At 42.1% G+C, this 576716-nt stretch overlaps 1 protein-coding gene and 1 non-coding gene across 5 annotated transcripts; one reads left to right on the top strand and one right to left on the bottom strand.

The window, feature by feature from the left end:
* Positions 1 to 126930: 126930 nt before the first annotated feature.
* On the bottom strand, positions 126931 to 127004 carry Trnat-ggu (transfer RNA threonine (anticodon GGU)). The gene has a single exon. It is a non-coding gene; the product is annotated as a tRNA-Thr (tRNA).
* An 81145-nt stretch (positions 127005 to 208149) lies between these two features.
* On the top strand, positions 208150 to 558976 carry LOC126278176 (protein cappuccino-like). 4 transcript variants are annotated; one of them, XM_049978073.1, is made up of 21 exons: positions 208150 to 208969; positions 311280 to 311596; positions 337427 to 337745; positions 431691 to 431879; positions 465264 to 465439; positions 471850 to 472015; positions 473245 to 473322; positions 480719 to 480927; positions 495336 to 496350; positions 496627 to 496647; positions 497672 to 497756; positions 497975 to 498201; positions 498286 to 498347; positions 507053 to 507262; positions 507784 to 507978; positions 523871 to 524000; positions 530635 to 530727; positions 530812 to 530863; positions 535509 to 535658; positions 557969 to 558041; positions 558188 to 558976. In XM_049978073.1, exons 1-21 carry the CDS (start codon positions 208642 to 208644, stop codon positions 558230 to 558232), a joined length of 4140 nt encoding a protein of 1379 aa, XP_049834030.1. In that variant the 5' UTR covers positions 208150 to 208641; the 3' UTR covers positions 558233 to 558976. The 4 variants fall into 4 exon arrangements, with proteins under 4 accessions (XP_049834030.1, XP_049834032.1, XP_049834033.1 ...); XM_049978075.1 differs by lacking the exon at positions 496627 to 496647 and having other exon boundaries at positions 558188 to 558973; XM_049978076.1 differs by lacking the exon at positions 473245 to 473322 and having other exon boundaries at positions 558188 to 558969.
* The last annotated feature ends 17740 nt before the right edge of the window (positions 558977 to 576716 follow it).

Raw genomic sequence — 576716 nt, 5'->3', positions numbered from 1 at the left:
ATCTCCCTGTCGGGTTGTATTAATTTGGTTGTGCAAGACATCTCAGACTTAATCACCCATGTTGCTGTAACTGCTGTTCCTCTTTCTACATGTCTGCCCCTTCCCCCTCTCCTACTGTTGCCTGGTGTCATGGTAGTTTAAATACATTACAGAATCTATACAGGATCACTGATGAGCCCTGCATCAACTCTTTTGAGTGAATTCATGCTAAGGCCCATTATTTAATCAAACATTGTAAAATGGAATGTGGAGCACAGTGTCTCCTAGCTGGGGACACAGGGCTCTTCATCTTAGGTGTGGGCCAAGCTCCTTTGTCTTGTGGGCTGCCAATATTCAACAGCTGCGTCTCATCCTACAGATTATGGATGTTGTCAGTAAATGTACAAATTATGGTATGAAGTATAAATATTTTCCTAACAAATGCCATTTACATTGTTGAATAAGCATAGGTATTTTGATGTAGAACTAACATACTTAAATATAAAGCCCTGCATACATATTACATAAACAAAAAATTTATACTATTTAAATAAATATAGTAGGTGTGTTGACATGGAACTAGCAGACATAAATACATAGGCATAAATACATATTACATGAATGAAAAAAATATGTCAGGTATAACTTATTCTAGGTGCTGGTTTTCATTTAAGATATTCATCCAAAGTGTAGAAACAACGCTCTTGTGGAAACAGTTTTACAGTTTTTCTAAAAGAATACATACTGCTAATTTATTTTATATTCTGTGGCAGCTTATTATAGATTATCAGGCCTCGATAATAAAGACTGTTCTGAGCTTTTAGCTTATTTTTTCTATCTAAATGGAGGCAATGACTCAAACCTGTACCATGATCATGAATAATGTTATTCAAGCTATGGTTGTCAATATTTTTTCTGATTTACATTATGGTCTGAAAATTAAACTCACAAGGTACAGTCAGAATGCCCAGGTTTTTAAGTAATTCTTTCCAATGAGCCCATTTATTGTATTTTGTCACTATTCTTACAGTTCTCTTTTGTAATCTGAAAACTGTTCGTAGATTCTGGGTACTATTTCCCTAAAAGATTATTTCATAGCTACGGATGGCATGTGAATAACCAAAGTAAGCTGACCTTACACAGATGTCACTGCATACTGATGCATGAACTCTAAGCAAATAGCGTGCTGTGGAGACTCTCTTTGAGATAATCATGAAATGTTGGCTGTTGATGTGCAGTGCTAGGAATTTAGTGTTAGTTACATCTGTTATTGAAGTATTGTGCTTCTTGTTTATTCTAAAGAACATACTGTTTGTTTTGTTAATGTTGAGAGTTACTCTGTTCCCTGTAGACCATTTGTAAACATCTGCTAGTGCTTCATTGGCTTTTTCCAACAGCAGGTCAGCTGTCTTGCTGGCAATCAGTATATTATTGTCATCAGCAAAAAGTACTTTTTCTCCATGCTCCACACATTGTGGGAAATCATTAATATAAATTATGAACAATATTGGGCCCAGAACACTTCCTTGTGGAACTTCTATATTAAAATACTGTGGGTCAGATAAGTGATTTACTACATATTTGGATGTGCTATGTGAAATTTCTACTCTCTGCACTCTGTTATTTAGGTATGATTGGAACCATTTCCTTACCACTCCCCTGATCCTAGAGACTCCAACTTGGGTAGGAGAGTGTCATGATCAAAGGCCTTTGACAGATCTAGGAAAATTCCAGTTACATAACTTTCCTTGTCTAGTGATTCAAGAACAATTTTTGTAAACTGAGCTATTGTAGTTTCAGTGCTTCTGCCGGGTCTGAAGCCATGCTGTTCCTTGCAGAGAAGATTATATTTTTAAAAGTAGCTCATAAGTCTATTTTGCATTAAAGTCTGCACTATTTTGGAAAATTCTGGAAGTATGGCAATTGGCCTGTAATTTTCTGTTTTCAACATCACCTTTTTTGTGAAGAGGTATGATTTTAGCTAGTTTCAGGTAGCCTGGGAAGCAGCCAGTCTTAAAAGATTGGTTAATGATGTCAGTTAAATGGGCTTTAATGCTGTGTATGCACTCTTTTAACACACAAGCTGAGACTTCATCCAGTCCCTGCTGAGGATTTGTTTTTTAATTGTTTTATGGGTCTGCTTACTTCTCTCTCAGTAGTGGGGAGCAGAACCATTGAATTTTTTATGTAATTTTGCACTGGAATATCAGATGTCTTCGGAAATTTGCTCTGCAGGTATTTTGCAATACTGGTGAAGTATGAGTTTATGAAGTTAGCCATCTCTTTTTTATCACTGATTGTATTGCCTGATTTCTTGATTTAGTGTTTGAGTGCTTCTTTTTTTATTTCAGGTCTCACATTTAACTAAAGTCCAAGCAGCTTTACTTTTGTTATTTGAATTTTTTTATCACTTTGTTGTTAGCTGACTTTTTAGCTGCCTGAAGTACAGTTCTGTAGATTTTTTTTGTAGTTTTTGTAATAGCTTATAAAACCAGGGTCACGGCAGGTTTTCTTTATAGAGCTGAGTTGTCTGAAGGTTTGGGCAGATTTTGTAATCCCACTGGTAATCCATTTCATTGTGCTCTGTACTCCAACAGGAAGTAGGACTTTGGGAAATGATTCTTCAAATCTGAGCTTAAACAATGACATGAAATTACAGAACATTTTGTTGGCATTTGTGTGTGCATATACATTGTCCCAGGTGTCATGACTTAACTGTATCATGAAGATAAGATTAGGATCATTACTGCATGCACAGAGGAATTCAAACAATCATTCTTCCCATGCTCCACATGTGAATAGAATGCCAAAACCCTAATAACTGATACAATAGGACATACCCTCTGCCTCATGGGAGTTTTCAGAGAGTAGATGTAGATATGTGTGTAGGGTGTTACACAACAATACCAACGAACTTCAGTGGGTTGTATAGGACATCGTGAGGAATAAATTGAGGATAGCAACCTGTGTCCAGTTATGTCATCCAACAACACTACAGACTGTCAAAGTTACAGGTGCTGGCAGCTGCCACCAGGCCACCCCTTTGGCAGCACACGTGACTTTGTATGCTGACAGCCTCTCTATGTTGTTTGTTATTCCATGATTGTGACTGCCTGCGTGATTAGCAATAGAGAAGAGGGAGCTGTCTGCTCCATAGATAGGCATAGTCTCCTATGACTGCAATGCTCTGTTGCCTCAGTGAATGTTGGTTTTCGACATAGGTTTGCATCGACAGTTTAATTTTTCTCCTGGAACCATTTGAAATATCCAGCATATTTCTGTACACAGGAGAAAAGTAATCTGCAGATGGAAATCCATGCCTGAAACCATCATCCACTGAGGCAACAGAGCATCACATTGACAGGAAACAAGATTTGTCCATGCAGCAGCTAGCTCCATCTTCTCCAGTGATAGTAGTGGCAATCAATAACAAACAAAATTGTGAGATGTGCTGCCTATGGTCTATCAGTATACAAAGTCATGTTTGCTGCCAAAGAGGTGACCAGGTGGCAGGTGCCTGCACCTATAACTTTGGTGCCTTGTGGAGTCACTGGATGATGTTTCCGGATGTTGGTTTCTGTCTTCAGTTTGTACCTCATTACACCCTCTACAAACCCTTGAAGTTTGTTGGTATCATTTTGTAACATCCTGTGCATTTATATAGCATACATAATAAAAAATATTTATAGCTTATCTCTGCCCAAACATGTGTTAGTGTAAATTAAAGTAGAAAGAAACTTCCACATGGGAAAAATATATTAAAAACAAAGATTCCAAGACACTCGCACACACACCCACACACACATATCCATCCGCACATGGATGTGCGGATGGATGTGTGTGTGTGCGCGTGTACACCTGTCCTTTTTTTCCCCCTAAGGGAAGTCTTTCCGCTCCTGGGATTGGAATGACTCCTTACCCTCTTCCTTAAAACCCACATCCTTTCGTCTTTCCCTCTCCTTCCCTCTTTCCTGAAGAAGCAACCGTCGGTTGCGAAAGCTAGAAATTCTGAGTGTGTGTTTTATTTATTGTGCCTATCTACCGGCGCTTTCCCGCTTGGTAAGTCTTGGAATCTTTGTTTTCAAACATGTGTTAGAGTATAGGATAAGAATTTGAAATAAATTGGTCAAGGACTTTTCAAGATTTTGGAAACACTAAAAAACAACTTGCCTTAATATAGTAACATACCTTTTATTTGTATATTTATACGCCATACATGTCCATAAAATATGTAGGATATGTCCGTCCAAAAGTTTATTAAAGTATCTTGAAAAAAAATGTGATGGTAATTGTTCAAGAACTTTTCAATATTTTTGGTAACAACTTTTAGCAATGACTTGTCTTTATGCAGTAGTACGGATTGAATATTTGATAACACAGACAAACAATGTTTCAAGAACCTTACAGAAATAACAAATAACTGCTGGTGGTCAGTTTTGAACTGCTGACCCACAGCATGCTATCCAGCAGTGCTAACCATTAAGCCACACTGCTTGCACCAAGCTTGCAACATTGCACCATCCGCTGGAGAAAGCGCGACCTGCTGTTTCAGGTTCTCATTGAAGATTACTGCAGCACACTAGATGTAGATCTTGTCAGTCGTCCTCTGTATGGCAGTGCTAATGTATTATCATACACAGGTTATTTCAATGAGATGACCCTGCAGATCTGTTCACAGCACCCACCTCTCTTGTGTTGCATGAAACACGGTCACCACAAGTGTTGTATTATTGCTCCTGCTGCATTGGTTATGCCCTGTATCAACTGGTCTAGGCTATTGATCTTTACCTGGTACACTTTTGACTTTATAAAACCCCAAACAAAAAAGTCCAAGGGCCTCAGCTCAGGATAGTGGGTAGCCCACAGTCTAGGTGATGCATGGCCAACCCATCTACCAGAAAATATTTCCTGCAAACAATCCTGAATGATATTGCAAAATGCAGAGGCATGCCATCTTGCTGGAAAACAACAGACTCTTTTATCCCATCCTCTTCCAGTTATGGCTCCAGATACTGTTGAAGCAGGTCTGTGTAAATTGTTCCTGTACTTGCCTTTTTGGCAAACATGAAAGATCCATATACCTTTGTTTTGGCCACTCCCATCCAAATAGTCACTTTAGGTCTGTCAAGTTACAAGAAATCTGTGCCTATTCACCTTGTCACACATGAGAAATGTGGATTCATCACTGAGCAGAATGTTTTTCATCAGATTTTTGTCCTCAGTTGCTTATAGCAGGTATGCGCATATGGAAGCATGAGCAGCAGTGCCTTCAGGGTTGAGGTGGTGCATAGTCTGGATGTGGTATGCACTGTTATTCAACGCAATTCTCAGTGTCCGTCACACAGTCATTTGCGGTACATTTAGCTCCCTACTGAGCTGTCGTGTTGAGGCAGCTGGGCTGTGACTGATAGCATTCTGTATGACAGCTATGCTGTCTGGTGATGTTACTGGCCTCCAAGAATGTACTCCATCAGCGACACTTCCTATTCTTTTGAACTTATGCACTAAATCTGTGATACCTTGCCTGGATGAACTTCGCTTTCTAAAGGAAATCCTGTTGGACCTCTTGGTGGGTCATTCCTCTTATTTGACCCAAAAAAATGACTGTTCTTTCTATAATTGTGAGCATTCTTCAGGAGTATCTACAAAAAAAATAAAAAATAAACATTGTTTAGTGATTTCAAGGAAATGTCAAGGGACTTTTTAATCAAACTGAATGGAAGCTCTTACAAAAATTTTTATGAATATCTTTAGATTAGATTAGATTCAGTTTTCATTCCACAGACCCAAAAATGAAATATTTCTTGTGGGTGTGGAACATGTGAGAAACTATAACGCAAAAAATATAAATCATTTGAATGTAATACTTACTACCCTGATAATTTGTCAGGAGACTGTCAAATTAGGTGAATACATTACAGTAAACTGGCACTGCTAATACTAAAAGAATTAATACAATGTCAGAATGAAACATTGATATGCTCTTTTAATAAATCTATCACACACAAAATACCTAATCTTGACTGTTTGACCAACTGCTGCCAAAACTGTAATTTAACAGAGATTTTTACTTAAGCTTGTCTGACAGTCCCTGTTAAGTAGAAGGAGTTGCCTATCAAAAAGTCTTTCAAACTCTGTTTAAACCATGCTTTATCTGTGACCAAGTATTGAATGGTTGCTGACAATTTATTGAAAATGTGTGCTCCTGAATATTGGACCCCTTTTTGGGCCAAGGTAAGTGATTTAGGTCTTTATGTAGATTGTCGTCATTCCCAGTATTGATACTATGTATTGAGCTATTGGTTGGAAGTAGAGATATATTACTTGCAACAAATTTCATTAAAGAATAAATATACTGAGAAGCAGTGGTCAGAACACAAAATTCCTTGAACAGGTTTCTACATGATGTTCTTGAATTTACACCACAAAAGATTCTTATTACATCCCTTCACATGCTAAAAATGTTTGCTTTATTTGATGAGCTACCCCAGAATATGATTCCATATGACAGAAAAGAATGAAAGCAAGCAAAGTATGCAAATTTTTTTGTGTTTATATCTCCTACATCTGACATCATTATCACCTCAAATACAGACTTGTTTAGGTGCTTCAGCAGTTCTGTGGTATGCCCTTCCAACTAAATTTATTATTGAGTTATAATCCCAGAAATTTAGCACTGTCAACCTTTTTGACGTGTATTTCTTCGTATATTATAAACATGCTGGAAGGAAATCTCTTACAGATTCTGAACTGCATGTAGTGCATCTTTTGAAAGCTTATTGACAGTGAATTAGTTTTAACCATTTATTAATGTCAGTGAAAATTTGATTAGCAGCCACTTCTAAATCTGTACTTGACTTGCTACTTATTGCAATGTTTGTATCATCTGAAAGCCAAACAAACTTAGCATATGGCAATGTTATAGATGAGAGGTCTTTTATGTACACATGAAAAAGCAATGGACCCCAGATGGAACCTTGAGGAACATCATTGTAATTAATTCCCAATCGTATGAAGACTGAGTCCCTACTACAAAGGCATTTCACAATGACACACTTCATTTCTGGTTAGATAAGACTAAAACCATTTTGTAGCATTGTCGGGGACACCATAATTTTCTAATTTGCTAAAGAGAATGCTATGATTCACATAGTAAAAGGCATTTGACAGGTCACAGAAAATGCCAAAGCCCCTGATTTATTATCTGATGAATCAAATACATTCCCACTATAAGTGTAAATAGTTTTCTCTATATCAGAATCCTTAAGAAATCCAAACTGTGACTTGGTCAATATATTATTTGCAGTCAAATGCTTAAGGAGACACTTGAACACAACCTTTTCAAATATTTTTGAAAAAGCCAGGAAAAGTGAAGCCAGTCAGTAGTTTGACAGTGTCTCTTTATCACCCTTCTTGTAAAGAGGCTTAAATTAAGCATGTTTTAGCCAGTCTGCAAACATTGCACTGATAAGGGATTGATTAAGCAAATAAATTAAGATAGAACTCAACTCATAGGAGTGTTCTTTGATTAACTTCATTAACATGTTATTATACCCAATAGAATACTTAGATTTTAAAGATTTTATGATGGATGCTACTTCTTTGGGAGATGTGAGTGTGATTTCTATTTTGCTGAAGTTATTTTTAAAGACAGGTCTCTGTTAGTCCATTGCACTGTTCACTGAACTTGCTAACTCTTGTCTGTCATTAACAGAAACAAAGTACTTGTTTAAGAGATTTGCACACTACATGCACTTGTTACCAATGTCTCTCTTATTTTTAGAGCTATCTGTTCCTCTTCCTTTTTGGCCCCATCTCTCTCTGTCTTCACTGTATCCCATACAGTTTTTATTTTGGTGCCTGATATAGTTATCATTTTCTTGTAATCAAGCTGCTTTGAGCTCTGGATTACTTGCTTCAATATTTTGCAGTATTTTTAGTAATGCATGACAATGCTAACGTCACACCTGTTCCTAGATAGTAGATACAGTCTCCTTTTCCTCCCACATGATATATTCATTCCTTGCGTAATCCATGGTTTATTTTTTTTTACTTCTCTTTGATTTGAATTATCTTTAGGAGAAACAATTTTCAAAAGTGGAAGTAACTTTGTTACTTATTTTTTTTACTTCTCTTTGATTTGAATTATCTTTAGAGAAACAATTTTCAAAAGTGGAAGTAACTTTGTTAATGAATGCTTTGTAGTTTCCATTTGAGTCAGTCCATTTGAGTCAGAAGTATTGTAAACATCTATTCAGTTCATGTCTTTGAGCAATCTCCTAAAATTCTCAGTTTTTAACTGATTTATTACACTCCTATGCTCAGATTAAACAAATTTTTTGTCCTGACAAGTTTCAACATTTAACACAAGATGCTGCATGTCATGATCAGATACCCCATTTATTATTGGTTTTGTGATATTACTTTTTTTCCTAGATTTGTGTACTAAGATATTATTAATAGTAGTCTCAGGGCATTTACACATCATAGGTGCAAAGTTCACAGTAGGAACTAAATTGAATGACAGTGTTGCAGTAATTGTGTCCTAGATTGTGTGGTGTCACAGCCAGTCACCACACTTGCTAGGTGGTAGCCTTTAAATCGGCCGTGGTCCGTTAGTATACGTTGGACCCGCGTGCCGCCACTATCAGTGATTGCAGACCAAGTGCCGCCACACGGCAGGTCTAGAGAGACTTCCTAGCACTCGTCCCAGTTGTACAGCCGACTTTGCTAGCGATGATTCACTGCCTACTTACGTTCTCATTTGCCGAGACGATAGTTTAGCATAGCCTTCAGCTACGTCATTTGCTACGACCTGGCAAGGCACCATTATCAGTTACTATTGATATTGTGAATCATGTACCGTCAAGACCGACGTCAATCATTAATGGATTAAAGTTAAGTATTCCAGCAGCTACGTCCGTTGTTTCTAAATTCTAATTTCCTTGTCCTGTTCCAGACCTCACGCCAGCCTGCGTGAGCTAAATTGTGCGCCTTTTGGCCTCCTCTAGTAACATGGTGTTGGCTCTCCTGCCAACCACAACAGATTGCAGTAATTGTTTCCTAGATTTGTGTACTAAGATATTATCAATAGTAGTCTGAGGGCATTTACGCATCCTAGGTGCAAAGTTCACAGTAGGAACTAGAGTGAATGACAGTATTGCTGATTGCAGTAATTGTTCACTGACAGAGCTTTAATATCATAGTAAACCAATAAAAATCAACATGAAAAGGATGATTTAACCAGGTACATTTAAAAAAACATACAAATCCTCTACTGATGTAAAATTTTGTACATAAACATACAATGTAACTCCAACTGTGTTCTGTTGTTTGTAGGAAGACAGTAAAACAATCTGGTGTTATAGCTAACATTTAAGGATAAAAACTGAATAGTGATTTACTTGTTTGGGAGTAAACTAGATATACAATTGGATAGCTCCAACAAACTGGAAGACAAAAAGATCCACTAATAATAATAATCAGTTATGTTCTCACGTACCACCAAGCCAAGTGTTGTCTTTTTAAAGGCAGACTGAAATTCCCATTTTACACCCCTTCTGGGTCATGACATCTCTTGCCCCCAAGCAGGAGATAATCGAAGAGCTCCCAAAACCAGCTGCTCTTCACCAGTTTACTTCGAATGGTAGTATATTTCCTTCAGGAGGTCCATCAATCTGGCTTTCTAAGCCTTATGCAACAACTTGGCTCCCAACCTCCCTCTCCTCTATGAGGTCGGGTATCAAATTTTTGCACAAGGCTCAAAAAGGCAGATTCATGGACATCCTGGAGGCGATGTAGATATGCTGCCATCTGAGGTCATCTAGCATTGACGTGCTCAACTACCAGTTATTGGTGAAGAGCAGCTGGTTTTGGGAGCTCTTCGATGATCTCCTGCTTCAGCGTAAGAGACATCACAACTCAGGAGTGATCTAATATAGGAGTTTTTCTCTTTATTGAATTTTGATTCCCCCTGAAGGGGGCGGGCTGGCAGCAGTGTAGTATGCCGCTCTTCAGCCTACAGACTTTGTTAAAAAGATGAAGAGAATAAATAATAAAAACAGGCGATAAAATCAGAGACTTAAATAGGAACATGGTGAAAGAGAAATCGTGGAACTTAAAACACAGAACAAAGGGATGATGATGCAAATAAAATACATATGAAGCAGACAGGTAAAATAATAGACAGACAATAAAAAACACAGTGACAGTCTGGTTTCTGTTCGCAAAAGACCCAACGACAGAATGGTTTCTATTTGCAACACTAGAAAGACGAAACAACACTGAACATTCACTGCAACACTGCACTAAAAAGTTGGCAAATGTGACATACCACAGCCGCGAGCAGGTGGGGGGAAACTGGACAGATGATGGGAAAATAAAAAAGGGGGGAAGGAAAGGAAAAGCGAAGGGGAGGGGAGGGAAGAAAGGAGCCAATGGAGGATGAGGATCCATAAGAGGGGTGGGGGGGTGCTGGGAAAATGAGACAGGGAGTGGGGAAAGCAGAGGAGGGGAATAAAAAAGGACTTGGGTGGGAGGGGAGGTAGGGAGAGGTTTGGTGGGGAGAAAACAGGATGGTAGGGGGGGAAGAGGGAAAGGACATCGGAAAGGAGGGGGAGGGGGGTGAGGATCAGAGTTGATTGGAGGGATAGATGGCAGGAGAGAGGGTGAGTTGATGGAAGCCACCTTGGGAAAGGAGATGAAGGGTGTAGAGCTGGAGGGTAGAGGGAACACAATGCATGGCAGGGGGTGGGGATGAAAGAGGAGAGGAGCAACCAGTGGGTGAGGGGGATCAAGGCGGCAGGAGGTGTAGAGTATGCGGACATTTTCGAGGAATAGGAGCAGATGGGGGAAAGGAATGATGTCATAGAGGATCTGCGTGGGGGACGGGAGGCGTATACGGAAGGTGAGGCGGAGTGCATGACGCTCAAGGATCTGGAGAGATTTATAGAATTAGGAGGGGGGGGGCAGATATCCAGGCAGGACTGGATTAACAGAGGATGAGATGGATTAAGGATTTGTAGATGTGGAGGATGGTAGAGGGGTGCAACCCCCATGTCCGGCCAGAGAGGAGTTTTGAGTCGGAGGCGGTTGTGGGCTTTGAATTGGATGGAGCGGAGATGAGGGATCCAGGTGAGGTGATGGTCAATGGTGAGGCCAAAGTATGTGAGGGTGGGGGTTAGGTGCACAGGACAGGCGCAGATGCTAAGGGAGAAATCCAGGAGCCAGAAGGAGAGAGTGGTATGACCTACGATGATTGCCTGGGTCCTGGAAGGATTGATTTTCAGGAGCCACTGGTTACACCATGCGGCAAAAAGGTCAAGGTGATTCTGGAGAAAGCGTTGGGATTGTTGGAGGGTAGGAGTGAGGGCGAGGAATGCGGTGTCATCGACATATTGCAAGAGGTGTACTGGAGAAGGGGGGGGGGGGCATATCTGCCGTGTACAGGTGTACAGGTGGTAGAGGAGAGGGGAGAGGACACAGCCCTGGGGCACACCTGCAGAGGGGTAGAAGGTAGAAACATACGACCATCATTGGCACCAAGGCAGAAGCGACTCTCATCGCTGAAGACGACACGTCTACATTCGTCCCTCCATTCACGCCTGTCGTGACACCACTGGAGGCGGGCTGCACGATGTTGGGGCATGAGCGGAAGACGGCCTAACGGTGTGCGGGACCGTAGCCCAGCTTCATGGAGATGGTTGCGAATGGTCCTCGCCGATACCCCAGGAGCAACAGTGTCCCTAATTTGCTGGGAAGTGGCGGTACGGTCCCCTACGGCACTGCGTAGGATCCTACGGTATTGGCGTGCATCCGTGCGTTGCTGCGGTCCGGTCCCAGGTCGACGGGCACGTGCACCTTCCGCCGACCACTGGCGACAACATTGATGTACTGTGGAGACCTCACGCCCCACGTGTTGAGCAATTCGGCGGTACGTCCACCCGGCCTCCCGCATTCCCACTATACGCCCTCGCTCAAAGTCCGTCAACTGCACATACGGTTCACGTCCACGCTGTCGCGGTATGCTACCAGTGTTAAAGACTGCGATGGAGCTCCGTATGCTACGGCAAACTGGCTGACACTGACGGTGGCGGTGCACAAATGCTGCGCAGCTAGCGCCATTCGGCGGCCAACACCGCTGTATCTGGTGTGTCCGCTGTGCCGTGCGTGTGATCATTGCTTGTACAGCCCTCTCGCAGTGTCCGGAGCAAGTATGGTGGGTCTGACACACCGGTGTCAATGTGTTCTTTTTTCCATTTCCAGGAGTGTAGATTATGATTTGTATAGCAGATACCTTTCTTGTATTTTCAGTAACATGTTATGTATCAGATGCTTCTATACATCTGCATTCTATCGTTTGGCATCATTTTGTACACTGTTTGGCAAACCTTATAGTAGGTCACAAAATATTGTAAGCACATTGTTTCCATATTATGTGAGGGGGGATATTATAACAGACATTCTCCTCTAGTATTACTTTTCCTCGACAGTAGTAGTCAATACCAGTAATATTTTTCAAATTTTGAACAGGTCAATGTTATCTCAGCTGTTTTTCTGAAAAATTTCGTATAATTTTATACACAATATTTTATGTTTTAAGCTAAAATTTGTGAGTAGGAGTTTTTATTTTGGATGTTATAATTGATAAATACTAGTTCTGAATGTACAGTTTTTTTTGAAACATTTGAAATTATGAATTATTTGGCACACTTAAAATCATTAATTATGTGATCTAGTACTGTTTATTATGTTAATTTGTGAATTCATTTATGAAATAATAATTGAAATTGATAGAAGTCAGCTATCAAATAAAAACTGTGAACCCTTTGAATTATTGTTATTAGTGCAGAGTGAAGAAGTTGTAAGCATTCCTCTGATGTGATTGGACATAATGATGTGTTTCATGCAAACAATGTAATTTCAGCTCTGTTAATGTGAAAATTCAAAAGTCTGCGTAATATACTAAAATGCGACAAAATAAATTAACAAAAATCCTGCAACAACAATCTTCTAAATTATTTAGATCAATCCAACCATGTTTGGCGCCGTGCAGGTGAGCGCCACAGTCAGGACTGCATACGACTGAGGCACACAGGGCCAACACCCGGCATCATGGTGTGGGGAGCGATCTCCTACACTGGCCGTACACCTCTGGTGATCGTCGAGGGGACACTGAATAGTGCACAGTACATCCAAACCGTCATCGAACCCATCGTTCTACCATTCCTTGACCGGCAAGGGAACTTGCTGTTCCAACAGGACAATGCACGTCCGCATGTATCCTGTGCCACCCAACGTGCTCTAGAAGGTGTAAGTCAACTACCCTGGCCAGCAAGATCTCCGGATCTGTCCCCCATTGAGCATGTTTGGGACTGGATGAAGCGTCGTCTCACGTGGTCTGCACGTCCATCACGAACGCTGGTGCAACTGAGGCTCCAGGTGCAAATGGCATGGCAAGCTGTTCCACAGGACTACATCAAGCATCTCTACGATCGTCTCCATGGGAGAATAGCAGCCTGCATTGCTGCGAAAGGTGGATATACACTGTACTAGTGCCAACATTGTGCATGCTCTGTTGCCTGTGTCTATGTGCCTGTGGTCTGTCAGTGTGATCATGTGATGTATCTAACCCCCGGAATGTGTCAATAAAGTTTCCCCTTCCTGGGACAATGAATTTACGGTGTTCTTATTTTAATTTCCAGGAGTGTATATGTGAGAACATGGCATTTAGATTTTCAGATCTGTGGAACATTCTGTCACAAGACAAATGATACAAAGTCAAAACTACAACATTACAACACCAAACTATAGAAATACATGCAGAGACAATGTAAATTACTAGAATTATAAATTGCAAGTTTAGATCTATAAAGTCACACTTTCAAGATCACCAAAAAAGAGGAAAAAATTTCAGAGCCTAAGTGTATGATGAGTGAGCTGGCTCAAAAAATTCATGATGGGTACAGACCAGAAGAATATACTCATTCACAAGTCGGAGTATAGCACAAAATCAATCAGCCACATAAACCAGAGTATGTAAGGATATGTTGATTTATGGAAGGAGAAAATAATGAAAAAATATTATACACACCAGCAGAAATGTTTTGACACAACAAAATGAATGAAGTTCATAATCATATATCAATAAGTTCAATTATATGTAGAGAGTAATTATAGGAAGTATCTAGCCTCAATCAATAGTTGCACACTCTCCTTGAGCACACACACACACAAAGTCACAATGACTACAGTTCCCAAAACAGAGTTAAACATGAGTTTGCACACAATTCAAGTTCCAATGAGATACACTAATGCAGTACTCAGAATAGATACAGGTAATATCTTTGAATTGTGACATAATCGAGTAGCTTGAGAACCAAAATCAGTGTGTGAAACCAGAAATGTATACATCTTGTTATACAGTATATACTCTACTTATGATCACAATTGTAAATGTCTTCCACACTGTTTGCTAATTGTTCACACAGACTAAATTGTGTACATAGAAGCCTAAAAGATTCATTTATGACTGCTAAAAAAAAACTTACTGAGTGCTGAGATAATAAAATACACTGAAATGAGTGATTACTACCATAATAGTACCTAATTTTATCAGATTCTGATACTTATTTACAACATGGTTCATAGAACATCATTTTTGTGTTGAACAAATCATCAGTCATAGAACATCAATCTTTCACAGCATTATTTAAAGTTACATAATGTTTTGGGAAGTTAATCCCCGTACTTGAAAAAACATACATCTATGTGGAATAACACTGCCCAAAGCAGTGACTACTTTTCTAAACAAATAGTTTTGTGAATTCTTCATATAGGATAATTTCTTGGCTAACAATTGGCAAATTCCAATTACAAGACTGATATAGTTGACATATGCTTGAGTACATTACCCAGCACCTATGATCTCTTGTAAGTCAACTGGACCAGCAAGGGTGCAGCCATACAGGAGTGTGGGAGTGGGTTCACCCACATCTTTTAGTTTCCTCCCGAGATTTCTCATCACATGCTCCATCAGATAAGTAACTTCCTGTCTAGCTTTCACATCGAATCTTGGAACATTTTTTGTGTACTAAGTAAGTTCAATGCCTCCCTTAACTCTCACAGCAAATGTTTTGCCTATCTATAATGAGAAAAATAAGTGAACAGGGTTCATGTCAGAATGGATTAAAAAGTGTTCACATATGAAACTTTTAAGGTACTATTCCTTATATTCACAGTGCATATGAATAAAATGAATCTTCATGCAATTTACCACAACACCAATGACTCTACCCAAAACAGTTCATGACAATTAATTTTAATTATTCTTTGAAAAGTACAGAGGAATAATAATAATATGTAACACTAATAAAATAAACTCCTCCCACACAGGCCATGAAGGCCCAAAGGGACCGACTGGCCACCGTGTTACCCTCAGCCCACAAACATCACTGGATGTGGATATGGAGGGGCATGAGGTGAGCACACCGCTCTCTCGGTTGTATGTCAGTTTCTGAGACCAGAGCCGCTACTTCTCAATCAAGTAGCTCCTCAGTTTGTCTCACAAGGGCTGCTTGCCAACAGCGCTCAGCAGACTGGGTGGCCACCCATCCTAATGCTAGCCCAGCCTACAGAGCTTAACTTCGGTGACCTGGCGGGAACCTGTGTTACCACTGCGGTAAGGCCATTGGCATGTAACACTAATAGCATTCTAAAATAAGAAATTAATTATTAGATATGTAATGGCATTGTCCCATTTCAAAATTGTAAAAGGATCTACTCGTTTATTCACATGGCATATATGTATCAAATTCTAAAGCACACATCTATTACAAAACTTAATTATATAGTTGTATGAACCTGTAAATATAGTGTGTATTTTCTTCCAGACTAGGGATCTCTATGCACCCATGTCCAAAGGTCTTGTCTTCTATACTAAAAATTAACAGCACCTGAGATTTTACCAATTTGCTTTGCTTACTAGTAACTCCTTTTATCTTTACACCTACAATGGACATTTCCACAATATTCTTACTACACCTTATCTTGTCTCTAAATTGTTCAGATATACCACAAGTCAAGTATCAATCAAACAGTTGGCTTCCCACTGACCAATATTAATTTTGATGCAAGGACACCCAAAATCTGAATCATCCTCTCTGTTGTCAGACACTTCATGCAAAAGATCACTTTCAGTTTCATAAAATGCTCCATGCACACAGTCTTTACGGACAGATCCCATGGCACAACGAACATCGCTTGTTACAGAAGGAACACAATACACATTACTGTCAAAATTACACTTCTTGCTTGGAGCCTTTTTCATTCATTCCACCAATTGGGATACAAATTTTGACTAACCACAGCTACCTTATTCCAGAATGCACCTGTATCTAAGTTATCAGCATTCTGGTCTCAAAACAATCTTCAAAAAGTTTTCATCTTTATTCTCCAGGCTCACAGGTACCTCACCTTTACTGTTTGGATCATCACTCTGAATGACATTAATGAAAAACTGTTTTGACTGGACTGGTATTCCATGGCCATCTTACATCATCACTTCTCTTACCTGTATTGTCAACATCATTTACACATAACTCTGAAACTTCATTATCCTTATACCTCACAAATATCTGTTATCATCATATTCCTCCAAAATTTCTTCATCAACAACATCACTGACAATACAAGTCTCATCTCCATCGAAGTCACTTACCTCACCTACATTTCTTTGCAATAAGCCAGAAGTCAGACTTACCAGACTCAGTTACTTCGCAGCTCTCATTCACATCTACATAAAAAATACCACCTAGTTCCAATTCAACATTTTCATTGTCTAATTTACATACATCATTAACACTGTTTTCTGACCAAGAGAAGAAATCATTAGTACATACTACACCAAAATTCCCACTACTCTCACTTTCTGGTTTGTGATTAGCACCTACATCATAATTAAATATAGTATCCCAAAACTTTTGATCAAAATATAAATGATAAATCTGATATTCCTTCTGTTCAATTTCAGATACATGTGCCGTATCATTAATATTGTTATTATTGTCTAAATGCAAGTCTAACATGGGGGTTCTGTGCCTGTCATGTTTCAAAACTGTGGACCTTCATTGAGGAAAACTGCCATTTCCTGAGTAGTTACTTCTATGATCGTTTCTTCTACTAAAATAACTGTGGTTGTCCCCATTATTCCTATCCTGCTGATGTTCAGAATTTATCTCTCTATTGACACTTTGATCCTGATCAAAGTTACCATTATCTCTGTTTCTGTGATTCCTCCCACTGTAATTTCCAACATTCCAATTATTATTGTACATACTTCTTTCTTCTACCCTATCCAGCCTGTCAACAGATTGTAAAAACTGTTGAAGACGATTGTCAGGTCCATGTACTATATCCCACTGCAATCTTTCAGGTAATCTCCTTTTAAGTGCATCAGTCAAGGTCATTCGTCAAATGGTTTGACAAGATGTGCTAATTTTTTAAAAGTTGGCTCTTACAAAACTCTTTCAAAGTACCGTCCCTATTCCTATAATTAGGACCATTCAAATATTCACTTTTGATTTCCCCTGTTCAGCTTCTGACCACAATTTATTTTTAAAAAAATTCTCAAAACTCTGGTATGTTTCCCACTGACTTAAATTTCAATTTATGTATATTTGAGCATCACCTTCAAGAAATCTTTTAACAAATTTAATTTCTTTTTATTATTATTCATGCCTCACACATAACTATCTCTTTAATGGTGCAGAAAATCCACTGGATGTAAATTATGTGATGGAAAACTTTGGATAGGCATGTTGGACCACACAGTACTGTTGTTTGCATACAGATTTTAGTGAATGCAAATTTCCTGAACTGCTGAAATTTTTTGATCTAAAACAGTTACATTGTTTCCTACATTTAACATTTTTTGTTTAAACTGTCGATATTTAGTTGACTTTTTCCCCTAAGGCCTTCTGTTCAACTCTGATGTCGTCAACGTTCTTTGATTGTGTCACTGACTCAGCTACAAACTCATTTCCCAAACCAATAAATTTATTTTGTAAGAAATCAGCTTTTTCATTCACACTTTTTAACCTCTCTGACAGCCCATTTTTTAACTCTGAAACTTGATTATTAAGTTTATCTATCTGACCTTGTACTCTGACCATTTTACTATTGTTTTATGTTCTTATTTCAGTTAACTAATCATCAACTACCCTAAATTTGCCCGCCCGCCCGGTTAGTCGTGCAGTCTAATGAACGGCTTTCCAGATTGGGAAGGAGTGCCTGGTCCCCAGAACAAATCTGCCTGGTGGACTTGTGTCGAGGTCTGGTGAGCCAGCCAGTCTGTGGATGGTTTTAAGGTGGTTTTCCAGCTGCATCGGCAAATGCAGGCTGGTTCCCCTTATTCTGCCTCAGTTACACTATGTCGGCGATTGCTGTGCAAATAAATTCTCCACCCCCATTACTCTATCACGTAAACATAGGGGTTACACTCGTCTGGTGTGAGACATTCCCTGGGGGGTGGGGAGGGGGGGGGGGGGGAGACACAGGTGGCTGAACTGCATAATAACTCTGAAAGAGTGGTTTGATGTGGGGCGACGGAGGGGTGAAGTAGTGGACTGCGGTAGTCATCGTGGCATTATGGACCACTGGAACTGTGGCGGGGATGGAGCTTCTCCGTCATTTCTAGGCCCCCGGTTAACATACAATGCAATGCAGAACCTTATATTTGCAATTGTTATCTGCCTTAATTTCCTCTATTTTTGCCAAAATTAACTGCAAAATGTGTTTTTACCATTTATTTATTGACTATGATGCCACTCAGGTCAAACATGCCATGACTGAATCCTACAGCTTTCATTTCTACCTCACTTTTGCTTTCGTCCCCGTTCATTTTGTTAACAAGCACACGAGTCCAAAGACAAATTAACTTCACAGATAGCTTGCACTTATCTTTCCTTTTTGATGTTCCTGGTTCTAGTTGTAAAATCCTCTTCACTTTTATTTGACCCAGACTGTCATTATTGATAGTACATCATCTCTATGTATATGATTTGCTTAGTTGGTCAAACTTCGGTTCTTTGGGTCATGTGATCGAAAATTTATTCATACATAAATTTCAAAAATTAACAAAATAAAGCACTTCTAGCAACAAACAAAACTTTATTAGCCAATTATTCACAGTTGAGGCCCACACTTATAAGTTACCAACTCCTTCCTAGCTGCAGCTATTGCCCACAACAAGCAAAGTATTTTCTGAAGATCTGACAGGAATAATATTACAATAAACTTTTTAGTTTACTTATCTTTTCTTGTAGAATTGGCTCCAGTTCTTCTTGACTAGGGGACTGATCCTTAAAGCTGAAATTTTCACATTTTAGGTCCTTATGGTTGAATTGATCTAAATAATTTAGAAGATTGTTGTTGCAGAATTTTTGTTAATTTATTTTGTCACATTTTAGTATATTACACAGTCTTTTGAATTTTCTCATTAACAAAGCCAAAATTGCATTGTTCGCCCAAAACACATCATTATGTCTAATCACATCAGAGGAATGCTTACAACTCCTTCACTCTGCAGTCATAACAATATTTCAAAGGGTTCACAATTTTTCTTGACAACTGAATTTCTATTAGTTTCAATTATTATTTCATAAATGAATTCAGAAATGAACATAATAAACAGTACTAGATTGCATAATTAATAACAGAAATTTTAAGTGTGCCAAATAATTCGTAATTTCAAATGTTCCTAAAAAAAAATAATTTTAACTGTACATTCAGAACTAGTATTTATCAATTATAACATCCAAAATAATAATTCCCACTCATAAATTTTAGCTTAAAATATAAAATATTGTGTATAAAGTTATATGAAATTTTTCAGAAAAACAGCTGAGATAATATTGACCTGATCAAAATTTGAAAAATATTATTGGTATTGACTACTAATGTAGAGGAAAAGTAAGAGGGGCATTTGAAAAGTCTGCCCAAAAATAAAAATTACTTACGTGTTTGGGGTAAACTTTTTTTATGTTTTGACATAGTCTCCTTTTAGACTTATACACTTCGACCAACACTGTTCTAATTTGTCGATCGCTTCCAAATAATTGAATTGTCCAAGTCTTTAAAATAGCTATTAGTTTCTGCAATCACATCCTCTTTTGAATAAAATCTTTGTCCTGCCAGCTATTTCTTCTAATTGGGGAAGAAGTAGTAGTCCAAGGGAGCCAAGTCTGGAGAATAGGGGGGATGTGAAACGAGTTGGAATCCTATTTCCAATAATTTTGTGACCACAACTGCTGAGGTGTGTGCTGGTGCATTGTCATTATGGAAAAGGACCTTTCTGCAGTCCAATTGCCCCCATTTTTCTTGCAGCTTGGTTTTCAAATGGTCCAATAGTGATGAATAATATGAACCTGTGATAGTTTTGCCCTTTCCCAGATAGTCAATAAGGATTATCCTTTGCAAAACCCAAAAGACAGTCGCCATAACCTTTCCGGCCGAAAGAATGGTCTTCGCCTTTTTTGGTGCAGTTTCTCCCTTGGTAACCCATTGTTTAGATTGTTGTTTGGTGTCATTAGTATAGTAATGTATCCATGTTTCATCTGCAGTGACGAAACAATGCTTTAAGTCCTGCAGATTCTTCCTGAACAGCTGCAAACCATCCTTGGAACACTTCACACGATTCCATTTTTGGTCAAGCATGAGCAATTGCGGAACGCAACTTGTGGATAGCTTTCTCATGTCCAAATGTGTATGTAAAATATTATGTACCTGTTCATTAAAATGCCCACAGCACTAGCAATCTCATGCACCTTAACTCTTCTGTCACCCATCACCATATCATGGATTTTATCAATGATTTTTGGAGTCGTAACTTCCACATGGCGTCCGGAATGTTCAGCATCACTTGTGCCCATATGGCCAATCCAAAAATTTTGAAACCATTTGTAAACAGTTCTAATCAAAGGTGCAGAGTAATTTAATGTTTATCAAGTTTCTCTTTACTCTCCTGAGGTGTTTTGTCTTTCATAAAGTAATGTTTAATCACCACTCAGAATTATTTTTTATCCATTTTTTGAAAATCACTCAACTTCCTTGATTCACACGAATACCAAACACAAAGAAATAGGCCAATATGGCTGATCCTTGGTGTGTATTCTTTCCAAAGATGGTACTAACTAAACATAACCTCGATACACGCCGGAGGTGCCATCTGTCAGACTTTGCATGGACTTTTCAAATGCCCCTTGTAATGCTAGAGGAGAAAATCCTGTTACATAGATCATACCCATATGCCATCATTTGTCTGTTGTACAGACTCCCTTATCGAGGACATAGAAGTAGGCATCCCCAGCCTAGAGAAGTAACTGAAAGAGTTGTAAAGCACCAGATCCAGATAGAATCCGATTCAGTTTTACAGAGGGTACTCTATGGCATGGGCCACTCCCTCAGCTTGCATCTATCATGAATCTCTTACCAATCCACAGTCCCAAGCAATTGCAAAAAAGTGCAGGTGTCTCCCTTATATAGGCTGGGTAAAAGATTGGATCTGCAGAGTTACAGACCAACATTTTTAACACTGGTTCACTGCAGAATTCTTAAAGACATTCTGAGTTTGAATACAATAGAAGCTGCCATGCAAAAATTAGTATGGATATAAAAAAAACAGCACTCCTATGAAATTCAGCTTGCCCTTTTCTCACGTGATATCCAGCAAACCATGGATGGCAGGCAACATGTGGATTCCATATTCATTGATTTCTGGAAAGCATTTCACATGGTGCCCCACTGCACATGCATTTGGATTATGCTTCTGGCATAATAGAACACAGTATATTGTTCTGAGGAGCAATTGCTTATCAGAGACAAGGATATCATCAGGAGTTCCCAGGTCACCGTGATGGGACCACTGTTATTTTCTATAAATGCATAAATGGTGTGATGGAGAGAGTGTGCAGTAATTGTTGCTTGTTCGGAAGTATGTTGTGGTGTATGGGAAGGTACCATTATTAAGTGGCTGTAGGAGGATACAATATGACCCTGACAGGATTTCTAGCTTGTGTGGTGCTCTAAATGTAGAAAAATAGCAGTTCAAGCAGATGAGTAGGGAAAACAATCTTCTAACATTCAAATACAGCATTAACAGTGTGCTGCTTGACATAGTCACTTTGATTAATTACATCTAAGCACAACACTGCAAAGCATATGAAATGGAATCAGCATGTAAGAATAGTAGTAGGGAAGATGAATGGTTGACTTTGGTTTATTGGGAGAATTTTAGGGAATTGTAGCTCGCCTATAAAGGAGACCATGCTAGTGCAATCCATTTGTCAGTACTGCTTGAGTGAGTGGGATCCCCATCAGGATGGATAAATGTAAATGTCGTGTAATTAAGGCCTCCCGTCAGGTAGACTGTTCGCTGGGTACAAGTCTTTCAATTTGATGCCACTTTGGTGACTTGCACATTGATGGGGATGAAATGATGATGATTAAGATAACACAACACCCAGAACCAGAGCGGAGAAAATCTCTGACCCAGCTGGGAATGGAACCTGAGCCCTTAGGATTGACATTCTGTCGAACTGACCAATCAGCTACTGGAGGCAGATGTCAGGATGGATCAAAGGAAGACATTCAAGAAATTCAGAGATCTGCTGAGACATTAAGGAAGGATGGGGAAGGAAGTTGGCAGTGCCCTTTCAAAGGAACCATCCCACCATTTGCCTGGAGTGATTTAGGGAAATCACGGAAAACCTAACGTAGAGGCCAGATGCGGGATTGAACCGTCATCCTCCCGAATGCGAGTCCAGTGTGCTAACCACTGTGCCACCTCGCTTGGTTTTGTATAAGGACTATGATGATAAGATAAGAGAAATTAGAGCTCATATGAAGGTCTATATCCAGTTGTTTCCCCCTTGTTCCATTTTCAAGTACAACAGGAAAGGAAATCAGTAGTAATGTTACAAGTTACCCTTTGCCATGCACCTTGCAGTGGCTTGTGGAATGTGTATGAAGATGTAGCTACAAACTAATTTTAGCTATTCTTAAATCATTCACTTTGAAATCCACACTTTTTTTATCTTTCAGGAATACATTCTGAGCTGCAGCATTTGAAAAAGTATAGAAATAATGAATGTATAAGGCTATCAAAATAAGTAAAACTTTTTCCTTAAGGTTCTAATCTAGGCATTTTATAAGATAAACAGCTTCGAACATCAATTACTCTTTGATTCCACACTGTGGATCATTTTTTAACCCACACATTGCCCTTTTTAATGTCAAAACTTTTCCTTTATCATTATAAAGTTCAGACTTTTAAGGTAGTTTTAGAAAAATTGTGTGTTTCAGAACACCAGTCAAAAAATCCATCTTCACATCAAGATGTGTGATGTTTTAAGCTACTTCAACAGATAATACCATTAATGTGTAGAATACCTTGGTATAGGAGAAAAAAGTTTCATCATAATCAGTTCTAGAGAATCCTCTTGCCATTAACTTAGTAGCATGATGCTGCATTTTACTCTCAATGTTGACTTTTTCTTGAACACCCACTTACAATGCTTGACACTAGCATTTACTGGAAGATTTAACAATTCACAAGCATCACTGGTGCCAAAAACTTGAATCCCTTGTCCATAGCATGACTTCATTCTTCTTCATCAGGTCTATCGAGGGCCTCCTGCACAGTTGTTGTGTCGTCAATTTAATCCAAACATCCAGTAAGAAAAATAAGTCCCATAATCATAAATCTTCTATTTTGTTTGAACTGCACTTGTAAACTTGTCATCTGTTCCACTTCATCTTCCTGTGAGACAAGATCTGATTAAATGTTTCTTTCTCTTGTTCCACTTCATCTTCCTGTGAGACAAGATCTGCTTATATGTTTCTTTCTCTAACTTAACTGACTCTTCTGAAGGATTTTTTTAACTTATTTTATTTATCCTCCATTGACAATAAATGCTGTATGTGTGTTGTCCAAATATACATGTACATTTTTGTGAAATCATTTCCAAGAAATAAATCGAATATATAAAGCAGGGTCAGTATTGCTATGAATGGATTTGTTACAAATAGTTTAAGGGGAGTCAGCCCCTCCGTTCCCATAGCCTTGTCAAAGAGGGTGGGAAACTGCCACAAAAGGGCAGAAGAATCAGAAATGATTTATGGTATGAGGCTGCAGACAGCAGTGAAACCACTGCATTAAAGACATATAATGTGTATCCTTAGGGCATTTGGCCTATAATTGAAAAAGTGTCATGATATTCGCTCCATTGGCAAAAGATTCTAGATTAGTCCCCTACTCAGATCTTGGAACAGGACTGTCAAGGTGGGGGTGACTAAAAGGAAAATATGGAATAACCAAGGAGGGGATAAATTCTATGAGTCGGAGAATGGAATGTCAAAAGTCTGAACATAGTAGGAAAGCTAGCAATTTGGAAAAGGGAAGTGCAAGGGCTCACTCTAGTTGTAGCGAGGGTCAGTGAAGTGAAAAGGAAGGAAGATAAAGATATCTGTTCAGACAAATGTAGGGTAACATCAATAGTAACAGAACATGGTAATATAGGAGTAGGATTTGTTATGAACGGGGAAGTAGGGCCAAGAGTGAGCTACAGTGAAAAGTTCAGTGATAGATTTTTCTCATCAGATTTAACAATAAACCAATGCTGACCACGATGGTTCAAGTCAATGTCACAAGCAGAAGATGAAGAGACAGAGGTATTGTATTAGTATATTGAACAGGTAATTCAGTTTGTAGAGGGGGACAAAAATTTAATAATCATGAGGGATTTTATCGTGATTTGCAGGGAAGGAATAGAACAACGGACTAAGGAAGAGTACAGGCTAGGCAGTATGAATGAGAGAGGAGAAAGGCTAATTGAGTTCTGCAATAAACTACAGATAGTAATTGAATCAGGTGGAGACAAGGAGTTCTGGGGAGTGAAGCCCAAATAAATTTTAACACTTTCTGACAATAGGACAATACACAAAAACAACATTAGCTCAACAGTAGACCATGATTTACTAAGGAATCTGATAATCACACCACAAACCAAGATATCATGGAAATACTGTAACAAAGCTTCTCAAAACCAATTAAATGATATTATGTAATATTTGACTTCTTTAATCATCAATATTTTAAATTAAGCCCAATACTTTCAACAGTTTTTAACAAACACAAATTTGAAGAATTCCTGTATGCCACAAGGGCATTAATATATACACATAATGTCCATTAACGCCTTGTATGCTCAAAATTTCCAAGTTGTTAAAATTACAAAAAAATTCTTAACTTTTTAAAATTACAACAAATTTTAAACTTTCAGATCATAATTTAACAACAAAAACAATCAGGTTTTGAAAATATAATGTAACTGGTAACTGGATCATAATTTAAGGAAAATCAATCAAGATAGGTTTAACTAAAAACAAACATTAGTTACTGATTGACAATTTTTATACAGTGAACTAATTTACAATGTCATACATAGCTTCTTAAAGTATTTTATATGCCACAAAACTTTTTTTAAGTTTCACAGAGGATGAGCAAATCATTATGTGCCATTACCCTCTCTTTTGGTGGACCAGTTCATATAATTACCCAATGCATCTCTGTCTGGCCTCAACATTGACAAGGTTCCTATAGCTATACATCGCAAGATACAAGTAGCTCACCATACCTCAAACTGTCATCAGATTGAAGGGTGTGTACATGAACACACTAGTTTGTTAAAGATCTTTTTAAAGACTCCTTAGATAAACAGTTTTCTTAATATCCTGTTACACTTCTAACTGAAACACATTTGTAAAACAGTTGTATTGTGCTTTTCATCATGACAAATTCCCTCAGTGAGACTTAAATCTGGAAACCCTAGTTCATATGGTCACAATGGCCATCTTGCCAGTGCCATTCTCGACAAGCAGTGGGCTCACTGTTGGCACCTGCAGTCTTATCTCATCCATCTCGCCTGTAGGTCTACTCCACACTTCTCTGTCACTGCATGCATAGCAGTGCTTGCAGTCACTGATCAGAGGCCACTCTCCAACCAGATGTAGTCAGTCATATAATATGAACATGGTTCATTCCCCCCTCCCCTCTCCCCTTCAACCCAGGCCACTTCAGAGCAGAGGAGACAAGACATAGCTGAGTAATATTTTGCTTTGCTACTCACTGTAAAAATGAAACACTGCGATGCAGGCAGGCACAACAAAGAGGCTGACTTAGCTTTTGGCCAAAACATTCAACAGAAAAGGGAACTCAAACATATTCTTTCACACAAGCATTCCGGTATTCTGGACTGAGCTGCTGGAGGTAAAAGTCATGTGTGTGTGAGGTGTTCATGCTTGTGTGGACGAATATGTGTGTGTTTTCTTTTCCAAAGAAGGCTTTGGCCAAAAGCCAAATCATAACAATCTTTTTGCTGTGCCTGTCTGAATGTCTACATGTCATCTTTACCATGAGTAGCAATCTGTCCCTTTCCTTGTATTGTTGATATTCCAGCCTGGAGTTTCCATCGTTTGATTTAACCTTTTTCTTTAGTTTTTTTAAAAATAATATTAAAAGATCATATATAGCAAACTTAAAAGAAGCTATATGTGTTACACCTTAGAGCACATTCCAGAGTAATTTAATAGAAGAGATATGTCTGTACTCCATGTAGCTCTAATTATCCACTGAATTTATGCAGCCTTAGTCTGTGATACACAAACTCTGTGAACTTATCCTGACCCTACATCACATACCAAGAGAGAGACAATAATTACCAGTTTAATGACTTCACATGGACCACCAATCTGGGCAACATTTTAGTGATTACGTTACCAGCCTCCTTACTAACAGTCTAAACATTTCTGAATAAAACTCATTCCCAATTTTTATCCTTGTGGGCCATCTCCCCTTGTTATACCTCTCAGCCTCTCTATGATATATGGCCAATATGTTGGGCCTTGCTTATGCCATTGTTCTTTGATAGTCATAGGATCTTATGGCTCATGCACTAAATCATCAATCACCAACAAATTAGACAAGGGAGAATTAATGGTATGTGCCAGTGTCAACTTCACTGGGGAAGTTCTATGATTTTCATGATTAATGGTACTGAATGTGTAACTTAAGTGATGGAGTGGATTGATCATATCTCTTTTGATCTTGATGATGATATGCAATCAACACCATACAATAACACTACCTTCTAGTTAGAGTTCACTCTTTCTGCAAAGAAGGGGTGCGTGTAGTAAGGTGTTCTGGCTAACAGTTGATAGTGTGACTAAAACAAAATTGTCTAAATTCATTGGAAAGCTATGCAGGAACACTACTGTTCACCACATTTTTGGGAAGACCAAAGCTAGCGAAAATGTTCCTTAAGGCCATTATACTAACGTCTGCTGTCATCACCAAGTAGGAAATAGCCATGCAAACCTTGAAAATAGGTACCTGTTGCCTTGCCTGCTTTATAGTAACAAGTCCAGAGAGTCTACAAACAATTTATCCATTGGAGCCTGTAGGTCCAATCCACACTTCTCTGTGGCCTCTCACTTGGTATTGCTCCACTAACTCCTGTACATCCTGGTCCATTACTCTCGATGTAAAATATTTCTTGATTTTTGTCTGTGTCTTGTACACACCTAAATGATTAGCCATGACAGATTCATAATAATAACTGAATACTAGGGCCAATAACTCCTTAGGTAACATCATTTTCTCTCTGTTATCATTAGACACTTGGTAACACAACGCTTGATTCTTAATAAAATACCCATTTACCTTTTGGTTGATGTCTAACTGTATTTTAATATTACTTAATTTACTATCAGTACCCTGAGATAAACCTAAGTTCTCATTAAGATTTGATAATTTCACCAATATATTATCTACCCCTGTAGGCTCTTTCAGTTTTAGGTGAGCATGACAGCACCCAACATGATTGTCAGTTTCTAGCATAAAACTTTTGTGCTTGAGACAGAAACAGGGCTCCTCTACCACAGATATTACTGCTAGAGCATCCAATTCATACACTGAATAGTGGGCTTCTCGTTCGGACAATACCCTGGAAACATATGCTGTTAGTCTACATTCCCCATTCTCTTTTTGAAAAAGAACAGCAGCCAACCCAGTCCTAAAATCTTTGTCTGTCAGATAAACTGTTTTCCAAAATCCCAAACTGCCAACACCAGTGTGTTTATAACCACCTTCTCCAGTCCTTCAAAGGAGGCTTATGAACCTATGCAATGAAATTTCTGGCCTTTTCTCCACAGTTCATTGAGGGGTGCCACTAACTGGGCGAATCTGGGGATAAATTTCCTGAAACGTTTTATCATTCCTGTAAACTTAGCAACATCTTTAGCAGTTTTAGGAGGAAGAAACTTATAAATGTTGAACATAAACTCTTGATCAATCTGCACTCACTTCCTCTGAGATAGTATCAAACTAATCTTTGATCATTTCACTGCAAGGCCTGCTTCTCTTAAGTGCTGTAGCGTCTGACCTACATGATCCAAGCACTATAAAGAATGACAAAATCTAAGTAATGACATAAAATTTAAATTTTAAATATGATAACTGGCAGAGGACAGCAGCTTCTGTTGCCATCACAGAAGGAACTATTCCAAATTTGAAAAGATTCTGGTAATTGCAAAACACAGTAATTACCTTTCACTCTTCAGCCAGAGGAATCTGGCAGTATACCTGGTTTAATTCTAAAACAGTAAAACATCTGTCCACCCTAAACCTGGCAAAGTACACTACTGGCCATTAAAGTTGCTACACCAAGAAGAAATGCAGATGATAAATGGGTATTCATTGGACAAAAATGTTATACGAGAACTGACATGTGATTACATTTTCATGCAATTTGGGTACATACACTCCTGGAAATTAAAATAAGAACACCGTGAATTCATTGTCCCAGGAAGGGGAAACTTTATTGACACATTCCTGGGGTCAGATACGTCACATGATCACACTGACAGAACCACAGGCACGTAGACACAGGCAACAGAGCATGCACAATGTCGGCACTAGTACAGTGTATATCCACCTATCGCAGCAATGCAGGCTGCTATTCTCCCATGGAGACAATCGTAGAGATGCTGGATGTAGTCCTGTGGAGCGGCTTGCCATGCCATTTCCACCTGGCACCTCAGTTGGACCAGCATTCGTGCTGGATGTGCAGACCGCATTAGACAATGCTTCATCCAGTCCCAAACACGCTCAATGGTAGACAGATCTGGAGATTTTGCTGGCCAGGATAGTTGACTTACACCTTCTAGAGCACGTTGGGTGGCACGGGATACATGCGGACGTGCATTGTCCTGTTGGAACAGCAAGTTCCCTTGCCGGTCTAGGAATGGTAGAACGATGTGTTCAGTGAGGGTTTGGATGTACCGTGCACTATTCAGTGTCCCCTCGATGATCACCAGAGGTGTACGGCCAGTGTAGGAGATCGCTCCCCCCACCATGATGCCGGATGTTGGCCCTGTGTGCCTTGGTCGTATACAGTCCTGATTGTGGCGCTCACCTGCACGGCGCCAAACACGCATACGACCATCATTGGCACCAAGGCAGAAGTGACTCTCATCGCTGAAGACGACACGTCTCCATTCGTCCCTCCATTCACGCCTATCGCGACACCACTGGAGGTGGGCTGCACAATGTTGGGGCGTGAGCGGAAGACGGCCTAACGGTGTGCGGGACCGTAGCCCAGCTTCATGAAGACGGTTGCGAATGGTCCTCGCCGATACCCCAGGAGCAACAGTGTCCCTAATTTGCTGGGAAGTGGCGGTGCAGTCCCCTACGGCACTGCTTAGGATCCTACAGTCCTGGCGTGCATTTGTGCGTCGCTGCGGTCCGGTCCCAGGTCGACGAGCACGTGCACCTTCGGCCGACCACTGGCGACAACATCAATGTACTGCGGAGACCTCACGCCCCACGTGTTGAGCAATTCGGCGGTACGTCCACCCGGCCTCCCGCATGCCCACTAAACACCCTCGCTCAAAGTCCGTCAACTGCACATACGGTTAACGTCCACGCTGTCGCGGCATGCTACCAGTGTTAAAGACTGCGATGGAGATCCGTATGCCACAGCAAACTGGCTGACACTGACGGCGGCGGTGCACAAATGCTACACAGCTAGCGTCATTCGATGGCCAACATGGCGGTTCCTGGTGTGTCTGCTGTGCCGTGCGTGTGATCATTGCTTGTACCGCCCTCTCGCAGTGTCCGGAGCAAGTATGGTGGGTCTGACACACCGGTGTCAATGTGTTCTTTTTTCCATTTCCAGGAGTGTAAATCCTGAGAAATCAGTACCCAGAACAACCACCTCTGGCTGTAATAAGGACCTTGATACGCCGGGGCATCGAGTCAAACAGAGCTTGGATGGCATGTACAGGTAAAGCTGCCCAAGCAGCTTCAACACGATACCACAGTTCATCAAGAGTCGGAACTGGCATCTTGTGATGAGCCAGTTGCTCGGCCACCATTGACCAGACATTTTCAATTGGTGAGAGATCTGGAGAATGTGCTGGCCAGGGCAGCAGTCGAACATTTTCTGTATCCAGAAAGGCCCGTACAGGACCTGCAACATGTGGTCGTGCATTTTCCTGCTGAAATGTAGGGTTTCACAGGAATCAAATGAAGGGTAGAGCCACAGGTAGTAACACATCTGAAATGTAACGTCCACTGTTCAAAGTTATGTCAATGCGAACAAGAGGTGACCAAGGCGTGTAACCAATGGCTTCCCACACCATCATGCCGCATGATACGCCAGTATAGCAATGACGAATACATGCTTCCAAAGTGCATTCTTCGCGATGTCGCAAAACACGTATGCGACCATCATGATGCTGTAAACAGAACCTGGATTCGTCAGAAAAAATGACGTTTTGCTATTCGTGCAACCAGGTTAGTCATTGAGAACACCATCGCAGGTGCTCTTGTCTGTGAAGCAGTGTCAAGGGTAATCGCAGCCATGGTCTCCGAGCTGATAGTCCATGCTGCTGCAAATATTGTTGAACTGTTTGTGCAGATGGTTGTTGTCTTGCAAACGTCCCCTCTGTTGCAGGGATCAAGACATGGCTGCACGATCCGTTACAGCCATGCGGATAAGATGCCTTTCATCTCAACTGCTAGTGATACGAGGCCATTGGGGTCCAGCATGGCATTCTGTATTACCCTCCTGAACCCACCGATTCCATATTCTGCTAACACTCATTGGATCTCGAACAACGGGAGCAGTAATTTTGCAATACGATAAACCATAATCTCGATAGACTACAATACGACCTTCATCAAAGTCAGAAATGTGATGGTATGCATTTCTCCTCCTTACACAAGGCATCACAACAATGTTTCACCAGGCTACGCCAGTCAACTGCTATTTGTGTGTGAGAAATCAGTTGGAAACTTTCCTTATGTCAGCATGTTGTAGGTGTTGCCACCAGTGCCAACCTTGTGTGAATGCTCTGAAACACTAATCATTTGCATATCACAGCATCTTCTTCCTGTCAGTTAAATGTCATGTCTGTAGCACGTCATCTACATGGTGTAGCAGTTTTAATGGCCAGTAGTGTAGGTATGCATATTAGGGAATGATTCTGACTAGGACTTATTTAGTTATCTGTAGTCTTCAAAGTGCTTAGAGTTGCAATAAATGATGTATAATTTTTTTCAGTTACTTCATACTTGGAGATGAAACTCTATGTGGCATTTGCATTATTTGACACCTAATTTGGTCAGTCATACCTAACCTATAGGTGTGGACATAGCTAAATGCTTCTAATAACTTCCCAGTTTCTGTGGCAGTAATTTCCCTACACTGACCTGCTCCCGTATCTTATGAACCCTTTATTAGCAATTGTTGTTGTTGTGGTCTTCAGTCCTGAGACTGGTTTGATGCAGCTCTCCATGCTACTCTATCCTTTGCAAGATTCTTCATCTCCCAGAACCCAATGCGACCCACATCCTTCTGAATCTGCGTAGTGTAGTCATCTCTTGGTCTCCCTCTACGATTTTTACCCTCCACGCTGCCCTCCAATATTAAATTGGTAATCCCTTGATTCCTCAGAACATGTCCTACCAACCGATTCCTTCTTCTGGTCAAGTTGTGCCACAAACTTCTCTTCTCCCCAATCCTATTCAATACTTCCTCATTAGTTATGTGATGTACCCATCTAATCTTCAGCATTCTTCTGTAGCACCACATTTCGAAAGCTTCTATTCTCTTCTTGTCCAAACTATTTATTGTCCATGGTTCACTTCCATACGTGGCTACACTCCATACAAACACTTTCAGAAATGACTTCCTGACACTTAAATCTAGATTCGATTTTAACAAATTTCTCTTCTTCAAAAACGCTTTCCTTGCTATTATCAGTCTACATTTTACATCCTCTCTACTTCAACCATCATCAGTTATTTTGCTCCCCAAATAGCAAAACTCCTTTACTACTTTAAATGTCTCATTTCCTAATGTAAGTCCCTCAGCATCACTCGACTTAATTTGTTACATTCCATTATCCTCGTTTTGCTCTTGTTGATGTTCATCTTATATCCTCCTTTCAAGACACTATCCATTCCGTTCAACTGCTCTTCCAAGTCCTTTGCTGTCTCTGACAGAATTACACTGTCATCGGCGAACCTCAATGTTTTTATTTCTTCTCCATGGATTTTAATGCCTACTCCAAATTTTTCTTTTGTTTCCTTTACTGCTTGCTCAATATACAGATCGAATAACATTGTGGAGAGACTACAACCCTATCTCACTCCCTTCCCAACCACTGCTTAGCTTTCATGTCCCTCGACTCTTATAACTGCCATCTGGGTTCTGTACAAATAGTAAATAGCTTTTCACACCCTGTATTTTACCCCTGCCACCTTCAGAATTTGAAAGAGAGTATTCCAGTCAACATTGTCAAAAGCTTTCTCTAAGTCAAAAATGCTACAAACGTAGGTTTGCCCTTCCTTAATCAAGCTTCTAAGATAAGTCTTAGGGTCAGTATTGCCTCACGTGTTCCAACACTTCTACGGAATCCAAACTGATCTTCCCCGAGGTCAGCTTCTACTAGCTTTTCTATTCGTCTGTAAAGAATTCGCATTAGTATTTTGCAGCTGTGACTTATTAAACTGATAGTTCGGTAATTTTCACATCTGTCAACACCTGCGTTCTTTGGGATTGGAATTATTATATTCTTCTTGAAGTCTGAGGGTATTTCGCCTGTCTCATCCATCTTGCTCACCAGATGGTAGAGTTTTGTCAGGACTGGCTCTCCCAAGGCTGTCAGTAGTTCCACTGGGTTTCCATCTGAGCTCTTGATGTTCATACAAGTGGTTCTCTTATCTCCAAAGGTCCCTTTAATTTTCCTGTAGGCAGTATCTATCTTACCCCTAGTGAGGTAAGCCTCTACATCCTTACATTTGTCCTCTAGCCATCCCTGCTTAGCCATTTTGCACTTGCTGTCGATCTCATTTTTGAGACGTCTGTATTCCTTTTTGTCTGCTTCATTTACTGCAATTTTATATTTTCTCCTTTCATCAATTAAATTCAATATTTCTACTAGCCCTCGTTCTTTTTGCCTACTTGATCCTCTGCTGCCTTCACTACTTCATCCCTCAAAGCTACCCATTCTTCTTCTACTGTATTTGTTTCCCCTATTCCTTTCAATTGCTCCCTTATGCTTTCCCTGAAACTCTGTACAACCTCTGGTTCTTTTAGTTTATCCATGTCCCATCTCCGTAAATTCCCACTTTTTTTGCAGTTTCTTCAGTTTTAATCTACAGGTCATAACCAATAGATTGGGGTCAGAGTCCATATCTGCCCCTGGAAATGTCTTACAATTTAAAACCTGGTTCCTAAATCTCTGTCTTACCATTATATAATCTATCTGATACCTTTTAGTATCTCCAGGCTTCTTCCATGTATACAGCCTTCTTTTATGATTCTTGAACCAAGTGTTAGCTATGATTAAGTTGTGCTCTGTGCAAAATTCTACCAGGCGGCTTCCTCTTTCATTTCTTTGCCCCAGTCCATAATCACTTACTAAGTTTCCTTCTCTCCCTTTTCCTACCACCGAATTCCAGTCACCCATGGCTATTAAATTTTCATCTCCCTTCACTATCTGAATAATTTCTTTTATTTGATCATACATTTCTTCAATTTCTTCATCTGCAGAGCTAGTAGGCATATAAACTTGTACTACTGTGGTAGCCGTGGGCCTCGTATCTATCTTGGCCATAATAATGATTTCGCTATGGTGTTTGTAGTAGCTTACCCGCATTCCTATTTTCCTATTCATTATTAAACCTACTCCTGCATTACCCCTATTTGATTTTGTGTTTATAACCCTGTAGTCACCTGACCAGAAGTCTTGTTCCTCCTGCCACCGAACTTCACTAATTCCCACTATATCTAACTTTAACCTATCCATTTCCCTTTTTAAATTTTCTAACCTACCTGCCCGATTAAGGGATCTGACATTCCATGCTCCGATCCGTAGAACGCCAGTTTTCTTTCTCCTGATAACGACATCCTCTTGAATAGTAGGACGCCATCATCATTTAATCATACAGTAAAGCTGCATGCCCTCGGGAAAAATTACGGCTGTAGTTTCCCCTTGCTTTCAGCCGTTCACAGTACCAGCACAGCAAGGCAGTTTTGGTTATTGTTACAAGGCCAGATCAGTCAATCATCCAGACTGTTGCCCTTGCAACTACTGAAAAGGCTGCTGCCCCTCTTCAGGAACCACACGTTTGTCTGGCCTTTCAACAGATACCCCTCTGTTGTGGTTGCACCTATGGTACGGCTATCTGTATCGCTGGGGCACGCAAGCCTCCCCACCAACGGCAAGGTCCATGGTTCATGGGGGGAGAGGTTATTAGCAATATGACACCAAAATAGATATGCTTTTTCACAGGCAGAACTTAAATGAAAACTGCTTTGCTGCCCAGTCACACATTTGCAATAATTCATAGACTAATATCAGCTCATTAGATAGAGTTTCAACAACCAATTTCTCTTATTGTCTTCAATTCTGAACCTCCTGCTGCTTCACATTGTAATGAGTCATGATTTGATGGAATTTATCTCAACTACTAAAACCTACAATACCACCCAATTTTTGACTATGTTTGACCTTATTTTAATTTGTAAAGTGCTTAATTCATGATTGTGGACGCTTATAAAGTTTTCTAGTACTTGGATGAAAATTTGCCATATATGTATTTTTCTGTTTATATATTGACACTCACATATACTACGATATTATACCATGAAAACTAGTTTTCCAATAAATGACAGTAAAAGCACATAAAACAGAAAATTATCATTTACTCTTACCTTGCAAAGTCATTTTAGAGTTATTCAAGACAAATGTCACTATTTATATTTTTATTGACTTACATTTGATATCTGATTCATAACACAAATTCAATAACTTTATAAATATTTAAACTACTTTTACAATCCTGTAATTATCTGTATTTTTTGTAAAATTCTAAAAGAATTCAATGTGTATCTAACATCTAATAAATTGAAATGATGGTAAAACTTGAAAACAGAAGTCACCTAAATACTAATTTGATTTACAAAACTTTCTGGCAATTTCTGTAACGATATACATGCTCTTTACCAACCTTTTCTGGAAAAAAAAAAGATTAGTCGCACAGTAAATAGTATGATGAACAGGTTGCAAAAGTCCTCAACTACTGTGGTTATGAAAACAATGAATACATTTGTTCTGTATCAATTTGTGATTCCATGTCAAAATTGGCAGTGTTTGTGACATTGTGGTAATTAGTATTGATAGGAAATAAACCATCAAAATCTGGAAATGAGTTATCACACTTCAGGCATGTCATTTCCAAAACCTTATGAGTTGTATTAAGACTATGCAGTTATCACTGCCCATGAATGCTAATACCATCTCCAAGTTAAGCAAATAAGTAATAGTATCTGAAAATTTCTTTCTTGAACTTTTTCTACACCTGTTGCATATGAAGTGATTCACATCTCGCAACAATGCTGTTTCAAATTAACATTTGCGACATTACAATTAAGAGAGGATCTTTACATGGGGCTGCTTGAGCTACGATTTCTAGACCCTTCTGGCTGGAGCATTAATATGTGTAATTCTTTTTTCATGAGAATACTAAAAAGTGGAATCCAAATATTATGATACTTATGAAACGTACAGAAGTAAAAGGCAGTGATGAACACTTGATTGGAGATAAAAAAAGGAAGTATTTTTTAAAAGTCATGTATTTTCAAGTTGTTTATAAAACATTCTTATCCCCTTCAACATACTCTCTGTTACAACTAATAAATTTGTCCCATTGGTGCTTCCACTGGTGGGAACATTTTTTGTAGTCATCTTTAAAAATGACTGACAGCTCCTCCCTCATTTTTTCTTGACTTCAATGTAGTCAAATTGGTTTCTTTTCATGTCTCTTTCTCATGTGTGGAAATAATAAAAAGTCACACAGAGCCAGGTCAGGGGAGTAAGGTGCATAGGGCAGTGGAACCATGCCATTTTTAGCTAAAAACTGTCTAACAGAGATGGCTGTGTGTACAGGTGATTGGCGTGGTGGAAGAACCAGTCTCTTGTCTCCCGCAAGTCGAGTCTTTTTTTTGAGTGAACCAAGATAACCCGCTAATCTCTGACAGTTGATCAAATGTCTGATGATGGTCTGTGGGCACAAGCTCTCAAATTTTTTTCAATGTTTTCGTTGATTCAGGCAGCTGATGGACATCCAGAATGAGGTTTGTCATCAATCAACATATTGCCATTTTTAAATCAATAAAATTATTCAAACACTTGAGTTTTTCCCACAGCGTCATCTTGGTAAGCTGTTTTCAACATTAAAATAGTTTCAGCAGCATTTTTGCCAAGTAGAAAACAAAATTTCATAGCTGCATGTTGTTCACTTAAACTTGCCTCAGAACAAACAAAACAATAACAAAACAGCACTAGCAAAAACAATCACTGCAGATGAACAGAAGAAGCCAGGTTGACAACAGAGGCAGCACTGCACAAGCTCCACCCACATAAGCTCCACTCATGGCAACATTATTTCTTTCTGTCTTTCTTTGTGCATGTGTGTGTGTGTGTGTGTGTGTGTGTGTGTGTGTGTGTGTGTGTGTGTGTGTGTGTGTACTCTCTCATATATGAAAATAAAGATAGAAGGAGAAGATCATGTCTTCAGAGCGATAGTGATTGTGATTTTTATTGGTCCCATAAATTACCTTTTGTACAGATATGTACTTGTAATGTAGAACAGGTCATTAGGCTTACTATCTAGATAATCTGAAATAGAAAAGTATATAAAATAGCTTACACATTAAATATTCATAGGAGCTTTCACAGTATATATATTTAATATTACATTGTACACAATGAAGTATGATGCAGTATATTCATAATATTACACGGTACAAAATGACTTATGATACATGATACATACAAAAAACAATAATAATTTAGTGAGATATAATTAGCCTATATTATACATCAGTGGTTCCTAATTATGGTTAATTTCTTTAACAGTGATCTCTGTTGCTAGTTCTTTTTATGATGCATGAGATTTATCACTTACAGGATGAACTTTTGATCACTGTTTACTAATGTAGTCAGCTACACTATAAAAGTCTCCTTCTATCAGAAACTTTTTTAGAGTTGTGGGGAACATTTTCTCAGGTCTGAGGTCTTGTAATTCCCTTGGCATTGCTTGTATTAACTTGATGCTAGAGTATTTGGGTCCTTTTTTAAAAAAAACTTAAGTATATGTGGAGTGCACTGCAGCTGTTTTCTTTTCCTTGTGTTGTGTTTCTGAACAGACTCATTAGTCTCCAGTTTTGTGTGATCACATAATGCACTCACAATGGTCTTGAATATATACAGTGATGGAAATGTTAGAATGTTTAGTTCTTTGAAACAACCTTTACACGATTCTTTTTGTTTCTTTTTCAATATAATTCGAATGACCTGCTTCTGTAATGTGAACATTCAAGCTAAGTGCACAAAAAACTTTGAACCTGGTATTTTGTGGTGTATTGTGCTCTCAAATATAGCTAAAATGAATGATACAAAAGCAGGAAGTGAAGTAGCAGATGGGAGGGGTATTAGATGCTAGAGTATTTGGGTCCTTTTAAAAAAATCTTAAGTATATGTGGAACGCACTCCAGCTGTTTTCTGTTCCTTGTGTTGTGTTTATGAACAGTCTCATCAGTCTCCAGTTTTGTGTGATAATTGTAACAATTAAGAAGATGTGGAAGTCGATAGAAAACCTGACCAAAATGACATTTTAAGAATAATGCTAGGTAGATATGCAATCAAATACTAAAGCTAATAGTGACTATTTTGGAACTGCAATAGAATCCTCTAGCTTAAAAAACAGAACTACAAGTTCTAGTGAAAGCAAATAGAGATCATTTAGATTCAAAGTTAGAAACATTAGAATCTACAATGAACACCAACAAAGAACTAATTAATAACCAAATCTCAGAATTAAGGAATAAGGAGGAGGCTCTCTTAAAGAATGTGGATGCAAGAGTAGATGTTGTTGGAATAGTGAAGACTTGTCACAGAAACTGATGTTGCCTACCATTTGGATCAGGTAAACTTATGCATCAACTGAGAAGTTAAGGAAGAAAGGCTGTTAAGATTAATATGAAATGCTTATGGGAATAACAGGATAGTAAAAAATTCTTGAAAATGCTTGCTAAAATTAGTAAGAACTGCTACTCAAAGTGCTGGAAAAAACTGAAAAACCAAGTAAGTAAAAAGTAGGCAACAAACAATAGTTTATTTTGCATTCATCCCATGTTGAAAAGTAATGAAAACAATGAAGGGTAAGATGTGGCTGTTAATCTATTGAACATTAAAAGTGAGGAGCTTTGTGAATGAGGTAAAGTGGAAGAATTAAATTTTAAAGACAATGAAAGTGATTTATTGTTTGAAAATTCTGAGAGAGAAGATGTAAGGGATGAAGACAAAATAGATAGCTGTGAATATAATGCTTGACAAACACAGGAAGTCTAATCTCCAGAGTAACAGAGAAGCTTAGAGGAAGCATTATGAAGGGATAGGATTCTTTTAAAATATCTGTGATAGGGGTGAAAATAAAGGGAGTTACAGGATGATACAGAACAATGGTAAAGACTCAAGTGCTATTCACTTTTTAAATGGAATATAGAACCTTTGAACATGGATATCTAGTGATACCAGAACTGTCAGGGAATTTTCTTCTGGGGATGTATTGGGTAGTAAAAGTAAATGCAACATTTTATTAGGGTGAAAAGTATAATAATCACTGAAAATAAATATAACATAACTTTCAAGAAAGATGTGTTCATTCCATACTATGAAATGAGTGGGACCATGTTAGGGAAATAAAAGTCATGAGAGATAATCCACATCTTTCTCTGAGATATTTTAAGTCATGGCTTCAATCAAAAATTTTAGGAACTTGTAAACTGTAAAGTCAATGAGGTTATTGCTTTAAATTCTGAATACAAAGCATGTTTAAAAGAAAATTCGAAGGAATTGCAAGATATATTTTGTGATAAACAAGGGAGAGTCAAAAACATCATAGCAAGTGACATCTTAAATCTCACAAATAATTTTTATGAAACCATTTGGAATCCAATTTCAAAAAGAAAAGCAGTAGAGAGAGAGATTCAGAAAGTGGAATCATGGAGAATTCTACAGGGAAGTAGCATACAGTGTAACAACCTTCTGGTAATTTGTTTATTGCCACCTTTCAGTGCCATGGTCACTTAGAAGAATACTTTCTAAATTGTGGAAATATTATTCTATTTTACATTGTTGCTTATTGACCACCGAACATTTTTTTATAACACATGTAGCTTCAGGTCTGTATTTTTTTCAGGCCTAGTAACCTGTTTGTTCTGGGTGCATCAATTCTTATTCTGTGTGATGTACTATCTTTGCTACTTTTAAGGGACCACAGTAAATACATAAAAATTTTCTGATAACAGCATTCACTTAACATGATTTTTTCTTTGTGTTTAAGATTACCAACTTTGTAACTTATAGTTTTTCCTTTGTCTTCATGTCTCCTTTTCATTTCTGCTGCTGCTTTTTTCATCACCTCTTTGTCTATTTCTTTTTTATTTTGTGTACTGATCTGATATAAAACAGCAGACTCTATTTCCTCACAGATGATGTTTCTTAGCTTCTGGTCAAATATCAACTCACATAGTGAAAAACCAAGTTGCTTCATTCCACAAATTATTATTGATTTTTCAAAACTTCCAGCATGGTTAGCCTAAGGTGTATGTTTCTTGCTGCACTCTGTGCACCATAGCCTATTAATTTTCTTCACTGTCCTTCCATTCATGTTTCCTTGTAGAAAATAAGCACAGGTTCCGACTCTATGGAGCGTAAGGGGTCCCAAGTCCCTCAAAAATTCGTTGCGGGGAAGAGGGGGGGGGCAATAATTTGAGAAAATTATTTGTTATATTATGCTTTGTAAAATGACAAAATTATGTTGGAATTTTTTATTTTCCTTGTTTGACAACAGTTACATTTTAAAATACATTCAGTAATGAGTTAAAACAAATAATTATTATGGTAGTAAGCAGGTTAACTGAAAACAAGTGGTGTTAATCATGATAGTGTTACGGTGCTGCAAGTACACTTAGAATTTGTCCCGGTGCTCGAACCTTCAGGTAAAGGCTGGCATCAGCGGGCCAGCACTGCGGTTGCGGCAACATCAAAAGGACTGGAGCAGAAGCATCTGGAATCTTCCACCTCGCGTTGCCTTAGCGTTTCAAGACATTATGATGCTGCAGCTACATAAAGTTCACCATGCTGTTGCAGTCATTCAGTGTGGATAGTTTCGTTCAGTGCATGCTGCAGACATGTTTAGTGTTCCAACTTTAGTGTCTAGTGGACTACTTTATATGACTATATTTGTTTACTTTAGTATGTTAGTGTATTATGAATTAAATTTCCAATGGATAAATTTGTAACCAAAAGGGCACGCTTGGAAGGTGATGATACTGCAAGTCAACCCCCATCAAATATTGTGTCATCAATTGCTTCATCGTCCTGGGCAATCCGGTAAGGAAAGACCATTTCAGAAATCTTGGTTGATCAAATATACATGGCTACAATAGGAAGCATCTAGCAAAAAAGTTTTTTTGCAAAACCTGCAAAGAGGCAGATGCTAAAAATCTATTACAATTTTATTTTTAAAAAATGAATTTACTTCCAGACGGTTTTCTAACAGAAAAAAGGCTTTGGATAAATTCCATCATCATAAAAATATGTTTACGCATAAAGACGATGTTCTGAAACTAAAATCTATCACTAACCAAATTATATTATATTAGATTAGTACTTGTTCCATAGATCATGAATACGACACTTCGTAATGATGTGGAACGTGTAGGGTTAATAAAAGGTGTCTATACAAGACATTACATTACACAAAATATTACATGACACCTAATATTTTTAATTTTTTTAATTTTATTTTTATTTTTATTGTTATTTTTTATTTTACCCACTTATTATATACAAAAATTCATATAATGAGTAGAAGGAGTTGCCATTAAGAAATTCTGTTAATATCCTTTTAAATGCTATATGGCTATCTGTCAGACTTTTGATGCTATTAGGTAATTGACCAAAGACTTCCGTGGCAGCATAATTTACCCCCTTCTCAGCCAAAGTTAGATTTAATCTTGAGTAGTGAAGATCATCCTTTCTCCTATTGTTGTATTCATGTACACAGCTATTACTTTTGAATTCGTTCGGAGTGTTATTAACAAATTTCATAAGTGAATATATATATATATATATATATATATATATATATATATATATATATATATATATATATATATATATTAGAAAGAAACTTACACTTGGGAAAAATATATTAAAAACAAAGATTCCAAGACTTACCAAGCGGGAAAGCGCCGGTAGATAGGCACAATGAATAAAACACACAAACACACACACACAGAATTTCGAGCTTTTGCAACCGGCGACTGCTTCGCCAGGAAAGAGGGAAGGAAAAGGAGAGATGAAAGGATGTGGGTTTTAAGGGAGAGGGTAAGGAGTCATTCCAGTCCCGGGAGCGGAAAGACTTACCTTAGGGGGAAAAAAGGATAGGTATATACTCGCACACTCACACACGCATATCCGTCCATACATACACAGAAACAAGCAAACATATTTAAAGGCAAAAAAAGGTAAGTCTTTCCGCTCCTGGGATTGGAATGACTCCTTACCCTCTCCCTTAAAACCCACATCCTTTCATCTTTCCTTTTCCTTCCCTCTTTCCTGACGAAGCAGCCGCCGGTTGCGAAAGCTCGAAACTCTGTGTGTGTGTTTGTGTGTTTTATTCATTGTGCCTATCTACCGGCGCTTTCCCACTTGGTAAGTCTTGGAATCTTTGTTTTTAATATATATATATATATATATACACTCCTGGAAATGGGAAAAAGAACACATTGACACCGGTGTGTCAGACCCACCATACTTGCTCCGGACACTGCGAGAGTGCTGTACAAGCAATGATCACACGCACGGCAGAGCGGGCACAGAGGAACCGCGGTGTTGGCCGTCAAATGGCGCTAGCTGCACAGCATTTGTGCACCGCCGCCGTCAGTGTCAGCCAGTTTGCCGTGGCATACGGAGCTCCATCGCAGCACTGGTAGCATACCGCGACAGCGTGGACGTGAACCGTATGTGCAGCTGACGGACTTTGAGCGAGGGCATATAGTGGGCATGTGGGAGGTCGGGTGGACGTACCACCTAATTGCTCAACACGTGGGGCGTGAGGTCTCCACAGTACATCGATGTTGTCGCCAGTGGTCGGCGGAAGGTGCACGTGCCCGTCGACCTGGAACCGGACCGCAGCGACGCACGGATGCACGCCAAGACCGTAGGATCCTACGCAGTGCCGTAGGGGACTGCACCGCCACTTCCCAGCAAATTAGGGACACTGTTGCTCCTGGGGTATCGGCGAGGACCATTCGCAACCGTCTCCATGAGGCTGGGCTACGGTCCCGCACACTGTTAGGCCGTCTTCCGCTCACGCCCCAACATCGTGCAGCCTGCCTCCAGTGGTGTCGCGACAGGCGTGAATCGAGGGACGAATGGAGACGTGTCATCTTCAGCGATGAGAGTCGCTTCTGCCTTGTTGCCAATGATGGTCGTATGCTTGTTTGGCGCCGTGCAGGTGAGCGCCACAATCAGGACTGCATACGACCGAGGCACACAGGGCCAACATCCGACATCATGGTGTGGGGAGCGATCTCCTACACTGGCCGTACACCTCTGGTGATCATCGAGGGGACACTGAATAGTGCACGGTACATCCAAACCGTCATCGAACCCATCGTTCTACCATTACTAGACCGGCAAGGGAACTTGCTGTTCCAACAGGACAATGCACGTCCGCATGTATCCCGTGCCACCCAATGTGCTCTAGAAGGTGTAAGTCAACTACCCTGGCCAGCAAGATCTCTGGATCTGTTCCCCATTGAGCATGTTTGGGACTGGATGAAGCGTCGTCTCATGCGGTCTGCACGTCCAGCACGAACGCTGGTCCAACTGAGGCGCCAGGTGGAAATGGCATGGCAAGCCGTTCCACAGGATTACATCCAGCATCTCTACGATCGTCTCCATGGAAGAATAGCAGCCTGCATTGCTGCGAAAGGTGGATATACACTGTACTAGTGCTGACATCTGTTGCCTGTGTCGATGTGCCTGTGGTTCTGTCAGTGTGATCATGTGATGTATCTGACCCCAGGATTGTGTCAATAAAGTTTCCCCTTCCTGGGACAGTGAATTCCCGGTGTTCTTATTTCAATTTCCAGGAGTGTATATTGTGAGACTACAGTGAAGATCTCTAGCTCTTTAAATAAGTGTCTGCATTATGATCTTGGATGAGATCCAGCAATTATTCTGATCACACGTTTTTGTACAATTGTACAATGAACACTCTTTTACTCAATGATGAGTTACCCCAGAATATGATGTCATAAGAAAGCAGAGAATGAAAATAGGCATGGTAAGCTAATTTACTCAGATGTATATCGCCAAAATTTGCAATGACCCCAAAAGCATAAGTAGCTGAACTCAAAAGTTTTAGCAGATCCTCAGTGTTTTTTTTCCCGTTCAACCCCTCATCAACGCATACACCTAGAAATTTTGAATATTCTACCTTAGCTACCGATTTCTAATTGAAGTCTATATTTATCAATGGTGTCATTCCATTTACTGTGTTGAACTGTATGTACTGTGTTTTGTCAAAGTTTAATGAGAGCCCATTTGCAGAGAACCACTATATGATTTTCTGAAAAACATCGTTTACAATTTCACCAGTTAATTCTTGTCTGTTGGGTGTGATAGCTATACACGTATCATCGGCAAAAAGTACCAGCTTTGCATCTTTGTGAATATAGAATGTTGTTGTTGTTGTCTTCAGTCCTGAGACTGGTTTGATGCAGCTCTCCATGCTACTCTATCCTGTGCAAGCTGCTTAATCTCCCAGTACCTACTGCAACCTACATCCTTCTGAATCTGCTTAGTGTACTCATCTCTCGGTCTCCCTCTACGATTTTTACCCTCCACGCTGCCCTCCAATGCTAAATTTGTGATCCCTTGATGCCTCAAAACATGTCCTACCAACCGATCCCTTCTTCTAGTCAAGTTGTGCCACAAACTTCTCTTCTCCCCAATCCTATTCAATACCTCCTCATTAGTTACGTGATCTATCCACCTTATCTTCAGTATTCTTCTGTAGCACCACATTTCGAAAGCTTCTATTCTCTTCTTGTCCAAACTAGTTATCGTCCATGTTTCACTTCCATACATGGCTACACTCCAAACAAATACTTTCAGAAACGACTTCCTGATACATAAATCTATATTCGATGTTAACAAATTTCTCTTCTTCAGAAACGCTTTCCTTGCCATTGCCAGTCTACATTTTATATCCTCTCTACTTCGACCATCATCAGTTATTTTACTTCCTAAATAGCAAAACTCCTTTACTACTTTAAGTGTCTCATTTCCTAATCTAATTCCCTCAGCATCACCCGATTTAATTTGACTACATTCCATTATCCTCGTTTTGCTTTTGTTAATGTTCATCTTATATCCTCCTTTCAAGACACTGTCCATTCCGTTCAACTGCTCTTCCAAGTCCTTTGCCGTCTCTGACAGAATTACAATGTCATCGGCGAACCTCAAGGTTTTTACTTCGTCTCCATGAATTTTAATACCTACTCCAAATTTTTCTTTTGTTTCCTTTACTGCTTGCTCAATATACAGATTGAATAACATCAGGGAGAGGCTACAACCCTGGCTCACTCCTTTCCCAACCACTGCTTCCCTTTCATGCCCCTCGACTCTTATTACTGCCATCTGGTTTCTGTACAAATTATAAATAGCCTTTTGCTCCCTGTATTTTACCCCTGCCACCTTTAGAATTTGAAAAAGAGTATTCCAGTCAACATTGTCAAAAGCTTTCTCTAAGTCTACAAATGCTAGAAACGTAGGTTTGCCTTTTCTTAATCTTTCTTCTAAGATAAGTCGTAAGGTCAGTATTGCCTCACGTGTTCCAACATTTCGACGGAATCCAAACTGATCCTCCCCGAGGTCTGCATCTACCAGTTTTTCCATTCGTCTGTAAAGAATTCGCGTTAGTATTTTGCAGCCGTGGCTTATTAAACTGATAGTTCGGTAATTTTCACATCTGTCAGCACCTGCTTTCTTTGGGATTGGAATTATTATATTCTTCTTGAAGTCTGAGGGTATTTCGCCTGTCTCATACATCTTGCTCACCATATAGAATGGCAAGTCATTAATATATATTAAGAACAGCAGAGGACCCAAGACCGAACCTTGCGACATCCCAATCTTGATTGGTTCCCAGTTTGAGAAATCACCAGTTTTTTGCATATTATTTGAACTGTTTATTTCAACTTTCTGAACTCTTCTGAACCATTGGAGCACTGTCCCATTCATATCACATTACTTATTTAGAAGTATTCCATGATTTACACAATCAAAAGCCTTAGATAGATCACAAAAAATCCCAACGGGTGACTTCCGGCTATTCAGAGCATTTAATATTTGATTAATGAGGGTATATATAGCATTTTCCATTGAAAAACCCTTTTGGAAACCAAACTGACATTTTGTTAAAACTTTAACAATGGCATACTTCAGTCTATCTGGGAACATACCCTGCTTCAGAGAGCTATTACATATGTGGCTAAGAATCCCACTTATTTCCTGGGAACAAGCTTTTATTATCCTGCTGGAAATGCCATCAATTCCATGTGAGCTTTTATTCTTGAGAGAGTTTATTATCTTCCTAATTTCAGCAGGAGAGGTAGGTGAAATTTCAATTGTGTCATATGGTGTGGGTAAGGCCTCTTCCATCAACTGCCTTGCTTCTTCTAATGAAGAGTTAGATCCTATTTTCTCTGCAACATTTAAAAAATGATTATTCAAAATGTTTTTGACTTCTGGCTTGTTGTTTGTCAAGTTTCAATTCGCTTTTCCTGTACTCTTGGCTGCCCTGTCTCCCTTGTAATAATATTCCAAATTGTTTTGATTTTGTTATCAGAGGTATTAATTTCAGACATGATGCATTTGATTCTGGACTTTTTAATAACCTTTCTTAATGTCGCACAGTAGTTTTTATAATATTTGGCTGTTTCTGGGTCATTATTCTTTCTTGTTGTTAGATACAGTGCCCCTTTGTGGTTACAAGATGTTTTTATTCCTTTAGTAAGCCAAGGTTTTTTCCAGGGTTTCTTATAATTTTATTTTACTACTTTCTTGGGGAAACAGTTTTCAAATTCTCTTATATGTGTATCATGAAATAATTTATATTTTAAATTAGCATCAGGTTCCTTGTACACCTCATCCCAGTCTAACTGCTGAAGATTTTCTCTGAAATTTCTTATTGTTGAATCATTAATTGAAAGTACAACTTTGGAGGGTAGTTTTGAATTACTGAATGGAGCTATGTCATATACTGTAACTAGCTGAGCATCATGATCAGAAAGCCCATTCTCAACAGGACAAGAATTTATGTTTTTAAACCTGTATTGGCCTATAAAAGTGTTATCTATCAATGTGCTGCTGTCCTTTACTACCCTAGTAGGAAAATTAATGACAGATGTCAAACTGAAAGAACCAAGCAAGACTTCCAGGTCATTCTTCCTATTAAACTCTTTCAGTGAATCAACATTGAAGTTCCCACAAATAATAATTTGCTTTCCCCTATCTGACAGATAGCACAACAAGGCATCCAAGTTTTCCAGGAATAAATGAAAGTTCCCTGAAGGGGACCTAATATACTGTTACAATTATAAAAGAGCCCTCCTTCAGTTTAAGTTGACAGGCACATGCTTCTATATGTTACTCTAGACAAAACTATTTTTATCTAAGCTTTCTACACAGTGATAACTTTTGACATATATGGCAACTCCTCCTCTCACCTTATTCTCTCTGCTCATATGTGCAGCTAGTTTATAACCACTGACATTTACCTTTTCCATATCAGACACAATGTGATGCTTAGACAGGCCTAGTATATCTATTACATTATCAGATTCAATGTCATCTAAACAAACCAGGAGCTCATATACCTTGTTTTTCAATCCCGGAATATTTTGGTGAAAAATGGTAAAATTAGTTTTTACTTTACTTTTGTGAGAATCTACTTTTTTCTCTAATCCACCAATATTTTGGTTGAATATGGTAACATCATTATTTACTTACCTGTTGTGAGAATTTTGTGAGTTTTGGACCTCTTTAGTACCTGGCTGCCTGAACTTCTCATTGGACACTGATATTGAATGAACAGTTAGGTAGTGGTATGAAGAAAGGCCATTTAGCTTTTGAGACAATTTTTACTATCATGCAATTTCTATGCCAGAAAGGGCTGGCAATCAGAGGGCACGAAGACGTAAACTCAATTTTTTTCATTTGTTGGAACTCCAAAATATGATATACCTGATTTTAAAGATTGGTTAGGGCATTCAGGGTATAAGTGGCCATCCCACGATATTCAAAACGAGATCATTGATCTACTAGGAAAGTCTGTGTTGAGAAAGGTATTGGTTCCAATCAAGAAGCTGAACATTTTTCTATTGTGGTTGATGAAACAAGTGATTCTTTGATTCACGAACAAGTGTCATTTTGTATTTGTACTGTCAATGATGCCTTAATCATCGACGAAGACTTTATTGGCTTATACGAGACCCTTAACACTGAATCACAAACTCTGTTTAATTTGCTCGTCTTGATTTATCAATGAATAACTTAAAAGGCAGTGCTACAATGGTGCCTCGAATATGAGAGGTAAGTTCAAAGGGCTAAAAAGTTCGTTTTGGATATACAACCAAAAGCATGTTATGTGCACCACACTGCTCACAGTTTAAACTTGGCAGTTGTAGACAGTCTCCGGCATCTTATAACTAAGAGGGGTATTATAGCTTTAGCCAAGGACTTAATAAACGCTGTAAAGGAATCTAACAGAAGGATGGGACTTTTCAGAAGCATGCATTGTGAGAGTGCCAACGACCAAGCTGGTCTACAACCCCTTTGCCCAATTCAGTGGATTATGTGAGCTTCAAGTATCTTGAGAATATTGAAAAACATTGAAGAACTTCTAAAGTTTTATGCAGAGAACAAAACAGAGGCAGGTTACACATGTGCAGGCTACTTTGAGTCAATGTTATAATTCAAGACTTATTTCTTTTTACGTCTTTATTGTCATGCAATAAACCCAGTAAAGGACCTGGTAAAAATATGTGAGGGCTTGTGTTGTATATGGAAGGCGTGATAGTTTCGAACACTTTTGGGAATAGTGTTTAAAGGAAAAACCTTCACAAGTTGATGATCTTTTGCTTCCTCGAAATCGAAGAATACCAAAGAAGTATAAAAACAATGGACCCAGATCACTGCACACTTTCAAAAACCTAAAGGAATACTACAAAGCTATTTACATTGAAGTTTGTGAAACGGTGCAATCTTGCATTACTGAGTGGTTTGCTTCAACTGGACTCACACAGGTCGTTGCAGTTGAACAAGAGTGTTTGCTTTTAGAAACAGAGTTGAAACAAATTTGGAAAAATCGACGAGTTTTTCAAAAATGACTTCGACATTGAGAGACTGTGCTTACACGTGAATATGTTAGCCAATATCACTAATAAATAACAACTGGTCTTAAAAAACATGCGTGATGTAAGAAAGTACATTACACAAGAGCCTGCAGTTGGAGAAATGTTTCCGACGCGGTTATCCTTGAAATTTCTCGGCGTATAAAGGGTATTCCATGTTGTTTCGGGATTGCAGCCCCTGAAGTCGACTTCTTGCCCGGTTATTTTGGCTGACAACCATATAGCCATCTTCAGGCGATTGTTTAGCACTGCAAATTACTAATTCACGTCGCTATCTTCATTTTAAAAAAATGGCCCGGAGAGGCATGCACAGAGGCAACCGCTCCCTGAGCGACATCTTTCGAGTTACTCGGTCCTCTTCGAATATTGCTCACTGGTAAGGTATTGTGTAGACCCCAGCCTTCCGCAATCCCAGATCGTTCTTAGCCGACCAGAGGAGAGTACTAGTATTTGTAGGTGTTCGCAACATTACTTTGACGTGGTGCTTCTTAAGATTCTTCTTAATTTAGACGAAATATTGCCGGCATATTGTAGGAACTTCCTGGACTTGAACCACCCCCTCTCCTATTGATCTTGTAGATGGTCACGTTTCTTCTTTCTTAAAGCTGCGTAGATCTGATGTGGAGAATATCCATAATCTTTGAACACAGATTGCAGGTGTTCCACCTCATTTACAAGGCTGACTCCATCAGACGCAACATATGTCCAGTGGACCAAAGTTCGAAGGTCGTCCGTTGCTTGTGATGGGCGGTGGAAGCTCGATGACTGCAGAAACAGGTCTGTTCGTGTAGGCTTACGGTAAAAAAAAATGTCCCAACGATCCATCCACTTTCAGACTAACCAAAGCATCCTGAAATGGCAGACAACCGCCTTTCTCCACTTCCATCGTAAATTTGATATTCTCGTGGATTGGGTTCAAACGCTGCAGAAAGCGCGACAGTTCATCTTCATCGTGGGGCCACACTACAAAAGTATAATCTACTCGTACATGTCACCAGAAAACTTTTTGTTTAAGTTCTGCTGAATTAACTGCCGTCTCCTCGAAGTCTCCCATAAAAAAGTTTGCTACCAGATGGGAGTGAGGCCTCCCAGTATCAACACTGTCAATTTGCTCAAAATATCGACTGTTGAATAAACAGTTTTGAGCCGTGGTGGAATCGCTGGCGCCATTGATTCTCCTATCTAGTAGGAGCAGTAACCCTGTTCGAGCTGGCATGCGCGTTTTTCTTTGGGTATCCACTTCTGGTCAGTATTTACGAGCGGCACTTGCGGCTATGTTGGCTCGGTTTTCCGCTCTGCTTGGGCGTATGTTGTGTTGGCGAGTCTTGGAGTGGCCGTTACGGAGGAGCGTTGGTTGCTCGCGGCGCTGTGTTATGATTTGAAGAGTGTGTCGGCGACGGGCTGGTGGTGATTTCCGCCAATGATTATTGTACTACCTGATGCTGGATGCCTATGTATGCAATGTGGGTTCTAGTCGTTTGCTGCTATTAACGGTGGGCCTCATCTATTTCTTTGAAGTTGTGTTTGTGATCAATCTGATCGTAATTTGTGTTCATAGCCGGAAACAGTGATTTGTATGTGATTATCTCCGCCGTGGCGGGAATTAGGAATTCACTTTTGATTCCGGTGTATGTTGAGTAGTGGTTTTACGACTGTGACGAGAGCACGAAGCTTGAGTAGCGTGAAGGCTGCACGAGTCATTTTAGGATAGTGCGCAAGCCATGTTTAGTGTTAAGACAGTGTGCTTGTAACGTTACTTGAGTATCTTATGATTTATTCATTTATTCTGTGGTCTCCATTTGAAGGAGAAGGGACTTTGGTGTCTATTATTATGGGTTTTTATGCTCTTCGTTCAGTAGGCCGTTAACTTCTCCTGCTTATGCTGCCTGTAAGTGTAAAGAATTAAAAGCTGTAAGAAGTGAATAGTTTTCCATACTATTTGTTTGAGGTCTTGCTTGTGTTAAATGTATTAACTTTAAGGGGGGGGGGGGGGGTATAGCTGCGAAATAAGAGGGGTTGTGTTGTGTCCTTTCGTTTGGTTGTCTGTCCTTTGTTTTTTTTCTAATGTTACTGTGTGCTATGAGCGGCGGGCACAATCAGCTCCGGATTGACCAATGCCGGGGGCGGAGCCTTGATTGAAGTATGTTCGGACGCCGTTAGTTCGGCCAGCTACGTCTTGGTGTTGCTCGGTGCTACTTGGCTGTATTCCTGTCAGAGTCGCTGCTCGCCCCAGTAGTTGACAAAAGTTATTCTCTCTCGTAATTATTCGGGGATTGCTCTCGTTAATGTGTTTGGGCTGCGCCAAGGGGCGTCCCCTATTCCTCGTAGTTTGGTCACTCTTTTTTTGGGGTGGATCGTCCGTTGGGCTGTACCCACTGTTGCATGGAACTTAAGTTGACTATTAAGATAACGGTCTTTTCTGTCTAAATATTATTGTTATACTTGAAAGGGATTCCACGAATGAGTTCAATGGAATAAGTCACTATACAGGGTGTTACAAAAAGGTACGGCCAAACTTTCAGGAAACATTCCTCACACACAAAGAAAGAAAATATGTTATGTGGACATGTGTCCGGAAACGCTTACTTTCCATGTTGGAGCTCATTTTATTACTTCTCTTCAAATCACATTAATCATGGAATGGAAACACACAGCAACAGAACGTACCAGCATGACTTCAAACACTTTGTTATAGGAAATGTTCAAAATGTCCTCCGTTAGCGACGATACATGCATCCACCCTCAGTCGCATGGAATCCCTGATGCGCTGATGCATCCCTGGAGAATGGCGTATTGTATCACAGCCGTCCACAATACGAGCACGAAGAGTCTCTACATTTGGTACCGGGGTCGCGTAGACAAGAGCTTTCAAATGCCCCCATAAATGAAAGTCAAGAGGGTTGAGGTTAGGAGAGCGTGGAGGCCATGGAATTGGTCCGTCTCTACCAATCCATCGGTCACCGAATCTGTTGTTGGGAAGCGTATGAACACTTCAACTGAAATGTGCAGGAGCTTCATCGTGCATGAACCACATGTTGTGTCGTACTTGTAAAGGCACATGTTCTAGCAGCACAGGTAGAGTATCCAGTATGAAATCATGATAACGTGCTCCATTGAGCGTAGGTGGAAGAACAAATGGTTCAAATGGCTCTAGCACTATGCGACTTAACATCTGAGGTCATCAGTCGCCTAGAACTTAGAACTAATTAAACCTAATACCCTAAGGACATCACACACATCCATGCCCGAGGCAGGATTCGAACCTGCGACCGTAGCGGTCACGCGGTCCCAGACTGAAGCGTCTAGAACCGCACGGCCACATCGGCCGGCGTGGAAGAACATACTGACGAAAATAAAATGAGCTCTAACATGGAAATTAAGCGTTTCCGGACACACGTCCACATAACATCTTTTCTTTATTTGTGTGTGAGGAATGTTTCCTGAAAGTTTGGCCGTACATTTTTGTATCACCCTGTATAATTGGTGGAATTCCCTTGTTCCATTTTCTGTTTATTGGTTTAAGATTCCCGTTAAGGTTTTGCTCTTTTACTTCAAATTTGTCATTTAATATTCTGTACTGTTGCTTGTCTTACCAATGGGGATTTAGTCCCCGTAAATTCCTGTTAAATTGGTGGGCAATTATGCTTGACATATATATTTATCTGGGACTATTTGTTTTTCAGTTACAAGGAAGGATCTTCACTTAACTTGTTTCATTCTGTGTAATCTTGCAAAGACTGCGTAAGGTGTTTAATTATATTTGTTATTGGTGGCTATTGGAAGGTCGATTTGTAAAAGACTTTGTACAAATTTTTTGGGGATATGTGTAAAAAATATTTGTGAACTACAAGCCTGTGTTAGCGTTTTCTTGTGACTCATGCCCCCAGTAGGTTGGGGGAAGGGCGTGATTATTATATCGGCTTCAAATTCGGTGCTAATGAGTGACAGTGAATCCACGAAAGGGACCCTAGTGAAGAGAGAGACGACATCGAAACTCACTAATAAGTCGGTCTCGTTGAGTCGAAGTGACTTCAGTCTATTAACGAAGTCACCAGGCTTGCAAATATGGTGGTGGCACTTCCCACATAAGGTTTCAGTAAAGATGCACAATGCTAGCTAAGAAATACGTCGGGGCGACGATATTGCCCACAATAGGACGTAATGAAAGATTTTCTTTGTGAATCTTTGGAAGATCATAAAACCTCGGTGGAACAGTGCTGTGAAGTCTTAATCTTCACGCAACTTTTTGTGGAAGGAAAGAAGAATTCAGCAACACTGGCGTTTTCCTGTCTACTCTCCCTATGGGGTCTTTATCAGTGTTCCGGTACGTTGGTACACTCAACAAACTACAAATCTTCTGGTCACAGAATGAAATTTTCACGCTGTAGCGGAATGTGCACTGATTTTGAAACTTCCTGGCAGATTAAAACTGTGTGCCGGACCGAGACTCGAATTCGGCATCTTTGCCTTTCGCGAGCAAGTGCTCTACTAACTCTAAGGTGGGAGACGAGGTACTGGCGGAAGTAAATTTGCGAGGACGCCTCGTGAGTCGTGCTTGGGTGGCTCAGTTAGTAGAGCACTTGCCCGCGAAAGGCAAAGGTCCCGAGTTCGAGTCTCGGTCTGGCACATGGTTTTAATCTGCCAGGAAGTTTCTTCTGGTCACAGATCTCACGTGATCAACGTAAAGTGATGTTTTTCTTATCCGCTGGAAGAACCACCGTATGTGAATCTTCTCGTAGCTTGCGTAGAGCTGACCTTCCCAAGGCGGAAACGTTACTCTTGTGAGGTTGGGTTCTCGAAAATGCGCCACATGTTTCACGTCTGATTTCTTATGAGGCGTCATTGGGAAGAGATCTAAAAATTTCTTCAACAACACTAGTAAAATCAGTTAAAGGCAAGGTTCTACGTGTAGGTGCGAAGTTCAAGCCCTTCCCAAGCACTGATAGCATCCCTTGCGGCAACGTTGCTAACAGGCGGCAAACGTCGAAGACTGTCTTCAAGTGCACTCCTTATGGACCCAGTCTGATTTGGCTCAGATCACGCTGTCTGCCGATCTCCAAGACAGAGACGGGAGATTGGAAGCAATTTCCACGTGCAGATAAAACAGCTGTTTCGAAAAGGCGTCCAGCTCACAGCGCGTAAAACGAATCTTTAGCTTGATTCGTCGGGAGGGCAGACTGATCAGACATTTTACGATCAAGTCTTTGTAGATGACAGAGGAGCATGTATCTGCACCGTAGAAATTATCTCATTCAAATGTACTCCGCTTTGTCCACCCTGCAACGTTTACTTTTACAGCCCGGTTAAATTTTTCATGACAAGAATTCAAAACGATCCTAAAGTGCTAAAGAGTGATAGAGAAATCGTTTCGATGGAAGATTCGATAACAGTGCATTCTTAAAATCTGCATAAAATTAGTGCACATGCTTTCACCAGGATTAACAAATACGCGTGATTCGTATGAAAGGTGACTGAAGAGCGAATAATCTTTTTGAATTTCAAAGAAACGTGTGTCCCGGCATCGCTTCTGAAAAATCGGTGTGCCTGCAAAGCAATAGCTTTCAATAAAGTGTTGCGGTGCTCCACGAATTTGTGTTTTCGGTTTTTTGTACGACAGATAGCATCCGGAATTCTGTTCTAGCACAGCAAGGGACGCGAGCTATATCGAGTAAGGCGAATCTGTAATTTATCTGTAATAAGCGGAATATACATTTGAAGCAAGTCTATGTAATTATTGACATTTATGAAATTACTGCGACGCAAATGATTACTCTTGAATAATTTTGCATGGCATGTACAATTTAATGATATTCTGTACGATCAATGTGAAAAAAGGAAGAAAGTGTAAAGGCAAGATTTGAATCCGGAGCGCTAACATGACAGCCTTCACCATTAGCGGTTGAGCTACTTCCGCGTGATCGAAACCTAACTAACGTTACAGGTATATGAGGGATGCACATTACAGGGTGGCGCAGTTCGAAGTAGCCCGCCTCCCCTTTGATTACGAAACCAATGTTTCGTGTTGCGAAATAAACAGCTACAACTACGGCCAGTTAGCATTCTTCTATCAGCATTTCAGTTTACTTCAACCGTGAAGCTCGACCTTTCTCTTTGCGGTCTGCAAAGTTACTTTGGCGATAGAAGGAAGAATTGAAATTGTAGAAGCATAGGAGAAAACAGGTTCGATTACGGAAATTCACAAAATTTTCGATGTCAAGTTTCCGAATAAAGGACTATCAGTGAAGAGAGCAATACAGAGTCTGTATAAAAACTGGCACAACTACGGATCAGTGCAAAATGTAAAACGACAAAGAATTCCTTCAGTTCGCACACCAGAAATTATTACAGACATTCGCCGAAGTATTAGTCAGAGTCCAAAGAAGTCTGTGCGTAAACTGACCGAACACATGCATTTAAGTCGGAGGAGTTGCCAGCTGTTATTGAAAAGTCTTAAATTGAAGCCCTATCGTGTGACGGTTGTGCACCAATTACGGGCGGACGGCAGTCAGAAACGTGTAGATTACTGCACGTGGCTTTTCAATAACTTCAGAGATGGTTTGTTTTAGCCCTTTCCATTACATCATGACTGATGAAGCCTAGTTTCATCTTTCTTGTCATGTGAATTCATAGAATACAAGGTACAGGGCAACGGAGAACCCTACCGTTGTGCGTCAGCAACTACTTCATGTTGAAAAAAATCGGCGTTTGGTGAGGTTTAAAAGGACATTGGACCTATATTTTTTGACACTAGCCTCAACACGATGGCACGTATGGAAAATTTTGAAACATTTTGTGGTCAACTCACTGAATATGAAGAACAACGCTTCTTCCAGCAAGATGGGGCAACATGACACACGTCCAAGGTATCCTTGGAATGAGTCCACGATATTTTCACTGAGAAACGAACTGTCAACTGACATTTATGGTTATTATGTTCGCTGGATCTAGCAACATGTGGTTTTCTTGTGGGGACACTGAAAGGTTCCATGCCCTCTTTTGCATGTCTCCTCTCATTTTCATCAATTTTATTAATGGTCTATTTCATTGCATGTTAGTAACAGACCGAATAAGGTTATTGTAATGAGAGCTCAAAAACTACTTTTCACCTGATTCCCATGCATGTTGGTTTAGTTCCATGGGTGGCCTGTGCGAGGCAAGCATCAGAGGACGCGGCACACGGCATTTCTGGTTGGGGGCTGCACTTCCCTGAATTCTGTGCGGTTTGTACAATAGGCTTAAGCGCCTGGCGGAACTACTGACGTCTGTCGGGATTTCGCCTACTGTATGCAGGGCGAAACGACCTGTGAGACGTCTGAGTGTCGACGCAGTTTGTGTGTTTACCGTTCCGGCGCGTCCGGAACGAAGACTCCTGGCACCGACTGACTGCATTGTCCTCATGATTCTGAGAATACTTGTGGACTGTGCCCTGCTGAGTGCGACTGTCTGGTGCCGGATGGTCGGTGGTCTAGGCAGGTTGTTTTTGTAGCCGGTCAAACGGCAAGTGCAGTGCCCTCAGCTGAATAGTAGAGGCATGATTGGTCAACTTAAACAGAGGCTAACTGACATCACAAAACCCTGCTCAAAATTGGAGGGAACGGTAGCTATTGGAGCGAATGATGTTCCGAGACAGTGTGAGGGAATTTTGGAATCAGCACTGAATGCTGATTCGCGGTTTTCGAGGAGAGCAGGGAGTTGAGCAATGCTGGCTTCGCTGCTTGCATCGCATCACAGAAGAATTCGGTATCTGATCTTCCTCGGAGTTGGACACTCTTGCAACTTGGTGGCTCGTTTTCGGAAGAACTAAGAATTCTCGGACAACCTTCGTGGCCAGGGGTTGACACAAAGTCGCTGCACGGCATAAGTCAGCGCCTACATCATCAAGACGCTGCCTACCGACGACGTGCTGCAGATTTCATTACTGGTACAGTATTTTGCGGCTCCGGCATTGTAGGATCTTATCAATTTTATACTGAATCCCTCAGCAGCACGGGCGCTCGCTTTGCTACAAGTCCACTTTGCTTGTTTCTCCTTATGATCCCATTTGAGCTATCACTACTAATTGCGATACTGCTATATAGACGGGACATTAATATTTGATTCATTAGGACCTCCAGTCATTATCGACAATGTATTGGATCATAGAGAGTAGGAACCTCTTGTTTTCGAGCCAACTCTTATTCTCATAATATTTCAGTATACCCTACCCTTTAACCTACTCATAATATTTCAGTATACCCTATCCTTTAACCTACTGTGTGTGTTGACAGTCATGTGAATTTATGTTCTGATACATAATAAATCTCATTGTAATATTTTTCGTAGATATAGGCAGAATCCCATTTCCTGCTGTTTATTATGATAAAGTTCTCTTTATTTGAGTAGATTACGATTTTTATTAAATTATTGTGAGTGTGCACACCTTATTTTACCAACTAGCAGGGTCCATCATCATTTCCTTCAGTTACCGTCGCGCGCATAATTAATTAGCTGGTAGATAAGGAGGGGTCGAGTGCATGTCTCGTTCTCATGCAAAATTCGTCTGAATTCAAGAGGTACTAACTCCTCTCCACCTCGGCACCTCACAACAATTGAAGAGTAAGGTCTATGAAACAAATGCACGAATAGTACAGAAACTGAAACACAGCATCAGCCGTGAAGCTGCCGCCACAAATACCAGAACTTTATACCGGGTGTATCTGAATATGCTTAGACTTACAAAGGTGTGTATTGCTGTTGCTAGGGGTCACTTTCAACATCTTCTATAAATGTAATTTCCACTGTATTTTTCGTTGTAAATAAATGGTAAGTCTATTTCAGCTCTACGTAATTTCACTACATTTCCTTTATACTTACATGGGCTACTTTTATCTGTGCCATTCTGTACATCAACATCTATTTTCTCGGAAATTATGGGCGTCGCTTAAAGGCCGCTAGCCAACTGTAAAGAGCAGGTCCCTGTGCAACACACTTGAGACTCATCAGAATCCGTTATTAACAAGTCTGATGGTTCCCTTGAAAGTCTCAAAATATTCCCAATGGTAAAAAATCGGATTTATTATTCAAAAATATTGCCTTTAATGATCAATACATATTGAGGTGACAAAAATCATGGGACAGTGATCTGTATACATACAGGTGACGGTAGTATCACGTAACTGAGGTACGAGGGTCACTTCAAAAGAAATACACACTATTTTTTTTTAAATCCGTCTTTTACTCTACATGTTTGAAGGTTTTACAGTGTATAGATACATCCTTTAGGAACAATATTTTCATTTCTCCACGTAATTTCTATCCCTCTCAACTGCCTTACGCCATCTTGGAACCAGCGCCTGTATACCCGCATAGTAAAATACTGGACTAACCTGTTGGAGCCACTTGGCAGTGTGCACAAGGGAGTCATGATCTTCAAACCTTGTTCCACAAAGAGAGTCTTTCAGTTTCCGAAAGAGATGATAGTCACATGGAACCAGATCATGACTGTAAGGTGGGTGTTTCAGTGTCGTCCATCCGAGTTTTGTGATCGCTTCCATGGTGTTTTGACTGACATGTGGCCGTGCATTGTCGTGCAACAGCAAAACATCCTGCTTTTGCCGATGTTGTCGAACAGTACTCTCGTCACATATGCATCATAATTTATGGTGGTTCCACTTGGCATGATGTCCACAAGCAAGAGTCCTTTGGAATCGAAAAACACTGTAGCCATAACTTTTCCAGCAGAAGGTGTGGCCCCCCTGCGGGTTCGGGGGTAAGAAGAAACCCGCGGTATTCTTGCCTGTCGTAAGAGGCGACTAAAAGGAGTCTCAACCTTTTCGGCCTTATATGATGGTCCCCTCTCGGGTTTGACCTCCATCTTTCTAAATTGTTCAGAAGAGCGAGCCAATTGGGGAAGGGCGCCTTACATGGTGCACTGTATCTGCCGTGCATTGAGACCTTTAGCCGGCTTTCTCGTCGTTGGAATGGTGTCCCGCTCGTTTTCCATCTCTTGGGCGAGGATACGTCCCTGGGTGCGATTACCACGCTGTACTGTGCAGTCTTGCTTTTCGCTGCGACGACGACCTCATACATTTTTGCACCTAAGATCCAGCACGGTAGCCAGTCCGTTGTGGTGGGGCCGCCATGTACCCTGTTGGTTGTAGCCCCCTGACAACACAGGGATCGCTCTGCTGATGCCTGCGCCGTTTACTCCCCATGTATGCCAAGGAGTAGATGCCCATCTCCCTGGGGCATCAGGACTCCCGGCAATGGCCATCTGGCCAGGTGGCTCTTGCTGTGGCTGGGTGGCGCCCATGGGGAGAGCCCTTGGTCGGAGTAGGTGGCATCAGGGCGGATGTCCCGCAATGAAGCGTGGTACGTCATCTCTTGCTGGTGGACAGCCACCAGCAGTCTCTAAGCGTTCAAGGACTCATTTTAAAGCTACTGTTTATGACCCCAAATCGTTCCCATCCCTGGCCACACCATGGGAGGAACGAAAGGCAATGAATGATAGTGACATGTATTCGCCCAGGTATCTCGTCTGTACCAGAGCTGATGGGGAATCCTTTGTATCCATGAAGCCTCAGTTCTTTGTAGAGCATTTGGAGGACAAGTTTGGGGAGGCGGAGGGCTTGTCTAAAATGTGCTCTGGGTCAGTTTTGATAAAAACAGCATCCTCCGCCCAGTCACGCAGGTTGCTTGCTTGTGGCAAGTCGGGGGATGTAAACGTTACCATCACACCACATAAGAGTTTGTGGTCCAGGGTGTTATTTTCCATAAGGACCTACTTCTGCAGTCTGATGACGAGCAGCGCGCCAACTTAGAGCGTAGAGGTGTTCATTTCGTCCGGCGCGTTAATCGGGGGTCCGAGGGACAATCAGGTTGCTACTGGTGCCTTCATCTTGGCCTTCGAGGGTGATACATTACCGGATAACGTCAAGGTGATGGTCTACCGTTGTGATGTCAAGCCCTATATACCTCCCCCGATGCGGTGCTTTAAGTGCTGGAAGTTCGGCCATATGTCTTCCCACTGTACTTCTAGCCTCACATGTCGAGATTGCGGACGCCCATCTCATCCCGATACTCCATGTGGTCCGCCTCTCATCTGTGTCAACTGTGGAGAGCCTCATTCACCTTGCTCGCCAGACTGCAGGATCATACAGAAAGAACGCAAAATCATGGAATATAAGACCCCAGACCGACTGACTTACACTGAAGGTAAGCGGAAATTTGAACGGCTACATCCCGTGCGCATGATGTCATCTTATGCCTCCATTGTCACTCCTGCTCCAGCTCCTTTAGCTGCACCACAGACAGTCAGCTCTCAGCGTCAGAGGACCTCACCTGCCCCCTTGACGATGGGGACCTCTTCTCTTGCTGTTGCTCCCACACCATCTACCTCGGGAGGAGCACGCACTAAACCACCGGGACACCAGTCCCCACTTCTAAGCCGGAGAAGCGTAAGTCTACTTCGGCTTCTCTCGCTCGGAAGGGATCCCTTGGGCCACTCCCTTCCCAGGTTTCTACCAGCGGTACAGCAGACACCAACCAGTGGCTGAAGAAGCCACAGGTCGCTGGCTGTCGAGCTTCGCGATCATCTTCGGTTCCGGAAACTGACACCAATCAGCCCTCTCAACGTCGGCAACCGAAGGAACAGCGAGAGAAAACGACATTGAAGCCTCGTAAGACCAAGGCACCTGCGATGGCTCCTACTCCACCGCTACCTACAAGCTCTGTGTCTGAGGATGAGGTGGAGATTCTTGCGTCCGCTGAGGACCTCGATCTCGCCGGTCGCTCAGATGCAATGAATAGCACTTGCACAGGTGCTCCATCGGAGGCAGCAGGTGACCCAGCAGCGTAATCTGCCTTCCCAGTCCCGTCACGCCTTTCTCAGCCATGGACAACACCATCCTCCAGTGGAACTGCAGCGGTTTCTTCCACCATGTAGCTGAGCTCCACCAACTTATCAGCCTTCACCCTTTCCTCTGTATTGCTTTGCAGGAAACTTGGTTTCTGGCAATGCGAACCCCCGCCCTCCGTGGCTATCTGGGTTATTATAAGAACCGGGCAGCTTATGAAAGGGTGTCTGGTGGCGTCTGCATCTATGTCCTGAACTCTCTTCACGGCGAGTCTGTCCCTCTCCAAACACCTTTAGAGGCTGTCGCTGTTCTGGTGTGGACGCCACAGGCTGTTACCGTCTGCAGTCTTTACCTGCCGGTGATGTCACACAGCATGTCCTGGCTGCTCTGATAGCCCAATTGCCGCCACCTTTCTTGTTACTGGGCGACTTTAAAGCCCATAACCATCTGTGGGGTGGGTCAGTGGCAACAGGTCGAGGCGCCATCGTTGAGCATTTATTGGCGCATCTCGATCTCTCGATATTAAATGATGGTGCCTTCACACACTTCAGTGTGGCTCATGGCACATAGTCCGCCGTTGACCTTTCCATCTGTAGCCCTAGCCTCTTACCGTCTGTCCAATGGAGAGTGCATGACGACCTGTGTGGTAGTGACCACTTTCCGATCTTTCTGTCACAGCCACAGCGTCAGTCTTTTGGGCGCCTTAGCAGATGGGCTCTGAATAAGGCTGACTGGGACTTGTTCTCCTCTACTGCCGCTATTGAGCCTCTCTCTAACGATGACATTGATGCAGTGGTTCAATCGGTCACCACCGGCATCGTTACTGCCGCCGAATCTGCCATTCCCCGTTCTTCTGGGTCCCCTCGGCGGCGGACTGTGCCTTGGTGGTCGCCTGAGATCGCTGAAGCGATTAAAGCTCGCCCGCGGGCGCTCCAGCGTCACAAGCGACATCCGTCAATTGAACACCTTATCACCTTCAAACGGCTGCGTGCGCGAGCCCGTCGCATTATCCGCTAACGCAAGCAGGAGTGCTGGGAGCGGTATGTGTCCACCATTGGCTTCCATGTCACTCCATCGCAGGTCTGGGCCAAGATTCGACGCCTTTATGGCTATCGGACCCCTGTCAGCGTCCCTGCGCTCTCACTGAATGGAGCAGTTTGTACTGACTCCGACGTCATTGCAAACTGCTTGGCAGAGCACTTTGCCCTGAATTCCGCTTCTGCCAACTACCGCTTGGGCTTCCGCTCCATTAAAGAGCGGATAGAACGTCGGAGTCTTTCTTTTCGCACCCACCATCCTGAATTGTACAATGTTCCATTCAGTGAGTGGGAATTTCGCAGTGCCCTCGCCGCTTGTCGTGATACCGCTCCTGGGCCAGATAGCATCCACTCTCAGATGCTGAAACACCTTTCAGTGGACTGCCAGCGACGCCTCCTCGATCTTTACAACCGCATTTGGGTCGAGGGTGAGTTTCCGTCGCAATGGCGGGAAAGTCTTGTTGTCCCCATTCTGAAACCGGGGAAGAACCCTTTAGAGGTGGACAGCTACCGTCCCATTAACCTCACCAACGTTCTTTGCAAGTTGCTTGAACGGATGGTGAGCCGGCGCTTGAATTGGGTACTGGAGTCTCGGGGCCTTCTGGCTCCGTCTCAGGGTGGGTTCCGTAAAGGCCGCTCCGCCGCCGACAATCTGGTGAGCCTGGAGTCGGCCATCCGTACTGCCTTTGCCCGCCGTCAGCATCTAGTCGCTGTCTTTTTCGACATGCGGAAGGCGTATGATACGACATGGCGTCATCACATACTTTCTACGCTTCATGGATGGGGTCTTCGGGGCCCTCTGCCGATCTATATCCGCAATTTTCTGTCGTATCGTACCTTACGCGTGGACGTCGCGGCCTCATATAGTTCCTCCCAAGTCCAGGAGGACGGTGTGCCACAGGGTTCTGTTCTAAGTGTCTGTCTGTTTTTAATAGCCATTAACGGTCTCGCTGCGGCCGTGGGAAATTCTGTCTCCGCTTCCCTGTATGCTGACGACTTCTGCCTTTACTACCGCTCTATTGGCATTGCAGCTGCTGAACGTCAGCTACAGGGCGCAATCCGCAAGGCGCAGTCTTGGGCTGTAGCGCATGGTTTTCAGTTTTCGGCAGTCAAGACCTGCGTTATGCATTTCTGCCGGCGAAGCACTGTTCACCCGGAGCCGCGGCTGTATCTCGACGGCGAGCTTCTTACAGTCGTGGAGTCACATAGGTTTTTGGGGGTGGTTTTTGATGCCTGGTTGACTTGGCTGCCTCATATTCGGCAGCTTAAACAGGCGTGTTGGCGGCATCTAAATGCTCTACGATGCCTGAGCCACACCAGGTGGGGCGCCGACCGATCTACTCTCCTACGGCTTTACCAGGCGTTAATCCAGTCCCGTCTGGACTACGGGAGTCTGGCTTATGGCTCAGCATCCCCATCTGCGTTGCGGCTGCTGGCCCAATCCTCCACAGCGGGATACGCCTTGCCACTGGTGCCTTCCGAACCAGCCCTGTGGACAGCATACTTGTGGAGGCAGGTGTCCCTCCACTGCGGTTACGACGCCAACAATTACTGGCTGCTTATGCTGCCCATGTTTGTAGCTTGCCCAGGCATCCAAATTATCGTGTCCTGTTCCCGCAGTCAGTCGTCCATCTGCCAGAACGTCGGCCCCGGTCGGGTTGTCCGACCGCCGTACGTGTCAAACAGCTTCTCTACGGGCTTGGGTGTTTCCCTGTACCACCTCCTTTCCGGGCCCCTCTGCGTACACCCCCGTGGTGTGTGCCTCGCCCTTGCCTTCGCCTCGACTTGGCACAGGGTCCGAAGGACTCAGTCCCTCCGTAGGCCTTCCGACGCCGCTTTTATTCCATTCTGGCCACGTATCAGGGCTCAGGCGTTGTCTATACCGACGGTTCGATGGTTGCTGGTCGTGTCGGTTATGCACTAACTCTAGGGGACCATTCTGAACAACGTTCGTTGCCGGCTGGCTCCTGTGTTTACACTGCTGAGCTGGTCGCCATCTTTCGTGCCCTAGAGTATATCCGCTCCTGCTCAGGTGAGTCCTTCGTTATCTGTAGCGATTCCCTGAGCGGTTTACGAGCTCTCGAGCAGTGTTTCCCTCGTTCTCGTCTGGTGATGGCTATCCATGAGTCCCTGCATACTCTCGCCCGTAGCGGCAGGTCTGTGGTCTTTGTTTGGACCCCGGGCCATGTTGGGATACCCGGCAATGAAAGTGTTGACCGCCTGGCGAAAGAGGCCACCAGTGCACCATCTCTGGAGATTGGCCTTCCGGCGTCGGATTTGCGGGCGCTATTACGCCGCAAAGTTTTCGGTTTATGGGACACTGATTGGCGCAACCTTCCCGTATCAAGGAGACGACAACTGTGTGGCGGTCATCCATGCGAGCCACCCGCAGGGACTCAGTCGTCCTTTGTCGGCTCCGCATTGGCCACACACGACTCACGCACAGTTATTTACTGTGTCGTGAGGATCCCCCTCTTTGTCGTTGTGGGGCGTCCTTGACGGTGGTCCATATTCTGTCGGAGTGCGCCCTTTTAACAGTGCTCAGGCAGACTTTTGCGCTGCCTGACACGCTCTCTGCTCTTTTATCAGTTGACTCTGCCATGGTAGACTTGGTTTTGCGTTTTATTCGGGCAGGGGGATTTTATCGCTTAATGTACGTGTGTGTTTTTTTTTGTTGATTCTGGCCTATGGTCTACGATTTGTCTGATTTTTTTTCATGTGTTTCTCGGTGGTTGGCTTTTCCCTTTTTGTTTGTATGGTCGGCCAAACACCGTCACCCTCTGTGTGATTTTAGTTCGTCTCGTCTAGTCTTTGTATACGTTTCTCTTGTTCTGTGTCGCCTGTCTTATCGTCTGTTGATCGTTTTTATTCTCTGTGGGTGTTTTTAGTACTTGGAAAAAGGGACCGATGACCGTAGCAGTCTGGTCCCTTTACCCCCCACAAACCAACCAACCAGAAGGCGTGGTTTTGATTTTTTTTTCCTTGGGTGAATTTGCATGATGCCACTCCATTGATTGCCTCTTCGTCTCTGGTGAAAAATGATGGAACCATGTTTCATCACCTGTCACAATTCTTCTAGAAAATTCATCTCCCCCATTCTCATATTGTTCCAAAAGTTCGCCGCATACCGCTTTTCTTGTTTCTTTCTGAGCCACTGTCAACATCCTGGGAACCCAACTGGCACAAACAATTTTTAACGCCAACACTTTCAGTATTCTGTAAACACTTCCTTCCCCTATCCCAACGTAGGGTGACAATTAGTTCACTGTGATGGGTCTGTCAGCAGTCACCAATTCCTTAACTCTCTGCACATTGTCTGGAGTGTGTGCAGCACGAGGCCTGCCGCTGCGAGGACAATCCTCAATATTGCCGTCCCCGCTTTCATCACATAACCTGCTTGTCAACCGACTAACAGCAGCATCTCCATAAACCTTTTTCAACCTCCCCCCCATGAACCATGGACCTTGCCGTTGGTGGGGAGGCTTGCGTCGCTCAGCGATACAGAAGGTCGTACCGTACGTGCAAGCACAACGGAGGGGTATCTGTTGAGAGGCCAGACAAACGTGTGGTTCCTGAAGAGGGGCAGCAGCCTTTTCAGTAGTTGCAGAGGCAACAGTCTGGATGACTGACTGATCTGGCCTTGTAACACTAACCAAAACGGCTTTACTGTGCTGGTACTGCGAACGGCTGAAAGCAAGGGGAAACTACGGCCGTAACTTTTCCCGAGGGCATGCAGATTTTCTGTATGGTTAAATGATGATGGCGTCCTCTTAGGTAAAATATTCCGGAGATAAAATAGTCCCCCATTCCGATCTCTGGGCGGGGACTACTCAAGAGGATGTCGTTATCAGGAGAAAGAAAAGTGGCGTCCTACGGATCGGGGCATGGAATGTTAGATCCCTTAATCGGGCAGGTAGTTTAGAAAATTTAAAAAGGGAAATGGATAGGTTAAAGTTAGATATAGTGGGAATTAGTGAAGTTCTGTGGGAGGAGGAGCAAGACTTTTGGTCAGGTTAATACAGAGTTATAAATACAAAATCAAATAGGGGTAATGCAGGAGCAGGTTTAATAATGAATAAAAGAATAGGATTGCGGGTAAGCTGCTACAAACAGCATAGTGAACGCATTATTGTGGCCAAGATAGATACGAAGCCCACACGTACTACAGTAGTACAAGTTTATATGCCAACTAGCTCTGCAGATGACGAAGAAATTGAAGATATGTATGATGAAATAAAAGAAATTATTCAGATAGTGAAGGGAGACGAAAATTTAATAGTCATGGGTGACTGGAATTCGTCAGTAGGAAAAGGGAGAGAAGGAAACGTAGTAGGTGAATATAGATTGGGGGTAAGAAATGAAAGAGGAAGCCGCCTGGTAGAATTTTGCGCAGAGCACAACTTAATCATAGCTAACACTTGGTTCAAGAATCATAAAAAAAGACTGTATACATGGAAAAAGCCTGGAGATACTAACAGGTTTCAGATAGATTATATAATGGTAAGACAGAGATTTAGAAACCAGGTTTTAAATTGTAAGACATTTCCAGGGGCAGATGTGGACTCTGACCACAATCTATTGGTTATGACCTGTAGATTAAAACTAAAGAAATTGCAAAAAGGTGGGAATTTAAGGAGATGGGACCTGGATAAACTGACTAAACCAGAGATTGTACAGAGTTTCAGGGAGAGCATAAGGGAACAATTGAAAGGAATGGAGGAAAGAAATACAGTAGAAGAAGAATGGGTAGCTTTGAGGGATGAAATAGTGAAGGCAGCAGAGCATCAAGTAGGTAAAAAGACGAGGGCTAGTAGAAATCCTTGGGTAACAGAAGAAATATTGAATTTAATTGATGAAAGGAGAAAATATAAAAATGCAGTATGAAGCAGGCAAAAAGAAATACAAACGTCTCAAAAATGAGATCGACAGGAAGTGCAAAATGGCTAAGCAGTGATGGCTAGAGGACAAATGTAAGGATGTAGAGGCTTATCTCACTAGGGGTAAGATATATACTGCCTACATGAAAATTAAAGAGACATTTGGAGAAAAGAGAGCCACTTGTATGAATATCAAGAGCTCAGATGGAAACCCAGTTCTAAGCAAAGCAGGGAAGGCGGAAAGGTGGAAGGAGGATATAGAGGGTCTATACAAGGGCGATGTACTTGAGGACAATGTTCTGGAAACGGAAGAGGATGCAGATGAAGATGAAATGGGAGATACGATACTGACAAAACTCTACCATCTGGTGAGCAAGATGTATGAGACAAGCGAAATATCCTCAGACTTCAAGAAGAATATAATAATTCCAATCCCAAAGAAAGCAGATGTTGACAGATGTGAAAATTACCGAACTATCAGTTTAATAAGTCACAGCTGCAAAATAGTAACGCGAATTCTTTATAGATGAATGGAAAAACTGGTAGAAGCGGACCTTGGGGAAGATTAGTTTGGATTCCTCAGAAATGTTGGAACACGTGAGGCAATGCTAACCTTACGACTTATCTTACAAGAAAGATTAAGAAAAGGCAAACCTACATTTCTAGCATTTGTAGACTTAGAGAAAGCTTTTGACAATGTTAACTGGAATACTCTCTTTCAAATTCTGAAGGTGGCAGGTGTAAAATACAGGGAACATAAGGCTATTTACAATTTGTATAGAAACCAGATGGCAGTTATAAGAGTCGAGGGACACGAAAGGGAAGCAGTGGTTGGGAAGGGAGTGAGACAGAATTGTAGCCTCTCCCCGCTGTTATTCAATGTGTATATTGAGCAAGCAGTGAAGGGAACAAAAGAAAAATTTGGAGTTGGTATTAAAATTCATGGAGAAGAAATAAAAACTTTGAGGTTCGCCGATGACATTTTATTGTGTCAGACACAGCAAAGGACTTGGAAGAGCAGTTGAACGGAATAGACAGTGTCTTGAAAGGAGGATATAAGATGAACATCAACAAAAGCGAAACGAGGATAATGGTATGTAGTCAAATTAAAAGCGGGTGATGCTGAGGGAATTATATTAGGAAATGAGACACTTAAAGTAGTAAAGTAGTTTTGCTATTTAGGGAGTAAAATAACTGATGATGGTCGAAGTAGAGAGGATATAAAATGTAGACTGGCAATGGCAAGAAAAGCGTTTCTGAAGAAGTGAAATTTGTTAACAACGAGTATAGATTTAATTGTCAGGAAGTCGTTAGTGAAAGTATTTGTATGGAGTGTAGCCATGTATGGAAGTGAAACATGGATGATAAATACACTCCTGGAAATGGAAAAAAGAACACATTGACACCGGTGTCTCAGACCCACCATACTTGCTCCGGACACTGCGAGAGGGCTGTACAAGCAATGATCACACGCACGGCACAGCGGACACACCAGCAACCGCGGTGTTGGCCGTCGAATGGCGCTAGCTGCGCAGCATTTGTGCACCGCCGCCGTCAGTGTCAGCCAGTTTGTCGTGGCATACGGAGCTCCATCGCAGTCTTTAACACTGGCAGCATGCCGCGACAGCGTGGACGTGAACCGTATGTGCAGTTGACGGACTTTGAGCGAGGGCGTATAGTGGGCATGCGGGAGGCCGGGTGGACGTACCGCCGAATTGCTCAACACGTGGGGCGTGAGGTCTCCACAGTACATCGATGTTGTCGCCAGTGGTCGGCGGAAGGTGCACGTGCCCGTCGACCTGGGACCGGACCGCAGCAACGCACGCATGCACGCCAAGACCGTAGGATCCTACGCAGTGCCGTAGGGGACCGCACCGCCACTTCCCAGCAAATTAGGGACACTGTTGCTCCTGGGGTATCGGCGAGGACCATTCGCAACCGTCTTCATGAAGCTGGGCTACGGTCCCGCACACAGTTAGGCCGTCTTCCCCTCATGCCCCAACATCGTGCAGCCCGCCTCCAGTGGTGTCGCGACAGGCGTGAATGGAGGGACGAATGGAGACGTGTCGTCTTCAGCGATGAGAGTCGCTTCTGCCTTGGTGCCAATGATGGTCGTATGCGTGTTTGGCGCCGTGCAGGTGAGCGCCACAATCAGGACTGCATACTACCGATGCACACAGGGCCAAGACCCGGCATCATGGTGTGGGGAGCGATCTCCTACACTGGCCGTACACCTCTGGTGATCGTCGAGGGGACACTGAATAGTGCACAGAACATCCAAACCGTCATCGAACCCATCGTTCTACCATTCCTAGACCGGCAAGGGAACTTGCTGTTCCAACAGGACAATGCACGTCCGCATGTATCCCGTGCCACCAAACGTGCTCTAGAAGGTGTAAGTCAACTACCCTGGCCATCAAGATCTCCGGATCTGTCCCACATTGAGCATGTTTGGGACTGGATGAAGCGTCGTCTCACGCGGTCTGCACGTCCAGCACGAACGCTGGTCCAACTGAGGCGCCAGTTGGAAATGGCATGGCAAGCCGTTCCACAGGACTACATCCAGCATCTCTACGATCGTCTCCATGGGAGAATAGCAGCCTGCATTGCTGCGAAAGGTGGATATACACTGTACTAGTGCCGACATTGTGCATGCTCTGTTGCCTGTGTCTATGTGCCTGTGGTTCTGTCAGTGTGATCATGTGATGTATCTGACCCCAGGAATGTGTCAATAAAGTTTCCTCGTCCTGGGACAATGAATTCACGGTGTTCTTATTTCAATTTCCAGGAGTGTAGTTTGGACATGAAGAGAATAGAAGCTTTCGAAATGTGGTAGCTACAGAAGAATGCTGAAGATTAGATGGATAAATCACATAACTAATGAGGAGGTATTGAACAGAATTGGGGAGAAGAGGAGTTTGTGGCACAACTTGACAAAATGAAGGGACCGGTTGGTAGGACATGTTTTGAGGCATCAAGGGATCACAAATTTAGCATTGGAGGGCAGCGTGGAGGGTAAAAATCGTAGAGGGAGACCAAGAGATGAATAAGCAGATTCAGAAGGTTGTAGGTTGCAGTAGGTACTGGGAGATGAAGATGCTTGCACAGGATAGATTAGCTTGGAGAGCTGCATCAAACCAGTCTCAGGACTGAAGACCACAACAACAACAACAACATGGATGTTTCCCACTGTCTCATTTTCACAGCACAGGAATTCCATGACAGCACGTTGCTTCTGACGAACGTCATGTGCAGCAGCCATCCTGTAGACATGCTGTGATGGTGCCACTCACGGGGACAGTTTGAACTAAGTTTGAAAACAAGCGGGAATGATTTATCTACACACTGTAAAACTCTCACAGATGCAGAATGAAAACCGTATTTTTACAAAAATAGAGTGCGTTTCTTTTGGAGTGACCCTCGTGTAAAAGGGCAGTGCATTACCGAAGCTGTCATTTGTACTCAGGTGATTCATGCGAGAAGGTTTTCTGACGTGATTATGGGCACCCTGCGTGAATTAACAGACTTTTAGCGAGGGATGGTAGTCAGAGCTAGACGCATCAGACGTTCCATTTCGGAAATCGTTGAGGAATTCAATTTTCCGAGACCCAGATTGTCAAAAGTGAACAGAGAATGGCAAATTTCAGACATTACCTCTCACCACAGGCAAAGCTGTGGTCTAACGCCTTCGCTTAACGACCGAGAGCAGCGGCATTTTCGTAGAGTTGTCAGTGCTAACAGACAAGCGTTTCAGTGCGAAATCCACACTGTTTGCCACCGAGACCGTTTGACGCACTTAGAGCGGCACGAGAGGTGTGGCCCAACCTCTGACCGATTACTGAGATACGAGATCGACATTGGCGCCACTATCTACGAGATGCCGCTGTTATCTCTGCGCGAGCGAAGCGCCGTGGCGTTGCGCGGTGTGCGAGTTTTGTATGCTCAGTGGCTGCGCAACGGTAGCGCCGGACACCTGGCTGCTAACTACACCCGTAGCGGCTGCCGAGGCGACGAGCCCTGCCTCAAGGACTGGTCGCCGTGCGTCAGCCGCCGAGATCTCCTCTGGCGCGGGTCACCACGGGCGTTATGCCACCTGACAGAGGTACGTCCGCAGACCAGCAGGCAGACAAAATGTGTACTAGAATAAGCCGAACGAGGAGAATCGTATCGTAACACCGCGCCCAGGATCAAAGAACGCTTCTCAACTCAGAGAAAACGGATCTGCATCTACATTCATACTCCGCAAGCCAGCGTATAGCTCGTGGTAGGGGGTACCCTGTACCGCTACTAGTCATTTCGTTTCCTGTTTCACTCACATACAGAGCCCTAATTTCTCCTATCTTTCCTACGTGATTTGGTGTTGAATAAGTGCACTGTTTTTGTTCTGCTTATTGTTTTAAAATTTCAAACTTGTTTTCGGATTATTGGCTCTGAGCACTATGTGACTTAACTTCTGAGGTCATCGGTCCCCTAGAACTTAGAACTACTTAAATCTAACTAACCTAAGGACATTTCACACATCCATGTCCGAGGCAGGATTCGAACCTGCGACCGTAACGGTCGCGCGGTTCCAGACTGTAGCGCCTAGAACCGCTCGGCCAGACCGGCCGACGGGATTATTAGGCGCCCGCATCTCGTGGTCGTGCGGTAGCGCTCTCGCTTCCCACGCCCGGGTTCGATTCCCGGCGGGGTCAGGGACTTTCTCTGCCTCGTGATGGCTGGGTGTTGTGTGATGTCCTCAGGTTAGTTAGGTTTAAGTAGTTGTAAGTTCTAGGGGACTGATGACCATAGATGTTAAGTCCCATAGTGCTCATAGTCATTTGAACCATTTTTTCGATTATTAGGCCATGTTGAGGAAACAACAGACTTGCGTCTGAAAGGGGAACTAGTTTAAAGTTACCGAACCTTAGGGACAAAGATGCAACCCATTTGCATACAGCGTTGTGCGTCAAACACTTTTCTTAACGCTGAAATTACACTTTACAGAATGCACAACGTTAAGCTCAATAAATAATTAAACTACACAATATTACAAGTTAAATGGTTATAATATTAAATTCTGTTAGATCTTGGCATTTGCTTGAAAACTGTTAGACAGAGCATTCTACCGAGCGAGGGGCGCAGTGGTTAGCACACTGGATTCGCGGTCGGAGGGCCGACAGTTCAAACCCGCGTCCGCACATCCTGATTTACTGTTTGTGATTTAGGGAGTGTTCCTTTTGTAAAGGACATGGCCGACTACCTTACCTATCAAAAAACGGTTCTAAGGCTCTGAGCACTATGGGACTTAACGTCTGAGGTCATCAGTCCCCTAGAACATAGAACTACTTAAACCTAACTAACCTAAGGACATCACACACATCCATGCCCGAAGTAGGATTCGAACCTGCGACCGTAGCGGTCACGCGGTTACAGACTGAAGCGCCTAGAACCACTCGGCCACAACGGCCGGCGCTTTCCTATCCTTCCCTAATCCGATGGGGCCGATGACCTCGCCGTTTGGTCCCCTCCCCCCCGATCAATCAACCAATCATTGTACTTTACAATGTAAAACATGTTTGTTGCATAACATAAGTTGGGCACATAGTTCTCAGCCAATGTCACATCACAAACTATGGCGCCGGCCACAGTGGCAGAGCGGTTCTAGGTGCTTCAGTCTGGAACCGCGCGACCGCTAAGGTCTCTGGTACGAATCCTGCCTCGGGTATGGACGTGTGTGATGTCCTTAGGTTAGTTAGGTTTAAGTAGTTCTAAGTTCTAGGGGACTGATGACCTCAGATGTTAAGTCGCATAGTGCTCAGAGCCATTTGCACCATTTTTTTGAACTGTGGCGTCACATACATATAGCCTGTAATACGGCAGGTATATGTATTCTGGTAATCCAATCAGGTTCCTCTCAGAGTACGCAGACACAATAGCGCCTTTCTTAGCAATCATATACAACCGCTCAATTGACGACAGGTATGTTCCTGAAGAATGAAAAGTAGCACAGGTCACACCAATATTCAAGAAATGAAATAGGAGTAACCCATTGAATTACAGACCCATATCACTTATTTCAATTTGCAGTAGGATTTCGGAGCATATACTGTACTCTAACATTATGAATCACCTTGAAGAAAATGACTTATTGATACATAACCAACACGGATTCAGAAATATCGTTCTTGTGCAACACAGCTAGCTCTTTATTCCCATGAAGTAATGACTGCTGTCGACAAGGGTTCTCAGATCGATTCCATATCCCTAGACTTCCATAAGGCTTTTCACACCGTTCCTCACAAGCGACTATTAATCAAATTGCCTGCATATGGAGTATCGTCTCAGTTTTGTGACTGGATTCGTGATTTCCTCTCAGAGAGGTAACAGTTCGTAGTGATGGACGGTAAATCATCAAGCAGAACAGAAGTGATATCTGGCGTTCCGTAAGGTAGTGTCATAGGCCCCCTGCTGTTCCTGATTTACATAAATGATCTAGGTGATAATCTGAGCAACCCCCTTAGACTGATTGCAGATGGCGCTGTAATTTACCGATTAGTAAAATCATCAGACGATCAATTCCAATTACAAAATGATCTAGAGAGAATTTCTGTATGGTGTGAAAAGTGGCAATTGGCACTAAACAAAGGAAAGTACGAGGTCATTCACATGGGTACTAAACGAAATCAGATATATTTTGGTTATACAATAAATCGCACAAATCTAAGGGCTGTCAATTCGACTAAATACCTAGGAATTACAGTTACGAGCAGCTTAAAGTGGAAAGACCACATAAATAATATTGTGGGGAAGGCGAAACAAAGACTGCGCTTTGTTGGTAGAACACTTAGAAGATGCGACAATCCCACTAAAGAGACAGCCTACATTACACTGTCCGTCCTCTGCTGTAATATTGCTGGGCAGTGTGGGATCCTCACTAGGTAGGATTGACGGAAGACACCGAAAAAGTGCAAAGAAGGGCAGCTCGTTTCATGTTATCGCGCAATAGGGGTGAGTGTGTCACTGATGTGATACGCTAGTTGTGGTGGCAGTCACTGAAACAAAGGCGGTTTTCTTTGCGGCGAGATCTATTTACGAAATTTCAGTCACCAACTTTCTCTTCCGAAAGCGAAAATAGTTTGTCGACACCCACCTACCTAGGGAGAAATTGTCATCATAATAAAAGAAGAGAAATCAGAGCTCGAACGGAACGATTTAGGTGTTCCTTTTTCCTGCGCGCCATTCGAGAGTGGAATGGTAGAGAAGTAGTATGAAAATAGTACGATGAACCCTCTGGCAGGCACTTAACTGTGAATTGCAGAGTAACGATGTAGATGCACATGTAGATGTAGAAATATTGTGTATAACACTAAAGTTTAGTTTACAATTTAAAAAACATGTTTGTTGCACAACATAAAGGAAAAGTGCTCAGCTTAACAGTTTCTCAGCTAATTCGAAGACCTCGCTAAATTTAGTATTCTGTAATATTGTGTAGTTTAATTATTTATTCTCCTTAACGTTGTACATAGTGTAAAGTGTAATTTCAACGTTAAGAAAGAAGTTTGATGCACAGCACAATACAAGCGGACTGTATTTTTGGTTGTAATGGTTCGTAACCTTAGAACGAGTGTCCCTTTCAGACGCTAGTCAGCTGTTTCCTGAGCATGGCCTAATAAGCCGAAAAGTAGTTTGAAATAAACAAAAATTAGTAGAACAAAAATCAGTGTACTTGTTATACAACGTTATACATGGAATTGTTTTACCAAGAAGTAAAGAATGAATTTTTAAGTAAGATTATCTCCGTGGTCCTTACGTGAAATTTATGCTGAGTGGCAGTAGACTCATTTTGTAGGCAGTTTCAAATGCCAGTTCTCTAAATTTTCTGAATAGTCTTCCTCGAAAAGTACGTCTTCTTCCGACAAAGGATTCCCATTTGAAATCCCGAAGCGTTTCCTTAACACTTGCGTGTTGTACGAACCTAGATAGTAAAAAGTCTAGCAGCCTTCCTCTGAATTCTACGATGTCTTCCTTTAATCCGACCTGCTGCGGATCCCAAACACTCGAGCAGTACTCAAGAATAGGTCACAAATGGCTCTGAGCACTATGGGACTTAACTTCTGAGGTCATCAGTCCCCTTGAACTTAGAACTACTTAAACCTAACAAACCTAAGGACATCACAAACATACATGCCCGAGGCAGGATTCGAACCTGCGACCGTAGCGGTCGCGCGGTTCCAGACTGCAGCGCCTAGAACCGATCGGCCACCCTGGCGGGCAATAGGTCGCACTAGCGTCGTATGTGCGGTCTCCTTTACAGATGAACCACACTTTCCTAAAAGTCTTCCAATAGACCATTCGCCATCCCTACCACAGTCCTTACTTGTTCTTCTCATTTCATATCGTACTGCAGCGTTACGCCCAGATATTTCAACGCCGTGATTGTCAAGCAAGAATGCTGTATCCGAACATTACGTGTTTGATTTTCCTACTCATCCGCATTAAATTACATATTTCTACGTTTAGAGCTAACTCCCATCCATCACACCAAGTGGTAATTTTATCTAAGTCGTCTAGTATCTTCCTTCAGTCACTCAGCTTCGACGCCTTCTCGTATACCGCAACTTCGTCAGCCAAAAATTGCAAGTTGCTGCCCAAGTTGTCCACCAGATCATTTATGAAAATAGAAAATAATACCCGTTCTACCACAATTCCCTGGGGCACTGCTGACGATATCCTTGTTTCTGATAAACACTCGCCGTCGAGGACAACATACTTGGTTTTATTACTGTAGAAGTCTTCGCTCACATGTCTGGCTAACTATTCCATACGCTCGTACCTTCGTTAACAGTCTGTGTTGGGGCACCGTAGCAAATGCTTTTCGGGAATCTGTTACCCCTCATCCGTAGTTCGCAATTCATCATGTGACAAAGGGGCAAGCTGAGTTTCACACTGCTGATTTATAAACATAAACATTCCGTTATCTGAGAAATTTACTGTATTCGAACTCAGGATATGTTCTAAAAATCTGCAGCAGGCCGATGTTAAGGATACTGGTCCGTACGGGTTTGCTGCCGGACCCTGAAATCAACTCAATTCAATATTTCAGCGATCCAAGTGTTCGCCATCTTCAGGAGAATGCTGCTTCTGCTGAGGAGTCCCGCTGAGAACTCAGGATTCGGCAGCAAAACCGAAGAAACTTTCAAGACTTACGAGGGTAATCCCAAAAGTAAGGTCTCCTACTTTTTTTGTAAGTACATAGACCTGTTTATTTCTACAATGGTTTACAATAGTTTACTGCTTGAACATTTTGCTATTTTTCAACATAATCACAATTTCTGTCGACGCATTTTTGTAGACGCTGTGGCAGTCTTTGTATGCCTATGTCATACCAGCTCGCCGCCATGCTGTCCAGAAAGTTATGAACCTCTTTTTTCACCTCGTCGTTGGAGCCGAATCGCTGGGATCACAATTAATGCTGACAGGTACTGTGAGACACTGAAAAAACTCAAACTGGCAATTCAGAACCGGAGAAGACGGATGTTGAGCAAGAGCGTACACATTCTCCATGACGACGCTCGCCCACACATAGCTCTTCAAACCGTTGCTCTCCTGCAACAGTTTCAGTGGAACATAATCACCCACCCACCCTATAGTCTTGACTTGACGCCAGTGACTATCATCTGTTCCCTAGGTTAAAAGAACATTTAGCCGTAAAGCGATTCAGCTCCGATGACGAGGTGAAAGAAGACGTTCATAACTTTCTAAACAGCATGGCGGCGAGCTGGTATGACATGGACATACAAAAACTGCCACTGCGTCTACAAAAATGCATCGACAGAAATGGTGATTATGTCGAAAAATAGCTAAATGTTCAAGCTGTAAACTGATGTAAACCATTGTAGAAATAAACAGGTCTATGTACTTATAAAAAATAGGAGACCCTACTCCATGCGGAGACATGACGTCCTTTAGCATACAACCCGAACTGTTGCATCAAAACGTGCCCATAAGATGTGGCATCCAATGTTTGTATCAAGTGAGAATTCTCTCGAAAGAAGCTAACTGGTTATCTGCGTTATTAACCAGGCTTCTCTAACACACTGGCCGGCCGCGGTGGTCTAGCGGTTCAGGCGCTCATTCCGGAACCGCGCGACTGCTACGGTCGCAGGTTCGAATCCTGCCTCCGGCATGGATGTGTGTGATGTCCTTAGGTTAGTTAGGTTTAAGTAGTTCTAAGTTCTAGGGGACTGATGACCCCAGATGTTAAGTCTCATAGAGCTCAGAGCCATTTGAACCATTCTAACACACTGAAGCATGTTTGTGCCCATGGGAAATCCTTTTGGTCAAAACCTAGAAGCAGTTTTTTAAAACGTGTTTTGAGAATGAAAACAAGGTTCAAGTAGGCTGTAATCTGTTTATTATGAGAGTAATTGGGCGATTTTAACCGTGGGTCGTTTTCAAGCACCTGTAATATGTTTAAAAATTGTTACATTGGTTTATACTTCAATTGTCTACAAGCTGTCGCTTATGCATATACTTTATAAACCAAGCTACTTACATATTTTAAACTTTACGCTTCATTTCACATTCTAATACATCGCTGGTAGTTGTGGTCAGGTATATACGCTATTTCTGTGCGTACATGGCACAAAACAATTCAGCTGTGTACATGACTACGTCTATTACCTGACACAAACATAAAGCTGAAATATCGGCATAGCTCTTACGGTATGACCAAAGATGTTTAGAATCCTGTCTCTGGATGATCGATAACATTAAGTAAGCATATTATGTTCGCTGTTCTCACGTGGTGTTATTCTATTAAAAGTAAAGGATCGGAACTCATACATCACATGTCATATCACACGTAATACTAGAAATTACAATGCAAAGTCCGAACTACAAAAGTATATGTCGGGCCTTTTAATGAGGAGTACCATCCAATGAATAAAATAAAACAGTAGTGATATAATAGCAAATCCGCCATTTTATACACTAGAAGCGGAAACAGATTAGGCGCATTTTTTCACTTTATCTTTCTTGTGTTATAATAAAACTGTAAAATCAAAGTTGAATTGCAACATGTCAACACAACGCAGATGTTGGAACCTGCAGGTGTTACGTGAAGGAAAAGGGACCTGCTGTAGACTGCCTGTATGGGCCTTCTAAATTACTGCACAGCTGTACTAGACGCAATCGCTAATACTTACTTTCAGCTAATAACTGAATCGTACTGCACCGAATTTTCGACTGAGCATGTGAAGCAACGAAAACGTCCGTAACATTCTCTGTAAGATAACATTTTCCTTGTCAGATATGCTTTATTACATTTGTTTCCCAATACAGGAGGCTGTAGCGTCAGATATGTAGTTATCGCTAGCTTGCTTTATGAGAGCTGCTCTTGGAAATTGAAGATTTGTTCGCAGCGATAATGGCGAAGGTCTTATAAACGTCCTAGCACTGACAGACATCAATTTTGTTTCCGGAAGAAATAAGACATAGTTTAGTCGTAATTCATAGGAAACCATCCGATACGTAATAAATCAATTCGTTGTTGAGTTTTTAGAGTACCATTCGCGTAATCGATTTACTTGAAGTAACATCCAAATTTGGGAAATATGTGCACAAGAACGCGCAATGAGACATCGTCCTTCACCTGTTTTGAGTGCACTGTGTTGCTACATTTTATCAAACGTTTCACGTCCCATCGTCAGAGCCCAGTAAAATATCTAAGAACATAATATACGTCTATTAAATGTTTGTCTCATCTCTATTTCTTTCGATCCCAAAGCTACGGATTTCGGAGTTGCAAGAGTAAATTTTTACTGAATTCTACTTCCGACGGTCGTCAAATCTATTTACTGGTTGGTTTGTGGAAGAGAACACAATTAAAAAGATATATATGGCAGTATATTTCTGGATTATCGTTCCCACCAGGATCTCTATCGTCACCTTCCTGCACAAAATTGCATAGATAAATGAAACTGATATCGGCGGTATTATTTCATGCCCTGCATGGTTACGTCCGTGAACGATCTGTTGGTTCTAACTAAGCGAAGATAAGGGAGCACTTCGAGATTAGTACCGCGTAGCGATAAGCGAGCCATGTCGTCACACATGTAAATAAGAACTGTTTATTATAACAGCACCAGCCAAACTCCCTTCAGCTGCGCCCGCATGTAACGCAGTTGCTTGCCAAGAAACTAAATCTCAATGTGTCGCTTTGTTCTCGTCGTCTTATTAGGGAACCACTTTTTTTGGTTCAGAGAAGGAAAGATTGGCGTCTTTGTAGATTATTTCGTTATACAAATGCTACAGGTAGCTGGTTCGAGTTCTGTCTGTTGGTCGAAGAAACTTCATCACAATTTGGTTGTCAAAGAGGGGAGCGTTGATCACGACGCACAGTTGTATGGTACATCAGAGCCGTCCTCAGCGTCGTATGATATAAGGACGTCTTGTAGATGTTTCGTCCGTGGAATGCGAAACGTTAACCTCGGCGGCTCAGTTGATGCCATTCAAAAGCAGTACCTGTTATTGCACAGTGACTCAGCATGAGAATTGTTTGCACAAGTAGCAAGGTTCTAATGTTCCAGTCTCGATCTCGCCATCTTAAACCACGTTTCTCGAAGTTGCGTAGAGCGCGCTAGGCCACGAGCAACTGAGGAGAGGAAATGTAAAACATTCTAAGTGCCATTTTTTTCTCAAAAACGCATACTATGTTGCATGTCCCTATACTTGATCCGAATGTGAAGTCATGGAGAAAATATTTTAAAGATAGGTTACTAGAAGTTGCATGGTCTTAGTGCCAAGAAATGCTTCGACCATAAGTTCCAAATGTCATTCCAATGCAAACAGCTGCCTTCTTTAATTTTAAAGATGCTGTTGAAACGTTGATGTCAATGTGGGTGCGTAAGTTGTCCAATGGCAGTATGATCCAAGTGTCTCATACTCATCTATCTCAAACAGCTCTTGATAATTCTTACTCTGAAACAGAAGAATGGAAAACTGTCAGTGTGTTCAAAAGAGGAAAGACCATGCCTGATGTTTGGCACGCTGTACTTGACCTGAAAGACCAGCCATGTTTATTAGCCGCAAACAAGAAAGACCTGTTGACGATGTTGCAATTTCTTCCTCAACAGCACGGGAGTTTTACAGCAAAGTTTGCGACACCTGATTCCGGGAATGTTGTTGTGTAAGAAACAGATGTCAATGCTGACAGATTTCGTCATTAATTTAGTTTTTTTAGCAACACATTTTATATAGCGGACAACCATAGCTGTAAGAATGCATTTATGTTAAACAAAACGGCAGCAGTTGTTGAATAGTCCTTTACTAGTACAACCTCTTTAGCAATCTAAAGTTGAATGATGAGGTACAAATAAGTAGGAAAACAGAAATAGGAGGAAAAAGGAAAAAAAAATTCAAGAGGTCCAGTGAAATCAATATGTAATTTCCACACGAAATGTACAATAACCAGCCAGGGAGTCATATACGCAACAAACAGAATGCTTACATTCAAGTTTTAGTGCAACTTGAACGAAAGTAATGGGCACCTCCAATAATCTCTATGTTTCGCTGTAAATGACTGAATGTGAGTATTCTGCTTTTTGCGTACCTGATTCTCTTGAAAGTTACTGTGCTTCGCACCTTTAGCATCTAAACACCATCGAAAGTACCTATCGATTTTAAAGGATCTCAGGTCAAAAACTTTTAAACTTTCTTCCTGTCTCTGTTTCTTTATTGAGATATACCGGTTCTTGATGATACAACTTTACGTTGCGAAACCATAGTACTAATAAAGGGTTATTCAACAACTGTTGCAGTTTTGTTTAACATGTATGAACTAATCTCTTGCAAAAAAAAATGTAAAAGAAATGAGAAATGGATTTTGTTGACTACAGTTCTGTTAGTTACAATATTTCTGCTGTATTTCTGTACTTGTATTGTTACAAATCCTTCTGTATTAATGGCACTTCGAACAAGAACTTTCTTATTGGCACTTAGAACCAGCCAGTTTCTTCGTAAGGAACTTAGAGTGTCCTTAATACTTTTGTTTACTTTCTAATTAGTTCCATTATATTTTGCAGCGATGAGATGGGTAGCATAATTCTGAATATATTCTAAGTTTTTTTTATACAAATACGTTATGAACAAAAAGAGATAGTGTTTTTTTGCTTCTCCTGACAAATGTGTGACATTGCATTTAGGACGTTCTCCACTTCCGATCTTCAGTTCTCTCTTCCATCCTTCTCCATATTAGCTAATACTGCGTCTTAAATGGTTATGTTGCCGACGTTAGTCCATTCCTTCCTTACAAAGTAAGTACCCCAACTGAAACAATTAAAATCGAATAAGAATGATTTTAAGATACGGGTATGTGTCTGCTCTACCTTTACATCAAGGTCGTTTATCTGTAAAATCTGCATTCATGGTCAATTGATGTTTGAAGGTTAAGGACTCTAAAGACAACGCTGGCCGCTGTTGCAGAGCGGTTATAGGCGCTTCAGTATGGAACCATGCTGCTACTGCTACGGTCGCAGGTTCGAATCCTGCCTCGGGTATGGATGTGTGTGATGTCCTTAGGTCAGTTAGGTTTAAGTTCTAGGAGACTGATGACCTCAGATGTTAAGTCCCATAGTGCTTAGAGGCATTTGAACCAATCTACACACAACAAAAAGATCAATACCTTGTAACAAACAGTTATGATCAGCAGCTTTACACGAGTCATAAGTGATGTATTATTTAGCAAAACGTTAAACATTTTGTTGAAACAGTATATTTTATGTTAACACATGTAGTACTTACAGACAGGACGCACACTTCGCGAGGACACACTATGAACACGCTACATCTTTCCCAGTGTATCGTCACTACTGTACTTCAAGTTACAGTGGCCACATTATCCAGAATTTTGCCACTGGCTGATCCATTCCATTGTGTTTTAATAACTTCATTAAAGCTCCACGTTTGCACTTCAGCGATGCACAAGGGAAGAGCGCACGAAAAAAAGGCAACTATTATGGGAGATACGACACCTTAAGTACTGCATGTGTTAGCCGACATTGATGATATTGTTTCTTTAGCAGCTTGTAGTTCTGTAGTCGACTGACCACAAATGCAGACTTTTACATACAAATCATCTTGACGGGTTGTAGGAGAGAAACATCTCCCCATTTTAAAATAATTTTATTTTGCTATGGCCGCTCGAGCATGGGTGCTTTCATTGTTAGTGAAGTTTCTAGACTTCGTAAACTGTAGTGCTTCCGAAAAAGGTCCTACTACCACCTTGAGCTGCTGGTAGAATTCTTTACTTACACAACCGGTTCCTAACATCAGGCTCCTACTTACCAAATAAAATAATACGTAAGTAATTTTACAGGCTTAAACTGTCACGAATCTGTTAAATGTTAATAACAACACACACGGAATGAAGTGCCACGTACTAACATAAAAGTATTCACAGCTCCATGTTAGGCGAAATATGATATCATTATCGTCAAATGATGAAACCGTGAATCAGACACTGAAAATCGAAGTATACCATAATACATTGGTATGACTCAATACGAAAACCAAATATTATAAAAACGTAAATAGTTGATGTTGAACAGAATTACCTTTTACCATATAACAATATAAATTACATCGTCACTCTGTAAAATTACTTGATGCCTGGAAGAATGTGGCATGCTCCGATAAATCATCTTTTACATTGTTTCCAAAAAAAGTCTGGGTTTATGTATGGGCAAACCTAAAAGAAGCCTGTGAGCCGACACGCCTGCTTCCTGCAGTCAAGCACGGAGGAAATTCTGCCATGATTTTGGCGGCTATATTGTGGTGTTCAGGTAGGCCTTTCATTACGCTCACTGGTCTGATTACTTCGAATACACGTCTCGAAATGCTCCACAAGAAGTGCTCACTGTGAGCAGCATATTGCTGGCAAATAGTTCCATATTCGAGATGATAATGCGCCAGTACTCACAGTCCAGAAGGTTCAGACGTGGTTTCTGGAGCATCAGAATGTCATCAAACACCTTTCCTGGTCAGCACAATCGCCTGACCTCGACATCATTGAACTGTCACGGAGGGCGTTAGAGCAGAGAGTGATGAGCAGTTTTTCAGCTCCAGCATCGCTGAAGCAATTGGCGAATGTTTTGGTACAGGAATGCGAGAACATTCCGTTGAAAACTATTCAGATGCTCTACGAATCTATTCCGCGAAGAACTGCAGGCTGCTCTCAAAGCCAGTGGTGGCCCAACTCCTTGATTTCCGAGTTTCTTCTTTTGCATAAATATAGCGTTACAGAATGTGCTATAAATATTGGATGACGCTACAAGCTGCTTCCGAGATCAAGGAGCAGACACAAATGGCTGACAAAAATGTAATCGTGGTGCGAACAATCGTACTGACTGTGTCTTCTGAACTATTTTCCACCCCTATTAAGGCGAACACATTATTTACCTCGCAGGAATAAACATACTGCTAATGAAACTGTACACAAAACACCTTCCATCATGCGTAAATGCTTTATAATCATTAGAATTCATGATAAACTGATCTGAATAGGGCATAAGGTCCTCTCTTACACCAGACCTGGGTTTCACACAAATAGAAGCTTTTTTACATCATACTAATAATGAAGACAATAATAATAATGGAGGAAAACAAACAGAATTAAGGTAAACTGCTTGGCTTTTGCGGATGATATTGCAACACTTTCAGAAAACCTGACAGAAGTACTTACTCGAATAGACCTTCTGCAAAAAATAGCAAACAGAACTGGTCTGAAAATTTCAGCTGAAAAAACAACATTCATGACAAATATTCAAAATGCGCCAAAATTCACAGAAACACAAATAGGTAAGATAGAGCGAGTAAATAAATTTAAAGATCTTGGAGAAACTATACAACAAAATCTGCAATAGATGTAAGAAATAACTAAATCGAAAGAGCACATGGTTTGACCAAAAATTATTTCAAAAAGAAATGTATATCTAGAAAAACAAAACTAAAACACTACACCATAGTGGTACGACCAGAATGTTTATATGAATCTGAATGCCTAACGATCAACTATAACATGGTCAAACTAGAGGTACTGGAAAGTAGGATTATTAGAAAAATAATGGGTGCAATGAAAACTGCAGATGATTGCAAAATAAAAAGTCATGAGGAGATCTACAAAAATATAGAGAAAATATCTGAAGTAATGGCCAAATGAAGATTAACCTTTTTCGGACACCTCTGCCGAATGGATAGAAATAGACTAACAAAACAAATACTCCTATATTTCTGTAAGAAGAAATCGACAATAGCATGGGTCACTGATGTAAGGAAAGATCTAGAAAGAAACAACATCAAAGAATCAGAAATAGCAGGAAAGAACAGTTTTAAAAATAAAATACTGAATTTGGAATGGTTTTAAAGCAGAAGAAATAAAAAAATCGGAACAACATGGACAGAAGAAAGGAAAAGACTTAATAGGGAGAAAATGAGGGAATACTGGAAAAATAGGAAACAACAACAAAGGAAGAAGAGGAACTGAAGTTGTTAACTTGATCATAGTTGCTCAATACGGTTGTAAATAATAATAATAATAATAATAATAATAATAATAATAACGATAACAACAATAATGAGGGTGTGAGTTATAAAAGGAATTAAAAGTGTACAAAAGAGATGTGGTCTGATATAGGGAGTTGTGGGGAAAGGAAAGTTAAGGAGACTGCACCAGCTAAGAATACTGGAAAATGGGGTAGATCTGGTTGGAAAGAAGATCGTACAAGGGTAATGAGCGCGTTCAGGGACAATGGTAATTACACTCCTGGAAATGGAAAAAAGAACACATTGACACCGGTGTGTCAGACCCACCATACTTGCTCCGGACACTGCGAGAGGGCTGTACAAGCAATGATCACACGCACGGCACAGCGGACACACCAGGAACCGCGGTGTTGGCCGTCAAATGGCGCTAGCTGCGCAGCATTTGTGCACCGCCGCCGTCAGTGTCAGCCAGTTTGCTGTGGCATACGGAGCTCAATCGCAGTCTTTAACACTGGTAGCATGCCGCGACAGCGTGGACGTGAACCGTATGTGCAGTTGACGGACTTTGAGCGAGGGCGTATAGTGGGCATGCGGGAGGCCGGGTGGACGTACCGCCGAATTGCTCAACACGTGGGGCGTGAGGTCTCCACAGTACATCGATGTTGTCGCCAGTGGTCGGCGGAAGGTGCACGTGTCCGTCGACCTGGGACCGGACCGCAGCGACGCACGGATGCACGCCAAGACCGTAGGATCCTACGCAGTGCCGTAGGGGACTGCACCGCCACTTCCCAGCAAATTAGGGACACTGTTGCTCCTGGGGTATCGGCGAGGACCATTCGCAACCGTCTCCATGAAGCTGGGCTACGGTCCCGCACACCGTTAGGCCGTCTTCCGCTCACGCCCCAACATCGTGCAGCCCGCCTCCAGTGGTGTCGCGACAGGCGTGAATGGAGGGACGAATGGAGACGTGTCGTCTTCAGCGATGAGAGTCGCTTCTGCCTTGGTGCCAATGATGGTCGTATGCGTGTTTGGCGCCGTGCAGGTGAGCGCCACAATCAGGACTGCATACGACCGAGGCACACAGGGCCAACACCCGGCATCATGGTGTGGGGAGCGATCTCCTACACTGGCTGTACACCTCTGATGATCGTCGAAGGGACACTGAATAGTGCACGGTACATCCAAACCGTCATCGAACCCATCGTTCTACCATTCCTAGACTGGCAAGGGAACTTGCTGTTCCAACAGGAGAATGCACGTCCGCATGTATCCCGTGCCACCCAACGTGCTCTAGAAGGTGTAAGTCAACTACCGTGGCCAGCAAGATCTCCGGATCTGTCCCCCATTGAGCATGTTTGGGACTGGATGAAGCGTTGTCTCACGCGGTCTGCACGTCCAGCACGAACGCTGGTCCAACTGAGGCGCCAGGTGGAAATGGCATGGCAAGCCGTTCCACAGGACTACGATCGTCTCCATGGGAGAATAGCAGCCTGCATTGCTGCGAAAGGTGGATATACACTGTACTAGTGCCGACATTGTGCATGCTCTGTTGCCTGTGTCTATGTGCCTGTGGTTCTGTCAGTGTGATCATGTGATGTATCTGACCCCAGGAATGTGTCAATAAAGTTTCCCCTTCTTGGGACAATGAATTTACGGTGTTCTTATTTCAGTTTCCAGGAGTGTATTATTGTTGCTTTAGTAGGCAAGTCATTAACTGTCTTCTGAAGCTGAAGATGTCATTCAGTTCTCTAATATAATGAGGAAGGTTATTCCAGAGTCGGGTTCCTGCTACTCAGAAGGATTTCTAGAAGTGATTGAACGATGGAGTGGGACATAAAGGGCTTTGCTATGATGGGAACGGGTGTTTCTGCCATGTTGTTCAGGCAAGTGCGTTAGGGTCGAGGATGATGGAAATATCTGCGCTTGTCTGCACGCTGCCAGGATAGTTGTGCAAATGATAGTGAAATACGATCAATGAGTCGTACATCATAGATACAACGAACACAGGCATTCATATTCAGTCCCAGGCGCCGTGAAGTCTTCTGGAAAAGGTCTTGCAGGGTAACGTCGCTGTTGTAAATAGTAATTAGAGGTATATGTGTTTGTAAGAGCTACATTTTCAGGTCAAAAGTGAAAATCTTGTTGTATTTCGGTATGGCATGGAGCGATACTGATACCTTCTTGCACATTGCAGTTAAATGGTCAATTCATTTTAGATTTTCAGCTATTATTGCTCACAGACTCTTTGCTTAAGGAGAGAAGTTGATATTTGTGCCATTCAGGGTTAAAGATGGTAGGGATTCCCGATATTTCGGGCTAATGACACTGCAATGACCAACCAGTACTGCTTGGGTTTTGGATGGATTGATCTTTAACTCTATGTCTTGCGCCCATTTTGAAGCACACACAGGTATTGAGATTCTCGATAGCTGTCTTGCAGTTTACTGGTTTGGCCCACAGATAAAACTGTAGGTCGTCAGCGTAGGTGTGGTATTTGCAGTCTTCGTGAGATAACATCTGCATTCAAAGTGATGGAAACATTGTCAAACAAACACGCATAGTTAAATGAAATGTAATTCGTTTTGAAAGTAACAAGATAGCAGTAGGGTCTCGATTAAATCTTACTCGCTGCTCTTGAAGCGTTCTCTTCCTGTCACATATGGACACTGTAGCGCAGGCAAGTCTCGCACCTGTCCGCTGCGGATATGCAGGCAGCCTGATTTGCACTTAGCTCCCGACAACTTTAGCACATGTGTGCTAACGAGATGCGAAGTGGCGTAACGCTAGGAAGGTGCGCTAGTTTTCGATTTCTGCTGCAAAATTCATGCCGTATTTCTACTGTTCCTCACAATTTCAAACCTCGAACGCTTCTTGATTGCTCTTGTAAAGAAATTCCGGGCTCAAACAAGAGTTATCAAACGTACGAAATAAATACGCAATATGTTATGAGTAACACTAACAGGATATGTCGCCGAGGAAACAAACACTGCAGAGGTCGTGAGGTTACCTGGGACTGCAACTTGCGATTATTACGCAGGTTGTGGCAGTAACATGAAGCAGGAAACCTTTACCTTATCAATAACCCTAAGACTCGAGTTTACTTAAGGATCAACAAATTTCATCCGACTTCAATGTTTTCTTTCTTTCGCAAGTTTTCTTGTTAGAGACAAGGCATACACGAACAGACGAGAGTATTCGCTTCAGTTATTAGACCGTAACACAACAGTTTCTTTTTTTCATTTCCTACGTGTTCATGTAGGAGAATATATTAAAAACGAATGTACCGTTATCTCCTAACGCACTCACACCTGCGCTGTTCGACCGTAAAACAACAGTTTTGTATTATTATTGTATTATTGTTCATTTCGATTGTTTTTCTTTACAAGAATGTGTTAACAGAATGTATATTTGTTTTATCTACTGCAGTATACCAAGTACTGTTCACGGACCGTATTACCTTTCCACTGCGGGCAGTTCTAGCGTTAGTGCGCCTTACGAAACAACCAACAGCACACGTCGACAGTTCGTAGCGCGCCCAGCTAAAACGGCAATTGTAAACTTAACGGGTGATACCTATCAAAAATGTGTTATCAGAGTTTTATTTACAACTAGCTGAGTGCCGGACATTTGTTCCAATCTTCTGTTAGCCCATCTCATTCTTCCTTCTCCCTTTGTCCATCTCATCTTTCACCACCTCTCTCTTCACTCCTCCTGCCTCCTCTCTCTGTTCATCTCCTCCTCCCACTCTCCCTGTTCATCTCCTCTTTCCTTTCTATGTCCATCTGCTCCTCTCCCCTCTCTTTGTCATTCACCTCCTCTTCCCTTTTTCTGTCCCTGTCCATTTCCACCTACCCTATTTTCCCCATCTTCTCCTCCCTCTGTCTCTCCCCTTGTTTTCACGCTCACGCAGTAAGCCGCTGGTGTCCCTTACCCTCACAGTATTTTTTTCCAGATCGTAATTGTATACTAAACGGGGGTGGAATCGTTCTAGGGTGTTTGGTTCAAATGGCTCTGAGCACTATGGGACTTAATATCTATGGTCATCAGTCCCCTAGAACTTAGAACTACTTAAACCTAACTAACCTAAGGACATCACACAACACCCAGCCATCACGAGGCAGTTTCCCCTAACCCCGCCGGGAATCGAACCCGGGAACCCGGGCGTGGGAAGCGAGAACGCTACCGCACGACATCTACATCTACATCTACATGACTACTCTGCAATTCACATTTAAGTGCTTGGCAGAGGGTTCATCGAACCACAATCATACTATCTCTCTACTATTCCACTCCCGAACAGCGAGCGGGAAAAACGAACACCTAAACCTTTCTGTTCGAGCTCTGATTTCTCTTATTTTATTCTGATGATCATTCCTACCTATGTAGGTTGGGCTCAACAAAATATTTTCGCATTCGGAAGAGAAAGTTGGTGACTGAAATTTCGTAAAAAGGTCTCGCCGCGACGAAAAACGTCTATGCTGTAATGACTTCCATCCCAACTCGTGTATCATATCTGCCACACTCTCTCCCCTATAACGTGATAATACAAAACGAGCTGCCCTTTTTTGCACCCTTTCGATGTCCTCCGTCAATCCCACCTGGTAAGGATCCCACACCGCGCAGCAATATTCTAACAGAGGACGAACGAGTGTAGTGTAAGCTGTCTCTTTAGTGGACTTGTTGCATCTTCTAAGTGTCCTGCCAATGAAACGCAACCTTTGGCTCGCCTTCCCGACAATATTATCCATGTGGTCCTTCCAACTGAAGTTGTTCGTAATTTTAACACCCAGGTACTTAGTTGAATTGACAGCCTTGAGAATTGTACTATTTATCGAGTAATCGAATTTCAACGGATTTCTTTTGGAACTCATGTGGATCATCTCACACTTTTCGTTATTTAGCGTCAACTGCCACCTGACACACCATACAGCAATCTTTTCTAAATCGCTTTGCAACTGATACTGGTCTTCGGATGACCTTACTAGACGGTAAATTACAGCATCATCTGCGAGCAGTCTAAGAGAACTGCTCAGATTGTCACCCAGGTCATTTATATAGATCAGGAACAGTAGAGGTCTCAGGACGCTTCCCTGGGGAACACCTGATATCACTTCAGTTTTACTCGACCACGAGATGCGGGCTCTAGGGTGTTTAGGATGAGCTTTTTATGCGTGGCTTTGCCCGCATGCGCAAATTGCAAATATATTTCACTCATATTTGACATATTTCACACATTTGTATCCATATTTTAGCTCTACCTCTAGCTAATTTCGCCTTGCAGTTTCATTGTCACGCAAAATAACATTTATGACGTTGTACCTTCTGAACCATCTGCTTCAGGATGATACAATTTTGCAGTTATATCCAGTGCTATATGTGGCTACTGTGTGCGAAATGGGTTCCGAAAAGACTCAGTAGCAACGAACTAATAAATTTAAACGTTTTGCATAATGCGGTAGTCTTTTAGCATCTAAATGTTTATAACGTCATATCAGTTAAACTGTGTGCCGTGCAATGCTATTATTTTGCTGGTAGCATTCAGTGGTATATGTGAATAGTGCCTGAAAAAAGTGACGCGAATTCAGAAGAAAGAAGTAATAAATTAAAGCGTTGTGTATCCTGTGCCAGTTTTACTACCTGAACAGCGATAATGTAGTAAGCAATAAACTTTTTTCCTTTCATCATTTTATGGGATTTGTAAACGAGGAAAAGTTTCGTAAAGCTTTAACATTATTTATAAAATTGGTTCCATGTCACCAAGTGCTCTCATTCTCAAATACTGCATGACTAAACTATGGATATTGGCGCGTCGTGGGTTACACTGCTTTTTCACCTCCACCTCCACCACCACCACCACCACCCCAGTTATATTGTAGACTGGTGGTTCTTACCCCCACAGTGATGATTTGCAGACATTAAGTGATATGTGTACCAAGTTTGCATGAAATCTTTCCAGTGATCTAGGAGGAGATATGGAACATACATAAATTTACATGTACAGTCATTTTTATAATGTGTGTCGACTGGCTGTCATCAGTCATATTAACTGGGATCCATATACGAGGACGCCAATGTACAACTTTACTACCGCAGCACACGACTTGGACGGAGCCGGTTCGAATACAGTTGGGTGTAGAGAGTCATCATCATGAGGTTTCGGACATCTTGGGTAGGAGAGGTGATGGGATAAAGTTCCCGATATCCATATATTAAGCCGATGTTCTGTTTTCATACCCTGAGATGAACAGGAAATTTATTTTAAGAGCGATAAAAGCTACCGATACTGCTCACACAGTTCGTAAGAACGACCGATCTGTAATTAAATGTCAAGCGAATATGTCTTGTAGACGGTTATTGAAGACTACATTTGCACCGTGGCGTGCGTTTATGCTGACTTATGCGTCAGTGAGGGGAAAGATGTAATTCAGTGCCGGCACACGTCCCGCTCCTGTCGAATATTACCATATAGGCCGCCGAAGTTATCGATAGATGAATTAGCAACACATGAGTCACAGCAACACGAGTCACATGCCGCCGACTGTCTTCGCGTTGCCATCGAAATACTGCAGACACTAAAATTTCTTCTATTCCAAGAATTCAATCAGGTTGCCGTTGGTGGGGAGGCTTGCGTGCCTCAGCGATACAGATAGCCGTACCGTAGGTACAAACCACAACGGAGGGGTATCTGTTGAGAGGCCAGACAAACGTGTGGTTCCTGAAGAGGGGCAGCAGCCTTTTCAGTAGTTGCAGGGGCAAAAGTCTGGATGATTGACTGGTCTGGCCTTGTAACACTAACCAAAATGGCCTTCCTGTGCTGGTACTGCAAACGGCAGAAAGCAAGGGGAAACTACAGCCGTAACTTTTCCCGAAAGCATGCAGCTTTTCTGTATGGTTAAATGACGATGGCATCCTCTTAGGTAAAATATTCCGGAGATAAAATAGTCCCCCATTCCGACCTCTGGGCGGGGACTACTCAAGAGGATGTCGTTATCAGGAGAAAGAAAACTGGCGTCGTACCGATCGGGGCATGGAATGTCAGAACCCTTAATCGTGCAGGTAGTTTAGAAAATTTAAAAAGGGAAATGGATAGGTTAAAGTTAGATATAATGGGAATTAGTTAAGTTCGGTGGCAGGAGGAGCAAGACTTTTGGTCAGGTTAATACAGGGTTATAAATACAAAATCAAATAGGGGTAATGCAGGAGTAGGTTTAATAATGAATAAAAGAATAGGACTGCGGGTAAGCTACTAGAAACAGCATAGTGAACGCATTATTGTGGCCAAGATAGACACGAAGCCCACACCTACTACAGTAGTACAAGTTTATATGCTAACTAGCTCTGCAGATGACGAAGAAATTGAAGAAATGTATGATGAAATAAAAGAAATTATTCAGATAGTGAAGGGAGACGAAAATTTAATAGTCATGGGTGATTGGAATTCGAGAGTAGGAAAAGGGAGAGAAGGAAACGTAGTAGGTGAATATGGATTGGGGGTAAGAAATGAAAGAGGAAGCCGCCTGGTAGAATTTTGCGCAGAGCACAACTTAATCATAGCTAACACTTGGTTCAAGAATCATAAAAAAAGACTGTATACATGGAAAAAGCCTGGAGATACTAACAGGTTTCAGATAGATTATATAATGGTAAGACAGAGATTTAGGAACCAGATTTTAAATTGTAAGACATTTCCAGGGGCAGATGTGGACTCTGACCACAATCTATTGCTTATGAACTGTAGATTAAAACAGAAGAAATTGCAAAAAGGTGGGAATTTAAGGAGATGGGACCTGGATAAACTGACTAAACCAGAGGTTGTACAGCGCTTCAGGGAGAGCATAAGGGAACAATTGACAGGAATGGGGGAAAGAAATACAGTAGAAGAATGGGTAGCTTTGAGGGATGAAATAGTGAAGGCAGCAAAGGATCAAGTAGGTAAAAAGACGAGGGCTAGTAGAAATCCTTGGGTAACAGAAGAAATATTGTATTTAATTGATGAAAGGAGTAAATACAAATATGCAGTAAATGAAGCAGGCAAAAAGGAATACAAACGTCTCAAAAATGAGATCGACAGGAAGTGCAAATTGGCTAAGCAGGGATGGATAGAGGACAAATGTAAGAATGTAGAGGCTTATCTCCCTACGGGTCAGATAGATTAAAGAGACCTATGGAGAAAAGAGAGCCACTTCTATGAATATTTAGAGCTCAGATGGAAACGCAGTTCTAAGCAAAGAAGGGAAAGCAGAAAGGTGGAGGAGTATATAGAGGGTCTATACAAGGGTGATGTACTTGACGACAATATTTTGGAAGTGGAAGAGGATGTAGATTAAGATGAAATGGGAGATATGATACTGCTTGAAGAGTTCGACAGAGCACTGAAAGACCTGAGTCAAAACAAAGCCCCGGGAGTAGACAACATTCCATTAGAACTACTGACAGCCTCGAGAGAGCCAGTCCTGACAAAACTCTACCATCTGGTGAGCAAGATGGATGAGACAGGCGAAATACCCTGAGACTTCAAGAAGAATATAATAATTCCAATCCCAAAGAACGCAGGTGTTGACAGATGTGAAAATTACCGAACTATCAGTTTAATAAGTCACAGCTGCAAAATACTAACGCGAATTCTTTATAGACGAATAGAAAAGCTAGTAGAAGCCGACCCCGGGGAAGATCAGTTAGGATTCCGTAGAAATATCGGAACACGTGAGGCAATACTGACCCTAAGACTTATCTTAGAAGCTAGATTAAGGAAAGGCAAACCTACGTTTCTAGCATTTGTAGACTTAGACAAAGCTTTTGACAATGTTGACTGGAATACTCTCTTGCAAATTCTGAAGGTAGCAGGGGTAAAATACAGGGAGCGAAAGGCTATTTACAATTTGTACAGAAACCAGATGGCGGTTATAAGAGTCGAGGACATGAAAGGGAAGCAGTGGTTGGGAAGGGCGTGAGACAGGGTTGTAGTCTCTCCCTGATGTTAGTCAATCTGTATATTAAGCAAGTAGTAAAGGAAACAAAAGAAAAATTCGGAGTAGGTATTAAAATCCATGGAGAAGAAATAAAAACTTTGAGGTTCGCCGATGACATTGTAATTCCTTCAGAGACAGCAGCAAAGGACTTGGAAGAGCAGTTGAACGGAATTGATAGTGTCTTGAAAGGAGGATACAAGATGAACATCAACAGTAGCAAAACGAGGATAATGGAATGTAGTCGAATTAAGTCAGATGATGCTGAGCGAAATAGATTGGGAAATGAGACACTTAAAGTAATAAAGGAGTTTTGCTAATTGGGGAGCAAAATAACTGATGATGGTCGAAGTAGAGAGGATATAAAATGTAGACTGGCAATGGCAAGAAAAGCGTTTCTGAAGAAGTGAAATTTGTTAACATCGAGTATAGATTTAAATGTAAGGAAGTCGTTACTGAAAGTATTTGTATGGAGTGTAGCCATGTATGGAAGTGAAACATGGATGATAAATAGTTTGGACAAGAAGAGAATAGAAGCTTTCGAAATGTGGTGCTACAGAAGAATGTTGAAGATTAGGTGGGTAGATAACGTTTTAAGCAATGAGGAGGTATTGAATAGGATTGGGAAGAAGAGAAGTTTGTGGCACAACTTGACTAGAAGAAGGGATCGGTTGGTAGGACATGTCCTGAGGCATCAAGGGATCACAAATTTAGCATTGGAGGGCAGCGTGGAGGGTAAAAATCGTAGAGGGATACCAAGAGATGGATACACTAAGCAGATTCGGAGGGATGTAGGTTGCAATAGGCACTGGGAGATGAAGGAGTTTGCACAGGATAGAGTAGCATGGAGAGCTGCATCAAACCAGTCTCAGGACTGAAGACCACAACAACAATAACAACAAGATAGGTTGAAGAAAGATAAACTGACATTTATGGCATCTGGAGATTTGTAGAAATCTTTTGATTGTGTTCACTGGCCTACACTCGTTGAAATTCTGATGGTAGTAGGAATAAAGTATAGGGGGGCGAAACGCTATTTAGAAATTGTACAGAAATGAAATTCCATTTGTAAGAGCCGAAAAACATGAAAGAAAAGCAGCAGCTGAGAAGGAAATGAGGCAGGGTTGTAGCCCATCACCGATGTTATTTAGTCTACACATAGAGGAAACTATACATAGAGGAAGCTAACGAGAAATCTGGAAAGAGAATTAAAATTCGAGGCTCTACCAGAAACAGTAATGCATTTGTGGCGAGGGGAAACGTACCCGAATTTATAGAATAGTTCTGATGGTGAATTATTTCCTCTGAGGGCATTTTTGAGTGCATGATCACCTGACCTCGCGGGAAATATCTAGTGCAGCGCATATACCCACGGTGCATGTGCTTATGCTCTCTGGTGGTTGATACCTATACGAATGATCTAAAAGTGGCGATTTTTTATGGTGCCGGATACGAATTGTACGTTTACCACAGCAACACAGTATGCAGTGATATATTGCTGGGTTGGAGATCGGTTTCACGCTCTAATATTGAATCTCCTATCCTCAGTGGCAGAGCAGTGTAATTGAGTAAGAGTCTTTCCATATTTGATGATCTGTAGGCCACTTCGCAAGGTTTAATTGTCGGTGCAGATGCTGCTGCTTCAATGTAAAGGTACCGTGGCTTATGCTCCGACTTACATTTTTGGGAAGTAATCAAACTACTATTCACGTAAAAACGTGAAAGAAATAAAACTTTAAGATTTGCCAGAGCTATCTTAATTTTATCAGGGGTATACAACATTGACTGATAGTGTTCTGAAAAGATTTGATAGAATGAACATCAATAAGTAATGATCGTAATAGAAGGCCTGTCAACAAGTTTTCAAGTTGTGACATAGTAAGGAAAAAGTTTCCAGCAATCCAGGAAAATATTTGCTTTATTATAATTACAGTCTTGGGTTACAATGCCAATTTGTGGTCAGGTTATTAATTTTAGCCGTAATGGCCCTCTTGAGGGCTGAGTAAAATCGTGTTGCATTATACATACCACGGCTTCGTCAAACAAATAGCATCATACAATGAAGAGCCAAAGAACCTCGTACACCTGCGTAATATTGTGTAGGGTCCCCGTGAGCACGCGGAGGTGCCTCAGCACAACGTGGCATTGACCCGACTAATGTCTGAAGTACTGCTGGAGGGAACTGACACTGAATCGTGCAGGGCTGTCCACAAATCCGTAAGAGCGCGTTGCAAGGCATCGCAGATATGCTCAATAATGTTGAGGTCTGGGGAGTCTGGTGGCCAATGGAAGTGTTTAAACTCAGAAGAGTGTTCCTAGGGCCACATTGTCCTGCTGGACTTGCCCAAGTCCGTGGGAATGCACAATGGACTCTCTTGGATGCAAGTGATCAGACAGGACGCTTATGTACGTGTCAACTGTCAGATTGGTATCTAGATGTATCAGGGGTCTCATATCACTCCAATTGGACGTGCCCTATATCATTACAGAGCCTCAACCTGCTTGAACAGTCTCCTGCTGACATCCAGGGTCCATGGGTTCATGAGGTTGTCTCCATGCCCGCACAAATCCATCCACTCGATATAAATTGAAAAGAGACGCGTCCAAACAGGCAACATGTTCCCAGTCATCAAGAGTCCAAATTGGTGTTGATGGGCCCTGGCGAGGTGTAAAGCTTTGTATCGTGCAGGGATCAAGGGTACACGAGTGGGCGTTCAGCTCCGAAAGCTCATATTGATGATGTTTCATTGAATGGTTCGCACGCTGTCACTTGTTTACAGACCATCATTGAAATCAGCAGCAATTTGCAGAAGGGCTGCACTTCTGTCACGTTGAACGATTCTCTTCAGTCGTCGTTGGTCCCATTCCTGCAGGCTCTTTTTCAAAGATTTGATGTTTTAGCGGATTCCTGACATTCAAAGAACACTCGTGAAATGGGTCATACTGGAAAATACCCAGTTCGTTGCTACCTCGGAGATGCTGTATCCCATCGCTCCTGTGCCGACAATAACACCACGTTCAAACTCACTTAATTCTTGATGACCTGCCATTGTAGCAGCAGTAACCGATCTAACAACTGCGCCATACTCTTGTTGTCTTATATAAGTGTTGCCGACCACAGCGCATTATTCTGCCTGTTTACGTGTCTGTGTATTTGAATAAGCATGTCTATACGAGTTTCTTTGGCGCTTCAGTTTAGTATGTAAAGAGCCCCCACCTCCTATAAACATTCGTATGGGCGCCCTCGGTAAACAGTATTGAAATGGTCTTGTGTACTGACATATTTAATGAAGGTACTAACTGCAGCAATTCCGTACAGTACTGACAAGGAAAGAGACTCAGAACAGTGAAGCAGTAAAGAGTAAGAAAGCAGACAACAATGGGTACTTCAGACAGCGTTTCAGCTACTAATGTTACTGGCAGACCGGACAAGTGATTGCTATCACCCGCCTTCTAGCAATTCAGGATTGTCAAGATACAGTTTACACACTGTAACTCTTATTTGTTTGTGAAACCGGTCCGTGAACAGTACTGATGAGTCCAAAGATAGATAAAATCTAAGTTTCTCTTAATTTAGTGACCATTGCCTGGAAATTTTGTTTGCAAATCTTCCTACAGAAAGGCTTCAAAATTTGACACGACATTAGCGGTATATGTCAGTGAAGGTCATTGGTTGGTTCTGCTCTGTGCCATTTGTCGGTCGCAGTCAGATTAATAACAACAAAACCAAGAAAGATTCCACATTACATTTCCTACTGCAGGTCGTTAAGCTTTCTTCTAGTAGTCTGGATGAGTACTTGTTTTCTCGCATAATGAGAAACATACGGAGGGTTTCTGCTGGAAAATTCAGCAAAGGCTTAGTAAATTTTTATAGGAATTTCAGAGGAAGAGAGCAGCCATGCATATGATAGCTCATCACAGCTAATATAAATACCGTGTGCAGAAGCGTAAACTTGTTGGTTCACCAGCTTGCGTCCACGGTAAACTCGAGCTACCTTGGGTAATCTTTTGATCAACTTGTCACAAAACTAACCATCCTCCGTAGACTTGATTGTCATCCTAAATAGTACCAAACTTTAACCGGAATCGGATGATTTATCGTAGTACTAACCATCATCATAATGTAATTGTAAGTGAATTACTACACTCACTACAAGAAACAATTTAGTGACAACCCATGTGAACTACCACCAGCACCCAAATGTGAAACTGAAGAAGACATTGCAGGTGTTTATATTTCTGGGAGTGATGCGTTGAAAGTTTGCATTTCTGCTGTAGCCCCTACTACATCTCCCCTTAAATGTCCAGGACAAGTAAGAAGCACAAGAAGAAAACAGTTTGCAAAAAGAAAAGTGGGAGAAATTGCAACATCTTCAAAACTTTGTGAAGTGTGTAATATACACTATTGGCCATTAAAATTGCTACACCAAGAAGAAATGCAGATGATAAACGAGTATTCATTGAACAAATATATTATACTAGAAGTGACATGTGATTACGTTTTCACGCAATTTGGGTGCATAGATCCTGAGAAATCAGTTCCCAGAACAACCAGCTCTGGCCGTAATAACGGTCTTGATACGTCTGGACATTGAGTCCAACAGAGCTTGTAAAGAAACTTCTTGTTAAAATTTAATATTGTTGTGTTTAGGATTAGTTAAATTTCAGAGGACAAGATGCGTCATTTTCAGAACTGTCTTAACAGTGTCGCATTGTTAACTGTGTAAAAGCGTGTATATCTGTGAAAAGTTTGCAACAGCAAACAAATGTCACTACAGCATACACAGTTGTGTCCTCAGTCATAGAATAAGCAACTACCATCTCACATCTTACAAATTTAGTCGATATTATTAATACCAAAAATATGTATGGCCAGCTTTAGTAAAAAAAATACAACAATAAAGTGTTATTTATTAATTAAATAATGCTGGTTTGTGCAGAAAATATTTTACCTCCTTATAGACGAATGGCGTCTTTAAAAATTGACCTCACTTCTTATGTTTTCAACCAGTCGTATTCTTACCAGTAGTTATCGATTAAACATAACAGTGCTAATCTTACTGATTTAAACTAATAACTACTAGTGAAAAATCTCAGGAACATGAATGAAGTATTATTTAAAATTAAGAACATATGACCCTTACTAATTGTTTTATGTTGTCGAAATTGTAGACTCTAGATGCACAAGCCTGTGATGGTTCCAATTCTGTAGCGCAAGTTTCAGATTCCTTGCGAGTTTTTGGCCCTACGCTCAGGTTTTCCAAAATAATCCGTTAGCTTACGCAGCAACGTCTTTAATCACTCATCCCAATCTCTAATACACTATTATTTCAAAAAAAATTGACACTTCACGACGTAAGATTTGGTCACACTACTCAGTTACACACTTCAGTAATATCAGTATTCGTAATCGGAAAACAAGTGTTCCCTGACAGCAAGTGGAAGAGTTGGAAGGACAACCGACTTTTTTTAACATTCGATTGTTTTTTCGTCGAGTCGGTTTCTTCACTCGGTTGCAGCGTTATAGGAATTTTACAGTTTCCGTGTTTGAGTCATTTTATTTACATTCTCTTTCGGACTTTTCGGTTATCATATCAATTTGTGGATGGTATTTAAAATTTAATATCAGATGCTGCCCTGTAAATTTACGTATATATAAATGAACCATCGCCTTTTAACGCATTTCTGAAATATCTATGATCAAAATGGTAAAGATCGTTTTGGAACACCCTGTATTTTCTTACTTCTTTATTGAGATAATGAGAAGCCGCCAATAATCAGCGATCGTATACACCGCGACGTCGCCCCGCTCGCCAGACAACTGAATAATTTGCCTTCTACTCATTGAGCTGTATTAAAACGGACTTGCTACAAACGCGTACTACGTTTCAACATGAACGTCTCTACAATGCGCTTTCACAAATTCCTGTAACTCTCGTGCGCAGTTTGTATCTACTCGTCGGTAGGTGGCGCGCGCCGGCTGGCGTTGCCAGCACTGCAGCGCGTCTACAGACTGTATGTGCCCGAGAAAACAATACGATTTGACCCAGATGTCCGGCGATTTCGAAGTTTTTGTCTGGGGTTAGCAATCTAAGTGTTGGTAGGCATACCCGGCATATTTAGCTTACCTGATTATTGTAAGTGGTACATTAATATACCTCAAGTGTATATTAATAACCAATAAGACGCCAATTTTAAGTAAAATGATATTTATTGGTTTAGATATTAAGCTGTTTGCCGCTCTTATTCTTTTGTTAAAACGTGTTTGAAATATATTGCAACCCATATTGATACATAACTATAAAAAAGAATGATTGAATCTGTTGAAGTAACATATTCGTTGATTTCTAAAGTCATTTATCCAGTATAAAATGATACTGCATTAAGGGGGAGGGGCTACAGTCTGGAACCGCGCGATCGCTATGGTGGCAGGTTCGAATCCTGCCTCGGGTATGGATGTGTGTGATGTCCTTAGGTTAGTTAGGTTTAAGTAGTTCTAAGTTCTAGGGGACTGATGACCTCAGAAGTTATGTCCCATAGTGCTCAGAGCCATTTGAACCTTTTTTTTTAAGGGGGGGGGGCTATAGCCCCCACAGCCCCGCCTCCCCCTTGCCACCACCCCTGACTATGTGTCTTCTGCAAGATTTTTTACTGAAAAGAAAACATTTGGATGAATTTTGGATATTATTGTGTTTGTTTTTCGGTTTCATCCTTCACAGACGCTTTTAGTGGGATGACGGCTTACACTGCTGTTCTACATTTTTCTTGGCATATGTTGGTTAACGAGGCGCTGGTCCAGAAAACACTCCTGAAGGTTTTGGTATCAGGCGAGCTCTCTTGAATAAACAGCCAACCATCATCCAACATTTCCAAAGGAAGATGTGCTACAGTTGAAGACATCCTTATGTGGCAGCGAATCTCTTTAAAAAAAGGGTTCAAATGGCTCTGAGCACTATGGGACTTAACATCTGAGGTCATCAGTCCCCTAGACTTAGAACTACTTAAATCTAACTAACCTAAGGACACCACACACATCCATGCCCGAGGCAGGATTCGAACCTGCGACCGTAGCAGCAGCGCGGTTCCCTACAACCGGTCGGCCACAACGGCCAGCAGCGAATCTCTTCATTTTCCTTATAGGCAAGTACAAGGGCGCACCGCTGAACTTGTTTTCACAAACACTGCTTAAAATGAAAGCTGCAACCTCTGTTTCAGAAGACAAACTTATTTCTGACTGCACGATAGCAATTTCGAAATCCATCATGAGAGACACAGGATTTCATCAAGGGACCTTGGATTTAATAGCTTTAAAAAAACCATCGTATGTTCCATAAAATTTCGGGCCTGCAGCCACATAAATTCAGCTTCTTCTTCTAATACTTCCTCTGAATACCGTCCACCCATCTTCAGAGTGAGCCGAGGTGACCAACGTTGCAGCACTTGCTCCGTCCTTCTAAACCCAAGGACCGAACCAATTTCAAAGGACGGAGCAAGTGCTGGAACGTCAGTCACCTCTGCTCACTCTGATGATGGCTGGACGGTATTCAGCCGAAATATTAGAAGATCAAGATGAATTTACGCGGCTGCACGCCCGAAATTTTATGGAACAGTGTTTGCGCCGCGAAGACATGAAGATGCGCAAACCATCGCATGTTTCTCGCTTTTTGTTCTTGAGGAAAGCTGCAATAGTGTTCGTTTCCTCACAGGTACTTCGAAGATCAACGTGAAGTATAAACAACTGTCCAAACTGCATTCTCTAACTATTCAATGTTCCGTCCACGCAGAATCATTTGCAGCTTAATAAACATGGTTTTTCTTTTTGTCTGGGAAACCAATATCCTCTCATTCGGCCCTCTGTTGTCAGTAGAAAGTAAAAATTTATGCCATCGTTGATCAGTGCGTTTTTTTAAAAAGATTGTTCCTCCAGCACCGATCGGATATATCCCATATGTTTTCGCCTAATGCGATGCAGCAATTGTTTCGCATTTCTCTGTGACGGTAACGACTGAACAGCCGCCACACTTCTTCAGCGTAAATTGATGAAATCGTAGTACGTTTTTTTCGCACACTTTTTTGCACTTCATTTTCTGCCTGGTGTGGAAGCAAACATGGATACCTTCGCTTAAAAGTATGGTATTTTTAGTGAGTAGTCTTCCTTTCCACTTACTCTTTCTATAGTTTACACAACGCCACCATGTTACGTCTTCTTCGCTGGTGTAGTCCACAATATAATGATGCCTGTTGTAAGTCAATGAAGACTTCCCTTTGGAAGTCTCGGTGAACTGCATCTTCACAGCACTAAGAACACGGAACGCCACTTGTCAGATCAGAGATTAACTGCAGTATTGAACTACGGAAGAAAGCCAAACTGCTGTTCTAGCCTGTCAATAAGCTGGCGCGAGGACAAGGTTCACAGAGCAGTAAAGGGGCTTCACCGTAATATGTAGCAAGGTTCTTTTGTAAGTGTCCGTTGCATTCTATTTCTGGAATAAATGTGAACATACTCCATTTCCTGTCTCTCCGCGCAAGTGTCACAGACTCCTTTAAAGCGTGTACTGCTTTTACGTAATCAAGGACGTCGATTGACTGACAGTTCCGTTTCGATTGTATACAACTTTAGATGTTAATCGTCAACTCAGTTATTAAATCATTCCGTAATACTGAACGCTTATCGGGAACATCTTACTGTTAAATACTAAGTGCTCGCATTAGCCGATAAGTAATACAATTTTACTTTATTTCGATTAAAGAATTGTTAGCTTCTCTTTCGTTTTTCTCTCAACAATGTTTTGTAAAATGTACTTTACTTAGCTAGTTCAGAAGATAAAACAATCACATGCTGTCCGTTATAAATCTCTCGGCGCCAGACATGTTAATTTTCGGCAAATGTTCCTGATAACTCTTGAACAGATTCGGTGATAAGAAGCAGTACATGGATTACTGAGAACCGGTGTTATGTCGACATTCCATCTGCTTTCGTAATACTACAATTTAGAGACGTGCTTAATTTCTATAGGTATTTATAACATACTTCAAAAATAAAGAGAAAATTTAAAATTATTTATTGTAACAAAGTACACACGATTAACACGTAAGAATCATAGATATAAACATACAAATTTCTTCAGTTTGAAGCTAATACGGACTTACGCAGGGTACCATATGTAGCACAACCATTCAAATATGTGATCTTATAATGATTCTTGGCGTTTTCACGATGATGGTTTTCTGGTTTTCAACCGAACTGATGACATTCCCTTTAGTCACCGATGCGGCCCGACATGACCTGCTCTTCCCCGCCAACCTCTTCATCACAGATCAGCACTTACAGGCAATATCCTGTATTATTTACTGAATGTATTCCAATCTCTGCTTTTCCCTGCAGTCTATGCTCTCAAAAACTCCCTCTAGTCAGATGTGTGAACGCATCCCGTCACAGTTCTCTATATTTTCATTTCCTTGTCGGTTCTGACGAGAATACCATCATTTCTGGCCATTTATTTTTCAGCATCCTTCTTTAACTCACATCTCAAACGCTTCGATTCTCTCCTTTTTGTCATCCCCCAGTCTGTGATTGGCATCCATACCAACCTATGCACCAGCGGTACATTCTCATAAATTTGTTCCTCAATTAAAGGCTTGCTTCACTTCCGTTTTAGCGAAGGATGCCTGTTTTCATGCTTCTTAAATAACCCTTGCTTCGTCTGTCATGCGTTGTTATACTTCCAAGATAGCAGACTTATTAGATAGCAGACTTATTCCAGTTAGCTGAGATCTGAGACTATTATTCGAGCCATGCAAAACATTCAAAACTTCACACTCACTTTTTATTTCCCTGCCTTCTTTAGGAGTCCGTACATTGTCAAACTATCTTATGTAGCAAACACTCTTTTCAAACGTGATGTTTCTGCTGAATGCAGTAGACAATAGGTGCCAGACATAAGAATTAAACAATTAATGTACGAGGATATTTTGGAAAGTAAAGATACACCGTACGCCAGAGGAACAGAAGAGTTTTGGCGAGCAAGTTGGCTAACACTGGTGTTAACCTTGAAGCATTAGCTTTCTCCTCGCGGTCGTTCGGCAGTTGAACGTTGCTTCTGGTTGGAGTAGGTCGTTTTTAAAATGGCTGCGCCGATTTAGATTCCCGCCAAATGCGAAGTGCGCTCCGTCATGCGAAAGGTCAGCGACCAGCGGATATTCACAAAGAAATTGTTTCTGTTTATGGGAACATTATGAATCGACAAAATGTAACGAAATGGTGTCGTCATTTCTCTGAAGGTAGGACTGATGTTCATGACGAACAAAGAGCAGGTCAGCCATCTGTGATCTCTGATGCCCTTCTTCGGAGAACGGAGGAAGCAATTCGTGCGAATAGACGTCTCACATTGAAAGAACTGCATCAGATCATACCGGACGTGTCAATGGCAACTCTTTATGACGTTATGACTGTCAAGTTAGGGTGCAGGAAATTGTGTTCCCGCTGGGTTTCAAAACTGTTCACGGAAGAACACAAAAAGAAAAGGATGGGCTTTGCACTCGACTTCCTCACACGCTATGCTGAAGCAGGTGATGAGTTCCTTGATCACATTGTGACAGGTGACGAGACGTGGGTTTATCACCATACACCTGAATCCAAGCAACAGTCAATGCAATGGCGCCATTCGAATTCACCAAAGGCCAAGAAATGCAAAACGTCGATTTCAGCGAAGAAAATCATGGCTTCTGTTTTTTGGGACAGACAAGGCACTCTGTTGGAATTTATGCCTCCTGGAACGACAATTAATGCTGCTGCATACTGCCAGACTTTGAAACGTCTTCGAAGGGCAATTCAAAACAAACGTAGCGGAATGCTGACAAGTGGAGTCCGCTTGCTTTATGACAACGCTCGGCCTCACACAGCGCTCGTAACCAAAGCACTACTCAAACAATTCAATTGGGACATATTGGACCATCCGCCATACAGCCTGGACCTTGCGCCCACCGACTTCCATGTCTTCTGTTACCTGAAGTCACATCTTGGTGGAAAATCATTTCACGACGATGAAGAGATCAAAGATGAAGTTGAAATGTGGTTCCGACAACAGGTGGCAACCTTCTATGACTGTGGGATACAAAAGCTTGTGCACCGACTTAACAAATGTTTAGATAACGGGGGTGGTTATGTCGAAAAATAACAAATAAGCCAGTTAATAAGATGTAACTGTCGTTTTCTAAATAAATGTTCTATTTTAGGACTGCGAGCCATTGTATCTTTACTTTTCGAAATGCCCTCGTATAAGGGGCGATCAAAAAGTTTCCTTTCAATAGCCATGCAGTCCGGAATCGGCATGCCAATCAGTCAAAATGTCCGTGAACACTGAGGCAAGCATCACACCGACGCATCAGCTTGAAGATGTCCGCTTGATAAAACAATGTGTCCTGCTGCTTAAAGAAGTCTGTAATTGTCTGCTGCACATCTTCGTCCGACGGGAATCGTCTGTCCTTCAAGGCCACGTTTGAGGAACCGAAGACCTGATAATCAGATGTGAAGAGATTAGGAGTATAGGGCGGGAGCTCGGTGTCTCTCCACTTCTAAGTTACGACATGTGCGATGTGGGGACTCGGGTTGTCATGAAGCGGTAGCACCCCTTGTCCAAAGCGATGGTTTTCGACAGACGTGCTGTCCCAAACAAGTTCTTCATTATGCCTACTGGTGTTCGTCTTTCGCCAGCCAAGAAAAGAACACATTGATCCTGTCTGGAAACGTTTGGTAATAATGTCGCCGTAGTTCACGTCTCATTTACTGAACGCACGTCAAAAATAGTCGAATACCACTGTAATACCTCGCCTACATGTCGGTGTTAATATACCTGCATCAAAGTCGCGCTACGTTGCACATACGCTTGCATCAAAGCCCTCAAACGGAAGCTGTTTGATTGCCCCTTATATGCCGACCTATGTTTTCGCGACTCATGTTCTGAGACTCTTGAGAAACATGCAACGACAAAACTACTTCTCCTTGTATGCAAGATATATGAGACCGGCGAAATAACTTCTGGCTTCTGAATGTACAAATACCAGTTACAAAGAAAGTAGGTGCTCATAGGTGCGAATATTGCCCATCATCCGTATAATAGGTCATGATTTCAAAAAAGACAGGAATGATTCATAGTAGCATGGAAAAACTAAAAGTAGCCAACTAGGCGAAAGAACAGTTTGGGTTGCCAAAATAAAATACAGGGAGCCAAAGGTTCAAAATGTTCAAATGTGTGTGAAATCTTATAAGACTTAACTGCTAAGGTCATCAGTCCCTAAGCTTACACACTATTTAACCTAAATTATCCTAAGGACAAACACCCACACCCATGCCCGAAGGAGGACTCTAACTTCCGCCGGGATCAGCCGCACAGTCAATAACTGCAGCGCCCTAGACCGCTCGGCTAATCAGGTGCCAAAGGTTCTTACAACCTGTACAGGAAGCAGAATGAAGTTATAAGAGTCGAATCACATGAAATGGAAGCAGTAGTTGAGAAAGGAGTGGACAGGGCTGTAGTCTCTCCGTGATGTTAATCGGTGTGCATGCTCAATGAGATAGGAAAGAAATCAAGGAGAGATTTGGAAATCGAATTAAAGATTAGAGAGAAGAACTTGGAGGTTTACCGATAACATTCCTCTGTCTTGGACGGTAACGGACTTCGAAGATTAGTTGAATGTAATGGATAGTATCTTGTAATGAAGTTTAAGATTAAGATCAACAAAATGGTAGTGGAACGTAGTCGAATTAATCAGTCGACGCTAAGGGTAACCGGAATGGGTAAGGTGACCGCTCGCGATAAGCAGGAATTCCGGGTTCGGGTCCCGGTCCAGCACAATTTTTCATATGTCACCACACCAGTCCAGTTACGTTAATACGACCACCTGTAGAAAGCCTGAGTAACCACCCGACGCAGAGCGTACCGCGGCTGCCGCTCCGTGACCAGCTGCGGTAGGATTCTCGTTTGAGGATTCATTGCGCCAACAGCCCGATCGAAATGGTCAAACAGATTCGCGATTGAGTTAAATCCAGGGAATTTGATGGCCAGGGGAGTACGACAAACTCATCCTGGTACCTCTTGGACCACGCACGTACACAGAAATCTGTGTGACGTGTTGCGTTATCATGCTGGAAGATATCATCGTGCCGAGGAAAAAGTAACTGCACGTGGGAGTGCACATGGTTCCCAAGGATAGGAGCGATCTTTAGTTGATCCAGTATAACTTCCAGAATGAGAAAATAACCCACGGAATGGCACGAAAACATTCCACAGCTGCCGGTCGGTGTGGCCGTGCGGTTCTAGGCGCTTCAGTCTGGAACCGCGTGAGCGCTACGGTCGCAGGTTCGAATCCTGCCTCGGGCATGGATCTATGTGATGTTCTTAGGTTAGTTAGGTTTAAGTAGTTCTAAGTCTAGGGGACTGATGACCTCAGAAGTTAAGTCCCATAGTGCTCAGAGACATTTGAACCAACCATTCCACAGCTCACAATGCTCCTTCCTCCAGCCTGGAACCTTGCAACGTTTGTTGCAAAGTGTTTGCTTTCACACGTCTCAAGCCGTACGCAATAACGGCCATCTGTCTGCTGTAGAATAAAACGTGATACATCTAGAAAGGCCACCGGTCGCCACTCAGTGGAGTTACAGTTGTGGCATCTGCGTCCAAATTCCAGCCTTCGTCGCCGATGGACAGCACTTAGCATGGGTGCGTGGATCAGGCACCTGCTGCAGAGGCTCATGCCGTTTCGGAAGTGCTTCAACCCTCGCCCGAAGACCAACGATCATGTCTTTTAGGGCGTTAGATGTATCGTATCTGTTTCCGCATTACGATGGAGAGAGCACTGTTATCAGCATTCCCTCGACACGCTTTATACACCCTCCTCTGCTATCGCTGCCACCTGCAGTCTATGAGCGGATGTCGCACTATGACGTCAAACCTAGGCGGTGGTCACATTATTGTCACTGGACCATGTAGGAAGTATATTTATACCTATAGCACATGCCAAGATATTCGCACTTACCGTATTCATTTCGACGTAATTTCATACGGCTGTTGAAGTCTGTTCTTCCAGACATGCAAGTAAGATGCTAAGGAAATTAGACTCTAATAGTACTAGATGAAGTCTTCTACTTAGGCAGCAAAATACACTACTGGCCATTAAAATTAATACACCACGAAGATGACATGCTACAGATGCGAAATTTACCCGACAGGAAGAAGATGCTGTGATATGCAAATGATTAGCGTTTCAGAGCATTCACACAAGGTTGCCCCCGGTGGCGACACCTACAACGTGCTGACATGAGGAAAGTTTCCAACAGAGTTCTCATACACAAACAGCAGTTGACCGGCGTTGCCTGGTGAAACGTTGTTGTGATGCCTCATGTAAGGAGGAGAAATGCGTACCATCACGTTTCAGTCTTTGATAAAAGTCGTATTGTAGCCTATCGCGATTGCGGTATATCGTATCGCGACACTGCTGCTCGCGTTGGTCGAGATCCAATGACTGTTAGCAGAATATGGACTCGGTGGCTTCAGAAGGGCAGTACGGAACGCCATGCTGAATCCCAACAGCCTCGTATCAGTCGAGATGACAGGCATCTTATCCGCATAGCTGTAACGGATCGTGCAGCCACGTCTCGATTCCTGAGTCAACAGATGGGGACGTTTGCAAGAGAACAGCCATCCTCACGAACAGTTCGACGACGTTTGCAGCACCATGGACTATCAACTCGGAGATCGTGGCTGCGGTTACTCTTGACGCTGCATCACAGACAGGACCGCCTGCGAAGGTGTACTCGACGACGAACCTGGGTGCACGAACGGCAAAACGCCATTTTTTCGGATGAATCCAGGTTCTGTTTACAGAATTATGATTGTCGCATCCGTGTTTGGCGACATCGCGGTGAACGCGCATTGGTAGCGTGTATTCGTCATCGCCATACTGGCGTATCACCCAGCGTGATGGTATGGGGTGCCATTGGTTACCCGTCTCGGTCACCTCTTGTTCGCATTGACGGCACTTTGAACAGTGGACGATACATTTCAGATGTGTTACGACCCGTGGCTCCACCCTGCATTCGATCCTTGCGAAACCCTACATTTCAGCAGGATAAGGCACTACAGCATATTGCAGGTCCTGTACGCGCCTTTCTGGATACAGAAAATGTTCGACTGCTGCCCTGGCCACCACATTCTCCAGATCTCTTACCAATTGAAAACGTGTGGTCAATGGCGGCCGAGCAACTGGTTCGTCACAATACGCCAGTCACTACTCTTGATGAACTGTGATATCGTGTTGAAGCTGCATGGGCAGCTGTACCTGTACACGTCATCCAAGCTCTGTTTGACTAAGTGCCCAGGCGTATCAAGGCCGTTATTACGACCAGAGTTGGTTGTTCTGGGTACTGGTTTCTCAGGACCTATGCACGCAAATTGAGTGAAAATGTAATCACATGTCAGTTCTAGTATAATGTATTTGTCCAATGAATACGCGTTTATCATCTGCATTTCTTCGTGGTGTAGCAATTTTAATGGCCAGTAGTGTAACTGACTGTGACTGAAGTAGGAGGATATTTGTGTGAAGAGTAGCTTTATATGGAAGTGAAGTGTGGATTATAAGCAGTATAGAGAGTCAGCTTTTGAAACGTGTTGGTACAGAAGATGGCTGGAAATTAGGTAGGTAGGCCGTACAGATTCAAAGGATGTACAGAGTGGAAAAGGGAAGAAAGTAATTTGTGGTACTACGTGAAAAAAGTATCGATTTGTATAACGTATACCAAAGCGTCAAGGAATCGTGATTTTGGCAATGGAGGTAAGTTTGAAGGGTAAAAATTGTAGAGGGAGAACAAGGGTTGAACACTGCAAGGAGGTCACAACAGAAAGGAAATCTTGCAACAGATAAGCAGAGATCAAGAGACTTGTACAGGACAGACTAGCAAGGAGAACTGCACAGAATCAACCTTCGGTCTGAAGACCACAACAAATAATGGTTTACGTATGTAATTCATTCGTGGTACACTCAACACTGAGAAACGGAAACGCCGTTGCACAATTATTCTTTACAAATATGTTGACTCTGGAATCGCTGAAACTGGTCAGATTATTTGGCGAAACAAGTAAAAGTTATTGAGAAATATTGTTTTTTCTAATGATAGGACATGGTTAAGATTTAATATCTTTTCTGATCAGAATTAATATTTCGCCACTCAACCCAGCAGGCACATCTCACAAAATATCACGTTCGAAAGAAACTTATGGTTGTTGTTGTTGTTGTTGTCTTCAGTCCTGAGACTGGTTTGATGCAGCTCTCCATGCTACTCTATCCTGTGCAAGCTGCTTCATCTCCCAGTACCTACTGCAACCTACATCCTTCAGAATCTGCTTAGTGTACTCATCTCTCGGTCTCCCTCTACGATTTTTACCCTCCACGCTGCCCTCCAATGCTAAATTTGTGATCCCTTGATGCCTCAAAACATGTCCTACCAACCGATCCCTTCTTCTAGTCAAGTTGTGCCACAAACTTCTCTTCTCCCCAATCCTATTCAATACCTCCTCATTAGTTACGTGATCTATCCACCTTATCTTCAGTATTCTTCTGTAGCACCACATTTCGAAAGCTTCTATTCTCCTCTTGTCCAAACTAGTTATCGTCCATGTTTCACTTCCATACATGGCTACACTCCAAACAAATACTTTCAGAAACGACTTCCTGATACATAAATCTATATTCGATGTTAACAAATTTCTCTTCTTCAGAAACGCTTTCCTTGCCATTGCCAGTCTACATTTTATATCCTCTCTACTTCGACCATCATCAGTTATTTTACTTCCTAAATAGCAAAACTCCTTTACTACTTTAAGTGTCTCATTTCCTAATCTAATTCCCTCAGCATCACCCGATTTAATTTGACTACATTCCATTATCCTCGTTTTGCTTTTGTTAATGTTCATCTTATATCCTCCTTTCAAGACACTGTCCATTCCGTTCAACTGCTCTTCCAAGTCCTTTGCCGTCTCTGACAGAATTACAATGTCATCGGCGAACCTCAAAGTTTTTACTTCGTCTCCATGAATTTTAATACCTACTCCAAATTTTTCTTTTGTTTCCTTTACTGCTTGCTCAATATACAGATTGAATAACATCGGGGAGAGGCTACAACCCTGTCTCACTCCTTTCCCAACCACTGCTTCCCTTTCATGCCCCTCGACTCTTATTACTGCCATCTGGTTTCTGTACAAATTATAAATAGCCTTTCGCTCCCTGTATTTTACCCCTGCCACCTTTAGAATTTGAAAAAGTGTATTCCAGTCAACATTGTCAAAAGCTTTCTCTAAGTCTACAAATGCTAGAAACGTAGGTTTGCCTTTTCTTAATCTTTCTTCTAAGATAAGTCGTAAGGTCAGTATTGCCTCACGTGTTCCAACATTTCGACGGAATCCAAACTGATCCTCCCCGAGGTCTGCATCTACCAGTTTTTCCATTCGTCTGTAAAGAATTCGCGTTAGTATTTTGCAGCCGTGGCTTATTAAACTGATAGTTCGGTAATTTTCACATCTGTCAGCACCTGCTTTCTTTGGGATTGGAATTATTATATTCTTCTTGAAGTCTGATGGTATTTGCAAGATAATTTGCTAAGGTAAAGTCACCTGAAAGTGGTGACGGAGGGATCGTCAAAACTAATACTGGAAATTAAAAGCGACTGAAGCGGTAAACGTGCGATCTTCAGTAAACTTCTGTATGCCTCTTCAAGAGCGAAAAATAATACGGAATGAAAGAGACTGTATTTCTTCACTTGGTTGAGCTGTAACGTCAAGCGTGATACTCTACGGCGTGTTTTTGGAACGGCTTTGCTGATCAAGAATTCAGCCGGCAGGGTCGATAACTAAATGAATGGGGAAGCAACGGATCGAAACTGCGAGCTTGCGCCGACCGGCAGCCATTTGCATTTCATTTCAGAACGATACAAAATAGGGACGCAACCCAAGGAATATTTTAGTCCCATGACCATGATTTCTTTACAGCGAGAGATTTCCTTTCTATTGTGATTGTGCTTTATTCATGCAAACTGCACAAAGTAATACACTGTATATGGCCTGAGCCCTTCTCGAAAAGCACTGCAGTATTCGTACGTTGTTCTTTTCACTCTCTTCCTCTTTCTCTGGTCCTGTTTGCGCTATTACTATTCTCTACAAATTGACACAAACAGTTACTTCACTCTCCAACTTGAATTGATCTATTTTTGTGAGGTTTTATTGTGAATAGCTTTCTGTCATTATTGCTCTATTGCTTCGTCTTCTACCTTTCATGAAGGTTGAACGAAACATTAAGCAAAATAGTCCGACGTATGAGTAATTGCAGCGCAGGTTGGAAGAACAATTAGCAATTAAACCTCTGTCGTGTCAGAACACTACCAGATATTAGCTGCACCTATACCTACGTAAATTTTCTTTTCTGCACGAATTAAAGCCCCAGGACAAGTCTGAGGGAGACATAAAGGTCCGCAGTCTTTATATTCTTCCGGCGCTGTGAACTCGTAGAAACGCGGCATATTTCAGTAGGAAATTACTTGTTCATTTATTTATTTTCATTTCGTTTCGTAACTTATAACCAGAGGCTGAAATAGAGAACGGAAAAAATATTTAGACGTTCAATGTGTTTCTCTATGGCAGTATGCATAGGCTGTGTGAATTGAAGTCACCTGTAATAATAATAATAATAATAATAATAATAATAATAATAATAATGATTTTGGCATTAGTTCTTATCCTCACACAACTCACACCATTACATATTGCTTCAGAAGAGATAGTAATGATAGCTTTCTTTACTGTGCCTGTAGACGTATGATTTAAGACATACACGTTACTCGCGGAGTGATACCGTTTGTCGGTGACGGCTTGACCTGTGTCAAGGAAAAGTCTTACAATTGGTCTGCAGTGCTATTAAAGAAAACTGATTTTAAAGTTGCCACCCCCCTTGCAACGGAACGGGTGTGCCAGATTTTGTCTTTACGCATGGTTTTCTTTCCATTGTTCCGCAGTTACAGGTATTCTTTTCGGGCTGTAAATTTCTCTTCTATTTTGTATCTGAAGAGTATAGCTTACTCATCATCCGTCGTGTCTCCGATGACACGTACTGAATACACTAGTGGCCATTAAAATTGCTACACCAAGAAGAAATCCAGATGATAAACGGGTATTCATTGGACAGATATATTACACTACAACTGACATGCGATTACATTTTTACACAATTTGGGTGCATAGATCCTGAGAAATCAGTACCCAGAACAACCACCTCTGGCCGTAATAACGGCCTTGATACGCCTGGGCATTGAGTCAAACAGAGCTTGGATGGCGTGGACAGGTACAGCTGCCCATGCAGCTTCAACACGATACCACAGTTCATCAAGAGTAGTGACTGGCGCATTGTGAGAAGCCAGTTGCTCGGCCACCATTGACCAGACGTTTTCAATTGGTGAGTGATCTGGAGAAAGTGCTTGCCAGAGCAACAGTCGAACATTTTCTGTATCCAGAAAGGCCGGTACAGGACCTGCAACATGCGGTAGTGCATTATCCTGTTGAAATGTAGGGTTTCGCAGGGATCGATTTAAGGGTAGAGCCACGGGTCGTAACACATCCGAAATGTAACGTCCACTGTTCAACGTGCCGTCAATGCGAACAAGAGGTGACCGAGACGTGTAACCAATGGCACCCCATACCATCACTCCGGGTGATACGCCAGTATGGCGATGACGAATACACGCTTCCAATGTGCGTTCACCTCGACGCCAAACACGGAAGCGACCATCATGATGCTGTAAACAGAACCTGGATTCATCCGAAAAAATGACGTTTTGCCATTCGTGCACCCGGTTTCGCCGTTGAGTACACTATCGCAGGCGCTCCTGTCTGTGATGCAGCGTCAAGGGTAACCGCAGCCATGTCTCCGAGCTGATAGTCCATGGTGCTGCAAACGTCGTCGAACTGTTCGTGCAGATGGCTGTTCTCTTGCAAACGTCCCCATCTGTTGACTCAGGGATTGAGGCGTGGCTGCATGATCAGTTACAGCCATGCCGATAAGATGCCTGTCATCTCGACTGATACAAGGCCGTTGGGATCCAGCACGGCGTTCCGTACTGCCCTTCTGAAGCCACCGATTCCATATTCTGCTAACAGTCATTGGATCTCGACCAACGTGAGCAGCAATGTCGCGATACGATAAACCGCAAACGCGATAGGTTGCAATCCGACCTTTATCAAAGTCGAAAACGTGTTGGTACGCATTTCTCCTCCTTATACGAGGCATCACAACAATGTTCCTCTAGGCAACGTCGGTCAGCTGCTGTTTGTGTATAAGAAATCGGATGGAAACTTTCCTCATGTCAGCACGGTATAGGTATCGACACCGGCGCGAACCTTGTGTGAATGCTCTGAAAACTAATCATTTGCATATCAGAACATCTTCTTCCTGTAGGTTAAATTTCGCGTCTATAGCACGTCATCTTCGTGGTCTAGCAATTTTAATGGCCACTAGTGTAACTTATCCTGGGTACAGAAACAAAAAACAAATGAAATCTGATAGTAACGTTACATGAAAACACAGAACTGGAATGTTTTAGCAGGGTCTGACCGGCAGTGGACAGTTGTGGTTTAGTGGTTACCAAAACAAAAATGAGACGTACTTAAATCTATGGCAAGGAAGCAAACAAACAATTATTGTGTGTAATGTTCATCAGTGAAACAGATGATGACATGAAACTGAGTGTCACTGAACAATTGTGCATATAGCAAGAATGAAATTTTTTCTTTGGTTTATTCAATAAGTTGTGGGTGGTTGCGTCCTTGGTCTCGACCTATTTCGTGTGGATGCCGACAGAATTGTTTTATTCGAGACACTACGTAACACAGGTTGAGGCACAGCAGTCTTGGTGAGAGCTGCGCTTTGTCTTACAGACCAGGTCCACGTGGCTGTCGGTGGATGTGGGCGTTTCTGGCTGTGGCGCTAGACGCTAGACACGCGTCACACCCCGGCGATGCCACTGGTCGCTGTGGGGTGCGGGCGGTCACACAGACCACACCTACACGAGGACCAAGTGCATGCATGACAGCCACTGTTTGTCGCAGTGTGTTACAACTGACGTCTCCCTTACACACAACTGTCAGACGGCTGTAAAACAAATCACTGTCAGTGTTGCGGACTCGACTGTGTCGAGACGAGGTTGAGGCCCATTGCTCTCAGCTCTTGGTATCGCTATATATGAAACCGCAAGCCATAGAGTACATCTACTCTCCAGTAATTCCCCCGTTCTGGATGCAGCTGACTGGTAACAGGCGTGTACAGGGGCGGCGATCTTCTGGAAGAGCAAGGGGAATCCCAGACACGCCGTAGTTACTTCGACACTGGGAAAGTTATCTGTTGTTGAGGCTAAGAGAACTGAGGAATCAGAAGGCACTAGGTGCATACATTTTTTTTTATTCGTTCAGCGAATTGCACGTGGCAATTCACTATTACATTGGCAATAGTGAATTGCCACGTGCAATCTTGTGATGCTGAAGAATAAGTACAACGTTTCTGACTTGTCAACATTGACCTCTGTTACGAACCGATGACTGAAAAGTTTCAATTTTGGATATGTTCTAAAACTCAATATGATACAAAATTTGTTTTACAACAAGAGTGTGATATCTGCCACCAGAGCACTCTGGTGGACTCGAATCCTTTAGAGACGTAGGCCCCCGTGACTCTTGGACACTGGAGATTTTGCCCTCTCCCCCCGCCCCCCCCCCCCTTCCCCGACCACCACTGCTCTTGTCGGGCCTGTATGGTAGAGAAAAGTAGGGAAGTAACGGAAAAATGCTCCTATTGGAGCACAAAAAAGGCGAATCTGTTCAAGTCTATTAAAAGACTGACTGATAATCGAGATACCAGCTGATGTTACGGGGGCTTGTGGGAGTGCGAGTGCATTGCACATTAAAAAGAGCGCGAATGTGCTCACATGCTAAATTTTTTGGAGGGCTGAGGAGGGTAGAATGAGGCAGCTTGATACCCCTCTTTTCAGTCAGACTATTTTAATAAGTAGGAACGTATTCACCTTTTTTGTAATGCGATAGGAGCATTTTTCCACTAGAACACCTATGACACAGCCCTCAAATATCAGCAACGACAGGGGCCCCTGTGCGCGGCGGAAGAAATCCCTTACCGACCAGGTGGCTGTACCTATCCCTTGGGATATCCCAGCATTTCATTTGATAAATAGTTTAGGAGAAGCCAAGATGAAAGAAATCTTACCAAACATTGCTGCATCGCTAGGGCGCTGGGTAAAAAAGAAGTTCTTGGTTCGAATCTTCTGCCTGTCATCGATCCTTGGACTTCCTTCGTCATGTCAGATAGGATGTTAGCGCAGGCGACTGTCGATTAGGGAGTCAATGATTCGCTTACCAAACGATGCAATTCTCGACTTCTCTGGCTTGCCTGTTAAGGCAAAATTTTGCGTCGTCCGCTAGGAACGACCTGTTTTTACACTCTCATGTAGGCTAAGATTTACCCTTGCTTCCTTTCCATTGTTAAATGAGATACAGTTTTCGGCAACGACGCATGTCGTAATATATGCGCAACTATTCTACCTCTCTAGTTCATTATGAACTTTATTACGAAATTCTTTTTCATTGTTTAGTTTGCTGGACATCTTCATTTCCTTACTCTGTCATCCAATCTTCAACGACATCCGGTAACACCATACATCTAAAGGCTTCTAATCATTTTCCGACTTCCCCAATGTCCATGTTACGCATCAATTCGGAGCTACACTCCAGCATAATTTCCCAAGTATCATATAAACACCACGGATCTGGACACAGATGAGGCTAATGGAGGCTGGCCGATCACCGTGTCATTCTGTGCCAATAGCGCCAGTAGCGAGTGGTGGAAGCCACCCTACGGCTCTCCCGATCGTTGTCACTTTAGCCGACCTGAAGCCGCTATTGCTCGGCCAAGGAGCTCCTCAACTGGCATCATGAGGGCCAGCGTGCCTCCCACCAAAGAAAAAGCCCCTGACAGGGCCGGGAATCGAATCCGGATCCTCAACACGGCAGTCAACAATGTTGATTATTCAGCTGTGGAGGTGGGCCTATGGACAGAAATACACTCCTGGAAATTGAAATAAGAACACCGTGAATTCATTGTCCCAGGTAGGGGAAACCTTATTGACACATTCCTGGGGTCAGATACATCACATGATCACACTGACAGAACCACAGGCACATAGACACAGGCAACAGAGCATGCACAATGTCGGCACTAGTACAGTGTATATCCACCTTTCGCAGAAATGCAGGCTGCTATTCTCCCATGGAGACGATCGTAGAGATGCTGGATGTAGTCCTGTGGAACGGCTTGCCATGCCATTTCCACCTGGCGCCTCAGTTGGACCAGCGTTCGTGCTGGACGTGCAGACCGCGTGAGACGACGCTTCATCCAGTCCCAAACATGCTCAATGGGGGACAGATCCGGAGATCTTGCTGGCCAGGGTAGTTGACTTACACCTTCTAGAGCACGTTGGATGGCACGGGATACATGCGGACGTGCATTGTCCAGTTGGAACAGCAAGTTCCCTTGCCGGTCTAGGAATGGTAGAACGATGGGTTCGATGACGGTTTGGATGTACCGTGCACTATTCAGTGTCCCCTCGACGATCACCAGAGGTGTACGGCCAGTGTAGGAGATCGCTCCCCACACCATGATGCCGGGTGTTGGCCCTGTGTGCCTCGGTCGTATGCAGTCCTGATTGTGGCGCTCGCCTGCACGACGCCAAACACGCATACGACCATCATTGGCACCAAGGTAGAAGCGACTCTCATCGCTGAAGACGACACGTCTCCATTCGTCCCTCCATTCACGCCTGTCGCGACACCACTGGAGGCGGGCTGCACGATGTTGGGTCGTGAGCGGAAGACGACCTAACGGTGTGCGGGACCGTAGCCCAGCTTCATGGAGACGGCTGCGAATGGTCCTCGCCGATACCCCAGGAGCAACAGTGTCCCTAATTTGCTGGGAAGTGGCGCTGCGGTCTCCTACGGCACTGCGTAGGTTCCTACGGTCTTGGCGTGCATCCGTGCGTCGCTGCGGTCCGGTCCCAGGTCGACGGGCACGTGCACCTTCCCCCGACCACTGGCGACAACATCGATGTACTGTGGAGACCTCACGCCCCAAGTGTTGAGCAATTCGGCGGTACGTCCACCCGGCCTCCCGCATGCCCACTATACGCCCTCGCTCAAAGTCCGTCAACTGCACATACGGTTCACGTCCACGCTGTCGCGGCATGCCACCAGTGTTAAAGACTGCGATGGAGCTCCGTATGCCACGGCAAACTGGCTGACACTACGGCGGCGGTGCACAAATGCTGCGCAGCTAGCGCCATTCGACGGCCAACACCGCGGTTCCTGGTGTGTCCGCTGTGCCGTGCGTGTGATCATTGCTTGTACAGCCCTCTCGCAGTGTCCAGAGCAAGTATGGTGGGTCTGACACACCGATGTCAATGTGTTCTTTTTTCCATTTCCAGGAGTGTATGAAAACACCAAAAACACGCCGGCCGCGGTGGTCTCGCGGTTCTAGGCGCGCAGTCCGGAACCGTGCGACTGCTACGGTCGCAGGTTCGAATCCTGTGATGTGTGTGATGTTTTAGGTTAGTTAGGCTTAAGTAGTTCTAAGTTCTAGGGGACTGATGACCACAGCAGTTGAGTCCCATAGTGCTCAGAGCCATTTCAACCATTTTTGGACCAAAAACACAACAACATGACTAGTACGGTGTGCAAAACCCGTTTCCATTCAAAACAGCTTGCAGTCGTCTCGAAGTTCGTAAATACTGATTTGTCAAGGGGATGTGATGCCATTATCACCAAATTCAGGTGACGATAACGGAAGAAGATATCTATCGCGCACCTTTACCTCCAAAGTAACGCGAAGGTTCAATAGTACTGTGTTCTCCTGATTGTGGTAACCAACGGGCAAGCGACAGTTCATCCTCGTGCTCACAAAACCAGTCCTGAATGACTGAATTATCTCATTTTGATAACACGGAAGTTACAATCTTTTTTACTTGCTAAAACGTTCAAAAGCCAAGACCATATGAATATTTCTTAATTTCCCCAATTTTAAATAACCAGTTCCGACAGATTTGCCGTCATCTTCAGGTCTTAAAAAATATTTTTGTTATAACATATGCCGTGAGGTGCAACTTAAAAAAAGTTTGTTTATAACCTGAAGAAGACAGCAAAGCCTGTCGAGGCCGGCTATTTTGAGTAAAGAATTGATGGACGAACTACGTATCCGGTTACTGTTGCATACATTTTCCATTTTATATGGCTACACGACGGATGGGTTTCATCACAATTTCTTGATGCCCAAAATGGTGAAACGCTTCATTGACATTAAATAATTTCCCAATCTGCCCCCATGAACCATGGACCTTGCCGTTGGTGCGGAGGCTTGCGTGCCTCAGCGATACAGATGGCCATACCGTAGGTGCAACCACAGCGGAGGGGTATCTGTTGAAAGACCAGGCAAACGTGTGGTTCCTGAAGAGGGGCAGCAGCCTTTTCAGTAGTTGCAGGGGCAACAGTCTGGATGATTGACTGATCTGGCCTTGCAACACTAACCAAAACGGCCTTGCAATGCTGGTACTGCGAACGGCTGAAAGCAAGGGGAAACTACAGCCGTAATTTTTCCCGAGGGCATGCAGCATCACTGTATGGTTAAATGATGATGGCGTCCTCTTGAGTAAAATATTCCGGAGGTAAAATAGACCCCATTCGGATCTCCGGGCGGGGACTGCTCAAGAGGACGTCGTTAACAGGAGGCCGAAAACTGGAGTTTTACGGATCGGAGCGTGCAATGTCAGATCCCTTAATCGGCAGGTAGGTTAGAAAATTTAAGAAAGGGAAATGGATAGGTTGAAGTTAGATATAGTGGGAATTAGTGAAGTTCGGTGGCAGGAGGAACAAGACTTTTGGTCAGGTGAATACAGGGTTATAAATACAAAATCAAATAGGGGTAATGCAGGAGTAGGTATAATAATGAAAAAAAATAGGAGCGCGGGTAAGCTGCTACCAACAGCATAGTGAAAGCATTATTGTGGCCGAGATAGACACGAAGCCCATGCCTACTAGGATGATGAAGAAATTGATGAAATGTATGCTGAGATAAAAGAAAGGGAGTCGAAAATATAATACTCATGGGTGACTGGAATTCGAGAGTAGGAAAAGGAAGAGAAGGAAACGTAGTGGGTGAATATGGATTGGGGGTGAGAAATGAAAGAGGAAGCCGTCTGGTAGAATTTTGCACAGAGCATAACTTAATCATAGCTAACCCTTGGTTCAGGAATCATAAAAGAAGGTTGTATACATGGAAGAATCCTGGATATACTAAAAGGTATCAGATAGATTATATAATGGGAAGACAGAGATTTAGAAACCAGGTTTTAAATTGTAAGACTTTTCCAGGGGCAGATATGGACTCTGACCACAATCTATTGGTTATGAACTGTAGATTAAAACTGAAGAAACTGCAAAAAGGTGGGAATTTAAGGAGATGGAACCTGGATAAACTGACTAAACCATAGGTTGTACAGCGTTTCAGGGAGAGCATTATGCAACAACTGACAGGAATGGGGGGAAAGAAATACAATAGATGAGGAATGGGTAGCTTTGAGGGATGAAGTAGTGAAAGCAGCACAGGATCAAATAGGTTAAAAGACGAGGGCTAGTAGAAATCCTTGGGTGACAGAAGAAATATTGAATTTAATTGATGAAAGGAGAAAATATAAAAACGCAGTAAATGAAGCAGGCAAAAAGGAATACAAACATCTCAAAAATGAGATCGACAGGAAGTGCAAAATGGCTAAGCAGGCATGGCTAGAGTACAAATGTAACGATGTAGAGGCGCAGACTTGAAGAAAAAATAATAATTCCAATCCCAAAGAAAGCAGGTGTTGACAGGTGCGAAAATTACCGAACTATCATTTTAATAAGTCACAGTTGCAAAATACTAATTCTCTACAGACGAATGGAAAAACAGGTTGAAGCCGACCTCGGGGAAGATCAGTTTGGATTCCGTAGAAATGTTGGAACACGTGAGGCAATACTGACACTACGACTTATCTTAGAAAATAGATTAAGGAAAAACAAACTAACGTTTGTAGCATTTGTAGATCTAGAGAAAGCTTTTGATATTGTTGACTGGAATACCCTTTTTCAAATTCTGAAGGTGGCAGGAGTAAAATACAGGGTGCGAAAGGCTATTTACAATTTGTACAGAAACCAGATGGCAGTTATAAGAGTGGAAGGACATGAAAGGGAAGCAGTGGTTGGGAAGGGAGTGAGCCAGCTTTGTAGCCTCTCCGCGTTGTTATTCAATCTGTATATTGAGCAAGCAGTAAAGGAAACAAAAGAAAAATTAGGAGTAGGAATTAAAATCCATGGAGAAGAAATAAAAACTTTGAGGTTCACCGATGACATTGTAATTCTGTCAGAGACAGCAAAGAACTTGGAAGACAGGTTGAATGGAATGGACCGTGTCTTGAAAGGAAGATATAAGATGAACATCAACAAATGCAAAACGAGGATGTAGTTGAATTGAGTCGGGTGATGCTGAGGGAATTAGATTAGGAAATGAGACGCTTAAAGTTGTAAAGGAGTTTTGCTATTTGGGGAGCAAAATAACTGATGATGGTCGAAGTAGAGAGGATATAAAATTTAGACTGATAATGGCAAGGAAAGCGTTTCTGAAGAAGAGAAATTTGTTAACATCGAGTGTAGATTTAAGTGTCAGGAAGTCGTTTCTGAAAGTATTTGTATGGAGGGTAGCCATGTATGGAAGTGAAACATGGACGATAAATAGTTTGGAAAAGAAGAAAATAGAAGCTTTCGAAATGTGGTGCTACAGAGGAAGCTGAAGATTAGATGGATACATCACATAACTAATGAGGAGGAATTGAATAGAATTGGGGAGAAGAGGAGTTGTGGCACAATTTGGCAAGAAGAAGGGAACGGTTGGTAGGACATGTTCTGAGGCATCAAGGGATCACCAATTTAGCACTGGAGGGCAGCGTGGAGGGTAAAAATTGTAGAGGGAGACCAAGAGATGAATACACTAAGCAGATTCAGAAGAATGTAGGTTGCAGTAAGTACTGGGAGATGAAGAAGCTAGCACAGGATAGAGTAGCATGGAGAGCTGCATCAAACCAGTCTCAGGACTGAAGACAACAACAACAACAACAATTTCTTATTTTCGTTCATGATATTAGACGATTCTGGAAACCCTACAACTGTGTCATTATTGATTTAAATAATGAAAACTGCAACAGTTATTTATTTTTTTATGCTTAACACAACGCGTTTCGAGAATTTATTCTAATTTTCAAGTGCATTTGTGAATTTGTTTACATGAATATGTTTGGTGAAGTCTGAGTGTGTCTTTCTTACCACTCATGCATCTTTTTGAAGTTAAACTGCAATCGGAAAATCGGACAAAATGTATGACTGAGTGTTTGTAAACGCTAATGTTAGAAATGGTTTTGCAGTTTGACTACTTACAGTTCCTCCATTGTACAAAATATCACATACATGCAAATCATCATTTACACTGTTTGTTTAGAAATCGTGCTACAGAGACAATACGACACTATGGCTTCAGAAAGAGTTTCTACACAGTCAGAGTTGTTACTATATTATTGGATTACATTATGTACATATATAAGGGTGTGAACTATTAAACGTATTTTCACCACAATTAACTATTAAATTGCGGTTTCTTACTATTTTTCTAAGCATGAAATGCACATGCATATGCAGCAAAACATTTGAAGAAATTAACGGATTCACTGTTCAGTTTGTCATTGTGTACAAAAATTTCCAGCGCTCCCATTAAATCCATTGCACAGAATTTTTGGAAGTGGTGGAGTATTTTAAGATCTTCTGTATTTTCAAATGGGTGTCCAGTGTTTCTTTATGTGTGTTGCTGATGTGACTAGGTTATGTGCGTAGCAGTGTATTTAATTTGAAAATTCCTGCCAGTTTGTCCTATGTAGTAGCTTGAGCACGTCTTACATGTTACTTTGTGTTCTCCTGAGTCTGAAAATATATCTTATTTATTGTTAAAGGTATGTACCAGTTTCCATTGGAGTTTTTTTTGTGGCAAAAGTTGCTTTCACTTTATGTGTTCTATGAAGTTTTGCTACTTTTTGGAAAATGTTGCTTCATAAGGTATGCTAGCCATACATTTCATTGTATTGTTGGTTCCTTCTAAAGAACTGGCTATTTCGTTCATTTTAGTTATTTATCTCCGTATACTATCTATCATTGAGCTAGGAATGTCGTTTGGCCACTGCACTTTGCTTAATGATGTCTAATTCTTTCCCCCTGTCCTCTTTGTTAATTGGGATTTTGTTTCCTCTGTGTATCATCGTTTTGCTCGCAACTTTCTTGTGTATATGTGGGTGAAATGATATGGCAGGGATTGTATTGCTGGACGTTATATTTTTTCTGAATATCTTGAAATTGTGTCTGTTACTTTTGTTTTCTATGCACAAATCTAGAAAATTAATGCTATTTTTTAAATCAGTTGTAATTTTTTTTCGAGTGTACATTGTTAAACAAATCTGTGATGTAACTGGTGTCTTGCGCGTCACCTATGTGTAAAATTAAGATATCATCTACATATCTTATGTAGTACACTATGTTTTTATAATAAGGGTTCTGCCTGCTGGTATTTTGTGTTCTAAGTTGTTTGTGAAAATGTCTGCTATTGTGCCAGATGTGGATGAGCCCACATCTAACCCATCTGGATGTTGATAACTATTATCACTGAATGCAAAGCAGTAGTAGTTGAGGATTATTATTGGTAACTCTGTAAATTCAATAATTTCAGCTTGTAAATAAGCTCAATCAGTTACTAAAAAGTATTTCACATATGAATCAATACATACCGTAAAAACCAGTACCACATTAGTCTCTGAAATAAAAGAAACAAGCATTCCAGATAGTGCCCAAATTTATCATTAGAAATCAGAAACCTATATCCCAATATTCCTGTTAAAGAAGCCATTGAAGTAATAAAGAATAAAGTACTAAAGCAGAAAAGTGTTCACAAGCTGAAATTATTGAATTTATAGAATCTCCAGTAATAACCTCAACTACATCTACTTTGTATTCAATGGTAACTTTTATCAACAACCAGATTGGTTAGCTTTGAGCTCATCCACATCTGGCATAGTAGCAGACATCTTCATAATCAACCTAGAACAGAAAATATCAGCAGCCAGGATCCCACATAGTATACTACATAAGATGTGTAGATAATACCTTAATTTTACACAAATATGACGTTAACATCAAAGATTTATTTAATACTGCACACAAGAAGATATATTTCGCAGCTCAACACCAAAAACACAAAAGCTTAAATTTTTTATATTTGTGTACAGAAAACAAAAAAAAAACAGGCACAAATTCAAGATATTCATGAAAAAGACTGCCTCCAGCTACACAATCCCTGCAACATTGTGTCATCCAGATGCACACAATAAATCTGCATACAAATCGATGATATACAGAGCACACAAAATCCCAATGAACAAAGAGGATATGGAGAAAGAATTAGACATCATTGAGCATATTGCAGTGGCCAATGACATTCCCAGCTCAATGATACACAGTATTCAGAGGCAAATAGCAAAAAGAAAGAAATTCCTGGCTCTTTAGAGGGAACCAACAATACAATCAAATGTATCGATAGCATACCTTACGTAAGCAATATTTTTCATGAAACAGCAACCCAGTTTATGTCACAAAGTGAAAGCAGCTTCCTCCACAAACAACGAACTATAACAGAAACTATTCCACACCTTAAACAATAAAAAAGATATATTCTCAGACTCAAGAATATACAAATTAACATGTATAATTTGTTCAAGCTATTGCATGGGACAAACTGGCAGTAATTTTCGATGTAGGTACAATGAACAAATCAACTGTTACACACATAACGAATTCACAAAATCAGCAATAGCAACACACATAAAACACACTGGACACCTATTTTAAAACGTAGAAGAAGATCTTAAGATACCTCACACCACTTCCAAAAATCTCATGCAAGGGATTTAATGGAGGGGTTAGAAATTTTTGTACACCATAAAAAGAAAGAAGAGAAAATCCTCAAAGACAAACTAGATAGTGAATTTCTTCTAATGTTTTGCCTGCGTTTGATAACTGTAACAATTCCATAAACATGTACATTTTGTCATTAGGAAAAGAAAGTAATCCATAATTTAGCAGTCAATAGTGGTGAAAATACGTTTTATAGTTTTCAACCTTACACATGTACACAATGTAATCCAATAATATTGCAAAAACTCCGACTCTGTACAGACTCTTTGTTAAGCAATAGTGTCGTAATATCTTTGTAGCATGTTTTGTAAACAAACAATGTAAATGATGATTTGCGTGTGTGAGATATTCTGTATAATGGAGGAACACAACACCTCTATATAGTCAAACAAAAGTCTCTTTTCTAACATTACCTTTAAAAATAATCAATGATTCACTTTGTCCGAATTTCCGATTGCAGTCTAACTTAAAAAAAGACGCAAGAGAGGCAGAAAATCACACATGTAAACTTCACCAAACTTATTCATGTTAACAAATGCACAAATACAGTTGAAAATAATAAATTCTTTAAATGCGTTGTATTAAGCATCGAAAAATAAGTAAGTGGTGCAGATTTCATTATTTAATTCATTAAATAATTTCCCAACCAACACTGTTTTTATTCTAAAATAAAAAATATTTATGCAGTCTTGGCTCTTGAATATTTTTAGTAGTTCTGGAAGATACAAATTATGTGGACAGGGACTCGGTCGTCTCGGAACTCAGTATTACCACTGGGGAACAAAATTTCTACGAAGAGATCTGATCAGTCGATTTCGTCACATAATCCTTGGCAGTAACACGACATTGTCTGTCCAGATCTTCACCGAATCCCAGCCATGTTTCACTCTTGGGACGGAAACTTGGCCAGAAGTCAAACTGTGTGAAACAATAGTGATTCGACCAAATGACTTTCTTCCATAGCTCCATAGCCCAGGTTTTATGACTTCTGCACAATGTTTTTCTGTCAAGGGTATTTGCATCACTTATGAGTGGTTTAGGAATCCCAGCTCACGCTACAATTCGCTGCTTCTATACTTCCTTTCGCGGTTTGGTGCAGACAAGGTTCGCGAGTGCGGCATTAGGTTCTGCAGCGACTTTTGCAGCTGTCATCCCCAATTTTTGCGTTACAATCCTCTTCAATGGCAGTCTGACACGACCACACAACATACTTTTTCTTCCACATTGGTACTTAGCGGATGATAAAATATTTCGGCATTCAGAGGAGAAAGTTGGCGACTGAAATTTCGTGAAAAGATATCGCTGCAACTAAAACCGTTTTTCATGATTGCCACCTCCACTCGCTTATCATATCTGTGACACTCTCTCCTCTATTTCGCGATGATATAAAACGAGGTGCCTTTTCTACCGTTCCGATGTCCTCCATTTATCCTAATTGGTAAAGATCCCACACCGCACGGCAATAACGCAGAACAGGGAGGAGAAGCGTAGTGTAGGTCGTCTCTTTAGTAGATCTGTGCATCTTATAAGTCTTCTGTCGATAAAAAACAATCTTTTTTCGCCTTCCCCCTCAACGTTTTCTATGTGGTGGTTCCAGTTTAAGTTGTTTGTAATTGTAATCCCTAGGTATTTACTTGATTCGACAAACCTTAAATTTTTGTTACTTATCTTGTGACCATAATTAACGGATTCGTTTTAGTACTCATTTGAACAACATCGTACTTTTTGTTGTCTAGAGTCAACGGGAGGTATCTTGTCTAATTCATTTTCCATTCGGGTTTTACATTCGGATGACTTTACTAGAAGATAAACGACAGCATCATCTGGAAACAATCGGAGAGGACTGCTCAAATTATCCCCTAAATTGCTTATATAGATTAAGGAAAGCAGAGGGCCTATAACACTTCCTGTGTGAGCCCCAGACATCATTCGCTTTCATTAGATGACTTTCTGTCAGTTTCTATTAACTGTGACCTTTCTGGCAGGAAATCACAGATCCAGTCGTACAACTGTGACGATACTCCATGAGATCCCCTGTAGATAACACTCATTACGTTGTGTGAGTAAAGAGCCAGTAGAGTTTCACAAGAACGAAGTTTCCTGAATCCGTGCTGTTTATATGTCAATAGAACGTTTTCTTCGAGGTACCTCGTAATGTTGGAACACAGTATATGTTCCAAAATCCTGATACAAATCCACGTCGGTCATATGGATCTGTAATTCGTTGGATTATCCCTGCTTCCTTTCTTGAGTAATGGTATGACCTCTGCAGCGTTCCGATCTTTAGGTACGGATTTTCTAAATGATAATTGAAACCCTCAGCTGCTGATGGGGACAGCTGAAAATGTGGGCCCCGACCGGGACTCGAACCCGGGATCTCCTGCTTACCTGGCAGACGCTCTATCCATCTGAGCCACCGAGGACACAGATGAATAGCGCGACTACAGGGACTTATCCCTTGCACGCTTCCCGTGAGACTCACATTCCCAACTATCCACAATCTGCATACGTAATGTACCTCATAGATATTTGTCCATCCACTCCTTACTCGCCCACACTAATGTGACGATTCGTGTAAGAGTTCGGGCCACCTGTGCGCATTCGCACAGACGAAGGTCAATGACTGGGTAGCCTCAAACCACGTATATGAAGATAGTAACTGTTCTCGAAAGAACAGATACCATTGATGATCGTGCAGCTTTTCAGATGGCTAAACCGTCAGCCATGTAAGCAGGAGATCCCGGGTTCGAGTCCCGGTCGGGACACACATTTTCAGCTGTCCCCGTCGAGGTATATCAACAACACCTGTCGGCAGCTGAGGGTTTCAATTAATTATCACTTATTCTAGAGAAGCTGCACGGCCATCAATGGTATCTGTTCAGTTGCTAACTTCACATACGGAATTTCTGTCTAGCAAGTTGCTAAAAATCAAGTATTTCATCAGCATGCTCCGAAAGGAACCTAACCGTAACAAATTTGAGAGGAAAGCTTGCTTTTATTGAGTGACCTAAGTAGCTTCGCTAAAGCAATAGTATCTGCTTCGACGCTACCCACATTGGTAACTATTCTTCATTAGAATTATAGAATATTTACTGCATCTTCTTTAGTGAAATAACTTCAGAAAATAACGTTTAGTAATTCTGCTTTAGTATAGCGCTGTGCTAGGTAGCTTTACCACTACCATTACGCATCGAAAATTATGGTTATCTTCCCACTGGTATACTTTGCGTTCGACCAGAATCATTTTGAATTAAAAGGGACTTACACTGGAGTCCGCATGAAGTTTCGCGCTTTTGGGAACGGTTTTCAACTTCGGATATTTTGTGTTCTTTTAAAGCTGAAGACCCTATGCCTTATGTAATCCTTGCTGCTATGGCTGTCTTGCATCTTCTTTCTCTATTCTACTTCCGATGTAGCAAAATTCGTCCTCCTTTAACGAGACGTAAAACACTGTACTAGTTTTACTCAGGGGTTAGGAGGGCAGTGAACATAATTTATGGCGCATTACTCACTTTTCAAATTACATGCATGACACATGCTAAAATGTGGGGGGCATCCTTCAAGTTATCAGCTCGGGGCTTAACCTTCCGCCGGCTCCTTTATGGCTTCACGCATAAAAATAGAAAATGCTTCAGTACGCAAACTGTGAGTAAAACCACCTCTGTTACATTTCTGCATTGAGCAGGAGAACTTCTTGTATGGGTCTTTCAAGAGATCTGTTTCAGGAGCTGAGTGCGTTACAAATGCATTTGGAAGTCAAGCATCGTGTAGTAAATGACTGAAAGTAGCATGTTCCTGGTGGTTGTTAAATGAGTTGAGCAACGTATTTAAAATGAGTAGGAAACAAGTGAATGGGGGAGAACACGGAATTGACAATATACTTTTTTAAACTGGCTTCTACCTTGGAGAACTATTATACCTAAGGCCTTGCAGTACTGCGCTCGCCGCTTCCTACAAAAAGCTAACCTCTCCATCTCAGAGTGGCACTTACACCAAAACATCCTCAAATACTTGTTGCTTGTATTCGAATCTCTGTCTTGTCACATGATTTCAGGAGGTCACTGTAAGCGCAATTTTTGCTTTGTTAACACCGCGTGCGGCAGGGAGGGGAGGGGGGGGGGGAGGGGCGGAGGGGGGGGGGGGGAGGAGCCGGGGACGTTGAATCGGCACATATTTTACTTGGAATCAGAGCACGAGGAGATGTGGGGAATTTGTGGGAATGCTAAAGAACTTCGGCAAATAAATACGCTAAATCTTCATCGACATACATACTCCACAAGTCATGATACGGTTCACGGCGGAGGATTCCTTGTACCACTCTTAACCGTTCCCTTTCCACTTGCAAACGGAGCAAGTGTAAAATGACCTACGCGCTTCCGTACGAGCCCTGGTTTCTCTTATATCGTATTCGCTGTTCTCGCTTGAGATGTGTAAGAATGGTAGTAAAACTGTTCTGTAGTCCGTGGCAAATGTCGGTTCTCTAAGCGTCCTCAATCCTCCCCTCCAGCGATTACTTTTGAGTTCATGGAACATTTCCGTAATACATATTGATCGATACTACTTGTAGCAAACCTAGCAGAACATTTCTAAATTCGCTCCATTGGTCTTCCTTTAATCCGAATTGCTGGGGATCTCTCACACTCAAGCAGTACTCAAGATATGGGTCACACGAGTGCTATGTCTCTTTCTAAAAATTAAGGCCTGTGTTTGATACCAGTAGACTTCTCTTGGCCAGGAATGCATTTTTGCCAGTGCTAGTCTGCTTTTGCTGTCCTCCTTGCTCCGTCCGTCATTGGTTATTTTGCTTCCTAGGTAGCAGAATTCCCTAACTCATATGTTTCGTGAGCACCAATCCTAATCTTAAGTTTCTCGCTGTTCTCATTTCTGATGCTCCTCATTACTTTCGTATTCCTTCGATTACTTTCAATTTATATTCTGCACTCGTTAGACTGTTCATCCCATTCAGCAGATCCTGTAATTCTTCACTTTCACTAATGATAGCAGTGTCATCAGCGAATCTTATCAGCGATATCCTTTCACCTTGAATTTTAATTCCACTCTTGAATCTTTCTTTTATTTCCGACATTGCTTCTTCGATGTATAGGTTGTACATCCTTCCACCCTTTTAAGCCACAGCACTTCGTTCTTGGTCTTCCACTCTTACTGTTCCTCTTGTACACATTGTGTGTTACCCGTCTTTCCTTAAAGCTTATCGCTATTTTTCTAATAATTTCGAACATCTTGCACCATTCCACATTGCCGCACGCTTTTTTCCAGTTCGACAGATCTTATGGGGGTGTCTTGATTTTTCTTTAGTCTTGCTTCGATTATCAACAGCAACGGCAGAATTGCCTCTCTGATGCCTTTACCTTTCCTAAAGCCAGACTAATCGTCACCTAACACATCAGTCTTCTTTCCCACTCTTCTGTATATTATTCTTGTCCTCAGCTTGGATGCATGAGCTGCTAAGCTGATCGTGCGATAGTTCTCGCACTTGTCGACTCTTGCTGTCTTCGGCATTGTGTGGATGATGTTTTCTCCAAAAGTCTTATGATATATCACCAGATTCATATTCTTCACATCACCGTGAATAGTTTTGTTGCCGCTTCCCACAATGATTTTAGAAATGCTTATGATATGTTGTCAATTTCTACTGCGTTACTCAATTTCAAATCTTCCAAAGCTCTAAAATTCTGATTTAATACTGCATCCCCTATCTCTTCTTCATTTAATACGTCATCAGACAAGTCTTCCCCCTCAGAGAGGGAGTGTACTCTTTCTACCTATCCGTTCTTTCTTCTTCACTTAACAGTGGAATGCCCTTTGCACTCTTAACGTTACCACCCTTGCTTTTAATTTCACGGAAGGTTGTTTTGACTTTTCTATATGCTGAGTCATCCCTTCTGAAAATAATGTCTTTTTCGATTTCTTCATATTTCTAGTGCAGCTGCTTCGCCTTAGCTTCCATGCACGTCCTATTTATTTCATTTCTAACTGACTTATATTTCCGTATTCCTGAATTTTCCTAAACGTTTTTGTACTTCCTACTTCTGTCGATCAGCTGGAGTATTTCTTCTGTCCATGATTGTTTCGCAGTTACCTTCCTGGTACTTTTGTTTATCATTTCAATCTCTGTGGTTGACCTTTCTGAAGATGCCCATTCCTTATCAACTGAACTGCCTCCTGAGCTATTCCTTATCGCAGTATCTATAGCCTCAGAGAACTTCAGACGTACCTTTTCATTCCTTAGTATTTCCGTATCCCACTTATTTGTGCAATGATTCTTCCTGTTAAACTTGAGCCTACTCTGCATCATTACTAAATTCTAATGTGAGCCTGTACCTGCTCCTGGGTACATCTTACAGTCCGGTATCTGATTTCGGAGTCCTGCTTGACCCTGATGTAATTTAACTGAAATATTCCCGTATCTCCCGGCCTTGTCCGCTCATACCGCCTCATTTTGTGATTCTTGAGCAGAGTATTCGCTATTACTAGCCGAAATCTGTTGCAGAACTTCATTAGTCTTTCTCCTCTCTGATTCCTAGTACTAAGCCAATATTCTCTCTAACCTTTTCTTCTGCTCTTTTCCCCACCACAGCATTCCAATTTCCCATGATTATTAGAGTTTCATATCCCTTCACCTACTGAATTGCTCGTCCGATATCCTCATATACTTCCTCCAACTCCACATTTTCTGCCTGCGACGTCGGCATGTTTACTTGAACTATCGGTATCGGTGTTGGTTTGCTGTCGATTCTCACTTAATTATTCACAGGAAAGCACTCTCTGCCTAACCTACTTATTCATAAAGAATCGTACTCCAATTTTCTGCCGCTGTTTATATGACCCTATACTCATTTGACCAGAAACCATTGTTTCCTTTCTATTTCACATCACTGACCCCCACTGTATCTAGATTGAGTCTTAGTATTTCCGTTTTCAGATTTTCTAGCTCCCTACCACGTTCAAACTTCTGACATTCCACGCCACGAGTTTTAGAACATCCTTTCGTTGGTTATTCAATCTTTTTCTCATGGTCTCCTACCCCATCTCTGTCCCCTCCCGGAGATCCGAGTGGGGGACTATTCCGGAATCCTTTGCTAACGGAGAGATGATCGTGACACTTTTTCAATTACAGGCCCCATTCCCTGTGGATACACATTACAAGTCTTCAGTGCATTGGTTTCCACTGCCTTCTGCATGCCGTTGATTATTGCTGATTCTTCTTCCTTAAGGGACAGTTTCCCACCTCAAGGGCGAGAGTGTGCCCTGAACCTCTCTCCGCTCCTCCGCCCGCTTTGACAAGGTCGTTAGCTGAATGAGTGTGATTTCTTATGCAGGAAGTCTTCGGCTGCCATTTCTGATGATTTTTATTCATAATTTAAATGGTGGCGCGGTTCAAACCCTGGAACGAGGACGTTTTGATTGCTAATCAAAGACGCTATCCCTAGACGATCGTTACAGGCACGAATAGTGTTAATTAGAAGTAATTTAAAACATGAGGCACATGCATTATCTTCCCCAAACAGATCTGTAAGAAAACCCACATAGTTAAAGTGACCATTGAAGATGCTCCGGAATGAAGCGAAACACGTATGGTCTAAATAAGATTTCTGTTACAGCTGCAAAAAGAGAGCTAGACATGAAGTCAGGGGTGCAATTTAAATCGGAAACTCAGACATTTCGGTGTCGGACGCGAAGCTCAGCTACATCTCTTGCGCACGAGATATCAGAAAAGAATAGAGGAGACAAGTGGAGTAGCGCCCAAAGGTGAAAGAATGGCTGGTGAGCATCATGAGTACCACGTTCAAACAGTTCCCTAATCTGGAGGAAGACACGAATAACGGCGCCGCTTTAAGTAAGAAAGAAGCCGATCGACGCTACGGACTCTCACCCAGTATATTTACTGACTCTTACGTCTAAAGGCCTTGCGAGGGTGGTATTTCCACACGGTGGCATCAGCTAGCGAAATCCAAGAAATCCAGGCCAACCAAGTACTCCACACGGCATGCCGAAGTTGGCTATGTAAAATAATTGATCACTGCTTTAGCTTTTACGTATCGTAAGGCAGCATGTGATAATATGAACCAGGGAAAGAAGTAGTAGCCAGAATTTTCAGTCACATCCACATTTCAGCTTGTATTAAGAACTGCGGCAGTATCAGACTTTTCACCAAGCTTTAGATGAACCACATTAATGTTGTCAAAAAGGAGGAAAATGTATCAGATAAAATAAGTGTGAAGTGTTTTATCTCGGTAAACGCCCAGTGACAGCTCCATATCTGTTTCCTTACTCTTTCTTCGAACACGCGCTACCTCTTGAAAGTGAAAACCGTGTACCTCTTATCATCATAGCATCGCACGTTGGAATCTAGCCTAGTGTGCATTTTTCCTCTCTATATATTTTTTCATTCCCTATATGAAAGGTAATTACTTATCTATTAGAAATAAATAGAATACTAACAGTTCATGTTTGATGGCTAGCGTGCACACATCGCGTAAATACACTACCGGCCATTAAAATTGCTACACCATGACAAAATGCAGATTATAAACGGGTATTCATTGGTCGAATATATTATACTAGAACTGACATGTGATTACATTTTCACGCAATTTGGGTGCATAGATCCCGGGAAATCATTACCCAGAACAACCACCTCTGGCCGTAATAACGGCCTTGATACGCCTGGGCATTGAGTCAAACAGAGCTTGGATGGCGTGGACAGGTACAGCTGCCCATGCAGCTTCAACCTGATACCACAGTTCATCAAGAATAGTGACTGGCGTATTGTGACGAGCTAGTTGCTCGTCCACCATTGACCAGACGTTTTCAGTTGGTGAGAGATCTGGAGAACGTGCTGGCCAGGGCAGCAGTCGAACATTTTCTGTATCCAGAAAGGCCCATACAGGACCTGCAACATGCGGTCGTGTATTATTCTGCTGAAATGTAGGGTTTCGCAGGGATCGAACGAAGGGTAGATCCAGGGGTCGTAACACATCTGAAATGTAACGTCCAGTGTTCAAAGTGGCGTCAATGCGAACAAGAGGTGACCCAGACGTGTAACCAATGGCACCCCTTACCATCACGCCAGGTGATACGCCTGTATGGCGATGACGAATACACGCTTCCAGTGCGCGTTCACCGCAATGTCGCCAACCACGGATGCGACCATCGTGATGCTGTAAACAGAACCTGGATTCATCCGAAAAAATGACGTTTTGCCATTCGTGCACCCAGGTTCGACGTTGAGTACACCATCGCAGGCGCTCCTGTCTGTGATGCAGCGTCAAGGGTAACCGCAGCCATGGTCTCCGAGGTGATGTTCATACTGCTGCAAACGTCGTCGAACTGTTCGTGCAGATGGTTGTTGTCTTGCAAACGTCCCCATCTGTTGACTCAGGGATCGAGACGTGGCTGCACGATCCGTTACAGCCATGCGGATAAGATGCCTTTCATCTCGATTGCTAGCAATACGAGGCCGTTGGGATCCAGCACGGCGTTCCATATTAAACTCCTGAACCCACCTATTCCATATTCTGCTAACATTCATTGGATCTCGATCAACGCGAGCAGCAATGTCGCGATACGATAAACCGCAATCGCGATAGGCTACAATCCGACCTTTATCAAAGTCGGAAACGTGATGGTACGTATTTCTCCTCCTTACACGAGGCATCACAACAACGTTTCAGCAGGCAACGACGGTCAACTGCTGTTTGTGTATGTGAAATCGGTTGGAAACTTTCCTCATGTCAGCACGTTTTAGGTGTCGCCACCGGCGCCAACCTTGTGTGAATGTTCTGAAATGCTAATCATTTGCGTATCACAGCATCTTCGTCCTGTCGGTTAAATTTCGCGTCTGTAGCACGTCATCTTCGTGGTGTAGCAATTTTAATGACCAGTAGTGTAGAGATCGATGAGACCAGTGAATATACATGGTACCTGTCCTAATGCACGGACGGTTGGATATAAACATTTGGTTTTCAAAGGGCATTGAAGATGACACTAATGTAGTACTGAAACGGATTGCGTAATTGCTATAATTTTAAAAAAGTTTGGTTTTTGGTTTTTCTTATATCTACACGTTTATGAACAGCTGCAATTCCACGTCCACTTTAATGATGTATCATCTAAAAAACAATTCCTTATCTATTCTTTGAAACTTCCCTTCTTCAATGTTCAGTAAAGTCGATGCGCTGTCAGTAGTGAAGTGATGAAGATGTCATTGTTAGCGTGTAACGGCTCGTCCACACTGAAGTCACAGGGGAAAGCAATAGAATGTCATGTTGAAGACACCGTGCAGGCCGGTGTGGCCGAGCAGTTCTAGGCGCTTCAGCCTGGAACCGCGCCACCGCTACGGTCGCAGATTCGAATCTTGCCTCGGGCATGGATGCGTGTGATAACCTTAGGTTAGTTAGGTTTAAGTAGTTCTAAGTTCTAGGGGACTGATGACCATAGATGTTAAGTCCCATAGTGCTCAGAGCCATTTGAACCATTTTGAAGACAACGACAGATATGGTACACAAACTCCGTCTGGGGGAGAAGTAGTGGCGTCAGAAGCACGTCCAGCCCCCATCTACTACGAACATTGCCACAACATAAGTAACATGGGGATTCCACTGCAGCAGGGGAAAAGCCAAAGGAGAAGAGCAAGACCCTCATAACACTTTTAATTAAATGAACTTTGAGATTACGAAAAGATTTGTTTTTAAAGGAGATTTGACTTCATAAAAACTTTTTCTACACAAAATGGCTACTTTCGACATGACTTAATGCAAGGCATGGACGCCCTTTGGTGACCCGCAGGCCTGATTTACATACTTAAGCTCGCGAGCTGCGACAGCAGCGTTCCCAGCGCAGGAGTTGAAAACTAAAGAGTCCGCGTGGTTAATATTTATGCGATAAATTTGCCGATACGAATGGCACCCTTTTAGCGACACTTCAGACCGACAAATTACGTCTCAAAATTATGTTCATCCCATCTCAGAGTTTCGATGTAGTTACGCGCTATGAGCATTGTTTATTTAAAACTTCCTGGCAGATTAAAACTGTGTGACAGACCGAGACTCGAACTCTGTACCTTTTCCCATTTACGTGGTACGTTTTGCAGCAGCTGTCTTAAAAACTTGCGTTACAAAATTTTGCAACGCTTTTAGTATATAAACAACCTTCACGATATGTAAATAAATATAAACATCTGAATGTGGATTGCCAGGCATTTTGAAACGTTGCCATGCAAAATTAATGCCTGTATAAGCAACTGGTTGCAGCTAAATCATTTCAAATTACCCTAAATTTCTACAGTTGCAGTGTTCTAATACGTCCACAATGGACAACAGTTATTTGCTAACTATAATATGAGAAAGGATATTGTTTGTTGTTGTTGTGGTCTTCAGTCCTGAGACTGGTTTGATGCAGCTCTCCATGCTACTCTATCCTGTGCAAGATTCTTCATCTACCAGTACTTACTGCAACCTACATCCTTCTGATTCTGCTTAGTCTATTCATCTCGTCGTCTCCCTCTACGATTTTTACCCTCCACGCTGCCCTCCAATGCTAAATTGGTGATCCCTTGATGCCTCAGAACATGTCATACCAACCGGTCCCTTCTTTTTGTCAAGTCGTGCCACAAACTCCTCTTCTCCCCAATTCTATTCAATACCTCCTCATTAGTTATGCGATCTACCCATCTAATCTTCAGCATTCTTCTGTAGCACCACATTTCGAAAGCTTCTATTCTCTTCTTGTCCAAACTATTTGCCGTCCACGTTTCACTTCCATACAAAAATGGTTCAAATGACTCTGAGCACTATGGGACTTAACATCTATGGTCATCTGTGCCCTAGAACTTAGAACTACTTAAACCTAACTAACCTAAGGACATCACACAACACCCAGTCATCACGAGGCAGAGAAAATCTCACTTCCATACATGGCTACACTCCATACAAATACTTTCAGAAACGACTTCCTGACACTTAAATCTATACTCGATGTTAACAAATTTCTCTTCTTCAGAAACGGTTTCCTTGCCATTGCCAGTCTATGTTTTATATCCTCTCTACTTCGACCATCATCAGTTATTTTGCTCCTCAAATAGCAAAACTCCTTTACTACTTTAAGTGTCTCATTTACTAATCTAATTCCCTCTGCATCACCCATTTAATTCGACTACATTCCATTACTCTCGTTTTGCTTTTGTTGATGTTCATCTTATATCTTCCTTTCAAGACACTGTCCATTCCCTTCAACTGCTCTTCCAAGTCCTTTGCTGTCTCTGACAGAATTACAAGTCATCGGCGAACCTCAAAGTTTTTATTTCTTCTCCATGGATTTTAGTAACTACTCCGAATTTTTCTTTTGTTTCCTTTAGTGCTTGCTCAATATACAGATTGAATAAGATCGGGGAGAGGCTACAACCCTGGCTCACTCCCTTCCCAACCACTACTTCCCTTTAATGTCCGTCGACACTTACAACAGCCATCTGGTCTCTGTACAAATTGTATATAGCCTTTCGCTCCCTGCATTTCACCCCTGCCACCTTTAGAATTTGAAAGAGAGTATTCCAGTCAACATTGTTAAAACTTTCTCTAGGTCTACAAATGCTACAAACGTTGGTTTGCCTTTCCTTAATCTATTTTCTAAGATAAGTCGTAGTGTCAGTATTGCCTCACGTGTTCCAACATTTCCACGGAATCCAAACTGATCTTCCCCGAGGTCGGCTTCTACCAGTTTTTCCATTCGTCTGTAGAGAATTAGTATTTTGCAGCTGTGCCTTAGTAAACTGTTAGTTCGGTAATTTTCACATCTGTCAACACCTGCTTTCTTCGGGATTGGAATTAGGAAAGGATAGAATCCCAAAATACGGCAATGAGGTAGATTGTCAGTCCTATTAGACAAACAGTCAAGAGTAACTGTGCTACTCATTGATAGCCCCACTGGCTCTTCTGGGTGGTCAGTTGCTCAACAGTCTATTCCCCCTTACACGTTTCTGCAGCCGTCGGCCACCCCTGTTACCTACAGCCCGCGGAGCACCGCATTTGCCTCAGTGCCGGTCTTGGACGGCGGCATTTTGGAATGCACGGTACAAATGAACCATGGCGGTTTACAAACTGAACCATTCTGGAAATGCTTCCGCGCTTGACTCGAAAGCCAATGGCCTCCTGGAAGTCAGAAAGATCACTCGTTTTCTACATTATGAGAACGACTGCACGATTTTCCGCGTCCCCCCCCCCCCCCCTCCCCACCCCCCGACATGCTTTATATATATACACTCCACTGCTAGTGTTGCCTCCTGCCGCATGTGAGTGGTTATTGCACACTGAAGTCAAACGTCGTCCCGTGCGTACTATGAAAATGAGACATTTCAGGACAATAAAGATTTATATTTAAAAAAAATTAAAAAATCACCATAATTAAACCGAGCGAGGTGGCGCAGTGGTTAGCACACTGGACTCGCATTCGAGAGGGCGACGGTTCAATCCTGTCTCCAGCCATCCTGATTTAGGTTTTCCGTGATTTCCTAAATCGTTTCAGGCAAATGTCGGGATGGTTCCTTTGAAAAGGCACGGCCGATTTCCTTCCCAATCCTTCCCTAACCCGAGCCTGCGCTCCGTCTCTAATGACCTCGTTGTCGACGGGACGTTAAACACTAACCACCACCACCATCACCATAATTAAAGTCAGTTTGTGATATATCGTCGGTGAAATAGAGACCTAGTACAATCAAAGAAATATACAGATAAGCCGAACGATTTTGACCACTACTCACCGTGGGACTAACAGCGGCCTAATGGTTCTGCGGATACGTGACGTGACGGAAAGTATACGAACGGAGCAGAGAGTAATTTGGACTCTTTCTAGCGACGATACGGGCCGTAAAATGAGGAATTCCATTGACATATACAACTTTGACAGAGGGCAGATTGTTATTGGCCGTTGCATGGGAATGAGCATCTGTGAAGCAGCGAAGCTTAGTCGGCTGTTCGCGTGCTTCTGCCAGGGGCACTCATGGAAAGTGGTAGAAGGACGGCGAGACCATGCATAGGACGTCCACGCCACATCATGCAGCGTGGAGGTCGGAGGCCTGCCCTCACTGTAAAGAGCGCCAGGCGGCGATCTGTGGCGCATCCGTCGACAGGCTACAATCCTGATGTGGGCACTAATGTTTCGGAGCACACTATTCAGTTCATGTTGAACATGGTGCTCCTCAGCAGACAACGTCTACGTATACTGACACTGACCTGAACGACATCGTCAGTTACGTTTGCAGTGGGCACGGGATCATAGAGGGTATGACTTGGATCAATGGACATGTCGCCTAGTCGCATGAGTCATTTTTCTTGTTACACCGTGTCGATGATCTTATCTGGTACACTGCCATTCAGGAGCAGTTGCAGAAATAAGGAATACCAACAGCCGTACTTTTATTTTCAACCACTTTCGACATTACATGAGCATCATCTCCACGCCCCTTCGTAAACTGAATGGTGATGTCCAACTCTCGGAGCATTAGAAGAGGTACCATGTATATTCACTGGCCTCATGGATTTCTACTTACACGATGTACACATTACAGTCATCTACCAATAACTGTCCAGCTGACACTGTCGTGTAAATTGAAATCATGAGACCAGGTACCTGTCCCAATGCACCGAGGAATGGATATCACTGTTCATTTCGCGTAGCGGCCTGAACATGATACTAATGCAAGGTCGAAACTGGTCTTGTAATTTATTTCGTAAAAAGGATAGACGTAGGCATTGCTTTTTTCTACAAGTTTATGACCAACACAGTCCCATGTCAACTTCAAAGCTAGATCATTTAAAATCCAGGCGAATAGCTGCTCGAGACTTGCACTGCTCCACGGACGATGGCAGTACTGGTTGATGTGCGTGGGGGGGGGGGGGGGGGGGGGGGGGGGAGAGGGAGGTGGTTTTAACGGGGCTTGAAGTGTATGTCACCTCTACTAGTAATCGAAGGCGTGACAGCGTAAACATTATCGCAGACCACGTGCATCCCTCCGTGCTTGATGTCTTCCCTGGCAGTGATGGCTCATTGCAGCAGGATCATTGTCTATGTCACAAGAACAGAATCGTGCTACATTGATTTGAGGAGCACGATATTCAATTCACGTTGAGTCATGGCCGCGTAATACGCCTAATATGAACTGAGTGGACCGTATCTGGGACGCTATCGGGCACCCGTCCTGCGTCGACAAACCACCAACCCGTAATATGGGGGAACTGCGTGATCTACACAACTGCCCATTAAAATTGCTACACCAAGAAGAAATGCAGATGATAAACGGGTATCCATTGGACAAATTTATTATACTAGAACTGACATGTGATTACATTTTCACGCAATTTGGGTGCATAGATCGTGAGAATTTAGTACCCAGAACAACCACCTCTGGCCGTAATAACGGCCTTGATACGCCTGGGCATTGAATCAAACAGAGCTTGGATGGCGTGTACAGGTATAGCTGCCCATGCAGCTTCAACACGATATCACAGTTCATCAAGAGTAGTGACTGGAGTATTGTGACGAGCCAGTTGCTCGGCCACCATTGACCAGACGTTTTCAGTTGGTGAGAGGTCTGAAGAATGTGCTGTCCAGGGCAGCAGTCGCACATTTTCTGTATCCAGAAAGGCCCGTACAGGACCTGCAACATGCGATTGTGCATTATCCTGTTGAAATGTAGGGTTTCGCAGGTATCAAATGAAGGTTAGAGCCACAAGTCGTAACACATCTGAAATGTAACGTCCACAGTTCAAAGTGCCGTAAATGCGAACAAGAGGTGACCGAGACGTGTAACCAATGACTCCCCATACCATCACGCCGGGTGATACGCCAGTATGGCGATGACGAATACACGCTTCCAATGCGCGTTCACCGCGATGTCGCCAAACACGGATGCGACCATCATGATGCTGTAAACAGAACCTGGATTCATCGTAAAAAAATGACGTTTTGCCATTCGTGCATTCAGATTCGTCGTTGAGTACACCATCGCAGGCGCTCCTGTCTGTGATTCAGCGTCAAGAGTAACCGCATCCATGGTCTGCGAGCTGATAGTCCATGCTGCTGCAAACGTCGTCTAACGGTTCGTGCAGATGGTTGTTGTCTTGTAAACGTCTTCATCTGTTGACTCAAGGATCGAGACGTGGCTGCACGATCCGTTACAGCCATGCGGATAAGATGCCTTTCATCTCGACTGCTAGTGATACGAGGCCGTTGGGATCCAGCACGGCGTTGCGTATTACCCTCCGGAACCCACCGATTTCATATTCTGCTAACAGTCATTGGATCTCGACCAACGCGAGCTGCAATGTCACATTACGATAAATCGCAATCGCAATAGGCTACAATACGACCTTTATCAAAGTCGGAAACGTGATGGTACGCATTTCTCCTCCTTACACGAAGCATCACGACAACGTTTCACGAGGCAACGCCGGTCAACTGCTGTTTGTGTATGAGAAATCGGTTGGAAACTTTCCTCATGTCAGCACGTTGTAGGTGTCGCCACCGGCGCCAACCTTGTGTGAATGCTCTGAAAAGCTAATCATTTGCATGCCACAGCATCTTCTTCCTGTCGGTTAAATTTCGCGTCTGTAGCACGTCATCTTCGTGGTGTAGCAATTTTAATGGGCAGTAGTGTATATTTAGACGTCTGGCGCCACACGTAGTCGCTCCTGTACTGTGGTTCATTAAGAGGTCTATTAAGTACGTGCTCGTAATGTTTTGGCTCGGCTGGGTATTAATTCATGGTGTAACGGGGGCAGGTTCCTTTCTAAACAGGAAAACAGGGCAGAGAGAGAGAGTTTTCGTGTACAGATCAAGAATAGGATTTTTGTCACTAGAATCGACAGAAAGACGACGCCACGAACAAGAGGTCAGGTTCACATGCAGCCATCACAAGTTTAAGACGAAGACATAAAGAGAGTATACAAGTATGACGACACTGAACGGGGAACTCTGGATGTAACAGGAGATAAAAATTTAACAATCATGGTGGATTGGAAACGCTATTTTAGGGAAGGCACAGGAGTAAGAGTTATGGGAGGAGACAGGCTAGGTAGTAAGGATGAGAGAAGAAGCAGAATCCTTGAATTGTGCAATACACTGTTCAAGGATTACAATATACGTGGGAAAGGCCTGGAGATGCGGGAACATTCTGGCTGTTAAGTCTTTCGCGACGGAGCCCTTGCATAATCAGTCCTGAGTCAGACTTAGCCCGTGACGACAATGGTCGAAGCACTCATCGAAAGATTGTGATTTTATACGGATTTGACGCACCAAGTAAACCGAGATCTTTTCGTGCACAGGAAGATTTTAGCTGGGTCATATCATGACGAGACAGAGATACCGAAATTACATACTGGATTCTAAAGCATGATTGTAGAATACGCAGTAGTTTAAGAGAATCCTCAGCAATAGGAAATGTGAGACACTGAAGTACTGAGAACGATCATGTAGCGTGGCGCTGTGGTAGCATTGTGTGTGCTCGGCTTAACACATTAGGAATGTCTGGAATTGTTGGTCATTGTTCATTTAAAACATTTCGGAATTTATTGGGCCACAGAATTGTTATTATTACATATGCAAATTGAGCAAGAGATAATTCTTGTGGATTAAGATGATTTTAACAAGGGAACCTCTATTCCATTAGAAAGAACATAAAACAGTACAATTAAAACTTACAAGATAGGTAATAGAATTTAAGTGCTCTTTCAACACTCGGTTTAGTTTCATCTAGAGTCCTAATAAACAGGTTTCAGATTCTTTAGTTAAGAAAAAAAACACACAATAGTAAAACTTTAGAAATGGTAAAAAATAAAAATACCAAACCGAACGGGCAGAATACAGGCAGAAGTGCTGCTTGTAAAGCGTAATCACTGACTGTGTGTCCTGAGACCAGTTATACGCTCCCAGCCGACACATCAACCAAAACAGGCACGCACAAGGTCCTCGTTGGCCGCGCGTGCACATACTAAGCCTGACGTGAGGGACCAGATTGTAACTGACTTCTGTAACACAAAAAGCCTTCACGACAAGTGAGAAGAACTGTGCTATACAATCCACTGCCGGATCTGAGGAAAACCACCGAAGCATGAGGCTAATGACGGCGCTCACCCAGTTCCAATAAATCCAGAGGCGGCAAGGCTTCGTCCTCCGGATAGATCATCACCAAAAACGAGATCTGAAAGACAGAAGTTGCTACGGGCTGAACATTATCTGGTCGCGGCGCGTCCTCGGTGCAGGAACATCCTTCTTGGCGTGTTTATACTGCTCCTCAATACTCGGTGAGCGAGCTCCGAACAGAGTCCTCCTATACCGAGCACTTTGAAGCCAGAAAGACCGCCAGCGACCTCTATCAACGGCAACCACTAGAAAATACCTCTCTGCGCCCTGCCCCAGCCTGCTGTATCCAAGCAGCCTCAAATCGTGGCACCACAGTCATGCTGGTGAGTCCGGTGTCAGGTATCGACCTTCCAGTACGGCTCTCCCTACGCCCCCCCCCTCTCCCACCCCTCCGCAAAAAAAGACTATCACCAAGGCGAGATTGGGTTTGGTCGCTTGGGGCTACCCTGTTGACTTGGCTATCATGTACTTTCTGGACTTTCCCCGTCTCTTGATTTTGGACGCGCAAGGTGACCGCGTTGGACACCCCAAAGAGGTGTCAAGGACCAATGAAGGGCGGCGCTTTCTCGATATCGCATCTTGCTGCTTCCGCCCTCCAAAGTTTTTAACAAATGCAGTATCGCCTTACAGTTAACACGTTCGCGCCTGCAGTTATACTGCTGTCTCTCTCTCTCTCTCTTATGGGCTTTTTCATTGTTCCTCTTTGCCCTTTGCCAGTTATCTCTAAAAACATCAGCTGTTGTTTTGCCTGCAATTAAATCTTCAATGTCTTAATGGCCCATAAGTTAACTGGGAGTCAACCAGGTGAAGCAAGGAAGCGGGGGTGGCCTGATAGGCCCCATGGCTTGTCGTGTTGAAAGCAAAATTCAGCCACGGCAAGGAACAATCTTATGTGTTTTGCATCTTGGCATGGAAGGTGATCAAAGCTGTCTTTAAGTTTCGATTAAACCTTTCGGCAAATGAAGATTGAGGGTAATATGGTGTACTTGTCACATAGGTGACATCACGCCAAAAGCAAAAACGCCGAAATTCCAGAGAAACAAAGACAGGAGCATTGTCATTTACCAGTATCTTTGGCGGTCCAAACAGCTAAAATATCCCACTTAGATGTTTTACACTGATATTGGTAGTCACCCCCTACCCTAACACAGCCAAACAAACGTAGTGAAAGGGTAAACAGCTACTAAAACGTATCTGTACCCGGTCTGAGAATGTGGTAATGGACCCAAATAATCAATGAAAACTCTTTCTATGCCGGCCGCGGTGGTCTAGCGGTTCTAGGCGCTCAGTCCGGAACCGCGCTGCTGCTACGGTCGCAGGTTCGAATACTGCCTCGGGCATGGATGTGTGTGATGTCCTTAGGTTAGTTAGGTTTAAGTAGTTCTAAGTTCTAGGGGACTGATGACCACAGATGTTAAGTCCCATAGTGCTCAGAGCCATTTGAACCATTTTTTGAAACTCTTTCCATGGGCTGTTCTACGCAAGAGAACTGCAACAACTCCTTCTGGTTACCTGAACTGTGCTTCGCTAATTTACGCACCTGGCACCGGCCTTCTAGTGAACTAATATCTCTGTTCAGAGACGGCCCTTGCTAGTTCTCTAACTTTGTGTATTGTCTTGTGTACGCCAAGATATCTTCCTAAAAGTAACTCATGATCATATTTGAAGACAACTGGCATCAAGGCGTGGGGTAAACAAACCTTCAACTGACCCCAGCCTCGAGGCCTGGAACACAAGATCCCCTTTTTGATCTGATACCCTTTCACTGCCACGCCAAATGCATCTCGCTGCGTAAGAGCACACAACTCAGGGTCCTGCGTCTTGCCTCTCCTCTAAGTCGGTAAACAAAGCTGGCACCACAAGAACAGCGCCAACGATTTCCAGCTCGTTAGAGGGTTGAACGAAATCTTCCGCCCCTTGCTCCTTGAACATGTGGGTGAGGGCATCAGTCATCACATTCTCACTCTGCCGTAATACGCCTCTACGAGAATTTGAAAGCTGATAGACGCACCGCCCAATGAGCACTGCGGCTAGTCTTACGTGGGCGAGCCAGAACACACATAACAGCCTGGTTGTCAGCTTCAAGTTCAGATTCTCGGTGCTCGAGATAAAATTTAAATCTTTCGAGCAGAACTGTGGGTGCCTCCAACTCATAGCGTTGGTGGAAACATAAGCAATACACCGTCGCTCCCCATTTTGTTTCTGGAGTAGCACTGCTGCTGCTCTAGAATTCGAGGCATCTGTTTCCACAACAAATGGGAGGTTAAAATCAAGGAGAGTCAACATGGGAGCTGTACTTAGTGCATCCTTCAAACTATCTAAGGCCGCCTGAAGGATTTCCGTCCATGCCCTTCCGAAGCGAGGTGTTTAAACGGCTCGTTAGCAGGATAAAGTGTTTAACATACTTTCGAAAAAAATGTATCATACACATGAACTGAGCTATCTCTTTCTTGGATTTTGGAGGTTTTAACCTATACAGGGTGTTACAAAAAGGTACGGCCAAACTTTCAGGAAACATTCCTCACACACAAATAAAGAAAAGATGTGTTGACATGTTTTCGGAAACGCTTAATTTCCATGTTGGAGCTCATTTTAGTTTCATTCCAACGTGATCAAATTGTAAATTTTCACAGTCACCATGTGTGGGCTGACGAGAATCCGCACGCTGTTGTGCAATCACGTCATCAACACAGACTTTCTGTGAACGTTTGGGCAGGCATTGCAGTTGATATCTTGATTGGGCCCCATGTTCTTCCACCTACGCTCAATGGCGCACGTTATCATGATTTCATACGGGATACTCTATCTGTGCTGCTAGAACATGTGCCTTTACAAGTACGACACAACATGTGGTTCATGCACGATGGAGCTCGTGCACATTTCAGTCGAAGTGTTCTTATGCTTCTCAACAACAGATTCGGTGACCGATGGATTGGTAGAGGCGGACCAATTCCATGATCTCCACGCTCTCCTGACCTCAACCCTCTTGACCTTCATTTATGGGGGCATTTGAAAGCTCTTGTCTTTGCAACCCCTGTCCCAAATGTAGAGACTCTTCGTGCTCGTATTGTGGACGGCTGTGATACAATACGCCATTCTCCAGGGCTGCATCAGCCCATCAGGGGTTCCATGCGACGGAGGGTGGATGCATGTTTCCTCGGTAACGGAGGACATTTTGAACATTTCCTGTAACAAAGTGTTTGAAGTCACGCTGGTACGTTCTGTTGCTGTGTGTTTGCATTCCATGATAAATGTGATTTGAAGAGAAGTAACAAAATGAGCTCTAACATAGAAAGTAAGCGTTTCCGGACACATGTCCACATAACATATTTTCTTTCTTTGTGTGTGAGGATTGTTTCCTGAAAGTTTGGCCGAACCTTTTTATAACACCCTGTCGGAAGTGTTCCAAATGATTGGGAAAGATTTTACTATATACCAAATGGTTCAAATAGCGCTAAACACTATGGGACTTAACATCTGAGGTCATCAGTCCCCTAGACTTAGAACTACTTAAACCTAACTAACCTAAGGACAGCAAACACACCCATGCCCGAGGCAGGATTCGAACCTGCGTTCGCAGGAGCCTCGTGGTTCCAGACTGAAGCGCCTAGAACCGCTCAGCCACCGCGGCCGGCTAATATATACCACAATGTCCAAATAATTATAGATGAACTGCAACTTTAGGTCACCCAAAACAGAATCCAGTAACCTAGATATCACGATTGCACCGGTAGAGAGATCAAAGGGTACCTAGTTAAATTCATACGAGTTCCACTCTGTGACGAACACAGTGGCGGCCTTTGATTCCTTCACCGCTGGTATCTGATAATGTGCTTGATTCAGATCAAGTACTGTAAAGTACTGGGTGCCAGTGAACCAGGTGAAGCAATGATGGAGGTCAAGAAGAGGGAAAGATTCAAGAACTACCTTCTGATCCAAGACGGGATAATCCCCCCCCCCCCCCCCCCCCCCTCGTCACCACTATTTGCTTTTGACCAAAATATAGGCGACGCATAGGGGTATTTGAAAGACGAATCACTTGGTCTGCTAAAACTTTTGACAACTTCTTGTCTTAATGCTCTGATCCTGGGCAGTGAAAGTCTATAGGACCACTGCCTAATAGGCTTTCAAACTAATAATTGAATTTGGTACTCTATTTTATTGGTCATACCTGACCCAACTGTTAACACGTGAGAGAAATCATAAAGTAGTTACAACACCTGTTGTACCTCTTCATTAGATAAATGAAGCAACTCAAACTCAGTAGATTCAGAAACCACGGAACGAACACTTAGTTGGCCAGTGTGCTTACAGAGCAAAATCTTTGAAGTAGTGTGAAGCCTGAAATAAAAGACACGCTGAGCATAGTCCAACAATAACCCAGTTTTTTCTATAAAATCGCCCATTAACAGTATGTCAGTACGGAACCCCTTCTCCACAGTGACATGAACAGGCCAGCAAAGTTCCCCAATACGGCAATACACATTCAACGTGGCTATCGAATCTAACTGCTGTTCCCTAATTGCCCTACGGATTCCTACGGTGGCTTCTGCCTTGGGTAGTTGACAAACATGCCGATATCTGGAATACCACTGGTAGTCCAACAAGGACATAGTACTACCAGCGTTGAGCAAGGCGCATTCTGGCTCGTGGTTGATGTAAGCCCAAACAAAAGGCAAGCCACTTTGTTACAAGCAGGAAGGTATGTGAAGCTGAGTGTCTACCCTTACTCTGGTGATAGTTGTTCGAAGGTTTCCCAGGGAGAACATGACAATTCCAAGCAAAATGCCCTGGTTCACCGTAATGATGGCAAAGCCGTTGCATCCTCTTGTCCTTGCCCAAGGTGTTAGATTTGCTGTGAAATCCGTGTGCTACCTGCTCATCAGACCTGCACCTTGCATCCGCTTGAGAAACCCCAATGATATTAGTAACCAAGAGCTCTAGGTCTTGGTAAGTAACTGGTCTTTAAAAACGACCCTCGGGATTTATTTTCTGTAAAATGACACTGACTACCTGTGCCTTTGATAAACTCGCATCAAAAGTGACTATAGCGGTGCGTGCCTCACTTATATGCTTAGTCAGGACTTCCCCAGTGCAGTGAACACAAAAAAGATTATGATTGAAACTTCCTGGCAGATTAAAACTGTGTGCCGTACCGAGACTCGAACTGGGGACCTTTGCCTTTTGCGGACAAGTGCTCTACCATCTGAGCTACCCAAGCACGACTCACGCCCCGCCCTCATACCTGCAGAAATTAAAGCTCATCAACGAAAGAAAAAAGCAATATAAGTCACTCAGGAACGAAAAAATATAGAGAGTATAGAGAAGCTAAAGTGAAATGACCGGAGGAAAAGTGTAAAGAAATAGAAAAGAAATGATTGTCGAACGGGCAGATTCAGCATATAGAAAAGTCAAAAGTACCTGCGAGGAAATTAAAAGCAACTGCGTCAGCATTAAGAGCGCAAGAGGAGTCCCACTGTCAAACGCAGAGTATATAGTTGGAAACTGAGGGTTTCTAAGAGGGTGGTGATGATGTTTGGTTTGTGGAGCGCTCAACTGCGCCGTCATCAGCGCCCGTACAAAATCCCAATTTTTACACAGCCCAATTTAGTCACCGTCTCCAATGATGATGATTATGAAATGATGGGAACAACACAAACACCCAGTCCGCGGGAAGAGAAAATCCCCAACTCGGTCGGGAATCGAACCCGGGACCCCGTGAGCCAGAGGCAGCAACGCTAGCCGCTAGACCACAAGCTGCGGACACTCTACGAGGGTGAGGAACCATCAGCTGACGTGACAGAGGTAGAAGTCAGTATTTCGGATGTAGCGGATGCAGTATTGGACCCTGACAGAACTTTGGAAGACATACGATCAAGTAAGGCAAAACGGATGGATACTATTCCTTGGAATTTCTAAACTCATCAGGAATTGTAGAAACCAGCCGATTATCGTGAATCTTCGAGACTGGAGACCTACCATCGGACTTTCGGAAGAATATCATCCACATAATCCTGGAGACAGCAAGGACAAACAAATACGAGATCTGTCACACACAATCAGCTTAAAACCTTGCAGTACATCCGAGTTTCAGACACGAATTACATGCAGGCGAGTGGAAAAGTAAACTATAAATATTTTAAATGTCAGTCAGTTTCCCTTACGAAAGATAAAGGCAGTAGACTGACAGTTCTGACGTTGCGCTTGATAATGGAAGCAAAACATAAGAAAAGGCAAGGTAATTTTACAGAATTCGTCGTTCTAAAAAGGCATTCGATAACGTAAAATGCTGCAAGATGTTTGAAATTTTCGGAAAAAAGCTGATATAAGTAATTGCCAAGAACAGGCAAAATTCAGTGCGTACAAGTATCAAGAGCAAACAATAGGGATATAAGACCAAGAACGAAGTGTTCGAATTAAAAAAGAGTGTAAGACACATACATCTGTAATCATTCTGCCCTGCCTGTAGTTCAACCAAGCTGTGGCGGAAATAGAAAAATAGTTAATGTGTGGGATTAAAATTTAGAGTGAAAGGATATCAACTTCAAGATTCTGTGATAACATTGCTATCTTGAGCGAAACTGAAGAAGAATTACAGTAATTGCAAAATGGAGTTAACTGTCTGAATGCCAAAGAAAATGGATTGCAAGTAAACCAAAGAAAGGCAAAAACAAAGAAAAGTAGCAAAAATAACACTAGAGGAAAATTTCACATCAAAATTGAGATCCATGTAACAGTCGATGTAAGGGAAGTGTGCTACCTAAGAAGCACAACAGCGAAAGATGAAAGAAAAAAGGGGGGTGTGAAAAGTAGGGTAGTACAAGCAAGGAGGGCATTCCTCGGTAAACGAATATTGGCGACCAATATTGGCTTTAATTTGAGGGAGATAGTTCTGAGAAATGTACATTTGGAATGTAGCATTGCATGGGAGTGAATGATGGACTGTCGACTCGATGCGTTTAGACGTGGTACTGCAGAAAATTGTTGAAAACTAGGTAAATTGAGAAGGAGATTCTTGGAAGAATCGTCGAGGAAACCAATATGTGGAAAACACTGGCAATAAGAAGGGACGAGGTGATAGGACGTGTGCTGGGGCATCAGGGAATGGAGTCCAAAACCTCCGAGGGAAGACAGAGATTGGAATAAAGCACTCCGTCTTCAGCCCACAAGTGGCCCATCGGGACCATCCGACGACCGTATCATCCTCAGTTCAGGATGCGGGATGTGGTCAGCACACAGCTCTCCCGGTCGTTATGATGGTTTTCTTTGACCGGAGACGCTACTATTCGGTCGAGTAGCTCCTCAATTAGAACCACGAGGCTGAGTCCACCCCGAAAATGCCAATAGCGCATGGCGGCTGGATGGTCACCCATCCAAGTGCCGGCCACGTCCGACAGCGCTTAACTTCGGTGATCTCACGGGAACCGGTGTATCCACTGTGGCAAGGCCGTTGCCGAGATTGGAATAAGTCCACAAATAATCAGTTTCACTGTCTGTAACTGCTACTCTGAGATGAAGATACTTGCACAGCAGAGGAAGTCGTGACGGACTGCATCTATCCACACACAAAATGGAACTAAGAGAGCAACTCTTAAATATTGAGTATTAATTGCAAATCAGATTCTGGATTGTGAGGCATACCCAGGAGCAGAGGTAAACACAGATCACAGTTTAGTAATGTAGGCTGAAGTCAGAGAGTAGTGAGGAAGAGTCAGTTAACAAAGAAGTGAGAAACGTAAGTACTATGGAATGAGGAGGTGTGCTTGAAGTTCTCTTAGCCTATAGATACTGCGATAACGAATAACTCAGTAGGCACTTCAGTTGAAGGGAGATGCGAAACACCAAATTGGCACTCAAATAACCTGGAAATAAAAGCATAGGTGCAAGGAAAGTACCTGCGAAGAAACCGTGGGTAAATGAAGAAATTCCAGTACCTTAACTGGTGAACGAAAGAACAAAAATTTTCAGAGGAATTCAGGAATACAGATATACAAGTGTCTTATTAATTAAATTAATTTGGAACTGCAGTGAAGCTAAGGCGAAATGGCTCCATGAAAAATTGAAGAAATCGGAAAAAAATGGATTGTTGTAAGGATTGACACAGCATATTGAAGAGTCAAAACAACCTTCGGTGAAACTGGAATCAAAGGCAACAACATCAAGACTGCAACAGAACTTAACTGCTGAGTGCAGAGGAGAGAGGAGATTGGTGGGAAGGGCAATTCCAAGGCTTTTAAAGCGGGTTTGGCTTGTCTGATGACGTGACAGAAGAGAAACAGGAATCGATACGGAAGGGACAGGGAATTCTGTTACAGAATCAGAATTTAAAAGAGCTTCGGGAGGCTTATGATTAAATAAGGCAGAAGAGATAGAAAATATTCCACCGGAATTTCCAAAATCATTGGTGGAAGTGGCAACAAAACGACTTTTCATGTTGGTGTGTAGAATGTATAACACTGGCGATGACCCACTTCGGAAAAACATTATCGACAAAATTTCGTGGACATATTTGGCAGGAAAATGCGAAAACCATCGCATAATTACATAAAAAGTTCTCGGTTTACTTGCCACGTCAAATTTAGATAACATCCCAAGCTTTCGATGACTACCTCCGTCATCTTCGTCAGGGGTAAAACAGACTGTCGTGGACCGGTGAGGCTTCTGCTTTTATAAACAGTGGACGGCTTCTCATTGGCTGGATGACGTCACGGTGAAAACGGCGCGTACCGAGGTGGCGGCCTCTATATCCATAGATTCAGATAAACGTCTCAGACATTCTGTGTACAAAAAACCGACACATACAGATTTATATCTAAACGCGCGTAGTTTTCACCACCCAGCTCAGAAGAGAACTATGCTGAATACCTTGGTACACAGAGCAAGGACTATGTCGGACAAGGATCATCTCGGCTCCGAGATCAACCATCTGACGGCGGTATTCAGTAAAAATGAATATTCCGATCGTGATATCAGATCTACTCTGGCGAAGAAACCTAGGAAGGACGCTGTTCTAACAGATGAAGAGCACCAACACATCACGCGACTACCATTCTGCGGTGCAACGACCAGCAAGATCGGCAGAGTCCTGAGCCCGCAGGGAATCAGACCAGTCTTCCGGCCACCCAGGAAGATTAAGGAGGTGTTGCGACCCGTGAAAGATAATCTTGGCCTGAGAGTGCCGGGAATTTACAGCATTCATTGCGAGTGTGGCAAAACTTTTGTGGGCCAGTTTATAAGAACTATTGCCGATTGCTGTTTGGAACATCAGCGTCACCTGAAAAACAGTTATCTAGAAAAATCAGCGGTGGCTGAGCATAGTTTGTTAAATAAACATAAGATTTTATTCGATGAAACAAAATAACTTGCTCACGCTTCAAACCATTGGGACTCTGTCCTCAGGGAAGCAGTTGAAATTAGATTCTGTGAAAATAATTTCAACAGAGACTCCGGTTGTGCACTCAGCAATTCATGGAAGCGCGCAATTGATAAAGAAAGAGTGCAGAGGGAGACTTCTTACATTCCTCGCAGTTCTCCGCCTGTTGCGATGGATGGCGCTGCAAGCAACGCTGGATAAAGCGCGCAAAGAAAATCTATGGATATAGAGGCCGCCACCTCGGTACGCGCCGGTTTCATCGTGACGTCATCCAGCCAATGAGAAGCCGTCCACTGCTTATAAAAGCGGAAGCCTCATCGGTCCACGCCTCCTTCCCGTGTCTCTGCGCTCCCTCCTGCCCTGTCTTCCCTCTTCCTCTCCTGCCCCACGTGTCACCTGCCTCTTCGTGAACCCACTGATGCCCCTCCTCTCTTCATCCCGCCGCTTCCCCAGCTGCCCCTTGCTCTCCCCTCCTCTTCCATACTCTATGACCTTTTCCCTCGGCAGGTCCCACCTGGGAGCTTTATTGTTTGTCGTATGTGCTCCAAGTGGGTTTTAAGATTGTTGTTCCAGAATGTTTTTACTACTGTGGCCGACTTTTAACCTGTGCCTGAGCATTCACTGTCTTCTCTGTGTTTTAAGAATCGCCAATTGTGTTTTTTAACTTTCTGGTGACTTTTTTCAACTGTCCCCCATGAACGTCTCCATGTCAGTGTATATTTTACCTCCATTTTCTCCCCTTATTTTTTTTGTTCCCCTTTATCCCCTTATGTATGTATCATTTTATTCTTGTTTTAGTTGTAGTGTCACTCGGCTGAAGAGCGGCGGACTGTGCCGCTGACAGCCCTCCCCTGCCAATATGGGGCAGGGGAATGAAATAAAAATAAAGAAAAGAAAAGAAAAATCGGTCCACGACAGTCAGTTTTACCCCTGACGAAGATGACGGAGGTAGTCATCGAAAGCTTTGGATGTTATCCAAATTTGACGCGGCAAGTAAACCGAGAACTTTTTATGCAAGGACTCCATCGTGAAAGACTTCGTAATCACATCGCATAATTAGCTTGACAGAGCATGCATGCAACTTGCTGACAAGAACAATATACAGAAGAATGGAAAAGAAAATTGTAAATCTGTTAGATGACGGTCAGTTCGGATTTAGGAAAGGTAGAGGTACCAGAGAGGCAGTTCTGACGTTGACGCTGATAATGAAGGAAAGACTGTGAAAATCAAGAAATGTTCACAGGACTTGGCAAGGTGGAAAAAGAATTCGACAATGTAAAATAGCGCAATACGTTCGAAATTGTGAGTAAAATAGGGGTTAGCTATAAGGAAAGGCGAGTAATACACAGTCTGTAGAAGAAACAAGAGGGAGCAATAAGAGTGGAAGACCAAGAAGGAACTGCTCGGATTAAAAAGGGGCTAGACAGGGGTGCAGGGTGACAGGGTGTAATGACAAGATTCGCTGATGACCTTTCTATCCTTAGTGAAAGTGAAGAAGAATTACAAGATCTCTTGAATGGAATGACAGCCTTACGAGTATAGATTATGGACTGAAAGTAATTCGAAGAAAGATGCAAGTAATGAGAGAGCAGAAATGAGAACAGCGGTAAACGTAGCATCAGAACTGATGATCATAAAGTAGACGAACTTAAGGAATTCTGTTACCTACGCAGCAAAATAAACCATGACGAACGGAAGAAGGAGGGCAAAAAGAGGATACTAGCACAGGCAAAAAGGGCATTCCTCGCCAAGAGAAGTCAGGCAGTGTCAAACATAGGCATTAATTTGAGGAAAACATTTCTGAAAATGTACGTTTGGAGCATAGCATTGTATGGTAGTGAAGTACTGTGGTCACATCCAACGGAAGAGAATCAAAGCATCGAGATACGGTGCTACAGAAGACTGTTGAATACTAGGCAGACTGACTCAAGGTAAGCAGTCAAGGGGATCTTCGTAGAATCTGAGAGTAAAGGAACACACGGAAAACACTGACAAGGAAGAGGGACACGATGATAGCCCATCTGTTAAGACATGAGGGAATGACTTCCATGGTACTAGAGGGAACTGTAGAGGGGAAAAAACTGTAGAGGAAGACAGAGATTGGAATACATCCAGCAAATAATTAAGGACGTAGGTTGCTAGTGATACTCTGAGGTGAAGAGGTTGGCACAGGAGAGGATTACATAGCGGGGCACATCAAACCAGTCGAAGACAGATGAAAAAAAAAAATTTGTTCAAATGACTCTGAGCACTATGGGGCTTAACAACTAGAACTCAGAACTACTTAAACCTAACTAACCTAAGGACATCACACACACTCATGCCCGAGGCAGGATTCGAACCTGCGACCGTAGCAGTCGCGCGGTTCCGGGCTGAAGCGCCTAGAACCGCTCGGCCACCGCGGCCGGCAAAGAAAATTGTTAAGTCAAAGAAGATATTGCTATTTCATACACAATTAGAATGTAGCACATTAAAATCTGCACGTATAAGACACTTTCAATAAAACGTTTGTTTCATCGTTGTTCAATCACAACTGGAATGAGCGAAAAGGCAGAAACTGTGGCATTCCTTAGAATCGTTAACGATCGACTACTACTTGACGGTGGCCGCCATAAGGCTTTCATAGTCTATCTACCTGCGGTCGCCGCCTGTTCCTGCGAGCATGATTGTCAATTAACCATGAGAACAGCGAAGACTGGTCGATGCTCCAGTTCTCCTGTACTGCTTTTGCCATAGCGGCAAGGGAGGCAAAGACGCTTGAGAGCTTGAAAGACGCTAGATTTGGATGTTAATGGTTAAATGGCCTTGCGTTTTTCTAGGTTTCTAAACAAATACTTTTTTTTATTGATTGGCGACTCCATGTAGTGTCCTGTGCACCACGACCAGATAATGGATATACTTGGGAGGACAGACAGCGTTGGTTGTATTTTGTTGTTTTATTAACCGCAGAATCGATTTTCGGTCACTTAGTGAGCATCCTCAGTGCTGTAATATACACTTTACATTGGTAGGCACTGCTGTCAACAAGCTTAGAGCGATCACTCTATCGCTCTAAGCTTGTTGACAGCAGTGCCTACCAATGTAAAGTGTATATTATAGCACTGAGGATGCTCACTAAGTGACCGAAAATCGATTTTGCGGTTAATAAAACAACAAAATACCACCAACGCTGTCTCTCCTTCCAAGTAAATACTTCTTTGTTTAGACAGAGCTGTGGTCAACAACGCTCAGGTTAGTGCCATATTCCTTGACTTCAGAAAGGCATTTGACACCGATCAGAACTGCCGTTTAGAGAAAAAAAATACCAGCTTACCTAGTGTTGGACTAGATTTTCGACTGGTTTCAAGACTTCTTTACACATAGGACTCAACACGTCGCTTTTAATGGAACAAAGTCGATAGATGTAAAGGTAATTTCCCGAGTACTCCAAGAAATGCATACAAATGACCTAGTAGAAAGTGTTGGAAGCGCTTTAAAAGTGCTCGCAGGTGATGCGGTTGTCTAGGATAGTAGAAACGTCAGGAGACAGTAGCCATTTGCAGACTGATCTGCAGAGGATTGATGAATGATGCATGCTCTGCCAGTTGACCGTGAACGTAAATAAGTATAACATGTCGCGTACATAGGAAAATAATCCCACTATCATGCAACTACACTATTGATGGCGAGTTGCTGAAAACAGTACCTGCCGCAAAATATCTAGGAGTAACTATTCAGGGCAACATTAAATGGAAAGACCACAAAAAACAAGTAGTGGGAAAAAGTGAATGGCTGAGAAATTCAGAGGAAATATCTGAAGGCAATGTAACTCATCCACGAAAGAAGTGCCTTACAAGGCGCATGATCCACCGATTCTTGAGTATTGTTCAGTAATCTGGGACCATCTCCAGATAGGGCTGATAGAAGAGATAGAGAAGGTCCAACGAAGAGCGGCGCGCTTCGTCACGGGATCGTTAAATCGGCGAGAAAGCGTTACAGAGATATTCAGCAAAGTCCAGTGGCAGACGTACAAGAAGGCGTTGTTGTAAGTCACGGAGACTGAAATTTCGAGAGAGCACTTTTCAGGAAGAGTCGGACGACATGTCACTTCCTCCCACATACATCTCGCGAAATGACCACGACGAGATAATTCGAGGAAATAAGGTCAATACAGAGACCCCGACAATTATTCTTCCCACGCGCATTTCGCCAGAGGAACAGGAGAGGGGTATCAGCTAGTGATATCAGAAGTATGCTCTGTTCTGTGTCTTTCGAAGTAAGATGTAATGGTAATGCGTGTAAAGCATATAGGAATAAACCTTCCTGTCAGATTAAAACTATGTGCCGGACTGAGATTCGAACTCGGGACCATCAGTAGTGCTTAGCACCGGGTAACAGCGCTGCACCCGTCGATTCACCATATCCCACACATTTTCGATTGGCGACAAGTCTGGTGATCTGCGGGCCAGGGTAAAAGGCACGCGTTCGTACAGCAACATGCGGTCGTGCAATGTTCTGCTGTAAAATGGCGTCTAGGGAATTGTGGAGAAATGGTACGGCTACGGGTCGCAGGTTGTCATTCACGTAGCTCACAGTGACGTGGGCACGAACCAGCTGTGATCTGTGGTTGCACCGAATATCACCCAACACCATAAGACCTCGAGTTGGTGTTGTATGTTCTGTGCGAATGCAGTCACTGTGCTGCCGCTTCCTCAAACAAACAGAACCTGGATTCGTTCTAAAACACTATCTGATGCCACTCCTGTCCCCAGTGACGTCGTTTCATACACCATTTCCGTCTAGCATGTTTCTGCACATTCGTCATAGGTAGGCGGAGAAGTGGACGACACGCACGTAACCGACGCCGTAATAAACGGCAAAAGACTGTCATCCGTGACAATATACGATGTGTTTCACCGTTCCACTGTTGCGCCAGAGGTCCTGCAATGCCTTTCGGACGAGGTGTAGATTTTCTCGGGGGGTGGTCTGGGTGGTGCGACCTGACCCATCTCGTCGTGTTCTACGACCTTCTTCATCCATTCAGCACACACCCGTTGCACTGTCGAAAACCTTTGTCACACATGTGGAGCAATTTCCCCGATGGATGCATCACTTTCTCTCATGCCAGCAATGCGCCCACTTTCAAACTCACTGATTTGACGGTGCGGTTCGCGCATACGACTGCGAGGCGTCGTGCTCGTCTTCTCAGGTCAGACTGATACATTAACCTCGGTTTATAGCGACAACGAGAGCCGCAACCTCATTTTATCGGTAGGTCGTGCCGTAATGTTGCGCCGCCGTATCCTAATCATTTCTGCAGAACATACAAATATATTTTATTGTAATGTATTGTTGTAATGTATTGTCTTCCCCATGAAGCATGGACCTTCCCGTTGGTGGGGAAGCTTGCGTGCTTCAAGGATATAGATGGCCGTACCGTAGGTGCAACCACAACGGAGGGGTATCTGTTGAGAGGCCAGACAAACGTGTGGTTCCTGAAGAGGGGCAGCAGCCTTTTCAGTAGTTGCAGGGGCAACAGGCTGGATGATTGACTGACCTGGCCTTGCAACATTAACCAAAACGTCTTGCTGTGCTGGTACTGCGAACGGCTGAAAACAAGGGGAAACTACGGCCGTAATTTTTCCCGAGGTCATGCAGCTTTACTGTATGGAGTGTGTGTGTGTGTGTGTGTGTGTGTGTGTTGCGGCTTGTTTTACTGTATGGATAAATGACGATGGCGTCCTCTTAGGTAAAATATTCCGGAGGTAAAATAGGGGACTACTCAAGAGGACGTCGTTATCAGGAAAAAGAAAACTGGCGTTCTCCGGATCGGAGCGTGGAATGTCAGATCCCTTAACCGGGCAGGTAGATTAAAAAATTTAAAAAGGGAAATGGATAGGTTAAAGTTAGATACAGTGGGAATTAGTGAAGTTTGGTGGCAGGAGGAACAAGACTTTTGGTCAGGTGAATACAGGGTTATAAACACAAAATCAAATAGGTGTAATGCAGGATTAGGTTTAATAACGAATAAAAAAAATAGGGGTGCGGGTAAGCTACTACAAACAGCATAGTGAACGCATTATTGTGGCCAAGATAGACACGAAGCCCACGCCCACTACAGTAATACAAGTTTCAATGCCAACTAGCTCTGCAGAAGACGAAGAAATTGAAGAAATGTATGATGAGATAAAAGAAATTATTCAGGTAGTGCAGGGAGATGAAAATTTAATAGTCATGGGTGACTGGAATTCGAGAGTGGAAAAAGGGAGAGAAGGAAACATAGTAGGTGAATATGGATTGGGACTAAGAAATGAAAGAGGAAGCCGCCTGGTAGAGCTTTGCACAGAGCATAACTTAATCATAGCTAACACTTGGTTCAAGAAAGAAGGTTGTATACATGGAACAATCCTGGAGATACTAGAAGGTATCAGATAGATTATATAATGGTAAGACAGAGATTTAGGAACCAGGTTTTAAATTGTAAGACATTTCCAGGGGCAGATGTGGACTCTGACCACAATCTATTGGTTATGAACTGTAGATTAAAATTGAAAAAACTGCAAAAAGGTGGGAATTTAAAGAGATGGGACCTGGATAAACTGACTAAACCAGAGGTTGTACAGAGTTCAGGAAGAGCATAAGGGAACAATTGGCAGGAATGGGGGAAAGAAGTACAGTAGATGAAGAACGGGTATTTCTAAGGGATGAAGTAGTGAAGGCAGCAGAGGATCAAGTAGGTAAAAAGGCGAGGACTAGTAGAAATCCTTGGCTAACAGAAGAAATATTGAACTTAATTGACGAAAGTAGAAAATATAAAAACGCAGTAAATGAAGGAGGCAAAAAGGAATACAGACGTCTCAAAAATGATATCGACAGGAAGTGCAAAATGGCTAAGCAGGGATGGCTAGAGGACAAATGTAAGGATGTAGAGGCTTATCTCACTAGAGTAAAGATAGATACTGCCTACAGGCAAATAAAAGGGACCTTTGGAGAAAAGAGGGTCACTTGTACGAATATCAAGAGCGTTGATGGAAACCCAGTTCTAAGCAAAGGAGGGAAAGCAGTAAGGTGTAAGGAGTATATAGAGCGTCTATACAAGGGCGATGTACTTGAGGACAATATTATGGAAATGGAAGAGGATGTAGATGAAGATGAAATGGGAGTTACGATACTGCGTGAAGAGTTTGACAGAGCACTGAAACACCTGAGTTGAAATAAGGCCCCGGGAGTAGACAACAATTCTTTAGAACTACTGATGGCCTTGGAAGAGCCAGTCCAGACAAAAGTCTACCATCTGGTGAGCAAGATGTATGAGACAGGCGAAATACCCTGAGACTTCAAGAAGAATATAATAATTCCAATCCCAAAGAAAGCAGGTGTTGACAGATGTGAAAATTACCGAACTATCAGTTTAATAAGTCACAGCTGCAAAATAATAACGCGAATACTTTACAGACGAATGGAAAAACTAGTAGAAGCCGACCTCGGGGGAGATCAGTTTGGATTCCGTAGAAATATTGAAACACGTGAGGCAATACTGACCTTACGACTTATCTTAGAAGAAAGATTAAGGAAAGGCAAACCTACGTTTCTAGCATTTGTAGACTTAGAGAAAGATTTTGACAATGTTGACTGGAATACTCCATTTCAAATTCTAAAGATGGCAGAGGTAAAATACTGGGAGCGAAAGACTATTTACAGTTTGTACAGAAACCAGATGACAGTTATAAGAGTCGAGGGGCACGAAAGGGAATGAGTAGGTGGGAAGGGAGTGAGACAGGGTTGTAGCCTGTCCCCGAAGTTATTCAGTCTGTATATTGAGCAAGCAGTGAAAACAAAAGAAAATTTTTGAGTAGGTATTAAAATCCATGGAGAAGAAATAAAAACTTTGAGGTTCGCCGATGACATTGTATTCTATCAGAGATAGCAAAGGACTTGGAAGAGCAGTTGAACGGAATGGACAGTGTCTTGAAAGGAGGATATAAGATGAACACCAACAAAAGCAAAACCAGGATAATGGAATGTAGTCGAATTAAGTCGGGTGATGCTGAGGGAATTAGATTAGGAAATGAGACACTTAAAGTGGTAAAGGAGTTTTGCTATTTGGGGAGCAAAATAACTGATGATGGTCGAAGTAGAGAGGATATAAAATGTAGACTGGCAATGACAAGGAAAACGTTTTTGAAGAAGAGAAATTTGTTAACATCGAGTATAGATTTAAGTGTCAAAGTGGTTTCTGAACTTATTTGTATGTATGGATCCTTGTATGGAAGTGAAACATGGACGATAAATAGGTTGGACAAGAAGAGAATAGAAGATTTCGAAATGTGGTGCTACAGAAGAATGCTGAAGATTAGATGGGTAGATCACATAACTAATGATGAAGTATTGAATAGAATTGGGGAGAAGAGAAGTTTGTGGCACAACTTGACAAGAAGAAGGGACCGGTTGGTAGGACATGTTTTGAGGCATCAAGGGATCGCAAATTTAGCATTGGAGGGCATCGTGGAGGGTAAAAATCGTAGAGGGAGACGAAGAGGTGAATACACTAAGCAGATTCAGAAGGATGTAGGCTGCAGTAAGTACTGGGAGATGAAGAAGCTTGCACATGTTAGCGTAGCATGGAGAGCTGCATCAGACCAGTCTCATGACTGAAGACCACAACAACATCATGAATTGTATGTTAACTGGGGACCTAGAAACGACGGAGAGGCTCCGTTCCCGCCGCAGCCGCAGTGATCCACAACGCCACGACGGCTACCGCAGTCTAGCCTCCGTCGCCCCACACCGAACCACTCTTTCAAGGCTACTGTGCGGTGCGGTTCAGCTCTCCGTGGACCTCCTCCCAACCCCCACCCCCCCTACAGTCTGGAACCGCGAGACCATTACGGTCGCAGGTTTGAATCCTGCCTCGGGCATGGATGTGTGTGATGTCCTTAGGTTAGTTAGGTTTAAGTAGTTCTAAGCCTAGGGGACTGATGACCGCAGATGTTAAGTCCCATACTGCCTAGAGCCATTTGAACCACGAGGTCCTGGGTTCGATTCCCGGCTAGGTTGGGGATTTTCTCTGTCTGGGGATTGTCTGTTTGTAGTAGCTGAGCGCCCAACAAACCAGACATGATCTTCATCGTAAGTATTTGTGCATACACACTGAAGAAAGTGGATCCGTTGCCAGGCTAGGAATAGTTACATGAATGCAAGGTGTCTGCTCTTTCGGACATCTAATATCGAAGTATCACAATAACTATGACCATTAGCGATATGATAGGCAGATCATCATGAAGTGGACGAAATAAGAAGTCAGATATGCGAAATCAGAGTTTATTAGCGAATAGTTACTTTAAAGTCGTTTGAGAAAGATATCAGATTGGACAGCTTGCTGCTCACGCAGACAAGCGAGTCTCATAGGTTCCGTGCCTTGGAGACATGGCGTTATCCTGTGACCACTTGGTGACGGGCTCAGTACACGCTGCCAACCACGAGGCCTATTAGGAAAGTAAGGTCCGATCGGTCGCAAAATGGAAATTACTGTGAAAATCAAAGACGTTTTATTTACAACAGTTAGCTACGCCTTTCAGCTACTTCTCTCCATAGTCGCCTCTCCGATTTAGACATTGTCCTAGCATTGTACCAACTTTCCAATACCCTCGCCGCCTGTGCTTCCTGCCTATTCTATACGCTGATCTACAGCTCGTTGTCTGTGTCAGAACGTTATCTTCATAGCTAGCGGTTCATGTGAGCAGAGATGAAACTCAGGGAGAGTCAGTTACGGGCTCTTTTGTGGGTGATCAAACACTTTCCATCGAAAGCGCTGCAGGAGTATCTTCGTTGCCCATTCAGAGTATGGCTGAGAATTGTCATGCAGAAGGAAACGTATGACAACTGTGTTATGCGGACTGCATGACATCAGGCGAAATCTCACACCAGGCCCTCATACTTGTCGGGAGACACTATTGTTCTAAGCATCTTTACGTGCTCGCTGCGCACTCTGGACTGAAAAGAGCGATGTGACGCGATCGACGGGCATACTAGATACATTGCCCAACACATCTGTGCGAAGCTTCATCGGATTTTCACTGTAGTTTCTCTTTCGCACCCCATCGGACCTTACTTTCCAAATACCCTCATACCTTTCCCTTGACTCGCTCCATAGTGAACTATTAAAAGCCGCAACTAATTTTAAACGCACTACAGAAATCAATAATGTAAATATATTCAAAAATATCTCCAACGCCGAATGCTTTTATCATTAATAGTGAAAAGACGTAGCTAAAAACAATAAACAGTAACTAATGATACTTTTTTAATAAATGATGTACAGATCCAGTCGGTTGCATAAAGTTTATTGTAATAAACCATGGCCATGTTTCAATATCACTAGGGCTATGTTCTTCAGAAGGAATGCAGTCACATAAATTACATTACGTTAAAATTATAAATATACGTTGTGAGCTAAAATGCTCGATGAATGTTCACAGTGTATGCTTATAAATTTAACGTTTTGTACATAATTGGACTTTATTCCTTGTGAAGAAGATACTTTTAGCGGTATTGAAACCTGGTCAAGCAACATCAACTATCACCTCAACAAAAGATCTGGCACAGAAACCGAGACAATTCTGATCTTACGTAAAATCACTAAGTAGGTTCTAACAATACCGCCACTTGCAAAATAGGTTAGAAATCAGATTAATAATGTTGCTCACGCAGCATATGTTAGCTTTATCGGGCAACAACAAAGTTATTGACTGTGGATGTTATCGTCAGAATGGAAATAATGAAGTCACTGTAAAAAAGTCATTAATTTTGGCACTTATCTTGAATGAATTCCCACGTAGATTTCATCGAAGTTGTTATGGCTCATCTTGTTGTTTCTAGGGTGATTCCACTTAGACTGCTAGTAGGTCCACATCTGTATTATAGCAATATTTGAAGACCTAAGAAATGCTTTATTCAGGAAATTCGTAATGATCAAACAATCCCAGATCAGAATAATGGTATGGTAGAAATAATTTTTGACTTGGTGTTCACGATCCACATTTTAATTAAACTTCTTGTAAATTCACATGTACTACTTTTTAATTGTCATATCATCAAGAAAACAGTTTTGTATCAATCTTCATATATTTAATTTCCACTTTAGCTAAACACAAGACTTGACTGTTCTTTTACAAAGCGAAATAACAACTTAACTTCTGCAAAGTGAAACAAAGACTGCTCTGTACACATTCGCCCCAAAACGGTTACAAGTAAGTCAAAGATTATGACAGTCTCACAGAAATGAATACACACAAGAACCATATCACTGTAATATATCGATACATCGGAGTACCAATACATTAATAAAACCAAATGTGAATATTGTCACAAAAACATGTCTGCTACTTCGAAGAAAAGTAGTACGATATTATTGGTATCGAGAACTGGGGTTGGAGTGCCGTAATGCTCACGTAAATGAAGAACCGTTGCAAAGTCTAAAGCTTCTATTCAGTCCCTTGTTGACGAATCTGATGTGGCAGTTGAAGATAGCAAAACGAAAGCCGAAGTTTTAAATTTCACGATCAAGAAATCGTTCACACAGAGAATCGTACAAACATACCGTCATTTGACCAGTGGACAGACTCCCGTATGGACGACATGCTGATAAGCATCCCTGGCGTACAGTAACAACTGGCAGACTTGAAAGCAAATAAATCACCAAGTCCTGATGGAATCCCAGTTCGATTTTACAAAGAGTACTGTGCAGCACGCTGTAGCTTGCATTTATCATGAATCTGTCGCCCAGCACACGGTCCAAAGCGACTGGAAAAAAGCGCAGGCGACTCCAGTATATAAGAAAGGTAAAAGAACGAGCCCACAAAATTACAGACCAATATTCTTAACTGCTGTTTGCTGTAAAATCCTTGAGCAAATTCGCAGTTCGAATATAATAAACTTACTTGAGACTGAGAAGATAATGTCCACAAATCCGAATTGTTTTAGAAATCATCGCTCGTGAAAAACTCAGCTTCTCCTTTTCTCACATGATATACTGTGAACTATGGATGGAGGGCAACAGGCAGTTTTCCTAGTCCAGAAAGCATTTGACACTGAGCCCCATTGCAGGTTTTTAACGAAGCTAGGAGAATATGGAATGGGTTCACAGATATGTGAGCGGCTCGAAGACTTTTTAAATATCACTCGTAGATCCCAGTATGTTGACCGCGATGGCGAGTGTTCATCGGAGACAAGAGTACCGTCACAGCGCCAGGGAAGTGTGATAGGACCGTTTTTGGTCCTTATATACAGGGTGTTTCAAAAATGACCGATAGATTTGAAACGGCAATACAAACTAAACGAGCAGCGCTAGAAATACACCGTTTGTTGCAATATGCTTGGGACAACAGTTCATTTTCAGGCAGACAAACTTTCGAAATTACAGTAGTTACAATTGGCAACAACAGATATCGCTGCGGTCTGGGAAACTCTATAGTACGATATTTTCCACATATCCACCATGCTTAGCAATAATATGGCGTAGTCTCTGAATGAAATTACCCGAAACTTTTGACAACGTGTCTGGCGGAATGGCTTCACATGCAGATGAGATGTACTGCTCCAGCTGTTCAATTGTTTCTGGATTCTGGCGGTACACCTGGTCTTTCAAGTGTCCCCACAGTAAGAAGTCACAGGGATTCATGTCTGGCAAATAGGGAGGCCAATCCACGCCGCCTCCTGTATGTTTCGGATAGCCCAAAGCAATCACACGATCATCGAAATATTCATTCAGGAATTAAAGACGTCGGCCGTGCGATGTGGCCGGGCACCATCTTGCATAAACCACGAGGTGTTCGCAGTGTCGTCTAAGGCAGTTTGTACCGCCACAAATTCACGAAGAATGTCCAGATAGCGTGATGCAGTAATCGTTTCGGATCTGAAAAATGGGCCAATGATTCCTTTGGAAGAAATGGCGGCCCAGACCAGTACTTTTTGAGGATGCAGGGACGATGGGACTGCAACATGGGGCTTTTCGGTTCCCCATATGCGCCAGTCCTGTTTATTGACGAAGCCGTCCAGGTAAAAATAAGCTTCGTCAGTAAACCAAATGCTGCCCACATGCATATCGGCGTCATCAATCCTGTGCACTATATCGTTAGCGAATGTCTCTCGTGCAGCAATGGTAGCGGCGCAGAGGGGTTGCCGCGTTTGAGTTTTGTGTGGATAGAGGTGTAAACTCTGGCGCATGAGACGATACGTGGACGTTGGCGTCATTTGGACCGCAGCTGCAACACGGCGAACGGAAACCCGAGGCCGTTGTTGGATCACCTGCTGCACTAGCTGCGCGTTGCCCTCTGTGGTTGCCGTACGCGGTCGCCCTACCTTTCCAGCACGTTCATCCGTCACGTTCCCAGTCCATTGAAATTTTTCAAACAGATCCTTTATTGTATCGCTTTTCGGTCCTTTGGTTACATTAAACCTCCGTTGAAAACTTTGTCTTGTTGCAACAACACTGTGTTCTAGGCGGTGGAATTCCAACACCAGAAAAATCCTCTGTTCTAAGGAATAAACCATGTTGTCCACAGCACACTTGCACGTTGTGAACAGCACACGCTTACAGCAGAAAGACGACGTACAGAATGGCGCACCCACAGACTGCGTTGTCTTCTGTATCTTTCACATCACTTGCAGCGCCATCTGTTGTTGAAAATTGTAACTACTGTAATTTCGAAAGTTTGTCCGCCTGAAAATGTACTGTTGTCCCAAGCATATTGCAACAAACGGTGTATTTCTATCGCTGCTCGTTTAGTTTTTATTGCCGTTTCAAATATACCGGTCATTTTTGAAACGCCCTGTACATAAATGATTTGGCTGACGGTGTGGGCAGCAATCTGCGGTTGTTTGCTGTTGATGCCGTGGTGTTCGGTAAGGTGTCGAAGTTGAGTGATTGTAGGAAGATACGACTTAGACAAAATTTCCAGTTCCTGTGATGAATAGCGGCTAGCCCTAAATGTGGAAAAATTTAAGTTACTGCGTATTAGTAGGAAGAGCAAACCTGTAATGTTCGGATACAGTATTACCAGTGTCCAGCTTGACACAGTCATGTCGTTTAAATATCTGGGCGTTAAGTTGCAAAGCGATATGAAGTGAAACGAGCATCTGAAAAGTGTGGTAGGGAAGGCAAATGGTCAACTTCGGTTTATTGGGAGAATTTTGGAAAGAGCGGTTCACCTGTAAAGGAAACTCGATATAGGACGCTGGTGCAACCTATTTTTGAGTACTACTCCTATGTCTGGGATCCGTACCAGGCAGGATTGAAGGAAGAAAACGAAGCAATTCAGAGGCGGGCTGCTAGATTTATTACCAGTAGGTTCGAACAACACGTAAGTATTACCGAGATGCTTCGAGAACTCACATGGGAATCCCCGGAGGGAAGGCGAAGTTCTTTCCGAGAAACACACTGAGAAAATTTAGAGAACCGGCATTTGACTCTCGGCTCTGAGCACTATCGGACTTAACTTCTGAGGTCGTCAGTCCCCTAGAACTACTTAAACCTAACTAACCTAAGGACATCACACACATCCATGCCCGAGGCAGGATTCGAACCTGCGACCGTAGCGGTTCCAGACTGTAGCGCCTAGAACCGCTCGGCCACCCTGGTCGGCCGGCATTTGAAGCTGACTGCCGAACGATTTTACTGCCGCCAACATACAGTGCGCGTAAGGGTCGCGAAGATAAGGTACGAGAAATTAGGGCTCATATGGAGGCCTCCCTCTATTTGCAAGTGGAACAGGAAAGGAAATGACTTGTACTGGTACAGGGTACCCTCTGCCAAGCACCATAGGGTGACTTGCGGAGTATCTATGTAAATGGAGATGTAAAGGGCTTAATACAATACATTTTATGCAGCTGATTTGCTGATTCATTGAAAGTTTATTTACGATTGCTGCTGTCAGCTGTGTTTAAAATTGTAAATAACGGCAGTATGTAACATGTTCCATGACTTAACACCTTTCAAAGTATACAGCTAAGTCTGCCCTTCACGGTCTCCCGGCCAACCATGCGGTATGACTTTACTTATTCAAATGTGCTTACACAAAAAGTTTGTATACTTAGTTTATGCTTACTATTTTAGAAACTGGAATAAGTTTTAGCTTAGCTGTTAAGGACCCTTGCAATGTAAACAATTGCGTATGTGTTAAGTGTGAAGACGCGGTGATATGTTTGTTCTTGCGCTGTATGTGCCATAAATGTAAGTAAAGGCATCATTGAAATTATACAAACATACAACACACATAATGGAGCGTAGTAAGATAAATAAATTCTTCTGCAGAGGGAAGAATTTCGACTCTTAACATCTTTGACATGCCAAGTAAACAGTTAACATCACACTTCAAAGGAATATATAAGCAAAAATTTATGTACATGTAACAGTTAGGCATCCGGTTATAACAGCGTACTGCCTAAAGGCGTTGTACGAATAAATGATGTAAATAAACGTAGCAAAACCTGAAAAACTATTTTCTAAATGACTACAGAATACTCCGATAATCGGTTGACATACCAAAGACAAAATTTTGGTGTTCACGCTCTAATTCTATACCTTATACCCGATATTTTCTACTATGAAGTTCTTCGTTGCAGCTTCCGTTCTTCATCTGTGGTATGCATGTACACTTTATTTATTTTGAATTGTGCGTTTCTTGTTCGTTCTGGGTTGGGTTGGGTTATTTGGGGGAGGAGACCAGACAGCGAGGTCATCGGTCTCATCGGATTAGGGAAGGATGGGAAAGGATGTCGGCCGTGCCCTATCAAAGGAACCATCCCGGCATTTGCCTAGAGCGATTTAGGGAAATCACGGAAAACCTAAATCAGGATGGCCGGACGCGGGATTGAACCGTCGTCCTCCCGAATGCGAGTCCAGTGTTCGTTCTGGGCAATAATGTAGTGTTATTTTCTCCAACCTGCTGCTCTCAAACAAAATGCACTCAGCTAATATGGATGGAATTCTAGTGCGCTTATTAATCGCCAGTTAAAATAGTCCACGTACCTCATTAAACGATTTTTAAAAACTTGAGACGGGATCTGCGAGAGGAAAATAAAAACCGTAGCCTTGGAACTAAGCATCACGAGATACGAACACAAGGTAACACTAGCCACTCGGCAGCTCGAGTAACAGTGAGAGGTATTGGGTTACGAGGAGACGACTGCGCCACCTCGGCCGAGACTTCACATTGTGTCGATTGAGCCTGTTGCAAGGGCTCTGGCAGTGCATTACATGTTATTTTTCTTCTAAATACAGTCAAAAGATGGAAGCTGTAGATTAGGTGCCTCGCACTTTTAGGCCTTCCTCAAATCGAGAAATGCGACAATGGACCAGCAATGGGACGAAAGATTACAGTGCGAAATTGAAAATCGCTGGTCCAGTTTATAAACTGCAACTACGCCCTGTTAACGTAGCGGCAATCTTGAACATTAGCTAATATTTTCATTGTGTCACACAAAATCTCAGATTGCAGTAAAACTGCACGGGATAGGATTCAAATGAGTATGTATGACTCCAGCCCCGCTTCCGCCAAAACGATTATTTTAAGTTATGCTCCTGGCATAGTACATAACAAAGAAATCATTCCATGTAAAATAGCTCTATATCACAACATTTAAAACAAGGACGTTAAACGATATAGGGAAGAGTAATACTAATACCGTGCGGTGCCATTACTTAAAATGATGTGATTTGTAATTGTGTTGTAGTCTACCATTTTCTGTTTTTCTAAATATATTTTACGTTGGTACCCAGATTCAAGAAGCTACATAAAAAAATATATAGACGACGTTACAAGAGCGTACTCTGGAAAGTAGGGTAGGCAGTTTGACGTCCAACAGATTAAAAAATGCGATTCTTTTATCCGAATACCAAGCGAGCTAACAAATAAGTGTAATACAAGGGACATTCGATGTTCGGATTACGTAATACGTGGGTTCAGTAAACACAACTTGCCTTACTTCAGTTACACATATTTGATTCATTCAGTCGGCCAAAAAGATTCAACTCGTACAACACAACTTCAGTGTCGCGACTAGTATGAAAAGTGCTTGTTATACCCTAAGCGTCTGCTAGAATGACATTAAATACGCGCATTGCTTGTGTATCTGTAAATGCGTGAACTTCGATCATTGTAAATATTTAAATTAAATAACTAAATTTCGGTTTATAGATGCTAATACAAAATATTTAGTTTTTATGTTTTTGGAAATCCACGAAGCTACTGAAAAATCATCTTGATGTCAATGTTTATGATGGGAATGTTGCAACCTGTGGTGAGAATTCAATCATGCTTCTCTAAATACAGCGAAGGACTGTGCAGCAGTGGTGGTAAGTTTTTTGGTCTTCTTCGCCTCGAAGTGTACCGTTAAGGTTTCGCTAACTTGGTTCCATTTTTTATTTCAGATTAACGTAGCCCAACAGAGGAAATGCTTTTAACAATGTTGCCACCCCGACTTGTGGATCATATTTGTGACACTCTATCTCGTTTCGCGTTAATACAAAACGATTTGCCCTTCTTCGAACTTTTTCGAAGTCTACCGTTAGTTCCATCTTTTACGGATACCACATCGCACAGCAGTAGTCTAGCAGAGGATGGACAAGCGCAATCTTCTGTAATACCAATAAAACGCTGTCTTTCCATCCAAACCGTTTGTTGCTCTATGTGCTCTATTTTTCATGCCCACAGACGTGGAATGTTTGGAATGTTAATCATAGTAAGAAGCACAAGAGCAACGAAACAACTACTCCCTTTAGCTTTTGCAGAGGCCAGAAAACAATTGTAAAGCAAGTCGTAATTAGAATCTCACGAGCAAGTTTTCTCACTGAAGTTCGTTCTTCCAGCGACGTTAACGGTGTAAAACAATAAGACCAGGTGATCGCTATATTTCAAATTTATAATGTTGCGTGCACAATTCGTTTGTGACACTGTATTTGGAAATACAGTAGGAGATTATGAAAATGCCACAAAGCAAAGCTCAATATCAGCTTTCTTTGATGGCTTCCCTGTGTGGAAGATAGCGCGTAGATTGTTCGTTACTGAGACTGAACATGTAGAGAATGTATGGGGAAATGGACTATTGACATAGTAATGCTCCTGCTTGTGAAGATTATGGGTCGTATCAAAGTAGATACGGTTTTATGTAATTTTCCGCCTCTGTAAAGTAAGCAGCGCTGTTGAGGGACAGATTTCTGCATTTAGAGATCTATTACGTCCAGTTTGATACCAACAATAAAACAATACCAAGTCAAAAATATCCGTACCGGTTTTTGTGAATTTTCACCTTGAGTCGATTTTAAGGTCAGACAAGAGGGAGCGATAGGGCAAGCCATTTTCGGTTAGAAATGTAACACGAAGCAAGTCTTCGTCGGCTTTAATGGCTCACCTGAAGATGACTGGTAGGTGCCCAGTTGAAAAATCTTCAACGATGACCGGCAGCAAACCCAAAATTTATTTTGACGGGATAAATGTCTTTAAGCGTGTATTTTCAAAACAGAGGACGTAGAAAAGCTTGAGGTTTAGCCAATCACTTCGAGAAATAACGTAAATCCAGGTACCTGGTCAGTGTTTCGCTAACTTGGCCGCAATCAACCTAAGTCTCCTCACACACAGCACTAAACCAAACTGAAACGCTTTAAATGTTCGAAGGATAATGTATTTGTAGGCGCTATGGAACATGCGGCAACTGTGTAACGACGCACTAAGACGTAACTTGCATATCTTCTATTAAATGCACATAATGACAACGAATACTTACACGACGACTGTTGCACAAGACATTGTCGGACTCTTGCTGCATCAATTCAGGCTAAAACTGCAAACTTCTGACGACTATCTCCATCGTCTTCGTCATGAGCAACTGACTGTCTAAACTACTGCGTTGGCTGTTTCATATAGTGCATATGTAAGTTCCACACTATGTGTTTCTGTATGAAATTTAGTGCAGATTTACCTCCCCTCTACAAAAACCTATGTATTACCAGAACTATGTACTCACAAACTGTTATCCAACTGAAACTCGTATGTTGACCTTTGACTAAAAGGAACCTATTTCGAACAGAACTGTAACTGATCTGAGTACAATTAGTCTTTATATTAAATGCGCAACTGAAATAAAATAATTTTTAGCACTTACCTCTCGTCTTGACAACAATATTGCAGATTTCTCGGATACACAACAGCAAAAACAACAAGTAGGCAGCGGGTAATCTAGATTTCCATTTTTAAATAAAATTTCCAAACAGTATTCAAATTATTGCATACCGTATGGTGCAATGTGGTTATGCGTAATGATAAACCTTTAAACAATGGAATTTGGAATATAAATATTTATATGACATGATATCCCAAGACAACGATTTTAAGATGAAGTATGTGTTCAAAAAGACATAGCAAAACTTTAAATCTTCACTCATAACAATGACCTGAGCAATATTGTGCTTAACAATGTGAACAATGGTTTAAAAAGTGCGCAGTGTTAACAGCAAATTTTTGTAAAAACCAGACAGCTTAATCAATTGATATGTTAACGCATGACTCAGGGAAATGGAGTGGTCGTTCTCTCAGCTCTGAGCGAATATGCTTCGTATTAACCCCTGCTGTCCTTTATAATAAATCTTTCTTCATCTGACAGATGCAATCACAAGTCAACACAACAACACACGTACCAAACTTCAACTAAGAATATGACTGCACAGAGGCAAAGGCTGTGCAACAACAAGACCAAAGATTGTTTAACAGTAACATAACTGTTCTTTCTCTGATGTGCACATCGATAACTTACAAAAATCAAAATGAAATGCCCACCTTACGCATAGACGGCTGTCGCAGATGGTGACAGCGTCTACGCTGGTGGCTCCATCGCTCCCGTAGTAGCGTAAACATTGTGACGTATATCTCTGCGTCTTCTCCATATCGAGAGCTCGTTTCCACGCATCGCCATCATGGTGATCTTAGCGGTGGACAGAAGCGAGCTCTCGATGCAGAAAAGAGCCAGAGATAATGTTTACGCTACTACGTGAGCGGTGGCGCAACCAGTGAACACACTGGCACCATTTGCGACAGCATTATGTAATTAATGACCAATCAGAAGCCGTCTATGGCTACATAAAGCCACCACAGCAGCAGTTAGACTGTCAGTTCGTCCTGACGAAGACGATGGAGGTAAACGCCGAAAGCTTTGTGTTTTACCCAGTACTGATGCAGGAAGAAGTCCGAGGGTGTTTTATACGAACATTCATAAGTCTGCACTACTATTCTCTACTACAGCATTTATTAGTTTACAGCAAGATAATTGTACCTCACACAGCTCCTACGCAAATTTCTAAGAGCATACTCGCAGACTTCGTGCACAGTATGCTCTCTACTCTTGCTTTGGATCTATATTTACCCTACTTCTTACGATTCTGTGATCACCAGCGGTTATAAAATAATTTAGGGCGTCACATCACACACAGTTTCTACATTACTTAATGAAATGTAATTGATTTCATTTTTTGTTCCAGTTGGTCCTTGTCAGGTCATTTCTCTATTTGATTCATTGTGGGAGAACGTGACAAGGACAGACATACAGGTCGGCCGGAGTGGCCGAGCGGTTCTAGGCGCTTCAGTCTGGAACCGCGCGACCGCTACAATCGCAGATTCGAATCCTGCCTCGGGCATGGATGTGTGTGATGTCCTTAGCGTATTTTAAGTAGTTCTAGGGGACTGATGACCTCAGATTTTAAGTCCCATAGTGCTCAGAGCCATTTGAACCATCTGCACAGACATACAGTTCCTCTTCGTAAATACCACTAATAAGACCTCTGTCACTCTGGAATGATACCCAACGGATGAGGTTGGTTAATATAGGTACTGCTCGATTTCACAAAGCCTTTACCAACTGAAGCTCTAAAGGCGTTGGGAATATTCAGACCAACCAACCTCAGCAATTGGAAACACGATGAGAGAATTTGATCAAAAACTCCAGTTGAAACTATTCTGCACAGTCCAGTTACATTAGTGTGACCACCGCCTTTATTCGACGTCAACATATAATAACCATTCATAGACTGCATGTGGCAGCTTTAGCAGTGGATGGTACATAAAAGTTGTCGGCTGGACGAGGAAAGCAGTACAGACGTTGTTATAATGCGTAAATGGAACGATTTATCGGACGTCCAAGCGGTCATGATCACTGGCTATGTTTGTAACCAGTTCGCGTGCCGCCTTGCTTAAAGTATACCGTGCACGGCAAAATGGCTCTATTTAAAACCGACGCTAAGGCAAATGTGTTGAACCACGGTACATCGATGACACCAATAGACTTGCAACTGTTGATCAACTCACTGTCAGATGAATCGAGGGGCTACCAATAGTGTCTCCTCAACGACCGTTCAGCGAACGGCGCTGAGTGTGGCTCTCCGCAGCAAATGCCTGGCTCATGCATGCACGCTGACTGCCGTATATCGGTGACGAAGGCTGGAATTTGGACGCCGCTGTTCTCCCTCAGACGGGTGGCCTTTGGCGTGTACGGCGTGATACGTCTGAGAGCAAAATTCTGCAACCACGGGGGAGAATTGTGGTCTGGAGAATGTTTTCGTGGCATTCCCTGGATGATCACATCATTCTGGAACGCACAATGAATCATCCGAAGTACGCATCTGTCCTTCGGAGCCAGCCGGAGTGGCCGTACGGTTCTAGACGCTACAGTCTGGAGCCGAGCGACCGCTACGGTCGCAGGTACGAATCCTGCCTCGGGCATGGATGTGTGTAATGTCCTTAGGTTAGTTAGGTTTAATTAGTTTTAAGTTCTAGACGACTGATGACCTCAGAAGTTAAGTCGCATAGTGCTCAGAGCCATTTGAACCATTTTTTGTCCTTCGGGACCTCGACCACCCCTAAGTACAGTTTGTTTTTTTGTCTCCATTATGACATCTATCAGCAGGACAATGCAATGTGTCACACAGTTCGCACTGTACATGTCTAGTTCGACACCAAACACCCCATAGGACCGTCTCAAGCGGGCTGTTTGCGCTATGGACCCTCAATAGAGAAACCTAGAGCAGCTGGCCAGGATGCTGGAGTCGGTATGGCTCCACATCCCCGCCGGTACCTTCGAAACCTGATAAACAAAGTAAGAACCTACGGAATATGAGACCAGCTGTGTGGCTGGATTGAAGAGTTTTTAGCAAACAGAACACATGTTGTTCTCAATGGAGAGTCGTCTACAGACGTTAAAGTAACCTCTGGCGTGCCACAGGGGAGTGTTATGGGACCATTGCTTTTTATAATATATGTAAATGACCTAGTAGATAGTGTCGGAAGTTCCATGCGGCTTCTCGCTTAGTATACAGAGAAGTTGCAGCATTAGAAAATTGCAGCAAAATGCAGCGGGTAGGCCCTTGATACAGGGAGTGGCAACTGACCCTTAACATAGACAAATGTAGCATATTGCGAATACAAAGAAAGAAGGATCCTTTATTGTATGATTATATGATAGTGGAACAAACACTGGTAGCAGTTACTTCTGCAAAATATCTGGGAGTGTGCGTACGGAACTATTTGAAGTGGAATGATCATATAAAATTAATTGTTAGTAAGGCGGGTGCCAGGTTGAGAATCATTGGGAGAGTTCTTAGAAAATGTAGTCCATCAACAAAGGAGGTGGCTTACAAAATACTCGTTCGACCCATACTTGAGTATTGCTCATCAGTGTGGGATCCGTACCAGGTCGGGTTGACAGAGGAGATAAAGAAGATCCAAAGAAGAGCGGTGCGTTTCGTCACAGGGTTAATTGGTAAACGTGATAGCGTTAGGGAGATGTTTAGCTACCTCAAGTGACAGACTCTGCAAGAGAGGCGCTCTGCATCGCTGTGTAGCTTGCTGTCCAGGTTTCGAGAGGGTGCGTTTCCGGATGAGGTATCGAATATATTGCTTCCCCCTACTTATACTTCCCGAGGAGATCACGAATGCAAAATTAGAGAGATTTGAGCGCGCACAGAGGCTTTCCAGCAGTCGTTCTTCCCGCGAACCATACGCGACTGGAACAGGAAAGGAAGGTAATGACAGTGGCACGTAAAGTGCCCTCCGTCACACACCGTTGGGTAGCTTGCGGAGTATAAATGTAGATGGAGATGTAGAAATGGTTCAAATGGCTCTGAGCACTATGGGACTTAACATCTGAGGTCGCCAGTCCCTTAGATCTAGAACTACTTAAACCTAACTGACCTAAGGACATCACACACATCCATGCCCGAGGCAGGATTCGAACCTGTGACCGTAACGGTCGCGCGGTTGCAGACTGGAGCGCCTAGAACCGCTCGGTCACAGCGGCCGGCAGTCAGCGCCTTCCACACGCTCACTCTCTCTCTCTTTCTGCCATGTCTCGCGCTGCAAAAGGTTGTTATTCACGCACCTGACTGGTGCTTACATTAGTGTAACTGAACAGCGTAGTTTCTTCACCGAAGGTACACAGAGCGAAAAAATGCAAAAATTATAGGACATTTCATAAGACGCATCGTAAAGGTCTTGTACTGAACAAAACATGGGGAAGGATTGGTTTCAAGTCAGGAACGGAACTGGAGGATGCTCATGGATATATGAGGACGATAAGACAATTAAAGTTGGAAGTTAATACATGCTAGTGGAGAGATGAGGATGATAGGACTAATAATGCTAGAAGCTAATACGGATATGCACAGTCGTGCTGGTCCACAGCTCGTGGTCGTGCGGTAGCGTTCTCGCTTCCCACACCCGGGTTCCCGGGTTCGATTCCCGGCGGGGCCAGGGATTTTCTCTGCCTCGTGATGGCTGGGTGTTGTGTGTTGTCCTTAGGTTAGTTAGGTTTAAGTAGTTCTAAGTTCTAGGGGACTGATGAACATAGATGTTAAGTCCCATAGTGCTCTGAGCCATTTGAACCATACAGTCGTGCAGAGAATTCGCGAGAATACACTTAGTTATACTGATCTGCAAAGCATTACAGTTACTTTGCCTAACAAGCGAGTATAAACGGTGCTAACAACATACTGCCAACTCACATATGTTTCTAGATTCCCCGACAGTACTCGGCCCGCATCTCGTGGTCGTGCGGTAGCGTTCTCGCTTCCCGCGCCCGGGTTCCCGGGTTCGATTCCCGGCGGGGTCAGGGATTTTCTCTGCCTCGTGATGGCTGGGTGTTGGGTGTTGTGTGTTGTCCTTAGGTTAGTTAGGTTTAAGTAGTTCTAGGGGACTGATGACCATAGATGTTAAGTCCTATAGTGCTCAGAGCAATTTGTACCTACAGTACTCAGATAATGGGTGGATCAAAGCTGTGAATTAATAAACTCGAATTTTAAGCAAAACGAATTTAACAAAAATTTCAAATTCATTCTTCAAATTCAGTCGTATAAAAGTTGCAGAGCCAGTAATATCAAATTTCTTCGCGTTGCACGCTTTTTTTAATGACACGACGTTTACCTCGTAAACAGATTCTCAACTGCAGTGAAGTATTATTTTCCCACAGCGTCTTAAGCCCTGCATGACTGACGCATTCCTTACGACGTCCCTGACATCGTAAACTCAGTGACAGAAGACAGCATTAAGATGCTGCAGTTCTGACATTTCTCACACATTGGAATGAAACTGAGCTTGCATAATACATAATTCCATACATAAAATGACGGGGAGAAAACCATACAGGATACGAATGTTCGGTTGCTCGCTGAGCTACCGGTGAAGATGTATTCTGAGAAAGATAACACACAACCAGAGTGCGTATTCTTTTTACCGGTATTAACATAGTTCTGCATCTATATGGAAACCAAGTTGTATTAACAATCGCTATCATAGTTGTACTGACATCCTGATAAATCCGTTTGTTGCTAAGAATCAAATGTTTAACTATAACGAAAGCAACAGCAAAGTTCGCCTGGACGAAGATGAGGACACGTCTACAACCCACACCCTGGCTGGCTGCCACAGTCGTACGCAACAATTTGAATTCTATCGGAGAGGGCTTTCTCCTATTCAGTGTGGCCATTCCAGCGGGCACTACAGCGCGAGTCCGAAGCCGCGAAGCCTCAGTTTTTGAAGTGCCGCAGCGTATACCTTCCTCCGGAGAAAATATATGTATCGATCCCAGTTGCCGCAGAGGAGCCAGTTAACTAATACGTGCTGCACCACCACGCTCGCTGAACCAGCACCAGAAGCACTTACTCGTATTGGTTCGCGGGACAGACAATAGGGTTCCTGCTTTACGCCCTCTGTTAGGAGTCGCTGGAGGCCACGGAGTTGCACAATTTTTTGACCGCCCACGAGTTTCATCCGGTGCTAGGACAGCGCCGACTGTTCGGCGTCGTCAATTACGGTACGGAACGCTAAAAACGAACGAAAAGTCTGTAGCAGATGTTTCCATAAAACAAGTATTAGTAATACAAGCGTTCCTTTAACGCATTGACCTAAAAGTGGTCTGTGTCAATGTTGAGTCTTGTCACACTCAATTTGCATTACAGTACTTCGTCAGATTCTTAAATATTTTGCAATGGGAGTAAACACATCATGAAACCTAGGTAAGTCGTAATAGGGTCACAACCTTATTAAAAAATTATATCTACTCTTAAAACTAAACATTATATTGGTCGTAGCAGTAACTTATGGCCATTAACGTGTGTGCTATTCTGAAATATAAGTTTTCCACTTTAGATATACGGGCCACTGAATCTAGGATGGACAATTTCTCCTCAGATTTCCTGAAGCCGTCGGCACAGGGACTGTGCTGTTGAACGTCAACATTGGGAGTGCCAAATACAACGTGCTGCTGAACGTTCAGAAACGGTGTGACTTGTGCATACGGTACTTGCACCCCTTCGTAGTATACGCGATCGCTACTCACTCCAGCTGCAGTTGTCGGCTGTACCTGGCTCGTAAATCACACCGTTTACAAAATGGACTGGCGTAAAATTCCTGCATTAGCTCTATGAAAACGTCTCCCTTGCCCATATGCTAGTCACGTTGTTGTCGGTAGTAAAAATAAACAAAAAATATATATAAATAAAAAATATATGTAACTAAAAAGTATTATAAGGCAGAAAGGAAAGTACCATGTCCAGTCATTAAGGACGTCAGCTGATAAAAGTTCCATTACAAATAGCGCGATACAATTTCACAATAGTTCTCCATATAAAATAAACATTATTTCATCGTTTCGCGTTTCAGTAAAACCGTAAGGTCATTCTTACTTGACAACTGTTCCTACTCAGCAGAATCTCTGCATTTTAATTACAAAACCTTAAAGAAAAAAAAATGGCAAAATATCTTACTGCAAGTAGTACTAGGTGTACTGTAGATTAAGCCAATTGAACAAACTCACCCCTCAAAAAGAAGGCACTTATACTTACATAACAGTATCTTATTACAGTAGATACAGACATTAAACTAATAAGAAAATATCAGAACCTATTAAAAACACGAAGGTCAGACAAAAAAATTTGGATCTAATGACACACGAACCACCAACAGCTCAAAACTTCGGTCCTCTAATGTGAAGCTATACATTACATTAATGCGACATCAAATGGCTGCTGATCATATCTAGCTTCTTACCACGTTCTGAAATCTTTAATTATAACTTTTGTTAATTGATATTTAATTATAACAAATTGTACCCAGAACAACGCGTTTTTAATGGATCACCAACATTTTGTTGATTTCAAATGGCGTAGTCTTATAATACGCAAGTTACAATAATTCTTTTTCTACAAATATGACGTTTCTCGGAATTTGATTACAACGAATCATACAATTAACGGCGGATTTTCGAGACCTCCACATTGTGCATACGGTTTTCAACTGGAAGCCAATATGACGCCTCACAGCACTGCACCAAAGGGAGATGGTTTGCACGTGACGTAGGTGGCGACCTGCCATCTCATTGGTCAACGTTCAAAAGCACGTTCAGAGTATCTGACGTGCTAGATATTGCTCTGCACGTTCGGAAAGACTGCCCAATATGCTATTCCACGCTATGACGTCAGAAACTCGGAGCACTCAAAGCCCAACAGGCTTTACTGATTTTCGATCTGGCTTCATGTACCTCAGTCACAGAAGAGATTAAAACATTGTCTCCAGTAAGGCAACACATACTCCGCATTAAGCGCGACCAAGTTACGGTAGCACATTTAAGTTTTGCTATTTATTTACTTTTAAATGTTTGTTCATCTAATTATAACAGTGCTATTGGCTTATTCAAAGCTCAGTCTACAAAGAAAATTTATGAGAATAAGTATTTGTTTCACGCTTAGTTTAAAAGTTTAGAAATTAACACAGCTCAGAGAAACTGATCCAGTTACTACTAAAACCTGTGACAAATATTAGACAAGATTATAGATATCACATACATCACTTAAAGTATGAAGTCAGGACACATTCAGCACCAAGGAACATCTGAAGTAGAAACTGATATCACGTACATCCATGAGCCAAGAACACCAGAAACCAACAAAACTAACTCTGTACACATTAATGAGAATATTACTTTGCAACATTGTACATCTCTCTGCAGTCTACATTAAAATACTCTTAAATAACTCCTCAAAAAATTACGTTTTTGTTCTTCTCCCAAACAAGAAATTGTATCTTATTTGCTATTAGAACCTTTCTTAGGAGGCTGCTTGGCTGAGGATATCCCTTTCTGACTGGTCTTCTTCTTCTTTGTTTCACCTTCTTGTTTTTGATCCTTATCAGAGGTTTGTTCAGAACTGACATTTTCCGTTTCTGATTCTTGTTGCGTTTCACTCGACTTCTTAGTTTTTGGAGGATACATCGATAAAACACAAAACTGATATTTATACATGTTGCGCATGCTTCAGATCTGCAAGTTTATGTGTTGGAATGATTTCTGCAAAGCATCATCGTATGTCTTCTTTGCAATGTATTGTTTGTAGCAACGTACTATACTTTTCTTGTGGTTCTTTTTGTTAAACTGTATATAGAACTCTGTTACAATGTTGCGTTTGTAATCTTCAATGCTGTCCCAACTTTTTTAAGAGTGACGAAATTAACGAAATCCCTATAGAATGTTATGTTTTCGTTTCAGGAACAATTAGCTCTTCTGTAGTGATGAATGTATCACCATTTCTTCTGAAAATTACTACTAGCTCCTTTATTCACGTCTTTGTAGCCTGTGCAAGTTAACCTATGGATTGTGTCAACAATATTGTCAACAAGTCCACATCTGGAAACAAGTGTGATTCAAACAAGTCTGTAGCATTCAGCCTTTCGTGTGTTGCTTCAATTAACAATTGTTCAGCTAACAACGTGATTCGACGCAGACGGTACTTCTGTAGTTAGGATTATGTTTCAAATGGTTCAAATGACTCTGAGCACTATGGGACTTAACATCTGAGGTCATCAGTCCCCTAGAACTCAGAACTACTTAAACCTAACTAACCTAAGGACATCACATACATCCATGCCCGAGGCAGGATTCGAACCTGCGGTTAGGATTATGTTACTAACGTTCTTCCATATGATATCCCAATGTTTCGTGGGATATTTTTCTGTATTTCTGGCTTTACTCCTTCTTAGTCTATGAATTACAAATGATTGGCTTTTACTGCCTGTATTGTTGTGAATAATCTCCTGACAACTTACCTCAATGAAGTATGTTCTGACATAGTTCATTTGAAATTTATGGACGCCACATTTACGGGGGGATCTAGACTCTTTGGTTCTGTTACTTTAGAGAGACATGTCCTAAGAACTTGTGGGTAATTGCGGAGAATCCAAGTCCTCTTTATAAATGAAGGCGTACTCTTTTCACGATGTCTGTTAACCCCGCACATCCTTGCCAAATCAGTTGACAACCGGCTCTTGCAACATTTTTTACAATGCCCAAGAAGATAGGCACACTTACCTCCGGATAGATTGCTTTTGACAGGATAGTGCTGTTAATTAGCTGTCCTCTCTGAGTTAAATTGAGATCCCTATTTCTGTTCTCTTGAGAGTTTTGTGAACATCTCCTAATTGGCATCTTGCTGCGCAACAGAACTGCAGCATTCATTTCTATCTCACTACCCTTGTGATGGCAACAACTAATAATTCCTACCGTAAAAATAAGACTTCCTGTAGTTCCTGCGTGGATCGACCATCCTATACTCAGAAATGTAAAATTACTAACTCGATGTTTCACCTTAAGCGAGAGTACTTCAGAATAATAATGGAAATGACAAAAAAATCAGAATTCTGAGTCACTCAAGGTTAGTAAAACGGCAGTAACAGAGTCGCCAAACATATCCTGCAAGGTTGTAATGCTGCATTCATACTAAAGGCAGAAAATATTGCTTTCCAAAGCAACACTTTCTTGAGGTGCACTGTATGTCAGTAACGCTGCACAGACAGCCGCTGACTCGATTTAGGACCAAAATATCAAACCAATAGTCCAGTGAGTTTAATTCCCATTTCTATAACTAGGGGTTAGAGCTAAAGCATAGCTAAGAATAATATTCATATTTATCCTCTGCAATGTGAGTACCATAAATCGAGTGGTTGTCCCCTTTAGTAACTGCTAAAATTATTTTTATTTTCCTGTCTTAAGCATGCTGCAAACTAGCAAACTGATTCGCCAGAGGCAATTCGCTTTCTTTTTTGTACTTTCCGTTATATGTAGTGGTTGTACTGTAACAATTATGAGTAGATACCACTTCCTGATCTTAAAAAAGAGTTTATCTTAGGAAATACTTTCATTGATATCATCCCGAAAGGTATGAATAATATTAAGTTACAAAGAAATAAAAAGAACTTCGCGAGAAAACCATATGTATTGACCAACTGAGTGAGCTCAAAAATCTGTGAAGAACTGAAACCAACCACTGTGGGCAGTACAAATTAGATTCCAGCCTCCGCTAACATGAATGGACAAACAGCTGCCATAAGAAAATGTCGAAAGGAACTCCAAGTTCTTACAGTACTGTCTAGAAAACGTCATCTGTTAGCGAAACTGCCATTGAGCCTCTAATAATCAAAAGAACAAAGCATCATCTTCTAGTAAAGATAACAAGAACTCATCTACCGCTGCATTGTCGTTAAAAGCGAAAGACATCTGATGAATGGACCTGTTCATCTTCACTATGCTTACAACAGACAGAAATCAATAATAGGAAGTTTACCAATGGGAGCGCGGGGTGAAGTTTCAATGCAGCATCTCGCAGTTATCAATGTGTGCTCTTAATTTAATTCCTGTTGATTTCATACTAACGAAACCTCTAGGCTATGAGAATATTCGTGTCAAAATTTTCAAGATGCATTTGGGAGTACAGTTTACTACATTTTGGGTAGTGCCCTACTCGTGGCTGAAAATGACAGACGGTGACGCTATTTTTAATTTCGTTGCAACTGCTGAAAAAATCAGAACTAGTTCTGAACTACTCTGACCGTTGTGTTGACTGCTCCATAAAATTCGCCAGGAGAGTGTTTCGTCGGATGGCAATTGGAACTGACTGCAGATACGATTCTTCACTGTCGTGGATTATCTCTTCTTAGCAGCATATTGCTCCCTACAATTATTCGTAAAATACAGTACTGCTCATTCTACTGAAGGGCTGAACGATAACGAACCCATAAGTGAGAGACTAAAGAACTGGAGCGCATTTACACACTGTGCCTTTCAGTAAATGAATGGTGCTGCAAAGGACGGGGCTTATCTCCACCGTCCTGATCCATGAATCCAAGCAACAATAGCATCCAACAGAGGACGCTGGCTGCTTCAGTATAACAGAGACAAAATTACTGTCAAAGTGGTTGTGTGTGAATACCATTGACAACTGCGTACTCAACACACTATTCAGATATGCACGGTGATTGTTGGGCATTTTACTGGACGCAATCTAATATTCTGTTATCTGAATATAATATCCAGTTTAAGATTAAGCCATTCTGTGAAGACATGTTGCAGGAAGACTTGACGTTTGTAGCACCTGTAGTCACAGAGAAACACAATAGCTTGATCTCAAATTTGAAGCATTCGACACATCAAAATTCAGTGGAAAAGGAAAGAAAACTATTGTAAGGGCTTAATAATGTCTTTATGTTAACTCTTGGTCACATCTACTTGTTTCCTGATACTGTTCCACAACTCATGTTCAACTGAATAAGGGGATTCCACATAAATAGATAGAACAACAAATGTCACTTTGGCATTTTATCTGTGAAAATAACAACGAGAAAGCGCACCAACTCATGTGCATGCACAAAGTTATGTTAAATATAAAGTATATACTGTACAAATAGGGAAAAAAGCTAATGCCGAATTAGATTCCTAATGCGTACTAACGTGGTCTTGTCCTTTCGTAGGTATTGTAGCATCCACGACTAGAATGAAGGGTGTCTCGGAACTCTTTCCCTGATAACAAACTTGCATAAGGCAGAAAATTTGACCCATAGAGACATATCTTTTATCTTGAACTGCAGGTAAGATATTCAAGTTTTTGTGTATACACACACATACAATTAATAAATTTCAACATGTGCTCTTTTCATTGCCCGAAGGATATCCAGGCGATATTCCAGTTCCATCGATGTATTGGTCAACATTTCGTGAGGGATGGATATTATCACGTCGATAATTCTGCGATGTTGTTCACTGGTGTTTGGTAAACCTGGTCCTTGGCATAACCGCAAAAGAATACACCCAGTGATGTTATTTCCGGTGATCGCGGAGGCCAATTGATGGGACCGATCCATATTTCCGGAAATATTGTATCCGAATACGCACGAACATCTAACCCCCGATGAGGCGACGCACTATCTCGCTGAAACATTAAATCCAGAATGTCCTTAATGTGTTGAAATGGTTCAAATGGCTCTGAGTACTATGGAACTTAACATCTGGGGTCAACAGTCCCCTAGAACTTAGAACTACTTAAACCTAACTAACCTAAGGACATCATACACATCCATGCCCTAGGAGATTCCAGACTGAAGCGCTTAGAACCGCTCGGCCATACCGGCCGGCCCTGAATCTGTGACACAACTAATAACTGCGATATTTCAAGATAGGTATTGGCTGCGACTGTCGGTTCACTGAAGAAAAAAAGGTCCTATGATTTTATTGTGCCTAAGGTCGCACCACATGTTCAGCACAGGTCTGTCTATGGTGTGTTGCCTGGAAGTTTCTCTGGACTGTTTTTGGTGACTGTGTCTTATGATACCAGAGCATACATTGGGCTTTCTGCTGGTATGAGTACATGTTCTTTGCAAATGGTGTCCGATTCAGCTGTCACTGGGCCCTGTGTCAAACAAAGTAACAGTTAATATGCATGTACACCAAAACTTGGAAATGTCACATGCAATTCAAGATATAAAGCATTTGTCTATGCGTCACGTCTTATGTCTTTTGAATGTTTTGTAATTAAGGAAAGACTTCTGGGACACCCGGTACAACTTCAGTCGATACATGGCAGTCCGTATCAGATTCAAAATGGAGTGGGCAGCAGCGAAGCAGCGTGGCGTATCGCGTTTTGACGTCCGTTGATCTTCAAGGGCCTTCGCCAGCTTCTTGTTCGACGGTTAGACTTGAACCTACACGAACACGACGGAGCTTCTGCTCCAAGCGCTATAAACGGTTGTATTTGCTTACATTTTTAACATTCCTAACGTAGGTTGGTTTCTGAGCCAATGTGTTTGCTTGCTCTTGTCTCGCAGTCCTGTCAAGTACTACATAGAGTCTCTACGAAAAGTGTCGGTAAGAATTGGCGAATAGGAAACACGTGAGACAGATACTGAAAGAGGAGTTAGACAAAGTGGTGTTCGTCGCCAATGATTTTCAATACTTTTCTGAGATTTTTTTTTTTTTGGTCATCAGTCTACTGACTGGTTTGATGCGGCCCGCCACGAATTCCTTTCCTGTGCTAACCTCTTCATCTCAGAGTAGCACTTGCAACCTACGTCCTCAATTATTTGCTTGACGTATTCCAATCTCTGTCTTCCTCTACAGTTTTTGCCCTCTACAGCTCCCTCTAGTACCATGGAAGTCATTCATTCCCTCATGTCTTAACAGATGTCCTATCATCCTGTCCCTTCTCCTTATCAGTGTTTTCCACATATTCCTTTCCTCTCCTCGTTCCTTACCATATCAGTCCACCTAATTTTCAACATTCGTCTATAGCACCACATCTCAAATGCTTCGATTCTCTTCTGTTCCGGTTTTCCCACAGTCCATGTTTCACTACCATACAATGCTGTACTCCAGACGTACATCCTCAGAAATTTCTTCCTCAAATTAAGGCCGGTATTTGATATTAGTAGACTTCTCTTGGCCAGAAATGCCTTTTTTGCCATAGCGAGTCTGCTTTTGATGTCTTCCTTGCTCCGTCCGTCATTGGTTATTTTACTTCCTAGGTAGCAGAATTCCTTAACTTCATTGACTTCGTGACCATCAATCCTGATGTTAAGTTTCTCGCTGTTCTCATTTCTACTACTTCTCATTACCTTCGTCTTTCTCCGATTTACTCTCAAACCATACTGTGTACTCATCAGACCATTCCGTTCAGCAGATCATTTAATTCTTCTTCACTTTCACTCAGGATAGCAATGTCATCAGCGAATCGTATCACTGATATCCTTTCACCTTGTATTTTAATTCCACTCCTGAACCTTTCTTTTATTTCCATCATTGCTTCCTCGATGTACATATTGAAGAGTAGGGGCGAAAGGCTACAGCCTTGTCTTACACCCTTCTTAATACGAGCTCTTCGTTCTTGATCGTCCACTCTTATTATTCCCTCTTGGTTGTTGTACATATTGTATATGACCCGTCTTTCCCTATAGCTTACCCCCACTTTTTTCAGAATCTCGAACTGCTTGCACCAATTTACATTGTCGAAAGCTTTTTCCAGGTCGACAAACCCTATGAACGTGTCTTGTCAGTTACGTAGACGATCAAGTCGTGTTGCCTGAATCGGGAAAGAGCCACAATTTATGATGGAAGGGATCGCAACAGCATGGAATGTGGATAAACGTAGAAAAGGAGAAAGTGAGGACAATCAATAAGCGAGAAGATTCTGTCGCAATATTAGCAGAAGCAAAGCTCTAGGAACGATTAACATTTTTTAAGTGCTGAGGAAGGTTGGGGACAGGAAATGGAAGCTGTGTGGAAGAAATAAGGAGTGGAATACCTGTCGGTTTATTTATTTATTTACTCGTGTCTGAGCTACACCTGTAGTTAATATACTACGTTACAAATACAACTAAACAATAGTTTACATGCATTCATATATACATTCATGATCTTCACATATCGTAAGTCGTCATTGCTGTCTATAGCAAGGCTCACACCTCTCTCCAGTGATCGACACACTTCACTGCAGCGTCGTTGGTTAACCACAGGCCTTGGAAAGTGCGTGGGACCAGCAAAGATGGACAGGTCAACAGGTGTGTCATCATTTATTTTCCTCCACATTGGTAGGCTCTTCTTCGGCATATCCACACTTGAAGAGGTTATCCTTTGATGTTCCCATTTGACACCTAAGTCTGTTTAGGCTCTTCCTGAGTCTCCATTCCAGTTGTGATCCAGCAGGAAGTTTTTCTTTAATGTTTCAACTTTTCAGGCTGCCTTTATCCAATTTCTGTTTCCACATTGATTCTCTGGTTGAAGATTGACTTTCGCTTAGTGGACGTTCAAATTTTATGGAATCTTTCCTAGATTTAAGTCTGGTAAAACAGTATTTGAAAAGGTGAACAGTTTGTTGATTGCAAAAAGAATTAATTCTGAAAGAATTAAGATGTCTGGGAATTATGGACATTCAAAAAACGAGAAGAGAAGTACTTCGTTGGTTTTGAAGTATGGATTTGGAAGAAAATGTTAGAAGTGGAAATGGACTGATAAAATGACGAATGAAAATATACGCACCAGCAGAACGGTGGGCTCTTTGGTTTGCTCCAGGAGGGGTTTGAGCGGAACTACAACATGCAAAATATTAGTGCACTTTTTACAGTTGCTGCTCTCTACAGCTGCCTCTAGTAGCATGGAAGTCATTCACTGATGTTTTAGCAAATGTCCTATCATCCTGTCCCTTCTCCTTGTCAGTGTTTTCCACATATTCCTTTCCTCTGCGATTCTGCGCAGAACCTCCTCGTTCCTTACCTTATCAGTCCAACTAGTTTTCAACATTCGTCTGTAACACAACATCTCAAATGCTTCGATTCTCATCTGCTCCGGTTTTCCAATTTCTAACAATACGAGGGTCAGTCAAAAAGTAATGCCTCCTATTTTTTTTTCTACATTTAATTGTCAGGAAATTTAAATGCAATTACATAGGTTGAAAACCACAACATTGAGGATCATTTTGTCATTTTTCAATGTAATCTCCGCCCATCTCTACAGTTTTGGTCCATCTTTGAACAAGGGCATGTATCCCAGCACGGTAAAAATCACAGCTCTGCTTCCTAAGCCATTGACGCACGGATGTTTTGACGGCCTCCTCATCTTCAAAATGAATCCCACGATGAGCTTCTTTTAGTGGCCCGAACAGATGGAAGTCTGATGGTGCCAGGTCAGGGCTGTATGGGGGATGAGGCAAAACTTCCCATCCAATTTTGACAATCTCGTCAGAGGTGTGACGACTGGTGTGTGGTCTTGCATTGTCATGCAAAAGAAGAACATCTGCCATTGATTTTGTTCGGCGAACTCGCTGAAGACGTGCTTTAAGTTTTTTGAGGGTTGTGACGTATTGAACAGAATTTATTGTGCATCCCTGCTCCAAAAAATCAACCAGAATCACGCCCTCTGTATCCCAGAAAACTGTTGCCATAACTTTCCCTGCCGATCGCACAGTTTTGAATTTTTTCTTCCTCGGCGAGCTTGTGTGACGCCACTCCATTGACTGCCTCTTTGATTCAGGTTCAAAAAAATGCACCCATGTTTCGTCCCCGGTCACAATTTTTTTCAGAAACTCATCTCCCTCCAAACGGAAGCGCTGCAAGTGTTGGGAGGCTATTGTTTTCCTTGCCTCTTTATTCTGATCGGTTAACATTCTTGGAACCCACCGTGCACAAACTTTTGAGTACCCCAATTGTTTAATAATCGTGATCACACTGCCTTTACTAAGAGAAATAATGCGACACACTTCATCTGCAGTCACCCGACGGTCACCACGAATGATGTCATCAACTTGCTGAATGTTGTGTGGAGTCACTGCACTCAGCGGCCTGCCGCTCCGCTTTTCGTCAGTCAACGGTGTTTGCCCTTCAGCTTCCTTACAACGACGAACCCATCGTCTAACAGTGCTGACATCAACTGTCACAACACCATACACCTTCTTCAGTCTTTCATGAATGCGTATGGGCGTTTCACCTTCTGCATTCAAGAATTCAATCACACAACGCTGTCTCAAACGAACATCGATGTCGGCCATCTTACAAACTTCTGCTGTGCTGCCACCTGTTGACACAGAAAGTTACTACTGCAGTGGATTGCAGAAGAAGGTTTGAGGAATGGCGCCAAATATAAATTTTTCACTTAACTTAATTTTTTTAAGTAGAAAAAAAATGGGAGGCATTTCTTTTTGACCGACCCTCGTATATAGATACCAAGATTTGCTTCAATTTGCGCATTCCATTACCACAGGAATATTCTGAGTATTTACAACTGTCTCCGAATATTAAAATAATACTTGATGCAGACAAATTTACAAGACTCTTTACTTTAAGAATAACTGACATAATGTTCACATTACATTGTGCCTAAAACATTTAATACACTGGCGGCGATTTTGTCGTTTTGATCGTTGGCTGCGAACTGGGCGAGCATTACTTTACTCGACTGTAAGTAGCCGAGCTGTTGCGATGGCGTGGAGAAGCTCTAGGAGGGGTGGCTTCTGTGCATTTCTCCTTCGTCAGTGTGGTATGCAGCTAATATACTGCGAGGTACTAACCTTACTTTGGCACCTCCTTCTTTGTACGGCGCCACAAATAAGTTCTTCTAGGAAAAGGAGAGGAAAGGAAACTAGTGCAACGATAAGAATGAGGAAAACGCCTTGGCTGGGACGTACGAGTGTACCGCGAAGCAACTGCGTCTGCCTGGAAGTCACAGAAGGAAATATTGTAGGAGAGAAAGAAGAAGATTACAGTAGAAATGGACCAGGTCAGCAGTAGTTTAAGAAAGAGGCACAGGACAGAGGGAAGTGGAGACCGTCCAGTCGATACCTGTCGCAAAACATGTACAGGGTGTTCGAAAATTTCCGTTACAAACTTGACGGACTTTTAGAAGGTAGTGAGTAGACAGTATTTTGAATTGGAACCCATGTCCAGAAACGTACCGTTTCCGTGCTACAAACAATTGAAAACATGCTGGTAATGCGACCAATTATTATAAGTAATTGATTAGGCGTGACCCAGTAGATTACTTGCTTTACAATTCCACTCATTAACAGTCAAAGAAATTGTTTGTGTACGCGTTGACGGGTTCTCTTCAACGTGATGCAGTGCGGCCTCACCTCGTTCGGGTGTACAGCGTCTCCTTGGAGCACCACAGCCACACCTGCTGACGGTAAAGGTACCTTTCTCGAAGCCGTTGCGTAATTGTGTCAAAAAACGTATGCGATGGAGTAGGACATTGTGGAAATCGATCTTGATTAAGGCGACGAGCAGATCTTTTATTAGCGTGAGCTTCACCGTTCATGTCGGTGTATACTCAACCCTGTTGCTGAAACAGTCACAGACACGTGAATGAGGCCCGAAACCAGGCCAGAGAGGTAGGATAGACGTCAAATGACACCAGCTGATCAGACGTAACCGCCCCCCACCACGATTACCTTGCTGCATACGTAGCAAAGTGTTTTGAAACGATGCAGCACGGAAACGGTACGTTTCAGGGTTTGTGACATGGGTTCCCATTCAAAATATCATCAAGTACTCACCCCTCCTACAAGTCCTAGAAGTTTGTACGGGAATTTATGTGAAACAAACCCTTAGAAAAATTTATGAATTACTGTGCTGATAAACCTCTTACGTCATTTGATTTTCAAACAGCTTTTTTTTTTTTTTTTAGCGCAACGCAATCTGACTTTCAATAATCCCCACAAAAGAATGGCCCTGACTAACAATAACCTATACCTTTCATGAATCACTTACCTCACAAAAATCTTCGTTGCTCAAACTATTGCAATAATTGCAATACAGCGTGCGCCAATACTGCCAGCTGAATAAAAGATTCCAACTACCGAAGGCACTAACTACTGATAGGCATAGTTAGCAAACGAAAGATTTTGGTAGAGAACAAACAATGTATTTACCTTAATAATATTCAAAAGTCATGTTCATAATATCCAATATTACATATTTACTCTTTGTGATGGACACACGTCCAGATCGTCAGCTCTCAAAATTCTGCCATCTCTCTCCCCACATCCACCACTGCTGGTGGCTAACCTCCATTTGCGCAACTCTACGCGCTGCTCACGTCCAACTGCCCAACACTACAATAGCGAATATTTCAACAATGCAAACAGCACAGTCAGTGATTTTCATACAGAGCGCTACGTGGCGTTACCAACATAAAAACCTAAACAGCCTACTTACATATGAACACCATATATAACGAAGAAGTTCTGTTAAAACAGCACATTTAAGCTCACAATGCTCTTGCCTAGTCCGAATTTGAAAATGAAAGAGAACGCGGTTCTTTATTTGGAAATTGTTAAAAATTTGCTGCTGCTATCTGTTTGGACTCGGTTAACTCTGAAGACGGAATGTAAATAAGTAACTACAGAGGTATTTGAGATATTAATGTAAGGATAAATTCCCTAAACCAGTCGGCGAAAAGTGTGTATTTTTGCAAATAAAGCTGACTACGTCGTTTAACACATTTGTATATTCATAAGAAAGTTCATCTGACGACACTAGTAGTAGATGTGTTACAAAAAAAGAAATATATCAATTTACCTAGACGGCTTTATTTGCCCAGATGTTTAGGAGAGACATGTTTATGTTGTTGTTGATCTTCAGTGCTACGACTGGTTTGATGCCACTTCCCATGTTAGCCCATCCTATGCAAGCCTCTTCGTCTCTGCATAGCTAATGCAACCCACATCCATTTGAATCTGCTTACTGTATGTGAACCTTGGTCTCCCTCTACAATTTTGACCCCTCACACTTCCTTCCATTATCAAATTACAAATTCCTTGATGCCTCGGGATGTGTCCTACTATCCGTACCCTCCTTTTAGTCTCTTTTTGGCTTCAATTTCATTTTTCCACAATTTGGCTCGGTACCTACTCAAATGTTTTTCAACCTGCTCATCTAATCTTCAGTATTTTTCTATAGCGCCACATTTCAAAAGCTTCTGAGCTGCTTACTGCCCATGTTGCACTTCCATACAACGCTACACTCCAGTCAAATACCTTCAAAAGACACTTCCTACAACTTAATTGTTAATAAATTTCATCTTAATAAATTTCTCTTTTTCAGAAATGCTTTTGTTGCTCCTGCCAGTACACATTTTATATCCTCTTTGCTTTCGCCACCGTTAATTATTTTATTGCCTACATAGCAGTTTCTCATTTTCTAAATTCCCTCAGCTTTGCTTGATTTTAATTACACGCCATTGTCTTTGTCTTACTTCTGCTGATAATTATCCTATAATCTATTTTCAGAGCGCTATCCATTCTGCTCAAATGTTATTCTCAGTCTTTTGCCATCTATGTCAGAATTATAACGTCACTGGCAAACCTTAAAGTTTTTATTTTTCTCCTTGAATTACAAATTGCTCCTTGGCAATGTTGGTCCAGATTGTCCCACCCTTCCACGGTGATTCTGCATAGATCCCTCAGAGTGATTGGTGGGTCATGTCGTCCATAAACAGCCCTTTTCAATCTATTCCAGGCATTTTCGATAGGCTTCATGTCTGGAGAACATGTTGGCCACTCTAGTCGAGCGATGTCGTTATCCTGAAGGGAGTCATTCACAAGACGTGCACGAAAGTGGCGCGAATTGTCGTCCATGAAGAGGAATGCCTCACCAATATGCTGCCGATATGGTTGCACTATCGGTTGAAGGATGGAATTCACGTATCGTACAGCCGCTTCAGCGCCTTCCATGACCACCAGCGACGTACGTCGGCCCCACATAATGCCACCCCAAAACAGCGGGGAGCCTCCACCTTGCTGCACTCACTGGACAGTGTGTCTAAGGCGTTCAGCCTGACCGAGTTGCCTCCTAACACGTCTCCGACGATTGTCTGGTTGATATGCGACACTCATCGGTGAAGAGAACGTAATGCCAATCCTGAGCACTCCACTCGGCATGTTGTTGGGCCCATCTGTACCGCGGTGCATGGTGTCTTGGTTGCAAAGATGGACCTCGCCATCCACGCACGTCGGGAGTGAAGTTGCGCACCAAGCAGCCAACTGCGCACAGTTTGAGTCGTAACAAGACGCATGTGGCTGCACGAAAAGCATTATTCAACATGGTGCGTTGCTGTCGTTCTTCCGAGCCATAATCCGTAGGTAGCGGTCATCCACTGCAGTAGTAGCCCTTGGGTGGCCTGAAAGAGGCATGTCATCGACAGTTCCTGTCTCTCTGTATCTCCTCCATGTCCGAACAACATCGCTGTGGTTCACTCCGAGACTCCTGGTCACTTGCCTTGTTGAGAGCCCTTCCAGGCACAAAATAACATTGTGGACGCGATCGAACCGCGGTATCGACCGTCTAGGCATGGTTGAACTATAGACAACATGAGCCGTGTACATCCTTCCTGGTGGAATGACTGGAACTGATCGGCTGCCGGACCCCCTCCGTCTAATAGGCGTTGCTCATGCATGGTTGTTTACATCTTTGGGTGGGTTTAGTGACACCTCTGAACAGCCAAAGACACTGTGGCTGTGGCGGGTTCGATTCCCAGCGGGGTTAGGGATTTTCGTCAGTCTCAAGATAACTGCGTGATTGTGTTGTTCTCATCATTTCGTCATCATTCATGAAAGCGGTGATATTGGACTGAGCAAAGATTGGGAATTTGTACGGGCGCTGATCACCGCGCCCCACAAACCAAAACGTCATCTGACATTCTATCCACCGAGTCTCTGCCTGCCAGACTCTCTGTTGAAACGATGTGATATTTTGTTATGCTCTGCCAACGGGAATGCTGATCGCGGCAGGTCATTCACTGTAATTTCATAAAATAAACTCTGTTTTTCCCTAGACCTCTTCTTTTTAGCGCATTACCGGAATACTGAAATGTTTTGCTGCTGAAAAATTACCTTTTGCATTGCAAGAGGGTCCCATGTTTGTTACTCTGTTTTATGGATGTGTTTTCTTGGTATCTTGAAGTTCTTGCAAACTCTTGCAGAAGAGCAGTATAATGAATTATGCAGTCATGCTATCCTCGGTGGCTCAGGTGGATAGAGCGTCTGCCATGTAAGCAGGAGAGCGCGGGTTCGACTCCTGGTCGGGACACACATTTTTACCTGTCCCCATTGATATATATATCAAGCCCGTTAGCAGCTCAAGGTATTAATATAATTCTAATAAAGTATAACGAATATTAGATTTCCGTATAAAGCGATTTCTAATATTTCAATTTCAATTGTTCGCATAAAATACGGAATTAGCTAATTGTCATTGAGAAATACAGATTGAAATAAATTATCGGGAATAGTGGTAATCTTTCGAGAAAAGTGGTCACTTTGGCCACTTCCCCGACGCGTAGCGTGGCCACTTTTTCCGGTGGAGCGCCATGTCTGTATCAGTGGCTCACAAGCGAAACAATGCAAGCGAAGGAAACGACAGTGACCTATATTTGCAAGCCAAAAAGCATTGCATGAATCGTGATATGGCAAAAATCTTTTGCTCTACATAGAAGGGAAGCAGCCGAAGTAAAATAAGTGACTTACATCAAATGATCGAAAAACCTAAATGTTTTCACAGAAAGATATTACAGAAAGCTTCCTTTGTTGACGTCACTGACAACATTAATGGTATCGGTAACACGTAGTTTGGCCACTTCTCGGTAGGAAGCAGCAATGTTGAAGACATCAAATAAGCAATAGCCACTTTTCCCAACCTCCACATTTTAACCTTTTCTCCCCTACATATTTTTCCGAGAAAACAAATGTTTATGTTTTGAAATATCTGGGCGACATTTTTCCTATTCTTCCACTTGTCAGCAGTGTGGTAAATTTACCACACTAGGTTTGCCAAGAAAGTGTATCATGACTTTTTCGATGCTCAGTAATAACCTTCCCTGTCATTGCTAGTTCCTTACTAGTTTCTGTAGTTCTGTACTTTCCAACTGTTTGTATGGCGAACGTTATCTCTTAGCTTCAATGTTGCCGTTCAGTGCTGGGGTAGACGACGTAACGTTACATTGGTGTTCCGTTTAGCTTGAACACACCGCCATTTGACGGTGACATTCCGTTCCATAGACCTCCCGCGTAATTCGATCTTTACACTGCTGAAACTTCCTCTATCGTGAAAATGGAGGGGCAAGTGATGAGCACCCAACTCGTTCGGGCGTTGATATCAGCTTTCAGCCTCAATGCACACGCTACGCAAACTTGGCAACAGAAGACAAGCTTCGTTTGAAGCACGGAAACCATTATAGAGGAAAAATCAAACAGTCCTGTAGTTTTGTAAAGTGATAAGAATGGTATTTTCATGAAAATGATTGTCTTAGAATGTAGAGGAGGCTGGATACATCGAAGTACTCTAAACTACAATCTAAAAGAAACAAACATCACTTCAGGCAAGTCAGAAGCCAATTTGTATCAGACATGTGTCTGAAAAAACCGATCACTCGTAACATGGTTCTAGATAAGACGACGTTATAAGTAGGGCATGACTGCATACATTATCTGCACATAATGGCGCCTCGAATGGTCGCCTGAAACAAATCAATAACAACACAAAAAGGCTGTACTTAGAGGAAATACGATGGAGTGGTGGGCCTGTTAAAGTATTGATGTCGCGTGTTTCGAGGTCATTCCGAGATTTTTCTTCCTCTACTGTGTAACGAAAAAATTCATCTAGTCTCCACTTTCTTCCTGCCCTTAGACTACACGCCAGAGCTGAAAATGCAGTTTTCTCACATATGTGGTTAGTATGTAAAAATGTGAAGTAGTAGCTTTTTTATTTTTGTACCTACCAACATGAAATTTCTTGGCAGATTAAAATTGTGTGCCGGACCGAGACTCGAACTCGGGACTTTTGCCTTTCGCAGGAAGTGCTCTACCATCGTTTTTCCTTTTTTTTGCGACTACATCATGAGTAAAATGTCTTAGATGGTGACAAAGCAAATAAAAATCTCTGGTGTTCTAAAAAAAATGAAAGTCTTCTTCATAAATTAAAACGTAAATAAGTATACATTTTCAACATGACTGTTTTTCTTCAGATAATGTATCATACCAAATGATGTGGTTAAATGATGATGGCGTCCTCTTAGGTGAAATATTCCGGAGGTAAAATAGTCCCCCATTCGGATCTCCAGGCGGGGACTACTCAAGAGGACGTCGTTATCAGGAGAAAGAAAACTGGCGTTCTACGGATCGGAGCGTGGAATGTCAGATCCCTTAATCGGGCAGGTAGGTTAGAAAATTTAAAAAGGGAAATGGATAGGTTAAAGTTAGATATAGTGGGAATTAGTGAAGTTCGGTGGCAGGAGGAACAAGACTTTTGGTCGGGTGAATACAAGGTTATAAATACAAAATCAAATAGGGGTAATGCAGGAGTAGGTTTAATAACGAATAAAAAAAATAGGAGTGCGGGTAAGCTACTACCAACAGCATAGTGAACGCATTATCGTGGCCAAGATAGACACGAAGCCCACGCCTACTACAGTAGTACAAGTTTATAAGCCAACTAACTCTGCAGATGATGAAACAATTGATGAAATGTATGATGAGATAAAAGAAATTATTCAGGTAGTAAAGGGAGACGAAAATTTAATAGTCATGGATGACTGGAAGTCGAGAGTAGGAAAAGTGAGATAAGGAAACGTAGTGGGTGAAAATGGATTGGGGGAGAGAAATGAAAGAGGAAGCCGTCTGGTAGAATTTTGCACAGAGCATAACTTAATCATAGCTAACACTTGGTTCAAGAATCATAAAAGAAGGTTGTATACATGGAACAATCCTGGCGATACTAGAAGGTATCAGATAGATTATATACTGGTACGACAGAGATTTAGGAACTAGATTTTAAATTGTAAGACATTTACAGGGGCAGATGTGGACTCTGACGACAATCTATTAGTTATGAACTTAGATTAAAACTGAAGAAACTGCAAAAAGGTGGGAATTTAAGGAGATGGGTCCTGGATAAACTGACTAAACCAGAGGTTGTACAGTGTTTCAGGGAGAGCATAAGGCAACAATTGACAGGAATGGGGGAAAGAAATAGAGTAGAAAAGGAATGGGTAGCTCTGAGGGATAAAGAAGTGAAGGCAGGAGAGGATCAAGTAGGTAAAAAGACGAGGGCTAGCAGAAATCCTTGGGTAACAGAAGAAATATTGAATTTAATTGATGAAAGGAGAAAATATAAAATTGCAGTAAATGAAGGAGGCAAAAAGGAATACAAACGTCTCAAAAATGAGATCGACAGGAAGTGCAAAATGGCTAAGCAGGGATGGCTAGAGGACAAATGTAAGGATGTAGAGGCTTATCTCCCTAGGGGTAAGATAGATACTGCCTACAGGTAAATTAAAGAGACCCTTGGAGAAAAGAGAGTCACTTGTACGAATATCAAGAGCGTTGATGGAAACCCAGCTCTAAGCAAAGAAGGGAAAGCAGAAAGGTGGAAGGTGTATATAGGGGGTCTATACAAGGGCGATGCGCTTGAGGACAATATTATAGAGATCGAAGAGGATGTAGATGATGAAATGGGAGATACGATACTGCGTGAAGAGTTTGACAGAGCACTGAAAGACCTGAGTCGAAACAAGGCCCCAGGAGTAGACAACATTCCATTGGAACTGCTGACGGCCTTGGAAGAGCCAGTCATGACAAAACTCTACCATTTGGTGAGCAAGATGTGTGAGACAGGCAAAATACCCTCAGACTTCAAGAAGAAGATGTGAAAATTACCGAACTATCAGTTTAATAAGTCACAGCTGCAAAATACTAAGGCGAATTCTTTACAGACCAATGGAAAAACTGGTAGAAGCCGACCTCGGCGACGATCAGTTTGGATTCCGTAGAAAGGTTGGAACACTTGAGGCAATACTGACCCTACGACTTATCTTAGAAAATAGATTAAGGAAAGGCAAACCTCCATTTCTAGCATTTGTAGACTTAGAGAAAGCTTTTGACAATGTTGACTGGAATACTCTCTTTCAAATTCTAAAGGAGGCAGGGGTAAAATACAGGGAGCGAATGGCTATTTACAATTTGTACAGAAACCAGAAGGCAGTTATAAGAGTCGAGGGGTATGAAAGGGAAGAATCGTTTGGGAAGGGAGTGAGACAGGGTTATAGCCTTTCCCAGATGTTATTCAGTCTGTATATCGAGCAAGCAGTAAAGGAAACAAAAGAAAAATTCGGAGTAGGTATTAAAGTCCATGGAGAAGAAATAAAATCTTTGACATTGTAATTCTGCCAGAGACAGCAAAGAACTTGGAAGAGCAGTTGAACGGAATGGCAGTGTCTTGAAAAGAGGATATAAGATGAAAATCAACGAAAGCAAAACGAGGATAATGGAATATAGTCGAATTAAGTCGGGTGATGCTGAGGGAATTAGATTAGGAAATGAGATACTTAAAGTAGTAAAGGAGTTTTGCTATTTGGGGAGCAAAATAACTGATGATGGTCGAAGTAGAGAGGATATAAAATATAGACTGGCGATGGCAAGGAAAGCGTTTCTAAAGAAGAGATATTTGTTAACACCGAGTATAGATTTAAGTGTCAGGAAGTCGTTCCTGAAAGTATTTGTATGGAGTGTAGCCGTGTATGGAAGTAAAACATGGACGATAAATAGTTTAGAAAAGAAGAGAATAGAAGCTTTCGAAATGTGGTGCTACAGAAGAATGCTGAAGACTAGATGGGTAGATCACATAACTAATGAGGAAGTATTGAATAGAATTGGGGAGAAGAGGAGTTTGTGGCACAACTTGACAAGAAGAAGGGATCGGTTGGTAGGGCATATTCTGAGGCATCAAGGGATTACCAATTTAGTATTGGAGGGCAGCGTGGAGGGTAAAAATCGTAGAGGGAGACCAAGAGATGAATCCGCTAAACAGTTTCAGAAGGATGTAGGTTGCAGTAGGTACTGGGAGATGAAGAAGCTTACACAGGATAGAGTAGCACGGAGAGTTGCATCAAACCAGTCTCTGGACTGAAGACCACACCAACAACATACAATGATGATCCGAAACAACTGTTTAATAACGCGTTAGTTCACCTTTGGAAAGTAATAATGCAGTGATTCTGTGTATGGCATGGCTTCAACAAGTCCTTCGTAGGTTTCCAGAGGTACGTGGCACCAGGTGTCCAACAAGTGTCACGTAATTCGCGTAAATTGTTGGACGCTAGTTCCATCGAACAAGACATCAACTTGAGTTCACTATCGTCCTCCTCAGACCACTGCAACACGACTCTGAGCTTGTGGCAATGACAATTATACCGACGGAAGATATCATCGCGATGGGGAATGAGAAGTATAAAGGGATAACCGTGGTTCGCAATGATGTTGGTGTAATCCACAGGCGACATTTGCGCCTTCGGTTACTGCAGCGCCATAGGTCCCATGGAAGCTCAGATGCATGTCAGTTTGCATGCGTGGTGTGGTGCGTATGTTAGCGTCATTTCCCATAGAATTAGCCCCCATTCTTCTCTGCTCTACTTAAACAGGCTGACCCAGAAATGTTTCGACAAACTCCGAGCAGTTGTAGAGTGTGTCTTGAGGAACAAATCTAGGATGGGAACGCAGGTCCGGAAACGTCGTCCAGAGAGTCGTAGTTGTAGGCGCTGGTGCCTGCCAGTAGGCAACCCCTTCGGCAGCAAACATGTCTTTGTACGCTGACGGACCATAGACGGAACATCTCGCAATGTTGTTTATTATTCAGTGATCGCGACTGATTGCCAAGATCGCTATTGAAGAAGAGGGAGCTAGCTGCTGCATAGAAAGGCTTTGTCCCTATGAATGCAATGCTCTGTTGCCCCGGTGGATGAAGGTTTCAGACACAGGATTTCCATTCACCGTTTATTTTTCTCCCATATCCAAAAAACAATGGAGATTTTGAAGGGTTCCAAGAGAAAAATAAACTGCTGATGGAGAACCGTGTCTGAAACCGTCATCCATGGGGCAACAGAGCATTGCTTTCATAGGGACAAAGCCTTTCTAAGCAGCAACGAGGCTCATCTTTTCCTTTAGCGATCGTGGCAATAAGTTGTTATCTCCTAATAAGAAAGAACATTTCGAGATGGTCCGCCTATGGTCCCCACAGTCACATTTGCTGCCGAAGGGGCTAGCGTCTATAACTTCGAAGCTCTGTATCGTTGTTGGATGATGCTTCCACACGTGGGTTCCCATCCTTGATTTTTTCCTCAAGACACCGCCTACAGCTCCTCGAAGTTTGTCGCAACATTTCTGGGATGCCTGGTATTCTTTCCTTACCACATCACTTGATCACAACGTCATCAGGTGGCATTGTCTCTTGGTGGGCAGCGGCCATAATTCTTTGTCTCATCAGTGTGTTGTACTCACTGCTGTGAACTGTTATTAGAGTCTGTGTTTACTAAAATCATACTGGATACTGGCTATTTACAGTCCACATTTTCGTATGCAGTAAGTTATTAAGTTGTTTTCGAAAAGTGGAACAGTGATCCAACATTTGTTTCACCCACCGTAGTTGTGGCGGCACAAAAAAAAAGTTTTCACTCTGCAGCGGAGTGTGCAGTGATGTGAAACTACAAGGCAGATTAAAATTGTGTGCTGGACCGAGACTCGAACTAGGGATATTTGCCTTGCGCAGGCAAGTGCTCTACCGTGTTTTTTTCCCTCTCTTTTTGTTCGTTGCATTTGTTCGGAGCTGACGTCCCGTGACGCCTGTTAAAGATCCTTGCTGATTCGTTCACTCAGTTTTTTATTACAGAGGGCAGCTAACCCTCTGCCGAACACGCTGATCTACCGTGCCTGCAAAATAGCTCTACCATATGAGCTATCCAAGCACGAATAAACGACTTGTCCTCACAGCTACAAGTTTGGGAGGCAGGAGACGAGGTACTGGCGAAATTGAAGCTGTGAGAACGTGTCGTGAGTCATGCTTAAGTATCTCAGCTGGATTGTACCGAAATCACTTCTATTCCCAGGTGAGACTTATTTCCCACGTACGAAGAACAACGGTGGCTAAAAGGCCTCTTGATCTCTTATTTATTCCATGAAGGCGAAAAGAGCGTTCTCGATTTTTGGACGTTCCTGCAATATCGCTTTATTTTTCTGGTACGCCATCCGCAATACCGTCAGTACAATGCCAATTTTTTGGATAGTGCCTTCTTCGATTTCCCCCCCCCCCCCCCCCTCCAGCAGCTGGGGTGGGTGATTTCAGTGTATTACCAGGACTCGATCCAATGTACCGGCAAAATGGAATATTCTTCGCGAATACGTGCCTGGAACATGCCTGATTGCCTTGTGATTCAGAGTGCGTCTGCCCACAAGTTGGCGGGAAGCGGACGCCATTTTGTTATTCTGCCACGAGTGCGTTTTCTTTAATTCTCTTTATGTATTGTTTGTTATTGATGCTAATTACACATCATTATTTTTGGCATGGACGGCGTCCTGTGTGATGTTGTTGTTGTTGTTGTTGTTGTTGTCTTCAGTCCTGAGACTGGTTTGATGCAGCTCTCTATGCTACTCTATCCTGTGCAAGATTCTTCATCTCCCAGTACTTACTGCAACCTACATCCTTCTGAATCTGCTTAGTGTATTCATCTCTTGGCCTCCCTCTACGATTTTTACCCTCCACGCTGCCCTCCAATGCTAAATTTGTTATCCCTTGATGCCTCAGAACATGTCCTACCAAGCCCCACGACCTCGTTCAATCTCAGAGAGCTGTTGATAATGGTGTCTTCGTCTTCATAAAAGCGTTCTTGACTATTGTCAGTTCATTATGTCCAGTGTAAAAGGTAACAAGCCCACGACCGTTACAGCGCGTATTTAAAGCAAATCTGATCTGCAATCTCGTAGTGGCAGTACTAGCGCTGCTCTTATTGCGACTGGGGTGAAATCTGAATAGACGTCATCTTTCTCATGTGGAAACATGTCTACCAACTTTCGTTTATCTCGCACAACTCCTTCTTGGTGTTCGTATTTTTTTTTCGATCAATGTAAATGGAGGTAAGAGAGACAGATCATTATTTTCTCAAAAATGGTTCAAATGGTTCTGAGCACTATGGGACCGAACTGCTGTGGTCATAAGTCCCCTAGAACTTAGAACTACTTAAACCTAACTAACCTAAGGACATCACACACATCCATGCCCGAGGCAGGATTCGAACCTGCGACCGTAGCAGTCACGCGGTTCCGGACTGAGCGCCTAGAACCGCTAGACCACCGCGGCCGGCTTATTTTCTCAGAAAATGCGATTGCGGCCCTACTCACCTGATCTTACGTGCTCCTGAAGAAAGTGATGTTGGTAGGACTGTCATTCCTTCAGTTGCTGCAAAAAATGTTACTGAAAGCCAACACACTTACTACACATTTTTGAGTTTCTGAATTTCAGGGATCTTGCATCAAACCTGACTCATCTTTGCCTCAGTCTCAGTGGCGGAAAGTAATTTTGACGCGCCCAAGGATCCATTGATGCAATTAGTGGTCCTTATTGACTTTATGTAACAGTTCTGTAACACTGAATTTGCATTTTACAACTGGGTTATCAAAATAGTGATTATCACTTAACACATCGGTATCGTAAGACCGTTTAATGTTAAGCTGCACAGCTGGAGAAGACAGAATACCCATAGGCAGCAGCTGCCGTAGCAACGCTTACAACATACAAATTGTTGCGATTGTGCCCTACTGTAATTTTTATGGTTCCTGGCTGGACGAGGAGAGGGTGGTAAGATGGGTGGCCGTTTCCTCTCACTACAACACAAAATTCACACGTGGTTGAAATACACTTTATAACGGAAACCAATTGAGTATGAGGTCCAATGTGAAGTACTGTGGTTAACTGCAACCAAACATAATATAGTAATTCTTGAAGCCTGTGCGTCTCCATATCACAACTATGTACAATGACTAACGTCCCCTCATAGCTGGGCGACGACTATCGCTGTGGAAGACTAGAGCACAGTGCGACATATTGAGGTGCAATGCCAAATATCCCGATGGGACGTACTGAGGTACTGGGAGCGAGTGACTGACACAGTTCGGTCGGCGGCGGCGGCCTATATGCTCTCTGCCCAGAGGCGTTATCGGCGCATAGCCCGGAGGCGTGCCTTTGTCTTCTATTGTCATAGGCGCGCTTAGTTCAATGCCTGCTACACAATGTTTCCTAGTGCCGGCCGGTGTGCTGGCGAAAGCATATGTCTGTACACAAATAACAGCTTTAGATGTATTCTACTTATTGCAATAGGTACATTTCATTGCCTTAAATTATCAGTATTCTCCGTTTTATTTTAAATACTTGTAAAGAATCTGAAGCACTGAGAAACTATCTTTTCCTAGAATACTGTGCATCTACATCTACATGGTTACCCTGCAATTCACACTTAAGTGCCTGGCAGAGGGTTCATCGAACCATTTTCGTACTACTTCTCTACCATTCCACTCTCAAATGGCGCGTGGGAAAAAGGAACCCCTAAATCGTTCCGTTCGAGCTCTAATTTCTCTTATTTTATTGTGATAATCTTTTCTCCCTACCTACGTGGGTGTCAACAGAATATTTTCAAATTCGGAAGAGAAAGTTGGTGATTGAAATTTCGTTAATAGATCTCGCCGCAAAGAAAACCGTCTTTGTTTCAGTGACTGTCATCCCAACTCGCGTATCATATCAGTGCCATTCTCACCCCTATTGCGCAATAAAACGAAACGAGCTGCCCTTCTTTGCACTTTTTCGATGTCCTCCGTCAACCCAACCTGGCAAGGATCCCTTACCGCGCAGCAATATTCAAGCAGATGACGGACAAGTGTAATGTAGGCTGTCTCTTTAGTGGGTTTGTCGCATCTTCTAAGTGTTCTGCCAACAAAGCGCAGTCTTTGTTTCGCCTTCCCCACAATATTATCTATGTGGTCTTTCCAATTTATGATGCTCGTAACTGTAATCCCTAGGTATTTAGTCGAATTGACAGCCCTTAGATTTGTACGATTTATTGTATAACCAAAATATATCTGATTTCGTTTAGTACCCATGTGAATGACCTCGTACTTTTCTTTGTTTAGTGCCAATTGCCACTTTTCACACCATACAGAAATTCTCTCTAGATCATTTTGTAATTGGAATTGATTGTCTGATGATTTTACTAGACGGTAAATTACAGCGTCATCTGTAAACAATCTAAGGGGGCTGCTCAGATTATCACCTAGATCATTTATGTAAATCAGGAACTGCAGAGGGCCTATGACGCTACCTTGCGGGACGCCAGATATCACTTCCGTTCTACCCGATGATTTGCCGTCTATTACTTCGAACTGTGACCTAATCACGAATACAGACACACAACTGAGACGATACTCCATATACACGTAATTTGATTAATAATCGCTTGTAAGGAACGGTACCAGAAGCCTTTTGGAAATCTAGGAATATCGAACCGATCTGAGATCCCATATCGACAGCACTCATTACTTCATGGCAATAAAGAGATAAGTGTGTTGCACAAGAACGATATTTTCTGAATCTGTGTTGGTAATGTATCAATAAGTCATTTTCTTCAAGGTGATTCATAATGTTCGAGTACAGTATCTGCTCCAAAATCCTACTGCAAATTGAGGTCAGTGATATGGGTCTGTAATTCAATGGGTCACTCATATTTCCTTTCGTAAATATTGTTGTCGTAAAAGCTGCTGTACTCATACCGATCATCACTGGAAGAGGAGAATCACAATATACTGTGTAACATTTGGGCGCTGCTTGTGCTGAATGGACATGTTCATGTGATTTATCTACCTAAGAAAGGTGTTCGAAATTCTCATTTCATTTTTGTTTCCAGAATCGAGTCTGTAATCCTAGTATCTACTTTAAAAGCTGAAGTAAAAAAAATTAAATTATAAGTTAAAGCTCGTGTGAGAATAAAGTGGTTTAGCTTACTATGAGTAGCCTGTTGTTTTCATAAAGTTTCTGCAGAGAACCTCCTCATTTCTTACCTACACTGCGCAACACAATTAAGGGATTTTTTTGTTTGAAATCTCCTGTCAAGACGCAGAAATTTGAAATTTGGCTCAAAGGTGTCTAAGAACTTCTTCTGTAATGGTGCAAAAGCATGGTGCCCTACGACATCACTCTCGAGTTAGGCAACGCTTCGAAGAGCAATGGTCGAAAAGTGCGAAACAAAGGCCAGAGCTGAGAGTTTCATGTGTGGTGTATGAAGGGTTAATGACGTCACGTTGGTACCAAATTTCACCACAATTCTGCCCAGCGCCACGGTGGACACATCACACGATGGAAAGGCCCTCACACCCCCTCTTGCACACATTTCAGCCCTTCCTTTGACGCCTCGGCGTTGGTGGTCAGAACCGTGCCTCACAACGTTGAAATCATGCGATTTTCGTATTGATGGTCGAGGAAAACTGTCACTCAGAATCGTCACGACAGGGCCTTAGGGGTGGTTTAGAAGGACTCAGTGAAAACATCGAGGAAAACTGTCAATCAGAATCGGCACGATAGGGCCTTAGGGGTGGTTTAGAAGGACTCAGTGAAAACATCGAGGAAAACTGTCACTCAGAATCGTCACGACAGGGCCTTAGGGGTGGTTTAGAAGGACTCAGTGAAAACATCGAGGAAAACTGTCACCCAGAATCGTCACGACAGGGCCTTAGGGGTGGTTTAGAAGGACTCAGTGAAAACATCGAGGAAAACTGTCACTCAGAATCGTCACGACAGGGCCTTAGGGGTGGTTTAGAAGGACTCAGTGAAAACATCGAGGAAAATTGTCACTCAGAATCGTCACGACAGGGCCTTAGGGGTGGTTTAGACGGACTCAGTGAAAACTTTGCCACCCTTGGGGCGTTGATTTCCAAACAGTTCACAGTCGAAAACGACACATGGCAATGTGATGAGCAGCAGGACGACGTTCTTGAGAAGCTTTGACAATGCTGATACCCCTTTAACGATCTAGTCCTTCTCTAAGGACATTAAGGCCAACAACCCCTCTGAACGTGAACGTATCCCTTTGGAGTGCCGTGCGACCACAGGTTTTGGTCTGGTGAGCAGACTGGGACCACTGGGAACCGTTGAAAGCCATTCGACGGAAACTGAACGCGGTAAGAAGCATCAAAGGCTGCTTATGCTCCTACGGTCCTCTTGTTTCGCGCACCATCGTGTAGGGCTGAGACATTGGCACAAGGGCGTAAATAAAACGGCAAGGGGTAGGTACAGGAACCCCCAGTTCGACAACACCCTCGCTGCCGCCTGTCTGTCTTTGTTGAGCACTGTAAAAATGTACCTCGATGGGAAATCCCATGACGAGAGACCTGGGGTGCTGTAGACTGGCAACTTTACTACTCTTGCAGCTGCTAGTAGGCATGTGGAATGAGAGGATTCTCGAAGAGCTTGCTTGTCTGTTAGCACATTACAGTCCGTCACAATTTTTCTCTATTCAGGTACATTTCTTTTAGTACTCGTAAAAGGCAGGCAGGTGGCACCGAGGGTAATGCCGAATTCGTGGCAGGGGCAGGAGTGTCTAAGAGAAATTCTTTGCAGTTTTATTTACACTGTTGTCATTACCGCACTCCTTCGTGTTCATGCCACACGACATCGCAGAAACAGGACGTCTGAAAAAGAATCAGCATCCTATGCTGCCTCCTGCAGCGTTTAAATTTCAACGAATGGTTTTGAACGGTCCCTCGTGATTCCACACGCTTCACCTGAGCAAATACTGGGGTTGCATTTCACTGCAGCGTTGTGCGGAAACGTTCAGTGGGTTGCTGCCCCCGATGTCCTTAGAGAAGGGTTGAACTATCGTTGGGTGACAGCAGTCTCGAAGGTTGTCAAGAACGCCGCCCCGTTGATCATCACACTGCGAACTGTTGTTTTCGACCGCGAAATATGTAGGAATCAACGTCCCAAGGAAAGAGGTGGTTTCACTGACGAAATCTCACAGATTAGTGGAACTGAACAATTCAAATTTCTAGGTGTTCAGATAGATAGTAAGCTGTCGTGGAAAGCCCACGTTCAGAGTACTGTTCAAAAACTTAATACTGCCATTTTCACTATTCGAACGGTATCAAAAGTGAGTGATACTTCGACACGTAAATTAGTCTACTTTGCTTATTTTCATTCACTTATGTCGTATGGTATTAAATTTTGGGATAACTCTTCCAATTCCAGAAGGATATTTTTGGCTCAGAAACGGGCGGTTCGGGCAATAAGTGGTGTGAGTTCACGAACCTCTTGTCGACCTCTGTTCACGAGCCTGGGTATTTTGACATTGGCCTCTCAATATATATATTCCTTATTGTCGTTTCTTGTTACCAATATTAGTTCATTTCCAAGAATAAGCAGCTTTCACTCGGTTAATAGTCAGCAGAAATCAAACCTCTATTTGGATCGGACTTCCTTAACTCTTGTACGAAAAGGTGTGCAGTATACTGCCGCATCCATTTTCAATAAGCTGCCACTCGAATTCAAAAATCTTAGCAGTAATCCACGCGCTTTCAAATCGAAACTGAAAAGTTTCCTCATGGGTCAGTACTTTTGTTCTGTCGAGGAGTTCCTTGAAAAATTAAGCTGATTCTTATTGTATTGCTGATAGCGTTTACTTAAACTTACGGACTGACTTTTTTTGACGTTCATGAACATTTATTTTTATCTGTTATTACTTTTATGTTGTAAGTTCATGTACTGACACGCTCCATGACCTTGAAGATTTGCTCCTCAATTTGGTCCTGCGGAACTTGACATGTAAATAAATAAATAAACTGCATGCGTCCCCCAAAGCCCTCTTCGTGTCGATTCTGAGCGGCAGGGTCTCTTCAATGTTTACTTCGGCCACCCGTAAGAAAACCGCGTGATTTCAACGCCGGGCGGCACAGTTCTGACCTCCATCACAGAGGCTTCAAAAGAAGGAGTGAAATGCGGGTAAGACGGAATGTGACGACCTTGTCAGCGTGTGACACGTACACAACGACATTGGGCAGAATTGTGATGAAATTTGGTTGCAATGTGACATCATTAACCCACCGTACACCTCACATGAACTTCTCAGCTCTAGCCTTTTTTCCGCATATGCAGACGCCTTATTGTTTGCAGCGACGCCGTGCCCGAGGGTGACGTTTCATGGCCGCCACGTTTTTGAACCCTTACAGAGGGATGTTGTAGACACCTTTCAACCAAGTTTAATACTTCTACGTCGCAATGGGGGGCAATTACGGAGTTTCGAAAAAGTGATCCTTTAATTGTGTTACACAGTATACGAAGCCATTTTAGAGCATACTTGTTAAATCCATACTAAAAACAGCCCTTGTAGTATTGGTTTCAACACTGTCAGTAGAACGAAGATGACCACCTAAACTGTCAGGAAGTTCCGAATAAAAGTGTGTTGTAAGTTTTATGGAAATCATCAAAATAGGGGTGGTGTAACGAGCTGTGTTTTGGCCGAGTCGCAGTACCGTCGCTTCGAACTGCAGCCGCGCCATCGACAAGCGACGTACTCGTGCTGCCTGTCAACGCGCAGTCGCCACGGCGTTGTTTGGTCGACACGAGCGTTTCGACCCCGAATTTTCTGTTGCAGTGGTGCCAACCTCGGGACCTGCAGCCACCTGAGGATCGGGGTGCCGGCGTATCGAACGGAGGATGGGGGATGCGGCGCCCGCGCAGCGCGCACGCGCGCGGCGAGCGGCCGTCGATACGGCGGCGGCGCGCGCCGTCGACGTCTGCGCCGTGGGCGCCCGGCGCCGGCGCAGCCACGGCGCGCTCTCTTCCTCCGCACCACCCCGCCTGCCGCTGGCCAAGACGCGCTCGCTGGGCGCGCTGCACTCGCCCCCCGTTTGCGCTGGCAGCCCTGCCGACGCCGGGGGTGGAGGGGGGCGTGACTCAGTGCAGTGCACCGATAGCGAGCAGGCCGGCCGACCGGGGCCCAAGGCGTCCATATTCGACACAGTCAGGCAGCGCTTGCTCGACGCGGAGCTAGTGTGGCCGCCGCCGCGGGGTGTGTCCGACGATGACGCCGCCGCGGCGGTCAATACCGCGCTGCTGCAGAACGCGCAGAGAGATCTGATCATCGAGAACACTTTCCTCGCGCTACAGGGTAAGTACGGTGTCCGTTACTCGCGCGGGGGCGGCAGCCCTGCGCCGTCCGAGGGTGACAGCGGCGACGACGACGATGACAGCGACGAGTCGCTGAGCTCCGGATCGGACGAGGCCGACGGCGACTTCAGGTCGATCTTCCTGCGGCCGCTGTCCAGCCTATTTAGGCGCATTTACACCGGCCCTTCTTCGGCGATGGGCAACCTCCAGGCGTCCGAGGGCAAGAAGGGCGGCACGGGTGGCAAGAGCCCGGCCAAGAACAAGAAGGACAAGGGACTGACGGGAGGGCGCAAATCTCCTGGCCAGGCCAAGTCGGCGAAAGCCGCAGCCGCCGCCGCCGCCGCCGCCGCCGCCACCACAGCTCACCCCCAGCAGCAGCGCCGCCAGACCTCCGACAGTGCGGCCGCGCCGCCGACAGATGGCTCCGCCGTCGCGGTCACCTGTTCCGAGCGCGTGGAGGACGCCGGCAGTCGCACGCGGCAAGCGGTCGCCGGGGCTTCCGACGAGAAGTCAGACGCTGCAGGTACGTCAACGAGTTACCGGCCAGCGCGTCTTGTGACAGCTCGATCGCCAGTAGTTGTTACTATTAGTAATGTGCGTGTCGTGAGATACTCCCCCTCAGTTCTCTAGTTCGTGCTTGTGTGACAAAAGGACCGATTCCCGCGGTATTGTCAAAACCTGTTTGTGACCCTAATAATCGAAGACAGCTCAAGAAGAACAGTGGCTGGTTTCGGAACCGTTAACAGGATAGTACAGGTAAAGTTCTCATCTCATTTCTACCACCTTCAGTGAATATCCTATAATCGCTTGCTAGGATAGATACATTATGAGGATTCAGGTCCGCTTGTTCATTCTTATGCCCAAACATGTTTCACCACATTTGAACGATCATCAGTCGCATCTCTTTCATAAGCTTCGACATCGTCACGAAAAAACGCAGTGACCCGTATGTGTAATAAGTTTCTTTAATTTACGTCTATGGTCACAATCGTTTTTGTTTAACAGATTACCGGTTCGGTCTTTAATGTCCATCATCAGATCTGTTGCATAAATTAGATCTGTTTCATACATTAGGACTTTGTTTTTATGAAACAGATCTGATGATGGTCATTAAAGACCGAAACCGGTAATCTGTTAACAAGAAAGATTGTGACCATAGACGTAAATTAAAGAAACTTAGTCGTTTCTCTTATTCAGATCCGTATAGTATAAACACAGTTTATGTAATAATTGTGTGAAACGAAAATAAAGCCTAACATCTATTCTGACATGCACCTTATGGTAGAAGCTCACTTCTTGCCCATGTACATAATTACGGACATATATTTCTGCCTTGAGCCAACACTACCTTCTTTAACACCCTTGTCTGTTTCGGAAACGTTTCATCATTACCGTTTGTTCGTTGTATTTTATTAATATCACATACTTGTTTCTGTGTGGCTGTCTGTCATTTGCAGAGCAGTTGATATTTTGATCTAATTTGTCATTGTTGTTTCCACGTTTTAGTGCTCCAATGCAAACTGTGCTTTCTAACACGCAATGTGTCAATGTTTACAAGATATCTGCCTGACGAATCTCCCATAAACGGTGATACAGAGCGTGTTAGAAAATGCAGTTTGCAATTTGCAAATAAACAGTGACAAACTAGAGCAAAAATCAGCTGTACTACAAACGACATACATATATTGATAGAATACGATGAATCCACTGAAAATGGTGAAACTTCATCGAAACCTACACAGACGTTTAAAAACAAATTATTTGTCCAAGAAAAATTTTCAGAATAACGTAAGTCTCTTGAAACTTTCATCTTTTTCTTTGAATGTTAGGTTCTGTAGGCCTCATTTTGTATTATTATGCAGCCTGTCATCTGCCACGAAATCACTTATCGTGGATTCAAATTGTTCAAATGGCTCTAAGCACTGTGGGGCTTAACATCTGAGGTCATCAGTCCCCTAGACTTAGTACTACTTAAACCTCACTAATCTAAGGACAGCACACACATCCATGCCCGAGGCAGGATTCGAACCTGCGACCGTAGCAGTCACGCCGTTCCAGACTGAAGCGCCTAGAACCGCTCGGTCACAACGGCCGGCACTTATCGTTGAGCCGGCCGGAGTGGCCGAGCGGATGGCGTGTTATCAAATCACATTTCTTATAAACGTAGTTTTGTTGCACATGTTTTGCCATTGCTTGTGTTAGCGATACTTTTCTGTTACCTGTCCTCACCTGCCACGCTCATATGTTGTAGGAACAGACACAGGAAACCTGTAAACATTATTGATCAATCACACTTTCTTCTCAAAATGCGAAAACATTTTGTTGACGTCGTTCTACATAGGAAGAAACGATCATCATAGTAAAGTAAGGAAAGTCAGAGCTCCCACGGAAAGATATATGTGTACATTTTTTTCCGCGCGATTTTCGAAATTGGATAGATAGAGAATTATTGTGAAGGTGGTTCAATGAACCCTCTGCCAGGCACTTCAGCGTGATTTGCAGAGTATCCATGTAGATGCAGACCGTTTATTAGGGTTCCCTTCCTCAGTCTGTTTACCCTTACAGGATCGCTTTCTTGTCCTTCTGTCTGTCCGACTGTTAAGAAATCCCTCTTCTCCGGACGTGTTAGGCGGGGTAGAAAATTGAAGCTTCTATGTCAATGTAGCCAAAAGATAAAGCCATTTAGGTCACATGTTTTACATTCGCAAACTCATTCATCAAAACCCAGTTCCCGTTGGCCTAGAATCATGAAATTTTGCGACATCTTGAAAGTATCAATGTCGACAGGCAAAAATGCTCGGGATTCTCGATTCCCGGAATAGGTGGACTGTCTACATACGTAATTAAGTCTGTACGGACCCCTTAGTGCGCTGATCGTACTCGCACCTGGACATTTTTAAATTTTTATTTGACCTCCTCAACACAGTGGTGTTGAGAATGAGATGTCGGCATTTATCTATAGTACCGAATAATTTCTTCGAGAGGTGGTGCTGTCGAAAACACGGTGTCATTTCTTGACGATCAAAGCCTGTGTCTAAACTCTAAATGCATCATATTGCTAAGCATCATTAAGTTAAACCAATACTACACTCCTGGAAATGGAAAAAAGAACACATTGACACCGGTGTGTCAGACCCACCATACTTGCTCCGGACACTGCGAGAGGGCTGTACAAGCAATATCACACGCACGGCACAGCGGACACACCAGAAACCGCGGTGTTGGCCGTCGAATGGCGCTAGCTGCGCAGCATTTGTGCACCGCCGCCGTCAGTGTCAGCCAGTTTGCCGTGGCATACGGAGCTGCATCGCAGTCTTTAACACTGGTAGCATGCCGCGACAGCGTGGACCTGAACCGTATGTGCAGTTGACGGACTTTGAGCGAGGGCGTATAGTGGGCATGCGGGAGGCCGGGTGGACGTACCGCCCAATTGCTCAACACGTGGGGCGTGAGGTCTCCACAGTACATCGATGTTGTCGTCACTGGTCGGCGGAAGGTGCACGTGCCCGTCGACCTGGGACCGGACCGCAGCGACGCACGGATGCACGCCAAGACCGTAGGATCCTACGCAGTGCCGTAGGGGACCGCACCGCCACTTCCCAGCAAATTAGGGACACTGTTGCTCCTGGGGTATCGGCGAGGACCATTCGCAACCGTCTCCATGAAGCTGGGCTACGGTCCCGCACACCGTTAGGCCGTCTTCCGCTCACGCCCCAACATCGTGCAGCCCGCCTCCAGTGGTGTCGCGACAGGCGTGAATGGAGGGACGAATGGAGTTGTGTCGTCTTCAGCGATGAGAGTCGCTTCTGCCTTGGTGCCAATAATGGTCGTATGCGTGTTTGGCGCCGTGCAAGTGAGCGCCACAATCAGGACTGCATACGACCGAGGCACACAGGGCCAACACCCGGCATCATGGTGTGGGGAGCGATCTCCTACACTGGCCGTACACCTCTGGTGATCGTCGAGGGGACACTGAATAGTGCACGGTACATCCAAACCGTCATCGAACCCATCGTTCTACCATTCCTAGACCGGCAAGGGAGCTTGCTGTTCCAACAGGACAATGCACGTCCGCATGTATCCCGTGCCACCCAACGTGCTCTAGAAGGTGTAAGTCAACTACCCTGGCCAGCAAGATCTCCGGATCTGTCCCCCATTGAGCATGTTTGGGACTGGATGAAGCGTCGTCTCACGCAGTCTGCACGTCCAGCACGAACGCTGGTCCAACTGAGGCGCCAGGTGGAAATGGCATGGCAAGCCGTTCCACACGACTACATGCAGCATCTCTACGATCGTCTCCATGGGAGAATAGCAGCCTGCATTGCTGCGAAAGGTGTATATACACTGTACTAGTGCCGACATTATGCATGCTCTGTTGCCTGTGTCTATGTGCCTGTGGTTCTGTCAGTGTGATCATGTGATGTATCTGACCCCAGGAATGTGTCAATAAAGTTTCCCCTTCCTGGGACAATGAATTCACGGTGTTCTTATTTCAATTTCCAGGAGTGTATCTCAGGTCGCTTCTGGGAGCTGGCTCCTATGAACCGATGGCCAATGTGTTTATTTATCTGATTTTTGACAGCACCTCCAATCAAGCAAACTTCAACCACAGCAACAGATGACTCAATCAGAAGATGTCAAAAAAACGTGTACTATAATTATGAGAAAGTAGGCTTTTCACGCGAATTTCACTGACATCTTCAGCCGGAAATGACGAGCAAAGTGACCGAAACGTAATTTCAAGATGATTGTGAAACTCAGCTGATGACCTCAGAATGATCAGCAAAATCTGACTGTCATCGGAAGATACAGCTGCTGTTGCGAAACTGGTGGTGCGTCTGATTTGAGTAAACAGTGTAATTAACAGGAATTTGTTGCTGATTTACTCTTGGTGGGGAAAAAATCGCCGTTAGCAAAAAGACACTTCAGCATACTGCGAAGAGTGCCTTAATGTTCCAATTAGTTAACAGCTGACCTTTAGCTCGTAAGTAATCGCCAGTTAGTGATGCATGAGGAACAGGAAAACTGCTCTCTTTATTATCCGCCAGTTCTTATTTTTGATGATTGCCTGTTTCGGTTTATTTAACAAACCGTCTTCAAGAGCTCGTCAGTCGTAGGCCTACTTAATAATTTTGTGTGTCATACCACACAATATATCGTTTGTAATTAGACCCTTTACAATATTTGTGGGAGATTACGTTAAATAAACAGGAATCGATAATCAGGAGAAATCTGCATTCATTCCAGTGGATAGAAATAATGATCACGCTGTTTTCCCAGACACAGTAATCCACCCTCACCTCACATTGAACCCAGGAAGTATCTTACTTCAATAGCATGTCAGGTGTGTAACCATTACAGGTTTAATGCCTATTCTTGGGTGTCTTATATACGAGGGCTGTACAGGAAGTAAAGTATGGTCACGAAATGGAAAACTCAATAAAGTTCAAAAATGTTTAATTAGCAACAATTAGTTACACCTTCAAGCTACTTCTCTACATAGTCACCGCTCTCAGTTAGACATCTGCCGTAGCGCTGTACCAACTTTCCAATATCATCATCATCACCATCATCATGATCATCATCATCATAGAAGACAGGCATCTGTGCTCTTTGCGAAATTCTCTACTCCGATCTGCAGCTTTTTGTCTTCATTATGGTGGATGACCAAACACCGCCAAAAACGCTGCAAGAGCGTCCACATTGCCCCTGCAATGTGTGGCCGAGAATTATCACGAAGAAGGAAATGCGTGACAGTCGCGTTGTGTGAGCTGCATGAAGTCAGGCAAAATCTGTCATAGGCACTGATATTGGTGGGAGACATTACTTTGTAGGCATTTTTACGTGGTTATTGTGCGCTCAGAAGTGGAAAGAGCGACGTGACGCGATTTACGGTCGTTCAAAAATATTCATATGTGTGTGAAATCTTATCGGACTTAACTGCTAAGGTCATCAGTCCCTAAGCTCACACACTACTTAACCTAAATCATCCTAAGGACAAACACACACACACCCATGCCCGAGGGAGGACTCGAACCTCCGCCGGGACCAGCCGCGCAGTCCATGACTGTAGCGCCTGAGACCGGTCGGTTTACGGTCGTACTACAGACAATGCCCAACAAATCTATGGAAAACTGCATCGGATTTTCATTGCAGTTTCCATTCCGCGATCGAGTGGACCTTACTTTCCAAATAGCCGTCGTATTGATGTATGTGCTCAAAGCTAAATTTTTATTGTTCCGTATGTTTCTAAGTTTTTGTATCTCTAAACTATTTTATCTCTTTGGTTTATCTTATCTCACATATTAAAATATATACACGTATCAGGTTTGGCTGAAGTTGCTCTAGTCCAGAGTTATTCTGGGAAATGTCTCCACATATATGCATATGTATACTGCATAACAGCAGCGTGTTGTATTTTGAATTGCACAGTGCGGATTTAGTTATCAAGTCTGATGAGTATCTACATTTGTTTGACCAATGCGTTCTGATGTACGACCACTTGGATGCGGATAATATCCCATAACTGGCTGTGAAGTTAAAAATTCTTTCACATAATATGTATATGGACTTGCGTCTGAAGGTCTCCACTGGAGGCTTAACAATTGTGGAATGAATATCAGTAAGCTGATGGTAATATGTTGTCATTTAGTAGTGAAGGGGCGCTGTAGTATTTCGCTTTCTACGATCCAGGCATTTTCTTACTTGCTTGAACGAGCCCCCTTCACCACCTGCACCTCTGGGTCTCCTAATCAATCACAAATAATTTAATTGCTAATGTGGTCGCGTTGCAAAGGTTATACATTTCAGCTGCTTGGCACTTTATACGGCTGCAGAGCACTGCTGTGCGTTTCTAGGAATTGCGAGTTACCAGGTGCAACAGGTGGTCTGCGGTAGACTTAACAGAACAGTAAATCGAACCCCCGCCAAGTTGTTCGCGCCTGATGGAACTGTGAGTGAGTACTTTGCTAGCAGGCCTCCCTCTGGAGGAGTGGCGTTCAGACCTCATATGGCCGTCCAAAATTAGAGCTTGCACGATTTCCGTAAATCCACTAAGATGAATGTCGGGTCTCTTCGAAAAAGACATGACGCGTTTTCGAGTCCGCCATTGTTCTATCCGATCTTCTGACACGTCACCCGGAAGATCTGATTTCCCGTCCTTTTAATAAGCATGAGACAAATTTTCAAGTTATTGTCTCCCCTGCCGAGAATTCTACCTGATTGTATGGCCGTGGTCCAGGCAACTCTTCTGTCCCTGACATTTCGTCCAAAGCTAAGTCGGCAAGACTCAGCACAACCAGGAGCACCTCCGAAGATGTCCAACGTAGCTTTGGACGAAACGTCAGGAATAGAAGAGTTCCGTCGACCACGGCCATACAACCCGGAAGAACTCTAGGCAGCTGAAACATCCGGTCGTGAAAGCCTTCATTGTATCATCGTCTCCCACCCAGCCACATCGTGCGACGTATTAGACCTTCCCGTTTCGATGTTGTATTTTAATGGTAACTGTTCAGTGTAGGTGATTGTCTAGCGTCGTGAATTGTCAGTGGCGATCAAAGACAGAGTGAAAAAAGTAATGAGAATGCGGTATCTGGTGCCTTACACGTTGCCTATTCTTGGGCACAGCGTAGCCTAACGTCGCAGAAAGAACGCATGCTCCATGAGAGCATGTCTGCACCAATACAACTTTCAAACTACTCTAGTTGGATTCCTTCTATGTAGCTGTTCAGTGTTACATTATTTTCATCGTGGAAGCAACACCAGCAACCGTTACGAAATTGCCTCGAATGAAAATCAGCTCACAGTTGCACTAATTACGTTTATTTCAAACCTTGACGATGGTTTCAGCTATAATAATATAGCCTTCCTCAGAAGTCCTAAAAAGTGATCAAACTAACATCTAGACCAGTAATACAGTCTATACATAAACTTGTAAAGTTACATATGTGATAACATATTACTTACATAAGCTTTTAAGAATGAAAAATGTCTTAGCCCAGCTGCTGCGTCAAGCTCAATAAAATAAAATAACTACAGCAGACATAAGCCTGTTTCGATCATAAGTAAAACTACATATGGCACCGTAAGTTCTCCGCCACTACTCAGCTGGTGGGCTAAGACATTTTTCATTTTTAAAAGCTTACATAAGTAATATGTTATCACAAAAGTAATTTTAAAAGTTTATGTATAGATTGTATTATTGGTCTAGATGTTAGTTTGATCACTTTTTAGGACTTCTGAAGAAGGCTATGTTATTATAGCTAAAACCATGGTCAAGGTTTAGAATAAACATAATTAATGCAACTGTGGGCTGCTTATCGTTCGAGGCATGTTCAGTGTTTGCCCAAATGGTTATGGACCCGTATATTTGTCTGCGAGACACCTCAGGAGACTGGGAAAACAAAGTAAATGTATATTTCTGGACAAGAAAATTGCATCTTTACGACAGAGTCTTTGAGAGAATGAAACTGGCGCCAGTGTGGCCAGTGATATACGTAAACGATCAGAATTGGGGCAAACTTTTGTCACAAACCTCTGTTACGATCAACTGATCGAATACGGCATTTACATCACGAAACTGAATGTGAGAAGTGTTTGATTGTCGTACTATTGTGAAGGTACTGACCAGGGAATTCTTGATTGATCACTATCTGTATAGCATGCTTGAATATCAGAGTACGTTAATTGATGTCCTAGACATCGCTTTAGTCGTATGCGTTTTAGACGAGTACAAAATAGAAATGTCTTTAGAGGGTGGCGCAAAAGTCACTTCACACGGTCAGATTAGGAAAGAAGATGTACAATACCTGATCGAAAGTGTCCGTAAATTAATATGGGGTGTCCACCCTTAGACTTCATGTCGAATTTAATGAAGTGTGGAGGAATGGCACCTCAGTCTTGCTCAAGAACCGAAACCAGAAAAGGTAGTGATGTCTGATCGTGGGTTCTGGAGCAACATCGACGTTCTAACTCGTCCTAGAGGTGTTCCATTAGTTTCACGTTGGGACTCTGGGCAGATCAGTGCGTTTGAGGACTGTTATTGTCCACAAACCATTGCCTCACAAATGCTGCTCTATGGCAGGGGTCACTGCAATGCTGATACAGTCGTCGCTTGCGAATAATTCCTCTACTGTATGCAGTATGCTCATATCCTTCCGCATTTAGGATTTTCTTAAGTGGAAGGAGGGGACCAAACCCCAACCACGAAAAACACTCCCAGACCATAACAGTACCTCGTCTGTACGTCTATGTTGGCATTACACATAATGGCACGTAAAGTTTCCACGGCATTCGCCAAACCTTAACCCTAGCATTACCAACGTATTTTTTGTTACATGTAATACCAACGGGGGGGGGGGGGGGGGGGGGGGGGGGCAAAGGCCCATAAAGAATACCACAATTTATTTTATCAAAAAATCAAGTTTATTTACTTCCGATACCTCTAATAACAATTCAAAATGCTTAGACATTGTTTTTGTATACTGGATAATAAAAGATGTTATTATAATAGGAATAAAATGAACAAATCACGAGATTCAGTTTATATATTTTTTGGAGTAATGTTTCAAAATAGTGTTTTCTTATAAAAACGACTTTTTTAATTCGATACACTACATGGAGCAAACAAAATTTACTGTCTCATTCTGCAACGCATTTTTCACACAACACTGTCTTCCTGCAGTGTTTCCCACAGACGTGTTTGTGGCACTGAGAGCAGGTAACAGTTGACTTTCCCAGCTTGTTGTACTTGATCTTTTTAGATGCAGCTTCTTGGCAGCATAGGTGGCACCGTCCACGTGTTCCTGGTTCTGCTGTTGAGGATGATGGTTCTACAGAGCAGCTGAGCTTCCGCTGTGTGATGCTTTCCATTGCCATTATTACTGTCTTCTGAAGTCCATACAAATTTTGTGCCCGTTTATCTACTTGAGATCTTATTAGTTCGAGACCTAAGTTAGTGATAAAAACCCTTCTGCGGTTTAGCAAATTCTTTTTCCAATTCGGAAAGTTGAGGAGGAAGAGTGAATATGCATTTATTGCTGCTATGTCAATGAGTGTGTAGAAGAGGGACAAAGGCCATCTTCTTGTTCCTCTCTTTGTGCTGTAGTGTCTTGCCATCTGGTCTATGGTGTCCACGCCTCCCTTTGTAGAATTATAAAAAAGATTTATGTTAGTCTTTTTTGAGTCTTCATTCAACACCCCCTCTGAGTGATAAGTTGAAAGCATCAACAGCACTCGCTTTGGCTTCTCGCGGACTAGCGTTGATGCAAGAGTAACTGGTGGCCTCTGTGTCTGAGGGTCAGTATAAGCAAAGATGGAAGAGTGTAAACTGCGGCCAGTTGTAGTCTTCAGCTCTTCAGGTATGTGTCGTCTGTTAGACTGTAGGGTGCCAACAAGTGTGAGGTGAAAATCATTCCATAGAGTCTCAGCAAGCTCCACTGAAGTATAGTACCGATCTGTGGTAACATTACGGCCTGATTTTTCAATAGGTTTTATTAGTCTCTTTACAATTTCCATCGGTCCATTTGAATGCTGTGTATTTCCTGACTTGCCTGTATAGATGTCCATGCTGATCACATATCTAGTCTCAGAATCAGACAGCATTCGAATTAGAATGCCGTATTTTCCAGGTTTTTCTTTTAGAAACACCTTGAATGGACAGCGACCACGGAACAAAGACAACATCTCATCCACTGTTGTATGTAGACCAGGAATGAAATACAATGGAAGTGAAGAATTGAAGCTTTAAAAATTTCCCTCATTGGAGCAAACTTGTCAGTCTGGCGACGAATTTCTCTTGTGTTCTTATCATCAAACCTCAATATTTTAGTCAATTCGAAAAATCGGGTCCGACTCATTGATCCATAGTACACTTGTCGGCCCTGAAGCAAAGACCATAAATCTTGGACAGGTATCTTATTGTCATGATTTGAACCCATGATTAGCAAGAGTCCTATATAACAAAATAACTCATCTTCATCTGTGTGCTGAATACCTAGTCGAGAAGCCTCTTCATTTGAGTGTAGTTTTATTAGATTCATAATTTGAGGTGCAAAAAAGAGCTCTATAGCCTCTTTCGGAGACGCAATTCTTCCTTGTTATCCTAGCCCCATTCTTTCTCGCACTATATTTTGTACAGAACGCCGATATTGTCGAGATGGCTCCGTAATATACTCTCGTCCACTTTTTGCAATGCATTTATCACATTCCGTATCATTATCATCTGGTGGATTGGCTTCAACCTCATCTTCATTCTCAGACGATGAATCAGTTCTAATTTCTTCCACATCATCATCCACTTCACTTTCCTCTAAATCTGATTCGTTCAAAACTTCTTCTAGCACTCTTTCAATGGAACTATCACGTAAACGTTGTCTACTCATGTTGCTGGTTCAACAGCAGCAGAAACACTGAAAATAACAATGGTCCGCTTCATAATAATATGTCTGAAGGCAACAATACCAAAATTCGTTTCATGGTAAGAATTTGAAACGAAAGACTCAACCTCGTAAATCTTTCCTTGCTATTACCAACGAGTGGGCTTCTAAGGCCCACAGAGAATTAAATCAAGTAAATGAATTTTAATTACATTTTTATTCCGAAATTCTGTAATGACTCAATAGTACATTCAATAACGAATAATTACCTTTGCTTTCAAGTTCATATATCAAAGGGTGTGGATACAACATAGAAAAACTAAGTCAGTGGGCCTACGAGGCCCCCCCGTTTGTAATGCTAGGGTTAACCCTATCATCGGACTGCCCCAGGATACAGCGTGGGCCATCACTCCAGATCGTTCATTTCCAGTCATCCACTGTCCAATGGCGTCGCTGATACAAACCTTCAGTATCAGCATTGACTGCATAAAAGTGTGACTTATGAGGAAATTTTTTAAACTTTCTACGCACAATCGTTGTGCTAGTTCAGTGGTCCCAACATGGGCGCAAATTTAATTTTATGAGGAGTAAAAACACAACTATTCGACTATGTTTCAGGCACAAAATTATTTTAAAAATATCATTACTGTTATCACTGAAATACTGATTACATAAGTTACCAGCTACTACATTTTTTCTCAAACACTAGCATTAACATGTGAGACAACGTTGTGTATGTTATACCTTGTGAAACGAATGTGTGGACAACATCTTATTCACACAGTCCACCCACTACACACATAGTTTGTACTCTCCCCTATGGCAGCAAAATTGAGATGTATATTCGCAATTATCTCATAAAAAAGAGTTCTTCGAATTCTGGGTAGTTCCTGCAAAGGACCATAAATTGCTTCAGTATTCACATAACAGATAAGCAAACTAGTTGGAAGCACAACTCAACAGGAACTACGTAATGGGCACTACCCTGCGGTAAGGCTTATACAGTATTCTTCTTCTTTCGTTTCACCCTCTTTGGGGTACGCTGGATCAATCATTTCTTTGTGCGTTGTTCTTTTCTTAGGGCCCAGTATTTCTTCATTCTTTCTGATCTTCTTCTCCTCTCTTCTTCCGAGATGAAGGATTTGGACTTTTGTGTGGATTTGTCTTGGAACCTTATGTTTTCATCTTTAGTACTTAATTTAGCAGTTCGATTAGTAAGTGAATTTTCTGAAATCTTTAATTCCACTAGGTCTTCCTCAGTTTCTTTCAACCAGTTGGGCTTCGTTTTTCGGTTATGGAAGAAGTCAAAGATTTGTTTAGTTAATCTGTTGGAATTCATTCTGAGAAGATGACCATAAAAATTTATTCTCCTTTTTCGCATAGAATCTGAAAGTTTTTCAGTTTTCTTGTAAAGAGTTTCATTTTTTATGTATATAATCTTATTGTCTTGAAATTTTGGCCCAATGATTTTTCTTAAAAATTTTCTTTCCTTTACCTCAAGTTTCTCCATTTGGCCTTTGAAATTCATGTTAAATGTTTCTGCTGCATACAGTGCTTCTGGCTTAATCACTGTCTTGTAATGTGTAATTTTGGACCCCCATGAAAGGGATTTTTTGTTGTATGTATTTTTTGTCAGTTGGAAGGCCAATTCAAGTTTATTTTTTCTGGATTCCATTGCTTTGATTTCCCCAGAATTCCAACTAATCCATTCTCTGAGATTTTTGAATTCTTTTACTATTTCAATCTTCTGTTCATGAAATTTGAGGTATTTACATGAGTGCTTGATGTTTGTCAATATCTTAGTTTTTTCAAAGGAGATGTGAAGACCAATTTCAGCTGCTTGTTTCTTTAGTTCAAGGATTTGCTCCCGTGCTTCTTCCATTGTTTCAGCAAACAGGGCCATATCATCTGCAAAAGCAATGCAATTTACTTTAAGGTTCTTCTTTTTGCAACCCAGTCTTATACCACTCTTAATATTTGTGTTCCATTCTCTGACTACTTTCTCAAGCGCACAATTGAACAGCAACGGCGAGAGCCCATCGTCCTGTCGCACTCCTGTTTTTATTTCAAAGGGTCCCGATAGTTCGCCCATAAATTTAACTTTCGAAAATGTATTTGTAAGGGTCGCTTTTATAATATTAGTTGTTTTCTTATCCAAACCCATTTCTTCCAGGACTGATAACAGAGATTCTCTATCAATCGAATCATATGCTTTTTGACATCAATGAAGGAGATTACGTATGTCTTTGCCCTTGATTTTTGGTATGCCACAATGTTTTTGAGGTTTAGTATTTGTTCCGAACATGATCTGCCCTTTCTAAAAATGGTTCAAATGGCTCTGAGCACTATGGGACTTAACTGCTGCGGTCATCAGTCCCCTAGAACTTAGAACTACTTAAACCGAACTAACCTAAGGACATCACACACACCCATGCCCGAGGCAGGATTCGAACCTGCGACCGTAGCGGTCATGCGGTTTCAGACTGGAGCGCCCAGAACCTCTCGGCCACACTGGCCGGCTCTGCCCTTTCTAAAACCTCCCTGGTATTCCCCGATTTGCGGATCCAATTGCGGCCTGTTCAAAAGGACTTTAGAAAGAATCTTGTACGTTATATCCAGCAGTGATATTCCTCTGTAATTGTTGGGGTCTGTCTTCAAACCTTTCTTGTGGATAGGGCGAGTGAGAGCTGTTCTCTATTCTGCGGGGATCTCTTCTTCTTTCCAGATTTGATCGAAAACACACTTTAGGGCTGTAACTGCATTTTTGTCAGCCTTTTTCCATAGTTCGGCCACTATTTGATTTTCTCCGGACGCCTTGTTGTTTTTAAGTTCTGAAATGACCTTCTGTAGTTCTTCAGTCGTCGGTGGTTCAGAATCCGGCTTATCACGGGTGTTTGGGATGGACTCAAATTTTTCAAGGATGGGTTCACAATTCAAGAGTTTCTCAAAGTAGCCTGCTAGTATTTTGCAGTTTTCCGTGTTGTTGTGAGCGATGGTCCCATTTACATCTCGAAATTGGAGGGTGGGTGCTTCGTATCTTGATAACCTCTGTTTGAAAGTTCTGTAAAAGCTTCTTGTGTTGTTTTTAGCAAATTCTTCATCAATTTGGAGGAGAGTTTTGTTTTCATGTGTCTTCTTAATCCTTTTTATATTTTTATCTACCAGTTTTCTAACTGTAATGAAATTGAGTCTACTTTCTTCTGTTTTCTGTGATTGCCAATTTTGCCATGCCTGTTTTCTTGTTTCAATGAGGGCATCACATTCCAGCGACCACCAGGCATGTTTTTTACTTTTTTTTTAGGTGCTATCCGTTCAGTTGTAGTAATGAGGTTTTCCTTCATATCCCCCCAGCTTTGTGTCTGAATTGTTTCTGTTGCTTCTGTGAATTCATCTGATTTTAATATCTTTTCTGTGCTATACTTCCGACCCTTAATTTGTTTCATGCTGCGTTTCCTGTTTGGGATGACTTTGAACTTAATTTTAGAAAGGTAGTGGTCTGAATCCAAGCTTGCACCCCTGAGTACCCTAACATTCATGATTTCTTTGCTAGAAATCTTCTTGATTGCCACATGATCAAGTTGAAATTCCCCAAGGCTAGGATTTGGAGATACCCATGTCTTTTGTCTTCGTTGGTAGTTTCTTGAAAGCTGTGGATTTAAGAATTAAATTGTGTGCTTGGCAAAGTTCTATTAGTCTCACACCATTTCTGTTTGTTCTCTTGTGTGCAGGATAGTTTCCAACTATTTTCTTATATATTTTTTCTTTACCAATCTGTGCATTAAAATCTCCAAGAAGAATGGTGATGTTTTTATCTGGAATTTTCTGAATAATGTCATCTAGATGATTCCAAAAAGCCTCCACTTTTTCTTTGTTTTTCCTGTTATCCTCGTTTATAGGGGCATGTGCATTGATAATTGTGTAGATTTTGTTTGTGCTTGTGAATGTAAGACTTGAGATTCTTTCTGATTGGTAACCAAAGCCAACTATTGAGTTCAAGATTTGTTTGTTGATTATAAAGGCTGTCCCAAGATGTGGCACATTTTTCATTACTCTCGGTCCCACTCTCCCTTTGTATATCCTAAAATCTTCGGAATCGAAGGTATCTGTATCCATGTATCGTGTTTCTTGAATGGCTGTTATGAGTACGTTGTGGTTCTTTAGCGTATCTGTTAGATGTTTTAGTTTTCCGGTTTTCAACAATGAGTTTGCATTGAAAGTTGCTAGGTACGTTGATTGCCTATGTTGAAATTTGGATGAGATTCCAAGACACTCCGACTTGTCTTTGTGCAATGTTGCAGACTCCCCAGAATCCGAATGTCCGCTGACGTACTGGCGTACGGTGGATCGTCCACCTGGGGTAAAATAGTTCACATCACACACTTCCATGATTGATGAAAGTTGTTTTGGGTGTGGCCCAAAGGCCACAAAATGTACAACCAAGATTGTGAGTCCTGGAGGTTGTTCTTCCGCTCTCTCCGCCGTTGTGAATCTGAACTTCCTCTTCCGCCTTTGAGACCGTTGACCAGGTTTCACCTAGTAACCCTAGGCAGGGGCCCTTGCAGGGTGCTACCATCCGGAGCCAGATGGACCCAGGTTTTTTAACGAGGTGTTACTCCTCCCCCTCTTCATCCTCATCGCTTGCAAAATGAGGCCCCGGACTTGGGACCGGCAGTGGTGGAGTTATTATTATTATTAGTAGTAGTAGTAGTAGTATCATTATTAGTGGCAGTAGTCAGACACAAAGAACTGGTAGCCTGAACTCTTTAAATTTCTGCTAGTTTAGGTGTAAGAAGTCCAGCAATCAAGTGACTTATAAGCAATAAGTGTATTCTATTCTACATGACTACTCTGCAATTCACATGTAAGTGCTTGGCAGAGCGTTCATCGAACCACAATCATACTATCTCTCTACTGTTCCACTCCCGAACAGCGAGCGGGAAAAACGAACACCTAAACCTTTCTGTTCGAGCTCTGATTTCTCTTATTTTATTCTGATGATCATTCCTACCTATGTAGGTTGGGCTCAACAAAATATTTTCGCATTTGGAAGAGAAATGGCGGTGATGCAAATACTACTTGCGAGAGGAGTGGTCCAAAGGAAGCATGTTTTGTAACAAGTGTCTATCCTCACTGAGATATTTCATTCCTGAGAATCAGTTGTAGATATCACATGCGATACACTGAGAATTTCTTCACCATTAAATAATAAAAAAGGTTGTTAGAAATGAACAGTGCCAGTTGTCTCACTGACTCACTAGTTAGTTTAGGAAAACGCTGATAATAACTAAATATGATTTGTCTTTTGTCATTTTAAAAACAAAAATGTTAAAAGAAAATTCTTTCTCATTCTAAAGTTTAATTAGATGTTAATGTCGATGATGGTAGGAGGACGGGTAGGGATGCCAGCTAATGCCTGATTTCACTCAGGGGTAATGGTTTTAGAAAAGTTGGAAACCACTGTGCTGGTTGGACTGCGGTCAATATTTAGGAACTTTCACTGATTTCGTGTTATTTTTTACGACCACCCTCCACGATGCTCGTGATTCCAGTCAATCAGTAGGCCTACACTAGGTAGCCTAGCCTGTTCATGGTTTCACTGTGCTTGTTTCTTCGCGTTTCCTCCTCGTAATCACATCACCAACAGACGACTCAAACAGCTTCAGAAGGGCTGAAATGTCCCTAACCAGCAGCGCGGTCTGGGGCGCGCCTTGATACGGTTCGCGCGGCTCTCTCCGTTGGAGGTTCGAGTCCTCCATCGGGCATGGGAGTGTGTGTTGTCCTTAGCGTAAGTTAGTTTAAGTTAGAGTAAGTAGCGTGTAAGCCTAGGGACCGATGACCTCAGCAGTTTGGTCCCACAGAACTTACCATCAATTTCCAATTTTGTCCCTAACGGACTTGTTACTCAGTTTACATCCAATGACTAGCCCGCATTCGAAGTCATTGAGATCTGCTCACCGATCCATTCCGCTGCTATTTTGCTTCTCTACTGACAGTAAATCCCGTCTTCTTTTATAGTGACGTGTCCGCTTCTCGCGACGTCCTGTGGTCAATTCCGCATTGCTTGGGGATGTGCGGGTATTTTTGATCAGACATTGTAAATAAACTACACCATTTGAAGTCTTGGTTACATTTCTATATACGGGGTGGGCCAAAAGTCACTACCCACTCTAACCTAGTTGAATATAAAACAAAGAGCTAGAATTCTGAAATAAGTGAACACTTTCTTGAAGCTACAGCATTATTCGTAACATTCTTTTCCCAATTGTGTTCTGTCTTTGTTGATACATTTTCTCAGACGATGTGGGACGCTTAAGCATGTTTCTTCACAGTTGTTCATTAGAATCATAGTCTTGAAAAGCATTTTAAATAGCTTCATTCAAGACATCAATTGTTTATGTTTTTGTAACGTGCACTTTTTCTTTAACGTGACACCAAAAGAGGAAATCGTTGGTGTAAGGTCAGGATATCGAGACACTAATGGTTTCAACAAGGTATTTTACAACTGTCTTTTATGAGGGCGGGAGGAAAAACTGAAGGATTCGTTGAAGCGTGCTTGCCGCTGTTGTTTCACACAGCAAATTACGGAATATGACGGGAATAAAATTTAAGGCTGTCAAATAAAAAACGCAGACAATTCTAATGAGATATTCAGCACCACGCTGGTTCTACACACTTATCGAGCAAATGTTGGAAGTCTAAGGATGGGAATGTATACAAGAGAGACGCAATGAATCTCTCAACGGATTACTGTCAGTTATTAACTGAGTTATTAACAAATATTACTAACAGAAATCAGGCTTCAAATCTGGAAATCTGTGGTAAGGTCTTATAGGACCAAACTGCTAAGGTCATCGGTTCCTAAGCTTACGCACTGTTTAATCTAACTAGACCGCGGGCCTACCCGCGCGGCATCAGGCGGATTCATCCCACTTATTTGGCTGAGAGGCATTTCATAATTGTTTGATCAGTGGTGGATTGAAGGACTCCTGCACGTGTCTGTTAGCTGGTCACATTCATATGGACACAGAACTCTTTAATGAGATTAGCATTTGCAATCCTGAAGAAGGTACACGACAAACGGGATACAGCGAACTCCCCATTATCCATCTTTCGGACCATCCGAACGTAATATGATGATTTTTGAAAAAAATGAAGCCTTTATAATTATATTATAAATAGAACGAATACTTTCAATGAGAAAACAAATTTCTGGTTGTGAAGGCGTGACCGATAAAATAGCGCTGTCTATTGAACCAGGATTTGAGCAGCTAAGTGACTTGTATACGGTAAACAAAGTGTGTTCCATAGAAGAAGACAGTGAAGACGTGGTAATCGAGGAACCAGTTACCACGCACATCGACGCACTGAAATGCGTTGATCGATTATTATTGTACGCAGATTGTTGCGATTGTCGATATTTGGACTTTCCAGAAAATAAAAAACATCGCCAAGAAAAAAATGAACACACAGACTGAAAGCAAGTGAAACACAGTCTGTTTTCAGTGCAATTTTGTAAATAAGTTGTCAGTTTCCGCCGAGTAATGCGTAGGTAAGAATGTGGGCTGCAAAATGTGAGAAGTAGCATTTTTTTGTTTTTTAAAAAGTGGTGCAAATGGCTCTGAGCACTATGAGACTTAACATCTGTGGTCATCAGTCTCTAGAACGCAGAACTACTTAAACCTAACTAACCTAAGGACATCACACACATCCATGATCGAGGCAGGATTCGAATCTGCGGCCGTAGCGGTCACGCAGTTCCAGACTGAAGCGCCTAGAACCGCACGGCCACACCGGCCAGCTTTCTCTTTTTTTTTTTTTTTTTTTTTTAAGGTGGCAACGTATAAGCATGGGTAATCGGTTGTTTGGTGTCTTTCCCCACGGGCTTTTACATAATTTAGGCCGTAGTCCTTAGTATGTTAGAGGAGCGGAATGGAATGACGATAACACGCACTGCAAACCAAGTAAAGGCAACCACTTAGTGGCCAGTACTCTTTATCACCAGAACACGCTGCGTTGAGAAAGCGAAACGATTAAATGCCCAAAACAACAGATAACCTTAACGCTACAGGCTCTTCCTTATAAATCCATCTTTCCCGTTTGTTGCTACTAATGTGACATGCGTGACTAGTGTCAGGATATCTACAGTCTTACATGTGAAAGCAACTGGGCCGCGACCTTTCGACATTTACAAGATAAGATAAAAGCTTAACGTATTAGGATAGCACATATTAGGAAATGCTGGTTTGTGGAAACTTGTGCAATTTGCAACAGGATTTCAAAGGAATATCGAAGCATGCGAGTTCCGAGCACGTGGTTTTTCCGTGAGAAGAAACGTTTTACCCAGCGGAGCGACAGATGGCGAGGAGGCGCCGTATGTCATTTCACAGAGTACTGTTTATTTGTGTCAGCCTTCATTCTACACCATAAACGGCTCTTTATATTCCAGGGACAAGGTCTTTCCTTTTTGCCTTTTCTTCAGACTTGTCTACTACAAAGACCCACCGCAGTCTCGGGAAACATTTCCTAACCCTTACATTTATATCAGATGTTACCATACTTCTGGTTACTGAAAGTCGGTTTATTGTATCTGCCTACTTCGATCATTGTCAACTATTTTGTTGCTTGATAAAAAAACTCATCAATTACTTCAAATGTAATTACAATGAAATGAATACCCCTAGCTGCATATAGGCTTTGATACAAGTCAACGGGGACATTTGAAAATGTGTGCCCCGACCGGAACTCGAACTCGGGATCTCCTGCTTACATGGCAGTTGCTCTATCCATATCAGCACCGAGGTCACAGAGGATAGTGCGACTGCAGGGAATTATCTCTGGCACGCCTCCCGTGAGAATCACATTCCCAACTTATTGTCCCGCACTATATTCATAATGCACCTGCCCATTATACTCATTACTCTCGGCTTTATGGTCAGTTCCCGTAAGAGTTCGGGCACTGTTTGTGCATCCACACAGAAGAAGATTGTCAATTGGCCGGTGAGCCTTATACAGGGTGAGTCACCTAACGTTACCGCTGGATATATTTCGTAAACCACATCAAATACTGACGAATCGATTCCACAGACCGAACGTGAGGGGAGGAGCTAGTGTAATTGGTTAATACAAACCATAAAAAAACGCACGGAAGTACGTTTTTTAACACAAACCTACGTTTTTTTTAATGGAACCCCGTTAGTTTTGTTAGCACATCTGAACAAATAAACAAATACGTAATCAGTGCCGTTTGTTGCATTGTAAAATGTTTATTACATCCGAAGATATTGTAACCTAAAGTTGACGCTTGAGTACCACTCCTCCGCTGATCGATCGTGTGTATTGGAGAGCACCGAATTACGTAGGAATCCAAAGGGAACGGTGATGGACCTTAGGTACAGAAGAGACTGTAACAGCACATTACGTCCACATGCTAACACCTTTTTATTGGTCTTTTTCACTGACGCACATGTACATTACCATGAGGGGTGAGGTACACGTTCGACGGGCGTTTCATAGGACGTGGTGGACGTATAAATTGGCCAGTCCGTTCTCCTGACCTTACACCTCTGGACTTCTTTCTGTAGGGTGCGTTAAAGGAGAATGTGTACCGTGATGTACCTACAACCCCAGAGGATATGAAACAACGTATTGTGGCAGCCTGCGGCGACATTACACCAGATGTACTGCAGCGTGTACGACATTCATTACGCCAGAGATTGCAATTGTGTGCAGCAAATCATGGCCACCACATTGAACATCTATTGGCCTGACATGTCGGGACACACTCTATTCCACTCCGTAATTGAAAACGAAAACCACGTGTGTACGTGTACCTCACCCCTCATGGTGGTGTACATGTGCCTCAGTGAAAAAGACCAATAAAAAGGTGTTAGCATGTGGACGTAATGTGCTGTTCCATTCTCTTCTGTACCTAAGGTCCATCACCGTTCCCTTTGGATCCCTATGTAATTCGGTGCTCTCCGATACACACGATCGAACAGCGGAGGAGTGGTACTCAAGCGTCAACTTTAGGTTACAATATCTCCGGATGCAATTAACATTTTACAATGCAACAAACGGCACTGATTACGTATTTGTTTATAAGTTCAGATGTGCTAACAAAACTAACGGGGTTCCATTTAAAAAAAAAACGTAGGTTTGTGTTAAAAAAACATACTTCCGAGCATTTTTGTATGGTTTGTTACACTAGCCCCTCTCCTCACGTTCGGTCTGTGGAATCGATTCGTCGGTATTTGATGTGGTTTACGAAATATATCCAGCGGTAACGTTAGGTGACTCACCGTATGTGTGAAGATGCTATCTGTTCTTTCGGACATAGCCAAAAGAAAAGATACCATCTTCATGTATATACTTGAAATGTTCCATTTCCTTATCTAATTCATTCGCAATCTTTACGTACTTAGATTTAGTTCCTTCAGTGCTGAGTAGCCTATCGTTCAGCATTTTCCTCCAGCGAACTCAGATCAGCTGCCAGGTTTTAAGCTTCCCCCCCCCCCCCCCCCCCCATTTCATGCCGACACACTGAAGATCTCTTGCAAAAGTTCATTTCCATGTGTTGCGATGTCTTCCTCTTCTCCTGTATTCATCTCTTGGTTTCTCTCTAATTTTCTGGTGGTTTTCGCGAGATAGACACAGATGAGTTGAAACGTTGTGACTATCTGTTTAATATCGTGTTGTTCCCCTTTCCAAACACAGAACAACAGAGATGCTGCCTGGCATGAATTCTACAAATCTTTGACAGCATTCCAGAAGTATGGGCCACCAGATGTCTAATCTCAGGTCAGGCAATTCACGCAAATGATGGTTTAGGGGCACTGAATATGTGTTCCGTTTGGTACAGATGAGAACATTTGCTGGCCAAGACATTGCTGTGAGTTCACTGTAATGCCCCTCAAACAATTGTGGCACGATCCTGACCCTGCAACACGGAGAGTTATCCTGCTGGCAGATATCATCGCTGTAGGGGCAGACCAAGCATGAAGCGATGCAGGTGGTCCGCAATAATGTTCACATAGTTCATTATTATCATGACGCCTTCGATTACCACCGCAGATGCCATGGAAGCGCAACTCAGTGTACCCCAAAGCATAATTCTGCCCTCACCGGCCTGCATCTGTAGCGCGGCGGATGTTTCGTGCAGCCATTCGCCTGGATGTCGGCTTGTAAGGACCCAGCCATCGTTAACAAGAACTGCAATTCATTCGACATGCGACACGTTTCTATTGAACCACAGTGAAAACTCAGTTATCCTGTGCCCACTACAACCGTAACTGACAATGTCTTTCGGATCAACACAGGTCGTGTGATGTGGAGCCCCAAGTTCAACATTGGGCTTTGAACTGTATGCTCCGAAACACTTGTGCCTGCACCAGCATTGTACTCTGACAGTATCTGCCACAGATCGCTGCCTATCCTGGATTACACATTAGGGGATCCCCCGACCTCTACGTCTTGTGAACACTGGACTCGCATTCGGGAGGACGACGGTTCAATCCCGCGTCCGGCCATCCTGATTTAGGTTTTCCGTGATTTCCCTAAATCGCTCCAGGCAAATGCCGGGATGGTTCCTTTCAAAGGGCACGGTCGAGTCCCTTGCCCGTCCTTCCCTAATCCGATGAGACTGATGACCTCGCTGTCTGGTCTCCTCCCCCAAACAACCCAGCCCAACCCTCTACGTCTTGTGATGAGATGTGTCGTCCAATACCATAGGGCATATTAGTTATTTCAACATCCTCCAGCCGCTTTCCTTAGGTGCTCACAACTGTAGTACGTCTACAAGTCTCTTCTGTAGGAAGTACAGTATCTATCGCAATTCGTCCACGTAAATGTCAGTGTATTGTTAGTGGTAAGTCTAGGAGGCCTTTATAGGGGAGATAGGGACCTGGGAGAACTCCCCTGAACCAACAAGATGGAGGTGCTGTCTTCCAGGCGACCAGTCCCACCGCTTCAGAGATTATCGTTTCCAGCCGCAGTGCCACAACAATGTGGCCTTTGTCAAAACCGTTTACATTAGTGGATTTCACCATTTGTGGCCCGTATCTTCGCTATAATCAATGCCCATTCGACGCTCTTCCACGTAAGTTCTTTCCTTACTGCGTTACGCTCCCGCAGTACCACCAGGAGGCTTTCAACCTCACGGTGGGCAGTGGTCATAATGTTTTGGCTCATCAGGGTACGTCGGATGAAGCAATATATTGGTTGTCTCTTCTCGGAGCGTCACTCCCTGAATTTTATTAGCAGACCTTATCGTGACGCAGAATGCATCTCTTACAGCGTCTGTCACTGTACGGAGCACCTTCATGACGCTCTCGCGCTTACTAAATGAAACTTTAACGACTCGTGCTGCTCTTTTTGGATCTTCTCTATTCCCTCTATCAGTCCTGTCTGGTTCGGATCCCATACTGACGAGCAATATTCAAATATTGATCGAACGAGTGTTTGGTAAGCTACCTGCTTTGTTGATGGACTGTATTCCCTGAGGTTTCTTCCGATGAAGGTCTGATATCAGCCTTAAAAAAAAAAGTGTTCAAATGGCTCTGAGCACTATGGCACTTAACTTTTGAGGTCATCAGTCCCCTAGAACTTAGAACTACCGTAACCTAACTAACCTAAGGACACCACACACATCCATGCCCGAGGCAGGATTCGAACCTACGACCGTAGCAGTAGCGCGGTCCCGGACTGAAGCGCCTAGAACCGCTCCGCCACACGGGCCGGCATATCGGCTTCAATCGCGTTTAATTTTATGTGGTTGTCCCACTTCAGATCGCCCAGTACACAGTTTCATAGATATTTTATGGAAGTAACAACTTGCAGTGATTGTTTTCAGTCGTGTAGTCATACAATAAAGGGTCTCTCTCCCTATGTATGTGCAATTCGCTACATTCGCTTGTGTTGAGGGCCAATTGCCACTCTGTGCACCAGACTTCAATCCTCTGCAAATCCTCCTACATTTTTCTCCAATCCTTCAGCGTTGCGACAGTTCTCTATATACAACAGTCCGCCCCGATAGCTGAAGGGTGCCGGCACGGTAGCTCAGCGTGTTAGCAGTCCTCTGTAATAAAGAAACTGAGTTAATCGATCAACAACGAACTTAAACGGATGTCTTACGATGTCCGCCCCGAGCAGGTGCAACAACGAAAAAAAAAAGAAAAAAAATGCCGGCACGGTAGCTCAGCGTGTTCGGTCAGAGAGCTGGCTGGCCTCTGTAATAAAAAAACTGAGAGAAACGATCAACAACGAGCTTCAACGGATGTCAAGTGACGTCCGCTACGACGAAATACAACGAACCATAACGAACAAAATGCAAAAAAGGTAACCGTGACGGACTGCCATCCTAAGGAGCCCGGGTTCGATTCCCGGCTGGGTCGAGAATTTTTTCTGCTCAGCGACTGGGTGTTGTGATGTCTTCATCATCATCATTTCATCCCCATCCAGGCGCAGGTCGCCCAATGTGGCGTCGAATGTAATAAAATCTGCACCAAGGCGGCCGGACCTGCCCCATAAGGGGCCTCCCGGGTAATGGCACCAAACGGTCATTTCCATTTTTTCTGTACGACTGCGTCATCCGCGAAAAGCCCCACGTTACCCAATAGGTCATATCTATATAGGGTGTTTCAACATGAATTTACGCGTTTTAAGGCTTGGTAACATTAATTAATTCAAATTACAGTTATAAATGATACATCAAATGAAAATGCAACTTAGTTTTCCAGGTGAGTACCATTAGTCACAGAGCATGCATACATGGAGTCGACAGGTGAGTTCTGCCCAAACTTTGATCAGCGTATCTGAAGTAATTTTTGCAACAACTGCTTCAATATTCCCATGGCGTCAGATCGGGTGACTGTGGAGGCCATGCAAAACAAACGCTGTCATTTGCCGGCTTGTGCCCAATCCAGCGCTCCGGTACAAGTCGTTTAACCAAACACAAACTGAGTTATACCAATAAGGCACCATCTTGCTGCCAAATAAAGTTCTGTGGTTCAGCTCGTTTCAGTTGAGGACAGAACACCAGTTCTAACGCCTCAAGATAAGAAATACCAAGTACAGTTACTTCTCTGAAAAAGAAAGGCCCATGAACTTTAAGCCGGGATATGATACAAAAAATATTCAATTTATGGGAGTCTCGTTGCAAGTGTACCATCTCGTGGGGATTTATTGAGCCCCAGATGCTCACATTATGTTGTTCACATTTACACGTCGGTGAAATTCATCGCTGAAGACGATAGGACCCAGATAATCTTCGTCATGCAGCAACATTTCGTTTGCAAAGATGGCACGTGAACCGTAGTCTGTAGCCATAAGAGACTGTGACATCTGCAAAATATGAGGATGTAGCTGTAAGCCTCTCTTAAAGTCCCATACAGACGTGACAGATGACTGACCTTCCGAACTTAATACTTGGGTCTACGCGTGAAAGACTCACACTCGTTCACAACGTTCTTCAGTCATTCTTGGTCGTACCGTACTCTCTCCTTTGCTTACAAGTATACAAACAAAACTGTTTAATCACACAATGTAAGCTTCCAAAGCTGGTACCGTTGAAACTTCCGGGCAAATAGACCCTGGTCGATGTATAAAACTTTCTCCTGACGTTTCCTTTCCGACAGCGAGAGACCTCTTCAGAGGTAAAATCACGAACTGCAACCAGAGCTCGAGGGAGCGTTCGAATATATGGGCAGTGTAGAGGGTGCCACAGTCGATCATGTGATGGCGGGTAAGAGATTATCTCTGGTAATGCCAATATTCTCGTTTGAAAATAATCTATCGTCACTCTTATATTACAATACTGACATACAAATTTTATTTAATTTAACGCTTTCTTTTCTGTTATTATTACAGAGTCTATAAATCTCAGTAGCTTCTCTATACATAAGCACATGATAATGAAATGTTTTCCATATTACATTTGTCTCAGTGAATTTTATTTCATGAGCACCCACTTGGTAAAGATGGTCTGCTATGGGCGATATATCCGTATACCCCAGGCGGCAATTTGTCTTGCGTTCAACCAGACGGGTGTTAACACTTCTTTTTGTGGTACCAATATAAACCGGTACACAACTACAAGCAATTTTATATACACCTGGCACATCCTGGCCAAAGGAGGCAATTTTGCTGTGCTACCTTTAAAAGTACCCACGGAGGATTTCATTGCAAATACTGACACAGGGATCCGTTAGCTTCCACAGCAATCGGCTGATGTAATTAGTATAGAAACAGCTAGAATTTTACGTACATCTAAGTAACCTAACAGTAATCTGTAGCAGGCACAAAGGAAGGCGCTGACGGATATCAGCGCATACAAAAACATTATCGTTCTTACCGCAGACAAGAGTAATGCCACGGTCCTGATGATATGTAAGGACTTTCATGGAAAAAATCACTAATACTTTGGATCCAGATTCAGGAGGATCCGACTGCGAAGTTTTTAAAAATCACCAGTCGATTGATGAAAGCGTCTTCACTCTGCTCTGATGATAAGTAGTTGCTCTGAAAAACGGAAACGTACCCGCCTAGGCTCTATGGATTACCCAAGGTGCACAGACCACAGATTCCATTGAGACCTATTGCGAGTGCTATGATAGCTCCCACCCACAACGTAACTGGACACCTTGCTTATTACTGCAACTTTGTTGCTGGAACTGACATCCATATTAAAAACATATATCATTTCATTAACAAATTAAAAGAAATACACGTGGGCCAAGGTGATATCCTTGTTAGTTTTGATGTTGTGTCGTTATTTACCTTGATTCCAGTGAACGAAGCTATCTCATGTAGAGCGGATATTTTCGCAGCAGATATTGTGGAGTTACTCAGACACTGCCTCACCACGACCTGTTTTCGGTACAATAATGATTTTTATGAACAGATTGACGGGATGGCTATGAGCAGTCCTCTTAGTTTATGGAGACCACTGAACAACGGGCGTTGCAGACTGCCAGTAAAAGACCAGCCAGTTGGTACCGCTATGTCGATGATACTTTCGTAGAATGGACTCACGGTATAGAGGAACTTGATGCCTTCCTGATACACCTGAACAGTGTCAGTCCGAAAATACAATTTGCTTTGGATACGGAGAATAATGGCCAGCTGAATTTCTATGATGTGGCTGTTATCAAGCGAGGGCATAGGGAATATGGAAAAGCCACCTGCGTAGAGATCCTAACCGACACACCAGACAAGAAAGGGCAGTGATTAAAACCTTGGTAGACAGGGCGCACAAAATTTGTGTACCGACTTATTTAAAAGATGAACTTGAAGTTGATATCCAAGAAGAGTGGCTACTCTAACAAGCAGTTAAATCGACCTAGAGAGAGAATTAGGATCGACGAGAAATGACGGCCGCTCAAAGGGCAAGTTTTCCTTCCGTTCATCAATAAAATTACAGATCACATTGGGTAAATGTTGAGCAAGTATGGTGTAGAAACTACCTTCAGATCCACCAGGAATATATAGCTTGGCTGCACTGGGTATACATAAAGTCCCTTGTAGTTGTGGACTGATTTACATTGGTACCACAAAAAAAGTGTTAACACCCGTCTGGTCGAACACAAAGCGAATTGCCGCCTGGGACATACCGATAAATCGGCCGTAGCGGAACATCTTTACCAAGAGACTGATCATGAAACAAGATTCACTGAGACGAATATCATATCGAAAACATCGCATTATCATGCGCGTAAGTATAGAGGCCATTGCGATTTATGAATACCATAATAATTTATCAGAAAAAACAAATTTTATATATCATTCGGATATCAACATTGCAACGTAACAATGTCGACCGACTACTTTCAATCGAGAATGGCATAATCTCATAGCCGACGTCACGCGGTGGACTGTGGTGCCCTCTATATATGGTGCCATATACAGGGTGTTTTCAAAAATGACCGGTATATTTGAAACGGCAATAAAAACTAAACGAGCAGCGATAGAAATACACCGTTTGTTGCAATATGCTTGGGACAACAGTCCATTTTCAGGCGGACAAACTTTCGAAATTACAGTAGTTACAATTTTCAACAACAGATGGCGCTGCAAGTGATGTGAAAGATATAGAAGACAACGCAGTCTGTGGGTGCGCCATTCTGTACGTCGTCTTTCTGCTGTAAGCGTGTGCTGTTCACAACGTGCAAGTGTGCTGTGGACAACATGGTTTATTCCTTAGAAAAGAGGATTTTTCTGGTGTTGGAATTCCACCGCCTAGAACACAGTGTTGTTGCAACAAGACGAAGTTTTCAACGGAGGTTTAATGTAACCAAAGGACCGAAAAGCGATACAATAAAGGATCTCTATGAAAAATTTCAACGGACTGGGAACGTGACGGATGAACGTGCTGGAAAGGTAGGGCGACCACGTACGGCAACCACAGAGGGCAACGCGCAGCTAGTTCAGCAGGTGATCCAACAGCGGCCTCGGGTTTCCGTTCGCCGTGTTGCAGCTGCGCTCCAAATGACGCCAACGTCCACGTATCGTCTCATGCGCCAGAGTTTACACCTCTATCCATACAAAATTCAAAGGCGGCAACCCCTCAGCGCCGCTATCATTGCTGCACTAGAGACATTCGCTAACGATATAGTGCACAGGATTGATGACGGCGATATGCATGTGGGCATCATTTGGTTTACTGACGAAGCTTATTTTTACTTGGACGGCTTCGTCAATAAACAGAACTGGCGCATATGGGGAACCGAAAAGCCCCATGTTGCAGTCCCATCGTCCCTGCATCCTCAAAAAGTACTGGTCTGGGTCGCCATTTCTTCCAAAGGAATCATTGGCCCATTTTTCAGATCCGAAACGATTACTGCATCACGCTATCTGGACATTCTTCGTGAATTTGTGGCGGTACAAACTGCCTTAGACGACACTGCGAACACCTCGTGGTTTATGCAAGATGGTGCCCGGCCACATCGCACGGCCGACGTCTTTAATTTCCTGAATGAATACTTCGATGATCGTGTGATTGCTTTGGGCTATCCGAAACATACAGGAGGAGGCGTGGATTGGCCTCCCTATTCGCCAGACATGAACCCCTGTGACTTCTTTCTGTGGGGACACTTGAAAGACCAGGTGTACCGCCAGAATCCAGAAACAATTGAACAGCTGAAGCAGTACATCTCATCTGCATGTGAAGCCATTCCGCCAGACACGTTGTCAAAGGTTTCGGGTAATTTCATTCAGAGACTACGCCATATTATTGCTACACATGGTGGATATGTGGAAAATATCGTACTATAGAGTATCCCAGACCGCAGCGCCATCTGTTGTTGACAATTGTAACTACTGTAATTTCGAAAGTTTGTCTGCCTGAAAATGTACTGTTGTTCCAAGCATATTGCAACAAACGGTGTATTTCTATCGCTGCTCGTTTAGTTTGTATTGCCGTTTCAAATATACCGGTCATTTTTGAAACACCCTGTACTTGCTCTCACTTGGGTTCTGGTTGCAGTTCGCAACTTTACATCCGAAAATATCTTTCGAAGATTTCTTCTGCAGTCGGAGGGGAAACGTCTGGAGAATGTCTTATACATAACCACGGCCTACTAGTCCGGACGTTTTAAGTAATGAAAACTGTTTGAGTTGCTCTTTCACTTGATGTATTATTTATAATTGTAAGTTGAATGTAATAAGTAATGCAAATCCTTAAAATCCGTATATTCATTTTGGAACATTCTTTATATTTTCCAATTTGGGGTTTATTCCATCTTTCAAGCATAGAATACGCCCCATACGTCTTAGTCTTGTTTAAACAACGATTTCGTGTAGGTTGCGTAGACCACTTCTTTCTCAGAACTTCATCATTTGAAACATGATCGTGGTAGCTGATATTCAAAATTCGCCTCAAGCGTCATCGTTCATGAAATGAGCTCGCGTGCCGATTTTGATGGCATTTTCCAGATCTCACACGCATGTACGGCCGTCCGTAGGATGACAAGAGAATGTAACCGACATACTTACAGAGTCCAATTACCATGTGGATGACATTCGTTGGAAGACTGCAGAAGCTTTCCCAGTGGTGCCGGTGATGTCTGCATCTACGTCCCCATTATTGGTTGGTTGATTCATAGGAGGGGACCGAGCAGCGAGGTCATGGGTCCCAAGGGATTAGGGAAGGATGGAGAAGGAACCATCACTGCATTTGCCTGAAGTGATTTAGGGAAAGCACGGAAAACCTAAATCAGGATGGCCGGACGCGGGTTTGAACCGTCGTCCTCCAGAATATGAGTCCAGTGTGCTAACCACTGCGCCACCTCACTCGGTTTCCCGTTATTATAGATAAGGCTGCCGATATGTCGAAATTCGTCAACTTCTTGAAGAACCTTCTATTGCGTTATAATTTGAGTATATATAAATTCGAATGGCTCTAAGCAGTAAGGGACTTAACATCTGAGATCATCAGTCCTCTAGACGTAGAACTACTTATACCTAACTAACCTAAGGACATCACACACATCCATGCCCGAGCAGGCGACCATAGCAGCCACGTGGTTCCGGACTGAAGCGCCCAGAACCGCTCGACCACAGAGGCCGGCGCGTACATATATTCCACTTTCTCTAGACATTGTTTCTGTTGTAGCACCACTATTTTTAATCATACAGAATTGGTCATTCAATCCGGGTTGGCAGGTCACTAGCTGCAAACTTCGTGCGGTTTCTGCTAGAAGAACGATATCATCAGTAAAATCGGATCCGCAAGCCTTAAATCTGCTGCAGTGCCCATGTGTTCCTTTATTAAACTGATCTTATAGCTTGTTTTCAAAACACTATCTATTTTGTTCCATTGCTCTTGAAACCCAGGCTGAGTTAAAAGGCGCTACGGTCTGGAGCCGAGCGACCGCTACGGCCGCAGGTTCGAATCCTGCCTCGGGCATGGCTGTGTGTGATGTCCTTAGGTTAGTTAGGTTTAATTAGTTCTAAGTTCTAGGCGACTGATGACCTGGGAAGTTAAGTCGCATAGTGCTCAGAGCCATTTGAACCATTTTGAGTTAACTAACAGAGTTAAAAGATCTCTGTGACCTTTAATTCCGTTTCCACATTTCTAGATTTTTTATCTTAGGAGATAGGTCTTAGTTCCAATCTGATACAAATGCCACACACTTGTTTAGTAATTCAGTATATGTCGTACAAACATCTTGTAAGTCACTTGTTTTGTATACAACTAACAGTTCCCCATTGCCTTACCGATCAAGTCATTTGCTATTCCTCCAGATGAGCATACAGGATAGTTCTGCTTCGCATCCCTATATTCCTGCTATCAGATACGTGTGCGGTACGACGGACTTAAGCTCTGACTCATTAGCCGAAAAGTCAACAGATGTGTCACACTAGTAAATAATTACACTGCTGGCTTAGGGGATACCAGTATTCACTACCCACCCACGTTACCATAACCGCTAACGCAGGCCTCTTCGGTCGTGCAAGATTCGGAGGTGGCTTGTTGTAATCCTGAAGGTCGAAGGACTTTTCACCGCTGGTCTTTGGCCGGCAGGGGGAGTCGAGTTGGCGGAGTGATATTCTTGATCATTAGTCTTTTGCGCTAGTGTCCTGGGTTACATTACAAACATTTCTTCAGTACCTCGTGTTGTGAGGGCAGGCGAATCTGTTGTTGATTCGTTTTTTGGATGCTACGTTAATATTCCAGTCAAATTTTGTTTTTACCAGGGAAGTTGTGGGGAAGAAATTAGTAGCGATTTATACCATTCTATACTTTTTTTGTGGGTGCTGAATCTGAAACGATATGCAAACAAAATTTAGTGATGCAACATTGCAAAACCGCAAAGAAGGTAAAATATCGCAGTTTTTGGGGTATTTTTTCGTATAATTCGGAAACTAACAAATTTTCATAAATAATCCCGCCATTAGAAATGAAAATACATATAATTTCCTGCAAATTTTAGTATTGAGGTTTCTTTTCTCCCACGAACCTTTCGGGCTGAAAAGCTAGCTGAAAATCGGCGTATTTCGGCTGTCTCCGAAAAAAAAGCCCTTTTTCACCACAAAACTCTATTTTTAAAGGCTGTCAGTGAATTCCTCTCTGTTCTCAGCAGATTCTTTGTATACATCTTATATATAAGGTAAAGGTCGTAATTTCAAAAATTACATATCGTTGAAATTATTTAATGAAGTCTGGAATTGTGCAAATTCATTTACTAAAAAGTTGAAATCTGAACGCAAAATCGTGAAAAATTATTACACATTATTAGTGATATATGATGTATATTACATTGTTATACGAGCAAAAACTGTATGTGCCGTTGTCGTAAAGAGGGTCATGCCCGAGGTTCTTCAAAAGTGATGGGTCTCGAGACAAATGCTCGGGTTGTTCAATCAACGTTAGGGCTTGTATATCTGGAAAATAAGAGGCGGCGAGAAAACAACTTCTTGTCATATCTCAAGGAAAGGTGAAAGATTACGAAATAGTAAGATTAGACATACCTCCCACATCGTGTAAACATCTTCCTTCATTTGGCACTGACCTCCTTCGTCAGTCTCTTCTTCATCCAAGTCAGTGCTGGATTCCAAGGGCTGGACGTTTTCACACAGCCCTTTGCTCGATGTGCTTTAAAGGCTGGCCTTCCCGCATCCACAACTGCGTTGGCAGCGTTTTTTACAGTTGCGGGAAGTGAAGCCTGAGTATCGAGACCTACGCAAGGTTCAAAGGGGGTGGAATTGGCGCGGCACTACTCCTTGTTACGGGGCCCTGGTTTCGATTCCCGGCCGGGTCGGAGATTTCCTCCGCCCGCGGATTGTTGTCCTCGTCATTTCATCATCATCCGGGAAAATGGCGAAACTGGACAGTGGAAAAGATTGGAAATTTGTACGGGTGCTGACAACCACGCCATTGAGAGCTCCACAAAGCACCGTTCGGCTCTTTGTTGACCACAAAGTGTCGTTTGATCGGATAACAACTGCAACACCTGAAAGTAAACTCTCGGTATGTTGGCATGCCGCATCTTCGATGGAAGGGAAGAGGGGAAGTGGTAGTGAGGCAATATTGGTTTTACTTTTGTTGTTGAAGACATTTATTGCCTGCATCTCAAATCGTTCGGGTTAGTCGCGTGTCCCCTCCCATACAGAGCCATGAGAAACACTTTTCCCGCTCCGGCATCTGCTCCTTGGTGTGCCGCTTGGGGCGCCAAGGTGAGAGAGGCGTCCAGGTACAAGACGTTTACAACGATAAGTGAGAACATGATGACCAACGACCCACTATCGATAGAAACCCGTCCAGGCGACAGGAGCGTCACCTGGCGAGGAACAACTGCTAGTCAGACACGCGCACAGTGCATTTAATATCAGTAGCGTACAGTCAGTGTGTAGAATGGGGAAGGCGCGCGATCTGCCTGAGCTTGACCGAAGGCTGACTATAATGGTCCAGTGGCTCGGCACGAGCATTGCGGAAATTGCACGACTTGCTGGGTGTTCGAGGAGATCAACGGTGAATTTTTTCAATTCGTGGCGAAACCAAGGTAACGTCCAGACGTCGTGGGGCTGAGCGTCCACCCCTCATTCCAGATGTCGGATGTCGTAGGCTGCGAAGACTGGTAAAACAGGACAGGCGGCGGACTACGCCAGAACTAACATCAGACTTTAATTCTGCCTACAGAACACATGTATCTGAACACACAGTGCACCGAACACTCCTAACAATGGACTTCCACAGCCTATGACCCATGCATGTGCCAATGTTAACACAACAACGTCGGCGGGGTACAGCTGCTTGACACCTGCAATGCGGGACGGAGACAAGCTGAGCCGTATTCTCAAAGGCAAATATGACTCTTACAGATTAGAGTTTTGGAGTGGAAAAATGTGTTTTTACGGAGACAGGAGACATACGACAGTTTTCAATTAGCACTTGAGTCGCTGAGCCGTATTCTCAAAGGCAAATATGACCGTTACAGATTAGAGTTTTGGAGTGGAAAAATGTGTTTTTACGCAGACAGGCGGCATACGACAGTTTTCAATTAGCACTTCACTCCCAACGGTTCGTCAGGGATAAAACCCAAATATTAAAAATTGTGCGAAATGTTGTATATTTACATTTTTAATGGGGAAGTTATTTACGGAAAGTTGATAGTTTTCCAATTATAAGAAAAACATATTTACCTTTTTTGCGTTTTTCAATACTGCATCACGAAATGTTGGCAAACGTCAGATTCGGATTCAGCACTACAAAAATACATAGAATGGAAGAAATCAAAACTACCCAACAACTTTCCCACTAGGTGCCCTTTCTTCAGCACGGATTGTCTTTATTGTAAGTCAAGCGTTCTCTTTGGTATCCTTCGATATCTGCAGGCTATGTGCTGGCACCAGGTTTCACCCAATCACTTCCAATCCACCATAACAACGCTGCAGTCACAGCCGTCACAGCCATTCACAAAACACAGATACACACTTGACATCTCTTAACAGATCAGTTGCCAGCCGCTGTGGCCGAGCGGTTCTAGGCGCTTCAGACCCGAACCGCGGTGCTGCTACGGTCGCAGGTCCGAATCTAGCCTCTGGCATGGATGTGTGTGATGTCCTTAGGTTAGTTAGATTTAAGTAGTTCTAAGTTCTAGGGGACTGATGACCTCAGATGTTAAGTCCCATAGTGCTCAGAGCCATTTTTTAATACATCAGTGGAAGGCAACTGCAAACGACCTCCACCAGGACAACACCCAGAATGCAATTGAGAGACCTCTGCCACCAGCACTAATTTCCTGATTGCGGAACTGGTTTCATGGAGTTCCGAAGCACATTTCTCTACAATAAGAGATAATTACCGTCTTTGCATGTGGGTGATATTTAGCTGAAGCCAGACTTGATGCTATTAGAGTTTTAATCGAATCGTAATACTTCCTCATAAATTCTCATCTCATCTCATATTGAAAAGACCGAGGGTACTATTATGATTATCCTCCGAGTTTAACGAATCATCAACAATTGCGGTTCTGTGAGGCTTCATAGTGGCTTCACCGAAATTTGTTGTTGATTGTGGATGACTGCGCTTCAAGAACAACTTAATACGAATTGTGTGGATGTTGTTACGTATCTCACACGAACATGTTTCTTCAGTTGGCAAACAGTTTATAAACACCCATTACGCTCAGTAGCTACACCTCCTTCAGTGCTCTCGTGTGTGAAGAATGTATGATCTTTCTCGCAGAATCTATGGCCGCTTTAACGTCATCAGTCGTTTTGCTGGAGGTTGAACAACTTGTAAACATTTGTTACTCGGTTTAGGGGATACGTGCTGAATAATTCACTTGCAAATTTCCTACAGAATTTGGCAGAGAAAGGTGACGAAGTAATTCCTACTTATAAAGTTTCAACTACCGTCTTGAAACACAAAGACTAAGAATGTCATGCAAGTGTAATTATCAAAATAACGGGTCGCATAAACGTGTAACAGCAGTCAGTCTTCCCTCGCTCTAGACGTGTACAGAACGGTATAAAATATTAATAGAAGGCACAATAAAAAAGTATCTCCTTCCAAGTGCTTCACAGTTTTCCGTAGTGTATGAATGCGGATGTACACTGCACGACAAAAAAAGCGAAGCACCCAGAACAAATGATCGGATGTTCAAAAAATGTTCAAATGTGTGTGAAATCTTATGGGACTTAACTGCTAAGGGCATCAGTCCCTAAGCTTACACACTACTTAATCTAAATTATCCTAAGGACAAACACACACGCCCATGCCCGAGGGAGGACTCGAACCTCCGCCGGGATCAGCCGCACAGTCCATGACTGCAGCGCCTGAGACCGTTCGGCTAATCCAATGGCCGGATGTCAATGAAAGTACGTATATGTACAGACCTTCGGCGGGTATGTAAGTTTTTGCCCTCTACAGCTCCTTCTAGTACCGTGGAAACCATTCCCTCATGTCTTAACAGATGTCATATCATCCTGTCCCTTAACCTAATCAGTGTTTCCCACATGTTCCTTTCCTTTCCGATTCTGCGCAGAACCTCCTCATTCCTTTCCTTATCAGTCCACCTAATTTTCAACATTCGTCTGTAGCACCACATCTCAAATGCTTCGATTCTCGTCTGTCCCGGTTTACCACAGTCCATGTTTCACTACCATACTGTACTCCAGACGTACGTTTTCAAAAATTTCTTACTCAAGTTAAGGCGGAACATTTGATACTAGTAGCAATGCCCTTTTAGCCATTGCTAGTCTGCTTTTGATGTCCTCCTTGCTCCGTACGCCACTGGTTGTTATTCTGACTACGTAGCAGAATTCCTTAACTTCATCTACTTCGTCACCACCAATCCTAATGTTCAGTTTCTCGCTGTTCTCATTTCCACTTCCTCTCATTACCTTCGTCTTTCTTCGATTTACTCACAATCCATACTCTGTACTCATTAGGCAGTTCATTCCGTTCAGCAAATCACGTAATTCGTCTTCACTTTCACTCAGGATAGCAATGTCATTAGCGAATCGTATCATTGATATCCTTTCACCTGGAATTTTAATTCCACTCCTGAACCTTTCTTTTATTTCCATCATTGCTTCCTCGATGCACATATTGAACAGTAGGCGCGAAAGGCTACCTTGTCTGCCACCCTTTTTAATACGAGCATTTCGTTCTTGGTCATCCACTCTTATTGTTCCATCTTGGCTGTTCTACATATTGTATATGACGCTTTTCTCTCTATAGCTTACCCCTTCTTTTTTCAGAATTTCGAACATCTTGCACCATTTTCCAGGTCGACAAATGCTATGAACGTGTTTTGATTTTTTCTTTAGTCTTGCTTCCATTATTAACCGCAACGTCAGAATTGCCTCCCTCGTGCCTTTACCTTTCCTAAAGCAGCACTGATCGTCATCTAGAGCATTCTCAACTTTCTTTTCCACTCTTCTGTATATTATTCTTGTAAGCAACTCGGATGCACGAGCTGTTAAGCTGATTGTGCTATAATTCTCCGACTTCTCAGCTCTTGCCATCTTCGGAATTGTGTGGATGATGCTTTTCCGAAAGTCAGATGGTATGTCGCCAGACTCATACATTCTACACACCAACGTGAATAGTCGTTTCGTTTTAGAAATTCTGATGGAGTGTTATCGATCCTTTCTGCCTTATTTAATGTCAAGTCCTCCAAAGCTCTTTTAAATTCTGATTCTAATACTGGATCCCCTATCTCTTCTAAATCGACTCCTGTTTCTTCTTTTATCACATCAGCCAACTCTTCCTCCTCATAGAGGCTTTCAATGTATTCTTTCCACTTATCCGCTCTCTCATCTACATTTAACAGTGGAATTCCCGTTGCACTCTTAATGTCACCACCCTTGCTTTTAATGTCACCGAAGGTTGTTTTGACTTTCCTGTATGCTCAGTCTGTCCTTCCGACAATCATTTCTTTTTCGATGTCTTCACATTTTTCCTGCAGCCATTTTGTCTTATTTTCAGGGCATTTCCTATTTACTTCAGCGACTTGTATTTCTCTATTCCTCAATTTGCCGGAACATTTTTGTACTTCCTCCTTTCATTGATCAGTTGAAGTATTTCTTGTGTTGCCCATGCTTTCTTCGTAGTTACCTTCTTTGTACCTATGTTTTCCTTTCCAACTTTTGTGATGGCCCTTTTTTAGAGATTTCCATTCCTCTTCAACTGTACTGCCTACGGAGCTATTCCCTATTGCTGTATCTATAGCCTTAGAGAACTTCTACCGTATCTCGTCGTTCCTTAGCTCTTCCGTATCCCACTTCTTTAGTATTGATTCTTCCTGAATAATGTCTTAAACTTCCGCCTACTCTTCAACACTACTATATTGTGATTTGAGTCTGTATGCTCCTGGGTACGCCTTACAATTCAGTATCTGATTTCAGAATCTCTGTCTGACAATGATGTAATCTAACTGAAATCTTCCCTTCCTTCTCCAAGTACACTTGCTCCTCTTGTGGTTCTTCAACAGAGTATTCGCTATTACTAGCTGTTGTAATCACTAAAATAACGTCACATACTCTTTCAAACACTGGTGTTTCAATTTCAATTTCTCCTCCCCTTCTGGGTGCTCAATGTTCTTTGGCAGGTAGTGTATAATCCACGTGAGTTTGGAGCTTCGTAAAACATTTCTACTCACAGGTTTCTGTTGTTTATTTGATCCCTGTGTCACCGACAAATGGGTGGATATTGTTTGTTTGTGGTTGGCAGCCTAAACATACTACAAAAATCAGTTTTCCGAGAAGTCCTACGATAGTATTTTGCTGCGGTGGTCGTCAAAGCATCACACGTTACTATTACGGTAGCAAAGCGTGTTCTGGTTATCATTTGCATATCTACAGTTGTGTGCTTTGCAACGAATGTCTAGCAGGTGCCTAATATGGCTTGAATGCAGTGGGGACGCTATCACCAGTAGCTCTTTTTCTGACAGTCTTATCGCCGAAATTTTTGTCACACTTTACATTCTCTTAGCCTTGGTAAGATTAAATGTTCGTATCTCCTAATTGAAATAGACTAGCTGTTTCTCTTTGTTTTGTAGGCCGCTTCAAATATGTCAGTTTAGGCAGTGAGTTTTGGCAGACAGGTGAATTCTGTCTCATCAGGTTTCTTAGAGGCGTTCGATGCTGTGTCTCATTGACCATTAGTAATCATCGTACAATCATACGTGGCATCTTCCCTAATATGTGAATGAGTCTAAGGAAATTTAATTGATGGAACACATTACGTACTAGTGGGTGAAGGATGTTTACCAGAAATGGAAATACCATTGGTAAACCACGATGGAGCTTAATTGTCTCAGCGTAACTATGTATCAGATACGGCCAGCAAGACAACTGGATTGTTTGCTAACAGTGTTTATATTGGACAACCTTCATAGGTGGAACGTAAAGAAACGCATACATCACAATTATTGTCGAACGAGTGGGTGGATAGAAAATTTAACTACTTACACGGATACAAATGTGGGTAGTAGTTAAAGAAAGGTTGAGTATTCCTGTGTAACAGCATTAGTAGTAAATTTATGGAGCCTGACACATTGTTGAAACACATACCACACAATGTAAAATGGAACGAGTAGGTGAAACAACTACAAGGAAATTTGAAAAAGTAAGTTACACAATATTATGGCAGACTAAGTATCGTTTACAGAAAGCTGACTATACTTCAAACTGACACGGATACATGACACTATTTTTCAGCGTAGTCACCACATCTCTATAGACAACGGTTAGAACTTTCTATCTATCGTTCACTTCCCTGACGACAGAAATCCACTCCTTGACCACGGAACCATTCGATAACCGCTTTGTGAACGTCGTAGTTAGAAAATCTCTCCCCCCCCCCCCCCCCCCCTCCCCCTCCAGTATGTTCTTTCAGCTTGCCAAAAAGATGGAAACAGTATAGTGCAAGATGAAGACTATATGACTCACCAACAGGTTCCACGTTTGTACGGTCTCGGTCCGATTTTTGGCATAATTTGACTACGGCTGGACGCCGTTGCTTTTGGTATACATACTGCCAGATTTCACTGTCAATCTGTGTGCAATTTACACGTTTTGCCGCCAAGAACTGTACTGTCCCGCTAACTTCATTTCTGGACTAGGTTTCCAGCTGCCGTGTCATTTCACTCCAACGTTGTGATGTACCTATTATCCAACTGACACGGATACATGACACTATTTTTCAGCGTAGTCACCACATCTCTATAGACAACGGTTAGAACGTTCTATCTATCGTTCACTTCCCTGACGACAGAAATCCACTCCTTGACCACGGAACCATTCGATAACCGCTTTGTGAACGTCGTAGTTAGAAAATCTCTCCCCCCCCCCCTCCCCCTCCAGTATGTTCTTTCAGCTTGCCAAAAAGATGGAAACAGTATAGTGCAAGATGAAGACTATATGACTCACCAACAGGTTCCACGTTTGTACGGTCTCGGTCCGATTTTTGGCATAATTTGACTACGGCTGGACGCCGTTGCTTTTGGTATACATACCGCCAGATTTCACTGTCAATCTGTGTGCAATTTACACGTTTTGCCGCCAAGAACTGTACTGTCCCGCTAACTTCATTTCTGGACTAGGTTTCCAGCTGCCGTGTCATTTCACTCCAACGTTGTGATGTACCTATTATCCAACTGCAGGAGAAATGTCTGTGGAGGAAATTCGGAAATTGTAATCTCTTCTGACAGTGCGTCCCTCTATGGTCCTGGCATAGGGCGACATTTTGTAACTTACTTTCTGAACTTCGCATGTAGTTGGTTCTGGACCGTAATACATACTTTATATAGACACGAAAGCGTAAGAGAAATGTTACGGTACGTCCATGTTTCTTTTATTTTGGGACCATTTAAACGCGTCTCGCCTTTATTCTTTGCAATGTATTTTCAGTGGCCTGGAGAATGTACATATATTTATTTATACTATTTAGTTTACATTTAGGGGATTGTCTGTCTAGGTTGTAAACAGTTCTGGTAATTTTTGGTTTTCTATGATGAAGTAACATTTTGAAGTCCTACTTAACAGAGTTTCGTGGATGTTGGTGTACGTGTTGTGTTTTCATCCCTTCGTTATCGCTGTTCTTGTTCTTGTAACTGCCATTTAAATTTTGGTTTCAGGCTTCACAACAGTAGGAAATGAGCAATCGTTTTTATGTTTTGTTTTGTTTGATATTGCTAAATGTTGAATGTTACCAGAATGAGATTTTCACTTTGCAGCGGAGTGTGCGCTGATATGAAACTTCCTGGCAGATTAAATCTGCGTGCCCGACCGAGACTCGAACTCGGGACCTTTGCCTTTCGCGGGCATGTGCTCTACCAACTGAGCTACCGAAGCGCGACTCACCCCTGGTCCTTACAGCTTTACTTCTGCCAGTTGAATGTTATTTCCAATTATTGAATGTGTTTTTTTATGATATTTGTGATATCCGCGATCTCTCTCTCTCTCTCTCTCTCTCTCTCTCTCTTTCTCTGCCTGCCTCCCCCTCCCTCTTCCCTCCCTCCCCCTTCCTCCTCTCCCCAGCTCCCTCCTTCTTCCACCCCTCCCTCCCTCTTTCAGTTTCAACTTTATGCGTCTACCTGTTCCTGGGAAAAAGTCTTGACAGACGGCGGACAGACAGACAAGTGACAAAACTTTTTCATGTGATTTAATTAAGAATTAACAATTTTCTGAGTTTTTTCCTACAGTTGTACTGTGAAACCTTCCTTTTTTGCAAATTTAATGACTGTATGGCTGCGGGAAGTATTGTGCAGCTTTCGATGAGTGAGTTCGGTAGTATCAAAATATGTGACAAAAATAGCTGTATCTCCTGATTACGTTCATTACACCGCCGACGAACTACAGGTCTTTGTGCATCACATACATTTGAACTTGATACCTCTAACAGTTTATGAAAAACACGGTTGTTAACAATCGGACAGACGGAAATACGGACAATAAAGTGATCCTGCCCTGAATAAGGGTTCCGTTTTTCACCGAATAAGGCAAGATATCAGCTCCGCAATCGATCGTGGACGAATAGTTGGGCGATAATTCTGACGGTACCCAGTTACGACCGTCTGAAAGTACAGCTTTTAAACTATGGCGCGCAGACGTTGTCTGTCACTCGCTCTCCCCCACTGCAGCCGCTTAATGCGCCAGCGCGATTTATTGTAGAGCGGAATGACAAACAGAGGCTTTCTATTCGCGGGATGTTGGAGCCGAGGAAAGGGCCGAGGGTAAGTGCACATATTTGCCCAACATGTTCTGAAGTCTTGTTCGAGAACAGTCATGTTATTCTATGCGAAAAATAGAAAGTAATGTGAGTACGTAATATGTCAACATCACGCACATATACGTTCAGTATTATTTTAATAATATTCTCATATTGACGCACTAAATACGCCTCAAAATCCAAGTGACTAAACGTAAGCAACTGAATCTCACTTTCCAGATTGGGGCTCTACTGAAAATTTACTTAACTTTAACCTGGCAATTTTAATAATTAAATAGCGCTAGGCTAATTCTTTAATGGCACTCTAATTCATTTCGTTCATTTACACTGCATTTGTGAATGTCAATATAAATATGTGAAAACCAGAGAGATCTCACGCACAAGCTACAGATATGAATCGGCTCACTTTGACACAGTGAATAAAAGAGTCTTTCGCAAAGCTCTTACACGACCCGCTGTATAGTACATACGGTTCGCCCATTACGCGGCTGCAGTAAAGCGGAGCGAGTGACAAACTGTGCGCGCCAAAGTTTAAAATCTGTCCTTTCAGAAGGTCGTAACTGTGTAATGTTACAATTAACGCCCAAATGTTCTCCCACGATCTATTGCTGGAGCTAACATCTTGCAGGGGTACTTTTATCTCCTTAAAATATCAGGTCGATTTGGTGAGTCTTCCTTGTTGGAAAGGAAAGGTGTTGTGCACAAATGATAAAGTAAAAAGGCGCCATCTATTCCACTTTAAACATTGTTTGATATTTAAATACTTCTCATTTATTGTTCCGTCTCAGTTACACATTTTTAATTAGATTAAATGTTTCGATTGCTCAGGATTATCTTCAGATCTAAAACAAAGTAAAAATAAATATTTACCATATAATAATTTAAGATATCAGAAAAAAAGAATTGTACATAGACTCAGAATTTACCGAAGTAGCTGCGTGCGCATCCACCTTGTCTTCTGAGAACCATACATCAGAGTACAGTGTCTTGCAACTGCGGAGAGAGGGTCTTACACTAAAATTGCAAAAACTCAATTATGTAAAAAAAACCTTCTGTTAAAATACCAGAATGGATGCCTACCTTACACAGACTGCTCAGGTGAGATCAAGGCTCATGAAAACCAGCAATGGCGAGAGATGTGGAACTTTCGAAGCAAACGAATGGCGACTGTTACGGAAGTGTTCCAACCACGGATTCCTTCACAGCCATGGCTCATGAGGACAAATTTGGATCGATCCACGATTTCCCTATCATACAACTTCGCTTCAATCTTCCCCGCTTTTCCTCAACATCTACATCGGGCTAACGTTTACGCTTTGTTGGCATGTGAGCCTGGTTCTGAGTCGGAAGCTGATGTCAGCCACATCTTGTTTATATGTCCCAAAAGACAGCGAACGATTGGACTTCCTGGAGACATTTTTGAGTATGAGATACCACCTTACTCAATCAGCTACTTCTCTTTTATTTACCAAAGAAATTCGCCTTTATAAAGTGATTAAGTTCCTTAAGAGTACTGAGCACATTCTGTGGGTTTTAATGGTTACATACTCCATTTTTGTCTTGCTTCTGAAGATATTTCAGGAGTGTTGTGAACTATAACTCAGTGCAGTTTTAACTACATTTTAATCTAAATGTTGCAAAAATATAGTGGACAGAGCTGTGACAGATTGAGCCTCTCTACTCACAAGTATGCATTTGTGTTTACTTTTATTCAATTCTATGTCCGTTATACCTATGTGTTATTCATGGTTAAAATCGAGTAGCTAGTCGGAAGGGCAAATAAATAAGTAAATAGATGCCATTTCTTGCGTGTGCGACAAGCGCAGCGACGCGGCGACTGGTCTCAAGGCGCTCAGGTGTAAATGAACGTTCTTAATCGTATGCGACTGTATTCGACAGGGCGTGATTTACGTTCTACGTGAAGCACACGCTAATGAGACAACAACAAACTCACGGGAACACATAGCACAATGTTTACTTCGGTTCTAAACTTAGCGGTTAACAGAGTATAGCAGTCAATACTGCGTCCTCGTGAGTGGAGCAATACCAGGAATTATCGGACATTGAAATACTTCGCGTAATTGGGTTTGAAACTGTCGTCATCTACAGTTTCCATTCCCTGCTTGAGTCTGTTTAGAACAGAAGCCTGTACACTTTTCCCTGTATTCCCAGCGTGTTCCTCTCTTCATTCTGTCCCAGTTCTCTCCCCTTTCTACCATACAGAAGCGTGGTTTGCAGTGTTCTGCCAAAAAGTAAGTAACTGCTATATCGAGCGTATTATTCTCCAATCTTCACGTATGCATCGGAACCGTGGGTAGCGAAGAAATGGCGGGTGAGCAGGAAACAGGCTTCCAAGATGAAATTTCAAAGAAGGAGAATTGCTCTTACTGGAGTGGACAGAGTAAGGAATGACGTGCTCAGAGAAATAGTGAAAGAGAAGCCACAGAAAAGATAAAATTAATATGGTACGGGCATGTTAAAATATAAGAGTGGGTACGATACCCATGAAGTGACAAATGGATTGAGACACATGGATCGCTGGAGTGAAAGTGTTTCAAATGATTTATGTTACTGTCATGTTTGACTCACAACGCAGAGCTGTACGGTAGACAAAGCTGACAGTTAACAAGAAAGCATTTAAAAGAGGTCGTCATTTTTCGATTTTTTTCCTGTATGAAACGGCTTAAAACATTTGGTTACTTTGCAAATGAGTCAATGTGTTAAATATTTGACTTTAGGCATGTAAGCCAGAAAAAAGGTTAGGAAAAGTTTGTTGGAAGGGAAGTGCTCTCATTATGAAATACTGGATCAATACAGTCTGGGTGATTTGCACCCCATTTCAGACAAAAGCTTATTTCTCACGCTTCTCAGTGTTTAAGACGTTGTATCTCCAGAACTATGAGTCGTACAGTATTATAATTTTGCAAGTACATGTAGAAACTGTCTGCAAACAGTGTTGGGAACAGTGTTAGTAGCATAGACGTAACAAATTAGAACGTCACGCCCGATGCTGATGTTTGACTGCATCGACAGCAAAAATTTAAACAACAACAATAACAATAAAAAACATTCAACAACCATTTCAGTTATCATAAAAATTATAACAATTACAATAAAAAATGGTGGGGTGTTTCTAAAAGCCGCATAGTTATATGAAGGTGCCGATTTTGTGGCAGTGTAGACGCACCTTCAGGTTTATCTGCCAAGTATATAAACCACTGTGTGAAATTGTATGAAGTGGGAGAAATGCAGAACCATAGATAGTGTCGGCATTCAACAAGAAACAATGATAAGTACACACAATGGCTACATTTTCGACATGTAGATGGATAATTACGGAGTCCCAAGATTCGGAATGTTGCGCACGTTAAGAGTCAAGCCATGATGGTGCGTGTCACGAAATTGAGTACACCGAGAACGTATTTGTCAAACGTATACAAAGCATGGTTGCTGAATGTTCCAGGTCTAGTAAAAATGGGGAGAAAATGATGTATGGCACACTAATGTGAATAGGGATAAAATGCCAAAAATATTAACTAACATCTAGAGAAAGTACTATATGTACACGAGGAGATGTCATTCAAAATGGTTCAAATGGCTCTGAGCACTATGGGACTTAACATCTCTGGTCATCAGTCGCCTAGAACTTAGAACTACTTAAACCTAACTAACCTAAGGACATCACACACATCCGTGCCTGAGGCAGGATTCGAACCTGCGACCGAATCAGTAGTGCAGTTCCGGACTGAGCGCCTAGAAACGCTTGACCACCGCGGCCGGCGGAGATGTCGTTCTAAAATTCATACTATAGCATAGAAATGAAACGTCGAGAAAGGAAGAAATACGAGGTGCGACAATAAAGTAACGAGACTGATTTTCTTTGCAAGATCTGGCAACCCTGCAGGCTTGCATAGGCACAATGTATTTGACCTTGCTCTATGAAGTGCTTCTAGTCCAAGCGGCACACCAAAAAATTGGTTCAAATGGCTCTGAGCACTATGGTACTTAACGTCTGAGGTCATCAGTCCCCTAGAACTTAGAACTACTTAAACCTAATTAACTTAAGGACATCACAAACATCCATGGCCGAGGCAGGATACGAACCTGCGACCGTAGCGGTCCCTCGGTTCCAGATTGTAGTGCCTAGAACCACGTGTTTGTGCCTCTCGTCACGGAAATGGAACCGCATAATACTGCGCAACGGTATGCCATTTCTTTTTGCTTTAAATTGTGTGAAAACGGGAAGCTTCAGAAGGCTTTTGGAGAGGAGGTGATGTCAACAGCTCAAGTTTTCCGTTGACATAAAATGTTTAGTGAAGGCAGAACGAATGTCGAAGACCGCAGTGGACGACCATCAACCTCATGGACGCATGTCAACTTGGCCAGGGTGTGGGAACTCGTACGATCTGATCGAAGATTATCCGTGAAAATGATTGCAGAAGAACTGAATTTCAATCGAGAAACGGTTCGTATAATAATAACTGAAGATTTTGGGATTAGAAAGATTTGTGCAAAAATGGTCCCCAAAAATTTCACAGCACAACAGCGAGAAACACGGAAAAATGTGGCAGCCGATCTGTTAGAGCAAACGGAAATCCATCCAGCATTGTTGAGCCGTGTTATCACCGGTGATGAAAGTTGTTTTTTTCAGTACGATCTAGAGACAGTACGCCAAAGTTAGCAATGGTGCTGAAAGGGATCACTCGGACCAAAAAAAAAGCTCGCATGTCAAAGTCAAAAGTGAATTGCATGCTTGTGTACTTCTCTGATTCCAAGGGAATTGTTCATAAAGAGTGGGTGCCTCCTGGTCAAACAGTTAATCCATATTACTACAAAGAAATTTTAGAAAGACTTCGCAAAAGAGTTTTTCGTGTGTGTGCCAACATTGCTGATAATTGGATTCTGCATCACGATAACGCGCCATCCCATACTGCTCTGTCTGTACACCAATTTTTAACCTCAAAACAAATTTCAGTACTACCACAGCCACCTTATTCAACAGATATCGTTCCGTGCGACTTTTTTCTATTTCCAAGAGTCAAAACGGCGGTCAAGGTACACCATTTTCAAACAACAAAAGATGTCCAAAAAGCTGTGACGAGAGTCTTGGAGGATATTACAGAAGATGAGTTCCAGAAATGTTACCATCAATGGCAGAAGCGCTGCAAAAAGTGTGTGCAATCAGAAGGGAACTACTTTCAAGGAGACAACACTAAACGTGACTAAAACGGTAAGCAACATTTTTTTTCACATCAGTCTCATTACTTTAGTGTCGCACGTCGTACCTTACTGGTCTGATAATAAAGTTTGTTATTGAGTGTTTTTTATTGTTATTCAACATGTCTCTGGGCTGTGGTTGTCCTCTCCAGAAAACCCGTTTGAAGCAAAACTATAGTAAGCGGAAGATATTCTTTCTTCATCATTTTATGGAGAGGAGGAGGGGGGGGGGGGGGAGTAGTATGAGCGAGAAAGAGTTTCGTGAAGGTTTGAAATATGTGTAAGGTCTATTGGAAGTATCTATTATTCCTGATCTATATTAACGACATGGGATAAGTTACACAAATCTGAGGCTGTAACTTCAACTAAATACTTAGGGATTACAATATAAATAACCTAAATTGGAACGATCACGTAGATAACATTGTGGGTAGAACAAACAAAAGCCTGCGATTGGCAGACCACTTAGAAGGTGCAACAGGCCTACGCTTGTCCGCCCTATTCTGGAGTACTGCTGTGCGGTGTGGGATCCGCACTGGCATCGAAAAAGTAAAAAGAAGAGCAGCTCGATTTGTATTATCGCGAAATAGGTGAGATAGTGTCGCAGACATGATACGTGAATTGGAGTGGTAATCATTAAAACAAAGGCGTTTTGCATTGCGACGGGATCTTCTCATTAAATTTCAATCACCAGTTTTCTCCTCCGATTGCGAAAACATTCTGTTGGTACCCACCTACTTAGGGAGAAATGATCATCACGATAAAATGAGAGAAATCAGGACTCGCACAGAAAAATTTAAGTGCTCGTTTTTCCCGCGTGCCGTTCGAGAATGCAACGGTAGAGAGACAGCATGAAGGTGGTTCATTGAACCCTCTGCCGGGCACTTTATTGTGAGTAGCAGAGTAATCACGTAGATGTAGATGTGTTGCCATTTTCAGATACTGGACAAATGTAGTCTGGGTATCTGCACACAGTCAGCTACGCAGCCTCAACACTTACAGTTGTAGTATTTGTCCTAATACGATAAACTTCTGACTCAAGATTCCATGTTGTAATGACTATTTTATGACAGTATTTCAAATATTTTAGTTCGGTCAAAAGTTACGCTGAATTCTGAAAAATCAATATTTTGGGTTGCCTTGGAAGATAGCCAGCCTGCAACTGGTACAGGGTTCGGGGATAGCGGTTTAGTTATACAGATACGTGCAGCGGTTCAGCGAACCCGAAGCCCTGGCCTGTGACGTAACCTGTTCGCCGACCGTGAGCTGCACGGGCGCTCGCGCCGCCCTAGGGCCGACCTGTGGAATGTGTCGCGCTGCGCTCACAACTCAGGGACACACAGGCTCGTAGCCGGTTCTGCCGGCGGCAGTCGCGCAGCGGCAGCCGGCCTCTGGCTGCACGGCTAATCCCGACTGCCCTCGCGCGGCCGTCCTCACTACTACTCCCGCCTAATTACAAGCTCGCCGTCCGCTCAGTCGCGCATCAGGCTGAAGGTCGATTCACTCTCAAGCGGCTGTGTGTTTGTGTAAGACGGAACTTCAACATATCAAAGTCGCTTAGCCGGTGCAGAACGATGAGCGATATGTTGTTGTTGTTTGGTCTTCAGTCCTGACGCTGGTTTGATGGAGCTCTCCATGCTACTCTATCCTGTGCAAGCTTCATCTCCCAGTACCTACTGCATCCTACATCCTTCTGAATCTGCTTAGTGTATTCATCTCTTGGTCTCCCTCTACGATTTTTGCCCTCCACGCTGCCCTCCAGTACTAAATTCGTGATCCCTTGAAGCCTCAGAACGCGTCCTACCAACCAATCCCTTCTTCTAGTCAAGTTGTGCGACAAATTTCTCTTCTCCCCAATTCTATTCAATACCACCTCATTAGTTACGTGATTTACCCATCTAATCTTCAGCATTCTTCTGTAGCACCACATTTCGAAAGCTTCTATTCTCTTCTTGTCCAAACTATTTATCGTCCATGTTTCAAAAATGGTTCAAATGGCTTTGAGCACTATGAGACTTAACTGCTGTGGTCATTGGTCCCCTAGATCTAAGAACTACTTAAACCTAACTACCCTAAGTACATCACACACATCCATGCCCGAGGCAGGATTCGAACCTGCGACCATAGCGGTCACGCGGTTCCAGACTGTAGCGCGTAGAACCGCACGGCCACTCCGGCCGGCGTCCATGTTGCACTTCCATACATGTCTACACTCCATACAAATACTTTCAGAAACAGCTTCCTGACACCTAAATCTATACTGGATGTCAGCAAATTTCTCTTCTTCAGAAACGCTATCCTTGCCATTGCCAGTGTACATTTTACATTCTCTCTACTTCGACCATCATTTTGCTTCCCAAATAGCAAAACACCTTTAATACTATAAGTGTCTCATTTCCTAATCTAATTCCCTCAGCATCACCCGACTTAATTCGACTACATTCCATTATCCTCGTTTTGCTTTTGTTGATGTTCACCTTATATCCTCCTCTGAAGACACTGTCCATTCCGTTCAACTGCTCTTCCAAGTCCTTTGCTGTCTCTGACAATTACAATGTCATTGGCCAACCTCAAAGTTTTTATATCGTCTCCACGAATTTAAATTCCTACTCCCTTCCCAACCACTGCTTCCCTTTCATGCCCCTCGACTCTTGTAACTGCCATCTGGTTTCTGCACAAATTGTAAATAGCCTTCCGCTCCCTGTATTTTACCCCTGACACCTTCAAAATTTGAAGGAGAACATTCCAGTCAACATTGTCAAAAACTTTCTCTAAGTCTACAAACGCTAGAAATGTAGGTTTGCCTTTCCTTAATCTATCTTCTAAGATAAGCGGTAGGGTCAGTATTGCCTCACGTGTTCCGATATTTCTACGGAATCCAAACTGATCTTCCCCGAGGTCGGCTTCTACCAGTTTTTCCACTTGTCTGTAAAGAATTCGCGTTATTATTTTGCAGCTGTGACTTATGAAATTGACAGTTCGGTAATTTTCACATCTGTCAACACCTGCTTTATATGGGTTTGGAATCATTATATTCTTCTTGAAGTCTGAGGGTATTTCGCCTGTCTCATACATCTTGCTAACCAGATGGTAGAGTTTTTATCAGGACTGACTCTCCCAAGGCTGTCAGTAGTTCTAATAGAATGTTGTCTACTCCTGGGGCCTTGTTTCGACTCAGGTCTTTCAGTGCTCTGTGAAACTCTTCACGCAGTATTATATTTCCCAATGAGCGATATACAGTATGTATATTATGATGAAAATTGTATGTGAATCATTATGGATATATTTAATAAAGATTTAACTCAATATACACTGTACAACCATAGAAACTGGTACAGGCATGCATAATCAAATACAGAGATATGTAAAGAGGCAGAATACGTCGCTGCGGTCGATAATGGCTATATAAGACAACAAGTGTCTGGCGCAGTTGTTAGTTCGGTTACTGCTGCTACAATGGCAGGTTATCAAGATTTAAGTGAGTTTGAAGCGCGTATGCGCAGAAGTGCTTTCTGCTTGTTATTTGCTTGCTGTTAGGCGGCTACTGCTAATTTAAGATTTTCGTGTTGGTGATTTTCCCCTTTCTTTCATTACGTAGGTTTCATAAATGCAGAAAAAAATTGTTTTTTGAAGAACACTCTCTTTTATACTAGCTGTTTGTGAAAGCATTTTTTTCAATAGACTTCTTCATATTCTAGAAATGAAATGGAGCAAAATGGCGTTAAGCGTCTTAATTCAGGCATATAGCGAGGAAAGATGTATCTGTGACCCGCTGTATCATAATAACGTACGTCGGCAATCGTTTCTTTCTGAGTAATATGCATTTAACGTTATGCGGTGATTTCAGATTTGTATCGTAATGCCTTATTTCGATTTGATTGCATCTCTTGCTTTATTTCAGCGTGCCAGAAAAGTGAACCTGGCACTGATAGGGGAGAAAGTCCGTGCAGTTTGGCCCAGTGCGACAGACGAGAACTGCAAAACTCTTGAGTACCACACACACACACACACACACACACACACACATACACACAGATGGTGACCAGGCCAAATATCTCACGAAATAAGCAGCAAACGAAAAAACTACAAAAACGTCGTAACTCGTCTAGCTTGAAGCCGGAAACCAAACGGCGCTATGGTTGGCCCGCTAGATGGCGCTGCCAAAGGTCAAACGGACATCAACTGCGGTTTTTTTAAATAGGAACCCCCATTTTTTATTACATATTCGTGTAGTACGTAAAGAAATGTGAATGTTTTAGTTGGACCACTTTTTTCGCTAGTCTGTGTGAAAGATGACGCTATAATAGTTACAAACATATGGCTCACAATACAGTTGGTAACACGTAGATTTTTTAAAATTAAAGTACAGAACGTAGGTACGTTTGAACATTTTATTTCCGTTGTTCTAATGTGATACACGTAACTCTGCAAACTTATCATTTCTGAGAACGCATGCTGTTACAGCGTGATTACCTGTAAATACCACATTAATGCAATAAATGCTCAAAATGATGTCCGTCAACCTCAATGCATTTGGCAATACGTGTAACGACATTCCTCTCAACAGCGAGAAGTTCGCCTTCCGTAATGTTCGCACATGCATTAACATTGCGCTGACGCATGTTATCAGGCGTTGTCGGTGGATCACCATAGCAAATATCCTTCAACTTTCCCCACAGAAAGAAATCTGGGGGCGTCACACGTGCGGGCCATGGTATAGTGCTTCGACAACCAATCCACCTGTCATGAAATATGCTACCGCTTCAACGGCACGCGAGTTATATGCCGGACATCCATCATGTTGCAGGTACATCGCCATTCTGTCATGCAGTGAAACATCTTGTAGTAACATCGGTACAACATTACATATTATCAGTTTAGATTGCCATCGATAAAATGGGGGCCAATTATCCTTGCTCCCATAATGCCGCACCATAGATTAACCCGCCAAGGTCGCTGATGTTCCACTTGTCGCAGCCATCGTGGATTTCCCGTTGCCCAATAGTGCAGATTATGCCGGGTTACGTTGCCGCTGTTGGTAAATGATGCTTCGTCGCGAAATAGAACGCGTGCAAAAAGTCTGTCATCGTCCGGTAATTTCTCTTATGCCCAGTGGCTGAACTGTACACGACGTTCAAATCGTCGCCATGCAATTCCTGGTGCATAGAAATATGGTACGGGTGCAATCGATGTTGATGTAGTATCATCAACACCGACGTTTTTGAGATATCCGATTCTCGCGCAGTTTGTCTGTTACTCATGTGCGGATTAGCCGCGACAGTAGCTAAAACACCTACTTGGGCATCATCATTTGTTGCAGGACGTGGTTGACGTTTCACATGTGGCTGAACACTTCCTGTTTCCTTAGATAACGTAACTATTAGGCGAACGGTCCGGACACTTGGATGATGTCGTCCAGGGTACCGAGCAGCATACATAGCACACGCCTGTTGGACATTTTGATCACAACGGCCAACACGATATCGACCTTTTCCGCAATTGGTAAAAAGTCCATTTTAACACGGGTAATGTATCACGAAGCAAATACCGTCTGCACTAGTGGAATGTTAGGTGATACCACGTTTGTGACTATTACAGCGCCTTCTGTCACAAAGTGAAAAAAGTGGTCCAACTTAAACATTCATATTTCTATACGTAATACACGAATATGTAATAAAAATGGGGGTTTTCACGAATGCGCCTTGAATATCAGGGATCCGGAAAAACATCAAATCTCAGATACCTCTGCGGCCGGAAAAATATCCTGCAAGAACAGGATGAAGGATGAAAATCATTCAGCGTGACAGAAGTGCATCCCTTTCGTAAATTCCTGCAGATTTCAGTGCTGGGCCATCAGCAAGTGTCAACGTGTGAACCATTCAACGAAACGTCATCGACACAGGCTTTCGTAGTCGGAGTCCCACTCGTGTACCCTTGATGACTGCAGGACACAAAGCTCAACGTCTCGCCTGGAACCATCAACACAGATATTGGACTGTTCATGAGTGGAAACATTTTGCCTGGTCGGAGGAGTCTCGTTTAAATTGTCTTGAGCGGATGGACGTGAACGGCTATGGAGACAACCTCATGAATCCACGGACGCTGCCTGTCAGCAGGGGACTTTTCAAGCTGTAACGCTGTGGGGTGTGTGTAGTTGGAATGATATGGAACCCCTGATACGTCTAGGTACGACTCTGACAGGTGACACATTCGTAAGCATCTTCTCTAATCACCTGCATCCATTCATGTCTATTGTACATTCCGACGGACTTGGGCAATTCCTGCGGAACAATGCGATACCCCACTCGTCCAAAGTTGCTACAGAGTGGCTTCAGGGACACTCTTCTGAGTTCAAACACTTCCGCTGGCCACCAAACTCTCCGGAAATGAATACTATTGAGCGTACCTGTAGGATGCCTGGCAATGTGCTGTTCAGAAGAGATCTCCACCCCCTTGTACTCTTACGGATTTATGGACAGCGCTGCGGGATTCATGGTATCAGTTTCCTCCAGCACTACTTCAGACATTAGTCGAGTTCATGTCAGGTCGTGTTGCGGCACTTTTGCGTGCTCGCGGGGTCCCTGTACGATATTAGGCAGGTGTACCAGTTTCTTTGGCTCTTCAGTATAGATTTATATCAGAGTCGCCATTAAAAGATACTCTTCGTACATTATGTTGGTTTGCATAGCAATCGACTGAACAAGTGGTTTAATTCCCAATAATCGATTTAAAGGATCCAGTGGTGCAGTTGGTGGCTGAACTTCAAGATTCAATTAAAAGTATCTCCGTCATCATGTGATTCTCCCAGCCCGAGACTAAATAAATTTAGCAAGAAGAAGATAAGCCTCATCATCGAAGGATTGTGAACACCCAGATACTGGTTCTTTGGGCGTGTAAAAAGCTGAGAGAAGCCGACTCACAGTTTAAACCTATCATTAACCAACCAGTCAATCTCTTCTTAGGTTGAGCATTTTATAAAATGAACCTTTCCTTAATCCATACATCCACACAAACTACTCGCACAAAAGTGGACCGATTAGGTTTGAGGCGCCTTGCCACAGTTCTCGCGGCTCCCTCTGTCGGAGGCTCGAGTCCTCCCTCAGGCATGGGTATGTTTCGTCCTTAACGTAAATTAGTTTAAGTTGGATTTAGTAGTGAGTAAGCCTAAGGACCGATGACCTCAGCAGCATGGTCTCATAGGAACTTACCACTACCAGTGGACCGATTTCAACCAAACTTGGTTCACATGTCACTTACTGTCTCGAAAGCATCATTGTTGTTGGTAAAAACCAGCCACCTATCAAAGGGGTGGTGCTGAAAAAGGAGTGTAGCCCACGACGCGAGAATACACACACTTCATTCAACCAGTGTTTGTGAATGAGAGGACTTCAACACTTGCAACAAACTTTACACGTGATTCCAAACCTTTACGAAATTTTTTCTCGCTGATGACCCTCCACAAGTTAACGAAAGGAAAAACAATTTATCGCTTACTACATTTTTGCTGTTCCTACAGCAAAACTGCCACAAGAAGCATGACGTTTTAATTTGTTACTTCCTTAGTTCGAAAAGTAGTCACACATTCTGCAGGCAGTATTCACATATGCCACTGAAAGAACCAGAACATTTTCATCATTGTACGACACGTAGTTAAGGAGATACTACGTCAAATATTGAGGTCCGTGAAAAACAGCCGCACCATTGATGACGTGTTAATTTATTATGTCTTTGCTCTAATCAATTTCGCAGACAGGAGGCACATATACCGCTGGATGCACTTGCAAAATTATATCATTGTATAACACGTAGTTTAGGATATACGACGTTATAACCATTGAGCTACGCGAAAATGAAATTGCAGGGCGAAATTCGTTAAACATACAGTTGAATTGTGTCTTCAAACACCTGTAAAATATATGTGAAATTTATTTGTGATATGCGTATGAGTGCAGAGCTCATCCTATACCCCTGAACGATTTAAATAAAATTTGGTACACACATTAGTTACAGCAAAGCCGAAGTACGATTATTTAAAAAAATCAAGCAGCATACTGTCTACTAATTCTCTGCATAATCTGGAAAGAAACGCTATAGGGTTAAGAACCATCCGCCTCCTATTGGCATGAGTGTGAGAACTTGCAGAAGGGAGGATGAGAAGATGGACAGACAGTGAGGGCGAAGGAGGAGGTCGTAACAGATAGGAAGAGAGAGGGAAGAGGAAGAGATGAACAGAGAAAGGAAAGAGCAGGAAAATGTAGGAGGGGACAGAGGTAGCGGGGAGGAATGTATCGACAGAGAGAAGGGTAGGAGGATATGAACAGAGAGAGGGGGTGGCGGGAATGGACTAATAGAAGCCTGGAATAAATACATACCCGGGCTCACTCGATAATCAGCTAGCAAGAAAACTAATGAATGGGCCATTATACATCTTATAATGCAAAACGCTGTAGGATGGATCCCTTGAAACAGATGTGGTGATGCGTTGGATAAATCACTAGCAGTAACAGTGAAATTCAATCCGAACTGACCTGAACATTTATTCAATGCAGACGATGAGAAAAACATGATACATTTACGTAGAAACATAATGGTTGCTGGTACCTGCCCTAGATAACATAGCGAGTGCAAAAAGCAAACAAATACCTTGTCTGACGAGATTGTAAATGACTGGAAAATCGTAAAATAGCAATCATTTTGTGCTAAGGGAAGCACACACGCCCTTCACATCCACACTAACATCACGCAAGAGGAGGAAAAGAATCTAAAAGAATTGAAACTTGCACCACGAACACATACAGTCGGTAAATGTTCGCTCCCCCGCCTAATGTTTCAGCGATGAACTCCGAAAACATATACCGTAGAAATGAGTGGAAACCACGACATGAAACATTATTCAGATAGGAAATAATCAGCAATGCAAAGGAATACGGATAAACCTTGCACGGACTAGAAGCCACACAAAGCCCGACCAAGAGAAAATATGAAGATTCTGAAACTAGTTAAAGAATTACCCACATAAGAAAATTACCGCAAGGTAACTGCAAGAGGAAACAGATTCCGAGAACTGACGGGTCATTAATCCAAATCCTAGCACGTAGGATAGAGCAAACAAATGCACACGCACAAACGGATAGGACTTACAGAATGGAAATGAAGCTAACGCGGTAAAAGAACTCAGAATATAAGAAAAGGAAGGCACACGCACATTCGCACTGAGGAATGCGAATTCCATTGATACCAAGCATAGCTCGTTTACATTCCTAAGTTACGGTTGAACAATGTCACTCCCCATAAAATCGAACAATTACTCAAATTCTACCACATCCTATACCGATTAAAATGTTTGATATGATTATTAAGATCAGAAGCTGCAAAAGGAGTGATAATGATGACAATTGGTTTATGGGGCGCTCATTTGCGTGGTTTCAGCACTCGCACAAATTCCCAGAGTTTGAACTGTGCAGTCTCGCCACTTTCCCAAATGATGATGAAGTCTCCGAGCGGAAAAAATCCCCGGCCCGGCCTAAGACTTGAGCTAGAAGGAAACTTACACAAACTCAAGTTACGTTACTCAGTTACTAAAAACGAGCTCCCACAAGAAACCTCACTCACCGAAATCCCAGGAGCGATTGAAAAGCCCCACTAGCAAACTCAGGGTTCACACAGATAGCTGAAGTGATCAGAGAGAATCCTTTCCGCACCTTGAGAACTTAAGCACAACAGCCCTACGACCGAAAGAAATCACACCTTTTTGCCTTCCCATTCGCCTGTACGCCTACAGAAGTTGACTAAACTGCGGTAGTATTAGACGTGAAATTTACCCATCAGCAATCACTATGAAACCCCGTTTCACATGAAAACCCGTTTCACTCTGTCATTCAAATAGGAGAGGAATTGGAAAGAAGGATTGGAGTGTAACATTGAGACATCATAATAAAATGTGGGGGAGATAAGGGAAACACGGATACTTAATAGGTCGACATGTATGTTTGTAAAACAGATACAGAACAAGCATAAATTCAGAAAGTGTATGAATTTGTGACAAATAGGGACACACTCAGCTGCTGACTATTTCTCCCGGCATGATCTATTAAATGCTCCGAGAGTGTGACGTGCCACAGATATGCGGAATAAATTAAATTTCAGCCAAACATGTTGGAATGGCCCATAAAGAGACGCTCCAATGGTGAAAGTGAGGTTACGAACTACTTGTCTATTATATTTACTTATTTGCCATCACATCTCTAGTTTAGTACGTAGAAGCAGAAGCAAATCGTACAACTGCTACTACAACTGTACACCGCCGAAAAAATGTAATACCCACATGGACAAGATAATTTTATTAACAACTGATGTGACGAGTAGTTCATGATTGTAGGCGACCAAATGAAACAAACAAGACTCAGATAAATGTTGCCCAGAACGTCGCATCAACATATAGTTGTAGATGCTGCAGTATTTATTCTGTTTAAAGAGGATGGGCGATATAGATTCTAGAACTGATGGAATCTGCATGACTCTGACTTGCATATATCTTTCCGAAGAATGACATATGGAAATGTGTGGTAGAGTGATACAGTTGAATTACGAGTTAATGCTTCAAATGGCTCTGAGCACTATGGGACTTAACTTCTGAGGTCATCAGTCCCCTTAGAACTACTTAAACCTAACTAACCTAAGGACATCACACACATCCATGCCCAAGGCAGGATTCGAACCTGCGACGATAGCGGTCGCGCGGTTCCAGACTGTAGCGCCTAGAACCGGCCGGCATTACGACTTACAATTAATAAAATGTTAGGGGCTATTATGCCGTGGTCGAATGGATTTCACCTTATAACTCCATGTGCGGAGGACATTTTCAAACTGGATCATAGCTTCTTCGAATGTCCGAGTCACATTCTGGCTCGATACTGACTGTAGCGAGGTATGTGAATCGGAAATCCAAAGAAGAATGTACGATTCCACTTGAAAATTTCCTCCGCGGGTGGGGACGAAACGCTGGGTTTTAAGATGAAATCCATTCGACAACGGGATAATAGCCCGGAACATTTTATGAACTGTGTCATTACCGAACGTGAAAGTTTACATCTTACTATTACGAATTAACCACAAACAGCTGACCAGTGTAGCCCGAAAAGTCTTGCTGCACGACAAGACAAAAGAAACAAGTAATTGTGACATAAACGAGAGCTTTGATAACTCGCCCAAATCATCCAACCTCTGATGAGAGTGAGACTGCGTACACTGGGTGATTCGTCAAAATAGTTAATAACCATGAGAAATAGAGGAGACAAACCCAGGCAGGGGCTATATAAAGTGTTATAATGAAAGCAAGGCTGGCTTCATCGCGGCCGCAGATTGAGGTGCTGACTGTGGCATTTCTACCAATTCACGACAGAAATAATCGCGGTAGCGTTCTCGCTTCCCGCGCCCGGGTTCGTAGGTTCGATTCCCGGCGGGGTCAGCGATTTTCTCTGCCTCGTGATGACTGGAAGTTGTGTGATGTCCTTAGGTTAGTTAGGTTTAAGTAGTTCTAAGTTCTAGGGGACTGATGACCTTAGATGTTAAGTGCCATAGTGCTCAGAGCCTTTTGAACCATTTTGAACTAAGTCGACCTGTGAAAGTTCCACGGCTACTACTAAGAACAGTAAGCATACACAAGGACATATAAGTGGAGGCAACATCTGCACTGCTGGAGATCAGGAACTGGCTGCGCTGAAGAACTACAAAGGCCTGAGACGAGAAGGCCTCTCTCCCGTCAGTTTTGTTACCGGGGGCATTGCACCTCAGTATGCGTCTGCCGCAGAAAGAGGCGCCCGTGGCCAACCTTAACATGGTGAAAGGATTTGTTTCGGGCAGATAGGTCTGGTCTGACGGTCCAGAGGTTGGAGTTCGTGAAGTGGCGGCAATTTTGCGATAGGGCGGGACGTACAAGTGTTCCACCGCCGAGCGGTTCTAGGCGCTACAGTCTGGAACCGCGCAACCGCTACGGTCGCAGGTTCGAATCCTGCCTCGGGCATGGATGTGTGTGATGTCCTTAGGTTAGTTAGGTTTAAGTAGCCACAATGAGATTTTCACTATGCAGCGGAGTGTGCGCTGATATGAAAATTCCTGGCAGATTAAAACTGTGTGCCGGACCGAGACTCGAACTCGGGACCTTTGCCTTTCGCGGGCAAGTGCTCTACCATCTGAGCTACCCAAGCACGACAAACGCCCCATCGTCACAGCTTTACTTCTGCCAGTGGTAGAGCACTTTACCGCGAAAGGCAAAGGTCTCGATTTAGAGTCTCGGTCCGGCACACAGTTTCAATCTGCCAGCAAGTTTCTTAGGTTAATTAGCTCTAAGTCCTAGGGGACTGATGACCTAAGAAGTTAAGTCCCATAGTGCTCAGAGCCATTTGAAGAAGCCGTGGCAAGGCTCGATCAGCCTTTTTGGCAATTCGCCATTTTGGGAATTATTATGAATAATTAAAAAGACGATCGGAAGATTTCTTCGTCCCCGCGAGACAACAGTCCTCTGATTAGGCAAGGGGAAAATTAGTTTCATACCATTTAATTAATGATTAATTTCTTCGACTTTCAGAATATTACCCGGAGCGACCCATGACATATATGAAATGATTCGTAAATTTGCCTACAATCTGAATGTGCCATCGAAGTGCAAATTATACTTCACTGGAATTCTCTCTTTCTTTGTCAGGAAGGATGAACTGGGACGCAATCGTTGTCACTGCACACCTTGTGGAAGGCTGGAGAAAAGTCTATATTCTGTACAGCGTACTCCTCTCTGGCGGCAACGCAGGCGTGTATTTTCTCACGGAAAGGATCCTAAAAGTGCCGAATGGCATCCTGCTATAGACTGCCCCAAGCATCGTGCGCCTTTTGTTGCAACTCGGCAATGGTTTCTTCCAGGCACTGGAGAACGAGCAAGTTCTCGCTTCATCGTGTCCCATACGTGTTCAATTGGTACGAGGCATGGTGATCTTGCTGGCCAGAACAGTTGTATCCCGCGAAGCGCACGTTGCGTCGCAGCAGCAGTGTGTGGCCGTGCAGTGTTCTGCTGCGAAACACATCACTATCCTCTCGAAGAAATGGCAGTAGCGCGGCAATGACATCCTGTGCAATGCAGCGGGGATTGGCTACTTTACACTGCAGACACGGCAGATGTGGCCGCGAGTTATAACTGATGGCCCCCACACCGTGCAGTCTGGGTTGGGACCTGTGTGTTGTGGGCTAGTGCATTCGGGAATAGGCAGCTCACCAGGTCCACGGAATACACGAGCATGTTTGTCACTCGCAAACCTTCTCTCGTTACTGACCACAACAGAGCGCTATTCAATTGTCAGTTGACCCTTTCACACCGGAGTATCCATTCTTGGTGGTGTCGTGGTAGTCTGGCCTTTGGTATATGTGAGTTTTGTCCTGCTGTAAGCAGACTGTTCTCCATGGTCCGCGATTTCGCAGCGCGCTCAACACGTTCCCGGATTTCGTCCCTTGACGTGCGTCCATACTACGCCGGCGTACAGATGCGGCAGTGCTCCTCGGGCCACTGCTGAAAGAAGCGACACGTCCCCGATACACTGTGCCCAACATGTGCACCAATTCGTGCGATACGTCCATCCAGCTTCCTGCAGGCCCACAGTGGAACCCCATTCAAATGGCTGAAGCTGGTCAACAGGAATACGTTCTGGTTAGTGGATCATGGTTGTACCCTAAAATGAATGTTCCAAACACTGTTGACCTCTAAACTGAGCACAGTTATTGCACATAAAATCAAAATATACGGTGCCCCGGAGCGCCATCTGATCGCTTACGACCGTGACAAATGAATCACTAACACTACAGCCACTCAGAATGAACATATTGTATTCTGGTGCCACTGTCCATGAGATTGTTGAAATTTTTTCCCGGCGGCGTACGAAAAGAGAATAAGAAAAAATCGCGTTAACTACATAATGTTCAAAATGTTCAGATGTGTGTGAAATCTTATGGGGCTTAACTGCTAAGGTCATCAGTCCATAAGCTTACCCACTACTTAACCTAAATTATCCTAAGGACAAACACACGCGCCCATGCCCGAGGGAGGACTCGAACCTCCGCCGGAACCAACCGCACTGTCCATGACTGCAGCGCCTTAGACCGCTCTGAACTACATAATGAAATAAATTCCAGCAATTACTCATAATCTTCCAAAAGTGTCAGATTAATCTGATTCTACCGGAAAAGCCGACCGGAGTGGCGCTTCAGTCTGGAGCCGCGCGACCGCCTCGGGCATGGATGTGTGTGATGTCCTTAGGTTAGTTACGTTTAAGTAGCTCTAAGTTCTAGGGGACTGATGACCTCAGCTGTTAAGTCCCATAATACTCACAGCCATTTGAACCATTTCTAACGGAAAACTACCACCTGATCCGTGTATCAGCCAGCGTATGTCCGTTTTACCAAAGCATAGTCTCATGATCTGGTTCTCCGTGACAAATGTCGCTGGCTCCTATATGCACTACTTGCCATACAAATGCTTTTGCTCTGTAATATATCCGAATAACCGAGGTCAGAGAGGAGGAGAAGGAGAAGATACTTCCTCTGTAGTAAATATTCAATTTCTAGTATTTGGACACTGTGGTCTTGTATATTTCACAATGGTTGACTTGCACATTAGATTCGCAGGAAGTGCAAAATGGCTAAGCAGCATTGGCTAGAGGACAAATCCAATAATTTAGAAGCATATTTCACCAGGGGAAAGATCGATATCGCCTACAGAAAAATTAATGAGGTCTTTGGAGAAAAGAGAAGCAGCTCTATTATGAGGTCAGTTGGGAAATCAGTACTAAGCAAACAAGTGAAAAGTGGAAGGAGTACAGGGTCTATACCATTTTTTTAATATTTTTTTGGCATCAGTCTACTGACTGGTTTGATGCGGCCCGCCACGAATTCCTTTCCTGTGCTAACCTCTTCATCTCAGAGCAGCACTTGCAACCTACGTCCTCAATTATTTGCTTGACGTATTCCAATCTCTGTCCTCCTCTACAGTTTTTGCCCTCTAGTACCATGGAAGTCATTCCCTCATGTCTTAGCAGATGTCCTATCATCCTGTCCCTTCTACTTATCAGTGTTTTCCAGATATTCCTTTCCTCTCCGATTCTGAGTAAAACCTCCTCATTCCTTACCTTATCAGTCCCCCTAATTTTCAACATTCGTCTATAGCACCACATCTCAAAAGCTTAGATTCTCTTCTGTTCCGGTTTTTCCACAGTCCATGTTTCACTACCATACAATGCTGTACTCCAGACGCACATCCTCAGAAATTTCTTCCTCAAATTAAGGCCGGTATTTGATATTAGTAGACTTCTCTTGGCCAGAAATGCCTTTTTTGCCATAGCGAGTCTGCTTTTGATGTCCTCCTTGCTCCGTCCGTCATTGGTTATTTTACTGCCTAGGTAGCAGAATTCCTTAACTTCATTGACTTCGTGACCATCAATCCTGATGTTAAGTTTCTCGCTGTTCTCATTTCTACTGCTTCTCATTACCTTCGTCTTTCTCCGATTTACTCTCAAACCATACTGTGTACTCATTAGACTGTTCATTCCGTTCAGCAGATCATTTAATTCTTCTTCACTTTCACTCAGGATAGCAATGTCATCAGCAAATCGTATCATTGATATCCTTTCACCTTGTACTTTAATTCCACTCCTGAACCTTTCTTTTATTTCCATCATTGCTTCCTCGATGTACAGATTGAAGAGTAGGGGTGAAAGGCTACAGCCTTGTCTTACACCCTTCTTAAAACGAGCACTTCGTTCTTGATCGTCCACTCTTATTATTCCCTCTTGGTTGTTGTACATATTGTATATGACCCGTCTTTCCCTATAGCTTACCCCCACTTTTTTCGGAATCTCGAACAGCTTGCACCATTTTATATTGCCGAACGCTTTTTCCAGGTCGACAAATCCTATGAACGTGTCTTGATTTTTCTTTAGCCTTGCTTCCATTATTAGCCGTAACGTCAGAATTGCCTCTCTCGTCCCTTTACTTTTCCTAAAGCCAAACTGATCTTCACCTAGCTCATTCTCAATTTTCTTTTCCATTCTTCTGTATATTATTCTTGTAAACATCTTCGATGCGTGAGCTGTTAAGCTGATTGTGCGATAATTCTCGCACTTGTCAGCTCTTGCCGTCTTCGGAATTGTGTGGATGATGCTTTTCCGAAAGTCAGATGGTATGTCGCCAGACTCATATATTCTACACACCAACGTGAATAGTCGTTTTGTTGCCACTTCCCCTAATGATTTTGGAAATTCTGATGGAATATTATCTATCCCTTCTGCCTTATTTGACCGTAAGTCCTCCAAAGCTCTTTTAAATTCCGATTCTAATACTGGATCCCCAATCTCTTCTAAATCGACTCCTGTTTCTTCTTCTATCACATCAGACAAATCTTCACCCTCATAGAGGCTTTCAATGTATTCTTTCCACCTATCTGCTCTCTCTTCTGATTTAACAGTGGAATTCCCGTTGCACTCATAATGTTACCACCGTTGCGTTTAATGTCACCCAAGGTTGTTTTGACTTTCCTGTATGCTGAGTCTGTCCTTCCGACAATCATATCTTTTTCGATGTCTTCAGATTTTTCCTGCAGCCATTTCGTCTTAGCTTCCCTGCACTTCCTATTTATTTCATTCCTCAGCAACTTGTATTTCTGTATTCCTGATTTTCCCATATTATGTTTGTACTTCCTCCTTTCATCAATCAACTGAAGTATTTTTTCTGTTACTCATGGTTTCTTCGCAGCTACCTTCTTTGTACCTATGTTTTCCTTCCCAACTTCTGTGGTGGCCCTTTTTAGAGACGTCCATTCCTCTTTAACTGTGTTGCCTACTGTGCTATTCCTTATTGCTGTATCTGTAGCGGTAGAGAACTTCAAACGTATCTCGTCATTCCTTAGAACTTTCGTATCCCACTTCTTAGCGTATTGATTCTTCCTGACTAATGTCTTGAACTTCAGCCTACTCTTCATCACTACTATATTGTGATCTGAGTCTACATCTACTCTTGGGTACGCCTTACAATCCAGTATCTGATTTCGGAATCTCTGTCTGACCATGATGTAATCTAATTGAAATCTTCCCGTATCTCTCGGCCTTTTCCAAGTATATCTCCTCCTCTTGTGCTTCTTGAACAGGGTATTCGCTATTACTAGCTGAAACTTGTTACAGAACTCAATTAGTCTTTCTCCTCTTTCATTCCTTTTCCCAAGCCCATACTCTCCTGTAACCTTTTCTTCTACTCCTTCCCCTACAACTGCATTCCAGTCGCCCATGACTATTAGATTTTCGTCCCCCTTTACATACTGCATTACCCTTTCAATATCCTCATACACTTTCTCTATCTGTTCATCTTCAGCTTGCGACGTCGGCATGTATACCTGAACTATCGTTGTCGGTGTTGGTCTGCTGGCGAACCTGATTAGAACAACCCGGTCACTGAACTGTTCACAGTAACACACCCTCTGCCCTACCTTCCTATTTATAACGAATCCTACACCTGTTATACCATTTTCTGCTGCTGTTGATATTACCCGATACTCATCTGACCAGAAATACTTGTCTTCCTTCCACTTCACTTCACTGACCCCTACTATATCTTGATTGAGCCTTTGCATTTCCCTTTTCAGATTTTCTAGTTTCCCTATCACGTTCAAGCTTCTGACATTCCACGCCCCGACTCGTAGAACATTATCCTTTCGATGATTATTCAATCTTCTCCTCATGGTAACCTCCCCCCTCCCGGAGATCCGAATGGGGGACTATTCCGGAATCTTTTGCCAATGGAGAGATCATCATGACACTTCTTCAACTACAGGCCACATGTCCTTTGGATACACGTTACGTGTCTTTAATGCAGTGGTTTCCATTGCCTTCTGCATCCTCATGTCGTTGATCATTGCTGATTCTTCCGCCTTTAGGGGCAATTTCCCACCCCTAGGACAAGAGAGTGCCCTGAACCTCTATCCGCTCCTCCGCCCTCTTTGACAAGGCCGTTGGCAGAATGAGGCTGACTTCTTATGGCGGAAGTCTTCGGCCGCCAATGCTGATTATTTATCAAAATTTAGGCAGTGGTGGGGATCGAACCCGGGACCGAAGACGTTTTGATTATGAATCAAAGACACTACCCTTTTTTTTGTAATCTCATTTTGTTCGTTATTGTTCGTTTCAATTGTTCGTGGCGGACGTCGCCTGACGCCCATTGAAGTTCGTTACTGATCCATTCATTCAGTTTTTTTTATTACAGAGGGCAGCTAACCCTCTGACCGAACACGCGCCCCTAGACCACGGAGTACGTTTATCTCTGGCGTGAGTATAGCCTACTATGCATTTCAGCAACATCAGACCGGGCTATTCATGTGATTTTGGGACGATGCTGCTTCTCTACAAGTTGTGGATATAGCGATACTTGAATATTACATGTGTTGCCTTTTTTGGATACGTTTCTGCAGGTTTGAGTTTTAATAACAGCTATGGTGCAGGTATCAGATAGATTATATAATGTTACGGCAGAGATTTAGGAATCAGGTTTTGAACTGTAGGACATTTCCAGGGGCAGATGTGGACTCTGACCACAATCTATTGGTTTTGACCTGTAGGTTAAAACTGAAGAAACTGCAAAAAGGTGGGAATTTAAGGACATGGGATCTGGATAAGCTGAAAGAACCAGAGGTTGTACAGAGTTTCAAGGAGAGCATAAGCGAACAATTGACAGGAATGGGGGAAAGAAATACAGTAGAAGAAGAATGGTTAGCTCTGAGGGATGAAGAAGGCAGCAGAAGATCAAGTAGGTAAAAAGACGAGGGCTAGTAGAAATCCTTGGGTAACAGAAGAAATATTGAATTTAATTGATGAAAGAAGAAAATATAAAAATGCAGTAAATGAAGCAGGCGAAAAGGAATACAAACGTCTCAAAAATGAGATTGACAGGAAGTGCAAAATGACTAAGCAGGGATGGCTAGAGGACAAATGTAAAGATGTAGAAGCTTATCTCACTAGGGGTAAGTAGATACTGCCTACAGGAAAATTAAAGAGACCTTTGGAGAAAAGAGAGCCACTTTTATGAATATCAGGAGCTCAGATGCTAACCCAGTTCTAAGCAATGAAGGGAAAGCAGAAAGGTGGAAGGAGTATATAGAGGATCTATACAAGGGTGATGTACTTGAGGACAATATTTTGGAAGTGGAAGAGGATGTAGAAGAAGATGAAATGGGAGATAAAATACTGCGTGAAAAGTTTGACAGAGCACTGAAAGACCTGAGTCGAAACAAGGCCCCCGGAGTAGACAACATTCCATTAGAACTACTGACGGCCTTGGGAGAGCCAGTCATGACAAAACTCTACCAGCTGGTGAGCAAGATGTATAAGACAGGTGAAATACCCTCAGACTTCAAGAAGAATATAATAATTCCAATCCCAAAGAAAGCAGGTGCTGACAGATGTGAAAATTACCGAACTATCAGTTTAATAAGTCACAGCTGCAAAATACTAACGCGAATTCTTTACAGACAAGTGGAAAAACTGGTGGAAGCGGACCTTGCGGAAGATCAGTTTGGATTCCGCAGAAATGTTGGAACACGTGAGGCAATACTAACCTTACGACTTATCTTAGAAGAAAGATTAAGAAAAGGCAAACCTACGTTTCTAGCATTTGTAGACTTAGAGAAAGCTTTTGAAAATGTTGACTGGAATACTCTCTTTCAAATTCTGAAGGTTGCAGGGGTAAAATACAGGGAGCGAAAGCCTATTTACAATTTGTACAGAAACCAGATGGCAATTATAAGAATCGAGGGACATAAAAGGGAAGCAGTGGTTAAGAAAGGAGTGAGACAGGGTTGTAGCCTCTCCCCGGTGTTATTCAATCTGTATATTGAGCAAGCAGTAAAGGAAACAAAAGAAAAATTTGCAGTAGGTATTAAAATTCATGGCGAAGAAGTAAAAACTTTGAGGTTCGCCGATGACATTGTAATTCTGTCAGAGACAGCAAAGGACTTGGAAGAGCAGTTGAACGGAATGGATAGTGTCTTGAAAGGAGGATATAAGATGAACATCAACAAAAGCAAAACGAGGATAATGGAATGTAGTCTAATTAAATCGGGTGATGCTGAAGGAATTAGATTAGGAAATGAGACGCTTAGAGTAGTAAAGGAGTTTTGCTATTTAGGAAGTAAAATAACTGATGATGGTCGAAGTAGAGAGGATATAAAATGTAGACTGGCAATGGAAAGGAAAGCGTTTCTGAAGAAGAGAAAGTTGTTAACATAGAATATAGATTTATGTACCAGGAAGTCGTTTCTGAAAGTATTTGTTTGGAGTGTAGCCATGTATGGAAGTGAAACATAGACGATAACTAGTTTGGACAAGAAGAGAATAGAAGCTTTCGAAATGTGGTGCTACAGAAGAATGCTGAAGATAAGGTGGATAGATCACGTAACTAATGAGGAGGTATTGAATAGGACTGGGGAGAAGAGAAGTTCGTGGCACAACTGGACTAGAAGAAGGGATCGGTTGGTAGAACATGTTTTGAGACATCAAGGGATCACAAATTTAGCATTGGAGGGCAATGTGGAGGGTAAAAATCGTAGAGGGAGACCAAGAGATGAATACACTAAGCAGATTCAGAAGGATGTAGGTTGCAGTAGGTACTGGGAGATGAAGAAGCTTGCAGAGGATAGAGTAGCATGGAGAGCTGCGTCATACCAGTCTCAGGACTGAAGACAACAACAACATGGTGCAGTATTTTCGTTCCTACGGATGTAAGGAAAAGTATGTGAAAGGAAGACCAATTACTTTTCGTTGGTATGTAGGACAAATGTATGATTGTAAATGTCATATTGATATGGGGCACTTTATACGTCGAAAAACATCGAGACGCACTATTACAAAGTCTTGTATTGTAGGGATAACTTCTGTGATTTTTATGGTCATGTGTTTACAAGATCTAGATAAATTTGCAAGTGTGTTTGAGTAAACTGTCAGTAAGTGTATGCAAGTTGCTGATATGTTCATATGCAGACAAAATTTAAACATGACAACCTGATGAGTTTCCTCCAATTTATTCAGGTTCTCAAACCTCTGTGTGTATCTAAGTATTTCTGCATGAGACATTTTCCCATACAGTGTCATTGAAAAGTAATTAAAAAAAACAGATTCAACAATATGAAAAGTGCAAAAGAGAAGATTAAAAAGTATTGTTGGCTGTCAATTCTAATCCCGCTACCGAAAAAGCGTAAATGAACTGGAATCTCAGCTCTGATACTGTGGCGAAAGAGCACAATACTATTGTTCTTCACATCTTTGAGTCAACTTAAGTACCTGGTATCAGATTTTTAAGATGTCTGTAACGCGTATAAACTGTATAACTGCACTTCTGAAGGTGATGTGTAGCAGCGAAGCAATAACACTCAAAACAGGCTAAGCGCTATTTCGCTAAAATACGCCATTCCAAAATCACGTGATTTGAGTTGCAGCAGATGTTGCGGACAGAATTCTCGTTCTGCGCATCCCAGCGCTCACACCGTATATACTAACGAGATGAAGTCAGTATTACAGAGAAACCAGTACTAAGCAAAGAAGCCAAAGCTGAAATGTGGAAATAGTTTACAGTGGGTCCATCAAGGGCGGTTAAAGCAATATTACAGAAGAGGAAGAGGAAAAGATGATCAGATGGGAGATATGATATTGACAAAGCACTTTCAGACCTAAGTCCAAACAAGGCCCGGAAATAGACGACATTCCATCAGAACTATTGATAGCTTTGGGAGACCCAGTCAAGACAAAACTATTCCATCGGGTGTGCAAGAGGTATGAGACTGGTGAAATACCCTCAGAATTCAAGAAGAATGTAATAATTCGAATTAGAAAGAAATCAGGCGCTGACAGGGGTGAATTTTACAGAACTATCAGTTTAATAAGTTATAATTGCAATAGAGTAAAACGAATTCTTTACATAACAATGGGAAAGCTGTAGAAGCCGACCTCGTGAAAGATCAGTTTGGAACCAGGAGAAACGTAGGAGCAGGGAGGCAATACTGACACTACGAATTCTTTTAGAAACTAGGTTAAGGAAAGGCAAACCTACGTTTATAGCATTTATAGACTTAGACAAAGATTTTGACAATGTTGACTGGAGAGCTGTCTCTGAAGTCCAGCGGTAAATTACAGGGAGCGAAAGGCTATTTACAACCTGTACAGAAACCAGAAGACAGCTGTAAGAGTTGAGGGCCTTGAAAGGGAATCAGTGATTGAGAAGGAAGTGAGACAGGGTTGTAGCCTATACCCGACATTACTCAATGCTAACACTGAACAAGAAGTTAAGGAAACCAAAGAAAAATTTAGAGTAGTTCAGCGAGAAGAAATAAAAAACTTTGAGGTTTGGCGATGATATTGTAATTCTGTCAGAGACAGCAAAGGTCTTCACAGAGCAGTTGACCAGGACATAAGATGAACATAAAAAAAGCAGAACAAGGATAATGCAATTAAATCAGTGACGCTGAGGGAATTACTTTAGCAGATGAGCTTCGTTATGTGGGCAGCAAAATAAATGAAGATACCCGAAGTCGAGAGGATATAAAATGTAGACTGATAATGGCAAGAAAAGCGTTTCTGAAATAAAGTTCGTTGACACCGTATATAGATTTAAGTGTTCGGAAGTCTTTTCTGAAGATATTTGTCTGGAGTGTAGCCATGCATGGAAGTGAAACATGGACGATAAGCAATAGAGAATAGAGACTATTGATATGTGATGCCACCGAAGAATGATGAAGGTTAGATGGGTAGATCGTATAACTAATGAGGAGGTACTGAATGGAATTGGGGAGACAAGGTATTTGTGGCACGACTAAAAGAAGGGATCGGTTGATAGAACACATTCTGAAACATCAAGGAATTACCAATTTAGTACTGAAGGGAAGTATGAGGGGTAAAAGTAGTAAAGGGAGATTATGAGATGAATAAAGCAAGCAGATTCAGAAGGATGTAGGTTGCAGTAGTTATTCAGAGATGGAATAGGCTTGTACAGGTTGGATGGTTGGTTGATTTGGGGAAGGGACCAAACAGTGAGGTCATCGGTCCCACCGGATTAGGGAAGAATAGGAAGGAAAGTCGGCCGTGCCCTCTCAAAGGAACCATCCCGGCATTTGCCTGAAGGATGGCCGGACGCGGGTTTGAACTGTCGTCCTTCCGAGTGAGAGTCCAGTGTGCTAACCACTGCTCCACCTTGCTCGGTTATTTGAGCAGGATAGAGTAGCATGGAGAGCTGCATCAAACCAGTGCTCGGACTGAAGAGCTCATCAACAACATCACGTCTTGGTATCACCTCGCGTCCGCCAAGTGGCACCGTCACGGATTCTTGCAGCCTACTTCCAGAACGTGACATCATTCACATGTTTCCCACTTACCATCCGGAGCGTGTACGGCGTGGTGACCTGGATTGGACTGCAGTTGGTACTGTGTTTATCCGCAGCCATACACACTACAGACATTGTCTCCTTGCAACGTTCTAGGTTTGTGCCTTCAAAATTCAAGGCTTTGCAAGATTAAATGTTCTATGGAACAAGGCTGTGCAGTCGCAAACTTTTGTTCAGTGGTAGGAGGGGACTAGTAATGATCGTAGATGAGATCTGATATTGTCAAATGGATCACACGCTCTATTTGGAGCACATTCTTTTATTCGTAAATGTCTTGATCGTATGTCATAGATAAGTTAAAGTGCATTGGTTTCGGCTCTAGAGTCATCATCAGGACTGAAAACAGTTAAGTGAACACAATGAGTGTTCGACATGTTTTACGTTCGTAATGTGATGCACAACTTTTAATTTTGATGATGGTGACACTGTAGTGCCGAAACTGTTTAACGAGTAAAAATTTTTAGTGATGGTATTGTTTACTCATGGCCAAAACAAAAGTCATATTACATGTTCTTGACAAAAGTAATATGGTAAACTTTTCGCATTACTAGAAACTGAGAGAGTGGGGAAATTAGATTGGAAACACTTCGAAACATCAAGGTTTATTGACTCGAAAAGATAAACTAGTTGTTCTTATAATTGATAGCGAAAACTGACATAAATGAAAGTGTAAACATGGGTTCGCAAAAAATCCGTTTGAAATATTGTCCTAATTAATACAAATGCATTCAAAATTTAATCTTTTTGTTTAAGTCCCTATATAGTTGGGTTCAAATTCCACCTGCGGCCTGTGGTTTCGGAGGAATCGGCATATGTCGCTGGTGATGTAAGACGATATCTGCTGCTTTGAAGAAACTTTTAGTGATCAAGATCGCAGTCAATACTATTTATTCCGGATGGCCGGTTTCAACAGTTGAGCCTGTTACCGGAAGATAACAGGCGATGACAGTTTTAGCTGTTGAAGCGGACTTTCAAGCGTAAAAACAGATCCCTACTCGTCAACTCTAATTATGAGAAAATTCAGTGAAATCGAACGCGTCAGTATGGTCTACAGACGAGACCACACGGCAGTTGGATTTTTTGTAATTTTTATATGTGTAGTACGTGAAGGCAGAGCTCAAGTATCAGTCTTCAAAAGCAGTTCGATGAAACTCTCAAAAATTCTTAAGAAAATGGACTCTGAAGTTTTCCGAGCGTATTTAAGTCACTAAAATTAGAAATTTCTACGTTGAGCTATGTGGCTGTCATGTGAGCAGCCTTGTCTACGATTGCTGGCCGAGATAGAATTTTTGAACAAAGACCCATGTTTTACGAACATTTCCATGAAGCGTAAAATACATAAAGATAAAAAAAATCCAAGGAATTGGACACTGGGAATCGATGGTTCGACTCTCGTTTGTCATTTTTTGTTCTCTTTCTAGTTAAATTAGAATACCTGCGTCATTTAAATATAAAAGTCATCGAATTTTTGATAATTATCTAATTATCGTTTTATGCTAATCACATGTGAATTGAGGGGCAACACGATAAAAGGGCATCATGCTCGATGCCGTATTTTTACGACGATTATCACTCCGCTGATGTGAGACCACATGTGTGGTATAAATCAGTGGACAATGTGCAAATAAAATACATAATTTTTCATTTTACACCTAAAATTTCATTTGTAAAGTTTTTGTAAACAGTATTAACTAACAATCTTTTCTAACATGTCCGTATTAAGAACATATATTCGCAATGAAAATCGCAATTTTTCTGCGATATGTAATTCGAAATAAGAAGACGTCCAATAATAATAATAATAATAATAATAATAATAATAATAATAATAATGATAATAGGTATAATGATAATTAGATTCGTATTAACATTCAAATACTTCCGAAGTGACGTAGATAACGCTGACACAAGTAATTTAACATAAGACGCACGGGACCGCAAATATCAGGAAATACCTCGGATGTGGATGACAAATGTTGAAAATGTGACGTCATCAAATGACTTACCTCGGTGCACGTCCAGCGATTGAGCCTATAGGTCTGCCGCACCCAATCATTAAAAAAAAAACTTCAAATGACTCTGAGCACTATGGGACTTAACTTCTGAGGTCATGAGTCCCCTAGAACTTAAAACTACTTAAACCTAACTAACCTAAGGACATCACATACATCCATGCCTGAGGCAGGATTCGAACCTGCGACCGTAGCGGTCGCGCGGTTCCAGAGTGCAGCGCCTAGAACCGCTCGGCCACTCCGGCCGGCCCCAATCATCCCAACCCAAATCATGTATTGACGTGAGTGTGATTCCGGACCTACGTGAGCTGTTGTAGCGCGTGCAGTTCAGGTTTCGAGTCTTGCCTCTGACAAGCGATATGTTTTTCATTGCGTTAGACAATTATGTGTTTACTTTGATGTATTTTATTTACCGGTCTCGTGGTGTCAGTTGGTTTATTGCAAAGTACAGTACAACAAATAACTATTGTAGAACAATAGAAAAATGCAGAACAAGAGCAAACTGGTTATTTTCATTTATTACAAAGAACTACCCTATTGCGCCACAAGTAAATCAATAGTATAATCTTCCGAATTGTGTCGATAACAGTAAATGACCTAAGTTTTCTTTACTACATAACGTCTGTAAATGAAGAGAGGATGGGACAAAAGGAAACACAGAATAGAAACAGCTTTTACTTGGTTACAGCGAGAACAATAATTTGGTACCTTCTATGTTTACAACACATCACATTTACGAAAAGAGTTCGAAATTTGTAGTTTGCTCGAAAGCGAGTGTTACATCGCTCAGTCATCCCTTCACGCCTACATCCAACCGCTGCACGTGCGGTGGAGTACGTCGTCTGGTGACATGTTCAACATTTCTCATCCCTTTTTAGGATATTTCCGGATATTTGTGACACCATGTGTGTTTTATTAAATTATTTGTTTCAGCGTCGTCTACATCGCTTCGGAGGTTTTTAAACGTTGATAAAAATGACCCAGTGTATTTGATTAATTTTGTATTTGAGTGATATATGTAGCTAAAATGGATGGGAAAAAACGGAAAAGATGACATAACCGAGACTCGAAACAGCGGTTACCAGACTCGGGCACTAAGAAATGTTATTCATCTTAATGTATTTTATGTTTTACCGAAACACTCGAAGAACATGAACCTTTGTTTAAAAATTCTACACAGCCCGGGAATCGAATCCGGACCGCGCCCTTGACAGGCAAGCCACGCGACCCACCATGAAATATCCTGTTTTAAGTGAACTGAAGACGCTTGGGAAACGTGGAAGTCGATTTTCTCTAGTATTTTTGAGAAAACACGCATCGAAATTTTTAGGCGTATTGTATTAAAAAAAAATTGTGTGGAATCTTATGGGACTTAACTGATAAGGTCATCAGTCCCTAAGCTCACACACTACTCAACCTAAATTATCCTAAGGACAAACACACACATCCATGCCCGAGGGAGGACTCGAACCTCCGCCGGCACTAGCCGCACAGTCCATTACTGCAGCGCCCAAGATCGCTCAGCTAATCCCGCGCGACGATTGTATTTGAGCTCTGAATTTAACGTACCATAAATATAAAAATTGGAAAAGAAATTCAATGCCCCATGGTCTCCTTCGAAGATGGAAAGATCGAGTAGGGTTTGTGTCTTGGACTCCAAGGTCACTTGATGTCAGTACATTCGATTTTTTGTTCAGATTGTTCAAATGGTTCTTAGCACTATGGGACTTAACTTCTGAGGTCATCAGTCCCCTAGAACGTAGAACTACTTAAACCTAACTAACCGCCGACCGCGGTGGCCGTTCGGCTCTAGGCGCTTCAGTCCGGAACAGCGGGACTGCTACAGTTGCAGGTTCGAATCCTGCCTCGGGCATGGATGTGTGTGATGTCCTTAGGTTAGTTAGGTTTAAGTAGTTCTAAGTTCTAGGGGACTGATGAACTCAGATGTTAAGTCCCATAGTGCTCAGAGCCATTTGAACCATTTGAGCCTAACTAACCTAAGGACATCACACACGTCCATGACCGAGGCTGGATTCGAACCCGCGACCGTAGCGGCCCCACGGTTCCAGATTGTAGCGCCTAGAACCGCTCGGCCACTCCAGCCGGCGGTTTTTTGTGTCTAGGTTCATTGAAGAAGTGAAGTTTATAGCACTCACGTCGATACGATTGAAAAATTAGTGCAGCGAACTACACGTCAAGATTTACGAAATGACCCGGGATATTACGAGGGCGTACTGAAAATGTGAAAAATCTTAAAGCTTTTGAAATAAAACAAACCTGATTGTGACATGGCGGTGTATAACGTAATTACGTCGGTGAGTGAGAAACAGCTTGCTGTAATAGAGTTTATAATTTGAAGAGTTCGTCCACATATGGAGTACCCTCTTCTTCAGCGTGACCGCGCCATACAAAGGGTACCACACACGAGCGCTGCGACGCCTTAGGTTCACTGCCGTCCACCATCTTCCATACGGTCCCGACTTGGCACCATCCGATTTTCGTCCTTTTTCAAAACTTAAAATAACACTTTCGAGGACTTCATTTTGACAGTGATGAAGCGGTACAAACAGCTGTGCCGTTGTGGCTCCATCAACAAAGTCAAGGATTCTACAGTGACGGCATGAAGAAACTGGTCTCTCGTTGGGATGAATCTGTTCGTCGCCAGGGTAAGATATAAATATGTAGACACGAAGAATAAAGCTGTACAGTGTTGTTGTCTTTAAAAGGCTTTGAGAGTTTCCACACAAAAAATTCGCTGTCATACTTCTGAGCGCGCCGTCTTGGAAAGAATTCGTAACTCACTACAAATAAAAGTGCAGTACTGCATTCGAACGCGAGGGATTGGAAAATAAAAATAAAAAGAACATTTTGGAGAAAATTCTTAGAAGCTCCTCCAACAGGCACGAATGTACCGTGAACTGTAACATGTAACGCGCTGAAGCAGTACTGAATTGCTTGTGACGCAGGCCATGGGACACAATCCAAAAGTTTTCTTCAAATACCGGGTGGTTATAATCCATCTTCCCCTATTTAAAACCTTCTAACACGGAAACTACACTACTAGCCATTAAAATTACTACACCAAGAAGAAATGAAGATGATAAACGGGTATTCATTGGACAAGTATAATATACTAGGACTGACAAGTGATTACGTTTTCACGCAATTTGGGCGCATAGATCCTGAGAAATCAGTACCCAGAACAACCACCTCCTGCCATAATAACGGCCTTGATACGCCTGGGCATTGAGTCAAACAGAGCTTGGATGGCGTGTACAGGTACAGCTGCCCATGCAGCTTCATCAAGAGTAGTGACTGGCGTATTGTGACGAGACATTTGATCGGCCATCATTGACCAGATGTTTTCAGTTGGTGAGAGATCCGGAGAATGTGCACGCCAGGGCAGCAGTCGAACATTTTCTGTATCCAGAAAGGCCCGTACAGAACCTGCAACATGCGGTCGTGAATGATCCTGCTAAAACGTAGCGTTTCGCAGGGGTCGAATGAAGGTTAGAGCCACGGGTCGTAACACATCTGAAATGTAACGTCCACTTTCACAGTGCCGTCAATGCGAACAAGAGGTGACCGAGACGTGTAACCAATGGCACCGCATGGCATCACGCCGGGTGATACGCCAGCATGGCGATGACGAATACACGCCTCCAATGTACGTTCACCGCGATGTCGCCAAACACGGATGCGACCATCATGATGCTATAAACAGAACCTGGATTCATCCGAAAAAATGATGTTTTGCCATTCGTGCACCCAGGTTCGTCGTTGAGTACACCATCGCAGGGGCTCCTGTCTGTGACGCAGCGAGAAGGGTAACCGCAGCCATGGTCTCCGAGCTGATAGTCCATGCTGCTGCAAACGTCGTCGAACTGTTCGTGCAGGTGATTGTTGTCTTTCAAACGTCCCCATCTGTTGACTCAGGGATGGTGACATGGCTGCACGATCCGTTACAGCCATATGGATAAGATGCCTGTTATCTCGACTGCTAGTAATACGAGGCCGTTGGGATCCAGCACGGCGTTCCGTATTACCCTCCTGAACCCACCGATTCCATATTCCGCTAACAGTCATTGGATCTCGACCAACGCGAGCAGCAATGTCGTGATACGATAAACCGCAATCGTGATAGGCTACAATCCGACCTTTATCCAAGTCGGAAACGTGATGGTAAGCATTTCTCCTCCTTGCGCAAGGCATCACAACAACGTTTCACCAGGCAACGCCGGTCAACTGCTGTTTGTGTATGAGAAATCCGTTGGAAACTTTCCTCATGTCAGCACAGTGTAGCTGTCGCCACCGGCGCCAACCTTGTGTGAATGCTCTGAAAAGCTAATCATTTGCATATCACAGCACATTCTTCCTGTCTGTTATCTTTCGAGCCTGTAGGCCGTCATCTTCGTAGTGTACCAATTTTAATGGCCAGGAGTGTAATTACTGTAAGAGTACCAGACTCGGGAGCATTAATGCCAAGGACATGGGGAGGAGAAATAATGCAGAATCATTTCAACTGAAACACTTTTAAACTGCTGCTACAGTACACCATACCATTAATACAGAGGGGGCCCAACATGACGATCATCAGTGTCCAGAAGAGTCTGAAGCACAAGATTTCATTCTGCACTGCAGAACGAAGTTTATCCTTAGATATGCTGGGTATCTCTCTTGATATGGTGCGCTTCAGATCAGCATATGTGTGAATGTTCCCCTGGTAAACCCTGTCCTTCAGGTAGTCCCACATCCAGAAATCACAGCGAGTGAGATCAGGTGATCGTGCAGGCCAGAAGCAGGTGAACTACACGAGCGATGTGCGGTGGGGCTCCATCTTGCATGAACTTGTTCAGTGCGTCTCTCTCCTGTAAGGCTATGACATGCTAACGAAGCATATTGCGCTAACGCTGGCCAGTCTCACTGCACCAATGGGCCAATTATGAACGCAGCCGTGAAGCCACACCATACGGTGACACGTTCACGAAACAGAGGAACTTCATGCACAGTGACTGGAGGTGAAGATCCGCACCCTCGGCAAATCTGTGTGTTTACCTCATAAGTCATAGAAAAATGAGCTTCGTCTGTCCATAGGATGGTCCAGGGCCAGCCGTCCTCAACTTCAATCCTTGTGAGAAAGCGGAGAGCGAAGTCAACACGTCGCTGTGCGTCCTGCGGTGCAGGCTACTGTACGATCTGGATCTTCTATGGATACCACTTGAGAATGGTTCGAAATACCTTCCGTACAGTGGACCACGGGATGTTCAACTGTCGTGACACAGCACGCGCACTGCCTGACGATCGGGAATTGCGCGCGGCGTGGTCTGCCGTAGCAACAGCGATTTCATCAACCACCTGTGGTGCAACCGGTCATCGGCCTCTTCCCGGAGCGACGCCCAGTTCTCCAGTTGATTCGAACTTCATCATGCTCCGCACAGCAGGTGAAGAAAGGCGACCGTTCCCAAATCCTTTCATCCGGCGATATTCTTGAAGTAAATGTCGTGTGGCTAGGACCTCCCGTCTGATAGACCGTTCGCCGGGTGCAAGTCTTTCGATTTGACGCCACTTTGGCGACTTGCGCGTCTGTGGGGATGAAATGATGATGATGATGATTAGGACAACACAACACCCAGTCCCTGAGCACGGAGAAAATCTCCGACCCAGCCGGGAATAGAACCCGTGCCCTTAGGACTGAGATTCTGTCGCGCTGACCACTCAACTACCGGGGGCGCATTTTCTTGAAATGCAGTTGCAGCATTACAGTCGTTTTGATAATAGAGCTTCGCCAATAATGTCCTGCTCCTTTTGTCCAAGTTCATGTTGACATGTCAACATGAGCACTGCGACTGGTCAGGTGTGTGAGACTACGAATCACGATGACTGATTCGTAGATGGAACTGGACGGTGGCACTCTGATGCATGGAAATCATGCACCCCATTTTCTGGACATTAATGCTGCCAAGTTTAGTAGTCGCAAAGGAAATTAGTTTCGGTGTTATAATGTCTTAAATATGGAAAGTTTAATTATAACCAACCGGTACATTTGTACCAACTAAGAGAGTCTGCCCGCGGCAGTCGTCGTACACGCACGTGTGGTGATCGCGTGTTACCTGCTTAAAAGGCGGTCGAGCGAGGCAAAGACACTGCAGGGAGTACCGCACTAAGTCGTTCGACGGCGACAACTAAGGAAGCGTCTGCAGAGGATCTACATCTACATCTACATACATATACCGCAATCCACCATACGGTGAGTGGCGGAGGGTACCTCGTACCACAACTAGCATCTTCTCTCCCAGTTCCACTCCCAAACAGAAAGAGGGAAAATGATTGCTTATATGCCTCTGTACGAGCCCTAATCTCTGTCATCTTTGTGGTCTCTCCGCGAAATACAAGTTGGCGGCAGTCAGCCTCAAATGCTGGTTCTCTAAATTTCCTCAGTAGCGATTTACGAAAAGAACGCCTCCTTTCCTCCAGAGACTCCCACCCGAGATTCTGAAGCATTTCCGTAACACTCGCGTGATGATCAAACCTACCAGTAACAAATCTATCAACCCGCCTCTGAGTTGCTTCTATGTCTTCCCTCAATCCGACCTGATAGGGATATGATGTAGTGAACATGGAAGAATTTCGGAACAATACGATCAGATTTAGCTTCCCATATGATTGCGCCATAGACTCATGACTGAATTTTTTTTAAAGTGAGTGTATTTTCAAAGTGAACAGTCCCTCTCTTTCATTAACAAAATAGAACTGAAAATTTGAAACTTACTCGAGACTAAGATATATATGTTCATTTAGGATCAAATTTTAAACAAATTAAATACAGCACAAGAACAATTATGAACTCAGAACAATCATGAACTCAAGAGACAGGACAAAATTACGTTCTGGCTCAGGAGTACATTGGAACGTAACTCAGAGGCTACACTTTTAAATTTACAACAGTCTATTACAATCTTTTACATCACAAATGAAATGACATAATTTCAGAGACTATTTATACAGACTGAAGCGGCGAGTTAAATTTTTTACCAAAGCCGGGAATCGAACACGGTTCTCCTGCTTACTGTGCAAGTGCGTTTGCCACATTTTTGTTTGTTTTAAAGTATATAAAAATTTATTCATCAACAGGCTTCACAAAACGTTTACATTGGATTTAAATTAGATGTATAAATGGTAAGAACTTCTCTTTTCCATTTGTTGTTCAGGATTTCTTGTTTTTCGTTCTTCAAGTGTTGTTTCAGTTCGTATATAGACTCTCCTCCCTCGTTGACTGTGTAATTTATAAAACACTGTATGAACCTTGTAAGTGTTCTTGTCTTTGATGCTGGAAACGCTTTTACGTCCATATACCTTATTTTCTTGTCGTTTACTTCGTTAACAGTGGTTGACAGCAAACTTGCTGATTTAAACCTCGTCCGTTTCCAGAAGCCTGCAGTTCTGGAGCAGCCTACAGTTCAGTGAACGGCGGCGTCAACCATTACACAGTACTGACAGTACGGATGGCTAGTTAGTTTTAATCTGTGGCGTGGTGTAGCGGCCGGGAACAAATCATTTATAAACATGTAAGCAGCTGAAAGCAAACTCGAATTTAAGGATTTGTGTGCAAAATTTGGCCAGACCGTCATACAGTTAAGTCTTGGCGTTTCATCTTGTTTCCTGGAGGACGTGGAGTTTTTTTTCAATAATTTCGAATATTTTCTTTGCCGTATAGAATCTTGCGTAGAATCTTACACTGTGAGTCTTCTCTAAAACATATGTTATAGTTTTCAAGGTACGAATTAAATTTGCTGGCATCCTTCTATCATCTCTATTTTCTGTCACTATAACCCAGCCACCCTTTAGTAAGTCCGTCTGACTAGTCAGTAATTTGAGGGTTCGTATGAGACTTCTCACTATAAGGGCTGAACATTTTGCCGCTTGTGGCCGAGCGGTTCTAGGCGCTGCAGTCTGGAACCGCGCAACCGCTACGGTCGCAGGTTCGAATCCTGCCTCGCGCATGGATGTGTGTGATGTTCTTAGGTTCGTTAGGTTTAAGTGGTTCTGAATTCTAGGGGACTGTTGACCTCACACGTTAAGTCCCATAGTGCTCAGAACCATATGAACCATTTTGCCACACAATCTGTTAAAGTTAGACTGCCTTCGTTAAGTGGTTTCATTAGTTGATCCATGGCTTCTCGAAACAACATAACTTTCCAAATAAACAAGCCAATTTGCTTTTTAATTTGTGCGATACGTTTTCTGTCGACGGGTATGAGATGTGCAACATACCACATTTTGGACAGGACCAATATGTTTACACATTCAATCCTTTGAATAATGTTTAAGTTCCTTGTACTGCTCCTTGTTAGGGTACCTCTTACATTTTCTATCAGTCCTTTGGAATTGGCGTCAATTAACTCGTTTAGGTTTTTCCTTAGTTTCAGTCCCAGCATTTCCGTTTCAACACATTCGGAGAAGGGATGTGAGCATGGGGGTGAGCACTTTCATTTAGCCACAGTAGCTGTGTTTTTCCATTGTTTGTCGTTGCCCCTGTTGCTAATTTATAATCATCCATTATTTCTGACACTTTTGCGATGTCATGGGATTCTTTAATTATAATGCTCGTGTATCAGTATAGGCGTTTACAGCGAATCGTTGTGAACCAACATGTAATCCCTTGCACTGAGTTGCTGACTGTACAGTTTAATGGTGTTAAAGAGATGACAAACAGTATCATTGATAAGGAACAACCCTGTCTGATAGAGCGTTGGACTGGGGGTGCCTCCGTGGACTATCCGTTTACTGCACCTTGGTACTGGTACTCGTTTGGTACCAGTAAATCTATTGTTGCTTGTGGAAATTTGAAGTGTTCCTTAGATGTTGATGACTGGCTTTATCGAACGCTTTCTGTAAATCGTCGTCCAATAGCCCTAGTGTTTCTTCCTTATGCTTCCATGAGTAGAAGGTCGTATCTCACAAGGAGCAGATTCCATCTGTATCGCTTTTGTTAGGTATGCTATACGTCTGCTCCGGTCCAATGACGTCTGGAAGCGTTTGGTTTAATCGTGCCGCTGTGGCACGAGATATTATTTTCGAGTCTGTGCACAACAACGTTATCGACCTGAAATTCGTTCTTCCTCGAGGTTCGGTTTCTTAGGGACGAGTTCGAGAATTCCGGGTCCTTTTCCGGAGGATAGGTGACTGCACTCCTGTTTCTCTATTACTACTTCCATGAATTCTTTTTTAATAAATGACCAGAAAATTTTATTAAAATTCATAGGGAATACTGTCTCCTCCTGGGTTCTTACGTTTTGCCAAGCCTTTGGCAACATCTTAAATTTCTTCCTCAGATATTCGTTCCGACAACGAACTTTCGTTCGTTAGGCGTGACGTACAAATTTGAAGTACTGCGCTGCTTTCAGAGGATCAGATGGTGGTGCTCTGTACAGTCCTTGGAAATGTTCTTTGATCCCTTCCCGACTAATATATTTATTCCCATCCCTAGACAGTATGTTACTAATATATCTGTTCGCATCTTTTCTGTTCTCTTGTGAGATGATAAATACTGCACTTCTCATCTGCCATACGCTCATAATCTTTGCAGGGAAATTATCACCTTCTAGTTCACCTGCCTGCAGTTCTAGAATTTCCTTTTTGCATATTTACAAAGTATTTGCTCGCTCTTCCCCGTTGTCTACTTTTGCTTCCAGTTCAAGAGTGATACGGTAGTAACAATCGATGTTATTTATCGTGTTTTCATTAATCCTGTAGGTGACATTTGTAAATAATTTCCGAACATCCGGTTTTACGATGTTCTCGCACCACTCAATCGCGGTACGGAAGAAACTTTTGTGGTTAACCCACGATTTTTAGCGAACAGTGAACTCCATATTCACTCATATTATGTGGAGCAAGTTACAATTTAGTTTCGAGTATCCTCTGCCTATTATTTTTGGACGAGGTAAACCTTTTGCTTTAACAATTACAGAGTGATGGTCGGAAAAGCTGAGAGGGACTACGCCGTAACCTTGCATAGTTACTCCTGTTGTGATGAGATGCTGTCAAGCCTTGATGCTGATCCTGCCGAGACATACGTGTAGTGAGTACGTGTAATGGCAAGCCTTTCATTTTCAGACCTACAGTCAAGGGTACCAAAAGAAGGGTGTTTTGCCTTTTGAGCCTACCGCCTTCAAAATGCACTTACGATAACGATGTCGCCTTTCGCTGTCTCAGAAAATATGGGACGTCATCGCTGAAAAACGTTTCCCTTGCAGCTCTGCCGGCCGCTGTGGTCTCGCGGTTGAGGCGCTCAGTCCGAAACCGCGTGACTGCTACGGTCGGAGGTTCGAATCCTGCCTCGGGCATGGATGTGTGTGATGTCCTTAGGTTAGTTAGGTTTTAGTAGTTCTAAGTTCTAGGGGACTGATGACCACAGAAGTTAAGTCCCATAGTGCTCACAGCCTTTTTTTTTTCAGCTCTGTTGTTTGATCTGGAGGGAGCGTAGAGATTTAAAAAGGGCATCCCATTCAGAACGCCTTTGACAATGCGTCCTCCCGGCTCTTTTTCTACATCCTGTAATTCTAACCCGTTTCTGGTTAAAATACAGCAACCTCTCATACCATAATCAACATTGTTATTTGAATAATATGCCTGAAAGAAATCTATCTCTCCGAAGACGACTTCTTGCAAGGAGACAACATCAATATCGTTTGTTCTAAGAAATTTCTCCAAAATGTTCATCTTTTCTTTTATAATCCCACAAATATTTAACGTTATAAACGCAAGCACTCTTCTAATTTCCATGCAGTTAATATTTTCTAAGTGTTTCATTTTTTTGTTCGAATTCAGAGTCTATTTCTTCACTTCCCATATCAATCTTCTCTGTGCTTTTGTGTTTCCTTGATTTTTTTGCGTACCAAGGTTAAGTTTCGTTTGATCTACACTTTTGACGATTTTGCTCCACTTTGTTGTTTGAGAGACATGATTGCCGGTGATTTTCCGTTTCCCTAGCAGTGTGTTTAGTGATTCGTCACTGTCACTGAGAGTGTTTATCAAAGCGTGTTTCGCTTTGTTTCCTTGCTTGTTGTTTTCATTTTCATTTGCGGCTCTTGAAATGTCAGTCAGCCGTTGCTGCACTGTAGTCTGTTGTGGTCCTTCGTCTATCAATTGTTGTTTACTTTCTTAGGGGTTAGGCCCAGGTGGTCTGTCATATCTGGTTGATGTGACTGGTGTACCACAGTTTGCACTTCATTTTCTGCTTGCTTCTCAGATTCTTTCAGTAAATTCATTGCGTTTTCAGGCTTTTACTTTCGTGGTGTCTGCGACAGTTTCCCACCACCCTCTTCTTCTGAGTTAAATCTTTCCTTTTCCAGTGGCCGCGTTTTGTTTTTCTGGGGCTCGTTTGGTGTGAGATAACCCTCCTCTCTCGTTTCCGGTCACTACCTTTTCGATAAATCTCCACGTTAACCTCTATTTTGCCGTTACCTTGCGGAGCAGCTGCAGGTTGGAATTGAGTACTCTTTCCGCCTGCCTCGCTACCTGCCTGTTCATCCAGTGACGCTTTTCTCATTCGTTTAATCAAAGGAAGGTAGTCATCAAATGAGATCAGTTGTTGTTCTGTACATGCCATTGGGGTGGCTTCTACCCAATACATTAAAGGCAAAAAAATGGTTCAAATGGGACTTAAGTTCTGAGGTCATCAGTCCCCTAGACTTAAAACTACTTAAACCTAACTAACCTAAGGACATCACACACATCCATGCCCGAGGCAGGATTCGAACCTGCGTCCGTAGCGGTCACGCGGTTCCAGACTGTAGCGCCTAGAACATTTAAGGCAGGTGTCATATCTTGTAGTTGTTATGTTGTATGCTGTTGTGGATTATGCCTCAAAACAAACACACATCGCGGACAATTTTCGCGAAGATGCCCCGGCTCGTTACACAAGTGACATGTAGAGTTCTGTTCGTGGGTAGATAACATGTGCCTTACATCCCGATACAGTAATATTAGAGGGGATGCCAAGGTTTATAAACATCTGCCCTGTCTTGTACCTACTGTCTTGTACCTACTGGACCATCTTTCGAATTCAATGTTTTTAACCTGGGCATATTTTGAAACAACCTGTACTAAATCGTTATGTGCTAGTTATGGGGAGAGATCCACCATTCTATCAGTTTTGCGTTCATTGTTCGCATTAAATAAGTCAACAATACTAACAGAATCATCACGATGGCGAAATTCAAACTTTCCATGAATTTTCATTAAAATCGTGCCCAGACAAACGGCATTATACAACTTGATACGCACACAATACTTTTCACTATCAATCTTGGTGAAGTCAGCATTATCTTCTGAAATATTGAAGTCATCATATAACCAATAATGAATTTCCAAGGCAGTGGGTTGGGCATGACGACTATTCTTGTCAAACGAAAGCCTTAATGTATTTTTCCTGAGAGATTCGGGAGACACGGTGAACGTATGGGAAACGTAAAACTTGCTTCATCGACGACCCAAAGGAAGCTTGGTAAGAATGCTCGACCACAGAGTCCCACAACGAAGAACCTACAAAGCCGGTCGCCTTTCGCAGCATATACGGCCACTCAGCACGGCACCCGCCAACATATGGAACTTACTTGTCATCAGCTGCTCTGTCGAGACGTGTTTCACGTCAGGCAATACAGTTTAGAGCTGAACTGTTAGTAAACAGTACATGTTGCTCAATATTTTAGAGAACGATCGGAAAACAATGTTACTACCGTTGCTATCGAGAGATGCCACTAAATCATTTTGGCAAAGGGGTTTACACAACTCGACGAATTACACTGGCATGCCTCCTACCTCGATCCAGTTTTCACTGCCACCCCATTCTACATAAAATCCCTCTTACACACGAACAGAATTGCCGAGGCTTACCATGTCCTGGAATAGCACCTCAGCATTGAACATAAATGGAGCATCCAGGTGCAGGTGCTTCTACGAATGAAATGGCACAATTTGAGAGACTTTACTGGTCTCACACAAATAAACAGCTGTAACCAAAATTCAGCGTTAATTAGAAATGCTGTTACAAACGGACAAAACACACTCTCAATCCCCACATTATGTGAAGAGCGTCTGCCTGCCGTATCACGAACACTCTGTCTACAGGTTGGTACGGCAAACTTCTAAAACAAGAAACGAGCGTACATAATGATTTCACAAGTCCATAACCCGCCCTGTAGAACACGATGGCAATAACCATAACTAATAATTTATTTTTATAAATAAGAAAATTTTAAAACCCAACTTCCTACAAAATATACATGGCGTCAATTAATGGCGTCGCAAAATTGTTGAACAGTTACTTTACTTGAAAAGGCAATAGGCTCCAGCACAAGTCGCCCATACCAAACAGTTCGTAGACAGTTGCTGTGATAAGTTAATGGGCCAATGATGCAAATTTGTGGTTACTAAACAAGATCACATTTCGATGGACTCGGCTCACTTAAGATAATTCAATAAATATTCATCATTTTGGTTTGCAGCTGCTTGTGTTGGCCGTGTTTGCAGTTAAAATTGTTGGATGCGAGGTCCGCCAGTTGTGCTAAACACCTTTTTTGTCGGTACTCAAACATGTTTCGGCACCACTGTGCCATCATCAGTGGGTTTTCATTTTTATCCTGCAATGTGAACATTTTTGTTAAATGATTATAAAATTATGTGCATTTTCTGCACAAACAACAGATCGTTTCTGTTTGTAAATACCTTTACCTTTAGTGTGCATGAATTTTCTGTATCACTTGTGTGTCAGTTACTACAGGTAGCTTGTCATCTGCAACCAAACGATGTTGATGAGAAAGTTTTTCGGTGAGAGTTAACCCATCTTCTAGGATGTAATTCAGCTTGTCACGATGTTTTACATGCTAGAAGTTGCCGAAACATGTTTGGGTACTGAGAAAAAAGGTGTTCTGCATAACTGGCGGACCTCACATCCAATACTTCAATAAAATTGAAAGGCACAAAAGCAGCAAAGTGTTACGGACTTGCAAATGCTAATCCATAAGATGCGGAAGCAAAGCACACAGAAGAACGCATTCCCAACTTGACACCAACTAAAGGTGCTTAGCGTAGATCGTATTCCACCTTAGTGATTCATCACAGTGCATTCGCCCAGTACGGTTACAATGGCCAAGTGAACTCTGTGCAAGGAGGAACTTCCTTCACGCTCTCTCTCTCTCTCTCTCTCTCTCTCTCTCTCTCTCTCTCTCTCTCTCTCTGTCTCTCTCTCTCTCTTTCTCTCTCTCCCCTCTCACCCCCTCTCCCTCTTCATGTAAGCCCCTACCCGACGGCTTAATAACAAGCAAACAACATTGCTCGCCTTTCCACTGCTGTCTGCTAGAAGTTTTATACTTCGGCATGATGACACCTCGTGTCTCCCGAAATATCAGCTTCAACTAAGCACTGTAATCGGCTCGGTGGTGAGTCGTCACAATTCACTTGCACGTCTGCAACTGTCTCCACCGGTCCGCGCTTTTATCGCTTAAAGGGTGGGCCTGCATGCGCTCCACCGCGCGGTGAGCGATGCATCGCGGGTCGATAGCAAGACGCTCTGCAACCGACTACGGACCCTTTCAAGAGAATATATAGGGTGAATAAGAACTCCACGGACAAACTTTCAGAGGTCATTCCGGGATACCTTCTGTTGCGTCTAGGAATCCTGCATATTCGGTTCGCTAGACAAACAATCAAAGAACTCGTATTAATGAGTTTTATTACATCAAGACGATTACAATACTTAACTTTGGCTAGATGTGTTGCAAGCAAAGGGCGACGTACAAAATAATGTCTTCTTCAGAACAGACAAACACATGTCTGTGCTACGTATAGCTTTGCTAATGATAGTGTAGGATGCGGCGACTAACGAAGTGGCTAACCTTAGAACTGTTTTCGAAGAGGGCTGTCCCCAGTCGGACGCGGAGCTTAGGTCCTCTTCGGCTAGGGATCACAGCTGTCGCGTTGTCGTCCTGGAAGGAGGTCAGCGTGCGATTGGCTGACCTCTTCTCTGTCGTTCCCAACTGGCGTGCCGACGCTGACCTTACGCCGTTAGATATTCTGAGTATTTTGGCACAAGGGACCTACGGTCTCCGGCAGCTCTTTCAGAGTTATTGCATTTAGTTTGTTTCCCTGGCTCAACTAACTCTGCAACTGCATTGCACTGGAAACAGCGTGCAACAGTGCAGGTATCAACGGTATGCGCTGGGTGTCTTGTTTCCATTCGCTCACAGTACCTACTGTTAACAACAGTAGTAACTTTACTCTTCATTTTCAAGCTTATCTTCAATCTTGCGTTGGTTTTTCCGCCAATATTAGTTGTATCCAAATAGTGATGGACAGCTGTATACACTACTGGCCATTACAGTTGTTACAATAAGAAGAAATGCAGATGATAAACAGGTATTCATTGTACAAATATATTATACAAGAACTGACATGTGATTACAGTTTCACGCAATTTGGGTGCATAGATCCTGAGAAATCAGTACCCAGACCAACCACCTCTGGCCGTAATAACAGCCTTGATACGCCTGGGCATTGATTCAAACAGAGCTTGGATAGCGTGTATAGGTACACTTGCGCATGCAGCTTCAACACGATACCACAGTTCATCAAGAGTAGTGACTGGCATATTGCGCTGAGCCAGTTGCTCGGCCACCATTGACCAGACGTTTTCAGTTGGTAAGAGATCTGGAGAATGTGCTGGCCAGGGCAGCACTCGAACATTTTCTGTATCCTGAAAGGCCCGCACAGGACCTGCAACATGCGGTCGTGCATTATCTTGCTGAAAGGTAGGGTTTCGCAGGGATCGAATGACTGGTAGAGCCACGGGCTATAACACATGTAACGTCCACTGTTCAAACTGCCGTCAATGCGAACAAGAGGTGACCGAGTCGTGTAACCAATGTCACCCTTTACCATCACGCCAGTATGGCGATGACGAATACAAAAAAAAAATGTTCAAATGGCTCTGAGCGCTTTGGGACTCAACTTCTGAGGTCATAAGTCCCCTAGAACTTAGAACTAACTAAACTTAACTAACCTACAGACGTCACACACATCCATGTCCATGCCCGAGGCAGCATTCGAACCTGCGACCTTCCTCGGGCGTGGATGTGTGTGATGTCCTTAGGTTAGTTAGATTTAATTAGTTCTAAGTTCTAGGCGACTGATGACCTCAGAAGTGGCGCATAGTGCTCAGAGCCATTTGCTTTGAACATCACACACACCCATGCCCGAGGCAGACGAATACACGCTTCCAATGTGCTTTTAACCGCGATGTCGCCAAACATGCATGCAACCATCATGATGCTGTAAACAGAACCTGTATTCATCCGAAAAAATGACGTTCTGCCATTCGTGCACCCAGGTTCGTCGTTGAGTACACCATCGCAGGCGCTCCTGTCTGTGATGCAGCGTCAAGGGTAACCACAGCCATGGTCTCACATGTCCCCATCTGTTGACTAAGGGATCGAGACGTGGCTGCACGATCCGTTACCGGCAAGCGGATAAGATGCCTGTCATCTCGACTGCTAGAGATACGAGGCCGTTGGGATCCAGCCTTGCGTTCCGTATTACCCTCTTGAACGCACAGATTCCATATTCTTCTAACAGTCGTTGGATCTCGACCAACGCGAGCAGCAATGTCGCGATACGATAAACCGCAATCGTGATAGGCTACAATCCGACCTTTACCAAAGTCGGAAACGTGATGGTACGCATTTCTCCTCCTTACACGAGGCATCATTCACCATGCAGCGCCTGGCAACTGCTGTTTGCGTGTCAGAAATCGGTTGGGAACGTTCCTCATGCCAGCGCGTTGTAGGTGCCGCCACCGGCGTCAACCTTGTGTGAATGGTCAGATAAGCTTATCATTTGCATATCACAGCATCATCTCCCTGTCGGTTAAATTTTGCGTCTGTAGCACGTCATCTTCGTGGTGTAGCAATTTTAATGCCCGGTAGTGTAGATAGGCTTGCTGACGAAGAGTTGGGAAATAAATATTTCGTGTACGGGTTCAGTGAATTCAGTGTAAAAGTCGCACAACTAAGATATGCTCAGCTATTCCCTAACGGACGGCGAATACATCACAGTACAGTTTTCCGTCAAAGGGTTGTCCTGTTACTCTGTTTTGAGTAGTGTACGTTCTGGTTATTGCATATTACAAGTTCTTCACTATTGTGGAAGTATTTTCACAGAAAAAGGTAATTGTGGCAACATAACTAATTCATCAGATTTGCGTAGTTACTCTGTAACGAGCCGCTCGAGACTTCGGGTCCTTCATGCCAAAATACTCAGAAGGTATCGATGAACAACATCTGAATATTTGTCGGTGGAGTTATGCTTCACGCTGTATATGGATTTCAGTTTGATTAACTTCGGAACGCAGTTTTATTAAACTCAGAACTAATATGCCAATGACTCATGGATAAGACAGAAGGAGAGGCTGATATTGTGACCTTATCGGGCAAAATCAAGATATCAGTACCGCTGCCTGGATAGGAATTATGCACCGTTTGCCTACGCATAGTTTCTTTTGAACTGAATTGCCAGACTATTACATTCAGTTGGCGTTGACGGCTCATGGCAGGGTTCTTCGAATAAAACAAGAGAAGTGGACTACGAGTACCCACTTACATGTTTTTACGCTTTCGAGCGCTCATTAATGATGTAGATGTCTAGCCTTACATTGATGTTAAAGGTTCTCTGGCTCTGGACGTAGACGTTCGGTATGTGGACAAATTCGTCACTTGCAGGTTCAATGCATTCGCATGAGTAGTCCAACTACCAACAGCCATTACCACGGAAGATGGTTCAAATGGCTCTGAGTACTATGGGACTTAACATCTGAGGTCATTAGAACTACTTAGAACTACTTAAACCCAACTAACCTAAGGGCATCACACACATCCATGCCCGAGGCAGGATTCGAACCTGCGACCGTAGATGTCGCGCGGTTCCAGACTACCAATTCCGTCCAATTAGTAAAGTTGGCTAGCAACACGTTAGAACAAGAAAACTTCGACCAAATCCAAAGCAACTAGAGCGCAGAAAATTTAGCAGGGAAAACCACGCCCACAGCGAAACAACTTCGTGAAGAGACGGCTACAGTCAGTGACACAACAACCTTCGTTCCAATTGAGACCAAATTTACAGGCTGGAGAATTCCACCTTATAATTAAGAACGGACATGAACAGTCACACTACCGCAAGAATCTTAATTTTTTTACGGGGGTTGCCCAGAAAGTAATGCACCCCACTTTTTTCTCAGCCGAAAACAATGTTACGAATGCGAAACGTTATGTACTGAATGTATTATTTGAAGTCTCCTGCGTGAGTGCGCCAAGTTTCCGTTGCTTCGGACAGCTAGCGTAGCTGCAGGAAAGTTTCAAAATGGCGTCTGTAGTTGATGTACGTTTCAAGCATTGAATTTCTCACTGCAGGAAATGAAATTGTAGGAAATATTCACAAACGCTTGTGTTAAGTCTATGGAGCGTGTGCTGTCGACGTAAGTGCAGTTAGTCACAGGGCACGGAGTGAGAGGTCATCAGAAGGCGGTCGGGGAGACCATCAACAGCTGTCACACCTGAAATGTTGCAGCGAGCTGATGTTGTCATTCGCCATTGAAGGATGCCATTCGTGGAAGACATTTTGAAGACGATGAGCACTGGCTCCGCAACGTGGACAAGTACTGATACAGACAGGGCCTACACGATCTTGTTTCCCGCTGCAGGAAGGACATAAAACGACATGAAAAAATAGGATGTGTAGATAAAACACCATTCTTTCGTGTGTGTAATTCTCATTACGTTCAATAAAGAAATGTTGAAGAAAAAAATGCGGTGCATTACTTTCTGGGCGACCGTCGTATGAGATTACCGGTTTTGGTCTGTTTTAGATCATCTTCAGACCTACCACCACGATGGTAGACGGTGGCGGTGAAACGAGCCGGCGCTATGCCTCCACGAACGATAGCTGCTCAGTGGTAGGTCTGAAGATGGTCTAAAACAGACCAAAACCAGTAACCTCATATTAAAAGCTGTTTCTTGCGGTTGTGGCCGTTCATGTTCATTCTTAAGTATTAATAAAACCGCTGTTCTCCAAGAGACAGGTACACATGATTCCCGCTGAATCATCAACTAATGATAACTTTCCACTAACGACGGAAAGGTAAAAGTGTGCAATCTCGCACATGCATAAAACGAAGTCAGTGGACAGCCTGTAAAACACTACGTCTTTATCTCAACAGGCTACACACCAGAGACAGTAGAGAGATAATCGAATCTTTGCTTCACACCAGAGCTTAGTTTCGAAGAACGGGAAGGAAAAGAACAAAACAAAATTAGGAAATCATGCAGATTTTCCGAGATTTAAAAACGATACCAAGGCGAATGCAGCTGTAAACTCGCTAGCTGGAACACAAATGGTTCTAGGCGCTACAGTCTGGAACCGCGCGACCGCTACGGTCGTAGGTTTGAATCCTGCCCGGGCATGGATGTGTGTGATGTCCTTAGGTTAGTTAGGTTTAAGTAGTTCTATGTTCTAGGGGACTGATGACCTCAGATGACCTCAGATTCCAATAGTGCTTGGAGCTATTTGAACCATTTTGCACTCCCTGACAGTACGGCTCAAAGATTCCCTGGTCTGAAGATACGTCTGCTTGACGGCAGTCCTAAACGAACAGACGAACCGTTCAGCTACGATAAATGCAAACAGGATACCACCTAACAACAAAAAGAATTATTAAAGCATTAACTTGAAGCAGTTACCGATGTAGCGTTTTTACAGGAAGTAGGCGCCTCTATCGTTGCAAACGCCACCGGATTTGACTGTTGTCAATCGCAGAATGGAAGCCTATACAGCGTTTCTGCTCAGGGACACCGTGCACCTCTAAAGCTTTTCCTTTAAATAATAGAGGGGATTTACACACAAACTGCAAACATTTCCGTCCTTCGGGCTCAGAGGCTGGGAGAGAGAGAGAGAGAGAGGAGAGAGATGATGATGATCTTTAAATTATAACTAAACCAACTTCTCACAAATTTCGGAACACACACTATTATACACTGATAACACAAGTCATAGGCTACTTCCTAATATCGTGTCGGACCTCCTTTTCCCGGCATAGTGCAGCAATTCTACGTGGCATGGACTTAACAAGTCGTTGGGAGACAATTGCAGAAATACTGAACCCTGCTGCCTCTATAGCCGTCCATAATTGCCAAAGATCTGCCGCTGCAGGATTTGTGCACGAACAGGCCTCTCGATTACGTCCCATAAATACTCGATGTTATCGCCCGCCATCTAGATGGCCAAATCATTCGCTCGCATTGTCTAGAACGTTCTTTAAAGCAGTCGCGAACAGTTGTGGCCCGATGACAAAGCGCGTTGTCATCCATTAACATTCCATCGTTGTTGGAGAACATGTCGTCCATGAATGGTTGCATATGGTCTCCAAGTATCCGAACATCTCGAGGACCCAATCCACTCTATGTATACATAGTCCACACCAGCTTGCATAGTGCCTTGTCGACAATTCGGGTCCACAGTTTCGTGGGGTCTGCAACACACTCGAACTCTGCCATCAGCGATTACCAACTGCAATCGAGACTTATCTGAGCAGGCCACTGTTTTCCAGTCGTCTAGGCTCCACCGAATATGGTTACAAGCGCAGGAGAGGCCCTTGCAGGCGATATCGTGCTGTTAGCAAAGGCACTGGAGTCTACCGTCTGCTGCCATAATCCATTAACGCCTAATAACGCCGCCCTATCCTAAAGGATACAGTCGTCGTACGTCTCACATTGATTTCTGCAGTTTTTATTGCAGTGTTGCTTGTCTGTTAGCACTGACACCTAGCAAACACCGCTGCTCTCGGCCGTTAAGTGAAGGCCGTCGGCCACTGCATTGTTCATGGTGAGATGTAATGCCTGAAATTTCGTACTCTCGGCACACTGTTTGCACTGTGGATCGCGGAATGCTGAATTGGTTCAAATGGCTCTGAGCACTATGGGACTCAACTGCTGTGGTCATTAGTCCCCTAGAACTTAGAACTACTTAAACCTGACTAACCTAAGGACATCACACACATCCATGCCCGAGGCAGGATTCGAACCTGCCACCGTAGCAGTCGCACGGTTCCGGACTGCGCGCCTAGAACCGCGAGACCACCGCAGCCGGCAATGCTGAATTTCCTAACGATATCCGAAATGGAATGTCCCATGCATCTAGCTTTAACTACCATTCCTCGTTAAAAGTCAGTTACTTCTTGTCATGTTGCCGTAATCACGTCGGAATCCTTTTCACATGGATCACCTGAGATCAAATGACAGCTCCGTCAACACACTGCGCTTTAATAACCATGTGTACAAAGTGTTACCGCAATACTTATATGTGCATATCCATATCCCATAACTTCTGTCAGCTCATTGTATGGTAGAGAAACGAGGACTGGGAGAAAACCGGAATAGAACAGATTTGAACCATTTTGAGATATGGTGCTACAGAAGCATGTTTGAAGTCGGGTGGACTGATAATATTAGAAATGAGGAGGTTATCCGCAGAATCGGCGAGAAACGGAACTTAAGGAAAACACTGACAGGAAGGAGGGGAAATCTGTTAAAACTTCAGAAAAGAAATTCCATGGTATTAGAGGAAGCAGTAGAGAGTAAAAATTGTAGGGGAAGATAGATTTTGGAATCTATCCAAAAAATAATTAAGGATGTAGGGTGCAAGTCCTACTCTGAGATAGAGTCGTTGGAAGAAGAATTCGCGGTGGGCGACATAAAACTTTCAGAGGAACATTCTTCATTAGCTATGCAGTCTACGTTCCAACTGTTTAATGTGTGTTTTGCTTCTGCAGAAAACCCCTCTACTAATATTACCATGACAAATTTGCATTCGATGTTAACAAAGTTCTCTTTTTCAGAAATGCTTTCCTTGCTATTGCCAGTTTCCGTTTTATTCCTGTCTACATCGGCCATCGTCAGTTATCTTGTTGTCTAAATAACAATACTCATTTACTATTTCTAGTATCTCATAATATAATCCTAAGAGCATGCCCGATTTAGTTCCACTACATTCCAGTGACCTTGCTTACTTGCCTTGATATTCGTCTTATAATCTCAAATCAGTACAGCAGCCACTAGATTTTCCAAGTCCTTTGTCATCTTCTAAAAGATTACAATGTCTTCGGCGAGCCTCAGAGCTTCAATTATCTGACCTAATTTTTGTTTTGTTTCCTTTACTGTTTGCTTAAAGTACATATTGAATAACATCGCTGATACGCTGCACCCTTGTCCTACTCCCTTCCCAAGTATTGCTTGCCTTTCATGACTTTCGATTCTTTACTATTGAAAATTTTATTAAACACCTTTATTTCTCCAAAATCGCAATATGGAGATGATTGCTAGTTTCAAGCACTTATGCGGTCATCTTCAGACCATGATACACATATTCAGTGTCTAAATCAAGAGAACAGACTTTAGAAACCGCACTTTTGTATTCTGATCTGAAGACGACCGTTTAAGCGGTTGAAACTAGTAATCACTGTTCCCTATTTTGCGGTCTTGGGCAAATTTTTGATAAAATCTGCAACTGTCAAGTTTCCACTTTCAGATAATTTTCTTTCTGTTCTTATAACTGCAATTAAGTTTCTGTACAAATTGTAGATAAATTTTCTGTCCCTGTGTTTTTCCCCCACTACTTTCGGAATTGTTAATAAATTAAAGGTTAACTTTGTTACAAAGTGAAATAAGAAACTAATCTTCCAGTTTTTCGAATACCTGGCTGCTCGAAGTCCGTCTGCACATGTAAGGCACTCAAAATTAAACCTATTGTCGGGATAGCCGATACAGATACCCGAACGGGTAATTTGCGTCAGTCGCTCGATTTAGTCATGATTATAACACTGACGCAATTGGCAGCTGTAAAGATATGAGTTATGTAAATTTTTGGAATGAGATGGCAACCCAGGGTTTCTTGGCGATTAGCCAAAATGACGATAGCTTAAGTTATGTGTTTGCGTACCAACATTGACACGAAGAATATTTTTTCTGAGATTCTGCCATGCTGTCCAATTATTTATCGATGATTCAATTGCCTCTGAATAGTCCAGTTAATTTTTAGCGCTCGCTGTTGTTCTTGATGATTTGCGCTTGCAAAATTGGACGACTGCTGAATAACCAATGACACTGGAAATTTTATGTAAAATGTCTCCAGACAGCCGACGTTATACAGTGTATTATGGTTCTGTACTACAATCGACGAAAACGGAAACCTTATAGAATCACTTTGTTGTCCGTCTCTCTGTCTGTTGTTTGGACCTCTTTCTATCAAGAACGGGTAGCGTATTGAGTTACAGTTTATGCCAAATACTAAGATCTAAGATTCCACGGCAGCGTAAACGAGTTTAAGCTTCTAAGTCATTGCTATCGAAAGATACGGGCATTTAAATCAAATATTTTCATATTCGCACAGCTGCAGATGAACTGTCTACAGATATAATTAAGTTTGTACGGAACCCTCAGAGCGCAAGTATTACACACACTTATCCGTTTTTTAATGTATTTTAACTTCTTTTGAAGGTTCTCCTCACATTCTATCTCAAAACTAGTTAAGTGTTAAGTAAATGGTATAATAGTGTCAGTTTCAGATATATCAATATTGTATAAAATCTCCAAAATATAATCAGTGACGTGACACAATTCCAGTGTCGTCTTCACGATGTTTTAGATTCTAAAAGTACAGCGTCGTAAGGAGTCTCCAGTTTTGGCCTGTGATCTGCGCTATAAGCATTTTACGACAATACTTGTAGAGATTAAAACGAAAAGCATGGGTCGCATGCGATACATAATTGATGTATGAACAGTTCACCTCCTTACTGTTATGTATAGCACGCGCACCGCGTTTTTCATTTTAAATCATCCAAGCATTTTCATAGCTGTTAAAAATTCACAAGCACAAATTTACAGGACTATCTGTTTGGGGTTAGGAATTGTATGGGACTAGAAGAAATAATTTTATACTTTTTAGTCCGTTGTTGTAATCATTTGTTCGTCTGTACGTGTACCTCATCTGCAAATTTCCGTCCCATCCGGAAAATTCCCTCGTCGTGCGTCTATCTCAGTGTCTATTAGGACGGTTAATATTTTTAAAAATATTGGGAGTCCGATACATCGATATTTAAATGATATCGTTATCGGGCCTCGATATAGCGAAAAAAATACCGATATATCACTGGAAAAATTACGGCTTACCAGGCAATAAAAATATTGTCTCCACATTGTAAATATACTGCCAGCTTTAGAGCTGAGTTTTTAAATATTGGTTTATTAGTCGATATTCTGTATACCAACAAGTTACCAGCCTGCTTACCCTCCTTAGAGCAAGAACTGAAACGGAAACGATGCACGTTTACGCTTGGCAGTAACCACTTTTCTACCAATGGTAACTGCGTGTAAGTGGCACAATAAAAGGTATCCAAGGTGTACATGATTTGGTTTCGTCATTCGAATTTGTCTGTAACACCTCATATCAACTTCTCTGGTATTTTTTTTTTTTTTTCAAACGCCAGTGAACCAGAGGTTGTAGAGTCAAAATTGCGTGGTGAAGTTTAACGTTTGCAGTTTCTGTTGGTAGCACTGAGCGCCGATTGCAACATTTCCCCCTCACACGTCTCCGCCCAACACAAAGACCAATCTTGTCATTTGGATATTTATTCTGAAGAGTGGTCATTTGAAGAAATAGCACACTAATTGCAAAAATTGTTATTTAACGAAACTGGTGTGCTACTTCTTCACATGGGAAATGTTATTATTCTGTTCACACCGCCACCCCCATTGCAATCGGACTACTTCCTTGTGTCAATTATACTTGTATCACACAGTCAAAGAGAGAGATTGGAAGTCATAAAAGCACAAAAAGTAAGAAAGACTACTTCAAACAGTGAAAGTAATATTATGTTCTTCTGAAATTTCAAATATTTGCCGAAAATTTCGAAACAAAATATAATATAATATAAGAATATCAGCACTCGATATTGCCATTTCTATATCGGTATATCGCTGGAAAATATAACGACAATATATAACCGTCAACAATTATTTGATAAACGAAGAGGGGTCAAAAAACAATTATAAATAAATACTTTAATATAAAGATAATCCAAAAGAATTTGAAAAATCATATCGTCGATAAATACCGACATTATTTTGGAGAAATATCGATATATCGAGATATTTTTATTTTTATACATCCTTAGTCTCCACAGCAACAACTGCTTAAACATGAATAATAACACTAAACCTGAAACACAATTATAACACAAGAAATGAGTCATCTATATAATATGGGAATGCACTTTTTACTGTTGAGCACAGCTGGATATGTCCAATAATTTTTAAGTTCAGACAAAGTAATCAACAGACACGCGAACTTCTAATTTAACCAGTGACGGTCCAGATCCAGGATCGAAAAGGAGGATAGGAAATACTTGCGCTGTTTCGTGACGTCTAGTCTCTTGTGGTTCCATCGCTCGCTGGTACACAATTTCCGTATCCAGCGGAGCTTGTTCGTGCGGACTGTTTCGTACCACCGTGCAGCTATCGCATAAATGTGGAAGAGAGAAGCCAAACCATTGCTCAGAAACCGATTAATTCTATTGAAGAGAAATACGAAGAGGCGTTTGCGGATCACTTGCCGAAATAAAATATCTAATAAAAAACTATAAACTATCGCAGCAGTGCCCGGAAAAATGCCATTATAACTTCGTACCTCTAATCAGTTTTTCTGTTAACCATATCAGCATTCCGCCCCATATGTTGCTTTTCGCATATTACATCCTTATCAGTATGTTATCGCCTTATTTTAGCGCTACCGCTAATATCTCCTGAGGCGTATTTCACGCCCGCAGCTCGTGGTCGTGAGGTAGCGTTCTCGCTTCCCACGCCCGGGTTCCCGGGTTCGATTCCCGGCGGGGTCAGGGATTTTCTCTGCCTCGTGATGGCTGGGTGTTGTGTGATGTCCTTAGATTAATTAGGTTTAAGTAGTTCTAAGGTCTAGGGGACTGATGACCATAGATGTTAAGTCCCATAGTGCTCAGAGCCATTTGAGCTTATTTCACAGCGAGGGGGCGTTGTCAGGTGGCTTGCTGAACTGAGACAATCGAGGACAATATTTCAACTGGGAAAAAGAGTAAGTGGTGGCAAGCATTACCTTAACCGGGAATCAGGTGCGCATATCCTCGTAGAAACATTAACGCCTCTTGATTTTTATTATTTGCCTAGATTTGCTTCTCTGTGTTACCAAGGGAATATATGTTTCTTGCTAGCATTTTGCCCGTGGCTTCGCCCCCTTACAAATATGTCACATATGTTTCACACATATGTATTTCACATACAATTAATATATTTCACACATACAGGGCTATTCAACAAGAAGGAACATATTTCAAACATTCATTGTTTCCAAACTACAAAAGATAGAAACACAATTGCAACATTCCTGGAAAGAGAAAAGTTTAAATTTTTATGCATTCAGTGTGAGTACCATGTGTTATACGACATATACCAAAACGGTGGCTCATTTCTGTGCCGCCAGTGTGGTAGCGGTGAACCTTAGTCGATGCGCTACGCCCGCTTGCTGGAAACCCTATTAATTTTAGCGGCGCAGGAGGTACACATAATTTTCTCGGAAATTAGGGGCCATCGCATAATAATCCGCTAGCCAGGTACTCAAGACAGGTCCCTCTGAAACAGCGTTTCCCAACCTTTGCCGGCCGCGGTGGTCTCGCGGTTCTAGGCGCGCAGTCCGGAACCGCGCGACTGCTACGGTCGCAGGTTCGAATCCTGCCTCGGGCATGGATGTGTGTGATGTCCTTAGGTTAGTTAGGTTGAAGTAGTTCTAAGTTCTAGGGGACTGATGACCACAGTAGTTAAGTCCCATAGTGCTCAGAGCCATTTGAACCATTTTGAACCCAACCTTTCTTACTGTTAGACCACTACCCCTGCGTGGAATCAGATATTATCTAATACCTCCTCCCCCTTACACCACTCTCACCCCTCAATCGCTTCCCCCTGCCTTCATCAACTTAAACGCATAACTAAACTTCAGAATGAAAAAGAATAATCTTTGAAAACCTTCGTTTATAAAATGACGAAAGATAAATGATATTTATTGTGTGTGTGTGTGTGTGTGTGTGTGTGTGTGTGTGTGTGTGTGTGTGAGTGTGTGCGTGTGCGCTCGCAGTGAACGGTGAGGCAATTTCCGGTGAATAGCGGGTGCTGCCTACAACTCAGTCGCGAAAGCTAACTATCCACAGTGAGGGTAGACACTTGTTGTAAATCGTGCTCAGTCTGCTCTACTCGTCTCCCTAACGCCATTTGTTTCACCCACACCACGCATCCCCATTTAAAATCCACCCAGTTAAAACGTGGGCACTATAAGCTGCGGTTTGTAAATCACTTGACTGCAGAACTCCTTACTTCTGAAGTGGCAGACCCCGAGACTCCAGGCTATTAACGTTTTGGGTCTGACCATTCTAATAACATTGTGTACAGCACTACAGTCTTGTGCTGCCAATTAGTTCATATATCTGTTTCAAAGTAAGTAACGAAGCTATTTCTGGTCTATTGCAGGAACTATCAACAACTTGCAGAAGCAAATTTCGTGAGATGTATAGCGTTTGTTACGTATGTCTTACATCTACTTTCATAAATATACAGCTCAAACTACGTGTGTAATCGATAGTCTATGTGAGGTGCTTTGCGTGTCATGCATTAATGCTAGTAATTGAAGGAAACGTAATTATTGATAACTTATACAATCAGTATTACACTGTTATAAAATTGTGATAATTAAAATTATGTTTTAAAAGTAATTTAGTTTCATGACTGAAAAACAATCACAAACTTTGGTTCTTTGACCCCGTAGAAAATCTCATTTTGCTCCTCAGGGATAAATTATCCCAGGTTTGGAACCAGTGCTACGACATGCACTATGTAATCAAAAGTATCCGGACACCTGGCTGAAAATGACTTGAAAGTTCGTCGCGTCCTCCATCGGTAATGCTGGAATTCAGTATGATGTTGGCCCATCCTTAGTCATGAAAGCTTCCACTCTCACAGGCATACGTTCAGTCAGGTGCTGGAAGGTTTCTTGGGGAATAGCAGCTCATTCTTTACGGAGTGCTCACAGAGGAGAGATATCGATGTCAGTTGGTGAGGCCTGCCACAAAGTCGGCGTTCCAAAACATCCCAAAGGTGTTCTACAGGATTCAGGTAAGGACTCTGAGCAAGCCAGTCCATTACAGGGATGTTATTGTCGTGTAACCACTCCGCCACAGGCCGTGCATTATGAACAGGTGCTCGATCGTTTTGAAAGATGCAGTCGTCATTTCCGAATTGCTCTTCAACAGTGAGAAGGAAGAAGGTGCTTAAAACATCAGGTTAGGCCTATGCTATGGTAGTGCCACGCAAAACAACAACGGGTGCAAGCCTTCCAGCCGGCCGCGGTGGTCATGCGGTTCTAGGCGCTCAGTCCGGAACCGCGCGACTGCTACGGTCGCAGGTTCGAATCCTGCCTCGGTCATGGATGTGTGTGATGTCGTTATGTTAGTTACGTTCAAGTAGTTCTAAGTTCTAGGGGACTGATGACCACAGATGTTAAGTCCCATAGTGCTCAGAGCCATTTGAACTTTTTTTTTTTTTTTTTTTTTTTTTTTGCATGCCCTCCATGATAAACACGACCACACTATAACACCACCGCCTCTGAATTCTGCTGTTGGCACTACACAAGGTGGCAGATGACGCTCACCGGGCATTGGTTGGTTCAAATGGCTCTGAGCACTATGCGACTCAACATCTGAGGTCATCAGTCGCCTAGAACTTAGAACTAATTAAACCTAACTACCCTAAGGACACCACACACATCCATGCCCGCGGCAGGATTCGAACCTGCGACCGTAGCAGTCGCGCGGTTCCGGACTGCGCGCCTAGAACCGCTAGACCACCGCGGCCGGCTCACCGGGCATTCGCCATATCCACACCCTGCCATTGTGTACCGTGATTCGTCACTGCACACAACGTTTTTCCACCGTTCAATCGTTCAATGTTTACGCTCCTTACACCAAGCGAGGCTTCGTTTGGCATTTACCGGCGTGATATGTGGCTTATGAACAGCCGCTCCACCATGAATTTAAAGTTTTCTCACCTCCTGCCTAACTGCCATAGTACTTGACTGGCTCCTGATGCAGTTTGGAATTCCTGTGTGATGGTCTGGATAGATTTCCGCTTATTACACATTACGACCCTCTTCAACTGTCGGCGGTCTCTGTCAGTCAACAGACATGGTCGTCCTGTACGCTTTTGTGCTGTATGTGTCCTTTCACGTTTCCACTTCACTATCACATCTAAAACAGTGGACCTAGGGATCTTTAGGAGTGTGGAAATCTCGCTTACAGACGTATGACACAAGTACACCCAATCACCTGACCACGTTCGAAGTCCTTGAGTTTCGCGGAGCAGCCCATTCTGTTCTCTCACGATGTCTAATGACTACTGAGGTAGCTGATATGGAATACCTGGCAGTAGGTGGCAGAATAATGCACCTAATTATTTTTGGGAGTGTCCGGATACTTTTGGTCACATAGTGTAACCGAGATCATCAAAATCCGTGATTAACAGGTGTGATGGTCCGATTGTCAGCACAGAATACTGTAACTGAGGAATTAACCGTATTTTCAAAAAAAAAAAAGAGCTGAAATAGTTTATATTATTCAGCACCTAAATGTGTCCTAGACAAAATGTTTACAAATACTTCTCAAAAGAAAAGCTCATGTCTCATAACTAGAAAAAAGTACCGGTGCGCATTTCTTCGTGTAATTCTAAGATCGTCCACTAGAGTGAAAGACTGAGCAGGTACACTATCCTCAGTGACGACACTCTCCCCAAAAGTTGATGGCGAATATGAAGTCATTTAAAGAAATATGCAAGGCTGTCGCCCCACAATGAATACAGACGTGTAACTTAAGCGTGAATTCCTAAGTAGTCATTTAGAAGTAGGCGAGTGTAACACTCTGGTGGCGTGCTCCATTGCAGGTGTCGCGCAGACGCCAGTTGCTGCTGGCCCGGGAGAAACGGCGCCGTCGCCGCCGGCGTCGACGACGACGGTGACAACGACAACGACGACGTACCTGGTGACGGACTCGTGGCGGCATGTGAAGAAGCTGGCCATCACGACGCCGGGCGCCGCCGTGGCCGGGGGCGGCGCTGCCGCGGGGGCGGCGGCCGGGGGCGGCGCGGGGGCGGACTCGTCGGCGCTGATGCTGACGCCGCCCAGCCGCGAGTCCAGCTCGGAGTCCGTCTTCACGGACCCGCTCACCCCGCAGGGCTTCGCCGAGACGTACAGCGCGCAGGTGGGTGGCCCTTTGCTGTCTCGGTGGCAAACCTCCGCCTAAAGGCGGTATTCCATATTAACAAGCAGAGTTGTGAAACTGCCGCTGGCTACCCTAGATGAACCAAAACATTATGACCACCTGCTCAATAGTGCGTTGTTCCATTTTTCAAACAGAATACGTCAGAGATTCTGCTTGACATGGATTCTGAGACGTCCGCTAAACCCGACGCGCAGAATAGGTGATTAGGATTGTGGAATGGGCCAAATAACGTGTCGGTCAGTTTCACTTCAAAATTTTAATTTATTGTGAAGAACTGGAAGCCAGTGCAGTGAGCGCTCAGCAACGATCTACTCTCTTCTGCAAAAGGAAGTCAGTACCAAGACTAAGTTATCTGTACACCATTCAATCTTTCGACCAACTTTGTTGTATGGGAGCGAAAGCTGGATGGATTCAGGTTACCTTACCAATAAGGTTGAGGCTGCGGACATGAAAGTAGCTAGGATGATTGCAGGTACTAGTAGATGAGAACAATGGCAGGAGGGTGTCTACAATGAGGAAATCAAAGAAAAACTGGGAATGAACTCTATAGATATAGCAGTCAGGGCGAACAGGCTTAGATGATGAGGTCATGTTACACGCATGGGAGAAGCAAGGTTACCTAATAGACTCATGGGTTCAGAAGTAGAGGGTAGGAGGAGTCGGGGTAGACTAATGAGAAGGTACCTGGATTCGGTTAAGAATGATTTTGAAGTAATAGGTTTAACATCAGAAGAGGCACCAATGTTAGCACTGAATAGGGGATCATGGAGGAATTTTATGAGGGGGAGTATGCTCCAGACTAAAGGCCGAAAGGCATAATCAGTCTTAAATGATGATGATCATGATGATGATGATCATGATGATGATGTAATTTAGTAACACTTCTACACCAAAACAGCACATAGCCGAACCTCTACAACTACGAGTTTCAAAATCCAATTCTTTCACAGCTGAAGGCCTCCAAACAAGAAATCTTAAAAAGCAACCATATAAATTTCAAGTGACTGAAGACAAGCAGTTAAAATTGCAAATAACATAATTAAAATACATGTATATATGTATCACAGCTAGACGGAAAGCCTCAAGGCAAAAGTGGATAGAACAATAAGGTAGAAGGCCGCACTGTTTTCGCTTAAGGGAAAATTTTGAGAATAAGGCTTTAAGCGGCTGAATGACCACATTTGATTTTCCAAAAATTCAAAAATACCTTAACCTTTAACTTTCAATGGCCGAACGCACACTAAATGAAAAAGCGACGCAACGACAATAACTACATTTAAGAATAAGGTTTTAAGTGGCTGAAGGCCCACCGTTGATTTACAAAAATTGATTTACACAGAACACAATAAAAAAAATCTTTCTTTTAACGCATTGGCTATAATACACTCCTGGAAATTGAAATAAGAACACCGTGAATTCATGGTCTCGGGAAGGGGAAACTTTATTGACACATTCCTGGGGTCAGATACATCACATGATCACACTGACAGAACCACAGGCACATAGACACAGGCAACAGAGCATGCACAATGTCGGCACTAGTACAGTGTGTATCCACCTTTCGCAGCAATGCAGGCTGCTATTCTCCCATGAAGACGATCGTAGAGATGCTGGACGTAGTCCTGTGGAACGACTTGCCATGCCATTTCCACCTGGCGCCTCAGTTGGACCAGCGTTCGTGCTGGACGTGCAGACCGCGTGAGACGACGCTTCATCCAGTCCCAAACATGCTCAATGGGAGACAGATCCGGAGATCTGGCTGGCCAGGGTAGTTGACTTACACCTTCTAGAGCACGTTGGGTGGCACGGGATACATACGGACGTGCATTGTCCTGTTGGAACAGCAAGTTCCCTTGCCGGTCTAGGAATGGTAGAACGATGGGTTCGATGACGGTTTGGATGTACCGTGCACTATTCAGTGTCCCCTCGACGATCACCAGAGGTGTACGGCCAGTGTAGGAGATCGCTCCCCAAACCATGATGCCGGGTGCTGGCCCTGTGTGCCTCGGTCGTATGCAGTCCTGATTGTGGCGCTCACCTGCACGGCGCCAAACACGCATACGACCATCATTGGCACCAAGGCAGAAGCGACTCTCATCGCTGAAGACGACACGTCTCCAATCGTCCCTAATTTGCTGGGAAGTGGCGGTGCGGTCTCCTACGGCACTGCGTAGGATCCTACGGTCTTGGCGTGCATCCGTGCGTCGCTGCGGTCCGGTCCCAGGTCGACGGGCACGTGCACCTTCCGCCGACCACTGGCGACAACATCGATGTACTGTGGAGACCTCACGCCCCACGTGTTGAGCAATTCGGCGGTACGTCCACCCGGCCTCCCGCATGCCCACTATACGCCCTCGCTCAAAGTCCGTCAACTGCACACACGGTTTACGTCCACGCTGTCGCGGCATGCTACCAGTGTTAAAGACTGCGATGGAGCTCCGTATGCCACGGCAAACTGGCTGACACTGACGGCGGCGGTGCACAAATGCTGCGCAGCTAGCGCCATTCGACGGCCAACACCGCGGTTCCTGGTGTGTCCGCTGTGCAGTGTCCGGAGCAAGTATGGTGGGTCTGACACACCGGTGTCAGTGTGTTCTTTTTTCCATTTCTAGGAGTGTAGATTACCAACAGACCATTGAACACCCACGAAAAGAACAGTATAAACAACGGCACTGGACACCTCCAGGGGGGATGAGGGCTGCCCTCGAATCATTGACGTTCACTTAGGTGACACGGGTGGTGTGTCCAACTACACTTGATCCGTTGGTAAACCAGCGAAGAGACAGTCACGGACCGACCGACCAAACGACTTCCTACCCAGCAATCGGTACATAAAAACTCAAAGACCAACTGTTACGGACGTGATTATCCACAATGAAATATGTATCAAGCTGTCAAATTTACACACCATGTTGGACAGCGAGAACCGCCAGCGGACCCAGCCGACTGCTCCGCGCGCAGACTTGCTTGCTGATTAGCTACAACCGACCGACTCCCTGCCAGTATGCCGACAACATTTAAAACAAGTTGTCAGTGGAAATGACACCAACTACACACACAGTTTAGCACACATGAACGAAGACTTGAACGACACTCAGCAGTGGCTGTGCAATCGCGGAGACAAATCGGGAGTCGATACACACGCACACCCAACCCATAAGCGATCGGTGAGACAATTCACGTCGTCCAGTAGGATGACCGACCGACGATCCACGAAGACCGTCTCTGGCTCAAGTAATGCGTGGCGACAACAGTCGGGCGAGCCATGGGTATCCAGGCCTTACTGCTGCTGCAGCCTTGTTCCAACTCCACGACTGGCAGATCCGAACTGCCCTTCTGACACGTTCCAACTGATTCCACGACAGACGACAATCGGGAAGTAATAGCAGTGCAGCAAAGATAACGCGTGAGGACTATATCGATAGGCGCTGCTGCTGCCGGCGACGGGCAGACAAGCAGCGACTCAGTGGCAACAGAAATTGAAACCAACATAACGAGGTGGCAACACGAAAAAACAGGATGTAAAGTAAGAGATGGCGCGAGGGCGAGCCACGCACGGCTCAGATTCTAAAAGTGTTTTACAGGATCTCAGAAGTGTGTGGCACCAGATGTCAACCCACAGGTCAAGCAATTCCCGCAAATTGCGGGATGATGGTTTACGTGAACGCAGCTGGCGCCTGATATGTGTTCCAGTGGGTGCAGATCACGCACATTTGCTGGCCAAGACATCAATCTGAGTTAACTATAATGTCCCACAAACCAGTGTAGCACGATTCTGATCTTGGAACGTGGACAATTACCTAGCTGGAAGACGTCATCGCCGTAGGGGCAGACTTCAAGTATGAAGCGATGTAGGTGGTCCTTAATTGCGTTCACGAAGTTCACTGCTGTGATGACACCTTCGATTACCACAACAGATCCTATGGAAGCCCAGCTCGATGTACCCCGTAGCGTAATGCTGCTGTCAACGGCCTGCATCTGCGACGCAGTGTGTATTTCGTGCAGCCATTCGCCTGGATGATTGAATGTGAGGACCCAGCCATCGACCTGGTGTAAAAAGAAATGATATTCGACGGGCGACCCGTTTCTATTGATCCTCAATGAAAACTCAGTGATGTAGTGCCCACTGCAATCGTAACTGACGATGTGGTTGGGCCAGCACAGGAAAGCGTAGGGTACGTGTGATGTGGAGCTCCATGTTCAACAACGGCATTGAACGGTTTTCTCCGGAGCAATTGTCCCTGCTTCAGCATTGTGTTCTGTCGTCAGATCTGCCAAAGATCACTCCTGCGTTACAAAGTGTTGAGTTCTCCGGTCTCTACGTTTTGCGATAAGACGTAGTGGTCCAGTGCCATATGGCCTATTCGTTATTTCACCATCCTTCAACCAGTTTCCATAGGTACGCCAAGAGGCGACCAGTTCCACCGTTTCAGAGATTCTCGTTTTCAGTCGCAGAACGCCACGACAAAGCGCCCCTTGTCAGAACCGCTTATATCAGTGGATTTCCGTATTTGCTGCTCGTATCTTCTCTATAATGACTCCCCATTTGTCTCTCTTGCGCTTACTGTCTTTCCTTCTATGTGTCAGCCTCGATAGCTGAGTGTAGATCGCATTATCAACTGGAGGTGGACCAGGGAGAAAACTGCTCAAATAACCAGAACTTCAGCAAACAATGTACCGACAAACATTTTCTTCAGACCAGAGGATAGTTACTACCCTCAGGCAAAAAATAACGCAGTGATTTGGTTAATGGGCAAATATACAAGTTATGTTTTTAACAATATTGGGAGCGATGAACATATTGAATACAAGATGTTTATGGAAAATGAATTCGAGAAAATACTTTAATATCAGAATCACAATAAGAAATATGGTAACATGCTCCGAATTGTCTTCAACAGAATGGGTATAGGTTAGGAACTGGATTCCTAGTAGAGAGGCAATGGGTTGGGTCAAGTTCACCCCATACCTCAACTTCAAGTCACACATGAAAAACAAATCAGTAGTACAGTAGATAAAAGAATATGACGGCAAACATCTGGTGTCTGATATAAAGGAAGATCTTGAACTCCCTACGGATGCGTTTAGAAGGCTGAACTGACAAAAATAACAGACAGTGAAGGACTTTGCGATGTCGCTGTTCGGGTCTGCTCTTCTATCCACGTAATTTACCCTGCAAGGAACACACATCAAGGATTTACTGACTGATTAATTTGCGTCTGGGAAATGATGGTGAGGAACCTCAGGCTGCAGGAGAAGAAAATGTGCGTGATGAACTGCCACCAGTTAAAGTTGACAGTGGAGGTGCTAAAGGTGTGCTACAGCTAAAGACTGCACATCATTCCTCATTCTTTGAATGCTGTAATTTATGACTGCAGTCATCTGTCACCTTATTTATGTCATTTCATTGTAGCCATTTTTATTACTGTTTTTGTGGAATTAAAAAAAGAGGTGGTCAGCGCGGCAGAATCCCATGTGAAGGAGGCCGGGTTCGATTCCAGGCTGGGTCGGACATTCTTTCCGCTCAGGCACTGGGTGTTGTGATGTCTTCATCATCATCTCATCCCCATCAACACGCAAGTCGCCGATATGGCGTCAGCTATAAAGACTTGCACCACGGGACCAGTGTACCCGACGGGAGGCCCTCGCCACACGACATTTCATTTCATTTTTCCTTACTGCGTCACGTGCGCACAACACCGCCAGAATGCATCAGCTTCGCGGCGGGCAGTGGACATAATGTTTGGCTCATTAGTGTAAGTAAGCGGGAACTACGGTAGTTTTCCTAGTAGCTTTGGTCAATTAACCGCATTACCTGAGTGTTAGATGTGCTATATGCCAATCGGGCCTTTCTATCATTTCGATCGTTTAGTTTACATACGCGATCAGCGTCTTACTAGATTCCCTTACCAACCGGTAACAATTGACAGTGTAGAAAAAGAGTGAGGATCTATAAAAGGCCAAGTAACCCACATAATATTTTTGTTCTTCATAGTTATTCTGCTTTCTGTTGCTTAAAAATGAACAATATTTACAGTAAAATTGAACTGTAAATGTGTAACTAAGGTTTTATTCGAAAAATGTTGATTTGTAATGTGAAACAGAGGGGTGTTGTGGTAAAAATAAAAAAACAACAAATGTTTATCAAATAGTGTTACAACGAGCACTTTCCTCAAAAAAAGGTAAAATAAAAAAGAAGCAAAACGAAAAAATGTGAGACATCATTTCAATATTTCGTCGAGCTTCGTATATAAAACATCTTTCGTTATTCATAAACACCTTCCACATTTATCAACAATAACAGGATACTTCTGCGTTTAATGAAAAATGGTTCTGCTGAATAGAAAATAACAGTAATTGTACAATTTTTATGTTTATGTTTGTATCAAAAGTAATTACTTTGTTACATGAAAGCGCAGAAGTTTTTACGTGATAAACTAATTTTTATTATGATGTTGATGCCTTTCAACAGCTGCGGTTGTCTGGAGTATAAAATAGTTTGTAATTTTTAGTACTTAATATGCAGTTTACATTAAGGATATAAGACACACAATGCACCAATACTGTGCACCAACACTGTGCAGTTCTAATAATTTGCAAATCAAAAAAAACAAGAAAGGAAGAGAAGTCGTCGGACCCTGTTGCCCTCTCACGCATTCATTTATGTTTCTTTCCCTACAAATGTTATCAGTACTACCGGTAATCCCACCATTTACTACGAATTTATGTACTGAACCAAAACTCCTTAACCATATTTTTGGTAGAACGTAACTCTAGCAACAAGCAAAGGTTTTGAAACAATTACACACTGGCAACATACTGTCGGTTGGAACAGCAACCAACAGAATAAAAGAAAAAAAAAAGTTTGCTTGAGTCAGTAGGCGCACTTTTACTGTCGTTGCTGGCTACCGCTTTCTCTACCAAGTACCATCAACAACTTAACACCAGGCACGCAGTTCTCAAGCTCGCTTCCCAAGCAGTTGTGTCGTATGTGACGCAGCTACTTGAGAAGCGAGCTTCAGGACTGGGTGCCACCTTGCGGTGTGAGGAGAAGGGTACTTCGTGTACCATTGTCACTTGCCTCTTTTCCTGTTCCATCTCGTAAGATTCGTGGGAAGAACGATTGATGGCAGGTCTTCTCCGTGTAGACTCTTAACTAATTTTATTTTCATGGTCTTTTCACAAGGTGTACGTCGGATACAGCAACAGCAATATATTGGTTGACTCTTCTCAGAATGTACACACTCGCAATTTTAATAGTAGCCCATACCGCGATGCAGAACGCCTCTCTTGCAGCGTCTGTCACTGAAGCATCTCCATGACGCTTTCGCGCTTCCTACATGAAATTGTAACGAATCGTGCAGCTCTTCTTTGGATCTTCTCTATTTCCTCTGACAGTCGTAGCTGGTGCAAATCCCAGTATTAGGCGAGCTAGTGTTTTGTAAGCTACTTCTGTTGTTGGCGGATAATTCTTGACGACTCTTCTGCTTGCAGTGATTGTTCTGAAATCGCATTATCCTCCAGTAGAATCTCTTTTTTTTTTCTATGTATTCGCAATACCTTGCATTTGTTTATGTTGAGGGTCAGTTGCCACTCCCTGCACCAAGCGTCGTCCACTGATAAAAATGTACTGGTTAGATGGGATCCACCGCAACTTCCTCTCCTCTGCCAATATTTTCATCTCAGAGCAGCTCTTACATGTAGTGTCTCAATTATTTGTTGGACGTATTCCAATCTCTGGTTTTTCCTAAAGTTTGTACCCTCTACAGCTCCCTCTAGCAGCATGGCAGCTACTCACTCGTGTCTTAACACATACCCTGTCACTCTGTCCCTTCTTGTCGGTGTTTTCATATGTCCTTCCTTTGCCGATTCTGCAGAGATCTTCTTTTCTTATCATACAAGTCACGCAAATTTCCAACATCTTTCAATAGCACCACTTTCGTAAACCCTCGTCACCAGTTTTGTAAAGGCCTCGTCACTACTGCTGTGGAGGCGAAGTTGGCACTGTAGTTACTGTAGGCCGAGCTTCTGAGTTCGTGAAGCGGCTTCTGGTGCAGTACACCGCTAAGACAATTTCTCCCTGCCACCATTACACAGCTATGCTCCAGGGTCAGGTGGCAGGATAGGAGAACGAAGGTTCTACAACACCCAACAAATTTGTAACTTGTACAACAATGAAGTTTGCAACACTGCATGTAATATAATACAAAAGAGACCCTCAATGGCAAAGTGCAAATAATCGCGGGTAAACTTCACAGTACATAGGAAATGCAATTTAGAACTGTCTGTTCACTTCAACGCGCTCACTGAATGACTTTCCCTGTCTAAGTCAGCCCCGGACGATGCTCTGTAACCAATTGGGCGAGAGATACTCTTCTATCTTCCGAGTATGTTTCCGTCCGTTGTCGTCCCGTGGCTGGCGGATTATACTCGGCCGGCAGTTGGCCGAGGCGAAGTCGATATCTTCATCCTCAGCCCCCCTCCGTGTCGCTGGTGGAACTCGCGCAAGTGGCGAGTCTATGGCACTGGCACCATCTCGCATCTTTGCTTGTATGATGCTTTTGCCCTGGCAATGTCTTGTTCGGACCACACAGCAGCTACATCATAAACATCTTCGTACATCCATGTTTAAATTGGATGGTGGTGGGACATCAGCTGGTATAATTTTTATTAAAAATGAAACTCCTCCAGCTGTACTTAAGATTTCATATTTATTTAGCTATTAGTTTCGTCGTTGTGTCAACGCCATCTTCAGGCCCGTACACTTTGATGATATCAATTACGTGTGGCTGAGTACTGGAAGTCCACGGTGAGACCACTACGTGCTCTACATGGATGGCGGGCAATAACTGTGGAGCACGTATTGGTCTCACTGTGGACTTCCAGTACTCAGCCACACGCAATTGATATCATCAAAGTGTACGGGCCTGAAGGTGGCGTTGACACAACGTCGAAACTAGTAGCCAAATAAATATGAAATCTTAAGTACAGCTGGAGGAACTTCAGTTTTAATAAGTCCGATTCTCGTCTCTTCTGGTTTCCCCATTGTCCACGATTCACTGCCATAGAATTCTGTGTTCCAAACATATATTCTCAGAAATTCCTTCCTCAAATGAAAGCCTACGTTTGACACTAGTAGATTTCTCTTGGCCTGGAATGCCCTCTTTGTCTATGGTAGTCCTCCTTGCTTCGTAGCCTTAAGCCCATCTCGCATGGAGTAAGATTCGCTGTAAGCTTAGTTGTTGGCTCGCACAGCAATTCCCTTACAGCCTCTGTCACCCACTACCCATCTGCCGTGCAGAGAGCTGTGCATATTTTCCGTGATTGGTCCTGTGTTATTTTCCTTTGTAAGGTTTCCTCAATGCTACCTTCTCTGGCCAACCAATTGTCCTGTTCAGCGTCTGATGTCACAGAGTACAGGATGGAATCTCCCGCCAGGTAACCCTCGAGACATAATAGAATGCCATGCGCCCGCCGGCCGATCTGCAATCTTTCTGAAAGCTTGCTAAAGGAACCATCCGGTAAAAAAACTGGTTCTTCCACATCTTACAGCTTCATTCGCCAGTTTCATGATGAAGTCAATGGTCGTAGTTTTTATGGTATTTCGAGATTAGGTGAACTATAGCAAGATATTGTTGAAGTTTGCAGTGAAAAATAGGAGTCGCTATGAATTTGCGTGTGGTGCATGTTAGGTCATATGTTGCTGCATATGAAATGTAGCTAATATATTGAATAATTTTTTTTTTGAACTTGGAAGGATATCGTTATTTGTTTCAAATCTCAAGAAAATGGATTGTGTGTTAAGTGCTTTGCTTCTCATAAACTTCCCTAAGCTGGTAGTTTAATAATACACTGTTTCAGGTTTCTGCCACAATTTCAGCTGCATTAGAATGTTAGTGAAATAAATATTTATAAACTTTGCTGAGTAGTCGATGGGTAAGAGAAAATATCTTTAAAAATGAATTGAACACTGTGAAATAACAATCATGAATTCATGATACATCCTTATTTTTTCGTTTCCATGCACATAATATGGAACGTAATTCCTTACAGATCATTACAATACCACGGTGTAAACGATATTTAGCGTATGATGTAATGTTTATGTACTTTTTGTTTTTCATTTTCTTTAAGGGATAGGGGCAGAGATAACGGACTACCACAGTTGTCAAAATTATATAACAACGCTGTATATAAATTATCCATTTAATAAGTACTTTAAACAAATAAAATAGCATTTGTAATAAGAGATAATGAAAACGAAGTTTCTTATTCATGGTTAGTAAGTTAGCTTCATATAAAATACAGGTATGAAGCTGGGCATCCGTGATGCGATTTTGCCTGTTGATGGTTAAGTCATTTTTATGTTAAAATTTCCCGCAAATAGTAAGTTTTAGTGCAACATTAGTATGCAATGTCAGAATACGGTTAAAAATCATACTAACTATACCTTATTCATGCCTGTACGGTCAGTATGAATCGAGAAAAATGGATGTTGAGAAATAATATACTTGATACGAAGTCTGGGATAAATAAATCGCTGATTCTGCTGAACTTTCGGCGGAATCCTATACTCCAATGTATTTTAATAATTACTGATACGGAATGGAACTTGCCAAAGGAGTTTATTTCTGTATCTGAATTATCCAAAAAATTGTTAAATCCTGCCTAGTTGTCAATATAGGGCTTCCAGGAAACTTGCTTTCTCGGATCGCTAGAAAACATTCAAACAAATCGTATTAATGAGTCTTATTACAAAATGAACAATTACAATACTTAACTTCGTGTTACACAGATGTGTCGCAAGCAAAGGGCGAAACACGAAATAACAAATTTGCTTCAGTATAACAATTCCAAAGTCTGAGACGTATAGTGTTCAAGCGAAGTAATGAGCTTTGACGCTTGTATGCAAGTCGCTAGTTTGAGGCTGCTGTTTGACTGGGTCACAACCACTCGGGCGCGGCGCTTATGTCCTGTCCGCCTAGGGGCCACTGCTGTCACGTTGTCATCCTGGAGAGGGGTCGGTGAGGTTGCTATTGGCTGACCTCTTCTCACAGCCCTCTCTGCTCTAACGTTCCCGATTGGCATGCCAGTGCTTGACTTCCCGCCGTAACAAATACAAAAACAATTGACAGCACCTAGTATGGCGTCTGCTACTCCCTACCATATACAGAGTGAAAGATGTACTTTTTCATCACAAATGTCTTCCAATTCATAAAAGATATTGATAATCTGTCTACATCTTGATAGGTTGTTGATAGGATTCTGCAAATGTAAATGTTTTCATATTTCTCAGATCATTGAGGAATATAAATAAATTTACTTGGCCAATATCGGTCCACAGCCGGCCGGAGTGGCCGTGCGGTTCTAGGAGCTACAGTCTGGAACCGAGCGACCGCTACGGTTGTAGGTTCGAATCCTGCCTCGGGCATGGATGTGTGTGATGTCCTTAGGTTAGTTAGGTTTAATTAGTTCTAAGTTCTAGGCGACTGATGACCTGAGAAGTTAAGTCGCGTAGTGCTCAGAGTCATTTTATCGGTCCATATCACTATTAAAAATGCACTGGAATAAGATTCTGCTGTAATTTCAACGTCTGAATTCTTAATCCCGATGTTTCCTTCATAGGAACGCTACCAGTGACGAGATTTGAGTAATACCAAAGTTCTCTTGTTTCCACGTTGAAATCCGCTTCTTTTGCCAGAACACAGCACAATGTACAAAAATTAATCACAGTAACACGTAACGCAGTTAAAATTTCGACAGAATCCTGAAACAGTGCATTATTAAACTTCTGACTGAGGGAATGCCAATTCTCGGTATAAAATGCCCATTCTCGCTATAAAAATGTGATTTCTTCACATGTGTTGCTCCAAACGCATAGAAATTCTCACTTCACCAGCTATAGATGGCTCTTAGAAGTTACATTATTTCTTTAAAAAAAATCTTCATTCGCTTGAATAGGCACTAAATTTGGGTGTTTCACATATTAATATGGCAAAATATTCTCCTCTTTGTATGCTGTCTTTTGCCAAAATCTTGGTTCGATATCTCAAAAATTTTATGGGATGCTAGGAATGTTAGCAAAATCTTTTTCTGGCTGTTTCACTGGCACCCAAGCTCGAGACGAAGCGCTTTACATGCAGTCCATTTCATTGAGGTTGGAGGGAAAATGCAATAACCTTTCAAATAATAATTCAATATGTTAGCTACAGTTCGTACACAGAAACATATGACCTAAAATGCACCAAAGTCAAACTCATAGTGACCCTATTTTGTAGTGCAAACTTTAAGAAAATGCCACTTCAGAAAGGTTGCCCTTGTGGATCCCAAAAATTGTTAGACGATGAGCATACAATGTTAAGAATTGCAAAAGCTTTCAATAAAACTGCTTCTGTTGAAGACACAGATGTCGTCGACAGTAAGATGGTCTTAGCCCCGCAGAAACAGTTAGTGACAAAATTCAGGGGCAGAAAATAGTTTATAATGTGAAGAGAAAAGCTACAGAAGATATATGTTAAAGACCGTAAAAACTTATATATATTTAACTAAAAGGAGAATACTCGAAGGAAATAACTATTAAAGATGTCGACTGCTTTCGTAAATCTATTTACAAAGCTAGGAGAGAAATTCAGCCGAAATTACTTACAAATATTGAGGAGGTTCGTGTTACCCAGAACACGTTAAGTGTGAAAACTACGGCTGGGACGGATTTCTTGCTACAAAGTGATATTGATAAGAACAACTTAATCATGTCATGCTAAAAACCTCAGAATACTTGGTGTGACACAATGTATGTTGATGGAACGTTGAATAACTGCCAAAAGTTTTACTTCCAGGTGTATATGATCCATGGGCTTCTTAATTTACGTTAAATTCGGAACGATGGGAAAATATATTATCAGCATGTCTCTTCAGCAGTTTTTGGTAAATGTGATAATTTAGGTCTGAAATTATCTCCAACAAATACATTCTCGGACTTCGAGGAAAGCTTTTTTAAAGATAGAAGTATGGATTGAGGTAGGAATCAAATGTTGTGCATTTCATCTAACACAAAGTTTGTGCTTACAGATAGAAACGTTTCGACTTGCACAATATGCACATGACTGCTATTCCAAAAATGAAATCCAGAAGTTTCACTCCTGTACATTTGGTTTTTCAACGCTGGATCCTTATTTATATATGGCTGGTGACTGACTTAATGTCAGCTGTGCCCGTGCCAGAAAAACTATAAATGTTCCCACATATACTTAAACAGGAAAAATTTGTCTGCGAACAACCAATGTTTGCGAAAGTAAATACAGTAGTCAGTTCTACTCCTACAGCACAGATATATAGAGATTCGTGAGGTACTGAAGCATACTGAATTCGACGCCAAAATTTTAATCAGTTTCTCACTGTAGAGATTAAAAAATTGTAAGGATTCAATGTGAAAAATTAGTCACCTATAAACTGAAACGTTGAACTACAAACAAAACGGAAAAAAATATTACCAGTCTTAAAGATGGGCATACTTAGTAAAATAGTATGACAGTAAATTTGTAAGTATCTACATCTACATCTGCATCCATACTCCGCAGGCCACCTGACGGTGTGTGGCGGAGGGTACCTTGATTACCTCTATCGGTTCTCAATTCTATTGCAGTCTCGTATTGTTCGTGGAAAGAAGGATTGTAGGTATGCCTCTGTATGGGCTCTAATCTCTCTGATTTTATTCTCATGGTCTCTTCGCGAGATATACGTAGGAGGGAGCAACATACTGCTTGACTCTTCGGTGAAGATATGTTCTCGAAACTTCAACAAAAGCCCGTACCGAGGTACTGACTTCTCTCCTGCAGAGTCTTCCACTGGAGTTTATCTACCATCTCCGTAACGCTTTCGCGATTACTAAATGATCCTGTAACGAAGCGCACTGCTCTCCGTTGGATCTTCTCTATCTCTTCTATCAACCCTATCTGGTACGGATAACACACTGCTGAGCAGTATTCAAGCAGTGGGCGAACAAGCGTACTGTAACCTACTTCCTTTGTTTTCGGATTGCATTTCCTTAGGATTCTTCCAATGAATCTCAGTGTGGCATCTGCTTTACCGACGATCAACTTTATATGATCATTCCATTTTAAATCAATACTAATGCGAACTCCCAGATAATTTATGGAATTAATTGCTTCCAGTTCCTAACGTGCTATATTGTAGCTAAATGATAAGGGATCTTTCTTTCTATGTATTCGCAGCACATTACACTTGTCTACATTGAGATTCAGTTGCCATTTCCTGCACCATGCGTCAATTCGCTGCAGATCCTCCTGAATTTCAGTACAATTTTCGTTGTTACAACCTCTCGATATACCACAGCATCATCCGCAAAAAGCCTTAATGAACTTCCGATGTCATCCACAAGGTCATTTATGTATATTCTGAATAGCAACGGTCCTACGACACTTCCCTGCGGCACACCTCAAATCACTCTTACTTCGGAATACTTCCCTCTATTGAGAATGACATGCTGCGTTCTGTTATCTAGGAACTCTTCAATCCAATCACACAATTGGTCTGATAGTCCATATGCTCTTACTTTGTTCATTAAACGACTGTGGGGAACTGTACCGAATGCCTTGCGAAAGTCAAGAAAGACGGCATCTACCTGGGAACCCATGTCTATGGCCCTCTGTCTCGTGGACGAATAGCGCGAACTGGGTTTCTCACGATCGTCTTTTTCTAAACCCATGCTGATTCCTACAGAGTAGATTTCTAGTCTCCAGAAAAGTCATTATACTCGAGCATAATACGTGTACTAAAATTCGATAACTGATAGACGTTAGACATATAGGTCTACGGCTCTGAACATCTGTTCGACGTCCATTCTTGAAAACGGGGATGACCTGTGCCCTTTTCCAATCCTTTGGAACGATACGCTGTTCTAGAGACCTACGGTACACAGCTGAAAGAAGGGGAGCAAGTTCCTTCGCGTACTCTGTGTAAAATCGAACTGGTATCCCATCTGGTCCAAAATACAAAAAAATTTTAACTTGTCGATAACGTTTTGAGTAATTTTGGTGTATGAGGCAGTTCGCCTCCTCGTGGTACAACCTGGGTTACGCTAAACAAATATGGATTAGTACGGTTGTACCAGTTTAAGCATTAGAGGCTCGTTTTCTTTTGATCTGATCGTGCAGGGCAGTCAGAGCCGTTTTCTTTTTTGCTATTACTTATGACAGAAAAGTGTTTTCCAATTTCGAACAGGGGTCTGCATGTTACTCACTCCCTGCTTTAAACGGGCAGGTGTGGGTCCGGCGCCCCCAGCGGACTCTTTAAAAACTTAAATGTGGTGCTTGTAAGACGAAAGTTGTAAAATTACATTAAGTTGCCATCAGCTACGAAGAAATAGATAGACAGCATTTAGCAAGACGAATACACGCCAATGCTACAGATGTCATTTCCGCCAGACGCATCATTGTCTGTTAGGCCCCATTTTTGCGTCATGACTCAGATGGGCTTCACTGCGCCATAAGGAGACAGTCTCTTCGTCTACGGCTTGTCACGTACCGCTGTGAGTCACGTCGGCAGCGTCGATTAGGTCTGATAATTGTCGCCGTCTGGTTGGAGATACAGCATCCAACTGCTGCAGAGCTTCTTGGTTGTAGGAGGAGGTTCACTGGAGATGAATCCATCGGCCATGTGTCAGTCAGTGCCCTCTCAGTCACTGAACTAAATTTCCTATATCTAGATCCTATGCTGTCCAACTGTTCTGACTACGAATTTTTATCACTGCGAGGAACTGTTGTAGTGGCAGTAAGCTCGAAATCGTGAGGTATGGGGTCCGCCTTAGTTTAGGTTTTTTACAGCTTTCCTAAATCATTCAACGCCAATGTCTTGATTGTTCCCTCAAAATCAGCCCGACCAGCGCTTTCTCTTTAGTTTACCGAGACTGCCTTGCGTTACTCATGGTTGATAACCGCATCGGAGTTGCGCTCCGCTGCATATACGCTGCAGCCATTTCCTCAAACGGAAACTTTTCGATCGCCCCTTGTACATATTTGAAACGTTGACGTTCTGATAAAAAGGAACACGGTTCACTCATTAAGAAGCTGAAGGACATGCACAGGGAAAAAAAAAAGATTTGGGGATGGACAAGAAAACCCCTTTTTTTTTGTGGTCACTCTGTGCCTGAAGCTCTATCACCTCCTGATGACCTCCACTTCATTTTGTCATGAAAGAAAACTTAAGTTCTTTTTTTATTCCACTTTCGTAAAGGACATCAGGGCCAACCTACAGTCTGTATCGCTGCGCTAAAACTCATTTATTTACCACCGAGCGAGGTGGCGCAGTGGTTAGTACACTGGACTCGTATTCGGGAGGATGACGGTTCAATACCACGTCCGACGATCCTGATTTAGGTTTGCCGTGATTTCCCTAAATCGCTCCAGGCAAATGCCGAGATGGTTCCTTTGAAAGGGCACGCCCGACTTCCTTCCTCGAACTTCCCTAATCCGTTGAACTCGCTGTCTGGTCTCCTCCCCAAAAACCACCACCCTCTTATTGACCAGTGTCCTATCCACCGACAGTATCCCTAAGAGTTCGCACCGCTGTTGCCAGCTTTCAGCTGCGAAGCACTAACGGCTACAGACGAAAAACAATAGCCGTCCACAGAGCTGTGACAAAACTGAGGCATTGATTGCCACAGAGACGCGAACAAAATTGCATTACGTTATTGGATGAGGTAGGCCCGCAACGCTGCCGCGCCCAGCCCACAGGAACTGTCGGGGATCAACTTACGCCGCCTCAACCGTAGAAACTTCATATCAGTGCCTAACCTGAGTTTCCAAGTTGCCAACATGTCGCAGCTGCCTGACTGGCCCATGGGCCTCTTCGATCTTGTAGTGCTGTAGAACGTCTGCGCATTGCCTCTTCCAGTATCTCTACGTGTAGGTTCGTTATTCGGTAGGGTCCATTCCCTCGTAAAATCCGCCGTACTCATTTTGATTTATGTCAACTGTATATTTTGTAGGCGCGTTTTACTGGCCAAGTCCCGGACAGAGCTCCCAAAGAGCCTGTTCGGGCGGAGTTATTGTATTATATAGTCTTAGTTTTGAGGCCATATTTTTTTCGCTGCTAACAAAGAGATAAATTACTTCGGTATTGCTACAGTTATGATCTGAGGCTTCAATATATGTGTGAAATAACATTTGCCCACCCAGAGAAACACTTAAACACCGGACTGTAGTACTCCAAGAGAGGTTTCTGGTGCGCAATTGAAGAAGCTTCCGCAAAGCTAGTGTTTTTCTGCTAAAACAGATTGTCATCGTCGTGTCTGGATTTTTGACTTTATTTTCCCTACTCCAGTCTGTCTTAATGCCCAATTGGCGGTCGAGTCGTCGAACATTGGTGGCATGTTGAAGTGTCGGTCACATGTTCCGCAAGCCTCAGAGATTGTAGTTCCTCCGAAATTGTTAGGGGGCTGTCACTACATCCAGGGCTATTGGTTCTTCAGTCTGCTTCTTAATCAAACGTTCAAAAATTTTGCTCAAACTGCTGTGTAAGCCGATGGAACGGTGAGTAGTCGCTTGTGTGAGTCTATGGTTCAGTTTCGGGTTGGTGTCACTTTAGCCTCATCCATGTAATCGGGAAGTAATTGTTTGGAAAGCAAGCATTGTATATCTGGGTCAGTAAAACTAGCGGCTTCCTCGACAGGTTTTAGAGCTGTGTATTTGTAATCTTGTCTGGTCCAGGCGCCTTTCCATAATTCAACTTGCGAGAAATAGTCCCCCCTGCCAGTGGCATTGTTGAACGTGACTGTACCTGCGATTTGTTGACCCGGGTACGCTCCGCTTGTTGGCTTTTTGTGAACTCATCTTCCTTTTCCGCTAAATTCAATGGTTATTGAATTAAAGGACACTGTGTTTCATACGTCACGGCGAAGGTTGCCGCTTTGCACAGTTGACCTCCAGACATACCTTGAGAAGTAAGTAATGGATTTTTGGGAGTCTTTTCTGCCCGTAGGATCTTTGAAACTTCCTTTCGTACTTAGCCTGCATTACAAAAAGCTCAACATTTCGTCTTCCCATGTTTCTTTCTTTCCAGTACGGATCTTTGTAGCTTCCTTTGAAGATACTGCTTTGTCCGACGGTACCCGGGGTTGTTCGTTCCTACCACTGTCTCGTATACCAGTTCTTCTGGATTTTAGTTCAAAAATGGTTCAAATGGCTCTGAGCACTATGGGACTTAACATCTATGGTCATCAGTCCCCTAGAACTTAGAACTACTTAAACCTAACTAACCTAAGGACATCACACAACACCCAGCCATCACGAGGCAGAGAAAATCCCTGACCCCGCCGGGAATCGAACCCGGGAACCCGGGCGTGGGAAGCGAGGACGCTACCGCACGACCACGAGATGCGGGCTGGATTTTAGTTAAGTACTTTTCTACTCTGTATGAAGGAGATCCGGTGGTACGCCATCTCCTATTCCGTGTTTGCTTTTTTTTGTCTGGCAGGCTGAGGTTGCCTAGTGTGTTCTTCAAATCTTGTCCCAAATGTCTGCCCACTTTGTCCAATATAATATTTCAGACACATGTAATGTTTCCAATGTTACATGTTATGGAACAGAGTTGAATAAGCTTCGCAAACGGCGCGACTGTAGACCTACTCAACCATAAATCGCTTGAGACCTGTTGCCAACCAGGTGCGAGGGACTCGGCGTCAGCATTGCCAAGCGATCTGAGTAGCGCCTAGTCCTTGAGACACCGTGTCAATTACTAGCTTTGGGAACTGAATGAACGTCCCAATTTGCTCAACTACTAGCTTCCAGGCTACGGCATGAGGGTTTTGACGGAGAAAGCAGTAATCTTTTGTGTGACTGACAGCGTGTGTCGTTCTGTAAAATTACATTCTGAAGTGGAAGCAAACAGCGAAAACGGCGAGAAAGTGACTGAGAAGCCCCAAATTTTTCGGAATAAAAATAACGCCTGGTACCGGCGGAAGAAATCAGTTGCACCAAATCACTGTAGGACTGTTTAGTCGGTCTATAAAAAGGGCAACAGCTCCATGTGAGCCGCTTCATGGCTGGGTGCCCTTCCGACACTCAGGAATTTTAATCCGGAATGATATTATCACTCTCAGTATAGCCTGAAAATGTGAATGCGGGTCGTCTGCTGACGTACGCGTGGGCTGTCTGCTGTGGGTTCTCTGAATGTGGAGATGCAGTTTAGCCAACCATTGTATCAAGTAGAGAGCGACTGCACTGGACCAGAGAGACATAAGTTCCCCATGCGTTAGCAGGCCCCGTTAGGTTGGCAAACAGCCGCTGAGCAGACTCTCGGAGCCCTTCTGGCCACCGTGTGTGGACCCCGGACGAAGGGAGAAGGTTAGGCATTCCCCGCTGAGACTCTGGTGAGTATAGACGCTCTGCGTGATGGCTACCAGTCATCTTAGTTAGGACACAGTCAGGTTGCATGAAATTGCTGTTTTTTTGGTATCACTGATGGCGGGCCAGCATTCCATATAACCGTACCATTAAGTAAAGTGAGTCATCAAGGAGTTATTTTCATGATTTTATTAAATAAAATGTTGTTGTATAAAATTCTTTTGTCTCACAGCAACGTCGTACGAGGGTCGGTCAAAAAGTAATGCCTCCCATTTTTTTCCTACTTAAAAAAATTAAGTTAAGTGAAAAATTTGAATTTGGCGCCATTCATCAAACCTTCTTCTGCAATCCAATGCAGTAGTAACTTTCTGTGTCAACAGGTGGCAGCACAGCAGAAGTTTGTAAGATGGCCGACATCGATGTTCGTTTGAGACATCGTTGTGTGATTGAATTCTTGAATGCAGAAGGTGAAACGCCCATACGCATTCATGAAAGACTGAAGAAGGTGTATGGTGTTGTGACAGTGGATGTCAGCACTGTTAGACGATGGGTTCGTCGTTGTAAGGAAGCTGAAGGGCAAACACCGTTGACTGACGAAAAGCGGAGCGGCAGGCCGGTGAGTGCAGTGACTCCACACAACATTCAGCAAGTTGATGACATCATTCGTGGTGACCGTCGGGTGACTGCAGATGAAGTGTGTCGCATTATTTCTCTTAGTAAAGGCAGTGTGATCACGATTATTAAACAATTGGGGTACTCAAAAGTTTGTGCACGGTGGGTTCCAAGAATGTTAACCGATCAGAATAAAGAGGCAAGGAAAACAATAGCCTCCCAACACTTGCAGCGCTTCCGTTTGGAGGGAGATGAGTTTCTGAAAAAAATTGTGACCGGGGACGAAACATGGGTGCATTTTTTTGAACCCGAATCAAAGAGGCAGTCAATGGAGTGGCGTCACACAAGCTCGCCGAGGAAGAAAAAATTCAAAAATGTGCGATGGCAACAGTTTTCTGGGATGAAGAGGGTGTGATTCTGGTTGATTTTTTGGAGCAGGGATGCACAATAAATTCTGTTCAATACGTCACAACCCTCAAAAAACTTAAAGCACATCTTCAGCGAGTTCGCCCAACAAAATCAATGGCAGATGTTCTTCTTTTGCATGACAATGCAAGACCACACACCAGTCGTCACACCTCTGACGAGATTGTCAAAATTGGATGGGAAGTTTTGCCTCATCCCCCATACAGCCCTGACCTGGCACCATCAGACTTCCATCTGTTCGGGCCACTAAAAGAAGCTCATCGTGGGATTCATTTTGAAGATGAGGAGGCCGTCAAAACATCCGTGCGTCAATGGCTTAGGAAGCAGAGCTGTGATTTTTACCGTGCTGGGATACATGCCCTTGTTCAAAGATGGACCAAATCTGTAGAGATGGGCGGAGATTACATTGAAAAATGACAAAATGATCCTCAATGTTGTGGTTTTCAACCTATGTAATTGCATTTAAATTTCCTGACAATTAAACGTAGAAAAAAAATATGAGGCATTACTTTTTGACTGACCCTCGTATTTCCGTTACCATTCCAGTTAAGTTATTCAAACTTTCAACTTAAAGTTAACCAACAATCAGAAATTTTGTAGTGATACTTGTTCATGCAAACGGTCGTAGGCGTCTTTCACAGAAGATGCAGGTGCCATTTTCAAGTTGAGGATGCCTGCCAAGGCTTTGCGGAATGCAAGTATCATGCGAAAGCTATGAATTTCTAATCGTCCTTTTACGGGTCCTTGGTTGCTACACAGCCTGCAGTTTATGGTTCCTTGGATGTACAGATGAATCCAGTTGCCTATTTAAATTGCCTACCAGTGGCGTTCCTTTTCAGTCGCTCCGTGTGCAGACGGCCTAACTGTCGAGACTGGAGTAGTGTAGAGGAAAATAAAACGATACAGCAGTGGATGGCGGAAAGTTGGCGTCAATCAAAAAATGTATTTTGATGGTGCATCTCAAGCACCAAAATACTGCACTGACCAGTCACACAAATATGACCACCTGTCAAAAACCTGAATAATCACCTCTAGCATCCCTGACTGCCACGAGACGTGAAGGAGGATAATCAGTGAGGTGTTGGAACATAGCGAAAGGGATATAGAGCTAGGTTTCTCGGTTGAGGATCCTTGGGAACAGTACGATCGAGGTGGCCCCACTGATTCTCGATTGAGTTTAAAGGCGGGAAGTTCAGTGATCAGGGGAGCACGGTAAATTCCACCTGATGCTCTTCAAACGACGAAAGTATACTCAAACAGTGTGACACGTTGCATTGTTGTGCAGGTAGATACCGCCGTGCGGAGGAAAAACAAACTGCATGTAGGGATGGACATGATCCCCCAAGGAGAGGTGCATATCAGTATTGAACCACCGTGTCTTGCAGAATGACGAGATCCTCAAGGGAATGCCACGAAAACATTCCCCAAACCACAATGCTCCTTCCTGGTTGCAGGGTGTTAGCTTTCAGATCTTTCCATACCGTAGATACCAACGGCCATCTGCCTGATGGAGCATAAAACGTGATTCATCTGGATAGGCCACATGTCTCGGTGAATGTCTAGTTGGGGCACTGGCGTGCAAGTGGAGCCTTCATCGCCAATGAAGGGCAGTCAGAGTGGGTGCATGAACTAGGCACCTGCTTCGGAGGCCCTATATGCAGCAACGTTCGCTGAACAATCAGTGGGAGACACTGTTGGTAGCCCCTTGGTTCATCTGGTTGGTCAGTTGCTAGACAGTTGCACTTCTATTCGCCTCTACACACTGAGCCATGGCGGGGTTGCTGGCGTCGCCTTTCCAATTCCTGGCGTCACAAGCTCGATCTGTCGGGGGATGTCCCTCTGGTTTGAGCCCACTAAGATCTTGTTGATGGGGAGGAGGAGTGTTTTGGCGTGGCGAGTTGGGGGGTGGTAGCAGAGCTCGATTTCGATCCACGACCTCTGGGTTATGGGCCCAACTACAACAATATCGAGCAAAGATCTTAAAGGTCTCAAACCAGGGGGACATCACACGACAGATCAGTCTAGGAGCTCTAAATGTGACGCCAGCAACCCCGCCACAGCTCACACATCTCCAAAACAGTAGTTCGCCCCTATCTTCTGTGGCCTGTAATGCACTAGAGTTGCCTCAGCGCCGGTTTTGGAATGCGCCATGCACGGTATACTTTAACCATGGCGGCACACAAGCAGTTTATAAATTTACACGTTTCGGGAACGTTTCCACCTTTGGCCCGAAATCCAATGACGATGCCGCTCCATTTCCACACAACATGATTACATTGTTTTTCCGCGTACCCCCAGTACTCTTTACGTACACTCGACTGCCAGTGCTGCCACCTGCCGACTGTGAGTGGTCACTGTACGTCGACTTCGAGGCGTGGTCCCATTAATGTGACTGAACCGTGTATTAATGGCAGTTGCTTAGTGCCGATGCTCCATTCGTGTATTTTGTAAGGCGGGCCATTCCTTGTAACCACATTTTAACTATTGGCTGAGCGACGCATCTTGATGTCTGGTTTCGAAAAAGACGATCGTGTGAAACCCAGCTCGCGCTATTCGTCCACGAGACTCAGAGGGCGATAGACACGGGTACCCAGGTAGATGCCGTGTTTCTTGACTTCCGCAAGGCGTTCGATACAATTCCCCACAGTCGCTCAATGAACAAAGTAAGAGTATATGGACTATCAGCCAATTTTGTGATTGGATTGAAGAGTTCCTAGATAACAGAACGCAGCATGTAATTCTCAGTGAGAAAAGTCTTCCGAAGTAAGCCACAGTGGAGTGTCGTAGGATCGTTGCGGTTCACAATATACATAAATGATTTTGTGGATAAAATCGGAATTTCATTGAGGCTTTTTGCGGATGATGCTGTAGTATATCGAGAGATTGTAACAATGGAAAATTGTACTGAAATGCAGAAGGATCTGCAACGAATTGACGCATGGTGCAGGAAATGGCAATTGGTTCAAATGGTTCAAATGGCTCTGAGCACTATGGGACAAAACTGCTGTGGTCATTAGTCCCCTAGAACTTAGAACTACTTAAACCTAACCAACCTAAGGACATCACACACATCCATGCCCGAGGCAGGATTCGAACCTGCGACCGTAGCAGTCGCACGGTTCCGGACTGCGCGCCTAGAACCGCGAAACCACCGCGGCCGGCGAACGGCAATTGAATCTCAATGTAGACAAGGGTAATGTGCTGTGAATACATAGAAAGAAAGATCCTTTATCATTTAGCTACAATATAGCAGGTCAGCAACTGGAAGCAGTTAATTCCATAAACTAGCTGGGAGTAGGCATTAGGAGTGGTTTAAAATGGTTGTTGTTGTTGTTGTTGTGGTCTACAGTCCTGAGACTGGTTTGATGCAGCTCTCCACGCTGCTCTATCCTGTGCAAGCTTCTTCATCTCACAGTACCTACTGCAACCTACATCCTTCTGAATTTGTTTAGTGTATTCATCTTTTGGTATCCCTCTACTATTTTTACGCTTCACGCTGCCCCCCGATACTAAATTGGTGATCCCTTGATGCCTCAGAATATCCCCTACCAAACGATCCCTTCTTCTAGTCAAGTTGTGCCACAAATTTCTCTTCTGTCTAATTCTGTTTAGTACCTCCTCATTAGTTATGTGATCTACCCATCTAATCTTCAGCATTATTCTGTAGCACCACATTTCGAAAGCTTCTATTCACTCCTTGTCTAAACTATTTATCGCCCATGTTTCACTTCCATACATGGCTACACTCCATACAAATACTTTCAGAAACGACTTCCTAACACTTAAATCTATACTCGATGTTAAAAAATTTCTCTTCTTCAGAAACGCTTTCCTTGCTATTGCCAGTCTACATTTTATATACTCTCTACTTAGACTATCATCAGTTATTTTGCTCCCCAAATAGCAAAACTCCTTTACTACTTTAAGTGACTCGTTCCTAATCTAGGCCGGCCGCCGTGGTCTAGCGGTTGTAAGCGCTTAGTCCGGAACCGCGCGACTGCTACGGTCGCAGGTTCGAATCCTGCCTCGGGCATGGATGTATGTGATATCCTTAGGTTAGCTAGGTTTAAGTAGTTCTAAGTTCTAGGGGACTGATGACCACAGATGTTAAGTCCCATAGTGCTCAGAGCTATTTTTGAACCTAATATAGTTCCCTCAGCATCACCCGAGTTAACTCGACTACATTCTATTACCCTCGTTTTGGTTTTGTCGATGTTCATCTTAAATCCTCCTTTCAAGACACTGTCCATTCCGTTCAGCTGCTCTTCCAAGTCTTTTGCTGTCTCTGACAGAATTACAATTTCGGCGAACCTCAAAGTTTTTATTTCTTCTACTAGGACTTTAATTCCTACTCCGAATTTTTCTTTTGTTTCCTTTACTGCTTGCTCAATATATAGATTGAATAACATCGGGGAGCGGCTGCAACCCTGTCTCACTCCCTTCCCAACTACTGCTTCCCTTTTAAAATAGAATGAACATGTAAAATTAATCGTCGGTAAAGCAGATGCCAGAATGAGATTCATTGGAAGAATCCCAAGGAAATGCAATCCGAAAACAAAGGAAGTAGCTTACAGTACACTTGCTCGCCCACTGCTTGAATACGGCTCACCGGTGTGGGATCAGTACCAAATAGGGTTGAGAGAAGAGATAGAGAAGATCCAACGGAGACCAGCGCGCCTCGTTACAGTATCATTTAGTAATCGCGAAACCGTTACAGAGATGACACGTAATCTCCAGTGGAAGACTCTGCAAGAGAATCGCTCAGTAGCTCGGTACGGGCTTTTGTTGAAGTTTCGAGAACACATACGTTCATCGAGGACTCAAGCAGTATATTGCTCTGTCCTACTTGTATGTCGCGAAGAGACCATGAAGATAAAATGTATCCCGTCTGGGAGGCGGCGTGTGGGTAGGAACGCGAAAAGGTAATACAAGTCGGTACTGCAAGAACGTGGTTTACTGGTGGGAAAACAAGGTGGTAAACGATTACATAACTTTGTACGTAGGTGGGATGTTGAAACGAAGTGTCCTGGCTGGCTGCACCTGATCAAATGGGGAGAATATGTAGCGATTGTCGTAGAGCTCTCCAGCGCCGGCTAGAGGGCGGTGTCGTCGGTGTCTGTCGTAGTGCCAACCTATGGCATCGTAGCTACCGATACGACAAAATCAGAGTGATTAGAGCCCACACAGAGGCACACCGACAATCTTTCTTTCAACGAACTGTACGAGACTGGAATAGAAGGGAGAACCGATAGAGGTACGCCAGGTACCCTCCGCCACACACCGTCAGTTGGCTAGCAGAGTTTGGATGTACATGTAGATGTTGACATTCTAAGTAGAGCGATCAGCAGCCAGTTCGTAGCGCACGCTGGAGAGCACAGCGAGTGCTGAAGGCCTCCCTCGCACTGCTCAGGCGGTGGCGGCCGCGGCGGCGAGCGACGCGGTGTCGCTGTCGGCGTCGGTGGTGGACCCGGACGAGGTGACGCTGACGCTGACAGAGGACGGCTCCAGCGGCGCCACGACGCCGGGCTGCGCCAGGCGCGCCGGCAGCGTCGACGCGCTCGCAGCAGCCGCAGCCGCCGGGATGCCGCAGGAGGCGACGCAGCAGCAGCCGCAGCAGCAGCAGCAGCAGCAGCAGACACAGCAGCCGGCCGCCTCCTTCACCCTGGTCCGCCACCGCAAAGTGGAGCTGGCGCCCGTTCCGGCACCGCCACCACCTGCGCCCCAGACGGGTAAGTCGCGCGCAAAATTTTGTCGTGCCTGCACAGGAAAGCATTCTTGTCGTGAACGATGGGCGATTCCATTCCATTTACAAGGTTGCTGGTTTTTAAACTGCAAGGCGCGCCTAGCAGGTATCGCAAGGCTATTACGTTGCCCTCCAAAATCATGAATGGGGCAACTTAACGACAACCAAATGACACATAACACAATTACTGTGACTGATTCCGATGAAATTATTGATAAGACAAATTCGGCACAGTGTCAACATTAATATGATAAGGCTTTGACACACACTCAACATGGGTTTAGAAAGCATCGTTCCTGTGAAACACACCTACACTACTGGCCATTAAAATTTCTACACCACGATGATGACGTGCTACAAACGCGAAATTTAACCGACAGGAAGAACATGCTGTGATATGCAAATGATTAGCTTTTCAGAGCACTCACACAAGGTTGGCGTCGGTGGCGACACCTACAACGTGCTGACATGAGGAAAGTTACCAAGCGATTTCTCATACACAAACAGCAGTTGACCGGCGTTGACTGGTGAAACGTTTTTGTGATGCCTCGTGTAAGGAGGAGAAATGAGTACCGTCACGTTTCCGACTTTGATAAAGGTCGGATTGTAGAGTATCGCGATTGCAGTTTATCGTATCGCGACATTGCTGCTCGCGTTGCTGGATCCCAACGGCCTCGTATCTCTAGCAGTCGAGATGACAGGCATCTTATCCGCTTGCCGGTAACGGATCGATCCCTTAGTCAACAGATGGGGACGTTTGCAAGACAACAACCCTCTGCACGAACAGTTCGACGACGTTTGCAGCAACATGGACTATCAGCTCGGAGACCGTGGCTGCGGTTACCCTTGACGCTACATCACAGACAGGAGCGCCTGCGATGATGTACTCAACGACGATCCTGGGTGCACGAATGGCAAATCGTCATTTTTTCGGATGAATCCAGGTTCTGTTTACAGCGTCATGATGGTCGCATCCATGTTTGGCGACGACGCGGTGAACGCACATTGGAAGCGTGTATTCGTCATCGCCATACTGGCGTATCACCCGGCGTGATGGTAAGGGGTGCCATTGGTTACACGTCTCGGTTACCTCTTGTTCGCATTGACGGCACTTTGAACAGTGGACGTTACATTTCAGATGTGTTACGACCCGTGGCTCTAGCCTTCATTCCATCCCTGCGAAACCCTACATTTCAGCAGGATAATGCACGACCGCATGTTGCAGGTCCTGTACGGGCCTTTCTGGATACAGAAAATGTTCCACTGCTGCCCTGCCCAGCACATTCTCCAGATCTCTCACCAATTGAAAACGTCTGGTCAATGGTGGCCGAGCAACTGGCTCGTCACAATACGCCAGTCACTGCTCTTGATGAACTGTGGTAACGTGTTGAAGCTGGATGGGCAGCTGTACCTGTTCACGCCATCCAAGCTCTTTTTGCCTCAATGCCAAGGCGTATCAAGGCCGTTATTACGGCCAGAGGTTGTTGTTCTGGGTACTGATTTCTGAAATGCTGCACCCAATTTGCGTGAAAATGTAATCACATGACAGTTGTAGTAAAATATATCTGTCCAATGAATACCCGTTTATCATCTGCATTTCTTCTTGGTGTAGCAATTTTAATGGCCCGTAGTGTAGCTCTTTATTTGCATGAAGTGTTGAATGCTGTTGACTAGGGATTTCATATCGATTCCGTATTTCTGGAAGTCTTTTGACACTGTACCACACAAGCGGCTTGTAGTGAAATTGCGTGATCATTGAATATCGTCTCAGTTGTCTGATTGCACTTGTGATTTCCTGTCAGAGAGTTTACTGTTCGTAGTAATTAACGGAAAGTCATCGAGTAAAACAGAAGTGATTTCTGGCTTTCCCCAAGGTTATGTTATAGACCCTTTGCTGTTCCTTGTCTATATAAACGATTTGGGGGACAATCTGAGCAACCTTCTTCTGTTGTTTGCAGATGACGCTGTTGTTTATCTACTAATAAAGTCATCAGAAGATCAAAACAAACTGCAAAACGATGTAGAAGAAATATCTGAATGGTGCGAAAAGCGGCTGTTTACCCTAAATAACGAAACTTGTGAGGTCATCCACATGAGTGCTAAAAGGAACTCGTTAAACTTCGGTTACACGATAAATAAGTCTAGTCTAGAAGCCGTAACTTCAACTAAATACCTAGGTAGTACAATTACGAATAACTTAAATAGGAAGTAACACATAGAAAATGTTGTGGGGAAGGCTAACCAAAGAGTGCATTTTATTGGCAGGACACTTGGAAAATGTAACAGATCTACTAAGGAGACTTCCTACACTGCTCTTGTCCGTCCTCTTTTAGAATACTGTTGCGCTGTGTGGGATCCTTACCAGATGGGGCTGACGGAGTACATCGAAAAAGTTCAAAGAAGGGCAGCACGTTTTGTATTATTGCTAAATATGGTAGAGAGTGTCACAGAAATGATACAGGATTTGGGCTGGGCATAATTAAAACGAAGGAGTTTTTCGTTGCGACGGAATCTTCTTACGAAATTCCCATCACCAACTTTCTCTTTCAAATGCGAAAATATTTTGTTGATACCAACCTACATAGGGAGAAACGTTCACCACGATAAAATTAGGGAAATCAGAGCTCATACGGAAAGATATAGGTGTTCGTTCTTCCCGAGCGCTATACGAGACTGGAGTAATAGAGAATTGTGAAGGTGGTTTGATGAAACCTCTGCCAGGTACTTAAATGTGATTTGCAGAGTATCCATGTAGATGTAGATATTTGAAGTATGGGTCGTGGGGGGGGGGGGGGATGCTAATAATCGCGCAGTTACTTTAATTGCAACTGCGAAGCGCCACTGGTGTCGCCATGAAAATTGAAAATAGATAGTACTACAGAATGGAAGTAAGTCACACCTGTGGTTGGAGTTGAAAGCAGACTGTTCATTGGCATTAAAATGCACGTTTTCAGAACGAAGCTAGAAGTAACCGAATAACTGTGAAATACTGTATATCTCTACACAACGTCTCGTGGTTACGGCTCACCACAGTATCGCAAGTGAAGGCTAAATTGGTGGCAGAATCAGTCACTGGCGGAACCAGCAGCTAGCGAGGGAAACTCCCCATCGCACACCATTCAGATTTAGTTGTAAAATGGCCCAGTGGGTAGCCAGTCAAAAACTGAACACAAATCAGCCATGAAAACAGCAAGAAGGTGTACTAAATTACGAAGAATGAAGCAAAGTAGAAACAGTGAACAGTTCAAGCTCAAGATGTGGAACATCGACAATTTTAACTAGACAGGGTATCGGGGTTTGTGGGTTTATGGTGTTGGACTGCTAAGAGGGAGGTCCGTGTTCAAACCTCGCTCGTGCCTCAATATTTTTTTTCACAAAATTGTGAACTTTCCGACCGTTTATTGACGTGTCTGTTCGCTACATTCAGAGTTGTGTCTGCATGTTGCTGTAACGTCCGTTGTAAGAAACGGACCTCCAGACGTAAGTACCTCCTATTTATTCCAAGTGCCACATGTTTTGAGTCTTCCTTTCGGTTTTGGAACTTTTGATGCTTAAATTCCTTTGTTGTAAAACACTTCTTACACGTCTGTTTGTAGTTTTCATTTCTGTGAGTGGTCTATGCGGCATCTCGCCTGCTCTCGCTGTTCATCACATTTACTTGCGACGGTAATGTAAGCTTACCACATGACGGATGTTCTGTAACCAACGTATGGTATGACAATTGCCAACACTACAGAACAGACACGCCAGTGACCAAAGGGACAGTTCATAAACTTGTGGGAAAAAAAAGGGACACGAGGGAGAGTTGAACGTGGATCTCTCGCTTGGTATTCGAACACCGAGACTATACAACCACAACATCTGGGTTCGTGCAGGTCCCTCGATGTGGGACATCTCAATGTTTGCTTTTTCTGTTTGGCTTCTTTTTTCACACTTCAGTACACCTTTCTGTTTCATGCTTGATCTGTGTACAGTTTTTGACGGGTATCCACTGGGACATTTTACAAATAAACCTGAGGAGAGTACGATGGGGAGATATCCTTGTAATTGCAGATCAGTTTGAAATTTCTGTTAAGTACCCAATACATCGGCTCAGTCAGTGTGGCAGGCCGGCGGTGTCAACGGCAGCCCCCAGTGTGGAAGTCTGGCAGCGTAGGGTGTCAAAGATTGTAAAGGTCCGTCTTGATATTACCGGTTTCTGCTACTGCCATCTTCGATCTGTTACAAATAGAAAAACAAAATTCAATTAGATGAAGCAAAATCTGTAACAGGCTTAATGACACATAAGGAAGATATAAAAAAATATTCACATGATTAATATCCATGCATACCGGCCATACATACCACAACATCAAAAATAAAACATATATATTTAGCTACATAGTACATGGACCGGATGCGTCCAATATTATAAAAATAACAGAGACCAGCAGAGGCCACTGCTGCTAGGGTACATGAGCAACCAGTACCGTAAATTTAATAGTTAAAATGCAGTATGCTTAGTAGTCATTAATTAAAATTACTTCATGTGGCAAAATCAGCGCCTGACAATAAAACATGAACTGACATACAATTTGTGGAATTAGATACGTACTTAAAATCCACATGAAACTTGTAAAGAGCGTGCGGGGTGCAGCCAGCTGCAGATTGTTGCGCATGTCGGCACCAACGATGCCTGACGTCTGGGTTCCGAGGAAATCTTTGGGTTCTTTCAACGGCTGACTAAATTGGCGAAGGCGGCCTCCCATCTCTCGAGGAGTGTAAGCCAAGCTCACGTTCTGCAGCATCGTACCTAGGGTGGACCGGGGTCCTCTGGTTTGGAGTCGAGTGGATAATCTAAACCAGAGGCTGCGTCGACTGTGACGAAAATGGTTGTAGATTTCTCGACCTACGCTATGGGGTGGAAGATCGTAGGACGCCCCTCGACAGATCAAGGGGTGCTCTACACACAGGAAGCCGCTACGTGGATAGCAAAGTACTTGAGGCGTGCATGTAGGGTTTCTTTAGATTAAGTTCCTCCCCACGGGAAACAAACCGTTGGCCTGAAAAATTACCAGTTCATGTCACTGATGTGAGTGTGGCAACTGTAAAAATTGTTAGTTTCCCTAAACAGGTCATTCCAAACGATTTAAATATGCTTAATATCATGTTAGTAAATTGTCGAAGTGTCTGTAGCAAGGTCCCCGAGTTACTCTCCGAAATAAACAGTAGCAGTGTCAATATTGTATTAGGTACCGAAAGCTGCTTGAGACCATACATAAAAAGCAGTGAAATTTTGAACTTGGACTGGACAATGTGTAGGAAGGATAGGACTGATGCTATGGGAGGTGGTGTGTTCATTGCAGTTAAAAGCTGTTTAAACGCATTTCAGATCGATACTGGGTTGGACTGTGAAATAGTCTGTATAAAGGCGTCAATCAGACAAGGATTGACCGTTGTATTATAATGCTTTTATAGACCACCAGCATCCACAACGAACGTCGCACACGTTTCAGGGAAAGTCTTGAGTACATAGGAAGTAAATATCCAAATTATCCATTAGTTATAGGTGGGGACTTTAATCTGGCATCCACTGACTGGGAAAATTACACGTTTTTCTCAGGGGACAGAAGCAAAGATTCGTGCCAAGTTATTCTAGGAGCGCTCTCAACATACAACCTTGAGCAATGGTTAGAAACCAACTTGAGGTGGAAACACATTAGATATCTTGGCGACAAACAGACCTGATTTTTTTTTAGGAAGTTAATCTAGAAGAAGGTATTAGCGACCGTAATGTCGTTGTGGCTTCTGTCAGTGGAAGTAGCAAAAACACCATCTTTGGTCGGAATTTAAAGGTATTGTCCAGCACGTGCTAGAGACATACGTGCCTAGCAAAAATATGGGGAGGGAAAGGATCTACCTTGGTACAACAAACATATCTCGAAATCAGAGAAATTTGCACAGTCGTTTTAAACGTAGTCACTGCCTCGCTGAACAGAAATTATGCGAAATGAAAGCAGCTGTCAGAAGGACAATGAGAGATTCTTTTAACGAATTTGAAAGGAATATTTTATCTGCAGATTCTAAAAATAACCCCAAAAATTTTGGTTGTACGTAAAATCTATGAACGCTACAAATAATTCAATACCTTTTCTTGCTGACATTACGGGTAATGTAACTGGTGATGATAAACAGAAGGCCCATATTCTAAACCTAGCTACGGAAGAGGACCGCAGCACCATTCCCCCTTTCAATTATAGAACAAACGCAAGAATGGCTGACATAGTGTTCCGTGTATCTGGGATTGTCAAACAGTTAAGACCCTTAGACGCCAGTAAGGCATCTGGCCCAGGCGGTGTTCCCGTAAGATTATATGTTGACTATCCTACAAATATACCATCATTCTTATCCATCATCTATCAGAGATCAGTGGAATAGCGGGAACTTCCACGGGACTGGAAGAAGGCCCAGGTCATAGCAATCTATAAAAAGGGTAGAAAAAATCGGATGCACATAATTACCGGCCAGTTTCACTGACATCGTTTTGTTATAGAATCATGGAACACATTTTGTATTCAGAGATAATGACCTTTCTAGACTCTGAGAAGCTCATCTGCAGAAACCAGCACGGTTTTAGGAAACAATGGTCATGCGAGACACAGCTGGCCCTCTTTGTGCATGATAGGCTCTAAATACCGGCTCGCAGGTTGATGCCATATTCCTCGACTTTCGAAAGGCGTTCGACTCAGTTCCGCACTGTCACTTACTTCAAAAAGTGTGCGCTTACGTTCTGTCCGATGACATGCGGTTGGAGAGAAAGTTTTCTAACAGACAGAGAGTAGTACGTCGTCCTGAATGGGGAGGCTTCAACAGAAACAAGCGTAACATCAGGTGTGACCCAGGGCAGCGTAATAGGTCCGCTGCTTTTTACGATTTACATAAACGGTATGGTTGATGTTATTGACAGCGGAGTTAGGCTGTCTGCCGATGATGCTGTTGTCTATTGGAAAGTAGTATCACACGAAAATTGTGAACAAATCAATGAGGATTTGCTGAAGATAAATGCGTGGTGTAATGATTGGCAGTTATCACTCAATATTAGTAAGTGTAACCTACTGCGTAAAAACAAGGCGAAAAGCCCCATTAATGTAAGAGTACAAAATAAATGCCTAGTCTTTGGAAGCGGTAACATCCGTCAAGTATCTGGGTGTGACTATTCGAAATGATCTCAAATGGAATGATCAGATTACAAAAGTAACGTGTAAGGCAAACTCTAGAGTGCGGTTTATTGGTAGAAGCCTGAAGCGATGCAGTCCTTCAACAAAGGAAATAGCTTACAATACGTTAGTTCGTCCAGTCTTAGAGTATTTTTCTTCTGTATGGGACCCTTACCAGCTGGGTCTGATTCAAGAGATTGAGAAGGTGCAAAGAAGAGCGGCAAGATTCGTGACTGGTACATTTAGCCATCGCGAAAGCGTTACAAATTTCATAGAAAGTTTGAAATGGGACACATTTGCAATAGACGGCGCGCTAAACGGAAAAGGCTGCTCACTAAATTCCGAAATCCGATCTTCACAGAGGATGTAGAGCATATATTATTACCACCAACTTTCAAATCGCGCAATGATCACCATTCAAAGATAAGGGAAATTAGGGCTCGTACTGAGGCATTCAGACAGTCGTTTTCCCTCGAGCGATCCGCGAGTGGAGCAGAGGGAGGAAATATGACTGGCGCGAATTGTGGCCTCTGCCAAACACCGCGTGGTGGCTAGCGGAGTATATATGTAGATGTAGATAACGGGAAGCTCCTAGCCTGGCAAAGTAAATAACAGACTTTTGTGTAAAAACCAGAATAAAAGTTTAAAATTAACATCACATCTATAAATCGAAACCTTTCAGCATGTGGTCTCGCGGTTCTAGGCGCGCAGTCCGGAACCGTACGACTGCTACGGTCGCAGGTTCGAATCCTGCCTCGGGCATGGATGTGTGTGATGTCCTTAGGTTAGTTAGGTTTAAGTAGTTCTAAGTTCTAGGGGACTGATAACCACAGCAGTTGAGTCCCATAGTGCTCAGAGCCTTTCAGCATGACAAAACACTTCAACATAACCGTAAGTGCAAGAAAATTAACAAAACAGTGACTAGTAACTGAAATCTCGGTAATCGATGGCACATTTGGAATGGAATGTCAATAGCTGCGCGTCTGGATTCAGTGTGTGAAGTTTTTTTTCCCGCGGCGGAGCTTGCGGAATTAAGCCGTCTGTGCATCAGAACGTTGAGCGTTCCGAGTTTCTGACTCCATAGCGTGGAATACCACATTCGAGAGTTGTGAGGCGCCATATTGTCATTCATTTCAAACCTATACGTATATACGCCGTTTCTTAGCACCAACAAATTGAGAATCACTGAAAAACCCGTTGTTAACTGTGTGATTCGTTCCAATAAAATAATGAGAAACATCCTATTCGTGGCAAAAGAATTATAGTAACTTGCATATTATGAGAGTATGCTATTTGAAGGCAGCGACACACTGAAGATCCACCCAAAACCCATTGTTCTTGGTACTATTTGTTATGATTACATTTCAATCAGTAGCATACCTACGATTAAAGTTTTCAGCAAGTGGTAACATGCTATTTTGTCCAAACCTGACATGGTGAGACCGTGGCTGTGTACAATTAATGTAGGTTAATTCTTACAAAGAAGAAAATAGCAACCAGTGGCATAGTGACTGGTTGCTGTCTTCTTCTTTGTAAGAATTAACCTACATTAAGTGGTAACATGTTATGATTTATTATCAACAACGTGTTGTTGGTTTACCGTAGTGAGAAGCGTCACTGATATCTACGTCCTGGAACTTTTAAATTTTATCCTTCACATTTGAGTTCTTATTACGTTCTGATGCTTTATTATTAGATTAATATAAGTATATCCTGTAATATCTGATGTTATGTAAATATTTCACCTTTTTTCGAGGGGTGAGTTTGTTCGATTGGCTTAATCTGCAGGACAGCTTGTGCTATTTATATAATGATATTTTGCTTCTTTTTCTTTTACGCTTCGTAATTCACATGTTGCAAAGATTTTGCCACTGGGTAGGAACAATGATTAAATAAGACTGACCTTGGGGTTTTTACCAAAATGTAGGAATGATGAAATAATGTATATCTTACGTGGAGAAGTATTGTAAACTTGTATCGCACTGTTTGTAATGGAACTTTTATAAGCCTGTACCCTTATTGATTGCATGGCAGGCCGGTATGACCGAGCGGTCGCCGGCATGGTAGCTCAGCGTGTGCTCTCTGTAATAAAAAAAAACTGAGTCGGATAATCAACGGTCAACTTGAACGGATGTCTTGTGACGTCCGCCCAAACCAAACAAACAATATCGAGGGGAAAAAAAGCGGTTTAGGCGCTTCAGTCTGGAACCGCGCTACTGCTACGGTCGCAGGTTCGAATCCTTCCTCGGGCATGAACGTGTGTGATGTCCTTAGGTTAGTGAGGTTTAAGTAGTTCTAAGTTCTAGGGGACGGGTGACCTCAGAACCGTTTTTTTTTTTTTTTTTTTTTTTTTTTTTTTATTGGGCATGGCACTTTCCTTTTCGTGGACGATGGAGGAAATGTGCGTTTTAACAGAGCTAGCGTGGGAATTTTACACGCGCCCGTTTAGTAAACAGTGAGATTTACGAACTAGGAACATCCCGCAACTGCCGCTGGAGTGCGTTGTGATCGCGTATACCACGTTGGGGCCCACGTATCGTATGCACAAGTCGCATAATTTCTGAGCGTTCAGCAGCACGTTGAACTTAGCACGCTCAACGTTTACGTTCGACAGCACGGTCCGTGTGCCGACGACTTTAGGGCCAGTCTCCTCTCCGCTGGTGGCCAGCACACACGCCCGCACGCCTAGATGCTGCGGCACTCGACGCTGTTCAAACCAGCTTTCTGAACACATCAGCATAAACACTCAAGTTAAACTCATTCTGTACATTCAGCAGTAATTCTGGGTGCCGTTTTCTGTCTACATAAATTTCCATTTCGTCCATTAGGTCCAGTATTTGTCCCTTTGGCACCTTATGCAACACTTCCATGTTATCCTCTGTTACCGGCCACACTCCGTCTTCAGGCCACGAGTGGTCTACCGGGACCATCCGACCGCCGTGTCATCCTCAGAGGAGGATGCGGATAGGAGGGGCGTGGGGCCAGCACACCGCTCTCCTGGCCGTTATTATGGTATTCTTGACCGAAGCCGCTACTATTCGGTCGAGTAGCTTCTCAAATGGCATCACGAGACTGAGTGCACCCCGAAAAATGGCAACAGCGCATTTCGGCTGGATGGTCACCCATCCAAGTGCGGGCCACGCCCAACAGCCTTAACTTCGGTGATCTCACGGGAACCGGTGTATCCACTGCGGCAAGGCCATTGCTGTTTCCTGCCACATGCTTTTCTTTATCAAATGTGTACCGAAGGCGCTCTAATTTTCGCTATACGTCTGCTGTCTGAAACGAATCATAAAATTCCTTGCCGTCTGACCGTTATGAAACTTGCCACAATCTTGGCAGTTGATCTTGTGGAGACACCAGACTCTTCTGACTGGTTTGATGTGCACCAGGATTTCCTCTCATGTACCAACCACTTCAGCTGAGGGAAGCACTTACACCCTATGTCCTCAACTATTTGTCCGACATATTCCCTACTGCTTTTACCCTCTACAACTTCCTCTTGTACCAAGAAAGTTATTTGCCGATGTGTTAAAACCTGTCCTGTCCCTTCTTTTCAGTGCTCTCCATATTTTTCTCTCTCATCGATTCTACGGAGAATCTCCTCATTTCTTACCTTATCAGTCTACCTAGTTTCCAACATCCTTCTGCAACACCACACCTCAAACGACTCCCATTTTCTTCCTTCCTGATCTTCACACAGCCCGTGCTTCACTTCCATATGGTGCTGCACTCCCCAAATTAAGACCAATATTTGATACTAGGAGACTTCTTTAGAGCAGGAATCCCCTCTTTGCCACTGATGGTATGCTTTTTACGTCCTCCTTGCTTAGTCTATAATTTGTTATTTTGCTATCTAGGTGGCAGCATTCACCCACTACTCTCACTTCGTGATCAGCAATTTTGATTTTATGCTTATTATCAATCTCGTTTCTGCTAATCCTCATTTCTTTCATTTTTCTTCGATTCACTCTGTCCCGCCATTCAGCCCATTCAGCAATTCCTGTAATTATTCGTGTATTTCACTGTCGATAACAATATCTGCAGCGTGAAGAGAAGACGTTTTTGAGTTATTAACACCGAAGAAACTTGTTACCGAGCGCAAAATTTTTGATAGTCAAATGTGGATAACAAAGTCATTAGTGATAAAATGGTTCATATGGTAACTAGTTCTGTATTTTCTTAATTGTGGTACCATTATTATCCAGCGTGGTGTGATCTACGTTCTTAGTGGATTACACTGTGTGGCACGCTGGCTTATTTAGCGTAGGTGTTTTCGTAATTTTGACAGATGTGGATACAAAGAACTTTATTACAAGGTCTTAAAATCTCTGATGTATTCAAAATGGTTCAAATGGCTCTGAGCACTATGAGACTTAACTTCTGAGGTCATCAGTCCCCTAGAACTTAGAACTCCTGAAACCTAACTAATCTAAGGGCAGCACACATATCCATGCCATAGGCAGGATTCGAACCTGCGACCGTAGCGGTCGCGCAGTTCCAGACTGAAGCGCCTAGAACCGCTCGGCCACTCCGAGCGATTTTATTAATGTCACCAACTATATTCAGTGTAGACACAGCGTTATATCATATAACAACTGTACAATAAATTGTCTGTTGTTTTTCAGCAGTATTTAAAATATGAGGTATTCTCTAATTCGTATTTGAATTGAGTCGACGATAAATAAGGCAGCGTGACACGCAGTGTAATCCAATAATAACAAATGCAGCGCTGAATATAAAATATCATTATCACGTGGATCACGTCAAGCTGGATAACGCAGGTACTACAATTACGGAAATATTTGCTGTGCACATATACGTATGAACATAATACTATAAGGTGTAACTACGACTGTGACATTTTTAACACAAATATGTGATATATTTAAGTGTCGTGACATAAACAGAACACCCTACACTAGACATATCCTAAATACAAATACGCAAGTAGTTACCAAAAAAATGGTTCAGATGGCTCTGAGCACTATGGGACTTAACATCTGTGGTCATCAGACCCCTAGAACTTAGAACTACTTAAACCTAACTAACCTAAGGACATCACACACATCCATGCCCGAGGCAGGATTCGAACCTGCGACCGTAGTGGTAAGTAGTTACCATATGAACCATATTATTACTTATATCTTTGTTATCCTTGTTAAACTAGCAACAATTTTTGTTCTCTATAGTAGGTGGCTTATGATGATAGGCAAAGCTCGAACCCAGTCAGCTAGTAAATAACCAGCTGCTTTAATGTTAAACATTCAAAAATGTCCTTTCGTCACCATTTGAGAGCTGCAAGACACTATATACTGAAAACATTTATAATGTCGTCAGCGAATATTATCATTAATATTCTTCCACTTAATTTCAGACCCGGTTCCGAACATTTCTTTCTATTTCCGTCATTACTTCTTTGATGTACAGATTGTACAGTAGGAGTGAAGGGCTGCATTCCTCTCTTACACATTGTTTTCAATCTGAGCAGTTTGTTCTTGGTCTTCCATTCTTCTCATCAGCTAGTGCACTTACAGAAAGATTGATCTCCAATAGGCAATCAGTAATCAAAAGGAACTGGAATAGTGCAGTAGTTCTGAAGGAGCAGTTAAATCGCATCGTCAAATATATCATAAACGAGTTGAGAAGAATGTAAGACGCGAAATGTGCGCGGTGAAATAATTCAGTGTAAACAGAATACCTGTCAATAAAGATAATCTAATGCAACTTCATGCACACAGTGTTAAAAGTTAATGAATAAGAGCGTTTAGCTTACCAAGAGAGAGTTGTTATATAGATTTACACACAGTAACGAGATAACGAAGTTAATAATGTGTCTCACGGCCTGCTGTAAAGTTTTTCTGGTTGGGCGGCTTGCATGTCAGGTGTCTTTAACTCTCTGGTACCCGACTGTACTACGTGTGTATGTATTGCGTAGTTTGGCGGTTTATGACTGAGACAGTGGTAATCGCTCTGGCCTCTAACGCGGGGGGCGTTCCATCTTTCATGGTGGGTTGTGGGTGGTAGGATTTTTCCAAAACATTTTCATTTGGTTCCAATAAAACTTTGACAACGTGTTTAGCAACTAACTATTATTATATGCTTTAAATTTCTGTAACTCTTCTTCATAAATTTTACACTGTGAAATTGCTTATCTACTTTGTAAGCTACCTCTATTATGGAACCGGTGCACTGTTAGAAAATATTACTGCTAATAGAGATACAGAAGTGAGCGTTGGTTAAAAAAGTTGATTACCTCTGCTCTGAACGAAGGGAGAGAGTGAAACTCGTCATAGGCACAAAGCCCACTCATCACACACAGCACCAACGGGGACGCCAGTATTAACGTCCTCACACGCCATGCGAATAACAGTGTCACAGTACCTCAGTCCAGGAGACACTGTGGGAGAGTTTGCAATTTGATCGAGGGATTCGGTCTGGTGATAGGAGCCTTGTACCATCACCTGCTCTTCTTCCCTTCCCTTGCCCTTGCCGGACGATTTCAGGCCGTGAAATTTGTCTCGTAGCAGGGATTCGAATCGGCTACTTCCGAATCGAGCTTGACTGTGAAGCGAGCGGTAACAGCGTCTACGGAGGCCCGTTACGGCGAGGTGAGTAGCCGGGAAGCCTCTGCGAGGGTCACGGCCACGTCTGTAAACAGAGATAAGTCGGCATGAAAGCAGACCCGCCTGCTGCACTGTTATCTACTGCCCTAGCAGCTGGCTCTGTTTGGCTCTGCTGCGCTTCATACGACTTGACATCATTACCGTTTCAAGCAGTTCGGCGTCATTACTCTCTGAACTACATTGTGGCAGATGGTGAAATTCATTTACACACACACACACACACACACAAGCCAGGCGCGCGCCAATGTGAAGTACACGTGCACTTCAATTTAATATGCTTATTGTCCTTGTGAAGTGTTAACCCTTTCGGGACGGAGCGCGTTTCCCAAAAGCGGAGCAATTCGGCGGCGCTTTGCGAGTTCCTTATCCCTTAGGTTTACTTCGTCGCTTATAAAATCTACAGTTTTTGACTTACCGGTATAATTTTTTTCTTGTAAATGACGCTTAAAACACCCTCTTTAATGGCATACTATTTTCATTATTCAATTTAGCACACTTTTTGACTTAGCGGTGGTGTCAAAATAGAAAAACATGAAAAATTTGAGTTTTTTACTTTTTTTAGTTGAGAGGTGATGCATTGAATTAGACATATTAAAATTAGTAGTATCTTATTCTTTAAAGTTTTAGCTTTAAAACGACATATAAAACACGATTTTATCTCTGATGGGACGTCGGTGGGAAGAAAAATTAAAAATATTTTGAGGGCTGAAAAATTTGATTTATGCCAATTAACTACAAAATATCATACAATTTGCTTAAAACAAAATTTACGGCTTTGGCATATCGATTTTTCGATAGGCAACCATATTTTACACAAGTCCTTTCGGTACTTTGCTACTTTGTGATACCTGTTGAAGCACTCAGGCACATGAAGAGAAGGGCTGGACGCACAAGTTTCGCAATGAAAGGGGGACCGGTTTCGCCCTCCTGGCGTGGAGCGATCACTGCAAACGTCCCAGTCACCCTGTTTTCCGGTCACCAATCATGCGATAGCATGGTACAGGCCGCCCATCCTGTTTAGGTCACCATGCTCAGAGCGTGGCCTCTTCCGCGATGGGTTGGTTGAGCCCTGACGTCGCCCACAAGGTCCTTGACGAGACTCTTCCGAAACTGGAAATGACTCTTTGGCGTCTCTCCTCTTTTCTTCGCTGCTGTGATGACATATATCAAGCAAGCGTTGACAATCCCCACCAGAACAATTACCCCTTTGTCAGGATGCGCCCCGTTCCGTGTCGATACTACAAGCCAGTCCCTAGATACAGTGCTGGGTGTGTGAGGAGACAATCGGGCCACGTATACGGGCCTCGCGTCCCATAGCGACTGCCGCGTCGGGCCACGTATACGGGCCTCGCGTCTTGAAAGGGTTAAGGCAGTGAGGTGACTGCGAAATTCACTGCCTCTCATTAAAACTACAATACTACCATGCAGCACGAAGGCAACTAACGTCAAATTAGTATGAAGTGAAGTACGTACTTGGATATGCAAATGATAAGCACCTAGGCGCAATGGCACAAGGTAATTTACGCAACAAAAGTACAGTGTCACTTTTTCGGAACCCAGTATTGGTCTCCTATTGCAACGCAGAAGTTTGAAATTTGGCTCAAAGGTATCTGCGATGTCCCTCTGTAACGGTGCAAAATCTTGGCGCCTTGTGATGTCATCACCGGTCACGTCGACGCTTCAAACTGGAGGGTATCGACAGATGGAAAAGAAGATTACAGATTAAGAGTTCATATGAGATTTAAGTTGGGTTAATGATGTCACATTGGCAGAAAATTTCATCACAATTCTGCCCATCGCCCCTGTGGACGTTCCAAACTATCGGAAGATCCTCATACTACGTCTTACCAACGTTTCACCCCCTCTTTTATGCATCTGCGATAGAGGTTTGAACTGCGACGTCCTGTGTTGAAATTACACAGTTTTCCTGTGGATGGCCGAGGAAAACATTTCAAACTTTAAACACACTACCACTCAGTATCGACGCGAAAAGCCCTCAGGGGGTGGCATAAAGGGCATCAATGAAACCACTCCTTCCGACGGGGCGGTATTCCCACGCATTTTGCGGTAGAACACGACAGTTTTCAGTGCGATGAGCAGCAGGACAACTTTCTTGAAAGCCTTTGACACTGTTCCCACCCTCGGACGATTCAACACTTCCCTAAAGATATTGCGGCCTTGCAACCGCGCTAAACGTGATCACACCCATTTGGAGTTTAGTGCGACCGCAGTTTTTGCTCCGATATACACGGTGGAACCACTAGGGACCGTTTCAGACCAGTCGATCCGAAACAGCAAAGGCTGTTCATGCTTCTTCAGTCCTGTGGAGTGATCAAGGAGGGATACGACATGGACAAATGTGTGGAAAAAAACGGCAAGAGGTCCCTCTAAGACACCCTCAGTGTCACCCATCTGTGTTGAGTAGTTTAACAATGTATCTGTACAGAGACAGCCAGTCACTCATTACTAGGCGTGCCAAGCAACCATTTCGAAACGCCTGAGATGCACGGCTTTATGTCGATGAATTAGCACCATCAGGCCACATGTGAAATCTAACCGGTGTAGAAAGGGTTGCCTGTCACCTCAGCACCTAGTAACCAGTGACTCGCTTTCTGTGTACAGGTACAAAGATGCGGAGCTGGCACCGAGGGTGCTGCCGAAATGGGGGTTCTTAGAAGGAACCTTTGCCATTTTATTCATGCGTGTGATATTGTCGCATCCCCGGCAGGAGTGGTTTTATTGACGCCATTTATGCCACCCCTTGAGAACATTTGATGTCGATACGGAGCGGTAGTAAATCTCGAAGATTTCCCTCGGCCATCCTTAACAAAAACATGCGATTTCGACGCTGATCCTCTCCGCCGAAATGGGGGTTCTTAGAGGGAACCTTTGCCATTTTATTCATGCATGTGATATTGTCGCACCCCCTGCAGGAGTGGTTTTATTGACGACATGACATTTATGCCACCCCTTGAGAACTTTTGATGTCGATACTGAGCTGGAATGTTTTCCTCGGCAACCCATGAGAAAAACACGTGATTTCAACGCAGATCGTCTCAGTTTTGACCTTCAACACAGAGGCGTCAAAAGGAGGGGGGCGAAGAGTATGTTAGAGAGGGGTGCCATGATTTTGCCGTCCCATGGCGTTGCTCAGAGTTGCGGTGAAATCCGGTACCAAGGTGACAAAATTAACTCACTTTACATCTAAAAAAGAACTTCAGAGCTCTGGCTTCTTTTCGCATATGTCTATAACTTGCTTTTTTGAAGCGTCGCGTATCGGGAGGGTGACGTCGCAGGGCACCACGCTTTTGCACAGTCACAGAGGGAGCTCGTGGTGGCATCTTTAAGCCAGATTTCAAACTTCTGCGTCGTAATGGGAGCAAATTATGAGATATCGGAAAAGTAACACTTTAATTGTGTTGCACAGTGATGGTAGAAGGAATGCCATATAGATTCTGCTTATAATAAAAGATGGGAGGAAGGCAATGGCAAACCACCACGCCTACGACCTTGCCTAGTCGGCGGCGCGGGTCTCCCGCATCGTTCCCTGCGCTCCTCGGAGTATGGGACGCCATCATCATCATCATCATCATCATCATCATAAGGAAAGATGAAAGCAGCGGCTATGCCATTCAGAAAGCGCTTCTGATTGTTAGAAGGCGGTGTTGTGCGTCTTGTAAGAATGAGCTCTCTGTTCCTGCGTAACGTCAAGCGCCGCCACGACGTCCAAGAACAAAAAAATGGTTCAAATGGCTCTGAGCACTATGGGATTTAACATCTGTGGTCATCAGTCCCCTAGAACTTAGAACTACTTAAACCTAACTAACCTAAGGACATCACACACATCCATGCCCGAGGCAGGATTCGAACCTGCGATCGTAGCAGTCCCGCGGTTCCGGACTGAGCGCCTAGAACCGCTAGACCACCGCGGCCGGCGTCCAAGAACAGACGAGCAGAGTGGGCTGTGAGAGGATGTCAGCCTACAGTAAGCTGACGGACCCCTCTCTAGTACGACACCGAGATACGAGCGACCTCTACATGAAGCGAATATAAGCGCCGCGCCGCCTACCCGCGACCCGAGTCGATGAGCTGTCCTACGAAGGCTACAGCAGTTACTTATGAACTTGCTTATATTGGAATTGTGTATACCGAATAACGTTGATTATTTGAATGTCGCCATTTGCTTGCGGCACACCTTTGTGAAGTTATGCTAAGTATTTTCTTTTATCTTACTGTAATACACTTCATTAATACGATTTGCTTGAAAGCAGGTTTCCTAGGTACCCTATATTAAACGACGATACTGACCGACCGCCATATCCTCCTGAGACTATAGGCGTCACTGGATGCAGGTGCGGAGGGGTGAGCACATCCTTCCCCGGCCGTTGTCAGTTTTCGTGACTGGTGGCTCTACTTCTCAATCGAGTAGCTCCTCAATCTTCCTTACAAGAGTTGAGTGCACCCCGCTTACCAACAGCGCTCAGCAGACCGGATGGTGACCCATCCAAGTGCCAGCCAAGGCCGACAGTGCTTAACTTCGGTGATCTGTCGAGATCCGGGGTACCACTCCGACAAGGCAGTTGGGTGTAAGAGTGAGCATATGTAGGAATTTGATAGCTGTAGATTCGTGGCCTGTGGAGACTTTGGTTTATTGTTTCACGATACTGTAACCCATTTCACGCAAATATGCAACTCCCGAAAGGACTCGACCACACTCTGTCGTCTCCGCATCGGCCATACCAGACTGACCCATGGTTTCCTTTTGCGTAATGAGCCACCCCCACTTCGTGGTTGTGGAGCCTTCCAGTCAGTAGCCCACATTTTGGTGGAATGCCCCCTTCTTTTGGCTCTGCGTACTAAGTACAGGCTTCCCCGCAGTTTACCCTTACTGTTGGCCGACGATTCCCGGATAGTCGAGTTGGTTCTCAGTTTCCTCCGGCAAAGTGGTTTTTATTCTCTGTTTTAAGGTTTTTAATCTAACTTTGGTGTTGGGACAGGGCGGTGAGCGTTCGGGTATCTTCCACTGTGAGCTGTGTTTGGAGATTCCCGACTCCCCTCCCTGGCCAAGATCCTCTTTTCTTCCCCTTTTACTCTGTTTTTATCATTTTTTAGAATTGGTTAGTCTCCTTTTCCCATACGCACTTCTACATTCTAGTGGTTGAACGCTTTTAAGTCGCAGGTGGTCTTGCCTCTATTGCTTCAGAGGTGGGGTGTTTCCTGCCTCTAGTATAGCTTTTGGGTCGCTCACTTGCTGACTTACTTCACTTTGTTTTTACCATTGACGACACGACTGCACCTTTACGTTTTTTAGCCTTTTCCCTTTTATCGTTCTGACTTTTCTGAGATGTCAAACTATCTGCATGGACCACATTTGAAACAAGGGACTGATGACCTTGCTGTTTGGTCCCTTAAACCCCAACCAACCAACCAACCAAATATGCAAAAGCTGGTCCAGCCCTCCTATAGTAAATGCCACGAAGGAACTCATTGGTCCGACGCTACAAGCGGCTGAAAGGAATGATAGTTTGCTAGGTCGTGCAGTATGGGAGAGCCACGTCACCTACCTTTAGTCATGAACTGGTCTTGTTTGCAGCAAGTCAGGTGTCCACACGGATAATGGTACGACGTCCGGAGCACCGCGACCATTGTTGGGGCTTCAGTCGCCCCAGTAGTGGTGTGCTCAGCAACAACAGTGGACTCTTACAGACAAGTTCTGGTTCTGCATACAGTGTTATCATGTGTCGTGTGTTGAGGGACCAAGGAGAATGAACGTTTTCAGATGCCATTCGTTATCGTCATATACTGTAGATCAAGTACCTGGCGTTTCAGTATGGCGTTCCAGTGGGTACTTGGACAAATAATCTCCTTTGGATCGCGTAGCGGCTAATCTGAACAGCAGGCGTTACTTCCCTGACGTCTTAAAGCTGTACTCTATATACGAGGTTTCCGCGACACCTTTCGATAAGATAACGCAAGGCAGCCTATTGACTGTGCGTCTTGACCTACCTCGATGCGGAGTGTGTTCGACTGTTTCACATTCTCCAGATCTCTCTCCCTCTCTCTATCTCTTAGTGAAGAGATCTTGTCACTGGCTGTCGAGCGACTAGCGCACCACAGCTCTCCAGCTACAACGAGTGATGAACATAGACATGTTGTCTTTTTTGCTGTCGACCACTTTTCCCCAGTCGTAGTTATATAAGTTATATAGATTAAACACCGTCTTTCGCGCCGATAATAAAGTCTGATGAAGACAAAACGCACTTTATTCTAAAGCATCTTCAGTGGCCCTTCGTATATCCATCACGAAGAAAAATAACTAATACTCATTCAGCATTTACAGGAAAAACACCACAATAGACACAGTCCTACATCAACCGTCTAATTACCCACAAGATCACAGAGTAAACACACCACCACTTGACAAACACTACAATAATGAGCTGGACGTAATAACTCAGATAGAAAAAAAATAATGGGTACCAAGAATCTATTTTTACAAAATTGGCCAAAGAGACTTGGAAAACATAAAAATTATAAAAATTCAGAGAGTTACAACACCCACCACAAGCATGATCTGCACCAACGCCACTAAATAACAAGGGCTCACCACAGGAACTCAACAGACAAGCTGGTATGCACGCACATACAGAAAAAGGCACACAGAGCTGGGAACATCCTCAAGAAACAATGAATCAAATAGCATACCAAAGCAATAACACAGGAAAGAAATATCTAAAGAAGGAAGATGACGCTAGTAATCGGACAATGTCGGTGTGGCCCCACTTTGTATTGTTGCCAAATTTATTCAAGATGGTGTATCCAAGATGGCGGCCGTACATATGGCAATGTCACACTGACGTCATGCTGGGAAGTTCAAATTTTCGCCGGAAAATAAGTCAGTTGGGCTACTTCCACTCAGGCTCCCTACTACATTTCGGCAAAAGGCATCTGATCTTAACCTCTCAGAACGTGTGTGGAACTGTTTGGAACAGCGGGTGTGACTTAGCAGTCAGGGTCACCGCGATTTGGGTGCTGTCGGGACTAATAATCAGTGCTGTGTTTTACCTGTATAGCTGGAGGAACTTCCTCAGTGTAATAAGGACATTAAAACGCTAGAGATGGTATCTTTTGTCCAGCTTGGTTATTAATTTCCCAATTGGCGTTGTATGAAGACACGATGAAGAAGTCTTGGGAGGCGAATGGGCGCTGACGTGCGGCCAGTCTAGTCGGAGGCGGTTGCGCGTTTGTACGATTTCGACAGTGGCGGCGTTAAGCGTCAGTTGTCAAGCTTCCACGGACCTCAGTGGACTGCCTGGGGCCTCGCGCGTATCGTACTTCTCCGGAAGGCTCCTTAGGAGATGCGATGCACGTGAGTTGCAATTTTTTATTTATTGATGGAAATGAGACAGTGTGCAGGTACAAACATGAATTACCCTACTCCAGTTCTAGTTTTATTGCTGATAAAAGCTGACCGCTCAGCATTGACTGGATATGTATTCATTCCAACCTTGTGTTATAGTCCATCTCCCCTTTTTCCCCTTCTGATAATCTCCTCCTTCCCCACGCTCTGTCACTGACCTCCTGCCCTCTATGTCGAACTGCTTCTACCCCTCTCTTTGTCCACCTCCTTTGCCCGCTCTATCCCCTCACTCCCTCTAAGTCAATCTCCTCCCCCCCCCCTTCTGTTCACCTCCTCCTCCTTCCTATCTGTGTCATCTTCTGCTCCCCACCTTCTCTTTCCATCACCAAGGTATCACCCCTAACCTAACAGCAGACTGGTGTTTCTTACTTCCACAGCATTTCTTTCCAGACAGTAAGTAATGTGTGCATAAAGTTAGGCTAAAATTGATCCATATGTTTAGGACTAAATTTTTAGCCACAGCTTTGTAGTGTACGCACACGTCACGTGTATTTAGTATATATCTATTTTCGCCCTGTAGTTCCGTTTTCACGTAGGTCAAGCTTTATAACAGCATATCTTCTGAACTGTGTATTGTAGAGTGATATAACTTCAGAGGGACATTCACTAGTATATATGAATACAGTCTGAAAAAACGTGTAGCGAATTCAGTTGGTTGTAAAGAAGTAATAAATTAAAACGTCATGTCCGACGTGGCCTTTCACTGGTTAAACAGCAGAAATGTAGTAAATGATAACCTTTTTTTTCCTTTCATCACTTTTTGGGGCTTATCAGCGAAAAGTTTCATAAAGGTTTGAAATTATGTGTGAATTTTTTTTCAAGACACTAAGTGCTCTCAATCTCAGGTAACAGTCTCGGCTTTCGCACGTCGTGGGTTACGCATCTTTTTCAGCGCCACCCATTTGATAGGTAGGAGGTTTTTACCTCTTCCCCCCCCCTCCCCCATCCCCCCCCCCCCCCCCCCCACTCCCAGTGATTATTTCCAGACAATAAGTACGTCGGTCCATGGTTTAGGGAGGAGATGTGGAACACAGATACACATGTACATTTTTAACACATTGTTGTTTATAATATGTATGCCTCCATCTTTTTCTGCAGTTTATTTTGCATGGAATCTTTCACAGTGTTCGTTGCGTTGTCTTCATTCGGCTAATGGAATCTCTTGTCTCGGCAGAACTTGTGTAAACCATGTGTTGCGTATCGCGTAACTATATTTGTTTATGTCGGATTTCGTAGTTTGCCTGTTCCCATTATTCCACCATTACCGCGTCGATTGGGTAGAAAACATCCCAGATATAGTTGTGTTTTTCTAAGAGTATTTGGCATGTGCTTTCATAGACCTTTTGTGTATGGCAGGTGCATCTCCATTGTGATGTTTTCCATGAATAACGTTTCTTCCATTAAGACGTAAGCCAGTCTTGAAGGCGCTGTTTTACCGGTGCCAGGGACTCGTTTAATGTAGAAGGATTTGACTTTCTCTGACGTTACGAGGTAGTTAACTTTGTTTGTCCCGTATTATATGGATTGGGAAGGTCGTCCAATAAGTGAGTTTCCCTATTTTATTTCTCTTCCCTTGATATGCGAGAGCTGGAGAGTTTGACTACTGCGTATTCACAACTCTCACACAGGCTTAAGATGCACACCGCAGCATTAAGCCAATATACTGCCAGTTGGCATGGCGTAACCACTTCAGAGTGTCCCCCATTGTGATCTGCACTTTTCGTTCGTTTCCTCGCAGCAATACGACTATCCGCGGTCGATACCCATCGGGAATTAACCTCTGTCTATGGGGCAGGCTGCATGAATGAGCATTCAAATGTGCCTGAGACCTGGATCAAGCACTCCACCCCTGAGACAAGATGTCGGAGCATGGTGTGTAAGAAACGAGGCGAAAGTGCTTCAGAACAGGCAAAAGTCACATATCCGGCAGGGAAAAGTATGGCAATCATATTTTGGGTCTGTCAGGGGTGTTAGCCGTTTACTACCTGCCTCGCGACACCACAATGAATGTGTGATGTGTTTGGGAATCTGTGTGTTGCCATCAAAAGAAAACGTCTCGGCCTTTTGTCTCGCAAAGTTCTCTTCCTCCATAAAGAACACCCAGGCAGAGTTCGGAAGATTCAACTGGGAAGTGTTCCCACATCCTCCATACTCTCCAGATCTTGCCGCAAGTGATTTTTACATCTTCCCCCAACTGGAAGGACCTCTTGGAGGTAAGCACTTCAACACCGATCAGAAAGTCACGTCAACAGTGAGCAGCTGCTTACGACCCGGGACGCAACCGGGTACTACAGTGATCTGGAGAAACTTGTCACAGCTCCGAAAATGCGACCATGTAGAAAAGTAACAGAAGCAATGTACAGTGTGGTTAAAACTGTTTCAACATGGTAAATTACGGTAATATTTTTTTACGAAATAGGGAAACTTACTTATTGGAGGCTACTCACATCTATTGCCATTTGCGGTATGGCCTTTTTAAATACTATCGTTGCCGTTATTATCGAGAGTTTTTGAGGCTGAGAGCTTAACATATCTTTTGAAAATCATATGTTTGATTTTGCTGTGATAGTCCATTTTCCATGGACCATGATGCGAGTCCGTTTATACCCTTTTGTAGCTCTTGTTTGTCTTATGAACCTATTACCATATTGTCCAAGTAAAGTATGTTGCTGATCTTTATGTTGTCTGCTGCCAAGAGCTTGAATAGTGTCGGACTGATTGGGTCTCACTGTAGTACTGTGTTAAATTTTTGTGTTGAGCGATATCATCAGTTATTTGCATGTGGTTGTATTTCAGTATGCCTGAAAGTACTTTTGTTACTTGACATGTGTCACCATTTAAATGGCTGAGTTTTTCTGTTAATAGTGTCAGAAGCTATAGTCTGTAAAAGCTACAAAACATTTGCCATAGTGTGTCAAGTGTTCTCTGTTAAGCAATTCACTGCAAACTAGATTTCAAGATCAGTTTGGCTTGTATATGCGTAAATATGTCATGGAAGATTGTAGTTTTAATGGAATATTTGTTAATGGTGGGAGAGAGTATCACACACAGCGTTGCCGTGCTTCGACAGGAGCGACACACATTTGGGAACAGTGTGGAAAAATTCCGTGTTACATTCATCTCTTTTGATTGCACTGCTGGATGATGGGTATCTCTTCTACATAGTTATTGCAACTGTAAAAAATAATTTACGAGTATTACAGTTTTTAAAAAAATTTCATCTTATATATTACACTCAAGAGCCAAAGAAACTGGTACACTTACCTAATACCGTCTAGGGTCCCCGCGAGCACCCAGAAGAGCCGCAACACGGCGTGGCATGGTCTCGACTAATGTCTGAAGTAATGCTGGAGGGAATTGACACCATGAATCCTGCATGGCTATCCAGAAATCCGTAAGAGTACGAAGGGGTGGAGATCATTTCTGAACAGCGCATTGCAAGGCATCCCAGATATGCTCAATATTCATGTCTGGGGAGTTTGTGGCCAGCGGAAGTGTTTAAACTCAGAAGAGTGTTCCTGGAGTCACTCTGTAGAAATGCTGGACGTGCGGGGTGTCGCATTGTCCTGCTGGAATTGCCTAAGTCCGTCAGAAAGCACAATGGACGTAAATGGATGCAGGTGATCAGACAGGATGCTCACGTACGTGTCACCTGTCAGAGTCGTATCTAGACCTATCAGGGGTCTCACATCACTCCGACTGTACACGCTCCACACCATTACAGAGCCTCCACCAGCTTACCGAGTGAGTTGGCACAGTGGTTAGCACACTGGACTCGCATTCGGGAGGACGACTGTTCAAACCCGCGTCCGCCCATCCTGGTTTAGCTTTTCCGTGAATTCCCTAAATCGCTCCAGGCAAATGCCGGAATGGTTCCTTTGAAAGGGCACGGCCGACTTCCTTCCCCGTCCTTCCCTAATCCGATGAGACCGATGACCTCGCAGTTTGGTCTCTTCCTCCAAAACAACACAACCCTCCACCAGCTTGAACAGTCCCCTGCTGACATGCAGGTTCCATACCCATACCCGTACTTGTCCATCCGCTTGATATAATTTGAAACGCGACTCGTCCGACCAGGCAACGTGTTTACAGTCATCAACAGTCCATTGATGGGCCCAGGCGAGGCGTAAAGCTTTGCGTCGTGCATTCATCTAGGGTATATGAGTGGGCCTTCGGCTCCGAAAGCCCATATCGAAGATGTTTTGTTAAATGGTTCGCACACTCACATTTATTGACGGCCCAGCACTGAAATCTGCAGCAGTTTGAGGAAGGGTTGCACTTGGGTCACGTTGAACGATTCAGCCGTCGTTGGTCCCGTTCTTACAGGATCTTTTTCCGATCGCAGCGATGTAGGAGATTTGATGTTTTATGGGATTCTTGGCATTCATGGTACACTCGTGAAATGGTCGTACGGCAAAACCCCCACTTCATGCTACCTCGGAGATACTGTGTGTAGTATTCTGCCCACACGTGTAATGTAGGGTGCCTAGGAAGCCGTTTTCTCGTATCGCTAGACAGCAATTCAAGCGGATCAAATTAATGGAGTTTATCACAGTAAGTTAAACTGACAATACCTAACTTTGCCTTTTCACATACGTAGGTGTCTCTCGAGCAATTGGCGACACGAAAATAATCAATGTCCTTCGGTATATACAATTTCAATGCAAACAAAACAATTCAGTTCATAAGTCACTGCTTTAGCGTTGTATGACGGCTCGTCGGCCACTTCACCAGCGGCTAGCCGCCGCGGCTTTTATATTCTCTTCGTGTAGATGCCGCACCTGACTTTGTGTCGTCCAAGTCAGCGAACTATTGGCTGAAGTCGTCTTACAGCCCCGTTTGCTCTTCCTTTCTGTGTTGTCGATCCGGTGCTTGACGTTACGCCGAAACACTGTTTCCCAACGCTTGTTCTCCGACTACAACACCACGTTCAAACTCAAATCCTGACCACCTGCCATTGTAGCAGTAGCAGCCGATCTAACAACTGCGCCAGACGCTTGTTGTCTTACATAGGCTGTTTACATATCTCTGTATTTGAATACGCATTCGTATACCATTTTCTTTGGCGCTTCAGTGTACACACACAATGCTCTGACATAGTGACTTCACTAATCATACATATTACCATTTCAAAAAAACGTAGTCAACCTCCTCCTCCTTCCCATATCAACCCCCATTTATGCTGCAACAACATTTCACAAATAATTCGTTCTTATAAGCTTTGAATTCCACATGTATTACATCCAGTCTTGTTGGAGTAGATATACCATCTTTCGAGGGCATGTACACGTATACAGCTACCTAAGTCAGCATCACCATTATCGGGTTCGCATTCCAATATACATTCTATAATATCGTAAAAGAACTTTTTGATACCAAATCGCAACTGACTTCGTTTACCCACTCCAGCTCCTACAACATCCTGCAACCCATGAAAGATCAGGACGCTTTGATGCTTTAGAAATGCGCACAACGAAAAATCGAGCTTTTCATTTTAATGTAACAACACCAAACACGAGTATTGGTGCAATGACACTAGTGCTGTCGAAGAGAGGAATGCCAACACAATATGCTGTACGTAGTCGTCAACTGCCCTTGATACATGCCAGTTTACCGTACCGCTTCTCGCACTCTATTGGAACGACTGTCACCTTCGTAGCTAACCATACATTCTCAGTTTCCACTATGACTTTGGAGTCATTGTCAGGCACTGCCTCAACGTTAATACACATAGGCCTGTTCGTGGTCGAGTGATACGTACTGGCAAAAAGTAAAAGCACTTTGACAGCTCAGTTGTGAGTGGACATGCCGTCTACCAAGCGTGAGAGTCCATATCTGTTTCTGTTACGTTGTTGGCCTGTGAAGCAAATGCATCTTGTTGGTACTGCTGTGATCATATCGGTTGGTGTATTACATGCGAAAATGTAACGGGAAAAATAGCTGTGAGAAAGACGATTTATTTCGGTTTATTTCTCCTGAAAACATAAGTACGGATTAGGGCATGTATGGAGGTATAAGACCACCATTTTTAGTCGGCGTGTGAGACTGGGATAGTCGGCCGCAGTGGTCTAGCGGTTGTAGGCGCTCAGTCAGGAACCGCGCGACTGCTGCGATCGCAGGTTCGAATCCTGCCTCGGGCATGGATGTGTGTGATGTCCTTAGGTTAGTTAGGTTTAAGTAGTTCTAAGTTATAGGGGACTTATGACCACAGATGTTGAGTCCCATAGTGCTCAGTGCCATTTGAGAGTGGGATAGAAGGGTAATCGATAACACTTGTACAATGTACCCTTCCACGATGCACATGGAATTGTCTACAAGAAGGTCGAATTCACAAAGACCTATGGGGAAGGTCTGAACGTAAATAATCCAACTGTTGCAGATAAAAGGGATTAGATATCCTCTGCACCAGTGGTTCTCAGACTTTTCAATAACGCGCACCCCCTGTTTATCCAAAAAGTGATCTGCGGACCCTTTTGCAATGCCCTCTGAAATTTCACATACTATTAAAAAAAATTTACTAATTAGTGTTACCACTGACAAGAAAAATATCAAGAAAAGTAATGCAATGAGTAATTTATTCTTAAGATACATAATTGCTGTCTAGTGAACGAAATTTTAATTGAAAATATATTGACTTACAGTAATACAGTGACAGTACAGTAATACAGGAAATACAGTAATACAGTACAGTGACGGAAAATCAAAGTCTTCCTTTTGAAAGTAAATCCACATCAGAAACAATATTTTCAAATGTGGGGGCACTGATGTAAGGAATGAAATACTTCGCGTTTTTCCATAATTCCACTGAAATCTGGAATAAGTTTCGTCCTCATCAATCTCAGATCCGATTCCACTTTAAGACGATCCCGGTTTAAGGTTTTAATACAGCAAAGAGCAGAAAAGGTTTGCTCAGCTAAGTGTATTGTAGGGAAAGGCGTCAAATGTTTCAACGCCTCTTTAGAGAACTTTTCACACTTACAGCACACACACAGCCAAAAGCTATGAGGTTCATTTACTTTGAAAATGATTTTCCATGAAGTATTGTACGATAGTTCCAATAGCAGTTTTGGTTGCGTGTCGCGGATTTCTACATCAGTGGAAGGGTTTTCAATCCATCAGTTACCAAGTTGTTCTCGAAGACTTGCAGCTAATACTCTGAAGTGTCTTAAAAGTGTTCGTGCACTTCAGCTGAGTTGTCCCCTGAAGAATCAGTGAACCGCTTGAGAACTGGAAATGATGAATAGTTATTGTTTTGTCCATCTTCTGCTCACAACTGTAGTTTCCAATTGTAGCTTCAACTTTACTCTCAGCTCTTAGTAATTGAAAACGTACTTCCTGCATAACAGCCTGACTTCCGTTTAATTACAATATGTTTCAATTTTTAAGCGTCGCGGACACCCTGTCCAGGTCCCGTGGACCCCACTTTGAGAAACACAGCTCTACACTATTGTCAGAAACATTAAATGGCATAAAATACTGAAGGGTCAGCCAAAGCGGAAGAAAAAAGGAATCAGATTCGTTGTGGAGGAATATAAAAGGAATGTAGTCCACCCACGAAGGAAGTTGTTTCCAAAACAATGCTATTGACAAAAAAGTAGCTCGACGCCAATGGTTGTGGTTGACATGCTAAGCAGCCAAATCAGCACAAATGGTCTGGTGGATAGCTCTGTAACACTGCTAGGAACGGATTACGACGATAGAAAAAAAAACAAAAACGTGACCTATTTTTCTCGAAGTTACAAGACTAAGATCAGGAATCCACACGCGGGTGTCCGACTTCTGTGTGTGTGTGTGGGGGGGGGGGGGCAGATATATCTGATCCACATGATACAAAACAACAATTCGCTTATGTCTTCGGAAAGTAATGTTTCCAAAATAACCACCACTACGCACTTATGCACTGCGTATGTCGGAGAAATATGCACCACCCTATCCTAAACTGCAATTGGACATCACTGACCTTGGGAGCTACTATCTACTGCAAACGAACCTTTACCATCTATAAAGCGTCATAGAAATCGTGAAATTTTGTAGATGTGGATTAAATTTGCCATTATAGTAAAATAACAAGGGCTGGGCTAGTTGTTGTACGATCGTCTGAATTGTAATGTAACGGTTACAAAAAGAGAGACAAGTACCGAAGACTGTAGATCAATTACATTTCGAAATCAGGTAGGTGCAAATGCAACGTATCTAAGACTGCAAGATTCGTTAATGGTGATAATGTGGGAGGAATCGATTGACAAAAGTGGGATGAGAGGCGATCTCTTCACCGCTTCTTCTAAGTGTTGTGCGCAAACATGTTACTTCTTCCCACGTACGCCTCACGTAATGACTACAACGAAATTGGGGTTAATACGTAGGTATACCGGGAGACACTATTTTTTCACACTCATTCGAGGGATAGTTAGAGTGCACAAATACCTCGAAGCAACAAGGGGCATGTAGCATAAAAACCAGAGAAGGGGTTCGAACTTTTCAGTTACTTCTGGAAGAGAATGTTAAACATCGCCAACATAGCATTTTCTTTCAGTTGCTCAGTTATGGAATATAATTACGTACTTCGACAATTATTATCAGTTCAAATGGCTCTGAGCACTATGGAACTCAACTGCTGTGGTCATCATTCCCCTAGAACTTAGAACTATTTAAACCTAACTGACCTAAGGACATCACACACATCCATGCCCGAGGCAGGATTCGAACCTGCGACCGTAGCAGTCGCACGGTTCCGGACTGCGCGCCTAGAACTGCGAGTTCACCGCGGCCGGCTATTATCAGTCCTCTGCTAAGTTTCGACAGGATAAATGAAGTGATGGAGACTTCCTGAGTGATGGAGAAGAACAGGTGAATAGTGCACATTTTTCCGTGAGTTTTGTGTGTCTACAAATGGATGGACTAACATCGTAATAGGCGCACTAAATTTACGTTGTTGATTCTTAGATAAAATACTGCGAATGAAGTTATGGAATTACGCTGCAGCTCAAAAATTTTGACATGCTTTCTGTACGCCATTCAGGAATGGTACAAACTGCGGAGAAAAAACAGATGTACTTGACAGCTCCTAGAAATTAAACACTGTACATCTGATAGTTCCGATAGTGAAAGGTAAAACGAGGGGAGAGCCATTTGCCGTATTTGGAGCGTCGGTTTGTGGGTGACACATTCATTGACAATCATCCTATCACAATGAGGGAAAAATAATTATCAACCCGTAACTGAACGTGAATTTCGAACAACAAACCGAGTCGTATATCTCTGGAAACGCATAAAAGCTATGTGTCATGCAGAACTGACGTCGTATTCTGTGTAAATGGTATACAAACTAGGTATTAAGATGCTGGAATGCATTCCATCCGTATTACATATCTATGGGTTAGCATATAGATTTTTAATCAATTGCTGGAGAGTGTTTGGTCCGCTAAGATGAAAACTGTTAGTCGTCCTACAGTTCAACAGTCTGCGTGTGGCAGATGCTACGCAACATCTGTTTAACATGGAATACGTTAGGTTTGTTATGAAAATAAAATGATTTTACTAAAGAATTACACAGGGACACAGTCGAAGCCATCATTACTCGTTTCTTAATAGTGATGGCATGCAATTTGACCACTAGACCAGTTTCGTATTAATGTCCGATATAAAGCGTCCGGATATTTCCGATTAGATTGCGTGTCTCTAAAATGGAAGCAAAATCTCGCATAAGTTCCGTTGACTGATTGTTAATGTCCTTGGTTCTTTCAGCAGCAGCAGACGGTGCTTTGCTAGCGGTGGCAGGTCTTGGCGGACTACATAATGACCCTCTGGCTGTACGCCTATTGCGGTCCAGTGAATGCGGAGAGATGGAGTCTATGGCTTACGTTATTTCATGTGAGGCTGTCCTTGCCAGAGACCGCGCGTCATAGAACTGCTGTCCCTTCTAGACGTGCGAGAGAGGATATAAGGAACACAGAGCGGCAGTAGTCTTGGGTGTGCCAGGGGGACACAATAGTGTGTGGTGTTTGTTTAAATATAGACGTTGCCAATATTCACATGCTATCCGGCAGTTTACGTCCTTAAAATGCGGAGCAGAGGTGACGGCTGTTGTGAACTGAATGTGAAGTTTGAACACTGGGAACCGAAAGAGTCGTGCAGAAAATTAACGTTCTCCCGGTTGTTTCGGCTTCGCGCATGCCTTATATTATTAGTGATGCATATAGCTTTATCTGTAGAAGCGTTTCCACCGCTATTTTATGTGAGTCCATTACAATCATATAGAGTTACGTCACACATTGAAAGTAGGGGTGGGGGTGGTAAGTTCATTTAAGCGGAGTTAGGTATATTTGTTGTTAAACAAGAATTATTTAACGCTATAGCTCCATGCAATTTCTTAAATAATCGCAATGTGGTGAAAGTTTTATACCTATTTTTGTACGTGTGTCTTCATGAAAAAATGTGGCTATTTGTGCAATACTCGAAACAAGTCGGTAAGACCGTATATAGCTGTAGTGTGTTTACAGAAGGTAGATAACAGGAGTTAGTTTGTTGGTAAATAATGCAGTACAGGAATTTGTAAACATTTGCGGTCCAGTATTTACGCGAACCTTCTTGAAATATCGGTAAAATTATCCCAGCCTCGTATTTGTGTGTGTCATGTTAAAGACTTGATAAAATAGCAGCGAGACCCATATTTGTGTGTTTCATCTTAAGAAATCGATAAAGTACGAGTAGCAATAAAATTCGTAGTTACTTAAGTCTTAAAAATCAGTCAAATTACCCCAAAACTGTATATGTTGCAGAAAATAGCATTAGTCGAGATGCTTGGTTGGAAATTTGCGAAGAATCATTGGTGGAAATGTGCTAATATCACTGACTCTGCTGCTCGAGCGAGGTATAGACTGAAAATCTTAAATTAGCACTCAGGTTGCAGGGGACAGTAAGGGGGAGCGGGGCGGTGATGGGGGCTGCACCATTAAGAGCTGTGAGGAAAAACACTTATTTTCTTTCCCAAACTAGTTTCGGTGACAATGTCGCTGTCATCAGTGGGTTTTTCTTTATTCTAAAACATGCAAAATTAGCGTCGCTCAAAACAAAACAAAACAAAACGTTATTACATGTGTGGGGTTTGGTTACAGATACTTAATGAGTGAGTAGTTTTATAATTACGTATTCATTTTGTCACAGCATGGTTTCTTTGTTTGTTGGTTTTATTTCCGGCATATCTTCTGTGTTTTGGTGCCATTTGTTCGGCTTACAGCATATCATCTGCAAGTCTATGAGCGGCTGTTATTAAAAATATAAAATGTTGGACTACTGGAAATTGCGATAGCGTTGTGGATACAATTTTCGTGGGGAGACGCCATTTTTGGGTCACAAATTACCATCTCCATGGTGGAAGTTATCGGACTCCTGGATAAACGTGAGCACAAGTGGGCTACTCGGCCGTCTTGACCATCAATTATAACGATATACAGACCATTAATTGCTCGGTAATGTTCTAATTAATCAAAACAAAAGCGCAAGTGAGCGTTTTTTTTACGTAAGGACGCGAGGGCAACTGGCCGGGTTATTTACTCGTACTTCAGGATAACAATGGTGTCATTGTAAACTGGTTCAGCGTTCGCCACTTTTTATTACGTGTTTACGGTCTACACAGAAATATGCGTTCATTTGGGTCTTGGAGGCAGTCTTGGTTCCATAGACACTTGTTCAAACTGGGCTACCCAGCGTGTAGATTATTGGCAGCGTCGGGCGTACGAGGATGTCTTACGCGTGTTGAAGTTCTCCACATTGGCAGTTTGCCTCTCCGGTAATGTACGCTCACCACTTAGTTATGCTGGTCCGCATCAAAAAATGGTTCAAATGGCTCTGAGCACTATGGGACTTAACATCTGAGGTCATCAGTCCCCTAGAACTTAGAACTACTTAAACCTAACCTACCTAAGGACATCCCTAAGGACATCACACATATCCATGCCCGAGGCAGGATTCGAACCTGCGACCTAGTAGTCGCGCGGTTCCTGACTGTAGCGCCTAGAACCGCTCGGTCGCCTCGGCCAGCTGGTCCGCATCATTCCGGTTTGCAGTCTGTTCATGGCCTTCCACGTTGGGTAAGATATTTGAATATTAGCAGAAGACTCTTCCTTCATATTTAGGATATGTCCCTTGGATGTCTTGTTTTGCGATGATTTTAGTGGAGATAAAGAAGTTCCAAATAGGATCAGTACGTTTCGTCACAAATTAGTTTAGTCACAAATTAGTTTAGTAACATGAAAGATTTGCGGAAAAGTCCATAAATCTGCAGTGACAGTCGATAAGTATTATGGCTTGAAACGTGTCAACAGAACAAACATAGAACAGACATTACAAAAAAGAGAGAATGAAAATACTCGTATATTTATATGGTTAAATACTGGCCATTTACGTTTTTTCTGTATGAAGACTTATTATTTCAGTTTAAGAATATGTCTATGGTACAGAGGTAGTTGTTAAGGAGAAACATCTGTAATCTACATTCGAAAACACTTCTGCTATCTGTTGAGGCATTTTATTTCCATGGATAGACTGACGAAGAGTTTTTATAACTGCATATTTCGGCCTTTCTGTGCTCAGGTTGGATTCACTAATGGGCAATACGGATCATTAATTTTCTGTGTGGTGCTGCAGTTGTGAATATCTCTGTTAATCTCAAATTCCAGCGGATAGTTGATATCGAATATCGCAATTGAATAAATGTACTGCAAAGCTGTGTTTAATACTCCCTGCTGCTTAAAGACATGCCTCCAGTGTGTATGTTTGTTAACCGCACACGTAATATTAATTACGCTCTTTTGCGCAACTAATACATTGTGTCTAAGTAGGGATGTACCCCATAATATTACCCTGGAAGACATCGATGAGCAAAGGCATGGAAAACATATTAAATGTCTCCAAGCACTATAGGACTTAACATCTGAGGTCAGCAGTCCCCTAGACTTAGAACTACTTAAACCTAACTATCCTGAGGACGTCACACACGTCCATGCCCGAGGCAGGAATCGAACCTGCGACCGTAGCAGCAGCGCGGTTCCGGGCTGAAGCGCCTAGAACCGCTCGGCCACAGCGGCCGGCGAAAACATATTAACTTCTATATCCGCAAAGTAGTCAATTATGCTTATGGTAACAATAGCGGAATCTAAATGTTGTTGCAGGTGTACGATACGGTTTTTCCAGTTTACGTTTTCCTCATTACGCACGCCTAAGAGTTTCGAACTGTTTGCACTGTCCATTTTCTTGTTGGTACGCTAGGTTAATAGAAGGTGGGATATTTGACGGTACAAAACTGAATGAGCTGTGTTTTTTCAAAGTTCACGGCCAGCCCATTTGAGCAAAACCAGTCAATAACTTTCACAAAATCATCATTTATTATTTACTCTGTTGATGCTTCTTTTCTAGGTTTCACAACAATGCTTGCATCAGTTGTAAACAGGACCAATTATCATTTCTGATTCAAATAACATGGTAGTTCATTAACATAAAGCAAGAAGTATTCTCCGTCACACGCCGTTAGGTGGTTTTCGGAGTATGTCTGTGGATGTAATTCAATGGTTTGTTCCTTCTCCAGTTACTATCAACTGAGGAAAGAAAATGTATTATATCCTACTGCTGCTGTGCTCTTTCATGATCAAACTTCACATTCTCAAAACGCTTAAAGAAACGTTAGGGTGGAAAACCGTCGACGTCTTTACATAGTTCCAACATTCCGCCTCCAGACTGAACGGTACTAGAGCATGCATCTCAGTCACAGATAGCAGGTTTACTTAACGAAGTGGAACATACTACTGATCCAACGGTTACCTCAGATAAACACCGCTATGAAGGCTTAGCCAACAGAGCATAAAAGCCGGTACGCTCTGGTTGTTGGGCATCTATTGATGGTTTTCCAGGCACGCACTACTGCCGAACACACGGATTCCGTCCACACCGGCTGTTATAAATAGCTGTATTCCGTTTTGCCCTGATAATGCACGGAACGGTCAGGACAAGCACTGCTGAACAGAAGTAACAGAATCTGTTACACTCTGCTTGACTACTGGGTTCCGCCTCCTATCGAAACAAACAATGGCAAGTCGTTCTAGAACAATTCTACTTTTTATTTCTTATTAGCAGGAATGGATAAGAATTTCGCAGTTTTCTTTCAATACTTTGGCCAGAAATTATACTGAATCTGTTTAGGTTTTATTGGCTCTGAGCACTGTGGGACTTTAACAGCTGAGGTCATCAGTCCCCTAGAACTTAGAACTACTTAAACGTAACTAAGGACATCACACACATCCATGCCCGAGGCAGGACTCGCGCGGTTCCGGACTGAATCGCCTAGAACCGCACTTTGGTTTTATTGGTTCGAAAGGTACTGTCCGGGCAAAACAGCTTAATAATTGATAATCGCATCATATCCGAACACTCTTAAAGAGCTTCCGACGCTTTATACTAGGCAATTTATATATACCGTAAACAGCAACGGTCCCATCACACTTCCGTGCGATGCTCCGAAAACCTCATTTACTTCTGTCGATTTTATTCCCTTGAGAGCGACTTGTTTCCTGTCTGCAAGGAAGTCTTAAATTTAGTAGCAAGTCAGGCCCGATACTCGGTAAGTACGTATTTTTCTTTCACTAAACGGAAATGTGGGACGATGGCAAATACTTTCCTGAAGTCAATGAATACGGCATTAACCTGAGCACCGTCGTCTACAGCTGCATGGATATCATTGGGGAACAGAACGAGCCGAGTTTCGCAAGATCTGTGTTTGCGATATCCGTTAATTTTCATAGAGAATATTTTGGTTCTCCAAAAACGTCATAATTCCTGAGCATAAAATGTGTTCCATAACAGATTGACTTCAGCGATATAGGACTATAATTATGTGCATCTGTCCTACGACCCTTATTGAAAATGGCAAAAACTTGCGCTTTTTTTCCAGTCGCTAGGTACCTTTCGTTTCCCTAGCGATCTGCGACAAAAGGCTGCAAACCCGTTTACATAATCTTGGTAGGCTCGTATAGGTGCCTCGCCTGGTCCTGATGCTTTTCTCTACTAAGCGATTGTAGCTGATTTTCAATGGCGCAGGAATCGTAAATAACTTGTTTTATTACTACTCGTGCGGGAAGTCCTTTGTTTATTAACGACAGATGTTTCTTTTATAGTGAGCTCTGAGCTGAAAAGCCAAGGATATCGTAGATTCTGTTGGTATATCGCCCAATACGTCATGTCTTTGTTAGCGCGGTCCCAGTCCGTTAACTTTGTCCATTCTGCTTTTGCTTTGTTGGGAGTGCGCCATGAAAATGGCTGTTCGGTTGGTGTAATCGGCAGGAAGTACAGTAGATGCTTTACCTTTTCCGCCATGGGAATCTATATGGGAGTATTATTAGGGTAAGCTAGTGCCCTACGCTCAGAAGTTTCATACAGTTATTTTTCCCTCAGTGTTTTATGCCCTTGCTAAGTTAGTTCTGCTGAAAACTGCTGAACGCTGACGATCATGCATTTCCGAAGCAGTATTGCACAGAGACAATTTTAAATGTCTCATTTTCGATTTCTTACTGTTGGCTTAAGAGTATACATAGTTTTTTAACCTGTTCGATATGGAGACACAAATGAGCTAATTGCTGTAGCTGCCTTTGGGCGTCGATTTAAATCAATGGAGTAAGCTGAAAATTTGTGGCGGACCAGGATTCGAACCCAGGTCTCCTGTTTACTAGGCACATGTGCTTACCACTGGGTGATTCGGACACAAGGGTCATTGCAACTGCACGAACTACCCTTGCACGCCTTCCGTCAGACTCAGACTTCCAACTCATCCACACACTGCTGATGTAGTGCTCCTTGCCCTTTATCCTCATTATTTCACGACGTTTTACTGATTCCCGCAAGAGTTCGAGCGTCGTATGCGTCTGCATCGGAGTGGTCGATTGGTCGTCCTCACAATTGTATATGTGGTGTCTGTTCTTCCGGACCCATTAGCAACAGCTTTACAATACATTTAACCTCTCTGAACTTTGTTGTGAGGAATCGCGCAGTATTTGAAACTAATAGTGGCATTTACAAATGTAACTCCAGGGAAGAAAATATCGCTCATTGTCCACAAGACCAGTTTCCTTGTGAAGTAAGGGTGCTGGAATATTATTTCTGTTGAAAATAGTCCCTCCTTTGCTTTCTATAAACAATGTTGAGTAGTCGCTTCTGGTTCCCATCCGTTATTTTGTAGTGGAACTGATAATTAACAGACACAATGTACAGAAAAGGGTGTCAACAGAACGACCAGTAGCATGGATATAACATAGTTATTGTTGTTGAGATTCCGGTTCGTCAGTGCTACATCTACATCTACATTCATACTCCGCAAGCCACCCAACGGTGTGTGGCGGAGGGCACTTTACGTGCCACTGTCATTACCTCCCTTTTCTGTTCCAGTCGCGTATGGTTCGCGGGAAGAACGACTGTCAGAAAGCCTCCGTGCGCGCTCGAATCTCTCTAATTTTACATTCGTGTTCTCCACGGGAGGTATAAGAAGGGGGAAGCAGTATATTCGATACCTCATCCAGAAACGCACCCTCTAGAAACCTGGCGAGCAAGCTACACCGCGATGCAGAGCGCCTCTCTTGCAGAGTCTGCCACTTGAGTTTGCTAAACATCTCCGTAACGCTATCACGGTTACCAAATAACCCTGTGACGAAACGCGCCGCTCTTCTTTGGATCTTCTCTATCTTCTCCGTCAACCTGATCTGGTACGGATCCCACACTGATGAGCAATACTCAAGTATAGGTCGAACGAGTATTTTGTAAGCCACCTCCTTTGTTGATGGACTACATTTTCTAAGGACTCTCCCAATGAATCTCAACCTGGTACCCGCCTTACCAACAATTAATTTTATATGATCATTCCATTTCAAATCGTTCCGCACGCATACTCCCAGATATTTACCGGAAGTAACTGCTACCAGTGTTTGTTCCGCTATCATATAATCATACAATACAGGATCCTTCTTTCTATGTATTCGCAATACATTACATTTGTCTATGTTAAGGGTCAGTTGCCACTCCCTACACCAAGTGCCTATCCGCTGCAGATCTTCCTGCATTTCGCTACAATTTTCTAATGCTGCAACTTCTCTGTATACTACAGCATCATCCGCGAAAAGCCGCATGGAACTTCCGACACTATCTACCAGTGCATGGTTACACACAGTGAGCAAACGGCTCTTGACCTCCGACCCTTCAGATAGCAAGTGACGTCATGCTGCAGAACATGAGAGCGGGTTTTTCTGGGCGATCGCGTAGCATAAAATCGAGGAACTTTTAAATCTGTAAAATCTAATACACTATTTCAATTATTCAGTGAAGGACATTTAGAAGACAATGCCAGTTCACTATTATCCAGATGATTTAATCTTTCCTGATTAGAATAATCTTTCCTGAGTAGAATATCTAGCAGTACATTTTTAGAATGTTACAGAGTCCCGGCGTAAATAGTGGCAGTCATTATTCGTCTGAGAAAGTTAATAACTAGGTCTTCTCCTCCGCAGTTAAATATAACTTCAATATAACATCGCCGGTTGTCGTTTCCTCAAGGCAGTGACATTACTGGATCGAGTACCACAGCAATAGATTCTCTTCCGTTTGGGCGCAGGCAACGTACAGCTGCAGAGATGCTACGTTCGAATGATTATATTATTGCAGAATAGTTGTCATACTGGTAAACAAGCTTACGCAGTATTCAACTAACATATAGGATGCATGTGGCTGGATTTCGCGTCAGATGTGACAAAAAGGGCTCTTAGTCTGCTCTATAGGATGCTCCAAACCTTTAGGCCAAAAACTGACAAAGATAACGAACTAATGGACGTAAATTATGTTTGTATTTAGACATACCTCTTACGCCTTATAGCAACATCTTAAGCTTATGTTGCAACGGTTCATCTATATCCACATCTGTACTCTACAAGTCACTGTTCGAAGTACTGCGGATGATACGTAGTCCATCCTACTTGTCCGTTGTGGATACTCATCAGCGTCCTTCTAGGCGAACAACCAGTCAAATACACAACAGGTGTTTATACTTGTTTCAGTATCAGAATGGGAATATGAGAATATTCTGAACAAAATCTGTTTTAACCACAACCGTTTCGTGAAATGGTTCGTTTAGAAGTAAGAAATAAAACAGATTAGAGAAACATTTGACGTGCCTATGAATGATGTTAGAAACCATGTACAGCAAATGAGTAGCCGTCAGAAAATTTAATTTTAATGTATAATTTAGAATCTTACAATTTTAAAGAATTGTAGAGGATATTTGTCTGGTGGATTGTGTTGAATAGTTAAACACTGAACTTTAAAATCTCACTCGGTACCTCATTTACTGTACAACATTTTGTACGTCATTCAAAGGCGTGTCAAATGTTTCTCCAATCTATTTTATTTCTTACTTTGACAAATCATTTCATAAAACATTTGATCTTTTATCCAGATGATTCATCTTCAAGAAGATCCAACACCAATAATAATACTCTGCGATTATTATTATTATTATTTTTTCAGGATCTAGGATACCTTTCTGTTGGCTGAACTACCTCATTTCTCCTAAGTTTCTAACCACGGCGATAATTTCCAGGCGTTATATTATGCCGCGCCATGCAGTGGATCCATGTCTCCAAGATCTCGAAAAACAAATTTTAAAAATGCTCCATATTCTAACATCAGTCATTAAGTGAAAAATTCTACGGTCACAGCACAGACGATTGTGTATTGTTTTTCAGGTAGCACCACCAATGCTGGTACAAGTAACTTTATTACCGTACATACGAGGTGTGTTCAAAAAATAACGAGAGTTCTTGTTTTTCTGGAAATATTTTATGCATTCGTCTACTTCCTACTTCCCCTTACAAATAATTCCAGGTAGATGTTATACACTTAAGACAGCGCTTTTTCAATCCCAAAACATAATGGAATTTGATCTATGATACAGCTTTTAGCCCTCTCGACGATGCCTTTGTAAACTCATCTATGCTCCTAAAATGACACCAATTTAAGGTTATCCTTATTTGTGGGTACAGAAAAAACTCACTTGAAGTCATATCTGGGACATAATTACAAAATAGTTTGTGCCCAAAATCTCCGATATAAGGAATGTAGAGTGGCGCAAAAGTCCAAGAATTATTCCGCCATAAATCAGAAGTTTTCAAGCAGATGGCGTAGAACTTTGAAGTTGCACTCCTTACTGAACCTTTAGCCTTGTGTCAAGAACTCGTGAAGGTCCATGCAATTAAAATCGAAGAACACAGCATACATAACCTTGACATTTGACCACACTTGCCGAGCCGTTTCCGCTCTTGGCGATTCAAAACACTTCTACTGGGACGAATTTCGACGTCATATCCTTAGTCATGTTTCGTCACCTGTTACGTCACGTTTCAGTAGTTCTGCATCGTTGCTGATCTCATGTAAATGACTCCTGAGCAACTTGCATTCGGTACTTTTCCCCTCAAACTAAAGCATTTTAAAAAATAAAAGTACAAGTTTCATAGCCGAAAAATGTACACGGCACGAACTAGTTGATATGATACCATCATCAGTGACTCCGCTGAAAGTGATCGTTCACCACCATTTCTATCTCACTCTCCACGATTTCATCGGTTGCGTCCTGGGGCGCGTATGGAGTTCGTCATCTTCAACGCCTTCACGGCATTCTTCGAAACGTTTATACCACTCCCACCTTCACGCAGAGTGCTCTGACTCGAACTGAGCGTTGATGGGATTGATTACAGCAGTAGTCCCACCTGGCGGTGACTGCAACTTGTAACATAAAGACATTATTCAACGTTTATACGTATTTTCCGGACAAACCTCTTATAGAGCCCCCTGAAACTAGGCAATCACAGTCACAAGATCATACAAAAAACCTAGACAACCCAGAACTCCCTATACACAAAGACCTATCAGCTCAAAAACAGACTTAAATCCTGGTCACCTTTATGGAAAATTGGCGACGAACTGCAAGGCTTCGACTCGGAGATAACTTGGAAAGAATTATGGGTTGTAAGTGGACATACGAACCGAAACGTAGTGGAAGACTCTAATATGAAGACTGATGGATTCATCCTCCGGAGGAAATTGCGGACATCTGTGAACCGTGTCAGGGCAAGTGTTGCTAAGTGTAAACAACTAATGAACAAATGCGGCCTATCAGACAGTCCAGAATGAACTTCAAGCCTTCGGTTCGGAGATGGCTTTGAAAGAACTGTGGGCTTTAAGAGGATAAGAATCGAAACTTAGTACTGAAACTGAATGTGAATGCCGGGAAGTCAGGTGCGTGGTTACGAGGGTGAGCTGAAGGACACACACACACACACACACACACACACACACACACACACACACACACACACACACACGCACACTTACTCCCACTCAGCCACAGAGTGACTGAAGAACATTCGTAATATTGTATTGTACTAGAAGAACGTGTATAAAGAACACTAACTCAGCTATCAGCATATTTTAATTAATTAAATATTTGATGAATACCGAACGAGTAAATAAATAAATGTGGCCGTTATTGATGAAGGTAAAATCTTATAGACTGATAGATCGCCTCATGCTCCTCTTCAGTTTTTTTTTCTTTGCGCAATCGACGCTTCAGTCTCATTAAGAGTGCTGAAGCATCGACTGTGTAACAACTAACAAAATTGTACCCCTCAGATTCATACTGACCAGTTGAAGAACAAGAAGCACACTCCAGTCCACGATGCAGGACGTGGACTTCCCTTTTCGAAGTGCACATACGTACAGCGTGGTGCCAGAATCCTATGCCGAAGAAGTTATACAGACGGTAGTGGATCCTAAGCTCAACATTAACTGTTTGTACAGAAGGAACCAATGGGCGAAAATGAATAATTTTGCCGGTAAAAGGTCTTTAATGAACAATGTGTGTTGCGTGACTTTCGTCAATTACTTACGAGGTGTGTTCAAAAACGAAAGCAACATTGTAATTTTACCTGTTTTGTTCGATTCACGCAGCTTTTGCGTGGTTGCGATGGTAAACATGCCAGAAATGTATCAGCAGCGTTAGGCACATCTATTATTAGTCGCAGCTGTCAAGAATGTTACTTGTGTTTCCATAGTTTCTTCGATTATTTATTTAATTAAAAAACGGATCAGATAACTTGCATTCATTTTTACTGTCAGAAAAGAGTAAAGTGCTGCAAAGTTCTACAAACATTAAGTATTGCTTTTGGCGAGTCTGAGTACAAGGGTTTACGAGTGGTATTAATTAATTAATTAAATAAATATTTGATGAATACCGAACGAGTAAATAAATAAATGTGGCCGTTATTGATGAAGGTAAAATCTTATAGACTGATAGATCGCCACATGCTCCTCTTCAGTTTTTTTTTTCTTTGCACAATCGACGCTTCAGTCTCATTACCTTCATCAATAACGGCCACATTTATTTATTTACTCGTTCGGTATTCATCAAATATTTAATTAATTAAAATATGCTGATAGCTGAGTTAGTGTTCTTTATACACGTTCTTCTAGTACAATACAATATTACGAATGTTCTTCAGTCACTCTGTGGCTGAGTGGGAGTAAGTGTGCGTGTGTGTGTGTGTGTGTGTGTGTGTGTGTGTGTGTGTGTGTGTGTCCTTCAGCTCACCCTCGTAACCACGCACCTGACTTCCCGGCATTCACATTCAGTTTCAGTACTAAGTTTCGATTCTTATCCTCTTAAAGCCCACAGTTCTTTCAAAGCCATCTCCGAACCGAAGGCTTGAAGTTCATTCTGGACTGTCTGATAGGCCGCATTTGTTCATTAGTTGTTTACACTTAGCAACACTTGCCCTGACACGGTTCACAGATGTCCGCAATTTCCTCGGGAGGATGAATCCATCAGTCTTCATATTAGAGTCTTCCACTACGTTTCGGTTCGTATGTCCACTTACAACCCATAATTCTTTCCAAGTTATCTCCGAGTCGAAGCCTTGCAGTTCGTCGCCAATTTTCCATAAAGGTGACCAGGATTTAAGTCTGTGTTTGAGCTGATAGGTCTTTGTGTATAGGGAGTTCTGGGTTGTCTAGGTTTTCTGTATGATCTTGTGGCTGTGATTGCCTAGTTTCAGGGGGATCTATAAGAGGTTTGTCCGGAAAATACGTATAAACGTTGAATAATGTCTTTATGTTACAAGTTGCAGTCACCACCAGGTAGGACTACTGCTGTAATCAATCCCATCAACGATAGTCAGAGCACTCTGCGTGAAGGTGGGAGTGTGCGGCAGCTTGTTGACAGTTACCATTTTTCACCTACCGTCGGCATGGAGGTCTTTCTGATTGAGGAACAGCGCGTCAACATCAAGTATCTTGCAAAGCTAGGCAAGAATGGCCGTGAGATTTTTGAATGTTTGAAACAGGTTTACGGAGACAATTTTCTGAAGGAACCAACCGTGAACAAGTGAGTTTCCGGGATGGCCGTGAAGAAGTGAACGATGACCCTCGTCCAGGACGCTGACGAGCTCTCAATCCCCAAAACAATCGTTCACGAAATCCTGACACAAAAATTTGAAATGAAGAAGTTCTGTGCGAAAATCGTACCGAAGTTCTTGACGCCAGAACAGAAAGCAAAGAGGGTTGAGTGCTGTGAGGATTGGTTGGAAACAGAGGAACGAGGGGACTTTCTCAACCGAGTCATCGCTAGAGACGAGTCCTGGTTTTACGAATTCGATATGGAGCTCAAATCTCAAAGTCTTAAAAGCAAGGAATGGAAACCAGCAGGAGAACCGAGAACAAAAATATCGCGAAAATCAAGATCCAATGTGAAGACAATGTTGATTGTTTCTTTGATTCTAGGGGCATTATTCACAAGGAATTTGTCCCTCCCGCTCATAGAGAGTGAACGGAAATTTTTACGTTGAAGTTTTGACACGTCTCAGAGCTCGTGTGGCCCGAGTTCGACCGGAGTTGGCAAAAGGGGGCAAGTGGATCCTTCATCACGACAATGCGCCCGCTCACACGTCGCTCGTTGAGCGCGAGTTTTTGGCCCGAAGCCCAATCGCCGTGACAGACCACCCGCCTTATCACCCGATTTAGCCCCGTGTCAGTTTTTCATGTTCCCGAAATGCAAAATGGTGCTTCGGGGGCGGCACTTGGGAGATGTGGAAGCCATCAAGGCGGGAACGACACGGCAACTGAACAACATCACAACTGAAGACATTCAGCAATGTTATTGACAGTGGAAACGGCGTTGGCAGAAGTGTATCGCGTCTCAGGGCGAGTACTTTGAAGGAGATCATATTGTAACACCTGAATAATTGTAAAATAAAGTTATTATTCAACTTTTATACATATTTTCCGGACAAACCTCGTATTTGCTTTGACGGGAAGCCAGGCACATGCGGTAGCCCCGAGTGTTCCAGACCACTGAAGCATGCAAATTACAAAGTATGGATATATATTCGAGTCCTCGGGACAGAGTGAAAACAGCGAACATCTGCCAGTGCTCGTTAATCTCTTTCTAGAAGGAATGTAGAAGGATAAGAAAGAAGCGTTGCCGTTCAGCTTCTCAGGTATCCGTAAAATACATGCAACTAGTTCCGGGCGCTCACTTCGCGTGGCCTGCTCCCACTTAAACGAAGCCACAGCAATAGCGGCGGTACGGTTGCACAGGTTTCTAACGGGTGACTCAGAGGAAATGTGCCAACACCCTCGCGCGATCGATCAATCTCTAACCGCGCGAAAGCGGAAGAGCTATGTCGCGTTTAGTGGGAGGACTGTGACCGGCGGTGACGCTGATAAACGATCAGTAATCTAATCACAACGGTAGTTTAAAGGACGACATCATACCAATGGGTTGTTAGCTTTAATGATTATTTTATTAATCACTACTGTCAGTCTGAGTATGGGATTCAGATGTGGGTACATCATCACTGTACATCCATGACAAGTCAGTTGTCATGCACAGTTTCACGTCTATAGACACAACCACGGAATATGTATCCATAAACCATGCATGCACAACTTGTTTGCAATCCAGGCAGCAGGACAGGGTACAATCGACGCGACTCCCACTTTACCCCAATAGGGACGGTTGTGATACATTCTTAACCTTTTTCTTGATAACTCATTGGCAGGACACTTAGAAGATGCAACAAGTCCACTAAAGAGACAGCTTACACTACACTCGTTCGTCCTCTGTTAGAATATTGCTGCGCAGTGTGGGATCCTTACCAGGTGGGATTGACGGAGGACATCGAAAGGGTGCAAAAAAGGGCAGCTCGTGTTGTATTATCACGTTATAGGGGAGAGAGTGTGGCAGATATGATACACGAGTTGGGATGGAAGTCATTAAAGCATAGACGTTTTTCGTCGCGGCGAGACCGTTTTACGAAATTTCAGTCACCAACTTTCTCTTCCGTATGCGAAAATATTTTGTTGAGCCCAACCTACATAGGTAGGAATGATCATCAAAATAAAATAACAGAAATCAGAGCTCGAACAGAAAGGTTTAGGTGTTCGTTTTTCCCGCTCGCTGTTCGGGAGTGGAATAGTAGAAAGATAGTATGATTGTGGTTCGATGAACCCTCTGCCAAGCACTTAAATGTGAATTGCAGAGTAGTCATGTAGATGTAGATGGAACTCGAAAGGAATCGTGCACTCTTTGGCTCTTGTCGTTAATACATCAGTCCCGCTGCCAATTTTCAACTCTCCAGTATACAGGGTGAAAAGTATTTAAATCGACAAACTCTGGGAGTTTGTAGGGGACATCAAAACAAATATTTTTCCCTAATGTCATTTTTTTCCTATGAGGAGTATTTAAACCGGTGGAGGCCGTTACGCTCTTGAGTTGTTAGAGGCCGTATTACGATCTTCAGTTGTTGGCAACTGCTGTCCACCAGTGTAATAGTGCATTGTCTCTGTTTACTAATGGAGCGATGCACCTGGAGTGAGTACATTGACATGCTTGGTGCGTACTGTGTAGCGCACAACAACGGGCGAGCTGCACAGCGGGTTTATCAACAACAATATCCTAATCGCCGTATCCCGCATCATGCGACCTTTGCTGCTGTGTACTAACGTCTGCGTGAGACCGGGTCATTTAGCACATTACCAGGACAGGGACGCTGTCGCACGGTAAGAACGTTGCAATTTGAGGAAGCTGTCTTGCAGCATGTGAAGCGGGATGCTTCAATCAGCACTCGTGCAGTTGCACGTAACATGGGGACGAATCAGAAGAATGTAAGAACAGTCCTTCCAGAGCAGTTGTTACGTCCATTTCACTTACAGCGTGTCCACAACCTGGAACCAGTTGATTATCCACCCAGAGCACAGTTTTCGCAGTGGTACCGGGGACACTGTGAAATGCATCCTACATTTCCATCCGATGTGTTGTTTACCGATGAAGCAACGTTCGGTCGTGTTGGAGACTTCAACATGCACAATTCGCATGTTTGGAGTGAGGATAACCCACATGCCACAGTTACCAGAGCTCATCAAGTGCGGTTCTTCGTTAATGTGTGGGTCGGTGTTGTTGGGGACTGTTTAACTGGGCCGTATCTGCTACCCAGGCCATTAAATGGCAGGCACTATTACACTTTTCTCGCCAGAGCATTGCCAGAATTGCTGGAAAACGTCCCGCTCCCTACAAGACAACGCATGTGGTTCCAACATTACGGGTCGCCGGCACATTTCAGTCGTCGTGTGCGTCTATTCTTGGACCGACGGTTCCCAGAAACGTAGATTGGCGGAGGTAGTCCTATACCATGGCCTGCTCGATCCCCAGATATGTCCCCTCTGGACTTTTTTGTTGGTTTAATTAATTTGTCGCCAGAGAAATCTTCCTCTACCGATTTAAGTACTCCTCACAGTAAAAAATGACGTTAGGGAAAAATATTTGTTTTGATGCCCCCTACAACCTCCCAGAGTTTCTCGGTTTAAATACTTTTCACCCTGTGTAATATCTGATCAGAAGTATTCGGACACCTGTGTGATGCAGCATTGACCACTACAGAGGCCGGCCGTTGTGGCCGAGCGGTTCTAGGGGCTTTAGTCCGGAACCGCGCTGTTGCTGCTACGGTCGAAGCCCGTAGTCCAGCTACCACAATGCTTGCGTGTAGGGAGTTGAACAGCTCCTCACAAGCGGCGCCTTTCTGTAATGAGGGCTAAGCCACACTTGAGGTGGTGAAAGAGCGATGCTACTGGGTAGTGGATGGCTGGAAACGAATAATTTGGACTGAAGAATCACGCTGTACCATGTGACAAGCCGATAGAAGGGTCTGGGTTTGACGAATACCTAGACAACGTTAGCTGCCATCTGTATAGTTCCGACGGTGAAGTACAGAGGAGGCTGGGGGGGGGGGGAGACTGGTTTTCGTTTTTCTCCTTATTGCACTTAAAAAAAAAAGCTAAATGCAGAATGATATGAGCACATTCTACATTATTATGTGCTGCGTATAGCAGAGGAATGTTGAGAGACAGCGATTTTTCCCACCAGCAGGACAGTGCTCTGTCATAAGCAGGATCTGTGAGGTGTGGTTTATGTACAGTAGCATTCCTGAAGTGGATTGGCCTGTCCAGAACTATTATTTGTTTGGTTTTTACCCACTAGTATCATGGAGGTTATGACCCGATACCTTAACACATGTCATATCAACATGCCCATTCTTACTGTGTTTTCCGTACGTTCCCTTCTTCGTCGATTCTGCGGAGAACCACATCGTTCTCTGTGTTAAGAAGTAAAGTAATTTTCAGTATTCCTCTGCAGCACCAAGTCTCGAACGCTTCGATTCCTTTCTATTCCGGTTTTTCCTGTGCCCAAAGATGTTCAAATGTGTGTGAAATCTTATGGGACTTAACTGCTAAGGTCATCAGTCCCTAAGCTTACACATTACTCAACCTAAATTATCCTAAGGACAACACACACACACACACACACACACACACACACACACACACACACACACACACACACACACACACGAGGGAGAAATTGAACCTCCGCCGGGACCAGCCGCACAGCCCATGACTGCAGCGCGTTAGATCGCCCAGTTAATCCAGCGCGGCTCCAGTGCCCATTACTCACTAACGTACAATGCTGCTCTCCAAACGTTCGTTGTCAGATATTTCTTTATCAAATTATGGCCAGTGGACTTCTATTATCCAGGAGTGCCCTATTTGCCTGTAAACAGGCTGCAATGTCATTCAGTGTCACTCGGCGGTTTTCCTTCATTATGGCTTCAACTGCTGCAATGTTCTGTGGAGGTACAACTCGTTGTGCCTGACCTGGACGAGGAGCATCTTCCACTGAAGTCACACCATTTGCGAACTTCCTACTCCATTCGTAGACTTGCTGCTCTGACAAACGTGCATCACCGTATTGAACCTTCATTCGTTGATGAATTTCAATAGGTTTCACACTTTCACTGCGCAAAAACAAAATAACAGAACGCTGTTCTTCCGTAGTGCAAGTCGCAAGTGGGGCGGCCATCTTTATACTGATCCTGCGACGGTATGTGTGCATCTGCACTATGCTGCCACTTACAGGCCATTCTGCACGCTCTTTATAGCACGCTTACCAACTTACAGGATAACTGCGCGAAATTTCGATTTATTATTACAACGGCTGGTCCCGGCGGAGGTTCGATTCGTCCCTCGGACGTGTGTGTGTGTGTGTGTGTGTGTGTGTGTGTGTGTGTGTGTGTGTGTGTGTTTGTCCTTAGGATAATTTAGGTTAAGTAGTGTGTAAGCTTAGGGACTGATGATCTTAGCAGTTAAGTCCCATAACATTTCAGACATTTGAACATTTTTTGTTATTACAAATTTAAGTTTTCCACTTGACTCACCCTCGTATATCGAGCCACAATTTCGCCGAAGATTAAGAGAACCAGATGAGTACCTTTTTTAGTTGGAACTTCCTTCTCGCTTAAAACGGTTGCACACACATAAAGTAGTTATACCCAAAAATGTGAAGGGAAACAATCGATTTCTCTTAGTATCTGAAGGTCTTCGCCATAATAGCAATGTCGTAAGCGATTCTTACGTTTTAAAGATCTCGAGAATAACCTGAAATATTCTGCACTGGAACAAAATTCAGAAGTTTATTTCTGTTACAGAGGACAGGCTATGTAGTACGTATTCTAAAAGGGGAAAAATCCATTTCCACGACCACTAGATTTGAATTTTTTCTTAAGGTATTACGAAGAGCCCTATGACGTGTGAGGGGGAGGTGGGGGGGGGGGGGAGGGTGGAGCGGTAAATGATATATACCTTGTGTGGAAAATTGCTCTCAAACGGGCCCTCGGTTTACCATCAGAAGCTCCGCCCGCGCACTGTTCGTGAATGGAAAAGAAAAGAGGGGGACTGTGAATCTTGCACGGGTCATACTCCGCCACACACGGCATGGTGGCTTGCGGAGCATAGATGTAGGTAGACGTGTTCACAACGCGAGTCGCCGAGTTCCAGAAGGCCGGCCGTGTTTCCGGAAGACGGAGGCCGCTGGAGGCTCCAGCTGGAGTCATTGACCAGCAGCGCCAGGGTAGGCAGCAGGTAACGAGGCCAAACGCCGCCGCCGCCGCCGCCGCCGCCTGGAAGCGGTCGCGAGCGCAACAGCCCGTCTTCACCTAACTGCACACCGTGCAGGCGTTTCCTGCACCGGCGCGAGATGCGTCAGTGGAGCATCGTCTACACAACAAAATTGCGCTATTCCCTGCAACTACAGCGGCAGCTCGCTTGAGTCGTCCTCACATGGGACGTGAAAACACACACGGACGAGAAGCAGGTGAAGTCACAGCGCGGACTTTTACTACATTACGGAACGTAAAATAAAGACTATGGCATGCCATATTTTTTGCCTCGCGAAGAGGAGCGTGGGCATTGAGATGAGACATAGTTTTACGTCACGAGCAAGACACAAGAGCCAGCATATTGCATGGCGTGTTTGGTGAGTTCTCTTTCTCACAGTGTGTGTGTAGTGTGAATATAAGCTGCTTCAGAGCATCAGCAGTTCAAGAATCTCTCGAAAACGTGTCGTTTCATCTACGATTTGTTGTAATCAAATGACAGGAAACTACCGTAGTGTCATAACTCGTGTGCTACGAAAATATAGCGTTTCAAAGCTGCGGGATAACGATGATTCACAAAAGCCCGTCTTTTCAGTACAATCTGTATATTAAATACCAAATAACGACATTTGTAGATACGGTCTTCAAGCTGGGTATTCCACATACGGAGGCCTGCTTTCTATGTCGAATCTGTAGCGTAATGAGCTCTCAGTTCCGAAGGGTAAGGTAGCAGGTTCGCACCCACTTCCTGCCTTGTTAGGGTTCTATACCTCAGTCTGTAAAAACGGAACCCTTATAGGATCACTCTGTCTGTCAAAAACCCTTCTTAGGATGGGTGGATGAAATTTATGTTACATGCTAAAGTCTACGGTCCCTTGACAATTTAAAAAAAAATGAAGCTTTTAAATCAATGCAGTCAAGAGATACTGTCTTTAGTCACATTTGTGATACGTGAGAACTCTCATTAAAACCTGAAGGGGTACTTCTGGTTGACGTAGAATCATGAAATTTGGAAGAATCGAGGTTTCACATTACAATTAAAGGGGAGAAAAACAGAAAATTTTTAATTGTATCACACGAAAAATTATTTTAGTAATTTATTATCCGACTTCAGTCTTAAAACGTTCTCGTAAGTCTTGGAATTCCCAGCATCGATATCTTTCCAGTATCCGTGCCTATAGCACGCAAGTGTGGAAATTGTCGATTCCTGGGTTGGATGAACTGTTTGTGTACATAATAAAATTTGTACGGGACCCTCAGTGTGAAAGTCCTACTCGCGCCTGGCCATTGTTTTTTTTTTTGTTACCTTTTGCTTTGTAAATGATACTGGGTCTTTGTTTTCGTTTAATGAAAGTATTATCTCGTAAGTCTGTATTTATTATGAATAATGTATTTGCTGCTGTTCTTGTTGAAAAAGCCAATGACTCGAATATTTCTCCAGTGTCCAGAAATCTTAACATGACTGGCAGTTTTTGCTCTTATGAAACCGTGTGTAAAATACATATACACCTGTCTTTGGGTTTATGGACTAGCTCATGTTCGTATCATGCCGGTAAATATCTTTTACGATGATGGAAAGCAGCTACGGAAAAATCTCTTCTTCCATTCGAATGACATTACGAAAGTAATCTCGATGCTGAAATCTGTGTGATGAAGAATGTTATTTCAGAGTGTTCATGCAAAATAGAAAACATGGATATTATGCATGTACAAACTGACATTCGACACTGTACATGAGCTATATTCAATTGAAAACCGAAAACGGGATGAAAATTCAATTGAGTTGACGAATAACTTCTGCTGGTATATATCTCAGATCGTTGTACATTATTATGTTGTTTCTCTACCAGCAGATCTCTGTTCAAGCCATCGGCGAGCTCAGAGTCTTTTTGGTGATATTCTCCACTCTTTTTCGACAATCGCTAACAGAGCTGACGAAGCGAAGCTATTTTACGCGCGTCCGTTTTTCCTAAAGAAACTGTTTGATATACGATCCAAATAAAACCGGCAACGGCCGCTGGAGAGCTCTGGGAACGCAAATTACGTTTACCGGTTTATCCCGTGTGACGACGGTACTGTCTCCCGTGAGGTAGTATACACCGTCCACGTCCACGTAAACGACAGCTGCCTCATCCCAAGTGAGGACGGCTTTACTCGTAACCTGTCTTACCCAAGATACGAAGGCCTCCGTTCAAGTTTGTAAAAGTGACCACGTGAAGACGCTACTGAGACATGATATTGCAGCAGAACCTCCTTTCTCCATACTGGGTTGGAGCGTTACCATTTACATAGCATCCGTGCCAAAAGCTGAAGCTGACATTTTATGGAGATGATAAGGACCTAGTCAAGAATATAACCAAAGTTGGCCTGAAAAATCAGCTCTGAAAAGACAGAAGACATTGGATTGCACCAATCTCTTCTGTCTTTTCAGAGCTGATTTTTCAGGCCAACTTTGGTTATATTCTTGAGTGCAATCCAATGTCTTCCGCCTTTTCAGTGCCACGAGTACCAATTAAAATATTATCTACTCAGTTCTCTCTACAGGTTCTGAAAGTTTGTATGAGGAATTCTAGAGCGCCCTTCATAAGGCGCTAATATTTCCACTGACCTTATATGATACAGAGTCCTTGAGTACTACAATAGCAGATGCTCTATTTGAACGAGAAATTTCCAGAAAGGTCTTTGATCCAGTCAAAGATGCGGATTTCATGACAAGGAAGACCTAGGAGCTGTACAAACTGATGCGACAACCAAACATTTTCCAGAAAATGAATGCACGAGGACTTGGATGGACAGAAAAAATCGCTCTTATGTCTGAGCACCGTAAAGCTAGAAAGCGAGGGATGTATGAAATCTATAAACTTACTTTCTTTCAGTCAGTATTTACAACATTGTCAAGTGACCATTCCACTTTCGACAGTCTAGTAGGAATGCGTGAAAAGTTGCTAGGAGTCAACAATTCGCTGAGGCTACTACTAGAGGACTTACAGTCATGAAAAAGCTCCAACTACTGGAGGTTGAATTGAGCTGGATGCAAACTGTTGAAGTCTGCATTCACTGTAGGCAGACTAAGTTCGGCAAATCAACTTAAAATGTCGGTGAACACGCAATAAGTATTATGTAAACTGAAGGAGGAGGAGGGAAGGTACTATTGATATCAGCTGCTTCAGGAGTTTGGGCAGCATCAGCGGCGAAGAGTGAAAATGTGTACCAGACCGGGATTCGAACCCGGTATCTCCTGCTTACTGGGCAGTTGCGCTAACAACTACACCACCCGGACATAGCGTTTATCGGCCTCCACACACTCCCACCTATCACCACCTCTCCGCAGCCCCTTTCCTTTCCTTTTACCCCCTCCTCCTCCAGTTTATATAATATGTATCTCAGCTGCGGATTCCACGTGTTGTCTGTTCTTTCGAACATTTCCGAAAGAACAGATACCATGGATTCACACTGGGTAAGTATGTCTGCCAGTCAGTAGGTCCCTTTTCGCTGTAAGCCAGAGCACTTGGTATAAAGTGGAACAGAAAGGCTGATTTTTGGTCATCAGTCTTGTGACTGGTTTGATGTTCCCCCCTCCCCGCCCCAATGGCTACCTCACCCGTGCCAACCTCTTCATATCAGATCAATTATTTCTTGCATATATTCCAATCTCTACCTTCCCTTGCAGTTTTTGCCTTCTACTCCTCCATCCAGTAGAACTGAAGTTATTCCCTGATATCATAACAACCCCTATCAAATATTCTGCACCTTACCTCTTAATCTGCATATCGTCGACAGTCGCGCTGTTAAATTCTTTGGCATATGCGCCGTTTAAGACAATGACCAAGCCATGTATATTTCTATTTTATATGTTTCACTAAAGTTGTGTTCTACACTGGCAAGGAGATAAAACTCACATATTGGTAGCATTTTTTCACGTCGGAGATAGTTCTGCCCTTAACTACCATGATTGTGCGAAACTATTATTAAGGTGTGTGGAACACGTCATGCTATATGCGTACACAATTTTGTTGTTGTGATGCAAGTGACAGAGACAGCTTCATGATGTCCAAGAGGACGAAATTAGCTAGTAACTAAATCATAAAAAAGTGCTTATTTAGAAATAAAGACAGCATACGCGGGAAAATGACTTCATGTCATTGTCATATTTTCCTGCCCCTTTTTCTTGTAAATGTTTTGCATTTCTTTCTTCGTCGATTCTGGGAAGAACCGCCTCATTTTTTGTCACTAACCTAATTTTCAGCATCCATCTACAGAATCACACCGTAAAGGCTGTATCTTAGACGCCAGTTCTCATAAACTTATTCCTCAAATTAAGGGCAATGTTTGATACTAGCATAATTATTATGACCAGGAATGTCCTCTCTGTCTGTGCTCATCTGCATATTATGCCCTTGCTTCGTCCGTAACGCGCTATTGTGATTCCAATGTAGCACAATTCTTTCCCTCCGTCTACTTCGTGGGGCCAATTTAACGGGAAGTTCAGCGGTAACCTGATTTCTGATACTCCTCATTACTTGTGTTTTTCTTCGGTTTACTCCCAATGCATATTCTGTACCTATTAGAATGCTCATGTCATGTAATTTTTCTGCACATTCACTGACTACAGCAGTGTCATAAGTGAATCTTATGGTTGATATTTTTTTCATTTTTCATTTGAATTCCACTCTCCAACTTTTATTTTATTTTCGACATGCTTCTTCGATGTACAGGTTGAACAGCAGTGGAGAAACACTACATCCCTGTCTTACTCTTTTTAGTCTGAGCACTTGATCTTCCATTCTGATTGTTTTTTCTTGGCTCTTAAACATGTTACCCGTCTTAACGTATAGCTTACACCTCTTTTTCCTGGAATTTCGAATATTTTGCACCAATTTACGTTCTTCAGTGCTTTCTCTGTGTCTTCAGATTCTATTATCAATCACAACGTCAGAACTGTCTCTCTGGTGGCTTTACTTTTACCATAGCCAAGCTGCTCATCGTCTAACGTCTTCTCTTTTATTTTCTATTCCGACAGTCGTCAAAACGATAAGCAAAGAGGTCGTTGCATCAAAATATGCCATACCCTGCGCACTCTCCTCTCCTCTCGCTTTCGAGAATGAATTTCACTGCGGACGGGTAGGTCAATGAGACACCGAGAGGATGAAATTACAGTAACGGTCACTTGATCGATTGTCGGGCGATGCAGAATTGTTTAAGAGCCGCTAAAGTGGAAAGAAGTCACCGTGACAAACTTAAGAATGGGACGCACTCTTCCCTAACGCTCCTGTGACGTTGAAGTTTCTCCGCATCACTTTTAACTACGAGGGTCATTCAATAATTAAAGAGACAAATTGGTCTGGGGAAAAACTGTTAGTGAGGTACTTTTGGTACTTTTATGGCTTTAAGTTGGCGTCACTGGGATGAGCCCTGATCAGCTGATGTATCAACATTGTTCTGTCTATAACCTCAAAAATACATTTCAAGATGGTGAGTCCGCTTGAAACGTCCACGTTAGCTGAACAACGTTCTGTTATTCGTTTTTTACTTGCTGAAGGCAAGAAACCGCTGAATATATACTGTAGAATGTCTAAAGTTTATGGTGAAGGTTGTACGATTCGTGCAAATTTTTACAAGTGGGTAGAACAGTTCAAAAATGGTTGCAACTCAGTGACTGACGAACACCGTTCTGGCCGACCAGTTGTTTCAACACCCTCACTTGAAAGTATGATTGATGACATTATTCGTACCGACTTCCGTATTACTGTGGAAATTATAGTTTTTAGGGTTCAAGTTAGTACTGGTCCAGTTTATAACATTATCTGTAACAAGCTCAAGTACCGCAAAACGTGTGCAAGATGGGTCCCAAAGAAGTTGACGCGGCTACAAAAGTAAACCAGGTTGAGAGTGTGCACAGAGCTAAAGGAACGTTATGAAAGAGAAGGTGAGCACTTCCTCGACAAAATTTTAACATGTGATGAAACTTGAGTTCACTATTATGAGCCAGAATCGAAAAGACAAAGCATGTAGTGGAAGCACACCAACTCACGTGTCAAGAAAAAATTCAAAACCCAAGCACCAGCAGGAAAAGTCATGTTGACGGTGTTTTGAGATGCTGGAGGTCAATTTTTTTGTCATTATCTCGAAGAGCAGTATACAATGAGCAGCCAGTACTACCCGTATTTGCTTTTAAACAACGTAAAGCCAGCCATGAAAGAGAGACGTCGTGTATCTCAGAGGCGAGATATGATTCTCCAGCAAGACAACGCACGTCCTCATATTGGTCAACTAACCCATGAAATCTTCAACAAAATGAGCTGGGAAGTTCTGCATCATCCCCCTTACAGGCCTGATTTAGCACCTAGTGATTTCTATTTGTTTGGTGCATTGAAAGAGGCATTACTTGGGAAGAAGTTCCAGGCAACGAGGACGTGAAAAAAGTTCGTGGGAAATTGGTTCAAACACCAAGATAAAGAGTTCTTTCCAGCCGGAATAAAAAAAGCTTGTAGCCCGCTGGAACAACTGCATAAAAGTTGAAGGAGATTGTCGAAAAGTAGAAAAAGTAATGTTTTGTGTAAATACTCTTTTTCTCCAGACCAATTTGTCTCTTTAATTATTGAATGACCATCGTACATTCTGTACACTTGTAATAAGAAAGTAACTCTAGGTTTGAGTTGAGATATGCCATCTACGCACTAGGGTGCCCGACAAAGTTCTGCGGAGTGCCAGGATACCTTCCGAAACTGATAGAGTGAATATTATATTCTGTAATAGAGTGGCAGTACTTAATCATTTTCTTCTTTCTTCCCCTTTTTTTCAGCCCATCCATTGGCGTTGAGACAGAAAGGGGTACAGGATCTGTTTCTTTATTCTTTGTGTGTTCTGCCTGAGCGTAAAACAGCTTTAAGGTCGCTACTGTGTAGAAACTTGCGATGATGTGTTCGTGGAGGAAATTGCAGGTACACTGGAGAGGTTCCGTTGGAATTAATTAGTGACGCCAGGGAGGCCACAATGTAATCTAGGCCAAACCGTCTCGCTTGTTAGGCGAATTAGACTTGCTAACTGCGGAGAGAATTTGACGGAAGGCTGAACACGATTTTATAATTTCTTCCGGGAGCAGTTCCGTCTGCTCGGTAGCCTACTCGACACCTCTCGCGCTCGTCACCAGATAATGTATCCCGCGTGACACGTTTTACCGGTCGTTCGCTATTCTTTTCCTTTGCTAACACTTTTGTCAGCGTCCACACAATTTTTACTAATACTCGAACGAGAACGTATCAGTTAAACTTTCTATAAGACAATTCTTGAAAGAATTAAGGCTATTCCTAAAGTAGGAAAGGCTATAGTGAGCAGTTTGTTACTTCACCTGTATTGGTTGTATTAAAAAAATGTTCAAATGTGTGTGAAATCTTATGGGACTTAACTGCTAAGGTCATGAGTCCCTAAGCATACAGACTACTTAACCTAAATTATCCTAATGACAAACACACACACCCATTCCCGACGGAGGACTCGAACCTCCCCCGGGACCAGCCGCACATTTGGTTGTATACATTACGTTAATACGTAAGAGGCTAATGGTTCAAATGCCTCTGAGTACTATGGGACTTAAGATCTCAGGTCATCAGTCTCCTAGAACTTAGAACTACCAAAACCTAACTAACCTAAGGACTTTACACCCATCCATGCCCGAAGCAGGATTCGAACCTTCTACCGCAGCAGTCGCGCGATTCCAGATTGAAGCGCCTAGAACCGCATGGCCACACCGGCCGGCAGAGTACGTAAGAGGAAATGGAATTAATAGTTCGTACGGGTCACCCAAAGCAGGAAAATATAACTGTGACACAGAAATTTTTTCGTATAATATTACAGCAAACTAAACAGAATTGTCAACATGATGTTTTAAAATGCCACTTACCGATTCACCCGGAGAGTTGCCCACAGCCTAAATATTGAGAATTTATCTGAAGCTGTAATCCTAATAGAACAGGTCGTTCAGTTGTTAAAATAATTGCTTGGTTTCAGCAATAAATTAGGAAAACTAACTAGACTAGGTAGTTCTACATCTACATCCATACTCCGCAAGCCACCTGACGGTGTGTGGTGAGGGTACCTTAAGTACCTCTATCGGTTCTCCCTTCTATTCCAGTCTCGTATTGTTCGTGGAAAGAAGGATTGTCGGTATGCTTCTGTGTGGGCTCTAATCTCTCTGATTTTATCGTCATGGTCTGTTCGCGAGATATACGTAGGAGGGAGCAATATACTGCTTGACTCCTCGGTGAAGGTATGTTCTTGAAACTTCAACAAAAGCCCGTACCGAGCTACTGAGCGTCTCTCCTGCAGAGTCTTCCACTGGAGTTTATCTATCTCCGTAACGCTTTCGCGATTACTAAATGGTCCTGTAACGAAGCGCGCTGCTCTCCGTTGGATCTTCTCTATCTCTTCTTTTAACCCTATCTGGTACGGATCCCACACTCTTGAGCACTATTCAAGCAGTGGGCGAACAAGCGTACTGTAACCTACTTCCTTTGTTTTCGGATTGCATTTCCTTAGGATTCTTCCAATGAATCTTAGTCTGGTATCTGCTTTACCGACTATCAACTTTATATGATCATTCCATTTTAAATCACTCCTAATGCGTACTCCCAGATAATTTATGGAATTAACTGCTTCCAGTTGCTGACCTGCTATTTTGTAGCTAAATGATAAGGGATCTTTCTTTCTATGTATTCGCAGCACATTACACTTGTCTACATTGAGATTCAGTTGCCATTCCCTGCACCATGCGTCAATTCGTTGCAGATCCTCCTGCATTTCAGTACAATTTTTCATTGTTGCAACCTCTCGATACACCACAGCATCATCTGCAAAAAGCCTCAGTGAACTTCCGATGTCATCCACCAGGTCATTAATGTATATTGTGAATAGCAACGGTCCTATGACACACCCCTGCAGCACACCTGAAATCACTCTTACTTCGGAAGACTTCTCTCCATTGAGAATGACATGCTGCGTTCTGTTATCTAGGAACTCCTCAATCCAATCACACAATTGGTCTGATAGTCCGTATGCTCTTACTTTGTTCATTAAACGACTGTGGGGAACTGTATCGAAGGCCTTGCGGAAGTCAAGAAACACGACATCTACCTGTGAACCCGTGTCTATGGCTCTCTGAGTCTCGTGAACGAATAGCGCAAGCTGGGTTTCACACGACCGTCTTTCTCGAAACCCATGCTGATTCCTACAGACTAGATTTCTAGTCTCCAGAAAAGTCATTATACTCGAACATAATGCGAGTTCCAAAATTCTACAACTGATCGACGTTAGAGATATAGGTCTATAGTTCTGCACATCTGCTCGACGTCCCTTCTTGAAAACGGGGATGACCTGTGCCCTTTTCCAATCTTTTGGAGCGCTTCGCTCTTCCCTCATTACAGTGTCACATGCGCGAATTCCGCGAGGTACAAGCTAGAGCAGCTTCTGAAAGTACACAACACGTCCCTTCTGAAGAAGTTCCTAAATATTGCGGATCTTCGGGTCTCAACTGCTTCATTAACAGGGAGTATATATCCCTTCTTTCACCCCCTTCTTCCCAGTCAGGCTGGAACCCAGTTCCTACTACTGGTATTACATCGTCGTTCTGCCCTTCTCTTAACGACTTCGCCGGTCACAACAAGTGCTGCATAGATAACTGCTGTATGGATAATACGTTTGTAGGCAAAATACTGTGAAACGTAAACATAGACAATCATTTGCTTGTTTTACCTCTTCAGTTTAAAACTGTCGTTTCAGCTGGGCGCGCTGTGGACTGCTGATGTGTGCTGCTATGTTGTTTCGGATGACGCACGAACGGTAAGGAAAGATAACACGGTTCGTGAACTATACTTTGTGTACGTGCAGCTGATAAAATATACTTCTGTTAACTCATTCTTGCACAGAAAACTAATCGAAATAAACAATAATAATAATATAAAACTGCTGCTTTACAGTCGAATAATGCAGCTGTGCGTGAGTTTAGGAGACAATGGTACATTCGTTTTTAATATATTCTTCTACACGAAAACGTAGGAAATGAAAAAATGGTTTTGATGTGACTAATAACCGAAGCGAACGTGTAATAGATTTACTATTAACACATTCTTCTACAGAGAACCGCGCGAAATTAAAACATTCCCGGGTTCGATTCCCGGCGGGGTCAGGGATTTTCTCTGCCTCGTGATGACTGGGTGTTGTGTGATGTCCTTACGTTAGTTAGGTTTAAGTAGTTCTAAGTTCTAGGGGACTGATGACCATAGATGTTAAGTCCCATAGTGCTCACAGTCATTTTTGTTTTCTACTCCTTTTAATCAGTATGTAAGGGCTGAACACGTAGCTCTTCTGCACACATTCTGCCTCATCCGCTGACTCGATAGAGCTGTTGTTGATGTCCAAAGCAGCTGTCTGTCGAGTGTGAATCAGTCCTCAAAAACACTCGACGAAATTTCGCTGTTACTGTCTGGCTGATGTCTAATAATTACGCTGTCAATAGCTTCGTCCATCACTGCGTTACTGTGCCAGTATTCATCCATAATAGTTTTAACTTAACGCACGCTTTCTTGCAGCCGTAGTCACTTGTTTAAGTGGAAACTTTGTGTTCCATTGAGTTCCGAAAGTTTATGTTCCAATAAGTTCCATATAAGTTCGATTCACACCGAAAGGAATTGTGTGCTTAGACAACCATGACTGTTTGTATACCTGTTTTACGAGATGTGTTACGCACTTTATGTTCGCAAACACAGTTGTTGGGTGCATTGTCTACTTCTAAGTGGAATTTTTGGTGTTACACGCTCTTGCAACCATTTTATATAATTTTCACTGTTGATTTAGTTGTGATAATCATCCGATGCTGATCTCTAATCTTAGATGAGATCTGCATCCTCAGTGCACCCCATTCTTCCTCCCGCCTGAACCACTATCGCTCGATGTCCAGAACTTTCATTTTTCTGCGCACCTGGTACGTTACTATTTTGCCAACATTTACTGACAGTATAGTCTGTATGCACCTACGTTTCATCAGTATACACGACAGGTTTCTTAGCACCTTCCTCGTTTTCTCTCAAAGTTTAAGAAAACGCGCACGCCATGCTACAATTACCTCCCTCTCAACCAGAAATGTTCGTCTGTATTTATGTTCTTTAAAACGAAACCCCACATCTTTACAAATTTTTCAGACAGTGGTTTGTTTCCCCGTGAAATTGCCTGTATCCTCCTTTATCCAATTGCAAAGCTTTTGAAGAGTCGGTATATCTCTTTCAACGTCGTACTATTCCAAGAACTTTCTTTTCCGTAAACACTTGCCAAAGGCGTCGAGATACTTCGTTTTTTCTTACTTAGTGTCTCTTCCTAGGTGTCACAATTTTCTGACCACTCCGTCTGGCTATCTTAACGTCGTTTGCAACATTACATACTGCCCTTACACTCTTTCCTATAGCTGCTGCTCCTCTCTCGCAGAGCTCTAACAGTACTACCAGACCTTTCCGTTTTCCTTCTCGACAGAACTGTACTATGTTATTAATCAAGATTTTTCTGTCTCACACTACTCTTCGATAACTTATATTTGCGCTATCACTCACTACGTTTACACGCGACACAGCTTGCGAAAGACGAAACCGAATTTCGGGAACCGTTTTTCGCTGTCGTGTTTACATGGTAAGGACTGAAGCGGATCTGCTAGCACAATTTCACAATGCACCGGAAAAACAGCTGTTACAGTTTCTGATTTAGTCCCACAATCGCTATATCTCTCTAATTAGACGAGGTGTAAGCAGTCTCTGTCTAATATTGCAACTTATGCTTCACTGCACAAAAAGCTCACACAGCCCAAGCACGTTTCAAAACAGATTGCATTTACGTGGGAGCGAAAATCGATTGCGGAATTGGAAAACAGGTGACTATAAGCGGATTTTCAGAATCGATTTTGAAGTATTTACGTGACTACCCAGAAGCGGTATTGGGAAATCGGTTTACGAAGTCCAGGGGTGACGGTCCATTTCAGCAGATGCAGAGAATACACAACAGTAGTAACGCACTATTACAATAGCGTGACTGTACAATGTCGAGCCACGTGCGTCATTCGTGTACTGTCGGACGCCTTCGGCCCCGTCAGTTTGTGAGCTGAGATTATTTCCGCGTTCTGCTGTCGGCAGTTGTGAAATGAACAGGTAATACCTGCGTGACAAAACGAACACTTAAATCTACAATTCTATATTATCATAACGTAATTTCATGATAGCTACACAAGAGAAGAGCTGCTCTACACTCTAATATGATTAAATTGCAGTTTTATAGATCAAATTTCGCACTCAAAGACATAAATAAGCATTCAACTCAGAATATGTACCCCTGGGGCGCTGGTCAAAACTTGTATGCGACAGGTGTGCTGTGTACTACTCAATCACAGTGTGATTGCACTTTGGCGTCGTCAGAAATACGCACTGACGTTACAGTAAACAAGTACAGTGGTGGGTAAGGAAAATTCACCGCACTGTCAATGCTTTCAGGTCAGCTGAGCGTATTCTATCTAGCCCGATGACGCAGAGTCACGTTAAGATGACGGAAGCGCCGTCACTCCCAGATGCATTAATATTATAGTCGATCACACTGAGATCATGAAAGTCACGGGATAGTGATATGCACATACACAGATGGCGTAGTGTCGCGTACACAAGGCATATAAGGCCACTGCACTGGTTCAGCTATCACTTGCACTGAGCTGATTCGTGTTAAAACGTTTCCGACATGATTATTCGTCGCACAACGAGGTTTGACAGTCTTAGTTTGCTGAATGGTAGTTGGAGCTATACGCATGAGAGTTTCAATATCGGAAGTCGTTAGGGAATTCAATATTCAGAGATCCACAGGAATCAAGAGTGTACCGAGAATACCAAAGATATTAGTTATCACCAAGAACACGGTGCCAGACGGCCTTCACTTAACGACCGAGAGGAGCGGCGTTTGCGTACAGTCCCTGGCCAATTAGATGCACTACGGTTTTTAAGCAAATTTTGGTTTATGTCTAACAAAATTTGTTTTTTTAATACATAACAAATAAAAAGTGTATTTGTTGAAAAATATTACAATAAAAATTAAAATAGTGTGAAAGTGAAAACATTAGTTTTAATATCTTGTTGAGTCACCTTTTGCAGCTATGAGAGCCTTAATACGAGGTGGAATGCTGTCGATGCAGCACTGTACTGTGTCCTGAATTTGTGGATGATGATACCACACATGGATGATCTTCTCTAACAGCTGTGTTTCTGTTGTGATGACGTCTCTCGCCACCTCCCTCTTCATTAGTTCCCATACATTTTCTATGGGGTTCATGTTGAGACTATTACATGGCTAGTTTAACAGAGTGATTTTTGTTCCTTCAGAAGGGATTTTACTGACCTGGCTGGGCCGGCCGCGGTGGCCGTGCGGCTCTGGCGCTGCAGTCCGGAACCGCGGGGCTGCTACGGTCGCAGGTTCGAATGCTGCCTCGGGCATCGGTGTGTGTGATGCCCTTAGGTTAGTTAGGTTTAAGTAGTTCTAAGTTCTAGGGGACTTATGACCTAAGATGTTGAGTCCCATAGTGCTCAGAGCCATTTTTTTGACCTGGCTGGGTGTCAGGGTGCTCCATCCTGCATAAAAATTAATAGTTCCCCGTTCGGGAACCATTCTCTGAGCTGTGGTGGTAACCGTTTTTGCAGGACGTCCTTGTACTGCTCTTGCATCATTATGCCTTTAACCACGAAAAGACGTGCTGTCCCATTGCAACAGATGACGTACCAAATCACCGCCTTAGTTGAGTGTTTTACGGTCTGAATAATGCAGTCGGGATGAAATTTTTCTCCTGTTCGACGGCGCACATACTTAGATTTCTTATTTAAAATTTCAAACGTGCTTTCATCGCTGAAGCATACCTTACAAGAAACGTAATTAATATACTATGAATAAATGGCTGTAGGTTACATCATATTGTAAATAATATTTTTAAAGTTAAATTACCGATCTCCAGAAGTCCACATCCTTATCACACCACTGCTTAGCCCACTTCAGGCGCTTTGCTTTCATTGTGGCTGTTAACTTTGGTTTTCTAGGAGGCCGACAGGGCTTAAAATCAGTATCCTTCCTTCATAGCGTTCAGATGCATTCACATTAGTCTCTTCCAGTTGAGATTTTATCTGTATCGTTGTTGCAAACATTTTATCTAGGCAAATTCTTTCGAGAAATCTTTCTGACCTTGTGGTGAAAATTGGTATTCTTCCACATTTATTATTTCTTCTGGGGATCAGTTCTTTGCCTGAATCAATTTTCTTCTTTATGCGCCTCACTCTAGCTTCTCACATTTCCAATCTTCCTGAAATTTTCCGATTGGAATATATATTCGTATTAACGAGGGCTTTGACCTCAGCTTTTTTACGTGGTGAAATGTCCCCCCATTCACCCATTTTTAAAGATCACAATTAGTAATATCTGGCTGTTAAACAGTCATCTGTGGTGTCGATATTACGAAATTGATAATCAAAGCAAACAAAGTATTACACCAGTTCATGCAAGAACGCCACTGAACAGGTCCTTTCCGGTTGGCTGTACTCTGCACATTGATACCTTCAGTAAGTCAACAATCCAATGTCACGTAGCAACAATAGATACAAATTTCAACAATATGTAATAAGTGCCCTGAATTACTGTCATAAAATTTCCCTTTAATCGCATTAAATAAAGTACTGAACACTTAATTATTACAAACAACATTAAATATGAGCAGTGCGTCTAATAATTTGGCCAGGGACTGTAGAGTTGTTAGTGCTAACAGACAAGCAACACTGTGAAATAACAGCAGAAATACGACGAACGTATCCGTTAGGACAGTGCGGCGAAATTTGGCGTTAAAGGGATGTGGCCGCAGCGACCGACGCGAGTGCCTTTGCTAACAGCACATCGCCTGCAGCGCTTCTCCTGGCCCGTGGGCTGGTCAGAAGACTCCCGATTCCAGTAGGCAACAGCTGGTAGTAGGGTTCGAGTGTGGCGCAGACACATCGAAGCCATGGAACTGAGTTGCCGACAAAGCACTGTGCAAGCTGGTAGCTCCATAACGGCTTGGGCTGTGTTTACGTGGAATGGACTAGGTCCTGGTTCTGTTCAGCTACTTGGAGACTATTTTTAGCCATTCATGGACTCCATGTTCCCAAACAAAGATGGAACTTTTATGGATGTCAATGCTCCATGTCATCGCAAGACAGTTCTTCGCGACTGACTTGAACATTATGGGCAGTGCGAGCGAATAATTTGGCCATCCAGACCACTCGACATGAAACCCATCGGACATTTATGGGACATAATCGAGGGCTCAGTTGATGCACAAAATCGTGCACCGGTTCAAATGGCTCTGAGCACTATGGGACCTGAGGTCATCAGTCCCCTAGAACTTAGAACTAAAACCTAACTAACCTAAGGACATCACACACATCCATGCCCGAGGCAGGATTCGCACCTGCGACCGTAGCGGTCGCGCGGTTCCAGACTGTAGAGCCTAGAACCGCTCTGCCACTCCGGCCGGCTGCTGCACCGGCAACACTTCGCGATTATGGATGACTTTAGAGGCAACATGGCCCAATATTTCTGCAGAGGACTGCCAACGACTTTTTTAATCCATGCCACGTCGGGTTGCTGTACTACGTGGAGCAAATGGAGGTCCGACACGAAATTAGGAGGTATCCCACGATTTCTGTCACCTCAGTGTAATCTACATCTACTTAATTACTCTGCTATTCACAATAAAGTGCCTGGCAGAGGGTTCAATGAACCTCCTTCAAGCTGTCTTTATGCCATTCCACTCTCGAACGGCGCGGGAAAAACGAGCACTTAAACTTTTCTGTGCGAGCCCTGATTTCTCTTATTTTATCGTGATGATCATTTCTCCGTATATAGGTGGGTGCCAACAGAATGTTTTCGCAATCGGAGGAGAAAGCTGGCGATTGAACGACTCCTTTTTGTTTTAATGATTGCCACTCCAATTCACGTATCACGTCTGTGGCACTATCTGCCCTATTTCGCGATAATTCAAAACGATCTGCCCTTCTTTGTAGCTTTTCGTTGTCATCCGTCGGTCCCACCTGATCCAGACCCCACACCGCATAGCAACACTCCAGAATAGGACGAACAAGCGTGGTGTAACCAGTTTCTTTAATAGACCTCTTGCACCTTCTAAATGTTCTGCCAATGAGTCGCAGTCTTTAATAAATGGTAATACAAAATGGAATGTAAAAAATCAATTTAATGTTTCGTTACCAACATTATGTGTGTGATCGTTCCAATTTATGTTATTTGTAATTGTAGGCCCTAAGTAGTTAGTTGAATTTACAGCCTTCAGAGTAGTGTGACTTATCGCGTAACCGAAATTTAGTGGATTTCTTTTAGTGCTCATATGAATAACTTCCACTTTTCTTTTTTCAGGATCAAGTGCCGCTTTTCGCGCCATACAGATATTTTATCTAAATCATTTTGCGATTCGTTTTGGTCATCTGACCATTATACAAGACGGTAAATGACAGCATCATCTGCAAACCATCTAAGACGACTACTGGATAGAGGAGTTAAATGAAACAATTAGTTCACTGTTACCAGTCACCGTTTTATTTATTTCCACGACGCGTTTCGAAGGTTTAAACCTCCATCATCGGGTGGATTTACATTAGTAAGTATTACATTTGTGTGTGTGGTGTTACGATTTTTGGAGGAACTTGTGGCAGTGCCTTCAATGGTCACAGGTTCCTTTTTCTGTCGTAACACATCACATGTATACTGCCACATTTGTAAACAAATATCGTGCCTGCAATCAGTTGATCATAACACAACACACACACACGCAAATTTAATACTTACTAATGTAAATCCACCCGATGATGGAGGTTCAATCCTTCGAAACGCGTCGTGGAAGGAAATAAATAAAACGGTGACTGCTAACAGTGAATTTAATGTCAGTAACAGTCACGGTAAAGCCTAACCTAAAAATGTTCGCATTTAAAGGATATAGGAGTGATGTGTTGACGCTGAGTCTGGTGCGAAGCTACAGTGACGCCGGTTCCAGTTCGAATTGATCTTCAGTCTGTCAGGAGGTTTTCGTGTGTACCGCCTTTTTGGCAGCCTGTGGTGGTTTGCACGGCGGGCAGAGCGGTCGCGAACAAAGCCGAGCGGCTGTGGGTCGCACAGGACAGCGCGGCGTTGCCGGCTCAGGGCCAGCGCGTTCGCACCGGAAGAGCGGGTCAGCTCAGGGCTCGCACCGGCCCGTGCGAGCCTAGGGTCCCGCTCTATCGCTAGCAGTACGGGTCAGCGAGGGCCGCCCACACCAACCCCCCCCCCCCCCAACCACCCACCCACCACCCGCCTTCGTAAAGCTGCCGCGCCGCGACCGTCCGACGGCTTCCCTTGCGCGTCTCGGCTGAACAGGCGTAAACTGTAGGGTAACTAGCGCCGCGCCCAGGGCAAACTTAGATCCCTTGAACCGCCCCCCCCCCTCTCCCCGCCCCGTACTTTGCGGACGTCTACACATTTTTTTTCCTTTAATCCTCATTGCTGTTTTGCCTGTTTATCTTTTTACTAAGCTTAGTGAGACATTACAATAAACTGGAGGGGACATACAGTACAACTCCAGCTCTTCCATCTCCAACAATCCGGATCATCAGTTATTCGGTTCATTTTGAGGAAAAAGAAATTTGTACTGTATGACTAAAACTGTTGGCTTTTTTCGATAGTTATTACAGTAACATTCCGTACTTAACTGATAGGTGGGACCGAACGATAACAGTCGGGTCCAATTCTGCATATAAATACGTATAAATTATGTTTTGTTGGGACCAGAGCATTTGTAGACTTAGAGAAAGCTTTTGACAAAATGGTTCAAATGGCTCTGAGCACTATGGGACTCAATTCCTGAGGTCATCAGCCCCCTAGAACTTAGAACTACTTAAACCTAACTAACCTAGGGACATCACACACATACATGCCCGAGGCAGGATTCGAACCTGCGACCGCAGCGGTCTCGCAGTTACAGACTGTAGCGCCTAGAACCACTCGCCCACTCCGGCCGGCAGCTTTTGACAATGTTGACTGGAATACTCTCTTTCAAATTCTGAAGGTGGCAGGAGTAAAACACAGGGAGCGAAAGGCTATTTACAATTTGTGCAGAAACCAGATGGCAGTTATAAGAGTCGAGGGACATGAAAGGGAAGCAGTGGTTGGGAAAGGAGTGAGAGAGGTTTGTAGCCCCTCCCCGATGCTATTCAATCTGTATATTGAGCAAGCAGTAAAGGAAACAAAAGAAAAGTACGAAGTAGGTATTAAAATACATGGAGAAGAAATAAAACCTTTGAGGTTCGCCGATGACATTGTAATTCTGTCAGAGACAACAAAGGACTTCGAAGAGCAGTTGAACGGAATGGACAGTGTCTTGAAAGGAGGATATAAGATGAACATGAACAAAAGGAAAACGAGGATAATGGAATGTAGTCGAATGATGCTGAGGTAATTAGATCAGGTAATGAGACACTTAAAGTAGTAAAGGAGTTTTGCTATTTGGGGAGCAAAATAACTTATGATGGCCGAAGTAGAGAGGATGTAAAATGTAAACTGGCAATGGCAATGAAAGCGTTTCTGAAGAGAAATTTGTTAACATCGGGTATGGATTTAAGTGCAGGAAGTCGTTTCTGAAAGTATTTGTATGGAGTGTAGCCATGTATGGAAGTGAAACATGGACGATAAATAGTTTAGACAAGAAGAGAATACAAGCTTTCGAAATGTGGTGCTACAGAAGAATGCTGAAGATTAGATGGGTAGATCACATAACTAATGAGGAAGTATTGAATAGGATTGGGGAGAAGAGAAATTTATGGCACAACTTGATTAGAAGAAGGGATCGGTTGGTAGAGCATATTTTGAGGCATCAAGGGATCACCACATTAGTATAGAAGGGCAGCGTGGATGGTAAAAATCATAGAGGGAGACCAAAAGATGAATACACTGAGCAGATTCAGAAGGATGTAGGTTGCAGTAGATACTGGGAGATGAAGAAGCTTGCACAGGATAGAGTAGCATGGAGAGCAGCATCAAACCAGTCTCTGGGCTGAAGACCACAACAAACAACATTGCTGATTTGCCTGTTTATCCTTTTATTAAGATTAGCAAGACATTACAATGAAGTGGAGGGTACATACAGTGAAACTTCAAGTATCCCATCTCCAACAATCCGGAACATCAGTTATTCGGGTCACGTTGAAGAAAAAGAAATTTGCACTGTATGACAAACTGTTGGCTTTTTACGATTGTTATTACAGTATCATCCCGGACTTAGCGATAGGTGGGGCCAAACATAACGTGAAAGTCGAATTCGCGTAAGTCGGTTCCAATTTTGCATACACGTAAAAGTACATACAAATTATGTTCAATTGGGACCAGAGACTAAGGAAATAACGCAATTCAGAAGAAAAAATGTGTAATAAAATGTTCAATAATACACAAATTAAACTCTAGTATAATATTACCTATTTCAACAATGTAAACCAAGTTATTGTGACTTGAAAGTTCCATAAAATATAACAATGTCGCCTGACGAGCCTTTTTTTTTCTTCTCACGCAAAATTTCTTCGTAGCACGCTAAGAAATGTTTTATCTCCCGTTTAATGGGGGAAATGCGCATTTCGTTGGTGTCTCTTACCTTCTTAATCTTGTAACCCTTATTCCATTTGGAAGCAGGCCCTTTATGAACTTCGCAACAGTCATTTAATATCCTGATTTAACTGGATCTAACGTGTCAAAGTTGTTCAATGTTTTGCTCTTGCTCACGCGTTTCTCTAAGTTCGTCAATTCTCGACTGCAGGCTGTGTGAATCCAGTAATTCTTGAAATCCATCATCCTCCTCTAAATTTAATTGTCTGGCAAGATCGACCACTTATCCAATAACATTGTCGACTTGACGACGATCTGCTGCAGATACCCGCCTGGGTTTCAGTAGTGAAAAAGATGGATACAGTTTTTTCCAGACGGCATTTAAAGTTTCTTGCGAAATTTCATTCCAAGATTGTCCAAAATTCTCACTGCATCTAAAACATTGAATTGCTTCCAGAAGTCTTTAACAGAGCTCATTGTTTTGTAGACACGCAAACTACCTTCTTTTGTAGTAAGCTTAAAATGTTTTACTGACTCCCTAGTCCATCGGTTGAAGTAAAAACACAACTTTCAAGCTTCTCTATCTATATCTGTACTCTGCATATCACTGTGAAATTCATGGCAGATGGTACGTCCTGTTGTACCAGTTATTACGGTTTCTTCCCGTTCCATCCACGTATGGAGCGCGACAGGGTGCTGCACTATATTCCTAGAGTCATAATTCAAAGCAGGTTCTTGAAATTTTGTTAGTAGACTCTCTCGGGATAGTTTATATCTGTCTTCAAGAGTTCAGTGGTTCTATGGCGCTTTGCCACGGAGCAAACAAACCGGTGACCGTTTGTGTTGCTCTTCTCTGTATGCATTCAATAACCCCTGTTAGTCCTATGATACGGGTCCCAAACACTTGAGCAATATTCTAGAATCGGTCGCAGAGTGAGTTGGCAGATTCCAACAGCGACTCACTGATATTACAGTCTTAGAATACTGTATTTTTTTCTTTTTGTGAAGTGGACAATTTTACACTTTTGAACACTTAAAGCAAGTTGCCAAACTTTACACCACTTCGAAACCTTATCAAGATCTGACTGAATATTTATGCAGCTTTTTTCAGATTGTACTGCGTTACAGGCAACTAGATCATCCGCAAAAAGCTTGATGTTACTATTAATATTGTCTGCAATGTCATTAACATACAACGTGTACAGCCAGGGTTCAAATATACTTCCGTGGGGTACACAGGAAGTTACTTCTACATCTAACGATGATTCTCCGTCCAAGATAACAAGCTGCGTCCTCTCTACGGCGTGTCCTCGTTCCAGTCACAAATTTCACTTAATACCCCATTAGATCGTGCTTCTGACAGTAATCGTGGATGTGGTACTGAGTCAAATGCGTTTCGGAAATCAAGAAATACTGCATCTACCTGACTGCCTTGTTCGAAAACTCTCAGTATGTCATATGAAAAAAGTGCCATTTGGGTTTTACATGATCGGTGCTTTCGGAATCCACGATAAATGGCACGGAGGAGGTCATTCTGTTCGAGATACCTCATTAAGATAGTGCTCAGAATATCTTTCAGTATTCTGCAACCCATGTCAACGATATTGGACGGTAGTTTTGTGGATCACTTCTACTACCCTTCTTGTAGACGTGAGAGACCTGTGTCTTTTTACAAGAACTGGACACGTTTTTTTTGTTCGAGGAATCTACGATAAATAAGAGAAGTGGGGCCAACCCAACCAGAAATTAAGTGTAGACTCTGGTAGGAATTCCGTCGGGCTCTGGAGATCTATTCAGTTATAATGATTTCAGCTGTCACCACTGACAGTACTTATTTCGTTCATCTTCTCAGTGGTTCGAGGAGCACTTGAAAACAGATTTAAGCTTTTTAGCTTTTGCTTTACTATCCTCAATTTCTGTTCCTGTCTCATTCACTAGGAACTAGACACAAACTTTGGTGCCCCTAACAGCTTTTACATACGACCAGAATTTCTTTACGTTTTATGGAAGATCATTTGACAGTATGTTTCTTTGGTAGTCGTTGAAGGCTTCACGCATTGCTCTCTTGACAACCAAACGCGTTTCGTTCAGCATCTATCTATTGCTCTATGCTTTGTTTTGCAACAATTAAAGCCCTTGAACACCTAGACAGGCGTGAGTGGTAAAGAGTATGCTGATATATTCATTGATGGTCCATCAGCAATTTCAGACATAAAAAACAAGTCCTCAAAAAATGGCTCTAAGCAGTATGGGACATAACATCTGAGGTCATCAGTCCCCTAGAACTTAGAACTACTTAAACTTAACTAACTTACGGACATCACACACATCCATGCCCGAGGTAGGATTCGAACCTGCGTTCTTAGCGTTGCGCGGTTCCAGACTGAAGCGCCTAGAACTGCTCGGCTACACCGGCTACACTTGAAAATGGGAATCATTTCCCGAAACGCGTCTTGCGAAAAATATAATAAAGAAAGTAGTGACTGGTAGCAGATGAGTTATTTATAAACAAACCTATTGTTTTCACAGTCGCAGGCTTTCAGAACCATTTATAATGGACCAAAACATAGAAAACTTCATGTTGCCATAATTTCGAAATATATCTTATTTTGAATGCAGATTAACAGCAGCGACAATGCATTTTCACGGCTACTGTGTCTGCTGCTTTTAGTATTGCGGGAAATGGTTCTGTGGCACATCTGGTAATTTGCAAGACAATGTCAGATGTTTGAGGAAACAAAATGGTAACCACTGAAATGGGAGTTTGCAGATATAGATGATTAATGTTTGCAATTGACTCACAAATCGGTATAACTTCATTCTAAAATCCATACAGTCAGACCATAACACAAATGTACAAGAATAAAAACGTTAGAATGTGTTTTTGTTTCCGCCAATGATCACAAATCTTTTGTTCCTTAGACTACCGGTTTCGGTCAGCAATGATCATTTTCAGATCTGCAGCAAATCATGGGAAATTGAATACTAATGATGAACAGATTACGTCATAGAACAGTAAAATGTGCCATAACGAAATATTACTTTCATGGATATGTAAACATGCGCTTAAAATATGACGATGCCTGCCTGTTTTTTTAACTTATCTTGAAGTAATAAAGCCATAATGGCATAGTCACAAAGTACACGCAAAATATCTCTGCATATTTCTAAAATGTGATGTAAACTAGGCTACAGTTCTGTCAGTTATACTGTCTTTATTGCTAGTGGTCGTAAAGTGGAGTACAGTAGCCACAACATGCGTTTAAGCAGCAAAAACTGCTTAAACGCTAATACCTGAGCATGAGATCACAGTAGTAATAAAATGTAGAACAAATTCCTTCTTTTAAGAGAAGTGCTGGATGTCACCAAGACCTTCCAACGTGAGAACAGAAAACGAGCCTACACTCATCGGGCTGCTGACGTTTATCACGACCATGCCCGATGTTACAAATCATGCACAACTCGGGCAAGCGAGAACTTCCCACCTTAAATGTCGGGCTCGATATTCGACCTCAGTGGCCACTAATACTGGTACATGTGATACCCTAGAAATATTACGTCCAAATTAGTTTTACACCATGCAATAATGAGAAAGATCACCGAAATGCTGAACAAATTGCAATAAGAAGGAACACAGTTTAAATACACTCAAATATATCATCCATAAAAGGAGTTCACATGGGGGGGGGGGGGGGGGGAGGCGCATTTAGTAGCTTGACTACGGAGTGATGGAGAACAGCGGGTAAACAAGCCTAACGGGAGCAAATCCAGAAACGGAGCACATGTGCCACAATTCAACAAATGAGGCAGATGCGCGGTTATCAGAGGAAATCAACATGACACCAGGACACCCATATCAGCAGACGGTCGCTCCAAAATCCAAATAGTCAATCGCGCACAACAGTGTAGAGTTTAACACTGCACACCAACACGGTCCTGTATAATTATCCGCCCACTTGTTCGAGCAACCTCGGATCACGCCCCGTACTGGTAGGCTCACCATTCGTCACAAGTTCCTCTCTCTCACTGCCCCACCAACCGTCAACAAGGCGCCTCCAGCTCCCTTTAACCAGAGAGCCAACTGCAAGACTACCGAAGCGCCACCGAGTGGCGTGACAGGAATATGGATTGCGCCAGTAAGCAAAGATATAATAGCTCGGAAAACGAGCCGACACGGCTCAAGTTCCATAAGCTTGCTTTTGTGTTCGTTATTATATTTATCCCTTCAGCAATTTTAAATTAATTTTTTTTGTGTTTTTGAATGTTACTCCATATCACTGTAATAACTTATATATTTGGCAAGGTCACTGTAGATTTTACATATTGTACACGTCATTTATTGCAAACTGTACTATTATTATAACTGACGAATATGTGTAGACTTACAATACCGACATCTAACGAGCTTACGGCAGAAACGCATGTTTTGGCTACAGTATTGCAGTTTATGACCAAAATAGCAATAGAGACAGTATGACTCTGACATAACTGTGACCTAGTGCGACATGCTGTGTTCATTTTGTGTATATTTTGTGACTACGCCACTTTGGATTTATTATTTTAGAAGTTATAAAACGGGCATGCCTCGTCATATTTTAAGCGCATATTTTCATATCCACGAAAGTAATAATTTTTCGTAATGGCATATTTTCGTGTTCTAAGACGTAATCTGTTCACTTGTTGTATTCATTTTCCCGTGATTTACTGCAGACCTAAGGATGAACGTTGCTCACTGAAATTGGTAGTCTAATGACCAAACGTTTGGTGGTCTTTGGTGGAAATAAAAGAAATTCGTTCTACAGTTCCTGGATCACTGTTTCAATACGCTATCATGTCGCAAATTGTGGTTGGGTTGTTTTGGGGGAAGAGCCCAAACAGCGAGGTCATCGGTCTCATCGGAGTACGGAAGGATGGGGAAGGAAGTCGTCCGTGCCCTTTGAAAGGAACCATCCCAGCATTTGCCTGGAGCGATTTAGGGAAATCACGGTAAACCTAAATCAGGATAGCCGGACGCGCCCAAATTATGAAAATAAACACGTTATTATGGGGTATATACCATTGTGTTACACTAATCACGTACGCTAGCAAAAAAAAAAGAACATAATGGTAGATAATCGTATGAGACCATTTATACAGAGTTGGCAGTATAGCTCGTTGCTTGAAAGTATTCTATCGCAGACGTGTGCATTGTCCAAAGCGTTGATTTTAGTGAGAAGAAAATCCGTAGCGAACAGGAGGAATATAATCTAAGAGCGTCAGAATATTAGCAACTTCCCTTTTATATTTTCATAGAACATGAGTGCGTCGTATTTTAATCGATGAGTAAGACCTGGGTTTTACTTCCCAAATTTCCGGAAACTTACTTTGTGCCAGGTGTCATGACATAACGGCTCGCTAATGAATAAAGATGATGGTTATTCAGAAGTCACCTTCAGCCTGCAAACGTTCCTTAGGACGACAGCCAGACGCATTCTGTATATCAAATTCATAAATTTCCTAGCATGTTTAGAACGTCTGCTTCACATTGCTTTCACCTACTTCCTCACAATATTTAAGAGATTAGTAGCTGTTATGTCCTACACACATTTTATCAACAGTTTGACCAGAACTAGATTTTCCCCGCCAGCGCTACACCTCTTCTGCTTAAACTTCCGTTGTGAGGCGCATCTTATATTTTTCCGATAAGATCTCTTCTTCGTCTGTAAATGAAATGTATTCACAGTTGCAAATATGGACAAACATCAGCTGTGTAATAGACTGACGACAACGAAAATTTGTGCCAGTTCGAAACTCGAACCCGGATTTCTGGCTTATCGATAGCGGTCGCCTTACCATTTGGTTATGCGAGTACGACTCACGGCCAATTCCTAACTTTCATATGTCGTCAACCAGGTGTGTACAACTTATACTCGTACATCCAATATGTACATTACTGTACGGGAGAGATGCTTTTGCGGCTAAATACAATATGCAGTGTCTGTGTTACTCCGAATTACGATGCAGTGTTCCTTCGGACATTCGTGCATGTCTGAAGGAACATTGCCCCGCAATCCGGAACAACAGAGGCACTGCAATATCATATCGTATCTTCTTCATCTGTTCTTCTGCACCTTCATGACAGGTATCTGAGACAGTGACACAGTCCTCGATATTCAGGTCAGTTAGATATACTTCTCAGATTACTTGTATAATAATAAAGAGTATTACTATTACTGTTATTATTATTGTTAATGTTACTTGTCGGAATATAAATGAAGAAATACGCAGATACTAACCTTCAGGCCTTAAACAGCAGCCATTCAATAATAACCCCATGTTTCATGTACACTGCTGACCATTAAAATTGCAACACCAAGAAGATGACGTGACACAGACGCGAAATTTAACCGACAGGAAGAAGATGCTGTGATTTGTAAATGATTAGCTTTTCAGAGCATTCATACAAAGTTGGCGCCGATGGCGACATCTACGACGTGCTTACATGAAGAAAGTTTCCAACCGATTTCTCATACACAAACAGCAGTTGACCGGCGTTGTCTGGCGCTACGTTTTGTGATGCCTCGTGTAAGGAGGAGAAATGCGTACCATCACGTTTCCAACTTTGATGAAGGTCGGATTGTAGCCTATCGCGATTGCGGTTTATTGTATCGCGACACTGCTGCTCGCGTTGGTCGAGATCCAATGACTGTTAGCAGAATATGGAATCGGTGGGTTCAGGAGGGTAATACGGAACGCCGTGCTGGATCACAACGGCCTCGTATCACTAGCAATCGAGATGACAGGCATCTTACCCTTATGGCTGTAACGGATTGTGCAGCCACGTCTCGATCCCTTAGTCAACAGATGGGGACGTTTGCAAGACAACAACCATCTGCACGAACAGTTCGACGACGTTTGCAGCAGCTCAGAGACCATGGCTGTGGTTACCCTTGATGCTGCATCACGGACAGGAGCGCCAGCGATGGTGTACTCAACGATGAACCTGGGTGCACGAATGGCAAAACGTAATTTTTCTGATGAATCCAGGCTCTGTTTACAGCATCATGATGGTCGCATCCGTGTTCGGCGACATCGCGGTGAACGCCCATTGGAAGCGTGTATTCGTCTTTGCCATACTGGCATATCACCGGGCGTGGTCGTAGGGGGTCTCGGTCACCTCTTGTTCGCATTGACGGCACTTTGAACAGTGGACGTTACATTTCTGATGTGTTACGACCCGTGGCTCTACCCTTCATTCGATCCCTGCGAAACCATACATTTCAGCAGGATAATGCACGACCGCTTGTCATATCCGGTACGGGCCTTTCTGGATACAGAAAAAGTTCGACTACTGCCCTGGCCAGCCCGTTCTCCAGATTTCTCACCAACTGAAATCGTCTGGTCAATGGTGGCCGAGCAACTTGGCTCGTCACAAAACGCCAGTCACTACTCTTGATGAACTGTGGTATCGTGTTGAAGCTGCATGGGCAGCTGTACCTGTACACGCCATCCAAGCTGTGTTTAACTCGATGCCCAGGCATATGAGGGCCGTTACTACGACCAGAGATGGTTGTTGTGGGTACTGATTTCTCAGGACCTATGCACCCAAATTGCGTGAAAATGCAATCACATGTCAGTTCTAGCATAATAGATTTGTCCAATGAATACCCGTTCATAATTTGCATTTCTTCTTGGTGTAGCAATTTTAATGGCCAGTAATGTATGGTTCAAATGGCTCTTAGCACTATGGGACTCAACATCTTAGGTCATAAGTCACCTAGAACTTAGAACTACTTAAACCTAACTAACCTAAGGACATCACATACACCCATGCCCGAGGCAGGATTCGAACCTGCGACCGTAGCAGTCCCGCGGTTCCGGACTACAGAGCCAGAACCGCACGGCCACCGCGGCCGGCCGGTAATGTATTTCTGGAGCATGACGGTATGTACTGGGTGTTTATAATTATAGTGTAGATACTAACAGATGGCCGTTCTGGGCTGTTATCATCGTATGGCAGTGAAACATCGCGGATATTCTATTGCGTTAATGTGGAAACGATTTAAGCTAGAAAAAAGTTAGTTACAACCTTGGGCACCATATGCAAATCTGGTGTTGTCAACGCAGGAAAGGTGTATGGAAATATTTCCATATGTAATGGATTATGAACGAGACGTGGACGGAAAAGATCAGACAAATGAGAAATGCTTGATGTTGGTTTTATTATAAACCGCTGCGTACACAATTTTTTCAATACGAGCGCTGAAGACGAGATGCTGTACAACGCCAGATTTGCACCTGGTGCCCAAAATTGGAACTAGTTTTTTTCCAGCTTAAATCGGTTCCACATTAGCATTTCTACCAATTTTTGCTGGCATACAATAACTAAACCACAGACTGGACGTCCGTGAGTAGCTTCACCAACCATCCGCTACATGAACTTACCATTATGTTCGTGAATCATACTTAATTACAACAGAAATGCAGATCTGCATGCTTATGTGTTATTGGGAATGTACTCGGGAGCCTGGTCGGAGATATCAGAATCACTAACAATATCGTCGTTTTTTTTGTAAGAACGTCAAATGTGACTATATTCTCGGAAAACGTACACGGGTCCCGATTAACGTCCCCACCTGTCCCTTGGCAGGTAGCCACTGTCCTTAACCATGAAGTATCGCCTTGACATCTGTTGTGTGAAATTAGAACTTTCTGCTGCTCACAGGGAGCGCCGATTGCCCTGCAAACCGAAATACACGACATGCGCTTACCATTGTGTTCCCCCGAGCCGCTCTAATCTTAGGTGTAACAATGTATTTCTGAAATTGTGTATGAGAGTATAGCATGCTTCCAGGGGCCAGAGAGTTGCGCCTCGACACCCATGACCGCTAAGAAAAGCAGGAACTACGCTCGTCTGCTGTCCCCCCCCTCCCCTTCCCCCCCCCCCCCCCACCGCACTTGCCCTGCACCCAGCTGGTGCGTTTCAACGCTTCCTGGGAACGACCTTCGGTCCGCCCGGTAAGCCGTAATACTTTGTCATATTGCAACATGTGCCTTTTAAAACACAATTTCAAATTAAACAGGCCCTAGAGTTTGCATCGACACCGAAACAGCCTCATGACGCTACACAGGCGTAATGCGGAACGTTGTGGGGTTGACATAACCTCACTTCTGTAATACGGTACTTCGTAACTGAAGTGGTACGGGGATTCTATTCATTTAAGCGAGTTTAATTCAACTCTTATATATAATCCATAAACAGGGATTTCATGCACCATTTCATGATGTATCATATCATCATAAACATGTACAATGAGACAGCTCTATATTTATTTCTATTTTGTTCTGAGACAGTAAACAGCAACCAATTTCTCCGAAATTTCTTCACTTAGCTTCATGCGTTTCTCAGATAGTACATTTTCGTGCATGGAAAATGACCTTGCTACGTCACAGGAAGTCACGGTCGCATACTTAAATGAAGAAATTTCGGAAAAATTCAGACCAAGTTGAAAGTCTTTTACGTTTTCACCATTTTTTTTTTCAACTCAACAAACTCAGAACTAGGGCCTAATTCGATAAGTTTGTTCATCTTATCTTTTTCTTGGAACACGCACTTCTCAATAGGATGATGCTCACATTTTTCAACCTCTTAAATAATAAATTGACAAATATTCCACCAGTTACTTCGTTACTGCTACAGACAAAAGTGCAAAATTTGATTTGATTGTAAATCAGTTCTTGCTTCAGATCTGTTTTCTTGATTGCCACTCCCGCACCGTTAATGCAAGTTGTGTTATTGGCGTCGAAAGTGTAAATGATCTAAAACCGAAAACAGGGCAGTAACTTAAGGCTTTACCACAGTATGAAGCAAACAGATGTTAACGTCAATAAATTTCATAACTTCTTTATAATTATGATAATAAAAAGTAGCAGCATTCATCGAAGTACTCCATCCGGTTAAAATAGTTTACGGTGGCAAAGCTAAATCTAGCAGTATATCTCTAAATGTGGCAACACGGACAGGTGCTCACAAGAATGCATTTAATTAAAAAAAGTCGGCATATGACTTAATGCTGTCAGACTTATCAAATCTTTGTATTTTGTGTGTCTTATTGCCATTGCCTCTTTGCGAAAGATATCAGTGTATTCACTTAGTCATATTTTGGACGTACAGTTTCCTAGAGTGTGTAGCACTGGGATTAAATATTCATCGTGCTTTTCGTTAGGATAAAATATTTTAATTCCTTACCCGGCATTCGTCATATAACGGGTAGCTTCGTTTAACAACGCTAGGACATTTTTTTTTTCACTCAAACTGATTGGCGTGAAGTACTTCTATCGATACCTATCTAGCCGAACAATGGCGTTTGAGCTTACTATGAAGTTTAAGAACTAACAAAATTCGCGGACTACTCATCTTCTGTACTTCTTGCGTAATTCCTATGTAAAAATATCAGTGAAAGGTGCTATACGCATTGATGCCACAAAATTGATGTAATGTGCATTATAAATGAGTAAGTTCATTGTTATATCGATGAAATCTTCGATATACGCATTTACTCCACAAATGGCCAAAACATGGAATCATGCGTGCAACATGCATTTACATCGAAATCCGGGCTCTAGTACAGACATAACGGGTGAGTCGCGTAAGGCGTAGAAATCCTTTTGTTTCGCGAAGCGTTCAATATATCGTTTTCGTCATCATAATATTAATACATGAACACGAAAATTAAAGTACCGATTTTCAGTATTAGTTATTGAAGGAGGCTAATGAAACCTATGTAATTCTTAAGATATTAGCAAAGAAAAACTCATGAATGTACTTAGCCGTTAAGAGTGGTAAATGGAAGTAGACGTTTCTGTATTTATAACTCTGATGATACCTTCTCTATCAAACATTAAAATCACCGATACGTGAACATCGATAATTGAAGCGCTGTCAACTTCTGCCCTGCGTGCTATGGTAGAAATGACACACGGAAGCAACCCCCTTTCTCGGGACGTTCACATTTACTTGGTTCAGCAGTAACATACCCATACGGGGCAACTACAATGCGACATGTGCTAGGTCAATAACGTTGTCAGCAGTGGAAACCAAAACATCTAAGTAATGGTCTGTAAATAATGTTGTATATTTGCGTATTTCGCTGACTTCTCTGTAAGAGTAACTTTGTGGTCATTTGCCGCCGTTACCAGAAAATTTTAAGTAAGTTCTTAATTTTTAATTTCTTCATTTTGAATAACTACTACTTCCTTTCTTATCTGGAAACTATCTTTGTCTTAGGCTGTGACTAGAAGAAGAACGCTTAAGTTTGGAGTGAACGACGCAGAGCTAGACAGACACAAATTTTACGTACAGAAATGAAGAGGAATGTTGACATTCATAATGATAAATGCATCTGTTTTACTGAACAACCATAATATTAATACGTGAAGTTGATTCCGTATTTCTAAGATTTCCGGAAAGCTTTTGACACCGTTCCTCATAAGCGACTTCTAATCAAGCTGCGGAGCTATGGGGTATCGTCTCAGTTGTGCGACTGGATTCGTGATTTCCTGTCAGGAAGGTCGCAGTTCGTAGTAATAGACGGCAAATCATCGAGTAAAACTGAAGTGATATCAGGTATTCCCCAGGGAAGCGTCCTGGGGCCTCTACTGTTCCTGATCTATATAAATGACCTGGGTGACAATCTGAGCAGTTCTCTTAGACTGTTCGCAGATGATGCTGTAATTTACCATCTAGTAAGGTCATCCGAAGACTAGTATCAGTTGCAAAGCGATTTAGAAAAGATTGCTGTATGGTGTGTCAGGTGGCAGTTGACGCTAAATAACGAAAAGTGTGAGATGATCCACATGAGTTCCAAAAGAAATCCGTTGGAATTCGATTACTCGATAAATAGTACAATTCTCAAGGCTGTCAATTCAACTAAGTACCTGGGTGTTAAAATTACGAACAACTTCAGTTGGAAGGACCACATAGATAATATTGTCGGGAAGGCGAGCCAAAGGTTGCGTTTCATTGGCAGGACACTTAGAAGATGCAACAAGTCCACTAAAGAGACAGCTTACACTACACTCGTTCGTCCTCTGTTAGAATATTGCTGCGCGGTGTGGGATCCTTACCAGGTGGGATTGACGGAGGACATCGAAAGGGTGCAAAAAAGGGCAGCTCGTTTTGTATTATCACGTTATAGGGGAGAGAGTGTGGCAGATATGATACACGAGTTGGGATGGAAGTCATTAGAGCATAGACGTTTTTCGTCGCGGCGAGACCTTTTTACGAAATTTCAGTCACCAACTTTCTCTTCCGAATGCGAAAATATTTTGTTGAGCCCAACCTACATAGGTAGGAATGATCATAAAAATAAAATAAGAGAAATCAGAGCTCGAACAGAAAGGTTTAGGTGTTCGTTTTTCCCACTCGCTGTTCGGGAGTGGAATAGTAGAGAGATAGTATGATTGCGGTTCGATGAACCCTCTGCCAAGCACTTAAATGTGAATTGCAGAGTAGTCATGTAGATGTAGATGGAAAAGTGAAGTACCGGTATTTAAAAGTAATTAAACTAGGAGGCCAATGAAACTTACATAATTCGGAAAGTACTTTGCCATAGTTGCGCACAAAAAGAAATCATGTGTATACATAGCCATTAAGAGAAGTAAAAGGAAGTAGACATACGCACATGATAAAAGTTTTCCTCGGTCTCTTACATTGCTACCAATTCCTGCCGCGCATACCAATCAGGTGTTATGGTAGAAATGACACACGAAAATAACGTTTCGTGAAATTGCATTTTAGGGACTTTCACGTTTAAATGTTACAGATGGTTCCGGCATTTACATTGTGTTGTCATAAGTTAATCTGTCGCCGTTAACACATTTATTTTACAATGCACAGTATCAAGAACTCACTTCAAAAGATCGAACAGTTAAAGAGGAATGAAATAATTATTTCAAGTATATTCGTAACTCCAATGCAACATTTGCTATGGGTGAGTTCTGAGGGTAAAATTTCAGTTGCAGGTGGAATAATTCACATTAAGATACATGACGTTAAAAAAGAATCACAGATCAGGTCCACTGACTCAATTGGTCGAATCTCTACCACAGGCGATACTATTCTTTATTAAAATGCAGCGCACGTCCTTGAGGAAGGCCATTACTTTGAATCCACCACAGACCTTTTTTTTGACAAACATAGAATGAATTGTATTAAGCGGTTGGTACAGGAATTAAGAGAGGTAATAATACAACGCAATTATGTACTCCTTTGCGTGCAGTCATTAGCCATGAACCTCACGTCGTGATCTCGAACCGTTCACGAAAAAAAAGGCTCTCCACCAAATCCGTTCCCTCATTAGTGATATTCCTACATATCCTGTGACAGAACGTCTTGTAGTTGTGTTAGAAATAGTGAATGGTAACATCAGTAGATTAAATGGGTGGACTAGGTCTTGCTAAGTACTGGCATAGTGTCTCGATATGTCTGAAACAGACTCCAAAGACCCTTGTCGAAATTATTGACACTACCTCGAAGAAGTTTCTCCATTTTCACCCAGCGTTTCTCATAAAGAATGTCTCATGACACACTCGAAATTATGAACTCCTTTCATAAGCTTCCATGGCCCTATCACAGTCGAACAGCAGGCTCGGAGGAGGAATTGCAGGAATGAGCCAATAGGGTAAGTGATAAACGAAAAAAAAAAAAATCGGTCATTTCGTCTGAGCTGTGTTAGTCCTTTGGTGCGAGTGAGTAAAGAGCTGTATCAAACGCAATAATTGTAGTACATACTGAAAGAAACGAAAAGGAAATTGAAGAACTTGCAACATTTCCCGGATGTCACAGACTAGTGCTGTGCCTTATTTGTTTCTTTTCTAATTATTGTTTATGAAGATTCAATTGGTCGCTAAATCGAAACCACAGTGAAAATGGAAAAACTTTTTTATTTGCAACAGTTAGTTACGCCTTCCAGCTACGTCGCTCCGCCTTAGACATTTGTTGTAGCGTTATACGAACTTTAATACCCTCGTCATAGAAGGAACCTCCTGTTTTTCCGCTAATTCTCAGCGCTGATCTGGAGCTCTTTCTCTGTGCCAAAATGTCTTCATAGCCGTCAGTTCATGTGAGTAGAGCCGCGTGGGGTAGCCTCGCGGTCTGAGGCGCCTTTCCACGGTCCGCGAGACTCCTGCCGTCGGAGGTTCGAGTCCTCCCTCGGGCATGGGTGTGTGCGTTGTCCTTAAAGCTAGTTAACGTTTAAGCAGTGTGTGAGGGCCGTTGATCTCCGGAGTGTGGTCCCATGTGAACTTACCACCACCATGTGAGTAGAGATGAAAAAGAGAGGGAGCCAAGTCCAGCCTGCATGGTGGGTGATCAAACAGACCCCATCGAAAACGCTGCAGGAGCATCTTCATTGTTCCTGCAGTGTGCGACCGAGAATTTGTCATGAAGAAGTAAGTTCATGACAGTTATATTATGTGGGCTGTATAAAATCAGGCGAAATCCATCAGTAGGCACCCAGACTTGGCAGGAGACACTATTTTATAGGCATCTTTACGTGTTCACTGTGTGGTCAGGACAGAAAAGAGCAAAGTGATGCGATTGACCGACTTACTAGAGACACTGCTCAACACATCTATTTTCACCGTGAATTCGAGACCGATCGTACCTTAATAAAGCAACAGCAATGATATTCCAGTTGAACCAGCAATTATTTCGAGGCAGTAGCAACTATAGTTGGTGTGCGATGGCGGTCGAGTTTAGGCTTGTTCTGCGCACATGCGTCACGCATTCTCCGACAGCCAATGCACGTTCAGTAGTGTTCTGAGCGCCCTGCTCTGGATGCCGTTGCCAACTGGAGCATGAAACGTGATCGTAGCGAGTTATTTTGTGAATTTTTGTTCCAATTCTACATCTACATTTATACTCCGCAAGCCACCCAACGGTGTGTGGCGGAGGGCACTTTACGTGCCACTGTCATTACCTCCCTTTTCTGTTCCTGTTGCGTATGGTTCGCGGGAAGAACGACTGTCTGAAAGCCTCCGTGCGCGCTCGAATCTCTCTAATTTTACATTCGTGATCTCCTCGAGAGGTATAAGTAGGGGGAAGGAATATATTCGATACCTCATCCAGAAACGCACCCTCTCGAACCTGGCGAGCAAGCTACACCGCGATGCAGAGCACCTCTCTTGCAGAGTCTGCCACTTGAGTTTGCTAAACATCTCCTTAACGCTATCATGGTTACCAAATAACCCAGTGACGAAACGGGCCGCTCTTCTTTGGATCGTCTCCATCTCCTCCGTCAACCCGATCTGGTACGGATCCCACACTGATGAGCAATACTCAAGTATAGGTCAAACGAGTGTTTTGTAAGCCACCTCCCTTGTTGATGGACTACATTTTCTAAGGACTCTCCCAATGAATCTCAACCTGGTACCCGCCTTAGCAACAATTAATTTTATATGATCATTCCCCTTCAAATCGTTCCGCTCTCATACTCCCAGATATTTAACCGAAGTAACTGCTACCAGTGTTTGTTCCGCTATCAATTGCAATTTGTTGCGAAATGTCATCGCTGATGTTGGTAGTAAATGATAAATTCCGCATAAGGAACCGAGAGACATAATTTTGCAGGACACATGCTTTTTTCAAGCGGAAGGCACGCGCATGAGCGTGCGACAACTGTCGTTTGGAATCAGCAACGCAATCCCCATCCGTGCCTCGACGTGCTCCAACCGCCATCGTTTGGATCGCACTGTAGTAGCTCCTTTTCCTTAAGGTGGGACGTTAATGAAAGACACACACTATTTAAAAAAACGCTCCAAATCCACAGTTTTGGAGACATGGTAACGAAATATTGTACCACGCTTTACATGAAAGTAACACATTTACATGTCAAATCCTTTGATTATATACATTCAACTTTTTTTAATGTGAAGTTTTATTTTTTAAAAAATAATGTAAGTTCCTTTTTCTCAGAAAGTATTCAAGAGATTTCTACAAAAATATCTCTGTTTCATCTCTTTATATGTTATAAGCTCTCTCACGAGGTTTTTGGAATAGATCAAATAGGAGAATTTACTTAACTTTTTAATTACAATTCCACAAGTAAAATTTTAAATTCGTGCAAAATTCCAAGCACTTTGCCCCATATCTGAGTTTGCAATCAGAATTCCAAAATTTGCACTTGAGACAACGTTTATTAGAAGCTTCCTGGCAGATTAAAACTGTGTGCCCGACCGAGACTCGAACTCGGGACCTTTGCCTTTCGCGGGCAAGTGCTCTACCATCTGAGCTACCGAAGCACGACTCACGCCCGGTACTCACAGCTTTACTTCTGCCAGTATCTCGTCTCCTCTGGGAACGTTTATTAGATTTACAGAAATATGTGTACAAAATTTCATAATTGTAGCATTCGTAGAATCTGAGGAAAGGTACATAAACTTTAGAAAACAAACTTTCCAGGAAACGTAATTTAAAGTTCAACCTAACTTTTTTCCTTATGCCACTTCTTCAGAAGGCACCACAATTGTATTTTACTATAAAAATTCAGCGACCAGCCACTTTTTTTATTGCGTTTTATTTATCTCAATATGCATTGCGGGTTTGTACCCATCTTCAGCTGGCAAATTACATGTATCTTCAGTTTCTACAGATACAGGTAATTTGCCAGCTGACGATGGCTGCAAACCCGAAATGCATATTGGCATACATAAAACGCAATTAAAAAAAAAAAAGTGGCTGGTTGCTGTATTTCTATAGTAAAATATCATTATCCACGGCCACGGAGCTCAACAATCCAAAAAAATCGAGAAATTGTTATTACGACATTTGTACTCTGGGTCGTATTTCCCTTCAAGGCTCCTCTTCTGGTTTCGTGTTGTCTGTCTTTTTTTCTTTTACCAGGTCGTCAACTGACTTTTGATCTGCAGAGACGCGCTGTTAATCTATTTTTCTCAGGATGTCTTCAGTAAAATTTCCTATTTGAAGCCTATTCTTTCTAATACCTTCATCCACCCGACGTTCCCATTATTAAATACAATAACTGCATCATAAGTTGCAATTCTGACAACTGTAGCAGATGCAAATGTGTTTTCAGGGCATCGTTTCCATATGAGTGAATTTAGAGCTTCATTTGGATTATGGGTTTTGCCATGAACACACTTTTTGAGAAGTGCGAGATCGGACAGAAACCTGTAAGTGGGCTTGGTAAGATCCAGGATACAATTTGGAACCCTCTCCTTGTGATTGTAGGGTTTGTTATCACTCTGAGCTTGGCGTGGCAGGAAGGCCGGGTCACACTTTTAATTAATTTTCAGGCACTTCTGATGCGATTTCAACATTGAAACTTTGGGAACTTATTGTCCATGAGTTGTACTAACAAATAAAAAATAAATCGAAAATTAGTTTCTTGGTCAATTTCATCAACGTCCCCCCGTAAACATTATTAGTGCAGGTATGGTCATAACAACTGCACATAACTCATTTTTTTTAAATATGTTCGTAGGGATAAAATCCTTTGAGTTTGTCGGCATCAGTATGCTATGGATTAGCGTTAAGTAAATATTTCGTTAATTACCTACCTCTGCTTTATTTTTTGTGCACTAAAAGTGAATTGTATACGGCACCTAGATATTCAGTTTTGGAACTTGTTTAGGAGACAAATCACTATGTTTATAAGAACTTGCAGGCCAGATTGTAGATGCTGTAGACTTGTTTACATGCTGTAGACTCGTTTACACACGAGCTACAGCACGCAAAATATTTATAAATGAGGCATTATGCTGCATCAAATAAAATAAGACTGTAAGCAGGCGTCCGTTTTATAAGCACACCAAATATTTGTACACTTAGTTTCCTACTTTTTCGTGTGGTGTTGTCGTAGGCCTGTGTTGTAATTGATTTTGTACATGTTACCCATGATTGCCGGTTGTTAGTATTTGCAGATGTACTGGTTGTGTTATGTTTCAATACTTACGATGAAGGCGACGGCTTGATAATGGACGTCGTAACCGAATCTGCTTACAGAAAATAAAGGATATTTATCATTGCAACTTCGACATGATCTACGAATCGTAGTTTCAATTAAAATATGTTCTAGCACGAAGGCAATTTGACATTGAAGGTATTTTGGGGATAAATTACTACAATAGTAGCAACATACAAAGTATGCAAAAATCTCTGGTACAACCGCGTCATCGAGTTATTGGCTGGATCGTATGTTGAGTACAGCCTCTCTTCGCAGTGGCACTAGGATAGTAGGTAGATTTAGAGTCTAACTTCCCGACTGTCATTAGAGACGGAGCACAAACTCGGATTACGAAAGGGTGGGGAAGGAAATCGGCCGCCTTTTACCTCCGCGAAAGATCCCCAGCACTCTTTTGGCGGCAATCTGAGTGAACTTAGGGGCCATCTAGGAGAGATTGGAGGAGGAAAAGTCCCGTTCCTATCCGGAATTGAATGCGGGGGCCGAAGTTTATTCTCCACCCGCCAGACCACCATGGCCAAATCAACATACAGAGAAGGGCGGAAATTCTGAAATGGGCTCAAAGAACCCGAAAAAGAAATCGATGTACATTGTCATGCTAAGTGCGATCGTAAACATGTGTGTTATTCTTGAAGGAGTGCTTGAAATTAAAACATGTCTTACCGCGGTGGTATAATAAGGGGAGTTGTATGACGTCATAGGCTCAAGCCGACATCCGCAGTGTTAGTGGCCCCAAACTTTAACTTCTGGTGGAAGTGTTTTAATAAAAAGAAATGCCAGCTTCTATGTTTACAGGTGTACTAGTAGTTCTGATCTAGTCTATAGTGTAAAGAAATCACGTTTAATTCGTAAGTAAACTGGTTGAAGCGATATATGAATTTTACTAGCGCTGGTTACGTCTACTGTATTTGTTTCATTTCTGTAATTTAATTTTAGATTTTCAATCAGTACAACGCGAAGAGCGATCTAGCTGAACGCTTTGAGAAGGGAATATGGCAAACCGTCCAAACGTTGCAAAATATGGACTCAACATTTTTGGGAAGAGGGCATAGGCGGTACATCAGTTTCGTCATTCCGTATTAATGAAGACGCTGGATTACGAAAACAGCCTTCTCACATCACATACTTCTCTTCTTGATTATTGGAAACGGGTAACAGATAGATACATTAACGAGGACGTCGTATTACGGGACCAAATATGCCTTTAAGACCAGAAAAACGTCTGTAAATGCGTCCCTCTCACTGTGTTATTCACTGCTTATTTACTGCTTAGAAGAATCGGAGCTACTAATATAATGGCGCCGGCTTCAAATCAATGTACACCGTTAAGTCTGTAGCACCACCTCGCCTTGCATCTCCCTGTATCCTATTAAAAAACTGGTGTTACCTCTGATATTGGTTAGAGATTACGTAAGGATACGGGGAAATCGATGTCGCGGAACATGAATTCTTTCCAGTTCAGACATGATTCGATCCTCACTAAAGATTGATATTAAATTAATTACAGCCATTGTAAACTCTCAGTCATTCTTAGTTTCTGGAAGAGTACAGTCGTCTTAATAGAAAGGTGTCTTTATACTTGCAGTAATAAAAATGATAAAGTGTTAAAATGCCAACTTGTGTACCTTGTTCTTATTGCATTCCTTCCTGTTCCGAGACTGAATCCATATATGTTATAAAAATGGATGTATGTATGTGTGTATCTGTGTGTGTGTGTGTCACACATTTCCTCCTAAAGCAATGGACCGATTTCAACCAACCATGGTGCACATATGCCCTACCCCTTACGGTCAGGCAACAAATCGCTCAAGTTTTAATACGTTTACTCTTTACTGCTAAGACATTCCTACAGTCGAGTCAATTTATCCCTGGCATCTGGCTGCGCTTTTCACAGCATTCAACTGCGCAGCGCAAACGGGTGTAGGCGGAAACAATATCCGTGTGTATGGCTACGAGGGGCGTTTGAAAAGTCCGTGCAAAGTCCGAGGGATTGCACCACCGGCGCGTATCGAGGTCGTGTTTAGTTAGTAGCATCTTTGGAAAGATGCCATATTGGTCTATTTCTGTGTGTTTGGCATTCATGCGAATCAAGGAAGTCGAGTCATTTCGTAAACTTTCCCGGCGTCGTAACTGCTGATATTCTTCACGGGTTTGCAGTCGACGACATGATCCGGCTGCAAATCCGTGAAGAATATCAGCAAGGAAGTCGAGTGATTGTCCTTAGGAGACAAGAGAATGTTGATAAACAGTACGGTGACTCTGCACCTTCGGTTAGAACAGTTTATAAGTGGTTTCAAAATGTTTGGAGTGGCCAAATGGGCACAAGTGATGCTAAACGTTCTGGACGCCCTGTGAAGGTTACGACTCCAGAAATCATTGATAAAATCCATGATATGGTGATGGATGACAGAAGAGTTAAGGTGCGTGAGATTGCTAGTGCTGCGGGCATCTCGAATGAGCGGGTACATAATATTTTGCATAAACATTTGGACATGAGAAAACTATCCGCAAGATGGGCTCCACGATTGCTCACGCTTGACCAAAAACGGAATCGTGTGAAGTGTTGCATGGATGGTTTGCAGCTGTTCAGGAAGAATCTGCAGGACTTTAAGCGTCGTTTAGTCACTGTGGATGAAACATAGATATATTACTATACTCCTAAGACCAAACAACAATCTAAACAATGGGTTACCAAGGGAGAACCTGCACCAAAAAGGCGAAGACCATTCCTTCGGCCGGAAAGGTTATGGCGACTGTCTTTTGCGATTCGCTATGGATAATCCGCATCGACTATCTGGGAAAGGGTTAAACTGTTACAGGTGCTTATTATTCATCGTTATTGGGCGGTTTGAAAACCGAGCTGCAAGAAAAACGCCGGCGATTGGACCGCAAAAAAGTCTTTTCCATCACAATGCACCAGCACACACCTCAGCAGTTGTGGTTGCAAAATTAATGGAAATAGGATTCCAACTCGTTTCTCGGCCCCGCTATTCTCCAGACTTGGCTCCTCAGACTAATGTTTGTTCCCCAATCGGAAGAAATGTCTGGTGGGACAATGATTTTATTCAAACCCAGGAGGTGATTGCAGCAACTAATAGCTATTTTGCAGACTTGGACAATTCCCATTATTCGTAAGGGATCAACAAATTAGAACAGCGTTGGATGAAGTGTATAAGTCTAAAAGGAGACTATGTCGAAAAATAAAAAAGGTTTACCCCAAACACGTAAGTAGTTTTTATTTTTCCACGGACATTTCAAACGCCCCTCGTATGAATAGACGTTGCCAGAAGCAAGTTTACAAAATCGCGTCGGTGACATGCGGAGCAGGTACGCCCTACTTACAGAAACTGTCTGGGATCATCTTATACCGAGTCTGCCGCATAATTTCAAAGGTGTTTTCACGAATACATGGAAATGAAATTTTTTCGAAATTACACTACAGTTCACTTTTTGTTTTCGTTTCTAATAAAACATGGTACAATGAATTTCCGGGCAGTGCCGGGTTTATCAGTCGGTTGTAACATGTATCTTACGAAATATTAGTAAATTCGCATTACCTCTGGTGTTGGTCAGAGACACCTAGGAATCGTTGGCGCGGAATATGAATCCTTTCCAATACTGTGATGACTCACTGGGCACTAAAGAATAATGTAAAATTAATTACGGCCATTGTAAAATATCACTCATACTTAGTTTCTGGAAGAGTGCAGTCGCCTTTATACAAAGATATATATGTATTCTTCGCAGTAATAAAACACGAGCGATGCTTTCTAAATCAGTGCTGATTTATGGACAGAAGATTTTCTATCTCAAGGAAATATATTCTATTGGAACGCAGAATGTGTTTACCTACTTGTAAACATCCTTCTTTAGTACCACATCTCAAAAGCTTCGATTCTCTTTTTTTCGAACTTTCGCATAGTCCATGGTTCTTTTCCATTCAGTGCTAAGCTCCGAATGTACATTCCCAGAAATCTCTTCCTCAAACTGTCAAACTGAGGTGGATGTTTGATACTAGCAGGCTACTTTCGGTCATGAATGACCTCTGAGCCTCAGCTAGTCAACTTTTCATATCTTCTTTGCTTCGTCCGTCATGTATTACGAGGATCTTTGCGAAAGCAAACCCTTCTATTTTTATTCATGGGTAGTACGGGAGATACATGAATCACAACAGCACAGCAATATTTCAGCTGCAGACTGTCAGTTTTCGACATAGCCATCACCATTTGCTATGTACTTTTGCCAACGGCGAACCAGGGCCTGCATGCCGCGCTTGTAAAAATCGGAACCAACTGAAACTAACCACTTATTTACAGCTTTAACAATAGCATCTGAGTCCTGAAAATGTTCGCCACTCAGTCCACCTTTCAGGGGCCCAAATAGATGGAAATCTAAAAGCGCTAAAAGCAGTTGATCTGGTAAAACAGTCCAGCCGAATTGTGCAATGAGTTGCTTGGTCACAAAACTGGTGTTGGGGACTGCCGTTATTATGTTGCAGGTGAAAGCTGGTCTTCTTGTCTGGCCTTACCCTGGAAATTTGGGCTTTCAGCTTAGTCAGTGTCTTCTTGTGCTGAATTGACAGTTTCTCCAGGTTCCAGGACATCCAAAATAACCACATTCTGGGTATCCCAGAAGACAGTGCACATCACTTTGCCTGCAGACGACCACGTCTTGAATGTCTTCTTTGGCAGAGAATTCGCATGTCGCCATTCCGTAGACTGTCTTTTGGATTACGGCTCGTATTGGCAACACCGTCTCATCTATGGTGACGTCACCTTCAGAGGAGGAGGAGATTAATGTTTAACATCCCGTCGACAACGAGGTCATTAGAGACGGAGCGCAAGCTCGGGTGAGGGAAGGATGGGGAAGGAAATCGGCCGTGCCCTTTCAAAGGAACCATCCTGGCATTTGCCTCAAGCGATTTAGGGAAATCGCGGAAAACCTAAATCAGGATGGCCGGAGACAAGATTGAACCGTCGTCCTTCCGAATGCGAGTCCAGTGTGCTAACCACTGCGCCACCTCGCTCGGTGACGTCACCTTCAGCTTCACATTGATCCAACGTATCCCGACAAATTTCTGTTCGATGAATTTTTTGTTTTTTTGTAAACATCCGCGGTACGCATCTCGCACATACTTTGCGATAACCAAGATGTTCCAACATTGTAAAAAAAAAAAATGGCTCTGAGCACTATGGGACTTAACTGCTGTGGTCATCAGTCCCCTAGAACTTAGAACTACTTAATCCTAACTAACCTAACGACATCACACACATCCATGCCCGAGGCAGGATTCGAACCTGCGACCGTAGCAGTCGCGCGGTTCCGGACTGAGCGCCAACATTGTTTCCAAGACATTACAGACGACATTCAGCTGTGGGCACAAGTCTCTGGTCGTCATCCGCCGATCAGCACGCATGAATTGAACAAGACGCTCTTCGTTCCGAGGGATGACAGCTGTGCACGGTCGACCTCCCCGTGGCTTGTCATGAATACCATTTTCACCGCCGTAAAATGCCGTACCCATCACTTTACTTTGCACAAGTCTTCGTACACCTTTAGCAAGCGTCGATGAATTTCAAACGGCGCAATTTCTTCTGCAGTGAGGAGTTAAATCACACATCGCTGTTTTATTCACGTGTTTATATCAGACTCAATTTTAGAACACTGCTCTGCTAGCGCCAGCTACCGCAGAACAACGAAACTACCTGGAAATGAAAGAGGAAGGTTCAAGCAGTAGCACTACACCAACGACATCTAGCGCGGACATTCAAAAGTCACCACAAAAAATTGGAGGCGTTACTTTCGGAACGACCCTCGTATTTAGCTTTCAAAGTCGCACAACGCCTTCTCTTCGCCTACTTCGCGATTCTGAATTTTCATGTAAATTTTACCACTAATGGTTCAAATGGCTCTGACAACTATGGGACTTAACATCTGAGGTCATCAGTCCCCTAGAACTTGGAACTACTTACACCTAACTAACCTAAGGACATCACACACATCCATGCCCGAGGCAGGATTCGAACCTGCGACCGTAGCAGTCGTGCGGTTTCAGACTGAAACGCCTAGAACCATTCGGCCACTACGGCCGTCTTTACACCTAATCTCGTTTCTGTTTCCCCTCTTTGGTTTCGTCTTCTTCGGTGTAATCTTAGTCCGTTGTGTGTGCTCATAAGACTGTTCATTGTAGTTCTACAGGTCCTGCTGTTTTACGTTTGTTTCTGAGAACAGCAGTGTCATAATTGAATGAAATCATTGATGTCCTTTCACCCTGAATTTTAATACCGCTCCTAAACTCTTCCTTTATTTCCGCAACTGTTTCTTTGATATTTAGACTATGCGGTATAGTCGAAACATGTCACACTTTTTCTTATCCGTGCATTTTTCTCTTGGTCTTACATTGGTTGTCGTTGGCGTTCCAGCACGGCGGAAGAAATTCTCGACGCGCTGTAGGAACAGAGGAGGTCTTTGCTGACGACGTCGGTGTTCCTGTTGGCAGGTGTGGAGCAGCAGCAGCAGACGGTGGACACTCGCCGCCACTCCTCGCTGAGCGACTCCATTCCCGACAGCAACGTGCTGAGGAAGGTGGCCAGCCTCACTCTAGACAAGGGCACGCTCGAGCAGAGGGTCAACCGGCCGCGCTTCGTGCCCGAGAAGCTCGACTTCCAGATCTACCAGAAGTTCGAAGGTAAGCGCACCTGCCACTCAGGTGCGAACGCACGCTAGGGATGCCACCTAGGGCTGCACAACTTCTTCCGGGGGGGGGGGGGGGGGGGGAGGAGGGTGTACGAATAAAGAAACTACAAATATCAATAATACAGGGTGTCTCACCTAAAACCGGTAGGTATCACGCCCGACGTTAAAGTAACAATGTGGTAGACTCTCTTAAGGATGCGAAAGGGAAAGTGCAAGATCCCCTCGCTTCTAAACTGATACTGTCATTACTCAGCCTAGCCGCGAGTGCGTAGAGGGTGATATATGTGACGCACAGTATAACTGGTCAGCATTTCCACGCGGAATTTGCGAGTGTAAGTCGGACCTTCCTTGATCCGCCTTGGTGGGTCGTGTCGTCGGGTTTCCTCCTACCTGTGCGCGGTGCAGCTCTCGTTAAGTGTCGTCCCGTGCAGATTCTGCATTGGCGCATTGGATGTCTCTGTCGGTGGAAGCTAATTATCTGAAATTGCTATCGATCAACTTTGGGGTATCTGTTTACTCGAAATTAACATTCATAATGCCGTAATATCACTTTTATTCCTAATAGATCAATAATGAAACACTCATGTCACAAACTACTCGTAACCGAGAGCATGGCTACCATCGAACAATACAGGAAGAGCTCTTAACGCCGACTGCCGACTTTCGCGCGCAGTCCGTATCTCTTACTAGTTTCGTCACAGTTCGTGGATTTCCGATCGAGTTCGTACTTACTAAGATATTCATTTGTTAATGAACGGGTGTGAATTTTAACGAGGCAAAGTCGTGATAAATAGTTTTAAACATCCAGAGGCTACTCCTAGTATTCGTGTTGTCATAAATGACTTTAATTATTCAGTATAAATAAACTTAATCAGTTGATTGATGAAAGGAGGAAGTACAACATAGTTGATTGATGAAAGGAGGAAGTACAAACATTTTCCGGGAAAATCAGGACTACAGAAATACAAGTCGCTGAGGAATGAAATAAATAGGAAGTGCATGGAAGCTAAGACGAAATGGCTGCAGGAAAAATGTGAAGACATCGAAAAAGATATGATTGTCGGAAGGACAGACTTAGCATACAGGAAAGTCAAAACAACCTTTGGTGACATTAAACGCAGCGGTGGTAACATTAAGAGTGCAACGGGAATTCCACTGTTAAATGCAGAGGAGAGAGCAGATAGGTGGAAAGAATACATTGGAAGCCTCTATGAGGGGGAAGATTTGTCTGATGCGATAGAAGAAGAAACAGGAGTCGATTTAGAACAGATAGGGGATCCAGTATTAGAATCGGAATGTAAAAGAGCTTTGGAGGACTTACGGTCAAATAAGGCAGAAGGGATAGATAACATTCCATCAGAATTTCTAAAATCATTAGGGGAAGTGGCAACAAAACCGGAACAGAAGAGAAGCGAAGCATTTGAGATGTGGCGCTATAGAGGAATGTTGAAAATTAGGTGGACTGATAAGGTAAGGAATGAGGAGGTTCTACGCAGAATCGGAGAGGAAAGGAATATGTGGAAAACACTGATAAGGAGAAGGGACAGGATGATAGGACATCTGCTAAGACATGATGGAATGACTTCCATGGTACTAGAGGGAGCTGTAGAGGGCAAAAACTGTAGAGGAAGACAGAGATTGGAATACGTCAAGGAAATAATTGAGGACGTAGGTTGCAAGTGCTACTCTGAAATGAAGAGGTTAGCACAGGAAAGGAATTCGTGGCGGGCCGCATCAAACCAGTCAGTAGACTGATGACAAAAAAAACAACAACAAAAAAACATAATCGGTGACTTTGGCGCCAAGATGGCGGTACTTCCCGTCATGTATATTTCCCGGGCTGACGCTTGTTGCCACGTTCCAGCACCAAGCCCCATCCACGACGCGCGACATATGGTCGCTTCGTCACCTAGCCAGCCAGTGTGGGAATTGCTCTCCGACTCATGGCCGGCTACATCACTTTCTAACTATCGTGAATATGTCAGTAAGAGACAATAATTTATTAAAACTGGTAGAAATGTCCTCCTCACGTAAGAGGCACCTTACAAAGGCAACCTGTGGAGCTGCTCAGGATAGAACACAACGGTTCTGGTGTGGTAAGCGGCTGAGCACGGTAGCTGAACATTTATTGGTTTACTTGGTTCACAGAAAATTCATACTTTCTCTTCCTTAAAGCTTTAAAACCAATAATCCTATAACGTTTATGATGACGAATTAATTATATGATTATTGCGTTTAATACACTACTGGCCATTAAAATTGCTACACCATGAAGCTGACGTGCTACAGATGCAAAATTTAACCGACAGGAAGAACATGCTGTGATATGCAAATGATTAGCTTTTCAGAACATTCTTCTACAATGTGCTGACATGAGGAATGTTTCCAACCGATTTCTCATACACGAACAGCAGTTAACTGGCGTTACCTGGTGAAACGTTGTTGTGATGCCTCGTGTAAGGAGGAGAAATGCGTACCATCACGTTTCCGACTTTGCTAAAGGTCGGATTGGAGCCTATCGCGATTGCCATTTATCGTATCGCGACATTGCAGCTCGCGTTGGTCGAGATCGAATGACTGTTAGCAGAATATAGAATCGGTGGGATCAGGAACGTGTATTCTTCATCGCCATACTGGCGTATCACCCGGCGTGATGGTAGGGGTTGCCATTGGTTACACGTCTCGGTCACCTCTTCCTTGCATTGACGTCACTTTGAACAGTGGACGCTACATTTCAGATGTGTTACGACCCGTGGCTCTACCATTCATTCGATCCCTGCGAAACCCTACATTTCAGCAGGATAATGCACGACCGCATGTTGCAGGTCCTGTACGGGCCTTCCTGGATAAAGAAAATGTTCGACTGGTGCCCTGGCCAGCACATTATCCATATCTCTCACCAATTGAAAACGTCTGGTCAATGATGGCCGAGCAACTGGCTCGTCACAATACGCCAGTCACTACTCTTTGACGAACTGTGGTATCGTGTTGAAGCTGCATGCCGATACATGCATACCTATACATGCATACCTATACATGCCACCGAGCTATGTTTGACTATCAAGGCTATCAAGGCCGTTATTACGGCCAGAGGTGGTTGTTCTGGGTACTGATTTCTCAGGATCTATGCACACAAATTGCGTGAAAATGTAATCACACATCAGTTCTAGTATAATATATTTGTCCAATAAATACGTGTTTATCATCTGCATTTCTTCTTGGTGTAGCAATTTTAATGGTCAGTAGTGTATTTTCGGTCATCGATGGGCTATAATACAAGTTCAGGAGTTCTCAAAGTTAGGATTGTGTTTCCTTTCCAGACAATAATCGATCGCTCGTCATGCTAAAAAATAAAGCGTCTAAATAAATTGGTGCAGTACAATGTAAGCCTCTGATATCGGTCCCAAATTGCCCCACTGACGCGGATATAAAATTACCTAGAAACTTACCAAGGTGCTTTCACACACTATCCGAATGCCAGTCAACGTTTGCAATAGCTTTTTTCTTCAGGGGCGTGATTCTAAAAAGCACAAGTCACGCCCATCTAAATAAAAGAAGTGATCGATAGAACTATCGTATTTTATCACATCTGTTTGTAGTAGCGTACTACAAAATACTCTTGAATTCAAACATTAAACATTCAAAGATTAAAACAAAAACCTTTCTCATGGAAACCAGCATCGATTCAGACAACGGAAAATAAGCGAACTTAACTCGCTCTCTTTACATAATGTTTCCTCGCATGGATAGATGAAACTAGATGCTATCGGCGTTTCTAGACTTTCGAAAGGCTTGCGATTGAGTACTACGTTGAAGCCTCTTAAAAGGATTTCTAGTATGACATTTTGGCTTTCATTGGTTCATGGATTCCAGAAATATATCTTTTAGCAGCGCCAGAAACACCCGGCAAGTCCATTACCTCTCATTATTCAGGCACCCATTGGCAGAGTGATGAACCATTCTGCTATAAGAGAACGTGATGGCAACAGAGCTTCACTGACAGGTCATTTCAGTTCATAACGTCCTCGCTGGTGGAAGTGTTAATTAAAAAGACTCGCACTTCCAAGAAACGCCGTAAACAGCGTGTTTTACTCCGGACGAAACAGCTGCACTGTGCCCAATTGCATCGTAAATGAGCGACTGGTCGTTTGACGAGACACGCCGGGCGTCACTGTTAATCAAGCATTCAGCTCCGTCACGGTCTATTTATACCCCACGGTCGATCGCACCTGTGTTTCTTCATTGACAAACACTAAGCGACCGAAAGCTATTGGAGTCTGGACAGTCATTGTCGAAACCTTGTCGTAAAGAAGACAGCCTTGGAGCTTATTTTACCGTATTGCCGATTTATTTTTTGTATCCCATGTAGGGGTGGGAAAAACCGACCGGTTAAAAACGATACTAGTACTTTGGTTCGGAATAACCGGCTATTTTCGGTACTTGTTTGAGACGTGTTAGTGATCATTTTTAAAAACATGTACGGAAATATGTGAGTGACATTGCATCTCTGGCAGTAATAGTACTTTGACGGAGAACAAAAAAAGGAAAAGAATATTATTTACTCCTTCCACGAATTGTAAAGAAATGAATTCTCAACCATTTGGCTGCGAGTTCAAAAATATCCTCTAACGTTTTGCAACTGTTCTGAGTGCTCCTGTGCGCAACAGATAAGTTACTTCGTCTTGCCGCTGCAACTGCGTGAACAGCAACAAACTAAAATGTTTCAAAAAGCAATACTACGATCCATGCAGAGTGCAATGCGTGGACTAATTACAACAGTTACTGCCATACTTTTATACATAAAAAATTGAATGATTAGGAGGGGTTTGGTCAACTAACCTTAAACGATGTAAAGATAAACGAAGGAAAACAATAAAGCTTTTAATTTACAATATTCAGAAAATAGAAGATTTAAATACTGACAAACTTCACACAGCCTTTTAATTGTTCCATAATGTCTATATTCAATAAACAAGATACGAATACTACTCTGAGTGCGTCCACACACAAATCTGACAAAATCCCACCAGTGCTCAAGCAAGCAACAACTACATGCAGCGAAAAGACAAAGTACCAAAAATAGTCAATTAAAACCAAAGTCTCCTCCGGCGCTTCTAGGACTGTAACGGCAGACTGCGACCTCTCATGTCGCGCGGCTTCCCTCCACCGCACGCTGCGTTCAACCACTACCGACTCCCCTCAACTGCTCTCCAACTACTACTCGTGATTTTAATAACCCAGACTCAGAGTTTATGTATGCGCACAGCAGAATGATAGACGTACAGCTATCAAGTTTGCCCTCGATTATAACAGTTTCTCTATTTTTTTTACTAATAACCGGGTAAAAATGCCAAATTATTAGTCATAGCAGCAGTGCTAAAATTTTTTACTTTCAAATAAACCTTTTTAAAGAGAGCAATTTTTCCAGAATGAAATTTTCACTCTGCAGCGGAGTGTGCGCTGCTATGAAACTTACTGGCAGATTAAAACTGTGTGCTGGACCGAGACTCGAACTCGGGACCTTTGCCTTTCGCGGGCAAGTGGTCTACCAACAGGAGGTACAGGCGGAATTGAAGTTGTGAGGACGGGTCGTGAGTCTTGTTTGGGTAGCTCAGTTGGCTAGTGCGGCTCTCGCAGCCGAGCGAAGCAGACGTGCGGTGTGTGCTCTCCGCTGACAGAGGGCCCGCGCGCCTTGTTTTCTTTCATCGGCCGACACTAACGTGACGCCGTAGCGCTACAAGACCATGGCAAATCAATACAGAAGATCAACCTTGAAATTCACATTTCGGAACGACTTTATCCGACCAAAGAAGCTCGAAGTCGAACGCTTTTTAAAAGAGGAAGCCAAGGACCCGGCTGCCGACATTGTCGGCATTCACTTTTCGATCGTCAGTAGCACGGTCTATGTAAAGCTCATAAACGAAACTACTTGCGACAAGGTGCTTCGAGAGGTGAAACAAGAACTCCGCCTCTGCCACGCAGATGGCAATGTTGGCGACGTCGAGGTCGGCTATGCCGCAATGGGACTGCGGACTATACGCATCTTCGAACTTCCATTTGAACTCCCAGCGGCAGAAGTTGTAGCGGCGCTCCGCCCCTACGGCACGGTACACGAACACGTGGCTGAAAAATGGACCCAGTTTAAGACGTATCCAGTACTCAATGGAGTACGCCAAGTGCGCATAGATCTCCAACGACACGTGCCATCCTATCTACAGATGCCGGGCCATGGTTGTTAATGACGGCCAGCCAAAGACGTGTTCCGGATGCGGCAAGGAAGGTCACCTTCGTTCCGAGTGCCTCCAGCGTCGGATCACACAACTCCCACCGAAGGACGTTGCACCACCAGTGGCGAAGACTATTCTACCCGTTACTTACGCGGCGGCACTCACGACGTTCTCCACACAACAGACACGGCCGACCGCTTCAGCGGTACAAGAATCACTTTCCACGGACAAAAACCTGGATGATCCGCCGACCTGGCCAGTGGTGGAACATAGTACTACGACTCTGGAGCTACAGAACGCGACAGACATTGACGCCAGTAAGATGGCAATTGATTCTCTTATTGTACCGACCGAAGCGTTTGTTCCGGCGGAGCGTGAGTCAGTGCCGTCTTCTGACAATGAAGGCCACGTACGGAAACAGCGATCACCGAAACGCCGGAAGCGCCGTCGTCAGACCGTGTCGGAACACAGCGGTTCGCATACGGCCGGGGAAGAACAACTGACCACTCAAGTAGCCAGCCGCGAAGCTGAAGCTGTTTCTACTGACTCCAACCTTGCAGAACAGACAGAAAAACACGCAGATTTCGACCATCAGCCCATTGACAGAAACAGTGAGCAGCGGGAAGGTACCAGTGCAGGCAGCGAAGTCGCCCGGTCCCTTACTATCAAACATTCCGGGGCTATGGAACATGAACAGACATCCTGGGCCGAGGACATCGAGACACAAATTCCCGATCAGCGACAAGCTGAGGCGCCACCGGATCATGCAGCATAAGCAGTACAAGGAGGACCGCATTCGGCGGGCGGTGACATCACTTCCGATGTTCGCTTCTCTCCAACATGGATAACCTCGCCCAAACAACGCGTTGCTAGGCTTACCGCCTGGCGACAGTGAATATCAACATGGTCAGTTCTCCTGTCAAGGTCCAACTTTTGAAAGAAACCATACGAGCCATGGGAGTTGACCTTGCTTTTCTACAAGAAGTGAAAACGACTGCACTCCCGCACTTTTACGTGTACACCACGCACGTGACGCCCGGTAGCCCTGCAGACACCGGAGTGGCAATATTAGTGCGTGAAGGTATTGAAGTTACCGACGTCACGTTTCTTCCCTCCGCGCGAGGAATAGCATTTACGGCACTCAACACCCGATTCATTAATGTTTACGCGCCGTCGGGTACCACAAGACGTCACGACCGCACCAGATTCTACTCCACAGATGTCGCTCCCTTTTTCCTTGGACGATACGACCACAGCGTCTTCGCCGGCGATTTTAATTGCGTACTTCACCCCACGGACCAAATCCCACATTACATGCCTTGTCCGGAACTGGGTGCGATGATCCAAGAACTTCACTTGTGCGACACGTGGGAAAAAGTCCATGGTAACCGCTCTGGCCACACTCATCTTACCAGTCATTCGGCCAGTCGACTTGACCGCATATATGTGTCACAAGATCTCACACAAGGTGTGGTGGACGCCGAACTATGGCCTCAAGCCTATTCCGATCACAGTGCCTATATCTGCACTATACACCTACGCAGCAATGGCTTTTGGAAGCTCAACATAACTCATCTCCAGGACCTGGATTGCCGCCGGCAAGTTGCAGCAACGGGGACTGACGGTGAGCGCCGCCACCCACGATACACCTCGACCCTGGAGTGGTGGCTCCTCTGTGCCAAACCAACAGTCCGCAGGACACTTGTACAATATGGCAAGGACGTGACTGCGTGGCATCGACAGACCCTCGATTTCTACTACGCGGCACTCAGGGACCTCGACGCCTTACCCCCTTCCCCGGAGAGACAACATGACCAAAGCAGAATCAAGGCTCACATACTATCATTGACGAAGCGCCGACTAGAAGGTGCAGTAGTCCGCTCGCGACGGCACGACCGAACGGTTGCAGAGGAACCCACTATGCACCACGTTGTGGCGGATAAGCGCCGACAACGCCAACATTTAATCACACAACTCAGGACACACGACGGTCGCTTATGTACGACCCAAGCAACCATAGTAAAGGCGGTGGAGGATCATTTTCGTCATCTTTACAAGGAAAGAACCGCGATGACGAGGCCACTACTGAAGTGTTACATCAGGTAACACGTGCTATCGACGAGGCTACCGTGAATGCACTAACAGAGAAAATCTCACTTTAAGAAGTCGAAGACGCCGTGGACAAAGGTGCGGCCAATAAGTCTCCTGGACATGATGGATTGCCCATCGAATTCTACCGGACTTTCCGTGACATCATGATGCCTCGCTGGGTTATAATGTTCCGCGAAATTATGTCTCCAGACTGTGTTGTGCCGCCAGCGTTTGTAGAAGGTCTTCTCATACCGGTACACAAGCCAGTTGGAGGGCTATCGATTAACGACTATCGGCCGCTTACAATTCTGAACGCCGATTACAAGATTTTCACCAGGATTATGGCGAGCCGTATTAAGACGACTTTGCCGATGATCCTCGCTCCAGAACAGACGTCGCAGGGGGAAGAAGCCAACATACACATGGCCACCGGTGACTGCAGGGACTTAATAGCGATCGCTTCTGCGTGCCGTCTGAGAGCGGCGATCGTCTCCGTAGATTTCAACCGCGCCTTCTATAGAGTGCACCACAACTTCCTCCTACGAGTGAAGGACTGTATGGGATTTCTCCCCCCCCCCCCCCCCCCCCCCCCCCGCGGGCCTCATCGACACCCTACGGCGTCTTTGGAGCGCAGCCAGCTCACACGTCCAGGTCAATGGAAGGATGGTAGGACCAGTACCCACTAAGAGGTCTCTACGACAGGGTTGTCCCCTTTCTACCTACCTTTATGCAGCCACTCCCAGGGGGCCTTAACCACCGCCTATCTGGCATCACGCTGCGGGACGTCAGCTTTCGCTATAGGACATACGCTGACGACCTGCTACTGCTGGTTCGTTCCACTGACAAGGTTCAAAGCGTACTAACCTGGATTGAGCGATACGGACAGGCCGCAGGCAGTCTTCTGAACATCAACCAGTCGCCGGCGTTGGATATTGGGCGTGGTCTCGGACCGGAAGCCCTCGCTCCCCCTTATCTGCGATATTTGGGAATCACGTTCAAGAAAGATGTACGTAAAACAGCTGCAGCCAGCTACCGACGGTTATTACAGATCATACCCACAATGGTGCGACAGAACCTGCTCCGGGACTTGAATCAGCTACAACGTGTTGAATACCTGAACCTCTACGTAGCATCAAAACTCAACCATGTCTCACAGGTCCTCCCACTACCGCTGCAGATAGGTCGCCGGCTTCAGGCGGCCTTCAGTTACTACGTTTCCGCAGGTCATATCTTTAAAGTACGATACGACACTCTTACCCTCCCAGTGCACAAAGGAGGACTGAGAATGGTCAACGTCAGGGTGAGAGCAGCTGCCCTTTACATGAGCAACATGAGGAAACGATGGAAATGTCAATATACCTCTCTCACGGGTTGTTTACTACAGGTTCTAATGCCAGTCTCTAACGTCCCGCCGGTGTCGGTTGCGCACGTCGCACCACACCTCTCCCATGTGTCGACCTTCATTTTTGATTACAGCCATGTCAGCTCGAACCTCTCCGCCACACGTCCACCAAAGGCGAAAGATTTTTATACCAGCCTCCTGCGGGCTGTTCCCCATAACGTGGTGGAAACAAGTACCCTACGGTTCACTGACCAAGAGTGTGGAAAACGATACACCACAACTTTCTGTCATCCACGGTGCGTTCGAAATGGTATCAGATCGCCAACAAAAAATATGCCACACGACAGCGACTTCACACTATTGGACTGGCAGACTCCCTTATTGCCCAGATTGTCACCGTTTGGATACCGATGAACGTCGTTTTACTTGCGCATCATCGTCCGGAGTTTGGCGACTAACACAGAAGATACTGGCTTCTTACCTCCGGGTCACACCTGATATGATTGATCCTCAGATCCTACTCTGTCCCGATGAAACTTACTTTCCGGCTGCAAAATATCATGCGCTTACATGGTTCAAAGGACTTACCGCCGCCCACATCTTTAGCGACGGAGAGAAAGAGCAGCTTGATTACTGGTGGTTCCTACAGAATGCTCACAATGCCCTCGAACGCACACCGAAATACCGTACGCTCTTCGCAAATTATTTACGCAGCGTTTTCGTTAACCCCCCACTCAGCTGGGGACTGCGAAGCTGTCTGGCTGGCTCTGAGCACTATGGGACTTAACATCTGTGGTCATCAGTCCTCTAGAACTTAGAACTACTTAAACCTAACTAACCTAAGAACATCACACACATCCATGCCCGAGTCAGGATTCGAACCTGCGACCTGAGCGGTCACGCGGTTCCAGACTGAAGCGTCTAAACCGCACGGCCACATCGGCCGGCTGGTTAATGTTCTGTGCCGCATCACACTAACGGCTGAACGTTCTGCCTTGTCAGCCATGAGAGAAGGAAGAGACAAGTTGATGCAAGGATGCTGTTTTCCTTGAGGCACTAGCGAAATAGAATGGTTCAAATGGCTCTGAGCACTATGGGACTTAACATCTATGGTCATCAGTCCCCTAGAACTTAGAACTACTTAAACCTAACTAACCTAAGGACAACACATAACACCCAGCCATCACGAGGCAGAGAAAATCCCTGACCCCGCGAAGCAGAATGCCTCCGTTGCAGATGCCCTTCAAAGGCGCTATTGGAGATATCAGATAACGATGGCGAGGCTCCAAGTGGAACCAGTTACATTACTGAAGAACCTTTAGTTGGATTTACATCAGTGATTTCTGTTTTTATTTTTTGATTACTCTTTTATGCCACCTTTGTTGTTGTAACACTTACTTGTAACACTTAGTTAAGAGAATTCTCATTTGTACACGTTCCCTAAATGTAATCACGTGAAAAAAAAGTGGCAAAGGATAACCCTAACCTTGATTTCCCATATTTCCCCTGGTATATAGGCAGCTCTCTGGGGTGGGTTTACTCAGGAGCCAACGCCTGAAGCGGATCAGATTTTTTGTTATAGGATGAAAAGTGGCGGTGGCACTTAGATTTTTGTAGTTCAATTATCCTAAGGGGCTTTTTAAGAAAAAAAAAGCGGTAGCATTCGTTCTTTCTGTCTACAATGTCTGTGAATCGAGAAAAAAAAAATGCTGTTCTAGGCGCTCAGTCCGGAACCGCGCGACTGCTACGGTCGCAGGTTCGAGTTTCCACAATAAAAAAAAGAAAAGGAAAAAAATTTAAAAAACAGTTGGTAGAGCACTTGCCCGCGAAAGGCAAAGGTCCCGAGTTCGAGTCTCAACGCGTCACACAGTTTTAATCTGCCAGGAAGTTTCAGAGTAATTTTTATTCGTAAACTTTGCATTGCTTTGAAATATTGCGTTATTATAGAAAATGAGGAAAAGCGATCAGTTTTAATTCGATGACAATTCCAACAGTAACGTGCAACAAACGTATGGCATACTCGTAAGAACTGGTACAGGATTACTGGGATAATAATGTACCGGTTACCATGAGGTGTGGCCTGTTAGATTGCACGCGTGTGCATGCAGTGTGCAAAACTAGCGCCGTCTGGCCTATATAGTAGTTTCTCACTGTCGTCGTCGGACATAAGTTACGGCAAGGCACCATACACTAGTCTGGAAGTTTTTACGAAGTATGCCATCTGTGAAGTACAATGCTCCATTTGTTTTCTTGTGATAAAATGTAAGGAGAAAACTGACGGCTTAACAGTTCATTCATAGTTTACAATAAAAATAAAAGCAGCTGAATTGCTGTCTGTGTCTACATAACATGCCTTTATCTGCTTGTAGCCCCTGAAAACGGACAAATTGACACAAAAAATGGAGTCCTGCACATTCAGTTTTTGCTCTTTAGCAGTGAGTATCCGCAGCGTCCGAATAGTGGTATGATTCCCCATTACAACCTGATTTCTGAGCAGAGTTTCAAAAAATTAGAATCAGAAGCAGAATACTGGTTACTCTTTTGTAGTAGTCAACCACTTACCACTTTTCGAGAAAATCAGCGAACGGTGGACGGACTAAATTTTCGTTTATTTGCCTACTTAATTTAATATTCTGATTCTATGTGCCGTTAAAAAAGAAGTAACAATATTTCAGTCTTTGTTCGAGTTCTACGTTTAGTGCAGGAAATAATAGGAATAACAAACCGAAAATAGGTTATTTCAGAAACCTGTTATTTTAAGCAGTTTTTGATAGCTCGGTTAAACTGGCGCTGAAAAAACCGATGTAACTGAAAACCGATGCTTCAGCGATAGCTGCCATCCAAATTCCCCTGTAATGTAATCATTAGAAGCGTTTTGAATCGCATTTACGCCTACTGTCTTGAGGTGGCGACTTCCTTTTACTTGGCCTCCGGAATATATCTACCTTTATCTATCTTAAAGGTGTAATCGTTGGCATAATCTTTTTACAAAACGCATGAACTGAAACGTAATAGGAAACTAATGAATTCACTATTTCAACAAAAAAGTGCATTCTAGCCAGGCAAAAGTACACACGTTGATTGAAATAATGTGAAGGCGGGAGTTAAATTTTAGCTGCACTAAGGAAGCGCAAATTTCTAAATATTTGACGCAAAAACAAAATAAAAAATTACGTTAATAAGCAATAAAGATGGGATTTTTTAATATTATGGTTAAACAATATTTACAACTAGATTACTTACGCTTTCGCTATGACTGCCCAATGTAATTCCTAATAGTGCCTCTTGGCGTCAGGTAAAAATTAAATGAAAGAAACATTTATTAATACCAGATTAAAGCGGGAGCACCTGTGGAAAATTCTGCTTTCAAGCGCTACAGATCATTCAAAAATAGACGTCTGGTTCTTTCCAATTTTGAGCATGTAAACAGTGAGCCTAAGTAGTTAATGTTATATTATTATACAGGGTGTTACAAAAAGGTACGGCCAAACTTTCAGGAAACACTCCTCACACACAATTAAAGAAAAGACGTTATGTGGACATGTGTCCGGGCCGGCCGCGGTGGTCTCGCGGTTCTAGGCGCGCAGTCCGGAACCGTGCGACTGCTACGGTCGCAGGTTCGAATCCTGCCTCGGGCATGGATGTGTTTGATGTCCTTAGGTTAGTTAGGTTTAAGTAGTTCTAAGTTCTAGGGGACTAATGACCACAGCAGTTGAGTCCCATAGTGCTCAGAGCCATTTGAACCATTTTTTGAACATGTGTCCGGAAACGCTTGTGTTGACATGCGACTCATTGCTCTAAGCATCAAGCACATCAGTACGTAGCATCAACAGGTTAGTGTTCATCACGAACGTGATTTTGCAGTTAGTGCAATGTTTACAAATGCGGAGTTGGCAGATGCCCATTTGATGTATGGATTAGCACGCGGTAATAGCCGTGACGCGGTACGTTTGTAACGAGACAGATTTCCAGAACGAAGGTGTTCCGACAGGTAGACGTTCGAAGCAACTGATCGGCGTCTTAGGGAGCACGGAACATTCCAGCCTATGACTCGCGACTGGGGAAGACCTAGAACGACGAGGACACCTGCAATGGACGAGGCAATTCTTCGTGCAGTTGACGATAACCCTAATGTCAGCGCCAAGAGAAGTTGCTGCTGTACAAGGTAACGTTGACCACGTCACTGTATGGAGAGTGCTACAGGAGAACCAGTTGTTCCCGTACCATGTACAGCGTGTGCAGGCACTATCAGCAGCTGATTGGCCTCCACGGGTACACTTCTGCGAATGGTTCATCCAGCAATGTGTCACTCCTCATTTCAGCGCAAATGTTCTCTTTACGGATAAGGCTTCATTCCAACGTGATCAAATTGTAAATTTTCACAGTCAACATGTGTGGGCTGACGAGAATCCCCACGCAATTGTGCAATCACGTCATCAACACAGATATTCTGTGAACGTTCGGGCAGGCATTGTTAGTGATGTCTTGATTGGGCCCCATGTTCTTCCACCTACGCTCAGTGCAGCACGTTATCATGTTTTCATACGGGATACTCTAACTGTGCTGCTAGAACATGTGCCTTTACAAGTACGACACAACATGTGGTTCATGCACGATGGAGCTCGCGCACATTTCAGTCGAAGCGTTCGTACGCTTCTCAACAACAGATTCGGTGACCGATGGATTGGTAGAGGCGGACCAATTCCATGGCCTCCACGCTCTCCTGACCTCAACCCTCTTGACTTTCATTTATGGGGGCATTTGAAAGCTCTTGTCTACACAACCCCGGTACCAAATGTAGAGACTCTTCGTGCTCGTATTGTGGACGGCTGTGATACAATACGCCGTTCTCCAGGGCTGCACCAGCGCGTCATGGATTCTATGCGACGGAGGGTGGATGCATGTATCCTGGCTAACGGAGGACATTTTGAACATTTCCTGTAACAAAGTGTTTGAAGTCACGCTGGTACGTTCTGTTGCTGTGTGTTTCCTTTCCGTGATTAATGTGATTTGAAGAGAAGTAATAAAATGAGCTCTAACATGAAAGTAAGCGTTTCCGGACACATGTCCACATAACATATTTTCTTTCTTTGTGTGTGAGGAATGTTTCCTGAAAGTTTGGCCGTACCTGTTTGTAACACCCTGTGTAATGCATAGTTAGTGCAGTCGTAATATGGGGTTGAATTTATTCCAGTATGATATGGTAATTTTAGCAACAGTTGGGGATGTCCCACAAAGAATATATTATGATCAGTTTGGGTTTAGGAGAGATAAAGGGACCAGGGAGGCAGTTCTGACGTTGCGCTTAATAGTGGAAGCGTGATTCAAGAAAAATAAGACACTTTCACAGGATCCGTAACCTAAAAAAATCGGTACGCAATATAAAATAGTTCAGTATATTCGAAATTCTGAGAAATACAGGTGTAAGCTACAGGGGAGACAAGTGATGCGCAATATGTACAAGAACCAAGTAGTAAAAATAAGAACGGAAGACCAAGAAGAAATTGAGTAGATAAGAAAGGTTGTAAGGCAGGGATGCAGTCTTACCCCCCCCCCCCCCCCCCCACCTGCTGTACAAGGTTGTCGTGCGAAACGTTTATGTTTAAACATCATGCGGCAATTTATAAAAGGCTGTAATTTGACGGACGTCTTCAGACCAAGGCTTGCGTAGGATGTGTTGTTGTTGTGGTCTTCAGTCTGAGTACTGGTTTGATGCAGTTCTCCCTGCTACTGTGTCCTTCTGAATCTGCTTAATGTACTCGTCTCTTGGTCTCCGTCTATAATTCCCCCCCCCCCCTCCCCCACTGTTCACTCCAATAATAAATTGGTGGTCCTTCGATGACTCAGATGTGTTCTATCAAGAAAATTCTTCTTTTCCGCAATTCTATTCTGTACCTATTCACTAGTTACGTGATCTACACATCTAATCTTCAGCACCACATTTCGAAAGCTTCTATTCTCTTTTTGTCTGAACTGTGTATCGTCCATGTTTAACTTCCATAAATGGCTATACTCCACACAAATATTTTCTGAAAAGACGATGTTAATGAATTACTCTTCTTCAGAAATGCTTTTCTTGCCGTTAGCAGTCTACATTTTATATCCTCCCTACTTCGGCTTTTCTTAGTTATTTTGCTGCCCAAATAGCAAAACTCAGTTACTACTTCAAGTGTCTCGTTTCCTAACATAATTCCATTAGTATCACCTCATTTCATTCGACTACATTCCGTTATCCTTGTCTCGCTTTTGTTGCTGATCCCTTATATCCTCCTTTCAAGACGATGACCATTCCGTTCAACTGTCATTCCAATTCCTTTGCTGTCTCTGACAGAATTACAGTATCTTCAGCAAACCTACAAGTTCTTACTTTCTTCCCTCAACTGTAACTCCTAATACAAATTTTTCTTTGATTTCCTCTTCTGCTTGTTCAAGGTACAGATTGAATAAGATCGGGGATACAACACTTTCTCGGTCCCTCCTTAACCACTGCTTCCCTTTCATGCCCCTTGACTCTTTATAGCTGCCGTCTGGATTTCAGTACAAGTTATAAATAGCTTTTAGGTCCCTTTATTTTACACCTGCTACCTTCAGAATTTCAAAGAGTGTATTTCTGTTAACATTATCAGAAATGTTTCTCCAAATCTACAAATGCTATAAAAATAGGTTTGCACTTTTAATCTGTCTTCTAAGATAAGTCGTAGGCTCAGTACTGCCTCACGTGCTCCATCTTATCTCCGGAACCAAAATCGATCTTCTCTGAGGCCCGCTTCTGCCAACAATTTCTCCATTCTTCTGTAAATAATTTGTGTTAATATTTTACAACCATGACCTACTTTACTGGTAATTTAGTAATATACACGTCTATCAGCATCAGCTGACAGGTGTGTTTAGTACAACAGCAAATAATTTGTCACCGTAGTGCAAAACAGAGTGAGTTTACTTTGCAGTTTTGTGTATCATTTCGCTTCTTCACATTGCTTATGGTGTTGGATAGACTAATTTAAAAAAAAAAAAAAAAAAAAAACGAATGTTAGCTAACACCTGCAAATGATTACTGACAACCAAAGCAATTTCAGTTGTAACACGAATCCACGCGACACACACCTATATACAGCATTTGCCACTAGCGAAATTAACAATCGCGCTGCAACGGAAATCAACAATGAAACAAATGTTGCGCGAGAATGCTGCCGGCTTGCTTTCCAAGTTCTCTAATTGCGTACGATATTCTCGTGGCCAGTCATCGAGAAATTAAAGCGCCGATGGAGATCTCTTGGCGTACTCTCTCCTCTCGGCGTTTTAGACCCGTCTATGCATAGTCAATGCGTAAATCCAGCCACGATGAAAGAGTTAAAAATGATTTTGCGTGCTTCCATTCACTGATGTCCTTAAGGAAAATTTTCTGGGGCACTTCTACACACAGACCCAAAGTATTAATCGTGTAGAACCGTGTAGTAGAACAAGACCTTGTATCCAACTTCGAGCAACAAGTAGCCAACTTATAACTCTTACAAGGGAAACTCCCCATCTCACCCCCTTCAGATTTAGTCATAGGATGACCCAACGGATAGCTCGTCAACAAATGAACACCGACCAAGTGTGAAATAGGACAAAGGTGTACCAAATTGAGTAGAAAGAAACAAAATAGAAACAGTGAGCGGTCCAAGTTAAAGATGTGCAACATTGAGCGTACTTACGCAACAATAGCGTCGTGGGTTATGTGGTTACGGTGTTGGATTACGAAGGGGGAGGCCAGTGTTTACACCTCGCTCATACTCAAATTATCTTTTTTACACAAAACAATGAACTGTCCGTCCGGTTATTGACGTATCTTCTCCCTATAATCAGATTTGTGTCTGTACCGCGATGTAACGTCCAGACGTAAGTACATCCCATTTGTTCTACGCAACGCCTGCTCTCACTATTCATCACATTTACGTAAGACTGTAATACATGGTGTATCAAAAAGAATCATCCGATTTAAAAAAAATAACTATTTCGATATTTGAGCTATGTGCGGAAATAAAGTACTGTTGGTAAAAGCAAACTCTCGAGTTTGTTCCCGCTAGATAGCAGCAGTGTGCGCCCGCTTCAGTTCTAGTAAAAATAGTGCCGGGACAACAAAGTGTTTTGTGTTCTACGTTTTGCGCAGTGCGGGTCAGTAATAACTGTTCAGCGTGACTTTCGTACTATAGGTTTGGTGTGGATCCTCCTACAGCACAGAGCGTTAGACGATGGCGTGAACAATTCCGAGAAACAGATTGTGTAAAAGCAAATCGCCGGGCTGTCCCCGAGTGTCTGACATAGATATGAACGCATCCGCCATAATTTCACAAGGAGTCCGCAGAAATCCGTTCTCTGTGCAGTTCAACATGCCCCCGATGTCAGCGTGGCCTGTGTTGCGTCGACGTTTGCACATAAAACCATACAAAATTCGGGTACTGCAAGTTCTTCGTGAAGGTGACAAACAACAACGTGTGGAGGAGTTCCGTAATTTCGTTCTTGGCAAGATGGAGGATGACAGTTTACTTCCATACTTAGTCTTTAGTGACGAGTCCGTCATAATGTGAGAATACGGGGTACAGAACAACCACATAAAGCTACACAATATGAGAGGGAATCTCCAAAATTTAATGTGTTTTGTGCAGTTTCATGGAAAAAGGCGTGTGGTCCATTCTTCCGTGCCGAGAACACTGTTACAGAAGGAACACATCTCGATATGCTTGAGAACTTTTCTTTTTCCACTGATTCGAATGACTCCATTTTCCAACGGGATAGAGCACCGCCATACTGGCATCTGGAAGTGAGGGAATTTTTAAAACAAAGGACTAATGAACGATGAATCGATCGCACTGCACCAAATGATTCAGATTTACATTACTGATCTTCAAGGTCACCGTACCTGACTGTGTATGATTATTTCTTGTTGTGTTTTATGAAAGACTTTATGTGCCTCCGTTTTAATATTCTTACTATATGACATGTTCTATAACGAATGTATGGTGTGACAGTTGCCAAGACTATAGAAGGAGAAAAGATCCGTCGACGATCGGACGGAAAGTTCATAATTTTGTGAAAAAAATTAGGAGTATGAGCGAGATTTGGACACCGATCTTCCCCTTGGCAGTGGAACACCGCAACCACATAACGACGACGCCACAGCTACACAGCTACACAGTGATGTTGCACATCTTGAGCCTGAACCGTTCACTATTTCTGTTTTGCTTTTTTCACAGTTCGGTACACCTTCTTCCTTTTTTCATGATTGATTTGTGTCCAGTGTTTGATGGCCTATCCAGTGTGCCGTTTTCTACAAAAAACTGAGGCGGGTGCGATGGGGGTTTCCCTTGTTAGAACGCATTATGTCTCTGCAGGCAGATATGGTTTATACGTTTCTTTCGCTAGAGGTGCTGAAAATCGCCTTCAGTTCTAGCCGACTACGGAAGTGTCATTTGGTATTTATACGTAGTGCAGCGAATGTCACATGCCGATGCCGCCAACAAAAAGCTGCATCTATTCAACACCCACGCTGCCCCACAGGAAGATGCCCTGGACAGACAATCAAACATATGATTTAAGTTCTTTTATATGACTATTTAGTTACCTGATTACTCTACAGCTTAATTTATGTTTTAGTGAGTTTGCTTATAGGAATTTGGAGTAAATAACTTTGTTCATAAAATCACAACTCCCAAATTATTTAAGTTCGGTTTCAGTTCGTTTTGGTGTGGTTCTCTCATTACAAACTAGAATTTTATTCTTTCGAAATATTTTCTGTGGTTTTTTGCTACTTTGTGAAGGTAGGTAGCAACTAATAATAGAATATTCTTCTAGGTCATATAGGTAGCTACTCTTTTTGCAGCTCTTTTAGAAAATTCAACTTGGAAGTCCTAGCATATATTGCCTCGTAACTCAGGCTGTTTTTTTATAGTGCAGTGGCTGGAAAAATCTGCAAATGTGTTAAACAGAAGCAGACGAATTATGCAGATGTTTTCTGAAGACACTGTCTCTGAACTTGACTCCGGTTATTCATATGTTCCTGACGAAACGAGCTGTTAACTGTAGAACACGACACATGCTCATAAATATCCGGAAACGAACTGGATCAGAATATTTTGTATGAAGAGAATTCGGGTATTACCACCAAAGTCGATCAGTACCTCCCAGCTGTAAAAGTGGGCAATTTCAATTCTGATGGAACATGACCCTCCAGATTCACCACGTGTTCCAAATTCCTCTGTTAGTTTATCTCGGGACTATTGAAGTGACTGCGTTCATTACTTTTGTATCGCTAAAATATAGTATAAGACTGATAAAAATTTTGTTTCAGACTGATGGATTTCCTTTCTGAAACTGAAAAAGAAATTAAAGTCTTTGAATTTTAACACTTCATTCGTTTTAAAATCGCCCCACAGGCGGGTGTTCCAACTTCCTATTCGCCTCCGAGGCTGTTGTTTCCCAGAACGCACGGCAAAAAATTGTTTTTATCTAAGTGTTAAAAAAAAGGCACGTTGAGAACAGTCTCATAATACATTTACCTTCGTACGATGTAAATTAAGAAATGAAGGTCATAATCTGAAATTAATAATTTTGTATACCATCCAAGAAAAATAACACTACGAAAAAAATAGCCTCCACAATCCACAACCTAACGTTACTACCGCTAAAAAAGGTACAAAGTATGCAGCCATAAAAAATATTAAATTTTAACCACCTCTACTGTGAATGAAATGTACTGTCAGATAAGGAAAGTTCTAAAAACAAATCAAAATCATTTCTGTTTGATACCTTCTTTCATTACTTAAATCAGTTTTTGAAGAAACAGCGTTTTTAAAAGCCTTTCATGAAGCGTCAAAGTTAAATGGATCACGTCAGGGGGGAACAACGTTTGTTAGACACAAAATATTTGCTGACATTCTCCAGTGGCCCTGGATGTCTTTTGTAACATGTTATGCCCTTGAGAGGTGGCAGCGCTGCAGGGTTTGGCTCTGAGCACTATGGGACTTAACATCTAAGGTCATCAGTCCCATAGAACTTGGAACTACTTAAACCTAACGAACCTAAGGACATCACACAACACCCAGTCATCACGAGGCAGAGAAAATTCCTGACTCCGCCGGGAATCGAACCCGGACGCGGGAAGTGAGAACGCTACCTTACGACCACGAGCTGCGGATTGCAGGGTTTGTATGCTTTTTGTGTTGCCTATAACATAGTCGTCTGATACGCATGTAAGATGGCACGTCGAGCTTCTAATATATCTTTCTTCACTTAAGAGACACTAATCTTTAGGTTTTCGGGTTGAAAATCACTCTATCAATTTATTAGTATGCAGATGCAGCACACCTGGTTGTTAGACCCAGTTAATTCTGTGCAACCTCGTCGTCTCATAGCCAGCGAATTCAATAAAAAGTCACGTAGTGTCAGTGAACGTTTTGTCTCTAACAGAAGTTGTTCCTCATTATCTGGTCCACCTCTCCTAGATGTTTGTTGCAACGACTTTGAAACACCCTGTATAGTATCTGCAAGGGACGGTGAGTATTTATAAAATTTTGTTGCCAGTGGCAGCCAGTTATTATGTGCTACAGCACATGTAAATATCGCACTATAATTATGCCATTTCTCGTAGAATACAAGCCAGTAATCGCACTAACATATTTGCCCATGAGGTAACCGTGCTACTAAGCAACTGTTCGAACAGCAACGTTCAGCTTCATAATGCGAAGGAGCTCTCTACCATGCCCTATTTAAAACCGGCACGCAGCTCTGTTAGATAGTCCTGGGAAGTACTGTACGCCCCTTCAGCCCAAGTAGCAACACAGGCTGATGTTCGGCATTCACATCTAATCTGATTCAGTCCACACTTCCGCATGCTACAGGAGTAAACCCGTTGTTGGTATCACCCACAGACCATTGGTGCCTTTTATCAGGAGATTGACGATCTTACTTTCGGACCAGATAAACATCCAGTGGTCAGGAGAGGTGGAAGTTTTCCCCTCCGGTGCCAATAAAATGGATAGGGGAAGTTTTCAGAATTAATCTTTCACTCTACAGCGTAGTTTCCACAGTTTTGAAGCTTCCTGACAGATTAAAACTGCCAATTCCGGCAGTCATTTTTTTATCTGACAGGAAGATTCGAAAGGAAAGTTGTTTACACGTCTCGCTACAAGCAACCAGTATTTATTCAACACAATTAAAAAAAAAACTGCTTCAAGAGGTTGTTATGAAGCGCGCACAAGCCGGGGGGGGGGGGGGGGGGGGGAAGGGTGTGCAGACCTGCTCCGAAGGGCCGAAGGGTTGGGTCCCTTGTCTCCCCTCCTCCCTCTCCTCACTCGCCACCCGACCCGCAGTAAAGGTACTTACTGAGCCTTTCCGCTGGTTTTCTTAACACAGGACCAGAATCTCTATGGATTTTTCGCCACATTTCTAGAGAGTTTCATTGTGGAAACTATTAAATGCATCTCGCATTGAAATCCGCACCAAATTTCGAGCCACAGTAAAACTTCGCCAATCTTGAAGATTTTGCGCTCGTATAAATTATACGCGCCTTTTTCGGTGCTCCTGCAGCAGCTTTCTGTCGTGTTTTGTGTACCATGGGGGATTAGTTCCGTCTGATATTAATTTATTTGGTATGAATCTCTCGAGTTCTGATGATACTATTTCTTTGAACTTAAGCCACATATGGTCTTCACTTACATGATTTAGGATTGGAGACTGTCTCTTAGAAAGACGCCAACCGAATTTTTAGTCGCTTTTACAAGTATATATATTTCGCGTTTAGTTTTGACGAATTTCTTTGTTACGGAATTGAGCCTCGCAACGACTGTGTGTTCACTAATTCCTGTACCCGTCGTGATGCTCAGGATTATTTGTGACTAAGAGGTCAAGTGTGTTTTCGTAACCATTTACAATTTGAATGGTCTCGTGAACTAATTGTTCAAAATAATTTTATAAAAAGCATTTAGAACAATTGAAGGTGGCAGGGGTAAAATACAGGGAGCAAAAGGCTATTTACAATTTGTACAGAAACCAGATGGCAGTTATAAGAGTCGAGGGGTATGAAAGGGAAGCAGTGGTTGGGAAGGGAGTGAGACAGGGTTGCAGCCTCTCCCCGATCTTATTCAATCTGTATATTGAGCAAGCACTAAAGGAAACAAAAGAAAAATTCGGAGTAGGTATTAAAATCCATGGAGAAGAAATAAAAACTTTGAGGTTCGCCGATGACATTGTAGTTCTGTCAGAGACAGCAAAGAACTTGGAAGAGCAGTTGGAGGGAATGGATAGTGCCTTGAAAGGAGGATATACGATGAACATCAACAAAAGCAAAACGAGGATAATGGAATGTAGTCGAATTAAGTCGGGTGATGCTGAGGGAATTAGATTAGGAAATGAGACACTTAAAGCAGTAAAGGAGTTTTGCTATTTGGGGAGCAAAATAACTGATGATGGTCGAAGTAGAGAGGATATAAAATGCAGACTGGCAATGGCAAGGAAAGCGTTTCTGAAGAAGAGAAATTTGTTAACATCGAGTATAGATTTAAGTGTCAGGAAGACATTTCTGAAAGTATTTGTATGGAGTGTAGCCTTGTATGGAAGTGAAACATGGACGATAAATAGTTTGGACAAGAAGAGAATAGAAGCTTTCGAAATGTGGTGCTACAGAAGAATGCTGAAGATTAGATGGGTAGATCACATAACTAATGAGGAAGTATTGAATAGGATGGGGAGAAGTTTGTGGCACAACTTGACCAGAAGAAGGGATCGCTTGGTAGGACATGTTCTGAGACATCGAGGGATCACCAATTTAGTATTGGAGAGCAGCGTGAAGGGTAAAAATCGTAGAGGGAGACCAAGAGATGACTACACTTCGCAGATTCAGAAGGATATAGGTTGCAGTGGGTACTGGGAGATGAAGAGGCTTGCACAGGATAGAGTAGCATGGAGAGCTGCATCAAACCAGTCTCAGGACTGAAGACCACAACAACATGGAAATCGTTTTATATCTACAGTAGGGTCTGAAAATGTATTTTTGTCAACATACGGCAGGTAGATTGAAGTCACTGCCAACTATAACTGTATAAGTAGGGTACCTATTTGCGATGAGACTCGAGTTTTCTTTGAAATGTTTAGCAACTGTTTCATCTCAGACCGGGGGTTGGTAAAAGGAGCCAGTTATTAATTTATTCCTGTTGTCGGATATAACCTCTGTCACAGGAAGTACCTGCTTCAATGTCGCTTGTGAGCTGGAACGCACATTACATTATTTTTCCTTAAGTTGTGTTTCTTGTTTCTGTTGTAGTGGAGATCATTACAATTACAGATTTTCCCTCCAAAACCTAGGATGCTTTCTCTGTGACTCTGTAAACACCAGAGCTAAACAATGTAGAACAACAACGTACGGTACAAGCATAGCATTCTATATTACTTCATTTCCTTATTTCTAACATTTTAAAATTGTACGTCGACTTTAGATGACATGTCAATCATAGATGTTCTTTATGAACGTACTTTCAGTCATGTTTTGAACATTGCCCCGCTACACTTTATTAACTAATGTTTTTAGAGAGTGAACTAATATGTAGTATGTCGTTCTTCTTTTCAAACATTCACATACCCATTTATTCTTTCCTTATTGTCTTTTGGGCACGCAATTGCAGTAATTACAGTAGGCACAAATGCAGCGATCAAAAGGAAATGATTAGCGTACATCCGCATTCTCTTTACAGCGTTCCTTTCTTGTTGCTCCCGTGGCAATGGACTGTTTCTATCGTAATCAATAAGCGTGAAAGGAAGCTACCGTACAGACAGAGGGATCTATATTTATACTTGGCAGAACTAATTACATAATGACATAATGATCGGGATTGCTTTCGTTTCCCAAAAGATATAAATATTTCGATTTCGGAAAAGAAGCTCTGTATTTCGCCAAGATGTCGAAAAAGAAGGTCCCTTACGTACTGGTTGTATCGAGTAAGATGTGGAGACGACGGTTTGAAAGCGGACAGGGGAAGTACGAGGAAGGGCGTCGCTTACCTGAGGGATCGCTACCTGGCAAAGGGGCAAGCGTGGCGAATGTCCGGCGTGGCAAGTGTCCGGCATCCGGGGGCGCCGCCCCCTCCTCATCCCAGCTCTCAGAAAAGGGAAAAAAAGTGTAATGCAGCCATGTGTTTGTCGTTCAAAAAATGATTTACAAGTTAGCATACGTAGGTTTTTAACAGGGTCGGAAATGGATCTTTTTTCGGCTGTTTACAAGTCGCCATTCTTCGTCCAATATATTAAATATACTCCATGCCCTCAGGTCTATCCCTCCTCCAACAAACCATCGTATGGGCGCCCTTGACGGCTACAATCCCGCTTTTGTGCGCTTCATACTGCATAAAAAACAAAGGCAGGTCTCCGCTCTTCTTCACCACGTGCTTGAGTCATCACCTCAAGATCTCAGTAAATAGGGCACAGTTCCGTAGCCTATTCAGGAAACGTCTCTGAGAATCTGACCAGAAGGCTTAAATTACGGAACTTTAAAATATTATTTCATGGGCACAGTACCATTGACAGGTCTGGAAAATAATGAAATATGCAAAATAACTTGTAATTGTGGAAAATTCTACTCAGGACAGTCTGGCAGGGGATTATCCATTCGAGTGAACAGTTATTGTGGTTTCATTTTTATAATCAGAGCTCAGTGTCGGCTGGAACTCGCCGGATCGGCGTTCTGGCACTTCCTAGGGTTTTCTTTTTGTCCCACTACAATAAGACAGTAACGGAGATTTATAATGGCGCGTGCATATTAAATCGCAACGTAATTATAATTAGCCGCTGCGCTGGCACCTGTGAATGTGACAATAGGTGACCAACGTGAGCCGGCCGCGGTGGTCTCGCGGTTCTAGGCGTGCAGTCCGGAACCGTGCGACTGCTACGGCCGCAGGTTCGAATCCTGCCTCGGGCATGGATGTGTGTGATGTCCTTAGGTTAGTTAGGTTTAAGTAGTTCTAAGTTCTAGGGGACTGATGACCACAGCAGTTGAGTCCCATAGTGCTCAGAGCCATTTGAATCATTTTTTTGACCAACGTGATGTGTTGGGCAGGGGAGTGATACTGTGAAACTAGATTAACACGTTAGGTAATGAAACATTTGAGTAAGAAAATATAAGTTTCCAGAAAATTCGTGGTGAAACCTAGGAATACAAGTGTACACCCAAAACTGCCGCTTCACGTAGCAGTTAATGTGCAGCTGTTTGAATGCTGCGACTGGCAGCAGTTGTAAACACGTGTCCTACATGCATCTAACAGAACTGGGAAGCAGAGTGACACTGCTTCGAGAACAGACAGTAGAACATGTTGTTTATATTACATCTTGTGGTTTTATTGTCTCGGTTATAAGAAATTATGTTTTAAAATCTTGAATTTTACGATAGTATTTTGCAAAATAAATAAATAAACGAAAATGAAAAAGATCTGTCACTGTAACTTTTAACACAAGTTTTCAAAAATCAAAACTTACAATTTTTATGGTGAAGGGGAAAGGGGGGGGGAGAGGCAGGTGTTTTGTTGTCTGGCTAAGGAGGTGTTTTATAGCACATAATATTTTAGAAATGAAGCACTGCCTACAATTTTACTTTGTACAGTGGCAGTTGTTTCACTTACTCATGTAGTCTCATCATATCTCTAACTTCTAATATTGTAGTTGTTTAAGACAATATTAACTTGTTCAATTGTGCTCTTGAAACGTGCCACAAAAGGTTGCTATATTTTGCTAAAGTTATTTATCTTCCACCATTCCAGTGTGGGTTTCAATTAACCCCTCTGGAACACTACTTCGGTAGCAGATTAACAGGTTCTAGTAAAATTTTATCAGTCATTGATTTTAACCAGATGTATTGTTATGGGTCAGCAGCACCTTCTGTTATAAACCTATTAGATTTTGTGCACCACAGTTTTCAAAAGAAGAATGGGCAGTTGTTTTCCTGTATTGTTGAAGAAGTGCCTTACGGCATGTAATATTTTAGAAATGAAGCACTGCCTTACAACTGAAGCTTTCTGCAGAAGTCCTCATTTCACTGTTCAGAATACAAACAGGACAATGCTTTACAGATTTAGGTGTGGCAGATGCTATGATTTAGAAACAAGACTGTAGAAGATTACTGTGAGTACTTAGAGGGCAAAAACTGAAACCACAAAACACAACAAATGATGATGTCCATTAATGTTCTTAACTGTATTTTAAGTGACCATGATTTATTATTTTCACTGATGAGTTCAAGTCATATAGTACCCTTCAAACAACACGGCTGATTAAAGCTGTCTGCTGGGCTGGGACTCAAACCCGGGACCATTGCCTTTTCTGGACAAGTATTTAACCAACTTCAGTACCCATCCTTCACCTACAAACTGCCCAAAAAGCTGTACTTGTGCTAATATCTCTCTCCTACCTTCCAAACTTGACAACAATTCTCCTGCGTACCTTATAGGACAATCACTCCTGGGCGAAAAGATATTTTGGAGACCTAGCTGCGCCACACTATAGGGATCTGTTTCCAGAATGAAATCCGTGCACTCTCCTCTGCAGAGTGAAAATTCATTATTGTTTGAGAGATGTTTCTAAGTTCTACTTTACGATGACTCTAAGACTACAGAAGACACTGAAGTTTTAAATCAGTGCTTTGATTGCAAGTTTGTGTATGTCTTTTGCATACTACTAGAAGTTTGCAGTAGTGACATATGCTCGGTCATCTGTGTGCTTCCTCTGCAGTATTTTCAGAATACCAATAAAAGTTTAATTGTTCTTCAAACAAGATACAATAATGGAAACTTAGATTTGTCAAAAATAGTCATCAAAAATAAAATTATAATTAGCAATCTTGGCTGTTGAAACATTTGCTTCTATATTTCACACAGGGTGTCTACGACCCCGGGACAACTGGGAGATCCGGGAAAAGGCTGGGAATTTCTTAGAATTTCGGGAATTTTTCATTGTTTTAGTTTTCAGCTAAATTTTTGTAATTTGTCTGGTGAGAACCAATACTCTAACAAAGATTGTTACTGTTTCTCGCTACTCCAGAATAATGTTGCAGCAATAAAAAAACGAACGTGAGAAAAAAAAAACGAAAATAAAACTTAAGTTGCAAAGGAAACGCACCATATACAACAACGAAACATAGTGCTCATACAAGCGTCTGCCAACAGCAAAATGTGTGAAAGGCCTTAGGAAGACTACGCAATGTTTCATAACAAATTGCCTCCGATGAGCATGACGTCACAATTGTTTACATCAGAATCGTTTGAGCGGTTACGAGCGAACTTATGCGCATGTGCGTATTAGTACCTTCTCCTGCACCTGGCTGCAGAAGTGTGGCAGTTAGCTGTATAAGCAATAGCAGCAAGCATCCAGATGCTACCCGGAAGAATTTTACTGCTGCGCCTAAGCAGCCAGATTCACGTATGCGCAACAGGCCCAGAACTAGGAGGCCGGGGCATCTGCGCCGGGTGCGGGAAGAGGGGGGGGGGGGGGGGGGGGGGGGGGGGATGGCGCCAAATTCGTATTATGGAGAAAAAAGACCTTGTTTCACAAAGTGTATAGCATCCAGCACACTTGACCTATCGATTACTCATACGATTTGGAACGCATCCCTGTTGGTTTTTGAACAAATTCTAAGTTGATTTCTGGAAGAACCGTTAAGTTGATTTTTGAATGCGTGCATAGTATACGTGATGTCTGTGCCAGGGGAATCCCCGTCGCATGTAGAAATAAACATTCCTGCAGACAAAAGGGGGCGGGTCCATACGAGCTGAGCGGAATACAGCCGAACGGGTGAATGCCGATCGCTGTGTATGCGGTGGACTCGGTTTGCAAGTGATCCGCGTTGTTATAACTATTAGCGAATTACATAGATTCAGACTACCAGAGTGGAAATAAACGACTAACAGGAATAACAGGCAACAAAAATTGCGTATTGTATCCTCCGTGTATCCAAGAAAATGAAATTTTGACAGAAAATTTTTGGCCAGACCGCTACACTACAAAGGGTCAGTTATACAGCCCCTGGCTAGCTTCTAAAATTCTATTCTGGGAGTAACGCGAAAAACGCGTTGTACGAACGCGTAATAACGCCTAATCGGAGAATAAATGGAGGATAACTAAATCGGTGATTGTGGCATGGTTAGTGAAGTTAACAAGAGAATAAGTTTTGACACTGGCAGGAATAGTTACAAAGAGACGACAAGATTGATTGTTAGAACGAGAAAGGAGAAGAAACGGGGACTCTCACAAATTACGGAAGAATAAGACAATTCCAAATTTATATAAAAATTTCGTACTACTACTTCTGGATCTCATACTTCAGAAGCTAGAGTGTATGGATGAAATGTGAAATTATTTCCTAACCTAAAACTTTTTGCTTGTAGTAGGTCTAATAGGAATTTGATATTGGTACTTCGTGGATTATATTCCGCCGTGTTATAAAAATGAACATTTGTGCCAAACAGTCTCGTTTATTTGGCGTGTGTAACAATTGCTGCAATATTAGGCAGACCTATTTCGTTTTGTCTAGCAGTGACAAAATACACGTAATCTGATCAAGAAATCACACCACTCTTGGGTATTATTAGTATTAACAGCTTTTCTAGTATCAGACAATGACATTATGTTTTTCATGTAGCAAAACGTTGACGAACTTTGATGAAGTAATAGATTCTATCCCAGAAAGGAAAGTACGCCATATAAAGCTGTGGCAAATTAGAGAGAAAAAAAAGCTAGGACCTAAGGATTGAAGAAACGTGTACTGTCTTGCTTGTCTCTTGTCTTTACTCGTTTTATGTATCCTATGTTTAATGTTATGCAACACAAAACACCAAGTTATTAGCTAATACGCAGTAAAGACTGCATATTTGCTGAAGAGTTCTTGTTCTGCCGGTTACAAATAATTCCATCCAGTATTAATTGCGAGAAGTTTTTAAAGAGGAGCAGAATGTCAAACCAGCCGACTGTGAGCAAGAGAGGCACCACAGGACATTTTAATTTCCACTGGCGTGAATACAGTTTGATGGCACCCATTACAAAATATTACATGTTTGAATTCCACAGAGCGAAATACAGAGACGTACGATGGAAGAATGCTGTGTGAAGAGGTGTGGCACTGCTCTTTGGCACACTTAAGACCAAATACACTCCTGGAAATGGAAAAAAGAACACATTGACACCGGTGTGTCAGACCCACCATACTTGCTCCGGACACTGCGAGAGGGCTGTACAAGCAATGATCACACTCACGGCACAGCGGACACACCAGGAACCGCGGTGTTGGCCGTCGAATGGCGCTAGCTGCGCAGCATTTGTGCACCGCCACCGTCAGTGTCAGCCAGTTTGCCGTGGCATACGGAGCTCCATCGCAGTCTTTAACACTGGTAGCATGCCGCGACAGCGTGGACGTGAACCGTATGTGCAGTTGACGGACTTTGAGCGAGGGCGTATAGTGGGCATGCGGGGGGCCGGGTGGACGTACCGCCGAATTGCTCAACACGTGGGGAGTGAGGTCTCCACAGTACATCGATGTTGTCGCCAGTGGTCGGCGGAAGGTGCACGTGCCCATCGACCTGGGACCGGACCGCAGCGACGCACGGATGCACGCCAAGACCGTAGGATCCTACGCAGTGCCGTAGGGGACCGCACCGCCACTTCCCAGCAAATGAGAGACACTGTTGCTCCTGGGGTATCGGCGAGGACCATTCGCAACCGTCTCCATGAAGCTGGGCTACGGTCCCGCACACCGTTAGGGAGCCTTCCGCTCACGCCCCAACATCGTGCAGCCCGCCTCCAGTGGTGTCGCGACAGGCGTGAATGGAGGGACGAATGGAGACGTGTCGTCTTCAGCGATGAGAGTCGCTTCTGCCTTGGTGCCAATGATGGTCGTATGCGTGTTTGGCGCCGTGCAGGTGAGCGCCACAATCAGGACTGCATACGACCGAGGCACACAGGGCCAACACCCGGCATCATGGTGTGGGGAGCGATCTCCTACACTGGCCGTACACCTCTGGTGATCGTCGAGGGGACACTGAATAGTGCACGGTACATCCAAACCGTCATCGAACCCATCGTTCTACCATTCCTAGACCGACAAGGGAACTTGCTGTTCCAACAGGACAATGCACGTCCGCATGTATCCCGTGTCACCCAACGTGCTCTAGAAGGTGTAAGTCAACTACCCTGGCCAGCCAGATCTCCGGATCTGTCCCCCATTGAGCATGTTTGGGACTGGATGAAGCGTCGTCTCACGCGGTCTGCACGTCCAGCACGAACGCTGGTCCAACTGAGGCGCCAGGTGGAAATGGCATGGCAAGTCGTTCCACAGGACTACATCCAGCATCTCTACGATCGTCTTCATGGGACAATAGCAGCCTGCATTGCTGCGAAAGGTGGATACACACTGTACTAGTGCCGACATTGTGCATGCTCTGTTGCCTGTGTCTATGTGCCTGTGGTTCTGTCAGTGTGATCATGTGATGTATCTGACCCCAGGAATGTGTCAATAAAGTTTCCCCTTCCAGGGACAATGAATTCACGGTGTTCTTATTTCAATTTCCAGGAGTGTAACATGTCTTACATTCCCTCGAACATAAATGTTTTATGTATCAGGTTCTTCAGAAAGACGTGCGCTAGAAAATCAAGATATTTTTTAAAAGTCGATTTCGTAAATTTTTGGCACCCTACCTCAAACGCTCGAAGGAGGGGGACCACCACTATCTAATATTGGCCCGGTTCGGAAATATCGTAGATCCGGACCTAATGCACAGAGCAGTCTGAGTTGTAGTGGGGAGGTGGTAGTTTCCACGTGACCCATGTTTAAGTGATTTTCTTGTTTCCTCTTCGTTTATTGCTCTCACGTCAAATGAAAATAAAACGGATTTCTGTGACAGGGAGCTATCAAGTGAATTAAAATACATTCACATAATTACGGAAGGCTCAAATATGCAATTAGTTTCAGATTTTATTTTGTTTCCACCTTTCTGACAGTCAAGCGTTAATCGCCTTGCAGAGCAATGAAGCTATTTTTTCGGTTAGTTAAGGAACTTTTACTTTTATTAATCTCTTCTGCTGAGGCAGTCAATTTATTTGAAACTAAGTTTTTAATTGGCTAGTTTCAACTGTTCGCTGCATATTAAGTTCACGTTTTCATCATCTAGCACGTATGGCATTATGCCTTAATAAAGAACCAAACATCCAGAAAATTTACATCTGAATGTGGACATACGAATGTGCACTTTAAGCCGAATGATGCATTTTAGTATAGTTCACAAAATTCATATGCCCTTGGAGTATCCTCTTATGTCTTGTTTCTTTTATGACATAATGTAAGATCTTTTAATGTTTCCTGCGTCATCGTAGTTGCTCAAGTGTGGCGCTTTTTGGCAACTGCTGAAACAAATCTATTTCTAACAGGTCGCGGGAAAATATTCCGAATGGTTGTTTGGAAAGAGTTACTTTCAAAGAAAATTTCCTTTTACGCAAGATGAACTCTGTGCGCGAATGTCCGATGAATTTCTTAAATCACAGAGCGTTTGACTCTCATTCAGAAATCAAATCTTTGAGGACGACCATTTAGAATATTTTCGAGCCCAGAAGATCAGACATTTATGTCGTAGTTAAAAATTTTACTGTCACATTTGTTGTGATGTATCTTCAAGTGGAACATACACAAAAAAGATCAACATTATGTGTGAAAGCATAGCTTCTCTTGCAGCTTATTAATCTTAGAGACCAATATTATACGTAAACTTTACTTTTCTTGTAGCAACACTATGTACATTAATTTAAACCATTACCTTTCCCTATTTGTGTGTTCGCGCTACTTAACAGTGATTTTGCTATTGGGTGACTACATAAGGTGTCCTATGCTCTGAATATTCGCTGTCATCGGCTGGCGAGATCACCTGACTTGAACTACGACTGGCGTAGAAAAGCGCATCACAAACTCGATCTCAGTCCTTCGGGAAGTTGCTGCACGTCAGACACCTTTCCAAAACGAGTTTTCCACCCTGAGTTTCGTTTTCTAAAGTGCCGGGAAATTCTACGGCAGTGTATAAAACCACAACCATTGAAAGGATTGATAAGTTGTACAGTTTTGAGGAAAAGTATACTGTTACTTAACACGGAAAAATGGTATTTTCATCTGGAAGAAAGTGTATTTTTAACCAGGAAATCCGGGAAGTTTTTTCCCTCGTCCATGTATACACCCTGTCACAGTGCTCTAGATTGTTCCCACACTTGAAAAATGTCAAGCTATGATTTTGTGTCTGCAGCAACTAAATATGCCCACACAGGCAGCAGGAGGGATGATCTGATCTCACTGACAAGATAGACTAAGTGGGAAAGGCAGTAGTTGCAACTAGGAGAGAAACTGTGACCAGTACAATCAACTATTTCACCATGGTGCATGTCCTTTCAAAAAAAACTCTCTCTCTCTTTTTCCCTCCCTCCCTCCCTCCCTCCCCCCCCCCCCCTCCCCCTCCGTTACACACACACACACACACACACACACACACACACACACACACACACACACACACATACACACACACAGTAGCAGCTGCAGCTTTCCATATATGCTGTTATGTGTAGGTGGACGGGTTACATAAGCAGACAAACTGGTCCAGGTATGACTCAGGGCACAGACCAGTCTATTTCCAGCAGACATGACGTGCATGAGTTTGTGTTATGTTTACAGGCCAAATGCTGGTCAACTGGTTCATCTCAGCATTTCCAGAGGACCACTACCTGAAGCTGTATCTGACAAATCAAGACTTACGAATTCTTGCAGTGCAGTTCTGCACTCACCTTCTGGCAGCTGGTGTAATTCGTCAAATACCCGATAAAGATGCTGCCTTGGACACACTCTTCAGGGTGAGCCTATGAAATGATATTTATAAGTCTGATTGCATAACTTGCTAATATACATTGCACTGAACATATTTTTTGTTGTGTGAAGCTTATTTACTATTTCAGTAAATTCTTTAATTTCCTTACATGCCTTACTGTTTTGAAAATACTTATGGTATAGAGTATCATTTTTTTTCCATTTTATAAGCTTTATATGACACTGAAGTTTTAAATCAGGTTCATGATTGCAAGTTTGTGTAAGCCATGTACTGCTCGAAGCTTGCAGTAGTGACTCAAGCTCATGCACTCATCTGTGTGCTTTCTTTGCAGTAATTTCAGAATATCAATAATAGTTTCATTGGTCTTCAAACAAGAATTTTAAAAAAAATTGTTGTCTTGTTTTTACAGTATTGTAGGTTGGCTGGAATTGATAATTTGATATTTGACATGATCCAGTGTTGTTTATTATTAACCAGCCTAATTATTATTTCTATTTACAATATTGTTTTGTGTGTGTGTTTGTGTGTGTGTGTGTGTGTGTGTGTGTGTGAGAGAGAGAGAGAGAGAGAGAGAGAGAGAATATTTAACATGTTTTCTGAAGGAAAGCAGATGTGCTCTAATTTAAGTTTAGGGAGATGTCAAAGCTGCAGTAGAAGGTCTATAATTATACAAATGCTGCACAACATACACTGTGAAAAGCTGAACTTAAAAACAATGTGTGGCAAGGCAGCAGACTCAAGTAGTAGTTTGAGGTAGCACACAGTGTGAGAAAAATTGGGCAAAACTGATGATGTATACAGTCGGGCAAAACAATTTTTTCTCTCTTATTACTATTTGTTATTTGGGTGCCAGATTTTAGAATCTTTAAGATTTTCTCTGGAAGTGCACATCTCTTGCAGACTGAGACTTTGGCCCATAATTTGAGCTGACCATCCCCTGTTTCGTTATTATTATTATTATTTTGACATATCTGCAGACTTGAACCATTCATTTGGACCTGTTTGTTTGTGTTCTGTTCTATACCGTCAGGGAAAACATTCTCTACTGAATGCACACTTCAGAATGATCTGTGTGACAATGACCCAATTCTGCATATCTGTGTTTTGAAGTGCACCAACATAAAAATGCAATATGTGTGAGCTTTGGAGAACTTGGTGGACCTATCATATTAGAGAGAGTAACAGAGGGCATAGTTACAGTTGCATGTGGATCATATACATTCATTCTGTCATTATCTTATTCACACATCATTTTCCTTAAATCTGATAATAATCCTGAAGAAGCTTCTGGAAGATGTTCTTTGTCAAACTAACATAACACAGTCTTGAGGGAAGCTTCACAAAGTATGGCAGAAAGGTCTCTCTCTCTCTCTCTCTCTCTCTCTCTCTCTCTCTCCATCGCTGTGTCTGTCCATGTTGAGATGAGGTTGGGATTCCTAAGTGCAAACTTGGCAGAACACAGCTTTTTATTTAACTTATCCATGTACTGATGACATCTTTGTTTAAAATCCATTATTTCAATATCTAGAAATTTTACACAAGAAGTTTTGTCTAGTGCATGTGTACTGATTTCTCACTTCTGGTATCTGTAAGTCATTTCTATTAATTTACAAATGTATAGCCTAATATCAGCTTTTGTAAGATAAAAATTAAGCTGTTTACTATGATTCAGATGTAAGCCTGTTAAAGTATTTGTTGTCTATATCTGGTATGGATGTGTTTAGGCAATTTATTGAATTTGTACCACCCACAAACATAACCATGTCTGAAAAGTCCATGGTAAGTTAGAATGTCGGTCAAGAACAAGAGAGGGCCAACTACTGAACATTTTGGAACTCTATATTTGTTTTCCACATTCCAAATTCAGTTTTATTATAGTGGTATCATTTTTTAATATTCTCTTGATGAGACATGATGCCACTTATGTAAGGCCAAGTCTTTAAGATCGTAAAACATTTGACATTGCTTTGTAACGTACACTTTCTTTACTATATTGCTTATATTAAGTTCCTTTGCCTGTTGATGTGTGTAAGGCTTCATGAGGATATTTCCTAAATACCAGATAATCACATGTGAAACACAGTTCTTCTTTTTATTACAAAAGTTTATTTGCCTAGACCACCCAAAAATATACAATGATTACTAGTTTCAGTGAAATTAAAACACCATTTTAGATCATTTGTATAGAAAAAATGATATGAAGATTGGGATTTAATTTCAGTGAAATTGGTAATCATAGGGTATTTTTATGCAATCTGGGTGAATAAACTTCAGAAATAAGAACAACAACCATGTTTACATTTTGAGATTGCCTCCAATACAGCCGGCAGTGTCATGTAATCATCATTATCCCATATAAAATCTCACACTATCTTAGCACCTCATGTCCAGATCAGTCCTCATGTAGAGAATCTTTAGGTTAGATTTACTTTCATTGCAATAGATCCATAGTGAGAGGTCCTCCGGGATGTAGAACATGTCAGAAAAACAATTATGCATGATAAATATTTACAACTAAAACAAATAAGCTAATGTACCTTCCACAGGTCCCAAGTGGAATGATCAGCATTTTTTTTTAATGAACACTGGATGAAAGGATAATTTTACAACACTCATTTACTAAGATCACATTAATGCACTGAATTTAAAATTTAATAAAATGTCTTTTTTATTTACACAGTAATAAACATATAATAGAACTACTACAATACTTATTTACAATGCACACATTACTGCACTGAAATGGTGCAGAAGTTAGATTGTACCTTATATATAAACACACAAAAATCTGTTTTTCTACTGAGAAATTCATCAAAGCAGTAGAAGGAGTTGGATTTTTGTGGCTGCTGCTTTTAAGTTACTGAAAATGTGTGATCCTGAATAATGCACACATTTTTTTATAAGAGTAGGTGACTTTAAATCCTTGTGAATACTATTCTTATTTCTAGTATTGATTCCATGAACTGGGCTGTTGGTTTGAAAAAATGGTGCATTTTAATGACAAATTTCATTAAGGAATAAATATATTAGGAAACAGTAATTAGTATCCCTAGTTCCCTAAACAGGCCTCTGCAGGATGTTCTTGAGTTCATACTACATATAACTCTTATTGCACATTTTTGTGCCTGTAAAACTTTAGCTTGGCTTGATGAATTACCTCAAAAAATAATCCCATATGACATTATGGAGTGAAAGTAAGCACAGTATGCCAGCTTTTCATTTTTATATCCCCTATGTCTGACAGAATTTGCATTGAAAATAGAGATTTGTTTAGATGCCTCAGCAGTTATGTGGTGTACTCCTCCCAGTTGAATTTATCATCAAACTGTAATCCGAAGAACTTAACATTGTTCACTTCTATCTGCTTGTCATCATATGTTAGGCATATACTCATGGGACACCGCTTACAAGTTCTGAACTGCATGTAGTGTGATTTTTCAAAGTTTAGTAACAAAGAATTGGCTAGGAACCAGTGACTAATGTCCACAAATATTTTATTAGCTGATCTTTCCAAGATGGCACTTGATTTGCTATTTATTGCAATGTTTGTATCATCGACAAACAAAACAGACTTGGCATCTGGTGATGTTACTGATGAAAGGTCATTAATATACACAAGAAAAAGTAAGGGTCCTAAGATGGAACCTTTTTGGACACTATATGTAATTACTTCCCAGTTGGATGATGCCTGATAGCTTAATATATGTCTCTTTCCTAATAACACCCTTTGTTTCCTGCAGAGATATAAGATTTGAACCATTTCGTAGCATTTCCTGTTACACCATAATATGCTAAATTTCTTAAAAGAATATTGTGATTTACACAGTCAAATGCCTTTGACAGATCACAGAATATGCCAGTTGCCTGCATTTTTTTGTCTAATGAATTAACTAAATTTTCACTGCAAGTGTTGATAGCCTTCTCAATCTCAGAACACTTTAGAAATCCACACTGCGACTTTGACAGTATGTTATTTGTGATAAGATGGCTATAAAGCCAATTTTATATTGCCTTTTCAAACTTTTTGAGAATGCTGGCAAAAGTGGAATTGGATGGAAATTTGACACCATTTATCTCCCTTTTTAAACAGTAGTTTAACATCAACGTATTTCAACCATTCAGGAAATATTCCACTGATAAATGACTTGCTACATGAATAGCTTAATATGTTATTTAACTCACAATTACAGTCTTTAATTAACTTTGTTGATATTTCATTATACCCACTAGATGTTTTTGATTTTCAAGTTTTTATGATGAATATTACTTCTGCTGGGGTAACGAGGAGCAAATTTATGTAGTGGAAGTTACTTGAAATGTCTGGTCTGAGACATCCCCTGGCAGCATCTACAGAACCTAACATCTCGATCTTTTCAGTTGTGTTGTTGTTGTGGTCTTCAGTCCTGAGACTGGTTTGATGCAGCTCTTATCCCGTGCAAGCTTCTTCATCTCCCAGTACCTACCGCAACCTACATCCTTCTGAATCTGCTTGGTCTCCCTCTACGATTTTTACCCTCCGCGCTGCCCTCCAGTACTAAATTGGTGATCCCTTGATGCCTCAGAACATGTCCTACCAACTGTTACCTTCTTCTAGTCAAGTTGTGCCACAAACTTCTCTTCTCCCCAATCCTATTCAATACTTCCTCATTATTTACGTGATCTACCCATCTAATCTTCATCATTCTTCTGTAGCACCACATTTCAAAAGCTTCTATTCTCTTCTCGTCCAAACTATTTATCATCCATGTTCCATTCCCTTTTCAGTAATAGTTATAAAAAATTTGTTGAAAAATTCTGCAACACTATACACATCTGTCACCAATGTATCATTTACTCTTAATGCTATTTGCCCCTCTTCATGTCTGGTTTTACCGGTCTCCTCCTTCACTATATTCCATATCTGTCATTTGTAAGTAGTCAAATGGCTTTGCACCAAACAAATATATGTTTTGGTAAGACCACTAGTACCATTACTTCCTAATAGACTTCCCTTGCATTAATAATGGTTTCTTATGAGAAATTTCAAATATATTTTTATGTGTAGCAAAGAAAATCTGCACTGGTTCATTTGGGGATTCTGGCAATATAGTTTTTGAAAAATCTTTATCTTTTGAAGACAACATATTGCACCAAGACAGAATGTTAAATGTTGGTGAGAAACTTCACTGCAGTAAGTTGAACTTCAGTACTTATTAGCACATATATTTACTTTCCTCTTAGTCACATTTGATTGATCAGCATTTCCAGTCTTCCACTGTATGAAGAGCAACAATTCAAGGGTGAAAAATGGTGACCACTTTGATCATTACTTCTTTTTGAAATGTCACATGTTGCTGTACAGTTACCTGAAAACTGCAATTCAAGTAGTGACAATTCTTTTCATCGGAATGCGAAAAAGTTTTTTTCTGTTACGTCCTCATTACCTGGAACATAATGTAGGGTCAGCCATATTCACAAAATAAAAGAAAGTAGACATATAACTGTGCATTATTTACAAAATTAAAATTGTAATTATGAAGTTTAGATATGACAATAATTAAAAATTAACATATGTTTACACAGTTTATATAATGATTTATACAATATCAGGGAAACTAGTAAATATATTTCTTGAATGCAAAATAAAATGCAATGATTGCAGTTACACTCTTATAAATGAATTGTGTATTATTAATGAAAGAATATAAATGTGAATTAAAAGAGACAGTGGAAGTGGGCATATGCCATCATCACAGCATTGTGTAAATGGGAATAATGTTTGAGAAAGACAGTTACATAGATAACATTAGCAGTTGAAATAATACTAGATATATTGATATACAATGATGAAGATGAAAAAACTAGTACTGCAACAACTATAATTGTATTGTAATATTAAGTCCATGGACCTATGTGCAATTTCCAAGCTTTGTGAAGAATTAGGTACACTTGCAATTACACTGTGATCCCAACGTAACCAAATTACGTGTTTGGTTTCTCACCATAATTACAAATGTGACTTACAGCACACAATAGCAAAACCACTAACCTGTCACAAATTGTGTTATGTGACATGATACTCACAAGATCATATGCATGGAGGGTATTGACATGTAGGTATGTGTAGGTATGTCTACAGTGAGAAGCAAAGATCTTGCTGTTAATAGAACAGGAACTGCTGACAGATGGTTGATAAGGTGGATGATAGAATAGTATGTAGTTTTAGAAATTTATACAGACAATAATCATACAAAAATCCGACAAGAAAGAAATGTGCCTCAAGAGAGCATCTGCTCTATTTTCCATTTGTGTGCATATGACACATTTCACTTCTGCCTCTTACCTACACTACTATCATTTTAATGTCATACAATTCTCATGCAACTATGTTATAATAAAAACATGTATTGTATTTAAAATTTCTATGAGGAAGATGCCTTTGAATTGTCTGTGCAGCCGGACCTGATGTATTACTGGGCACATACAGAGGCACCTGCAGCAGCACCCCCAACCCCAGGGAAACTGACAAGTTTAGCCTGGCCTCCTCCCAGCCCTATAGGAATCCCACAGGAACCTGTCAGTTCTGTTGCAAATCGACCAGGAGCACGCTACACAGAAGCTGGTATGTTCACCAATACACTTATTGTATGGAATAACTGTCACTTCTTATTCAGTACTGAATAAAATCTAGTTTTAGTCTAAAAATGTTTATTAATGCACAATGCATTCCAAACCCTGTGGGTTCATCATCGACTGCTGCCTATGAAAATAAAATTCTCCTATACTGGAATTTGATCTTTATGTGCCACTTACAAAAATATTTATAAATTACATTTATCCAAGTCAATTTTAAATTTATTTCACAGATATTTGAATACAAAGGTGGAAGCACATTGGTTGCAGATATTTACAGCTACTTTTCTGTGCAATCTAATTCATTCAACACTACACTTCCTCCCTCACACTTGCATATTTTTGTATTATTTTCTGTATCTTCCTGTGCTGCACTTCCTCCATCACTCTCATGCATTTTAGTGTGTTATTTCTCTATCTTCATGTGGCACATTGCATCCCTCAGGCTCACGTACTTTCACATGTTATTTTCTATATCTTCCTGTGCCACTCAAAATTTCAATTTATGCATGCTTATGTTATCTTTCCATTAATAATTTACACTCAAAGATATGTTACAATATACTACATGCTGTTTTCCTGCTTGCCTCTCCCCCAGTTGACTCCCCCCTCTACTCACAATCATACCTCACCCCCTTTTCTCATGCACAATTACTACTCCTTTCACTCCACTATGAGCTCAATGCCCCACTTTTGCACTCTTCTGCCACTCTGATGCACGTTTCTGCCCCATCCTTAACACCATCTTTTTGCCCTAAACTTCTGTCCCTTCCACCTCCAACCTCACTATCCATACCCTGCTCCATGCTCTCTCTTCTTCCCTCTTCACCTCTTTTGTTTTCACATCTCTCACTACCCTCTACTACCTCTCTCTCAATCTCTACTGCATTCCCTCTCCCCCTCATCCTCTATCATTCTATACTCCTCCTATACTCCTCCTTCTCTGTCCTTCCCCACCCCTGCTCCACTCCACCTTATCCCCCAGCACCGTCCACACTCCACCCTCCTGATTCTCCTCCCTTTTCCTCCCCAGACCCATCTCTGTTCCATTTTCTACAATCTCCTTCTGTCTTAATTATTATATTAAATATCATTCAACAGTGTACTCCAAGATTTAGGCAAAAACTGTAAGCTACAAGGTAACATTGTTATAAATATAGTTAAGTTTGTATAGTGAAATTCTGTCACAACCTGTTCAGTTTTTGAATCATTTATCAGATGGTACTCCAGTTTCTGCTCCTCCAACACCTGCAGCAGGGAGTGTGGACAAGTCAATACGCAGATTAGAAGAAGAAGGTAGCCTCAATTGTTATGGCTAATGATCCTTTGTGGCATGAGTAAATATGCACTTTGCACACAGGGATTGTTTGTAGAAGCTTTAGAATCAGCTGTGTAGATTAATTTTTTTGTTTAGCTGCCATTTATTTTTTACTTTCATTTCCATGGAAAGTAGTTCCTCTTGGTGACTTTCAAGTTTTTGGTAACAGTAGAAAACTCTGGTAAACTCTGCTTTCATCTTAAAGTTTCTCAAACTGCTCGGTCTTGCTGAATTATGAGCATTCGTTCCTGTAGCCTTTGCCATTTTTTATCCATCACTTTACAATTCCTGTTGTTGTTTTTTTTTTTTTTTTTTTTTTTTTTTTTTTTTTTTTTTTTCTTTTTTTTTTAAATTTCAGTAATTGATGTGTTCTCTATGCAATTTTTCCAAGGCAAATACTTTGCAGTCTTGGTGACAATTATCTTTACATTGCAGTAACTGAGACATCATACATTGCTACTGCCAGTATTTGGTTTATATATATTACTACCCATCTTATAGAGCTCTCTTCAAATATCTTGCAATTTTTGGCATTCACTCCCAATATATTTCTGTATTAATAGTTATTATGACTACAAAAATTACCTATTCACATGAACTATGACTTAGTCTACACAAACACAATATAAGACATAAATCATGTTGTTTGTGTAGAATTCCTTTCCTTGGTGCAGGATCTCAAATGAACCAGTGTAATTTGGTCTAAAGTTCTTCAAGTAGCTACCTGTGAATATGGTTTGAGATATTTGACATCGATGCAAAATGGGGAAAATTATGTGTAGCATTACTATTTAGATTTGCTGAATGAAAATGTGGTTAATTGCATGAAACATCATTTAGTTTAAATAGTGTTTCCTTTTTATAACACATTGACGTATCTTTTGAAGTTTATTGGTACACACATAAATATTAATAACAGACAGTAGCTAAGCAGCAGCTACTAAGTAGAACTAGGAAAGGAGTTCATTTATTTTATGTAGTTATCTGATTTTCTGCTAATTTAATTATGTTCATTTGTATCCTTACAAAGCATTAATAATGATAAGCAAAATATGAAGACAGCCTATTAAAATAATTTGTCATTGTTATGTGGGGCAGTGGGTTTTATTGTTCATCCACAGCAAAAGGGCGTGTAAATTACTTAAATAAATAACCTGAAAGTAGTCTTAAATGTGATACTGAAATATGAAATGTGATTTATCTATCTTGTAACTTACAATTTTCAAATCATTTGATGTGTAAGGAGACATGTCAAGATTTACAATAAGAAACATTTTAAAGGGAAATATTCAAAAGTTTGCATTATTACATATAAATTCTGAGATACTGCTCCACAGATACATACTGGAATTTCTAGTAGATAGACACAAGATGTATAATTATCTTGTTCAAACTGTGAAACTGTCCAAAATGAATTCTCCAATAGCATAATAACACTTTTCCTCCTGAAGAGTAAATAGTAATATTTAAGTGAACCACGTTCCTTGTTAAATATATTATTACTTTGCCATTGTAGATCTGAATCGTGAGATATGCTGGATATGCTGTGGGTGACATACAATATGATACAGTATGGAATAATAATACTTTATTGCTCAAATGGTAAACTATAGCAAAGCACATTTGCATGATTCAAAATCGTAGAGCATACTAACTACACACAGTCAGCTTAAAAGATTGTCCTTTGTGAAGCCAGATCTACTGTCAGTGCGGTTACACAATGTGGTTCCCCATAGAGTACCCACCCCCCTCCTCTTCCCCTCCATGGTGTGGAGCACTAGGGGAAGGTGTAAATGTGGACCGATGACAGTACAATAAGGCGACATCCCTATGATGGTGCTGAGATCTGTGATGTGTTAAGGGCATTGCCCAGGATGGTATCCAAGCAATATGTGTTGCTGGTATTGTGGTCTGGCTCCCACTGCAAAGCATCTAGGTGGAAATCTTCCAGGTATGACATTGGGTGCACAGTCCAGCAGTAGAGGGACTGTTGTGGAATGTCCGTTGCTAGGGGTGCTGTCAGGAGCTGTTGCAGTCCTCAGATGCATTGTTGCTGTCCTCAGATGCAGTGAGGGAGAGGTGTGATGTTCTGAGGGCTGTGATTGTAAAGAAACCACTGGAAGGCAGCCTCAGTGTGATGGTTGCCAAGTCCATGTCATTGACCAGTTCATAGGAATGTGTGCAATGCCGGCTTATGAAACTGTTCCCTGCATCATGTTTGGTATGTTGACCTTTGGTGACCAGGAACTTGTCAAGCAGTTTCACACTATGATTAGTGGGTCAAGCTGAAATCATTAACAGCCAACCTGCGTCTGGTTGAGTTGCCATTTTGGGTGATGGAGGTTGATTTGTTGCTGGAGGACGGGTTATCCTGAAGGGTCTACTTTGGTTGTAAATAGCTGATAGATAATGTGTTGTCTCTTCCACTCAGTAGTACTTCAAATTTTTGCCACCTTTTAGAACCTTGAGAGAATCTGTATGAGGCTGCAAGGTGCACCAAACCGTATTGTGAAGCATGGCATGGTCGCATTCTGCGAGTGCCTTGTGGATGAAAACTTTAGGGGCACCATGAGATCATGGAGGTAGCATATTAAGTCATGCATTGCATTCTTTTATCCTGTGTTGAGGGTGGGAAGAGCAGTGGTTTCTCCTGGGGGCACCTGTTGAGTGATGTCAGGAGAATGGGTGAGTGGCTTGCCATACAGCACTTCAGTAAGGGAGGCATATAGATCATTTTTCTGAGCAGTGTGTATGCCCAGTATTGTACTTCTGCCCAGAAAATGCTGTTGCACATCATGGTGGCTTTTAGTATACAATACCATCATTCCACAAGGCAATTGCTTTGAGGTTGATGAGCAGTAGTTTGATAATGATGAGTGCCACAGAGGTCACATACTTCACTGAACAAGACAGATCCAAATTGTTGGTCTTGGTAGGTGGTCTTGGACACTGGACACCCATACTGGGAAATGCAAGTGTCAGTGAAAGCTCTGACTGTTGATGCTGCTGACATGTCTTGGAGGGGAGTGCTGTCATGTCTTCGAGGGGAGTGGCTTTTATGCACTGCTTGGTGTGGTCAGTGACTGAAAGAATGTATCAGTAACCCTGAAATTCAGGGAGAGATCCCACCACGTCAAGATGCATGTGTTGGAACTGCCCTTTTGGTATTTTAAATTGTCTGAGGGTTGGTTGTATGTTGTGTCCCACTTCATTGTTTTGACAAGGTATGCACATGTGTATCCACTTCTTGAAATCTTTGTAGATGTTTGGCCATATGAAATGATCTGCAATGAGGCATGTCATGGGTTGAACATTGGGATGTGACAAGTTGTGCAGCTGGTCAAATATGATCTTATGAAACAGTTGAGGTACGAAGGGATGAGTTTAGGTCCATGACACATTACACCATATCTATCTTGTTGTGCCTGGTATCACACAGTGTTCGGGTTTAAAATTAGTTGTTGTATCATCGAGAGAGCCTTGGAGCTGTATGGTGTGAGAGTAATATGTGTCATTACCTTGGGAAAAAATGAGGATGTCATTGAGGTAAGCATACAGAAGGTTAGCTTTAATAGAATATTATCTAAACCAATTCCCATGTTTGGTCCATGTTTTTGAAGCCATAAGGTATACAGAAGCACTCAGATAAGCCAAAGGCATGACAATTGCTATTTTTTGTACGTGTTCTGTACTCATCTGTATCTGGTGGTAAGCTCCTTTGCAGTTTTGGATGCTCAAGACAGGTTCTCCTGCAAGGAAGTTGGTAAAGTCCTTGATATTTGGCTTTGGATAACTGTAAATTATGGGATTGGCATTAAGAATGAACTTAATTCTAGTATCAGATTACTTGCTGAAAATTTCAGTTCCTCACAATCTTTACCATGAAATAAAACTGAGGTGTCATCAGCATAATTCACAATGTGCAAGTTAATGGGGAATCCAACGTCATTAATATATACTAAAAAGAGGAAAGGTCAAAGAATTGAGCCTTGAGGGTCTCCCTGTGTTACTGTTTCATTTGTGGATTTAACTTCTGAGGTCATCAGTCCCCTATAACATACAACTACTTAAACCTAACTAACCTAAGGATATCACACACATCCTTGCCCGAGGCAGGATTCGTACGTGCGACCATAGTGGTCGCGCGATTTAAAGGTTAAGATCGTATTGTCAATTTGATGCGTAAGTTTGGTACTCTGTTTCTGATTCACCAGATAGGTGGATAGAAGTTTCAGTGATGCATCACTGATGTTGTATCCTCACAATTTTTTAATATGAGAAGCTCATGGTTTACTAAGGCAAAAGCCTTGCTCAGATCAAGGAATATTCTGGCTGTGTGCATACCCCATTCTATATTCCTATATGCTTCATGGAAGAAACTAGCAACAGTAGTGGCCATGCTTAGGTCTTTCCTAAACCCATGCTGCAATTCGGTAAGCATTTTGTGTCTTGAGAAAAATGTTGTGAGTTGTGATAGGATAACTGTTTCAACTATTTTACTGAAGGTAGGGATTAGTGATATCAGTCTAGGATTTGAAACTTCTTCTTTACTTCCCTTCTTATGGATTGGCTGAATTACACTTATTTTTAAGGCATTTGGGTACACGTTTTCATTAATGCTACAGTTGATAAGATAGGTAAGGTGTTTAGTTATTTCATTGGCACATTTCTTTAACGCCACAATTGAGATACCATCCCATCCAGATGAATGGTTCTTCTTTAGATTTGTATTGTGTTAAATATTTCCTGCTGATTCACCTCCATAAATTTGAGCTCTGTACCATCCATGACATCAATCGGTGTACCAGCCTATAGATACATAATAGGAGCTATTTGGCCAGAAGGAGAGATAAGGTGCTTATTGAATAAGTTTCATACTTCATTTGGATCTTTCACTAGATGGCCTGTGTGTCTAATGCTAAGTGGTTCACTCTGTCCCTTGCTGGTGGCTTTGCAATGTTTATTGATTAGTCTCCAGGATGCCTTACCTATGTTGGCTGAACACTCTGTTGCATCATTGTTTATCTGTTTCCTCAAATGTAAAAGGCGTGTCTTAAAAGGTTTTTTGGCTTGATTGTACTTTTCCTTCAACATATGTGGTTTTGTTTCCTTATAAAACAGTCAAGATCATATATTTTCTGCCTTAACTTAATCAGCCTAGTCATAAGTTTCAGCCTGTTATTACTTTCAAGATGAGAGTTGGTTCGTACACTGGTTATTTCTTTGACAGGGCAGCAGCAGTTGAAATGCTTCAGCATTGTCCTATAAAATTTTTCCCATTTGTTTTCTAACCCTTTATTTTGCTAAATAGTGCCCTATTTCTCCTCTGATAACTTAGTTTTGAGGGTGCTGATGTTGGTGCTATTCAGAATTCGCTTCTTCTCAATTATCTTAGTTGCTGTTGGTACAGTAAACCTTAAATATTCTAACACCTGACAATAGTGATCTAAGTAATGAAAAGCAACACTTTGAATGTTAACATTGTCTTTTACATTTTAATTGACTATTACATAATCTATCTTACTGGAGCTTGACTCTCTTACTCTAGTGTCAGAGTTCACTATACTTGTGAGATTGTATGAGTTTAGTGTATCTGTTATTTTCAAATGGGTTGTACTACACGAGTTTGCATCAATATTTAAGTCTCCAACTATGCTAAGGTAAGTGGGGCCTGTTTGTGTAGTTGCCCTATTAAGTCTATGAATATAGTACAACACATCTGTATTTGGTGGGCGGTACATACCAATAACTTTATGTTTAGCTAACATGCTTGAATGAATGTTTATGTGGACCACAACACCAGCCATTTCAGTTGTTCCTTCTTTGCAGTATTGTTAAAAAAATGCGATTTTCTTAAATGGAAGACATTAATTTACAAATATTGCCACCCCACCCCCTTTGTGCTGTTGCCTGCAGTAACTATCTGTTACCACATAACCATCTAATTTGTAATACACAATTTCATTGTCTTTTAGTCAATGTACTGTAATTACTAACAGGTGTGGTGCATTCTCATCCACAACTACTTGCAGCAAATTGAGCTTATTCCAAAGATACTGCACATTTAGATGCATTATCCTAAAGGGCACTGATATTTTACAACACTTTGTGACATGGTATTCTGAATCAGTTGAATTATTACACAAGTCTGTAACACCGAACTGTAATGATGATTTACTCACTTCTAAGCCAGTTTCTTGGTATGTGAACAGGGTTCCTTCCAATCGAAGGGGTTTAGTTCAGTAAAATCGTATTGCTTGAAACTGAGCATAAAAAAAAACCTTGTTGATTATAATCTAAGATTATCGGGTCTGTGGTTTTATGCAGCTCCTTACAAGGTTCTGTTATCTGGTTCACTAACTTGAGCTTCCCATTTCTGTTTAAGTGAAGTCCGTGCCTGGTTTGTTCTTCATGTTTCCAGTTGCTTAAGTCTAGCAAGTGCACATGATTTAGTTTTTACATAGTTTCTGTAGCTCTAAATTATAGCACTCAATTTCTGTATTAACACATGACTATTGCAGGAGATCATGTTGCACTGGAAGGTTTAGTAGGGTAACATTTGTGTTGTACAGTTTTGGCAATAACTTCCTTTAAACTGCAAGTTCTAACTTGCTCTCGTTTTTGTAAACATCGTTGGCGCCACCAATGATTACAATGTGGTCGTCTTTTTTCAGATTGTTTGTTTCTCATGAATTCTTGACGACAGCACTTAATATAGCTCTGGGTTTAACTTTTGCGAATACAGAATATTCATTGTTTGAAGCTTCATGAACGGGAGCTGAAAGGCTTTTTCCGTCCGCATACAGTAATACATTTTTGTGCTTCCAGGCATTAGAATATTTCTTTTTTGGCCTTTATCCGAGGGCTCCTTATATTTACTTTTGCTTACACTATTCATTGTGTCGCTGGCTGAGTCAAGTGGTGAAAACTTATTCGATGTAACTGGTTTCTAGTGCTTTGTTTTTCACTTTCTTAATGATTTCTTGTTCTGTTTTTGGACTTTACTGCAGTCCATGTAAATTTATCTGTAGTTCTCATTACTAAACAAAGCTTTGTGCCCTTCATCCCTTGAATGTGGTTGATGATACTTTGGGAGAGCCATCCAGCCTCTTACAGATCCACAACATGACCACCCAGAAACTCAATGAACAGTATGAGTTCTACTCATCATTGCCACGTGTAATAAGTTTCAGTATGTATTAACAATTTTACGGCTAAATTAAGCACTAAATTCTTAAGCACTGAATCTTTTGCTTGTTAAAGTGCTGGCATGAAAACACATGCTAGTGGTACTATTTTTCAATTATATGAAAGCCCAGGAAGCAGTTATGTTTAAAAAGTGCTATAATTTAATATTCACCTTTTCTGTCACAGAATTCCAGCAAGTGGTTATGGGCCTGAAACGAGAACACCGTGAAACTCTAAACAGGCTAATACGAAATCAGGAAGTAGCTTTATTCAACCTGCGGGGAGAGCATGAACAGAAGGTCTATGAGTCAGAACAGAGGATAGCTGAGCTAGAAGAACTTGTTGACTCTTTGAGGCAACAAATGGAAGCAAATAAGACCATAGCTGATATAGAGGTTGGTAGCTTGAAAGTGTCAAGATTACCATAATGTAGCAGATAAGTTTATTTGTTCTTTATATAACAAACAATAAGTACTCTGACATTGTTGAGGATTATTACTGTTACCAAGTGTCACTGTCAATGTTTCATTCTGTTGAAGTTTCTGTTTAAATTTTGTGCTAAAATCAAAATTCATGTTTAGTGTAGAAAGGTTTTGGAAGAATATATATACTGCCCAGTATTTATTATACTTTGATATCCATATTTAAGATAATGTTATTAAACTAAGAGAAATTTTGGCATCTTCATAGTATCTGTAGTTGCCTTGTAGATCAGCTGGTAAATAAATTGAAAACACATGAAACAGAGCTGAAACCCTCTGAATTTGCACTTTGTGACAGTAAATGTAGTAATGTAGTAATGATGTGAAGTTGTTATTAACAAACTTTAATCACTTGCATCACATCATTATAATGGAACATTAAGCAGGCAAGGCCACATTGTTATTCATGTATAAAAGGGTTACAGTTGCAGGAAAGCTGCTACATATAAAATAATACAGCCCTTGTGAAAGAATTTATCAGTTCACTTTTCTATCAACTTCAGATTCACTACACACAGGAAACATTTCACAGCTTGCCAATTAATAAGGACGGAAGACTTTTTCGAAGACACTGGAGTCACACATATGGTAGGCTGGTAGATCAAATACACACCCAGCCATCCAGATTTCTATTTTCCATGGTTTTCCTAAATTGTGTAAGCTGAATGGTTGGATGGTTCCTTCAAAAAAGACTTCCTTCCTCATCCGTCTACATTATGAGCTTCCTTCTAATTACCTCATCATTGAAAAGATATAACAGATATATAACCCCCACTCCCTCCTCTCTCTCTCTCTCTCTCTCTCTCTCTCTCTCTTTCTCTCTCTCTCTCTCTCTCTCTCTCACACACACACACACACACACACACACACACACACACACACATATATATATATATATATATATATATATATATATATATATATATATATATATATATATATATATTCAATTGCTGCTTACTTTTTATACAAACATAGGTTGCCATAAAAATTGCTCTGTTTAAATACTGCAAAACTAAATGAATAGATTTATATTCATTTTGCATCTGGTGTGATGTTACAGAGTCCTCAACAGAAATAAATCAGTGTAGATGTATAGGTGGTATGTCATTTTGCCATAATAGAGCAGAAGTTTCAAAGAAAACAAAAGTAGAAAAAATTATTTGCCTTTAATTTGAGGTTTATGTAAGAAAGCTGGAAAAGAAATACATCTGTATCTTTAGGTCTACTGTGAACAAATGTTACAGAATTTTCACCAAAAGTATTCCTCAGAAAAATTCTTTATCTCAGCATTCACTATGTATCAATGAGAAAATGTGCAAAAAACCAGTGGCAAGGTGGTTACATAAAGAGCTGGTACATCAATAAAGAGGATTTCTGTTTGATTTCACGGAGAACTGGACTCTGTACTTTATGTTGCATGTACCTGATATTAGTAGTTTCTCATATTGTTGTTCTTGGAAATGAGTACTTTTTTAATCCCTTAATACCTGAATAAATTTCTATATGAAAGAACCCACGCAAATTGTAAATGGTTGCGAAAAGACACGTGACCTCTTGGCCACAAACAATCCAGAGCTGATAGAGAGCATCATGACCGATACAGGGATTAGTGATCACAAGGTCATTGTAGCTAGGCTCAATACCGTTTCTTCCAAATCCACCAGAAACAAACGCAAAATAATTTTATTTAAAAAAGCAGATAAAGTGTCACTAGAAGCCTTCCTAAGAGACAATCTCCATTCCTTCCGAACTGACTATGCAAATGTAGACGAGATGTGGCTCAAATTCAAAGATATAGTAGCAACAGAAATTGAGAGATTCATACCTCATAAATTGGTAAGAGATGGAACTGATCCCCCCATGGTACACAAAACAGGTCCGAACTCTGTTGCAGAGGCAACGGAAAAAGCATCCAAAGTTCAGAAGAACACGAAATCCCAAAGATTGGTTAAAATTTACAGACGCGTGAAATTTGACACGGACTTCAATGCGAGATGCCTTTAATAGGTTCCACAATGAAACATTGTCTCGAAATTTGGTAGAAAATCCGAAGAAATTCTGGTCGTATGTAAAGTACACAAGCGGCAAGATGCAGTCAATACCTTCACTGCGCAGTGCCGATGGTACTGTTACCAACTGTGCCACTAAAGCGGAGTTATTGAACGCAGTTTTCTGAAATTCCTTCACCAGGGAAGACGAATGGAATATTCTAGAATTTGAAACACGAACAGCTGCTAGCACGAGTTTCTTAGAAGTAGATACCTTAGGGGTTGCGAAGCAACTCAAATCGCTTGATAAGGGCGAGTCTTCAGGTCCAGATTGTATACTGATTAGGTTCCTTTCAGATTACACTGATACAATAGGTCCCTACTTAGCAATCATAAACAACCGCTCGCTCACCGATAGATCTGTACCTACAGATTAGAAAATTGCGCAGGTCGCACCAGTGTTTAAGAGTCTTAGGAGTAATCCATTGAACTACAGACCTATATCATTGACGTCGGTTTGCAGTAGGGTTTTGGAGCATATACTGTATTCAAACATTATGAATCACCTCGAAGGGAACGATCTATTGATACATAATCAGCATGGTTTCAGAAAACATCATCTTGTGCAATGCAGCTAGCTCTTTATTTGCACGAAGTAATGGCCGCTATCAACAGGGGATCTCAAGTTGATTCTGTATGTCTAGATTTCCGGAAAGCTTTTGACACCGCTCCTCACAAGTGACTTCTAATCAAGCTGCGGGCGTATGGGGTATCGTCTCAGTTGTGCGACTGGATTCGTGACTTCCTGTCAGGAAGGTCGCAGTTCATAGTAATGGATGGCAAATCATCGAGTAAAACTGAAGTGATATCAGGTGTTCCCCAGGGAAGCATCCTGGGATCTCTGCTGTTCCTGATCTATATCAATGACATGGGTGACAATCTGAGCAATTCTCTTAGGTTGTTCACAGATGATGCTGTAATTTACCATCTAGTAAGGTCATCCGAAGACTAGTATCAGTTGCAAAGCGATTTAGAAAAGATTGCTATATGGTGTGGCAGGTGGCAGTTGATGCTAAATAATGAAAAGTGTGTGGTGATCCACATGAGTTCCAAAAGAAATCCATTGGGATTCGATTACTCAATAAATAGTACCATTCTCAAGGCTGTCAATTCAACTAAGTACCTGGGTGTTAAAATTATGAACAACTTCAGTTGGAAAGACCACATAGATAATATTGTTGGGAAGGTGAGCCAAAGGTTGCGTTTCATTGGCAGAACACTTAGGAGATGCAACAAGTCCACTAAAGAGACAGCTTACACTACACTCTTTCGTCCTCTGTTAGAATATTGCTGCGCGGTGTTGGATCCTTACCAGGTGGGGTTGACGGAGGAGATCGAAAGGGGGAAAAAAGGGGCAGCTCGTTTTGTATTATCATGTAATAGGGGAGAGAGTGTGGCAGATATGATACGCGAATTGGGTGGAAGTCATTAAAGCAAAGACGTTTATCGTCGCGGCGAGATCTATTTATGCAATTTCAGTCACCAACTTTCTCTTCTGAATGTGAAAATATTTTCTTGAGCCCAACCTACATAGGTAGGAATGATCATCAAAATAAAATAAGAGAAATCAGAGCTCGAACAGAAAGGTTTAGGTGTTCGTTTTTCCCCTGCGATGTTCGGGAGTGGAATGGTAGAGAGATAGTACGATTGTGGTTTGATGAACCCTCTGCCACGACTTAAATGTGAATTACAGAGTAGTCATGTAGATGCAAATGTAAAAACAAAAATTCATGGTGCTTTAGAAGTAACTAAAACACTCAGCAAAATGTAGCACTTGTCAGAAGCTTTGGTAGCTTCATGTGGTATCAGCACCTACAGGCACTGGTGCTCAAAAACCTTCCAATCATCAGCATAACATTGGTATGATGTAAATTTACGACATCTGCCACTAAAGGGTTAGTAAGGAATGGTATGGTCTGCTGCATAGGCTTAAATGTTTTTCCTCGCCAAAGCATAGAGTATATTTGCTAAAATAAGAAATTCAAAGTATTTGAAAACAGTTTTACCTTGACTGAGTTTGTAAGTTACTACACAAAGTTCAGGGAAGTTAGAGTCAGTACATGACATAAGAGTGTTCAAAAGTTGGCTGTCAGCTGACCGGTGTGCAGAGTGAACCCTGCTGTTTTGGCAAAAAGGTTCATTATAGAAGTGCTGGCCTTAACTTGCCCATTTCCCCATTCCCTTCCCCCACCCCAACACAGTCCCATCCTCCAACACATCTTAACATTCCTTCTTGGAAATCATGAGCTCCAGGGTGCCATATTTTGACAGCCTTTGAAAGTTTTTTTTCTCAGTGTCATTTGCTTTTAGCTAAAACTCAATTTTGGCTCTGCTTGGTGATTTTTTTTTTTAAATTTTGACAATTGTGATTGATATCACCCAGTTAGCTTGTGATAATTTCTTGCCATGGTTACATATGTGTGCCAATGGCCTCAATGCAACGGTAACACTGGTTCCTCTCAGATCACCAGAGTTAAGTACTGTGGGCTTGGCTAGCACTTAGCTGGGTGACGATTCAGGTCTGCCAAGTGCTGTTGGCAAGTAGGGTGCACTCAGCCGTTGTGAGGTAAATTGCAGAGCTATTTGACTGAGAAGTAGTGGCTCTGGTCACAAAAGCTACAGTGATTGGGAGGGCAATGTGCTGACCACATGCCCCTCCACATCTGCATCCAGTGATGCCTTCGCCTGAGGATGACACAGTGGTCAGTCAGTAAAGTTGGCCTTATGAGGCCTGTTTGGGTGGAGTTTAGTTTCCTTACACATACATGGTGGGTCAAATAAAAGTGACCCAGAGAACAGAGCTCCAGAGGAAAGGAAATACAGTACTAACCCAAATACAGCAGTACTAACCCAACTATAGCAGATGTTGAAAATGACCACCATTCACCGCTTATCACTTTTGGGCCCTGGTCAGCAAGTTGCTGAAGGTGGTTGCAAGCTGAACCTCTGAAATTACCACAGTCTCCTCTGAAATGTTCTGCTGCAGTTCTTGAACACTGTGAGAGTTGTAATTCTTCATGCTTTCCCGGCAGTATGTTGACATCTTTGATATTCAGGAATCCAGTCAGATGTTTGCGTCATTCTCGCAAGATATTTCAACAGTGTGCCTCGCTGTCTTCTTCAGGTGCTACCTGAAGAAGACAGCGAGGCACGCTGTTGAAATATCGTGCGAGAATGACGCGAACATCCAGCTGTGAGAGTTGTTGCGATATGCCTTAGACTTGAGGGCTCCCCACACAAAATAATTGCGCACTGACAGATCAGGTGACCTGGGTGGCCAACTAGGGACACAACCTGACTGACCTTTACTAACAACCCTGTCAGGCATGAAGATTGTGTAAATGTACTCCAAGGTGCAACTGACTGTATGGACAGTTGCTCCATCCTGATGGAGGTAACTGTAGGTCTCTTCCTATTCTGTTAATGCTGCCACAAATGGTTTCAAAATATTGACAATGTAACGCAGCAAAGCCGGAGTCTGCTGAGAGAAGATGGGACCAATAATGCGGCATGCAGACACTGCACGCCAAACCCCATCCTTCTGACCATGCAGTGGTGTTTTGTGGAAGTTATGTAGATTCTCCATTGCCCAGAACCTGTGAGTCTGTGAATCGACATAAACACTCTGGTGAAACCAGACTTCATTAGACGTAGAGAGCAGATCCATGTCCAAGCCACTGATTGTTATCTCAGTGAACAACCACTCATAAAACTGGCTGTGCTGAGAAGCATCTGCTGGTTTTAATGCATGAACAGCAGACTCTCTGTAGTGGTGCAGGTGCAGGCCCAGGTGGAGTATTCATCTGCATGATTGACGTGATATGCCAGTCTCTTGCGATAGGCACCAGTTTGATTTGGTAGGACTGCGAAGAATTTTCTGGTGAACTGCAGTGACATTTTCTAGTGTAGAGGCACATTTTGGAATATTCCATGCTGTGTTCAAAACAGATCCTGTTTGGCACCATTTTCGTAATAAGCATAACACTCTTTTTGCTGGCACTTTGACACCATTACATTTCTCAGCAAACAACTGATCACACCGTTTCCACGATTTTCTCACAACAAGAAAGATATGAGATCATTTTTAACATTTAACTGCAAGTCTGTCCCTTTCCACAAACCAAATGTTCCTGATATTGAATAAAGCTTTCTCATGTGGAGCAGATGTCCCAGGCAAAGAAATTACAAACTCAACCCTATTAGAAATATTGTAACTTGAAATATCAATTTTTGCCAACTTGAAAATTTGCCATTTGGCAGCACCTCCAGATCACTGTTATACCCATCTTTTGATTTAAAAAAATCTCTTGTGTTTGGTGGAGCAATAGTATTTATAACTCTTCTATGTTTAGTTTTTTTCACATAATTTTTAATATCACCTTTTTCTTCACATGCAACAAGAATTTCTTCAGTACACAGTCTGCAATAAACACATTTATTATTACTGACATGACATAATTTAAAAAAAAATTGGTATTCCTGTTGCAGGTTGACAATAAACATACACTTTCTTTTGCCCATTACTAAATGATGAGACCAAAAAACAAATGGAGATAAAAATGATCAAAAATGTTTAGACAAGTTACGTCACACAGTAAAACCACATAAACACGTTACTCCTTTTGTGTTGCCAAATGGTTAACAGTATATGGTGTTAAGGCAGAACCAGTTGTCATGCCCTCCCATTAACATCAGTGCTTGCTCCAAGGTCAGCTGAGACAGGCATGGTTGTAAAAGAATGTTTAAAAAGGCAATATTGAACATAAAGGTTTAAAACCAAAAGAATCCTCACCAGTCCTAAAATTTTCATTCCCCAGACATTTTTGCAACCCTGGATATTATCCAGCAGCACTAAAAATCTAGGACTGTATGGCATAATTCTCAACATACTGTAAGCTTATAATTACTCTCTCTGTGGTGAGGGTGACAGAATTTGGTGACCCCTATAGAAATAACACAGTGTTTCCCAACCTTCTGAGACCATTGCCCCCTGAGCACAATCAGATATTAATTAGTGCCTCCCTCCGCACCATAATTAAAATTAGTGTTTAACTAAACTATAGAATGAAAATAATTTTCTTTGAATACTTCCATTAATAAAATGACAGAAAATAAATGACATTTAGTTATTGTGGGTGTTCCGTTAAACCATGAAGTAATGATTCAATGAGACAATTGGTACGGGTTATTTTAGAAACCTTCTTTTCTATATAAAACGATGAATCAGTCCTAAGTGCATCGCTATTGCTACCTGCAACTCCTTTTCAGAAAGGAAAGCTAACTGTCCACAATGAGAGTAGACACTTGTCGCAAAATGTGCTTTCTGTGCACCAGTCCTCTCCCAAACAACACTTTCTTTCCCCTCGCCCTGCATTTCCATTCACAAGCAACCAAGTTAAAATCTGTGTGCTGTACTTATGCCTACTGTTTGTATATCACTTGAATGCTAGACCTCCTTACCTCTGAACTGGCACAAACTGGAAGACTGCTGACAATGCTTTGTGTCTGATCACTGCCGCAATGACAAACAATAATAATACTGAGCAGGCCTACAGTAGCGTAGTATCCGTTAAAAAGTTACTGCTGCACTGTGCTGTTGGTTAGTTCGGTTACTGTTTCCAAATGAAGAATGAAGCAATTTCTGGTCTATTGCTGGAACTATAGCTTAGAGAAGGCATTTTCATGACATATTGAAACATATATGATGGATGTGTCTCAGTTTTACTGTCGTAGATGCATGGTACATAGCATTAAGAATTTGTTTAATTGGTGGAATATGTGAGTGAGATGTTGTTCATACAACCGTTTCACTAGCTGTAACCTCTACCATACTGTGCCACACATTAATGCTAGTCTTTGAAAAGAAAATGTAATTCTTGGTAATTTATGTAATCAGTATTACAGTCACAAAATGTTGATAATGGTAATGCTTGTTTAAAAGTAATTTAGTTTTGTGGCTGAAATAAAATAAAATTTGTTTCTGCCCCTCAGAATTATACTTCATCCCTAAGGTGGTAATCACCACTCAGTTGGGAACCACCACTCTACAGTAAGGTAGTAGCTGTTCCATAGTTGATATTGTATTGTGCTCTCAGTTACTTCATTTATTGTTGTGAAATGATTAATAAAGTAATTTGTGGTCTATTGTTGGAACTATGTGGGGCAGTCAGATGAAAACAAGACAGATGGAAAAAAATTATGTAAACTATTTATTATTTCAAAAGTAAACACCGTAACACACTTAACCCTCTGTTAATAACAGTCATGCAAACTAAGTTGACACTTAGTGGGGTAGCTGAAGGGAGCAACAGTGAATGGGAAATACCTTTATAGTCACTCCCAACAGTCACTGCACTGAGTGTCAACTTTCTTTGCTCGAACAGGACATTTATCCCACTATGACAACATGGTCACTGCCTTCATGAAAATGTGTTTGCAGTTTTCTTTGGAACCATGACTGTACCCAGACGTGCACTTCTTTGTGTGAAGCAGATCAGTGACCACAAATGCCTTTCTTCGGGGCACCAAAAATTTGGAAATCATCTGGGGGAAAGATCAGACTGTACAGAGAATGTGTGAGAGTTTCCTTGTGAAACCTCAGCAGCATAGTCAAAACAACAGGCACACCAGCTCCAGGGAAGTCTTTTCCTTTGATTGAAAGGGTCACATGCTGCTCATTGACTTTCTGTAACAAGACACCACAAAAATTAATGCGCAGTGGTATGTGGGCACTTTGCAAAAATTTATGTTTCCCATCAACTCCAAGCACCCAGGAATATTGATGTACAGCATAATTCTGTTGCAGAATAATGCTGGCTACATGTTGCCAATGTTGTTTTGGCTAGGCTGCAGAAGTTTCACTGGGAAGTCCTTGTGCACTCTTGTTATAGCCCCAATCTCTTCCAAAGTGATTTCCATGTTTTTGAAGCCCTGGAGAAAGTCATGCATGGCTGTTGATTTGCTTCAAGCAAAAAGTTGCATGCCTGTGTACAACTGTGGTTCTGTGGGAAACTACAAACATTTTTCCATTAAGACATTGACCGCCTTGTCTCAGAGAGATTGTGTTTGAGGTGATAAAGATTTTACTTACTTTTGTGCAATTTGTTTTGTTTTCACTTGACTGCCACTTATACTTACAACAAGAAGGCATTTTTGTGAGATATTTAACCATATGTGATGTGCCTGTCTCATAGATGCATTGTACAAAGTATGTGTGTAGTGGGTTGTCAATATGTGGAAGATGATGTTCATGCACTAGATTCACAAGCTGACAAGTTGTAACCTCCACCACATTGTCATGGGCTACTGCTAGGACTGTACAGTCTTGATAATTTGAGGTGGTTGGGACTGGGGCCACCTTGAACTACTGAAATCGGATTATCGAAATTTATGTGGGAAAGGAAGAAAACAATGTGATTCTTGAGTTTCTCCCGGTATATTTGATAATCAAAATATCCATGGGTGTACTGCCGGTCTACAGTGTCCAACGGGCACAATATTTCAGTGATCATACATGTCGCCATCATCAGGTTAACTGATGGACTGAGCTCCTGTGAACGTACCGGCACAGAGATCTGTATGCTATGGCTGCTCTGAGGAAACTGGGTTCGGTCGCAGGACATCTGAGAATTGTATTTCGAAAAAATTGGCACTCAGAGTGGCAGATTCAACATGCTCTCCGCCCAACCACTACAGCACAACCTGTGGAGATGGATGAAATCACGAGGGAGGAGGTAGACACTGCATTTATTCCATATACAGGCTCACTCTCGGGGAAAATCATCCGCAATTTGGAAAAACACGGGGTCGGATCTGTGTTTTGTCCTCCAAATAAAACTCGTGCACTGGTGGGGAGCACCAAAGATGACCTCGGTTTGAGGAAGGCCAGCGTGTACCAGATTCCGTGTCAATGTGGCAAGTCGTATATCGGTCAGACGAAGCGTACTGTCGAGTATCAATGCCATGAACACCAGATGCACACTCGACTGATGTATCCAAGCAAGTCGGCGGTCACTGAACATTGTTTGTTGAAAAATCACGCTATGGAGTATGAACGCACGAGGATTCTGGTACAGACGTCAAGATACTGGGACAGCATTGTTAGAGAGGCCATCGAAATTCACACCAATGCTGACCTCATAAACTGTGACTGTGGCTATAATATATAGCAAGGCTTGGGAACCAGCAATTGGGTTAATCAAGAGTAAGACGAGCAAACATATAGTTGTGACGACCAGGGTGGACAGAGACATCACTCCGATGTCATCTCAGACGCTGTCGCAATCTGTTCCACCGCACGACCGTGGCACGGGGCGTGGACAGCAGAGGGACCATGCCGCGGGTGGAGGGTATTTAAATTGGCTGCCACTGCGACCGAACCTAGTTCCCTCTGAGCAGCCATAGCGTATGGCTCTCCGTGCTATCACGTTCACAAGAGCTCAGTCTGTCAGTTCACCTGATGAGGGCGACATGTATGATCGCCGAAATATTGTGCCCGTTGGACACTGTGAACTGGCAGTACACCTGTGGATATTTTGATTAAAAAAAACAATGTTTATAAGAATAAACCACACAAACAACACCACACTTGTTTTTTTCTATTTTTTGTTTTTTCTTTTTTTCAAATTATGGCTTCTTTAAATGTTTTTCATTGAGAGATTCTTCAGAGCTTTTTTTGAAGAAAACTGTTCCAATGTAATTAACTATGTTGCCAAGTCATTTCAGTGCTCTAACGTAACATTCAGAATAACTTCTCATTTGTAGAGTTGTTTCAGTGTTCTGACTTACCATTCAAAGGCACAAGTTTGCTTTTCTTTGTTGTAGCAGTCATTTCTAGGTTTACAAGCAAAATACTTAACAAAGGAAATGAATGTAACACTGTACTTTACTATAATGACAAACCTAAACCACCGCTTGCAACAGAAGGTGTGATTTTGTAAACAATTAAAAACCAGGAGACGCATATGTGTAGTGTTGTTGAACAGGTGTTGTGCCGTAAGTGGCTGGAGGAAATGGATCCAGGTTCCATATGCCGTACAGTAGTATTTTTTAATTTTTTTTATTTTACTTTTGTTTTATGAGGCTCAGATTTATTGAACATTTGCAATTCTGAGATTCAAAATATTGAAACTCTACTTTATTTGAAAAAAAAGTTTTTGTTGGTAACTTATGTAATAAGTATTACACTCTTGCAAAACAGTGATGGTGGTAACGATCTTTCAAAAATAAAATAACTTACTTCTCTTACTTGTTTTTACCTCTCAGAAAATTAGGGATGATCACCTCCAGGTTGGGAACCACTGAAATATCCAAATGGCTAGTGGATTGTCTACCTCGCTCATGCCATTTCTGAGGGTCGAATTACACTAATACTTACTTAAATCTGCTATCAGGAGAAGCAAATGCAAAAGGGTAGGGGTCTGTAATGATACGCAGTTCAGGAATATGGTGTATAATATCTCACTTAAGTAAATGATAGCTAAAAATCGTTCCAGTGATTATCAGAGAGATTTGAGATCAGTTTTGGTCACAAAATTTCATAGAAGTTTACAGTCAGCACCATTATCGCCAGAAGTGATTGTGACCTCCATGGTTCTGAGTCAAGTTCTTCTGAGAAATAAACAAGATTAAACTTAAAATCTATGTTTACAATATATGAGGATGGTGAAATACCTTTATACTTCAAGAAGAATGTAATAATCCCAATACCAAAGCAGTTGGGGATGAACAAATGTATCACCAAACCAACAATTTGATAGGTCATGGTTGTAAACTTTAAAAACCAATTCCTCATCAAATTCTCAATCAGTGGACATTACTCAAGAAAAAACCAGGACTACAGAAGAACAGAATGACTGATGGAATCAGATATGGGGTAAGATCAGTTTGAGTTCTCAAGAAATTTGGGAACACAAGAGGCAACACTAATTGTAATTAAATGTTGGAGTAGAAATGAAAACTGTAAGCTTTGTCAATGACATTATACTGTCAAAGATGGTATGTGATTTTAAAGGATTGTTTGAAGGAATAGACAGTGTCTGGAAAGACTCTAATGAGATGCAAATAAACAAAAGTATATAAAAAAAAGTAAGAGAGAGAAGCCAAATGAAATTGGGCGATACTGAGGAAATTAGATAAGGAAACAAGATACAAGAAGTGCCAGGCATGTTAAGTTATCTTGGGTGCAAAATAAGTGACAATAAAAGAAGTAACGAGGATATAAAATACAGGCTAGCAGTAATAAGGAACGTCTCCTTGGGAAAAAGAAATATTTTAACATCACATGTAAATCTAAATGTTAGGAATTCTTTTTTAATTGTGTTTATCTGGAGTTTGTGTTACATGTAAGGGGAATGTGGATGATAAAAATTACAGACAAAAAGAGCATTGAATCTGTTGAAATGTGGTGACAGATAATTAGATGAGTAGACTGGAGAATTAATGAAGAGATACCGAATTAATTCAAGGAATCACCAGTTTGGTTCAAATGACTCTGGGCGCTATGGAACTTAACATCTGAGATCATCAGTGCCGTAGAACTTAGAACTACTTAAACCTAAGTAACCTAAAGACATCACACACATGCATGCCCGAGGCAGGATTCGAACCAGCAACCGTAGCAGTCGCGCATTTCTTGACTGAAGCGCCTAGAACCGCTCGGCCACTTCAGCCAGCTCACCAGTTTGGTAATGGAAGGAAGTTTGTGTGTGTGTGTGGGGGGGGGGGGGGGGGGAGGGGGTGTTAGAGTTGACGCCAAGGGCCCAAGGGATGAATACAGTAAGCATGTTAAAACGGATATACATTGCGTTAGTTATGCAGAGAGGAAGAGTCTTAACATAGAGTTCCCTCACAGTAGATAACAACAACAAAAAATTACAGTAGCAATAGATTACTGTATTTGGCAGCAAGTTTTCTATCATCATTGAAACAATATTAACGCACCTTGACAGGTGTACCTGTCCACTGAAGTGTAAATTACGTTACAAAAAAAGACATTTTAAGACTGGAATATAACACAATTAGCTCTAGATCACTTTCTGGGATTGAGTCTGTAGCAAGAAGTTAATAAGTTAATAATAATGATGATGATACAAGAATATAAATATTTGTGTCACTGGAAAGCTTCAGTATTTTATCTATAGAAGTAAATATGCATACTTAGTTGTGAACTTCTTCTTTTAGTTTCTTTTTGATCAGGGATTTATTGCCTCCATTAATAATCCTAAATGTACAAAAATAATCAAAAACAAAAAATAATCAAAACCATTTCAAAGATGTACAGATGTATGCCTTCATAAAAACATATCTTCCTTACCTTCTCTGCGTATGGCAAAAGCAAAGTTTTATGTTGAATTTTCATTCTTAGTGTTTAACTATACAAAATAATAACATAATCACATTGTTTTGCCATTTTATGAGAAATGCTATTATTAAGGACATAATACAGAAATTTTTGTACAGCTTCATTTTGTAGGGTTAATATCGCATTTTAAAAATTTTGTTTTTTGTAATTCCTCGTTATTCAAACAGATATTTGCTACAGGTTCAGGAACTCAATGAAAAAAATTGAACTGTGTTTGTTGAATATTATCATAATTTAGTTACTGTCTGTTTACCTTAAACCATTCACTTCCAATTTTCCAATTTTTAATTAGCGACTCTTTCAGAAAGAGGACTAGGTCTTTTTTTTTTTAAAAAAAAAATCCTTGTGCTTGACTGGTTGCATCAATCATTAATAACCATGTTATGTAACTCTCTTGGTCCCATTGAAAAAGAGAACACTAGGCCTTTGAAGAGGCAAAGTATACATGAATAAAGAAAAAAGTTTGCTGTTTTATCGACAGTAAACTGTTCATTACTTGTGACTATAACATTTTGTCTATAATTCCATTTGTACTAAATATTTCTTGAAGTCTTCAGTCAATTTTGCATTAAATAATTCACTATCCTTCTAATAATTACTGTAACTTTATGCCAAACCTTGCAGGATTTAATTTTAATAACTGTGTTTCGTGGTCTTAGTCAAATAACACAGTCTCTCTCTCTCTCTCTCTGTGTATGTGTGTGTGTGTGTGTGTGTGTGTGTGTGTGTGAAAGTCTCTTTTATTAGTGGAGGTACTGCTGGTTGCTATAATCTTAGTTTTACATTATCGTACTGGGTTATAGTTGCATGAAATGACTGGGATCTCCACCAGGGCAGAGAACACACTTGTTCTCAAGAACTCATTTTTATTCAGTTGTATTACCCAATGTTTTCTTTTATCATTTCAGTCACTGACAGCAAAAACAAAGGCCGATTTTGACTCTCCAACAAGAGATGGCTCTTTCAGATTTTCTTCCGAGAAGAAACAGAACAAAATGAAAACTAAACCTGAGGACATGGTTGTCATGAGAGCTGTCCCTGCAGTTGTAGAAGAGGAACCAAAGAAACCTGAAATCCACACAAAAAAAGTGATTGTCTTGTGTGAAAAAGCAACAGACACTAAAGACTTAATACCAATGAAGGAGCAATGTGTTTCAACTACACTGCCTCTTGAAAATAATAGTATGATAATGTCAAGTGAGAAAGTTCAGCATGAAAATAGTGAAACATCAAGAGTAGGTGGCATTCTACATCAGACATCAGACTTTCCTCCTGCAGTTACAGCAACTGAGACTCCTGCTGAAAGTTGTGTTCCGGATAAAGTACCTGAATCGATGCAGAATTCTGTACCTGTGACAGCTCAAATTTCTTCTGATCGACTTGTATCTCCTTCTTCTGCCAGCCATCCATCTCCACCACTGATGCAGTCACTTCCACCCACTGGAACGGGAGGTCCAGCACCACCACCGCCACCGCCGCCACCACCTCCGCCCCCTGTAATGGGAGATGTTCTGTCAACTCAACCTCCTGAAGTGGGAGGACCTCCACTACCACCGCCACCACCCCTTGGAATGGGAGTATCACCACCAGTGCCCCCTCTACCCTCTGGAATGGGAGGCCCACCGCCGCCACCTCCTCCGCCCCCTGGAATGGGAGGCCCGCCACCTCCGCCCCCTCCACTGCCCGGAATGGGAGGCCCTCCGCCACCACCCCCTCCACTCCCTGGAATGGTGGGCCCTCCACCACCGCCCCCTCCACTGCCTGGAATGGGAGGGCCACCGCCGCCCCCTCCACCCCCAGGCATGGGAATCCCTCCTCCTCCTCCGGCACCAGGTGGTGGTCCTCCACCTCCGCCTCCAGTACCAGGTGGTCCAATGCCACTGCCAGTGCCACCTGTGGGCGGATGGACTGCCGGCAAAGCCAGTGAGTATTTATGAATTCTGCTTATCTTTAATATTGTAGCACTAACTACACTTGCAAGACACTTTTGTCTTTGGCTTGGATTAAAATGAAACTGCAAATAATATTTCCATTATTCCACTTACATTGTTCCTAATTCCTCAGATGCAAATGATTTAAGCATTAGAGCTAGATGCATATTTTTATTTTCTTTCTCTTTTTTATTGTACTTATTTTTGTGTTGATTAACTGACACCTTATTTCTCGCATTGTCCTCACCTATAAACCTGAACCTGGTAGTGGCTCCTGGACCTGTTACAGGTAAGAAAACTAACATCAATGCTTGATGCATGCTTCAGTTTTGTTTTTCTTTGTTAATTTTCTGTATCTGATTTTTCTTTTTTGTGCTGTCAAGGGTGGTAGGCTTTACATAAGGCAAAGCAGCCAGAGCTGCAGAGAAACATAACTGCTTGAAGCTTGTTTGCTAAACTGTAGAAATTTGTAAACCAAATAACACTTAGTTTTCATTCTATAGTGTACCAAAAAGATTCTGATTGTCATATCATTAAATATGTTTCCAAACTGCATTAGTTTTTCCAGATAGTATTTTAATTTGTTGCTCAATTCATTACTTTGGGTCCAGTAGAGCTTAATATGCCACCTTAGCTCTGTATATAAATGACTTAACTGCCTTGGATACTTAATGGCATCTCACTGTTTTATTACTATTCTTTTCATGTCATAATCTGAATTTGATTAGTTGCCCCTCAACAACACCTGGAAAAGACGAGGCTGTGTATGAATATAGTGAGACAGAAACTTGATTCTTACTTTCCTGTTTCTATTATGTTTCTCTACACTCTGAATTACTTGTGTGAAATCTAGTACTTTGATTTCACAGAAGAAAGAAGAATTTATTTTATAATGAAGGTTCTTTGCATGGTGTTCTGAGATGCATGTTACATTAGTTTTCTTGTATCTTTTTTTCCCCCCCTCCAGCTTGCAAACGTAAGTAAAGTATCATGTATATAGTGCAAGTACTTCCCAAAATGAAATTAATTTGCATCATAGATGCTGATTATCTTTTTGGAAATAATAATCTAAAGTTACAGAGCATTTTGGGACATGAAGTTTGCAATTCAGAAGTAAAAGTTGATAATTTATTTAGTGATGACATGACAACACAAAAATAAGTGGAAAAGTATGTATATAATAAATAAGTAGATAATCTGTGAATTGTAACCATTTAATTAACATTCTCTTGATCAGAAGGTTTTTCATGTGTCGATAATTCATACAGTGATGATTGGCTCTTTTATACATTTTCATGATTTTGCATTTACAGTGTTGAGGAAAAAGCCTGTGAACCCTACAGTACCTATGAAACCTCTTTACTGGACTCGAATTGTTGTGCCATCAGCAGAAAGTGTGTAAGTTTACGGATTTCTCTCTTCTAATGCCAAACATGTAAGGAATATCCCACCATTTTGTTTGCTTTCAATGGGAAAGCTTACAATTACTCTTTAATATTTAACTTTACTCATCAATAGTGGTGGTCGAAAACATTACTACATTTTATTCATTTGAATATATATTCATGAAGCTTACTGTGGCTGTTTTAGTCTATAAACATTGATTTTTCATATAGTAAGCAGCAGTCTGCTCTTTGGGAAGATTTGGAAGAAGCCAAAATTGAAGATATTAGTGAATTTGCAAATCTGTTCTCTCGGCAAGTGATTGAGCGGAAACCAGCAAAGAAGAAAGAAGAAAAGCCTACAAAGCAACAGGCAGTAAAAATTCTTGACAGCAAACGTTCTCAGAATGTTGGTATTCTTTCATCTAGCCTACATGTAGACTTCTCAGAAATAGAAAATGGTAATTATATTCAAAGGTGATTAGTGTAAAGTTTGTAATACAACACACAAATTCCAGTTTCTAAGTATTGTCTTTTTTTTCCAGCAATATACAATTTTGATACAACAGTTGTGAATCTGGAAGCTCTACAACAAATATATGATTCTGTAAGTGTAGACATATTTTTTCATTACAATTGATACAATGGAAGATTAGACAGTAATAATGAGTTTGTTTGAGCAGTGAATCCCTGACAGTCCCTAATAGTTGGGAAACTGGATTAGTTTAGATTAGATTAGATTAATTGTTCATTCCATAGACCCACAAATGAGGAGATCCTCCTGGGTGTGGAACATGGTTTGGCTGTAAACGCACAATTCAGAATAGTTTGATACATTTTCCACATTGTACCATTAGGTAGGTGCATAGGTTCATAGTGTTTCTTCATAAATTTAGTAACACAATATATGCACGTAACAGAGACCTTAGTCATAAGTAGTATAGCCCCCCTTACTATTTACAATAGTAATTTTGCAATTTTGCGACTGTAGAAATCGTGCATTCTTCCTTGTTTTTGTTCTTGGATTGTATCTGCAACATGTCTTAGTTGCTGTGATGGTTATAACTTGGGGAAGCAATTCACAGTACACCACACCATCACTGTCCCACCTGATGCATAACATTATTGTTTGTGGATGCATGCAAGTCTTTGTACGGGGAGTTGCTGCTTTGTTTGGGCCCAACCCATTCATTTCTTTTCCTTATGTCAACATAAAGACACAATTTCTTGTCAGGAGTAATGATTGCAGCATAGAATGGTCATTATTGTTCATGTGCAAATTGATTTGACACAGAGCATGTGGTACCCACACACCAAATTTTTGAACCTTCCCCACTGCCTGCAAATGGGATCACAGTTCATCACATTTACCAGTTCTTGAGTGTACTGATGTGGATCATTGTGGATGAATGCATTTAAAAGATCCTCCTCAAACCCCAAAGGTCTTTCTGAACAGGAGAGTCACTAATGTCAAAACAATGAGAAAACTGTTTTCTTGCCATGCCCTGTCAAGTGGAATTATCCCCATACACAGCCCAAAGGTTCTGGCTGCACCTGCTGCTGTCACCCCTCTATTGAACTCAAACAGAAGAATTTTTGGTAATTTTCAGATTTCTTCATGTGGCACTCCATTTTATATCATCCACAGCTCCTCTCACTGTCTCCAAATGACAGAATGACAAAATGTAAACTTAAATAGCAATGGTGAGCTACAAATGAAAAATGACAATTGATAAATAGACTCACAGCAAACTGAATACCATTGTGCAAAACAAAAATGCTACCAGCTTGTGCACTAACCTAATGCAAAGAGCATTGCAAGTCATATGAGTCCTCTACTCCCTCTTCACATGCTGCAGCAGCAGTCACTCTTTAGTGGATGGTGGTTGTAGCAAATGTTATTTCTATACATATTTCAGATGTTTTCTAGTGACAATTGACTGGGTAAGAATAAAACATGAAAGAAAGATTTGGTTTTTTTATGTCCTTAACTACAAAGTATGAGTAATAGACATTCCTTACCAGTCACAAATTGTAATTAATACTGTGTGTGCTGATGATCACAGTGTTAGGCACTCAACACAAACAAAAATAACAGCAGCAGCAACAACAAAGTGAACAAGCAAATACTATATGATGAAATTAAGGGTGGCAATTCTTTCCTTCATATGATCTCAGTTTGCATTGATCTACAGTACCTCCAATTCCATAACACTTTCGCTATTAAGTTCACTCTCTCCTTCATATGGAAAAGTAAAAGTTTCACAGATTGTAACTGTGGAACATGTTCTTCAGATTGTGTCCTTGACTTCAGGAAAGCATTTGACACAGATACACACTGTTACTTAATGAACAGGATAAAAGTGTATGGAATAAGAGACATATCACACTGGCTTGAAGAGTTCTTGCAAGTACAACACAGTATGCCATTCTTAATGAGGAGAAGGCTTCAGATGTAATGGTAGTTTCAGGCATAGTCCAGGGGAATATTGTAGGATAAATAGTGTTCACATTACATATAAATCATTTGGTGGATAATGTTGGAAGATCCAAGAAGGCTGTCTGCAGAGGATGGTGTTGTATATGGAGAAACCCTGATGACTGTAACAGAATGCAAGATGACCTGCTGAGGATTGGCACTTAAGCAGGTATTGGCAGCTGACTCTCAATATAGACAAGTATAACACATTGACCAATAAATAGGCAGGAAGACCCAGTCTTGTACAAATAAATGACTCACTGGGAGCTGTCACATATTCAGTAAATATGTGGCAGTATGTGTATGGAGTGATTTAAAGTGGAATGATCACATAAAATGAATCACAGGTATGCCAAATACTAGCCTGAGATTCATTGGAAGAATCCTCAGTAAGTGAAGTCCTCCCATGAAGGAGGTAGCATTTTCAACTATCTGAGTATTGCTAATGAATGTGTGATCGCATTATGTAAATTGAAGGTGGGAGGTCGAGGGAGAAAGGAAAGAAAACAGAAGGTACCATTACTGTGAGCTGCATTGGGATTTGATGCGGAATCAGCAGTGACAAGTGAAAATGTGCCCCAGACCGAAATTCAAATCTGGGATCTCCTGCTTCCTAGGCAGTTAGATTAACTGCTGAACCACCTGGACTCATTGTTTACTGCAATTGCATGGATTTTCTCAGCATGTCTCTAGGCCAACCCTTATTCCCATCTGCAGTCCCTGTCCATGTCCTCCATGCCTGTCTCGTCGATGTCGGATGTAACTGTGGATCTGCATTGGAGATGGTAGATTCATTGTCCATCAAGGCAAATCAATTACAATTACATCTGTCCTCCTGTGATAATCTCAAAGTAGCAAGTATTAAGGGCATGGGCAGGGACTGTAGAGAGGTGGTACCAGGGGCAATGTAGGTTGACCAAGAGGCACGGCGAGGTAATCCATGCATCCGTGACAAACGCTGTGTGTGGGTGGTGCATTGGTTAGCAAAACTACCTAGTTAGCAGGTGATCACAGATTTGAAATCCAGTCTGGCACGCATTTTCACTTATTGATGCTGATTTGCACAAAGTCCTGATGCAGCTGACATCAACAGTCCGTTCACTTTCCTTCCCCTACACCTTCAATTTACCTAATCTGTATCACAGCTGTGGATTCCCCATGATGTCTGTTCTTTCAGACATTTCCATAAGAACAGATGCCACATGTTCATATATCATGGAATGTGGAATTATTACCTGATATTATTGAGAGGTGAAATAGAAAAATCTAATGAAGAGGAGCTCATTTTGTCACAGATTCATACAGCAGGAATGAAACTGTCATGAAAATGCTCATCCAATTTCAGTGGCAGTGCTACTAGAGGAGCACTATGAACTGTGGAGTGGTTTGCTGTTAAACTTATCAGTGTCTGCTATTGTTGTTGTTGTTGTTGTCATCAGTCCTGAGACTGGTTTGATGCAGCTCTCCATGCTACTCTATCCTGTGCAAGCTGCTTCATCTCCCAGTACCTACTGCAACCTACATCCTTCTGAATCTGCTTAGTGTACTCATCTCTCGGTCTCCCTCTACGATTTTTACCCTCCACGCTGCCCTCCAATGCTAAATTTGTGATCCCTTGATGCCTCAAAACATGTCCTACCAACCGATCCCTTCTTCTAGTCAAGTTGTGCCACAAACTTCTCTTCTCCCCAATCCTATTCAATACCTCCTCATTAGTTACGTGATCTATCCACCTTATCTTCAGTATTCTTCTGTAGCACCACATTTCGAAAGCTTCTATTCTCTTCTTGTCCAAACTAGTTATCGTCCATGTTTCACTTCCATACATGGCTACACTCCAAACAAATACTTTCAGAAACGACTTCCTGATACATAAATCTATATTCGATTTTAACAAATTTCTCTTCTTCAGAAACGCTTTCCTTGCCATTGCCAGTCTACATTTAATATCCTGTCTACTTCGACCATCATCAGTTATTTTACTTCCTAAATAGCAAAACTCCTTTACTACTTTAAGTGTCTCATTTCCTAATCTAATTCCCTCAGCATCACCCGATTTAATTTGACTACATTCCATTATCCTCGTTTTGCTTTTGTTAATGTTCATCTTATATCCTCCTTTCAAGACACTGTCCATTCCGTTCAACTGCTCTTCCAAGTCCTTTGCCGTCTCTGACAGAATTACAATGTCATCGGCGAACCTCAAAGTTTTTACTTCGTCTCCATGGACTTTAATACCTACTCCAAATTTTTCTTTTGTTTCCTTTACTGCTTGCTCAATATACAGATTGAATAACATCGGGGAGAGGCTACAACCCTGTCTCACTCCTTTCCCCACCACTGCTTCCCTTTCATGCCCCTCGACTTTTATGACTGCCACCTGGTTTCTGTACAAATTGTAAATAGCCTTTCGCTCCCTGTATTTTACCCCTGCCACCTTTAGAATTTGAAAAAGAGTATTCCAGTCAACATTGTCAAAAGCTTTCTCTATGTCTACAAATGCTAGAAACGTAGGTTTGCCTTTTCTTAATCTTTCTTCTAAGATAAGTCGTAAGGTCAGTATTGCCTCACGTGTTCCAACATTTCGACGGAATCCAAACTGATCCTCCCCGAGGTCTGCATCTACCAGTTTTTCCATTCGTCTGTAAAGAATTCGCGTTAGTATTTTGCAGCTGTGGCTTATTAAACTGACAGTTCGGTAATTTTCACATCTGTCAGCACCTGCTTTCTTTGGGATTGGAATTATTATATTCTTCTTGAAGTCTGAGGGTATTTCGCCTGTCTCATACATCTTGCTCACCAGCTGGTAGAGTTTTGTCATGACTGGCTCTCCCAAGGCCGTCAGTAGTTCTAATGGAATGTTGTCTACTCCGGGGGCCTTGTTTCGACTCAGGTCTTTCAGTGCTCTGTCAAACTCTTCACGCAGTATCGTATCTCCCATTTCGTCTTCATCTACATCCTCTTCTTTTTCCATAATATTGTCCTCAAGTACATCGCCCTTGTATAAACCTTCTATATACTCCTTCCACCTTTCTGCCTTCCCTTCTTTGCTTAGAACTGGGCTGCCATCTGAGCTCTTGATATTCATACACATGGTTCTCTTCTCTCCAAAGGTCTCTTTAATTTTCCTGTAGGCAGTATCTATCTTACCCCTAGTGAGATAAGCTTCTACATCCTTACATTTGTCCTCTAGCCATCCCTGTTTAGCCACTTTGCACTTCCTGTCGATCGCATTTTTGAGACGTTTGTATTCCTTTTTGCCTGCTTCATTTACTGCATTTTTATATTTTCTCCTTTCATCAATTAAATTCAATATTTCTTCTGTTACCCAAGGATTTCTAGCAGCCCTCGTCTTTGTACCTACTTTATCCTCTGCTGCCTTCACTACTACATCCCTCAGAGCTACCCATTCTTCTTCTACTGTACTTCTTTCCCCTATTCCAGTCAATTGTTCCCTTATGCTCTCTCTGAAACTCTGTACAACCTCTGGTTCTTTCAGTTTACCCAGGTCCCATCTCCTTAATTTCCCACATTTTTGCAGTTTCTTCAGTTTTAATCTACAGGTCATAACCAATAGATTGTGGTCAGAGTCCACATCTGCCCCTGGAAATGTCTTACAACTTAAAACCTGGTTCCTAAATCTCTGTCTTACCATTATATAATCTATCTGATACCTTTTAGTATCTCCAGGGTTCTTCCACGTATACAACCTTCTTTCATGATTCTTAAACCAAGTGTTAGCTATGATTAAGTTGTGCTCCGTGCAAAATTCTACTAGGCGGCTTCCTCTTTCATTTCTTAGCCCCAATCCATATTCACCTACTATGTTTCCTTCTCTCCCTTTTCCTACACTCGAATTCCAGTCACCCATTACTATTAAATTTTCGTCTCCCTTCACTATCTGAATAATTTCTTTTATTTCATCATACATTTCTTCAATTTCTTCATCATCTGCAGAGCTAGTTGGCATATAAACTTGTACTACTGTAGTAGGTGTGGGCTTCGTATCTATCTTGGCCACAATAATGCGTTCACTATGCTGTTTGTAGTAGCTTACCCGCATTCCTATTTTCCTATTCATTATTAAACCTACTCCTGCATTACCCCTATTTGATTTTGTGTTTATAACCCTGTAGTCACCTGACCAGAAGTCTTGTTCCTCCTGCCACCGAACTTCACTAATTCCCACTATATCTAACTTTAACCTATCCATTTCCCTTTTTAAATTTTCTAACCTACCTGCCCGATTAAGGGATCTGACATTCCACGCTCCGATCCGTAGAACGCCAGTTTTCTTTCTCCTGATAACGACATCCTCCTGAGTAGTCCCCGCCCGGAGATCCGAATGGGGGACTATTTTACCTCCGGAATATTTTACCCAAGAGGATGCCATCATCATTTAGTCATACAGTAAAGCTGCATGTCCTCGGGAAAAATTACGGCTGTAGTTTCCCCTTGCTTTCAGCCGTTCGCAGTACCAGCACAGCAAGGCCGTTTTGGTTAATGTTGCAAGGCCAGATCAGTCAATCATCCAGACTGTTGCCCCTGCAACTACTGAAAAGGCTGCTGCCCCTCTTCAGGAACCACACGTTTGTCTGGCCTCTCAACAGATACCCCTCCGTTGTGGTTGCACCTACGGTACGGCCATCTGTATCGCTGAGGCACGCAAGCCTCCCCACCAACGGCAAGGTCCATGGTTCATGGGGGGTGTCTGCTATTAGAGAAGTTAAAGAATATGTTACTTCATCCTACATGTGTCACACATAAAGACAACGAAAGTAAAGTTAAAAGTAGTCGAGCTCAAATAAAGGCCAGCCAACAATCGCTAGCCAAAAATTATTCTTCCTGTGCACCATTCATGAGTGGAAAAGGAGAAGTGACAATAATACACATAGCACTCTCTGCCACATACTGCAGGATGACTTGAAGAATATAAATGTAGATGTAGATTGATTTCTGAGATACTGTGCAAATCACATCGAGCTGAAAGGCATTGTTGTTGTTGTTGTTGTTGTTGTTTAGTCCAAAGACTGGTTTGATGCAGCTCTCCATGCTGCTCTGCCTTGTGCAAGCCTCTTCATCTCAAAGTAAGTACTGCAACCTACATCCTGTTGAATCTGCTTACTGTATTCACCTCTTGGTCTTCATCTATGATTTTTACCCCCCACTACGAAATTGGTGATCCCTTCATGCATCAGAATGTGTCCTACCAACTGATCCCTTCTTCCAGTCAGCTTATACCATAAATTTCTCTTCTCCCCAATTCTGTTCTGTACCTCCTCATTAGTTATTGATCTACCCATCTAATCTTCAGCATTCTTCTGTTGCATTCTGACAGGAATTAGAAATATCAGTTATAATAATTTATTGGCATAAGGTTGCTTGTACTGTTTGTCCAGTAGGAGAGTGTTCTACTGCTGTGGGAATGTATGACCCTAGTTGTTTTTGTTCCCTAGAAACAAAACAAACAAACTGTACAGCTGATCTAATTCATTGGTTGTAAACAAAACTCAAGAAATGTGACACAGCAGTTCTAGTTACTCATTTGTAACATTTACAGACAAATGAGCTGGGTCAGCATTAATGGTTTGTGTTGTACTTCCACAACAACTAAACTGACGCAAATTACTACAAACTCCACTGAAAAAATAATGACCACAGTTTTGGTTTTGATTAATAGCAGTATTCTTCATCCTTTGAATGCCAGTCCATAAACGTATTATACATTTCAACTAAATACAAATTAATGAAGGAAAGGTTATCCATAAATAAAAAAAATACTAAACATATTCATGCAATAGTCTAAAACTCTCTCAGGTATTACTGTCATCGGAAGGTGGAAGGAGTCTTTATCCATTCCAAAATGTTACAAACACAATGTTATTGGTTCAGTCAAGAAACCCAGGGAAATTTCAGAGCATTGACAGGCCGTGAAAACCTTCATTTGCGTGTGCCATCCAGATCCTTCCCACCAACACCAGATTTTCTGAATTGCGCAGGTGGGAAGTCTTCCTGCAATATATCCTACGTTCCTGTAATCCTCCTGGCCTCAAACTTCATCCTTGCCCATCTAGGCCCTTCCCTGATTTCATTCCAGCACTACACAACCTTCTGTTCCACCAATGCACTAGTCTTTTTACTTTTCTCCTTTTCCTCAAACCCTCCCCCCCCCCCCTCTTTCTCCCTCTCCTCTTTCTAACCTCCCAACAGCCCCTAGCTGCCCTACCCTCTCTCCGTCTTGTCCATGCATGCTCCCACTGGCAGCACTTTACCATCCTCCATCCCTACCCTGCTATGCCTCCCCCTCTTCACCCCCACCTCCTCCTTACCCCCACCCTGCTGCCTCCCCCATCATGCACAGCTACTCATAGTCTGGCTTCAACTGCCAGAGGCTGTTGTCATTTGTGTGTGAGTTGCGTTTGTGTGTCTGTCTGCCTGTTGTCTATTTTCAACAAAGACCTTGTTGGCCGAAAGGTCATTTTTTGACAGTCTTTTTGTTGTGCCTATCTGTGACTCAATATCTCTGCTATATGGTGAGTAGCAACTATCCTTTTCATAATACTGCTACATTCCATTCTGGGTTTTCAATTGTTTGATATATAGAAATAATCTAATATTTACAATATTGTACAGTCTCATATCTGAGGTTTCTTCTATATTCACATTTTTTAAACTAAATTTCCAATATGAAACTGAATTGCTTTGTTACTGTGGGATTTACATTTAGAAGTCAGTGATCATTATTTCACATTCTTCCCCAATATTTCAAAGACATATTATGTAAATGTTGTAAATTGTGCAATTATTAAAGCAATGAATATCTTATATTTCAGAGACCAACCGAAGAAGAGCTTTCATTAATTCGGAATCATGTTGCAACTAACCCAAATATTCCACTTGACAAGCCGGAACAGTTCCTTTATGAACTAGCAGAAATACCAAATTTTGCTGAACGCATTGCATGTTTCATGTTCCAGTCAGACTTTGAAGATGGTATATCTTCTATTGAAAGTAAACTGAACAACTTAAAATCCACGTGTCAGGTAATTTATTACAAAAATTACCAGCAGAAAATTACCAGTGATAAAAATTGCAGCTTTAGAAATAGGAAGAAATTTATTAATAAGAAAAGAGCTGAACAGTTTTTTTTGAGAAAGTGAAAGAGCACACACAAATGAATAATCTCTTTTCAAATGAAAGCTAGTTAATTGTTTCTAGTTAGTAAATTATCTTTTGATAAGAGAAGCACCATTTTGTGAGTATTCATTTACTGTCTTCCAAATGCCAAATAACTGCTGTTTTATTTTCTCTAAATGCCTAATAGTATTACACTAAGTTATGCAATTGTTCGAGGATTGTTTATGAGCTAATGAGGAAAATAATGATTAAGTTACAATATTCTGAAGCTCCATTCAAAAGTTTTGAGACCTAACATGTTTATAAATCAGTAAGTAATTCATTTTACAAACACTGTATTAGTCAGTTTATAACTTCATACAAGAAAAATATTTTGTGTGTAAACTCATATGTGAGAATGTTCAGAAAGATTTTCTTTGTTTTCCAGTTTTTGACCACATCAGAAAGTCTGAAGACAGTGCTCAGCATTATACTGGCTCTGGGAAATTATATGAACGGTGGAAATCGTACACGTGGACAGGCAGATGGATTTGGATTAGAAATTCTGGCAAAGTTACGTGATGTCAAGAGCAAAGACAATAGTGTTACATTGCTTCATTTTATTGTAAGAGCATACATGAAAGTAAGTAATTTACATGTGAAATTTTTGTGTAAACTTCTTGTTCATAAGTATATAAAAATTAGGAAAAAGAGGTTAAAGAAAGGCAAAATACATCCAGATTGTAGTAACACTGTTCACGTTTACGTCTCACTTCACTTAGCGAAGACCGGGACTATGCCCGATGTTAACTGACTGGGCACGGCCTGTGCTGCCTGAGTTGTTGTTGTTGTTCCGCTGGGAGAGGTCACGTCCGAATTCTTGCGTGCCCTTTGGTGGACGGGACTCTACTTGCAGCAGCTACCGTCCGTGACGTGCCGTGCCGATGTGCGGCGCCCGCGATCTTTCTGGTGGCTATTGCACAGATATTGACCTGTTTTTCTTCTTTGTTTCTGAAATGGACTGGAAATGGTACTGACTACTGAGTATGAGAGAGTCTTAGTGAAGATTAATTATGATAATAGTACACTAGTGCTATTATAGTTCTGTCATAGATACAAATAACATGGGTTTTTGTCAAGCAGAGGCATGACTAATAGACACAGGCTGAGCAGTCAGTATAAGTATTGTTTGATGTCTCAGGATTGTTTGCTGGACCGTTCTCTTGTTTATGTTTTCCTTAAAACTTTGGCAGTAATCTGATTTATTCATGACATGAACAATCTATTTAGTGACTCAAGGTCAGCAAGTTTGAAATAAAGTAGAAATATTACTGAACATGTCTGTTAAAAAGAAGATAATATGCATTTTACTGTGTAACTATCTGGCTACCTATAAAATGACATGTTACAGGTTACAATTTCAAGTGCATGTGAGATTAGCCACAAGAACAGGAATTCATATGAGCCTATATGGAAGATGTCTTTAGCCAATAACTGGTAGTCCACATAAGCACTATATGAAATCAAGCCTGGCACAATCTTCTAACCTGTCATCTAGATTTGATTTAGAGCTCAAGAATGCATGTAAGGTGCACTGACATGTATTTCAGGTACCAAGAGGTCATCATTCAGGTTTCATTTTTCTATTATAACTTGGTTGGTATGGTCTCTAACACTTGCCAGTATGAATGAGTCCTGACATTCCTTTGCATTGTAGCCTTCAGACTGATATGATAGAAGGTCTACTGATAATATATGATCCTCATCCAGACTACAAAGCTTAGATTCATTTGCTGGGGACCAAAAACTTCCATAACAGAATAGGAATTCTTTTATTAAATTCTATTAAAGTAAAACAGTTCAATCACTTAGCAGGCTAAGCTGCCGAGATCTACTCACTGAGTATTTTAATATATTACTTTAATAGCTTGTGTCTTCATTTGGTCAGCTTCTTTAAATATCTGCTTTTACATGAGGAGGTAATGGCATCACTAAATCACTTCAGATTTTTATTTTGGAAACACAAAACAAACTTTTGATATTTTTCTGACATATTTTGTGCAAAACTTTTAAAAAAAGTAATTAACTGAACTTTTCATATTTTGAAACTTTCAGTTCAGTCCAATTCATCCATAATATACCAGGTTGGAAATAGTCTCTCTTTATCATTCTTCTTCCTTTTCATTACTTTGTGCATCCTCGTGTGTCTCTCACAGCAAAACAGTAAATAATAATGTAATGGAGACGAAATTTTTCTTCCATCCTTGAGACTGAAAGTTGTAGAACACAGCATTACCTCTATTTGCATGGCAATAGTTATATTGAAATACATTGCAATATTTCTGAAACATCCTATTTTCGATGACCAAACATAACCAGATTATTTAATTGTATTCTGGGTTAAAGAATGAGTGTTGACCATTTAAATGCTGTTGGAACAATCAGACAATGAAAGATCCAGGACAAAATAACAATAATATGGCAAGATAAAAAGGTCTACCAACCAATCGTTGCCAGGAGGAAACACAAATAAAAGTTAAGGAAATGTGTAAGCTTTCAGAGTCAGTGGCTCCTCCTCCTGGCAGAAGAGTTGAAAGGGAAGGGGAAGGAAGATGGATGAGGGAAAAGGTCTGGTGAGGTTTAAGGAAAGAGGAGAGTTATGGAAAAGTTGCCCAGAAGCCTGTATCATGGGAGACTTGTGGACAGGGTGAGAGGGAAAGATTGATCATTGAGGATTGCACTGGACAAGATTTGAAGATCTGAGAGCCTGAAAGATGGAAGGTGGGTAATGAGCAGTAGCAGAGCTTACTGGCCAAACATTATGCAAGATGGAAAAGCTAAGTGCATTATACATGGTAGACATGTGAGAGGGCAGGGGGGATAAAACATACAGAAAACAAAAAATGAGAGAAGAAAGAAATAGTTACTGAAAAGAAATGCTGAGACCAAAGAAATTAACACTAATTAAGGTCAGATGGGTGGTGAGAACTGAAGACACACTATAACACCAGCTCCCTCTGTGTAGTTCCTTGAAACTTGTGTTAGAGGGGAGAATCAAAGTGGCACCAAGGTCACAGCTCTCATGTTATAGAGCATGTCTGCAACAGGACATTGTGTGTTGCCAGTATGCACCCACTGCCTATGCCCATTCATCCTAACTGATAACTTTGTGATACACATACTAATTTAGAAGGCCATACAGTGTTTACATAACTGCTGGTACAAGACATGTGTTGCTTCACTGGTGGCTCTCCCTTTGGTATATGTTTTGCCAGTTACAGGGCTGTTATAGATGGTTGAAGGAGGGTGCATAGGGCAAGTCTTTTAGTGAGGACCGTCACCTCTAGGAGCCATGACAGACAAAATGGACTCATTTCAGGGAATGATTTTATGAAGTAGCTAATTAATAAATTAGAGAACATGATAGTACAGAGTGACAAGAGGCACCTGTAATCTCTGTCTTACTTACTATCCTATTTACACCTTTAAGCTCTGAGATTTTCAAATCTTGTCCAGTGTAGTCTCCAACAACCACTCTTTCCTTATCATTCTGTCTGGTAAGTCTACCCTAACCCAGGATTCAGGATGACTTTTTCATAACTCAGTGCTTACAAGTGTGTGTTATTAAAATGGGCACTGAAAGTTTCATCAAAGCTCAATCCATTCGAAAAGCTAATGGTCATTGTTAAGCATTTTAGGCTCTTCATCTCAAACTTTTAGAAATGTCTTACGTTTTTAATCTCTCTATTTCTTATAGAATTATAAGAAGCTCTATTCTTTGTACCTGATAAAGGGACCTGTACAAACACTTGTACTATCAGCTGTTGTTTACAGCAGTGATATCTTTCTACACTGTATCTGCAATGTTAGGCTTCTTGATCATACTTAAGTATCTTATGCATTACTATCCTGGCTATGTACAGATAAGTAGTCATGTTGTCTCATTTACCATCTCATTGATATATATCTGTCTTGAACAGTAATGCTTTTGGCACAGTCCACCAAAGAGCCGCCTTCTCTAAGTCCCTTGCATTAACAAGTAATCAGCTTTGTAATGGTCTCCCTCACTATACAAAAGAACTGAATAATTCCACCAGCTTTAAAAGACAGAGCTCTAATCACATATCTACAAATACAAATACAATAGTCTGCCTTCATTTTTGCACCCATCTCATAACTCATTACAACTAACTAGGAGGCCACCATGGTAAGTAAAACTAAGTGTTTAATAGTACTTCACCAGAATATACAATCCATAAAAAACTAAGTTCAGCAACTAGAAGTAAATTTACAAACAGCTCAGTTGTGTGTCTTGCAGAACAATCATGCAAAGGGAATGAAATCTCGTATTGAGCCGTAGCCTCATATGAACTCTCTATGAAAGGTGGTGGTTCATGTATTTATGTGAAGAGAGGTACTTCATTTAAAGACAGAAATGATCTTACTACATTAAATGTTGATAAACATTTTGAACTATTGGTTTAAGAGACCACAGCATGTCAAAAAAATTAATGGTAATTTATGTGTACCAATCACCAAATGGTGATACGGATATTTTTTTCTCAAAAGTAAATCAGACACTAGCTAAGGTATCTTGCTAAAAGCAAGCATAATTGTCTGTGGGGATCTTAATACCAATACAATGAAGTGAGATTATGTCAGTCATGCCTATTTAAGTATTTTGTACAGTTATGGAATGACTTCTCTTGTAAATTGTCCCACAAGAGTAATGAAACAATCTTGTATGTTGATAGACCATGTAGCAACAGATATAGACAGGAAAGAATGCTATATACAGATTCAAAATCTAGACTTATCAGATCATCTGTGTAAGATATTAAAAGAAAATTTTTATGTAGAAAAGTCCCCTAAATCAAAAACATACAAAAGGTTCTACTCAAAGTCAAACCTGCATGAATTTTCATCTCAGATACAGTATAAAGGGTGGGAGGAACTCGATGCAGAAACGAATGTGAGCAAAATGTTTAATAGTTTTATGTCCATTTTTAAACTAAAATTTGGGAATCATTCCCCAAAACTTATCATAAAATATGTGGATAACCAGAGGTATCAAAAATTCTTTGAAACTCTTACATATTTTACTCCAATCAAAAATAGACAGACTGACCCAACATTTTTGCAATTTAATAAAAACTACAAGAGAATCTACAGAAAGGTACTACTAGCTGCTGAAACTCACAAAGTGTAAATTGGTATTGCAGGCACAAAACAAAAGCAAAGCAGCCTGGAATATTATCAAATAGGAAACAGCAAACATAGGGCAAAAACATTTGAATTCACAAATTAAGAACAAAAATAGAAAAATGAACCACCCCAAAGAAATAGCTAACTTTGCAAATGTGTACTTCAACAGCATTTTTAAGAAATTACAACACAACTTTCTAGACACATATGTCTTACCCACCCATAACCATCCACCAAATTCAGTGGCACCCTACCCGGCAACTGAGAAAGAAGTCACACAAGCTATATACCAATTTAAAAAAATAAAAGCTCAACTAGTGTAGATGAAATCCCAACTTGTGTCCCTAAAGAATGTAAAAAGTGGATAAAAGCTCCAGTAAGAAAAATAATCAGTGAATCATTCAAATCTGGCTGTTTTCCCAAGCACCTAAAACAAGTGAAAGTCATACACACACTTAAATATGATGATGCAGAAAATGTAGAAAACTGCAGACCAATCTCTGTACTGCCCACCATTTTCAAAATTATTGAAAAAGTGATAAAAAATAGGTTAATGCAGTATCTAAATATATTTTACCTTCTTTGCAAAGAACATGTAGTTGCCACACTTCCTCATAGGCATGATCTGATTTATAGTTCATGTGTAAACAAAGAAATTCGGAAAACAAACATTAAAATAAGGAAATTGTGTTCTCAACACACTAAGTGCGATGTACTGGATATAAGCAAGCTGCATCGAAATCTGCACACGAAGCATGGAATGCATTTGAACTATGAAGGGAAAAGATTTGTTTGTGATCGTGTTAGTGAAATAATTAAAGAAAGACTTGTAAGGGATAGAACAATTTATCAGCTTCCTGAACATCCTTCCAAAAGCGAGGAAAACAAAATAAACAAGAAAGAAGAATGAAAATACAACACTGCTGACGTTCCTAATTTAAACTAGAGGTATGTGATGCTGTAAATATGATTCCCAATTACCAAACTGTGAATACGCCCGAACTAAAAATTTATCACCATAATGTGCAATCCCTGCGTAATAAGATCGATGAAATTAACGTTCTATTAACACACGAACTTAATGATATCTCAGTGTTATGCATTTCTGAGCACTGGCTTAACCCAGAATTAATCCAGAATACGAAAATAAACAAATTTGTCTTGGCTACTTACTACTGCAGGAAAAACAGCAAGCAGGGTGGGGTAGCAATTTACACAAAGGATAATGTAGATTTTATTACACTACCTGACTTAACTAGGGCAAATGTCGAAAAGGATTATGAAATTGCAGCTATAAAAATTACTCAGTTCAACCTGGTTATTGCTACAGTTTACTGATCACCGTCTGGGAATTTTGAACTTTTCTTAAACAAAATGGAGTCACTACTAAATAAAGTAAATAAAATAGATTGTGAATTGATAATCTGTGGGGACTTCAATATTGACTTCCTCACGAATAGTGGAAATAGGGAGACCATTTTGAACCTTGCAACGTCCTACAATTTAAAGGCTGAAGTAAAAGCAGTTACCCGAGTACCGTATCAGAAACTTGCCAAACAGCTCTTGATCAGTTTCTAGCCAAGAAGAGTTTACACAACACCTCACTAAGAATTTTCAATGCAGGTTTTAGTGATCATCTTGCTCAAATATTAAGCATAAAAGTACAAGGCAGTATTATTAACAACATGTCTTTCAGAACAGCATATCGAAGTTATAATCAGCATAATGTGAACTACTTCAATAACTTAATACAGAAAGAAAAATGGCTAGGAGTGTACAAAATGAACGATATAAATGAAAAATTCAACACTTTCATTGATGTATTAACCCATTTCTTTGAACTTGTGTTTCCACTGAAAACATTAACCATACAGGCAAACTCTAGAACAAACAGCTGGATCACAAAGGGAATAAGCGTTTCATGCCAGAAGAAAAGACTACTTAATGAAATATGTAACTCAAAAAATTCCTCACCTGTAGTATGCGCATAATGTAAAAAATATTCCAAAATATTAAGAAATGTATTAAAAGCAGCAAAAATAATGCATAATGATGAAATCATTTATAATTCAGCTAATAAATCAAAGGCTATGTGGAGTGTTATAAAAAAAGAATGTGGAGAATACAGACAACCTTGGAAAAAGGTAACACTATCACATAAAAATAAAAAAGTAACAAACCCCTTAGAAGTAGCCAACACATTTAACAACTTTTTCACAGGTGTTGCTGAAAATATGTTACAGTCAAACTTTAAGAGCACCCAGGCAAATGAATACAAAATAAGTGCATGTAGAGGATCAATGTACATCAGTTCTGTTTCACAAGATGAAGTAGCTAAAGCAATAAAAGGACTAAAAAATTCCAAATCGGCAGGTATTGATGGTATACCTGCAACAATGTTAAAGAAGAGCGCATCAAACCTGATTGAAGTACTCACACATTTATGCAACTGCTCACTTCAGGCAGGCACTTTCCCTGATGTGTTGAAAACATCAAAAGTTATTCCTGTATATAAAAAAGGGGATAAAGACAATGTAAATAACTACAGACCCATCACAATTTCCTCCTGCATCTCTAAAGTACTGGAAAAAGTGATGTATGAGAAACTTATGAAATTTATTAATAAAAACAGCATCCTATGTAATGAACAACATGGATTCAGAAATAAGAGGTCAACAACAACTGCTATCTATGGGTGCATCAATTCCATTCTAAACCTGATGGACAAAAAACAGGAAACAATAGGAGTCTTTATTGACTTGTCAAAAGCTTTTGACATGGTGGACCATAAAATTCTGCTATCAAAGCTAGAAAGATATGGTATTCAAGGTCTGTCCAACTAGTGGATCAGTTCCTTCCTGACAAATCGTTTGCAAGCAGTGTGCATCAAGCACACAAATATTGAACTAAAAACTGTATCTAATCACTTATCTGACTATAAACAAATAAAATGTGGTGTACCCCAAGGATCCGTATTGGGACCCCTTCTGTTTCTTCTATACATAAATGATCTAAGCTTAAATATAGATGCACACAAAAAATCATATTTGCAGATGACACCACGATTCTACTAAAAGGAGGCGACGATGAACAGTTACAGCAGACAGTAAACACGGTCACGAAACAACTTAATAACTGGGCACAGAGTAATCAGCTTGTAATAAAAAGTAAGAAAACCGTTGCTCTAAAATTCTACAATGTTCCTAACAAGGACATGTTTATCCCATAAGTCTCTATCAATGATGAGCCAGTTGGTAACAGTACTGAAACCAAATTCTTAGGACTTTGGCTACAGAGTAACATCAGATGGAATAAGCATATTGAATATCTCAATGCTGAACTTAGCAAAACATGTTATCTTCTTTGTTCATTAAAATCATGCTGTAGTGAGAAAACAGTATTGAATGCATATCATGCGTACTTTCATTCTCGTCTTAGATATGGGGTCACCTTCTGGGGAAACTCTAAAACAGCTAATAGCACTTTTAAACTACAAAAAAGGGCCTTTAGAATCTTGTTTGGGTGCAAGCCTAGAGACTCTTGTAAACCCCTGTTTAAGAAATCTGGTATTCCCCCATTACCATGTGTATACATTATGGAAACCCTTTTGTTCTTTAAATTAAATGTAATAGACAAGGACCGGAGACTACAAAAAAACTGTGATATACATGAGCACTTTACCAGACAAAACAGAAACTTACATATGACTCAAATCAGCACAGCACTGTGCCAAAAAGGTACTTTTCACATGGGAGTTAAGCTTTATAACAAACTTCCTGAAAACATAAAAGCTATCACTGAGGTCAATACATTTGGAAAATCTCTAAAGTCAATTTACAGCATCACTGCTTTTACTCCATTGAAGAATATTTAAATTTATGAAATGTGTTATATAAATACTTACTTACGTGTAAAGTGTATTATTGTAAGCTTACATATGTATGCCTTGAAATTACTTTCAGCCTGTATATTTATAACTTGACTTGTCCAATGTCTTATGCATAAGCTGCTATGTAGACAACAGGACCAATAAAATACAATCTACAATGGTTTCAGGCCCAAAAGAGGTACAGAATCAGCTATTGCACAGCTTACAAAGGTCATTATTGTGGTGCTGCATGAGGGTGACCATGTGAATGGAATTTTCTTGGACTTACCAAAGGCATTTGGATACCAAATTTTTGGGGTTTAAGGTAGACTGTCAGTTGAAATGGACAGAACATGTAAAACCTTTAACAAAGAGACTATTCATAGCATATTTTGCTCTACGAATACTTGCACCAGTCTGCAATATTTCATGCCTCAAAATGACATATTTTGGATATACACACTAAGTTCTCAGTTATGGAATCTTTTTGTGGGGAACAAGTGATGAGAATATTCAGTCTGTCTTCTACACTCAGAAAAGAGTTGTATGGATAGTAACAAATAGCAGCAACAGGGCCCATTGTACTGATTTATTCAAAAACCTAGAAATTCTGACTGTCCCATGTGAATACATTTTCCCAACTGTAATGTATGTAAGGAAAAATATTGATCTGTATGCTACAAACAGCTCAAAACATGACCACGAAACTAGATCTAGCCACTACTTGTACATAAACAGGAAAAACAAGTCCAAAACACAGAACAGTGTACTATATAAAGGCCTAAAACTGTACAACAGGCTGCCACAGGAAATAAAAATTGTAAACAAAATTCATATCTTTAGCCAAAAACTAAAAACATATTTATTAAGTTAAAGTTGTTACAAGGTAAATGAGTATTTAGAATAATTGTAGATAGCTATTTAATACACACAATTACCACGTGGCCTATATAAAGCAACAGTATATGGCATAATTATAAATATCATAAGAATTGACTTGTAAAAATTGTAGGAATTGAATGGTAAACAATGTAAGAACCCATGAATGTTTTAGTTCATAAGACAATAACTGATGACATACATACAATTTGTATTGCTATACGGATTAATGAACATATCAATCAATCTATTGAACCATGCAGACTGTATATAAATCTGTTGATAGTGCATTCTGTCTCTTGCAGATTGTAGTGTCATGAAAAATTACTTTTGTACACTTATAAATATATATATATATATATATATATATATATATATATATATATATATATTAAATATATTTTGTATGTTCTACTATCAGTATTTTTATTTTATTTGTGCTAGTACTGGTAGTGCTATTATGAGGGTTAGCTGAAAAGTGTTGCCTCCACATTTTTTTATGTGAAAACTCTTAACCATATTAAATAAGACAAATGTTATTAACATTCTACATCTTAATTCATCATGACTACATATTTATTTCTCAACATAGTCACCCTGGTGATGAACCGATTTCTCCCAACAAGAGATCATTTGATTGATACCGTCACTGTAAAACTGGTTCACTTTGTTGGCAGAGCCACAACCTCACCTCTGTTTTCATCACCTCTTTGCAATCATAGTGAAGTCCTCAAAGGTGTTCATTAAGTTTTGGAAACAGACAAAAATTGGATGGGGCCAAATCAGGACTCTTCGGAGGACAATCAATGACAGTGAACCTGAGGTGTCGGATTGTTGCAACACACGTGTCTCTTCTGCTATTGTCATGCTGAAGGGGAGAGTGCTCCATGTGTGGATGAACTCTTCAAATTTGAAACTCGATTACTGCAAGCTGTTTCTTATGCACCGACATACAATAGTTACATTACACAGTGCCATATAACATGCTACAAATCAGAGGCCTCTAGCAACAGAGGGCTGCAATTTTGTAGGCATGAAGAATAAAGATGTAGAATCTTAATAACATTTGGTTTGTTTAAAAAGTTTTAAGAGTTTTACCATAAAAAAAATGTAGAGGCTTCACACTTCAGCACACCCTCGTAATTCTTAGTCAGCATAATTCTGTCCAGTGGTCCAGGATATATCTAAATCCTGTTTCATATAATCTTCATGTTTCTATTATTACCTGTTATAACCTTTAATCACAATAATTGCGTGGATTTTCACACTCTCTCTTAGAAACAATAGCTGATCACATGATTACAACTCAGTCTCTCGTATTCGACTGCTGTGCCGTGACATGCGGCCGGTGCTGTTCGTAGCTAGGTGGCGCTCCCGCGCTCATCTGATTTGCGGAGCGCCTCTATCGCCGTTTGTGCGTACTGTCGTGGCGGCACTGTTAAATGTCGTGGCACTATCACAACACTTTTCCCCCCTTCAAAAAAATAAACACTCACTTCCTTGGAGACATGGACAGCGCAGAGACATCCATGGCCTCTTGTGAGGCCCCGAGGAGATCCCGCGCAGAGACACGGGAGTATGGTCGAAAATGTCCAGGACGGAAGCTCGTGCGAGGAACGTGCCTCCTGGATGAGATGATGGGTGAAAACTCCGGAGCAGCATCCATAGGTGTCATTGACCTGGGAGTGTGCTCCAGCAAGATGGGTCCCGGAGAAGGCGGCGTCGCGACTGGGGCCGGTTCCGGAGTACTTGGAAGCGGCAGCGACGGCGGCTGCATCAACACGGACGGTAGATCGGCAGCAGCGACAGGACTGGCGTCTCAGGCTGGTGGAGGCGAAGGATGGGGCGGTGGCACCGGCGTGGCCACCACCCGTGGGCGCATCTGGCCGTAATGGCGAACAACCGTGCCGTCGCCCGTACGGATTTCACAAAGCCGGCGGCCGCGAAGAGCCTTGACCACCCCTGGAATCCATATAGGGCGAGATCCATACCCTCGTGCCCACACGTCGGCGCCCACCGAGTATTTTCCCGCACTAGGGGACACAGTACAAGGCCTGACAGGGTGAAGCAGGTGCAGTAGAGTGCGCGGTTGGCGGCCATGCAAGAGTTCAGCAGGGCTGCGATCACCCAGAGGCGTGAAGCGATAAGAACTCAGAAATTGCAGCAGGGCGTCATCTGTGGAAAAATCACTAAGGAATTTTTTCATCTGGCATTTGAAAGTGCGGACAAGGCGCTCGACCTCCCCATTCGATTGCGGATGGAAGGGAGGTGCGGTAACATGATGAATCCCTTGTCCAGTACAAAAATCACGGAAGGCCTGCGAAGAGAACTGAGGGCCATTGTCCGTGACGATCGTGGATGGAAGACCTTCTAGCGCAAAGATTTTGGACAAAGCCAGCGTCGTCGCCGCAGTGGTGGGCGACGGACATCTAACAACAAATGGAAACTTCGAGAAGGCGTCAATCAACAGTAGCCAATAAGTACCGAGGAAGGGGCCAGCAAAGTCGGCGTGCACCCGTTCCCATGGCTGAGCTGGATCAGGCCACGGAGAGGGCATTGTACGAGGTGCCGCCAGTTGTTGAGCACACTGGCCACATGCAGCAACCATATGGGCGATGTCCGAATCAATGCCGGGCCAATAAACGTGCCTGCGGGCCAGGGACTTAGTCCGAGAAATACCCCAATGGCCTCCGTGCAACAGTTTGAGAACATCTTTGCGAAGAGAGGCTGGCACCACGACCCGTGGAGATGCGCCATCCGTGGCCAGAAGAACAACACCATCACGAACAGACAGACGAAGGCGCAAGGCATGGTAGTTGCGAAGGGGATCCGATGCCCGGCCCCCGGTCCTGTCTGGCCAACCTCGTTGAACAAAACCGATCACCCGACGCAGGACCGGGTCCCGCGCAGTAGCTGACGCGACGTGCGAACCTGTAAGTGGAAAGCCCTCGACTGCACGACGTTCTTCCTCATCAATGTGGAAACAGAGGAGTTCATCGCGATCGAAAACAGGGTCGGGGCCCATCGGCAATCGCGACAATGCATCCGCGTTTGCGTGCTGGGCCGTGGGGCGATAGTGAATCTCATAATGAAAACGAGACAAGTATAAGGCCCAACGTTGCAGGCGGTGAGCTGCCTTATCCGGAAGTGACGCCGAGGGGCTGAACAGAGAGACCAGCGGTTTGTGGTCGGTGATGAGGTGAAACTTAGAACCATACAAAAAAACGCTGAACTTTTTTAGAGCATAAATGATAGCGAGCGCCTCCTTTTCGATTTGAGAGTAACGCCGTTGCGCCTCGTTGAAGGTCTTGGAAGCATAGGCAATGGGTCGTTCCGACCCATCCTCATACCGATGGGCGAGAACAGCCCCTAGGCCATACTGTGACGCGTCAGTCGCCAGAACCAAGTGCTGACCCGGACGGAATGTTGCAAGACAAGGCGCCGACTGCAAATGAGCCTTCAGGCGGACAAAAGCCTGCTCACACCCGTCGGACCAACAGAAGGGGACGTTTTTGCGTAACAGCTGATGCAGAGGATAAGCTACCGCTGCTGCGGATGGAATGAAGTTGTGATAATAAGCAATCTTGCCTAGAAACGCCTGAAGTTCTTTGACCGTAGACGGCCGGGGTAGAGCGTTAATGGCCGCAACGTGCTCACGGAGAGGGCGTATGCCCTCACGGGACAACTGGAAACCAAGATACTCAATGGAGGGTTGGAAGAACTGTGACTTGTCCAGATTGCACCTCAACCCAGCCGAATGCAAAACCCGAAACAGTGAACGTAAATTACGAAGGTGCTCCGCAGTGGAGGCTCCCGTGACAACAATGTCATCCAGATAGTTTATGCAGCTGGGAACGGAAGCCGTGAGCTGTTCCAAAAACCGCTGAAAAATGGCCGGTGCGCTAGCGACGCCAAATGGTAATCGCTGGTACTGATACAACCCACAAGGAGTGTTGATAACGAGAAATTCCTTGGAAGTAGCGTCCAACGGCAACTGATGGTACGCCTCCGATAAGTCAAGTTTGGAAAAGAACTGGCCCCCAGCGAGCTTGGTAAACAACTCCTCAGGACGAGGAAGAGGATAAGTGTCAATGAGGCTCTGAGCGTTGACAGTGGCTTTAAAGTCACCACACAATCGCAGACTCCCGTTTGGTTTAGAAACCAACACGATCGGCGATGCCCATTCGCTGGAGGTAACCGGAAGGAGAATCCCTGAAGCTGTTAACCTGTCTAGCTCAGCCTTGACAGGTGCACGCAACGCCACTGGAATAGGGCGTGCCCGGAAAAACTTAGGGCGAGCCGTAGGTTTAAGAGTAATGTGGGCTGCAAAATCCTTGGCACAACCCAGACCAGCAGAGAACACAGACGAAAATTCACAACACAATCCATCAAGCTGTTGATACGGAATGTCCTCAGATATGAGGTGCACATCATCATCAATGGAGAACCCAAACAACTGGAAAGCATCATAACCGAACAGGTTTTCAGTGCCCGCATGATCCACCACATAAAACGTGAGGGGCCGAACAACAGACTTGTAGGCAGTGGAAGCATCAAACTGGCCCATGATAGGAATTTTCTGCTGATTATAAGTCCTCAGATTGCGCGTAACTGGAGACAAAGGAGGGGAGCCCAACGCCAAATACGTGCGAGAATTAATGAGAGTTACTGCAGAGCCAGTGTCCACTTGCATGCGGATGTCTTTATTCAGAACACGAACAGTAACAAACAACTTATTTGTTTGAGAAAGCACACAGTGAACATCCATGTCCGACGCCTCGTCCTCGTCGACAGGAACTTTATGGGACTGACACACAGAAGCAATGTGGCCTTTTTTCCTACATGAATTACACGTGGCCCAACGTTTTGGACACGCTGCCCTGTCGTGCTGTACGAAACAACGGGGGCAAGAAGGAAGCGCGGAACGAACCGGCTTCTGTGGTTGCTGGTTTCGCTGCGAGCGTTGCGGCCCAACGCGACGTTGTTTACGCGAGTGAACCGCCGCCACATCTTCGTTCTCCTGTGCAACAGGCAAATTGTCCTTGTCGAGAGTTGACTGTACAGCGCCTACATCACACCACGCGTCTATTTGCGCGCCAGCAGCGTGAGACACTTCAAAGGATTGAGCGATGCTTAGAACTTCCGACAACGACGGGTTTGGCAGTTGTAGGGCACGTTGCCGAACTTCTTTATCAGGAGCAAGCCGTAGAATAGCATCCCTAACCATTGAATCCGCATAAGACTCGTGATGAGTGTCCGTGACAAACTGACATTTCCTACTCAGGCCATGTAGTTCTGCCGCCCAAGCCCGGTAAGATTGATGGGGCTGTTTACGACACCGGTAGAACGCCACGCGGGCTGCAACGACGTGGGTGTTTGTTCGATAATAGGCAGACAATAAGTCACACATTTCTTGGAAGGACAGGGAGGCTGGTTCCCGCAGAGGGGCTAACTGAGATAGCAGCTGATAGACCCGAGGGGAAATCCAAGATAGAAATAACGACTTACACATAGGAGCGTCGACAACGCCGAAAGCCAAGAAGTGTTGCCGCAAACGCTTCTCATAATTCTCCCAGTCTTCAGCGGCCTCGTCGTAAGGAGGGAATGGAGGCGGAGAAGAGGAAGACAGACGATGAGTAAGCGACGTCGACAACGCCTGAATCGCTGCCGTCAGCTGTGTTTGTTGTTCAATGAGCGCTTGCATAGGCTGTTCCATGTCTGCCCCGTCACGAACACGCAAATCCACAACGCGGTGAAAATATCCCGACCTCGTCGCCAAAAAGTGTTATAACCTTTAATCACAATAATTGCGTGGATTTTCACACTCTCTCTTAGAAACAATAGCTGATCACATGATTACAACTCAGTCTCTCGTATTCGACTGCTGTGCCGTGACATGCGGCCGGTGCTGTTCGTAGCTAGGTGGCGCTCCCGCGCTCATCTGATTTGCGGAGCGCCTCTATCGCCGTTTGTGCGTACTGTCGTGGCGGCACTGTTAAATGTCGTGGCACTATCACAACATTACCATCATCATCATCATCATCATCACCAGTATCATTATACTACTACTACTACTACTACTACTACTACTACTATTATTATTATTATTATTATTATTATTATTATATACTTTTATGGACTCACTGGACTGCTTTAGTCATTTGCTGGTAATCTTCTTTGATGCATAGATGTTTTGTTCCTTCCAAATTTCCCAATATCTTTTCATTCATTCTTTCCTCATGTGTAAATAACCTTTTCATTTTGTGTCATTTGTCTGTTTTACAGTAATTCTTATTTTCGTACTACCTTTTGTTCTGTTTTTTATTAGTAAAATTCATTTCATCCCAAAGTAACTGTGATGTAAAAAGCACTATGTGCTGGTTTGATGTAACATTGAATTTTGCAGTCCTAATTTCTCTCTACCCCTGCCCCAGCTTTAATATTCAACAGTGAAATTTTGTGTTATGTTGAAAACTCCTAATGACTGATGTAAATAAGTGTCAATGTTTTCTAATGAAAATGTTGTAATGTGGTCAGCATCTGTAACATTTTTATTAACATAATTGTTTATATTCATTTCTAGAAATGTGATGATCCATTAAATCCTGAAATGGCTTTACCTGTGCCCGAACCAGGAGATATTGAAAGGGCAGCAGTTGTTCATTTTGAGGACCTTGCTGCTGACTTACAAAAACTGGAGAGAGATTTGACAGGTATCATTATATATTTATATAATAATGATAAATAATTTTTGTGCAATTTTACACTAATAACTTATGTTAGTAATTATGTTGATATTTTATCATATATACATATATATCTACATCTATTGTTCATAAGTGACCTTGGCGGAGAGTTCTTCTGGTGCGGCTGTATTTTCCCCTATTTCTTGTTCCATTCATGAATCACAAGCCTAAAGAGTGATTGTTGGTAAACCTCCTTATGAATAGAACCCACATATTGCCAATTTTCTTTCTTTTTTTTTTTTTTTTTCGTTCCCAGCCTTTCTTTGACAGGGACCACTTTGATTTCTTTGTTGTTATCAGGAAACAAGGTTCAAGAAAAGTAAACTGTGTCAATTTAAAAATAAACGTTTATCAAAACTTTTAACAAGTTCACTAAAATCAAAAGAAACATGCATTAACAGTACTATCATCATAGAAAACTCAACATTTTTTTAGCAGAACATTAAATTTAGCTTTTGTCAACATGATTTTTGAGCTTTTATCTTGTCTAAAATTTCTGTAATCTTAGATCTAATATTACTACTCAAAGCTACACACACATCATCAATTAATTTCAGTCACTTCCTGGACTTGTTTTTAATTACCAGAAAAACAGAAAACCCTTGTTCACATAAATAAGTTCTGAAGAGGGCAAGGATATTTCAAAAATTTTTGTGTATGAAACTGCTTTTTCATGTCCAAACTCCCCAAGAAAATCAGATTTAGATGCATCCCTACAGTTTCTATCCATTTAGAATTCAGTGAGCTCTTCGCGAGTTTCTTCTGCAACTTTTCCAACATTAGTGCTAAAAGAGCTACAAATAAGTGTATCAAGTGTTATATTCTGGAAATTAATGATTGAATTCATTAGCCAACATTTTCAGATGGTTCTTGATGTTTTCTTGTCTGCTTTCCAAAGTAAAAGTCAAATTTTTAATCATCAATGAGTACTCTTAATTCCCTGAATGTAGAATAATTGTTTTCTACAGTTTTACCTATCCATAATTGAAGTTTCCAAATTAAGGCACAAAGTTTATCTTTAAAGATAAATATATTTGAAATACCTCCTACATGTCTGCTTCTATAACCTTCCAACTGCAAGTTTAGCTTATTCAAGTGTGTGAAAATATCAGTATGATAAGCCAAATACATTTGAGATGTCTGATCAGTAAAGTGCTCTAGTCAGTCTTTTATTTTTTCCTCACCTGGAAATAACTGAATCTCTCCTCTGAGTTAATATAATCTTCCCAGCAAGTTACTTTTTGACAGCAAACAAATTTCTGTGTGGAAGAGAAAGGACTCATGGTCAGAGTCCATTCAGTGCAGAGCTTTTTCAAAAGAGGGTCTTGGAAGCCACTGCCTGGGAATATATTATACAGTGTGTTGTTAATACTGAAGGATTAGTATGTTTTATTAATGTCGCAAGACTCAAGCATGATCCTAGCATAGCTGGAGTGCCATCCATACAGAAACTGAGGAACTTTTTGCACATAATTTTAAGCTTCGGAAAATATCATGTTGTTATTTTGATGTCATCCAAACCTCTGAATATCATTTCTTGTTCCCGCAAAATCAATAATATTCTTCTTTGATTATGTTGTTGTCATTCAAAAAGCAGACAAATAAAAGTAACTGACTACAGTGAGAAATGGTAGTTGATACATCAGAGTGCAAACCACAGCATGGCATTTTTTTAACGCTTAAAAGAAGTTGCTCCCAGATATCATATGACATTAGCTTAATTAGAGCTTTTACCATGTTGTTCAGAAGTGGTTCTTTTTTTCCTAACCCAACGACTTCTTAAACAGCTTTGATTAAACAAGGTTTCATGAGTGCTTTTCTATTGTGTGTGTCTTTTTTTGATTCAACTATCAATTTCAGTATATTAAACAATCTATTAATGTTTTTCCCAGCCAGCCACTGTGGCCGAGCAGTTCTAGGCGCTTCAGTCTGGAACCGCACTGCTGCTACGGTCACAGGTTCGAATCCTGCCTCGGGCATGCCTTTGTGTGATGTCCTAAGGGTAGTTGATTTAAGTAATTCTAAGTCTAGGGGACTGATGACCTCAGATGTTAAGTCCCATGGTGCTTAGAGGTGTTTTGTTTTCCCAGTGGCACAAATCTTGTACTACTAGGCCTGAGTTTAATTTTTGCCAGAGTCTCTAATTTTCCTTCAGATAATTCTTTTGGTTAGTGAGAGAAATTAGAATGGAACATTTCTAAGTGGATGAGTTATGAGTTACATTTCCCTATGATTCTTCCTGTGAATCTCAGCCTGGCATCTGCTTTTCCTACTATATGTTTTATGTGGTCATTCCACTCAAGATTGCTCTGGATAGTTACTGCTACATATTTTATTGTTAGATACTGATTCCTGCAGTTTTTCATGAGTAGCGTGGTTGTACAGTAGTGGCTTTCATTTCCTATGTACGCACAATATTTTACATTTATTGACACTCAGGATCAACTGCTAGAACCTGCATCATCCATCACCCCTCTGTAGGTGATTCTGCAATCAGTATTGTCTTCTAACATTCTACTTTCTTATAGACAAGTGCATCATCTGCAAACAGTCTTAAAGGGCATCTGACACTTTCTACTAGATCACGTATACACTTTGTAAACAACATAAGTTTTATCACACATCCTTGGGGTATTTAAGAAATTACCTTTACATCTGTAAATATGGTTTCTTCACTTACTCTCTTCTAGGTGTTTAGTTGTTCTTTCAATTCTTGCTCACTTTCTTCCCAAATCATCACATCATCTGCATATGCTATTTTTTTCGTATCATCTGCCGTTGAGCCTTGGTGAACTTTCCTTTCTATATTAAAAATCACTGGTGAGAGCCACTTCTTTGCTTAACCCCACTTCCTTTTATAAACCATCCTGGTTTTAGCCGTCTATCATAACACAATTCAGGCATTTTGTATGTTTCTGATTCTCTGTTTCATTCCTTTCGACAATGTCAGGCTATTTTTGTAGATGACATTTTTGTTCTTTGAAAATGTCATAATGTGTGAGCATAAAAAAATGTTCCCAAAGTTGACAACAAATTGATGTAAGTGATATAGGCTTGTAATTATGCATCAGTTTGATACCCTTGTTGAAAACGGGAATGGCCTGAGCTTTTATGCAGTCTCTTCATTCCTGTTAGGGGAGCAGAAGATTCATTTTGCCTAATGTCTGTAGAATCACACATGTCCTGATGCCTTTCCATTGTTGACCAGTGTCAGTTCATCTTCCATCCTGTGATCATCTCAATATGTACCATACCACCATTTTTGTGATGATTTTATTAAAAGGTGGAACCATGTTATAACCTTCTGTGTTGTAACAACTTTGGAAGACCAGAATCAGTATTTTGATCTTCCCTTGGTAATCTTCAATTCTAGTGTCACTGAGCAATCGAATAGATGATTTTGATCTCCTTACTGACTTTGCAGAAGCCCACAACTTATTATGATTATTATTCAGGTAGTTAGGCAAAATTTTACATTTGCTCTCCTTATTCTTATTTTGCCTTTATTCTGCTTTTTAGTGTCAACTAGGCTTTTACTTCACTTGAAATGAAGCTCTTTGCATTCATATCAACTTCCTAACATGGCTATTTAACCACAGTAGGTCACCCCATCCCTCATAACTTTACCCAGCACACAGTTATGGAAGTGCTTTGTCCAATGCTGTCTCCAGCCAGAGTGTTGAGTATTTGATGTTGAGTACTCAGACATCTTCATTCTATATTTTGTTACTCCTGCAAAGCAAAAATATTTTCCTACTGTTCTTAACATACCTCGTAACATATGAAGTCATTGGTATTATGTTTCACATTCAGGCCCTGAATGGGCCGATCACTCTACACTGACTGCCTTGTGATCCTTGGTCAAGGGTGTCATTGGATGTTGTGTGGAAGTGCATGTAGTCAGCAAACTGCTCTCCCAGTTGTTGTTGGGTTTTAAGACCTTGGAACTGCTACTAATTGGCTGAGTAGCACCTCAGTTGGCCTCATGAGTCTGAGTGCACCCTGTTAAAGTCTTCCCATCAAGGAAAAATCATTGGCCATACCAGGTTGGCCATACCAGGAGTTGAACTGGGATTGACCACAAGGCAGTCAGCTGTGCAGACCGCTCAGCAATGGAGGAGGTCCACTGGCATTATCACAAATTAAATGAACTAATATGCTCATCTGTGTTAAATGATTTGTGAAGTTCAGATCTGTTAGTTAGTAGAAGGTCCAACACATTACCCTCCTGAGTCAATTTTCTAAGTGCTCAAAGTAATTTCAGACAACACATTCAGGGAAATGCCACATGAACCCCTTTCTCTGTTACCATTTGTAATTGCATGACTCTCCTATTCTATAGCTGGCAAACTCGAGTCACCCCTTGTTATAGTATCATGATCAGGAAACTTACAAGCAATATTATCAAAGAATGCCTGCAAGCACTCTGCCACTAAACTTCTGACATAGGTTACCATCGAACTTCCAACTTGCTGGAGTAATTGCAGAGCAGCAACGTGTGTTAATCAGTACAACAGAAAAGCAGCCAAAGTTGTGAATTTCATTTTTATTTTATTGATAACTAGTCACGGGTCAGGACACATTTACAAATCTTCCTACAGAACAGAAAACGAAAATTACAAAATTGTTAAGTGCATGTCCATGAAAAAAAAAAAAAAAAAAAAATTGTTTCAAGATATATGTACCATATAGTAAAAATGGTATTTCTCAAACCATAAGAACCTTGATAAGATAACAGACATATACATACAACAGTGCAAATGAACAGTTACAGAACATATGGGTAACTGACAGTCTACTCCTCCTGCTGCCATAAAGAAAGCTTGGGAAGGGGGCACCCTGTCAGGATGTAGGAAATATCTTTTTTACTTATTGTAACATTCTCCAAACATTCAAATACTTTAACTGATACAATGACAGTTCAAGTCAACAGTAAAATTAATTCTTTTAAAAGTTTTTACCAAGAACAGTAAAATACTTTATCACTGAACAGTGAAGCACAGCAGTGCCATAATGTTATGTAAAAAAATCATTAAATGTGAATACCACCATTAGTATTAAAAGAAAACAAATAATAGGACACTCAAAAATCTTCATCACCCTGATTTTTGATAAGAATTTTTAGCATATTGCAGCCCCATCAGCAACTGTGATAGACTAATATATTGAAGAATTTGCATCAGTAGCACAAATTCTCTGGTCTTTACCAGGTTTTGGCTACATTAATCTAGCCTTCTTCAGAAGCATAAAATTACTATAACATGCCAGAGTAAGGCACAGTCAACATTAAAATTAAAATGTATACTTACACACTTTGTCAATGAGGTAGGCAATTTTTTCTTCTGTAGTGTGAACTACTCTGTGATTTTTTAGCTTGGTTCCATAGTGAAATGTGAATGAATTTAATAGTTTCTAAATTGGCATCTTCCATATTGTTAAGGTTTATGGTAAATGGTCTATGTAACATACAATGAAGTAAAGTTTTATAATTGCGGGAAGTCATAAGTAGAATGCAAACATGGAAGAGAATAAAGATGACCATTCACCAATTAGGTTCACAATGTCCTCCTATGGAGTGTGCGCAAGCACATGCGCACACAGACCTAATTTTGTTGTAGAATTGCTATCTGAGTGATACGAGCAGTTATCATACGGACGGGATAAAAGCATACAGGAAGAGGGTAGGGGCAGGTATTGGCTAAGCAGGGAGAGGACAAAAATAAGAGAGTTCACAGATGGAATACTGTGAGGGTAGTTTAATTGATGAATGATTCAAAATATAGTGTAAAGCAGTGAGGGGAGATTGGGAAAGGGGGTGGAAAGGCATGGGAACAGAGACAGAGGTAGGTGTAGGATGAAGGTTAGCGGAAACTGAGGGATGTATTGTAGGGAGAGCTCCATGTGTGCAGTTCAGAGAAGTTGGTATTATACATGGGGGAGGGGAGAAGAGTGGTGGGGGTATAAGATTCATGTGATATGGATTGTGAAATAGTCATTGAAGTGGAGCGTATTGTGATCAGTAGCATGCTCTGCTACTTGATGGTCAACTCTTCTCTAGGTCACTGTTTGGCAACAGAAATTTATTAAGGTAGACTGCTAGTTGGTGTACATGCCCAGATAAAAAGCTGTGCTGAAGTTTAAGGGGCAATATGACATTGATACTTTCACAAGAAACTCTGCTTATGGTGAGTTTGAATTATTAGGACCATATGCGAACATGACGCAATGTTCCAGAAATAAAAAAAGATATATTGAAAATGATGAAGACATTCACTAGATCACATTATCCTATTATGTTTGTTTTCCTTGTCATTCAACTACTAAATAATTCGGTGTTGTACGTCTATCATTAAACAGCCATAAAAGATATTCTTCTGTCCAATTCTGTGTGGTATGTAATGTGTCCCTGTTACTCAATTCAAGATATATTTTTGTAGTAAACTACTTCCTTTAGTGGATAAATTTCTTAAATTTGATTTGAACATTATTTCTTTCTGTGACCACTGTGATAATGTACTGTATACTCTTGTTCTGCAGTTTTTACATAGCAAAAATGTAGGAACTGCTGTGGATTACTCATTGTTTTTATTTTTTTGTACAGCATGCAGCAATAAAACACAAAAAGTTATTGAGGCCTCTTCAGAAAATAATTTACAGCCTTTCAAGGATAAGATGGAATTTTTTATAACAAGAGGTAATAAAACATTATTATTTTGAAATGTGTTGATTTTAGAGAATGTTGTCTTTGGGATTTTAAAGGATATTTCTTTCCTTGTAGCCAAGAAGCAGCTGCTTGGTGAAACAGAAAATTTAGAGGAATGCAAGCAAAAGTAAGTGTAGCTAAAAGACATCTAATTACAAAATTTAGTCCATAAACATTCAGATGTTGCCTTAGAAAATACACACATGTGAAATAGGGTAATTTATTGTACAGAATATATTCACTGTTTAAGCATTTATTGAAGTATCTCACACTACAAACTATGAGAACTGCTGATAATACGTAGTGTTGCAGTAACTACTCACACACGCACACCACCACCACCACCACCACCACTGAAAGAAGAACACCTGGCACTCATGTGACCTTCCACCATTTACCACTGAAGTGGTATTATGTGTCCGTTATTTGTGTAGAATCCGAAGATTAAGATTGGTTGATGTGTAGGCAAGACTGCAAGGCAGGAAGAAGCCATCATGTCTGGATTTGCCCTTGACCATACTGTGAAAGAAGGTGGCCAATTTGTCGGTGTGTCAATATCAATGCAGACTGCCTGATCCGGATTTGTCTCCAAGGAATGATGTACCACTCGTGGAACACAGCACACGAGCAGTGGTTTTGAAAAGTTCCTAACCAACAGAAGCTGCAGATGAGTGTCACACCATGTCAGTCAGTTTCAAATCTGACAGAAATTGCTGCTATCTGTGGATCCAAGTCAGTCTCAACTGATTACTAAAAGGACACCATGAAAGGAAATTGATATTTGAAGTCAGGTGCTTCACTAACAGTTATATTGTTCACAGGTGCATATAAAACTTCACATCTTAAATTCATCATAGGCTCCACCCAGTCTAAATTTTGCCCCTTTCAAATAAAGTAAGATGTCAAGTGTACCAAAGGCCCAATAAAACATTTAAACTACACTGTATAGAGATTGCAAATCAGGTTCTGTAAAGTTTTGTGAGTGTTTTCTGTACCACAATGTGAGACAACTCATTGACTTTTACTGTGAATGTGCATCAGGATGTTTATTCCAATATTTTTGGTGAATAAATTATGGCCTTTCTTCTACATCTTCATGATGTGCTTACTGTGGACACATCTTCCAAATCCGCAGCTCGTGGTCTCGCGTTCGCATTCTCGTTTCCCAAGCACGGGGTCCCGGGTTCGATTCCTGGCAGTGTTAGGGATTTTCACCTGCCTCGAGATGACTGGGTGTTTGTGTTGTCCTCATCATTTCATCCTCATTCATGAAAGTGGCAAGATTGGATTGAGCAAAAGTTGGGAATTTGTATGGGTGCTGATAACCAAGCAGTTGAGTGCCCCAAAACCAAACAAACATCTTCCAAGATAACAACATTTGTGGTCAGAGAGCTGCATATATGTGTTCCTAATTCGGCAAACACTCCAGCACACCACTGCATCTTCACTGGCCTGCTAAACAACCCTGTCTTAATCAGTGGCAACTGAAAAAAACTTCAAAAGTCAAGATCACAAAATTTTATTAGATGACGAGTTACAAAAGAGCAGTGCTGTCATCATTGGATCTTATGCTTATTGAATATATAACATCTTATCCATCAGTGTTAGAAGTCACTTCAAAACGCATCTGTACACCCCACCACCATGCACTGTGAAGCAACTTGTAATAGTGAAGGATAATATGTTTAAAAATTCAATAAGCATAAGATCTGATGATTAAAGCACAGCTGCTCATCCAACAAAATGCTTTTTCAGCAATCTTGGCTTTTGAAGTTTCCTTCAGTTACCATACATTTCAGATTTCCCCCAAACTATCCAAGTCAGGAACCCTAATACTATCAAAAATGTCTTGGACTGTTTGGAACAAGGGGTAAAAATACAGCATTCAACATTTTTCTTAATGTAATTGCTATGTATTATATGATGGTCTAGATATGGCATAACTTATCAAGGCCAGAAGCAATTTTAGCAAGTTCTCCTGGGTGTGACTAATATTTTGTCTGGTATGCTTATTACCACTCATCAGCTAAATTTAGTACTTGATAAAAAATTCCTCAGTTCTGAAAAGGAACAAAGATGTATTTTGCAAATCATGTTCTGAAGTGATAAAGTTAATAGCTAAAATCAAACAATGGAAAATCGAGGATGGAATGTAACAATATTATGAAAAGGGTAGTTGCTACTCACCATATAGTGGAGATGCTGAGTCGCAGATAGGCACAACAAAAAGACTGTCACAAAATGTGCGTTCATCCATAAAGGCCTTTGTCAAAAATACACCCACATACACACACACACATGTGTGCAACCACAACTCTCACACACATCATGACCTCAGTCTCTGGCAGTTGAAGCCAGGCTGCGAGCAGCAGCACATGATGGGAGAGGCAACTGAGTGGGGGCAAGGAGGAGACTGGAGTGGGGAGGGGGAGGGATAGCAGGGTATGGGTGGAGGACAGTAAAGGGCTGCTAGTGGGAATATGCAGGGACAAGGTGAAGCGAGGGTAGGGCAGCTAGGTGCAGTCAGGAGGGTAGACGGAGGACAGGGGAGTGAGGTGGGGAGGTAGTGGAAAAGGAGAGATATAAAAAGACTGTGTGCATTGATGGAATAGAGGGCTGTGTAGTGCTGGAATGGAAACAGGGAAGTTAATAGCCATATTTTCAGTAGCATATAAGATTAATTATGCAAAGAAACATATATAATTTTATGAAGATACTGAAATTTGCTTTTAACTTACTCAAAGAAACTTGAAATAGGAAAAAAATTCATTTAACAAAGCACTGATACCATAAAATTATTGCAAAATTGTGTAACTATATCTACTATACTGTCATCAATTTTGAAGCTTATCAAGTGATCATTTTTCACTACACTATTCAACTGTACTGTTGATTGTGATTTATTTGTCCTTAAACTGGACCCTGTGCTAAGCAGCTTTTTGATTCCATGTAACAGTTCTTGAAATGATTCATTACTTTCATTGAGAATAGTCAAATCTTTTGCAGGTATTACTCATAACAAGTGCCCCCTACTTTTGATTCCCATTCTGAATGTTAAATTTCTCCATTACCACCTTCAACATCTACACACAAACTGTTCAAACCACTGTGAAGTGCAAGGCTGAGTGTACTATATGTTATGGTTTCTGCCCGTTCCAGCAGTGTATGGGCTGCAGGAAGAATGTGTGCTTAAATGCCACTGTACATGTTGAAGTTAGTCTAACACTGCATGTAGAGGTTTGAAGAATATTTCTAGATACTGGTTTTTGAAACATTGAGAGTTGGCTTTTGTGAGATAATTCTCATCTGTATTCAAGAATTATCCAATTTAGGTATTTCAAAATTTCTGTGACAGTCATCCACAAGTCAGACAAACGCATGTCCATTCATGCTGCCCACCTTTGACACATGGACCAGAAAGCAGTGATTGTCTCCTACCCCCGTTAAACCAATTTCAATTTACTGTGTTGTGTATATCCTGACTTAAAAATTTTATTTGGATTTTGATACCTGCAGACACTTGTCTGTTTTTTTTAGTTAGTACTCATTGTCTTCAGATTTGTGAATACTGTATTCCTCATTGTGTGGTTAAAGCGTTTCTTTCTCCAATAGATTCCATGGAAGTATCCTGTCTTACTGTGGATTAATGTGCTTGAGGTTTAAATTGCTGATCTGATCCCTTTTCTCTCGTTCAATACATTATTTAGCAAGTAGTTCAGTAATTGGAATTACTGACTGATAGTCCAGTAGTTCCCATGTGTATATTTAACAGCATCCTGCATCCTGATGATCTCTGTTAAATACACTAGTGCACCTCCTGTTTGTATCATATAAGTTTTTAGCTCTCTCTCTCTCTCTCTCTCTCTCTCTCTCTCTCTCTTTCTTTCTTTCTTTCTTTTACTCTCCCTCTCTCTTTTTCCATTTCCCTCACCCTCCCCAACCCCACCCCACCCCCTCACCCACCCATCCACCTCTGCTGAGTTCTGTATCTTCAACACAATACTAAATTACATCTGGTTAACATTTTTCTTCTTTGAGAGCCAGTCTATCAAAATACTAAATTATTAATGATTTTGCTGTAATACTGAATTCTTCTCTGTATTTTAGTCATAGTTGCTGGTGCCAAATTCTTTGATGTTAATTACCAAGATCAACCTTTGCTTGCCATTCCTACAAAGTTGAAACCAATAATAAGTGTATATAATACACTGTGCATACTAGCTCTGAAAAAATGTACAGTGTTTTATTTAGTAACAAATTGTATTGTATCATTTGTATAAATCATTTAAGTGTTATAAACTTCTAGGTGAAAGTTTGGCTTAAATTACATGAAGACAGCTAAGAGCACCATTACTCAAGAAATTACTCAAGAAATTAAAATGCTTGTTAATTACTGTAAGCAGCCCAGTTCCTGATACAGAGAAATTTGTTTTAGGGAGAAAATTAAGAGAGTTGTAGGTTTAATTGCCATTTGTTTCCTTAATAATTCATTATAGTGGCTGATCATTCCCCAGCTGCCTTGAAACATTCTTCTGTCCTCCTTAATCTGCTCGTAAGTTTTTTACATATCCTACGTTTATAGTGCTTCATGTCATCATGGGTTGATTTGTATTTTTGCCATTACTATTGTTTCCATTATTTGGAGGTAAATAGCAATAAAGTAATTCAAATGAGTACCCATTGCAATACTAATATTACTATTTGAAGAAAGAGGTGTTCATTTTCTTATGTGTGCTATATACTTGTATAGTTAATTGTTCTCTATGCTTCAGGTTTTATGGCACAATGGAATTTTATCAATACCAGCCGAAAGGTAATAAAGAAGATGTAACACCTAAAGATTTCTTTGCTTTGTGGCTACCATTTTGCTGTGATTTCAAGGATATATGGAAGAAAGAGCAGCAGAGGTTAATAAAAGAAAAGTAAGTAACAAACTTGTTATGTAAATTGAAAGGGGGATTTGGGGTGTGTGTGTGTGTGGGGGGGGGGGGGGGGGGGGGGGAGGAAACAAAGGGGAAGGAACTAATTATGTCATTTGCACTGGGACTTTGTGCAGAAAAAGCATTGACAAGTGTATATGCTTGCCGGACCAGACTCAGAGCCAGGGTCTCCTGCTTTCAAAGCAGTTGTGTTAACCATTGAGTCACCAAAACACAGTGATTTTTGCAAATTCACATACTATCTCAGCATGCTCGCTGGCTGACCCACACTCCAGCCAAGTATTACCCATGTGCAGTCCCCGTCTATGCCTTCCGTGCTTGCTAATTTTAGATTCCCACTGGATGTCAATCATTAATGTGTATGCACACTGAATGTTACAGATTTATTGCCCATCAATGCGAATTAATTACATGAAACTGTGGTATCTATTCTTTTGCGGTGTAATATAGGTAGATTGGTACTAAGGTGATTATGTAGTTAATGTGATTTTTTACTTTTTGTAGCTACTCAACATATAACAGTAGCACTCCTTGTGCGCAAAGGAAATAAAAAACCAGAAGAATCAGATGGCTCAATGTACTTTTGTAGTAGAAATTTTTGCAGAAATTATAGCATATATTTATACTTTCAACCATTGGTTGTGGAATATGAGCAGTTGTTCTTCTGCAAACAAGTATGCATTTTATTCTGTATTTGGTTCCTTACTTAGGTTTTCATTTTATTGCTAAGAATGTACTAAAATGTACCTTAAATGCATTTTACTTTTTCACAAATTGACAAGAGTGAAGACAAATAAACCATGTGTTTTCTCAGGAACTAGACTTCCCAAAACAGCTAAATAAAAATGTTCTTGTCATTGTCACTGTTGTCCTCATTAACCTATTCCTTGGTGCTTCAGTATGTGTCTTATCATACTATACCTTTTTTGTCGAATTATGCCATGAATTTCTTTTCTGCCCAATCTAATTCACTATGTCACCTGATCTAGCCCTCTAACCTTCAGCATTCAGCTGTAGCACCACATTTCAAAATCTTCTGTCATTTTCTTGCTCACATTGTAAAACATTTGCAAAGAAAAGACTTCCCATATTTACATTGGTATTCAATTTTCACTTAATTCTTTTTCATAAAATCAAACAATTGCATCTCCAGGTAGGAATGTCAGCAATGTAGGAAAAGACAGATTGCTACTTACCGTAAAGATGACACACGAAGTTGCAGACAGCCACAATTAAAAGACACATATAGCTCTTGTCCACAGTCTTCACCAGTAAAAGAGAGGCACACACCATTCACACACACAAGCAAGCACACCTCACACCCACACAATCACCAATTCCAGCATCTCGCAATAAATGCAACATTGCATGGGGTGCAAGCAACAATCTGGAAGAGATGGGGAAGGGGAAAGGAAAGAGGAAGGAGAAGGGGAAGGGGTGGTGTACAGATGGCGAGAGAGATGAATGCTGTCTCGTGGAGTGTGCAGGGAATAGAATGCCAACAAGCACAATGTTAGCAGGTTGTGGGCAGGGAGGTGGGGGAAAAGGAGCAAAAATAGGGGAGGAGCGGGGAAAGAAAGGGTGGATACATTGGTAGAGAGCTGCAGATAAACAGGGTGTGAGATGAGAATGGGGAGGAGGTGGTAGGATAGAGGGGGTAGAAACTGTTGGGTGGAAGGTGTGGGAACAGTATTTTACAATAGACTGAGGCCAGCATAATTATGGGAGCAGAGGATGTGTTGTAAGGATAACTCCCATCTGCGCAGTTTGGGACAGTTCAGAAAAGCTAGTGGTAGAGGGTAGGATCCAGGTGGCTTGGGTAGTGAAGCAGCCATTAAAATCAAAAATGTCATGTTCAGCTGTGTGTTGTACCACAGGGGGGTTTACTTTTTCTTGGCCACAGTTTGGCAGTGGCTGTTCATCCTGGTGGGCAGGTTGGTCAGTAGTCATATCAATATAAAAAGCTGTGCAATGATTACAGCAGAGCTGTAAATGACATGGCTGCTTTCACAGGTGGCCTGGCCCCTGATGGGGTGGAATAAACCTGTGATGGACAGGAGTAGGAAGTGCTTGGGGGTGGATTGGACAGGTTTTGCACCTTGAGCAAGGGATTTGGATTGAGAGTAGCTTGGGGTTGGAACAGGATGTTGTGCAGATTGGGTGAGCTACAGAATACGACTTTAGGATAGGTGGGAAGTATCATGGGTAGGATGTCCCTCATTTCAGGGCATGATGATATGTAGTCAAAACCTTAGCAAAGAATGTGGTTCAGTTGTTCCAGTTTGGAGTGGTATTGGGTGATGAAAGGAACACTCCTTTGTGGCTGGTTCTTGGGGGTGGTGGGAGGAATGGGTGTGTGAGGGGAAATGGCATGACAGACCTGTTTGCAGACCAGGTCTGGGGGATAATGCCTGTCTGTGAAGGCCTTGGCGAGACCCTCAGCATACTGAGCATAGAAGTTTTTGTCACGGCAGATATGCAATCCACAGGTGGTCAGGTTGTACGGGAGGAATTTTTTGGTGTGAAAGGGATGACAGCTGTCATCCCTTCCACACCAAAAAATCTCTCCAATCCAGCCTAGCCACCAGGGGATGGTGTACCTGCAGTGACAAAAACTTCCTTGCTCAGTATGCTGAGGGTCTCATCAGGGCCTTCACAGTCAGGTACTATCCCTCACACCTAGTCCGCAAACAAATCTCCTGTCGTGCCTTTTCCCCACCCCACCCCCAAGAACCAGCACAAAGGAGTGTCCCCTTCATCACACAGTACCACTCCAAACTGGAAGAACTGAACCATATCATCTGCATCTTAAGTGTTGTGAAGCAAACTCAAATTACTTATGAAAGGCAAGTCTTCCAGTCCAGATGGTATACCAATCATGTTCCTTTCAGAGTATCCAGACACAAGTGCCTTTTTTATCAATCATATACAACTGCTCACTTGACGAAAGGTCTGTTCCTAAAGACTGGAAAGCTGCACAGGTCACACCAATACTCAAGAAAGGAAATAGGAGTAACCCATTGAATTACAGACCCATATTACTGAACTCAGTTTGCAGTAGGATTTTGGAGCATATACTGTACTCAAACATTATGAATCACCTTAAAGAAAATGACTTATTGATACACAACTGACACGGATTCAGAAAATATCATTCTTGTGAAACACAGCTAGCTCTTTATTCCCATGAAATACTGAGTGCTATCGACAAGGGATCTCAGATCGATTCCATAGTCCTAGATTTCCAGAAGGCTTTTGATACCATTCCTCACAAGCGAATATTAATCAAATTGCGTGCATATGGAGTATCGTCTCAGTTGTGTGAGTGGATTCATGATTTCCTCTCAGAGCGGTCACAGTTCGTAATGATACATGATAAATCATCAAGCAGAACACAAGTGATATCTGGCTTTGTGCAAGGTAGTGTCATAGGTTCTCTGCTGTTCCTAATTTTCATAAATGATCTAGGTGATAAGCCGAGCAGCCACCTTAGATTGTTTGCAGATGCCAATGGAATTTACTGTCTAGTAAAATCGTCAGACAATCAATTCCAATTACAAAATGATCTAGAGAGAATTTCTGTATGGTGCGAAAAGTGGCAAATGGCAAGGTCATCCATATGGGTACTAAAAGAAATCTGATAAATTTTGGATATACAATAAGTCACACAAATCTAAGGGCTGTCAATTCAACTAAACACCTAGGAATTAGATAGATAATATTGTGGGAAAGGCAAAACTAAGACTGAGCTTTGTTGGCAGAACACTTAGAATATGTGACAAACCCACTAAAGAGACAGCCTACATTACACTTGTCTGTCCTTTGCTGGAATATTGCTGCACAGTGTGGGATCCTTACCAGGTGGGATTGACAGCAGACGTCGAAAAAGTGCAAAGAAGGGCAGCTTGCTTCATGTTGTCGCACAATAGGGCTGAGAGTGTCACTGATATGATACATGACTTGGGGTGGCAGTCACTGAAACAAAGGCTGTTTTCTTTGTAGTGAGATCTATTTACGAAATTTCAACCACCAACTTTCTCTTCCGAACGTGAAAATATTTTGTTGACACCCAACTACATAGGGAGAAATAATCATCATAATAAAATAAGAGAAATCAGAGCTCGAACAGAAAGATTTAGGTGTTCCTTTTCCCACATGCCATTCGAGAGTGGAATGGTAGAGAAGTAGTATGAAAATGTTTCGATGAACCCTCTGCCAGGCACTTAAGTGTCAATTGAAAAGTAACCATGTAGATGTAGATTGCATATCATTGTGCCCTGAAATAAGGGACAATCTACCCTTGATACTTCTCACCCCTCCTAAAGTCATGTTCTGTAGCCTACCCAACCTCCACAGCTTCCTAGTCCATCCCCAAGTGACTCCCAATCCCAACCCCTTGCCACAAGGAGCAAATCCCTGTGGAAGACCCAGGTGCAAAACCTGCCCAGCCCACCCACCCAGCACATCCTATTCCAGTCCTGTCACAGCTTTGTCCTACATTATCAGGGGCCGGGCCAGCTGTGAAAGCAGCCATGTCATTTACCAGCTCTGCTGCAATCATTGCACAACTACACACTTGATTTCAATGGTTGCTCCATTGCCCAAGCCATCTGGATCCTCCCTCCACCACTAGCTTCTCTGAGCTGTGCAGATGGGAGTCATCCCTACAACACATGATTATCCTGGTCTCAACCTACGATGACATACTGCCCCTACATCTTCCACCCAACAGTTTCCACCCCTCTGTCCTATCGCCCCCTCCCCATTCTTATCTACCAAATTGTTTGTTTGCAGCCCTCTGCTAATGCACCCACCCATCTTTCCCCACTTCTCTCCTTTTTTGCTCCTTTTTCCCCATGCCCCTGCCCCACAAGCTCCTGATGCTGCACCTGTTGGCATTCTAGTCTCTGCACACTCCATGAGACAGCATTTGCCTCTCTCTCTACCCATACACCATACCTGCCTCGCCCTCTCTAGATTGCTGTTTGCGTCCCATATGATGTATCATTGCAGCTTGATATGCTGGAGTTGTCAGTCATATGTGCATGAGGTGTGCTTGCTTGCTGGTGTGTGTGTGTGTGTGTGTGTGTGTGTTGTGTGTGTGTGTGTGTGTGTGTGTGTCTGTTACTGATGAGGGCTGTGGCTGAAAGCTATATGTAAATATCTTTTAATTGTGTCTGTCTGTAACTTGGCAATTCTTTTTTATGCTAAATAGCCATCTTTTTCAGAAAAGCTTTTCTTGCACCTGCCATTCGTCATTTGACATTCTTCTGTTTAATTCTCCTGTGGTTAGTTATTTTGCTGCCCAGATAGCAGATCTCATCTATTACTTTTAGGGTAAATTATATAAAACACTTACCTTAGAGTAGCACAAAAAATGAACTCAGATCAAACTTAACTGAGATGTTTGCATTGTATAAACTTTAATGATATTGTTTTGCCATGAAATAGGACCAACTTTGATTAGCAAAATTAATTAGAATGAATCAAGCTCAATTGCAGTTTTGAGTTCCCCACCTAATGACACTTCAAAAGAATGGATTTGCATGAAGACAGAAGTAAATAATAAAGGCAGTACTGTTAACACTTCTACTGAAGTTCAGAATATTTTTTCCCTCCAATTTGTAAAGTTAAGTTGATGAGAATACTGGTGATGCAAATAATGATTGCAGACATTAATTTCTCCTACAGGAAATCTTGGAGACAACTCATAATTAATGTGACAAAATTTTTAAGTATTTCATGGACACTTAAGTGGTGCAGTAATAAAGAGAAATTAGAATTATTTTCAGTAAAAATTAAATATATGGAGTTTGACAACAACCAATAATGAATCAATAACTCTTACTTAAGTGGTCTTTACGCTTGAGTAGCAGTAACTATACATTTTGCATTAAATTCTAGACAAGTCAGTGGGCACTGGTGGGTGATATATTAACTACCAAATGCCCACATGTTGTTAAATAGCTGTGGCAGATGCTCATCTATTGATGAATGGAAATAGCAGCCACATTTGAATCAATCAGAAAAGTCTTGTTATCGGCTTATAATTAAAAGTAATTGTGTCTTGATATCTTGGAGGTTGCATGCTTGAGTCGAGGTCACTCCTAAACAGTGTTTGATAATGTACAAAATGTCAAGTGGCACAGTGTTGGATGACTGATGTACCTAAGCAGACAACGCCAATGTTATATCTGCCACTCTCTACATTGACAGAGAGCCTGTAAACTACAGAACTTTTGTTCGCACAAAATGCCGCTGAAATCCATGGCAAACAACATGTAACATGTATGTCTTCATCATAGTCAGTAAACATCTGAAAGTCTGATACATTGCAACAAGATGCCACACTTACGTACAGTTTGTGTTGATAATCAAAGCTGCCATTTTAGACCAACACTAGGCGGCCATAAATAGGGACAGAAAAAATATCACTTTATTTTGTAGCCAAATTCAGTTTTTTTTTTCAAAATTCAGTGTTAATTTGTGCAACATTCATTGTTATTTTTTGCCAACATTGATGTTATTTTTTGCCAACATTGATGTTATTTTTTTGCTTTTTTTCCGAATTCGGTGTTGCTTTCTTTCTGAATTTGGTGTTGCTTTTTGGCTGAATTCGGTCTTGCTTTCTTGCTGAATTCGGTGTTACTTTCTTGCTGAATTCGGTGTTACTTTCTTGCCAAATTCGGTGTTACTTTCTTGCCGAATTCGGTGTTACTTTCTTGCCGAATTCGGTGTTACTTTCTTGCCAAATTCGGTGTTACTTTCTTGCCAAATTTGGTGTTGTCTATTGTGCTAAATTTGGTGTTTTTTGTCAAATTTAATATTGTATCTTGCAAGATACAATTTCTTTTTTTTTGCCAAATTCTGTGTTATTTTTGCTACTATTGTTGACATTTTTATTGACAGATCAAAGTTTCTTATGCGTGAACCAAACTGTCAATTTAAGATTATATACAAAACTCAACCTTGAGGGGAGTAGAAGTCAAAATGCCGTTGTAGCATTCATAAATATCAGTTGCCAAAATTAGTAAACTGCCATCCTCAGATTTACAACACTTTCATTTGGAAAAATTACTGATTTTATTACATCTAATAAAAATTATCAGTCACACGTTATTTTGCGAAAAACTGCTAATTTTGCTTTATTTTTCATATTATCATTTTTCCTATCCCTAACAATGAAGATAATTATTGTGACATTCACACTGTTTTCCTAGAATTCTGAGCCAGTGTGCTATTGAATGTTCTTTGTTTCTTCACTCCCCCCCCCCCCCCCCCCCCATCCCCTCTCCCTCCAGCCAATATCTGATCATTTTGATGTTTTTTTGCTGTGGGAATTATTCTGATTGTTTTCCTCCATATTTGCCTACTATGCTAACTTTTTGAAATGCCAGTACTAAAAAACGAAGTAGTCACATCAGGTACTGGTGATGAAAAAGGAATGCCATATGGCGATAAAAGAACCTGGTTCGCCTCAGCAAACTCATGTGGCACTATAGCTGGAACTGTAACTAACGTCTTACAATACACTTTCCCAAGTCACAATAGTTTTACAGTTGAAAACCTGGCAATGAAGGGAATAAATAAGAACTTTAAAATTGGTGTTGATTTCAACCAAAAAGATAAAATAATGGACAACAGTAAACGGCCAAAGAACTTTGTGATAAGACATTTTTTATTCCAGAGGATGCTCAGTGGTGCTCCAGTGCATTAAATCTCAAAACTAAAAACACTCCAGTAGAAAAGGAAATGGCACCATTGCAAATATGCAGACTTTCTTATAAGCAGTCCAAATGCAGTGCCCCAGGATAAGACTTGATGTATTATCACTCTTTGGTGAGGAAGTGAGACCCAGCGTATAATGTATATCTGAACAGTAGCATGTTCAACTACGAATAGAATGCTGGAGAGATGTTGAATATCTGGAAATGATAACATATTATAGGAAACTACTATCCATGGCAGCGTATCTGTGTATGCAAATAATAAGCTCAATTGAATCAACTTAAATAACTTCTGTATAGATTTGGACATAGAATTAACAGCCCATCAGTTGACTGCTTATGAGCTTCCTGTGCCATAGGACTGTGTCAGATGTTTATCTTTCCTGTTACTTGTCGCTGTATTGTGGACTTTGTCTTATCCACAACCTGCTTGGCTTCATCAAGAACAGACATTTCAGTTGTTATATAGTTGTGTGGGGACTCATTCTCAGGACTTGTACTTAGTTGGTTTGTGTAATAGATAAACAACTGCTACTGAAAGATGTGTGTTTCAATGTTGCCATTTACAACACCAATTAAGGACACTTCAAGATGCTAACTTAATTGTAATCTGTGTGTACTGTTCCCTAGAAGGAAATTTTGAAAATTTCATCAACCTATTGGAAAGGTGTCTCTGTAACCTAGTGCACCTAGGACAAAGAATCCCCTTGTGTGGTGTCGTCAACATCCACGTCAGAGAAGATAATATAAAGAGAGAGATTTTATGAACTTGGTAAGCTGCTAAAGACAATTTGTGGGAAATTATATGTTAACAGTGGAGATGTATTTCTTGACACAACTGTCGCAAACCTAAACTGATGGTACTACAAAATTGACCTCAAACTTGCAGATCACAGTGCAGTAATCATCACGCTATGGCTAAAATCAATGAGTACATAACAAGTTCTTGGCTGACATCCAATTTCTGTTTTCAGAAATTGGGTTGTTACAGAGAAAAGTTTAAATGCTTTCACAGCTACATTGGCACAAAATATTTGAAGATTGGCTATCAAATGATTCATTCAGTTGCCTGTTCCAGACCATTAAAGTCAAATTTGAAGAAAATTTTCCACTAAGAGGTACTCAATTGTGAAATCAAAATGCGTACAGTAAACTGTCAAAGTAAAGAGGTGCTATATCCCTAGACTAGCTGAAATAAAATGCATTGTCTAGATACTAAACAATAAGGTCAAAGAGGTAAAGATATTGACATTAAGGGTAGACTGTACAAAAATTATTTATTGGCCAAATGGATTTACAGAAAGGCAGTAAAAAAAAGAAAGAAAGACAGCAATACCAAATTTATTGATAAAGCTCGCATTCCTTGCAAGGTAGTGTGAGGTCTGTTAAGTTACGTCAGGTCTGAACCTCATTCTGTTAACCCATGTTTACTATTGTGCAATGTAGAAAATTTTTGAAATTTTGTTCATTTTTTAAACTAAGGTCAAAAGTGACCTCTATTTGGCAATGTTTATACAGATAGACCTTAGTATCTTGTTTCCTAATGTAGCATCAACAGCATCACCTTATTTAACTAGAAAATATTCTACTGCTCATGTTTTAATTTTATTTGTGCTCATCCCACTACCTCTTTTTCAAGACACTATTAATTCCATTGAACTGATTTTCCAGGCCTTTTAAGGTCTCCAAAAGAATTACAATGTCATTTTCAAAACTCATAGTTTTAATTTTTTCTCCTCATAACTTTTCCACTTATTCCTAGGTTTCTTTTACTGGTTGCCTTGCTTGCGGACTGAATAACATGGGGATTTGTTACAGTACTGTCTCATTTCCTTCTCAGATAATGTATACTTCTTATATTCATTGACTCTTACAACTGCTGTCAACTTTCTGAGTTTGATTTTTTACAATCATCTGTTTGTACCACTAGGTATTGTTAAGTCCATTTCTACTTCCTTTTTGGCTATTTTAACATTGGGAACTCTAGAATGATACACTTACTTGGATTTGGGATGCCATTCTGTCCTCTTGCATCATTTCTGCATTAGTGAGTGATATTAAATATGTTTCATTGCCTATAAAAGACAATGATCTGGGTTAGAGGCCATGTACAGTACACCATTTTAATATAAAAAAGATTTATATCTTCCGGTACTGACTACTGATTATATTAGCATTTTCAGATCTCAAAATCTAGACAGGGTTGCACCTTGATTTTTTTTTAATTTCTTGAAACCCAGCAAATTTTTGGACTTAAATAGATTAGATTAGATCAGATTTACTTTCATTCCAATTGATCCGTAGTGAGGAGGTCCTCCAGGATGTGGAACATGTCAGAAAAACAACAATACATGACAAATATTTACAACTAAAACAAATAAGCTAATGTGCCATTCCACAGGTCCCAAGTGGAATGATCGTCATTTTGTAATGAACACTATATGAAAGTCATTTTACAAATACTAATGCACTGAATTTAAAATAAAAAAGTTATTTATTGATAAGGTAATAAACATGTAATACAACTACTACAATACTTATTTACAATGAACACATTGCTGCACTGAAATTGCGCAGAAGTTATATTGTATTTATATACATACACACAAATCAGTTGGTTTTACTGAGAAATTCATCAATGGAGTAGCAGGAGATGGCCACCAATAAATTCTTTAGGCTTCTCTTAAACTGAATTTCATTGGTTGTTAAGCTTTTTATGGCTGCTGGCAAGTTATTGAAAATGTGTGTTCCTGAATAATGCACAACTTTTTTTTACAAGACAAAGTGACTTAAAATCCCTGTGAAGATTATTCTTATTTCTAGTATTGATTCAATGAATTGAGCTGTTGGTTTGAAAAAGTGATTATTTTTAATGACAAATTTCATTAAGGAATAGATATATTGGGAAGCAGTAGTTAGTATCCCTAGTTCCCTAAACAGACTTCTGCAGGATGTTCTTGAGTTAACACCACATATAACTCTTACTGCACATTTTTGTGCCCGGAAAACTTTAGCTTGGCTTGATGAATTACCCCAAAAAATAATCCCATATGACATTATGGAATGAAAGTAAGTATAGTATGCCAGCTATTTCATTTTTATATCCCCTATGACTGACAAAATTCGCATTGTAAATCGAGATTTGTGAAGGTGCTTCAGCAGTTCTGTGGTGTGCTCCTCCCAGTGGAATTCATTATCAAGCTGTAATCCCAAGAATTTAACACTGTCAACTTCTTCTGTCTTCTTGTCATCATATGTTAGACAAATACTCGTGGGACACCCCTTACAAGTTCTGAACTGCATGTAGTGTGTTTTTTCAAAGTTTAGTGACAAAGAATTGGCTAGGAACCAGTGATCAATGTCCACAAATATTTTATTAGCTGATCTTTCTAAGACTATGCTTGATTTGCTATTTATTGCAATGTTTGTATCATCGGCAAACAAAACCAACTTGGCATCTGGTAATATTATTGATGAAAGGTCAATGATATATACAAGAAAAAGTAAGGGCCCCGAAATGGGACCTTGTGGGACCCCACATGTAATTAGTTCCCAGTTGGATGATGCTTGATACATGTCTTTTTCCTAATAACACCCTTTGTTTCCTGCCATAGATATAATATTTGAACCATTTTGCAGCATTTCGTGTTACACTATAATACTCTAATTTACTTAAAAGGATATTGTGATTTACACAGTCAAATGCCTTTGACAGATCACAAAATATGCCAGTTGCCTACAATTTTTTGTATAATGAATTAAGCACATTTTCACTGTAAGTGTACATAGCCTTCTCAATATCAGAACCTTTTAGAAATCCAAACTGTGACTTTGACAGTGTGTTATTTGAGATAAGATGGTTATAAAGCTCACTGTACATTACATTTTCAAAAAGTTTTGAGAATGCTGGCAAAAGTGAAATTGGACGGAAATTTGATGCTATTTGTTTATCTCCCTTCTTAAACAGTGGCTTAACTTCAGCATATTTCAGCCATTCAGGAAATAGTCCACTGATAAATGACTGGTTACACAGATAGCTTAATATGTTACTTAGCTCAGAATCACATTCTTTAATTAACTTTGTTGATATTTCATCATACCCACTAGATGTTTTTGATTTTAAAGATTTTATGATGGACATTATTTCTGTTGGGGTAGTGAGGGTCAAATTCATATTATGGAAGTTGCTTGAAATTTCTGGTCTGAGGTATTCCATAGCAGCATCTACCAAACCTGACAACCTCATCTTTTTGGTAACAGTTATAAAATGTTTATTTAAAGGTTCTGCAACACTATATACATGTCACCAATGTATCATTTACTCTTAATGCTAGTTTTTCCTCTTCATGTCTGGTTCTATTGGTCTCCTCCTTCACTATATCCCATATTATCTTTATTTTGTTATATGATACGACTATCTTTTCCTTGTAATATATTTGCTTTGACATCCGTATTACTGTCTTTAATATTTTGCAGTATTTCTTGTAATGTGCTATAGCATCAACATCGGAACTGTTTTGGATTGACAAATACAGTTTTCTTTTTATTTTACAAGATACCCCTATTCCTCGAGTAATCCGTGGCATTTTTTGTAGACTTTGCTCTAACCTTAGTAAGTTTTGTGGGAAAACAGTGTTCGAATAAGGTAAGCACTTTATTAGCAAAAGTGTTATATTTTTAATTCATTCCATGAGTACTGTAAACATCAGTCCAGTGAATGTCTCTGAGGAGTGTCCTAAAATAATCAATTTTTTGGCTTATATGTTACCCTCTTGAGCTCAGATTTAACAGATTTTATATCCTGCTCAGTATTAACATTTAACAGAAGGAACTGCATTTCATGGTCTGAGAGGCCATTGACTATTGGTTTTGTAATATAATTTTGTTCATTGGACTTTTCTATAAAGATATTATCAATGGCTGTTTGTGAGCAAGTGGCTACCCTAGTGGGGAACTTTACAGTGGGAATTAAGTTGAATGATAGTGTTACTCACTCAGATAAGTTTTTATTGGGAGAGTATTTAAGGAAATCTACATTGAAATCACCAGCAACCACTATTTCTTTGTTTTTGATTGTTAAATGGGCCAGTACAGCTTCAAGGTGGTTTGCAAACAGCTTAAAGTTACCTGCAGGTGCTCGATATACACTTAATATTATGAAGGATTTTTTGTGAAATTTTAATTCTGTTGCACATGCTTCCATATGCTATTCCACGCAAAATTATGAATGTCTATGTTCTTAAGTTTATGACAGTTCCTAATGAATGTGGCAACTCCTCCTTTCTCGATTTCTGATCTACAAAAGTGAGATGCTAACCTAAACCCTGTAACACTTAAAAGTTCTATACCAGTGGTCACATGATGTTCAGAGAGGCAGATTATGTCAGCTGGGTTTGAAGACTCTAATTCATCTATGCAGATAGTTAATTCATTAATTTTATTTCTCAGTCCTCAAATATTTTGATGCAGTAAAGATAGCTGACATTTCACATTGACTGAGTTAAAATTTGATAGAGTTATAATATCTGCTGACTGTTGAAAATTCTTAACCAATTGCTCTTTATGCTGATGTAATAAGCTGGAATTATGTTTTTTGATTTCTTTCCCAAACTTAAGGTTTGTCTCAGTTCTAACCTCTCTTAAAATTTGCTTTCTTTCTGTCCTCACTACCCTAAAAAAGGGTCTTTTCTGAACCCTATAACCACTGGTATTTTACCACTCATGACAGTGCCTCCTCCCTTTAACCTTCCTGCTATTTCCCCAGCCAATTTACCCTTCCCCTTCCTGTTGAGGTGGAGGCTATGCCTAGTATCATCCCACCTACTGAGAGAATCAACAGGAACCACACCAATGTGTGACCCTGCACCCGACATAAGCAGCCGTTACAGCTCCAAATTAACCCTCTTGGCAGAAGAGTTCAAATGAGGTCAGTCATGGCGCCCAAGAACAGATACAAACTCAACACTAGTATGCTTCGATGCTGATGCCATCTTCGCCAGGTCACACTCTATACTGTACCCAGGATCTCTGTCAATACTGTTACCTGCCCCACCCACTATAACCACGGTGTCTTCCTTAGTGAAATATTTGCAAAGTGATCCTAAATCCTCTGTCACCTGCTCCAGACTGGCACTAGGTTTAAAAAAGTTGGTGACCTGGTATTCTGATCCTAGTTCATCCTGCAAAAGTTGGGCAACGCCTGTTCCATGGGAACTACCTAACAACAACACTTTTTTTCTCTTTACTGATTTCCTTACATTCTTACTTTTCAATTTGCTGCTGAAAGTTTGTTGTGCCCTGTCTACACCTGTAACTGCTTGAGGCTCACCTGCTTCCAACTGAAGCAACAGGTCAAATCTATTTTCCACATTCACCATGAAGCTGTCAGACAAAGTTCTAGGCCTGTTCCTCCTGTTGCCTGTTGCCACTTCCCACCTCTCTTTACCCTTCTCCCTCCTTAACCTGTCAAGATCTCCCCTGGGCTTGTCTAACTCAGCCTGAAGGGCGGCAATTTTCCCCTCCTGTTCTAATATCTTCCTATCTCTACTACAAATCCTACAAAACCACTGATGAGTCGCATTTACTTCTCCTATTCCCACGCCACTACAGTCACCCACATGGAAAAAACTACAACACCCATCACACCAAAGCCCCGACCTAACAATTCTACGGCAAGTCAAGCACTTTTCACTCATGATAAACGTAATGGTTTATTAAGAATAAGTCAGTTAAATTACAGATAAACACGAAAATTTGGTTACACAAATTTGGCCTATTGCAACTGTGTGTAAACAAAAACAAAAGTGCAGTTTCTGAAACAGCAACTTAAACTTTACGCTACTTTCCGGAAATGCTAGATAAATAATGAAGAGGTACGCTAATTTAAATTGTTGGAGAGAGCAAGCAACAACTAAACGAAACATATTTAAGTTCATAACAATAGAGCCCAGTTTTATTGTGTGTCACTATAATTCTAAAAAATCACTGGTCTGTAATGAGTTAATTCATTTGTGTTCTGCAAATCACCAATTCAACTTATTTGAAATGGTTTGTAAGGTATTTTGTAACCAATTTTGTAATTATTTGTAATAATTCAGTCTGCTGGGAAGAACTGGATTAACTATGTAAGCATTTGTAATTAAATAATGTATAGACCATGTCCTTTAAGTTGGTGTTCTTCTGGAATCACCATTTTTTTATCTGGTATTCTAAAGTCTGTACTCACTTTAATAAGCAGCTTTTGAAATGATAAATGTATCAGCAAATTTTTCACAGTGTAGTGATTTTTCTTATGCAGTCAGTAATAAACGTAAGGTAATTTCATTTTCCAGAAATTATATTAACAAACATTGCTCTTGGATTTTGAGGTAATTAGTCACCATACCTCAAGTAATAGAACATGAATGTATTTGGCACCCTGGATGGTGCCTAATTGCTGCATCTTGTTAGGTGCTGGCTGGGTTTTAATTTGGCTCTTGTCACATCCTATATCTCTTAAGTTTGTAACTTGGAGGCATGCAACTTAAAGAGCATACTGACAGTAAATGCAACTTAAAGAGCATACCGGCAGTAAAAATTAAATAAAAATAAACTACCAAAAGAAACTGATGGACCATTGAGACAGTATTCACAGCTAACCGTGCAAAAGTGTGTGAACATAATATTGAGTGAATGTATGAGCCAAGAACAGCAGATGATATGCTACTGAGGATGATTGAATTATCATAATGAAGAGAAGGCAGTTCTGAAGGCAATTCCAGGAAGACTAAAATCAATAAATTCTTGCCAACAGTTACCAGTGATTTAAATTTATTACAATCTGTCTTACTGGTGCTGTCACCGAGGAGTATAGTATCATTTCCATTACTAAGTTTATTCATTTTTTACCTAATATTGAACTGAGTTGCCTTCACTTTGTTTGTGAGATTTTGAATTTCATTTGCTTAGTAAACGGTTTATTGCCTTTTTGATGACACAATAAAGAATACTGCAATACTGCTTGTAGCGTCCCTTTAATTATCGACTCTAACTAGTCGTCTGTACTAAACATGCACTGACTGATCGAAAATTTCTGGACATCTATTAGTCAACGTTAATATGGGATGGGGTGTGCCCATCCTTTGCCTTTATGATGGGTTGAACTCTGCCGGAGACACTTTCATTGAGGTGTCTAGATGTCTGTGGAAGAATGGCATGTTATTTGTCCTGAAGAGCTAACACTAGAGAAGATAATGATGTTGGGCACTGGGATCTGAAATGAAATCAGTGTCATAACTTATCCCAAAGGTGTTCCGCTGGATTCAGGCCAGTTAATTTGTTTTTGTCCACAAATGATGGTTTATGACAAGGTGCAGTGTCCTGCTGATACAAACATCATTGTCTTTTAATTGTTCCTCTAGGGCACACAGTACACAATACTGTAAAATGTGTTCATTTCCTTCTGCATTTAGCAATTATTTTAGCTCAATACAGGGATTGCGACTAAACCATGAAAAAAAAAAAAAAATACATACTAACACCATGTCCTTTGCAACTCACCCTTGGAAGTACACAATGATAGCAAGTAACATTCTCCAGGCATTTTTCACACACAGATCCTTCACTCAGATTGACACAGGTTATAATGTGATTTCTCATTCCAATCTCTCATTTTTGGTCATATACTATCCTGTGACAACACTTTTTACACCACTTCAAGTGTTGGTTAGTACTGAGTAGAGAAATGTGTGGCATATGAGAAGCTTCCTGACCATTGTACCTCATCCTTTTTAACTCCCTATGCATAGTTATTGTGCTAGCTGGGTCATTGGTAACACTTGATTGATTGGTGTGATTTTTTACAACCATCCTCTGCAATGGTTGATGGTTGTTGGCCATCAGCACAAGTACACGAGGTCCGTCTTGTCTTGGTTTACTGTGGGTGTTCCTTTGCCTTTCCACCTCACAATCACATCACGTCACCAATTGTACAGCTGGGTAGCTACAGAACGGTTGAAATGTCCTTGTTGGATTTGTTACTCATGTGACATTTACAGATTACTCCACATTTGAAGTAACTGAGCTCTTCTGACTGAACTGTTCCACAGTTACTGCTTTTCTACAACAACAAATTATTGTCAGTTGTATTTCTTGCTGGTGGATCCACCTCTCAGAGAAATCTAGTGGTCAGTTCAACACTGCATAGAGGTATCTGGGTGCCAATGACCTTGCCGCAGTGGTAACACTTGGTTCCCGTCGCATCACCGAAGTTAAGCACTCGCAGGGTTGGCTAGTGCTTGAATGGGTGACCATCCAGTCTGTGCAGTGCTGTTGGCAAGTGGAGTGCATTCAACTCTTGTGAGGCAACTTGAGAAACTACTTAATTGAAAAGTAGTGGTTCCAGTCATGAAAACTGACAATAGGGAGAGCAGTGTGCTGGCCACATGTCCCTCCATATCCCCATCCAGTAATGCAAAAGGCTGAGGGTGACATGGTGGTTGGTCAGTGCCGTTAGGGTCTTTTGAGGCCTATCTGGATGGAGTTCAGTTTTATAGAGGTATCTGGGCACTTTTGATGAGATAGTGTAGCTCTTTTATGACTCAAAATACTTTTATCCAAGATGTTAACCATCATTTTCCTCGGCTTTCACTATAATTGTTTCTGATGCATTGTGAAATGGAACTGGATTCATAATTTTGTAAGCATATTTTCAGGGAGGGATGAAATTTCTCATCTATGCATGCCCTTGGTAAACATTTCCCCCTTATACTTCCAGTTAAATCACTCAGAAAAGTGTAACAGGGTCATAATTTATGATTTTTTTGAAATTATGTGTTTCCTTTCTTAATTATACCCTTTTAATAGGGATGCTTTGTTGGTGCCATTTGACCACCATAGTCAGATAAATCATTTTTTGTGGCTGTCCCATCTAATTAATGAAAACTTCTTTATTTAGAAATAAACTGTCTGTTGGAATTGGGCATCCTTCAAGTCCCTTTGAGAACATTACTGTGGGGATTCAGGCACAGCTGAAGAGTGTTAGGTGAAATGTCCTTGATCAGAACACTCTGAGATAAAATCCATATTGAAATTTGCACACAAAATTGCTTCCAAATTATTTGTAGTAAATCTTATTGGATCCCCCACTGACCACTTAATAAACCTTAAAAAATTCCTTTTTAAGGTCGGTACAGTGTGGGAACCACTATCTCTTAATGTTTTCAAGTATATTACTGAATTATATACTCAAAGAGCTGCTCACTACAATATTCATTTATGTCTATGTCATGGAACTTTATTTCACTTTTTGGTATACAGCTACCCTCCCCTTTCCTCATATTATACTATGTATGTGATGTTGTGTCCAAATATATTATGACTGTTATCCTTTGTGCAGCAAAGTTGCCTGTTTTTGTTTCTCTGTTGATTCCTGTAACTGTGTCTGTAACTGTAGTCAGTTAGCAACTCTGTCTTTTAGAAAAAGGTCTTGAAAGTATTGGAAATCACAGGGAGTGGACAGATAATGCTCATTACACTGAACACTTCTATTTCGTTTAGTATTTACTAAATGATTTTCATTTTCCTGAAATTACATATTCAGATGTATGGTGCATTATGAAGTAATACCAACAGGAACATTAACCACAAAAGTCTGTGATGTACAATATTCAATATCTGAAACAGACGGTTCATTCTTGGTTTGATTGTGTGAGTTGTTGTTATAGAATTCATGTGTAATGAAGTTATTGGTCTGAAAGCTGTTATTCTTTGGCTTTTGGGATGTCTTGGTACAATGAAAGTGACTCTTGTTTCTTTATTGTATTTAAATTGGCCACATGCTTGGTTCTGTTGGACTACCACTACAATGTAATTGTCCTCTAATGATCAGCCATTGTGCTTTATAAAACTTTTACAGGATAATGTGTATGCCAGACTTTTTTCTAATCTTTTTACAGCCTCTGATTTCTTCCTCAAAAATAGATTTTGAGAATATAATGAAATTTTCATTAGTAATACATGACACACAATTTTACAGTAGCATTGCTGTTCTTATCATGTTGGGTAGCTGTGAACAGTAGATCACTTCCAAGTGCTCTTTAATTGTAACAGAAGCTATTGTTATGACCAGAAAACATTATATTGCTCATGTATGTCTGTTTATATCTCTCCTGTTCTTGACTAATGTGATTAATACTATACTTCTTGTCTGTGAGGTTTTGTTTTCATGACAGGTGATAAATTTTCCTTTTCAATTGGTTTGTTAATGGAATTTGGTTGTTACCTCCAAGGCTCTGATTTCTGTCCGCAAGTGTTTGTGCTGGTTGTATGCTAATAAGAAGCTCATTCACACTAAATTATCCAAATGACTCTTTTCATTTAAGCTGATGTGCTTCGATTTAAAGTTGTTTGTGATCTTTTTATGGCAATATAGACTTACATAATATATTAACAAAGAGATAGAGGGGCTGGCCAGTACTTACCTCAGCTCAGTACAGCCGATAGAGACACAAAAAACAACCGAAAATTTAAGCTCCTAGCTTTCGGAATAAATGTTCCTTCATCAGGGAGGAGAGAGGGGAAAGAAAGGGAAGAAGGGAAAGTGGATTTAGTTACTCACAACCCAGGTTATGAAGCAACAGGGAAAGGAAAACAGGGAAGGTAGCAAGGATGGAGGCATGGTTGTCAGAGGGAAGCCAAAGATATTCTACTGCAGGTACTGTGCCAGCTTCAAACCAAAGAGGATGCATACAGAAGTAAAGAGGTGTATAGTATAAAGATGTAGGATGGAAAGATGCATGAATGGCTAAAGAGGAAAGGGAAAGAGGAGAAGACTGAAAAGTAAATGGGAGTGAGGTTGTTTAACGTAGGTTTAGTCCAGGGGGATGGCGGGATGAAAGGATGTGCTGGAGTGCAAGTTCCCATCTCCGCAGTTCAGAGGGACTGGTGTTGGGTGGGAGAAGCCAAATGGCACATACAGTGTAGCAGGTTCCTAGGTCCCTAGAATTATGCTGGAGGGCATGCTCCGCTACTGGGTATTGGACATCTCCTAGGCGGACAGTTCGTCTGTGTCCGTTCATGCGCTCAGCCAGTTTAGTTGTTGTCATACCGATGTAAAAGGCTGTGCAGTGCAGGCATGTCAGCTGATAAATGACATGTGTAGTCTCACACGTGGCCCTTCCTTGAATTGTGTATGTTTGCCTAGTAGCGGGGCTGGAGTAGGTGGTTGTGGGGGGATGCATGGGGCAGGTTTTGCAGCGGGGTCGGTTACAGGGGTAGGAACCGCTGGGTAGAGAAGGTAGTCTGGGAATATTGCAAAGAGAACCATCCTGGCCGTCCCATTGTAGCAGGCTTCAAAGCCCCAACAGAACGTATCTCAGCTCTGGTAGACCAACACCTCCAACCTATCACCTGCAGGCTCCCATCCTACATCAAGGACACAAACCACTTCCTAGAACGCCTCAAATCCATTCCCACTCCTCTCCCACCTGAAACCTTTCTTGTCACCATAGATGCTACATCCCTTTACACAAACATCCCACACACCCATGGTCTCTCTGCCCTTGAGCACTACCTCTCCCAACGCCCACCCGAAGATCTTCCAAAAACCTCGTTCCTTATCACACTTACCAACTTCATCCTCACCCATAATTACTTCACTTTTGAAGACCAGACCTACAAACAAATCAGGGGAACTGCCATGGGAACCAGGATGGCTCCATCCTATGCCAACCTCTTCATGGGCCGCATGGAGGAGGCTTTCCTGAAGACCCAACAGCTGCTTCCCCTGGCCTGGTATAGGTTTATAGATGACATCTTTGTGGTCTTGACTCATGGTGAAGAAACACTCCTTAATTTTCTCCATAACCTCAACTCCTTTTCGAATCTGAATTTCACCTGGTCCTTCTCCAAAACCAAAGCCACCTTCCTGGATGTTGACCTTCATCTTGTTGAAGCTCACATCCACACCTCCGTCCATATCAAACCCACCAACAAACAACAGTACCTTCACTTTGATAGCTGCCATCCATTCCACATCAAACGCTCCCTTCCCTACAGCCTAGGTATTCGTGGCAAACGTATCTGCTCCAGTGATGAATCCCTCAACAATTACACCAATAACCTGACCAGTGCTTTCCTCTCCCGCAACTATCCTGCAGACCTTGTCCACAAACAGATCTCCCGAGCAATACATTCCTCCCCGTCCAACAACAATATTCCTACCCTCAGACCACACAGAAGCATCCCCCTTGTCACCCAATATTATCCTGGCCTCGAATACATCAATAAATTACTCCGCCAGGGATATGACTTTCTCAAGTCAACCCCTGAAATGAGATCATCCCTTGACAAAATTCTCCCCACACCACCCAGAGTTGCCTTTTGTCGTCCCCCTAACCTCCGTAACATCCTTGTTAAACCCTGCAATATTCCCAGACTACCTTCTCTACCCAGCGGTTCCTACCCCTGTAACCGACCCCGCTGCAAAACCTGCCCCATGCATCCCCCCACAACCACCTACTCCAGCCCCGCTACTAGGCAAACATACACAATTCAAGGAAGGGCCACGTGTGAGACTACACATGTCATTTATCAGCTGACATGCCTGCACTGCACAGCCTTTTACATCGGTATGACAACAACTAAACTGGCTGAGCGCATGAACGGACACAGACGAACTGTCCGCCTAGGAGATGTCCAATACCCAGTAGCGGAGCATGCCCTCCAGCATAATTCTAGGGACCTAGGAACCTGCTACACTGTATGTGCCATTTGGCTTCTCCCACCCAACACCAGTCCCTCTGAACTGCGGAGATGGGAACTTGCACTCCAGCACATCCTTTCATCCCGCCATCCCCCTGGACTAAACCTACGTTAAACAACCTCACTCCCATTTACTTTTCAGTCTTCTCCTCTTTCCCTTTCCTCTTTAGCCATTCATGCATCTTTCCATCCTACATCTTTATACTATACACCTCTTTACTTCTGTATGCATCCTCTTTGGTTTGAAGCTGGCACAGTACCTGCAGTAGAATATCTTTGGCTTCCCTCTGACAACCATGCCTCCATCCTTGCTACCTTCCCTGTTTTCCTTTCCCTGTTGCTTCATAACCTGGGTTGTGAGTAACTAAATCCACTTTCCCTTCTTCCCTTTCTTTCCCCTCTCTCCTCCCTGATGAAGGAACATTTATTCCGAAAGCTAGGAGCTTAAATTTTCGGTTGTTTTTTGTGTCTCTATCGGCTGTACTGAGCTGAGGTAAGTACTGGCCAGCCCCTCTATCTCTTTGTTAGTAATTGTTTCACATCTTTATATGAGATTTTCCATTAATTAGTTACATAATATATTAATTATTTATTAGCTTAGCAGAAATATAGACCACATGTCAATGTCTAAATATGATAAATAAGGCAGAATAAGTGCTCAGTGTTTTCATTTACTAGAAAAATGTGAAAAGCCCCTCCCATGTTATTCAGCAAGAATCTGTTCTTCCATGAGAGTATGTTCACTTGCTGTTTGTGACTAATGAAAGCAATGAAATAAAACTTACATGACTTCTCAGGTGTTTGACATAATATTTTTGTTTCAAGGCTACAAGAAGTGAAGCGGAAACGTGAGGAGAAACTGGATGTAAAGAAATCAAAAATAACAGGTGGTGGATTGGTAAGTTGAATGATTCTTGACATGAATGTAATTTTAAAATATTATTAGTATTTTTTAATTTGGAGATGTTCTATGTACATAATTAATATTGCCTGTTTATTAACTAACTCAAGTCCTGAATCAAAATTTCTTTGATTTACTTACAGAAAGCAAAAGTACAGATGCGAGCAAAGATGACACCTGTGAGTTAAAAGCAAGTCTACACAATGTACCTGTTCATCTACATAACTACTCATGCCTGTCACCATCATCATTGCCACTTCTGTTTGTGCCGCTGTTTCACCAAGCTACTTTCAAAAATTATGTAAATGTTACATATGGTGCTATTAAATTAAAGCAGATTCATTATTTATTAAAACACTGTAAATAGCTTGTATTATAAATGGATGTAAATTTAATGTACTGTCATTTGTGTTTTTCAGTAACAATGTACATAAAACAAAACTTAATTTTAAGTAAAGAGCTTCTAATGTGACAACATGTACTGTATCTTTAAACTGACATTGTTGATACCAACATCATCCAGTACCATACAGCAATGGATATACTGTTGCTGAATTTGTCCAGTGGCCGTTGTACAAGTCATGTGCACAAAATAATTTTGCCCATGTGCAGAAACGTGTCCTTGTTGTCTGTGCTGGGCAAGTCCACCTCTTTGTTTTGAAAGGTTGGATGATTTACTTTGCTGTTGCCTACTGAGTTATCCACTTTTATCTTTTATCTTTTACCGTATTTACTCGAATTGAAGCTGCACTCGAATCTAAGCCGCACCTAAAAAATGAGGCTCGAAATAAAGGAAAAAGAATTTCCCGAATCTAAGCCGCACCTGAGATTTGAGACTCGAAATTCAAGGAGAGAGAAGAGTTTTAGGCAGCACATCCAAATCGAAACAAAGTTGGTCCATTGTAATATGAGACACAATTTAGGTCGAATGAATGACAGCACAGCTACAGTAGTTTGGTTCGAGTCGTAAGTTTAGCAGTTAAGCTTTACCATGTAGCCATTGCTATGCGTCAGGCGCTCCGTCCGTATTTATACGGGTACCCTTCCTTTTTCACGTGCTTCGTCTGGTTTGAATCGATTGCTGATTTTGCTTCAACCTGATAAGTGGCGTTTTCTTTGTTGTAGGTGTTTACGTCACTCTAAGCTGAAAATGCATTACTGTACTGTGTCATGCATTGTTTGTTGCATTCTGACAGTGCGTGTTTATGGCCTGTCGCCGCTCGTAGTATGGCTTGCTTTTGTGCGCGCTACCGCCGCTTACAATTAAAAAAAAGAGATATTAATCATCTCATTAGCGAAACAATGGCAAGAGACTGCTGTTTGTTGTTACTTACACTCCTGCTTTCTTTGATAATGATCAACAAGAACCAAATAATAGTCTGCGTATGATAGAACATGTTCTGAACGAGAGTCAGGCGAAAATTTTTCTAGGTTTGAAAATCTTTGCAGCACAAAAATTTGAGTCATATTAGATTTAAAAATCTAGTCAGTTGCTGTGCTTCATTTCTGACTGTCTCACTATTAGGCATAAGAATAATACGAATATAAACATGACACGATTCGTATATTCTTCCGTGTTTGCTGTTGTCTCACTCTAGTTTCGTAGTTTATTAGGCGGACAGGATTTAAATGAGATAGCAGTAAACACGAAAGAATACATGGCAATTTTTTTATATTCGTATTATTCTTATGGTGAAGAGAATACTGTATGTGATTCACATTTCATCAGGTTCCTATTAGCAACCATCTCTTCTCACAGGTAGGAAAAAATTCAGAACATAGAGTTGGCCATATTGACAAACATCCCAGTCTTGCCAGTCGGATTTTCGTAGTACATTGAAATTCTGCTACATTCTATGATGAACAATACGGAATTTTTATTTACTTTGTTGGATAATGTATGACAATGCAGTGGTTGAAACTCGGGGCGGAGAAAACAAAACTCGTCTTCCACCTTTTTTATTTATTTACTGACGCAGAGGTTTTTGGCGCCAGTATTTATCTTTGTGCCTACAAAGCATGCCTGTGTAGCGCTATGTATATTCGACGGCACAAGTTAGTTGTGGCGCCACCTACCAACATTCAGAACTTCCGCTTGCTTTGCACTCGATTCTAAGCCGCAGGCGGTTTTTTGGATTACAAAAACCGGAAAAAAGTGCGGCTTAGATTCGAGTAAATACAGTATCTTTTATAAATGGCTGTCTTAGTTGATTATGCATTGAATTTCTTATTTGATATTCTAGTAAGAGATTACTGACTTGTTGAATTATTTTTCATACTGGTATAACTTGTTAATAAGACCATTCACAGACTCACTACTTATAGGTTTGAAGTTTTGCTTTCACTACTTATAGGTGTGAAGTTCTGCTTGGGTGTAGGCCACAGTGGAAGATCCACCACTACCATCGTCCTCCCGCCCCCCCCCCCCCCCCCCCCCCTCCCTCCTGTGCCACCTGTACAGATATGGGCCACATTACTTTGTGCACACTCTCAGTGGCAGCTGTAGCCAATGGTTGACATTTTTACTTTCTGATATCTTAAGTGACTGAACCTACACAATATCTTCATCCATCCCTAAACAAATGCTGTTCCCAACTCCTTGCCTCATGGCTCGTATTCCTGTAACAGTGCAAGACCTGTCCCATAAATCCTCCCACTACCACCTATTCCAGTCCTGTCACACACATCACCTATCCCATCAAAGGCAGGGCTGTGTGCAAAACCAGTCATGTGATCTACAAGCTAAACTGCAACCACCGTGCTGCATTCTCTGTGGGCTAGACAACCAACGAGCTGTCTGTCCGCACGAATGGCCACCGACAAACTGTGGCCAAGAAACAGCTGCACCAGCCCATTGCTGAGCACACCACCCAACACAACGTTCTTAACTTCAATGACTGCTTCACAGCCTGTGCCATATGGATCCTTCCTGCCAACACGAGATTTTCTGAACTTTGCAGGTGGGCACTCACCCTGAAATATAACTTACATTCCCATAGCCATCCTGGCCTCAATCTTCAGCAGTCATTATCTTACCCATCTAGATCTTCCCTGTTCCTCCTGAGTACACCTACAGGGTGTTTCAAAAATGACCGGTATATTTGAAACGGCAATACAAACTAGACGAGCAGTGATAGAAATACACCATTTGTTGCAATATGCTTGGGACAACAGTACATTTTCAGGCAGACAAACTTTCGAAATTACAGTAGTTACAATTGTCAACAACAGATGGCGCTGCGGTCTGGGAAACTCTATAGTACGATATTTTCCACATATCCACCATGCGTAGCAATAATATGGCGTAGTCTCTGAATGAAATTACCCGAAACCTTTGACAACGTGTCTGGCGGAATGGCTTCACATGCAGATGAGATGTATTGCTTCAGCTGTTCAATTGTTTCTGGATTCTGGCGGTACACCTGGTCTTTCAAGTGTCCCCACAGAAAGAAGTCACAAGGGTTCGTGTCTGGCAAATAGGGAGGCCAATCCACACCGCCTCCTGTATGTTTCAGATAGCCCAAAGCAATCACACGATCATCGAAATATTCATTGAGGAAATTAAAGACGTCGGCCGTGCGATGTGGCCGGGCACCATCTTGCATAAACCACGAGGTGCAGAGTCGTCTAAGGCAGTTTGTATTGCCACAAATTCACGAAGAATGTCCAGATAGCATGATGCAGTAATTGTTTCGGATCTGAAAAATGGGCCAATGATTCCTTTGGAAGAAATGGCGGCCCAGACCAGTACTTTTGAGGATGCCGGGATGATGGGACTGCAACATGGGGCTTTTCGGTTCCCCATATGCGCCAGTTCTGTTTATTGACGAAGCCGTCCAGGTAAAAATAAGCTTCGTCAGTAAACCAAATGCTGCCCACATGCATATCGCCGTCATCAATCCTGTGCACTATATCATTATCGAATGTCTCTCGTGCAGCAATGGTAGCGGCGCTGAGGGGTTGCCGCGTTTGAATTTTGTATGGATAGAGGTGTAAACTCTGGCGCATGAGACGATACGTGGACGTTGGCGTCATTTGGACCGCAGCTGCAACACGGCGAACGGAAACCCGAGGCCGCTGTTGGATCACCTGCTGCACTAGCTGCGCGTTGCCCTCTGTGGTTGCTGTATGCGGTCGCCCTACCTTTCCAGCACGTTCATCCGTCACGTTCCCAGTCCGTTGAAATTTTTCAAACAGATCCTTTATTGTATCGCTTTTAGGTCCTTTGGTTACATTAAACCTCCGTTGAAAACTTCGTCTTGTTGCAACAACACTGTGTTCTAGGCGGTGGAATTCCAACACCAGAAAAATCCTCTGTTCTAAGGAATAAACCATGTTGTCCACAGCACACTTGCACGTTGTGAACAGCACACGCTTACAGCAGAAATACGACGTACAGAATGGCGCACCCACAGACTGCATTGTCTGCTATATCTTTCACATCACTTGCAGCGCCATCTGTTGTTGAAAATTGTAACTACTGTAATTTCGAAAGTTTGTCCGCCTGAAAATGTACTGTTGTCCCAAGCATATTGCAACAAACGGTGTATTTCTATCGCTGCTCGTTTAGTTTTTATTGCCGTTTCAAATATACCGGTCATTTTTGAAACACCTTGTATCGACCCTACCCTCTCTCCACCTCACCCCTGCATGCTCCCACAAGCAGCACTTTACCATTTCCCACCCCTACCATGCTATCCACTCCCCTCCCTGCCCCAGCCTCCTCCTTGTAGTTTTATAATTATTTTAATTGGGACATACATGGCCCACAGGATTCATAGAGGAATTAATTGTTCCCTAAATTTATTGCTCCTTGAGTCTAGTGAGACATGTCCAGTGAGAAATACATACATCTCATTTATTTTTACTGGAGATTAGGATCTCTAAAAGGAAGAAAATAAGTACTGTTACTATGTCAAACAAATTTCAAGATAGTAGTCCAGTTATAGTTTTGTCAGCTTCTTACCACTTTAAAGATATGAGATACTCCACGAGAAAAAAATGGAGATGCATCTGCATCCACAGCAGAGTAAACCTTTAATGGGGCTGTAGGCTGATTTGACCAGCAGAGAGAAAGATATGCTTTTGGCAGTGTGTCACTCAAGTGGTGGCATCAACTTTCTTATTCTCTTTTGGACATTGCAGCAGTAAATATACTGAAGTGCCAAAGAAACTGGTATAGGCATACGTTTTTCAAATGCAGAGATACATAAATAGGTACTGCAGTTGGCAATGCCTATATAAGACAAAAAGTGTCTGGCACAGTTGTCTGATTAGTTACTGAAAAAAAGCATCAGTGTGTGAACCATTCAAAGAAACATCACCGATATTGGCGTTCAGAGCCGAAGGCCCACTTTGTGTACGCTTGATCACTGCATGGCACAAAGCTTTACATCTCTCCTGGACCTGTCAACATTGTTGATGTCTGAAAACATATTGCCTGGTCGGACGAGTCTCATTTCAAATTGTATCAAGCAGATGGACATGTACGTCATGAATCCATTGATCCTGCATGTCAGCAGGAGCTGTTCAAGCTGGTGGAGGCTCTTTCTGATCACCTGCATCATTCATGTCCATTGTGCATTCCAACAGACTTGCGCAATTCCAGCAGGGCAAGGAGACATCCCACACATCTAGCTTTGCTACAGAGTGGTTCCAGGAACACTCTCCTGAGCTTAAAAAAATCCACTGGGCACCAAACTCCACAGACATGAACATTATTGAGCATATCTGGAAGCCTTGCAACATACTGTTTAGAAGAGATCTTCACCCTCTCATTCTCTTGTCAATTTATGGATGACCCTGTTGTCAATTCCCTCCAGCACTACTTTAGACGTTAGCTGAGTCTATGCCATGTCATGTTGTGGTACTTTTGCTTGCTCATGGGGGCACTACGTAATATTAGACAGATGTACCAGTTTCTTTGGCTCTTCAGTGTAGTTTCATCTTGTGGAACCACAAAGCAGAGAAAAAGATTACTAACTTTCTTTTCACCTTCCTTTTGTAAGGCAGATTTCAACCGGAAAAAATACAAATAGAAGGGAAGGCAGCCTTCATCACTAAAACAAACAACCAGTTTGTGGAGTTTTACATTTCATATCAAATCAAGGGAAATCACATAACATTATATAATATATTAATATAAAATAAGTTTACTATAAAATATATTAAACTTAAAAATTTAGAATGAATATGAACAAAAGGCAAAAATAATAGTTCTCTATGCATACTGGCCATAAGGCAAATCTACTAAATGAATTTAAGTGTTTTGTGAATAAATATATGCACAAATATGTCTATTTCTAGCAGACAATGTAAAAATGAAAATAAATGCCTTTACCAAGTTTATCTCTGCCGGCCGGGGGAAAAAAAAGATCACCACACTGCCAAAACGCCATTTCACACAACGCATAACTGAAACTATTAAGCAATATCTCATGCATTAGATGTCTAACAAAGAGGCTGTTGGCTCCAAACAGTTGATACTTTCAATGCTAGAATGCAGCACCACGCAGATGTGTGACTTTCTTACACCTGTGAATTCAGGGTAGTGATTGGGTTAATATCTTTTGCAATATCGTGGCTGTAATAAACAAGTGTTTCCAGGCTTTGAGGGTCAAAGTTGCTGTAATTTATTAATATCAGTGTTCTGAGACTCGTAGCCCAGAAACCATTAAAAATAAAAATTCTGAAATAAAATTCAAAATGAAGGTAAGGTTGGAGATGGTATTTATGCAGTATTTTTAAAACTTAAACTTAACAAAATTTTCATTACGTTTCATATTTTTTTCTGAAAAACACAACTTTAAATGGAATAAAAATAATGCCATGTTGTTCAGCATTTGATTTAAGAACAATATTAGTGAAGATTTTTATGGTGTCTTCAATTGAGAGCTGCAAGAAAAAAGCTAATAGAAACAGTGACAAAACACCCTGTCTGCACTATGCCAAATTGTGTAACACAGTGTTGCGACACCTCTTCCCATACTGAGTGGTAGGCAGCAGCCAATCATAACCTAATTACAGCTCTAGCAAAAATATTTATTACTTAATTACTTTTTTCCAGGTTTCAGACAAGGGGCTCCATAAAACTCAAAGCTGAAATCAATGTGTAATAAAATGAGGTTAATCTTTATGGAAACTGTGTTTGTTCTTAATACATGAAAATGTTTTTCAAAATTGTGTTAGTTATTTTTTTAAACCTCCATCAAAAATTGACTTTTAGCTTCAAAATGAATTGCATTTTACTGAAATATGATATAAGGTTCTTGAGTTGCACAGAAAACAAATGGTGTTGTACAGAAAATGAAGCAAATTTCACTTAATTTTAACTCAAAAACAATTAAGAGATAACTTTATGAAATTGTTTTCTTTCACAGTAATTGACACATCTAAAAATTATCAATGATTTAAAAAAGTACAATGTTAGATTTCTCATTTTTCATCTGATCTAAAACGAAATAGCCCATATCCAAGACAAGCTGAGATGTTAGGATGCAGCCATCTTGCAGTCATGGGTGGTCATGGCATTACCCCGAGTCGAAGTCTGGGCAAACACTGAAGGGCAGGGCGGGAATATGTGTGGGTGTGGAATCGTATGACCTGTATTTATTGTAGTTTTTTATATACCTGCATACTATGTATCTACTGGCTGGAGTGAGATTAGTTTATATTTTCTTCTGCTGATCATAAAATACATATGTTTTTCCCATGTAAATAAATGTTGTATCAGAATTTTGCTGTTGGAACTGCTGCAATAAAAAACCAAAAACTTCTTATAAACAGCTTTGTTATTACCAATTTTTTTCCACTGAAATAAATATATATTATTAAAACATTTCTTCTCACTTTTACTTACATCTTGAATATTGATTAAAAAACTTATTTGATATGCAATAAACTTTGCTGGTAAAGTATTCAAACCAAAAGGAGCAATGACATACTTTGCTGTTCCATGTGTAATTTCATGTTGCATGGATTTCATACCTATAGGAATGATAACAGAACATTTCAGTACTGCCTGTATACAAACACTTGTACATTGTTCTAAACCTCCATGTATATCATATTCACATACATAACTTACAACAAAATCACTGAATAGTACCTTGACACACAGTTGCCATCAACTTGGGATGTATGTCTGCTGCAGTGCTTACTGCCAATGCAAGATAACCCTTCCTGAATGATGTAAATAAATACAGTGTAGATGGTTTTCAGATGTTCACTTAAATGTAGAAGTCACACACAAGTTGATTATGGGTGCCATATTGTTAAAGACATTAATGTGTTTCTTCTTGCTACATAGATGGCCCCATTCCATGTTGGTAATCTGCACTTTAGTAATGCATAGAAGACTCTCGAATCCTGTCACTACTACTCAGGGATGATCTGACACTACGCCAACATTTACATGTTCGACACACACACTTTCAACGTGTCTGTACTGGTAAACAGCAGCAAACTTAAACGACTTAGCAATATGGTTGGGGTTTATATACACAAGTGCAAACTTTTCACAGTGGTGTGCAGTTACGTATAATGTCATATAAACTTGGACACTTGTTTATTGCCTTATAGTTATGATGATACTAGGGCAAATCGTTGTGTTTGAAAGTGGAGAGTGTACTTAGATATATGTAAGTACTTACAATGCGAAATGTCTCTCAAAATCTAATCAGATTTATGATTCAATGGCGAAAGAATTACATTTTGGAGAGGGTATAACTTTTAACAAATGACTCATTTCATTAGTATTCATGTGGTCTGCTCATCATCTGTTAGTAGTAACAGCTCTTTTATAGTGAGCTCTTGGCAAGTCTACTAAAGAAATCACTTTTCCAGTAGGAAGTAGATGCTGCAACTTTTTCGCCAGATGCATCCATTTACAAGTGTTAGCAGCATAAGCTGATGATCTATCATCATATGCTTCCATGTACAGGTAGTTGTCTTTCTCCATGTTTTACACCCGTGATATAGTAACACTGACGAAACCTAGGTAATGCTGACTGTCATGCATTTCGAGAACAGCATTGTATATTGACTTTTTTATTACTAGCTGACATACAGTACACAAGGAAGTATATAAGTGGGGGGGGGGGGGGGGGGGGGGGGGAGGGTGTTCATGGATTATAGACCCCCTAACCCCTTATTGTAATGCAGAAAATGCGAATATCCGCTTCATGAAACCCAGTGCCACAAGTTAGTTGTCACGCAATGCAATTGGTTGAGATAACAATGAACCAAGAAGCTGTGATGCAACAAACGATAGCTGTGCTCTGCATCTCTGCATTGGGGTTTGTCTCCGGCCCCCCCCCCCCCCCCCCCCCCTCCCGTCACACTTCTCCTGCACCCCCTTCCCCATCCACATGCGCACCAAGGACTGAAGCCAGTTGGATGTGTAACTGTGTAACTTCGTTTTGGGTAGACAACAATTAACGGTGAAAGTTTGTGCCATCATAAATCAACCGATCTGAAACTTCGTGTGCCTGTATTTGATTAGTCACACGTGAAAAAGTATTAAGTGGACAAATCAGAAATCTCTTTATGGTTTCTTTGCAAAAAGGAGAGACCAAATTTTCATGAACTTGTTTCAAAAGACTGTGGAACAGTTGCATGTGATGCGAAATCCCACTATGAAGAATTAGAGGCAGCAGGCCCATCCACAAAACCTGAGGTTGAAGTGAAGAAGAGTAAGTCTCATATTTACTTTTTTTATAAATGAACACGCTTCCATTTGTCTGTATTGTTCTTTATTTAATTACAACACAGGTTTCAGCCTTGTATGCCATTTTAAAGTGATTGAGGTTATGTCCTTAACAGTCAAATGGCAGTGTGTTCTTTTAAAAATTAATGTATGACTTGCTCAGCAGCATCAAAATCTCTTTATTTACCACTGTGAAAAGCTTTATTTGATTCTAAACCGTAATTCTGCAAGCAAAAAACTTATTTCCCCATTATCTTTTCATTTTATTCATTGTTTATAGGCACTGCCAGTTGTAATGACTAATTTTTTTAGTATTGTGCAGAGTCACTTGCTTCACGTTTGTAATTTGGTTGCAGGAATAAGGCTGTTTGCCACCTACTGTCAGACTGTTGTATTACGGATATGGACACTGGAGTTTGGGCTTTAACTACAAGTGAATGAGTTATGGCAATATTTTTCTTGTTTATTTCTGTGTTAGGCTATACGAGACAATTTGGTTTTCATGTCCAATAACTACTTTCCATATATGATTGTAGCATGCACAGTGCAGGTTTTGGGTGTCTACGAATGTGATTGCTCACTTTGAAATTGTTGAAAAGTATTAGTCCGGTGTTAATGAAACTGTAATAGGTTATAGGCACATGTATTGGTAGTGTAAATCTCAACTTAAAGAGTTTTTTAATCATCAGAAAAGGTTTTACAATTGTTCTAAAGTAATCTTTATAACAAAAAGTGTGGGTTTGCTTTGAAGCTCTTTTTCATGGCAATTTGAAAATACAACCCCTGAGACTGCACAGTGTGATACGGATTTTATCTAGAGTAATGTTTAAGAGTTGTCATGTGACCTCTGGACCATGTTGAAGCAACTCCATGTTTTCTGCATCAGTGGCTCTATACAAGATGCGGACTGTTTGGTGGGTGAAATATATCTGTGACAAGGTTACAGGCAAGTTAAGTGATAGTCAGTCCAACTTTTCCTGATGGATGACACATGAACTGTGCACTATGCGGAGAGGGAAGGGGTAAGAACCTTTAGAGGTTTGAATGTTGCAATGGGAATGGGGAAAGATCTTCCTCACTCCTGAAGTTGGTGATACGTTCTAACCATTTGCTTGCAATGATGTTCACTGTAAGACTTCAAGATTGACAATGTGTTTGAGAGGCTGGAACAGTTGCCCTGGTTGGTGGGAAAAACCAGAAGAGGGGCAGTAGTCACCCCTGCTTCAACGGCAAACATCCCAAACCTTCCAAGAAAGAAGAATCGTGGGATGGCTGACTGCCGTAGCTGTGGCGTTGGTTGGCAGAGTTAATAAATTATGCAGTTATATATAAAGGAGAAGTATTACCATTGACGCCAATAGCTGCAAGGAATCATTCATGACACGTATGGAGCTGTGTGTCTTGAATTCATGAGATCATTACAGCATTGCACAGCTGTATGACATCTAGCTCAAGAATAACACAGCTTTTTATAAATCATGATATGACAAACATTTTAATTTAAACTATTGGCAAACCAATACAGCTACACCCTTCCCTGATAAGCCAGATTATAGCACTTCGATACCGTAAATGCCTATTAACTTGGTTTGTATGAAAATGAAATAATATGAGACTAAAGATGACTTTAATTAATATGATTAAATTGAAACAGCGCTTACAGTAATTCACAGAAAATCGAAGCATGACGTCAGCATATGTTCCATTACAAGAGCTGAGAGCGCAATTGAGTCTGCTAAGCACACCTGGCTTCTGCCACTGTGCTAGCGCTCCTCTGAGCAGGTGTGTGATTGAGAAGCCCATATGCCAGACTGCACATGCGGGAAACTTGGGGAGATGTGTTTGCAACATTACTTCTAGCAGGTGAATATTGCAGTATACTTTCTTTTTCTACAAAAGCAATACCTAACTTTAATTACACAATTAGATATTAACCATTATGGCAAGTAAAACTACAAAAAGGTTTACATACAGGCTTTTAACATTAAGTTACAGGAAGCTCTATGTACAGGCACTTGATGTTGTGATGTTTATTAATTTATAAATTTTCTATTTTAGAATATGCAATACATTGTCATTAACTGTGGTTAGAGATAAAGTCAAACGCATGGAGTTATGCAGATCGAAATCTGTTAAACCCAATACACCCAAATGTCAACAGGACTATCTCAATTTCATAACAGAAATAAAGTTCTTGTACATGTGTTGAACAAAACACTGAATAAACTGTAGCGGATTGTCTGTGCAGTCTAGGATATTGCTCCAAGGATAACATTTTATAAAAGTCTTGTAAACTCCTGGGCTGGACTAACTGGTCATGTTTGTACAAGGGGTATCCAAAAATACTGTAATCATTTTTTAAAAGCTATATGTTTTCAAATTGTTTACAAAACAACCTTGTTGTTGTTGTTGTCTTCAGTCCTGAGACTGGTTTGATGCAGCTCTCCATGCTACTCTATCCTGTGCAAGCTGCTTCATCTCCCAGTACCTACTGCAACCTACATCCTTCTGAATCTGCTTAGTGTACTCATCTCTCGGTCTCCCTCTACGATTTTTACCCTCCACGCTGCCCTCCAATGCTAAATTTGTGATCCCTTGATGCCTCAAAACATGTCCTACCAACCGATCCCTTCTTCTAGTCAAGTTGTGCCACAAACTTCTCTTCTCCCCAATCCTATTCAATACCTCCTCATTAGTTACGTGATCTATCCACCTTATCTTCAGTATTCTTCTGTAGCACCACATTTCGAAAGCTTCTATTCTCTTCTTGTCCAAACTAGTTATCGTCCATGTTTCACTTCCATACATGGCTACACTCCAAACAAATACTTTCAGAAACGACTTCCTGATCCATAAATCTATATTCGATGTTAACAAATTTCTCTTCTTCAGAAACGCTTTCCTTGCCATTGCCAGTCTACATTTTATATCCTCTCTACTTCGACCATCATCAGTTATTTTACTTCCTAAATAGCAAAACTCCTTTACTACTTTAAGTGTCTCATTTCCTAATCTAATTCCCTCAGCATCACCCGATTTAATTTGACTACATTCCATTATCCTCGTTTTGCTTTTGTTAATGTTCATCTTATATCCTCCTTTCAAGACACTGTCCATTCCGTTCAACTGCTCTTCCAAGTCCTTTGCCGTCTCTGACAGAATTACAATGTCATCGGCGAACCTCAAAGTTTTTACTTCGTCTCCATGAATTTTAATACCTATCCCGAATTTTTCTTTTGTTTCCTTTACTGCTTGCTCAATATACAGATTGAATAACATCGGGGAGAGGCTACAACCCTGTCTCACTCCTTTCCCAACCACTGCTTCCCTTTCATGCCCCTCGACTCTTATGACTGCCATCTGGTTTCTGTACAAATTATAAATAGCCTTTCGCTCCCTGTATTTTACCCCTGCCACCTTTAGAATTTGAAAGAGAGTATTCCAGTCAACATTGTCAAAAGCTTTCTCTAAGTCTACAAATGCTAGAAACGTAGGTTTGCCCTTCCTTAATCTTTCTTCTAAGATAAGTCGTAAGGTCAGTATTGCCTCACGTGTTCCAACATTTCGACGGAATCCAAACTGATCCTCCCCGAGGTCTGCATCTACCAGTTTTTCCATTCGTCTGTAAAGAATTCGCGTTAGTATTTTGCAGCCGTGGCTTATTAAACTGATAGTTCGGTAATTTTCACATCTGTCAGCACCTGCTTTCTTTGGGATTGGAATTATTATATTCTTCTTGAAGTCTGAGGGTATTTCGCCTGTCTCATACATCTTGCTCACCAGCTGGTAGAGTTTTGTCAGGGCTGGTTGTCCCAAGGCCGTCAGTAGTTCTAATGGAATGTTGTCTACTCCGGGGGCCTTGTTTCGATTCAGGTCTTTCAGTGCTCTGTCAAACTCTTCATGAAGTATCGTATCTCCCATTTCATCTTCATCCACATCCTCTTCCATTTCCATAATATTGTCCTCAAGTACATCGCCTTTGTATAGACCTTCTATATACTCCTTCCACCTTTCTGCTTTCCCTTCTTTGCTTAGAACTGGGTTTCCATCTGAGCTCTTGATGTTCATACAAGTGGTTCTCTTATCTCCAAAGGTCTCTTTAATTTTCCTGTAGGCAGTATCTATCTTACCCCTAGTGAGATAAGCCTCTACATCCTTACATTTGTCCTCTAGCCATCCATGCTTAGCCATTTTGCACTTCCTGTCGATCTCATTTTTTAGACGTTTATATTCCTTTTTACCTGCTTCATTTACTGCATTTTTATATTTTCTCCTTTCATCAATTAAATTCAATATTTCTTCTGTTACCCAAGGATTTCTACTAGCCCTCGTCTATTTACCTACTTGATTACCTGCTGCCTTCACTACTTCATCCCTCAAAGCTACCCATTCTTCTTCTACTGTATTTGTTTCTCCCATTCCTGTCAATTGTTCCCTTACGCTGTCCCTGAAACTCTGTACAACCTCTGGTTCTTTCAGTTTATCCAGGTCATATCTCCTTAAGATCCCTCCTTTTTGCAGTTTCTTCAGTTTTAATCTACAGGTCATAACCAATAGATTGTGGTCAGGGTCCACATCTGCCCCTGGAAATGTCTTACAATTTAAACCTGGTTCCTAAATCTCTGTCTTACCATTATATAATCTATGTGATACCTTTTAGTATCTCCAGGGTTCTTCCATGTATACAACCTTCTTTCATGATTCTTAAACCAAGTATTAGCTATGATTAAGTTGTGCTCTGTGCAAAATTCTACCAGGCGGTTTCCTCTTTCATTTCTTAGCCCCAATCCATATTCACCTACTACGTTTCCTTCTCTCCCTTTTGCTACTGCCGAATTCCAGCCACCCATGACTATTAAATTTTCATCAGCCTTTACTATCTGAATAATTTCTTTTATTTCATCATACATTTCTTCAATTTCTTCGTCATCTGCAGAGCTAGTTGGCATATAAACTTGTACTACTGTAGTAGGTGTGGGCTTCATATCTATCTTGGCCACAATAATGCGTTCACTATGCTGTTTGTTGTAGCTTACCCGCATTCCTATTTCTTTATTCATTATTAAACCTACTCCTGCATTACCCCTATTTGATTTTGTGTTTATAACCCTGTAGTCACCTGACCAGAAGTCTTGTTCCTCCTGCCACCGAACTTCACTAATTCTCTCCCCTCATATAGGTACGAAAAGAGGGGCACAATACTTTCAACTGCCTAGTTTCAACTAATATACAAGGTCACCCGACCTCCCACTTTCCACAACCCAGGTGCATGCCCATGGATCACTGTGTATAGGAAATGTCTTAGAAATTTTGATAGATTAGAGAAGTAGACAAGCAAATATTATAGTACCAAATCTTTATTAATTTTATATTTACCTACAGAAAACGACTCTTTCCTCATTTTTGGTAGGTGTAGCTTCAATAATGTCCAATTTCATTTTTAACTTGTAACTTAAATCCACATCTGAATCATCTATTTCTTTCTCCAGTCAGTAATTTGACAAATACAGAGAGGGTGTATTTCCGAACTCCAGTATCTATCTAATTTTTTTCATGTAAACTGCTTCTTTTATGCATTTAACAATTACTTCTATTCCTTCTGGTAGTTATTCTAGACGAGAGTATTCTGGAACTTTAATTTTTCCTCTTATTTCCTGCATGACCCTGTTGTTATAACACTCCAAATCCTCCTAGGTATAAGCTGGAAGTTCTGCTGCACATTGTTGCGGTATTTCTGTATAGAACTTTAAGTTTACAACTTTTGCAAACGAATTGCTATTAAAGGTTGTTATTCTGTTTGTTTTAAGCTCTGCAAACGGTTGTTCTGTTACCGATTGTATGACATCGAGCCCTCCAGTTTTCGACGTAATGTATACATCCTTTGAAAGCAGCTCTAAGGAGGAATGGAGTTTGATAAACATATTTTTCGTGTGTCCTTTAAAAAAGTAAACATGCTCCAATCCGTCGTTTTCGGCCAGTACTCCAACATATGGGCACCTACCATTGCTCTTTACAGTAAACGCTATTATCTTGTATTTCTAGTAGTCGCTGGATTTCTCCACACACTGTGTTTAAAGCCATACGTAAATCTGGCCTGCACATCCGCTATAGCTGCTATCTTTTCAATTTGCAGCATTGGTAGGACGAAGTTGATAAATTCTTAAATCCTTTATGTAAAATTTGATTGTGATTTAATCCACACTGCATAAAGACGAATTAATTTTTTTTAAAGCCGATGTTACAAAGATTTTAACGTTGCCCTTACACATATACTTGTTGGAATCCCTGTACATAAGAAAGAAAGCAGACTTTCTCTGTCTTGAACAGGGAACTATGAACAGTTCATAATACTGATTCCAACTAATTACTTCAATCATTTGTAGAAAAATGAATACAAATTATATAAAGTATCGTAGAATATACTTTATTGTAGTACCACCGTCGTTATTTTTATAAGAAGAACTGCACAGCTATTTGTATTATCAATTTGGTGGAGATTATTCTGGGTGATCTTCCAAATAAAACTCAAAGCACATTAAAGCTGGATGTTATGGAGGACCTGTACGCTGTCACATTTACAGTCGGTCACAGCTCCGACAGAGGCATTATTTCTGACACAGGCCATCCCGTAACAGGTATGCACTATCCTGTGAAAGAGTCACATTCATTTCAGGAAATGTGTCGCAGACATATTCGTGAGACAAAATATCCAAGATAAAGTAGCATGTAGTATAGTTTATCGACCATTGAACTAGCTATCTGTATGCCGGCGAAAATGGAAGCGTGCTATTCTAGTGTTTAATTCTTATATTTCTTTTACAGGGAGGGTAGATTTATCTGCGTCTGCGTCCATGGATTATGATATTGAAATGTATGTTGGTCATCCTCCAACCCATAATGAGGAAAAGTGAGAGCACTAAAAGAGCCTTGGACCCCATCGGATACCTACAAGTTTCCAGTCACTGGCAAGAAGAATCTTTCTTTTTAATGTCATTGGACCAGCAGGCACTCATGGCTTGTGTATTCAAATGTCATGCAGGAAGCATTCTAGAAAGTATGTGTTTTGGTTGGAAAACTGCAAGGTGGTCGCGGTCATCAAGAACTCGGAGCCTTTGTTAGCAAATCATTTACTAACTGGAACAAAGCTTTAGAGAGTGTTGCTCAGCATGCAGTGTGAAATATCATAAATGTGCTGTTGAGCAGGCAGCAAGTTTTATAAAGGTTGCAGAATTGTGGAAACAATTCTTCTGCGCTAAGAGGATCCCGTGAATCCGGAGAAGTTGGAATAAACTAACACCGCACGTAACGATAGTAATTTTAGAGCACTACTTCATTTTCGTGTTCGATCCGCCGATGAAGCACTTAAGAATCACTTGCTTGCACAAAAAATTCACTATAGGGCAACGTATACATCTTCAGGAATTCAAAATGAAATTATTGAACTATGTGGTAATACCATTCAATTGCAAGTCCTTAAAAGGGTCAAAGAAGCAGGTTGTTTTTATTATTTTTTTATTTTGTACTGGCTGACGGAACAGAATCATAGCAAGCGAAACTGGGGTTAGTTTATGATACGTGGTTTCCTCATTTGGGAAACCGATCTCAGGAAGGATTTTCTCGAGTTTATGTATGTTGAAGATGTTTCAGCTCAAGCACGCGCAACAACGATTATAACGCAACTGATATCTTATAACTCGGATGTGAATGAAGTGGGCAAGGCTTTGATGGCGCTGTAGTGATGAGCGGCCAGTTACGAGGCGTGAGAACAATAATTGCAGAGCGATACCCAAGAGCATAATTCGTACACTGTGTGGCGTACGTTATTAATTTAGTTTTGTCTCATTCATGCGAGACATCTACGATGGGGAACAGTATCGGAATGATAAAAAGTGTAGTAAACTTTTTTTGACAATCTCCACTTCGGGACAACCTTTTGAAGAAAATTGCGGAACAAATTAACTTTTCTCATTCGACGCTTATCTCCCTTTGTGAGACGCGGTGGACCGAAAAACATGTGGCTGTCGGAAGATGTGCATAAATGCTTCCTTTAATATGCGTAACACTTGAGACACTTCTGACGCTGCTAGCAGGGACGTCGCCACTCAAGCATGACAACTGCAGACCCCCCACAGGAAATAGACAAGTTTATTGTGTCGCTAGTTATACTAAGAGAAGTTTATATATATACGGCGAATCTAAGCAAAGAAATGCATTAGGTCAATGTGGACTTGACCAACACTTGTGGGCATGCGAAAACGGTAAAAACTACTTTGCAAAATACTCGGAATGAAAGTCAATTCTGAATCCTTTTCGAGCAGGCATAACAGATGAGACCAAGTGACATAGCTCTTCCAAGAACGACTGGAAGGCAAACCCAGCACAACAATGTACCAGCATAAACCGACAAAATATATTACTTCTGTTGAGCATATGATTACCTAATCGATGCTCGTTTTAAACCACACGAAGAAATCATCGAAGGGATTCAGATGCTTTGCCTGAGAAAACGACTAATGACTCCAGCACGAAAGAAAGTCTTAAAAAGACAGCACAAATATTTCTGCGTGAAAACGCAGGTACAGTATTTGTGAATGAGTATGAGATATGGCACTACCACTGGAAAACTGTAGAGCAAAAACTTGCCACTCCAGTAGAAGATATTGATCAGTGCAATGAATAGTTCTTCCCTTTGATAAAAAAGCGCCTCATCATTTTTGCCACACTTCCAATGTCTACCTTAGAAAGATGTTCCTCCACTTTAAAGAGGCTACAAACTCACATTAGAAATAAAATGAGAGATGACAGACATACTGGTGTTAGTTTAATGAGTGTTCATCATGGTGTGGCAGAGCAACTAGATTCCGAAGAAATTATAAATAAATAGGCAATAAGACGTAAAAGGATAAATATAATACTTTAAACTAAAGTCATACTTGTTGTTTATTAAATTACAGTAACTTATGACC

The sequence above is a fragment of the Schistocerca gregaria genome, chromosome 6 (assembly GCF_023897955.1).
Source record: "Schistocerca gregaria isolate iqSchGreg1 chromosome 6, iqSchGreg1.2, whole genome shotgun sequence".
Classification (NCBI taxonomy): Eukaryota; Metazoa; Arthropoda; class Insecta; order Orthoptera; family Acrididae; genus Schistocerca; species Schistocerca gregaria.
This window is presented reverse-complemented; position numbering and strand designations above follow the sequence as displayed.

Excerpts from the sequence above, each read along its gene's own strand:
- LOC126278176 (XM_049978073.1), top strand. The coding sequence starts at position 208,642 with ATGGGCAACCTCCAGGCGTCCGAGGGCAAGAAGGGCGGCACGGGTGGC. Across the intron at positions 465,440-471,849 it reads CCTTGGACACACTCTTCAGG|CCGGACCTGATGTATTACTG; the intron begins GTGAGCCTATGA and ends TTGTCTGTGCAG. Across the intron at positions 530,728-530,811 it reads GGAATTTTTTATAACAAGAG|CCAAGAAGCAGCTGCTTGGT; the intron begins GTAATAAAACAT and ends CTTTCCTTGTAG.